General features: G+C 44.8%; 9 protein-coding genes, 2 long non-coding RNA genes and 1 other non-coding gene across 53 annotated transcripts; 5 read left to right on the forward strand and 7 right to left on the reverse strand.

Annotated features, from left to right (window-relative positions):
- Positions 1 to 502: 502 nt before the first annotated feature.
- ZNF408 (zinc finger protein 408) lies at positions 503 to 5,301 on the reverse strand. The gene is made up of 5 exons (XM_011000651.3): positions 4,973 to 5,301; positions 4,404 to 4,678; positions 3,618 to 3,679; positions 3,138 to 3,394; positions 503 to 2,080 (listed from the first exon to the last, which is right to left on the reverse strand). Exons 1-5 carry the CDS (start codon positions 5,019 to 5,021, stop codon positions 552 to 554), a joined length of 2,172 nt encoding a protein of 723 aa, XP_010998953.2. The 5' UTR covers positions 5,022 to 5,301; the 3' UTR covers positions 503 to 551.
- A 116-nt stretch (positions 5,302 to 5,417) lies between these two features.
- ARHGAP1 (Rho GTPase activating protein 1) lies at positions 5,418 to 24,000 on the forward strand. Its single transcript, XM_011000650.3, has 13 exons — positions 5,418 to 5,536; positions 9,091 to 9,272; positions 9,494 to 9,589; positions 16,579 to 16,666; positions 19,566 to 19,697; positions 20,065 to 20,151; positions 20,344 to 20,442; positions 20,806 to 20,913; positions 20,995 to 21,071; positions 21,275 to 21,352; positions 21,766 to 21,894; positions 22,089 to 22,192; positions 22,329 to 24,000. The coding sequence occupies exons 2-13, from the start codon at positions 9,140 to 9,142 to the stop codon at positions 22,509 to 22,511; spliced, it is 1,314 nt and encodes a 437-aa protein (XP_010998952.1). The 5' UTR covers positions 5,418 to 5,536; positions 9,091 to 9,139; the 3' UTR covers positions 22,512 to 24,000.
- LOC116155313 (uncharacterized) lies at positions 14,176 to 22,332 on the reverse strand. Of its 2 annotated transcripts, XR_004139187.2 has the most exons (3): positions 22,219 to 22,332; positions 19,966 to 20,058; positions 14,176 to 16,574 (listed from the first exon to the last, which is right to left on the reverse strand). It is a non-coding gene; the product is annotated as an uncharacterized LOC116155313 (long non-coding RNA). The 2 variants fall into 2 exon arrangements; XR_010383344.1 differs by lacking the exon at positions 22,219 to 22,332 and having other exon boundaries at positions 19,966 to 20,103.
- Positions 24,001 to 26,617: 2,617 nt separating the features above from the next.
- ATG13 (autophagy related 13) lies at positions 26,618 to 69,329 on the reverse strand. Of its 11 annotated transcripts, none has more exons than XM_011000642.3 (19): positions 68,985 to 69,329; positions 68,542 to 68,655; positions 49,410 to 49,491; positions 48,365 to 48,445; positions 47,843 to 47,962; positions 45,569 to 45,615; positions 44,275 to 44,415; positions 40,828 to 40,868; positions 39,972 to 40,068; positions 39,558 to 39,656; positions 38,684 to 38,777; positions 35,792 to 35,890; positions 34,928 to 35,038; positions 34,395 to 34,531; positions 32,260 to 32,374; positions 31,615 to 31,692; positions 31,330 to 31,404; positions 30,650 to 30,778; positions 26,618 to 28,849 (listed from the first exon to the last, which is right to left on the reverse strand). In XM_011000642.3, exons 3-19 carry the CDS (start codon positions 49,476 to 49,478, stop codon positions 28,772 to 28,774), a joined length of 1,611 nt encoding a protein of 536 aa, XP_010998944.2. In that variant the 5' UTR covers positions 49,479 to 49,491; positions 68,542 to 68,655; positions 68,985 to 69,329; the 3' UTR covers positions 26,618 to 28,771. The 11 variants fall into 11 exon arrangements, with proteins under 11 accessions (XP_010998944.2, XP_010998947.1, XP_031315512.1 ...); XM_011000645.3 differs by having other exon boundaries at positions 31,330 to 31,446; positions 68,985 to 69,328; XM_031459652.2 differs by having other exon boundaries at positions 31,330 to 31,446; positions 34,928 to 35,011; positions 68,985 to 69,327.
- Positions 69,330 to 69,675: 346 nt separating this feature from the next.
- On the forward strand, positions 69,676 to 79,449 carry HARBI1 (harbinger transposase derived 1). Its single transcript, XM_011000638.3, has 3 exons — positions 69,676 to 69,740; positions 70,459 to 71,275; positions 75,757 to 79,449. The coding sequence occupies exons 2-3, from the start codon at positions 70,606 to 70,608 to the stop codon at positions 76,134 to 76,136; spliced, it is 1,050 nt and encodes a 349-aa protein (XP_010998940.1). The 5' UTR covers positions 69,676 to 69,740; positions 70,459 to 70,605; the 3' UTR covers positions 76,137 to 79,449.
- Positions 79,450 to 83,152: 3,703 nt separating this feature from the next.
- Positions 83,153 to 235,635, forward strand: AMBRA1 (autophagy and beclin 1 regulator 1). Of its 10 annotated transcripts, none has more exons than XR_010383345.1 (19): positions 83,154 to 83,363; positions 110,914 to 111,167; positions 111,555 to 111,613; positions 112,287 to 112,470; positions 113,197 to 113,369; positions 114,314 to 114,380; positions 114,928 to 116,381; positions 139,513 to 139,599; positions 143,714 to 143,893; positions 155,182 to 155,262; positions 155,674 to 155,774; positions 196,442 to 196,552; positions 206,043 to 206,231; positions 207,083 to 207,237; positions 219,370 to 219,509; positions 226,297 to 226,389; positions 227,682 to 227,875; positions 229,885 to 230,102; positions 234,076 to 234,209. XR_010383345.1 is itself a non-coding variant. In XM_064492400.1 (19 exons), exons 2-19 carry the CDS (start codon positions 111,033 to 111,035, stop codon positions 234,133 to 234,135), a joined length of 3,588 nt encoding a protein of 1,195 aa, XP_064348470.1. In that variant the 5' UTR covers positions 83,154 to 83,363; positions 110,914 to 111,032; the 3' UTR covers positions 234,136 to 234,273. The 10 variants fall into 10 exon arrangements, 7 of the variants coding, with proteins under 7 accessions (XP_064348470.1, XP_064348469.1, XP_031315548.2 ...); XR_010383346.1 differs by lacking the exon at positions 234,076 to 234,209 and adding an exon at positions 233,162 to 233,189; XM_064492400.1 differs by lacking the exon at positions 229,885 to 230,102 and adding an exon at positions 228,160 to 228,284 and having other exon boundaries at positions 234,076 to 234,273.
- A 71-nt stretch (positions 235,636 to 235,706) lies between these two features.
- CHRM4 (cholinergic receptor muscarinic 4) lies at positions 235,707 to 247,296 on the forward strand. Of its 2 annotated transcripts, none has more exons than XM_064492402.1 (2): positions 235,707 to 235,788; positions 244,568 to 247,296. In XM_064492402.1, exon 2 carries the CDS (start codon positions 244,597 to 244,599, stop codon positions 246,031 to 246,033), a length of 1,437 nt encoding a protein of 478 aa, XP_064348472.1. In that variant the 5' UTR covers positions 235,707 to 235,788; positions 244,568 to 244,596; the 3' UTR covers positions 246,034 to 247,296. The 2 variants fall into 2 exon arrangements, with proteins under 2 accessions (XP_064348472.1, XP_031315576.1); XM_031459716.2 differs by lacking the exon at positions 235,707 to 235,788 and adding an exon at positions 239,826 to 239,875.
- Positions 247,292 to 249,685, reverse strand: MDK (midkine). 2 transcript variants are annotated; one of them, XM_031459717.2, is made up of 5 exons: positions 249,567 to 249,685; positions 248,917 to 248,993; positions 248,599 to 248,766; positions 248,320 to 248,481; positions 247,292 to 247,625 (listed from the first exon to the last, which is right to left on the reverse strand). In XM_031459717.2, the coding sequence occupies exons 1-5, from the start codon at positions 249,683 to 249,685 to the stop codon at positions 247,600 to 247,602; spliced, it is 552 nt and encodes a 183-aa protein (XP_031315577.1). In that variant the 3' UTR covers positions 247,292 to 247,599. The 2 variants fall into 2 exon arrangements, with proteins under 2 accessions (XP_031315577.1, XP_031315579.1); XM_031459719.2 differs by lacking the exon at positions 249,567 to 249,685 and adding an exon at positions 249,280 to 249,349.
- Positions 249,686 to 250,599: 914 nt separating this feature from the next.
- On the reverse strand, positions 250,600 to 291,215 carry DGKZ (diacylglycerol kinase zeta). Of its 19 annotated transcripts, XM_064492405.1 has the most exons (32): positions 268,017 to 268,170; positions 262,869 to 263,630; positions 262,451 to 262,559; positions 262,030 to 262,125; positions 261,692 to 261,769; positions 260,464 to 260,520; positions 259,994 to 260,062; positions 259,019 to 259,090; positions 258,793 to 258,909; positions 258,623 to 258,694; positions 258,233 to 258,328; positions 257,871 to 257,953; positions 257,717 to 257,777; positions 257,524 to 257,637; positions 257,292 to 257,432; positions 256,771 to 256,849; positions 256,553 to 256,608; positions 256,326 to 256,388; positions 256,161 to 256,234; positions 255,961 to 256,072; positions 255,478 to 255,677; positions 255,201 to 255,301; positions 255,023 to 255,102; positions 254,863 to 254,932; positions 254,687 to 254,727; positions 253,982 to 254,121; positions 252,963 to 252,994; positions 252,667 to 252,710; positions 252,074 to 252,194; positions 251,966 to 251,999; positions 251,656 to 251,848; positions 250,600 to 251,396 (listed from the first exon to the last, which is right to left on the reverse strand). In XM_064492405.1, exons 2-32 carry the CDS (start codon positions 263,609 to 263,611, stop codon positions 251,280 to 251,282), a joined length of 3,465 nt encoding a protein of 1,154 aa, XP_064348475.1. In that variant the 5' UTR covers positions 263,612 to 263,630; positions 268,017 to 268,170; the 3' UTR covers positions 250,600 to 251,279. The 19 variants fall into 19 exon arrangements, with proteins under 19 accessions (XP_064348475.1, XP_031315569.1, XP_031315564.1 ...); XM_031459709.2 differs by lacking the exons at positions 262,869 to 263,630; positions 268,017 to 268,170 and adding an exon at positions 290,989 to 291,215 and having other exon boundaries at positions 251,656 to 251,755; positions 261,692 to 261,766; XM_031459704.2 differs by lacking the exons at positions 262,869 to 263,630; positions 268,017 to 268,170 and adding an exon at positions 290,989 to 291,215.
- Positions 281,812 to 327,439, forward strand: LOC116155314 (uncharacterized). 2 transcript variants are annotated; one of them, XR_010383347.1, is made up of 4 exons: positions 281,812 to 281,969; positions 320,402 to 320,514; positions 321,929 to 321,986; positions 327,309 to 327,439. It is a non-coding gene; the product is annotated as an uncharacterized LOC116155314 (long non-coding RNA). The 2 variants fall into 2 exon arrangements; XR_004139189.2 differs by lacking the exons at positions 320,402 to 320,514; positions 321,929 to 321,986; positions 327,309 to 327,439 and adding exons at positions 284,462 to 284,515; positions 286,012 to 287,569 and having other exon boundaries at positions 281,851 to 281,969.
- On the reverse strand, positions 295,395 to 295,467 carry TRNAA-CGC (transfer RNA alanine (anticodon CGC)). Its single transcript has one exon. It is a non-coding gene; the product is annotated as a tRNA-Ala (tRNA).
- On the reverse strand, positions 299,205 to 332,753 carry CREB3L1 (cAMP responsive element binding protein 3 like 1). Its single transcript, XM_064492408.1, has 12 exons — positions 332,185 to 332,753; positions 313,597 to 313,825; positions 310,521 to 310,705; positions 308,720 to 308,798; positions 306,736 to 306,893; positions 305,917 to 306,066; positions 305,706 to 305,764; positions 305,438 to 305,506; positions 303,485 to 303,584; positions 302,383 to 302,509; positions 299,618 to 299,885; positions 299,205 to 299,435 (listed from the first exon to the last, which is right to left on the reverse strand). Exons 1-12 carry the CDS (start codon positions 332,284 to 332,286, stop codon positions 299,399 to 299,401), a joined length of 1,563 nt encoding a protein of 520 aa, XP_064348478.1. The 5' UTR covers positions 332,287 to 332,753; the 3' UTR covers positions 299,205 to 299,398.
- Between the last annotated feature and the right edge of the window lie 112,542 nt (positions 332,754 to 445,295).

Genomic DNA, 445,295 nt, shown 5'->3' on the forward strand with positions numbered 1-445,295 from the left:
GTGGTGTCCTTCAGCACAGAATGAAAACCAACTTCACAGCCCTGAGGTGGTGAGAAAAGCTGCCAAAATAACCTACTGCCTGGCTTACAGAGACTTGTGAGCTGTGAATTGAGCCTCTCTCGCCTTTTAACCCTTAAAAGTCATTCCGTTGGTTCCGAATAGAAGTTCCTGTCCCTTAGGGAGCTCGATGACAGTGACTATTCCAGCTCTGAGCACCCGGCAGGGCAGCAGTGCTACCTGCAACCCGACTACCTTGCTGGGCGGGGTCAGCTCTGCTGTGCTGAAAGAACAAGCACCTTAAGGAGCTCCCAGAGAGGGAGGCAGAACAAGCTCCACCGGAAGTCGATAATACGAAGATCTTACATCTAGAAGAGGTTTATCTTATTAGGGCCTTGAGAAACAGTGTGGTCGTCCTCAAGCAGGAAAGGGAAGTCCTTGACCTGCTTCTTGTAGACTGGCCTCAATTAGGGAACCCGAAGAGAAAGATCCAGACACCCAAACCTCGGAAACACTAGTCTTTATGTAGAGCTCAGCTGGGAGTGGCGAGGGTGTCAGGTGCCCGTCTCCACCTCCACTACTCCTGCCCAGGTGCCAAAGCCCATGTCCTTATGGATGAGCACCAGGCCAGCGCTGGGGCCTGGCTCTTCGGGCACCACAAAGCACTTATCCTGGCTCTCGGCAATGGTGACCTCGAAGACGTCCTGGGCTGGGGAGCCATCCTGTCCACTGCGAGTGTCCAGCAGCTCTGGTTCAGTCTGCAGGAGCACCACAGTGGGCTCAGAAGCAGCAGGTGGCACACAGGGCGGGCTGGAGGGTGCCCCGGGCTGGTGACTGAGCTGGTGCCGCTTGAGGCTTTGGGGGAGGGTGTAGCCCATGCCACAGGTGGGGCAGCGGAAGGGCTTGTCGGCCAGGTGGGACTTGAGGTGGCGCCTCAGCTTGGTAGCCAGCGTGTAAGCACGGCCACACTGGGGGCACGGGAAAGGCCTCTCCCCTGAATGCAGGCGCTCGTGAGCCCGCAGCGTGTGCGGGTCTCGGAGGGCCTTCCCGCACACGGGGCACAGGTGGGCCTCCCCGGTGTGGGAGATGAGGTGGCGCCGCAGTTCAGGCAGCTGGGGGAAGGCATCGGCACAGTGCGGGCAGCGGTAAGGGCGCTCCCCAGTGTGCAGCCGCAAGTGCCCACGCAGATTGCCCCGCTGGCGGAACGCCCGGCCGCAGTGTGGGCACAGGAAGGGCTTCTCCCCTGTGTGGAGCCGCATGTGGTTCCGTAGGGAGCCCTGGTTGGCCAGGGGCCGCCCACACACTGGGCACGGGCATGGGGCCGGGGCCGCCGGCACCTGGTGGGTCTTGCGATGCAGCCGCAGGGAGGGCCGGCGGGCAAAGGCTTTGCCACACTGGTCACAAGCAAAGGGCCGGGCACCGGAATGTACCACCTGGTGCTCTTTGAGGTCTCGCCGGGTGCCATAGGCCTTGTCACACTGTGGGCAGGGGAAGGGCCGCACCCCACGGTGGCCCAGAGTGTGGGCTTTGAAGCTCTCCTCTGAGCTGTAGCTCTTGCCACACTCAGTGCAAAGGAAGGGCTTGTGGCCCGTGTGCACGAACGCATGCTTCTTCAGATGGCACAGCTGCAGAAAGGCCTTGCCACACTCCCCACAGCGGTACCGTCGCCCCTGTTTTGAGGAGCTTCCTGCTGGACCAGGAGGGCTCCGCAAACGTGCTGGGAGGCCAGGGTGCTGCTGCTCTCCAGTCTGCTGAGCGCCGGGCCCTGAGGTCTTCGCTCTGGGGGGGCGCTGATCACTGGAGCTACATAACTTCTTGACCAGGCAAGCGTGCAGCTGTGGGTCCGTGGCGGAAGATGAGGAACAGGCCTCACTGCTCTCAGGGCCCTGCCGGGGAGCAGAGCTGCTCTGAACTTCCAGACACATCTGTGTCTGGGGTGGGTCCTCCTCGTCCACGCTGCCATCCTGAGATGATGGGCCAAGTGGCTGCCTCTCCTTGGAAACCTGGTCCTGGTTTTGGGGCTTAAGTTCAGGGCTCACCATACTGTCTGTCTGAATGCTTAGGGGTGACTGGTGACCAGGATCTGTAAAGCAAGAGTGGGGCACATAGAGAATGTAGCAGGTGGCCACAGTGGTCTCACCAGGAAATTATGGGAACATGTGTCTTCTCCTCTTCAGCCCCTGAGCTGCAGTGGGAGCAATGACAGCAATCTCTTCCCTAGAACTTGAGCCACACACTCCGTTTATCTTCCTGTCCAGTCTCAGGTGCCTTCTGGGAGGCTCTCCTGGGAACCAGAGCTCTCTAGATGTCTGGATAATCCCTCGAGTGAGACATTCCCAGAGTGCCCTTGTTCTCCCTCTGGAGACACGCACTTAGGATGAGTTAGGACCACTACCTCCTCACTTCAGCTCATCTGAAAATAAAGGAACCCCCACCCCCAGCCCAGACAGAACACAAGAAATTGGAAACCTTATACACAGCCTGCTGTCTTCATCAACATGACCTTACTATTCCAGGAAACTTAACTCAGGAAGATAAAAAATCGTATACACCTATACAGTTGACCCTTGAACAACACACGTTTGAACTCTACAGGTCCACTTACAGATATTTTTCAACAGTAATTACCACAGCCCTACACAATCATGGTCCGCTGAATCCATAGATGCAGAATCACGGATGTGGAACCATGGATGTGGAGGGCCGACTGTAAGTTACACTTGGATTATTCTGACTGCTGGAAGGGTCAGTGCCCCTAACCCCTGTTTGTTCAAAAGTCAACTACATGGTTCACTCTAAGGAAAAGACCCATCACTCTTCAATAAAAAGCATCAAATAACAGTTTACACCCCCAAATTCTGTAAACATCTTACTTGAAAATTTGGATCTTGCTGGGTTCACGAATCCTAAACTATTATGTCATGATCCTTACCCAATCCTAATCAAGCCCTGCCACCATCCCACACTGAAAAATCTACCCTATACCAGACTTCAAAATGTCACTAAATATCCAGGCTTTGCCCTTTCCCTCAGAAAAGCTACTGTTCTCCCTTATCTTCTTGAGCCACAAGCTCTGCTTTCTCTTATCAACAGGTTATTTTGGTGATAATTTGGGAAGCCGGCATTTATTTGACACACACCTGTGCGAGATTCTGCTGCATCCTCCCCAGGGAAGTCCACTTCCTGTTGTACAGAACACTCCACTTCTGTCACAGCCATGGCTGCCTCTTCCTCTAGCCTGGGCTGGGTGAGGCTTGGGCCCTCAGAGGGAGGCTGGGGCCACAGCAGCAGCTCAAAACCTGGCAGCACAACTCGGTACACCTGCAGGTGGAGCTTCTCGCTGATCCGCACCGGGGCCACGTTCCCCTCACCCTCCAGCTTGGCTCTCTGCACCAAACTGCAAAGCAGAGCAAGAGCTGGCTCAGGAGACCCTCTTCAAGTGGTCCTCCCTGAAAACCCCAGCTCCTGGGCAGTCTGGGTTCTTTAGGACCCCATGCCTTAGGAACACTCAATGCAGAAGATCCGTGGGTGAGGAATTATAGTCAGCTTCTGGTTCCATCCCATGTCATAACAGAAAGCCTCAAAGGAGCATCTTCACTACACACTCTCCTGTAACTTACCTGGTCCAGCCTGAACTCTGCTCACAAGCACACACGTCTCCCCACAGGCCTAGTGACACGTCCTGAAATAAACCAATAAAAGTCCTTCTCCCATGTGTTTGAGGGGCCCAAGGTGAAACAAACAAACAAAAAACCTGATGTAACTTCTCCTGAGACAGATCTAAGATGAAGACTCTGGAAGGTTAATGGTTTCTGGATCTGCCTCTACAGGACTGTTCTGAGTTTTCATTCAGTAAAGGCCGAAAAAACTGTCCCTCCACTTCCCTCCCAAGGTGTGGAGAATTACTAAACTGAACATATTACTGCCTTCCAGTGAATACCAAACAGAAAAAGTAGTAAGACGTACATGAACTTTGAAATTCTTTTGAGGACTTATGCAATGAAATCCTTTACCTGTGCTGTTTCATTTTTTGCTCCAAATAATCCTGGAGGATTAAAATAAAGGAAACAGCCATTCCTTTATTTTATATATTTGTTAAGTGAGGCATACCATCTAACTAGCTTTGTGACAGAAGTGGGGTTTGATCCCATGGCTTTTTAATTCCCACAACCTTTGCTCTTGACTTTCTACAGCTGATACTCTACTAATCCAGTTTTTAACAACTTTTTGCACCTCCTTAACTACTGCAAGTGAGGAAAAGAGACCGTACTGGAGAGAAAAGGCAAAACTATCTCCTATCTCTGGGAATACCCTGCATCTTCTAACAAACTGGAGCGCTGTCCAGAAATGTCTGAACCTCTTCCAAATTTTCAGTTACGGAGAGGAGACATCCTCTCCCTCAATACCTCCTGTTTCGTTTTCACTCCATCGCCCTTCTGCCCCGAGGCAGACTCTTCTTCCAGTGGCCCCCAGAGCAGTCCCGGCTGCAAGGATTCCCCGACACACCAGATCCCAAAGCACCGCTCCACGGCGAGTGAGGGGCCAAGGGCCAAGCCCCGGGGGAGGCTCTTTAGACTGAGGATGGCTCGGGTCGTCCCAGGAAGTAAGTCTTTGAGTCCCTGTGCACAACCTTCTCCGGAAGGGCTCCATCCTGAGTCCCGGCCGAGGAGCGGATCGGGGGCTGCAGGTAGAGAGGAAGACACTGAGGAGACGGCCCAACAGGTCGTGGGGTGGGGAAAGGTGAGGGAGAAAACCCCAGGTTCAGCCAAGCCTCAGGAGTCTGAGGTATCTGTAAGGGTTCTAAGGGGGCCCCGGAAAGGTTCAAGGACACTTTAAAAGCCCCCAGAGACGCTGAGGGCACCGGAGAAGGATGCCGGGCTCAGGGGGAAAAGGGTCGGGGGAGGGAAGAGTGGGCCAGAGAACTTTAGGTGTATTAGGCCAGGGCCGAGAATCGGAGACATCACAGGTCACTCACTGAACTGCAGTCTCTCCCTCTCCAAGAGCAGCTCCTCCGCCTCTTCCATCCCGGGTCAGACAGCCTTCCTCTGCCGGAAGTAAGCGTTGCCGCCTTAGCTCCCCCCGGAAACAGTAATTGACGTCCAAATTTCCACTCGGGAAAGAATCGTAAGAGTCACACCTCATTGGTGCACAGGACCGGGAGTTAGGAAGTACTGGTTAGGCAAATCTCTGTCTGAGAACAATACGAGATTAGGATTCCGGAGGTCCACCATGGATTCGAGTATCCGGGAAAGCGGAACTAATTGTTACAGTGGCCTCTCTTTTTTTTGGTGGGGGGACAAGTCGGACGGTTATACTGTGCCTCCTCCAGGAGGGCACGTAGGCGGGCACGTACAGGAAGTGGGTGGGGCTCCTGGAAAGGCCATGTTTGGAACGGGCAGCGGGTCGGAAGTGGGTTGGAGGTTTGGCGGAAGTGGTTGGGGTATGAAGAGACAGGGAGGGGGCGGTTCCCGTTCGAGCGCGGAGCCGGATGTTTGCCGATTTTTGACAGGCGTGGCAGAGGGAGCGGTACCCGACCACGGTGAGCCGTCAGGCGCGAGGTCTCCCTGGGAGGTGGGGGGTGGGGGGAGGGAAGAAACTGGCCAGATCATCTGAAGGGTTGGGGTTCGGATGGGGAGGATCCGAGCGGACCCGAGGAAGGGAGCAGGGGTGGAACGGGGCCTGAGAACCTGGACTTCCCGCTGCGGGGATTCTGCTGCACTCTCGGGTCTGCAGTGAGAGGAGTTTGCTTCCTTGCTCCCTTCTTCCTGGCTCTTCGCTCGCTGTCGTCCAGCAAACTCATGGGAAGGGGTAATCTCCCAGGTCCAATCTAGGGAAGCGCTAAGAACAAAAATTTGAGAGAAATGTTGCCCCTTGCCACTTTCAAAATTTATTTCTTAATCTGTGAAATGGGATAATTACACCTAATCCGGGTTTTGTAAACCATAAGCTCTATGCAAACGTGATTGTAGTTGAAAGTTTTGCTGTTGTGTTGTGGGATTTGCATTTTCACAATTCTGGAGCCCCAACTAGGAGGGTGATCCCAATGCCAGAGAAAAGGATTTCAAGTTGTTATTTTAGTTCTCCGCTGAGGAGATTAGGGGAGAGGCTTACTTTGCCCTTTTGTATAACTTTGAGAATCCCATGAATGACAAGCACTTAGAGAAGTACTCAGGGATTGACCTGCCCAAAGAGAACACTTTAGACATGCAGGGATTAAAATCTTGACTTTACTGTATGACTCTAAGCAATTTGCTTATTTTTTCTGTTCCTCGAGTTTCTCAAACTGTAAAATGGGTTTAGTAGTACATACCTCACTCGTACTGTTGTGAAAAGATAATTTGTATCCAGCTCATGGCGGTTAGTTCCCTTTTCCTCTTAGGATATGAATTGATTCCTTCAGTCATTCAGCAAATGACTGAGCATCTACTCTGGGCCCAGATATAATTCTGAGGAGGTCAGGGGTTCTTAAACAGGGATTCTAAGAGGGCCTGTGAACCCCTTAAAATTTCATGCATGTGCTGATTTTTCTTAGAGAAAAAGTCCATAAATTTCACCAGAATTTTAGAGAGTTCCAGGACTGCCCAAAGTGTTAAAACCTCTGCCTAAAGTGACTTGTGAAGACTATAAAAGGTAGACATTTTACTTACTAAGAAGAGAAAAATTAATCTGAGACTAAGGAATATTTTGCAGAGTGCAGCAGAACTTGTGACAGGAATTTTAGGCAGCCAAGATATTTCATTTTCAATACTTTATGTTAGAATTTCCCTGAACTGGCTCCCCCTCCACCACACACATAAATGGGAGCTAAGCTTCTGGGTTCACAGGGGACAACAGCTGTGGGTTGAAGAGTCATAAAGGATGCCAGGTTGGCTGGGAGGTGAAAACAACTGTGATTACTTATGTTGGAAAAGGAGGGTATGGAGTGGGGGAGGGGTCAGTTCTGGAAGAACTGACAAAATAGAGGAGTTACTGGAAGAGGTGGAGTTCAAGTTCGTCTCCCTTTGAGAGAGTGCCTCTCTCCCTCCCTCACACATACTTCAGCTCCCAGCTGTTCCTTCTAACACTGCCTGCCGTTCATTTTAGCACAAGTATTTTAGAATGCTGAGAATTATATTTCTGGGAGGAGTTTTCACTTCTATAGCTGAGGAAATTTAGGCCTAGATAGGAAAAGGACTTGCCTGGCATCTTTGCAACTCAGTTAGGACCATAATCCAGGTCTCCTTAAAGCTCATCTCGTGCCTTTCTCATTGCATCAAGCACCCACTGTGTGCAGAAAGACTTCTCTGGAATAGCTGTGGGCAGGGCTGAAGGAGCACTTGGTGCCTGGGCAGTAACCGAACAGAAGGGATGGAGAAAAGGCTCAGGCCTGGAGAGGGTTACTTTGAGCTGAATTCTGTCCCTAGTAACCGGCTGGGGGCCCCTTTGGACACGCCCTCACAGCCTCCTGGGTCAATGTAGGGAGGAGTTTATAGATGAATCAGGTGTGGACTCCTCAAGACTGAGGGTTGCTTTTGTTGGAGGGTTGAAGCAGAATGGGGAGCTGGGGTGACAGTACAGCAGCGCTCACTGAGAGAAAGGCACTCCCAGTAGGGGAGGGAACTCTGTTTGCAGGAAGGGACTTGTATTTTGGTGGTAAGCAGTGAATAAGAGTAGCAGATAAGGCCAGGGGAGAGGAAGAGGGAACAAAAGAAGGATTTTTGTTGTTGTTCATTTGGTTGGGTTTTTTGGCTGTTTGGCTGCTCAGTTTTGGCTCAGGAACTTGAAACAGCTTTTGCCACTGAATCAGTGTGGTTGCCCTGGTAACAGGGTAGTTGTTGCTAGGTTGTTGCTACATAAATAGGGAGCTGCTGCCCTGCTGCCACTGGTTTGCCATCCAGAGTCTTTAGCAGGCTGTGACGTGTGCAGGAGGTTGTCACATCACTTAGAGGTGTTCAGGGTCTGGATCTTGGCCCACAGTTCTCCCCTCTTCTCCCTACCCATGCCTGGGTCTTGTCTGTACTCCTTATCTGCCCTGAGATTCTCTGACCATATATGTCATTTTGGGGGCTCCAGGAATGCAGTGGACTTCCAATGGCCTCTTCTCTGGGGTTGGACGAGTGGGTTGAATTGAAACTCACCTCCCTCACACTGTACGGTGAGATTGTGAACGGAGAGGGATTGGCTTCTTGTTAGGGCTGAGGGCAAAAGATGCCTCCTCCAGGCTGCACGCAGTCACATCCTCCAGGTCAGACCCCAGACCTGGGCAACTGCTTTCAGAGTTGGCTCTTCTCCCTCCCGCCTGCTGCAGCTGCTCTCCTATTTTCCACCTCCTGCATCCCCACACTCTGGGTGTTGTGGGCTTCCTCCTTTCCCAGCTATGCCCCCCAATTCTTAGGGAAGTCTGTTGACCTTTCCCACCTTGAAATTAGTGTCAGGAGCTCCCCACAGAATAGAGTGGTTTGGGAGCCCGCAGGAGCCTGCAGATTGTCTGCAGGGACTGGCAGGCAGAATCCATGTCCTGCTCCTCGTTCCTATCCTGGGGCAAACCCAGCTGGGCCCCTCAGCTCTGGCCTTTTTTCTGAGATGTTGTGGTCTCTGGCCACCTCCTCTTCCCTGAGCCAGGAGCTAGAGATGGAGTAACTGGGGCCTCTGCTGACCTTCTTCAGGCATGGGGTTTGGAGCAGCCCTGTGCTCCTTAGATTCTTGCAGCATCTCTACCCCACAACTGGGTCTGGGAAGCTTCTGTGCTCTCTGACCCCCAAGGCGAAGGGCGTGACCCTCTGCCCCATGCAGCTGGGACTACATGACAGAACCAGCTGGGCAGTGGGCAGTGCGGGGCCTGGCACAGCTCTTCCCCCTCCAGCTGGAGGACCTGAAGGCAGGCACTGAGCTGTGCCATCCTTTGCCCCAGCTGCCTCTTCTGGAAACATGCCAGAAAATTGTGAGCCAGGAAAACCAGGAGCTACATGGAGCTCTTGGCAAGAATGAGGAATGTTGAGGAACAGGGACAGGGGAGCTCAGGGGAGGGAGGAATGGGGGCAGGAGGGCTTGCTTTAGAAGTTATAGGTCAAAAGAGCGCGTCCCTGACATGCCCGCTGGCTCCCATCTCCCCAGGGTTCTCTTCAGGTTCTGTGGTGTGAAGCTGTGGGGGACAGGCTGGGCCATGGACCCACTCTCAGAGCTGCAGGACGACCTGACCTTGGATGACACCAGCCAGGCTCTGAACCAGCTGAAGCTAGCCTCCATTGATGAGAAGAACTGGCCCTCAGATGAAATGCCCGACTTTCCCAAGTCAGGTGGGCACAGCTGGATCTCAGCAGCCATGGGCACCTTACAGGGGAGACCCCCTTCCTAAGGAAGGAAGACCCCAGGAGGGCAGGATGGGAGCAGGCCGACCAGCCCCAGGGTGGGGCTGAGAGCACAAGCCTTACTGGGGGAAGGGCCAAAGGGCACAAATCTCAGGGAGAATATCGTGCCAGCCCCTCAGATTATCCACTGGTGTTGCTATATTTCTCAGATGACTCCAAAAGCAGCTCCCCAGAACCTGTCACACACCTGAAGTGGGATGACCCTTACTACGACATCGCCCGGCACCAGATTGTGGAGGTGGCAGGTGAGTACATCCAGCACTGCAGCTTTTTCCTCACAGTCTGCCCTCCTGGCTTAAGGAAGTCAGCTCCTCCTGCCTCAGGGGAAGGGGCTGCAGGGGAGGGGAGGGTCTGACTCCTGACCCTGGGGCTCTTGAGGCTCCACGTTCTTTAGAAACACAGGCTTGATTATGATGGCCACTTGGCCTGTTCACTTTCAACCACATCCCGACCTGTGACCTTGTCGTCTCCGTTGGCAGATGGTATGCGGGAGGCTCTGTGAAAGCCCTGGGTTTGATTTCCAGCTCTGCTCTCTGAGCTCATTTCTTCCTCACAGTGTTGCTGTAAAGATGACAGTAATGAACGTAAGTCAAGGCCTAGCCCAGAACCAGAACACAGTTGACTCTAAATAAGTGTTCATCCATCTCGCTTCCCTTTGCCCTCAGGTCAGCTTTTCTACCCCATCAGGGAGGTACCAGTCCCTCCTGGGAAACCTGATATCCAAGGAAGTCTGGAATGGCAGAGCCTCTTTCTAGAAGTTAGGGGCCACATGACCCCTGGAGCATCAGGTTCCTGGCAGTGAGACTACCCTGCTAAGAATGGGTGTGGCGCCCCCCCTTGGGTCTCAGCCCCAGTGAGCCACACCCTCCTCTTCATGCTGCAGGACCCAGAAGACTCCAGGAACAGGGGAGGTAGCGGAGATGTTGATGACTTGGTTACTGCCCTTAGGGTCCTCCGGCTAGAAGAGGAAACTGGAATTGTAGGATCCTTTGTCTTTTCCCTAATGGTTTTCTGTCCAAGGTGGTGAGGCCAGGTGGCTGTAAGCAAGGATGACAGCATGGCCCTGCTCTGAGGCACTGGGGTGGGCAGGGGGAGCCAGGCAGCAGGTGGCCTCTGGAGCCCTGTGTGGCACAGGCTGAGGGGGTCCTGGAAGCAGTAGGGAGCCCCGGCTCTCCTAAATGCTGAGCTCTGGGAGGGAGTGGGCAGGTGAGAGGTTGTCCCTAGTGTCAAAGGTGTTTCTTTGGCATCTGTGTTCCTAGTGCCTGCCCTAGTCTGGGTTGGAGGACTTGGTTATGGCCTGTCTCACCCCTACAGAGCAAGGCTGAGTTCTTTTTTGGCCTGGTCCTGCCCTGAGGACGGAGAATTACCTGAAGGTTCAGAACTTTCCTCACTCCCAGAGATGGACCTGACTGGGGTGTGGGGGTGTCTAATGTGAAGGACTCTCTATCCTGACATCCTCCTGGCTTATGTGGCCAAGTCACAGGCGGAGCAGGGGAGACTGCCCCCGCCCCCACCAGGTGACCCCTGCAAGTAGAGCTGCAACATGTTTCTGTTTCTCCAGGATGTGATGAGCCTGAGGGGGCCCAGCCAGGTAGGTGTGTTCCTGGCTCTCTGTGCTTGGCCTCTCTGGGATGTGGATCAGGAAGGGCTCTCGGTGGAGGCCAGGTGGGGCCAGCTTAATTGCAGCCCCACTCTGGGGAGCTGGGAGCTGGCGGTACTTGGGAGCTGGAAATAATAAAGGGTTTATGGGAGGTTTGACAGGGTTGGGGCTGTGCAGGGACACATCCAGAGCCAGGAGGGAAAGGAGCTCCAGGGGAAGAAGAGCTTTGCCCATGAGGGGCGTGGGACTGGCAGTGAGCAATGGCCTGGCCTGAGTGCTGGCTCAAGGCCTCTCTGGTGGGGGTGTCCCCCATGTGTGTGCCTCTCTGACTGCCAAGAAGAGTTTAGATTGGCACTGCTAGAGCAAGAGTCACTTGGTGCGACTATGATGACGTCCTGGGAGGCCAGTTTCCTGGCATCAGAAACCAGAGAAAAAGCCCACGCTAGAAGGGAGGACAGAGTATGTCCCCAACTCCTCTGCTGCCTTGCTTCTGCCTGCTAGCAGTGGCTGTCATGCTCCATGGTCTTTCCAGTGGTGTGTGTGCTGGTAAATGTTTAATAGTTAGCCCTCCTGAAAGGAAAAAAAAAGAAAAGGCTATTATTTGTATTTTCTGTAGCATTTGCAATTTCTAACTATTGACAGCAGATTTCAAGCTACCAACGATGATGTCACCTGGCTTGCAATATTCCTGCAATCTTTAACATTTTAACAAATGTATGAGCTTCAGCACATTGCCCCAGCTCCCACCTCCCCTCTCCTTGGTTGGCCTGTTCTGCAGGTTGTGGGAGGGTGCTGGTCTGGCGGGTCCCAGAATGCCTGCTGGAGGAGCTGCACTGCTGCTGCTGCTGCTGCTGCTGCTGCTGCTCCTGCTCCTGCTCCTGCTCCTCCTGCTGAAAACCCAGCCCATCCCCTCCTTCCCGCCCTGGAAAGGTCCTGATTGGTATCTGGGGAATGCTGAGACTTCATTCTTAGGCAGCTGGGCTTTTCCTGGTGCTTCCCACAAACGCTTTGCCTCCGCATTGAGCCCTCTCCCTCAGGCTTCAGGAGACACGGTGCTGCTAGATCCTTCTCTCCCTTCAGTCTCCAGGACAGAAGTCTGTTCTCTTCTGAGATCAGGATGGGAGTCCCAGGCCCTTTGACACATGCCTCTTGTTTGAAGCAATCACCCTGCCTGCTGGCAAATGCCCAAGCCAGTAATGGAAATCCACTCAGGGAGGAGAGGGCAGGGGTGAGGCCCTGGGGTGGCTCATATCTCGTTCCTTGCTTGTCTAGGAGTCTTGCCATCCAGCTCCTCCCTGATCCCCCTGTGGCCCTCTATCCTCATCCTGACTTCACTCAGCATACATTTATAAAACACCTACTCTAAAACAAGCCCAGTAGTCAGCATTGAGGGTTTGTTGAGAAAAAAAATGCACATTGCCTCCTTCAAGGAATATACAGTCCAGTGAAATGGTTCTTGAGACTGGTCAGAAGGCTGTGAAGGGTATGGACCTCTTCCCCAGAAAACACTTGCATGTGCTTGTAATCTTTTTCATATAACATCATAGCGTTAGTCGATGCCCATTGCGGGAACCCTGGTTGAGAACTCAGTTTCTGAATTACAGGCAACTGAGTGATGGAACCACAGGCCCCTGGCCCCTCACCTCAGTTGTTGGCTTGATCAGTTACCAGCTCTTTAAATCCCAGAGCCCTGTGAGTTCAGACTTTCTGCCCTGCCTAAGTCCTCAAATCTGCCAGCCAGTGAGGACTGCCCTAACTGTTGGAGGTCAGGGATAAAGATAATTTTTTTGGAATCCCCTGGCCCCTCTTGGCATTTTCCCTTACATCCTGGGCATTTCCTCCACTTAGTGGGGAGTCGGCAGATCACATCCCTCCCCTCTCAGGCTCATGGTAGAAGGCCCAGGGGGTTCTGAAGCTCCAGATTGTACACAAGGCTGGGCTGGCGGGTCTAACCTTCATCCCTGCTCCCTTCCAGTCTGCTCTGTCCGAGCCTGTGGGAAGTGACTAACAGTAGGTTGCCAAGCCATCCCTTGCTGGCCTGGAAGGGACCCAGCACCTCAGGATCCAGGCCATATTTTGAAAGAGAGCAGGTGGCACCTGGTCCTTTAAAATAAACCTGCTGCTGGATGGAGCTGCACTGTCGCCTCCTCAGACACACTTGCAGAGGGTTTTTGGCTTAAGTCGAGAAATTCCACCCCAGGCTTTGGGAAACTGTCTAAAGCAGTCTCATAACCTAGATACCACTGTGAGCAAACTCAGAAGTAGAATGATGCATACTGTGTAGTGCTGACCTGTGACTCTGTACAACATTTATTGAATACCTGCCACGTGCTGGGCTCTGGACCAGAACTAGACATTCAAAAATGGATGAGACACAGGTCCTGTCTTCAGGCTACTCACAGCCACTAGAAGAGACAGGCACATACACAGTTATACAAGAGAGTCAAATTGTCACGACAGAGATGCTAGATGGTTCATGCTGGGAGCCATGAAAAGGGACAGCTAACCTGCCTGGGGGAGGGAGGAGAGGACACAGGCTTCTGGGAGATCATGCCTGGGATGAGTCTGAAGGATGCAAGAGTTCGCCTAGAGGAGGGAAGCAGAATTGTTCTGAAGAGCAAGTTCTGTCTGGCAAGAGAGACAGAGGCCAACGCTGCCCGATGCAGACTGGGCTGCAGGCACCTCTGTGCTGGGAGGGTGCTCGTGTGAGCCAATCGGGGTCGGGGTAGAGGGCAAGCCTGGAGGGACCTGTGAGCCATTCTAAGGGACTTTTCCACAGCTGGGGTAGGGTTCAGAAGGAAAAGAGGAGTCAAGGCAGGAGAGTTGGGGGCAGGTAGACATTTTCAATTCTCCAAGGCTAGAAGTTGGGGCAGTTTAAAAAGGAGAACAGGTCCTCCCTAGGGCTTGGTGGGCCAGGCCTCAAACCCTGACCCAGGAAACTCTTGGAAGGTCCTGGCTAGGACCTTTCAGGGCCAACAGAGGCTAGGTACTGAGTGGAGATGGGACAGTTGAAGGGGCTGATCCACAGGTTGGACATGGTAGTCAGACTGTTGGGAGTGAGGCACTAAATCAGGCCAAAACACTGGGCTGGGCCCCCAGCAGGCACTGGGGCCATGCTGCCTACATTCCAGAAGCCTTCCTCAGCCCCTCCATGGAATCTTGTCCTAGCCCTAGAGGAAAGGGTTAGAGCTTTGGCAACCACTTTGGAAAAGCACTGAGTCCTGGGATAAGTCATTGACCAAGAAGGATCATCAAGATCATAGTTTATTAAACATAGAGATGACAGCAGGCATGAGGGGAGGGTCCTTCATCCTCCGAGGCAGGAGGACAGACTGTGCAGGCTGTGTAAGTGGTCTTTTCATTTGCCTCTGAAGCAATGGGGATTAGGCCAGTGTGGTCTGGTGACTCCGGAGAGGCACGTGGGTAAAGATGAAGGGACAGGCCCTGGGACGTGAGGGCATGGGGACCAGGCCTTGTCCCCATCAAGCTTTGCTTGGGGTCCCTAGTCCACACTGACCCTGGAAGAGCATCTCACCTTGGGAGGCAGTAGCGTATATCTCAGGAGCTCCCGGCTTCATGACAAAGCCAGATGGTCAGACCATGAAACAGTGACTAGTTTTGGACAGACATCCCTCTGTGATTACACTCAAGTGTGCACTTTCTCAAAGCAATACAAACTCTGAACTCCTTGTTCTTTAGAATATCCTTAACGAGAAAGGATATGATTTTTAAAAATGTCCAGAGGCCAATCAACTGTGGGAAATACTTCTGGCAATAAAATCAGAAAGTGTTGTTAGTAGTCAAAATTGAGACATGACTGTTAAGTAATCAGACTGATTTCCTCAGTAGCCTCAGGTTTTCTGAGAAGGTAGCTTCACGACGTTTTTCAAATACATGCTGCTCAGAGAGGCTACTTCTGGAATAAGTGTGGAGTTTTAAGATGATGTTTAGCAAGATAACAATTGCTTTGGTGGGTGTGACTTTTGGTTGTGACTTTTGGTTGTAGTTTTAGTTAAGGTGAAATTTACATAACCTAAAATTAACCATGTCAAACTGTACAATTAGGCACATGAAAAAATGCTCAATATTGCTAACTATTACAGAAATGCAAATCAAAACTTCAATGAAGTATCACCTCACACCAGTCAGAATGGCTATCATTAAAAAGTCCATGAACTTTGACACAACATTGTAAACTGACTATACTTAAATAAAAATATATTTAAAAAAAAAAAAGTCCATAAACAACAAATGCTGGAGAGGGTGTGGAGAAAAGGGAACCTTCCTACTCTGTTGGTGGGGATGTAGTTTGGTGCAGCCGTTATGGAAAACAGTCTGCAAATTCCTTTGAAAAACTAAAAATAGACTTACCATATGATCCAGCAATCCCACTCCTGGGCATATATCTGGAGGAGACTCTAATTCAAAAAGATACATGCACCCCCAATGTTCACAGCAGCACTATTTACAATAGCCAAGACATGGAAGCAACTTAAATGTCCATCAACAGATGATTAGATAAAGAAGTTGTGGTGTATTTATACAGTGGAATACTACTTGGCCATAAAAAATAAAATAATGCCATTTGCAGCAACATGGATACTTCTGGAGATTGTCATTCTAAGTGAAGTAAGCCAGAAAGAGAAAGGAGAATACTATATGATACCATTTATATGTGGAATCTTAAAAAGTGAGACAAGTGACCATGTTTGCAAAACAGAAACAGACTCACACACATAGAAAACAAACTTATGGTTACCAGAGAGGGGTGGGTGGAGGGATAAACTGGGAGTTTGAGATTTACACATACTAACTACTACTATATATAAAATAGACAAACAGCAAGGTCCTACTGTATAGCACAGGGAACTACATTCAATACCTTGTAATAGTCTATATTGAAAAAAAATGAAAAGGAATATATATATATATGAATCACTATGCTGTACACCAGAAATCAATATAACATTGTAAATCGACTATACTTCAGTTAAAAAAAAAAGTATGTACGATTCAGTGGTATTTAGTACACTCACAGTGTTGTACAACCACCTCTGTCTAGTTCCATAATTTCATCCATACCCATAGCAACCCGCATAGCCATAAGCTTCAACCCTTATTCTCCCCTCCTCCCAGCACCAACAAGTGCTAATTTGCTTCCTGTTGTTACAGACTTACCTATTCTAAATAGCTTGTGTAAGTGGAACCATACAGTATGTAGCCTTTTGTGTCCAGCTTCTTTCACTTAGTATGTTTCCAAGGTTCATTCACAACAGTAGCATGCATCAGTACTCCATTCCTTTTTGTATCCAAAAAATATTCCATTGCTCGGATACACCGTGTTTTCTTTATCCACCCATCCACTGATGGACATTTCGGTTGTTTTCACCAGGTGTGATTTTTTTGAAAAGTTATGTTATTCTTTTACGCCCCAGCTCAGCAGCCCTGAGAGCACCTGTTTCTCTTCAGCAACACACCCTTGAGTGCAGGCAGCTGCCAGAAGGTCTGCTGCATGGGCCACTCTGGCCCCAGTGCTAACTGGCACGGATCTCCAGGCCTGGCCCCTTTCAGTTCCTCAGCCTTCTTCTCTTGGTTTATCTTCACCCACTGTGCTCCATCTTTCTCCGCACCTAGGAGATGACAAGTATGGGCGGAAGATCATTGTGTTTAGTGCCTGCCGAATGCCCCCAAGCCACCAGCTGGACCACAGCAAGCTCCTTGGGTGAGTACCCTTGGGAAAGTGGCGGGGGCCTGTGCCCAGATCCCCACTACAACCTGACATCATTTTCTTTACTGTCCCTTCTCGCCCCAGGGGTACCAAGCCCCCTCCCTCAGGGGACACCCTCTTTTCCTGAGGGAGCCATTTTACATTAGGAGGCAAGCACTGGGCTAGGAGTCCAACCTGGTTTCTAGTCCTGGGAACTGTCTGTGTGACCTTGACAAGTGTCTTCACCTCTGTATGTCTCTTTTTCTTCACTTTTCTTAGGGGATAATAATACAGCCCTCCTTCCTCGTGGGAGTGAGATACTGCATGTGACGATGCTTTGAAAAGTAAAATACTGTCCAAATATGAGGACTGATTGCGATAACGACACAGTGCTTCCGAGGCGGTTGAGTGTTGAACATTTGTGTGAATAGTGTTACCTTATTTGTGCCAAATTCAGTGCCCCCAACCTCTGTTCCTATCAGGGTTCTGATAGCCCAAGGCATGTAATACCTTTGGTTGTTCTAGATACCTCCTGATGCAAGTCTGAAGGCTGACTGAGAGCAGGAGCTTGACAGACTCTGTTCTGATAAGTGTTCACTGTTGAGGCTCCACTGGGCCCACGCTGGGCCCACAGCATGTGCGGGGCCCATGGAGGCAGAGCCGTAACTGACTTCCTCCTGGGGCCCCTTAATGTGTGTACAGTTTCCATCTTGCACTCCTTTTCTGACCACTTTAAAGTGCTCCCTGCCATTAAAAACATCTGCCCTGCCCACTCCAGCTTTTTGGTTGTGTCTGTGGAGAGGGGGACAGGTCAGGGCTACAGCGGTGGAAGCTGAGGCGCCTGAGTGCAGTCTCTGCTGTGCAGTGAGCCAGGGCCCGGCCCGTATCCCCAGCCTTAGGTGAATTCTTTTTCCCGTCTCCGAAGCCCTCCTCCCACTGCTCCTCAGCCCAGCAGGCAGGCAGAGGCTTGTCCAGGCCCATCACGTGGCCAGGCCAGGAATGGCCCAAGGAGGCCCTCCTGAGGGTTGGCCGAGTCACATGCTCTCCTCTCTGGTTGTAACACAGCGTCTGACAAGGCAGGTGACAGACTCCTGGCCAGATTATGGTCTGAGTAGGAGGAAGTCAGAGGATGGAGATGGGAAAGCACCCAGTTTCAGGAGAGAGCTTGCTGAGTGACGCTGCCCCCATTCTGGCTTCGGCTGCCTTCAGGAAGCCCTCTGTAATCCATCCTGTCCATCCTCCAAAAAACATTTTGTTGACGTACACATATCCAGAAAAGTGAACAAATTATATATACTCCTTGATGAATTTTCAAAAACTAAATATACCCATGTCCTCCACACCCACATACCTCCCTTTGCTCTTCCAGCCACTGCTCCAAAGGGTAACCCTGTTCTCACATCCAGCTTCTCAGACTGGTTCTGACTGCAGAAACATCCTGTGAGGTATTCTATTTATAGATGTCCTGTGATTTATTTAACCAATTCCCTGTTGTCGGACGCTTAGTTTGCTGCTCAACTTTTTTCCCCATTATAAAACAGGCTACAGTGAAAAGCCTTTTACAGAAATGTTTCTGTTCATCTCTGATTATTTCCTTTGGATAAATTCCTGGACATATTTTTACTGGGTTAGAGTATGAACATTTTATAGCTTCTGATAAACATCACTTTGTTGCCCTCCAAAAGGTTTCTAACATCCGTCACATCAAAGGATGAGTGTATCATCACTACAATTTTTGCTATTTTATAGTTGCAAAATGCCATTTTTTTATATGACAGCTCTTTGCTCAGTGTGTATCAGGGGTATATCACTATGTAGTGCTAATGATCCGAATCATGATAACAAGTCCTGCATTAGACACCTCACATGCCTGCTGGTGCTGGCCCAGCCCGGCCCCTGTGGACCAGTGTTGAGGTTACCCTCTCTGGGTTAGGTCAGGTTGTATCTGGCATTTAATCAAATCCTTGGGCATTTCCCGTGGCTCCTACCCTCCTTCCTCACCTCCCCTTGGAAGCCCTTAGCATTCCTGCATGTGCAGCCTCCCAGCCTGGAGTGGTGTTCCTGCTGGGCCCTGGGAGCCATTGGTGAACCAGAAAGAGAGTTTTCCACTGGACTTCTCTCCCTTTCTGGAATTCGTGTTCATTCCCTTCATACTTCTGCACCTCAGGTGGCTCTGCACCTGTATGTATGTATGTTCGTATTGAGTGTCAGGAATTGTGTTGTGAGCATAAGGAACTTGAGGTGTGGATCCTTGATCCATAAAAACCCCCCTTGCTGGATCAGAGGACCCTCTGGCCACCCCAGCCCCCTCTCATGGACACTGTGTTTTACAGCCAGTGCTGGGAGTTTGACTGTAAAAGGCAGAGCTGTCCCATGGTCAACAAGGCAAAATCTGGAGTTAGTTCAGCTCCAGTCTCCACCACAAGCTGTGTCACCTTAGATTGGCACTTGATGTCTCTGAGCCTCATTGCCCTCACTTATAAGAAGGGGATAATATCAGCCTCCATTATTATGAGGAAGGCATGAGATAATGTACGCAAAGTGCTTGGTAGACACTAAAAGCTGAATATTGATAAATGGTGACTATCATCATCATTATTCAGGACAATCCCGTGAGGGGAATGTTATCCCATTTTTACTGCAGGTATGCAAGACGGCTCCAGTTAGTAACAGTCCTGGTCTGACTTCAAGTCAGTGCTCAAAACAGAGCTGTTGTTGTTATTCCTCCGCCCAGCCCAGCACTCCCCTGTACCTCCTGCACCACAGTGTGGTGATGGACTGTGCAGCCGGGATACATAGTGCAGGAGCCGGGGATGGCTATTGTACAAGCAGGGGATTCCTGGAGCACCGGTTCTGTCTTAATGGGGCCCCAGTTGTGTATAGAGCAGGCCCGAGCGGGGCTTTTCTCTTGAAGGTACCTGAAGCACACCCTGGACCAGTATGTGGAGAGCGACTACACGCTGATCTACCTGCACCACGGCCTGACCAGCGACAACAAGCCCTCCCTCAGCTGGCTCCGCGACGCCTACCGGGAGTTTGACCGCAAGTGGGTTGGGACCTGCAGTGGGCTCCAGGGCCTGGGGGCAGAAGCTCTGCCAGGCTCTGGGCTGCCCTCGGCTTGGGCAGGAACATATTGCATGCCAGGAAGAGGCGGGTACCCGGCCTGGGGAAACTAAACACAAAGAATCTCAAGTTGAAATGGCCTGGGTTGAAATCCCAGTTTCTCTGCTTACTCGTTCTGTGACTTTCCATGTTACTTAACCTCTCTGAGCCTGTTTCCTAACCTGTAAAAATACGGCAACAGTAGCACTTACCTTGCAGGCTTAATCATTAGTCAAATCAGTGTCAGTAAGAGCCTAGCTCTGTGCCCCTCCTGCCACGCCCGCTCCTGAGCTCCCACTTGGCCCCTGCAGGTACAAGAAGAACATTAAGGCCCTGTACATCGTGCACCCCACCATGTTCATCAAGACCCTGCTCATCCTGTTTAAGCCCATCATTAGGTGAGTGGGCCCAGGATGGGGCACTGGGCTCCTGTTCTGCCCCTTGAACTCTAAAGCAGATACCCGAGGACACCAAGCATCCTGAAGACAGTCCAGTTTGGGGCTAGGCCTCTGATCTGGGCTGCTGAGGGGACAGTGGAGGCCTGCTGAAATGGGCCCGCCCTGGACCCATACCCTTTCTTCTGTCGGCAGCTTCAAGTTTGGGCAGAAGATCTTCTATGTGAATTATCTGAGTGAACTGAGTGAGCACGTGAAGCTGGAGCAACTGGGGATCCCTCGCCAAGTGCTCAAGTGAGGCTGGGCGGGGGCTGTAGGTGCCCAGTGGCACATGGTGCAAGAATATTGTGTTTGTGGGGGAACATGCCGGCCGAGGGGAGAAGCAGCCTTGGGAACCCCAGGATACACAGAGGAAGTGAATGTAATGAGTTAAGAGACAGCGCATGGGGTCAGAGAGAACAAGTTCAGATCCCATTTCAGTCACTGAAAAGCTATGTGACTGAATCTCTTCACTTTCTCATGTGTAAAGTGGGGTTGAGGGGAGGACTGAATGAGGTCATCCATGTAAAATAGCACAGCACGTGCTTGACACACAAGAGTTGCCATAGTGACTGCAGAACCAGGTAGAGGGCTTGACCCTCCCCTGTGCTCCCCTAGGTATGATGACTTCCTCAAGTCCACACAGAAGAGCCCTGCGACAGCCCCCAAGCCCATGCCACCGCGGCCCCCGCTGCCCAACCAGCAGTTCGGGGTCTCCTTGCAGCAGTGAGTATGCGAAGGGTGGGCGGGGCTGGTGCCTGGGGACCCGGAGGGGTGCGGATCCCACTCACTGCCTTGTGCCCACAGCCTCCGGGAGAAGAACCCGGAGCAGGACCCCATTCCTCTCGTGCTGCGGGAGACGGTTGCCTACCTGCAGGCCCACGGTGAGTGCCGGGCCGCCCCTCGCCATCAGCTGTATCTCCCAGCTCCGCCCCCACCCCAGAAAGCTGCTAGGCGGGGCTGGGCGAGGTCCCACACACTCCAGCACCCACACGGACCCTGCCTGGAACCCCGAGACAGAGAATGGGTGGGGGAGTCGGCACATGGCCCCAGAGCTCTGAGACTCACTAGGCTCACTGTTTCCCAGCTCTCACCACTGAGGGGATTTTCCGGAGGTCAGCCAACACCCAAGTTGTACGCGAAGTGCAGCACAAATACAACATGGGTGAGTGGCCCGGGGATGTGCTGAGACCCACAGGACCAGTACAGAGAAAGAGAGAGAGAGAGAGAAAGAGTGTGTGTGTGTGTGTGTGTGTGTCTGTCTGTCTCAGAGGTTTCTGTGGCATTTGGTATAATTACATGGGTCTTACTCCAGCCTGGTTGCCCCAGGCCTGCCTCCTCCTCAGTCAGGCTCCTAGGGCCCGGGTTTAGGGTCACTGGGAGGCGAGGAATAACTAGCATGTGCTGGGAGCGCCCACTCCCCAGATGGCCTGCACCTGTGTCCCCTGTCTCAGTGGGAGGAGGAGGCTTCTTGCCAAGGGCGAAGTTAGGCCGTGGGGCCTGCTTGGCTTCCGGTTGCCTGCTGGTCTCCAGGCGGGTCCAGCTCCTCTCCACCCTTCCTCTCTTCCTTGCCCCTAGGGCTGCCTGTGGACTTCGACCACTACAATGAGTTGCACCTGCCAGCGGTCATTCTCAAGACCTTCCTCCGGGAGCTTCCTGAGCCCCTGCTCACCTTTGACCTTTACCCCCACGTTGTGGGCTTCCTCAGTGAGTGTCGGTCTCTTCCCTCCCCAGCTCTGTGCTGCTACTACAGGGTGGGGTTGCAGATGGACTCAGAGCAGGCAGGTTTGGCCTGTCCTCCAAGGAAAGTCTGGTTGGGGTCTCCCTTCTAGCCTGACTTCAGGGCTTCCTGAACCAGCCCAGCCTCAGGCTCCTGTGACCTGGGCCCCCATTCCTCATAGACATTGATGAGAGCCAGAGAGTGGAGGCGACACTGCAGGTCTTCCAGACGCTGCCTGAGGAGAACTACCTGGTGCTTCGTTTCCTCACTGCCTTCCTGGTGCAGGTGAGACCTCGGCCTCTACCACTTACCTGCAGAGAGGGGGGAGGAGCCTCCACGGCTGCTGCTCCTGGGCGTGGTTGCTGGGCATGGGAAGCAGGGTCTATGGCTTCCTGCTGCAGCCCCCTGATTCCCTCCACAGATTTCTGCCCTCTGTGACCAGAACAAGATGACCAACACTAACCTGGCTGTTGTCTTCGGCCCTAACCTGCTCTGGGCCAAGGATGCTGCCATCACCCTCAAGGCCATCAATCCCATCAACACCTTCACCAAGTTTCTCCTGGATCATCAAGGGGAATTGTTTCCTGACTCCAAGGGGCTCTGAGCCCAGCCCTTGCCCCACCCACCCCCTTCTCCTATAGCCCCAGTTTGGACTCTTCCTCCTGGCTTCAGCCTTACAGGAGCCCGGGGCTCCTGCCCAGGAAGGGGCCATGAGGCTCCCCCATCTAGAGATAGAAACTGGAGCCAGCCAACTAGCTGACTCGACCCCTCCTTCTGTCCAGCCCACCTCACCAGCCCTGGAGGCCTTGCTGTCACCACAAGACGTTTTTCTTCGCCTTATACTTCTCACTGCCTCCTTGGATACCTGGCTCCTGCTGAGCTCTGCAGAGCTGGCCTTGGCTTTTCAGGCAGGAGGACGGGCCCCAGCAACCTGCTTTCTCCTGCCTCTTTCCCTGGTAACTGGAGATGCCAAAATCACTGCCGGCTGGGCTGGTAGCTGGGGCTGGTCCTCCCCTTCCTGACTGCTGGGGAATGGAAGGCTGTGTGGGCCTGGGCTGGCCCTGCTGAGGCTCCTCCCTGTCTGGGTGAAGGCCTGGTTGCCAGCACCCTGCTCCTGCCCTCCCCGCTGACAACTCAGCCTTGGGTACTTCCACAGCTAGTGAACGGCAGGCTGGAGTCGGCTTCCTATGTCTGCCTTCTCTTCCACACATCCTGGGTCAGCCTTTCCCAAGTGGTACTGCCCCCAGGGTGTCCTAACCCCCTGGTTCTAACCAGGACTGGCAGCTTGGATGACAGGGCTGAGTCCCAGCATCCATTCAAAATAGACACCCCATTCCCACCCCTGAGAGCCCCCTAGTGTCTGGTCAGACCAGTGACAAGCAGACCCCCTGCCCCGCCCTGCCCCTCATGCCTTGCCCCCCCTCCCTTCCCACTTGGACAGATCCTTAGCCATGTCTCTTGTGGAGTCCCTGCCCTGGCCAGGGATGACTCAGTGCCTCAGGATCTGTGGTAGCTCCTTCCTCCAGCTGTGGACTCCTGGAGGGGCTGGGCAGAGACTGCTAATTAGATCGGCCTCTGCCAGGTAAGTTCTAGCAACCTCCCTGGACCCTGATGATGAGGGATATCCCTCTTTCCACCTGTGTCCCTTCCTGGGGAACCCCTTTTCTGCAGCCTTGGCCAAGCCTGTTCCATGGGGATCCTCAATGACCAGTCCTGTCCCATCTGTGAGCTGGGTGTGGCCTGGGCCCTGACCTCACTGGGCTCTCTCCCCAGGACACTAGCATGTCAGGACTCCCAGGGCCTCCAGTGGCTGCTGGTTCCTTGTCAGTCCCTGTGTCTCTGCCAAGCCCAGGCTTCTGCTTTCTGCCTTCCTTTGTATATCAGGTGTTGCTCATGCCCCACTGACTGGGGAGCCTCATGGATCTATTTGGTCCCTCTCCTGTCCCCTCCCGCACTGGTCTTTACCTGGGGGGGTGGGGGGCTTGTACTGTGAATCAAGTGTTCACATTCACACTTAATGACTTCCTTGGCACCAATCATGTATTTCACCTTTGCACTTTTTATATTTCAATAAAAAAGGAGATGGAAAACTGCCCATCTGGCTGTTAAGGGAGTGGGCATGGAAGTTCAGAGCTGAGTGGGAAGCGTGGTGTGACTGGGGGAGAGCACATGATGGGGCCTCAGGAAGTCCCCTCCCTAGTCCCACTGACCCCTTCCTCATCCTGCTCACTTGTGAGCGGACATGAAGCTTGACCATCTTCCAGGCTTAGAAGTATGAACAGTCACTTTCCATGTGTTTGCACCTGCAGCATTCCAGCTGGCTGCCAAGTGCTACATCCTATAACCAGGACCTCTTTCCCCAGAAGAGTGGACTGTGGAGACCACAGCATGGGCTTTAGAGTCAGACCAGGATTTGAATCCTAGTTCCATCACTTTACAACCAGCTCTAACTGGTAACAGTCATGTAACTGGCACCCCCTCTGAGACTCTACTTCTTTTCTCTGAAGATGAGATATAGTCATCCCTCCCTATGTGTGGATGGTTGGTTCCAGCCACCACCACCACCCGCCCTGTGATTCCAAAATCCGAGGATGCTCATTCCCTTATGTAAAATGGTGTCATATTTATCATCCACACAATCCTCTCATATACTTTAAATCATCTCTAGATTACCTGTAATACCTAATACAGTGTAAATGCCATGTAAATGGTTGCCAGCGTGTAGCAAATTTGTTTTGCTTTGGGAGACTTCCTGGAATGTTTTTCTTCTGAATATTTTCTACCTGAAGTTGGGGGAAATCTCGGATATGGAACCCACAGATGTGAGGGCCAACTGTACTACATTTGTATAGCAGCCAGGGTTGGCACCCTCATTTCCTAACCATCCTGCTCCTCCCCACCCTCCCCTCAGCCTGAACCTTGACTGTTTCCACCTGCCACCTAGTCAGATGGAGGCTATGAAAGATCCAGTCTTCCTTTCCTCTGTTAAGCAGATTTTGCTTTGTTTTAAAGGTTAAGATTGTAAAATGTATTTGTATTTTGCCCCACTTAAAAAAAACGTTTGTCGTGGGACGGGCAGGTCAGAACTTCACTAGGTACAGTGGTCAAGTTCCAGCTGTTTATTGCTTTTCTGCTGCTTGGCAATCAGGAGGCAATGGTGGCCTCAGTCAGGCCTGTCTTTTTCTCCTCATTGCTTGTTTGGGCTGGAGAAGCCAGGCCAAAGCTGCAGGATCAAGCTGGTGTTAAAATATTTATAAAAACAGGCACTGAGCTCCATGAAACCAGTCCCCTGCACAGCTAGGACCTTCGTCCAGGTAGCTTGAACAGAAGGCGCAGGCAGCCCGTCTCCCTGGCTCTGCTCAGCTCTAAGCTGGGTGACTTTACAACAGAGAGGCAGTGACCCAGGGAAATGATGAGACAGGGCAGTGGGAGATGGAGAGCTGTTTACTTGGGCTGGGCTCCTGGCAGGGCCTCTGCTGAGTGACTCAAAAGCCAGTTTACCCCGGCCTTGGCAACATGGGTCTCCAGGGGCAGAGTGTAGGGAGACAGCTTAAAGGGGTAGGACACTACCATCAGACACGGGGCAACTGAAAACTTGGCTTTTGGGAGACCCCAACTGAAGGTGAGGACTCCAAGGACAGTCTTTCCACCATTTCTGACCCAAGGGTTGGGTGACCACCCTGACTGGCTGCATAGTCCGGTATCATGGTCCATGTCACATGCAGTTCACTAACAGCAAGGGCTCCCAGGGCTCATAGTGGCGGCAGTGGGCGGGCCCATTCTTTTCAGCCCCAGCTTTGGGCCGAGTTTAGAATTTTCTCACCAACTCTCCCCTGTCCTCGGGCTTGGTCTCAGCCTGCAGGATGTTCTAGGCAACCAAGACAGCACTTACCAGCTCTGTTAGTCTCTGGCCTCTAGAACCACCTCTGCCTCTGGGGCACGGGCTCCACCTTCCACTCCCTCCCCACACTGCCCACCACGGGCAAACTACCAGGAGGGAGGAGCTGGCTTTGCCAGGCCTGAGACACCTGCCTTGTGAGCCCCTGGGGGCCAGGCAGGACTCATCCCCGCAGGGCTCTTCTACTTTCCCTGGCTTCTGAGAGGCCCTCCCAGTGCCCTGGCTCGAGCTGTCAGACCAGGTCAGCCAGACAAACCTGCACAGCCCTGGACTTCCTGCTACTTCACCCCGTTCCTTCCCTTCTGTCTGGTTTGCACAGCCATGACCTCTCACAGCAGATCAGCAAACATCCCAGGCAGTTTGGGGAGCCCCCACCACCTGCCTGGCCTCTGCTGGAAACATGGCAGAGACCTGCCAGCTGTCTTTCCCTCTGAGCCAAACGCTGCTGCCCAGGGCGAGTGGTAAGCGTGCCATGAAGGGAGGATGGGGAGCTGAAGATACTGGCCTAACGGTATGAAGGTTTCACTATGGACACACTTGACATGCATGCCTACTTCATGCACATTATCTCACTGAATAGTCACAAACAACCTCTGAAATGGGGACATTATAGCCAAGGAAAATGAGGCTCTAAGAGGTTCCCTGACCAGCCCAAGGTGGCACAGCTGGAAGTGGCCCAGCCCCCAACTCCAAACAGCCTGCCTGGCTCTGCAGCCTGCGCCTCACGTGGCACCGCTCCTCCCTCCGTGGAGCCTGTCGGTGACCCGGGCCTATAGAAGTGAGCTAGGTTTTTAGACTTGTAGGACAGGAGGTTGTAAAGTACAGAAAAAAAAATTTATTGAAAATCTCTTGAATACATTGTAAAGTATAGCTCCATATTTCCAAATAAAGTAGGCTGGAGGAGGGGGAGGGGCTCTCCCACCTGGAGACAGGTGATGGTCCCAGCCCTACCCCGGGGGTGCTGCGGGGGTCAGTCTAGGGCTCATACCTTTCATTGTACAGGGCTGAGGGGCAAGGGCCGGCCTTGACAGTTGTTCTGCTCCTCCCAGGCTCAGCTCAAAAGTCAGGGCTCAGCCTCCCTGGCCTCTCACTGATGGGGTCCTGAAGAAAGGCTGCTGCCTGCAGAGGCCAACAATAAGGAATCAAAGAGGAAAATGGCTAACAGGCCTCTTCACATTTGGCCTTGGAAGGAGGGCAGTGGCTGAGATATTGGGGTGAGGTAGGGGTGGGGGTAATCAGTAACTTACCAGGACCTTCAGTGCTGGGGCCTTGGGGGTAAACCTGGATTGGTTTAGCAGGCCATGGTGTGCTCTGGCCCAAAGACAGGAGGGTCAGTTGGACACCACCCCTGGGAACACTTCTTTGCAGCAGCAGAATGTGCAGAGGTAGGGCTCAGCCCGACTGAGACAGCATCACAGCTGACCCCAGCCCTCAGAGATCAGCCTCACAGGTGGGGACAATGTCATATGCATTTACTAACAAGCAACTGAGGGCCACCTGCTCTGCTGCAGAACAGCTGCTGCCAGTGAAGACCCCAGGTGGGCCGGGAGGAGTGGGGTGGGCCTTGTTTTCCTTGGCTGCGACTACCAGTTAGGCTGCAAGGAACAGATGGTCAGTGGGTGACGCTAGGCCCTTGACTTGCAAGTAACAATTCCTGAAGGGTTAAGTCAATTGTATGCCCAGCTGTGGTTTCTCAACAAGAAACCAATCCAATCAGTAAACCTCAGGGGGGGTTAAAGAAAGGTGGTGGCCAGGCCCAGGCAGGAGGAAAGGCCCATTACCCAGCTCTGAGAAACAGGAACAAGTGTCCCAAGAGGGGCCTGTCTGGCCTTCCCCGGGGCCACAGCGGGACACACACAATGCCCCTTGAGCACGGCACGTGGCACAACTCTGAGGAGTCATCACATTTCACACCCAAGACTTCCTGGGCTGCCAGAACAGCATCAGTCACTTGGGAGAGAGATTCCAGGCTCTCGTCAGGAATATGGACGTGTCCAAGGTAGAGCCCGTTGTCAGTTCAAATGCAGCGATTCTAGGAGGTTCTGTTGCCCTCAGCCAGCCCCATTCTTGGATCCCACCTTATATATATACACGGGAAGGAAGATCCTCAGAGCAGCAACCCCGAATCTGAGGAACCTCCATGGGAGGAGGTGCTGCCCCAGGAAGAGGCCCTCCACCTTCCCCAAGTGAAAACATCTAACCTCAAACATACTTTCTCTATAAAATATCTGATTTCTCTGAAAGTAATAAATATTTACCATGTTCTATAACCAAGGAGCAGCAACAGGGGGAGGGAGGAGAGGATAGAGAAGAACCTTTGCTGTGACTCTAATGACAGAATCCTAGAGACTCAGGATTCTGTTTCTATGTAGCTGAGCACAGGCAGCCACCAGGGCTGCTCGGATGGGCTGGCACAGCCTTTAAGGGTGGGAACAGCTGACTTTAGAGTTCCCATCATCTTGGGCAGGAGGCCTGCCATGTTGCCAAAAATACAGGCACGGGGCAGAGAGAGAGAGGAAGAAGATACCAGAACTAAAGGAGAAAAAAAAGACCTAAAGGGGCCCTTCCTCCCTCCCTCCCCCTGGCACTGTCTCCTTCCTCTTTCTGCCTCCACACCAGTCCCTGGGCTACCAGCTGGAATGTCAAATGGCTGATGGTGAGGGGCCAGCTGCAGGGCAAACCCGGGGCAGGGGGCCAGCAGGAGGAGCAGATTGACAGCCTTCGTGAAGCAGTTGCCCAAGGCGGTGTAAGCAGAGGGCCCCCCCGTTGAAGGAGGCCAAAGGGTGAGTCCTCTTAAATGTTATCGCTGGCTTTCACTGCTGCCATGAGTCTCCCTGTGGGGGAAACCAGCCTCCCTCCCACCTGGCTTGGAGCAGGATGAGGGATGGGAGCAGCTGATGAGTGGAAGGCTCTGTCTCCTGGGACCACAAAAAGGGGAGGCTGCTGGTACTCGAGGACACCAACTTTTACTGCAGAGTTTCTACAAAGGCATCAAATTCTCGGACATTCTTCTCGTGCACAGCCAGCTTCTCTGGTAGTGAGTCCTGTACCGGGAGGGGAAAGAAAAGCTGCTTATTCAGGCAGGGCCTTGAAGTCAGCCGTCACCTGGGCTGAACAGAGTGCGGCAGAGCCTGGCTCGGCAGCACTGGGCCGGAGAGCCGAGCGCCGAGCAGGCACCAGCCAGTGGGCGTCTGTCCAGCAGGCGACAGTGGGGGCTGGGGAGGTGAACAGAACAGCCTAGGGAATCCAAGCAGGCCACACACACAATGAGACAGAAAAGGACCAGGCCAACAAGAGGATGACACAGAGAAATTCAACATTGAAATATCTCTGGCACAGATTAGACGGACACTAGAATACAACAGTAGGTTTAGACCCCTACAAATTCAGAAAGTTTACAAATGATTTCTTCATAGCCTGTGTGGGGCAGGCATCAGAATCCCCTGGGGGCACACGAACAAGGCCGTCCCAGTCACACTCCCAAGAGATTGTGACTCAGTGGGTCTGTGGTGAGGCCGAGGAATCTGCTGCGTCTTCGCACCAGCTGAGGAGGGGGTGGGTTAGAAGGGGTTGAGAGAGAATGAAAAAGAGAAGACAACAGAACCACAAGGAGTTAAGTTTAACTGCCCTCAGGTATCAACTGTTAATTAAAATTTGGCCCTAATCAGGTGGTGTGTCTCCACTGATGGATGAATCCGCACCTCTGAAGAGTTCAACCATCGCAGAAGACGTCCTGATGGGCACTAGGTACCTGGCAGAGGTGGGACACTCTCCTGCCACAGGACTTACAAAGTGACCCAGACACACCAGATGCCTGGGCAGGTTTGGGAGACCGGGGCAATGGGCCAGTACTGGCGGCAGCATCACGTCGAGAGCCTTTGGACTCCAGTTCCTTCCAAGCACATTTCAAACAAGAGGCCAGGGAATCAGTGTTTAAAAGCCTAAAATCAGAAGCAGGAATGTCTGGAATCAAAAGTTTTGTTATGCCAGCTCGGTGTAACCACCAGCAAGTTATTTGTTCTCAGTGTCAGTTTTCTCATCTGTAAACTGGGATAATAAGAAAACCTACCTCATGAAGATTCATGAGAAAAATGTTTGGCACCGAGAAAGCCTCAAAAAATCTTACTACTAATAATGACATTATTACTGCATTGTGATCATTACTGAGCATGCTTCTCTGTCCAAAGCAAATCAAGGCAGCTATTCCTAGATTTCTATTCCTAGAGCCATTCCTCTGATTTCAATATAGGAGGTGATGTTCCCACCTCAGGCAGAGAGACCCTTACATCTGACTGTGCGGCTGTGCAGGGCACTCCTCTGCCCTTCAGAGGCAGGAAACAGAAAATGCCCTAAACAGGGATGTGGCAATTACAGTCAGTATCAGGACATCTGGTTTAACACAAGCAGCAGAGAACGAGCTCTCTGAGGCAAGGGCAAAAACACCAACACGCTGGGCCTTCCACTTCTTCTGGCCTGTACCATGGCGTCAGCCTGGCAAACTTAACAGCTGATGGCAAAAGCTGTTGGAGCAGCCTGGCTCTGCAGCATCAGCAAGTAGGAAACATCGGGCACCAAACAGGAGTGTGTGAGAAATGCCGCGAGAGTGCAGAGGAAATGAGGAAGTGAGCGCAAGCAAATTCAAGGTAATGACTGCCAGACACGACGCAAATCTCAAGTGCGATCACAGGAAGACCATGGTCTAAAAGTGTCCTGTAACAGGGAAGATGGGCGGTGGTAGGGTGGTAAGGAACAGGAAGAAATTTACAGGCCTCTAGGGCAGGAATGACAATCAAAGGGGGAAGGGAGGTCAGAGGATGAGGTGTGTGGGGAAGGGGTTTCCATACCAAGTCCTCAGCCATGGACTGTGCCCCAATATCTATGGAGAGGCTGCTCAGCTGAGGCGGGTTCTGAAATTCACGATAGAAGGTCCCCAAGTCCATCGGAAGAATGTCATCTTTAGAAAAAGCTGGTTTCTTAAAAAACAAGACAGATTCAAGTTTAGCTTGCCTTGGACCACAGAGAAAAATCTGAGGGCGTAAGCTATTAACAACCCTCTTTCCTTCCGGTAGTTATCAAAGAAAAGGTTCCTCTAGGTTTATCTTGGAGAGAGGAATCTTTACACCTTTCCCTTCTGGGCAGCTGAATTAATCCTGGTGATGACTCCTCTCTCCCCTAGGTGGGTTTAGGTCCCTTTCCTTCACACTCCTTTCAGACACAAAGGCTATCCATTCACAAATAGGACCTGTGCGGATACCACTGGAAAATCCCATTTCAAGTTGAATTTCAACCAAAGACATGACATAAAATGCCTTACTGCTCATGGGCCTCCAAATGTCTCCCCAAGCAGGGTATGAGGGCAGGTTCCCCACTTAAAATGCACAGCCAGCACCCGCTGCCCCATTCCCTCTGTCTATATTGGCCCATTTGACCCTGTGAAGGAAGAAGTCCTGTTCCAGTGCAATGGATGCTTCCAGGTTAATCTCCCTGGAAGCAGCAAAGGTCAAGGAAGGTGATAGCAACTTACGAAGTCGATCATAACAAAGTCGTCCTGGGTGTTGCCACTGCTGCCCCCACTGGAGCCATCAGATAGCAGGCTGCCCTGGAGAGGAGATGTAGTCTCTGGGGAATCTGGAGGATTCACCTGTTTCAGAATAAGCCAGAGGTAGGGGTGGCTCTGTGCACTGGCTGCAAATCCATGAGCCAAGGGGCATGGCTAATGGTCTGTGGAGGAATACTGACTCGCCCAGGAAGGACGACGACTCTGGCACTACCTCACTGCAAAGTCCACTTTAGTCCACCAGGGACTCACCATGGGATCGGCATCCTCCAGCTCCAAATTCTTAGGAGCAAACATGGCAAAAGGTATGTCCAAACTGGTCAGGGTCACCTGATGAGACAGGGGAGAAAGTATCAGTCCCCTTCACCACCCCCACCCCAGCCTGTGTGCTTCATTAGAGGCCACCAGAAGCCTGGAGGTCCAGCAAGTTCGCACACCCAGGCTCCTGTCTTGTTGCAGACCCCACCCCCAACAATCTCCTCTGCCTCCCACCACATGCCCACAGCATCAACAGGGGTGAAGGCTCCCTAGGACCTTGGGACTCAGCTTTGGAAGCTTGACTAACAGTAGTTCAGTAACAACTGTTCTTCACTGGCAGAAGTGAGGTGGAACCTCCTAGGTCAAGTTAAGCTGAGGCAATGACACTTCAGTGCAATGTGTCTGCACTAAATGGCATAGTCTCCCTCAACTATGTGATCACAGAGCAGTAGTTCTTAATTTCTTCTGGAGGGATGTCACAGGTTATTAACCCTCTTCAAATAAATTCACACACTTGTGCATGTACCCACACATACACAAACAACTCTGCATGTGATTTCAGTGGTTCCACTATCCCAGGTTAAGGCCTTACTCTAAGGGCTCAGATATTCTCACAGGTGGCAGGGGCAGAAAAATCACCTGGTTGATGGGTTTGTTGACAAAAGCCCCCACTTTCCGGACAAAGATGGTCTCCAAGACGTCATGGGGGGAGGCTCGTCCCTCACTGCTGTTTGATACAGTTTCAGTATCCTCGCTTGAGAAGAAAGGTAATGTTGGTACTCATTCTCAAACCACAGCAGAACTTACTTCATTCCCCAGAAATCTATCTTGCGGGGCTGCAGCCTAGGGCAGGGGTTGCCCCTCACCCGCCCACCTCATGGGGAATGGCAAAATGCAGGCTGGCTGCTGCCACTGTCACCCTCCTATTTGAGTTGAGAGGAGAGGACTGCATTTCCTGGAAACAACCAAAAATTACACATATGTGAATAAAACTTAGTGTTACAATTGTGTGAAGACTGCATAAAATTAATTTTTAATACCAATGATAAGCATCAGTCACTGTGCAAACATATAGGGAAGCAGCTCTTATAAATAACTGTAATTTTATATTAATCTATTACATACATAGCCAGACTCAAGATTGTAGCTTTTCCCTGTCTTCTTTTTGTTTTGTTATCTAAAGATACTGTAAGACTGCATAGCTTACAGTACAATATTAAATTTAAGCCTTACCTCACAAAGGATGTTGCCATTATTCCAAGTCCAGAGTCCAAAATTTGACTCCTTAGATAGCCAGAGCATTCTCCACCCATGACAGTTTGTCTGGGTTGAGGTCCTCTGTGCTCCATACCACATTTCCTCCCCCATCTTCCCCCCAGTCATCCCTCTGTTCAGCAAGGTCTTTCAACACCACATTCGATTTGGCTGCTCTCATTCCCTCCGTGCAGACTAATACTGAGTCCTGGATGATGGGGGGCTCTAAGCAGCAGAAACAAGGGCCCTTACTGTGGCTGCCAGACTAGTAGTCACAGCCCTGCAAGCAGCAGAGGATGGGAAAGTCCAAAAGCAGGGGCTCAAGATGGGGAAGAACTGTGCCGTCCAAGTGGCCTCTGGACTCCAGCCAGCAGGGAGGACCAGCACTAAGGAAAGGCCTGAGCTCTGACGACCTACCCTGACACAGGGTCTTCTCTTTAGCTACTCCTGTTCATGACCCAGGATTCAAGGCTCAGAACACCAGAGTGTAAAATGGCTAAAAGGAGCCTCCTTTGATTATGTAATGGGGGAGGGACAAGAGGATGGAAGTTTGGGGAGCCAGGAATGAAAGTAATTACTTTTCCTGATGGATGGCACAAAAATATCTTCCCAAACAATCCCCCTCCCACCACTCCTCTGTGGGAATGGAAAAAACCCCAGGAATTTCTATTATCTGAAAGTTCACTTAGGATGTGGTGGGGCAATCAACGTCATTACCTCTGGGGCCCTCCATGTAAGGGAGGGCAGAGCAGGGCAGGGCAGCCGCAGCTTCCCACAGAACTCCAAGTGTAATGGAAAGAGCCAGCAGGGGCTTTGCAGTCTGAGGAGCTGGGCTTGTGCCCGGCCGTTTTGTGAGCTAATTGCTCTCTTAGGCAAATTACTTAGTCCTTCTGAGACCCTCTTTTAAAAGGAAGTAACAATGGTGATTTTTGCAGGGTGGGATTATGGGAACTTTCATTTTCTACATAATGTCTTCAAAATTAGAATTTTCCAGACTACATCACTTCTGTAAACATAAAAGACAAAAGTTTTTTTTTTTAATTTTAATGAAAAATAGTTGTTTCTAAAGAATAGTTGTTTCTAAAGAATTATAAACATAGTAGAAAAAGAAAAATCAATCCTAACCTCCACCACAGATACACTGTGACCTTGGACGTCAGGCTTACAGTTAACAACACCTTTGTTCTGGTTTCGGGAAACACTGAGGATGCCGCCAAGGGAAGTAAACTTGGGGTAAGGGACAAACATCTGAAAAACACCTTCACCGGATGAGAGGATAAAGAGCCAAGCAAGCCCTTGCTGTTTGTTGTTGGTAGCAGTGCCCAGAGCCAGCATCTTCATGTACCAGCTGCAATGTAAGATTTTCATCGGGCATTTTAAGGATTCCACATTTACCACGCCAATGCCAAGCCTGAGCCAATGCTGAAAGCTACTCTTTACTGATACTAAATAAGCACGTGTCAGGGAGGACAGGCCCCCTGGCTGGTCTGAACAGTGGCAGAGCCAAGACGTGAACTCACCTGCTGGAAGGCGTGGCAGCACAGTGGGCGCCATCAGAAGGGGTGCAGGTTGCCACCCTCTCCTGGTCAGCTTGGGTACCGTGGGCAGGCTGGTTGGGAGCAAGGGGTACCCCACCTTCCTTCCCCGGAACCATTAGCTTTGTAGAGAAATGAAAAAAACACCATGAATCATGGCAGTACCAGGTAGAAGAGGAAACACAGCCTAGCATAAAGGTATCCGCTCTCCAGCTTTTCCATCACCAATGCTGCCACCAAGTGGGCAGGAAACCTTGGAAATCTTTATCCTCTGGGACTCAGTTAATGGGAGACATGCAAGGTAAGCACTAGAGAGGGAAAAGAGAGGGAGAAAACACTCGGGAAGCTCTTCTAAGAGGCCTCCTCCTCTCAGAGTCACCTTAGTTTTTCAAAGTTACAGCAGAGCTTTGCTTCGTAACACTTAGAATAATACTGATGTCTCAAGAGGCCCCTCAACTGCATCCGGGAAAGGGAGGCAGCACAGGAACCCCCAGTGTCCTCCCCATCTTTAAAGATACCTGGTGAGGGTGTGTGGCATTTAAGCCAGCAGCAAACACTACTGGATAAGCCAGGTCAGCTGATCCAACGCCCAGGGCAGCAGGCTGATAGGAAAGGCGAGAGCTTGAGAGCTAAGCAAGAGAAAAACAGAGAGGGGCAGAGGAAAGGAGGAAGGAAAAATAGGCAATCCTAGAGTATGGCTAGTGATCAAGATCAGTAGAGAGGTAAGGAATGGACCCCAACCCACATCCTCACAGTGTGAGGGGCCTGATGTAAGGGCCAAAGACTGGCCAGGCCGTTACTTTGTAAATAAGAAAACAAGACTGGACTGCAGTGGGATTAAGATTCCCAGCACTGTGCCTTCCTAAGGCTTCAAATGAGTTCCTTGCTCCCCCTTTTCCCAGGGGCTCAGCTAACTGTTTCGGTTTCCAGCTCAGCAGATCCGTGAAGCCCAAGCCTGGGCAGAATTTGGAGCCAAAGTCATCAGATTTTTCCCAGGTCATTCTATTTTCTCCTTTGAGCATGAGGCCTCTTTGAAACAGAAAGCTTTTTCCTAATCATACCCTCTATCACCACTGGGTTTGGGAGGGTAACTATTTATATTAAAAAATAAAGAATACCACTCTTGAACGGTTTATTTGGAAATAAGATATAAACAACTCCATGTATTTTTCACATCAATGCCAGGAGGAGGGGCAAATGACAAATCCTATTTTGGGCTGCTGTGCTATGGCTGTATCCTGTTAAAAATCAATTACCACGCCTCAAAATAACCCACAGAACACTTGGGGATATTTAAATAGCTGTACCTTGTACTTTATTTACAGTTTTTAAATAAAAAGATGTCATCTGATTACATCCCCTTCTTCCCAGAATGAACTCACTTGATGGGAAAAGGCCAGTCCTGCCATGGGGACCCTCAGGGTGTCCGTCACCACAGGAGGAGGGGTCTGAAAATGTGCCTTTGTGACAGTAAACACACACTGTGCACAGATACACACAGACACAGGAGAAACAAGAGAAGAAAAAAGAACAGGGACTTGAGAAAGAAGTGAAAAAACTCCGGAAGGGGCAGCAGCAATAGGGGCTTAAAAGTATAAAATGGACATTAGGAGGGAAACAGGGAGAAAGCTGCCCAGCTGCTTTCCCACAAGGACCGCTTGGAAGGATGTGAAGAAGAGATGTTTATCCCCGGTACTCTGCCGCCTGCCTGTCTCCCTGATGAGCAGGTGGAAGACAAAGCTGAGTCACGCTGCTATAACTTGGTGAACAGGGAAACCTGAACCAAGTATTAGTCTGTCTTTAGTCAAAAGAGGGTGGGAGGATGTTAGAGAACAGTCTCCAACAGGAAACACCTAAGAACCAACGCAGGGTGTGAGGAGCAGGAATGAAGACACTGAAGTTAAGATGCTAGACTGAAAATCTTTTTCTGGGGACCCAGAATCTTCAGGGACAAATTGAAACAGTTGACATTTGTTGGCTGGAACTTTAAAATGCTCAGGTACCCAGCTGCAAACTTTCCTCCATCCTCCCAGGGAGGATGAGTGTGCATATACAGGTGTAGGTACTGGGGTGTGCGCGTGCACGCTGCTATAGTCCCTGCTGGTGTAGGAGAACTTGATGGGGCATTTTCAAGACTTGTGAATTCAAAGCTAATTATGGGCATGATGATTGTTTTGGGTCTTGCTGTTCCATCTTTAAGTCTCGCCAATTAACTAATTAGTGCTTAGAATTGGAGGTAGGACCTTAAGTCCCAGTAGCAGGTTCAAGGTCACAACTATTTCCTGACTCAACTCTGAGCCCAAATGACACAATGATCCTTATTTTGTTGGCAAAACAAACAGTCCATCAACATGTATTTACTGGATTCTAGCAAAAGCTCAAATAGAAGTTGTTGAACAATTATGCAATTTCCTAGGTTAAACCAAAGAAGAAACTATTTCAGTATTTACAGGTGGCAAATGATTTTTCTGTGTTCTACCATCAAGATTTAAAATGAGTATTTCTGCACCAAACTGTACCAGCCTTGATTAGAGGTGCTCCAGCAGTAGTGAGTGACAGGGTTCACCCACAGGCTGCTCAGTATTGATGCGCAACTTGGAGAGATCATGACAAGACACCAAGGGTAACTGATACCATGAAAAATATAGGCTCTCCTTACACAGGTAAACAAACATTTTTTGCAAACATCAGGTACAGAAACTACTTAACTTCCCTTTATTCTGCGGGTTGGGTCAAACCTCCAGTGTATCAAAGAAAGAGACAAATTGATTTGTTAAGGCCCGGCCTCACCATCCCTCATACCTCCCAAGTTTATTTATTGTGTATGAATTTATCAATTGTAAAACAAAATAAAACTGTTTAATGAACATTAAATGACATTCACATTTTGATTATCTAAAAACTTTACTCACTAATGTGCGCTAGTAAGAAAATGTATCGCCCCCTTTGTTTTTTGGTCAAGATTGCTGTCTGTCAACAAGTGTACCAGAAGCTACCTGCCCCCAGTTCAATGGCGACAGCCATGCCTACATATATTAATGGGGGGATGGGACTAACAATTCTCACATCCCGAGACCAAACTGTCTAGGCAATTTTACAGTAAGAATCTCTTCAACTCTAAACTGGGACAACAGAACTCAGTGATGTGTGGATTTTGTAAAGTCCTTCATATAAAAGTTAGCTTTTGTGCCTAACTTCTGCTTTTAAAACTATGCTTTTAGAACTATGCTTTTAATTCAGTATCCAACAACCCAGGATGGAATAAATTTTAATTTTTTCTTTATTTAAAAAACATAGAGAATAAAAATGTATGGAGAGCTAATTAAGTTGTTGGGTCTCCCAAATAAGATGATGAAAAGGGATAATCCAGTGCTCGATTAAAGAAAGTAGAACTGACTTAAGTCTACAAGAAACTATCCAATGTGAAAGCAAAGAGGAGTGAAATAACAGAGATGATGGGCAGGCAGTGGGTAGAAGATGAATGACTTGGGGTGAAAGGGAAGGAACGTGCCCTGAAAGACAGCTGGCAAAAATGATGCTTTATCTGAAGCAGTCTCAGTATGATGTTCCTCATACAACAAGGCCACACAGGCACTTCACATTGTTTGGAGCTTGTGTTTTATTGAAACTGGATTGGACACTGCAGATGGACTCAAGTGGAAAAGTTAATGGTTAAAAATATTCAGAGAGAGAATGCAGATAGGCAGATATCCGTGTTAACTATTAAGTAAAACTGCACTGCTGGTGTCCTACTGGCAAAATTTTATGCTAAATAATCATGAGCTCCTTTTATGCTCCTTCTATTATTAGAAACCATATATATCATTTCATGAAAGAAGTAGCTACCAAACGAGCAGGTATAAGTTAAGAGTACCTCTCTGGTACCAGAATGCATTTTTGATTTTCTAGGAATTTTCCATGACCAATTTTCTAGGGAATTCTAAGATGTCCCCAGGAAGGTAAGTAAATCTTTTAGGTTAAGAATGGCTACAGAGACACTGCTCTGGGAAATATACCCAGTGTTCTCCTTATTTGCTGGAAGTAATAAATCCTTCTTTTTCTCTCTCTCCACCCCAAAAGATAGAAAGAAAGAAAGAATTCTTGGAATGTTACCTGCTGGGTAAGAAGGCATTCCTCATCCCTCAAAATAATCCCCTTGAAATAATCACCATCACCACCACCAAAAGAGATTGTATCTAAATTTTGACATCATTTCATAAGACCCATATGTGTACCAAATAACTACCGCCACCCCAGAACCTGCTTCCCCCTACCTGGGATGGAGGGGAGGTGGAAAAAGAGGTGGTACACACTTCTTGAGAATCTTCCACAGAAGGATATGTTACTCCAGTGTCCTCACTGGTGGTTCTATAGTGAGTGGAAAAGAAATTATGAACTGACTGATGACAGTTAACTTCAGAAAAGATACAGAGAGGTTAGATAAGGATGCAAGCTGTGGCAAGAATTGTTTCAGGCGGAGCCCCTAATGGCAAGAGAGGCATGTTGAGTCCTTGATAATTTCAAACATTTCCAGAAAGCAGCATATAGAGGTTGACAGTGGCTTTTTTTTTTTTTAAAAAAAACCCAAACATTTTACCTGAAATATCATTCCAGAGTATTTTCTTAAGCCTGGCTAGTACTGGGGCCAAAAAATTATCAGCAGTAGAGAACGTAGTGAAACAAATGTCTAGACTTCAAAGACAAAACCTATCCAACTTTATGAGTCCTTCACAGAAAGGCAGTATCTTTCCTGATATATATTTATTTCCATCACTAGAGAATTCTGTTTTCTGGGATCTAGGCCTGGAGATATTTGATTCTGATGTACAACTGAACTGTGCCAATGGTGACCTGAAAAGCATTTAATTTACAAAGGACATTCTACAAATGACTGCCACTCTTAAGTCTCTTAAGTAAAATCAAATCACTACTGTCAAGATTCAAAGTATCCAAGAACTTTCTGAACTTGGTACACCCTAAGTCTTGGTGTACCTTACAGGTAGCAGCAAGAATGACAGCTAGCCACTCTGCTTCTCTCCACATGGGGTCTCCATCAGTGAGTGCTGATAAGGATGCTCTATGTACCTGTGCAAGATGGATGCTTTTGCCTACCTGCAGTTTGGGGAAAACGTCATTCACAGTCCTCACCTGTAATTGCAGGGGTGCATGGGCGAGGAGCTGGGATAGGGACGGTCCACAAAGTGATCAATGATAATCCCCATGATAGGTGGGGTCCTCTCAAAGTGCCTGTAATGCAGCAGGAAAATTGCCATATTTGTTAGAATGCCTTGTCAGCCCCCCTGAGGTCCTCAGAGGGCCCCTTCTCACCTTTTACCTATTGGCAGGAACCAAAGAGCCTTAACTATCACATCCCTAAACATAAACCACCAACTCTACATTGGCTCTGGGACACTCAGACTCCTCAGTCTGGAAACTGGACTCTCTCTCAGTTTAACTCTTTTGCAATGGCAAAGCTCAACTGTAGGCTTAGCCACCGGGTTTGGAGGAAGAAAACTACTATCTTTAGAAGAGTTCTGTTGGATTCCAAAGCATTTTCCTCACCTGGTGGACATGAATGCCAAGTTAATTCTGTAAGCACAAGAAAGAGTTATGGTGCCCACAGGGGTGCCCACTGTCCCGACACGAACTGTCTGGAAACCTAGGAGAAGAGATAAACAATTAGCTTTTTTTCCAGAGAGTACTGACACTGCCCCCGGTCTGTCTTTCTGTGAATCATTCCATCTGCTGTACAATCTCTGGCATTATCCACTTAGCACCTTGAGTGCAGCAGCATAAATTTCATACCTATGTGTATGTATGTATATATTTTTTTCTTTCAATTTATTCTGTATTAACCTAATATTGTCAGGAGAAACAGCATTTCCAGATAAAACTACCTTCAGAGAGGTAAAACAATTGTTGGTCCTAAAGCTTAAGCAAGTCCTAACCAACCCTGCCCAGATGTGCCACAAGTATAGGCACAGCAGAGGGGCATGAGGAGTTTCTCACATAAATTTAGGAAGTACACACACTCCCACCCAAACTGCCACCCTGGAGCTAAGTACAGAAAAGAGCCAGGGCCTTACAAGGTATTTCCAACAAAGCTTCCTGGTTTTTGTGGTTTCATTTCCAATTTTTCAAAACTGTTGATACTCATCAGAAACATTTAACATGCTCGTTGTAGAAAATTAGGAAAACAGACAATTGTACAAAGAGTAAGAAAGAATAGAGTTACTGGAACTTTGGGAAAAATTAGTCAGTCATTCCTTGGGGGCTCTTTGGACCACCCGTCTTTTCCTTACTTGTATCACGCATACTAAAACCACGAGCCACATATTACTACAGGCAGCATCCGAGCCCATCTCTGAAGTCAGGGGAGCTCTTAACACTACAAATGTTTTTCAACCTTGATACATACCTTCTCCTAAGCCATTCAGCTGAACTTCCCCAAAATATATCCTGTAAGGAAGAAAGAAAGAAAAAAGTTACCTGATTTCTTTATTCTAAGGGCCTGTATACCACAACAACTAGAAACAAAATAAATAAAACCAATCCTTCTTTTCTTATTTGCATGAACACCTCTCCTAATGGAGCAACACTGCTACTACCTGATTAAGCTGTAGGCATGGGGATGTAAATGGAAAGGACTGGTTAAGAAATTCAGAAAATAAAAATTAAGTGGAAATTGCCATTTAAGTTTCTTATTCCTGCTCCTACAAGGTGTTTATAAAGTATACCTACTGGGAAATAAAAAATATATAAATAAAATTGGCAAATAGGTCTGGGACTACTATGAGAAAGTACAAGATTTTTTTTTTTAATTGAGGTGTAATTGACATACATTATATTAGTTTCAGGGGTACATAATGATTCAGTATTTGTATACACTGCAAAATGATCATACTAAGTCTAGTTAACATCCATCATCATTCACAGTTACCATTTTTTTTTCTTGTGATGAAAACTCAACATCTAGTTTCTTAGTTAGCCACTTTCAAATATGCAATAGAAGGTACTGGATTTTGAAGTGTAGTCTTCAATTAAAGGGAGCTCTCTGTGCTCGTCAAAAGTCATTCCAAAGTAAATTGGTGAAGAAATTAGAAAATCTTGTCCACCACAGAATAACTAGGGAAGATTATTCTAAAATATAAAAATATAAACACAGCAGAACTTTTCCATGAATCTCCCTGGGAAGGCCAATCCAAATTAGCTAAATGTCTGAATTACAAAGAACACTTAAAATGTATTTTTATATTTTTCAAGTAATATTGTTAAAAATTAAACTAATACATGGGTTTTTCATTTTATTTTTCTTAAAAAAAATTTTTTTGTTACCTTTGGGGGGAGGTAATTAGGTTTATTTATTTATTTATTTTATTTTATTGGAGGTACTGGGGATTGAACCCAGGACATCCTGCATGCTAAGCATGCACTCTACCACTCAGCTATACCCTCCCCTCCATGGGTTTGTTCAATAAAAAGCAAGCTCCAACAATCTACAAAGCCCTACGGTTAGATGTCAGGGATAAGATAAAGATAAATTATGGGTAAGATTCAGGACAAATCTGAATTGTAGGTCTCAAACACTATAGTCTGGAGGGGAGAAAAGAAACGTGTATAAGTAGCTGAAATACATGTACAAAAGTGACAGACATCTTAAAGCAGGAGTCAAGCAAATTTTTATTTAAAGGATCAGTTAGCAAATATTTTAAGCTTGCAGGCCATACAGTCTGCGGCAACTACTCAGCTTTGCTGTTGTACTGCAGAAGTAGCACTGATAACAGGTAAATGCATGGGGTGGCTGTGTTGTAAAATAACTTTTTTATAAAAACAAGCAGACAGTCTGCAGACCACACTTTGCTGACTCCTACCATAAAGTAATATAGGAATGACATTAATAAAGTGTAGCCAAAGGAGATTTTGCCAAGCACCCTCTGAGAAAAAGCTGCAACTTAATCAGCTCGCTGCTCATTTGAATATTGGTACAGTGCTTAAAATAATCTAATTCTGTTATACCTTCTTGTGGCTATACTCTTTATGCTACTCAGGTGCTAAGCAAAAGTCTTCTTCACAGATAGTAGACAATAAAACTTTAATTTAGTCTTGATGAACAACAAATTTCAAATGAGTTTTTATAACAATGTAGCTATAGCGAAATTATCAAATCTACAGGATCAGGGAAAAAATGATAGTACAGCAAAAAAAAAAAAAAAAAAAAAGACAAGGCTATTGTTTAATGGTATAGGCTATACTGTTAACCTGTCAGCAACAGTATAAAAAGAAAAAAAAAAAAGAGTCACATCTACCTCTGAGACCACCCACTTCTCTAAGGTTTAAACTAGTTAGCTGCATCCAAAAGCACACCTGATAATGATAAGCAATCAGTGAGCAATACTGTATTACTCCAGAGATACAAGATAAATGAAGAGTTTATTTATTTACTTATTTAAATTGAATTTTATTTTTTGAGGGGGGAGGTAATTAGGTTTATTTATTTATTTACTTAGTGGAGGTAGTGGGAATTGAACCCAGGACCTCGTGCATGCTAAGCATGCGCTCTACCAATTGAGCTATACCCTCCCCCACTAAATGAAGACTTTAAACACAGGTTTGAAAAGGACTAGAAGTCCTAGTTAACTAAGTAGTGTACACTACTAGTAGTGTAGCATGGCTACTTACAGAAGAACCAAATTAAAGGGGACTTAGCATGAGAATGCTGAGAAACGAAAAATAAGAGTTATATAGGAATAAAAGTCTAGTAATTTTCAAAGGGAATACCCATCTTGAAACCTGAGAAGACAACAAAAACTTGGAAAAATAAACATGGGTAGGTTGCTAGATTATTTCAACAGAAATAGTTGAGTTCAAATCCTTGGTCCTTCTATCCTACTATACTTATTTCCTCTCAAAATCAGCTCTGTACATGTGAACCAAAGGCTAAAACCCATGGCTCATCACTAATGTGGAAAAGAGTCTTGGATGATTTGGGAACCTCTGGCATTCCATGCTCTGCTTTCACACTTTCCTACATATCCTCGACACTACCGCTCTGGTCCATTCGACAATCTGAGGATAGTTCACATCCTGCCCCCAATTTCTATGCCTTGCCACCCACTGTACGCCTGACCTGGAATGATCATTCTCCCTCACTCCCAGCAGATGAAATTTTCTCTCCCTCAAGGTCTAGTCTGAATGCCACTTCCTCCATGAAGCCTGCCTTAATCTCCCACCCAGATCAAACTTTTGCTTCCTATGTTTTCACAGTACGTTTTCCCTGACACTGCTATGCAAATCCTGCTTTTTACTTTAATTATGCATGTACCAAACATTTCCCCATTACATTAGAAATACGAGTAGGGCTGGGCTCTATATAGTTCTTCCTTGGGCCTAACACAATACTTGCATTAAAAAAACATTCAATAATACATATGTGTTGAGGTGAAATAGTAAGAAAAATTCTCAAAGAACTGTCAACTAGTTCTTTATATCCACAGACAAATAATTAAAAACAAACTGCATTAGAGTTTGTTACACAGAATTTTAATCTAATTCTGGAATTTAGAAGGCTGTGGAATACAGATACCTTGTTTTTAAAAGTCTTAAGCTCCTTTTCCAACAATGAGATATATATCAGTAGGACCAAAAAATACATTCCACAAGAATCAAGACTGTATACAAACAAAAGGTTTGGCTGCTTTGAAAAGCTGAGGTTCATAAGAGAGAATGGATAGACAAACATAGGAAAGCTATAGCATCAACTATCCAACCATCTGTCCAAAAATTAATCACGGAATACCTGAATGCTAATCAGACAATGTGCAAAGTGATGAGGCCGATGAGTGAATCATTAAGGTGAGCTGTTTACCTGTACAGTATGACATATTCATGCCCTTGCTTTCTGGAGAGTCTGTAAGCTGGTGTCACCCTGGTTATAGCAAGGAGAGACTTCAGCAGCAATGACAGTCTGTTGTACACTGCATAGGAAACTTTGATTTCTTTATCACACCTAAAGAGCAAAGACACTATCAGTATTCTCCTATTCAACCAGTGCAAAACAGAGAATTGAAATGCAATGAATATAGAAATACTAGTTATGTTCCATCCAGTGACTGAGATCCACTTGTTAGCATTATTCATAAGTTCTGATTGGCTATCATCTGCTTTGCAGTCTAAATACACCTATAATCAACAGAGATGGTTGCAAATCAAGTGCTAAAGCTGTATATGATTAAACTTGTTATTAAAACATGTTCCAAACTAAAGCTGTAATAAGAGTTCTTTGACAGCTTATCAACAGATTGTTGAAGAAAGCCAAAGTTTCACTTTCTCATGCACTAGACAAAGGCAGATGGGCACCAAAAGGCATCTAATATATTTTTCTAGCTTTGAGGCAGTTATCTTTCTAAGAAATAAAGCAACATACTTAAAAACAGTAATTCAATACTGCAATTATATTACTGAAGGTGAAAACATAATTTCAATGTCTCATGAGCAGTCTACCTCTATACATCTAACAACAAATCTGGAGGAAAGTATTTGGTACTAAAATTTTGGACTATACCTGGCAATTGCCTTCTATTTAAGAAAGAAAAATAATGCCCACACCACTCATACTTATTACTAAGATTTTTCTTTTGATGTGCTGCTATTTCTCAATTTTCCTATATATTCTTCTTAAAAATTAAAGCTTCAGGCAAGAAGTAAGCTAATCTGCCCTGAAAGAAGAAAATGGAGGGGAAAATAACATGCATTTTCAACCCATGACCAACACAGCATGTATAAAGGAGTAATGAGGGGAAATCTTATTGGATGTCTGCCACACAGAAAGCAGACAAAACAGAGTAGTCATGTTACAAGAGCTCAAGGGATTTAATCAGAGAACTATCTGTACTCTGGGAAAACAACAAACCCTTTTCAGCTTTCTCTCCGCTCCTTTCCCTGAAGTGTCTGAGTCTCTCTGGACTGACACTCCCTTCTGAAGGTCATCTCTGTGCCTGGGCTGGGAGCCAAGCACGAAGCAAATTGTAGCAAAGACCTATTGGCTTTGTTAAGTGGTCAGAACACCCTCCATGACTGATAACAAGGCCCTGCTTTTCACATGATGTTGTGTACTTTATCCTCAGCTACCACAACCAAGGACCCTAAGACAGAGCACTTACTTTTCATTCATTTCCAGACACCAAATTTCTAGCTCCATGGAATCTCCCTGTAGACAATTGAAAGATATTTCAGTTTTTTAAAACTATCTTCTTTTTTCTCATTATAAAGCACTATATAGCCACTATATAAAATACTGGAAAGTATAAATAAGGTAAAAAAAAAAAAAAAGAGATATCAATTTATAATCCAATCAGTGACTTTTCTAAATTAAAGTGAGATCACATTGTATAAACTACTTTTATCGCTAACTTTTAAATTAAATACAACATGGAATTCTACTTATAATTTTAAATTCTACATTTTCTTTAATAATTGCATAGTATTCCACCATATGATCATCATTTTACCCAATCAGCCCCCCATACTTCGACATATAGGTTGTTTCTAAATTTTCACTAAAATAAACAACACTGATAAACAACTTTGAAACTACATTTTGTATGCACCCTGAATCAGTTGAAGGTGAATTTCCAGAATTAGAATTGTTAGATCAAGGGATATGTATGCTTCTAAGACTTTCGCTATGTATGACCAAATTGCTCCTCAGGAAGGCCAACACTTCAAATGATAGAGGGAGCCTTTCCCTCCAATTCAGTAAAGGATATTTTTAGGTGACATACAGTTAAGGAATACCTTAACAAGCTCCCTACTTAGAAGTCTTTTTAGCTGTTTGATGTCTTTAGCCAAACTGTTCAGTTCCTCTGTAAGTCACTCTGAACAGATTTAGTCTAGTAGATAGGAAAGAAAAAGAAAAGACTAAAGCCAGACTCCTTCAACCCTGTAACACTCCTGTGTGTCACTTAGTGAGAAGGATACTCACATACATTTGAACACAGGTAAGCTTTTTACGAATCAGTTTAAGTTTTAGGTTTGGGAGTAAGTTTGGTTAGTCTGTGGAGTAGAGAACTTTTATTAGTTCTAGATCAAATTTAAATCTGTATCCTTAATATATATCCTTCTCATCACAATGTCATTTCTAAATGATACAAATGAATTTTGAATTCCTCTCCCAAACCCCCTCCCAAAAAATCAAGGATGACTGGACAGTAGGAAGTATCCAAGACAAGTTAGTGTGGTTTTTCTAGGACAATCAGAACAGTTTAGAGTCAGATTTCACAGATACCTGGGAGAGGAAAGATTCTATTTGGACTACGTATGGATCACTAAGGGAAATAATTCACAGTATAAATTGGTGACTCAATAAGGAAGAATAGGAAGTTTCGTTTTATTTGGTGCTAAAGTTTCCATGGAATAAATACACTCATCATTCATTCAACAAAACTGAGAGCCTACTATGTGCCACCCCCGGCACCGTGCCAGGTACAGAGATGATTATTCATTCATATCCTGCCTCATTTCAAGAACTGAGGAACTACACAGATAAATCAGATGTAGCATGGCTGCTGATCTCAAAAATAAAAGTGTAAAGTATGAACAGGAACATGTAATGATTGTCTACTATATGTTATGTTAGGCACTTTACAAATAAGAATTAAAGAGAAAATATTACAGCCCTGCAAGACTGTGAAGTGTTGTGTTACTTTGGTGGTATTGGTAGAGGTGGGGTTAAGTCATTTGTACAAAGTTGCTCAGCTGAGGGGGAAGAGCATAGCTCAGCGGTAGAGCGCGTGCTTAGCATCCACAAGGTCCTGGGTTCAATGCCCAGTACTTCCATTAAAAAAACAAACACAAAAACTAGTAATAAATAAATAAATAGACCTAATGATTACCCCCCACACACAAAATTTTTTTTTTCTCAAAGTTGCTGAGCTAGGATCTGAATTTGGGTCTGTGTAGCTCCAAGCTCTATTTGCCTTTTATCATACCTTGCAACCTCACAACCCTGTAGTGGAAATAGATTAATAAACATACAAGAAACAATATCTGGCTCAATCTAAACATGGAACAAAGTGAGCAAAAACATTTTAAAAAAATCACAATATAGGAAGTTACACTCTAGAAACAAATATAAACAAAGCACATGGGGAAGTTTAAGAGAATAGTTACCTCTCCCACTAGAAGGGGGAGATCTTCTACAGCACATGAGTCTTGAAGGGTAAGTAGAAACATATCACATATGGATGATATATATATAAAGATGAGGGTGAAGAGTCTATTCCAAGTGGTTGGAAGAATAAGTACAAAAACCATGATCTCCTCAGAGAATGATGAGAATATCAGAGAGGGAAGGGGCGGGAATAAGACTCAGTTGGAGCCAGAATGTGAAGAGCTTTGAGTGCCAAGTTAAGACACTATTCTGGCCATAACCTTACCTCCGAAGTCTTGAGTGAGATCTCCACACACATAGATCTCCCGACGGCAGGCAGCTGCCCTGCCAGCGCCTTCTTCGCTTCATGTGTAACCTCTGGGATGTCTTTGATTGCTAAATTGAACTAGAACACAAAAGGGACTTTGTGTTAAACACTCACAAGGAACATTATGGAAACATAAAGTAGTAAGACTGGATGTTGGGTAATCCAGGCACTGCTCTGATTAAGGACATTCATTCACTTCTCCCTTCTCCATAAGAGATACCTTGCATCAAATACTCAAAACCCAGGTTGAAAAGCTTTTTAGCTATCATAGCAGAAAGCCAAAAAAGAAAACAAAAAAACAAAAAAAACCCAGGATTAACATTTAATGAAGAACATACTTTCCAAGTGAGTGGATCAAATGAAATTAGGAATTTTAATGTTATGATTTAGTAATATTATAAATAGTATTATTTATTACTACACTGTGACTCCTTGTGACAAACACCATAGTACAGCCTTTAGCAAGAATAGGGATTTTACCCAATCTGAACCCGTTGGGGATGAAGATGAACGAGTACAAATCTTCTCGCCCAGTCGAGCCTGGACAATCACTTGGACAGTCTAAAAAAAACCAAATAAACAAATCAAAGATGAAAACTTTTAACAAATTGATTTGGCTCCTGATTAGCATTAAAAACTCTCCAAATGCAGAGTTAAAAAGATACCAATGACCATAACTATACGTCAGGAAAGGGTAGAATCTAAAACATTCAGGAACAGATAGAAAAAAAACATGGCACAAAAATAATAGTGTAAATATTCCTGAGGGCATACTGAGCGTTAGCCAGTTAGAGCAATTATAGTTTGAGGCTTGGAATCTTTAATACTCTCACATGGCAGAAGGAAAGTTGCACATGGTGGCTTTCATAAAGAAACAAGTCCAACCGTAGGTTTAAATATTCACTGTCATACACTTACATAATCATAGTAGATTTAAACCAAGGATTCCACAATTATTCATATCATTTGGCCCATATGGCAAAAGTCTCCCAACTAATTTTACAACCAGAATCTACTGCATGGATTGTTCTTACATAGCAATGGTTGAGAGGAAGGAGCGATAGAGGTGGAAATGATTTTTACGTTTAGGAAAATATAACTTCTAAAGTATTCAAAATTCAGTTTTAATTCCTCATTTACCCAGAAGGAACAATTAAGTGAAAGTCAGACATTTCAGGTAGTTGATGTTTAGGGAAAGATGCCCCAAATGCTGTCCATTCCTGTCCATAGTCCTTGTTCTCACCCCAAAGGAACATACTGTGCCAATAACCAGGCATAATAAGTTTGACATTTCTGCAAACAGCCTTGCAAAAAAATTTTTTTTGAACAAGTAGCTGTGGAAAATTGGAAGCTACTTTTTAGTTACACCCCCACTACCGCCCCCAAACTTCACAGTTTGGTTTACAACAGACAGAAGTATCCCTTAAAATGGGCAAGCTGCAAGCTGTTATGCTGTATTTCCAAAAAGGGAGAAGCACGGAAGTTATTTCTAACAGTTGTAGGCTCAAGAGAATGGATATATTACCTTGAGGGCAAAAAATTTAATGAATTTGTCCAGGTCCTTTCTGTCTTGGGAATTGAGATCAGTTTCCATTGCCTATAGGAATCTAAATCAGGGGGAAAAAAAGTGTTGAAAAATGTGACTAATATCCTTTAAAAAGGATTGCTACAACAAAGCATACAGAGATGGTATTGTCTACCAGCTGTACGAATAGTCCTGTGGGAGGTAAAAAATATTCCCCCTAACTAAACACACCAAAGTGAAAAACAGAAAGATACTATCTTTTGAGGAAAATAAATTCCACACAAAGAGCTAAGTCTAGAGACCTAAAGAACAGATGAGACAAGCCATTTTACCTGGATCTGAAACTTTGACCTTTTAAATATAACGTATCTATTAAAAAAGTTTTATTACCCTACACATTGAGTAAAGTTTTAATAAGACAAAACTTTGTTAAAACATAAAATGAGTTACCTTACATTCCTTCAAAAGGCCACTTAATCAACTTTAACTTTTGCACAACTTTTGAGAATCCTATGACATGACAAGCTCTTTCTTCAGAAAAATACACATATACAGAAACATTCAGATATATTCGGGGGGTTCATGGATTTCCTGAAGTATATCATAAACCCTCAGGTTGAAATGGTTTGAGAAGGGGCTGGTATGAAGAAGAAAGCATTTAGGGAGAGGAGAGCATGAAGTATAAGCAAGGAGGAGCAAAATGGGTTTGCAACTATTAAGTATTCCAATTTCCCAGTGATTGTGTATGGCTGGTTGGGGCCGGGCCATGAGTCTTAAATACAATGCAAGAGACTGATAGGCATCTAGTATCAGAAATGGGAGCACCTTCAAGGCTTTTGAGGAGAGGAAGCAACACAGCCTGAATGGTGCTTTAGAAGGATAGCTTTGCTAGCACTGTCGAGTAGTTTTGAGTATGGAAAGCAGAGAAATCAATTAGGTCCTTGGCAATAATTTCAGGCCTATGGTCAAAGCTAAAACTCTAGTACAGACATGATATGGAAATAGTATGAATGGGAGAATTTTAAAGGAAGAGCAGATGGGATTTAAGGACTGGCCACAAAAAGTTTAATGTGGTTTCAGTTAACAAAAAGAAAACAAGAAAGCCAGAGGGAGAGCTAGTTTTAAGGAAAGATGTAAACAAAAGAGCTGAAAAAGGGAATAATGAGTACAAGTTAAAAAAAAAAAACCATACTGTTCTTTACTGAGGTATAACTTAAATGTAGTGAAATGCACACATCTTAGGTGTACAGCTCAATAAACATTTTATATGCATACAGCCATATAACAACAATCCAGATCAAGTTATAGAATATTTCCAATAATCCAGGAGGCTCCATTATGTTCCCCCTACATCAATAAATCCACCAAAAGGTAACCATTATTCTGACCTCTACACCATAAATTAGTTGTCTGTCTTGAATTTCTTATAAGTGGAATCAAATATTATTAACTCTTTGTGTGTAGCTTCCTTTATTCAACATTATGTCTATAAGATTCATTTTTAACGCAGTTTATTCTTTTTCATTGCTATGTAGCACTCCATTTTATGAATATACCACAATCTATAAATCCTACTGTTGATAAACATTTGGGTTGTTTCCTGTTTTTAACTATTATGTTCTTACATGAGTCTTTTGGTGGACGTGAATACTCACTGCTCTCAGACGTAAAGCCAGGAGTGTTAATGCTGGGTCACAGAGTATACGTACACAGGCATACCTTGTTTTATTGCACCCCACTTTACTGTGCTTCATAGATATTGCCCCTCCTTTTTCTTTTTACAAGTAAAGCTTTGTGTCAACACTGTGTCTAGCAAGTCTATCAGAGCCATTTTCCAACAGCATTTGCTCATTTCATATCCATGTCACATTTTGGTAATTCTCAAAATATTTCAAATCCTCCAATAGCAGAAAGATTATAACTCACTGAAGGCTCAGATGGTGGTTAGCATTTTTTAGCAACAAAGTATTTTTAAATTAAGGTATGCACATATTTTTGACATCATGCTATTATACTCTCAATAGTCTATACTGTAAACACAACTTTATATGCCCCAGAAAACCAAAAAATTCACGTGACTCGTTTTAGCGCAGTAGTCTGGAACCAACTCGCAATATCTCCAACATATGCCTGTGTTTAGCTTTGATAGATGCTGCCAAACAGTCTTCCAGGATCTGTACCAATTTACGTCATTAACAACAGCATATCAGAGCTTCCGCTGTGCCATGTCTATAAGACCACTTGGTACTGCTGACGGATATTCTCTTCCAGAAAGTGCTAGTTCAAGCCTTTTACCCATTTAAAAAATCAGGCTGCCTTTTTCTTACTGAATTGTAATGTTAAAAAAAAAAACAGTATATTAAGTACTATGTTGGATATGTACTACAGATCTTTTCCCAGTTTGTGGTTTGCCTTTCTTATGGAATCTGTTTCTTTTTATGAGAGTCAGAATATACTAACAGATAATGGCCGAACTACATATATAAAAATAGAGCTCTGACCCATAACCTGCAAAAACCTAGCCCAGGAAGCCAACCTACTATCTACAGTAACCAGTCAGGGAAGTCAGACTATCCCTAGGAAGTCAAACAATAACCCCTTTAAAAACTATCCCCAAATAGCCAGGACCTAATAGCTTCCCTAATTTCTATCCCTACTTCCAACTTCGGACCAGCCAGAAAAAGGCAAATATGTACCCCTAACCAATCACATAGGATACCACTACTTTTAGTTAGGCTGCTTACAGCTTCCCCATGCCAACAGCCCCAAATAAGGACATCCTTGAAGCCTTCTTTCCACTATAAAGCTTCCCCAATGGTCTACCTGCCTTTGCAACTTTGTCAAAGGCAAGTGATGGGGCAGACTCTCCTACAATGACAAGCTCTGAATAAATGATCTTCAACTGGTCTCATTTGGGTGGTCTTTACGTCCTTATTAAATACCGCTTTTTTTTTTTTGCATGATTTTTTCAGGGGGGGGCATAATTAAGTTTATTTACTTATTTATTTTTAGAGGAGGTACTGGGGATTGAACCTAGAACCCTGTGTGTGCTAAGCATGCGCCCTACCACTTGAGTTATATCCTCTCCCCTAAATACAGCTTTACTGAGGAATAACTGACAATATATATATTAGAAGTATAAGATTTGGTAAGTTTTGACATGCTTATAATTGTAAAATCATCACCACAAAATAGTGAACATAACAATTACTCCCCCAAAGTTCCTCATATTCCTTTGTAATCAATCCCTCCCTCCAGCCCCTTCTCAATAACCCATACCTAAGCAACCTCTGACATGCTTTCTAACACTAAAGATTTCCATCTGCATTTCCTGGAGTTTTATATAAATTAATCATACAATATATACTCTAGCTACTTTCACTCAGTATAATCATTTTGAGACTTATTCATGTTATATTCTACACCGGTAGTTTATTTCTTTTTATTGCTGAGTATTATTCTCCTAAGGAGTCTTCTGATGATCAGAGTTTCTTAATTTTAGTAAGTCCAATTTATCAACCATTTCTTTGATGTTTAGCACTTTTTTGGTGTCCTGTTAAAATTTTTTTTGCTGATATCAAAGTCATGAAAATATTCTCCTACATTTTCTTCTAGAAACATTTTTATCTTCCACATTTAGATTCATGATCCATTGCAAATCAATTTTTAAAAGGAGTGTAAGTTAAGGATCAAAGTTCACTATTTTTAGCCAATCAGTTCAGTTAATTTAATAGGCTGAGTTATAAACACCAGAAGAACCATCTGAAAATGCTAAGTAAGCCTGGAACTAATGGAAAAGATTAAGACTGAGATTAAAGTTGGAGACAGATCTCAAAAAAGAAGAGATAGTTAATTAAAATTATAGCAACAGATGAAATGACCAGGGGAGATAACAGAAAAAACAAAGTAACAATGACCTTGGAAAACATCTGTCTAAAAGCCCCACAAGAAAATGCAAGAACTAGTCAGAGAAATAGGAGGCAAAGTAATTTCTGAGAAGTCTTCATTGAAATAAAGGAGAAATTACAGACTAAAAGGATGGTCAACAACAGAAGTTTTTGTGGAGGAGGCAAAACTTTACTCATCTTAAGTTTTCAGCTGGGACTCTTAAAAAGACAAGTTAACAAGAGAAAAAGTTTACTAACGCATGAAGTGTACATCACACAGGAGAAAACTCAACGAAAAACAACTCAAAGTGGTGGCTTAGAACTGTGGTTTATATGGGATCTTCAGAGAAAATAAATTTGTAGAGAAATGATAGGACAAAGGAAAGCAGTTTTAGGCATCCAAGGACTGCAGACTGTGGGAAGGTTAAATATATGGGAGGAAACTAACGGAGTAAGGTTTGTTTGCAGATTCTTCTGGTGCCTCCTAGGTCTGATAAGAATCTGTCTCCAGTGAAAAGGGAATTTATATCCTGCCTTTAGGCAACAAAGGGGAAGGTAAACAAAGGCTCTGCATTTGCTGCTTATTAATTGCCTTCAGCTCAAAATAATTATGTCAAAGAGGCATATTTTGGGGTGACATATTCTGGATTCCTTCATTCGTAAGAGGAAAAGGCCTCTGGACTTGTAATTATGCTGTTAATGACCTCTGAGAGGACAGCTTCTGAGAGCGGTAGTGAGGAATGGATTCAGCTACTTCTGAGAAGTTACATAGGAAAATACCTCAAGCTGTTCTGGTTAAAAGGGTTTTCCCTCTAGGAGAGGGATATAGCAAATTTATTGGGAGGGGGAAGAGACCAATGAAGGAGAAATAAAATACCTTAAAAAAAAAAAAGGACACTATGAACTCATCTACAAAACAGAAATACAGGCATAGTAAACAATCGTATGGTTACTGGGGAAAGGGGCTGGGAAGGGATAAATTTGGGAGTTTGAGACTTACAAATTTTAGCCACTATATATAAAAATAGATTTTTAAAATTTCTTTTGTATAGCACAGGGAACTATGTTCAGTATCTTGTAATAACTTTTAATGAAAAAGAATATGAAAACGAATATATGTATGTATATGCATGACTGGGACATTGTGCTAGACACCAGAAATTGACACATAATTGACTGTATTTCAATAAAAAAAGAAAGAAAGAAAGAATTGATGAGATACCACAGGAGAATCCACTGTGATCAAGAACAGATTAAAGCCTAAAGCTATCCAAATTACAAAGGACTCATCTTTGGAGGCCTATCAAACAATATATTTGACATGCACACCCACCTTCAGACTTTCCTAATTTTGGTTAAAAGAACACTAACAAATATTAAAGTAAAAATAAAAAGACCTTTCAAAGGGTTAAACAGCTCAAGGCCCTAAAGCAACACAGCAACAGATCTGAGATAAGAATAGTGATGGAAAAAAAAAGTGCTGGAGGATTGTGCTGCCCCTATTTTACACTGAAGTGGGGAACTGTGTTCCTACCATCAAAGCATCTACCAAAGCAAACATTATAATGGCACAATGTCTCTTATGACTTTCTATATCCCTGGAAGCACTAAAAAGATTATGTAACTAGAGTTAGTTATTGAGCCCAAAGGGGTGGTCTCCACAGAAACTTCTCTTTCAGGCATCAAAGCTTACTGTCCCCTTAAGCCTAGGTTATCAAGCAGTTAATTCATTCTTTACAACATAAATGTTAACAGAAGGTTTACCCTATGCTTTGCTCTTTGAAAATTTCTCCTTTGAAGGCTCCAGGGATAAAGGGAAATTTGGTACAAAAATTTAAAAGAAACCTACAATTGAATTTTTCTTTTATTCTGTCCTTTACTACACTAACCAATTACTAAATCCTTCAAACTCTTGCTTTTACAAAACTCTTAATATTTGCAGCATTTTCATTTCCATAGATACCACCTCAATCCAAGTTACATTTCTTATCTGGAAGAGACTCACTTGGTTAGTTACTTTACCTTTGAAGATCATCAGGCTATGCCATCCTAAAATATGCCATTTTGGCATAAAGATTATTTTAAGCTGAAGACATCTGAGATTCAACAGATGTAGAAAAGAAATCTTCTCAGAGCCTTCCATATCTGATTAAAAGTAGAACCTTCTGAGAAATGAGGACTGCCATAAATTCCCATTCCAGGTTGGCTTCTACTCCCAGGAGAGAGACTAAGAGTAAACCTATTATAAATCCCCTATCTGGAGGAGGTTCATGGTCTTAAAGAAGAAGGAAAGGCCATTTAAACCCACACAAGCAAATGTTATCACAAACATTCTTATCTCCCATTTGTTCTCCCAAAGACCCATTTGCCTTTCCCAAAGAAACTTGTTTGTTCTTCCCATAAGAGCCTTTTTTCTCCTTCCTTTCTCCTACTAAACTAGGCATGTAAGTCCCAAATTTTTACCACCTCTTTGAGCTACTCACCACTGAGCTCTCCTGTGGTATATACTTTGCAAATGTCTTTTCTCTTGCTAATCTGGCTTTTGTTGGTTTAATTTGCAGGCCCCCACACAGAGAACCTAAGACCGTACAGAAAAAGTTTCTTCCTCAACACCTCCTTCCAGACTATACTGTAAACCTCAGGTAAGCCACTGAAAGGCTAATCTAATAAAGTATTATGTTAGTATTGCTCCTATGTGCCAGAACTTTGGGCAAACTCCTCAGCCTGAACTTCAAGATTCCACATGCAAAGTCAGCAGGGAAAACAGGTGAAGTGATTTTGAAAAGGTAACCAGAGGCCTGCTGGCACTCTCAGAAAAGATCTTGGTCAATGAAACTAGCAAGTAAATGACAATACTGGACCAAGGTCTAGTCCTTGGATGTACATGCTCAGGAAACTAATTTTATTAGTTCAGTCAAGGTTTGGGGACTTCAGTTACAAGAGACAGTTTATATACTATAAATCCAATTTATTAATTGAGAAATAAAACTGCCAAGTAGACAAAAAAGGAAGCAACAAGTGAGCAACATGTTGCCTTTCCTAAAAGGAGACCACCTAGGGAAACTAAAATGGTATCATCTCACTATTAGCTTCATACATCTTTCACTACTTCAGGGGTAAGCAAGTTGGAATTCTGCCACCAAGAGTCTAGAGAGAGCTTTCTTGGCTGAAAAATAGATGTATTTGTCCTTCTTCTCTTTAGACTTTATAGACCACTGCCCATATTAGCCACTGTTACCAACATGTTATAATTGCCAAAATGACTGTCTACATTAAGGGTGGAGACCCTTGATGGGATAGGTTTTAAGACAATACATCAGCTGCTAGAGAACAAAGCCAAGGTAGGGCTTTTAGGGTACCACTTAGTTTAAGTCAAGGCCATTTTACTTCTCAGCATTTTAGTCTCTTAATTATATAGGAAACTCTCATGCAATCACTCAAATTTTTTGTTCCTTTCCTGTTAATATGCTGAATATGTAAGTTCATCAGAGCTACTTATTACTACCTTTATTACATTTTTTGCCTTAGGGACGTAAAACAATTACTATGTGTAATTTCTGGATATTTACAAGAAGTTCTATGTGGTTCCCACTCACATATATTTGATTAAATTTATCAAGTGTCATCTTTTCTTAAATGGCTTAATTAGGTCAAAAATATATTTATAAATCACAATGCTCCCACAAATATTGCTGTCCCTTCAAACATCAACACCTATTTCCCCAGATTTGCCACTTGTAGCTTTCTTGCCTGAGAAATACTTCACTTAATTAAGGCTTTTCTCCAAGCTTAAGACATTTAACAAATAAAAAAAAATTATTTACTGGACCTTATTGGAACAGAAATTTCAATTTAGCAACATTCTCTACACATAATTTTCATCAACAGAAGTTCATAACAACAAATAATTCTGTCAGGTTCCCAAAGTGTTCAGAATATGCACAGTCTTGTACCATACTAAAATGCTTTCAGTGGGGAGGGTATAGCTCAATGGTAGAGTGCATGCCTAGCATGCATGAGGTCCTAGGTTCAATCCCCAATACCTCTGTTAAAAAAAATAGATAAAAATAAATAAACCTAATTACCCCCCCAAATAGAATAAAAATAAAATGCTTTTAAACAATTATCTGAAAATATAATGGATAAGCAAAATGTGGTGTATAATATAAATATATATACAATGAAATATTATTCAGTCTTAAAAAGGAAGGAAATTCTGACACATGCTACAACATACATGAACCTGGAGGATATTATGCTAAGTGAAATAAACCAGTCACAAAAAGACAAATACTGTATGATTCCATTTATACGGGGTACTTAGAGTAGGCAAAATCATAAAGACAGAAAGTAAAATAGTAGTTACCAGGGTCTGGGGGAAGAGAAAATGGGGAGTTACTGTTCAACAGGTAGAGTCTCACTTTTACAAGATGAAAAATTATGGGGATGGATGGCAGTGAAGGCTGCACAACAATGTGAATATATTTAATACCACTGAACTGTACACAAAAATGGTTAAGATGGTAAACTGTATTTTAACACACAAAAAGAAAAAAGGATGCCATTAAGTAAGTAAAATTTCCTATTGTTATATAATGGATGTAGATAACAGCCAACATTCAAATACCAGACAGAAGATTCTATAATACTGATCAAGTACAAATGATACAACCAAGGGAAAAGTACACTTACCTGCATAGGTAGGCTATCTAGACCTTTTACTAACTTTCACAGTGAAATGCTAATTTTAAATGAAAAAAATGAATTTTACTCAAATAAATGGATAAAAACCATTTATCTCAACTATTTTCCCAGTCCTCAATTAAAAGTACAGAAATATAAGAGCTATAAATAAATTCAGAAGAGAAAATAACAGTGAAGGATGTCAACAAAATATTGGGGGAAAAAAGAAAACACACTGGTTAAGGATAAAGGTTTCAATGTTTATGTTCATTTTTGCTCACTCCTAAAAAGGGGGTGGGGGACTTTAAAAAGCACCCACACACAGACAAGAGATAACAACATCAAAGTTCTGGAAGGTGGAAAGTAGAAGGAATAGATAAGTGACTGAGCAGAACAGAGCTGATATCTAAGCCAGCAGTGAGAGAAACGCTAAACAAAGAAAGCTCATCTGAACCAAAGAAACTAAGAAGGCCAAGGAATTAGAGTCACCAGACAGACAGCTCCTAAAGTAGAGTGGCAGATGGGGCTGAAAACAGGAAGACTATTCCAAAGTCGACAGAGGAAGCATTTAGACCCCACTATAAGCCCTACAGCCACTCCATGACGCACTCAGGACAGAACTGCCCTTCCTCCCTCATGTTAGAAGACTGGATACAGGGAGTTCCCAATATGGTGGAGTAGAAAGACCTTGAGCTCACCTCCTCTCACAGGCACACCAAAATTATAACTATTTACAGAAAAAGTATTGATTAAAAAGATAGGAACCTACCAGAAAAGATCTTCTACAACTAAAAATATAAAGAAGGAACCACAATGAGATAGATGGGTAGGAGTGGAGAGTCCCGGTATGTTCAAGACCAGTCCCCCCATCCCAGGTGGGTGACCCACAAACAGAAGAATAATTACAATTGCACAGGTTCTCCCCAAGGAGCGATGTGGCTGAGTCCCATACTGGGCCCCCCAGTCCAGGGCTCTGCACCAGGAAGATGAGTCCCCAGAACATTTGGCTTTGAAGGCCAGTGGGCTTACTTTTGGGAGCCCCAGAGGTTTGTGGGAAATAGCATGAAGTCTCTTAAAGGGGGCACACAAAATCTCACATGTACCAGGACTCAAGGCAGAAGCAATAATTTCAAAGGAGGCTGGGTCAGAAATACCTGCTCATCTTGAAGAGTCTCCTGAAGATGGAGGAGACAACTGGAGCTCAGCCTGGGGACACAGATACTTGTGGCAGACATTCTGGGGAGCTTGTTCTATCACATGAACACTGGTGCTAGCAATCATCTTTTGGAATCCCCCCTCTACCTAATTAAGCTATTTAGGACCCAATCCCACCCAACAGCCTGTAGGCACCAAAATGGGAGCCTCAGACTGAGGAGCAACCTCGGCAGGGACATATCCCCACCCATCAACATGGTATGTGTACATACACGCACACATACACATACACACAATGGAACACTGCTCAGCCATAAAAATGAATGAAATGAAATGAATTGAAATGAAATGTTGCTATTTGCAACAACATGGATGGACCTGGAGGGTATTTGGCTTAGTGAAATGAAATACGTCAGACAGAGAAAGACAAATACTATATGTTATCACTTACATGAGGAATCTGAAAAATAAAATGATTGAATATAACAAAACAGAAACAGACTCACAGATACAGAGAACAAACTAGTGGTTACCAGTGGGAAGAGGGAGGGGCAAAATAGGGGTAGGGGTTTAAGAAGTACAAACTATTATGAATAAAATAAATAAACTACAAGGATATATTATATAGCACAGAGAATATAGCCAATATTTTATGATAACTATAAATGGAGTATAATCTAGAAAAACTTTGAATCACTATTGTACACCTGAAACTAATACAATATTGTAAATTATACCTCAATAAAGATTTTTTTAATAAAATTAAGTAAGTAAGAAAAAAAAAAAAAGAATGGACATCAACTTTTTGGAAACACTGAATCAAAAACATGCTAGATTTGGTTATCAAAGTCTGTAAGACGCTCCCTCCGCCACCTCTGGAGCACTCTTCCTCACTAGGCTTGAAAAACACTGGCAGCCACAATGGAGGCTTTCATCAAGTGATTGGTGACCCCTGGCTGTCCCATTCACATTTGCGTATGAGGTACCAAAAAGAAAGAAACTCAGGATATATAAATGAGGTTGGTAAACTGGTAGGGCTCACAGAGGGCCATCAGGAACAAGCTGGGCCCTGCCTGACCTTTTTCTCAATGGAGAGGAACCTCAAGTGTCAATATACAGAGGTTTTTGCCTCTGATACTGAATTTCTCCAGAGACGCCTCCAATCTCCTTCTGAAAACACGCTTTCAACTCCTTTGGGTAAATAGTAAGAGTGCAACTATTGGATCATATGGTAAGAGTATGTTTATTTTGTAAGAAACCATCAAGCTGTCTTCCAAAGTGGCTAAACTGTCTTGCATTCCCACCAGCAATGAATGAGAATTCCTGTTGCTCCATGATTTCTCCATCATTTGGTCTTGTCAGTGTTTTTGGATTTTAGCCATTCTAATAGGTATGAGATGGCAACAAGTCATTTTAAAAGAAGTGTCTTTTGCAAATATTTTCACCCAGTCTGTAGCTTGTCTTCTAATTCTCTTAGACAATCCTAGTTTTTTGAAAAGCAAATTTACATATGGAACTAATCTAATACTGAAGACTTAAAATTTCCTTGATTTATTTTAAGCATGAATATTATTAAGCAAATTTAGTTGTTTTGAGTAACAGCTCTCAGCATATAAATAATATTGCTTTCATTTTCTGTTTAATGCCTATTTCTAGCCACATAAACTCTACAAAATAGTAATCTCAAAACTATTACAGACCAGAAATTGACACATTATAAACTGACTATATTTTAATTAAAAAAAAAAACGATTACAGAGATAACAAGATATTGCCCACAATTAAAAAAAAAACTTGCTGACAAATGCTCAGCACAAACATTATTTTCAAGACTGGTAAGAATTTAAATAACACTTTATGGGGGAGGGTGTAGCTTGGTGGTAGAGTGTATGCTTAGCACGCACAAGGGCCTGGGTTCAATCTCCAGCGCCTCTGTTAAGAAATAAATAAACAAACCTAATTATCTCCTCCCCACCACACAAACACACACAAAGAATTTAAATAACACTTCATATCCATAGTCATTTTTTTTCTATAGCAAGGATTTTCACATTTTCTCCAACACTGGTAAAGGCAGCTGTACAGTAAGTGGGAGAAGGTTAAATACTTCTTCACAGTAGATTGCCAATTAGCAGGTGTACAAGGAATAAAAAAACTTAGAAAAATCACTATTTTGTAACCATTATAGGAATAACTGATTTCAGCAAATCACCAGCAGATGATAAAACCACTGCCTGAAAACTTGTTAGCAAATGGGGTATTTACATAATCTTCTTGCAGAAGACATTAATTACAAAGAGAAGCCTGGTGGACACAATCTTAACAAAGTAATCAAAGAAACATACCAACAACTGAATAACTGACAATACATCCTCTTGATGTGATGTAGTGAGGACATATCACAATGTAGCTCTTCTGCTAAAACTGTATAACCCAAATCTAGTCATGAGGAAGCAATGAGACAAGCTTATACTGAAAGAGAGGGCATTTTACATAATAGGCTTGTACTCTTAAAAAAATGTCAATCTTATGAAAGCAAAAAAAAAGTCTGAAGAACTGTTTCAGAATAAAGACAATAAGAGAGTTACGACAACCAAATGCAATGCTTGATCTTGGACTTAAAAAAAAAAGTTGCTAAAAAAACAAAAATTTGCTTATACTACAAATTTTTTTTTTAACGTTGCCATAAAGGACAGTAAAGAAACAATTTGACAATATTTGAATACTGATTTTATACTACTTAACAGTATTGCATCAATGTTAAATTTCCTCAATTTTACACAATTATGCTTTGGTCAATGCTCTTGTTCTTAAGAGATAGAAGTAACTTTTCTGAAGAGTCCAGGGGAAAAAAAGAGAAAAAAAGTAAGAAATTGTATACTATTATGTTATACACTGTCATCTTTATGGCAAGGTTGGGAGGTGGGGAAGTCACTCTCAAAACTTCAAAAGCATAAGTCAGTAAGGTATATAGATTTAAGATCCAAACTTACACTACCTACATGTGCGGTTAAGAAAAAAACCCAAGAAATTAACTTAAAAACTTGTCCAGAACCACTGAAACCACTAGAAACAGGCAGAAGCAAGCCTGAAGGAGCCTTGAGAGAAGTTTTCATAGACCTGGATCATCAACAGCCTGCTGCCAGGCCACTGACAACCATTCCTCCTAACTTTTAGGCAATGAATTCAGAATTTAAAAATTTACAGATTGCACGTGGAAATAAAACACCAAGAACTCAAAAGAATAAGACAATGTTTAAGAGACTACACATCTGAGATGGCACACTGGGCAAGGCTAAGAGAAAGTATGCTTATTTGTGAATTTGTTAAACATGTTGATTTAGAATGCTGAGGAACGCAGTGGGTTAAAAATTTCTTTTAAATCACTTTACATATTTTTCTTTTTTAGAAATATTATTATTATTATTTGTTGATGTTGGGCAGGAGGTAATTAGGTTATTTATTTATTTATTTATTTATTTATTTATTTATTTATTTATTTAAATGGAGGTACTGGCGATTGAACCCAGGACCTTGTGCATGCTAGGCGTGCACTCTACCACTGAGCTATACCCTCTCCCTATATATTTTTTTCTTAAAGAATTAGGTTATAATTCACATACTATAAAGTTCACCATTTTATTTTATTTTTATTTTTGGGGGGTAATTATCTTTGTTTATGGAGGTACTGGGGATTGAACCCAGGACCTCACACATGTTAAATACGCTCTCTACCACTGAGCCCACCAAACCCTACCCTCTGCCACCAAATTTACCATTTTAAAGTGTACAGTTCAATGCTTCTTAGTATATTCAGAAGGATGTGCAACCATCATCACGTTTTTATCACCCTGAAGAGAAATCCCACATCTATTATCAGTCACTCCTATTCCTTCTCTGTCTTGGCAATCAATAGTATGCTTTGTCTCTACAGACTTGCTTATACTGCAAGTTTCATATAAAGAAAATCCTATAATTTGTGTCCTTTTTGTTACTTGCTTCTTTCACTTAGCATGTTTTCAAGATTCATTCTAGTTGTAGCATGTGTTAGTACTTCATTCCTTTTTATGACTGAATAATATTCCACTGTATGGATAAACTGCATTTTGTTAACTGATTCATCAGCTGATGGACATTTGAGTTGTCTCTACTTTTTGGCTATTGTGAATACTACTACTAAGAACATTGACATGCAAGTTTTTTTGTTAACCTATGTTTCCAATCTTCTTGGGCATATACCTAAAAGTGGAATTGCTGGATCATATGGTAATTAAACATTTAACTTTTTGAAAAATAGTGCATAGTTTTTCTCTCAGAAAACAAATGTAGTTGTAATTTGTATGACTTCAAAATAACTTTTAAAAAGTTATTTTATGAAAAAATTTAAACATCACTCAGTTTTAACAGTGTGGAATAAGGTCTGCCCTTAGCCTCTGTCAGAAACACACAATTTCTCCCTTTTAGAAAATAATGTTGTTCTAGTCCACAAGTTATCTCTACAACTTTTCAAATATAGTATCTGGCATATAAAAAGAAACTAGAAATTCATGGAGACAAACACAAATGATCAAAATCCAACAGACATCAGAAACATATTAACAGTTATCAAACACAGACCTTAAAATTAGTATGCTTAACATGTTCAATTAAATGAAACAAAAAATTTATAATGTTGATAGAGAACTCAAAACTATAACAAGAACCAAATAGAAACTCTAGAATTAAAAAACAAAAACCACTAGTTTAAGAACTCAATTGTTGATTCTAAAAGCAGATGAGACCAGGAGAAGACAGAAATACTGGAAGGGAATATAGACCAAAAGGCAATATCCAGAACAAAGTACAGAGAGACAAAAGGATGGAAAAATAGAGAAAAGTGTATAAGAGACACAGAGTGACCACACACTTCTGGGATACTTTTGAGAATAAGAGGGTACTATTTAAGGTATTTAATCATATCATGACAACAGGTACAAAATGATACATGAGGTTATCTAACACACTGAAGACACAGGAAAAGGTCTGACACATGTGAAATTAGAGTCCCAGAGGGAGAAGAGAAAGCAAAGGGGAAAAACAAAGCTAGGAACTACACAGCTGAGAATTTTCATGTACAGGGGTAAAGTAAAATAAAGTAGGTAAGTATGGTCTGGCCAGATTACTAGAGAGTCATAAAGTGAGCAAAAGAGACTCTAACAGTAGATTAGTAAGGAGTCAACGCAGATTCTTCTGTTGGTAAAAATTTAGGGACATTAATCTGGATACAGATGGGGGAGATGAAGTAAAGGAATTAGAGGCAGAAAGATTAGCTTGGAAGTCATTTTAGTAATCCAGATAAGAGTTGGTGATTAACACTGGATTAAGGTGACATAGTTAATAATGGAAGGAAATAGCAAATAATTCAAAGAAACAACTGAATAATTTGGCAAGAGATTATATAAAAATGGCCCAAGATAATCTCTCTAGCCCTTAAAACTGGGAAAAGTTAACATCAATTACTGAAAAAATAATTTCTGTTTCCCAGTTTCTAACATAGAGTTTTTAAATGTTTTAGATTCAGGTTTAAAAGCTCAATATGGCAAATCAGGAGCAGCTAATAAGAAAAGATAGTTGAGTTCAAGGGTAAACAGAACAAGAGTAGTAATTTTCCCACTTTCTAGGCATCAGAGTTATTATTAAATTATAAAGATCCTTTTTTTCCATTTAGAAAGTTCTTTGTAGACAAATGAGATACAGAACAGAAAAGTTTAAACAACTGAAATAGTCTTCTACCTGAAAGAGTTACAAAGGAAGTCTGAAAATAAAGAAATAAGCAGAGATATACTGAGTTGGTGGGGGGAGAGGGAAGAGCAAAGAAAGAAAAGGAAAAAAAAAACCAGAAGTAGCAATATTTATAACAATCCCAGGCCAAAAGTGATGAAATGAGACTAAAATTGATATTCAGTAATGATAAAATAATCTCTGAAAATATATTAGCCATAAACCTTTACTCATAATCATTATAGTAATAAAATAAAGTAAATAAATAAAATGAAATGAAGCAAAAATTCCAAGAGATACTGGGAGAGCTTGATAAAACCAAAACAAAACCTGAAGATTCAACATACCTCTGACACATTAAGTAGATATAAAAAAAAAATTGAGGGGAGAGGGGGTAGCTCAAGCGGTAGAGCACATGCTCAGCATGCACAGGGTCCTGGGTTCAATCCCTGGTACTGCCTCTAAAAATGAATACAATAAACCTAATTAAGCCCTCCCTCCAAAAAAAAAAAAAAATCATAGGCCCAAGGAATATCAAGAACACCTGAAAAAAATATACTGAGAATCTGAATAATAAAACCAAGTCTAATACATACACAGTGGTGTACAGGGCCAAGTCACTCAATCTTTCTGTACCTCAGATTCCTTTCTCATAAGGTTGTGGTGAGGATTAAGTAAGACAGTTTCTATAAAGAACAGCTGCCACAAATGAGATCCTTAACAAAAGCTCTTCTTAGTTACCTAACTCTATCTTTCACATTATTCTCTCAGGTTCAAGGGATGCCATAAATCGATCATGTCCTTGACCATAAAAAAAAAAAAAAATTCCAAGATGTTACTGCCCACAATCCAATAAACTAGAAACATAGAATAAAAAGTTAACCATGTATACATCAAGAAGCTTTTTATAATAAACACTGAAATAAAAACCAAAGTTATAATTTATCTAGGAATTAACAAAATGGAGACTATTTGACAACAAAACAAGTGAGACAGCAAAAGAAGAATTCAGAGGAAAATGTATAATCTTAAATGCCTTCATAATTAAAAAAAAGACCCAAATAAGTATTCAGTTTAAGAAGCCAGAAAGTAAAATAAACCAGAAGAAAATGGGAGGTGAGAATAAAGGTAAAAGTCATGTTTAACTAACTACGAACAATTTTAAAACCAGTCTAAATAAATAAGACCAATATCTGGTTTCTTGAAAATTCCAACAGAAATAGACTAAAGGGTAAAAACACCCTTCAGCTTATATCTAAAACAGGATATCTAAAACTTCACAAGTATTTCTCAACATAATCTCTCCTAATGACCTAATAGCTGTGGGCAGTACAGAAGGAATGTGAGGGTAGGGACAAATCTTAAGCTTTGAAAGAATATTATATGATTGTTAACTCTATTTCTTTCACATCTGTATGAATCAAAAGTCAAAAGTCAAAGCAGTATTTTCCAAAATAACAAGCTGGGTTATCACTTCTATAAATTCTTTACTTACTTTTACTTTTACTAAGATACTATTGACAGACAGTTGGCTGTGCATGTTAATTGAGTTGTTTTTTTCCATGTAGTGGTGATTCACAATCTTACCCTTTCTCTTGTAACGAAGGGCATACAGGGGACACCACCAGGGCAAAGACAAATTTTCTGTGTCACATACACTGGCATTTAGAGGACTTCTCTAATCAACTGGCCTACATTTACTCTACAGTTAAAAGCAATTATTTAAAATTAATTTAAAATCTTTTCAAGAAATTTAAAATCCTTTTAAAGATTTGAAACTAAGTTTACATCCCTTTAAGGATTTAAAATCCTTTTTTTTTTTTTTTTTAAGATTTAAAACCCAAACTTTATGAAAAGTTTCTTGATTCCCCCTGGGCATAGGGCATAGAGGACTAGATAGCCTTCTTTGCATTCTTCCTGGCTACACCGCCCTTATCCTGTCAAGGACTATCTGCAGTTTTTACTGACCATAGTTTGACAAAAAAGAAGCAAGGAACAGTAACCCCAGGCACTCTTTCCTCTATTAAATCCATGAATGAAAAAGTGGTGCCCTATGGAAATTCATCTTACTCAGTTCAATACTCCAAGTTGGAAATTACTTCCAAATTATCCACATATAAAGTTTAGGTAAGTTTTGTTCAAAAAAAGTATACATATTTGAAGACTCTCAAGTCAACATACAAGCCTTAAGAAATATGGTAGTTCAAATAATAGCTAAATAGCCTGCATTTCTTAATCAGTGAGTCTCTATACTTTTCTTCCATTAAAAAAAAGTTGAGTAATAAAAGGTCACAACAGTGAGGAATTTTTTAGGTGTAATCTTCATTCTCTGTAATCTAAGTAGCACTTCAACCAGTTATAAATGCCATTCTTCATCTCTTCTATAATTAAGGAAAAAGTGTTTAAAAAGCAAAAGAAATATTTAGAAATGAAGTCTTAGGGATTTCTAGGTATTACTAAAATTAAATAACTTCTCTCTAGATATAGATTCCAAAATAAATACCTTCCACTCCCACTTGAGCAAAATGTAATTGCAGAGTATTGGGAATGAACCTTATCAAGTGAGCACAATAAATTCTATAGTGGTTGCATTTTCTGAATAATCAAAATTATCTTTTAAAAATCACTTATGTAACAGGACTCAGGTCTTCGGAAGCTCAAAAGTTAATGTCTTAGGCTTCTTTTTGCTTTGACACCCTGCTCTAAGTCATGAAGGTCATAAGCTAATGCAGTTAGGTGAACATAGGCAGGAAAAACAATGAGAAAAAAGATTTCTTGACCCCCACCTCCCTGCTGTACAATTCCAGTATGCTTACTTAGATAGTAGGTGTGAACTGTGTCCAAGTGATTCTTAGTCCTTAAATAAAACAATATAATTTGGAGTATTTAGCAACTTAAGACCTGCAAGTTCTGTTTCTATATTAATAACCACTCAAGGAAAGAAAAATACAAATATACAATAAGAACTGTTAGGTGTAAGTACAGTAACGGAAAACCCAGTGGTTTGCAATTTTTATGAAATGTAAATCTCAAAAGTTGGCATAGCCTTCCTAACTTTATACCTAAAGGTATACAGTTTGAAAATAGCATGAGAATCAACTACATGCATTTTACTGTACATGTCAGTGTATATAACACTTGCTTCAACACTTATTCATCATCCACTGTGTGTTAAAAATATTAACTCAGGATTCCATTTCTCAAGCATTTTTAAGACTTCTGCTCAGGTGAAAAATGGAGTTGAAACATAAACTTGTAATTTAGTTGGAGCCACAATATCCACACTTGAAAAGGACTAACACATAAAACAACACACAAAAACCTGGAGTTAATTTAGTGTAAACAAAAGATCTGTTGTTTCTTGTTATTGCACATCTCCCATCGAAGTAATACATTTTACCACCTTAGGAGATCAGTTTTAAATAAGAATGATGAGAAAATAGGTATTTTTTTCCTATAATATTCATTCATTCATTCATATCCCCCCTCCCCTACCCCTTCTCTCTGGCTGTGGAATGGCCAGAAGAGGAAGAAATACTCAAAGTGAAACGCTATGCTGAATTGCCCAGGAAAACTTGGGAACTGACTGGGAAAGTGAAAACTGAGATGAGTTAATGATGAATCCAAGAAGGTGCTTAGCCACTTACCCAGAGATTTATTTAATGAGAATGGATCGCAGGTTTCCTCAGGTCGTTCCACTGCCAGTAAGATAGTCGTGAACCTTGGGTCCCTTTTTTTCACTAGTCAACAGTCACCCTCACCTACACGCGGAGTACATATTTGGCACTCAACAAATCTTGATTGAACGAAAACCTACCTCATTCACATTGGTACCCCACCCCCGAGTTATGGCCCCACAAACTCTCTCCAAAAAGCCTTATGACTTAATCCAAAGAGCTGAGAAAGTAGAGACGAAAGCTCCGAGGATCTCTGTAGAGACTGGGAATAATCGAGGGCCAATGGGGCCTACACCAACCCTCCCTCCCAAGGAAAGCTCAAGGCACTACCCAATCAGCCGCAGGCCGCAGATCCATAGCCTCCCACTCGAGGGCGCTGAGAGATCTGGGGGTATCCCCCCTAAAGTTAGTACCTGCGAAGTTGCGACACAGAGAGTGACTCGTGGCTCTCATTACGGAGGCCGGGGCCTGGGGCCGGCCAGTTGCGCCTCCTGGCTGAGGGCTCCGCGCTCCGGAGCTGCAGTGACAGCACGGGTCGCAGATAATACCTTACACCTCAGGAGCCTCGTGGCTCGCAGGCCCCGAGTGTTTCGCTCCCAAGACTGCGCAAGTTGTCACACTCACGTCTACAGGCGCTCTTCAAGGCTTCCCTCACAACTCAACCGATCACTCTTGCTTGAAGCCCAGCAGCCGGTCGCTTCCCGGCGCCGCCATCGTTAGTGTTTGTTTTCATCCGCTTCGGCGAAGGCGGGGGGAAGAAGAGGGCTATGGGGGAAATACAGCTGCTTAATCGCAGCCGCACTTTCGCTACAATTTATATGCCCTACTTAATCTCTTTCCTCTTTGACATTCCCATAAAAGCTGGTTTTCTTACCATGTAAGTCTGACCAATCAACCTGTTCAAGCGTTTCAGAGGAAAAGAAAGGCGTAAAGAGTGGGCTCTTTGAAAGAGTGCCAACGTTTGGCCGCGTGTGGAATGTGGGCCGGGAAACCGCAGGTCGCGGTGGCAACGGCAGTGAGGACGCGGCGTGGGGCGGGCGCTGACGCGGAGGGGGCGGTGCCTATGCTGAGCGCCGTGGCAGCTTGTGCGCTGTCGCCGGTTCCGGAGGAGGGCCAGACCCGGCTGGGTGGGTGGGGAGTGCGGCTAGTAAGCTGGCAGCCGCGGAGAGGTGGGTGAGCGGCCTCGGCTGACTTTGAAGTGGCGGTGACAATCAGACTTCCGTATCCATTTCTAAGGCACGTTTTAAAAGCGACGGAGTCTCCTCTCAACTCTAGCTCTTCCAGCGTCTTCTTTCGCACTTTCCTTCCAACCTGTCTGGCCTCCTTACTTCCTAGCCCTCGGCCTCACAATTTGGATTTCCTGGGGTGCGGGGAAAGCCTTTTGTTAAAGCACACAATCCTGGTCGACCAGCCTGTGTCGTGGGAGTTAATTTGCCCCCTCTTCCCTTGTTAAACTGGTTTGAGCATCCCGTACCCCCATCCCTTACTTATCAGGTGGAGCCAGAGGGTTTTGAATAATGAATACCGCCGTGACTAATTCCTGTCCTGGGTAGTTATGACTTATGTCAGCTGCTTTCTGGCCTGTATAGTCAGGAGTAGACCTTTTCCACTTGTGGATAATTATGCCATCATCTCCATTAATCTTCTGCTCTTCCCAGTTCAAATGCCAGGCATTAAATGAGCGAACGAAATTCAACTCCCATTCTCCTTCAAACCAAAGCAAGCCTTTCTTGCAGCCATGAGTTAGTGGAGAAAAACCCAGAGTTACAGTTAAAGAACTTTTTGCTTGAACAAAAGGGAAATTTGAGAAAAGGATCTGTTGTAGTCTTTGAATCACTTTAAAGTCTTTGGTAGGTTTCTAATTTTTTTTTCTTTTAACCTTTGCAGAGAGAAGACTATAAATGCCACAGCCATTTAAGTGATGGGTAGCCGTTGAATTCTGACACTTCCTTAAATACTTTCTTGCACCAACATCTTCACTGGGAAGAGTTCAGGGAAAGTAGCAGAGGGAAGGAGAAAACATTTACATGTACCATGGCTATACCAATAACAGTGCTTGACTGTGACCTCTTGCTATATGGCCGAGGACATCGAACATTGGACCGATTTAAACTGGATGATGTTACCGATGAATACCTGATGTCCATGTATGGGTTTCCTCGACAGTTCATTTATTACTTGGTGGAGCTCTTGGGGGCGAGTCTTTCTAGACCTACTCAGAGATCCAGGGCTATTAGCCCAGAGACACAGATCCTTGCAGCACTGGGCTTCTATACCTCAGGTTCCTTCCAGACTCGGATGGGAGATGCTATTGGAATCAGTCAGGCATCTATGAGTCGATGTGTTGCCAATGTCACCGAAGCGCTTGTGGAAAGAGCTTCACAGTTCATCCACTTTCCAGCTGATGAAGCCTCCGTGCAGGCTCTGAAGGATGAGTTCTATGGGTTAGCAGGGATGCCAGGGGTGATAGGGGTGGTTGACTGTATCCATGTGGCAATCAAGGCACCAAATGCTGAAGACCTTTCCTACGTGAACCGAAAAGGTCTTCATTCTTTAAACTGCCTGATGGTGTGTGACATCAGAGGGGCACTAATGACTGTGGAGACAAACTGGCCAGGGAGCCTCCAGGACTGTGCTGTGCTTCAGCAGTCTTCTCTCAGCAGTCAGTTTGAAGCTGGGATGCACAAAGATAGCTGGTTGCTTGGTAAGTCCTTTGGAGTAAACGTTTCGTTTTGTAGCTGTAGAAAAATTATCTGGTAGAGTAGAATGAAATATGGAAGTCTATAGACTTGAGTCTCAGTCCTATTCTTTTTTTAATGAGACCTCACATAAGAACCTCTGAGCCCTAATTTTTTAAATCAACATTTAAAAGACATTTATGAACATTTAAAAACATGTTATTTGACCCAGCTCCTCTTAAGGATTTATCTTGGAGGTACATGTTCAGAAATAGGTAAAACAAAATTTACACACAAGAACTTGCATCACTGCAGTGTTCTGTAGTTACAAACAACAGCAGCAACAACAACCCTACAAAAACATTCCCCTTAAATACAGCCAGAATACTTACGAATACAGATCTGGTTAAATATAGCACATCCATACAATTGAGCCTTAATTTTTATCATCTGTAAAATGGTGAAAATAATGCTAACAGCAATAATACCTATTGTTAGGATTAGGTAATATATATATAAAAGTTCACTAAAGTATTGTGCAAATATATTATTTTTGCCATTGATGATTGTCACTAAGGTATCATATGAAGATGATAGTAGACAGTGCATTTACACAATTCTTATAGGAACTGGCTTCATAGGTCTGCCTGAGTGCCCTTAGAAAGCCTGGCTTAATGATCTGAGTAAGACAAGAACTCATTCAGTATTGGGCAGTACAAACTGATGTGACTGTAGAGCTGTGAGGAATACAGTTAGTTAACAGTGATAAAACCCTCCAGCCTAGTTGCTTTCTTTTTGTTACTGTTTTTTTAAAGCACTGCTCTTATGCGAGCAACAGAACAAGGGTTATCTTGTACACAACATATTAAGTGAAAGATGAACAGGCACACTAAGGATTGGAAGACCCCTCCTTCAAGACCCACTAATCGTATCTGCACTGCACATGCTCAGTACACAGCATTTTACATGTAATAGATGCTCAAGAGTTTTTCTCTTTAATGTGTTTACTGGCAGTTAAAGAAAAACTTCCTCTGTTCCAAGTGAGAAGAGGCTGCTCTCAAACTGATTGGTTTGGAGTTGCCAGGTAGCATCTTGGAACTTAACTTATTTTGTCGGTTGTTGCTTCTACACAGTTTTCAGTGCACTACCTTCTCGTTACCCTACTGGACCTTTATCTTAATCCCACCTTTGACTCCTCTGAACTTTCAAATTCCATTTTCATACAACTCACACCAAGAAGTGAAGGAACTCCTGTTTGCACATGTCTCATCCAGCCACTTCTTCCACAGTTGTGGAAGTACTTGGGTTCCAAGCTGATTTCTTATGAAATCACTTTGGTGCTCTAACTGTAAAGCCAGCTAAAAATGATTGAGTACTTAGAATTTGTCAGACAATCTTGTAAGCATATTGCATTGTATTGTCTCACTTAATACTTAAAAAACTCTTAAAGAGTTAAATACTAATATTATCAACATTTCACAGAAGAGGAAATTAAGGCACAGAATATCTGTGTCGTTTGTTTACGTTTTTAATCTAGATCAATGAAGAGTTACTCTTTTTGGCAAATGATCCTTTTGTTAGGACTTCATGGTCATGTAGGAATTACTGATTTTCTTTTCCTTCATACCTTGGGACCCCAGATTCAGTTGGGATTGTGACATTAAAGTAGTTTCTTAGTTGTTTACAGGACACTGAAAATGAGTAAAAACTCTGACAAATTTTTTGAATTTTCTGATCCCCCTCTTTACAGAAAGAGTGGAAGTAGGACAGATGGGTATTGCAACATTTAACAAGTGTTTATTTAAGGCCAGTTTTGGTTCCAGGCCACATGCTAGGCACTAATGATGCAAGGGAAGTATACCCAAGGAAGCTGTGACATGGAAATGATTCCCTTAGTACTGTCAGTTGTAGCACATACCCCTTGGAAAGCCTCCTTCAGCTGTAACAGGAATACTAGTTTGATGATCCCTGGAGTAGTACAGTGTTTCACAAATTTTCCAGATCAAAAGAGTTATCTGGGGAACTTATTTAAGATGTACATTTCTGGGCCCCACTTCAAACTTCAGGAATGAGAATCTTCAAGAAAAGATGAATCTGGACATCATTTTCAACAGGTGTCCTAAATGATTTGTATGAATAGATGTTTGGGAAACACTGATCTGGACATGTGGGGAAGACTGGCAGGATTACAAGGAATGACAAGATGTTAAAAAAAGAGAGCGATGGGGGAGGGTATAGCTCAGTGGTAGAGTATATGCTTAGCCTGCACGAGGTCCTGCGTTCAATCCCCAGTACCTCCATTAAATAAAATAAAAATTTTAAATAACCCTAATTACCTTCGCCCCCCCAAAAAAAATTTAAAAAAAAAAAAGAGAGAGAAGACTGATTGTATCTTAAGAACATCACATTTGTAGAATGACTCCAGGTTTGCTAAACCAGAACTAGCTGTGATTTCCCATGCTGTTGTTGTTGTTAACATATTTTCACCTTGAGTGTCACCCCTTCATGTCCTCATTTTCATCTGTCCCTTCAGAGGGCATCACCTAATTCCCTTTCTCTAAATGTACCTGCTCCTACAAATAATTCAGCCTGAGTTCTTATTTCTTCAGATCTTGGCCTATCCTGTTAAGCAGCTTTAGGTTAAGATCTGCCAGAATGTCTCTTGGATGACTGATCATGCAGTTGTAATCTGTTTAGCAATTCTGATCCTAATCCCCTCCTGGGTGTCTGTCTTGTACGGGTGTTTGGATTATAACTGTTAATGACGATGGAGCAGTTTATAAAAGGTCTGCATTAACTGGCTTGCCTTGTATGTTTCCCGTTTAAGGCCCATACGTTTTCTCAGAGAAACATTTAACAAAAACATTTAACAAATATTTAGTATCTCTGTGTTTTGGCATTCATCTTTAATGTTTTTCATATTCTCTTTTACAGCATTATACTCTCATTTTAGTGACTCTGAGTCTCACGTTATTAGCATTTAGTGACTAGCTTCTTCTCCTGCCTTTGCCTGACATATCAAAGGATGGATGACATACTTTTTTCTCATTTGTAAAACAAGTTCAATAATGTCTGCCTGGCAGAGTTGGATTTGGACAAAAGATAATATTTTTAAAGTGCCTAGTACTGTGCCTACTACATAGGTATTCGGTATTCAATGAATCATAGATATTATTTTCATTATTAACAACATCAGTTTCTTAAGTTCAGTATTTAGTAGGGATGAGTTCAATTAAAATAGGTTATATGTAGGTGGAAAAATGTCGGCTAAATATAAAATTTGAAAATTTTGTGAGACATCCTAGCTATTTACAGTTAATCGAGTACACCTAAAACTCATGTTATATGTCAATATCTCAGTAAAAAATTTTTTAATTAAAAATCATCTAAAAAATAAAGTTAATCCAGTTCTTAGAAATATATGCTCCTAAAAGAAAGGTGTTCTATATGTTTGGAACAATGCCTAGCACTCTCTGAACAGTTCATAACATTTTACTGAAATTGATGGTGGGTCAGGAACACAGCAACCTTGCAAGTTGGCATTCCTTGGGTTTATTTGTCTCAAATTTCTGAGGTGGTTCCTCTGTGTGAGACATTTCATCTGCCAGATGTAGTGAGTCAGGACAATTAAACATTATAGAAACATTTTACTGTTGTAATAGGACATTGCACCCCAGTTTTGTTTTTGTTTTTTTATTTTTAACACCTCCCAGGATCATTTGATAAGGAAGCCACTTAAAGGAAATGCTTTGTGTATATTATTTTAATAGAATTCTGATTTAATTTCCTTATTCCTGATTATTACTGTTTGTGTCATATTTATGCTCTCCTTCTTAATGTGAAATTTTATCAGTTCCTCTGTTACAAAGGCATGGTTCTAGTGAATGTAATATCTAGGAAGGCAGAACACCTGAGTTCTGATCTCCACAGATGCTAGGATGTTTCTTATTCTTCTTAGCACTGGGAGAATGAATGATTATTGTCTCTGAAATACTCTGAAATCCCTAGGTAGTGCTTTCAGACCTGACACTTTAATGGTAAAGTTAGAAATTTTTCTTCACAAGTGTTTTGAGGTCTCCTGGCAGAATTCTCTTTTACCTTCTTACACTCTTGCTCTTTAGAAATTTGAAGGCTTGCTATGTGATAGTTTTTACTAACCATTTATTAAAGAACAATATCTCTGAATTCAGAAAACCCAGGAACTTCATTTTCTCCAGTGCTTTCACCTCAGCCCTACATTCTTTCCGACTTAGCTTTCTTAAGCTGTCAGCTCTTTTCTCTGTTGTTTTTAACCAAGGGTATTCCCAGCCAAGTCTCAGGTCTTCTTGCTCGTGACCCGGGCATGCCTTCTCTTTATCATAGCATTTCCCTCTTGGTTTTCCTGCTGTGCTTTGGCTCCAGAGGCTGTTGCATTTTCTTGCTCATTCTCTGAGTATGTTTCTGGATTTTCCTTTTTGTTCGTATTCCAGTTATAAATATATATGATTTCTTTGGGCCTTCCCCACAGGTGACAGTTCCTTCTTTCTCCGTACCTGGCTCATGACCCCACTTCACATTCCTGAAACTCCAGCTGAATATCGCTATAATATGGCCCATTCTGCAACTCACAGTGTGATTGAGAAGACTTTCCGAACCCTCTGCTCCCGATTCCGCTGCCTGGATGGATCCAAGGGAGCACTGCAGTACTCACCAGAGAAATCCAGCCACATTATCTTGGCCTGCTGTGTCCTCCACAACATCTCCCTGGAGCACGGGATGGATGTTTGGTCCTCTCCAATGACAGGGCCCATGGAACAGCCCCCTGAGGAAGAGTATGAGCACATGGAGTCCCTGGACCTAGAGGCTGACCGCATCCGTCAGGAGCTGATGCTCACTCACTTTAGCTAATGTGGAAGGTTTGGAGGAGGGAGGCTTTCCAGAAGGAGCTGTGACAAATTTCCCTCTCACCATCCCCTACACAGTTCCATCATCTAGCATGACTGAGTATGTGGTCACTTGTCACAAATTGACATTTGATCTGCGTGTTTTGGAAGGATTGGGGCTATGCCAGAATATCCTGATTCATTTTCAAATTTATTAGCTAAACCTAAACTGAGACAGCAGTTCTCTGCTATCCATTGTACTCCAGGTTGAGCGCCACTCATTTGAAAGTTCACTGGCTGCAGATGTTTATATCGTGCCTACAAAATCAAAGCAAGGGGGAAATAACATCTTGGCAGCCAGAACTTTCTTTTTTTGTTTCAATTGTTTGGAGATTTCAAATGAAAAGAGTATTTGCCCTGAATTTTTTGGGTAGTATTTTAGCTTTTCTACTTTAATACCTATAGAGGCATAATCTGAGGCAAGTATTAAGGGTAAATTTAAGTTGTGGAATGGTCTCCTGACATAAGCAAATGGCTACTAATCTGAGTTTGCAGCTTTGTGTTTTTAAGAGGATGTTAGGGAAAGTTTGAAACCTCCATCTTTAGTCTGTCTGCAATAATTGAACTGTGACTTGAACCTAGTTCCCGGAGAACATATGAATTCCAATCTCTTACTTTGAACCCTGAGTAGAAAATTAAAGGCTAAATGGGTTTAAGAACCCAATCAGCTTAAAGAAGACAAGTAAAATATAGATAAAACAGCAAGCTGACACTTTACAGGGCATCCAAAGACCCTGATAGTTTGATGGGCAAAGGAGATTCACCCAGGTTTAGACAACTCACATCGAAACATCACATTTCTTATGATCATGACGTTAGAATGTCTGTTTGGCCATTCTGCATTGAAATGCCTTGTTCAGAAGGAAGATTTAGGGAATGGTGAAAGCATGTGAAAGTAGTAAGAAGGAGAGGTAAAAGGAATCTAATTTCTTGGTTCGAAATGAATTTTGGAATTAGACTGACTTGAATATCTTGTGTGCAAAGTGAAGAACAGAATTTATCAAGAAATAAATAATCCCCCACCAAGTCTTATTCTAAAATTGTACTGATATAAAAATAACCTGATTGGAATAATAGAAGTGTGAATTAGGTTCACACATTGGTGCCTTTGCTGGGACAGAAAAGAGACTTTCCTGAGGATTGTTTTGTTCCCAGAGTTTCTCAGCCACTCACCATGTGATACTTCTGAATTGTCCTCTTGGATCATTTCCTACCTGCCTTTGGCAGTGTTAATCTGGTGATTTTCAAAGTAAAGAAATGAACAGCTGATGACAGAAGAAATTTGGAAATAAACTGAGGGTGACTCATCCTCAAGATTAAAAACAATTATGGATTATTATCTGCTGTTTATTTCTACTCCAAGTGCTATTTCCCATCATCATCCTACTCTACAAAGAGTGGGTCCATTTGGCAGGAGGTTGGGCTCAGTATGTACAATGATGTCATTAAGATGGGAGTGGACAATGAAGAGGTGATTGGAAGCTAGTTTTATTCATTGTGCAATAGAGGTGCCCTGTTACATTTTTTTTTTCCTTTGTAAAGTTTAACTTGTGACCTAAGCTTGCTTTGTCTCCCTCATAAGGCAATATTTTAATTCTCACCATCTTTCCAGTTTTCCTGAGATGGGTGTTTTTCCCTATAAGGTTTTGGTTCTATTATGAGTATTGCAATGGGAACATACTTGCTGCCACCCATGTATCTTAAGTGGCAAGGTAGAGTATGATCTTGGAAAGTGCCTAGCATTTTAGTCTTTAAAAACTGCATTAAGGGGGAAAGTATAGCTCAGTGGTAGTGTGCTTAGCATGCACAAGGTCCTGCATTCAATCCCCAGTAACTCCATTAAAATAAATAAGTAAATAAACCTAATCCCCCCTCCAAAAAAAACCCCAAAATAAAAAAAATAAATAAAAAGGTACATTAAAGGAAAATTGGGGTTTTCACAAATTAACTTAGTAGATGGTGACATGAAGCCTGATTGGGAGGGACAGTCTGGCAGAGATTTCATTAGCAATTTCAAGTCTACTACTTGCACACCAAAGGTAATTTCTAAGTGTTGAATAGACTGGACATTGGCTGGCAGTATTTTTCCCCGGGGGCATTTTATGTCTTAATAATTCCGCAGGGTAACTGTTCAAATCTATTCCTTTAATCTCCTTTTGACCTGGATTTTTATAGACAAGATTCTTTTCAGTCGACAGTTACATTTTCCCCAAAATGATCTAGGAGAGGGATCAGGATCCGCATTTCCAGATTTTCAGGGGTCTGCTCATAAGGGCTTTTTATAAGTGCCTGAGAAGTCCTCTCTTGTGGTCCTTTCTGTGGATTTATAGTATCTTCTTGGTATAGTTTTGGGAAAGAGTCGAGGAGTTTGCATGTCTTATGTAAACCTCATTTTCCCATAGGTGACTCCATCTGGCCAGCATAGTTTTCATATTTGCCCTTAACTGTTTCAAGACAACAAAAGTCCCAGGATATATTAAGGGAAATCTACCATATTGGATCATCACCAGTTTACCAATTCCAAATTATACAAAAGGGGACCACAAACATATTCTTAGTTTAAAATGAACGGAGATGGAGCTTCTTTCCAGGACTGTAAAGGATCTACAGCAAGTTAATTTAGTTTTGGGACAAAAAACAACGCAGTTTTAATGGGATCATTTATGAAGAAGTAAAAGTGGGGAGGGTTAAAAAAGAGGTTAGGTAGATAGATAGACATACTATGATTGTATCCCTATCTGAAACAATAAACTGAAAACTCAAGGACTGAGCTTAGCTGTTGTTTTTCCTGGCAATGGAAGGCAAGTTAAAAGGAGGTCAAGAAAATAAGAAATCAGGGAGTCTTAACCACTGTGCATGCACATATCCTCAGGGCCCTTTTGTTCCCTAGATCCCATTCAGATTTTACAGAATTGTGGGTATAAGCGATCATGGACTCAGAATTAAGAATTTGTTGATTATAAGAATGGCAAAGCCGAAGAAAGAGGAAATAATTAGTTGAATGCTGGGGATACTCCAGGTACCTAACATATAGAATTCACAGGCTTTTCTTTTTTTATGTGACTACCATTTAAGACACCACTTAGCGATAATCAAATAGGAGAGATGAAATCTCTGAGTACTAGACAGAAAGAAGCAAAGTAGACCTTGAAATCATAGGTTAGTAAATTTCAAAAAGTCTTCTGGAAAGGAATCACCATGTTTGCCCAGAAAAACATTCGGTTCCATTCTGTCGGGACTTTCTCTAACCCTTATAATAAACAGCTGTCTTAATAGAAGGACTGATTTCTTTGTCTAAATCTAAAGTCTTAAAATGTTCATACATTTCAATTCATTGATAAATTCAACCAGTAGAAATTTATCCTATATGAATAATTACAGAGAAGAAAAAGCCTCCTATTATTCTGTGAGTGGTTACCTGCTGTTCTGGGATCTCTCCCCTTCTCTGGGCTGCTCCTACATCACTACACTGCTTCTACCTTTACCACCCAGCCCAAAGTATGTACATTATCCCACAGTGCCATGAGACCAGGCTACAAAGGAACAGAATAGAATTGCAACAGTGAAACCTACAACTGGCTTGTCATTTTGGCTGCTCATGACCTAACTCCTCTTCCTGGATTTCGTAATATGATGACTCACAGTACTGCTACATAGTTATCTCATCCTATGTTCTGGCCTGATTTCTACTACCCAATGTGATAGGTTTCTTAGGGCCAAGGGCCAAGGTCCAAGGTAAGGAACAGTCTCCTCCTTTTCTCTCCTTTCCCCTCCCTTCACCCTTTATCCCACGCAATTCCCCCAGGTCAGTAAGTCCCAATACTCTTCCCTGGTTTGGTCTTTCCAAATTCCACGTGATTGACAGTGGCTATGTTTATTCTTAAGGTGACCAACTCTCCTGGTTTGCTCTCAGCTGTCACAGCTTTAGCACTGAAAGTGCTCTGTCCTAGAAAACCATTTAATCCTTAGCAAACTGGGACTGTTGGTCACCCTACTTTAGGGGAAGCATCCTCTTACCTTCAAGGGTGTCACTTCTCCAGGAGAGTCCTATCAGAATACAATAATCAACAATCAACATCGTAAGTTATTGAGTCTTAACCAAGATGTAGATATCAGTGGTACATCCCACAATAATCTTTACTTCTGTCCATCTGGTTTCTTTTCCTCAGAGCTTCCTCTAGTGTGAGGAGATTCCTGTAGGTTTCAGGGTTTCAACCCCTGATCTTTTATGATCTACTGTTCTGTCCAAATAGACTTCCTTAAGAACAAGCAGTTTATTGTCACACTGACATTTAAATCCATACTTGAAACACTTCTCTAATGAAATCTATCTGTAAATATGCAATTCTGCCTGCAGAATAAGCCATCTTTTCCATGGTTTCACAGAGCAGTCTAGCCTCAGCTGCTCAAATATCTCCATCTTCAGATGTTGATTTTAGATTTATATTTGCATACTCTTCAGGTGATTTTCTCAGAAGTCTCCAGATTTGAGAAACCAAAAACTTCTTATAGCCTTGAAATTAGTTTGCCTAGTTTTTCTCACTGAAATCAAAGTTTCAAAATAATGTCATTATATGGGTCAAGTTAGGATGAGGACTGTAGCCCTGGACACTTAAAGTCCACAAGCCTCTCCAAGAAGGAAGCTTCTTTAAAGCATATATTCTAAGAGTAGAAATTCAGCCCTGGGATGACAGCAAAGCAGTCTCTTTGCCTGCTACTCATCTGGCATGAGGAATTTGGCAGAGACTGCTTTAGTTGTTGCCTAGTATCCATTTGCCTCTGACTTTTAGTGGGTACATGACTTCCTAGGATAAAGACAAATTCAGTTAGGTGTGGCTATGTGACTACATTCTGGCCAGTGGAATGTAAATGGAAATGTCCTGTGCTATTTTCAAGATGTGCCCTTATGGCTAGGAGACATGCCTTTCCTCATTCAGCTTCCTGTTGCTTGGAATGTAGACATGATGGCTAGAGCTTGAGCAGCTGTCTTGGACCCAAGATGAAAACCACTTATTGAAGATGTCAAAGCAACAAGATAGAAGCCTGGTCCCTGATGCTGAACGGCCACACCTTACCCTAGGCTGCACATCTCTGGATTTCTTTTATACGACAGGGAAATAAACCTCTGCTTTGCTTCCTTATTCTTTTTGTTTATGTGCAGTAGATCATAATCATTAGTAAGTTTATAACTGCCTCTTCCAGGAGCAGCAATACCTATTACACAGAAAGTGTTTGGAAGCAACATTCATATTCAAAATGGGGAGCATGGTCAGTATGTTCTCTTAACGGAATATTGTGCAGTTGTTTACAATAACAACTATTAAAGATTTTAATTTACATAATGTAATGATATAATGTAGAACAATAACACTGTTGTATCTCTGCTTAAACTTTAAAAAATTATGTAGAATATTTCCAAGGACTGCATGGGAACATGAACAAATTAAAACTTTGTGTTTTGGAAGCAAATTATTAAAATTTTTTTTTTTAGACTTTTATAAATGTTGCTACAATGTTTACTCATTAAAAAGTCCTCTAAAACCATGAGAGACAACAAAGCCCAGTGTTGTTTCCTTATATTGTGGATCATGGTCTTATCCTGCATTTTATATACATGAGTTGTCCCTTAAATATTTTCATGGATTTAAAGGATATATATATATATATATTTAATTATAATAAGTTGTAAATAAAACTGATGTAAGAAAGTGGTCTTTCACTTTGATTATATTATATACTCTTTAAAGGCTGAGACTATCTTGTGTTCTTTTTATATATATATATTTTTTAATTGAAGTAAAGTTGATTTACAATGTTGTATTTGTTTCTGGTGTACAGCATAGTGATTCAGTTATACATACATATATATTCTTTTTTCATATTCCTTTTCATTACAGGTTAATACAAGCCATTGAATATAGTTCCCTGTGATATACAATAGGACTTTGTTGTTTACCTATCCTGTAACAGTAATTTGTATCTGCCAATCCCAAACTCCCAATTTATCCCACACCCTTCTTTCCCCTCGTAACCATAAGTTTGTTTTCCATGTCTGTGGTTTTCTTTTTACATCTTTACTCTCCAAGTCTCTTCCCTTCTTAGGAGGAGGTAAGGTAGACTATTATTGCTAACAGTTAATAATCCATATTGTAGTGATCTATGTGATTTATTCAGTTGTACCTGGGGTGAACATATTAATCTATATTTGTGCTGACCATATTAATCTGTCTACTAAGAGATTTCAGAAAGAGGCTATTGTGATGATAAAAACATCAACACACTTTGTTAGGTTCTGAACCCAAAGAGACTTTTGGTCATTGTGTAAGAAACACACTTGTGGTTCTAGGCCTTTGGAATAAAATAAAAGAGAAGAGCAGTCGTGTATTACTTTCTCTTCCTGACTTAAGGTCAGACTTCACAACCCTGAGCTTTCTCAGCTTCTCTTTGCTGTGCTTATGGGAGCTAAATTGGTGCTTTTAATACAGATTATTCACTTTGTTCCTCAGTCTGGATTATCACATTCTCTTTGTGCCTCTGTCATATGTCTGTCTGTCTGTCTACCTACCTACCTCTCTCTCTCTCTTTTTTTTTTTTTTTCCTGTCTTTCTCTTTTATTCATCTCACTTCCATGAGAAAATTAAGGTCAAATTTGCTCAATGGGGATAAATAGTGTTGGAGGTCCAAAACGTAGTTGCTGAACTATATAGTTAGATAACAAGTGTTTTTATACTGTGACTTGACCTTCAACACTCAAGAAATACTCCAGTTCTCCAAACAACTTAAATAGTCGACAACCGACACAGAAAATGGCAGAAGCCCAGCCTACTTTACTCCAAGGATTATGTTCTGGGTTTGTTTATTTCTGCCTTGGACAGGAGTCGGACCTTAAGTTGGAGCGAAGCTATTTTTCGGCGCTCGACTGTAGTTCCTTGAACGATTGCTTGGGCGCTCCTCCTTTGATGTCTGGGGCGTTCGTGTATTCGGTGATCTTTTGCGCCGTCTTCTTGGTTGATGTCTCCCGAGCGGCGGCGGCGCCGGGTCGAAGGCTGACTTATCCGCGGGGCCCCGCTCTCAGGCTGCTTTCTCCCGCTGGTTGGTAGAGCGGACCCCTTGCTTCCTTCCTGCTTCTTCTTTTGGTGTGTGGCTCAGTCCACCCTCTGAGCTGCAAACCGAGCCCCCGCCCGCCTTGCAGGTAGGCCCGGGAGGAGCCTGGGAGGCCCGGCCCGGCATCCTTCCGCCGCCGGGTTGAGAAGACCTTGGCGCCGGCGGGTGGGCGGGCGGGTCAGCCGCCCAGACACCGCCAGAGGTGGAGCAGCCCGGCTGCGTTCGGGGGCGCGGTCGGAGAGGCGGCGGGGAAGTAAGGGAGAAGCCGGAAGGAGGGAGGGATGTCCAGTGTGGTTTGGTAGGGAGAGGGTTGTTGGGTCTGGGGCGGGTGTCGGCACCCTCAGTGTGTGGGGAAAATCGCTTTCCAGGAACGGCTTGAGCTTTGCGCGCTTTGACCCTCCTCCCTTCCTCCTCCCTACCCTCAAAGGCTCCAGTTGGCTTGACTCAATTGCACTGGGGACTCCCTCTGAGTTCGGCCTTTGAAGGGACCCTTGAATAGGTCGGGGCAGGTGGAACAGGGCCCTCTGGCTCCTCTGAGCGAAGTGTCATGTTCTCATCTTTTTTGGTTGGGGAAACTGAGGCTGATCTGGGACTTGACTTTTTCCCATATTCCAGACAGATCTTTAAATGCACCGTAAGTCATTTTTTGTCGTTTACCAGTTCACTTTTTTTTCATTTTACCATATTATGCACATAGTGATTTGTCGTTTGATTGTCTGTGTTCCCTTCTTCCTGGGAATATAGATTTTGTCACTAGAGACTTAATAATAAGTAAAGGGAACCGCGCTATCTTTTGGCTGTTTCGCTTTTCAAAGTCCGTTATCATTTTAGCTAGAGTAACAATGACAGTTTCTTTCTGTTTCTTGATAGAAAATTTTGTTTGCTGTCTGATTTGCTTTTTGTTTGACACTTATTTCTCCTCCTGCTCCTCAGCCTGTTTCTCAGTGGAAATCTTTCAACTGCAGTGTTAAATGGTTAATGTTGTACAGAGGATGGTCAAGATTTTGAAGTCAGATATTTGTCCTGAGAGAGTGCTTTCTAGGAAGAACCCAGATGAAACCCAAGGGCCAGTTTTGTTGTATTTGATTAGTGGCTTAGTTACTGCATATTACTAGAGTTTAAAAGGCTGTATGTAGAAATTATTCAAATATTGAGCTATTTAAGTTGATAGCATTCTAGGAACTCTTATGTTTTTCTTTTCTCTCCCAGCTTGGAAACTTTGGGGACTAAATGTTCTTACTCATTTTATTTTTATTGGATTCAGTGTCATGATTCTAATTTGTGTAATTTTTTGTTGAAAAAAATAATCAACCTGCAGGTCATTGTAAGTTGAATAAGTATTTCCATAGTATATATGTAGAATCAGTAATAGGAAATGGATTTTCTTAAGGGAGAAGAGACCAAATTCATAGTCCTTCAATGGAAACTCTACAAGTCTACGTTCTTTAACAAATTCAGAATTCCCATGTGGGTTTTGGAAAGATTATTGTTTTGTTGTTGTTGTTGTTACTAGTATTATTAGGTCAGCAAGGTTTAAATGAAATGATTATGAGTGATTTCCTAGTTAGTGGGACCTCAGGGCTCCCAGAAAGGGATTAATGAAGAGCCACCAGACTATCTTTATGGAGAATCTAGATTGGGAAGTTAGGCTAAGAATGTGTGTTCACTGAAAACATTTTTATGGTGGAAGAGAATTTATGTCAGAGGAAAGAATTTAGAAAAGGAAGGGACATGACCTCCTGGGGATTGGTAGGTTCTGCATAGAATTTAAAATTAGTGTAGTATCTCAGTGGCTTCTAATGAATGCTGAATAATACATGGAGTTTGCTGTGAGTGTCGGCAAGAAATGTTAGGAACATTTTGTCACATTTCCATAGGAAGTAATTAGCAAAGGTTAAGCTGAATTGAGGAGGACAAGAAATTTGGTTGTGGTGAGGAGGGGTAGAGCTTCTTATCAGATTCTTCCCTGCTTTGTGATAGAAAGTCACTCAACTTTTACCTTTCTTGGTTAAATCTTGTGTTCTGTCAGTGTCAGATCAAGCTCTATTCTGGCATTTCGTTTCAGAATTTACAAATAATGTGACTGAATTATTCTGTCTTCTCTTTTAGTAAGAAAGTTCTTGACGATTATTGAAGATGTTAACATCTTTGCTTTCTTGAACTTGTCCTGGAAGGAGTTGTGTATACCACTTGAAAAAGATTAATTATGCACATCACTTGAAAACAGTTGGTAACTTTTATTAACAGTAATAACCTAGTTTTATACTGTATAATTTTTTGAACATATTTTCAACTTGTGTTAGGATACTTATTAAACTTTGATTCTTTTGATCGTGCTCCTTTATGCTGCTTACTAATAGTGAATCCAAAACAAACATTTTTGGTCTTCAAAGATCTTCATGAACGTTGGCAGTTGATGTTGACAATTTATCTCTCTCTTCCCATTTATCACACTCTTAAAGGAATTGGAGAAAAAGTTTTGTTCTTAGCACACTGAGGTCTCTTTTTTTAAGAGATGTCTCAGTCTTGGATAGAGTTATTTTGGAATGGGATGCAAATCTTTTTGCCCAGTGGTTTGGTTTACCAAGGGAAAAAAAACCCTTAAGTTCCTTTAATCATAGTCATTCTCGTTTCTTTCTCCGATTGTTCCTCATAAACTCAGAACTTTCTGTTTCTTCTCATAATTTTGTTTGTACAGAAGTGCTGTGGTACAGCCTGTCCTACTGTTTGGGGGTAGTTTATATTTTATATTTTCCAACTTTCTCCCCTCTTAGTTAATTAGATCTCTTTTCTCCCCTTTTCTCAAAGCTAAAATTTGTTACTGATAGATTAAAATTTTGTGATCGGTTGTTGTCAGAAAATATTTGTGTGCTCAGTAGTATGTGGCAGTCTGCCAAAGTGATGCGGTAAGAAGAAAACAGATTAAGGAATCAGGAAACCTGGGTTTAAGTTCTAGGTTTACCAGCTTACTAGCTAAGAAATCTTGTACAAACTGTTTAAGGAGGCCATAGCGAAGATTACTGACCTTTATTGAGCATTTACTGTGTCATGTTCCTTGCAGGTATAATCTCCCTTAATACTTGTAACAGTCCTTTAAGGTAGGTATTAATTCCCTCATGGATACTGAACTCAAAGAGTAAATAATTTGACCAAGATAACACAGCAAGTATGTAGCAGAGCTGGGATACAAATCCAAGGCTTTGCTTTTATGTGTCTGTATTTAAAGAATGGGAAAGATAATACTTTCATTGAGAAAAACAATATGAAGCTGCTTTGAAAAGATGAAGTGCTCTTCAAATGTGAACTTCTATGCAACCTTATAGCAGCAGTGAACACATGTCATCTGAGTTCTTGGACAGCTTGCTTCTTTGAAGGCAGCATTGTACCTGATAGTCATGGACGGTAGAGGTGACAAACATTAAACAAGCATTGGAGAAGCTTCATAACATGTTTGTGGAAAGGAGTATGTCCTTAGAAGTGCTAGAGAAAGAAGTTTTAGATGCTGCAAGTTTAGGTAGGGGGAATCAAAGGATATTTACTCCCTGTCTTCCAAAGATTGAAGTTTAGGCTGTGCTATTAAAGAAACAAACAAGGACTGAGAGAGAGAGATGGAGTGAGGAAGGCACTGGGCGTTCACGGGCATTGGGGTTTTCAGTCTTGGCATCTTAACCCCCATAAAAAGTTGCAGTCGCAACATACCATAATTCAGTAAATGAAAATTCCCCGGTTGCCATCACAGTGGAAGTCTTCATTTAAGATGCTACATGTAATATTTGTCTGTAACTTAATATATGATGACACTGGATTTGGCATAGTAAAGGATAACTATGACTTAATAAGTATCCAGCATGCCTGACTAACAAGTTTAATTTTTTACTTCTAATGTGTTAATGACTTTTCATTTATTAATTTTTTCCAAAATAACTGTTTCTTGGAAGTTGAGTTCAGTGAATTTGAATACTAGATACATGCCTTCAGGTGTTGGTAGCAGGGAATAAGCTGAAGTATTTCGCTTTATATAAAGGGAGAGACTTAGGAACATTGTCGTGAAATTGAGAGAAGGAAGATGTAGGTTGCTGCTGAGTGTGTATATGATAATACCTACAACTACAGTCTTTTTTTTTTTAAGGGGTAGGGTGGTAGTTAGGTTTACTTATTTATTTATTCATTAATGGAGGTACTGGGGACTGAACCCAGGACTTTGTGCATGGTAAGCATGTGTTCTACCACTTCAGCTATATGCTTCCCAGTACCTACAGTTTTGTTTGGTACCTTTCTTGCAAGAAATTAAAAGTATTTTGCAAACATTTTTTTACTGCTACTTACTGGAATCAGATTTCTGTCTGTAGAATTAACTGAGGCAAATTTCACATTTCATGATTCCATCATTTGTTTATTTCTGCTTCCCAGGATAGAACATATATTCTTTTTTCCCCATGAACCAGAATTACTTTGTCTTAGGTATATATGCCTATGATACAATGAAACATCTGAAATTTTGCCGAGTTGGAGAAGATTAATATGCATGTTTGATTTGGGGAGAGAATTGGAGTATTTCAGCCTAGCTGACCTGTGCAAACAGGGCAGAAAAATAGTCTTCCAAGCTCTTGAATAATAGCATAGTGGTCCTGACTCTGGAGTCAGGCAGTCTGGGCCTAAATCAAAGCACCAATACTTACTAGCTCTGCGACTTGGGCAGTTACTTAACGTCTCTGTATCTCTCCTCATCTGCAGAATATCATATGGTTGTAAGAATCAAATGAGTTAACATATGTAAAGCATTTAGAACAGCACATAGCACTATATATGCCAGCTATTATCATTTTTAATATAACAAGGTGGAGATTATTTGTTCTTCAAAAGGAGAACAAATAATAGTGATGCTTAGATTGAAGTTTAGGGTCTTTTGAGAAAACTTGAATACAAAATGGGAAGTTAAAGCAACGTATTTGTCCCTCCTTCCCTTTGGTGTCCTTTAAATTAAAGTAAGAGGATGAATCTTTACTGGGAAAGAGAAAACTCTGAAAGCAACAATATCTGAAAGAATTCAGGTATAAGATGGCAAAATTTTGAAGATTTTTTAATATATGTAGCAAAAGTCTAGAGCTATTTTAGGAAGACAAGAACGTTTCTTTGCAAACAGGTAGAAAATATTAGTATTTGAATTTTACCATCTTTTTGAACTGTGATTCATGCTTGAAGGATTTTGAAGAAAGTGATTAAAGTCGTGGAAAAGAACAATATTTACGGAAAAGTCAAAGCCACCAAATTACCTTGGGTAAACTTCTGGAAGAGAACATATTTTTTTTGCATAGCGGTAAAAACAGCATCCAGTGGTGTTAGTGTTTCAATACTCTTACCCTTTTATGCCATTATAAACTATGGGTTTCTTCAGTCTTTGCCGTAACTATCTGTTTATGTTTTTATCTCCAGCTCTCTATGATGTTCTTGGTCTGTCATTTAAAAAAAACCTTTTTAATGATTATAGTGGTGTCTGTTTTTCTCAGTCTTTCATTCAGCAAATGTTTATTGAATGTCTACCTCTGTGGTAGGTGGTGAGGATACCATAATAAGAACTGATCAGAACCAGTGCTCACTGAAGTGCTTTTGAAGTGCCAGATACTGTACTAAGTGCTTTGTGTCATTGTTTTTTTTTTTCATTCTTGTAACAACCTTATCGTGTAGGCACTTTTGTTCTCCCCATTTTATAGATGTGGAAATGGTGGCGCAGAGAGGTTAAGCAGTTTGTCCAAAGTCATAGAGCTAGTAAGTGGCAGAACCAGGATTTGAATCCCAGCAGCCTGGCTCCCTAGTCCCCTGCTTATTTATTTATTTATTTATTTAGGTAGAGGTACTGAGGATTGAACCCAGGACTTCCTGCATGCTAAGCAAGCATGTGCTCTACCACTGAGCTATACCCACCCCCATAGTGTCCTGCTCTTAATCCCTAAATTATACTGATTCTAAACTACTTTAAACAACTCTAAACTACTGCCACTCTAGTAAGACTAGAATGAAAAAAAAAATAGATATAGTCCATGCCCTTATAGAGATTGTAGTCCAGAGAAGATGGAGGCCGTAAACAAAAAATACAGCAATAAATGTATAATTACAAAGCCCTATGATGGAAAGGTAAAAAGAGATTATAGTAGTGGGATGTGAATTATATTGGAGCTTTGGAGGAGGTTTCTCTGAATAAGTGATATTTAAGCAGAGACTAGAAGGATGAAAAGGGAGAAGGTAAGGGAATACTATGTGTGAAAGCCTTGGGGTGGGAAAGGACTTGGCACATTTGAGAAACCAAGAGAAGATTGGTGTGGCTTGAATACAGGGAGCAGTTGGGGAGGATGGGGAGGGGCATAGGATGAGGATAGAGACTTTGGCAGGACTGTGTCAAGGATTTTGGATTTCTTCCCTAAGTATAATTGGAAGCCTTTGAAGGTTTTAAGAATGAGTGTTGTGACCTAATATATGATTTTTAAAAATTACCCTGGCTACATTGTGGATATTTTTGGAAATTTGTTGGGGAAGAAATTGGAAATTGTGGAAAACTTGGAAAGAGAAGTGGGTGAAGTCTAATAGTGTTTTATAGTGGTCCAGGCAGAAGATGATGATGATTCGGATTAGGCTTTAGGTAGAGGAGATGGAGGGAAGTAGATCCAGTAGATATTTTAAAATTAGGACAGGAAAGACTTAATGATGGATTAAATATATGGGAAAAGAGTGGTATCAAGTATGATTCCCAGATTTCTGGCATGAGCATCTGGATGGATGAAGTTGTGATTTCTGAGTTGGAAACACTGGAAGAGGGTCAATTTTTGACTAGAGTTAGGGAGTGGAATGAAGGCCTCAATTTTACTCATACTAAGTGTGAGATGTCTGTGAAATAACACAAGTGGAGACATGAAGTGAGCAGTCTTTGAGTTAATGACGTTGGAAATAAATCTGGATGCCCCTGGCATGAGGGTGATATTTACAGCCAAGGAAAATGGATGAGATTACCCAGAGGAAAATGTATAGACTAGGAATAGAGGAGTGCTCAGGACCAAGCTCCAAGGAATTTGAGAGAAAATCTCAGAAACAGAGAGGAGCATGTTCCAAGAAGACAGTAATCACCTGTATTTTGTTGGACTTTTCTACGCAAAGATCATTGGTGAACATAGCAAGAACAGCGTTAGAGGAATGTAGGGCCAGAATCTAGACTGAAGTGGGTTTAAAACTTGGAAAGGGAGGAAATGGAGATGATCTCTGTATTCTGATTATTAGCATGTCTGTCTCCCCCTAAGAAGTAAGAGTTTAAGAAGTAATATCATAAAGTCCGTGAGGATAGCAACAGTATCTTTTCATTTTGCTGTTCTTGGCTACTTAGCCTTGGTATCTTGCCAGGAGGTGATATTAAAGCAGGAAGAAGTGAGGGAATGAGGATATTTGCAAGATGGTGAGATAACGGTTCTCATGGTCTTTATATGTGGCCTCTGACTTTAAGGGTTTATGTTCTTTTCAGCTTTGCTATCATTAGCCTTTCTATTTTCACCTCCCTACCTAATGGGTCTTTTCTATTTTGATATTATTGGCTTTTAAGGTTCATTCCTTACTTTAAAATTTTTCTTACTGCTTTCCTGTGGTCATTGTTGCTGTAGTTAATTAGCTGATGTGCTTGGCTATTTACTTTATCTCTTTTCATTCACCTATTTATTTGCTCTTATTTCCACATAGGATACTATATAATTGTGACTCTAGATTTTATTTTGGTTTCTATTTTGTTTCTCATTTACATATTGTTTGCTTAAAGTCTAACTGGCTATGCTGAGGTAATATTAAACATTTTGGATACCATTCTATCTAGAATTTTATATGCTGACTTTCCTGGGAAAGGCTAAACATTTTATGATAATTGTCCCCATTAGTTCTCCTAGCATTTTTTTTTTATTTTTAAATAATTTATTGAGGTAACATTCACATCATACAAAATTAACCATTTTAAAGTGAACGATTTAGTGGCATTTAGTACATTCACAATGTTGTGCAGCCACTTCCTCTATCTAGTTGCAGAACATTACCATCACTCCGAAGTAAAACCTTTTCCAGTTGAGCAGTTTCTTTTCATTTCCCCCCTTCCACCAGACCCTGGAAACCAGCAATCTGCATTCTGTCTCTATGGATTGATCTATTCTAGATATTTCATATAAATGGAATCATCCAATATGTAACCTTTTGTGTATGTATATACCATAATTTATCCATTCATTTGAACTGTTTCCACTTTTTGGATATCATGAACAGTGCTACTATAAATATGCATGTGCATGTACTTGTTTTCAGTTGTTTTGGGTATGTACCTAGGAGTGGAATTGCAGAGCCCTATGGTAATGTAGTTGTTAAGAATCTTTCTAAACTATAGGGATCAAAGCCAACATCAGCAGTTTATATAGTGTGTGATGTGAGAGCTGTCAGCTGGGCTTAGATTGGGATTGAGAATCTCTTTCCTGTATGTTTAACTTTTTGAGGAATTGAGTTCTTCTAACATACTGGTTTTGTTACTTGTATTTTACTGAAGGGATAATTGAAGTACAGCATCTGCATAATTTTAACTTCCTATCACCTTCAGAGCAAGTCAGTGATGGAGCTGAGAATTTAAGACTCTTAATCATCTTGTCTTGGTGACCCATTTAAGGCCATGTTGCATTTACAGGAAGCTGTTTGAAATGGGCTTTCTATATTTTATAATCTCTTGAAGGGATATTGTTGAGGTGGTGTTAAGCAGATGTTCTCTTTCCATAGTGGACAAGACAAGAAGGAATGTATTTTAATTGCAACAGAAAGTATATAGATTACAGATTAGAAAGAACTTCCTGACTACAGGATACTGGAATGTTACTGAGGAAGACTGTGAAATGTCTTTCCTAAAGACTTTATAATTCTCTTTCTGGGATGACTTAGGTGTGGGCTTGTCAAGAAATGAGGAAGATGACAAACGTAACTTGCTGAAGTACCTGGTAACCCTCGGAAATAGCTGAAGGTTAGTTGAACAGTATCCCTGGCATTTTAATGAGTATATTTTCATTTTCCTTATGAAGAAATAATCATTAGAGAGTAGGTGAATTGCTCAGGGTCTCCTGGTAAAATAGAAGATTAGCACTCTGAATCTTCCTGGCTCCCATGTCGAATGCTTAAGGATGTGTTCTTTATCATCACTGAGTCTTTTCACGACTGTATGATAATTATTGTTATGACTCTTCGTAAGCTGTAGGGATCAAAGCCAACACCTGCAGCTTCCGTAGAGTATGTGATTTGAGAGTTGGCTGTGCTTAGATTGGGACTGAGAACCTCTTTCCTTTAAAAATGTATTTGGTCTCCTGTTTTACATGTAGAAGAGGGAACACATTATCTATAACAGACTAAGATAATAGATTCTTTTTGCATTTCTTTTTTTTTTTTAATTGAAGTATAGTTGGATCACAATGTTGTGTTAGTTTCTGGTGTATAGCCTAGTGTTTAACAAATTCTTAATGACTAGTTTAGGAATGGCCAGTTTAAAATTGCTTAGGTGAAGGTCCACATGATATCAACATATTTTTGGCTTGTGGTGCCTGGAGAAATAGAAGCCCAGAAGAGGAGCAAATGAACATTAGATTCTGTAGTAAAACATGAACATAAAAATACTCATTAAATGCAGTATTAAGTTGCCAATTTAAGTGCTTAGCTCAGGAAATGCCAAATTTAAGGTACTCAGAACAACATTAACTCATTCACCTGACACTTACAGTCTACATTAAGTTACCTCATAAGGGCTCTCAGGTCTATTATCAAAATTATGTTTTGAGATCCATGGGTCATTGACTGACTGGGCTAAGCTGGGAGGAGGCATTGTATTGGTACCTTTAATGAAGGGTTTGTTAGGTTTGTTTATTTAAGTTGAGCTATGGGAGCATTTTCTTGTTTACTTCTCTGCTACTGAAAATACCATCAAATATATTTTATTGAGCTTTCTTGAATTGGTGACAACTGTTAACACTGTGGGATAAAAGGGAGGGGAGCCAACTTTTGCATACTTACCATGTGCTGGGGAATTTATATTTGTTCTTCCATGTAATATTTGTAAGAAACCTGTAAAGTGGATGGTGGTATCTCTGTTGTAAAGGACAAGAAAAAGTGATGCCTCCTGAGGGATCTCAGGTCTCTTATCAAAATTGTGCTTTGAGGTTCATTGGTCCTCATATGGACCGTGAATGACAAAGCTGAGATGGAGAAGGCAGTCTTCTTTCTGTATTAAGCCAGTGTTTTTCAAGCTGTGGTTTTTGGAGGTGCCTAAGGGGTGGCTATGAGAGTAAGAAAGAGCTTTGGTTCTCCCTTTCTGCTTAAACCAGAGCAGCTCAACTTTGATCTGTTTTATATTTTAGTGTTTACACAGAAGATTTCATTTGGAAAAAGGGGTTTGCTTCTTAAAAAAAAGTTGAGAAGAAAAAAAGCATGGAAGACCACTTTCATGGAATCATGAAAGAAAATTAATTAAAACAGTCTGATGATTTAAAAGATAGCTAAATCGCATAACTGTCAATCAGGAAATTTTGTCAAAGTTTGAAGTGTCTTGACATCATAACCATATGTGCAGTGCAGTTACTCTGTTCTTAGGGAGCTTAGGACTCTGAGTTCTAGCCCAGCTCCAGAGTATCTGTGAGATTTGGAGATTCTTCTTTAAACCTGGTATGCATAAATATACAATACAATGTAACACCTATCTTACAAGTTGTTTTAAGGATAGGAAATAGGAATAAAATAGAAAATTTTCAAAAGAATCTTGAAAAAAGAGAATAGAGCTGAGGGAATCACACTCCCTGACTTCAGACTGTGCTACAAAGCTACAGTAATCAAAACAGTATGGTACCAGCACAAAAAACAGATGCATAGATCAGTGGAACAGGATAGAAAGTCCAGAAATAAACCCATGCACTTATGATCAATTAATCTACAACAAAGGAGGCAAGAATAGACAACGGAGAAAAGACAGTCTTTTCAATAAGTGGTGCTGGGAAAACTGGACAGCTACCTGTAAAAGACTGAAATTAGAACATTCTCTAACACCATATACAAAAATAAACTCAAAATGAATTAAAGACTTATGTATAAGACCAGGTACTATAAAACTTCTAGAGGAAAACATAGGCAGAACACTCTTGGACATGTGGTTGGGCAGGTGCAGACCCTGGGCCCTGACCACGTGGTGAGCTGTTGTGCTGTTCCTGAGCTTCAGGAGTCACTGCAGTAGAGATCATGTGTGTCTTCCTGACACACATGCTGGCTCCTGTCACTGTCATGGCAGGACTGGAGCAGGAGGGGGAAGGAGATGGAATCACCTGTGGACCGCAGGGCTGTTAAAATAAACTGCTTCAGAGTCACTTCCCTGAGACTTTGTGACTCACAGGTTGTAGTTCTGACTGGAGCCCATGAGTCCCTGGAATCATTTGTTGTCTATTTTGTACATGTGAATCTGAGAGCTAGTGTTTTCTTGGTTTGTTTTTTTAATGGAGGAACTGGGAATTGAACCAGGACCACCTGCATGCTAAGCAGGTGCTCTACCACTGAGCTATACCTACTCCCCCAGGACTACTTGGCTTTTTTGTGACCTCTGTTTAACTGGGTGAAATCAAAAGTTTCTTTGGTATCTTCCAATCCCCCACACCCCCCAAAAAAGGAAAAAAAAAGAAAACACTCTTGGACATAAATCTCAGCAATATATTTTTTGAACCAGCTCCTGGAGTAATGGAAATAAAAACAAAAATAAACAAATGGGATCTAATTAAACTTAAAAGCTTTTGCACAGCTCTGGATACCATCAACAAGATGAAAAGATAACCTACAAAATGGGAGAAAATGTTTCTGAAGGATAAGAATGACAAAGGACTAATTTCCAAAATATACAAACAGCTCATACACCTTCATATCAAAAAACCAAGCAACCCAGTCAAAAATTGGGCAGAAGACCTAAACAGACATCTCTCCAAAGAAGACCCACAGATGGCCAACAAGCACATGAAAAATGCTCAACATCGCTAATTGTTAAAGAAATGCAAATCAAAACTATGAGATATCACCTCACACCAGTCAGAATGGCCATCATTGAAAAGTGTACAAACAATAAATGCTGGAGAGGGTGTGGAGAAAATAGGACCCTCCTACACTGTTGGTGGGAATGTAAATTGATGCAGCCACTATGGAAGACAGTATGGATTTTCCTTTAAAAACTAAAAATAGACTTACATATGATCTGGCAATCCCACTCCTGGGCGTAGACCCATAGAAAAATATAATTCAAAAAGACACATACACCCCAGTGTTCATAGCAGCACTGTTTACGATAGCCAAGACATGGAAACAATCCAAATGTCCATCAACAGATGACTGAATAAAGAAGTGGTGGTGTGTATGTATATATATATATATGCACACACACATACATAAATACACACTCATATGGTGGAATACTACTTAGCCATGAAAAAGAATAAAATACCATTTGCAGCAACATGGATGGACCTGGGGATTGTCATTCTAAGTGAAGTAAGCCTGAAAGAGAAAGAAAAATGCCATATGATATTGCTTATATGTGGAATCTGAAAAAAAAAAAAAAAGGACATAAATTAACTTATCTACAAAACAGAAACAGACTCAAAGACAGAGAACAAACTTATGGTTACCAGGAAGTAAAGGGAGTGGGAAGGGATAAATTGGCAATTCAAAAATTGCATCTCTTGGGGAGTGATGGAAATGTTAGCTATCTAGATGGTGGTAGTGTTTACGTTTGTGTATACATCTATCAAAATTCATCAAACTATACTTTTGAAATATGTGTAATTTACTGTACAGGAACCATACCACAATAAAGGTGTTAAAAGAAAAAATAAAGAAATAGTATGTAAATACTAGGAGTGCCTGGCTTATAGTAGATACACCTAAAATACTACCTATTGCTAAGATGATGATGCTGTTGGCAGTTTTTTAGTGGGTTGACATTTCCCTCCCAAGTGCCTGAACAGCTTCTGCCATATCGAGGGTAGGCAGTCCTTTACCTCTGAATATGTCTCATCATGAGTGCTTAGCATGTTTGTTTTTGATAAAGTTAGTCTTTAAACTGCCCAAGATTCATAGGTGCATCTGTCATTGATGAAAATGAGAAAACTTGAATCTCACTACGTTTGTTTTCATTGGACTTAAAAGAAAGAAACAGTAGTGGAAAGTAACCCCATAAAGTGAATTGTGAGACCTGGGCTTTTTCTGACAACTGCCCTGAGTGAGTCTGGTCACAATGGAAAAGTGAATTTGACTTTTTAAGATCTCAGTCTCAAAGTGATGTCAAAGTCACCTTTAACTTTGTACATCCATGATTTGATGAAAAAGGTTAAAGATACTTTATTTTCATTGCCAAATTAAAAAAAAATTACAGCATTAAGGAGCTTTCTGCTGATTTGATCTGGGAAGCTTCTGTTCATACTAATTGAACAAGTCCAGGGCAGTATTTTGTATAGAAGGACATTGCAACCTTTTGCCCAGGGATCAAGAAGAGAAATATGTGACTTGGAAAATACCAGATCGGAATTGAAACTAGAAACAATTGTAAGGAAGCTAGAGTGAGAGATTATCGCTTGCTTTTGGGATGATAGCTGGAGTCTTCAAACCCATAGCACTTTGTACTCCCTTGAGGGTAACACTTGTCATATTTCAATATGGTAGTAATAGTAACAGTATATTGTAGTTCAGTTTGAAAGCTCTTTGAGGTTGGAGGCCTTTTCTGGGTTGTGTTTGTTTTCACCTCGCTGTCCCTTTCACCTGTAATAGGTCCTGGCACGTAGTATAGTCCCTCTCAGATACGCTAAATGGAAAAAAAAAAGTTGAATCAAAGTCAGCAGACATTTAGAAAATGGCTTCTGCCTAAATACTCTTGATTGAACTTACTGAACCTCTTCTGTTGGCATATGATATTATAGAAAAACCTGGTAAAGTTGGGAAAGCACTCGTCTTGTAGCTTTGAACGCCAGCTTTACCACTTACTGGCTATTTGATTATGGCAAGTAGTTTCACACTGAGCCAGGTTTTTGTCTACAAAATGGCGGTGGGGTGGGGGGCTTTGAGAAACAGAGTCCATAAAACATTAGCACTTAATAGTGGTAGATGCTTTTATTACAAATGTATGTTTTAAATGTTATCAACAGTATATTTTGCACTTCTGCTTGAGGGAGGAATATATTTTTTAGGGAAGTTTGTTTGCTATGGCTTGAGTACGTGGGAGAATTATCCTCTCTTGCAATTTTCTGCTGAAAAGAAATCATTTAGCATTTCTTCCTCTGTGAGCCCACGGGATGGTTCCCTGGAGGAGGCAGAGAGGGGGATGGGATCCTAGAAGAATTGCTAAAGACCTTGCATTTTTGCAGATCTCTTTGAGATGCTACTTCTGTATTGCTCTCACTGAGCGCACCTGACTCAGCTGTCACACATTAGCATGGTAGACATTTGTCAGGTTTACCCCAGTCAGAAAATATTCTATATTTGCCATCCAACTTGGCGCTTAAAGTTTTTGTTTTTGTTTTTTTTAGTTCTCTGTGATGTAGTGGTGATAAGTGAAAAAGGTAGGCTGCAGGGTAATGTGTAGTATATATGATCCCATTTTGATGCAGAGAACAAAAACTTGCATGTATGCGTGTTTGTATGAGCAGTGAGCTTGCATGATTATCTCAGGAGGGTAAGAATGGGAAGAGTAGGGAGGGAGACTGGCTATAGACTGTTGTTTTACTTGTTACAAGAAGCACGTGTTACCTTTGTGTTACCTTTTTTCCTAATCCAACTTTTTATTTTGAGATAATTGTAGGTTTACATGTGGTTATAAGAAGTAATAGAGAGATGCTGTTTGCCCTTTACTGAGTTTCCCCTAATGGTAACATTTTATAAATATTACATAGTACACCATGCACCATAGTACACCATCACAACCTGGATATTGTCATTGATGCAGTTAAGATACAGAACATTTCTATCCCAAGGAATCTCTCCTGATGCCCTTTTATAGACACTCCTACCCCCAAATAATAATGATCCAAACAGTGGAGTGCATAAAATCGCAATAAAGCTTTTGCATAGAGAATCAAGGGAAAATACTCCTGGGTATAGCTAAGTGGTAGAGCACATGCTTAGCATACACAAGGTCCTGGGTTCAATCCCCAGTACCTCCCACTCCCGCAGCCCTGTCTGTTATCCTTGGCAACCACTAATCTGTCTCCCTTTATCATTTCAAGAATGTTATGTAAATAGAATCATATGTTATATATCCTTTTGGATTGGCCTTTTTCACTCAGCATAATTAGCTAGAGTCATCCAAATTGCATGTATCAGTAGTTCCTTTCTTTTTAATTGCTGAGTAGTATTCCATGGTTTGGATGTACCTCCTTTTGTTTAATCACTTGCCCAGTGAAGAACATCTGAGCTTTTTCTCACTTCGTGGCTATTATGAATAAAGCTGCTGTGAACATTTGTGTACAGATTTTTTTGTGTGAATATACGGTCTCTGGGATAAATGCCTAAGAGTGCAATTGTTGGGTCGTATAGTATGTATTGCCTTTTTAATTTTTTTAATTGGAGGTACTGGGGATTGAACCCAGGACCTTGTGTAAGCTAAGCATGTGCTCTACCGCTTAGCTATACCCACCCCCCTGTATTGCTTTTTCAAATTAAAAAGAAAAAACAAAAAATTAGAGGTATAACAACTAATTATATGATTCCTTTTCAAAGTACATATTCAAACTCTACATTCTTGGTGCACATAACTTATTTACCTTGATTTCTGATGCTTTGTTCTAGCATCAAAACAATAATAATAATGCTATGGTTTTCCTTGACTCTTTCAACTGATGATCTGTGTATGTATTGCATGTAATAATTAGCACTCAGCCTACTAGGAGGCAGGCAAGTAATGGTTAACGCTGGTGAGGACAGCTCCTTTATAGATAGGGGGGTTGAGAGGTTGAGGCATGGATGTTATGGAATTTGCCTGAGGTTATACCATGAGTCAGTGTGTTCTGACTCAGATTCATTCAGACTTATTCCTTCTCTCTCTGTCTCCTGAATTAACTCTTTATAATTATGACCTAGGTGTGAGGACACAAAAAGAGGGTTTTTTCTTTTTCTTTTTTTAAAAAAATGTTTAAATTGAATTATAGCTGTTTACAATGTTGTATCAGTTTCTGGTGTACAGCATAGTGATTCAGTTATGCATATATATATTCCTTTTCATATTGTTTTTCATTATAGGCTACTACAAGGTAATGAATATAGTTCCCTGTGCTATACAGTGGGACCTTGCTGTTTATCTGTTTTATATATAGCGGTTAGTATCTGCAAATTCCGAATTCCCATTTTATCCCTCCACACCGCCCCCATTTTCCCCTCTGGTAACCACAAGTTTGTTTTCTTTGTCTGTAAGACTGTTTCTATTTTGTAAATAAGTTCATTTGTCTCATTTTTTTAGATTCCACATGTTAGTGATATTACATGATGTTTTTCTTTCTCTTTTTGGCTCACTGAAAGGGTTTTTTTCCCTGTATCTGAGGTTTAATGCTTGTTTTATAGAAGCAATATAGTGTGATGATTTGAGTATGTGCTTCGGCAACTGATTTGATTTTGAATCTCTCCTCCACGTGGACAAATCACTCAACCTCTCTAAGCCTCAGTTTTGTGATCTGTGAAATGGGGATAATGATAGTAGCTATCTTTACAGTGTTGCTGTGAGAAGTGAGATGATGTGAGGAAAGTGCTTAGCACTGTAACATGTGTAGCAAAAATTTAATGAATGTTAAATAAAAGTATTACCGTAAATATATGTGTTGAATTCTGCCTCTTGTCTATCAATTGGTGGATAATTGGATAAATATTGGGATTTTTTTCTGCCATATACTAATAAGGCTTTAAGATTGCTGTAACTTTTGAGGTAAAAATACTTTTTTTGAATGCTATTTCAAATTTAGTATTGAAATATGCTTGTATATAGTTATTTAAAAATAGAAATTGATGTTGGATTATATTTATTGTCATATTAATTTGTATGAAAATATTTTAAAGTTTCTCCTGAGTTATTCATATTTTCTCAGGCTCATTGTCATAGAAAAATAGAAAGTGATTCTAAATAATTGATTTCCACCCTTTAATCTGTCCCCCCATATTTTCTTCCTAGCATTTATCAGTACTTGAAAGTACCATCAATTTTTAATTACATAAATAATCACATAAGTTTCTTGAGGACAGGAATGTTCTTGTTCACTGTAGTGTCCTCAGTGCCTAGAACAGTGCTGAGTGCATCGGTATTTAGTAAACACTTGTTGGCTGTCTGTCATTGCTTTTGCATCCTTCCCCTCCCCCTTAAGTGTTTTTTATTTGGAAAGTTGGGGAAATGCAATCCAACTTTTAGTCAGAGCTTAAAATGCTTAGGTTCTTAAAAGTCCAGTGCTTTATTTTGACTGGCTGAGAAATGTGATTGGCAAAGTGAAGGGGCATCTGGGCCTTTCAGCATGAGAGCTCTGCATTTAATAATTTGACTTCTCCCCTTCCTGAAGCCTTGAGGGAAATTTTTCCTTTCCCTATTCTAGTCAGCCAAGAACCTGACCTGGGCTGACTCTTAACATTGGAGAACACTGAACACAGTATCTACTGAGCCAAAGACTGGGAGTCAAGCTCTGATATTATCAGAAGGAAAAGCCTGAATTCAAATCCTGCCTTGGCTACTGACTCATCTTGCAAAACTAGATGAATTCCTTAACCTCTAACAGGTTTTAATTTTCTTATTTGTCTGCTGAGTAATCTCATCTGTCTGGGTTTGTGAGGATACCTGGCTTAACATTCTCGAAGCTTTTTACAAGCCTGTTCCTGTGGCTTCAGGGGTTTCCAAGAACCGATTGGGGGCAGTGTGGTGCTCCAGGGAGGAGGGTGGGACTCTTTTTTTTTCCCAAAGACTATGCAGAAAACAGAAAGATGTGATCTTTCATGATTTGAAATAAGCTCTACTTCAGCCTCCTAATGTTGGTGGGTGAAGGATATGTTGTTGCCAAAGCCATTAGGCCTGTTTGCCTGAGGCAGCTGGGGTCAGTTCCCATTTCTGGGGTTAAGCTGTTTTTGCCTCTGTGAAGTTTCTTCCATTAAAAGCTACTGGTTTTTTTTTTTTTTTTTTTTTTTTTTGCTTGCCAATAGAAAATCTCTTGCCATTTTTGTGCACTTAACAGTAACCTTCTTGGTCTTTGATAGTTTGGGACTCAAAAATTGAGCTTCAGTTTCTTCTTGATTCAGTGGTTCCCTCCTTGTTCTTCATTGAGTTTTCAGGGATTCTTGTGCTCTCAGCTCACTGTTTTCCCCAGAAGAGTTTGCAGATAAAACTTCATTTTCTTTTTCTTCATCCTTCTGAGGTAAGTGGAAGTAAGGAATATTGTCTCAAATTTAGGTCTTACGGCTTTCTATTTCCAGTTTTGATCATACTTTGTTTTTGAGCACAAACTTTCCTGTGTTGCAGATGTTAACTTACATCATTGTGAGTTACTTTAGGAAGCCCTAGTCAGCAAAATCTATAGTAGAAAAGCTGATACTTTTTTCTCCCCTTTATTATGATAACAGTTATGAGAATTTATTTAGTTTTGTGTCTTCAAAGCAATTTGTAAGGTTATTGGCTTCTTTGTAGTAAACCTTGTAGCAGTCTGCCTTGAGCTGAGTTTATATATAAAAAACTTTGGGGGCAGTGGTGGATATGAGAAAAAGGGGTTACAGTGCTTGCTTATTTCAGTAAATTTAGGCTGACAACCTTTGTACAGGTACTTGATTCATTATTACCTTTTAGACTGACTTTCTAGAGGCAGACCAGTTGTATTTTTGGAGTATTTGTAATTCTGACTATAAATGCTTTGCATGTCTGCAGTATAGGTGCAGGTTTTCTTAACATTTTATTTCTGGTCTTTGGCTGCTTATAAAAGGACTGTGTATAATTTTGATTGTGTTGGTCTTAATTCCATCAAATTATTTGTGTTTAGTTTGTCAGATGATTAGAGGTACTCTGTGATTCGGCTTCATAGCCACTGTGGTGTCCTTCGCACTTTCTCTCAGAGCTGTATATGCCAGACTTCTTTGTGCAAAGCCCCATTTGTTGTGCATTCTGGTTGTTGTTGGTTCCTTACTTGGCTTTTACTTCGAAAAGTTGTAGTCCTGCCTTGAACTTTCTGTAACCCATTTCTTCTGAGATATTCCAAGGATATTATTCCTTTAAGGTAGAAAGAGGGTGTTTCAGTTTTTGTACTTGGAGTCTGATTTGTCCAAGATTATGTAACAACTCAGTGGTTGAACTCAGTCATTGAAGCTTCTTACCTCTTAGTCTTATCTTTACCCATGAAATCATGTCACTTTTATATTTGGCACTATACAATATCCCATATTCCCAAACCTGCTGTCAGAAAATCATTGCTTCTGTGTTTTGTTCTAAATATGCCGTGTTTCAAATATGAGTATAAAAAAGTACAAAAGACTCCTGTCATCTCTGAGATGTGTGTTTTTTTTAAGTTTAGGTCCCTCTCCACCCCCTTAGTAGTGTTGGGGATGGATTTGCCCTGTGCATACTCTGTTGTCTGGCCTTCTCCTGATTAATGACATGTGCATAGTGAAATGACTGAAATTGTTAATGATACAGAGTTTTCTTTTCTTTTTTTTTTTATTTGACTTACAGAAATTGGATTTATGACCTTGAACTGATCAACATCACCCGTAACTGACCACATTTTTTTCAACCTACATTGTTGCTGTTTATAAAAGCTTGGGGTTTGTTTTGGGTTTTCCTCATAGCTGGATAAAAATACATACACGTATTCATTCTTTTCTATGCTAAGCACTGGGCTAGGTACTGACTAGGACAGACATGGTTTTTGCCCTCACTCAGCTTGTAGTCTAGTAGGAAGAAAGTCTTAACAAGGAATTACACACACAGGATATTAGCTCGGTAGTATTTTAGGTATCTATTGCTGTACAAAAACCACTTCTTTTTTTTTTCTACATTAAAAAAATTGAATTATAGTCAGTTTATAATGTGTCAATTTCTGGTGTACAGCACAATTCTTCAGTCATATAGGAATATACATATATTCATTTTCATACAAAAACCACTTCTGATGTGTGTTTTTTCCAATGCTAGCAAGCATTTCTCCAGTTCTCAGCAGACACTGGGTGTCCTACAAATTTAACTCAATTCTGAGTTACTAGCTTAAGTTTAAAAGAGGCTTCCTTTTATATATATGATATAATATAATATATTTATAATATTTATTTATGTATTTATTTATTGAAGTATAGTCAGTTTACAATGTTGTGTCAGTTTCCGGCGTACAGCAGAATGCTTCAGTCATTTATGAACTTACATATATTTGTTTTCATATTCTTTTTCACCATAAGTTACTATAAGATATTGAATATAGTTCCCTGTGCTATACAGTATGAACTTATTGTTTAAAAAGAGACTTCTTTTGAATGACAGAAGACTATCACTTGGAAATTTCAAGGGTTTTAGGAGTGCTGTGCCAGGAATGGGGACAAAGACCAAATATGTATTTCTTATTATAAATCACAGTATCACACCACCTCAAAATTTGTGGCTTTAAAACATTAATAATTTGTTATTTCTCACAGTCCTGTGGGTTAGCAACTTGGGCAGGGCAAGTTTGGTTTGTTCTTCTGCCCTGTGTTGCATCAACTGATGTAACTCATTTGTCTGCTTTCAACTGGTGGTTGTGCTGGGTTAGAGAGGGCAACAGGGTTTCAACTCATTGGTCTGGCAACATGATAGTCTTCCATGTGGCCTCTGTCTCTCTCCAAGGTGTATATTATCATCCAAGTCTGTCTCTCTCAGTGGTACATCCTGAGTTTCCTTACAGCCTGGTGGTTGGCTTCCTAGAGTGAAAGTGGTTGCTGCCAGGCCTAGAACTGGCACATCATCACTTCTGCCACAAGGTCAGCCCAGATTAAAGGGGAGAGAAATCTGTTCTTATCTCTTGATAAGAAAAGAGTGGAAGGAATTGATGGCAACTGTCTTTGGAGAGAATCTGTCACAGGTAGGTAGACTAAGTCGTGGAGAATTCTAATTTGAGACCAACTTCAGCAGTGAAGGGAAATCACTAGCATATGTGTCTGCCGGGTGGATGAGAAAGGGTTGGTCTGGCCTGAGACTGCACATGAAGACTCCTTTTTTCCTCTTCTCAATTGTGTCACTGTCACATTTCATGTTTGATGAAGTGGTATGCACAGATGTGACAGAGTATGCTCAGTCACATCCTTTGTTGATTTTATTTTTTGAGATTTATGTTCCATCTTAGTTGCCAGACAAAAGTAAATTTACTGTGGCAGCTATCTCTATTTCCTGATAGGTAATTTTTCTTATTTTGATGGAGTTGGTAGGTTTGTGGGGTAAATACATAGTAGCTAAATTTCATGATATAGTCTTATTTGGTACTTCATCAAATTCAGGGTTATTTCTGGTTAAAGGTTTTGAAGTCCTCTTTTCTCTCAAAAACTATGTAAATACTATAAAAGAAAGAGTGAGAATTTTTTTTCATTTTTCCTCAGCATTCTTTAATTTCTTGACCTTTAAGGAAATAAACATTAAAAATATAAAACAAGTTGATTTCTAATTGATAATATAAAGTAGTGAAACATTGATTGGGGCCAAATACATGTGAGACTAGTACATGAAACAGGAGAGAGACCATATAGGAGGTTTTATCTCAGGCATTAGGGAGTTCTCTGTAGTAATGAAGTAGCTAGGGTATGGAGCCAGACACCTGGATTTGAATTCTGAATCCACCACTGACAGTGTGACTGGTTCTCTTAGGGCCTCATGTACCTGAGGATTGTAAATGAGTTATTTTATGTAAAGTGCTAAGAACAGTGGGACATGAAAAGCACTATGAAAGTGTTAGTTATTATTTTAACTATTATCTTGAGATTTTGTTATTTTTCATTTTTTTAAATATAAGATTTATTTATATGAAATGCTTTGGAGAGCTTTGCAGTGGACAGTCTCATTTTGCCTAGAAGAATTTATCTGATTGTTTATAGGACTTTGTGGCCTAAATTTTTTTCTTGTTGCCATTCTGTAATTTCACATCACAGAACAGAATTATTTTGGTATAAGCATTGGAATTATATAATATCAAGCACTTTAAACTTGGTAAATCTTTTAATTCTCATGGTAATCCTGTCATATACATACTCCCTTTTACAGATGAGGAAACGAGTACAGGGAGGTTAAGTAACTATTCCAAGAAACCTTCATGTACCAAGAAAATGACAGAGCTGAGATTCAATTGGCCAGTCTGATTTTAGGACCCATATATCACTATACTATGCTATCTCTTATTTAGAAATTTTGGATAAAAAAATTAAATAAACACTACTTAAAGTTTCTCTATCTAGACTTAACTGCAGTTAGCACTTTGGTGTATCCTAGGCTATCCTTTCATAGTCCACACACAGTAGATACACAATTCAGGGAACAGTTGAAGTTTTTGTGCTTCCAGGTGTGTTTGTCTTCAAAATGTGTTACCTGTTTACAGTTCTAGATTTGTGATGCTTTGCCCCAAATTTCCTGCCCCCCTCCAAGTCAAGAAAGACTATCCTAGGAGTCAAGCAAGAGCTGTATGGAGACAGGAATGGTTGCTGCTGTGGTGCTTACATTTTGGGCTTGGAGCCTATATGGTGTCATTTGAAGTGTCCTGAAGCGTCCTGAAGTGCCCTGTAGAAAGTCCTGTTAATGGAAACAGAGCTGCCAGTTGTGGAAAACCCTGTGTATTCCACCCACGTGGAGTTTCTGAAGAGTACTGGGCCACTTTTAGGCCTCTAATTAAAGGCCTGACATTTTGCAGTTAATTTTCCAGTTGTTGGGAGAACTTTACTTATGCAAGTGATCCTACATTGAGTATTTAAAGGATTTTTTTTTCTTTTAAAGAGTTAACCTTGGGTTGAATCCTGTGTGTTATTTTGGGATATATGTCAGTATTACATGGCTGATTTGATTCTTAGACTTTGCTTACGTGGGCATAGTGAAGTGGGGAGAGATGCAGTTACTTGAATAAATGAAGTAATTTGACTCCATTTTAACAGTCCCTTCCAGGTCTAATAATTTTCTGATTCACACCCCTGGAATGCTATTGGTAGGGAGGATCTTGGGTTTGAATTATTAGTCAGGTTTTACAGATACAGCTCTAAGTTGTTGGTTCTTTTTTAATTCACTTTTTATGTAAAAGTAACCCAAATCTCATTTAATTATTTTTGCCACACAAATGAATACTTCTCCTGAGTACTTTTTACTTTGTTGTCTGGTCACAGCCTTTGAAGTATTTCTTAGAAATCTACTACTCTTGGGAACTGTGGCATCTCAGGTCTCAGGGGTTTTAGTTGGCCATATTGTTTGGTGAGGGAAACCATAGTGAACCCCGAAGAGAATTCAGTAATAATGGCAACAATAACAGCAGCAGTGTTCATGGTTCACCACTGTTTCTTACTGGAGCCTCACAACAGCCTGGTGAAGCAGATGCTGCAATTCCTGTTTACAAAGGAAGCAACTAAGTCTCAGAGAGGTTAAGTAACTTGCCCAAAGTCATATTGCTAGAAGGTGGAGTAAAATTGCTGTCATAAGATGATCAAATTGTAAGGGCAACCTGTAAATCTAACTTTTAGTTTCCACTAGGTTGTGCATACTCTCTAGGTGATTTTTATTAGGGGTTGTTAAATATAATTACATCCTAGAGTTAAGCAGAGAAAACCTTTCAAAGTGGTTTCTTCCCATCTTTTTAGAGTGATCAGTCATGTTATGGATGGAGGTTGGTTAGAAATGGTGTGGAATCTTGGCATTTGTATTATATACATATACCCCAGTTTGGTTCTATGTGCACAAGGCTTTTGGTGATTGAGAATTGATCTGGGGCTGTGTAAGAATATCACAAAGACTGTTCTTGGCACCCTTTGTCCCAGTCTGGTTTAAGGGACAGATTGGGAAACTTGTTTCTTCCTGCTTTTTGAAAAGAGGAATGAAAAAATACACTTGACTGGCACTTCCTCCTCAGCGATAGGCCTGCCTGACTGCAGTTTGATTTAGCTCCTTTTGTTCTTATGGAGAACAAAGTAAAACTTCTTCTCAGGTGGCTATAAGGATTATATCAGAAGTCCCTTATCCTTTTAAGGAAACAGCAAATATTTTTCTTCAGACAAAAGGGAGACTGTGCAGGTGTTTCAATCCCTTTGACTTCTTGGCATCAGTCAGACTTTCTCTTGTTTGAACTATTAGTGTGTTGAGGTCCCTGGGAGTTGATAGACAAGCCCTTTGGTGATACTGAGTAGTTTTCTTGGTAACTGGTATTTGTAGCAGCTCTTTCCTCATCCTTCTGATTCCTGTAGGAACTTGGGATTGCATCACAGTTTTCTGAATCATACGATGTTTGTGACCTATATTTTCTTCTTCCTCTTGAGTTACATGAGGTCAGAAGGTCAGATTTTTTTCCTTAGTAATTGGGCTGCTGCTGCTTTCACCACGTTACGAGATTATAGGTGGTTTAAATGTGTTTCTTTGAAAGTACTTTTATGTTGCACTGTTAAGATGAGGGGCCCTCAACTCATTTCTGCTGAACTTTTCTATATTAGGTAAAAGAATGGCTCAAAAAAAAAATTACAGACTCAGTTAAGGGTTAAGGTGAACGAATGGGAACTGTATTTCTGGCACCTTCCTGGTTAGTAATTACTCAGCTGTGTGGAAGTTTCACTTCTAGACTTTTGGTCTTAAACCAGGAGTTGTCACGGTCACCAAGGAGATTATTTCCTTCCAGTTAGTTCATCCTTAGCTTATGCAGGAGGTTAGCCTGCAGTGTGTTGACATTCCTAGTGTGTACATATTTGTATGGTGTACTAATGGGGGATGAGAACTGTACCACGAGGATGTGGGCTAGAGTTTGTTCCTCAGTCACTGCTTAGGGAACTTCGTGCTGTATTTGACTAGGAACTTGGGGTTCTGTTTTTCTGTGGAATCTTTTTTTTTCTGTAGAATCTTTCTGGCTTTTTATGTTTTAGTATTCCAGGGAGAAGACTCTTTTCAGCACAGGCTGTAAATATTTTTCTTCCTGTATTTGGATGCATCTAGTTGTGTACTTTCTAGATTGCAGCCTTTCATGAAGTGTAAAGAGCTGCTTGTTGTATGATTTTTTTACAGTAAGCATTTATTACTTTTTAAATTTAAAAAATGAAAAAAACATTGCCTTTTCTGACGATTAAATCACCTGTAATCCTACCACAAGAGAGAACCATGGTTAATGTTTTTTATATTTCTTTTGTATCATTATTCTCAAAAGATTTTTTTAACAAAATTGGAATCATACTATATATATAATTTTGTATTCTTCTTTTTTCACTTAACATGTATTTTTTCACATTATTAAATATTTTAAAAACAAAATTTTGAATAGGTAATTTCAAGAGTACAAATGACATAAAACAGAAACACTGAGTAGTCTAACTTCCATCTTTGTCTCCATTTACCTTATTCCTTCAGTCCCTAATAAATGATCATTAATTTCTCCTTTTAATTGAAAGGTAGTGTTACTATATTTTGTTCCTTGCTTTTTCCCCCTCTTAACAACGTCTTTTGGAGCTCTCTTGTTGTCACTACCCAGAGACTCTTCCTGACCATAGATTAGTCATCTCGTCCCCTTTAGATGGACACTTGAGTTGTCTCCAATTTTTGCTATTACAAACAATAAGAAGTAGTAATTAAAGGAAAAAAAATTAAGCATTACCCTGCTTCAGTTATTAAGAGAAAGTTTTTTTACAGAAGAATGCCAGTTAATAAATGTAGAAATAATGATGGAATTTGAAAATCAACATTTTTCAGCCCTCAAAGGAAGTAATTTAAGAGTCATCAGTGACTGCTAAACCATTAAGCAAAAGGTTGAAAGAGGAACAGGGTATTTACATGGTGCCAAATGTTAGCCACAGATTGCTAATTGTAAAGAGGAAAAATGCCTTAATAAAGAGAGCTCTGGCTGTTACAGTCTCAACCAAGTGATCATGTTTTGGTAAATGATTGTATAATTTACCAAGTCCCACTACGTGGAACAGTCTGAGAATATGATGTGCTGTAATACACACCATGAAGTAAGTAGATAGCATTACCTGTGAAGCATTCTTGCCCAAACCACTTAACCTAAATCTACTCAGTATTTACAGGAAATATTAGGGATAGAGAAGCAAGCTAAATGGCACCGTGAATAAATAATCAGACAAAACAAAGTTGTAAGACATTCTACAAGTCAACTGTCTTGGTCTAAAAAGCTTGTATTGTAAACAGACAAGCAAACGAATATAAGCAAAACCAACCAAAAATAAAAGTTAGAGGCTGTTCTAGAATAAAAGAGACTAAAGAGATGTAACATCCAAATTCGTCGTTTGAGCTTTGATTGGATTCTGAATTTTTTAAAAGCCATCATTAAAGACTTTTTTTTTGGACAGTTGCAGAAATTTGAATGAGGGCTGGGTGTTAAATGATAATTGGTGTGATAATGGTATTGTGGTTATGAAGCTAAATGTCCTCATTCCTAGAGGATGCACAGTGAAGTATATGGAGTTAGAGTGTCTTGATGCCTGCTGAAGCGTTTTCTTTCACAAGAAAATTAAAAACAACCCATATATGGCCATATCCCTATCCGTGGAGATAGATGAGGTAAATTTGACAGTATATTAACAATTCTTGAGTCTAAGGGGTGAGTAGTATGTGTTTGTTCTACTGTATTTTTATCTTTTCTGTATATTTGAACTTTTTCATAATAGAGTTGAAGAAACAGTGCTGCAGTGGATAAAATTTCTTTACGTATTCTTTTGAAATGCCATTTTACTGCACTGCATGTTCCATTGTATGGAGGAGCCACAAATCTTTAATTGTTGCACATGTGTATATTTTGCTGCTAATTGACATTTTAGTAGAATTTTTGTTTATTTTGTGACAGTTTTATGCACCTAAGAGCTTGCAGTGGGTGAGAAAAAGAAATAGAAATTTTTTTCTTTCCTCCTCTGTTGTCTCTTCTGGAGCTTTAATGGAGAAGAGAAAAAGAGAATGAGAAAGGTACCTTGAAGTAGTCCTGTGCACTTGCTTTTAGGTACGAGGTAGAATTGAAGCTGCTCTGTAAGAGTAATAGGAATTATCACCCTGTCACCTTGTCCAGTGATAAGGAGGGGTACTAGCAACCAGGGAAGCAGCACTGAGAGGGGAGTGCAGATGTCGTGTTATGATTCATTTTGTGTTTGACAAAGGTTTAGATCTTTTTGTTAGTAGCAAAAGTTCTTCCTGCCTGCGAAGAGAACTGCTTTAGACAATGGTCTGGTCTTTTATTATGAGACTGAGCTATGGGGGTTATGAGAGGAATTTAAGGGTGGAATATTTTTGGAAGAAAAGTTCTGGGACAAGGGTCTTTTCTGAGAAAGGGTCATTAAGTGTGAAAAGAATAATACTTTCCTTTTTGAGCTAGAATCGTATTTACAGTGGGAAGCTTCTCTGAGTACAGAATAGATATTCTTTGACATTAATGTCCATATCTTAGATTTCCATGAAGACAACTTACAAGGACCTGAATGGCCTCATTTTAGCTGCTTCATCGTGTGGAGCTGTTACTTGCTCCGTCTCTTCCTGTGCCTGGTGTGACAGTGGCTGCTGAGCACCATGAAGGTTGTTCCAGAGAAGAATGCTGTCCGGATACTCTGGGGGCGGGAAAGGGGCACTCGGACCTTTGGAGCTCAGCGGCTTCTGCAGGAGCTGGTGGAAGATAAAACCCGGTGGATGAAATGGGAGGGCAAGGTAAGAAAAATGGGTATTCTCCACATTGTAGGGTGACAGTAGAACGGAACCTTAGAATAGGTTAATGACATAAAATTGGAACATAATTTGTTTTGTGTAGGAGAATTGATAGATCTAACAGGATTTTGTGGGGGGTTTTTTTGTTTTTGTTTTTGTTTTTACAGATTTGGAAGAATGAATGGGCTAGAAATAGCTTTTTTCCTTCAGAGCTAGACATTTTTCCTAAAGGTAGTTTAGATTTGTCTCTTTCAATTTGTAGGTGAATCATTGATTCCAGCTTTTAGACACACACTGTAAATATTAATCTAGGATGGTTTGCTGCTTCTGAGATAGAGTGAGCCTTAGTTTATACATAAATAATGTTTTTTAACTTTGTTTGTTTCCCAGAGAGTAGAACTGCCGGATAGTCCACGCTCTACCTTTTTACTGGCCTTCAGCCCAGACAGGTACCTAGTACTTATCTATAACGTTACCTAAGACTTGTGATAGCATTGCTTTCTGTGTGTTTGGCCTAGCTTGATCTTCTGAATGAGATCCTTAAAGGCTCTTTGAAGCACTGAATGAACAGAGCTTTGCCAGTGTTACCAGATTGGGAAAGAAAGTAGATGAGCAGTGCTAACCATTAAAATCATGGGAATAAGCAAAGGAACCTATGAATATCGAGGATCAAAACTCGAAAAGTTTTTCAATAATAATCCTTTGCCTGTGTGATACAGGCCACCAACAGTGTGATTGTTTTCTCTGCTGGAAAAAATACTCTCTGAACGGGTTATATGTCATTTGGGGACAGTATGGAGAAGCCAAAAGCTTTTAGAGATCAGAATGTTTCTGTTGTTTGTAATGGCCAGGGTGTATTTTTTTTCACGCTGGTTTGTGGAATAGTGTCACTTTTCTTTTTTCTTTTTCTTTTCTTTTTTTTTAATTTAAAAAATTTGGGGGAGGGTTATTAGGTTTAGTTATTTATTTTTTGGAGGAGGTACTGGGGATTGAACCCAGGACCTTGTGCATACTAAGCATACACTCTACCACTTGAGCTATACCCTCCCTCAGTGTCAATTTTCTGTGTTGTCCAAAACTCTCACATGCTTCACATTTACTTCCTACTCTTTGATTCCGTAGGACTCTCTTGGCCTCCACCCATGTAAACCATAATATCTATATCACGGAGGTGAAGACAGGCAAGTGTGTTCACTCTCTAATTGGACACCGCCGCACTCCATGGTGTGTCACTTTTCACCCCACCATCTCAGGCCTTATTGCTTCTGGCTGCCTAGATGGGGAGGTTAGGATCTGGGATTTACACGTAAGTGTTTCCTTTTCTTTGATATTCTTTTTTTTTTTTAAATAGAGGTACTGGGGATTGAACCCAGAACCTCATGCATGCTAAGCACACACTGTACCATTGAGCTGTACCCCACCTTTGGTGTTCTAAATGCAGAGACTTGTTTACCATTGGGTTCTTAACTCTGAAGGAGAGATTAGCCAGATTTTTAGGACTATATGTGAGTAAGTGGTAGTTATTGCCCAGTTAATTGACAGGAGGTCTAGTTCATAGTCCTCCATTCTAGAATGAACACCCTATTTAACTATTCTTCCGTCAGCCCATTGGGACGTAGTATAGGACACTCTAAGATGTCTTCAGGATGGACTTCTCTTGTCTTAGATTAAGGATTGTAGTACTCTGATGGTGATCATCAAAGCAGTATACTCCTTGTCCTGGTGACTGGCTGATGGGTTGCTGTGCACCATGTCGTGCATCAAGCTTTGGTTTTCACAGGCTACAAAAACAGCAGCTGTGCGGGTGCTCATTGCTTATGGATTGTAGGTGACAGAACTGAGCTGACAGTAATATTTTTCTAATAAATTGGTGATGTTGCCAGATTATTGGTATTCTACATGGTTTTCAGAGGGCACATTTAAAGTAGGCCCTAAAAGTAGTCATTTTACCTTATATGGGCCTTTTTTTTTTGACATCTCAGTCCACTCACAGCTTGTAAGCTGAGAATGTTTGGGATTTGTTTGTTCATAGGGTGGCAGTGAAAGCTGGTTCACAGATAGCAACAATGCCATTGCCTCTCTGGCTTTCCACCCAACGGCTCAGCTCCTGCTGATTGCCACTGCCAACGAGATCCACTTCTGGGATTGGAGTCGACGGGAGCCCTTTGCAGTGGTGAAGACAGCTAGTGAGATGGAACGGGTCCGGTGAGTACTCTGCCCACCAGTGATGTCTGGTGTAGGATTAACATAGTAGAGAACATTTACACACGCTTTCACCTCAGGAGACAGATTATTATCTTTGTATTATCCCTGCTTGGGTGGGGTATAATCCCTTTGGCTCCTCCTACTTTTTAAGCAGCTGGCCAGCCAGCTGGGGAGCTGTTTATTTTGTTCATTTTAGCTGTTCCTTGGCCTCATCTTCTGGTCTCTGTAGACCAGGGTTGTTAGAATCTTTTTCAGATTCAAAACTGTCTGGGTTTGGGATAAAGCCTTTATTTTCAGAAACCTGAAAGGTGTTCAGCTGGTAGATAGATTGGTGGGTAAATTGCTCATCCTTGGTTGTCTGTATCAAATTGGAAGATGGAGATGTAGATATGTCTCGAATCTGCTAATTGATATTTACATATTTAGCCCTGGAAATCAGTGCACGTGTTGCCTGAATTAAAGTTGGTGCATTGTTTTCCTTGGGTCCTTTTGGTATTGAAGTTGAATATTAGCTGACTTTCTGGTCTTAGCTATGCACCTTGATGCTGAGACTGTTTCTTGTCACCAGCACTCAGGCTTCTTGCAAATGTAGCTGCTGTGTGAGGGAAGTCCTGAGTCTGTGGCAGAGCATGGGAGCATTCTCTACTTTACTGTTCTGATGGGCTCTTAGACATGAGCAGCTATGTGTTTAATGTAGCTGCTTCCTGAGGTGGAAGCCTAATGGTTTTTGAAATTATTTTTGCAAGTGTGAGGATGTAACAAGAAGTGCCAAGCCTTATTTTTTTTAATCTGTTTGAAAGTTTTGAAAGTCTCTAGCATGAAGTTGATACCTGGGTAATCCCATAATTATAAGTAATGATTGCTAGAAACTTTCACACATGTTTCCTCTTCTTGGTTAACACTATTTCTCTGTCCATGTCTCTGTGCCTTTCTTCTGTTTTCAGTCTGGTGAGATTTGATCCTCTTGGACACTACTTACTCACAGCAATTGTTAACCCTTCTAATCAACAGGTAAGTTAGTCAGCAGTTCTAACTCCATCTAAACTGTGGAGTTACTTTCTCAACTAGTGCTCTAATTCAAATTATACTGGACTTTAATTTTCAATGTGTCTTTCCAGTCAAGGTTCAGAACTAGCTTCAGACTGTGTATTCAGAGTTACAGCCATAATCTTGACAGAGGAGTCTATTCTGAAACCCCTGGGTGATCGTCTCATTAGAAGTAACCAGCCAGTGTTGGATAGCGCGTCATTTATGTGCCTCTGGCTGGTTGACATTTTGCTTCCCCTTGCTGCCTCCGTATAATGGAGATGCCTTTTATAAGAGAATTGGTTTGCCAGCTATATTCGTTCAGAAATGTTGCTAATTGGAGGTGAATAATTTAATACTATATGATGATTCTGAATCTGGAACCAGTTAGTCCTTCAGGGGTGGAGTTGTTACCTGTCTGTGAAGTTTGTTTTCCTTGGATGATTACCAGTAGTTAATTTTTCTTGATTTACCTGGAAGTTCTAGCTAACTGCCTGGCTCTACCCTCGCCCCACCTTGGTCCACGTTGCAGGGTGATGACGAACCAGAGATCCCCATAGATGGAACAGAATTATCCCACTACCGTCAGCGTGCCCTCCTGCAATCACAGCCAGTGCGCCGGACGCCTCTCCTCCACAATTTCCTGCACATGCTGTCCTCCCGCTCCTCTGGCATCCAGGTGGGAGAGCAAAGCACAGTGCAAGATTCTGCTACCCCCTCACCCCCACCGCCTCCCCCTCAGCCCTCCACGGAGCGCCCCAGGACTTCCGCTTACATCAGGCTCCGACAGCGGGTCAGTTACCCCACAGCCGAGTGCTGCCAGCACCTTGGGATCCTGTGCCTTTGCAGCCGCTGCTCTGGCACTCGAGTTCCTTCCCTCTTGCCACACCAGGACAGTGTCCCCCCTGCTTCTGCCAGGGCTACTACCCCTTCCTTTTCTTTTGTACAGACCGAGCCCTTCCATCCCCCGGAGCAGGCTTCGTCAACGCAGCAGGACCAGGGCCTCCTGAACCGGCCTTCTGCCTTCAGTACAGTCCAGAGCAGCACTGCCGGTAACACGCTCCGCAACCTCAGTCTGGGTCCCACTCGTCGCTCTTTGGGTGGCCCTCTGTCTAGCCACCCTTCTAGGTATCACCGAGAACTAGCTCCCGGGCTGACCGGATCTGAGTGGACCAGGACAGTGCTCAGTCTGAACTCCCGCTCTGAGGCGGAATCCATGCCCCCGCCCAGGACCAGTGCCTCTTCAGTGAGTTTGCTGTCTGTGCTGAGACAGCAAGAAGGTGGCTCTCAAGCATCTGTGTACACTTCAGCCACAGAAGGGAGGGGTTTTCCAGCTTCGGGGTTGGCAGCTGAGTCAGATGGAGGGAACGGCTCCAGCCAGAACAACACGGGCAGCATTCGCCATGAGCTTCAGTGTGACCTGAGACGCTTCTTTTTGGAGTATGACCGGCTTCAGGAGCTGGACCAGAGCCTGAGTGGGGAAGCCCCCCAGGCACAACAGGCCCAGGAAATGCTCAACAATAACATTGAATCTGAGAGGCCAGGCCCCTCCCACCAGCCCACCCCGCACAGCAGTGAGAACAACTCCAACCTGTCCCGTGGCCACCTGAACCGCTGCCGGGCTTGCCACAATCTCCTGACCTTCAACAACGATACCCTGCGCTGGGAAAGAAGCACACCTAACTACTCCTCTGGCGAGGCCAGCTCCTCCTGGCAGGTCCCCAGTACCTTTGAGGGCATGCCCTCGAGTGGCAGCCAGTTGCCACCTCTTGAGCGGACTGAAGGCCAAACGCCCAGCTCCAGCAGGCTGGAGTTGAGCAGCTCTGCTAGTCCGCAGGAGGAGAGGACTGTGGGGGTGGCCTTCAACCAGGAGACAGGCCACTGGGAACGAATTTACACCCAGTCCAGCAGATCTGGAACTGTGTCACAGGAGGCCTTACATCAGGATATGCCTGAGGAAAGCTCTGAGGAAGATTCACTCAGGAGGTGAGCAGATGCTTTCCTGTCTTCTCCTGCATCCCTTACTCTTCTCCTGACATCTTTTCCTTCAGTCCTGTAGCTGTTGTGGTTTGATCTGGAGTGTCTGGGATCTGTGCATATGATTCTGATCTCCCTAGCTTTCATTGCGTCTTCTTGGAAAATCTTGCTCTGGTGGCAGAAAGCGGAGGCCTGGCAGTATGAGTCAGGTGACTCTGCTAGCTCCTTTTCTGGCTAAGCTCACGTGACCTTTAGCTTTAAAGGAAAATTGTAGATGGGGTTAGAGAGGCATGAGGAGGTAAAACTATTGACTTCCACTGCCCTGCTTTTTGACTCTTTTGAAGGATTGTATGTTCAGGACTAGTTATTGTGAGATAACAGAAATGTCCCAGAGGGCCTAGGAAAAAGGGAACCCTGCTTGGGACAGATTAGTGTATTGGGTCTTTGATTGTGTTGCTTTGGACAACTTTGTTCATCTCTTAAACCTTATCTTTTGAAACACTGCAGCTTGACAAAGGAAAAGAAAATAATATGTATACATGTCAAGGAAAGTGCTTTTTTTTTTTTGGAGATACATATTTTTTGGACAGCAAGTTAGTTGCTTAGTTAAGATTCTTTGAGTAGATCTTCCAGATGGACATTGACATTCACCTCGGGGCAGAGAAGAAAAGAATTCATAGAAGGAAGGCCTCTCCACACTTGGATCTGCTTCCCAGACAACTCTTTCATGGAAGAAAGAAAGTGGGCGTAGCTAATCGCCCACCATATACTCCATGTATGGCTGTGAGCACAGCTATCTCAATTTATTAGGGACTTCTTTCTGTAATTCTGTAAAGGTCAAATCTAGCGTAATCACCAACTCCCAGAATATGCCTGTTGGATCCAAACAGCATATTGCTCTGCATTACATCCTCTGTTGAAGCAACTGAAATTTCTCTGACATAAGCTTCTCACAAGGGTGGGAATATGGATTGTGCACATAATGTACTTGTTATTTTGGGAGAATGCTTTAGAGAGTTATACAGCTAAGAAGTATTTGTTGAATTACATTTTTTTCCAGCACTGTACTAGGCACTATCAGGAATACAAAAGAAATCTAATACCTAGTCTTAGCCCACTGGCAGTATACAGTATTGTAGAGGCAAGACTTATTTACAAGTAATTATATAAAAAATGTAGATGAGCCAAATGCTTCATTGTATGGTTCTGAGGTTAAACGTAGTCTAATTTCAGAGAAAGGGAAGTATCATCAAAGAAGGCTTTACAAAATCAAATCTTGAAAGATGGGTAGGTTTGGAAAGGGAAAGACCTCTTTATTTTAGGGGAATAACATATGCTTAGGATAGGAAAGGGCGTGGTGAATTCAAGGGCAGTGACTAACAAGAACACAGGGAGACTTGGTCAGATATAGATAGATAAAGAAAGATAGACAAAGTAATTGAGGTTGTTACTATACCGGATCAGTTCTGGATTAACAAATGAATTCCCAGGTTTGGAATATTTTGCTTTACTCTGATGGTCCATATTAGAAGCCTGGGACTCTGTTCTTCCTTCTTGTCAAGAGAGGTGAGAAGGTAACAAGCATAGTGCCTGACACATAGTAGGCATTCAGAAAGTTTATTAAAGGTAGCCATAAAAGGACTATCTTCAATTATTGCTCTAAAAGCCTACTAGTGTCTGTTTCACTAGCATCAGTGGGCTTGTGGTCAGCCTTTGTCCATTCTGTTCTAGCAGTACTTCTTCATGTATTGCTGTTCTGAGAAATACCTGAGTCATTTAAAATAAACTCTGGTAATAATTAGAGATACCAATTACTGAGGGCCTGAGTGTGTTCTAGCTTTGCATTAATTATTTCTAATTTCCACAGTAACTCTGTGCAAGGCAGGTATTAAATTTCTTATCTTACAGTTGAGGAAAGTGTGGCTCAGAGAAGTCAAGTTTCTTGTTAAAGGTCATGGGCAGTAGGTCTGTGAGTGGGAATTTGAACCCTGGTGTGCGTAACTAAAGATTTTTCCAAGCTGCCCTCCATCGTATATTTCTTAAAGTGATAATCTCATTTTTAGGTGAACCATATTTATGTTTTCCTTTTCTTTTAACTTTTATTTTAATAGAGATCTTCAAATATATAAAATGAAGAGAAAAGTAGTATAAATGAACTCCCATATATCTATCACCTGACTTCAAAAATTATCAACACTTGTCTATATCTGCTACCCATTCCCCCCCAACCCAAACATCATATAATTTTGTCTGGAAATACTTCAATATGTTTCTCTAGAGCAGTGCTGTCTAATTAAATGTTCTATATCTGTGCTGTCCAGTGTAGTAGCTACCAGCCACATGTGGCTCTTAAACATTTGAAATGTGGCTAGTGTGATCTGAGGAAGAACATTTAAATTTTCATTAATTTAAATGTGGACAGCCACCTGTGACTAAGATATGACTAATCACTTCTTAATAAAGTAGGCCATTTAAAACCCAGAAACTGGGGAGTGAATATAGCTCAGTGGTAGAGAACATGCTTAGCATGCATGAGATCCTGGATGCAATCCCCAGTACCTTCATTAAAAAAAAAACAAAACAGAAACTATTAAGGATCTATCAGAAAATTTTGTAGACAAAAAGTAGTATGTGTTTGTGGTTTAAATTAAAAAGTTCAAGCATTTAGAAATGAATGCTGTAGAAAATGAAGTCCCTTGTCATCTTGCTGTAAACAATTTTATATATATGCTTTCTTATTTTCAAATATACAAATACACTATTCTTACTATAAAATGGTGTATTCATGCAGTGGTTACATTCTTTATGGAGTTGCTTTTCAGGTAAGCTTAAATGAGGTATACCATAAGGGTTGACTACTCAAAAATGAGGTATATTATAAAATATTCTATGTGCACACCCATTAAAGAAGGGCCACCACTTTCTCATAAACTGAGTGGCTGCGTTCTGATATGTCACTAATATGTACATGTGTTAATCAGCATCTGCTGCTGGCTCCGGAAGGTCTGATCTCTAGCTGATGAATGGCCCTTGCTTGGATTTCCCCAGCAGGTGTCACTGTTGGGCTGTTACTGCTGCTGGGCTAGGCTGGCAGGGAAGAGGTGTCTTACTGGCTGTGTGGGGGCGCATGCATCTACTTGAAGGGAGGGGGTTTTATTCTTTGGCATTGTGGTAGGAGATAGACTAAGGAAGCATGTTTTGATCCTTGGTGCTGCAGATATAATCAGTAGTATTTGCAAATAGTGAGAATATTAAGCAAAAGTATGTATTTCAGTATAGCTCTGTGTTACTGAGCAGTGATAACCAGTTCATGACTTATCTCCTTTAGCCTTTGGGCGATGGAGAGTGAGCTGTCTGCGTAGTGTGACTCCAGATTACAATTTATAACTTGGATAGCAGGCCCTTTGCTTCACTGTGAGAAACTTCTTTTGGGGTCTGATAGCCCAGGATTTAGCAGGGCTAAATTTGTGGCTCCTTGTGGCAAAAGTCCCTGTGGCCTTGAAAGGCTGGTACTAGGAAAAAGAAAATTATTTAAATGGTATCTTAAAACTGGAGAAATCCTATAGTTTATTTAGTCCAGTGTCTTTTTTTTTTAATTGATGAGAAAACTTAGATGCAGAGAGGGGAAGTGACTTTTCAGAGGTGCTTATAGTAAAGGTGGGATTCAAACCCTTGGGTCCTAAAGAGGGCACTCTTCCCTCCTCTTCATTTGAAATTAGTGCTTGCATACATCAATTTTCTCTGTCAAAATCTCTATTGCTCCTGCAGATCATTGCCTGAGGGGGCTCTTCAGTCAACTTTCTTTGTAAGAAATTGGAGCTCCAATAGACCATTTGTAATTATTGTCTCTGGGTAAATGTAATCAATGTGATGTTTCTAGGGATACAGGAGAAACACTGTTTTAGTTATTTGCCCATAGAACTGCATTGATTAGTCCTTTTAAAGTGATCCCAGTTAGGGAAATTCACTGTTAAAATCTCAACTAGTAGGGGATCAAATTTGGGCTAAATCTTCCCTAACTAAATAGTTTCTGCAATTCCTTCTTCAGATAGGTGACAAGGCATTGGTTCTGAAGTCTTTACTAAGATTGAGTGTGTTCTGAGAACAGATGTCTTTTGATCTGTACTTTTCCCTTATAGTAGATGAAGACTGGGGAAAACATTCATGGTTATAAGCCTAAAATTTGGTCCAGAACCTCAAAGGTTATAATTGAAAGTCCTCATTAGATTTCTACATCTTTTTACGTCTGTTTGTGAGGGGATTGCTTTGTTGGAGCAGCCTGAAGCCTCTTGAGGCTTTATGGGCGGACTAACTTGCTTGATCCCTCAATCCCTCAGCTCTAGTCACATGGGGATTCTCCAGGGAGCTGCAGCAGAGCATCATTGATGGAGGGAAATACATGAATGGATATGTCCATAGGGCTAGTCACGGGTCCACAGGAGGGAGAAGGCAAACTAGAAATTAGGAATGTACCAGTATTCTCAGCATGGTTGTAATATAGACTGGAGTCCAGCTGAAGTAGTTCTTCTGTGCCACTGACCTGAGTCTAAAGGGTTTCTACATCCAAGACTGCTCTCAGTTTCTTTGGATAGGGAGTGTACTGAATTTATTATTCAAAATCCAATACAGCTGTCACTTTTTCCTTTGGGAAATCTTCTCTGACTGCCCTGAATAACTTTCTCTTCTTGGCTGCTTATATACTGTACTGCATGTAGATACTTCCTTGTAGCATCGCACCCACGACAGAGAAGTATTTGTTTCCCTTTCTGTCAGTGAGCTCCCTGAAGGCAGATTGTGTCTATATCCCTGCTGTACCTAGAGTGCTACCTGGCACATAGTAGTGCTCAGTAAATGTTAGTCGAATTGAACAAATGGAATTGAAATTATATCCCCTACGATTCAGTATGCAGTGTATATCCTTTTTGGCTTTCTTAGTAAAAAAAAAATTATTTTATCACATCCTTAGTCTTCTAGAGAGTCATTGGCTCAATAAGTACTTGTTGAATAAATGAAGTGGCATAACTAGAGTTGTACATGGTAGGCACCTTCTATAACTTGAGCTCAGGTGACCTAGAATTTGTTCCTCTGATGTTTCACCATTGTGCCATGTTTCTGACTTGTGTATTGGCTGTGCTGAAGCCTGTAATAAGTCTCACACACCTGGTCAGCTGTTCTTCATATTGGCTCCCACTGTTGACTCAGGTCCTGCACACTCCTTGGCATCATGTACAGGTTCCTCTTGAGACCATTTTGTTGGTCTTTGGCTTGGCATCGTGGTGATATTAGTATTTCTGCCAGTCAGTGCATTTGTTATTTTTCTCTCATTAAACACTCTCTGTAGTCTCAGTGATGGACTACTCGGTCTTGATAAAGTTCAAATTAGATGTGAATAAGCCAAATTAGATGTGAAGGTTCTGTTTCCCACTGGTGCTTTATGTTTGTTTTAGTTTCTGTAGAAAGCTTTCACTGAATTTGCCTAGAAGTAGGATGTTTGGGATTGAGAAAATGGGTGCTCTCTTTTTGTTTGTTTTTGGTTTGGGTTCTGAGCATTATTAGAATGAATCTTCTTTAGTTTTGAGATGATTTTAGGTTCTCATTTTCTGGGGCAGAATCTTTATATTAAGAAAGAGTTTTGCTTTACTTCTGATGTCTCTAAAAATTGCTGGAATTGTTGTCTTTGGTGTTCAGATTACAATAAGCCCTTCCTAACTTTTGAGTTCTTAGAAGTTTGGGATTTGAGGACAAAGAATAGGGAAGTATCCTTAACCAAGCGAATTTAATTTGTGGATGGGCAAAGCTTGATGCATTCCTTCTGGGAAGAGAGAACCAGGTATTGAGAAATCAAAAAGGAGAGAAGGTTGATGATGGAATTAAGCGGCTAGTTTTAAGGGAGTAAGGGAAGTCAGGGATGGGATACACCCAGGCCTTACAGGAGGAAGCTCCTATGAGAGAGCATGGCTCTTGTTATAACCCTGGAAATTAGCTGGTGAAACAATCACTGTGATTGGTTGATTCATTCATTCCTAAGGTTAACAAATATTTACTAAGTACCTACTGTGTACCAGATACTATTTAAGCACCAGCAGTAAGTCTCATTCTAATGGGAGAAAGAAAGTAGACACATAAATAAAATATCTAATATGCTAGGAACTGGTAAATTCTGTGGAGAAAAATAATTTAAAATGTAAGGGGTTCTGGGTGGAAGTTTGTAGTGTTAAATAGGGTCACCAGAGGAAAGTCTGATAAGGTGACATCGGAGCAGACGGCCTCTTCCTTCCTTCAAGGAAGTAAGAGGGTAAACTCTGTAGACAGTGGGGGCAAGAGCATTCTAGACAGAGAAGGGCAAATGCAAAATCCCTGAGACGCTTGGCTGGAGCACAGCAAAGGATGGAGTGATAGAAGATGAAGTTAGCGAGGTAATGGGGACCAGATTATGCAGGGCCTTCTAAGCCATTTAAGGGATTTTACGTCTTACTCGGAGTGATTTGGGAAGCCATCGGAAGTGGAGTAGCAAGATCTTGTATTTTAAAAGGATCACTGTGGCTGCTGATTGACAATGGCCTGAAGAGTCTCTGCTAAATAGGGTAAATTAAAGTCAGGCCAACATCACACGCTTTTAGATTAATTTGTATCTTGAGACTGGTGGAAACCAGAAGGTGGGAGTCAATGATTGTGTCAGAATTAGAAGGGCCTTAAATGTTTGGATGAAGAGTTGCCAAATAAATAAAGAAATAAAGCCTCTTGGCAGGCATATTATCTGCAGAAAAGCCACCCCTCCATCCCCCAATCATGACAGCACGTTATTGAAACTGTGAGGAAGGGAGAGCCTGAAAAATTTATAGCGAACAGGGGATCATAAGTGGAAATTTGAGATGCCTGTTTTTTTTCTGCTCACAAAACTGATACCAGTTCATCTGTAAAAATTCAAATACAGAAATGTGTGGTATATATCTCTCTCTAGTGAATGTCCTCTGCAGTGCTAACCACTGTTAACAATTTGTGTGTAAGTTCAGAATTTTTTTCTATGCAATGAAAGCACATTTTTTATTTATTTGTAAAAATATCATGTTAAATCTACTGTTCCACCATTTATAGTTCACTTAATATATCATGGATATTTTCCCATGTTGATGTATATAGATCCGCTGCATTCTTTTTAACAATGGTATGGTGTTCCAACAATTGGATGCACCATGGTTAAACAAGTCCTCTGTTGATATAATCTGGAGTGTTTCTGTTTTTTGCATGCACAGACAATGCTGCAGCATCTTTGTGTACTTGTGCAGGTGTTTCTAGAGGAGGGTGAATTTTCCGAACTACGATGGCTAGGGCCAAAGAGTATGAACATTGTTAATGGTAATTGAAAATTAATTGCATTAGTATTAATTTAAGATGTATAAAATGATATTTCCTATTTTACTTCAGTGAACATAATTTAATAGATATTCATAATTTCATAGATTGGAACTCCTTAATCCTGTGTTTTTCCCCCTCTCCCATAAGGTCTTAAGTTTCTCAGGAGTAAATTCTACCCATGGGTTTTTCAGGAATCTGCTCCTCAAAGTTGAGCAGGACTTCTGTTTTATTAATTCTGAACATCTGCCACCTGGAGGTGTTCATGTACTTTTCTCCTCCAGCAGCCTTGTGGGAGGGAGACATAACCTTGGTTCCATCTTTGACATTCACTTACTTATTGGCTTTGGGCCACCTAGTCTTCCGGGTCTTTTAAATGTTTGAGAGAATCCATGTATTTCTTGCGCCATCATAAAAGGCAGTAACATTTAGATATTTGAGTTATTTGTTTTCAGGGGTAGTTAGAAAACCCACTTCCCTTTTCAGTGATATGAGAGTGAGGATAAGGTGGAAGAGAGGGGACCATTGCTGTTAACCTTTCACCTTCTCTGCTCATCAGCCCAGCTAGGTCACTCAGTATTTGAGCCTCTCTGAATTCGAAGTGTGATCCCTGGTTGTATTGGCTATATCAGGAATTGGGACTTTTTCTGTGAAGGGCAAGCTTGTAAATATCTTAGGCTTTGTGTAGGCCATATGGTCTCTGTTGCAGATACTGAACTTTGCCATTGTAGCATGAAAGCAGCCGTAGACAATATGCAAGTGAATGAATGTGCCACTGAACTTTTTTTTATGGACACAAATGCGATTTTCATGTAATTTTCATGTGTCATGAGATAGTCTTCTTTTGATGTTTTTCAGCATTCAAAAATATAAAAACCATTCTTAGCACATGGGCTGTACAAAAATAGGCAGCAGGCTAGATTTGGCCGACAGGCCATGGTTTGCCAGTCCCTGCTTTATGTGAACATAATTTGGAATCGAAGAGCGTCAGGTGCTATAGTAATAGAAGGTGGTGTGATAATGAGGGCCCAAAGAGGTATGTGGGGACCACTGCACTTGTTCTCTCTCCTGTACTTTGGATTACGATGTCCTAAGTATTGGCTCTTATAAGATTCTTTGATGGTTAAGAGCAGGCATAAGTGCATGAAGAGTTTCTTGTTTCCTCTGCTTTCTGCCCTGAAGCAAGGTTGTCTAACCTTGCTATATATCTGTCTTGGGAATCATTTGCAAGTGAGGAGGCTTGTCCTGGTGTTGGGGACTGTGTGAGCCTCTAGGTCCTCCAGGCAGTATGCTTGACAATGAGCCCTTCTCCCACTGTAGGTCAAATTAGTACCTGTTAGACTGATCTAAATTATCCCCCATCATCCCTCTCTCTGTTGCTGAATGGTGTAGAGCAGGCTGTGTGCTTTGTATACACATTGAGAACTTGAAAAGATGTAATCACTTCTGTCAGCTCAGAGTGTTGGAGTGCTACAGGGACTACAGTGGGATCTGTGTATACTGCAAATACATTTGGAGCAATTTCTTGTGTACTCATTTTTCTCCCCTTCAGATCCCCTTCTCTGCTGTATTTGTTCAGAGTAGTGCTCTAAAGGATGCGTTGGAGGTTTTGCCAAGACAATAACACTAGGTGTATGGGGTTCTGTTTGCACAATGTATTTTGCTTATTGTAATCAGTCCCAGCCAGTTAGAGCTGTGCAGGTAGCTTCTCCTCCTCCTCCTGGATTTCTTGTATATTTATGGGAAGGGGGAGGATGTTGGACATTTTACTTTTGCTTCTTGGGAGCACTCCTGACAATGTGTTCACATAAGCAAATTTGGCTTTAGTGGGTAGGTCTGTTACATTGGCCCAGATATTGCAAAATAACCTTCAGGTATATTTAGCCTTCACGATGTTACTAAATATTTCAGGTTTTTCTACATAAATCCAGATTTCTGGATTCTGTTGAAAAAAATTAGATCTGGCTTACATTCCCACAAAATAACAATCAGCAGGAGTCGAGTTGTTGTTGCCCTTTTAGTCAGGGCATGGCCTTTCTCTGTGTCTTAGTCTATCTACACTGGGCTGACTTCATCCATTTGTTTCTTCTTAATTCCAATTTTGTGTTGGTTACCACTGCATTAGCTCAAGTCTAATGTGCTGGCTAGGCAAAGACCAGTATGCCTAAATTTTCTACCTCTTAGCTCCACCAGGGGGAGGCACTGGACATTGCAGTACCCTCTTCTCTGCCCCACCCATCCTACCTAATTCACCCACATGGGGCTCCCCTGCTGGCTGTAGGCTGACATGCTGACAGCCCCCTTACCTGAGAAGCTGCCTGACTTTTTAATAGCAACAATTAATAAACTCCTCCTCTGTTTCCAAAGAGGGAAAGTGGGGGTGCCAAGCTCATTTGCTGCCTGGGGCACAGTTTAGTGAGCAGATCTCTGTCATGTCAGGTTATGCAGTATGAAAGTAACCTACCTCTAATGATGGACTCTATAACGTCTTGGAGGAGAATGTCTGCACCTCTCCCTGTGAGCAGAGCACCTTGGACAGAGCTGGTAGGTTCCAGTGAAAAGGCTGATTGATTTGGTTGTCACCTGACGGAAAATTAAAATCAAGTTAGAGCAGGAGTAGAAAATTGTAATAATAAAGGAATCAAAGGCTGAAAGTATGACCTTGTCAGTGAAGGAGAATTGCAGCTTGTTAACATTGTGCCCTTTTCTCTTGTTGCATCAGAGACTGTGAGTTTGAATCTTTTTGCCTTTTACTTTTTTCCGCCCCTACACATGTTCACTTACGTTTCTCATTTTCCCTCTGTCTCCCTGCTGTCTCCTTGGATCACTTCACTCTCCCAAGGTGGCTTTTATCCTTTCCTTCCTTTGTTCTGGTCACAGATGTAACCCATTTTTGGGGTCTTTTTTCTTACTGTGATAAAAAACACATAACTTAAATTTGACCTCTTAATTTTTAAATGTACAGTATTGTTAAGTCTATACACATAGTTGTATAGCAGGTCTCTAGAACTTTTCTTCCTGCAAGAGTGAAATGCTATACTCATTGGAACAATTCTCTGCTTCCCTCTCCCGTCACCCCCTGGCAACTACCATTCAGTTTTCTTTTTCTGTGAGTTTGATTACTTTATGATCCTCATAGAAATGGAACATGCGGTATTTGTCTTTTTGTGATTGGCTTATTTCAGTTAACGTAATATCCTCAAGGTTCATCCATGTTGTTACATATGACAGGATTTCCTTTGTTGAATAATATTTGATTATATGTAAATACCACATTTTCCTTATCTATTCATCTGTGGATGGACCTTAATGTTGCTTCCATATCTCGGCTATGTGAATAATTCTGCAGTGAGCACGGGTGTTCAGATATCTCTTTGAGATTCTGTTTTCAATTCCTTTGGATATATACTCAGAAGTGGTATTGCTGGATCATATGGAAGTTCTATCTTTAATTTTTTGAGGAACTTTTGTGCTATTTTTCATAGCTGTACCATTTTATAATCCTACCAGCAGTACTCAAGGTTCCAGCACCTCCATATCCTTGCCAACATTGTTATTCTGTTTTGTTTTTTTTGGACAGCAGCATCTTATCAGGTGTTTATGTCATTGTGATTTATTTTCATTTCCCTGATGGTAAGTGATGTCGAGCATCTTTTCATATGCTTTTTGGCCATTTGTATATATTCTGTTCTGTAAATGTCCATTCAAGTCCTTTGTCAACTTTTAAATTTGTTGTTGTTAATAAATTATAGGAGTTCTTTATATATTCTGGATATTAATCCCTTATCTGATAAATAGTTTACAAACATTTTGTCCTACTTTGTAGATGCCTTTTTATTCTGTTGTTTCCTTTAAGTTTTATAAATTTGATGCAGTCCCAATTGTCTGTTTTTGCTTTTGTTACCTTTGTATTTGGTGTCATATTTAGAAATCATTGCCCAATCCAATGTTATAAAACCTTTCCTCCATATTTTTTTCTAGGAGTTTTATAGTTTCAGGTCTTATGTTTTAAGTTTTTAATCCATTTTGAACTAATTTTTACATATGGCATAAGGTAATGGCCCAACTTCATTCTTTTGCATGTGGATAGCCAGTTTTCCCAGTACTGATTGTTGGAAAGACTGTCCTTTCCCCATTGTGTAGTTTTGGTACCCTTGTCAAACATCATTAGACCATATACATAAGGATTTATATCTGGGCTCTCTATTCCGTTCCATTGGGCTGGATATCTTGTCTTTATGCCAGGACTATAGTGTTTTAATTACTGTAGCTTTGTAGTATGTTTTGAAACCAAGAAGTGTTAGGCCTCCAGCTTTGTTCTTCTTTCTCAAGATTATTTTGGCTCTTCAGAGCTCTTTGAGATTCCATATGAATTTTATGGGGTGTTTTTTTCTCTCTCTCTTTCTGCAGGGAAAAAAAAAGCCATTGGGATTTTGTTAGGGATTTCACTGAATCTATAGATTGCTTTGGGTATTATGGGCATTTTAACAATAGTAAGTCTTCCAATCCATGAACATGGGATGTCTTTCCATTTATTTGTACCTTTACTTTTTTTTTTTTAGTGTTTTATACTTTTCATTGTACAAGTCTTCCACCTCTTTGGTTAAGTTTATTCCTAAGTATTTTATTCTTTTTGATGCTATTATAAGTAGGATTGTTTCCTTAATTTCCTTTTCAGCAGATATAACTTTTAAAATTAAAAAAGAAGAAACTCCTTTTTTTTAACTTCTCCAGTTTCTTTCCTACATGCTTTTCTGATTCCTTTTAATGCTTGTCTCTTATGAGTTCTCATAATTGAGGTAGAAGCTGGGCTGGTCATTTTCTGTTAGCTCCTTTAAGGCAAAGGACCATTGCTGTAATAGTCATCCTAACAGAGTTGCTGGATTTTTAATCCCTCCTAGAGCCACTAAATTTGGCACTAAATTTGTGTCAGATGGTACTATTTTGGATGTGATAAGGTTAGAGAGAGAGACATAGATATATCAGATTATTAATAGTGTGGTCTTTGGCCAGTGGATCTCAAAGTGTGGTCCTCAGACCAGGAACATCAGCATCTCCTGGAAACTTGTTAGAAATGTGAGTTTCTGAGCTCACTTCAGACCTACTGAATCAGAAACTTGGGGTGGGGGGTGTGCACTGTGCATTTTTAACAAGTTCTCCAGATGATTTTGATATACTTTAAGTTAGAGAACACTGTTTTAGACCATCTAGGAACCCTTAAACATCACTTGCCCTCAAATCTCTGTAGTATTTGCATTACCCATCACCTTTAATTTTCCTTTTGCTCCTGTCCCATGTGTGATGCAGTGTTGCTTTAACTCTCATAGTCTCCTTAGGTTCCCTCTCTTCTGTTGTCACATGTAGAAGGGTTTGGATTTGAGCAACACTGGAGTAAAATTCTGGCCCTATTGTGTCACCTTGGGTAGGTTGAATAGCCTCTCTGAACCTCAGTTTCCTTAATTATAAAATTGTTGTTATGTGGGTTAAATGAGTTAAACATCAGTTGCTTTTAGAAGTTTAGATGCTTAAGAAACGCCAACTCTTTTCTCTCTCCATTGTTACTCTGCCCAAAAAACACTTCATGGGAAGACTGAACTCTCACAAGTAAAACCAAGTGCATAAAAAAGTGAAGGTGACTTAAAAAGAGAGGATAAGAAATGGCTGTTGTGATAGGGCTGGTTCTGGTTACTCCCATTAGTCACTTGCAACAGACACAGTGAGGGTCTATTTTAGAGAGTACAATAATAGAGAAAGCAGTTTGGTCCATAGCAAGGGAATGAGATATTATTTTCATTTTTCCTGCACTCTATTATATGATTTATGCAAAAGAAACTGGTTCTGCCTCTTGAAAAGAGAGGGAGTACAAGTAGTCTTAATGTCCCAAATTCTAGGGTCACCTTCTACACTGAAAGGAGCTGTCCAGGGCATAAGTGTGTTTCAGAAAGGAGAGCCTGACTGAGATAGGTAGAAGAGAGTTGAAAGTCTTTCTAAATTGACACTGACCCTTTTCACCAATACCAAGACCTCATGCTTTGGACACAGTGAGCAAGTTTGCAATGAGTTTTATTGTTTGAAGTCTGTTTCCAAATATCTTGTTTGGTGTTTTGTTTTGATAGCCAAGGTTTCTTTGAGTACCAGTGTGATTATTTTAGGTTTATAAACTAATTTCATGAATGTAGTTTTAATGCTGCTGTTGTAACTACCTTACAAGTTCTAGATGATCAGGAACTAATTCATCTACTAATGCATAACAACCCACACAGCAGAGCTAGTGACTTAAAATAACAATTTTCTTATCTTTCATTGTTCTTTGGGCAGACTGGGCTCAGTTGGGAAGTTCTTCTGCTGGTCATGTTTGAGGTCTCTCTAGAGTCATTTGGAGGCTCATTTGGGACAGCTGGACCTCTCAAGGACTCCTCTCTCCGTATGGCCTCTCCAGCACAGTAGGCAGACTTTTAACGTAGCAGCTTTGGACTTCCAAAAGTGACAGTTCCAAGAGGGAGGAAATGGAGGCTGTCAGTTCTCTTAAAGGCTTAGACCCAGAACTTGCTATGTTCTCTTGGTTAAAACAAGTAACAGACTAGTCTCGATTCAGTATGGGAGGGGACCACACAGGGAAAGAATACCAAGTAGTATGATTCTTTGGGGTCCACCTTTGGATACGAGCTACTACAGGGACCATATCTGTTTTATAGACTAATATATACCTGATAATAGACACTCAGTAATTATTTGTGGTTTGAATCAATAGTTGTATGGACCAACAGCCAGGTTGGTGGATGGATGACTGACTGCTCTTGTTGGTTTATTTGGGTGAGGTTCATGTGATTCTTAGGGCTCAGATACCCATGCTTATGTCTTTATAGTACTCATCCTTCCACAGCACAAGTCCTTCTAGGAAATCACCTTTTTAGTCTTAGTGACTTGGGTGGCCAGGGTATATCATGTTCCACTTTTGGGAGCTGTAATCCAGGGAAGAAAAAATAAAACTGCTGTTTATTAGACTGTACTGGCTACTATACTATACTTATGTTCTTACTTAATCACAACAACCTTGTAAAATAGGGATTTCCCCTTAAATTTGGACACTGAGGATAATGAGCTTGCCCAAGGTCACACAGCTAGTAAGTGACACAAGATGATAAATTAAACTACAGTCTGTTTCTGAAGCTGAAGAACTGACTTGCCTCATATATTAGTTACTCAGAGTTTCCCTTGGTAAATCTCAGACTACTAAGTTACAGCAGCAGGTTTCTCAACAGCAGCACTATTAACATCTGGGGCTGCATAATTCTTTATTGTGGGGGGCTGTCCTATGCATTGTAGGATGTTGAGCAGCATCCCTGGCCTGGACTCACTAGATGCCAGTGCTCTCCCCCCACCCAGTTGCAACAACCAAAAATGTCTCCAGACATATGTCCCCTGGGGGGAACCCCTTCCCATTAGAAATCATTGACAAGTTATTTCATGATTTGCTGTCCTTTGACTTTGCTGGGGGGTTTCGGTATTACATCTCACAAATAACTGGCAGTGGCTTCAAACCATCTTATATTTATGATAGTTATAAACATACTGCCTGGTTCTGATGGTCTTGAGTCATGCCTTTCTCTCATTGCTTCGCTCCTCTTTTGCCTTGTCTTTTTCCTTTTGTCTGGGATTCTGCTAAATAAAATGCAGCTGGATAATGTGTTTGTAAGGACTTTTTACACAGGTATCAATTCAGCAGGCATTCAGATCTCTGAGATTATAACCATTAGTGCTAGTGAAAAGAAGGCAATTTATAACTTCTAATTATAGTAGAGGGGGGAATGCATAATACTTAGTAAGGTGGCTTCCAGGCTCCACAGAGTTAACCTTCAGGGTAGTATTGATTGACATGCATGTGCAGTTCTTTTGGGGAACGGGGGAGGAGAGTGGAAATTGCAGTTTTTCTAATTGTGCTTTAGGTGTCACTTATATGACAATTTCATATTGTCTAGACAGGGAAATGGTGGATAAATTATTCCAGTGGGGTCAAATGCTGAGTCCAAAAGGAATCAAGAAAGTTGCTCAAGTCAGGATCAGGGTGGAAGGGCAAGTAGTATACCCCCAGAGGTGAATCAGTGAAAATCAGATGTCACTAAGAGAAGCAGTTCAGAGTGAGCCCAGGATATAAGAGAAATTATTGTACTCTGAGCTTTGCGTTGGCTCACGGGCTAACAGTGGATTGTTTGGGGGCCCAGCTGGAGTCTCTGCCCTCTTTTCTATTTCTATAAACTCCAGAAATCTCATTACTTGAACAGACATGAGCCAGGAAGGCTGCCTCTTAGCCTCTGGTTAATAAATGCCCCAGCCCACTGTGCATTCCTTTTTCCTCATTCTCTTGCAAGCTTCATTTACTAACTTCTCTCTGCCCTCCTGATGTTGGCCCTAAGTTTTACTTCATATTATGGAGTATAGTGTTTGCAACATAATAGGGTCAATGGACTGAATGACCCTCCTCTACGGTTTTTAAATTTTCAGGTCAGGAATATGAATGTGAAAAATCTAAGGAGAAATGTGCAAAATTTGCTGTTATTGAAGCAGTAAATGATTCTACCACATATTCTTTGTAGAATTAGTGGGCATGGAGATAGACTTTTTTGGAATTGTTTATTATTCTGACTAAAATTAGCTGAGAATTCAGGATTATCGAATTCTGTAAATCTCTTCTTGATCTGGAGGGAAACCAGTCAATTAGGATGCACTGCCTCTTAATTAAAGTCCAAACTTCCACGTCACAGCTGCTGCTTGTTGTGGGTATGTGCGCATGTGAATATCAGAACTAGCTGTGGAACTTGTCATTGACGTGCTCATATTCATCCTTTGGTGAAAAGCCTCTGATCTAAATTCCCAGTTTAGAAATGTCTGTGGTCTGTGGACAGACCTCCCAAGTCTCCCAGAGAGAAATAATTTGGAGACAGAGTAAATAAACATGTGTGTAGATCACCTTGGACCTTTCAATTCAGATGCTGACAAAAGTGAGCTTTTATTATAAATTGATGTTTTGTAACTATAGTATGATGTGTTGAAGATACACAAGCGCTAAGCATAGTCCCAACCAATCATTTTACAATTGTATTAACAGTGACGGTGCACCTAACAGCAGAGGGTCAGATGTTCGCAGAGGAGTCTGGCTGCCTTTTCAGGCAAGACTTTGGTATATCTAGATACACAATTGCACACACCATTTGAATTGTTTCCAGCTTCTTCCCTCCTGGTATCTGTGATTATGTTGTGCTCTGATGTTTTACCGTCTATTGCTCACTGCACAGAGACATTGAGGAGTATGTTAATGTTTGTAAAGATATTTTAAAGTTTTTCTGGTGGAAGGCATTTTTCTGAGCCCTGTGAATTGTTTGACGATGGTGAAATAAGGCCGATCCACACGACAGGCACAGTGAGCTCTTTTCTGTAGTATGTCTAGGTTTTTCCTGATGTTAGCCTTTTAGCAGTGCCACCTTGCCTTGGTCGGTCCCACAGCAGGGGCAGAAATTGCCTACCAGGCTCTGCTGGCAACTACATCATGTGCTGTAAGTGCACCCTTAGAACTAGGGGGCCCTATAGTGATCAGATGAATGCCTATCGTTGGATAACTTAAATGATAATTGCCAGTGTGTGAAATGGGGAGTCTTGGATGCCTCCGCTTTAAAGCAAAGATGTCAATTTGGAAATCATAATAGAGGTGTCATTTCAGAACACACAATTATTTTTTACAAAGAATAAGAGCTTGTCATCTCCCAGCCCAGGCATGCGCCAAGGCAGAGATCTGGAGCTTGCAGAGCAAGATGCAGAAACAAAGAAGGCAAGAGTGTATCCAGGTTTATTTGGCTTCCCACCCCTTCAGCCCCCTGAAAACATTGTCCTCTTTCCCCTGTGGGGTCTCTTTTGGCACTAGGCTGTCCTGGAGCATCAGTGGTAGTTTCCTAGGCAAGTAGCCAGCCTCTGACTTTACGATTTAATAAGCCTCCCAGGCACCAGGCTGCACTGCATTTATCAGGACAACTATGTCAGCACTTTAACCTGAGCAGCTTAAGTGACCAGAGAGATGAAGAGTGATGTAAGCAGTTTCTGAAAAACTTGTTCCTTCAGGAATTTTAGTGTGAGATTTTGGCTATCTAGCAACCTTGTCTGAAAGTCATGGGGATCGGGGTAGGGGGCAGTCGGATATGTCTTCTTGCTTATTTTTCCAAATCAACTTAGGCCTCCTGATGTATTCACTTAGATTCTTATTGGTCTCCTATTGTGTATTAATTAGGATGTGAATTTTAATTGGGATGAAAAGATGACTTGGACTCAATACTTGTTTTCACGTAGCTTGCAGTCCAGTAGCAGAGACAAGACATAATTACCAAGAACTGCAGTACAAGGTGACTTGGGAGAAGGCCTTTTAAGAGATGATTCAAGGGCAGGGGAGAGGGTGTAGTTCAGTGGTAGAGTGTGTGCCTAGCATGCATGAGATCTTGGGTCTAATCCCTAGTAGTGCCATTAAAAATAAATAATTTCTTGTAATGAGCCGTAATGGAGAAGAAATTGAAAATATGTATGTATGTATATGTATAACAATCACTTTGCTGTACACCTGAAACTAACATTGTAAATTGACTACACTTAAGTAAAAAATAAGAATAAGTAAATAAACCTACCCCCCCCCAAAAAAAGAGATGATTAAAATGCTATGGGGTTTGGGGGAAGGGAGGGTGAACTTCTGGCTGGAAAAGTCAGGTATTTGAGCTTTGAAGGATTTTTACAGGCAGAGAAGGGGAAGAATTCTCCAGAAAAAAGAAATGGCCAAGCTAAATGTGGAGGTGAAAATAGTGAGGGTGTGTTTAGTTTAGCTAGAGCAGTCGTTCTCAAAGTGTGGCCTGGGATCCCTGAAGTCAAAACTACCTTCATAATAATGCTGAGACATTCTTTTTCACTCTCATTCTTTCATGAGTATTCAGTGGAATTTTTTAGAGGCCACATGACGTTTGATGAGGTTGTCACTGGTGGCCAGTGGAATGTGTGCTTGTGTATTAAGTTTTTATCGGTTTTAATGTCAAATACAATACATGTTGATGGATAAAACCCATAAAAACAAAAGCTCTTTGGGGTCCTCAGTAATTTTTAAGAGTGTTAAAGGAACTCTGATACCAAAAAGTTTGAAAACCATTGGGCCAGAGCATACATTATGTCCAGAAGGAATGAGAAATTTGGCTGCAAGGCTTTGGTGCCAAGCTGAGGAATTTGAATTTATTTCGTAGGCAGAAGGGAACTATTAGTTTGGGTTTGGCTCCCCTGAACTGAACTAGCAGATGTCACCCAGACATGAGAGCCAGGCTGGGAAATTACTCTTTAGGCATGGGGCACCAGTGGCATCTTAGCTTCTAGGAGCAACTTTCCTTATCCATATAAGGTCACAGAGTTTTAGCAGTTAATGTTTCCAGTGACTGGAGAAGGTCTGAACGTGTTTGTTGGCTTTGGGATGTTGATTTTCTCTGTGATCTGAGAACTAGTTAAAAGAGTACCTTCAGGATATAATTGTTTATTAACAGTTGTCACTGGCTTGTTTATTCTGTCTAGACTGGTACCCAGACTTTCTGCTCCTCAACGCTGATATCCATTGAATTTGGAACAAAGGTTCTTTTCTCTTGGATGACCATTTTTATCTGCCCCAACAACTTTGTTCTTTCCCAGAGCTTTCTTCTACTTTTGTTTTGTTTTGTTTTCCTAGTCATCAGATGATACAGCTGATCTGGGGAATATTTGCACATATTCAGAGTATGAATCAGGGAAGGAAGAAATACTTGTAGTCATTTAAAATGTTAGGAATTTTACAGCTTGAATTGTGATCCTGTTGACTTACGATTTTAGCAGGGCTTAATATTAATTTTTGATAACTTATTCTAGTGTGTAATACTTTGATTTCAAGTTTTTCCTTTCCATCCCTTGTGACTCCATCTTATCTTTCAAGGGATTTTATGTAAGCAAGATTTTAGAGCATGGATGGGGCAGATTTTTTTTCTGTGAAGGGTCAGATAGTAAATATTTTAGGCCTGTCCCTATCAGGATTACTCAGTTCTGCCTTCCTAGCTCCAAAGCAGCCACAGACAATATGTAAATGAGTAAATGATGTGGCTGTGTTAGGATAAAACTTTATTTATAAAACCAGGCAGCTGGCCCAGTGCCTGTAATTTACCAAACCTGCTTTTTAGAACATGAGGGCAACTTGCTGTTTGAAGAAATTCTTTTTCAGAAGTCATTCTTTTGAAAATGAATAGTTTTCTCTTTAGTTTTCAGTGGTTTACTTTTAGATTTTTTATACTGGATGTTTTAAATTTTGAAACAATTTCAGACTTGCAGAAAAGTTGCAAGAAATAGTGCAAAGAATTCCCATATATTCTTCATTCACATTCCCTAAGTGTTAACATTTTACCACATTTGCTTTATCATTTTCTCTCTTTTGCTCTGTCTGTATATGAATATGGTTGTGCTTTTATATACTTATAGTTTTTATATTTTATATATTTGGGGTTATTATATTCTATTGAATATTGAATTTATGGAAAGTAGTGTGTAGTTTGATAGAACAGTGGCCTTTTTAAAAAGAAAATACTTCTGGCTAGTGAAAGGCTTTTGAGCAGTCTTTGTATGTGTGTATGTGTGTGTGTTATACATTATGGTTATACATTATAATCAAAAGTTGTAATATTTTCTTCCTGTTCTCCAGTGGATCAGAATAGCATAACCTCTGGTATACCTCACTTGGACACGACTGGTTTAGAAAATGAACCAGGCAAACTTGTAGAGAAAGGTGTTTTTTCTCTCTGTCAGAGCTTCAGTGACTCTTTAAAGCATTTCTAAATTGAGATTATAGATCAGAATGAAATAGTAGCCTCAAGCTTGAATAAGTTTATCTGAGCTCTCCCTAAGTCCTACCTGATTTCGTATTATTGCACTGCTTGGTAGATCATTAAGTCAAGTCACATTTGTGGTGGCCAGAGCAGAAGGCACTCAGCTATCATCCCATTCTGTTTTGTTGTGTCGTTTCCCCATTGATGGCTCTTTGCTAACTGTGGGTAAGAAATCTTTCTTTGAGGCTTCTAGGAGTAGTGGTGATAGTTACTCATCTAGTCACTCTAGTTCTTTCTTTATTCAACACCAACTGAAGAAGTCTTTTTTAATCTTTCGGGTAATGTTTGTGTTGTAACTGTAATTTATGGAATTTAATGTTTCATCAGTGACATGTGTATGGAGTTGCTATTTGTAGTAATTGGCTCTCCTGATTTGTGTATTAGCAGTTAAAATGCTATATATGTATAAATGACTTGCCAGTCCACTGTATTTCCTGGAGAGCAAATGGTGGCAATAGATTCTAGTAAGTTTCTGGTAAGTAGACACAGGGGATACACTTTCCAAAAGAACCTCATCAGGGACTCCCCAGAGACTAAGCTTAAGATTCTGGTTTTACTCTGTTTTAAGAAGTCTTCCTAATTAAGATGGGAATTTAGGGCGGAAAGTAGAGCTTGCAGGATTATAAAATGGAATCATTAACATTGAAATTATCTAATCCAAACTCTTCTGGTTAAAGAATCTTCTTTACAGCATCCAGCATCCAGCATCCCTGAAAAGTCATCTCATTTTTTCTGAATACTGTCAGTACCTGCTGTGGCATAGTAGGGGGTAATACTGGCTTCCTAATTTGGCAGGATCATTTTTCAAGCAGAAGTACTTAAGAAGGATATATATTGGTCACTCTGGAGGATGTTCCTTGCCAAAGGGCTTCTGCTTATTAAGCAGTCATTTGGAAGATAATACAACAGGGCTCAGTAATATTCAGGACTCCCTCCAGAGCCCTTTGGGATAGAACAAGCTTCTGAATATTCCAGGGCAGTCAGCTGCTCCCAGATCTTGCTTCTGCTCTTCAGCTCCTATAGAACTAATGTATTAGTAATGAGTAAGTACTATATATGAATAAATGTTCTGAAGAGATACTCTTCTCAAAATTTTACTTTTCTTCTTTCTCCAGTCTATCTCTCACTATCCCTTCCTCTCACAAATATTTTGTATTTCAAGATTCAAGGACATGCTATTATTTTATGTGCCTCTATGAAAGAACAAGATCCTGCCAATTAAACTGCATCACACCGTTTTAAGATGCATCCCAATTTCAGACGTATTAAAATGCAGGGGTGGGGGGTAGTGTGTTTTAGAATTGATGAACCTCAGCATTTCTGCTGCTGTAAACAGTAATAGCATTGAAGATTCAGGTTTTCCACCAGAGAGAAGATGTATTTTATTCCTTCCACCTCTTCCTTATTGGCTTCATTATATTCTTTCTCTTCAGTGATAGGACTATTTATCGTGTCATAAGGGTGGGGATTATAAGCCTTGTCTAGGTAGAAAATACCATGTAACGGTTGGTTGTCCTGAGTGGGAAAGGTAGCAGGCTAGGTTGACAGGACCTCTGCTGTATCTCTTCCTCAGGCTGTTAGGGGAAATGCTTCAGAGAGCCAGTCACTGGGATAAAGTGACTGCACATGACTATACCTAAAGCCAGCTGGTTTTAATAACGGTAAATTGAATTAACTCAATTGGAAAAGATTGGTAGCTGCTGTCCTTATCCTGCAGATCTGCCTTAAAGAAGAGTCTGGCAGGGAGCCGGAGACCTGTTCCTGGGAGAGCCAGGCAAGATGCTGCTGGAGGAACAATATGCATTTCTTTCTGAGACCATTTCCTTTGAAACGTGTTCTATGGCAGGAGCTTGATTGGCTGCCAAGGCACATTTGAGTTGGGAAGCAGTGTGGCAGACATGGTAAATTGGGGGGTCCCTGAGGCATGTGTATAGATGTGTTGTAACTGGCCCTTGCTGTATGAAAAGGAGAAAAAAATGTTTTAGCTAAAATATAACAGTCAGGAGAGTTCATGCAAAAGTCAAGATTTCTGGCTTCCCTTAAAAAATAGGAAAAGCCAGTGATACAGAACCTACATTGTAGTTTAGATTCAGTGGGTGCATAGTGGTTTGAATCATTTTGGAATTGACAGACCTTCACTGGAGTCCCCTCCAGCATTATCACTCAGTAGCTGTGTACCACCGTGCAATACACTTAACTTCTAGGCCCATTGTTCTCATGTGTGTGTAGTAATGCTTACCTTTCCAGGTTATGGTATGATTTAAATAAAGAAAGAGATGCGAAGTACTTAGTATTTGCCTGGCACCAAAAAAGTGCTCAGTAAAATGTGTGTGTATCACATATGATCATTGAATTTACAGTCGGGCTAGATTATATAATTAACCATTTTTACCAGTTGTTAAGAGACCCCTAGGAGTACTCACAAAAAAGGTGTGGGCAGAGCAGAATGAGTAGAGGATAATATGATGTGGATTAGGATGACATGCAGGAACTGAACACCAAGATGAATGTTGGCACTATATGGTGATCTCTGGGTATGCCTCATTTTCCTCTCCCATGTTGATCCCAACCTCCTATTTGTCTACTGGAGGTACTGCAAATAGAAATAAGATGATGTCTCTGAAGCACTTGTTTGTTTCTCACAGAAGAGCAGTATTCAGCATCATACAGTGGCCATATCCAGTATGGGAGCTCTGGAGCTCTTTATTTATGCCTCTAAGTACTTAGCTTGTAGGAAGGATGTGATTCCAGATAAGAGGTGTTAGCTACCCGCAAAGGGGGATGTTATTTATCTCTCCCCCCATTTTTCCTTATGAATGACCTCTGAGTTGGTAATTGACAGGGATTATTGCCATTTTTTTAATCTCTGCTAGGAGGCTGCTGGAGTCTTCCCTCATTTCATTATCCCGTTATGATGGAGCAGGATCCAGAGAGCACCCAATTTACCCAGACCCAGCGAGGTAAGGCCGAAGTGAGAAATGGCACTAGGTGGGGGGGAGGGGCTGCCCTTGGGGTTGCCAAGCTGTTGGAAGCCCCGTTCTGTGCCTCTCTGGTCCTGGTGCTCTTTTACTCTTCAGTTACAGTTTTGAGACAGGTGGTTCAGGTGATTGGGAAGTGTTACAGGTAAGTGAACAGAACCTCTGGTGATAGAGGGTTATGACTGAGCCCTTGTCCTTTGGGGCTCATCTTTGTAAGTGGGACACTAGTGGAGGGACCTGAGGAGGCCACTGGCAGAGTCGCAGAATATTTCTTTTCTGCTGATCAGAGAGGCTGTTGCCATTCAGATGGATAGCCAAAAGAGAAACAAAAGTTTTTAATAATAGGAAAATTACTTACAAAGTAAAACAAACAAAAAATCCTTACTTGGGAGGGAATTTAGAACATCCAAAGGCAGAAATCAAGCTCATTCAGATGGTGAATTTTTGGAGACTATGTGAAGGAAGAGATGACTGACAAAAGGATAACTGAATAAAATGAGTTGATATATTATTAATGTGCTTGCCTTACACTGATTAGAAGACATTTGAAAAGTTCTCTAGGAGATAAAAAGAAAAAAAAATCAGATGAGCTCAAGGCCCACCTTTATGTTATACTGGTTGCTGAGGACCAGGTTGACGTGTAACATTTATTTATAGTGAGCAGCTCTTTGGGGTTGTCACAGCAGGACTTACTAATCCTGTTAATGATCCAAAAGGGGAATAACCTGCCCATTCTTTAAGTAATACGAGAGTACATTGCGAGGCTTTGCCTGAAGAAAAGGGTAATTTATAATGGTGGGGTTGAAGTTAACAGTGTATATCAGAAAAGGCTAAATAAGCTTTGCTGTAGATTAAGAATTTCAAGTCTGGAAAAAACCTTAGACTAAGTTGGTTGCAGTGACATTGAATGATTTTATTGTTGCCACAGTTTTGTCACGATACTGAGCACTCTTTCAGAGATACTAGTGAAAAGATGCCCCATTATCCTCTTACTCCCTTTTCCATTCCTCAGAAATGGTAAATCCAGGGATCAAGGGACATGAGAATTGACTATAAAACAGGTATGCCTTGTAACCAACCTAATAAACTAATATCTTACTTAAAAAAGGCAACTTAGATGGTGACTGAAGCGAGGAAGTTTGTTAGTCTCTATTCATATTTGAAAGTAGCAAGCCCTAAATAAGAGAAGGAAATATTTTTCATGAATCAAATTCTTTGAAACACTGAGAGAACTTCTTGCTATGAAATGGTTTCTTTTAGGACAGTAACAGGAATCTCATCCCCAGAATTTTTAACCTGACAGATTTTAACAGTGATTCTTAAAGACCAAAATTATTTGTCCCCCTTTCATGTAATAAATTTGCTATTTATCCCTACTCAGGTCTCTTTATCACAGAAAGGCCATACTTTGTGGTGTTGGTATTTTTTACATTTGCCCTTTAAACACAAAATAGATATTTTTGGAGGGGGAAGTATTCTTCCTTGAAGAAAACTTGAGTTATTTAGATATTTTAAATATTCACTTGGAACACTTTAGAGTTTGATAATTATCTAGCTCTTCAGTAGGAGGATGATTATTACCCCATTACTGGTCGTTTAATTTCTTTTTCCTCTTAGACTTCACCCTACATAATATGTATTGGTCAAAGCCTTTGTGAGACATGCGGTATTCAGATCCTTAACTTCCCTCTACCTGAAAAGATGAGGCTAGGATGTACTTGTACTTAATAATGTGCCAAGAATCTTTTTTCTTTACCATTGGTGCATAGTTTTATAGCTTAGGGAATTCCTGTCCAATAGTGAAATTAAACAATTGGGGCTACCTAGTGCTGAAATTTTGCCCCTACATAAAAGGACAATCTTTATATATTACTTTCAACATCAACATATTTCTACCTCTATCACCATAATATAATTTTTCCATTAGTTTGGGTGGACTGTCAACTGAGGAATGAGTGTACTTACTGTCATTTTTCAGAATCGTTTCTAAAAAAAGAATCTTCATTCTCCTCTTAAAACTTTTTTTTACATTCTTTTCTATTCTGATCGACTTGAGAATTTAACTAGCAGTAATTAATTTCGGCTGAAAGATTTCTGTATATTTGATAGATATAGGAACAACTCAGGAGTCTTGGCTTCTGTCTGTTGAACATTTAGGGTTCTTGATTCATCCTTGCCAAATGCATGGGAATAGGTGCCCAAAAAGATAATGAAATTTCTGTTAGTTGAGACTTTAAAGAAATAGTTCTTATACTCTGATGATCTTAGCCAAGGCATCTGTACATCCATTCCCACCTGCTATGTTATAATAATTACTATTGTTTGGTAATTGGAGTCAGAGGTAATTTGGATATAGAGGTGTCAAGTACAGCATGTTGTCCCATAACACAGACGTTTGAGTTCCAAAGATTGTCATCTGGCCTGCTTGGAAATTCCATTTGATGGTTAGCCAGGACACCACCTCTGATGACAGGCATTTCAGAGGCAGCCTTAGTTCCTATAGCAGTTGACTGCAGGATCTCCTTTGGTCTGAGTCTGTAGATTTACTGAGGATTTATCCAAAGACCTACTTTGTCCTGGGGTAATGAAAGGTCAGGCAATAAGATGTTTGTAAATACTTTTCCTATCATTTGGGTATAAGTATTTCTATTTCCATTCTCAATCAGTTTTTCCAGATTTCCATTAAAAAAAAAGGTACATGCTTTTTTCCTTTTATATTCAGTCATTATAGAGTTAACGTCCCTAGGAATCCTCATGAGGATTGCTGTGTTTCCTTTTAGTTTTTTGTTCTAATTACAGAAATATATATTTTTATATACATATTAGTGTATACATACCATTCTTTAATTTTTTCCCCCACTTAAAATTTTATTTTAGAGGACTTTACTTGTGCGTAGTAGGGATAATTTATTCTTTTTAGTAGTTATATAGTATTTCTTTGTATAGATAAAATTTATTTAATCTGTTGATGAGCACTTGGGATGTTTCCCAGTTTTTCACTAGGGCCAATAATGTGTTTATGTCTTCATATCCTGTGTGTTTCTATAGCATAAAATTTCTAGTTGAATTGTTGAATCAAAGTGTATACCTCAGGCAGGTTTTAAGTCTTGAAATTTCTTAGTAATCTACTTCATATTATATATAAAACATTTTTCTCTTATTGTTCGTCTCTCACTTTCTCAGTTCACAGCCTCAAATTATATGTGTTGTGAAAAATGGAGGAAAAACTCGAGAAAGAAGGGAATGTGCGAATTGTATGGGACACTAGACATTTTCATGGGCTATGAAGACACTTAACCGCAGTTGGAAGAATATAGGTCCAGGTTAATTATTTGCTGAGAGCAGCCGTTTTAAGGAAGGAGAGGAAGAGACTGCTGTCCTCTGTGTTGCTCAGTGCCCACGTAGCCTCTGAGGCTCTGTCAGAAGAGATAAAAAAATCTCTTCTTTTCTTTCAGATTTTCTGTTCTCCTGAGTATATTTTACTCTCAGTCTCTATCCTGAATATTTTCTGTTTTAAAACATATGAATAATCTGTAAAAGAGAGATAAGAAGTTCAAAGAGATCATCTTAAGGAGCTAGGACGAATCTGGAGCTACAAATGGGAAAAGAAAGGAGTCCTGGTGAAGGTGATGCCTGAAGATGCCTTCTTAGTCATCTCAGGTTCACCATCTCTTGGCCTGTTTTCTTGTCTGTAAAATGAAAGAAGCTAAGTCCCTTTCATTTCTTATATTTTGAGTATGGATGATTGAGGAAAAGCTGTGAATCTGTGTAAAAGGTGCCCTGAGAAGTTAAAGGGGGCCCCTTAAGAAACTAAAATGAAAGATCCAGTGTTAAACTCTTGGGAGGGGGCAGCCATTGATCAGAAGATGACTGATTAAACAACCTCTTTGCCTTGCCTTGGAACGGAAACACTGGTGATAGCCTGATAAGCATATTGCACAGTACAAACCTCCCGGTGAGTTAAATGCCCTTTATTTTTCATGTCTCCGGAGTTGACCTCAGCAAGGAGATGCAATGGGAGAGCTGGATTTACTGTCTTTCCCAGTATTCCCCACATTAGTGCTAGTTTGTGTTTGTCCATCTCTCTCTCTCTCAGATTATCTCCTGCTGCGTACTATGCCCAGAGGATGATCCAGTATCTCTCACGGAGAGACAGTATCCGCCAGCGTTCCATGCGCTACCAACAGAACCGCCTCCGTTCTTCCACCTCCTCCTCTTCCTCAGACAACCAGGGTCCATCCGTGGAGGGAACCGACTTGGAATTTGAGGACTTTGAGTAAGTACATACTCAGCTTGCTTTCTTCCCTCTCCTTCTGAGCTGTGAGTGCTTCTAAGTTGGCCACCGTCTGAGAAACAGTGGTTGACATTCTTGCTTCAAATCCCTAAGTTGTTATTTATGAGTGATAGGGTGGGGTGAGGGACAGAGGGTTAATGCCCAGGGAACTCCCACCTCTGGCAGTTGCATTGCTGATTCACAGGAGCCTGTGGGAAGAGACAGCCCACTGGGCCCCAGGCCAGGCTGGGAGAAGACGGCCGCTGCTCTTTCAGCAACATTTTTATTTTCCTTTTGCATGAACGGTGACTGTGGAAATGCTTCTTGTGGATTGTAGTCACAACATCAGGGAGGCAGGAGGGTTGGTGTTTTTTTCTTTTAAGCAGAGTAGATCTAGAGATTAAAAATTAAAAAAATACTCAGATTTCCCTAGAAGACATTTTCTTAGTACCCTTGACCGCACTGGTTTTCTGAGGTCCTACTCCCTTGCCTAAACATTCTCAGTTTCCTTCCACCACCCCAAGTAAGGATCCTTTGGAAGTTGCCTGTCAAATTAATGTGATGGGTTGGGAAGTGATTCCTTGCTCTTCTAGTGTCTTTAAATGGTTGGTTGGGGTACAGGGGTGAGCTAGCAGAGTACCATCAGCCCCAGGCTCCAGGATTCAAGCTCCCCAGTCTTCCTGCTGAGTTTTGCATTCTCTGACCTACTGCTCCTGGCCTTTATGGCCATTCACTGTGTTTCTTTCTATCCTGTAGCTGTGCTTTCCTGGCTTGTATCAAATTGGACATTTGGCTCTTGTTTTGATTTCTATATTTTGATATTCTCAAACATGCAAAACAAGAAAGAGAGAAAGATGGTTAAGCATTTTTTTCCCCTATCTTTTTTGCTAGCAGTACTGGAATAAGACAGCCTGTCAGTCATCATCCTTTTTTCCCCCTTCATCTTGACATGGCCTGGTCGGTCTGGGATCTTAAGACTTCCTGCCTCCCTTCTACCTCCCTCTTTCGTGAGCTGAATGGATAGTTCCTGCAATAGCGCTTTATGAAGTGTTTGAGAAATATCTTTGCCAGAGAGGACTCAGAAGGTGGGAACACCCTTTGTACCAATTTGCCTTCCTGATACAATCCTTAAACACACTAGAGTTGTGCTTTGGAAGCAGAAGGAAGACTAAATGGGAGGTTCATTTGTCTGAGGAAGATGTAAATGTGAAAGAAATGGAGAGATGCCCTGAAACAGCTGTGCTCTGGCAAACGGAGCAGGGGTAATGGTGGTCTTCCATTACCAATGGGGGAGAAGGGCCCAGCTGACCTGTATCCCTTAAGTCCCTGCTGGGGAAACATAGATGTGTACATGGTGGTGAAGGGAGTCTCCACCCCCTTAGCCTGGCAGACACCTGTAGGGAAATATATCCCCCTGTAGATAATGATTATTTTTCCAGCACTGAGGTCTATTCGGGGAAGCAGTTTCAATGCACGGTGCCGAGGCTGCTGGGACTTAATGCTGCTGAAAAGCCTCAGTAATCCTGTGGAGTGCTGGGAGTCAGTACAGATCGCATAGCCCTCTCTCCACGCACGTTTGGAAGGCTGTGTTATCTCTGTGCAGTGGTGAAACGTGGGGCTCATGCCTTTGAGCTGTATCTTGCCTCGTGACTTGTCCTTCACAATGGAGTTCTGGATTAGTTTAAAATGTTCTGTTCTCATCTTACCTTCTCTTTCTTCTGTTACCACCTCCTCCCTTTCCCCTTCCTTCCCCCTCGATTTTCCTGTGTCAGACTGCCTCCTCCTTGTGCTCCCCACAGCCCACCTGTGCTGGTGCCTCCCCCTGGCTTCAGCACGACCTGAATTTACATTCCCTTCTTCACCTTTCATGCACTGACTTACAATTGTTTTTTCCCTTGGGCTCGTGTATTGCTCCCTGGTTAGTAACAATGGGCTGGTTTCTCTAATGCCCCTACAAAAGTCCCTCCCCTGGTGTTTGTCTTTCTTTTTCAGCTGATACAGACTATAATCTTGTTTTTAATAGCAGCTGTGGATTAGTCACCTCAATATTAGCAGTCCAGGTCTTCTAGTGAAGGATGTTGCTGCTGCCTGGTTGATGCTGAGTTACTATCTGTTCATTCTTTCTTTGTCTCTTTCCCCGCCCTCCCTCGCCTACTGTAAACTGAGGGCTGCTTGTGTTTGCTTCTCTTAATTTCTGGGTGCTCTGAGGAAGGAGAAAGTGAGAAATTAGGGAATGTACCAACCCATTTTAATTTCTCTGCCCCAGTTATTTTCCTTCGCTTTAATAACTAGAAGGAAAGCCACAGTCATAATTTATAGTTCTTTCAGGTACAGAGAAGCAGATAAGTTAGATATGGCCTGGAATCCTCCTGACACTTAGAGTACCATTGAGAGAGACTGTTCTTCAACTGGGTTTCCTCATCTTCATAGCACAGCATGTCCCTGCTTTTGCCACCTTGCTTCAGCCTCGCCACTCTCCTTCCATTTGTCAAGTCATAGATCATTTTGCCATTCTCTAGCTTTTCCATGCCAGGTGTATAGGGAAATATACATCCCAGAAAATGTACACCCCAGAAAATAAAGAGAGCCATCGCCCAGTTCCCATCTTTTTTGGTTATCTTCCATCATCCACTGAATGAAAGGTTTCAGCTATCATTTTTCATGTATACTAATTTATAACATACAAAACATTTGTAGTATATATAAATACATTAATATGCACATATATTTTCAAATCTTGTTTACTTTTTGTAATAACCCAGGGAGATAGTTGTTTATCCCATTGTGGTATTTTTTTTAAAATAAGGATACTGAAGCTTGACCGAAATCAGACATGTCTGAGATGAGAGATCAGGAGCAAGCATATTTAGTGTCTGACTTTATTGTCCTGTCTTGATTTAAAAACCTTTAAAAATGATGTACAACCATATTTGAGCCCTTGTTCCTTGTGGAACAAGACTTCTCTAGATTTATCGCTAGGAAAGATAGCTTTGAAGGTTGGTCAGCATCAGGTTGAATTTTCTATTCTTTTGTAGTCTGGATTAATGACCATCTTCCCAGGCTGGCATCTTCTCCTGCCGTTCGTCTCTGTCTGCAGCAGGGATTGAGACTGCAGGATCCCTGTGTTTATCAAAATGCACAAACAGGACATCCAGAAACCTGCTGTCAGCAGGTCTGTCCTGAAGCCCTCAGAATCTGTCTTTGCATAAAGATGTTCACAAGCAGGGTAAAGGTGTGGCTGCCCCTGACCCTGCTGTCTGCCTGCTTTTGAGCTCAGGCCACTTGCTAGAATGTAGATGGCAAATAAGCATAAGGAAAACTCACATTTTCATTTTCACCATTCCTTTGGAAAGCAGGAGTGGAGGGTTATGAAGCCCAAGTGGAGTGCTGTGTTCTGGTAGTTCTATGACCTGCATGTACCTTTATGACTATTGTTCTAGCAATCCTCACCCCCTTCCTCATTTTATCTGTTGTTCTAAATGTTACGATCTCAGAATCATCTCTAGTTCATCTTCTTGCCTCTTTTTGTAACTGCTTTGCTTCTCAAGGCAAGGATACCTTGAGCTAATGACAGTCAGAACTAGAGAAGCTTCAGATTAGATCAGTCACAAATATCTCCACCACTAGGTAATTATATTCAACTTCTTAAAAAATCTTGTTAGCACAGAGAGAACAAGTCCTTCATTCACAGTTGTGACACTGGGCTGAATTTGAAAAAAATAACCTCAGTGAGAATTCTAGTCTTTCAGCCTCTTAAGTCTGTTAGCTTAATTTTTTAAATTGTAATTTATCTAGTTGTATTTGGGTTCCTTTTACCCAGAAATCTATATTGTGGCCAAGTATGCAAATACATTTCCTTGTGAGTATGAGAGTCATTGCTGGGTGTCCGAGAAGGGTTCTGATTTTTTAGTTTGACATGAAACTTTCTAGCAGTACTACATACATGTGTGTGGCGGGGCCTTCACCAGAAAGATCTTCTCCTTTCATGGTCCCCTTGCTAGACACCTTCTATCAAGGAAGTCATTAAAAGCTCTTCTTGGTATATATAATGTAGCTGAGAAGAGTTCTGAAATCTGTCATTCGGCTCTGCCACCTGATTGGCTATGGCGTAGAAGTTGCTTGCCTTTAGAGTTCAGAACTTAATATTCTTCATCTTACCTTTTGCCACAGCTGAAATTTAGTTGAATCACACAAAGAAAATACGTTGGAAACCCGATAAAACTACTCTTATCTTGTCTTTAGGTGAAATCCTGACAGCTTTGTGAGACTCAAATAATTTTGCCATGTCCTTGGGGCTAGAAGTTCCAGTGGAGTGAAGCCATATGTCCTTGGTAGTATTGGCTCCTGCTCTCTCTTCTGTGCCCCAAATTTCCAGGACTCCTGTGGGAGTCACTGAGTACTAATAACAAACACATAACCCGTAGCCAAGAAAAGAAAGGGTAGATCTTCAGAGAGATATGTTGTCTACTTCATTTTGAAGTGAGGTTGCCTTTGTCTCTTCCTTTTACTTACAAACCATAAACTCTTTGATGTTAGAAGTGCAAGAGAAACTATAAGGAAACACATTATAAAGTGATTATTCTCTTTACAGACTGGAACCTGCCAAAACATCAAGAATCAGGCAACCAACTATAATTATTGAGCTGTGGTGTTGTACAGAAGTAGTTCTTAAAGTGGGATGAGATAAGAAACTGTTCACTTCCATTTTACCAGAGTTTTAAGTCATTTTATTTAATTGATTTTTGTAGTGGTGGATTGTTTTTACAAGGTGGGTTTATAAAAGAGAAAGGATAGATCTTAAAGTAGGGCTTTTCTCCAGGTATACGTAGAAGAAAGGCAAATAAATACACAGTCATAGAAACATGAAACAGTATGGAGTGTGTCAGGAATTCCCTTGTTGGCAAGTACGGCCAGGCTGTGAAGTCCAAGACGTGTGGCAGGAGATGAGCCCCGAGAGTGAGAGTAGCACCAGGTCTTGGAGAGTCTTGTGTGCCTTGCAGAGGAAGTGAACTTTATCCCGTAGATGAGAGGGACTCATTGGAGAGCTTTAAGTTATGGAATAACATGATCAGATTTTTGCGTAGTAGCTTACAAGATAGACTGTAATAAGGTACCACTAAAGTACAGGGCAGCATTGTATGGAGGGAGAGAGTACTTGGGGAGATGTGACAAGGCTTCATGGATTTCACCTGGGTGTGAAGACGGCCTAGGAGTTTGATGAATTGATAGGGAGGATGGGGGCAGGGAAGGAGACTAGACAAAGGGAGTAGCTTAAGCAAAAGCCCAGACACAGAAGATTTACAGGGTTTATTCTGAGACCCTGCATAGATCTGGGAATGTAGAGCTGGCTAGAGCTCTGGAGTGTTTGTAATTTGAGAGAGAAGGTCAGAAAGACATGGACTATGGAGGGCCTGGAATGGCTGGCTGAGAAGTTTTGACCTTATTTTTATTTAGGGGCAGCCATTGTTCACCATGTATTTTAGGCAGTGAATTCTGACAGCATTGGTTAGGCAAGTGGCAAGTATATGGATTCAGGAAAACCAGTGAGAAAGCAGTGGGTGAAGTACACGCGAGAACATATGAGGACTGAATGTTAAGTGATGGATGTAAGAGGCCTTGGTGTTTTCTTAGAGTGGGGCCTGTTTGTGAATGTTCCTGGGGGAATGAGCTGCTTGTGAGCTCAGCTGTCTCACTTCCTACTTCTCCGAATAAAATATTGCCCAAGTCCTTTTTTACTCTTGCTGGAACCGATTTTGAACTAAGTTTGTAAAGGAGCAGGTGACTCCCAGAACAGCTGTGATTGGAACTGGGCTCTCTTGCCAGTGCCTGCTGGCCCCGATAGCCTGACACCTATTGTCTAGTGAATAGCCCTGGGTTCTAGTTTTGGCTGAGCCTCATATCTGTCATTTGATCTTAGGCAAGTCCCTCTCCTACCCTAGGCCTCTATGTCTGATCTGTAAAATTAGATTAGATAATCTCTGAGGTTTATTTTAGCCGTAAAGCTCTAGGATCTTTGTTGGAGCTAACTATCTTAAAAAATTTCCCCTTGTACTCAGCAGAGGTAGAATAACAAAATCTCAGAAAAGTGAGGAGACTTCTTGAGGATTAGGAATAGGATACCTGGTACCTGTGGGGACCCAATATATTTATAAAATATGTGCTTACTGGAATTCTAACTCTTTACTGAAGATTTTGAGTTTATTGCTTAGAAGTATATAATATTGCTTGGCAGCTTTAGAATTCGTATTCTTTCTGGGCAAGTAAGATACATATGAATATTTATTATGAGGAATGCTAGGAGAAGAGAAAGAAACTGGAATATGTCTGGATTTAAAGCATTAAACAGCCATGAGGGAAGAGAGGGGAAGGAGGACATAACTGTCACTCAGAGATACATATTTATTTTTTAACATAAAATGCACAATAGCCATATAGATTTGCATAATGTATGCAGATAAAATTAAGGGGAGAATAAGAGAGGAAAGGAGTTTGTGTAAGTGGTAATTATCTGTTATATTGCTGTTCCTTGGAGAAAAATGAAGGCTCTGTAGTTCCAAGAGACCTATGCTATTAGGAATCCTCTGTGAGTGATATCACCTGGGCCTGGGCCTTCCTCCCAGGAACTGAAGCCCTGACACATGCACAGTCCTTTGAAGTGAAGACTAGAGACCAGGGCCTTACTGATAGCACCCGAGTAAGGAAAGGACTTGGCCAGGATCACCGTGCCATCCGGGGACAGGAATACCAGCTAGGCCTTCTAGCATCTGGAGACTGAGTAGAAACAGAAGAGCCCAGGGAAAGAAGTATTTTTTTCATGATCTAGTTTTCAGCAAAGCCAACTGTGTATTGTCAAGAGGACAATGACATTTTGAGCTTTTTGCTGCCGTAGCTTCATTTATAAAGGGCCCGAGTCAGAGCCGTTTGTCGCTGAGTAGTAATGCAACTTGACTGTCTGGTCAGGACTCACACAGCAGTCTGTAGGTGTATTTTCCATTCCTTTAAATTACAACCTCTCCATGAGGCAATTAATCCCAGGCATTTAGCAAGAGTAGCTGCTGTGTTTCTCCCTTGTTCAGAGATGCATTTTCTTGTATTCGACACTTGTCTTGGTTGCTTGATTGTTTGAAGGGTGTTTTTTCCTTATAAAATCTTCTGTAAGAAAGTCTTATTTTTTTCCTTCTCCTTCCCAAATACCCCTCTGAGAGTTAATCAGAGATTCACAGAGTTCAACAACTGGGAAAGCCATTAATAACTCAGCCAGCTTCTATCCTGCTGGCTTGAAGGCAGCTTCTGGCTGATGAAATTGATGAGGAATTCTCTGGTGTTTCCCTGAAAAGTATTCTGGTGAGAACAAGTCCTCCTGTGATGGAGGAACAGAACTAGCATATCTGCATGTTGGGTCCCCTCTTGAAAAGGGCACAGGCTATGTTATGTTGGGCCCCAGTATTTAGTACCCTTCACTATTCCTAAGGTAAACGGTCTCTCTCGGTCCGCGTTTCTCCCGCGGTTCATCTGGCAGACACCTTCCAGTCTTCAGTCTCTCCCTAAATCGCCTCCTTCATCTCGTGGAGCCTTGCTTCATGCTGATCTTACATCAGCACTGAAATGAGTGACAGTCTGTAGTGTTCTGAATTGAACATTATTTTAAGTCTTTTAATTTCTTTGCCCTTTTCTTGAAACTCTTACCACTCTTCCTCTCCCCTTATTCCTATCGCTTTCCCTGCCCTTGCAAATATCCTTCACATTGAAATTTGTTTCCCCATCTTGGCTGTATTTTGAATCCTCCCTTCTTTCTAGACTATAGAGTCTAGAGTCATTAGTTGCTCTTTTCTAAACCTCTCGTTTATTCGGAGCTGTGCCATTAGTCAGGGACTTTGCTGGTATCTGAGCCAGCTGATTTCGTTCTTATTTTCCTGTATGTAAATCCTCCAGTAATCTCTAAATAATATAAAGCCATTATCTCTGACCATGTTTTGCCCTCTCTCTCCCTTTTTATTAAAATGGAAGGAGAAATTGAATCAGAAAGAAGTTAATTGTTTTTAGGTTTTAATAGCAATGAAAAGAAGCTTGTGAAATATGTCATAGGAACCTAGATTCCCCCCAGGCCTGGTGGTTGTCTATTTTTCTAAGTTGTCTTCATATGTCCTTTCACCCTGCTCTGTGTCATGTTTCGGTGCTGGCAGCTGCTGACCAGTCTGTCCAGTGCACTCCCCTCTCCTTCCCTACACTTCAACTCTGTTAATGCCAGAGTACTGTTTGTTGCGCAGGGGGAAAGGGCTCTTCCGCTCTTGCAGAAGCAAATTGTCAGCTCCACATTATGATTCTGGAAAGGCCAGCTTTCTCTTATAGCTGTAGAATAAAGTAATTGGACTTGTCCCATGATACTTCTTTCTATAACTTAATTTTCAGCTGTTTTGAGGCTTTAGAACCCTTTTTTTCCCCCTTAGGGCCCCTTTTAACTTCAAAATATTTTCAAACTTCTGTCATGATAATTAGTTGTATTTTTGGTACCCATCAGTAAGTAAAATATGCTATTATGAAAAGCTATCATGAATTCACTCATGCTTTTTTGTATATATATTTTTAGTGAAGTATAGTCAGTTTACAATATTGTGTCAATTTCTGGTGTATGTCATAATGCTTTAATTGTATGTTCATTTTCATATTCTTTTTCACCATACGTTACTATAAGATATTGAATATAATTCCCTGTGCTATATAGTATGAACTTGTTATTTATCTATTTTATATGTATTAGTTAGTATCTGCAAATCTCAAACTCCCAGTTTATCCCTTCTCACTCCCTTCCCCCTCTGGTAACCATAAGTTTGTTTTCTATGTGTGTGAGTCTGTTTCTGTTTTATAAATAAGTGTTTATCTTTTTTTTTTAATTCCACATGTAAGTGATATATGGTATTTTTCTTTCTCTTTCTGGCTTACTTCACTTAGAATGACAGTCTCTAGGTTCATCCATGTTGTAAATGGCATTATTTTATTCTTTTTTATGGCTGAGTAGTATTCCATTACACACACACACACACACGCACACGCACACGCACACGCACACACACACACACACACGCACACACCCTTCTTTTTCCAGTCATCTGTTGATGGACGTCTAGGTTGTTTCCACGTCTTAGCTATTGTAAATAGTGCTGCTATGAACATTGGGGTGCTTGTATCTTTTTGAATTAAGATTCCCTCTTGATATATGCCCAGGAGTGGGATTGCTGGATCGTATGGTAAGTCTGTTTTTCATCTTTTGAGGAATCTGCATACTGGTTTCCATAATGGCTGCACCAGGCTACATTCCCACCAGCAGTGTAGGAGGGTTCCTTTTTCTCCGCACCCTCTTTAGCATTTATCGTTTGTGGACTTTTGAATGATGGCCATTCTGACTGGAATGAGGTAATACCTCATTCTAGTTTTGATTTGCATTTCTCTGATAATTAGCAATATTGAGCATTTTTTCATGTGCCTATTGGCCATTTTTATGTCTTCACTGGAGAATTGCTGGTTTAGATCTGCCCATTTTTGGATTCGGTTGTTTGTTTTTTTATTACTAAGTTGTATGAGCTGTTCAAATGTTCTGGAAATTAAGCCCTTGTCAGTCTTATCTTTTGCAAATATTTTCTCCCATTCTGTAGATTGTCTTTTTGTTTTGCTTATGGTTTCAGAATTCACTTATACTTTTAACTTAGTGGGTACTTGGGTCACAACTTGATCTACATATGTTTGAAAAATAAAAATATACTTAATTTGAGAGCTGTCTTATTTGTTTGATACTCAGCTACTCCTTGTGTACATGTGGCTACTAAGACCTTGCAATAATTTGTGGGTTCCCTGGAGCTGCAGTCTACTGGTCAGGGACTTCTGATCTTGTTCTTTTTAATCCCCTTTTCACTTTCCATATGGCCTTATCTCTCTTCCCGTGCCTCTCCCTTCATCTGTAGAGTTTCAAGTCAAAGAAATATGATATGTTAAAGAAAACAATAATATCCTTTCTCTTCTGGGAAGATAAAAGCCAAGTCCTGACTTTTTATAGATCAGCTTCCAATATCCTTGATACTGATTTGTCTCTAAATGCTCAGCATCCAATTCCACAAAGATATAAAGACCTTCCTAGGCATTCATTTCTGGTTTGTAAGGCTCCCGGTGGTGCATTTGAAAGCCAAACTGTTGCCTTGACTTTGGTTCCAGGGCTGATTTGAAGATTATCTCATTAAGTTGAACATAATCCAAAGGGAGAATTCAGAAAATACCCCAAATTATGCCCTCAAGAGGTTCATTTATTTTGTGGAGTTGGTTAAGCAGCTAATTAACTGCTCTGTCCAGCCAGGTGCCCTTTGGCTTATTGTTCCTTCGATGCATTGGAAACGAAGCCACGTGAAGTTTCTGTCTTCTCTTTTCTTGTAGGAAGCAGTGAAGTGTAAAGAAAAGAGCAAAGGCTTCAGTGTTAGATAGATCTTCCTTGAATCCTGCCTCCATCACTTACTAGTTGTGTGACCTTGGGCATTTGCCTCTCCAGTCCATAGTTTCCTTATCTGTAAAACAGAGCTAATAGTACTTAATGGGAAAGCTAGAAGGATTAAATGGGATAACATATTAATAACCTTTATATTAGAACTTAGTAGATATTTAATAAATGTAATAAATGGTGTTTATTACTATTATTTTAACAGACCATAAAGAAAACACTAGACTCTTTTCTTTACTCAGATGACTTGGCCTAGGATTGCTTTATCTAATAATCTTCATTATTGCCAATTTTTCAGTCTCCAAAAAAGGGGCTGCATAGTCTTTTTCTCATGTTGTTTTTCTTTCACTTATCAATGATTTTTCCACACCATGGACCTGAATAGATTTATTTAGAGATAACCATTTGTTGAATGAAAGATGGGGGAATTTTTCTTCTTTCAAGATCCCCCAAAGTCAAAGTTTCCCTGTATCTTTCAATCTAGAAAAAGTTTGTACATCCTTTCCAAATCCCTTAGACGATCTAAACTTGGCTTTAGTTTCAGATGCTGCAGAGTTCAAAGACCACATTAACTCAAGAAAAATCTTCCTCCTTACTGAACTGTTAGTAAATGCTCAGAACTCTTTTAATTGAGGTACTCCAGAAATGTAGTATTAGTGTGCCACCCAAATTAGTAAGCAACCAGATGACTGATTTCCCTGGGGCCTTCACCTAAGTGTAGGGATTTAGTTTGAGGGGTGTCTGTCTTTTGGGCTGGTGTCTGATTCTCTTTTAGTGACTCTCTTATGTGTAGTCTTTTTGTTTTCTCCAGGGACAATGGTGACAGATCCAGGCATCGAGCTCCACGAAATGCCCGAATGTCAGCACCTTCACTTGGACGCTTTGTCCCAAGGTAAGAACTGGGTAGTCAGCTTTTCTGAGGGAGCCCTTATGAGAGCCTGGGATTTTTAAATCTACTTTCTGGTCTTTGGATTGTCCATCATCTGGAAGTATTTCCTAGTGAGCCTACAGTCCAGCTCTGCCACCTCAAGACTTGATAGAATATCACAATAAAAAGACATAGAAAAGTGGCATTGGGAGCATCCTGTTCAAGAACAGAAGCCCTAGGAAACTGTAGAAAAAAGATCAGGAAAAAGAGACAGATGTGTGAAAGGACAAACCTTAGGAATTTTTACTCTGCCTCTTTGGATTCCTAGGCTTAGTTGATCCTTTATCTTTGATTGTTGAGGGTTGGTAGATAGTATATCTCCTTTGTTTTATGGTAGTCTTTAGTAGGCTTTTAACATGTGATTCCTTCTTGTAGGCGTTTCTTGCTGCCTGAGTACTTGCCTTATGCTGGGATTTTTCATGAACGTGGACAGCCTGGCCTGGCTACTCATTCTTCTGTTAACAGGGTCCTGGCAGGTAAGGAAATTTTTCTTTGGACTTTGAAAATTTCAAGGGGCAGGGAGCAAGTAAAAAGCTTTCCCCTCCTTTACCTATGTTCATGGTATCTTGGGATTTGGCTGAAAACTCTTTTTTAAGGTCTGTACTCAGTTCCTTACTTCAAGGCAGGAAACTACAGGATTGAGGAAAGCTGGGTTGTTTTTTTTTTTTTGCCCATTCCACTTCCTTTAAATCTCTTTCTTGTTTTTTATTTGTTTAAACCATTTGTTCCTTAATCCAGCAAGTAGATTTTTTGAATTGAATGATAAAGGTGTCTTGTCCATGTATCGTTGGTGAGATACTCAAGAGCCAGATCCTGTGATTTAATTAGGAGCTTAACGCACACCTCTCCAACCGCTTGCTGCTGCCTGCGTATGGAGTTTCCAGGCCCTGTGAAATCTTCAGAGGAAGGAGGAGGAGAGAGACCCATGGAGCTGACTTAGAAATTTCCACAGAACAGAAAATGGGCTGGACAAAGCCCAGCCAAGGCAGTTTTGTGGTGGCTGAGTAACTTAGTGACCAATATTTTGGGGCTAATATGCATGATGTGACTGGGCCGAGACATAGTGTGTGCTGCTGCTTCTGGGCAATCTCTAGGGAAGGAAGCAAAGAAGATTCTTTTTTCTTTTTTTCTGACAAAGATTTTTCTCTCCCCCTCCCCCCTGCCACCCTCCACTGCCAACTTGTAAATTTATGTATGTGAAGGCATTAAAAAGTATAAAAATCAAGCCACATTTTGGTGTATCTTTAATAAGTATCTTTATTTAAAAAATTCAAATGACATTATGTTTTGGGGAATCTGGGCCATGTGATGGTTAAAGGTAGAGAGGGATGTGTGAGGCGGTGGCTCTGTCAGGCTGGGGGAGTATGATTTCTGACCAAGCTGCTGTGACAGTTGGTAGGCCATGGGATCTGGCTTCTCTGTAGTAGTGGTATCCTTGACCCACCATCAAGGCTGAGAAATCTCAGAAACCTCAATGGTTTCTCTGCCAGACACCAGGACTTCTTAGGCCCAGGCTTGGTAGGGGAGTAGACTGCACCGTGGTGTTCTGATAGCCTCGACTGAGGGGGGGTTCTGGCCTTGGTTGGTAAACAGACCCCGGGCTCTTTGCCTCTCCGTGCTTGGCATGTCTGTGTGGCTTGGCTAATGGCCCGTGGAAGCTCCTCACGGCAGATAATCACTTGCTGCCAGACAATACTACAGAGCTCTTTTCCACCCTTCTTTGTTCCAGACATATGCCTCCACCACCCCACTCAGCAGCTTCTGCTCCTCCACTGCTGGGAAATCTCTTTCCTTGGCATTTAGTTTTTTGGAACAGCTGTACGTTGTTTTTTTTTTTCCCTCCTCTGATCTAATAACTCCTTACCTCCATTTCCTCTTCCTACTTTTTGCCCAGAGGTCTGACCTCAAATGGCCCAATTTCACTTACAGATACCTTTGAATATAGTGGTTATGTTCCAGCAGAGCAGGCAGTTGTTTATAAATAAGAAACCTGCTGAGAAAAGTTCTCTAAAAAGGATGCAAAATACTTTGAGGGGAAGGAAATCTAGACTCTCAAGAAGCTTACTCTTTAGTTAGATTAGTGGATAGTTTCCATTCACATTTAAACTTGTTTCTCCCATTTTTTCAAGATACGTGTTACTGAGTGCCTGTTGGTCTTTTCTTAAACACCCTCATCATTTGTAGTTATTTGGATATCCCTCCAGATTCTGGTGACAACTGTATTACTTTTTTTCTTCTCTTGAGAAAATTCCAGTCGTAATAATAACAGCACCTCCCAAAAGCTTAATGTTCATTGAACATTTGCTGTATACGAGAGAGTGTTTTAAATACTTTTCCGAGTCATATTTCATTTCTTTCTCACATCTCACAATGAGATGGGTGCTATCATCTAATTAATGGTGGGGGAAACTGAAACACAGGAGGCTAACCTGCCCAGAGTGATGGAGCTAGAAGCAGAGGAGCTAGAACTGAACCAGGTGGTGGGACTCCAGTTTCCTAGTCTGCCTTCCACCCCACAGTCATTGTAAAGGACAAAGCATCAAAATTAGCATTGTTCTTCTAGGACCTTAATCTAGAATAGGGAGAGAGCTCCCAGGGACTGTAGCTGATCTTTAGGGGTTTTCTTATTTGTTTTAATTCCTCTATTTTAAGTGGTTTCTAGACATAGTTTTTTATGACCCAGTGGTGCTTGCTAAGGAAAATCTTATTATATAACAGCCCTTTCCCCGAGCTTTCGTGCCCTCCTGGCCACAGGTGTTTTGCTTTTTATTAAACTACTGTGATCATGTAATAGAGCTGCTGTAATAATGGCTTTTAAAGTGAAGACAAATTGGCCTTTTAGCAGTTAGCACTCCCAATCTTCTTGGAAAGTCACTTTCTCTTGTATGATTGGAATGAGGCTGTGATGGTCTCAGAACAATTACACTCAGTAGACATTTGTTCCACCGCTATGTGCCAGGCTCTATTCTAGGCTACCAGAGAGAATAAGACAGACATGATCCCTGCCCTTCTGTAGCTCAAAGTCTAGGTGGTTGGCTATACCTCATTCTTGCCATTTGGTTCTCAGCTTCAGACATAAAGCAGAACCCTTTGTATGGTGAGTGGCTTTTTGTAGAAGTGAAGCATAGAGATTTGGCAGACCTGGAGGGACAAAGCATATACACACCTGCAGTTTTAGGAGGCATGACCAGTGGCAAATGGGTTTTTGATGGACGCTAGCCAAAGCCATTCAGAATCATCAACAAAAATGGATATGCAGAAAATTAAGATCTATTCTGCCCACTTCCTCCCACAAGAGCCTGAAAGCAATAATAGAAAACAGAAGCTGCTACAGAGAAGTGTTTTGATAGTCTGTTAATCTTCGTCTCTTCTGCTTTATCTTGTTGCCTTCCCCACAGTTCTGTAGGTTCCTGGTGGCCTCCAGCCACCTGTCAGTCCACACCATGCCCCTTCTTCAGCAATACAAATTCTGAACCTGTACTTAAAGAGATATAACTACATTTAAAGCTACTGCAACTCTACCAGGTATATTTTTGGGAAAACATGCTAAAGTCTAGGGAGCTCCCCCTGCTGACTTTTTAACAGCACTAGTTCTGTGTAGTAACTGATAACTAGAGAAGGAAATGAAGTTAATGACTGCCTACTCTAGGCCAGGTGATGTCTTAAGTGCTTCCCTATATGTTTCTCCTTAAGTGATTGTGACAACCCTATGGAGTAGATGGTGTGTTTTCATTCTGTAGGAAAGAAAACTGAGGCTCAGAGAAATTATATCACTTGCCCAATATAACACAGTGAGAGGCAGACCTGGAGCTTTAAAAACCAGCTCTATCCGCGTGACTCCTAGTAACTCTGTTCTGTCTTCTCTGCCATGTTTTGCTTGAGTTCAAGTAGGGAGTATCTGCCCAAAGATTCTTATGCTTAAAATACTTTTCTGCATGTCTGAGGCCTCATAAAAGTGAAATGAGAAGCCCTGGCATTTGACATCTTCCTGGTAATTACTGGAAGAAAAACTTCTGAGGGATAGGGACCTGGGTAATGTAGAGTATTAGTTATCTGTCCTGCTTAATCTTCTTGACTTTCATCCTAATGAGCATCTGTTCCCAGCAGATGTGGGCCTGATGTATTTAATTTAGTATTTTGATTAAAATCAATGGGAAGTGTCAGGATTCTTTTGCTCCTAGCCACAGGTCACTGGGGCCTGGTTGAGTGTCGTGGGCTAGAGATGGCTTTGTGCCCAGTCATCCTAATTTCTCTTAGGATTTCTTCTTTGAGCCATTAATTTAGGAGTGTGTTCTTCAATTTTCACAAATTTCCTTCTGTTGTTAATGTCTTATTTAATTTCATTGTGGTCTAACAACATACTTTGTATGGTTTCAGTTATTTTAAATTTATTTTAAATTTGTGGCTTAGCTTACGGTCTATGCTGGAGAATGTTACCTGTGTGCATAAGAAGACTGTATATTCTGTTGTTACTGTGTGGGGTGTTCTGCAGATGCCAGGGGACCTACTTGGTTGATAGTGTTGCTCAAGTTTTGTGTATTTTTGCTGATTTTCTGTCAAATTGCTCTACCCGTTGTTAAGGGTGGGGTATTAGAATTTGTAATTATTATTGTTAAATTTTTGTATTTATCCCTTCAGTTTTGTCAGTTTTTCCTTCATGTATTTGGGGACCTTATTAGGTTCATAGATGTTTGTAATTGTTATACCTTCCTGATGAATCAACTTTTTCATTATAAAATATCTCTTTGTCTCTAGTAATACTGTCTTTTTTTGAGAGATAGATGATGTGTAATATTATATTAGTTTCAGGTGTACAGCATAGTGATTCACAACTTTAAAGGTTATATTCTCTAGTAATATTGTCTTTAAGTTTAGTTTTTCTTATATTGGTATAACTACGCCAGTTCTTTTATGGTTATTTATTGCATAATATATCTTTTCCTATCCTTTTACTTTCAGCCTATTTATATCTTAGAATCTGAAGTGTGTCCCTTACAGAAAGCATATAGTTGGATCTTGTTTTTTAACCAGTCTGATAATCTCTGCCTTTGATTAGATATTTGACTCCATTCACATTTAACATTATTGATATAGTTTGATTTTTGTCTGCTGTTTTGCTGTTTGTTTTCTGTATTTCTAATGTCTTTTGTTGTTGTTGTTCCTCTGTTTCTCCTTTACTGGTTTCTTTTGTATTAAGTGGATAGCTTCTAATGTTCTATTTTAAGTCCTTTATTGATTTTGAACTGTACTTTATCAGGATCCGTTCAGACTTATGCAGACTTAATTCTGGTAAGATATAGAAACCTTGCTCTGCTATAGCTACATTCTCTTATGCCTTCTTTGCACTGTTACAGCCATATGTATTGTATCTATATGTATTACAAACCCAGTGATAGACACAGTGCTGTCATTATTGCTTTATATAATCTCATCCCAGGCATCCTTCTGTTTGTTGCCTGTTGTGGGTAAAACAGAGCTACCCCTTTTGCAAGAATTTACTTTTCTTTTTCTTGTTAACTTTATTTTTGCTTGTCTTTTGCTCCTTTCATCTTTTTAATAAACACTGATCCTTTCTTAGATATTCCCCACATCCCTGGTACCTTAAGAAATTATTTTCAGGAGGCCTGTCTAGTCTACTTTGGCCAAGTAGGTGGGCATTTGGGTCCTTATGCTTGCTAACTTTTAGTAATTAGTCTAATTTCTCAATTTGATATCATAGTTGTCTAATACAACAGATTGCTTAATTACTGTATGCCAGGTCTTCACTTGAATTGGCAAATTTGAGAAAGATGAATAGTAGTGAATATAGTTGAAGGCCATCATGGTATACCTAAATGAGTATCAACAGAAACGAATGACAGTTCTGGTGTTGGACCCTTTATCTTCTTGGATGGACCCTTTCCCATGTTCTTTACCTCTCTAGTACCCGGTAGCCAGGCTAATCAAATGAGTGGCACATTCCAACTCAACATTAATTAAAAGAGCTGTTTATAAACCCTAGATAAATGGACAATTAGTGGTGGTGGTACTAGCTTGGGCCACTTTAATAATTAACCCAATTACCTTTCATTCTGCTCCAGTGATGAAAGTAAAGGCGATAAGGGGCTGGCTTGGTTGCCTGGGAAACAGAGAAATAAATGCAGCACTCCTCCCAGAGAACCCAGCTTTCACAGATGCCTCACAGCACCCAGGATCTTTTACTCATTTGGTTTTCACTAGTCACTGGAGCTTCCATGCCTCTCTACCCTAGCTCTTTACTGCATTTCCTCATGCCACTACTAAGAAATGTGCTTGTTGAGAACCTGGGTCCCAGTTTCTAAGCTGAATTGTCTGTGCTTCTTCAGGCCTTCCTAGAGGAAAATATTGAGCTTTGTCAATGAACTTTTCTGTTTCTTTAATAATGTATGGCTAAGCTTTCCTATGTCTCTGTCTCTCTCTACCCTAGGAAGTTTCTTCTTGATCTTTTCCCACTAATGTTTTACCACCTGTGCTCTTTCTTTACTGTCACTTTGAAGCGTACATAGTACTTTCTAAATGCTTAGCATTTTCTAGAGCACTTTGAGTCTTATAAAAGAATTAAATGGTTCTGTCCTTAGGGAGTTTACAGTCTAGCCAGGGAATGGCATGATTTTCTATGTTTTGTTTTCACCCTGACACTAAAAATTTAAAAATTCCTCTGAGACTTTAACTGCCAATCTGGATAAATTAGTTGGAGGGGAGGGAAGAGGGGTTGCAGCCTAAACCTGGGCTTGGGCCCAGGATTTATGGGTTTGGTGCAGTTTAAGCAATTCCAGTATGTACCCATTTGTCTTTTGCATGCGTCTGCGAGCATGAGTGAGTGGAGCTCCAGAAAGACAGCTGCCACTTGCAGCTTAGAGTTGGCTTGAGAGGCAGTAGAGCGAAATATTTGGACTCCAGAACCAGACTATCTAGGTCAAATATTCATGCTGCTACTTCCTAGCAGTGTAGTCTTGATCAGTTTATTTTGCTTTTTGGGGGACTCAGTTTCTTCATAGAATTGTTTTGAGGATTAAATGAACTAATATATGTGAAACACTTAGAATAGTATTTGGGGGAGGCACATGATAAGTGTTCGATAGATGTTGGCTATTATCATTATGATTTTTATTATAAATCTTGGGGGCCAGTTAGAGCTATGCCAGCCTCCTCACTGATTATAGCCTTACTGATCTCTTACTGTTCTTCTGCCTTCCTCAACAGTGGTGCACTTTCTGAGTCCCAAGCAGGGCTTTCTGCCCTTTGCTGTGATCAGTGAGTTGAAAAAACTGGGAGCTTATGCTCTATGACACGAACAGATGTTAACCTGAAGGTCTCTGTGTTGATAGTTTGAGAGGCTAATGTGTCCATTGTTGCCTGTAGTCGTGTCAACCATGGGGGTAAAATTATGGGGAGTCACAAAGTTTGCATTTGAAAAACCTTTTTCTGTCTCCCACCAGAAATTGTATTCATGAGATAAGCATCTACTCTGCAGACCAGGTGCTTGCTCCTTTGTAACCATGGCAACATGGGATTCTCAAAGTGGACCAATAATATCAACATTTGGGAGCTTGTTACAAATGCAAATTCTTGGTCCCTACCCCAGACCCATTGAATCAGAAATTCTGGTTGTGAGCCTAGGAGTTTTTGTTTTAAAGAGTCTTCTAGGTGATCCTAGTGCACTTGAAAATTTGAGAACCACTGCTCTAGATTAACTCATTAAAGCTAGAAACAGAGGCAGAGGGGAAGAGATGGGAAGAGATAACTTGGTAACACATTAAGGTGTGTGCATGCCAGAAGTTAAGATGTGTTGGGTCCTGGTGAGCTTCTGGTGTATAATTCTTCTGGATCTGGATCTGTTAGTAATGGGGAAAAACATAAATGAATTTATTATTACCTACAGAGTGCTCAGCTGGTATATAAGCCATTTTGACTTGATAAACATTTATTGAGCATTTGTTGTTTATATGGTACAATGTTAGGTATACGATAGTACCCAAATGAACAAGACACGATCTCTGTTCTCTATAAGCTTACTGTCTACTGAGTAAACCCATCGTGCTCAGAAATACCTGTGGGACAGTGGGCATTGTGCTAAATGCTAAGGTAGAGGTACACACAAAAAGCTGACCATGAGAGCTCAGAACCTGAGAGCATTTCTCCAGCAGAAAATATGAGTCCATTAAGCTTTTATGCTGGGGCAACAGGTTCTTGTCAGCTCTGCTAAGAGTTGTATTCCTAGGAGAAATTGAGCTATAACTTCTAACTTCTTAACCAGTTTCCCACCTGTTCCTCTTCTTCCTCCTGAAAAAAGAAATGTTAACATCAACATATCTGGATTGAGACCCCACTATTTACTTGTACTTTAAGTTTTCTGTACTCTGGGGCTTTGCTAGACCTCAAGTGATCTCACAGTTTAAGTCCTATGGATTGTGTACTCCTTAGAGATACTACTCACTTTGAAGGCGCCAGCTGAAGGTGCCCTCTTATCCAAAAATACCCACTGTAATGCCAGGACCCTTTTCTTCTCTCTTCTTAGGTTATGATTTGTATGTACTTTGACTTGTTTTGCAACCCCTCAGAACAAATGATACAACAATATAGAAATCTACAGAGGAGATGTGAAGAAAGAAATGCCAAATATGAGATCAAAGCCCATTTTCTCCCAGTGGAGGCAATAGCCAATCTCCTTATATTTAAGATCAGAGCTCTTGTAGGGGGAAGGTATAGCTCAGTGGCAGAGCACATGCTTAGCATGCACAATGTCCTGGATTCAATCCCTAGTACCTCCATTAATGAATAAAATCAAATTACCTCCTCCCACCAAAAAAAAAAAAAAAAAAAAAGATTAGAGCTCTTCTACATACTCTGGAAAGACTTGGAACAATCTCCTTTGCTGTCCTATCTACTCCATCAGTTTTTACCTACGTGATCGATAGAAATGCTAATCCTCTACCTTCTTTTTAAAACTCTGAGCTCATGGTAGCTTTTCTTTCTCTTTCCCATTTCATGTCCTCAGGCAGTCTCATTTATTCCAAACTGGCTGGAAATGCCATGGGAGCTGGCAGACAGCACCTCTCACCCTCTCTCCAAAGTAGAGCCAACCTGTGGGTGTTAATTTCCTCTCTTTTCTTTAACACCTGCTGATCCACAAGGCCACCTCTTCCCCAGGGTCCTTGTGTTACTCAGCTAGAAGCCAAGAGCAAGGATGGATATCTTGTATAAGCCACGAGGTGGAAAGAGGCACCTGCAGGTGGGTGACCAGGGACCTTTTAGAGTGTTTTTGAGACTCTCTGGGGGCTGTTTCTTTTTGCCAGGTGTTTAGTGTCACCCCAGAGCCAGAAAGTTATCCTGTAATGACATACTCCAGCCTGTAAAAACAGTCGCATATTACAGAACTACCAAGATGGGTCCCTGGGCTTATCATCAGTCCAGCTCAATGCAGCTATGTGCCTTGCAGAAGGGGCCTAGCTTCACTCCTACTGTCTTGAGCTGTGGGGTTGTATTCTTTGGGACTACTTGGTAAACAAACTCATGATTTTTACTCTTGTGGCTCATGACTGGTAAAGCACAGGCCAAAATAATATTCTTCCTAGGCAGAGATTTAACTGGTCTAGGCTGCAAAGGAACAGAGGAAAAACTGGACATCCAAAGAGGTAAAAGGTCGAAGTTCCCAGTGGGAACAAGGTCTTCAGGGAGATCGAATGTACTGTAGTCTTTTGAGAAAAATGTATCATTCATTTTCATGAATAAATCTGTCTAAAAAGGTTAATTTTCTCCAGAATCTGCCATATTGCCTGGTTGTTCTTGGTAGTACGTGCTCATTTTCTCAACAGCAAGATTTTATGTCTCTTTATTGTAATTTCCCTGGACTAGCAACACAAATGAAAGGAATGACATGGAAATATCCAGTCACTCTTGCTTATTAGAGTGAAGTTTTACCTAGGCAAATAGCTCCAAGACTGTGACAATTCTATAGCAGCATTTAAAATTTTCCAAAACATTCCCCCTCATGCTGAACTGGCAGAAGAGTTGTAGACAGAAGGAACGTAGTAACTCAAGCTTAGATTTGACCATGAGCTAATGTTAGATCACATTTGCAAAATGTAGTGACTGTGGACACAGTGCTTCAAATGTGGTTTTAAAAAAAAGGCAAACTAGCAAACAAAACAAAAATCCAAGATCACTTATATGTCAAGTAGCATTCTAAGCCCTTCTCACATATTAATTCACTTAATCTTCACATTCCTGTGATATCCTGTTATTACTTATTTTTATAAATGAGGAAGCTGAGACATAAACAGATGAAGTAATTTGTCCAAGACCACAGCTAGTAATTGACAGAGTAGGAATTGGAACTCAAGCAGTCTAGCTTTAGATTGGGGCTTTTCAAACAGAACCATCATGCGGTATATAGGTGATCCTTTGTTGGTAGAAAAAGAAGCTGACATGTAAACTCTGGCTTTACCTTAAGAAAGCAAAAATAACTTGTTCATCTTACAAGACTGCTACTGGGGAGGGGGCTACAGATTCTCTTATATTCTTGTTGCAGCTCCTTTCCCCTAGAAAGAGCCCTGTAGAAGAAGTACATTCCCAAACAATGAATCCTGAAGAGGTAATTACACTGTTGCCATCCCATTGGGAAGAAGGCTGGGGCGGTGATTACATTCCAAAACAAAGCTGTTCTGGTATAATTGCACTGTGCTGCTCTTATCAGTCTGGGAAAGGCAGGCCTCTGGTCTCCATCCTCATTTGTTTTTGAGATGGAATCCGAATAGCATTCAATTAATAGGCAAGGCCCAGGCACAGGGAAGTCAGCCAAAAGAGCCAAGAGGACATTAACTTGCTGTTGGCATTTTCTTCCACTGAAGTTTTCCAGACCTTTAAGTATCAGCAAATTTGAGGGAGAGCTCACTTGAGGAAATATATTTGGCTAATGAAGGGTTAGAGACCCCTGCTTAGATGCTGTAGCCCAGAGCCCTCATTAGTCTTTATACGTATGGAAAAGGTGGTTGGGTGAAATTTCCCTCTTCCATCAGCAGCTTTTGCTCTATCAAAAATTGGCCCTTCCTTCACATCTTTCCCCAGACTTCCAGCTTGCTTGCTTATTTCTTTATTTATATTTTGTGTGTGAAGCTTCTAGTTGTGGACCAAAAAATCCCTCACTGGTTCTGTTGAGATTTTCAGGCTGACTTTATTGAAGTTCAGCAACAATATCTAGATCTGGAGTGAAGGAAGAAATAAAACTAATTTAATTGTTTTGTTTTATGATTCAGAGAACAGCAAACTGCCAGTGGCCTCTTAGGCATGCTTGTTGAACTAGAGCAGAGAAAGGGAAAAGATCACTATGTTATCAGATCAAGGGTGGCACAGACCCCTCGGAAGCAGTGTAGTCTTGGCCGTTGTATCAGTTAGCTTTTGCTGCCCTACAAACCACCCCAAAATTTACTGGCTTAAAAAAGCGTTTATTGTTCCTCATAGTTCTCTGGGTCCAGAGTGAAGTTCATCTGGTCTGAGCCAGCTTGACTGCGCTCTGTGTCAGTTGATGGCTTGGCTGGGTGTGGATGGTCTTAGTTTGTGTAATAGGCAGGACAGTGGCCTGCGAAAGAGCTCCAAGTACTCACCCCTGGACACTGAATGTGTTACTTTACGTGGCAAGAGGAACTTTGCAGATATGATTAAGGTTACAAATTTTGAGTTGGGGAGATTATACTGAATTATCTGAGTGGGCCCAGTCTCATCACATGAGCCCTTTAAAAGTAGAAGAGAAAGGCAGACGGGTCAGAGAGATGCAGTGGTAGAAGATGGGGATTGTTTGGCCCTAGGTGAACAGGAGTAAGGAAACAGTCTCATTGCTAAAACTGCAAGGAGCTGAATTCTGCCAACAATAAATGAGCAAGGAAACAGATCCTCCCCTAGAGCCTCCAGAAAGTAACACAGTCCTGCCACCACCTTGATTTTAGCCTCATGAGACCCATATTGGACTTCTGGCCTGCAGAAATGAAAGCTAATACATTTATGTTAAGCCACTAAGTTTGTAGTAATTCATATTGATAGCCATGGAAAACTAATACACATGGCTTTACACGCATATCTGGCAGTTGATGGGCTGGTTGCCTCAGCTGGAATGACTGGTCTCTTTTCTGTTCACCAGTTTCTTCACATGGTGTCTCAGGCTTCCGAAGAGAAGCAGGAGGTCAGGCCCTAGTGCACAAGCACTTTGTGAGCCTCTGCTTATGTCATTTTTCTTTTTAATTGTCCCATCAGCTAACACAAGCCACGTAGCTAAGCCCAGAGTCAGAGAGGGGACTCTTTCTAAGGACATGGATACGGGGGGGCTTGACTCATTAGGGGCCATGACTATAACATTCTACCACAACGAGGTAGATTTTCAAGATTTGAGGTAGTCTGTTAACTCACCTAAACAAACTGCTTTTTTAAGTATCCTTACATATACATGAAAGGAAAATTTCAGCATACCAAGGGATACAGATGTATAGATTTGAAACTCCAGACAAACATCTTGGTTTAAATCGTTATCTGGTTTGTTCAGAGACACGAATCTAGACATTACATCCAAATAGGAAGCTGGATCCTGGTTTCCTAGACATAGCATTTCAGGGAAACTGCCTTTTCTCTTTCTTTGTTTTCTGGGATGTAGCCCTCCATTTCTGTGTGCTGGAGGGTAAAAAGATGTGCAGAAGAGCTCTGTGGGTGGTTGGGCCCCTTGGGGCCACATGTATTTCTGTGTAGGAGTAAGACTGACAGAATTAACTGTGCGAGCACTTACTAAATTGGCTGTAAGTGAACCTGTACCCGTGGCATCATTTATAATCCACAGCTCCTTTAACAGAGGCAAATTGGAAGAAAAGTTCCTGAAAACTAAGGCAAGGGATCTTTGTGTGCCCAATCACTGTGGCACATTAAGCTTTCTTATAGCAGTGGTTAGGAGAAGCTAGAATTCAGTTCTTCTCACGCATATGGGTTAGCTTTTGCTTAGCTTTATTGATGAGATTGGGCTGTTTTATGGGCTCCAAATGTAAATGCATAGATTGGGCCTCTGGGAATATAGAGACATTTAATATTTGCTAGTCATTCTTTTAGGACATCCTTGATATTCAGAGCCATCTTCATGACTGGTGGGATGCAAGCTTTGCTGTTGGTGAGTTCTGAATTTTGCATTGAGCAATTGAGTTCAAAACAGGATGGCCCCAGTACAGGAAAGATGTATACTTATCATTGGAGGTTTTAGCCGGCTTTGACAGGAACTTCTTCATCCACCTCAACAGGGCACCCAGTGGTTTAGTGCGCTCTTTGCTCTGCCTCAAAGCTTAGCCAAAATTCAGGAAATGACAGTGAGGGAGCTGCTGCCAGAGCTTGAAATATGTGTGTGTCCATGTTTGCTACTAGAAAGTAGAGAGAAGTAGCTGAGCCTGGGTTGGGGGAAATGTAGAAGATTCCACTCCCAAGAGGAGATGGAGCAGTGGTATGCCTTGGGAAGGAAGAATAGTGCTGAGAATGGAAATGTATAGACTGCTTAAAGAGACAGAGACTCTCCCCAAATAAAACTAGAGCTTACCTCTTATTTGGTGGAAGGTTAGACTGTGTAGTGATATGATTCAGACAATATCCTTCCTTTCTTCTGTCTTTGGTCTGTGGGTCCCCTTCCCCTCCTCCCTTTACCTTTATCTGTCACGGGTCACCAAATTTGAACTTGGTTTTCTTTAAGGTAAAACAAATACAGCTAACGTAAGACCTAATTGAGAGCTTATAAAAGCCACAAAGTGTTTCTTGATCTAAATATTTTCATTGATTCTGCTGAAGTAAAGTAACTGGGGAAAACTGATAAAATGTTATGTTACTTATTAAGTAAACTAATTAAAACTGAACATATCAACGCAAAGCTTGAAATAAGTTGTTTCTAATGCCCAGTTTCTCCACTCCAATGTTGCAGGTAGGGAGACTATAGGGACAGCTTAAGGCACCTAAAGAAGTTTCCAGCTATTCTAATCTTTGTCTTACTGAGGAAGAATTTTGAGGTCCTACGGGATAGAAGCAGCCAGTACCAAGGGTAGCTTGGGAATCCTTAGATACCTGTCTGCCACTATTAAGCAACCCAAGCCACCCCTAAAAATATACCATCTAAGTGAAAACAATGAGCTTACTCTGCTGGCAGCTTCAAGACCTAACCTGTCCCCACCCCACTATTAAACTGCCAACCCTCAGGCTCATTTATAGAATTTCTCAGGCTGCCATTTCTCAAGCGGCTGGAAGTAACAGAGGAATTAGCTGTAGAATTTGGAGATTATAGTGGTGAAAGAAAGGCTGACTGGCTGTTTATGTCCCTCAACTTCATGCTTACTTTTTGTCCCTTTCTACGATTATTTCCAGATGTGCCATGTTTTAGTTTTGGTTAGCATGGACTTACCATTAGTGTTTGTTTTCAGGCTTGAGATAGAGTTGCCTACCATTTCCTTTGTATTATTAGTGTCTCTCTGCTACGTGGGAGAGGGACTTTTTTCTGAAAGGCTAATGTAGCTATGGAGAGACAGTGCTCTTTTCTGACTCCTGAAGAAAAATTGTCAGAGTTTAGAAATCCTGAAAAAAAAAATCTTAGTCGTAGTATCTTGGGATATCCTTTATTTAGAGATGCCTGGTTTCTTTGCCCTCCTTATTTTCAGTGCCACCCTTCCTGACTCCACCTCTCTCCAGATCTGAGACCTTAAAGTAAAAATAAAAAGGCTATGGTGAAAAATTATGGGATTATTATAGCAAGAGCTAGGCATTGTTGGTTACAATCTGACTGTTTCATGTTTTACAATTTGACGTGACTCATAACTTTTGTGTGGGGAGTATAGCTGAAACAAACTATCAAACTGGAAATGGCCTCGGTGGCCCTGTCGCTAAACAAAAATGTTGAAATTTTAAATTCTTAGACTTTCTAATTTTGACAAATTGAATTATCCTCAGAGCTTCTCTTATATCTTTCTTTTTTGTTTCTTTATTGGGCAATCTGTGATGGAGGGGATTTTTTGTGTGCATAAATAGATTCAATCAAAGAATACTGCAAACTAATACAGGTGAGATTAAGGTCCAGTCTACCTCCCAGAGAAATGCATGCCTCCCTTTTCCTTTTTCAATCTAGGACCTGGACATTAAAGTTGAGTATTTTGCTTATGTTCTCCTTTGGCCTTGATGTTTGTAAATATTGAACATTAGGAAATATTAAGGAGTCATCCATAACTGCTTTCTTGCAAGAAGCCAAAGTTTTGAATTCTTCTTTTAATCATAACTAATCCTTTGTATTCCAAATTATCCCAGCGTTGAGCCCTGGAGGCTGCCCGCCGGCTAGGTTGGCTAGGGTTTAAACTTAGTTGGGTTACTATTCCACTTTCAGAAGAAGCTACAATACTTTATTATTTATTTAATTTTTTAATTAAAATTTTTTTCTGTTGATGTGACTTTTTCCCCCCATTTAAAAATGTGTTCAGTTCATCCCACTGGTTTTCTCCTCATCTCCCCTCCAGGTACTCAGGTTGATCTTGTGGAAACATAATGTGTTCATCCTCATTCTGTAGATATCTATGGACCTTCTCAAGCTGAGCCTTAGAATTGCCATTCCTCAACTATATGTTGTGTTGCTTCTCTTCTGACCCTTTTTTCCCCTGACTTTCTTGACTTTAGCTTTTTTTCCCCTCATCTTTCTTGTTCTAAAGAGCCCCCAGCATCTCCTTAGAAGAAGATAGATAGGGGTTAGATGTCCTCAGTGAACCAGAACTATATTTCTCTCCTTGAGCCTAATCTTATCTGCTAAAAATCTAGAATGAGTACTAGTCCTTTGTAGATTTTTCCCCCAGCTAGACAGTATAGCTCCATTAAAACAAAGAGTAGAATTTGGGGTAGAAATTCTTTGTGTTTGAGAAGTACATGAATGGATCTGTTCTGTTCATATCTATCTTATACCTCAGAACAATTATTTGTTCATTTATCCCCTTATTCATTGGAAGCTATTTTCCCTTAGTGGTTTTAATATTTACCAACTTCGTTATTAAAATAATCAACCAGGAAAAATACCAAAACTAACTGATTTTACTGTTGCATTTGTTGCTATTCAGACAGATAATATAGTCCTGTTTTCAAGTTAGTATATAATAAATTCAGTGGAATATACATTTTGAGTGCTACAATTTGCAAGGCCCTAAGCTAAGTGCTGGGAATTTTTAATAGAAAAAATTAAGTCAACTTTTAGATTCAATTGTTATTTTCATACCTTTTAACTGCCTTGAATTACTGTTGTTATCAAGTATCCAGAAGTCCTAGATTTTACCTGATTCCTTACCCCTGAACTCTGTCACAATTTCCCCAACAGGTAACAGGAAAATAATTCACTTTGTTCTATTGCAAGGCTTTACCCAAAGATATCAATAGACTATTTATTTAGCCCATCAGAGAAATGTGTTACAGAAATGCAAGTTATCACTTCTCTAGTTTTCCTTGTGTCTCTTAATCACACCTGAAGTTCCTACCACTGAAACTAGACTTCAACAGCTTTTTCTTCCACTAGCTATTTTGGGAGGTACAGTGTCTTTTCAGCTTTGGCCTCCCTACATGAGGCCAGTTCTCTCTTCTTGGCTATCACAGAGGCTGTCATTCTGATGTGACACAGGAGGATGTAGTCTTTAATGAGTGCCTTTGGCACTGATTGTCAATTGCTTATTTCCTGGTGATGTTGCATTAGAGTATTAATTAACCACTAAATTCAAGTTGACCTCTTAGCTGAAGAGGCAGCTTTGCTTTCTTGAAGGCAGACTGACTTTCCTTGTGTAACCTAACATTCTGGTATGCCACCAAATTTTGACTGGTGTGTAAAATTCACTTTTGCTAAAATTGGTATTACAATGTCAGGTTGACTTTGGGCCTGAGGAAGTCACACATGTGTTCTCGAGTAGGATACAAGTTGGTGGGAATAAGAGGTAAGTTTGTGCCAAAAGAAAGAGCTTGTTTCCTAGAACATGTGAAAGTTTAGCCTGGTGAGCAGTCAGGGCAGGAACAGTTTTGGTCATTCACTGATACAGTGCTGAAGGCCACCAGACAGGTGCTGTGAGACACTGTCTTATTATCACAGTGCCTGCATTTTTATTATTGTTGATTTTGCTGTTGTTTTGAGTTCTTTAATTCCTTCAAATATAGTTCCAAAAAAATCTAGCACCCAAATTATATGTTGTGAACACAGAAAGATTGAGAACCACTGATCTTGTGTTAGAAGCTGAGCTAGAAGTTGACGGCCAGGTTGTTGTCATTCTGGCTCCTTCAGTAATTCACTGTGTAATTTGAGTGAGTCATTTTGTCTCTTTGTCCACTTGATGGGTGAGGATGCGGTGCTTACCTCATGTTCCTTCCAGGGATTAAGCAGGGAAAAATGGTAAACCATTCTACCTTCTTTGAAAAAGGTATTGTCTGAAGTCGAAAGGAGTAAAAGTAGCTGTTTGCCTTAGCACCCAGGTTATTTGCAGTACCTGAACTACTTGGGACAAGCTGGGACTGCTAGTTTTAGATGTTCCAGCCACAGGAACACCTCGCTGCTAAGAGACAGGCTCAGGTGGCTGAAAAGGATCCATCTCAGCTTAATAAAAGGAGTCGCTGAAGCACATCTCAGTTGTGCCAGGCGCCCCTGGGACATAAAATAAATACTTCTCGATGAGCTTAATAGAGGCAGTCACAGCAGCAGTAAGGAGGAAGCAGGACTTGTCCAGGGTTTGTGCCTAATCTTCTCACAGGCTGAATATAGTTCATGAAGTGTTCTTTGACTTTCCTGGCTAATTATTATTTTGCTCTTTTCTCAGCTTTTCCAAGAATATAATGTCAACCAGAGATCTTAAGGTCATTCCCTACTCTTTTGTATAAAAGTTAGTGTGGATGTGAAATAAGACATCAGTTACTGAAGTAGAAAGTTATTCCTTAACCCCTTTGGGAGATTTAAAATGCCAGCGTAATCTTAAAGAAATATCTGATAAAGCAAACCTGTATAACTGAATGTATTACTGACTTGGGAAGAGGCCATATAGCTTAATACCAAGGACAGCCGAATTCAAAGTTCACCTCACCTCTTACTAACTGAGCCTCAATTTCCCCCTCAAGTGTAAAAGAAGGATTCAGTAAAGCCTTTTGGTGACTATCCTGTTTAAAATTGCCAACCCTTCATCCCTTGTACTTTTCATTCCTCTTCCCAGTTCTATATTTCTCCATAGTACTCAGTATAATTTAACATACAGTGTGAACTCATTTCTTTGTTTTATATCTCTTCCTCCTGCCAGAATGTAATTCCCATGAAGGGAGGAATTTTTGTCTGTTTTGTTCATTGTCTGGCACGTAGTAGGAAGTCAGTAAATATTGGAGTAACAAATAAACAGACTTCCTGTAAGGTAATTGTGAAGATTGGGAACATTTATTGAACACGAGAACTTAATGTGGCCTGTGGCACAAAATAAATATGTAGAAAATGGTAGCAATCAGGAAGTTTTCCTTGGCTCTAAGGAAGATAATGTAAATCTTACTTACATTAGTAATTAATACATAAAGTATCTTGCTTCATATTTGTGTTAAATGAATGTAAACCATAGTACTCAGTCATATCAAAATGGAACATATGGATATTAGGTGATTATAACTCTAAAAAACTGAAATATATGTTGCTGTGTCTTATTCTTAGATTTATTTTACTCTCAAGGTAACTTATATTCAAATTGTACCTAGGTTGTGTAATACATTTGCAGTTTTAAAATGTTTTCCTTGTATTCTCATGTTTGTATACATATTTTATCTCTCCCACTAAATTAGTTGCCTCAAGGCAAGAACCTTGACTTTTCATGTTTATGGTGTCCAGTGCTTCTGTTATAGCCTTTTGCTATAATGCAAGGGCTATATTCCAAAGACATTCAGAGTAATAAAAAATTCTGTTATAAAAACAGTAGTTTCATTTGGAGAAAGGAGGGTGAAGACTTAGAGTTCAACACACAGCAGTGCATTTTGCCTGACGCAATTTCAGTGGACATTACAGCTATACGTATATAAGTATAAAGGCCAAACCAACTAAATCTGATATTTGATTACATCTTCCTTTTCCTTAAGAGTGATGCATGGGCCTTTTTTTTTTCTGTAATAACTCCCAGCACACACTGCTCATTGCACTTTCTTATCACTTTTGTCACCTATTTTTCTTACAGTGCACAGAACCACTCAAAAGAAGGGAGCACTGTTGTTCGACCAACATTGCTTCATTTAACAAATGTCCGAGGGCTTCCTCTGTACCTTTCAGCAACCTATGCCCTGGGATTACAGCTATCACGTTTTTTTACGTAAACTGAATATTCCAAGTTTGGGATCACATGCCTGTTCCTGATACAACTTAGATTATAAAAATTTGCATTTTGGATAAGTTCCTGTACTTACACATTGTTATCACTCAATGCATATTTACTGAATGAATTAAGAGCTGACAACATCTTTTCTCCATTCCTTGCTAATGTGATTTTAGAGCTGATTCAAATCCTTGGGATAGATGATTGAAGAGCATATAGTTAGGCTGAGTGTTTAAGCAGGTTTTTTTAAGATATCCTCTTTACTTTGTCTTTATTGACCTGCTCTCAGCTTCATCTATAAGAACGTGGATGATCTCTTTTATCTTTTTTGTTCCTTCCCAGTGGCTTATCCCCAAATTAATGACTTTTTCCAGGACTTCTCTCTTTATTAACTGATATAATCCACATATAAAATTCACCCTTTCAAAGTGAAACAGAAAACAGTTCAGTGTTTTTTAGTATATTCACAGAATTGTGCGATCATTACTATGTAATTCCAGAACATGTTCATCACCCAGAAAAGAAGCTTCATATCCATTAGCAGTCACTTCCTATTCCTCTCCTCCCACTCAGTCCCTGACGACTGCTTCCTGTCTTCTGTGGATTTGCCTCCCCTGGATATTTCACATAAGTGAAATCATATAATATGTGGCTTTTTGTGCCTAGCTTCTTTCACCTGGCATAATATTTTCAGTGTTAGTCCATATTATAGCATGTATCAGTACTTCTCTTTTTATGGCCAACTAATATTCCATTGTATTTGGATATGCCCTATTTTATTTATCCATTCGTCAGTTGATAAACATTTGAACTGTCTACACTCTTTGAATAATGCTGTTGTGAACATTCATATACAAGTTTTTGTGTGGACATAATGTTTTCAGTTATCTTGGGTACATTCCTAGAAATGAAATTACTGCTTCATATAGTAACTCTGTTTAACTTTTTGAAAAACTGACCTCTCTTCAATATTAAGTTTAATCACTTCCCTTTTGAAAGCTTACCTTTCTTGGCTTCCCTTTTCTCCATCTACCAGTTCCACTCAGCTCTCCTGCTTACTTGGGTCTTCTTCAGTTTTCTGAGTTGTCACTTTTATGAAAATAACTCAGACATTTTTCTGAATTCTTTCCACTTTGAATGGCCCACAGCCTTCATGTATTTAATGTGTCAGAAACCAAAGTTTCTCCCCCTTCCTATTTTTACTAATGCTACCAACATTCTTCTTGACGCCCAGGTGCTAGGCCTGTGTGTTTCTGTGGATTATTACTTCTCCCCAGCCACCTGTATTCTGTTGCCTATGTGGTACAGATCCCTAATGGTATCTCTCATTGTTTCTTCCTTTCTCTTCTCACTATCCTAACCCTGATTCTGGCCATTTTCATACCATTGCAGTTTCCTTACTGATGGCTCCCTGTTTTAGTCTTCCCACCTCTGAAGTACTTGCCAGATTACTCTTTGTAAAGTGTGAGCAGAGACTTCTGGTAAACATGACAGGTTGTAAATGTTGTTTATTTAAATCCTCTTCCAAATTCCCTCAAAAATATCAGTAAAGGAATTAGAAAAATATATATGCTCATTGTATAAAGAGAATGGGAAAAGAAGGGTGATGACTAGCAAGTTATGACAACATTTCTCCTCCAGAAAAAACAAAATTGTATGTGAAAAGAATATAAATTTATTGTACTATTCCTGTGTGCTGTGAGTATTTATATAATCATAATACTGTAAATAACTAACATTATTTAACCTAAAAATGGGATATAACTGTTTTGGAAGGATGAGGGAGGAAAGAGGGCAGGAGAAATCATCTCCCATCTTAGGAAGCCAGTAGATAATTACTGAAATTGGAAAATTAGTAGCAGCAGAAATATGACAGTTAATTATCAGAAGAAAAACAGCTAAAAGATTTGAAAAGTAATTGCTTCTGGAGAGCAGAAATCAAGAGAGAGGATGGGGCAGGAGGCTGCTATTTAACTTTATTAGCTTTGTAATACTCTTTAACTTTCAAAATTATGTGTATGTAGTACTTTGATAAAAATTAAAATTTAAAAGCTATCTACTTTGTAATTCCCTTACTCAAAAAGTTTCAAAGGATTTCTATTTCCTGCTGTACAGATGACAAATTCCTTGTCTCTTTCTCAGCCTGACTTTATCTTCTGCTCCACTGAAATGATATTAGCCCTTGAACTCTGAATTGCCTTGAGCAGTAGCCTCTTTCTACCCTGAACCATTTTCCTCCTCTCCTTTCCAAATCCTTTTACTCCTTCCTTTAAGCCCTAGCTCCTGTTTCTTCCCTAAGCTTTCTGGTCTCCCCTCCCCAAACCTAGTGACCTTTCTTAAACAGCTGTGGCTCTCTGGTTGTCTGCACCACTCATTAAACACTTAAGTTGCCTTTTCTTGTTTGTACTGTTTTTGGCATAAAGTCTTATCTCCCCAGCTGGTTTATTCGCTCCAACCAAGCAAGAAGGACATCTTATTACCATTTTATATACATCTTCTACTGTGCTGTGTTTGATAGATACCTGCTTAATATTCAGTTCCCACTCAGCCATCAAAAAGCTTTCTGGTTTGAGATCACGCCTCTTTATTCTGAGCATGTCTCAAGACTCTGTACTTTGGTCTAAAAATCTCTATCTTTGTCAGCTTTAGTGAGGTTGAAGGCCAAGGCTTTATCTCTTTGCTGATGATACTATCATTGGTTGGCACAATGTGCCCGTTGTTTTTACAAAACATAACATGAGCAGTCCCTAATCTCCTCAACCCTTTGGGTGTTTAAGCATTTCAAAAGTTTTGTATTATTTGGGAGAAATGCTAATTTATCATTGCCATCACCACTTTGGGGATTTATGACTCTTTTCCCCTTGATACTCCCTTGCCTCATGATCCTCTGTACTACAAAGAACCAAGAAAAACAGAACAAAGCCCTCTGCAGTCTCTATTTCTCCTTGCACTCCCTATGAACAGCCACCTGGCTTTACGTGTGTCCTAGAGAGGCTTTATCAGTGATATATTCTCATCCACTGAGCCAGAACCCCAAAGTGACCTGAAACATTTAGATCACTAGTTCTTAATCTTTTAGAGGACAGTGAACTCTACGACAGTGTGTGTCAGGGCCAGTCAGGAGGCAGAAGAAGCCGAGGGGCACACATGAATTGGAGCCCTTGGAGTTTTCAGGGGAGAGAATGGGTGAAGAAGGGTAGATATGCTGAGTAAATTTAAGAGTAAATAGTTTGGATAATTTTAGCAGGCTCTGGGGTGGTCCCTAGTTGTCCATACCTGGCTTTGGGGTGATTTAGGGCAGAGGAAATATAGATTGAGGGTGTAGGATCTGGGTTGGTTAGTTTACATGCTTGTAGGGAAGTTTGCTATCTCAAGGAATTAGCTAACCCAGGGAGGGGCAGTTTCTTAGTCTGCAAGGCCCCCAAAATACCAAAGCACCATAAAATATAGAAAACAAAAACCACAATTAATAAGACGATACACACACAAAATTTAATTTGCTATTTCAGTGGTTTGTTGGAGCTCCTGAAGACCCTCTCTAGACCCAAAGTTTAAAACACAACCTGGACCCTGTGATCTCTGTGTCTTATACAGTATTTGAGTTCAGGCTATCTCTTCACACAAAGTCTGTGGTTAATTAATTCTCTCTTAAGGCAAGAGAATGTAGCAGTTGCTCCCCCCTACCCTCCACCACAAAGCCCTTCTTTCTGCTTTCTTTTGACTTTTACCCTAGGAGGCTTGTTTGTGGGTATTTTGTGCCAGGAGGGATAAGCCTGCATTCCCTAATTGCTGCATCAAGCCTGTGCTCATAGGGCATCCTGATGACATTTTAAATACATGGAAATTTTTGAATGCATGAAAACGTCTGGTGCTGATTCTCTGCTGCATTTTTGCTCTGGCACCTGCTCCTCTCTTTTTGGAGTTTATCCCATTGCCTAATTCTGTACATTGTCTCCAAACCTTTCATTAAGCATTGTTGGAAATTTTGCTTTGTAACCTCAGCATCCCCGCTTATCTTTTGAACAGAAACAGAACCGTCTCTGACTACTAGGCATTTCCTCGAGTGAAAAGCTCCCCTTCTCGCCTTTTCTGACTTTTCAGAGCATGAAATGGCTGTGCTAATCCTGTTGGCCTCAAGGCAAGAGCCTTGCAGAGGCAGACAAAAGGGATGGCGTGCTCCCAGCTTGGATCCTCCAGAGGCCAGAGGGAGAAACTTTTTAACATTATACCAACTTTTAGTCAAAAACCTGCCCATTCCTGCTTTGTTTTGGCTGCAGTTAGGAAGGAAGCAAATTCTTGGAGTGTTTCCCCTACGTGTAACTATCAATTTCTTAGTGCCCTGTGTTTTGTATTGAGTGTATTTCCAGAGATTGGATACTTTCCTAGTTTCGGAAGTCAAACAAAAGTGGTTTTAGGAATTCTGGACGTGTCCTTCTGTTGGTTTAATGGATATTTCTCAAAGCCAAAGGTATTTTGGCTCCAAGTCAAAAAATTGAGTTGCAACTATGTGCTTTGTGGGAAGTGTTCTTTTTAGGGCATGAGGACTGAGAGGCACATGAGTTTCTCAGAGGGAGTTAAGATAGTCCTTAACACTCCTAAGGGGCTGACAATCTAGTAGTAAGAATCATACATATTAAAGTAATACTTTGTTTCTACATTTAATATGGAGTTATTACATACTTTCTGCAGCAGAGCATCAAGATATTTGATATGAAGATGAGATTATGTGTTGCCTTTCCATCAAAAGAACCTATTTATATATGGACTGTGGGGATTCAGTTCCAGGGAACGCATTGAGCAGGGACAGAGCAGGTATACTTGGCTTGAGATTTTGAGTTGGACCTCTGGTGGACTGAATTTTATACTTGTCAGGTGGAGTGAGTAACGGCAGAGTCCTGCCTGGACAGGAGTACAGGAGATAGAGCAGAAGGAATATGACGGAGTAAGAGAGAGAAACAAAATGCTATGGGGCTTCTAAGGAGAATATCATATGAGATTAGTGAGATCAGAAAAGACTTCTCAGAAAAAGGGATTGAGAGAGTCCTTAAATGTGGAATAAGGGATTGGGGAGTTTTAGGAAGCATTTGTTAGAGGAGAGAGGAAAGAGTCTAGATAGTAGGAACAGTATGAACCAAAGTATAAAAGTGGGGTATATTTAAAACATATTTCCAAAATCACATGAATAATAAGCAGTAGGAGATAAACACCAAAAAGTAGATGACAGACAATTGTTGAGGGCCTTGAGTAACAAACTAAGGAATCTAGCTCAGTTTAGGCAATGAGGAGCCATAAGGGTGTTTTGAGCAGATGAGTGACACAATCAAAACTCAGCTTTAAAAAATAATCTGGTATTGAAAGATGGGTTGGAGTAAGGAGAGTGGAGAGATGATTTTGTAAGCCCAGAGCTCAGTGATAACTGCAAGATTCTTTAATCGTGTTACCCACACCCCAAGGGGCTTGTAGAGAAGTTTGCAGTCTGTCATGCATTCTTTATGACAACGAGCAACAGAGTTAATCTGAAAAAGATATATGCACTACCATGCTCACTGGCTTTCAGGCATCCCTGAAGGGTGAGAGCAGGACCAGTGTTTTCTGAGGAGTGCATATCAGCAGCTCTGGCAGAAAGGAAGAGACTAAAACATATCTTAATCTCCTTTTGCTTCCCCTTGTGAAACATCTCTTTCAAAAACTAGAATTTTGCCACTGGCTTTTCTCAGAAATTTATCTAACCTGACATTAAAAATAGGCCTTTCTTTTCTTCAAGGTAAGATGTTACAAGGCATCAAGGTGGCATCCAAGAGAAAAGCCTGGGTCTGGGCATCTGTTTGCATGTTTCATCTGTGCAGACAGACTGTTCCTAGTGTGAACCCGGGAAGCCCATGACCTTAGAGTCTCCGCTTTTGTGGGGTATGAAGTTCGTGTGACCATATGCCATTCTTAGCTGCCTGCTGGATGGTTTCACCAGTGCAGTAGCTCAGGCTTTACATGGTATAAATTTGGTTCATTGAGACTCAGAACATGTTTCTATGGGAGAAATCTTTTATGTCAGGAATTCCAAGTAAATGGAATGTGGCCATTTCTGCCCACCTTTGAAATTTAGTGGGACTCCATATCCCAAATTATTTCACTTTAGCCAATTGCTGCGTCACCCATACCTTGCTGGGCAAGACTCAAGATTGTAGGGAAAGCATTTAAAGGTCTTTCTCTTGTGTCCCCAGCTGCTTGTTTACTTCCTTCTTTCCTAGCCCTCTTCCCTCCCTTCAGTAGTGAGAAATTTTCTTAACATATTTTTTAAAAAATATATACAGGTACATATATAAAACAATCATTGCTTTGTGTTTTAAGATAAATGGTATCATACCATATATATCATGTTTACAACTTTAAAAATTCAATTCAATTCAAATTTGATTAATTTGTTTGCTACTTTTAATTGTTGCCTAGTGTTCTAATATTCATTTATATACATTTTATTATCTATCCCTTATTGATGAACATTAAACTGTCTAGATTTTTACTATTACAACATGCTTTGAGCTTTCTTGACATATCTCCTTGTGTACATCTGTGGCATTTTCTCCAAGATATTTACCCAGAGATGGAATTGTTCTGGCTCCTTTTTAGTCACAAAGCACAGATTTATTGGCTCCCAAAGACATAACCCTCTTACTTCTTAGATGTATGAAGGGCATCTCAGGGTACCATTCTGATTGGCACTTGGTGAAAATGGAAAACTTGATGTTTGTGAATTTTATTGCAAACGCAAGATCAAAGAGTTTTTCTCAAGTCCTTCAACTTGTGAGCTTCATGGAACAAATAAATGTATATGTTGAATATAGGGGATATTAAATGGTAAAATGTATAATTTTTTTCATAGGTCATTATAAATAAAGGTAACTTCTCACTCTTCCTGCTCTTCCTTTTAAATTTCTTTTAAAAAATAAAAAAACAGGCTCATTGTAGATAATTCAGGTAATATCAAAATACGTACTATAAAATATTTAAGTCTCTCCTTGTCACTCCTATCCCCAGTCCTATTCACCAAAGGTTTATTGGTTTGGAATGTATCTTTCCAAATTTTCATGCCTAATCAAGCATATATGTATATTTATACACCTGTATAGTTTTCTTTCTTTTTGTTTTTTGATAGAGAAGGGATCGTACAGAACAATATTTCAAGGTCATCTTTCTGTGTCGGTCCATAGAGATCTACTTTATTCTTTTTAATGGCTGCATGGTGTTTCACAGGGTAATTGACCATAGTTTGTTATACTGTTTTCTTCTTGATGTGTTTATTTATAATTAAAGACAAGCTCCTTTTGCAAACTACAGTTGTTTAGTCCCATTCCTGGATGTATATACTGGACTGAAAATAATCCTAACATATGATTTGGTTCTTCATGATTCAACCTGTCCCTATAATAGATATAGACATTAAGGACTGTCTTGGACATATCTTCTCACTTGTAGATAAGGCTGACAGTGACATTCTTTGCAGCTCCCGTCAGTGCTCCTCACCCTTTGTATTTCATGTTTCCTGAATGAATGGCAATATTCTAAGTCCTGCAACTGTATAGTATTTAAAATTCAAGTGAAAGGTTGACTTCTTCTCTCAAGGAGTTCACTATATTAAAGAAGAAGGAAAGAAACCAGGTGGTACCAACTGAAAATCGATGGCTAAGTGTACACAGAGATAGAAACACCTGAACTCAGAGCAGATTTTATACTTATAGCCAGGTAACCAAAAAGATGACAAATATGAAAATGTTATGAAAATAGCTAAAATCATGTGGAAAGGGATTTCTCTCTGATTCTGAAAAGCTTCCGGCAGGGGGTGAGATTTTATTTAGGTTTAAAGGCTGGAAAGGCTAATCTGGAGTGTTGTCTAGCTGCCAGGTACATCCTTCTAGCAGACTCTCAATATGGGGCTCGTTAATAATGCTTTTCCTCTTTGTGTCTGATACTAACATCTGAGCTGTGGATTTTAATTAGAAACTATTTCAAATTGGTTATCTTTATGTGACAAGTGTTGTTCTCCCAAGCTCCCAGAGCACATGCCTGGCTCTGGGGACTACTCACGTTTCTGAGCAGTTTACTGTTTGAAACAGATCCATTCACCAAGCTTTCTCCCACTTATTTTTGCTCCAGACTTTCCACCAGTTGGTGCCTGCACGTTAGAACAAAGATCTAGAATCTTTTTTTCCACCTCAGGATCTGGAGGAAACAAGCCTGGCTGGGCCAGTAGGGCAGAATGTCTTTAAGAATTTAGATATTAAGATTTTTGTCAGGCCCACTTTAAGCAGAATCGGGATGTGGTTTTTACAAAATTCTCAACCATCTTATAAGCAACTGCCACCACGTGTGTTAGGAACCTTTTGACCTTCAGCTGGGTGTTTTATCTCGTTGTCACAAGTCCTAAAAGACACAATATTTCCTTTGGACCTACTTGCAGGAAACCCGTAAGATCGTGGACCTTATAGATATTTCCTTCATTCCAAAGTGAATGTGAAGTTGGCAGTCAAGACTGAGTATTGTATTCTGTAGTCCACTTTGTGATCTGACTTCACTTTTGACCTCCGAGCCCAAGGAGCTTCTTTGTTGGCCCTCAGAACTTACTCAGCCTTTCTGTCCCTGGATAAATAGTAATGTGGCAGTGATTGCAGTGAAGTGATACCATGCTGTCCTTGGAGCCAGGGTCTCCTCTAAACTGAGTGAACCAGGCTTGAGTTAGAGAGTGTCGTGGGCTTAAGGGGCTCTGCGCCTTCCCCTCTGGGAGCGGCCTGGCCTCTTTCTTACGTGGTGGCCCCAGTTGACTTAGCCCGGTAAACGCTGTACCCTGAAATGTACAGCTGTGATTTGACAGGAGCTTTTCACCCTTTACAAACTGGGCCCCCTCATGAGAATGTAGGCTCATAGAGCAATAATTCACGTGTAGGTGGCCTGTAAGGAAAGTTTTAACAAAAGAGTTGGTTAAGAAGCTGATTTATTTTCTTGCTTTAACTCTCTTGTCATGTGCTGAGTGGGGGCGGAAGAGGAGGGGAGGGTGGGGAATGGTGCTGCTTGAAAGCATTTATCTTCATTTCTCCCATCTCTCAGTGTTTATTACCCTGTGATCGACAGATGAGGAAAGCTGCCAGTCAAACCCACGTTCAGCACATTTCCATTTTCCTTCATTGCAGATTTTAGGCTTTTAAAATCTGCATCCTTTTTGCAGCAATAAAGGTCGTTTCCCTCCTGCTGCTCACAAGCCCAAGACCCTCTGGTCCAGTTCCACTCACTTGTGCTTCCACCAAATAATAAAAGCCGCAGGAGCCTCGGCAATTTAAGACAAGTGATTGGTGAGAGCTGTTCAGTGTTTGAGTCAGTCAGTCGCTGTCTTTATCTTTCTCTCTCCCTTCTTTCTTCCTTGGTCCTTTTCCCTGTCTACCCCCCTTCTCTGCCGATCCTTCTGCTGCTGAGGCACCCCTGTAAGCAGCCCCATTGTGCAACAGTGAGAGGATGACAGCTTTCCTGACTCCTTTCCTGGCTTCACTCGGGTACCTGCCTGAGCCAGTGTCCTTCCAGCTGCAGAGGTTGCTAGGACCTAAATATTAGAAGTGCCAGGTTGTGGGGGATATGGAAGTGGAGGTAGAGTGATTCTCAATACTCCTATCCACCTGCATGTCTTCTGTCAGAAGTGGAGGCTTTGAGGAAATCCCTACCTGGTGGGAGTAAACGCAGGTTTTTGTTTTTGTTTTGGGGTTGTTGGGCTTTTTTCCCTCCATTTCTCCCAAACACTGTGGGGTTTGGAATGCTGTTCCTAATAATCTTTCAGCAGCATGTGTTCTTATGAGCTTATTTGTTTTTGTCTTAAATAATGTTTGTGGGTGGAAGAAAGGTAATGATATTTCTTTGAAAATGGATGTTCTGCCTTCATAATTACTTGTCCCAATTACATCATTAGTGTAAGTGTAGATAATTGCTTCATTAGGACATATATATCGAAGAAAGGTAGGTCTACAGAATGGTGATGAAAATGGGCCTCAGAGTCTTCATCTACCCACGCAGGAGCGTCTTAGCTTGACTTCAGAGCGCTAGGAGGTACCAGTAACCCTGCCAACAGTCAAGATTAATCCTGGGTTTTAATGTGATGGGAGGAAGGAGTGAGGACCCATTGAAGAACAGCTTACTCCTTTGCTTTAGGGTGGTAATGCATTGCTGGATCCTGCTGGCACTGGTACAGTCAGGGCAATGCAGCTGAATCACCGGCGATCCCTGAATTGGGAAACAAAGTAGTCTTATGGCAGCCCCACCACCTCTGGACTTTCTGATGTTCTCTGGGTCTAATGGCACGAGTCCTTTGCTCTTTGACCTCTTTGAATGACTTTTTAAGGGAAAACGTTCATGCCAGGCCTAGAGGTTACATTTTCCCATCAGACCTAACAACCTCCTGTAGGTTTGAATATGACTCTGATTTCACATCATGTCTGTGAACGACTGTGTGTTCGTGCTGTCCAGTTGTGCATTCCCTCTTTCAAGCCACATTAAAAACTAAAACCAGTTCTGCATGCTTCCACTTATATAAGGTATCTAGAGTAGTCAAATTCACAGAAACAGGAGGTAGAATTGTGGTGACCAGGGACTGGGGGGATGGAGGAAAAGGGGAGTTGTTGTTTAATGGGTATAGAATTTTAGATTTGTAAGATGAAAAAGTTCTGGTGATATGTTTCACAGCAGTGTACTTATACTAACACTACTGACTGTACACTTAAAATGGTTAAGATGTTAAATTTTATGTTACTTTTTTTTTACCACAGTTTTTTAAAAAAGCTAATACCAGATTCTTTGTACTATTTACTCTGGATAGAAAGGCTCTATCTACTGCTCTGGCCCTGATGACCATCAGGTTAATTTCTCTTCCTCCTTCTGGCCTGTTATAAAGCATACCCTGCTGTGGTCATAGAATCCTGGTTTGAATTGTTATGTTGGTTTAGGGGTCCAATTCCTGCTGAGAGCACATACAGTCACTGACATCTGTATCTACAAAATATCCCAGGAAGAGGGACATTTAATCTTTATTTTTAACATGGACATTCTTTACTTTTAGTCATGTGCTCTTTTCTTTAATAATTAAAGCAAATGTACAATGTATGTTTGATAGGCCACAGGCTATTTTAGTTAGCATAAAATTCAAGTTAACTCACGTATTAGCTAGAATGACTTCCCTATATCCCTGTATGTGAAATTTTCTTTTATCATCACCCACGTGGTATTTTGGGGGATTTTGTTTTGTTTTTTTATTGAGGTAACATTGGGTTTATAACATTATATAAGTTTTATGTGTAGGATATAAAAAACAAACGAAACAAAAGTAAGTGAACAAACCAAACAAAAATAAACAAAGAACAGAGTGGTGTGGTTTTATTTTTGTGTTTTTATAGAAAACAGTGTCCCCGAATACTCCTCTTGTCTTTTATTTTAGCCTCAGGAAAAAATGAAGACTCGGTTTCACCTATAGGTGATATTCTTAGAATTGATCTTTGAAAGTCTACTGTTTCCTTCCAAAGGAAATAATTTTGTTTCCCTCAACACTTTTATGATTGCTAGGTTCCACGCAGTGTGTTTTCTGTAGATAAAAACTATTATCTTACACTCATGTGAACCTGTGGTTCAGTTATAAAAACATACAGTGGAACATTATTCAGCCATAAAAATGAAGGAAGTACCGACACATGCTAGAGCATGTATGAACTTTGGAAGCATTATGGTAAATGAAAGAAACCCACCACAAATAGCCACTTATTGTGTAATTCCATTTATATGAAATGTTCAGAAGAGACAGAATTATAGAGACAGAAAATAGATTAGTGATTGTTTAGGGCAAGGGAGATACTCAAGTAGGGCAGAGTGGAGGGGAGTAGCTGCTAATGGGTAAGGTATTTTGGGAGGTAGGGAATGATTTTTTTAAAAAAATGTCTTGAAATTAGATAGTAGAGATGGTTGTTGTAAAATTGATTTTGATAATGGTTGCACAACTGTATGAATATACTAAAACTCCTTGAATAGTAATACCATAAGTAGGTGAATTGTATAGTATGTGAATTACATCCCAATAAAGTGTTATTTTTTTATAAAGATTTTTATACTCTTGCCGATTTTTAAAAATATTTGGGGGGACGTAATTAGGTTTATTTATGTATTTATTTTAATGGGGGTCCTGGGGATTGAACCCAGGACCTCATGCATGCTAGGCATGCACTCTACCACTGAGCTATACCCTCCCCACAAATAATAAACAAACTACATATAGTTGGGTCATTTTCTTCAATGTCAGAACTATAAATGAGAACTAAGAGAAACTCTACCTCTGGAGGAAGTCCTGCTCTCTGCCACCAGGGACTCTTTCCAGGTTCCCAGGTTATAGAATAATTGACTGTGATCTTAGATGAGTTTTTTTTTTTTTTTTTAATGGTGAAAAGGTGACAAAGTGAGTGTTACGAAGTGCTTAGTTATACCCCCTTCATAGAACAGATTTAAAGACTGCATTTAAATAAAGTTTTTTGAAAAAAAGAAGAAGTGTTCTTCCTAGGATGCCATTCAGTATATACTTAGGAAAAAGGCTTTTTATGTCCCAATAAGCCTGTGTTATATTGCTCTAAAAGTTATTTTTCATGGACAGAAACCAGCTTACTAATTTACAAAGAGCTCAGACAACCTATTGAAAAACAAATTAAGAGAACCAAACATAAAAATGCACATAATATCTGGTTAGGCAGTGCACACTAAGAGAAATACAAAGAGCCAATAAACAAATATGGAACAAAAAGATGCTCACCAACACTTTTCAATTATTAAAGAAATGCAAAGGATACCAAAAATAGAATTGCCTTAACTTACTTCATAAATTGACCAAAATTTATACTGAATAGTGTTTTTTAATAACAGCCTTATTGAGATATAATTCACATGCCATATATTTCATCTAGTTAAAGTATACAGTTCAGTGGTTTTTAGTATATTCACAGAGTTGTGCAACCATTGCCACTATCTATATATTTCAGAACATTTTAATCACCTTGTGAAAAACCCCATACCCATTAACAGTCACTTCCCTCTTCCCCCTTCATTTCCCCTGCCCCACTACAGCCCTAGGCAATTTCTAATCTACTTTTTGGTTCTGTTGCTTTGCCTCTTCTAGACATTTCATGTAAATGGAATTATACAATATGTGGTCTTTTGTGGCTGGCTTTCTAATAATTTTGAAAAGTTGATTAGTTGTTCAGTTGGACCTGCCTTGGGGTTTCTAGTCTCAGTTCTACTGTCCAATTAGCAAACTGGTTCTTGGCTTCATACCACAACCAAGCAGAGAGTAATTGTGTTTCCAGGCTGATGAGTGTTTGCACCCCCAGCCCCATTCTTACTCTGTCTTCTCAGCAGCAACATACAGAGATGGCCATTCTGAATTAGGCAGCCTCAAGTGGAACAATTTATAGGACTGAAATATGATTTAATTGTTTCCTTCTTTGTAACTTGCCCTTCTTTACCCTCCCAAATTAGCTTTTCTGATAGATTTGCTAATGATTCCTATTGTTCCATATTTTCACTGTACTGTTGAATCATACTCTTCATTTCCCTGCTCCTAGAACAGATCTTGGGAGAGAGGCTAAAAAACTGTTTTGGGGAAAAAAAGTTCCCTAATTCTCCTTTCCAAGTAGCAAAAGAGAAGAATCTAAGGGAAGCAGAGGCAGAGTGATGCATGCAGGCTACTAGGCTTGGTAGAGCTAATCTACCATGTGACTATCATAACTGTTAAGATTTTATCCCTAGACACATTCCTGAGGCTTCCAGCCTACAAGTTGAAGACCTGACTCAGAGAATGAGACTTGGCAGCTTGGTTTTTGCGATGGTTGTTTTCTGATGGTTGGCTGGGATCACTGGATTTAGCTTTCTTTTCCCCCTCATTTTGTCTCTCGTCAGAATAATCCTCATTTACTCTTTAGTCTGAGCTCCAGGTGAAGAACTCTGTGGTTGCGTGATAAAAAGTGAACTGCTATGACTAACAGTATGCTTATGGACAGCTGCTGTTTCCTCCATTTCCTAGAACATGAATGTGAGTCTTGGGTGCTCTCTCTGTTTTTAATTAGTAGACTTTTTTTTAGAGCAGTCTTAGGTTTACAGAAAAATTGAGTGGAAAATACAGAGGGTTCTCATATACCTTCCTTCCTTCCGATACACCCATAGCCTTGCTCACCATCAACATCCTGCCCCAGAGTGGTACATTTGCTATAATCCATGAACCAACATTGAGACATCATTATAACCCAAGTCCATCATTTACATTAGGGTTCACCTCTAGTGTTATAAATTCTGTGGGTTTTGGCAAATACATGATGACATGATCTACCATTATAGTATCAGACAAAATAGTTTCACTGCCCCCCCCAAAATCTTGTGCTCCACCTAATACATTCCTCTCTGCCCTGCTGCCCCACCCCCCACCCCCAACTCCTGGCAACCACTGATCTTTACTGTGTCCATAATTTTGGCTTTTCCAAAATGACATATAGTTAAAATCATATGATATGTAGCTTTTTGCTTCTTTCACTTAGTGATATGCACTTAAATTTCTCCCATGTTTTTTCATGGCTTAATAGCTTATTTCTTTTTAGAACTGAATAATATTCCATTATATGGATATACCATAGTTTATTTATCCTTTCAGCTATTAAAGAACATCTTGGTTGCTTCCAAGTTTTGGCAGTTGCTAATAAAGCTGCTACAAACATCTCTGTGCAGGTTTTGTGTGGACATAAGCTTTCAACTCATTTGGGTAAATACCAAGGAGCATGATTGCTCGATCATACGGTAACAGTATGTTTAGTTTTGCAAGAAACTGCCAAACGATCTTCCAAAGTGGCTGTACCATTTTGCATTCCCACCAGTAATGGAATGAGAGTTCCTGTTGTTTCACATCCTGTTCAGCATTTGGTGTTATCACTGTTTTGGATTTCAGCCATTCTGACAAGTGCATAGTGGTTTCTCATTGTTGCTTTAATTTGCGATTCCTTAATGAGGAATGATGTTGAGCATCTTTTCATATGCTTATTTGCCATATGTATATCTTCTTTGGTGAGGTGTCTGTTCAGATTCTTTACCCATTTTTAATTGTTTTTTGTTGTTATTGTTGGGTTTTAAGAGTTCTTTGTATATTCTGGATACCAGTCCTTTATCAGTTAAGTGTTTTGCAAAGACTTTCTCCCAGTATATTGTCTTTTCATTCTCTTTAACAGTGTCTTTTACAGAGCAGAAGTTTTTCATTTTAATTTAGTAAAATTTGTCAATTTATTCTTCCATGGATTGTACTTTTGGTGTTATATGTTGAAAGTCTTTGCGAAGCCCGAGGTCACCTAGATTTTCTCCTATATTACAACTTAGGAGTTATAGTGTGTTTTATGTCTAGGTCTACCCAATTGGAGTAATTTTTTTTTTTAAGTGTAAGGTTTCTGTATAGGTTAATTTATTTTTTTTTGCATATGGATGCCCGGTTGTTTCAGTACCATTTTTGAAGAGACTATCCTTTCTCTGTTGAATTGCCTTTGTCTAAGATCAGTTTACTGTATTCATGTGGGCTTATTTCTGGGCTCTTTTTTCTGTTCCATTGATCCATTTGTCAATTCTTCCTCCAGTGCCACACTGTCTTGATTACTATAGCTTTATAGTAAGTCTTGAAGTCAGATAGTGCCCTCCAGATTTGTTCTTTCTTTGCATATTGTGTTGGCTATTCTGGATCTTTTGCCTTTCTAGGTAAGCTTTAGGATCAGTTTTTTGATACTCACAAAGTACTGTTCTGAGATTTTAACTGGGATTGCATTGAATCTATAGATCCATTTGGGAAGAATTGACATCAATTAACAGTACTGAGTGTTCCTATCTATGATGTGGAATATCTCTCCAATATTTTTTCAGATTTGTTATATTTCTTTCATCAGGTAGATCTTATACTGATTTTGTTAGATTTATACCTAAGGTTTTCTCTTTTTGTGGTGCTGGTGTAAGTGGTATTATATTTTTAATTTCAAATTCCAATTCCATTTATTCATTGCTGGTATATAAGAAATCAGTTGACTTTTTGTATATTGGCCTTATATCCTGCAACCTTGATATAATCACTTAATAGTTCCAGGAGGTTTTGTTTTTTTTTTTAATTCTTTGAGATTTTTCTACATAAACAGTCATGTCACTTGTGAACAAAGACAGTTTTATTTCTTCTTCTCCAATCTGTATATTTCTTATTTACCTTTCTTGTCTTATTGCATTAGCTAGGCTTCCAGTACAGTGTTGAAGAGTTGTGAGAGTAGACATCCTTGCTTGTTCCTAGTCTTAGGGGGAAAGCATATATGGTTGACCCTTGAACAATGTGGGAGATAGGGATTCTAACCCCTACGCAGTTGAAAATCCATGTATAACTTTACAGTCAGCCTCTGTATCTGCTGTTCCACATCCTTGTTCAACCAACTGCAGACCTGTAGTACTGTAGTACATATTTATTGAAAAATATCTGCATGTAAGTGGACGCATGCAGTTCGAACTCATATTGTTCAAGGGTCAGCTGTCATTTCTCAGCATTAAATATAGCTATAGGTTTTTTGTAGACATTGTTTATCAAGTTGAGAAAATTCCCCACTCTTCCTAGTTTAATGATAGTTTTTATCATAGATAGGTGTTGGATTTTGTCAGATGCCTTTTCTGCATCTACTGAAATGATACGATTTTCCTTCTTTATCCTGTTGATGTGATGGATTATATTAATTGATTTTGAAATGTTGAACCAGCCTTGCATACCTGGGATACATCTCTGTTGTAGTGTATAACTATTTTTGTACATTTTTATATTTGATTTGCTAACATTTTGTTGAGGATTTTTACTTCTGTGTTCATAAAAGATATTAGTCTGTAGTTCTTTTCTTCAATATCTTTGATTTTGGCATTGAGGTAGCGCAGTGCTATCTCATAGAATGAGTTAGGAAAACTTAAGTTTTCTGGAAGAGATTATAGGGATTTGGTATAATGTCTTCATTAGATGTTTGGTAGAATTTACCAGTGAACCCACCTAGGCCAGGCATTTTCTGTTCTGAGAGGTTGTTAATGATTGATTCAATGTAATAGGTGTAGGTCTATTCAGATTATTGGTTTCTTCTTGTGTAAATTTTGGTAGACTGTGTCTTTCAAGGAATCAGTCCATTTCATCTTGGTTATCAAACTTGTGGGCATTGAATTATTCATAATAGTTCTTTATCATCCTTTTAATGTCCATGGGATCAGCAGTGATAGCTTCTCTTTTATTTCTGATATTAATACTTTGTGTCTTCTCTCTTTTTTTCTTAGTTAGCCTGCCTAAAGATTTTACTAATCTTATTGATCTTTTCAAAGGACCAGCTTTGGTTTCATTGATTTTTTTTTTTTCTCTCTTGAGCTGCTGTTTTCAGTCTTACTGATTTCTGCTCTAATTTTGATTATTTCTTTTCTTCTGCTTACTTTGTATTTAATTTGCTATTCATTTTTCTTGTTTCGTAAGTTGGAAGTTTAAATTAATTGATTTTTTAGATCTTCTTTTCTAATACATACATTCAAAGCAGTAACATTCCCTCTAAGCACTGCTTTTGCTATATCCCACAAATTTTAATAAGTTGTATTTTCATTTTCATTTAGTTCAAAATATTTTAGAATTTCTCTTGCAATGTCTTCTTTGAGCCATGTGTTATTTAAACTGTGTTGTTTAATCTCCAAGTATTCTGGGATTTTCCAGTTATCTTTCTGTTTTCTAGTTTAATTTCCTTGTGTTCTGACAGCATGCTTTGTATAATTTCAGTTCTTTTAAATTTGTTACAGTATGTTTCATGGCCCAGAATGTGGTCTCTTTTGGCCTAAGCTGTTTTTCAAGGAGAACATTACTAAAGAGTCTGGGGCTTATGAATTTGCTCTTAATTCTGAAACTAAGTGCTTTTCTTTCTTGATCCTGGCACATTATTTGAGCTTGTCTCTTACAAAAGAACCTCTGTCTATGAGCTGTTGATTACAGAACAGTACCTATAGAGGAAAAGCATACAGAGACTGGAATAAATGATTTAAATAGCTTTAATGGTGGTCATTTATTAGGCACTTACTGTTTGCCATCACTTTACATTTGTTTTTTCAGTACAAGTTTTCCAAACAGCCCTAAAAGATGTAGGTATTTTTATTATACCATTTTTACAGATAAGGAAACTAAGATCAGAGAGATTAATTTACATAGAGTCGTACCTCTATAGGTACCAGCAGCAGGTGTCAAAATCAAGTCCATCTGATTCTGAAGTCCATAGTCTTAGAAACCATGCAAAAAACAGACAAGTCATAAGATCCTAGTTCAAGCCAGATGCTAATCCATGGCAGAAATGGAAAACTAGAAGTTTGCTAAAAGAATATTTGTATAATGCTGTGCCTTTTATTAGTTTCTTTACAAAATCAGTGTCACTAACAGTTTAGGTGCCTTTAGTAGTGAGCGTTCCCTTAGTAGTGCTTTCTGAGCACCTGTCTTGGAGTTAATGTGTAGGCTATATTTATCTGGTTGGAGTTTCCCAACCAGGGATGATTTTGATCCGCAGGAAACACTTGGCAATGTCTGGATACATTTTTGGTTGTCACAACTGGATGAGGGGGTGATGTGCTACTGGCATCTAGTGGGAAGAGGCCAGGGATGCTGCTAAATTTCCTGCAGGGAACAAGACCCACCTCACCCCCTAAACAGAGGATTATCTGGCCCAAAATATCACTAGTGGAAGTTGAGAAACCCGGAGTCTAGCTTGTTCCATTCTGTTATTACTGAGAATTACTTGAGGCCTCAGCAATCTCTCGGCATTCTGTCAGGATTTGGTTTCCGAGACTAAGTGCCTCCTATGTAAATACTTCGTAGCTCAGTCTGTTAATTCATTCTGGCACATTTCCTATACCTTCAGCTTGGTGGCCAGAGGCTTGTTAAATGGTTGGGGTTTTTTTAAATAGGGTGATACTTTTTCTTCCTGATGTTTCCGAGAGACAGGCTCAGTTGGCCTGCAGTTCTTACAGAAGAGAACCTAGTGACGATACTTTAATCTGTTGCTGGCATCTTTAGCTCCTAATCTGTGTTTACACGGCGATGAAAATCAACTCTCCCTGATGCCAAGACTCCATTCCTTATCAGCACTCTGGCACCACTGGCAGAAAACACCTCCCCAATCTCTTCCACACAGCACAGCCATATATGTTTATTTTATTGCACAGCTGTTCTCCAGAGGACGTTCCTTGAGGCATGGGCGTACAGGATACTTCTGGATCTGTGGGTTGGAGTCTCAGTCATTTGTGTTCCAGTTGTAGATCCATAGCACTCTTAAAGCACCTGGTATTTTCCTTAACTGTTTCCCTGTTTGTAGCTTTCATCCTCTCTCCCAGATTTTAAGCTCCTGGGGTTTGTTTCTTCCATTTTTTCCTAACCTCTTTTAGCAACTAGAAGTTCTTTCCAAATACTAAGAAAATCAACTTGCCTTCTTCCATTTTGGGTTATATGCTTTTCCATTAAAAGTTGGAGGAAATTGTAAGGAACTAAAGTAATCTGAGAGAGACTAGTGGTTGGAGATGTCAACCATCTAGATAAGGAAGCCAGAGGAACAATTCACAAGCTCAGTGGAATTGAGCCTGGGTCCAAGTGAAACTGAATTGTTCTTTCCCAGGAAGTAGACCTTGGAATTAAAAAAATTATTTTCATTATGAAGAAGGCCTGGAAAAATCAAGAAAGTTCCTATTAAGAAAGTCCTGTACCCTCCTCATGACCCAGAGGTTCAACAGAATTTCCCAAGTCAAATGTAATTATTACAGAATTTTCTGTGAAGGTTAAGCAAAGGCATATATTTACCTTATTTGTGTGATATGCCACAGGGCCCTCAGTAGGGATTTGAGGTCAGTGGGCTTATTGACAGAACCCTCAGATGCTGTCTTTCTTAGGCTTTCCGGGAGATCATGACCATTTGGCACTATGTCTTTGTATCTGCAAGATTTTAAAGAATGTTATTGTTTGGGTGGTATTAGTTTATCTAGAACAGTATTCCTCAACCGTTATTTCATCATTACCTTCCTTAGGAGCATTTTTAGATATTTTTCCCCTAACCACCCTCCTCCTTTGAAATTTTAACGTCATGGATACGCTGTGTATGTGTTCACATATTGCAGAACTTTGGAGGAAACTAGCGATTGTACTAAGATTCCACCCCAACCCCCGCCCCATGAGCCAGTTTTCGCCCCCCATGGTGGCAATACTACCTGTGCTGAGAATACATTGATCTAGAAGTATCGTCATCTTGGGAATGAATTGTTGTTTGTACTTTTCTTTACAAATTGAAACTGAGAAAAGGAGACTATAGATAAACTAATGTTGAAAAGAGTCTTCTCAGACAGTGGCCTGCAGCAGCTGGAGGAGAGTGACAAGAGTACTTTTCTCATATTTCATGGCTTGTATGGAGAACATTTTCTCTCTGAATGATCTCTTGACCGACTGACGAAAGAATCAGGAAACACCAGGAGTAGCAGAGCAATAAATGCAACCCTCTAAAAGGGAAAAAAAAATACAAATGACAAGACCCTTTTGCAGTGACATACAGAGGAGGAAGCTGGTGATAGTGAAGAATCTAGGAATAGAATTGTCCGTTGTTCCGAGGCTAGTCAGCTCTAACGAGTTCAGGTTCTCAAAGTCGGGGTTGGTTTGCAGCAGAGAATGCCGTTTAGGTTGTGTAGCATACAGAATGTTCTATTCTCCCAAGAGGGTTTGGCTCTGTCTGATCAGAAGGGTGGTTGTATATGAAATGCACCTCGGAAGGAGGAGGAGGAGGAAATGACATGTTCATGTAAAATGAAATACAACTGCAAATTAAAGTGTCACCCTGTTTTAAAAAAATCCCTTTTTTGTTTAATTGGTTACCAAGGAAAAAAATGTCATACAGAAGTGCATATCTCAGGCAAAGTTAAACCATGAGATGGTACAAGGGAATCTGGATTCCGGGGAGTTCTGGGGCAGGGCGGGGCAGGGGGTTATAAAATATTGCCTTAATAAAAATATTCTGATGCAGAAAAGCTAGGCTCATAAATTTCTGTTGTGTTACATGCCAGGGGTCCAGAAGAGATTAACAGTTATTACCTCATTTTTTCTTTACTGACTGTCTGTATCCAATCAGCTGAATTCTGGCTGCCTCTCTCCTGGAGGAAGCCCCCCTTTGAGATGTTTTATTAGGAAGAAGGTCATGTACAAAGGAGGAGACGCTTTCTCCTAAAGAGCACTGCTTGTCACAAAGACATCCGGGGACTAAAATGCTTTTCTGTGTGGCTTTTCTGTGTTAATGGTGTCCTTCCATTTTTCTTTTTTCTATCTTTCTTCTTTTCCAACATTTCAATGCAAATTCACCTGTCTCTTTAAATTGTGAGCCTATCAGACAGTATATATACAGTTCCTGCCACATTGCTGGCACTAAGTCAATGTTAAGTAATAATTGGGGGGGGGAGGCTGATTATATTAATATAATATAGTATAGTATATAAGGTTATATTTACATGTAGAATTATTCTTGAGAAACATGTCTGGTTTCTCTTTGAGGTAGAGACTTACAAATAGGACTTGTCAGCTGTCTTCAGCCTTAGTCGTGGTTCTTCCTTTCCCTTCTCTCCTGCTAATCCCAGTTTTGTCTCATGTTTGCAATGGACACATGTAGATAAACACTATAACATGCTCTCTTTGTCCTCTCCCCCACCAGGGGCAGTGATTGGTGATGGACAGTCTGCCGTGGCCAGTAACATTGCCAATACTACCTACCGGCTCCAGTGGTGGGACTTCACTAAGTTTGACCTCCCAGAAATCAGTAATGGTAAGCCATGGTAGAACTGGGGGTGCTGATGGAAGGGCTATCTCTTACTGGTGAGCCAGAGCTCAGAAACCCATGTAGCATCAGATTTTTCATCATCTCGTTGGGCAGCTGACTGCCCTGTGCCATTTCTGCCGCTCTTCTCCAACTCTCATCAAGCAATTCAGCAGACGTGTCTTGAGTATCCCCCTAAGCAGCAAACCGTGCCAGGTGCAGTGCTCGGAACAGTGCTAACGTGGACACCAAAATGAAGATGTCTGCCCCAGGAGTAGTTCATTGTTCCAAGCCTGAAAGTTTGGGTGGAATTGAGAGGAAGAGAAAGGAGTGTAGAAAGTGAGAGCCAGACCCTTGCAGAAAGACTACAGTGATGTTAAACTCATTTATTAATCCATATCTGAATGGAATGAATGAAATGAGTGGCCCGATTGAGGTGTGATTCACAAACATGTCTGTTTGACGGTCCATTTTCCCAGCTTCTGTGGGGAGTCTGTAATCCCATTCCCAGTTACTCAGTTGGAATTGCAATATTTTAGGCATCTCATTTCACTTTCTAATGATGGGCTCTCACGCATTCCTGGGACGTGGCAGTTCAGCCTCTGCTTGAACACTTCAGGTGATAGGTCACATTGTCTGATGAGTTGGCCTAATCCATCACTGCTAAATTCCTATTCAGATATTCTATCTTATACCCAGCCACCATTTCCCTTGCTGTCACTTCCTCTCATTGGTCTTAGTTCTCCTGCCTCTGAATCTCCATTGAGAATGTCTAATGATGCCTCTTCTAAGTGACAGATTTTTCTCAGGCCACTATTGAGGTTACAGTCTCTTAAAAGTCCTTGATAATTGTTAATAAACCAAGACTCTACTACCATCCTGTACTTACTTGTGCAGTTTGAATGTTTTAAAAACCACCAAAGGTTTGTATTTGTTTCTGTTAAGTTTTACCTTAATAGTGTCAATTGCACTTCTTAGTTCCTGCCTCTCAACATCTTTTTGAACTTTGATTCAGTCCTTTTTTCTCAATCTTATACCATCTACTAATTTGATAAACATACTTTCTTTGCCCTACTTTGGATTGCTAGCAAAGTTGGTGCATCAGTCAGGACATTGCACCAAGCCTTGTTGTGGTATGTTCCTGTGGACTTCCTCTGTGTTGATTTTGGTTCATGAATTTGCACCTAGGCTTGGTTGTTCACATGTGAAGCCCATATTTTTCTGTCTTGTCTACAGGGTATTATAACAGTTTGTCAGATACCTTAAAATAATCAAGATAGTCTCTGTGGCATTTCCCAGTATGCCAATCTTAACACCCTTATCAGACCATGAAAATGAGGTTGAATTTTTTATGTCCTGGTCTTAGTGAAACCTCAGAAGTAATAATTTATTTCTAAGTGCTTTTAAGCCATATGTTCAATAATTTTTTCTCTAACTCTGCTAGAAATCAAATGCAGTCTACCTTTTCCCTTGTTAAATACCAAGTTTGCTTGTTTATCTCTAGATTTTTGGCCCAGATCTTGCTTGCTATAATTTTTTCCAGTTATTTTGTTTTTTAAAAAATTTTATTTGCTTTTTAAAGTTATAATCTGAAATGCATTCACCATTCAAAGATTTTTAAAATATAAAAGGATATGCAGTGAAAAGTTTCCCAACCTTCCCAGTTACCTACCACGCCACCCATAGGCAATTAACAGTTTCTTGTATATCTTTTCAGGGATATTGTATGCATATAAAAGCACATGTAAATGTATGTTTTTCCACCTCTGTTTAACCCAAATGTTAGCATGTTATACCTATTCTTCTTTCTGCCCTTTACTTTCTTTACTGTATAATGTATCTTGGTGATCTTTCCATCTCAGTATGTAAAGAGTTTACTCATTTTTAATGGCTGCCTAGTATTCCACTATCCAAATGGAATCTCTAGATTACATTTTTTAAGTAGTTCTGTTGAGGGACTTTTTCTTTTTAAACCATTTTTTAAATAATTGAAGTGTGGTTAATTTACAATGTTGTGCTAGTTTCAGGTGTACAACAAAGTAATTCAGTTTTATACACATACTTTTTCAGATTCTTTCCCATTATAGGTTGCTGAGGAATTTTTAGGTTGTTTTCAGTATTTTGCTGACAAACTGTGCTGCAGGTTGTCATTTGGCACATGTGGAAGTATATCTATAGGATAAATTCCTAGAAATGGAATTGTAGGGAGAAAGAATATGTACATTCATGATTTTGGTAGAGGTTATACCAATTTATACTCTTGCCTATGGTTTATGAAAATGTGTGTTTCCCTAAACTCTTGCTTATGGTATCATATTTTGGGGTATTTGCAAATCTGATGGTGGAAAATAGTATGTAAGTATTTTAAATTTGTATTTCTCATATTGTAAACCAGGTTGTATGGCTCTTCTTACGTTTAGCTATGTGTGTTGCCTTTTCCTGACCTGTCCATGTGCTTTACCTAATTTTTTACTGGTCTTTTCCTTATCAGTTCTACAAGAACTCTTTATAAATCAGAAAATGAATTTATAATAGGAGTTTCCTGGTTGTCATTTGTCTTTTGACTTTGCTGAAGGTTATTTTTGTCATAGAACTTATTTTAAGTAGTCAGAATTATCCAGCTTTCCTTTTATGGTTCCTAAATTTTGTGTCATCATCAGGAAGATCAGTTAGTACTTTCATATTTTCATTTTTCTACCTTTAAATCTTTGATTCACCAGAAATTTAGCCTAATCCCAAATAAGCAGCGTATGCTCCAACTTTTCCCCTATGTGGCTATTCATTTGTCCCAACCAGTTTATTAAGTGATTCATTTGTCCCCATTGATTTGGGATGTGACTTTTATCCTCTTAATTTCCTGTGTGTATTTAGGTGTATTTTTTTTTGTCTATTCTGTCCCTGAGATTATTCATGTGACAATACCACATGGGTTTAAGTTTGAGGCTCTGCGTTTTAGAATCTGGTAGGACTAGTCGCCTCTTGTGTTTGTTTTTGCTTTAATCCAAAATTTCCTGCTCACTTGAACATTTTTTTGTTTTTCTGTATGGGCTTTAAAACTACCTTGCCTCTTCCCTTCTCCTCCCTGAAAAAAATCCTGGTAGTGTAATGAATGTGATCGCATTGAATATAACTCAAGTAGACTCAATATTTTTATATCTGTTTATGTAATGACATGGTATGATTTTCAGTTTCTCCAAGTCTCTCGTGTTCTTAGGAATGTTTTAGAGTTTTCTTCATGTAATCTTATACATTTTTAAAGTTTATTGTTAGAAGCTTTTTAAAAATTCTACTATCTTACTGAATTTATTTACTAATTATAGTCGATAGCTAAATCTCATAGGTTCTAGGTATGTTATCTATAAATAGTAATAATTTTATTTCCTCCATTTCGAGTTTTACACCTGTGGTTTCTTTTTCTTGTTTAAATGCAATGGCTGCTACCATCAGAACAATGTTAAATAATAATGGGCATCCTCATATTGTTCCAGATTTCAGTAGGAAAACTCTTAGCTTTTTCTCATTAAGTGTATTGTTGACTTTTGGGTTGAACTAGTTTATTGTTTTAAGGAAGTTATCTATTTGTATTGTGAGTTTTTTATCAAGAATGCATCTTAAACTGAGTCAGGCCTTATCAGCATACATGAAGATGATCATATGTTTTTTCTCTCCTCTGAGCTAATAATATGATCATTATGTTGATAGATTCTGTAATATTGACACCCATCCTTACATTCCTTGAATAAATCCCACCTGGTTCATGATGTATTCTTTTTTTTTTTTTTAATTGACATATAGTCAATTTACAATGTTGTGTTAGTTTCTGGTGTACAGCTTAGGGATTCAGTTTGTGTGTGTGTGTGTGTGTGTGTGTGTGTGTGTGTGTGTGTGTGTGTGTGTGTGTATTCCTTTTCCTATTCCTTCTCATTATAGGCTATTGCAAGATATTAAATGTAGTTCCCAGTAGGAAGGACCTTGTGGAGTTTATCTATTTTATGTGTAGTAGTTAGTATCTGCACATCCTGAACTCCCATTTTATCCTTCCCTAACCCCTGTTCCCCCTGGTAACCATAAGTTTATTTTCTATGTCTGTTAGTCTGTTTCTGTTTTATAAATAAATTCTTTTGTTTTGTAGATTCCACATGTAAGTGATATCATATGCCATTTTTCTTTCTCTTTCTGATTTACTTCACTTGGTATGATAATCTCTAGGTCAATCCATGCATGGTATATTCTTTAGCATTAAATTCTTTCCATATAACTTGCTAATAATTGAGTTTTTTCCTTGATATTTGTGAGATAGATCTGTTTTTTACTTTTTTATAAAATCTGTGAGTTTTGGTATCAGTGTTATGCTTGTGTTACAAATATAATTTGCAGGTTTTTTCTTCTTTTTCTTTGTCTTGATTACTTCATTTCTCTATATCTTAGTTTCCTTGACTATAAAGTGAGGGTTACAGTAGTGTCAACCTCATAGGGTTGTTATGAGAATTAAGTTAGTTAATACATTTCAACCACTCTGAATAGTACCTGGCACTACTATAGTAAATGATCAATAAGTGCTCTTTTTATTAGGTCTTTTTCTTAGAAACTGTACCATGATTCTTTAAGAGTATGGCCATAATTGTAAAGTCACAGCTGCCCCTGTTTCCAGTACTCTGAGAGATGCATTTTCCATCTCTGGAGAGTGATGTTCATGTAAAGAAGATAGTTCTCTCTTAACCTGTTGCCTCACCTGTAATTGGCTTCTGATCCTTCTGATGTTGTTTGTCCCCAATTGGAGATAATTTTCTTTGATAGGAAAACAAATTGTTCAGAAGAATACAGGCATTGGATATGCTGCTAGCATAGCAGAGACAGTCTTTTTGGTTGTCCTTAACATTCTTTGTACAAACCTCAGCTTGCTCTGTCTACAACTTCCTGTCGTCTACAACTTCCTGTCATTCTCCATGTTCCTTCTTACATCCTTTGATCATGGCTCTTGTAAAACCTGAGCTGATCAGAGGGTGTCACGTGCAACCAGATTGACTCATTTAATTCGGCTCACCTTTCTCCCTCACTCAAATCCTGTGTGGTGTTAGAATTCTGCTTTTTAAAATTGCCCTGTTTTTCATAGAGTTTTGGCCTTGGGAAAACCCTGTTTTCTAGTTCAGAGCACATATATCTGATGATGGCCAGTGTTCTTCCCATGGTTCTTCCCTCTAGAATGACAGTCACTTTTACCTGAGCTTCCTGTCACTGGCTCTAACTATTCCTGGTTTTTCTGAATAGAGTCTAGTTAACAGTTTTGATAGATTCAGCTGTTGGCAGAGTTAAGTTAGGAGTCTGTTTTGTAGTAGGATTCGTTTCTGAACCTTATGTACTTCCCAGTGGAGGGCAGTGTTTTGACTTTGGCACAAACCATGCCCGGAAACCACTGGTCCTAAGTTTTACTCATGTGTTCAGCAGCTACCATGTTGCTGATCATCTGACTTATCTGAATTGGATTTAACCCTTCTCTGGAATTAGGCTAAAGATTCTGCCACCTGTTTCTCTCCACTGAGATGCACTGAGATTACTGTCTGTAAAGAGTTAAGACATTTGTGAATAAGGCCTTATATACATAGATAATTTTGAAACCACTTTCATGAAAGAAAAAAAAAAGTAGCTCATTAGATTCACTGTGGTTTTAAGAGTAAACTCTTACTGGGTGAATAGCATTGGTCACCAGGGTGCCCTGCCAAAAGGGGCCTTAAGAAACCCAGCAGCTGAGCGGTGTGGGGCAGACCCACCACAGAAGATATAGTGAGTGATTGTGCCGCTGGGGAGTACTTGCTTAGTGTCATCTGGAGCTCTGTGCAGGAGGTCTTATTCTGAAATCTGAGGGCTCAGAGATAGCCAAAAGGAAATTTTCTTGCTGATTTAAACCCCTTGGGGTTTTCCCAATCAGCATCTAATGCATTTGCAAAAGCACTGCAACTGCTAATTGCTCCCATGGCCTCATCTGGCCAGCCAGCAACAGGCTACAAATCGATCTTTGTACAAGGTGTTTGTTTATAATTTATGGAGCTGATAGGAAGGCAGAGCCATCTGCTCCTCCAGGCATCTGTATGTTTTACCCCTCCCATTCCCTGCTAGGGCATTTTCACTTGGAAATCATTTATAATTAGGAGGAGATTACATTGCAGAGTCTGGAACATGGCTTCCTGCTGTCTTCTGCATCGTTTTTGCTCCCCCTGGAGCTCCCCCCTGAAGCTCTTCAGCAGTTTGATTTGAAAAATCCTTTCTTTCCTAGCCTTTATTTCCATTCTCAGCTGCCCAGCTAACTGCTCCATCATCATTCCCCGTATATGTTTTGCCTTTAAGTGCAGGGCATTTTGCTGGCGCTCCAGCTCAGGGATCAAGAACTGTTTGGTAAGGCAGCACTTTTCAACTGTGGTCCTAGACCAGCAGGATCAGTGACACCTGGGAACTTGTTAGACATGCAAATTCTCAGGCCTCACTCCAGCGTTCTGTGTTTTAAGCCCTCTAGGTGATTCTGATGCGTGCTCACGCTTGAGAACCACTGCGGTAAGGCGAGGCAGGGAGCAGAACAAAGATTTCTAGTGGTGTGTGGGTTGCCGGTGTCTTAGGCTGTATTTCACTTTGCCTTTTTCTCTACATGCTTATGTTATTGTTGAGTCCAGAAAGGATGAACTGTCTTTGTCATTAGGGCATTACTTTCCTATGGCCTCAGAAATCGAGTAGCAGAGGTCCAGGAAATCTCTCCCTGTGTAAATTAACTCACCAAGATTTCAGCCTTATGAGAAGAAGCTGCACGAACAAATTGAAGCAGCGAACACTCACTGTTGTAGCCGAGCATTTCCATTTCCATGTGGGAAATTAATAGACAACAAGCAGCAAATGTAAGTTTGCTAATTGGAGCTTTGAAATATTAATGAAACTGTAAACATACCACCCAGTGCTCGCTGAAGCTACCAGATCACTCTGTGCCTACCACATCCCCTTCATTAGGGTAGAAGTGAAACCCTAGATCCCTAGCTGTACAGGTCCTGAAACGGCACATGCTGCTGGAGAAGCTCTGCTTTAATTTTCACAATTCTCTTTTCATTTGTTATTTGCACCTCCCTCTCTGAGCTCACTGCAGGAACTGAGAGCAGTTGTGAAACTGGGTGGAGTTGAGGGGAGGGGACAAAATTTGGGAGATGGCCATTGACTTGGAATCATCATAATATAGTACAAACACAAATGCAGTGGCTTGGATTTGAGGCTGACAAAATGCTTTTTGTCTATATGCCCAGTTTTTCAAGGGCTTAGAGCCAAGCTTCCCAGAAGAAGGAAGACCTTCCTTGTACTTTACTCCCCACCCTCAACCCCCGTAGAGATTAATCTGGCAGTAGGTAGTTCAGTGCTTTTTAATGTTGGTGGTGAGTTTTAAGGGTCATTGTAGGCTTCTGTATGTCTGACTGAATTGCGTGTTCACATACATGAGCTAGATCTCTGTAACAGCAAGAGAGAAAAGCCTACTTTCATAAAATACTCACCAGGCATTTTTGAGATACTAAATGTAAATAAAATGGTAAGCATGCAGAGCTATCTTAAAGCCCACAGAGTCCCATCTCCTTCCCTGTTTATTTTCATGTCCTACTTAATATTTGTGATTTATTTACTTTCTCTCTCCACCTTTGATGGTTACAGTCTAAATTGGCAGTTTCTTTTTATCTTTCTGAGGATTGTGCCAACATCAAGGTTATAAAACCAAGATGGATTCACTCCTAAAGCTCCCCTCATTGCTTTGGTTCTGTACCCTCAACTGTAATCATGTGTCAGTCCTGGGAAGGAGGAAGAGACTGTCATCTTTTTAGCAACAGGCTTGGGACCTGGAGTAAGGAGCAGACGGTCTTGGTGCTAACTAGATAAATCTAGCCATACAGGCTCGAGCAGATGGTGGGTTGGAAGTTGAGCAGTACAGAGCCCTAATGGTGATAGCAATGAGTATTTGGATGTCATTATTTTATTAGTTAGCAAACAGAACCATCCTTGTGGTCCCTCCACGGTTTAATGTGTAATGGTGCTGTAGGTGTCAGCCCCCGAGGGTTGGCACAATAGCCTAATCAATGTGTGCTGCTGTCTTTTTTGATCTACTCTGTCATCTCTGTGGCTTCATTAACAACACACAGGGAAAGGAGGATGCATATAAAGTTAATAGAAATCACTCTGAGTCCCTGATCCCATAAGCCTCAAGGCCCCCCTAGAAAGCAGTTCTTTGTTTTGTTTTCCTTCAGGCAATTTCCTGGAAAAACTTGCCTTTGACCTTCCCAGTCAGGCCTTTAGGCTTCCTAGAGTAGATCACCTGGAATCTGGTGAAGGCAGTTGAGTTGCCTTGTTTGTTTTAACCATAATGCTTCTGACAGTGGACATCTCAAGTCATCTCCTTCAAATGAGAGAAAGTAAATTAGTCTCTTTGCATGTGCATATGAAATAGATCTAAATGAGTCAGAGCCCAGAGGAGCTTGGTCCCTTTGGATGTTGTGCTGTTCTGTTCATGCCCATGATGTGGGCACTCTGGTTCCAGTCTCCCGTCAAGGGTAGGCCACTTCCTTCTGGCAGGGATTCGCAGAATGGGCCTCGAAGAGGGATTCAAGTGAAAACCAAAACAAAGCATGCAGGCACAGTCCCAGAGCTGGCTAACGTCTCATTAGTCCTGTCATGTGGAACAGATTCTCCCCACGACAGACATTCCCCCACCCCACCCCCCACTCCCTCGTACTGAGCCTGCCTGCTGCCTGGCTGACCCCGTGCTTAACTCTCAGTAACTGCTAAGTGCAGGCTGGGGCTGCACATGGTCATTACTTATAGTAGGGATGAGGCATAGAGCACAGTGAGAAATGAAAATAGTTCCTGCCATCCAGCCAGGGCTGGGCTTTGTTTCTCTTCATCCTCTCTTGTGGAATTAGGGATTAGTGTTAGCAGAGAGCTGTCCAGAAGATTGAAGTCTCCAATTATTCCAGTTCTCTTAACTGAGAAAATAAGATTTCACACAAATCTGTGAAATGGTTTCCCTCTCCAAGGTCACATAGCAAGTGGAGAGTAGGATTTTCACCCCCAAGGAAGTTTTACCTGTATCACCTTTTCCTTGGAATCAGTGTGTTTGCATTTTCATTCATCTCAGTTTTGATCTTTTGGACAATACCTGCTATTGAGTGGCTCTCCAGGAACAATTTTGAATAACTTTTTCCTTCTCTCATCTCTCAAGTGACATTTCCTAAGTGTGCACTGAGACTTAACAGGTGGTTGTAGTTGTGTTGACTATCTGTAGTTTCCTGTTAAAGTGGTAGAAGAGACATATTTTTCTGTGTTTTGTGTTGCTTGTTGAATGACACTTTAGTTTTGTAAGGCAGCCTTTAGCATTTCTAGAGAAGGTTCAGGCCCTTAGGAAGACTCCCAGATTTCTTGACCCAGAATTTTTCATACCATCAACTTCAGGCTTTCTTACCCGTATTTCTTTCTTTGTCTGATGCAGCCTCTGTGAATGTGCTGGTGCAGAACTGCAAGATCTACAATGATGCCAGCTGTGACATTTCTGCAGACGGCCAGCTCCTGGCAGCTTTCATCCCGAGCAGCCAAAGGGGCTTTCCTGATGAAGGCATCCTGGCAGTGTACTCTCTGGCCCCCCATAACCTGGGCGAAATGCTCTACACCAAGCGATTTGGTAAGGGACAAGAAGCCCAGCCTAGTGACAGAGGGACACTAGTACCTCGGTATGGGCATTCCTAGGTGAGGCATAGCTTAGGCAGGAGTAATGGTCGCATTCTGCCCCTGCTTCACTGGGCACAGATCAGAGGAAGGCAGATCACTCTGTCCTGGCTGGTGGCACTGTAGAAGAATTTCACAAGAATAGACCTCCCTACGACAGTGGCATCGCCGGCGTACTCCTGTTGTGATGGGCAGGAGTAAGGGAGGAGCTTTGTTCTTGGTCATGTCTTGAGGAAGTGGGCACACTCATACACTGCAAAGCAGTTTGGCATTGTGTATTAAAAACCCCCAGAATGTATGTTCTCTTGATCTAGTAATTTCATTTCCAAGGAAATAATCAGAAAACTATACAAGAGTTATATACAGGGATGTTCACAATAGTGTTATCTAGCATAGAGAAAAATGTCCAATTGTAAAGAGTTGCTTTAATAAAAGATGGTGCATTGATAGGACAGGATACCATTTGGCCTTTAAAATGTTCTTACAGAAGAATATTTAATGATGGGAAAACATTCATAATGTATGAAGTGAAAAAAGTAGATTATAAAATAGTACTTACAGTATGATAATTTTTAATGTAATTCTATGATAACACTGGTTAGCATTTTTAAGTACTTTCTGTATGTCAGACACTGTACTGAATACTTTACATGCCTTCTCATCGTATTCCTCCATAAGTCCTATGAGAGAACCCCAGGATGACAAAAGATGAAGATTGGAGAAAAAGAGAAAAGACTACGGGGGAAAGTTATTTCCTTGTAATAGCAAGAACTCCTAGAAATGTCACTCTGTTCTTTTGGCCCTCAGGTCCCAATGCCATTTCGGTGAGTCTGTCCCCGATGGGTCGGTATGTAATGGTGGGCTTGGCCTCACGAAGGATCCTGCTGCACCCATCCACAGAGCACATGGTGGCCCAGGTCTTCAGGCTGCAACAGGCCCATGGTGGCGAGACCTCCATGAGGGTGAGTGCCATTGTCAAGGCTCCACTGTATGGCAGCTCTCCTAGCCTTGGCAGAGTGATGCAGGACAAGGGTGTGATCTTCCAGCTGGGACCAGAGATGTTATGCTCATAGGCACCAAGGAATACTCCAGTCCAGCCCCTCCATGACCAGCAGGCCTCATTTTTGGAAGCTCTGGACTATTAAAAGGCAGGGGCTTTCTCGTACCCTAGATCATGAACTGGGTCCCCAGAGGCCTGAAAGGATCTTTGGATAAAGGCCAAACAGAATACTTCCTTACCTCAACATTAGACCTTTAGTCTGGAGATACATAAGAACTCAATGAAATAGTTATGCTTACTTTTTAAAAAAGTTTGAGGAAGCAAGCTATAAAAAGGAGTGGATAGTATACTATGAAATGTTCTTTTCTGGAGGTTGTAGTCGTGATGGAGGATGAAGACTTTGGACAGCTGCTGTGATTTTAACTGTCCCATCTATTTCTCCAGTGGAGAAACGTTCTATTTAAGACCCTTTCTCTTCTGAAGCCGTCATCTCTTGTATTGCCGCAAAAGCCATTTGGGCATTGTGAGGTTAGTGGCCTTCTGGACTCAACCAGTCTAGTTTCTGACTAAGCTTCCCACATCCCGTGGGGGCTCATTTGGCCAAGGTTTTGTCAAGGGGAGTTGAACATTTGAATAGTTCTCTAATTAGATGGTATTTAAGCTTTGTCTCAAGCTAAGAACCTGTGAATTCCCTTAGCACTTTGTGCTGTGCTGTTTATAGTTTTATGCACTTGTTTATGTGTTGTTTTGTGTTTTCTTTAGCTGTGTGGTGTATACGTTTAATCCACCCAATTAGGTTCACTGTAAGCTCCTTAGGGCCATATTCTCCAGGGCCCCTCATTTAGTACCAGGCATGTAGATGCTTGTTGAATTCAGCCTGGAATGGGGAGCATTTGTTTTAAAGAAAAAGACTAAAGACAGGACTCATTATGTACAAAGCCATAGAAAGTAGGTGACATAGTGTGTTGCCTCCAGCCTCTTCTCCTTCTCAGGGACCCTCTTTCCAAGTCTACTGAGCCACTTTCCAAGCCTCCTAAATTCCGTAAGGCTCTTGCCAGTACGCCTTTGCCTGGAGTGCCCTCTTCTCCCTGAAACCCAACTGCCTGCAAGCTCTTCCCCTTCCTAAACCTTCTTCAACAGGCTTGTGGAATCTTCCTAAACAGAATTGATCACTCCCTCCTTGTGCCACCCCTGTACCTAGTAAACTCTATGTTAACACTCATCGCGCCAAACATTTATTCCCATGTCATTCTCTTCTCTGGGACTGTGAGCTCTTTGAGGGTAGAGACCATGTCTGTTTCATCTTTATGAAGTCCAGGTGCCTAATAAGGCACATGACACTTAGGGGAAGCTGAGTGAATGAAAAAGAATCTTGAGAAAAGCGTCCTTATCGTTTCTAGGTGGAACTAGCAGAACCAGTGATGGGAGACATGTCCCATCATGACTCTGAAAGGGTAGAAACAAGGCATTCTGTGCTCTTGACATCATAATGACAGGAAAGTTCTGATTCTTTAATTCCGTATGACTGAAATTATTTGACATTGAATGATTGGGAGAGGACTTGCGGGGAGTTCATAAAGCCTATTTCCTTGTCTACATAAAAGAGGATGGAAAGTGAATTTAGTTTAAATATCTTACCTCAAGCAGATTTGGATAGTAAAGTTACCTGGTGTCTGCTTTTCACCACCTAGAATCTTGGTCCTTGCTGTTCTTCCAACCCTTCCTGTCTAATTGTGGAATTATTGTTTCTAATCATCAAGAGACAGAACCTGATTTCGGCAACACTAATGGACATCTCCAGCCTCTTCTGGAAGCGAGGGCTCCTGCCCAACTTTTGGGCACAGCCTACCAGTTCTCCATCCTAGCAAGGTTCCTCATTTTTTCCATAAGTAGCCAGAAACACGTAGCTAAAGGCAAACAGCTCTAGGGCAGAAGCCAAGATGCTGTCACACATGGGGCCATAATGCAGTTGGAGATATGTAATCCACCGCTGTCCTGCTAAGGGGCTCAAGGCGTCTAGCCAGCTGCTGCATGCCTCATGACAAGAGCTGCTTCTCAGGCCTCCTGATGAGGGTTTTTTGATTCTCAGTAGGCACCATCTGCCACTAAGGAGAGGGAGCTGAAGTAACTAGGAAGCTCCCATTTGGCAAGTGTTTCTCTTACACAAGAGACAGGATCCAGGCTTCTCAACAAGATTTTGCTCACCCTTTGTCCACCCAGTCTGACTTTAAACCCCTGTGCTACAGAAGGGTTTCTGGTTTTCTAGGTCTTGGTTGCCCCTTACGTCCAAAGGCACCAAAGCACTCAGCACATGTCCCTGAATTCAGTCATTGGTGGAAGGGAAGACACCAGCTTTTTTGGATAGCTGTGCTGTACCACCGTTTAAGGCAAGAAGTGCATTTTTGTCTGAGAACAGGGAGCGAGGGTTTAATGGGACAGTAGAGCATCTCCCTCTTTGTGCAGGTAAGTATAGGTGGGTTTCTCCATCTGTAATGTCACGCTCTGTCCTTGAAGGAATGCATTAGCTTCCCTACCCAGAGTCCCTCTTTTCTTTGGTGTTACCTCTTGGAATTCACTGCGGTAATGTTCAGAGAGGTAAAGTTATTGGGCCAACGGACATTCCCAGGAGAGCATCCTCCAGAGCATCAACTTATTTCAATTCCCACAAAGGGACATCTCTCCCCAAGAGATGATCTCTTACATAGTCCCATATGAAAACTCTTGTGAAAATGAATTGCTAATTGCAATTAGCCTTGGCGCATTTATTCTCAGCAGTTCTTCTTACCTCTGGATCAGTACTCCTCAAACCGTGCTCCTTGGATAACCTGCATTAGAATGCATGGGGTCCTTGTTAAAATACAGACTCCATTTCAGACCTAAAATCAGAATAAGAATGGGGCAGGAAGGGACCCAGGTATTTGTATTTGTAAAACAAACTTTCCAGATGATTCTGATACGCACTTGAGTTTGAGAACTGCTGTTCTTAATGACTGCTTTCTTCATTTTAGGTTTCTGCCCTCAGCCTCTTCAGCAAGGCAGAGACAGAGTCTCAGGTTTACTTCTTGTTGTGGTTTTAGTGTGGTGCTTTGATCTTTTGCTAATTTTGTTCCAGGCACAGTGGCATTTATGTTCTGTTTCCTACCAAACTCTTAGCTTTTGGGCTGTCTGTGCTTCACCTCCCATCTTTTCTCAGCTGTTGTTCCTTTCCAGAGTTCTCCCTTGAATATCTCTATGTGCTGAATTCTTTTCTTCCCCAGATATTTCCCTTCTCTGCTTACTGAGGCTAGGCTTAGTCTTCCCAATTTTAGTCTGACTGGCCAGTCAGGAAAAATAACACTAGTCACATACTTTATCTGCCCCGTTCCTCTGTCCATTTGAGGCTCCTCCAGGCTGGATATGCTACTGTCTATGCCTCAGGGTCTTACTGTCTGACTCCCTCACACTTGAGGCTGTAGGACTTTGTTAATTTCTGTTTTGTTTTTAAGTTAGGCATTTGGAGATTGCTGAGCTGAAGTTTTGCTGAATTCTCAAAACACTAAACTGCCTGTGTTCCCTCTCTGCTTTCATCTTCTAATTGGAACAAGGCTCAGTATTGTAACAGAGAACTGCGATTAATTTTCTAAAATAGTGGCAACTTGCACATTATAATAACTTTGGTTGTAACCAAGTGAAAACATAATAACAAAAATATAAAATTACTGATGAAACCAGAAATAGTCATGTACCAAACTGTTCTTTCAGTTTGTATCAAGAATAAGTACTATTTTACCTATGAATAGGGGCAAAAGTCAGTATAGCAGGGGGGCCAGGCTTGGGGGGAGGCAATGCTAGAGCAGTTTGAGCTCAAAAGCAAGAGTAAGGATTAGTGATTTCTACTCAGGAATTAACAGGTGCTATGCTCTTCCTCCCAGATGCATAGACCACCACCACCACCACCACACCACCTAACAGGTGGTGGTGGGGGGGGGGTTGTAGGCATATGTAAGTGGTTTAATAAGAACTGAAAAGGATTCTCACTGCATAATTCCTGCAGATCCTAGAGGCACTGGTTGCTTGAATCTCACCAGTGCTGGTTTGCTTTTCTCTCAGGTCATTTTTTGGGGGCAGAACTGATAGACAAGGGACTTAGGTGGGAGAGGAAAGTCCTAAGACAGAAAGCAGTTTAGTTCTCCTCTCTCTGTGGAACAGCACTGTGCTCTTTAAGGCAAAGCCTTAAATACTTAATGATCAATTTTATTGAAAGCTTTTCTTTTGTGGCCATGTGGTAAAACTGTATTCAAGGGTTGAGCGACTGTCACCCAGACAGATTGTTAGTTTGGAGAGGGTGTTAGAAAGAGAGCCTGCCCCTCCCTTCCCCCCACCTCTCTCTCTCTCTCTACTCTTCTCCGCCTTCTTCTGTTCTCTCTCATCTCCCTCCCACCCCTTCTTAACCCTAAGAATTCTGCTCTTCAGTGGTGGACTGTCCCCATCTACCTTCTCCCTCTAGAGCTCCAGCTCTAAAGATATGCATCCCCCTCATCCTCAGCAGGTCCTAGGCATCAGGTTTTTAACAGATCTACAACCTACTCATATCTAACTGGGCAGTAGTTCTCAATCACCATCCTGGTTTTACCAGCTCTCCACATGAGTCTGCACGCTGAGTCAAGATTGAGAGCTAATCGACTACATGGGAATTCTAATTAGACCTGACCTGTCAATATAACTGTGTCCTTTTCTCTTTGCTCTCACCTTGTCTCTTACTGTCTCTGGAACCTCATCCGGTTTACTTCTATGGCTTCTTTAACCAAATCTTTCAGATACTTCCCAGAAGTTGAGAAATTGATGAGTACCTCCTGTCCTCAGCATTTCTGGATCATGCTAGCATCCTACTGATGGTACTTTAAGGACTAATGCTGTGGGGCCTTTTTTCAATTCTAATTAAAAGTCTTACCTGCCCACAGATGACTTTACTCAGTCTCTTAAATATGAGCCCATGCCTGTTGGCCTGCGTGCTAATATACAGAGATTCTTAGGCTTAAAAAATGGGACGCAATATCTTGATCTTGTGTTATAAAGAAACATTAGTTGGCTTCCTTTATTTCATACCATTTCATTGCCATCTTCACAGGGCAGCCTAGTGATGACTGTCATTATAAGTTCATTAAAATGGACCACAGAAAAGGCTTGGTATCCAGAGCAGTCAAGTTAATCATAACTAAATTGTAGCTTTAGACCCTGGGTCAGGTGGGCGTCCACTGCTGTCAGCACTGACCAGCATTATGTAACTAACATGCATAGGTTCTTTTGGCCTGTCCTAGCTCCATTCTTCAATATATTATCTTCACTATGGCTTCCTCCCTGCCCTAAATTTAGTGTGTGATGAAGTCCAATCATCTGTATTTCCCTAGATTCTAAAAGTCTGATTTTCAAAAGTAACCTGGAACTCTATTTCCATCCAGAGTATTCTCCAGAAAATCTGAGGGAACTGAGCCTCTTCTTAATTGTGTCTGGCCTCGGGAGTGGCAAAAACCAAAAATAAAGATATTTTATTTTTGTATCCTGGAAGGGTACTATTTCTTCAAGGGGAGACTGGGATAAAAGAGAGACAGCTTTGTTGTCAGAAATGATTTACTCCTTCCTAAGATTTTGTCCTCATTAATTTTCTTAAAGCTGCCTGTCAGTTGATTAAAAGCTGCTTCCGCTGCAATTATCTTAAAGTTGACTTCTGAGATGTGGTACAAAGCATCTATCCTCAAAGTTCCTTTCTTCAGGATGCTGTAGAAAAGGGGGAGGGGGTATGGGAGAAGTCAGTGGTGTCTCTGATGCGATTTGTCAGAGAAGGGAGGGGGCAAGATAAAAAATTAAAAATAACATTAGAGCTGCAATCAAAGCCAATAGTTTAGGCGAATTTTTCCATGACAGATTTCTCCAGCTCTGACGATTTCTTTCCTCTGACGGTTTCTTTCCTCCACGGCTTCTTAGTAGATGCAGTCTATGCTGCGTTTTATTTTTTCACTTAGCAAAATTTTATTGAGGCCCTACCATGGGCCAGGTACTTTGCTAGGTCTGGGAATACAGTGAACAAAGTGAATCTGTTCCCTGCTCTCCTGTTGCCTACCTTCTAGACTACTGGCTTCTTGACTGGTCATTCCACTTGCTGTATCCTTCACTGTGCTTGGCACACAGGAGGCACTCAGCATTCACTCCAAGAGCATATGTTGCTCTGAACTCGTGTGTGCTGTGTATTTCCTGCACATACATGAACATACACCCCCTACTCACCAGCACCATCAGTGTGCCTAGCATGTGACCCAGTAAATGGTAATTGAACATAAGCATTAGATATAATCTCTTATGAAAATCAAGTGTCTTGCTCATTTCCACAGTTCTGCCCAATATCAGTGAGTTTCTCAAGGTTCTAGTACCAGCACTGAAACATGGTGAAAGATTCCCAGTGGATGTTTCAAAAATAAAAGGCAAAACATTTTGTTTTTTAAGAATTGGTAGGAGAACCAACTTTTGCATTTGTAGGAGCTGAAAATATTTTAATGTAACCCCCATCCTGAACTTTCTTCTTTTAAAAAATGTGAATCAACTAAAATACTTGAATATATTGAAAGACTCCCTTATCCAAGCTGAATATCTCACACAACTACTCATTTGGCCATTTCCTTTGTGATTTAGAAAGTTGTGCACAGAGGTGTGGGCACAGGAGGAAGTAATTATTTTAATTTCTGGGAGTTCCAGGAGCATTGAGTGCCTCGGTATTTGATTTAGCACAGTAGATCCCTAAACTGAAGTAATCTCTGTTCTTCGATCCTAATGACCAGAGGTGGCCTTTGGAAAGCATCAGGCAGATTGAAAAATAAAATTCTTGTTTTCTGGCTGTCCTTGGGATCTCTTTGAGAACAGGTGAGTGAGACAGTCTTTAGGTCTCAACAAATCACAGGAGATGGGCTGGAAACAACTTTGAAGCAGCAGGTTATCAATAGCAGCAGAAGGCAACAAGTTCCCAAGAGTTAACAAAAGGATCTGTTTATGCTGCTTTTCTGTTGGGGGAGCTTTGGTTTGAACAAGGCAAGGGTGATCTAGGCAGATTTGTTCCTAATTCAACTGAGTAAAGAGAGTTAAGTGACTTGGTATTCTGATTTTTGTTTTTAAGTAACCACTTTAAAATCAACATCCTGTGAGTTCTAAACTCCAAAGGCTTGGAGACAATAAAGGAAGTCAGAGTTTCTGAAAAACAATCGGATTTTCCTAGGGGTGAAACTCCAATAATTCATCAATCTTAGGAAATCAACTGCCCCAAAGAAAGAAAAGATGGCTGTCGTATCCCTACCCGCGTCTGCTTTGGGATGTGTATGTTTCTCAGCCTGTGACAAGTTGTGTAACCATCCATTTCCAATGGAAAGGTCAGCTGTCTCATAGCATCTGCTTTCCATTGATTTTTCCCTCTTCCCAGAGAGTTAATTCTCCTAGTAACCCTCTCTAAAAGCTTAAAGCCTCCCTTGGCTCCCACAGTTACCCAAAAGGCATTTCTCCTCCTCACAGTTCCTTACTTCCTCAAAGCCCCCGTGGCTTTCACCTTCTCTCATGGCCCTTCCAGCCTCAGTTTCCCATTGCCCCCTTCCTCCAACCAACTTCCATTGTCTCAGTTAAAACAAGGGAGATCTGCTGACCGCACTCGACCTCTTGCCACTGTTGCGAGGTTCCAGCTTTACAGATGATGAGCTTTCCAAATGTAAACAAGATAACTGCAGTTTTTTTTTTTTCTTTGAGCTTCTTATCTGGGCTGATCTGAGCAGTGCAGTTTGCTGCTTGGACTAATGGTCTGAGCTTTATTGACATGCAGTAAAAGAGAAAGCATCTTGTTGAGGGCAGCAATACCTTTTTCCTCTAAATTTTAAAAGGATGGAGAGGAAGGTTTCCCACTGAGCTGCTCTGGCTGCCTCTCATTCTTTTCATATCTTTGAACAAGAAACAAGAACCCTTTACTTTTGATCTGGGAACTGTTTTCTTTTGTTCCTACTTCCTATTAGAGAATTTGAGGGATGGAGGGGCAAGTGGTACATGAGATTGTCTTTGACCCCAGAAGTGGAAGAATCATCTTCTCTCTTTCCCTTAGAACTGTAAAGATCTTGATGACCTGACTCATTCCCTATTGACATGCTGGGACTACACTGACTCTAAAAACTTTGTTCCTTCTAGCTTATTGATTCCAATTCCCTTCATAAATTTTGGACAGAAATGAGAACAGTCTGCTTGAGGAGGGGGTTTCTGTCAGCATTTGCCATATACCAGGAAACAGCTATAGCTGAGAGGTTGAAACCAGGACTCTGCAGACATGAATCGGCAGCTGGGTTTTATATCCCGCCCCACAAAGGGCCCCCAGGTCCTGATAATTCTCTCCCGGTGTAATAGAACTTGGTGTTGTAGCTTCCTGGGGGTGTCAGTTTTGTCAGAGACAGGGGGGAGTTTTTGGCAGGCCACCCAGCTTTGTCCTTAACATCCCATGGGGAGCTTCAGGTGCCCTGACAAAGGCAGCCTTAAAGGAATGCTCTACTTGAGATATACTTGGCGTATCTTAAAACGAAGGCCAGAGCTTTCCCTTACCATGGTCTCAGATCTTCTTTCTTGTTACAGTGCTGATGGACTTTGGGTTTACAGAGCCAGTCCCCATTGAAATCTGGGAGGAGACTCACAGATCTCCCAGTCACTGGGTTGGAAAGACTGATGGCCGAAACCATACATGATTTGGGAGCAGCCAGAGCTACCCAGCCATCTGTCAGCATTGGGGAACTTGTTGCCCAGGTGTTTTCTCATCTCTCAGGCTGGTTGTGAGGAGTAGTTCCCCTCTGTGAGGTGCTTTAAGAGCTGTTAAACTCTGGCCAGAGAAAGGAATGGAAATTACACCTCTGGGTGGTTTTCAAAATGGGCCAGATTCTCATTCCCCTAAAGGGTCCTTTAGTTTCAGGCATGTGTGAAATAAGGAGTACTGGACCAGATGACCTCTCAGGACCTATAAATCAGTGATTCCTACCCACTCTGCATCCTCTGTGCTCTCATCCCGCCCTCATCTTTTTGCCCTCATCTCCCTCCTTCTCACCCCCACACGAGAGTGTGATAAGCAAGCAAGTGCTTATCAAGAATTCTGGAGGCTGCTGATCTTCACGTGGCATTTTCTGGCTTCCTTCCATGGAGCAGGATTTAGCCTAATACCCAAACATTGGAGGAGATGGGCTCTAGGGAGCTGCCCTTTCAACACTGTTTAAGGGCTTGGGGTGGGGGAGCGGGGAGGGGCTGTCATAGCCAGAGGACAAATCGATGCCCCATGACTCCTGTAGCCATGGAGGTTGTGAATATCTGTGCAGCAAGATCTAGGGGTCTCAACCTTTAATTACTTCTCTCCAATCCCTCTGACCTTGTCTCGTCTAAGCTGGGTCATCCATCACACTGGCCTCTTGTGGGTTTTGTCCCCAGAGCAAGTTCCTGTACTTAGAAACATATTGATAGTATTTGCTTGTTAATCCCTCTGCAGCAACAGACTATAAAAGGTAAATTGTGACATGTGAGAGGCTTGTTTGCTTCTTTCCTGGTCTGGAGCATTAATAGAAAAGAGTTTTCTTATTCTTAAGAGACCTCCATCAAGAAACTCAGCATAACCTTAAAGCATTTGATTTCCTAACCTTATTGCACCCCTCCCCCCTTATTGCACCCCTCCCCCCCTTATTGCACCCCTCCCCCCTTATTGCAAGACCACTTTCTTTGGCCCTTTTGCCCCATTCTCTGCAATTACGAACCATTACAATTTCAGGGGGGACTCTTGTGAAGCCCAGTAGAGCTGCCACAGGTGAAGACTAGGCTCCTCTCATACAACCCACTGAAGTTAACACACATCCCTCTGTGACTCTGGGTGTATCCCCACTTCCATCATCTGACCTTTGGGAGAAGCAAAGTTAAACAGATTAAGTGACCCCAGCCACAACTGTCTGATCACCACTGCTTTGTCCTTTTAGTGTGTATACCAAGGCAGAAACCATTGATTGTCTTCTGGAAAGGTGAAAAGCTCTGTGAGAAAGGATGAAAGCACCACACCCATCCCCCTGTTTGAAGGAAAAGAGTTGATTAGGTGCAAAAGGAAAAGACTGGCATTGCCTTCTCTGTGGACAGTCAGTCAGTGAAGCTAGTGGAGAAGCGTAGCCACGGATTTGTTCCAGGCTCATGCCACATGTATGTGCAAGGAAGAGATTATCCAAAGGTCAGGGAACCACGTTCTAGATGACTAGTTTAGAAATTCATAAACCCCACTGGGGTCTTTTTCAGCAATCCCCTCAGACTAAAGATTTCAGGCTCCCTGGTTAATTCTTACATTTGGAGTTGAGTCAGTTAGGGAGGGCATAGGAGTTTCTTGGTGCAGCAGCCACAGGGCAGTCAGTCTTATGCCTCAAACCGGAGCCAGTTTCATACCTGCAGAAGACCCATTCAACCTCAGGACCCTAGCAGGGCCGTTCCGGCACTGTGTCATTAGCTGCCCAGGCATGTTTCTGGGCACCACAAAGCTGGAGCATTTTTATAACAGGATTCTCCTTGTATGTGTCAGCACACTGAGAATGCTGCTGCTTCTCCAGTCTAGAGGCTGTCCTGGTTTTACTTTCAGATAGGAACCCACGGCACATGAACAAGTGTTCCCAAAAGCAGGACTTGCACATTACACTTGATTTGTGTAAATGACATGGACCCCTAGCTCAATATTTACTTTTTTCTTTTTGGTCCCTCATGAGGATAATCAGAAAAATTATTGTACCACCCTAAGTTCATTTTTTAATATTATTTTCTAAATCATGCTTTCATTTTATTCTGGTTTTCTTTCCTTTCATCAACCCATAGGGACAAGCAAAGGCAGATGAGTTCATCCCTTGTTTATAGATTAAAACGTGAAGAGACTAAAAGAGAAAACGTATTGACTAAAATTCCAGTTTATAGATTTTCAGCCTCGTGTCCGTTTCATAGGCGCTGATGACTTTTTTTATTTGTTTTTGTTTGTTTGTTTGTTTGTTTTGAAGCCCCAGACAAAGGTTTCTGTTAATAATAACGACAGTTACCACATTTGAGCTGGTACCATGCCAGGCATTTTATATACTTCTTTTCATCACTCCCATTTTTTGAGTGTTGGTGCTGCCTCTTTTTAAACTGAGATCTAGAGAAAGTGTTATACAGTGATGTCAGGACACAAACCCAGGTCTTTCTAACTCTTAAAGTATGTCTTTCATTCTTCCACTGCCCTGCCTTGTCTCTGACTGAAGTTGCTTCTGGAACATCTTGTTGGTCAGTAGCCAAATACCACCTTCAGCCCAACCTGAGACATAGCTAAACTGCCCCCTGAGAGAATAGTAGCTTTGGAAAGACATAGACTAATGAAAGGTGACTCCCTTTGAGAAGTGGAAATGATCTGTTTAATGGTGATTTATATAAGCTAGAAAGAAATCCTGTACCTCTGTGTTCAAGATTCCTCTCTGCCCTGCTTCTTACATCTCATTGCACCTTTTAGGTTTCCTTAACAATAGCAGTTTGAACATTGCTTTTAATTAGATGAATTAAGAATATTCTTTGATGTTATCACCCCCTTCTGCCCCCCTCTCACCTTCAGTTCCCCACTGCACTATGAGAGCACTATGATTTCCATGGTAACGGACTACCAGTGGAGCTTGGCTCTCACTGGTTTGTGTGGTCAGAGGAAAGTTCTGGGCAGTCCTTCCTGGTGTGCTAGGCTCTGCGTGGGGCCTTCCAGGGGGTTCCTAAAAAGCAGTGAAATGAGAAAAGTTAAAGGCTGTGAGGAGAGCACAGTGGAGCTGCATGCAGAAAAGTCCATGTGTGCCCCTGATACTTCCTGCCTTCACTTCAAGTAAGAGGGTCCCACCCTCCCCTGTGCTTCCCCAAGTTCTCAAATATATATTAAAAGTCATTCCATTGACAGCCTAACCATCTCCTTTCCTCCCTGTGGCTAGCTTGCTTCAGGTCATAGAAGGGACTTGGTTTCTCCCTGGATTTTGTTGTTCTTGGTAACAGACTATTTCTCCTCCCATTCTCTTTTCTTCCCTCTTTCTCTCCCACCCAGAGAGTTTTCAACGTCCTTTACCCCATGCCTGCTGACCAGCGGAGACATGTCAGCATCAATTCTGCCCGGTGGCTGCCCGAGCCAGGGCTCGGCCTGGCCTATGGTACCAACAAAGGAGACCTGGTGATCTGCCGACCAGAGTGAGTGGCTCAAGGGGGCTGACGGGGTGAGGGGCTCAGGGGGTCATCCAGGCGGAGGACTGGAGTCATCAGCATTCGCCAGTGGATCTGACCAGTGAGGTGGGGTCTTCTGTATGGGAAATCTGAATCCTGCTGAGCCTGCCTCATTCTCAGTGTCATTCCTTAAAAGGGTCCTTTTAACCTACGGGATATTAAGATTAGCTCTGCATTCCAGAAATCTTCAAAAGACTGGTCTGATTATTATGTCTTCTTAAATCTAAGGCAGTCGTGTTGTGGGGTTTTTTGCCTCTTTGTTTTCCCTTGTTCTTTGGTTTCCTAGTGATAGTAAAGTTTCCCTGCAGGCAAAAGCATAGATATCAAAGATTGTTTTCTAAATCTTTCTTTGAAAAATTCAACAGGTGGTCTTGCATTTGTGTAAATGCCATAGACATTAACTTAGGAAATAAAATTGGAAATAGAGTATTGCTAAAGCCCTAATTTGTCAAGCCACTGATCTCTGACAGCCTGGCTCTGTCTGTGTCCTGCCTACTTTTCCTTTGGCATGGGGCTCTGGTTCATAATAGTGAAGGCAGATTGAAAAGCTCGATTTAAAATCAAGATGGGTATTAATTGGTCTTGAAGTAGGTGGGTAGGAGGGGACAGGAAGCCAAAGCATCTCTGTCTTAAGTCCTGATGACACCCCTTCCCCTTCCTCTAGCTTTTTGGAGGGTGGAGGTCTATTTAGGCAGTCTTCACTCAAGACCCTGGGAGTCAGCCAAGGTCTGTCATCAATTTCCAGACCCAGCCAGGTGGGGAGTGTGAAACTCTGCACTTCAGTGCAGATCAGGCTGATTGCTGCGTGGGCCACTGCAGGGTTCCAGCCGACTAAATACCACTTCTGCCTCCAGGCTGTCATAATGCCGTCCTTCACTTGGTGTGGAGTCTTCTCCGAGGGTGTTCTGCAAATCACAGAGCATGCATGGTGTGACTGGTCTGGTAGGGTCTCTTTGATAGGGCCCTTGGTGATTTTTCCCAAAGTATGTATTTGGGTCAGTTTTTGTGGCTTGGTAGGTGACTGGTGTTTGAGCCCTTGTCAGCTGAGCTAGGTCGATGGCCCAAGAGAAGGAAAACCTGGTTCTGAGGGCAGCTTTTTCATCCCACCTTGAATTTTCAGAGCCCCTTCCAAAGATTTGAGGCTGCTCCCTGAGCCTGACCTAGTCAAGCAGCTCTTGCTGCTGGGAGACTGCTTGGTTCTGCCAGCCGCACTCGCTTCAGTCTCCGTCCACAGAGCCGCTTTCACTAGCTCTTTGTGCCTTTCCAGAACACAGCCTGCTTCTTTCATGGCTGTTCACTGTTAGTCCAGATGCCTGATCTGTCCGTTGCTGCCCTTCCCCCTGGCCTGTCCATAGTCCCAGGGTCAGTCTGCCCTGAACTATTTCTTTTTCCCCAAAGCACATTAGACTGATTGTCTTATCTCTTCCTCTTTTCTTAGGAATACATAAGAGGAATCTAACAGGCATCTTCTCCAAAACTAGGAGAGAATTCTGGATAATTTTACTTATGTCATAATTTTACTCTTACCAACACTGTAGTTATAGACTTCTTCTTTCCCTGTTTTTCCAAGACATCCTTCCTCAGCACTGTTGTCTCGTCTGTGGCTCCAGCCGCTAACCTTTGTTCCAACCAAACTCACAGCCCCCTCCCCTGGAGAATCTCTACTCATAGTTTGTCGTGGGCCCACAAAGGCTTTTATGTCTAAAACCCCAGCCTACATACTTGGTGTGAGTCACAGACACCTCAGCCAAACATGAAGGTTTGGCCTCTCTTTTCTCCCCATATGTTGTCTTCAGCATCCAGAGTCTCAGCAGGCTGGAGCCATCTTGGGCTGCCTGGGGAGCTCTCTTCCCCACCAGCAACTCAAGGCTCTTCCATGATGAGATAGCACGAGTGTCTGACACAGTGCACAGCATCCCATCACAGACCAAGTTGTGTTGGACTCAGAGGGAGTGACTTGAGCCTGCCTTTTAGATGTTGCTGTTTTTCCTGATTTCTTGGGTTGTGTTAACAAATGCCTCAGACGTTAGGGCCAGTATCTAAGGGTACCATATAAATTAAGATGGACATGACTTTGTCCCAAGTTGTTCAAAGCTTCTCTAGTTCTCAGGCCCCTTCATAACTATACAGTTTTTTTGTTTGTTTTTTTTTTCCTTTAGGCAGGAAATACTAGAACAATATTCAGGTAAGTAAGCTAAGACTCACCCAAGGCCTCCCAGCAGATCAGTGACAGAATTAGCTTCCTAACTTTCTGATTGGTAGTTCTTTCCTCCAGCAGGTTCTGAAACCTTTTTTTTTTTTTCAGTCAAAAACCCCTTTAAAATTCCAATGAAAGCAACATACTCTCTTCCACAGAAAAACATACCACAAGAGCACGCATGTAATTTTGTAACTCTTTTAAGACCTCAGGTGAAGAACGCGGTTCTAGATCGCTCTGAGCCGTTTAAGGGTCAGGTGATTGATGCAGTGGGAAAAGAGACAGGATAAGAATGAATGTTTACATATTTCAAACAATCTGTGATTGGTCTCTGGCCTAGAATGAGGAGGACAAATAAACAGGGAAGTAGAAGCTCAGGGTTGTGGTCTCTTAAGTAATCAGCTGCTTGAGGCCTGCTGCCTGGCCCCCTGTGTGTGATGCGGCTCCCTGGCACACCCGATCCCAAGGGCACGCAAGCCAGCTGGGATGAGATTACAGCCCTCCCTCCAGAACAGGTGGTTGTCTGCCTTTGTCTCAGGCACAGGCAGCTGCACCACATTTTGTGCTTTCAGTCCTCTTCTTGATTTCTCCTCCATTGTCTTAGCCTCGGCACTGTCTCCAAGCACAAAGACAGAAGTAATAGGCTCCTTGGGCATCTCTTGATGGTACTAAAACCTCATTTGACAGTAGAAAAAGGCCTCAGGAAACACTCCGTTTCTCCAGGCAAATTCTTAGGATAGGTAAAGAGATGAACCACTAGCTCTTCAGCCCCTGTACAAAGCCAGTACAGTAGATGATGGCCCAGCCACCCACCCTTCCTAGCAGAAAGGTGCTCCTTTCTCTTTTGCTTTACTTCCTAACCTGCCACTCCTTCCAAGCTGCTACAGTGCCTCTGGCTGACCGCTAGTCAAGCCAAACTCCCACCAATAACCATAGTGGGTGAGAAGTACCAGATTGATAGAGGAGGTGCCTGCTCATTTCTGGCTTCATAGGTCAGCCCTACAAATGGGAGTTGGGGGGCAGGTGTTGCTGGGAAGACCACTGCTTTTCAGAGTCAGCTCAGAAGACAGAATTCAGAGACTCATGTCAGAAGAAAAGTGGGCTGAGACCATGGGGCATCTGGCCCTTTGGCTGAGTATAGGACACCTGTTAAGGCCCTAGCTTTGTCCTTTAAGAGGGAGCTAACACTGTAAGTGGTGATTTTAATCAAGCATTACCTATCAGCCAGGGAAGGCACACCTCTGAGTCAAAAGGGGAGCCGCAGAGACTGCACTTTGCAGGCTGACCCAACCGTTTCCCACATTACAGAGATGGGGGAGGTAAACACTGGTCTTGGAAACAGTTCTTTCCAAGGAGAGAGCTGTGTGGTCCAAGCCTCTGCAGCCATGTTCCTGATAGATGAAAAAGGAATGCTCTCAAAAGGAACACTCCCTAGAAGTTGGGACGTTCAGGGTCAGAGTTCTGAGTGAAAGTGTTGTCACCACCAAGGAAGCCAGGCGGGCTCTCAGCTGTGTTTGGGGAGCCCTGAGGGTTCCAGTTGTGTGGGAGTCATTGGGCCAAGCCCAGAAGCACAGCTCACAAAGGCTGCTGAAAGAAGCCAGGTGCTGAATGGAAGTCTCTTTGAAAAAGCTGACCCCAATTGGCTTTCTCATTCTTCTCCATTCCTCTGTGTGTTTGTCTAGCTTCCAAGAAGAACCTAGAGCAAACAGTGGTGACTCATTCATCCTCCCTAATGCCCAAGGAGAAAGGAGATGGTTGGGACCATTCTTTAGCTTACAGATGCAAATCAATGATACTGGGTATTGAAGACTAAGAGTTTCAGTAGCCAGAGAGGGTGTCTTCAACTCTGTTCTTTGGCATAGTATGTGGAATTCCAACCAAATCTGTGAGCATGTTGTAGTCAAGCTGGTCTGACCACAGAAGGTAAAACAAACCATGGCTAGAACTGGACCTGTTGGTGGGAAGCAGAGAGGATTGGGGTCTGGCGGAGAATGGGGCAGCACACGGATAGTTTCTGTCACCCTGTTCTGTTTGGCAATTGCCCTCGTCAGTAAATGCGTGGAGTTCACAGTGTGGAGCTGATGCCACATGCTGTCAGATAGAGAGTGTTTGAGCACTTTGGCCATCAGCATCATGGTGGCAGTGGCACCTCAGAGAGTATGCCTTCAGCTGGCATCTTTTCTGAAATGGAAAGGAAGGTGCTTGGTCATTCAGTACATGGTTTGGTATTGGTTTGGTGAGAACAGTTTGTTGTCACTAACCACTCCTGGTTAATAAGAGTTACAGAGGAGGGATTTGGCGAGGACCCACATGGTATTGCCACCTGTCAATAAATCTTGACAAGTTTGTAAATCAGAGGCTCTCTGGCAGCTGGCTTCAAGTGGTGCCTCATGCAGCCAGGATTTGCTCATCAAAAATTGCGGAGGTGGCTTTGTTTTGGGGGGGGTCTCTGCTGTTGACTTCTGGCCATTTGGCTTCTTCCCTAACATTAGATCTCTTCTCACCTTTGCCCTCCAGTGCCCTTGTTCTTCTCAGGCAACCCCCACAAAAATAGCTGAGTATTCAGAAGAGGAAGGAAATGCTACCTTTTTAGAGGGCTCATCTGAAAAAAGATCACACCAGATCTGCCCTTTGTGAGGAGCTGGGAGGGGTTTAGTCCAGATCAGGGGAAGGGAGAGCACTTTTGTTTGGCTATGGCTCTTTCCCACAGGCAAAGCCCAGTCCCCAGAATCTCAGTGACCCTCTAGGGACGGATTTGGGGGCTCAGTGCCCAGGCGCAGTTCCTTTCACCTGAGGTAGCATAGCCTCCTACTCACAGCTGCTCATCATGCAGGCCCCGCTGGATCCCTGTACTGTCTAACCTCACATTTATGAATGAATCCCCCTCCATGACCCCCTCACAACTCATCTTTTCCTGGCTAATCCTTACAGCCCACTGACTTTCATTTGTTTGTTCTTTATTAAAGAAGTTCTGTCATTAAAGGACAGTGACCTAGGCCTCTAGGTTTAAAAGCTGGCTTTCGTTGGAGCTTGGCTTAGTCTCCTTGAGCAGCCGTAACAGAATACCATAGACTGGCTGGCTTAATCAACAGAAATGTATTTTCTCACAGTTCTGGAAGCTGAAAGTCTGAGATTGGAAGCCAGCATGGTTGAGTTCTGGTGAGGACTCCTTTCCTGGCTTGCAGATGGCCACCTTCTAACTTTGTCCTCACATGGTAGAGAAAGATGATAGATCCCTCTCTTCCTCTCCTTACAAAGCCAGAGTCCTTTCGGATTAGGGCCATACTCTTAGGACCTCACTTAACCTCCTAAAGACTCTATCTCCAGATGCAGTCACAGTGGGAGTAGGGTTTCAATATACGAATTGGGGGGACACAATTCAGTCTGTAGCAGAGTTCTCTAAGCATATGTGCACACCCTGCCCCACTTAGGAGCAGAGCTGGCTATTTTGAGCATCTCTTACAATCTCTACGTAGACACTGGAGTTCTAATCAAAGGGCTCAAAGACACCTCTTTCCCAATTCCTGTCCGCCTGTGTTCACCACTGTCAGCAGCACCACACCCTCAGCCGTGGTGATTGGTGCTAGGTAACATCTCTTCCAGTGGGGAATCTTTAAAAGCAAAGCTGTCTTGTGTTTTGAGACCCAGCCAGGATTGCTGCGTGAGATGGCACATGAGTATAGAAAGAAGACAGGCCACTGCTTCCCTTCTGGCAGCTGTGCCCACGTGGGATTGGAAGGAACTGCTTGATACTCCATTGCAGGGAAAGAAGGAACCAAGGAAAGGTTGGCTGCCCAGAGAACCTGATGGACAGAAACTCTTCTCTGTGCTGTCAGCAGTCCAGCGCATCGCTCTTGGAGTTTCCCTCCTTCCTCCCTCAGGAGTTTGTGAGTGCTTACGGGGTTGTCTGCAGCTCTGCGAGCACTTCTCTCAGTGTCTTGTCCCGCCCGCCTGGCAGAGAGACTCTAGAGTCAGAATAGAAAGAGATGTGGGCCACTCTGGCTCAGTGGGAGATTTTCCTACTTAGACTTCCTCCAGGCAAAGTAAGAATGTCAAGGTGCCCTCATTTTCCTTTCTCTCAGGCCCATGTCTGTAGGGGAGACCAGGTGGTGAGAGCCTGCACTGTTTCTGAGCACCAAGCCCGGCCTTTAAACAGGACCATAGTGACACCCTGTATCTCCAGAGCCTTTCTGGCCTCTCATGTGCCATCTTAGCTGCTTTCTTATATGTCTGAAGAACACTAAGAACCCACTGCCTGTGTCTGGCATGGCTATCTGTTAGCTCTCTCTTAGCCCCAGAGAGGAGCCAGTTAGGCTTTGGGGAAAGGAAGAGGCTAAAACACCACTCCAGCCACTGGGGCTGTTGGAGAGTCATCCAGTCTGCTCCACACTGAGCATCCTGATGCAGGAGTATCTCTGGTCCTGGTCTCAGCCCAGCCCCAGGAGAGAGGAAGGACTGCCTGGCCAGTCCACAAAGCCCCGGAATTGCAAGGAGTTCTGGCCATTCCTTCTGATGCCTTCTACCTTTTCTCCTCCACCCTTCCCACCTGATTTACAGGGCCTTAAACTCTGGCGTTGAGTACTACTGGGACCAGCTGAACGAGACTGTCTTCACTGTCCACTCCAGCAGCCGGAGCAGTGAGAGGCCAGGGTGAGTTGGTGAAGGAGGAGGGGCTCCACTGGCTGGAGGCCCGCCCTCCTGCCTCCTGTGGGCTCTGGAGCAGTGCCCTCAGACTGTGCTCTGGGGCTCTGTGGGTTCCTGTCCTCAACCAGAGCAGCTTTTCTTTGATCTGCTTCATGCATTGAGCTTTTGCACACGATTTCATTTGAGGAAAGTGTTTCATGGCTAAGAAAGAGAACAAAACCTCTGCTATCTGAGTCTTGATTTGAGACAAGCTGGTACACTGCCCCCCCCACCCCACCCCAAGTCCTGGCCATGGTGTCTGGGTGCACTGGGGTGAGGAGAGAAGACAAGGCACTGGAGGGGGATGTGCTCCCTTGGAAGTTGCTCATGGGCCATCTCCCACGTGACCAGGGCCTCAGGGACCAAACTGCCCAGAGCTACAACCGAGGGACAAACCCTCCCGAGAGGCCACTTGGAGAGTAAGAACCTGGTACTGATCCTCTTATCACTTAATTCATTAATGAAGACTGGGACATCCTGAGGAAACAAAATGCTGGGTTGACTATAAAGCCAAGGCAATCACTGCTTCCTCAAGGAAGTACAGGGCACAGCTGGAGGAGTAATCCAGAAGCAGCTAGAAATATGAATGGCTGGTGACCGCCTTTAAAGTCCTGGGCTCCCTCTGCTGCCAGCTCCAGCTGTTCTGAGGGTCACTGCCTGGGAAATGCCCAAGGAATAGAGGGTAAAGCTTTTGGCCTGGGCCTTACCCATGGGGCAGCCTTGTGCTCCCTGCCTTCAAGGGTCTATTTTTAGGAGGCCCTGAGGGAGGATCCCAGAACAGCCTCATAAGAGTCCTGGTGCCTTTCCTCCAAAGTGGAGATTAAGTGGAAAGTCCCAAGAATTTAAACTGGAGTCTTGTCAGCATAGAGTTAGAATGTAGGAAAAGCTAAAGAGGAAAGACCTTCTTCCACTGCTCAGCCTTTGTCCATGGAGCTCAGCTAGTGGTTTCCTGAATCTAAGTTTAAGAGACTTTTAAGATTAGCCATCTCTACCTCCCCAGAAAGGTCCTCATTTAAGGAAGTGACTGGACCAACTGGGTTTGCAAAATTGGAGGTTCTGAAGCCTCCTTTCATTGTCCCAGGGAATGGACTGATCTGAAGGAGAAAGGACTCAAATTCACTGCCATCGGGAGGCGGCCATAGGAGTACAGGGCTTCTCTTCCCAGCCTGCAGGCCCTGGTCCAGGCTGTGCCCTGAAGAGCTCTGCGGGGGGTGCTGTCCCAAGCCCTGCCTGACTCCAGTCTGCCTTTCTCTCCCTAGAACCAGCAGAGCCACATGGAGGACAGACAGAGACATGGGACTGATGAATGCAATTGGGCTGCAGCCCCGGAACCCCACCACCTCAGTGACATCTCAGGGCACCCAGACTCTGGCCCTTCAGCTGCAGAATGCCGAAACACAGACGGAGAGGGAGATACAGGAGCCAGGGACAGCAGCTTCGGGTCCTGGTGAAGGTAGGGGCCATGTAATGCCAGAGGGGAAATAAGGCTGAGGGGTGGGCAGTTGGGACCATTGTCACCCCTCCCTAAGGCTCCCGGCCAGTGCACACAGACAGGTGGTGCTGGGAGAGTGCCACTCCAGGCAGGGTGAGTACCCCCTCACGTGGTGGCGCTGAGCCTCTTCAGGTAGGAACATCATTTCCCTGGTCTGGGTCACAGTTCCAGTTAACTGACCTTTTTTACAGCTTTGCTCAGCCCCCACCAAGGACCCTGACCTCATTATCCTCTAAAACTTGGAGGGCCCAGGTTGTTTTTCCACAGAGAGACCACAGAAAGTCACCTTGATAGAAAAGGCCACAAGAGAGACTGCTGTGAGCTCTCCTTCCAGAAACTCGCACCTCGGGCTCCCAGGGCCACCCCACAGGTTAGTTTGTCTTCGCTGACTAGCCTGGCGGATTCGGGACTGCCACAGGTGGGGCCCTCACATGCCTGTGGTCCATCACCATTTTGGCTGCAAGCTGGCACACAATCAGCCTCTTCCTCTCCCCTGGTGCAGGCGTGGCTCAGCCAGCCTGGCCCTGGCGCTCTGCGCCGGCCTCGTTGCTAAGAACCAATTAGCACTTCCCAGCGGTAGTGCTTGAGCCCCTTTGGAGTTTGTCAGCAGCTGTGTTAAATAGGCTGTTCTCGCTCAGTTGCTCTCCTTACCCCCTACTCCAGCCCCTGGCTGCTCCAGACTCCAACAAGGCAGCCTCCAAACAGACATGCATTTTCTAGGTCTACGTTAAACCATTTGCTCAAGAGAGACCACGAGAAGAAAAGACACAGTGTGCACCGCGCAAAGAGTAACAAATCTGCCTGTGTTACCTCCAGGAAACAGCTTTCTCTATCACAGCCCTACCACCAGGCACTGTCCCCATTGCTGCCATAAACTGACTTTTTTTTTACAGTTAAGCCCCTTTTTGGTCTGTGGCCCAGGCCACCTACAACTGAGGCCCATTACTCTGTTGGATGGAAGCCTCTTGGTGTGAACATAGCAGCTGGCAGTGCCACCTGGAGCAGCCCGGTGCAGCTCCAGGCCTCGCTGAGCAGGAGAGAGCTGAAGCCCGTCCAGCCAGCCCCAGGCAGAAGTCTGAGGCGGCCCGGTCTGGTGCGATCTCATAGCCATTTACTGATTATCTAGTATGTATCTGCACTGTGGCTGCAAAAACAAATGGCCTTGGTCTTTCCCCAAGGAACTAGAAGTCTAGAGAGGGAGGCAGACACCCAGCAGATAAGTTACTCAGTGTGATCAGGACCTCGGGGCACAGAGGAGGTGGGGCTCAGGGAAGACTTCTGGAGGAGGTGACCCTGTGCTGAGCCTTCAAAGATAAGTAGGAAAGTGTCAGGCAAAGTGGGAGAGGGATGGGAGGGGGCAGGCATTCCTGGCAGAGGGCGTAGTACCTGCAAGGACACCAAGTTCAAAAACATTACACTCTGCACCAAGAACCACTAGCGGATTCATGTTCGTGGTCTGTCAGCTCATGTTGAGAACTGCGGCTGGATGAGCAGGGAAGGCAGATTACAGGACCTGGGTCAGGAGGAAGGCCTTCACCCTGGAGGTAAAGTGCAGTGGGGGCTGCCCACTTGAGCAGAAGGGCATCTTCTGGTGTTTTCACCTCCCAAAGTAGCCTCTGATTATTTCTTGATTAGCATCAGCTCGTTTCTGACCGCCAGTCAATTATAAGTTCCTTTCTTACTGTTTGGGAGTAGGGGAGATAGGCTGGCAGGAGGAAGGAGATTCTCCTTCCTGGTTCCAGAGGCCAGAACCTCATTCCCTCCCAGTCTCCTCCCTACAAAATAGAGCAGGTGGTGGTGGGCAAGTCAGTCAGAGGTCAGAGGTGCTCTCCAGCAGGGAGAGCAGTCGTGAGCCGGAGCCTCAGCAGAGTAGCTCAGATGGCTCACCATGTCTGTCTGTGGCCCTGGGAACTTTGCCTAGAGCTCTAGACCGCCACCTCTGAAAGGGACAATATCACTGTCCCTTTCAGAAAGCCCCACACCTAGGAAGAAATAAGGGGAGAAGACGTGTGGGATGCTGACTGACAGATGTGACCGGCCAGCCTGGTCTCTCCTGGGGCCAGGAGACTTGTCCTGAGGTGCTCACCCCACTGAATACCAGCACCCCGTCCCAGCCCTGTCTCCTTTCTCCTTGTTGGCAAACTGGTGGCCACATCTGCAAGAACATGTAGAGGAAGCTGCTGGCCAGGTTGGTTAACCCTGCTTCTGCGTTTAGCTTGAAGGTGGGGCAGTTGGGGATACCACCTCTGCCTGTGCCTCCCTCCACACACACACACCGGGCACCGGATTTATTAGTGTGGGAGACCAGCTCTGCTTGTGGTGATTACCATTCTGTGGCCTGTCTCTCCCTTAGCCCTTTCCCATCAGCTAGCACCAAAGGGTTCCCAGGCTACTCCTCATTTTCATGTTCTATAAAAATTTGATTAAAATCCATTCAGCTCTGTCTAGGACCTCTAGGAAGAGCCCTCCACAGGGGGCATTTGCAGGTGCTGACTTTTTTGCTTGTCTGGCTTTAAAGGTTCCCTGCCCTGTCACTCAGAGAGGGAGGCAAGGCATTTCCTGGACTCACTGTTTGCCCCCAGCACTGATACAGTGCCTGCCTGGCATGCAGGGAGCACTCAGGAAGTGTGTGGAGTGAATGAGTTGTGCAGAGGCAAGGCCCTGCCCCTGAGCTTGGCTGTGCTGCACTGTTTGGGGAGCCCATGGCTTTGCCTCTGACTTCTGGGAAGGTTGCCTAGACCTTTTTTGTTGTCTGGTGAAGACAATAGGCCAGCTGCAGTAGCCTGGGCCCTGGGCCAGGCAAAAGCAATGTGCAAAGGGAGGGACAGCACGACCCCTGAGGTCAGGAAGGGCAGCTCCTCTTTTGACTCAAGCTCACTCCCCTCTTCTGAGCTGTGAAACCCCCAGAATTGGGCACTATGGGAAGTTCCTGATCCCATCCTGGCCTCTGCATCCAGAACGTACCTTAAAACTTGCTAAGGAAACGATCTCACATCAACATTAAATCAGTCCCCCATTTTTCAAAGACAAAAAGAAACGCTTTTGCTCCAGGGAAGAATTAACCCCTACAACCACCACTGCTCTTGGAGCTAATAAGTTGGATCCCTTGGCTGCTGTTTCCATCAGGCCCCTGTGTTATCCTCTTGAAGAATGTGCTGGCTGCCTGCAGGGCCCTTAGCCTTGGCTTAGAGTTCCCAAAAGAGAGCACAGATCACAGCTCTCTAGGCTGAAGCTATCTACATCCAGCTCTGAGGAAACCATTCATGTGTACATTTTTAATTCTTCTATTGGATTTTTTTTGAGCACTTACTTTATGTCTGGCATTGTATCAGACACCACGAAGCCAAAGGTATTGCAGAGGGAATCAGATTCAGAGATGAAGCCATGTCTGTTCCCTCAAAAAGCAGGTCCAGAAAGGAAATAGACATTTAAGTGCATCTCCATAGTAGCAGAGTGACATGTGACCAGTTTTCAGGAGCCACCTTAAGTCTGGAACGCCTGTAGACAGCCTGGGAGCCCTTTATTCATTCACACATTCATTTGACAAATAGACACCGAGAGCAAGCCCACACGTTAGACATTGGGCCCAAAGATGCATAAAACTTAGTCCAAGATGTTCAGGAACTTAGAACCCAGAAGGGAGATGCTGCAGCCACAGATAACTCTGACACAAGGAGGTGTGGGTCACTGCAAGGGCTCAGAGAAGGAGCAGCCACTCCCAGCTGGGGACCACGGAGGACCAGGGGAAGGAGGTGGTACTCATGTTAAAAAGAAGTGGACTTTAGACATAAGGAAATGGACAAGTGCACGGCAAGTAGAGCATCTCCAGTGTATACAGGAGGGGCAGATGGGCACACAGCAGCACCGAGTCGGCCTCAGTAAGGTCACTGGGAGCAGGAAGAGGGTATGGTCAGGGGAATGGCTCAGAACTGACCAGAGGGCCCTTAAATGTCACACTAAGGAGTCTTAACTCCTTGGAGGACTTTTGGGGTTGCTGGGTTTGGGACAGAGTGTGGACTCAGTGGATCAGAGCTTCATTAAAATAGTAATAGCAGCAGCATGAAGGCTGGGTGGAAAGGAGAGAGATGAGAAGCAAGAAGACCAGTTAGGAAAGACAGCTGCAGTCGTGGTGAGAGATGGCTCATACTGGAGCCACAGGCACAGTGGGAAAGGACAGAGGGGCCCAGACCCAAGTGCCAGCAGCAGGGATGGATCTGGCTGTGGCATTTCCCTTAGGGCCCCAAGGCAGTCCCGTCTGGCCCCTCGAACTGATCTGCATGAATAGAGCTGATAGTTCACCAGGCACAGAGCCCAGCCCAGTGAGCTTCAATGCCAACAGGCCTTGGGCCAGCCCGCTGCACACCCCAGACCAGGCTGGGGAGGCCCTCTGTGCATAGAGTTCTTAGAAAGCAGTCGGCGTGGCAGTGAGCACAGGGAGGTCCCTGTGGGCCCTCCCCAGGCAGCCCTTTTGGCTCACAGGATAGAAGCTGTGCTGGCATCGAGGTCCTGGTTGACCTTCCCTCTTACCCCCTCCCCACTGCTGGACGGCTGTTTCCCCCGAGAGCAGTGCTCTGGGAGCCCTTCATGTTCTCTTTCCTTTGGCCCTGGGAGTTGGTGCTGAGCTAGCTGAGGGGGACACGTGTGAGGGCAGCTGCCTTGAGGACTTGGGGGGTGGAAGGGTAGAATTTACCAGGAATATGGAGAAAAGCAAGTGGACATAAGCAAAAGCCCAGGTGACGTCCCCACCCAGGGCTGTGGAGAACTGTCTCAGTAAGACCTGGAGGAAGAACTGCTAGCACATGCCTGCCAAGCACTGGGAGGAGGGGGAGATCTAACGGGCTTCAGCTCTGACAAGGCGAGCCTACAGAAGGCACTGGACAGTGAGGGAGCAAAGAAAGTCTTGCAAAGACAACTGTTGGAAAGACAACAAATACCCAAAAAGAGAAAAAAATTCACCATCAAAGCCCACCAGACTGCAGAATCCCAAAGTGGCCAACAGGTAGCTAAAGGATACAAATCTGGTTTAGTAGAGCAGCCTTGGCAGCCCGGGAGCCACGATCACAGTTGCTCACAGGCTTGGACCACTTACCTGCCCAGTGGGGGCTGAGCACAAGCTGGAGGAAGGTTCCTTGGGATGGGGCTCCACTTGCAGAGTCCAGGTTATTCACAACAGCCATCCGACTGAGCGCCTGCTGTGTGCCAGTACTGACGAGCATTATCGCACTCCCTCTGCCTGGCTGCATGCAGGCTGGATGTTTTCATCCCTCTTTTGCAGGTGAGAAAACTGAGGGATGTGGGTGGCAAGGGACTTGTCCAAGGTCATACAGCTAGTGAGTGGCAGAACTGAGCTCTGAACCAAAGCCTCATCTGCTCACACACCAGAGAAAGCTCAGGCCTTTGGGGAAGGAGCAGAACCTTCTCTCTTCCTCCCTAGAGATGCAGGCTGGAGACCCAGGCTGGGGCAGTTGGCTGCCTCCAGGGAAAGACGAGGGTATCAGGCATGCAGCCCCGGGAGAACAGTGTGTGGGAAATAACTTGGGAAAGTTGGTGAGTAAAGCGGAAGTGGAGGACACAGAGTGCCTTTTAGGGAACAGTTAAAAATCCAGTCTTCCTCCTGTGCTTTTAGGAAGTAACATTAACAAAACAACAGTGAGAAGAGACAGCACAGCTTTGAGATGGAGCAGAGCAGACTGTTTGCCTTTGGGCCACACCCCACATGATGCCCTCAGTTTCCAAAGACCAGGCAGCACACCCTATCCCAGGGCCAGATCTGCCAGGTTACCCGAGACAGAGAGAGGCAGACAGTGAGCCGTCTGGGCTCACCTCAGCCGCCTCCGTTCATTGTATGACCAGCCTGCCACTAATGCCACTGGTGCTGAAGGGTTTAAAGCCAGACTCCCAGCTTCTGGTCCAGCCCCACCTCTTAACTGGCTGAGCAGCTTGGGCCTCAGTTTCCCCACCAATAAAACAGAAACATGAATTATGATCACTTGGGGAGCCTTATCTAGCTTCCAAGTCTCTGATTCTCAGAATGAGGGATTGTCCCTCTTCTTGTTTCTTCTTTTAGCCTAGAATCCCCCAGTTCCTACTAGTGGTTGCCGGCCTGACTCCGAGGCCCAGGCCTGCACCTAATTCCCTGTCTTCTGCTTTGTGCCTTCCAGGTGAGGGCTCAGAGTATGGTGCCAGTGGGGAAGACGCTCTTAGCAGGATCCAGCGGCTGATGGCAGAAGGGGGCATGACAGCCGTGGTGCAGCGGGAGCAGAGCACCACCATGGCCTCCATGGGGGGCTTCGGCAACAACATCATTGTCAGCCACCGCATTCACCGCAGCTCCCAGACGGGCACCGAGCCTGGTGCTGCGCAGGCCTCCTCGCCCCAGCCCTCCACCTCTCGGGGACTGCTCTTGGAACCTGGGCAGCTGGCAGAGCGAGGCCTGAGCCCCCGGACAGCCTCCTGGGACCAGCCTGGTACCCCTGGGCGGGAGCCACCCCAGCCAACCCTGCCCTCTTCCTCCCCTGTCCCTCCTCCTTTACCCCTTCCCAGCACTGAGAGACCAACCCTGCACTGCGACCTGACCAATAACAACCACCTTCCTGATGGCAGGGGCAGCAGCAGGGGGGAGGCTGCAGGCCCCAGTGGGGAGCCACGGAACAGGTAGAGACATATGCACTGGTGCCTCCCCTCGAACCGCTGAGCAGAAACCAGACCTCACAGCTGACTGGGAACTGGACACGCGGAAGAGCTGCAGGCTGCGTCAGGGAACAGGAGCAAGAGGGTGGGGGGTTGAGAGGGAGTCCAAGTCGGCGGGCTTGAGGCAGTTCACTGGGCGAGGCTTGCCTCGAGACTAGAACCTTCCAGGATCTGGAGCCCAGGGGAGCCACATGCTGCTGTGCTCAGTGTGAATGGAGGAGGAAGTAGGCATCCCTGCCATGAACCCACCTTTCTCCTAGAAGCATGGCTCAAGGGACTCAGCCCTGGGCAGAGAGCCCCCAGAAAGGTGGACAGTCTTCCAGATCTGGGCCAAGCCATCCTGGACAGTGGCCAGGGGACAGCTTCTCCCTGTTCACCTATTGTGTGGGCAGAGCCACTAGGAGCCCAAAAGCAAGAGGAGCAACCTGGCCCCCAGAAACCACCTTCATCTCTGAGCTCTCTTTATCATCTTACCCTACAGAGACCACAGTCGGGGTCAGGCCAGGCTCCCCGATTCCTGAGGACAGGGACTTCCTGTACTTACTGGTGGGGAACAACCATGGAGTGAAGGGGGCAACCTGCTTGCCTGATACAGGAGGGGGTCAAGGGATGGTGGGCAGGTCCTCACTCAGGAGTGGGGGGTGTAGGCTGGCCAGCCCCCAGGGCTTGTCCACCAAGCTCCTCCTTCCCCACCACCCCGAAGGCCATTAGAGCAGCACCTGTGGGTGTCAGTATTACCTGATCCTAGGCCAAAGCCAGCCCAAGGCTGGGGGAGGGGATGAGACTCCAGGTCAGAATGTGAGGTCTTGGTCTGTGATTTAAGGTGTTGCATGTGGAATCCTGAACTGTACGTGTAGTTTCTAGTGGAGAAATCAAGGCTCTGATTATTTTGTTTTTAGTATGAAAATGTGATTTCTTTTCTGTTTGTAACTCATCATAGAAACATTTTGGTGGGAGGAGAGGGGATAGTCTGACTGTAAATGAGGGAAACACCAAAGATCTACATCATTAAAATGATGACATGCCCCTCACCAGGCTCCTCTGTTTCCATGGGGATGGAAGAGGGGGTGTTGGAGGGGAGATGGGGGTCACTGAACTGAGCTGACTCGGTTCTCCCAGGTGCTGTTTCTGGTGCTGCTGTCCCAAGTGGGGAGCCCTATGATGGCTCAACAGAAGATGCTCAGGTAAGGGCTGCCACTTCTGCCTCATGCTGCATCTCTGTGCTACCACCTCCTGCTTCCCAGGGACCTGCTAAGGATTGGGGCAACCTTCACAGTAACAGGTGGGTAGGTAAGACTGATGGACGGTCACTCATCTTGACTGCTTCCTACCCAGGACGATGGGCCTGGAGTGAATATGTAACCATCCAGGAAGCTGGATCCCCTCCAGTCCTGAAAAATCACCCATAATGGGTGTCTTGAGTTGGCCGACAGGGAGCTTGGACTTACCTGCAGGCATCCCCCAAAGACGCCATTGGCTGGCTACTCAGGTAGTGTTCTCAGGACATTGGCCAAGGAGCCTGCTGCTGTCATGGGCCTTGGCCACAGCCCTGGAGACCTCAGCCCCCATCCACGGTGGGGACTCCCCAACCACCATACTGGAGTGATTCCAACTCAAAGGACACCCAGAGCCACCATCTGGTACCTGCAGTTTATCCACCAGACCTACATCCTACCCAGCACCTCCCTCCCCCCTTTCCCGTTATTCATGACATCAGAACACCAGCTTTCCTCCTTTTTCCTTGAGAGTCAGGAGGGCCAAATCAACAGCCTTTTTGTTTTTTCTTTTTTTCTCTCTCTCTCCCTTACCAAGGGTTGAAAGAAGGGAATCCATCCTTATTGTTCAGAGGCACCAACTCCCTCCCCTAATCAGACTGAGAAGGAACCAGCCAGCTCTTACCTCCTCGTGGTTGGTTTTCTTTCCCACCCCAGTTTATTTTTTGCTTCCCTGCTACCCTCTACCTCTGAAGCCATTTAATGAAATGTCATGTGCCACCTGAGCCTCCAGTAAAAACATAAACAGGCAAAAGAAATAAATAAAAACCAGTTAGAAAATGGGAGAAGGCTATTTGCCCCCCTCCTTTCACAGAGGTATACAGGAAAATCAGAGCCACCCCAGGGCTGTTTTTTGTTTTTTGTTTTGTTTTTTTCCACTCCAGGGCTTTTTGCTAGCAGCAAGTACTTCTTGAGTAACTTTTGTGTGCTCCACTCTGTCCCAGACACTATGGGGCATGCAAAGTTACAGGTTCTGCTCGAACAGAGACAAAACCAAAAAGTGAAATGTGCAAGCAAGTAATACAAAACAGTGTGAAGAGTTACATGGTGAGGAACACTAGAATATTTTAGAAAATTATTCCAGCACACTCTGGACTAAGACATCAGCTAGCTGTGTGACCTGGGGTAAGCCATCTGCCTTCTCTCTTGCTTCACTTTCTCCCATATAGTAGGAGGCAGGGCTTGTACTATGCAATTTCTTAAAGTTATTTCCAGCTCTGAGAGCACTGGAGTGGTTAGGACAAGGCCTCCTTGAAGAGGTGAGATTTGAGCTACACTTTAAAGGATGGAAGGAGGAGGGCACCCCACTGCAATTCCTGCCCTCCACCCACATACTCCTCTCAGTGAGAGGAAGAATTATGTAGTCTTGACAGTGGGGATTATGAATTTGTTGAGTGTAAACAGTGTGCCAAGGTTTCAATGTTTATTATCTATCAGTCCTTATCACGAAAACCCTCTGAGGTAGGTACTGGTACATCCAGACCACACAACTAACTGGCAGAGCCAGGGTTTGAACCCAAATGGGACCCTGATGTGTTCTGTTATTTTGGAAAAGGGGATATGAAGATGTCTTGTGGTTGTGATCTAAATTCACTCCTACATGGCCTCGCCTTTGTCCTTAATGGCCGAGGACGAACCCAGCCCCTACCTGTCGAAGTACCCTGTCACCACATTCCATCCCTACACCAACCCCTTTCGTTAAAAAGCCCTTGCCTGGTGAGTAGAGCCTCCCCAGTAGACCCTTCACATGCCCCCTTGCATATCATAAGGAGACTGGGGGCAGCGGGACGGAGCTTGGCAACCCCAGTTGAAGATGAGGAAATAGGTCAGAGCAGTCCTGTGGACCCAAAATGTCTATGGACCCAGTTGGATCAAAGTTAGAGAGTAAAAGGCTAAACCAGGTACCCTGGTACCCAACTCAGCTCTCCTCAGTTCCACTGTGGGTTCTGGAATTGGAGGAGGCCAAAGGCCTTATTACCTCATAGGGATTTTGGAGAAACCAGCAGCTTTGCCTGACAGCTTCTGGAAGAACTCAAGGCAGTGGCTGGAGACTTCTCTAGTTTCTGTGGCCTCCCATGGTCTGTTTCTCCATCTGCCAGTTATAAGTATCTTGCTTCCATCCTGTGAGTGCATAGTAGCGTGCACGCCGGCACACATTCTTTCACCCTCCTAGGAGCACCTCCCTCTCCTAGACCCTAGGAGTGATATGGAAAAGGGAAACCGGTGGAGACTGTCATCTAATTGTCATATGAACCGAACGAACCTGTTTCCTCATCTGTGAAGTAGGGGCAAGAACAATGGGGCTTCTTTCATCCTTGGTTATTAAGATCATGGGAGACCAGATCATTCATGTAAAGGACGATGGCTTCTCACTCTAGCCCAGACTGCCAACTCCAGCCCTCGCCCTTGGGAGCAGTAGGGACCAGGCCTCCGCCTCTGCGTTCAACATGGAGAACTCCACACCAAGAGCCCCACAGGGCTGGCTCTTGCCTGGGATCCCGCCCCTTCTCTGGCAGTTCTGCCACCGCCTCCGCTTCCGTACCGCCTCCACCTCCCCAACGCAGACAGCCCCCCGCCCAACCCTTGGGTGAGGGTGGAGGAGGGGCGGGACTTGTGTTGTTTTTCCAGAAAAAATCATCCCTCTTAAGGTAATCGGGTGCTTGCGCTCAGGGAGTTTGGGGTGACAGGCCTCGGGGCCAGGGCGTTGGGGTGGAGGGTGGAGAGTCAGACTTTAGCCGGCTCCAGAAAGGGCCGTCTCAGAGGGAGGAAGAGACACTGATGCTTGCGCTGGTGGAGCGGAGCCGCCAAGGTCAGGGCCAGGGACTGAGCTCTCCAAGGTGCTGAAACCGCCCTCTCTGTCCCGCGAGCGTCTCAGCGGGTCCTCCTTGCTCTGCTCAGGCAAGGCCGTAAGTCCCGAGGCTCCGGCCCGTGAGGTTCCCGGACATCTCAAGAGACTGGCCGCCCGCCCCCTGGGGTCTCGTTTCGGGCTCCGCCCCAGGTGACCTTGGACACTCGGCTTTTCCTCACAAACATCGCTGAACTTGCCCTCCAGGCCGCAGCTGGATGGGCAGCTCGTCCTATCCCGAGTCTGGAGAAAGGGTGCGCACCCCTTCCTCGGCCTGGAGCGTGGGGGCAGGGAATCGGGCGGCAGGAATGGAGGGTGGGGAGGCGGGCGGGTTGTGTGCGATGAGCAGGCTCCTCTCTCCCTGGGGACCTTCGCCTGGCTTCTCTCCAGCTCCTTCCCAGGCCCCGTCGGCGCCCCTCTTCCCAGGCCAACACGCAGCCCCAGGGCTCGAAACTACTGGCCTTCGACTCTGCCCCGACGGAACTGTGGCGGAAGAGCCGACCCCACCCACCCATAACCTCCTGTTGGGGTCAAACACTCGCGCCTCCGTGGTTCGGCTGCGAGCAGGGCAGTGTAAGGAGTGAGGTCCAGGCGGGGCGCGAGACCACTCCCGGTCCCGGGTGTTGGTCGGAGCGGAGGCGGGAGCGCAGCCTGACAGGGCTGCCAGCTCCCTTCCCAGCCCGCGAGGGGGCGCCGTGTCCCATGACAACGCGGACAGCCCCCCTACCAACCTCCTGTGAGGGCAGCGCCCCCCGCTAAGCAGTACTGGTGACTGTGGGTAGTGCCCCCCTAGTGCTCGAGTACAGAGCTGCCGGCCGGCTCCAGTGAGAGGCGTGCGTAGCTGGGGTCCCCGACGCCCCGGGTGGTGCCCCCCGCGCGTCCCCGTTGGGTGGCCGGCCCGGGGCGGGCTGCGCGGCCCCACCAGGATTGGCTGCTTCCCCGTGACATCACGCGGCTCGGGGAAAAGTGCGAGCGTGAGCGCGAGTCGGAGCCACAGTGCTGGGAGCTGCGGGCGGAGCAGGGGCCGCCCCTCTGCACCCCGTCCCCGCCCCCGGCCCGCGGCCCGGCCGCCCGCCCCGCCTGCTGGCCCGCGGGGCCACACGCCCGTCCCGCCGTCTGTCAGGTGCGAGGGGAACGGGGTGGAGGTGTCTGGTAAGTGACTCCGCGGCGGCGCGGGGGCGGGGGGACTCGGTTGAGAGAGGACACGGGGTTCCTGGACCCACCGAGGGTCCCCAAGGGGGGGCCCGACTGGAACAGGGCCCCAGGGTTCTTTGGGGGCGATAGCGGTGCTGGGAGCTGCAGAGAGCCCGAGGGTGAGGGGCCTGCTGGAAGAAAGGCCGGGAGTCGCTCGGAGGCTTCTCCAGGTGCATCACTGGGAAGGAATGGACATTCAGTAGGTCGGGGGGTGGTGGTAATGTGTGTGCGCGCCCACAGCCACCCCTCCCCCCCAAGGAGACAGGGGCAGCCGTCGGGGGCGGGACCCCGCACTTCAGCCCTCCGCTGGCAGCTCTGCAGGGTGCCGGGCGCTGGAGCCCCAGAAAGCCTTTTCCCGCCCGTCTCCCTGCTCCCCCTGCGCTGCCAGCCCACTCCAGTCCATGGAGTCTTCCATCAGCGACCTTGAACCCCGACGGAAAATACCCCTGCCCTTTCCTGGCACCCCTCCCCCATCCAGGACTCTCCCTGCTGTTGCCCAGGCTCAGGGACTGGGAAATCCAGCGCCAAGTCCCAAGCCCCAAGCCCCTTGGCGGAAGTGTCAGGCGCAATGTCGCTGCCAAATCCCCTGCGCCTCTTCTCCCTCCCCTGAACCCTTGAGTCTCCCCTCCCACCCCAGGGACAGATCCAGGGACTACCGCCTTCCTGGAGCCCTAGAGTGAACGCCTAGGAATCAAGGACCCACACCCCCCACTTCAACCCCCCCTCCACGGCGTCCAGTGAACACCCTCCCATCGCATCCGGGAGAGGGGGGCTCCTAAACCCGGGAAAGCATGGTGCCCACGCCCAGAGGCTGCAGGAACTGCGCTCCGTGGTAGGGTGGAGAGGGCGGGGCATGGGAGAGCCAGGACCCCTTAGACCACCAAGGGAGACATGGAGGAGCCTCCAGATGGGCCCAGCAATAACTCCCAACCCGGCACTCGAGTCCTGTTCAGCCCCAGAGCTTGAGAAACTGGGTGCCCACTCTAGCTACTGGGGCAGGGCGGTGCCTCTCCGGCAGGGTTCGGGGTTAGGAGTATGGCATGGGGAAGAATTTTACACACTCCTGACCCAAGTTCCTACTGGGCCTCACAATTATACGGGTGCTTCCCCCACCCTCTTGCCAGCAGACTGGGTGCCCTTTGGCAGTAACTGCGCAGTACGCACACTGAGCTGAACCTAGAGTTCCGCAAGGCCGGGTTAAGCGGCCCTAGCCGCGGCCCCTCGGCAGAAGTACGTCCCAGTCTGGGACTCCTCACCCCTCAGAGAGGGGTGTTGCCACTCTCAAGGTTGAGGGGTTAGACACCAAGGGGCGCTCGGCTAAGACGCCCCAAGGTCCAGGGGTCCGTCACAGCCCAGATTGTGGTCTGGCCTTGTCGTCCTGCCGGCGACCCTCCCTCATGCAGCGGCGGGGCGCGACCCAGACGTCGGTTCTTGCCGACCTTCGGGCTCAGACAGCCGCGGTTTGGGCTGAGCTTCCTGGCAGTGGCATTTAGAATGTGGCGGGTCACCCACTGTGGGCCCTGCATTTGCTGGTGTGCACAAGCTCACAGATACAGGCACACCCGAACCATGTGCATCCCCCAGGCCACAGCACTCCAGGCACACAGGCATGCACATGCACGTGTCCGCTCGGCGCGAGCATGCTCACACGCACACGGGCGCGCTGGTATCCAGGCGTGGCCGAGCGCACACACACGCACATGCAGACAGCTACTAGCGTCTACTCGCGCTCCCCAGTAATCACACACAAGCAGCACTCGCACTCGCCTTCCCGCCCACACCTTCCTCGCTGCGTGCAGGCTGGAACTTGCGCCCTTAACTTTCCCACCATTGAACCCCGCGCGGAGCCAAAGGCAGCTCCAGGGCGGGGCCTGGCGAGGGGGCCCCACCTCCCTCCCCTTGGAGGTCCTGCTTGGGACCTCCTCTGCTTTCCCAGTCGCATTGGAGTTGGGGGCGAGGGCAAATAGCCGACTGCTCCAGGTCCGGAGCTGGAACCCAGGGACCGACATTGCCATCTAGCGGTGCGCACAGCCCCGAAGGCGGCTGCTCGCCTTCCTAGGATCCCAGAGAAACGTGCCAGAAGGGGCTGCTGTCCGAACGTCTGCGGGTGACCCCCAGGGGTCCAAAAGACTGCTGGGGTGGGGAGTGCTTCGTCCTGTTTGCAGCTGGCAGCTTCCCCAAACAGGCCCAGAGCAGGACTAAACCCTTGACTACTTGATTGTAGACATACTCTGTGGATGGAGACAAGAGGTCTCATGTCTTCTGGGAAAACTAAGTTGAGGAGCCTGCAGGGAATGGGAAAGGATCCTATCGAGGCCTCCCCTAACCCACAGCTAGTGGTGTGGTTTTGAGGTGGGGAGAGTAGAGGCAGGAAACCAACTCTGGAGACATTAGCGCCTTGGGGTTAAGAAGGTGGCTCCTGGGTTCTAATCCTGCCCTCGCCCCTACTTACACACTGGGTGACTTTAGGCAAGTTAATTAACATTATCCTCATCTGTAAAAGATCCTTAACCTCAGTAAGACGAGGATACTTATACTACCTGCCTTTTCAGGCTGCTGTAAAGATTAAACCCGATAATCTATATAAAAAGCTCAGAGGGATTCCTGACTCATCGTTAACACTCAATAAACAAGAGCTATGATTTTCCTGTTTGGCACCTCCAGCCCCTTTCTGATCTCACTGGCCTGTGTCCTGACCCTGGGAGGCTAAGGTGAGGGTTTCCTTGGGGCTGGCTGACCAATCGCTCCTGCTCACACTGTGTGTGCCTGGGGAGGGCAGCTTCTGCACGTTGGGTGCTCTGCCCTTCCACCTCAGAGGGTGGTGCCTGAGATTCCATTTTGGAGTCTCTTGATGCTGAAAAGGGCTGTCAGAGACCCTCAGAAGAGGGGGTGGTATCTGGTCTTTGCCCTTGACGTCTCTGCAACCTTGAGGGTGGCAACACCCCTCTCTGAGCCTCTCCTGTGGACCAAGGATTTGGGCATGCGAATTGGAACTACCAGGCTAGGAGGCTGTGTCTGTGTCTGCGATGGTGGCTTAGGGGGGCTGAGGCCAGGCTTGGGGAGGGGTCACCCTGGCACTTGGCTCCAGCCTCCAGTGCATGATCCACACCCTGCTGCTTCTCCCTCTGTTTCTCTCTCTCTCACACAGACACACAGTGAGCTGCGGGGCTGGCAGGGCTGAGATGGGGCCCGTGTGCGTGTGTAATGGTGCGCGTGTTGGCGGGTGTGAAGGAGGCTGGGCTGAGCTGCTGCCCTGGCACAGCACACTGGGCGTGGGCCTCCCTCACATGTAGGGGAGAGGAAGAGGGGGAGGAAACATAAAGAGGCTCTGGGGAGGGACCTCATATTGGGGGACCCCAGCTGGGGTGCTGGGGTTTGTACTGGTGGGCTGGGGGCACGTCAGGGGCTGGCCATGGACTCCCCTGCTGCAGCCCCTCTCTTCCCTCTGGGACACTCAGTGTTCCCAGTGGGGCCTTGGGGTGGGTGCTGGCCCCCAGGAAGAGATGTGTGTCCTTCCTCAGCTGATGGGCCCTTTAAGCTTCTAATTCCTGATGGGTCTTAGCCCCTGGCTGCTGACAGACCCCAGCTACCCTTGTACTGTACCCTCATGCCTTGGGGATGGGAACCCAGTGGTCCTCCAGGAGGGGATGCCACAGTAAGTCTCTCTGCAAGGCCATCTCCTCCTCCTTGGATTCGCAGCTCCATGTCACCTCTTCTGGTCCTCTGGGAAGCCTTCCCCAAGGTGGGATCACTGGCTTCTGAGGTTCTTTGGGCCTTCCTCTGCCCAAACCCCTAGCTCTGGGACAGCAACATGAAGTCAAGTTGCTGTGGAGCCTCAGACAGGTTATTTAACATCTCTGTGCTTCAGTTTCCTCACCTGTAAGTAGTAAAAAATAACAGTACTTATCTCATAGATTTGTTGCAAGGATGAAATGAATTAATACTTGTAAAACGTGCCTGGCACTTTGTGGACAATAAATGTTAGCTGCTCATATATACTCTTGCCTTTGTCCCCAATGCCTTCTGTAGGGATTGGAGGACAGGTTCCCGGGAAGGTTTGGTTAAGAAATGATCGAGTAGGTGAATGAATGAGCACTTCTGACCAGAGCTGCAGGCTGATGCCTGGGACCACTTCCTTCCCAGTGGCCGCACACTGGCCTTCTGTCCATCCCTCACACATGCCTCAGGGCCTTTGCTCTTGCCATTGCCCTTAAGTAGGCCACTCTCTGCAGCTTTCTACGTGGCTGCCTCCTCGCCATCATCCAAATCACCTCCTCAGAGAGGCCTTCACTGATCACCCAGTGGGGACCCATCCCTGTCTGTCCTCAGACTCACTCACTATAACCTACCTTGTTTTCTTTCTAGCACTCTTTCATTGCTCACGTGTTTGTATGCCTCCCCTGATCAGATTGTAGGCTACGTGAGACTGGGGGCTGCGTGTGTCTCGTTCACCTCGATAACCCCAGCATCTACAACAGTGCTTGCACACAGTAGGGATGGATGAATTCCCATGTGAGGAGGTGATAGGACAGAGTTCTCTAAGGTTCTGCAGGATAAGGCTCCTCTGTCACCTTGACTCCAGCTCACCCCACCTCACTCCTCTAATCCACTTCAACAGTTCAATCATTTCCTTTCTCCTTCCTCCTCCAGACACCGCCCGCCCACCGCTGCTAGCCAAAATGGCGAACTTCACACCAGTCAATGGCAGCTCCAGCAATCAGTCTGTGCGCCTGGTCACATCATCCCATAACCGCTATGAGACCGTGGAGATGGTGTTCATTGCCACCGTGACAGGCTCGCTGAGCCTGGTGACTGTTGTGGGCAACATCCTGGTGATGCTGTCCATCAAAGTCAACAGGCAGCTGCAGACAGTCAACAACTACTTCCTCTTCAGCCTGGCATGTGCCGATCTCATCATAGGCGCTTTCTCCATGAACCTCTACACCGTGTACATCATCAAGGGCTACTGGCCCCTGGGCGCCGTGGTCTGTGACCTGTGGCTGGCCCTGGACTACGTGGTGAGCAACGCCTCAGTCATGAACCTGCTCATTATCAGCTTTGACCGGTACTTCTGCGTCACCAAGCCCCTCACTTACCCAGCGCGGCGCACCACCAAGATGGCGGGCCTCATGATTGCCGCTGCCTGGGTCCTGTCCTTCGTGCTCTGGGCACCTGCCATCTTGTTCTGGCAGTTTGTGGTGGGCAAGCGGACGGTGCCGGACAACCAGTGCTTCATCCAGTTCCTGTCCAACCCGGCGGTGACCTTCGGCACGGCCATCGCTGCCTTCTACCTGCCTGTGGTCATCATGACGGTGCTCTACATCCACATCTCCCTGGCCAGTCGCAGCCGAGTTCATAAGCACCGGCCAGAAGGCCCAAAGGAGAAGAAGGCCAAGACCCTGGCCTTCCTCAAGAGCCCCCTGATGAAGCAGAGTGTCAAGAAACCGCCCCCAGGAGAAGCTGCTCGTGGGGAGCTGCGCAACGGGAAGCTAGAGGAGGCCCCTCCGCCCGTTCTGCCACCCCCGCCGCGCCCGATGACTGACAAAGAAACCTCCAATGAGTCCAGCTCGGGCAGCGCCACCCAGAACACCAAGGAACGACCACCTACGGAGCTGTCAACCACAGAGGCCACCACGCCTGCCACTCCCGCCCCTCCCCTACAGCCGCGGACCCTCAATCCAGCCTCCAAATGGTCCAAGATCCAGATTGTGACGAAACAGACAGGCAACGAGTGTGTGACAGCCATCGAGATTGTGCCGGCCACACCAGCTGGCATGCGTCCGGCGGCCAATGTGGCACGCAAGTTTGCCAGCATCGCCCGCAACCAGGTGCGCAAGAAGCGGCAGATGGCAGCCCGGGAGCGCAAGGTGACTCGGACCATCTTTGCCATTCTCCTGGCCTTCATCCTCACCTGGACGCCCTACAACGTTATGGTCCTGGTGAACACCTTCTGCCAGAGCTGCATCCCTGACACTGTGTGGTCCATTGGCTACTGGCTCTGCTACGTTAACAGCACCATCAACCCGGCCTGCTATGCCCTCTGCAACGCCACCTTTAAAAAGACTTTCAGGCACCTGCTGCTATGCCAGTATCGGAACATCGGCACTGCCAGGTAGGCAGGCAGGGGTGCCACTGGAGGTGCTGGTGTGTGTGCTGGGGGACCACATGGCTCAGCTGCTGTGGAGGAGAGATTTGGAAGTGCTTCTCCGTGTTCACGTTCGCCGAAGAGAACTGAGGTCCCCAGGACTCTGAGGCTCATGAAGAGGCTGGATTCGGAGAGACCAGATCTCTGCTCAGGCGAGGAGAATCAGCCCCAGGAAGTGACTGAACCCGACTATCTAACCCACCTCTGTTGCCCTGCCTCAGGGAGCTGGGGGGCACTTGCCCCACTGTGACCAGCCAGTGTGGCTGGAAGAAGGGATATCTGGAGAGGAGCAGAGCCCAGCACCCCTTCAGAAGGAGCAAAGGGGCCAGTGCTTGGGAAAGGAGGCTCAGGAAGGGAATGGGAGGGTCCCCCATTCTGCTGTAATTGGTGCTTTCTGCCCCTCTGCACCCTGCATGTAGGCTCAGCCCCCTCCTCCTAAACCCAACTCCAGGGGCAGAAATCTCCCCTTGCTGCAGCTACTCAGCCTGGCTCTGGCTGGGTGGGGTGGGTGGGCTGGCTGGAGGCTGGGGAGAGTGGGCTCTGAGCACACCCCTCCCCCCACCCCGCAGCATTGCCCTGGTCACATTCAGGATGGGCCAGCAGGGAGACCAGCTGTTTACTCAGGAACTGTGATCTGGCCACCCACGGTCCCAGGCCTGAGCTGAGTGGCCCGTGTTATTTTGAAGCGTTTGCTCCCCCTCCCCCAAGGAGAGAGGTCACATAGTGAAGGTGGGGCCCTGGTGTTCTTCTCTGCTGGCCCCTGCCCAGTGTGAGGGATGCCTGGGTCACCAGGGAGAAAATTGGGGTGGATCTGACCCACACACAGGTTTCAATGACAGTGGGAGTTGGGGTAGTGAGGCAACCCCCAACCCTAGGGATTTTCAGATTGGCAGTGGGCTGGACCAAAAGCCCTTGACCTGGGTGAAGCTGTCAGTTCTAGTGAGTCTCCCAGGTCCCCTCTCCCAACCGTTGTGTGGCCCCTGGAGAGATAGGACTGAAAGGTTCAGGGGACTTGATGGGGGGGCACCTTCCAGAGGTGAGTAGGGGGCCCTGGAAGAAATTTTCATAGCCCTTCTTTCTCCGTGAGCTCTGGGGGGGCACTCACCGCCAAGCCCCAACCCCCTGAAAGCCGCCATTCCCTCCAGCCTTCTCTCCACCACTCCCCCACCTCCAACAAGTTATCACAGCAAACTCCCTGGGAAGGGGCTTTTATATATTAAAAGAAAAGCTTTTATTGGGAAAAAAACAGTTTATTTGTTTCTTAGTAATGGCATCATTGGGGGGAGGAAAAAAGTGGGTATGGGGAATCAAATCCCTTTGGGGAAGGAGGCTGAAGCTGCCCAGAATCCCTTGTCCCTCCCCACTTTGGGCACTTGGGGTAGGGGTGGGCGAGTGAAAGGGAGGAAGCAGGGCATGATTGATAAAGCTAATGAGTAGGCAAAAGGCACTGGTGGGTTATATCTTGGGCCTGTGGAGGGAGGGAGTGGGCCAGGCCCCCGAGTAAAGCCAGGGGCTCCTTGGCATCCAGGCCTGGCTGCTAGTCCTTCCCCTTCCCTTTCTTGGCTGCAAAACAAGAAAGAAATACCAGGTTAGCAGGGTTTTGGTGACCCAGTGGAGACCCCTCCCTTCCCCTTACAAACACATCAGGGAGAAGAAACCCTGCCCCCTGATGGTTCTCTATTAGCTGACCTGGAAGCCAGTGGGATAGGGTACTTGATGCTGGACAGTCCTCACTCCCCACTTAAAGACTTCCATTTGGGATCAGAAAACCTTCAAGTTCCTGGTCCCAGTCCTGCTCCCAAGAGCCCTGGACAACAGCCTCAGTCCCCTCACCTGAGAAGTGGGCAGAGTCACCTCTGCCCTGTTGGCCTCCAGGGCTGCTGAGAATCAGAAGTGAAGCTAAGGGATAGAGGGAGCATGGGCTGTGGAGTCCTTCCCACACTAGAAAGGGCCGAACTGACCACACCGCTCCCTCCTGCCAGAGAGATGACAAAGCCAAGCCCTTCCAGGATGAGCTCCCTGAATCCTAAGCCAAAGGCTCCAACAGAACAGCTGACTTTGTCCTCACTTGCGCCAGGATTTCAATCTCCTCAGCACCTTCTGCGGGGCACTCAGTACTGCCTATCTAAGGCATCTCACCCACAGGGAAACAGTGTAGTGATGTCAAGAAGTCACTGGCCAGGATCCAAAACAGGCTTAAACACTCCCTTCACAAGTGGGGGCAGCCCCCTGCGATGATCACCCCCACTTTGCTGACCTTTGGCCTTGGCTTTGGTCTTGGGGCTGCAGGGCTTAGTCACGCGGATGGTCTCCTGGCACTGGGCATTGTACCGAGCCTTCTTCAGGGTTCCTTGGCGGGCTTTGGTGCCTGTGCCCCCGTCACACGCCCCCCAGCTCTCAAACTTGTACTTGCAGTCGGCTGGCGGGAGAGTGTCTGGGGTCAGAGCTGGGTGGCCTGTGGCCCCCTCCACAGGGCTGCCCAGGTTCCAGTGCGGCTGTGCCCCTCTGCCTACCCTCCACCTGTGCCCCACCTCACCTCCAAACTCCTTCTTCCAGTTACAGGGCACCCGGCACCGGATGCGCTGCGTCTGACCCCCGCAGGTGCCCTCACGGAAACCCACGCCGCAGTCCTTGCTGCTGGGGGTGCAGGGTCCCCAGGTCCACTCCGCGCACTCGCTCCCCGGGCCGCCCTTCTTCACTTTGTCTACAACGCACGGGGAACAGAGCTCAAGACCTGGGCCAGGAGAGACTCACTGTGGGACCCCTTCTCGAGATCCTGGCCTCGGAACCGAGGCTTCCGGCCTCACCTGCCCGGCTTCATCCCCACATTCAGCTCCCCCACGCCCCGTATCACCTTTCTTTTTGGCCACCGCGGAGGTGAGCGCCAGCAGGGAGAGGAAGGCGAGGAGGAGGAAGCCTCGGCGCTGCATCCTGCGGGGAGAGCACGAGCTGAGTCCCCACCTGGGGCGCAGGCGTGGACCTCCCACCTCCTTTCTCTTGTTTCCAGGCCCAAAGGGTCGGGCTGCTACTGCGGTGGCGGCGGCCTTGGGGGACCGGCCCCTCACCGCCAGCCGAAGTGCACGGCGGGAAGCGTCTCCCCGGGGGCTACTGGAGCCCGGGACGCAGCTCAGACCCCCACCCCGCCTCTAGCCACCAGGGCGGCAAGCGACCGAAAGGCCGAGGTCGCCGCGCACCCTCCGGGGGCCCGTGCGCTCACTCGCTCGCTGCCCGCGCTGCTTCGCTCCCTCCCGCGCCGGGCCCGTCCAGCTCCGGCTGCCGCGGCCCCTTTTGTCTCCAGAACCGGTCTGAGCCGGTCACATGGGCCCCCGCCCCCTCCCCACCACCGAGGAAGGACCCGCCCCGCCCCCTCCCCTCAAACCCGCACCGCCCCCCGACCCCGGCGTCCCCGCCTCCATTCCCGCCCCGCGCCCCCAGCGCCTCTACCCCGCTTAGCGCCGCCGGGCCCCACACCCTCGCCTCGCCCGGCCGCTTCGCTGTGCCTACAGGCGCCGTGCTCTCCTGGACCCCCGTCCTCCGAACCCGGGCCCGCATGGCCCATGGGACTCCGTCCTGCCTTGGCACCCCATGTCCCCGATCCCAGTCTCAGGCTCCCTCGGCCCCATCCCCTGCTTGTCCTCCCCGCCCTCTGCTCCCTCCCCGGGGCCGTCCCCTTTCCCAGATGGACGCCAGCTTCCCTTCCCAGTTGCCGAGCCTTAGGTGGAGACCGGGAGGGAGAACAGAGCCCTGGGTGAGTCCCAGGTCCCGGCGCGGGGTCCCGCATTCGAGCCTGTGTGCGGCTCCGTCCCTTGAGGCCTTGGGTGCTCGGTTGAACCCCGTCGAGGCTCCGCTCCACCTCCCAGGGCCCGCTGTCCTCAGCGCTTCGTTAGATGCTGGAGAAGGAGCGCCAGCCTCCACCTCGGAGCGCCTCGCCAAGGGTGCAGGGAGATGCTCGGCTTAGTGTTGGGGGTGGGGGCTGGGACAGGGAGCCTCAGAAAAAGCGCACGGGTCGGGGGGCGTCGAGGCCCCTGCGCCTTTCTCGGAGCGCAGGTTGGCGGGGTGGGGGAGTCGGAGGCCTGTATTTGGTAAGACTTGGAGCTGACAAGAGCCGTCTGAGAAGTTCCAGACCCGGCCCGGCAGCGGCTGCACATTGCCAACCCCTTTCTATTCTGGGGACTCGGGGATCACCTCATCCGACAGCCAAAGCAACTGAGGCCAGGGGGAGGGGTCTTGCTCTAGGTCACAGGGCCAATGGGCCCAAGAAACCAGGCCTCGCTCCCTGCTCTACTTCTTTAACTTTCATTGTTATCATCCCAGCGGGAAGCGGGAAGCTAGAAGAAATCAGCTCCTCCCCCTGGCCACGACAGGCGAGGCAGCCGGGCAGAGGTCAGGTCCCAGGCAGCCCCTCCGATCCCACCCCTAAACCAGGGCTCCCTGATACGGGTCTGGGTCAACGGTGTCCAGTCCCCCACCGAGGATAACCAGGCAGACCCCTGCTACTTCTGGAAGACCTCCCCGGCGAAAAAAGAAAAGCAGAAAGGAAAAAAAATCACTTTACTGAGTCACACCCAGCTGTAAACATGTCTCCGTGAGAGCCCCATCCCAACCCCCAGGCCACACAGTCGAGGTGAAATGACTTGGGTACAGGAGGAGGTCACGTGGTAGGTGCTAAGCAGGGCAGCGGGCAGGCAAACGCAGCAGGCTCCATGTTTCCAGGAGGAAGCCCTGGGGAGGGTGGGGTCAGGGCAGGAGAGGGGGCCCAAGCTCCCAGGAGCCTCAGAGTGGGGGTTCTGAAGGACCAGGAGGCTTAGGAAGCCTCTTCCTGAAGGCTCCCTGATAGGGCCTCAAGCTCCTCTGTCCTCCTGGCTGCAGCTCCTAAGCTCCAGGACACCCGCTGCAGTGAAGGTCAGGGCCGTTCTGAAGTGTCCAAGCCCCAGCCCTGCAAAGGCCTGCCCAGCCCAGTCCAGTTTCCTGTTCCCCTGTGGGCCTCTGGGTTAGGCTGGGACCTCAGGGGGACAGGTGAGACTCCCCAGCTCCTCAGAGTCCAGCCCTAGGTCTGGCAGCTTCTCAGGGGGCAGCATAGGGCTCCTTTCCTGGGGCCTGGGTCCCCTCTGCCCGTCCCCGTGGCTGTCCGACTGGAATGTGGCAGTGAGGTGCGCGAGGAGGGACTCATCCTCTGGCCGGTTCATCCTTCCTGCTGCTCTGGTGTTGGCCTCACAGCTACACAGCCGTTTCCTGGTCCTCCCTCTGGATCATCTGGTAGTGCTGCCGGTTCTCCAGATACGCAGCCAGTTCGGTGTCCTGAGCCTTCTCAGCCCGCTGCCGGGGAGTGTTGCCCTGGATGAGGGGGGAGCTGCTGTCAGTTCAGGAACCTGTGGGCTCCAAAAGGCTTAGAAGACAGGGGCTCTTCCCCTGGGGTCAGGCAGCCCCAGCCCTGCTGGCTTGGGTTCTCAGGGTCTGGACTGTGTTGGTTGTAGACAGCTTTGAATCACCAGAGGTGGCCCTCCCCCAAGGCTCCCCTCTTACAAGGGCAAGTTTGGGAAAGGGTTGCTTTGTGCTTGTGTGGATTCCCTCCCTGCCCTGCTAGTCTGCTCACCTGCTGGTCTGTCTTCATGAGCGAGGCCCCGGCCTCCACAATGTAGTGGCAGATGGTGCGCTGGCCCAGGGCTGCCGCCTGGTGCAGACAAGTCTCCCCACTGGGGGAACAGGGGCTGGCTGTGGACTCCATCCAGTTCTCTGGGCCCTCTTGTCTCCCGAGGGCCATCAGAAAGGGCAGGAAACTCAGGGTCCTGGGGCAAGTGGGGGTGGCCCAGAGGACAACAGATGTGGCCAGAAAGGATTTATGGGCTCTGACAGGGAGGGCGGTTTCCAGGGTAACCAGGGCCCTGCACTGCCCAGATACTCACTTTTCCTCCACAGCATCAAGGATCTCTGTGGGGGCTGGAGAAAAGGGGGAGGTCAGAGAGGCCTGGCAGTCTCTCCCTCCCCCCGGGGGCCCCAGCAGCACAGCTTACCGTGGTCCAGCAGGTAGCGGACCACTTCCTTGCTGCCAGTGCTGACCGCGTGGTGCAAGAGTGTGCGGTCCCGCTCGTCACGGTGCATGAGGTCACCCCCAGCTCGGTGCAGCTCCTGGAGCTGAGGGCGGGAAGCAGAGCAGCGCTGGGGCTCCTTAGACCACTCTCCTTTCCAGCCACAGAAATGCCCCCCCCAACTCACACAGGCCTCAGGCTTCTTAGGAGCCTCCGGGGGTCTTTCTGGAGTGCAGGGGAGAGATGATGGGCTTCTCTCACCCCAGGTGGCCCCGGACTATGTGGGAGCACTGACAACCAAGCCCTGGAGCCTGCGGTTCCTCTAAGACTTGATCCTTTCTGAGCACTGGGGACAGGTGGACTGAGCTAGGAAGCCCCTACAGAAGGACATTGTTATGGGCCAGACAGGGACCAGGGTAAGGCAGAATGGAACAATCACAATGGAGACCCTGTAGATGGCCAGGCACTGAGAGATGATTGCACCTGAACAGAGCTGCTCCTGGCCCAACCCAGAGGCCCCACTCCCCAGGGCCTGAGGGGCTGCCAAGGGGAAGAAGCCCGAGCCCTGGCAGTAGTACCTTACAGAAATCGTTCCTCCTGGCGGCCTCAATCAGCTCTTCACCTGCACGGAACACCTGCCCGTTACACTCTGGGATTGGAGGCCTGGCCTTGTGTTGGTGTGTGAACATACGGGTGATGTACTATTGTGCAGAGAAATGGGCCTCTTGGGGCACATATGCCAAGGGCTGTGGGCTCACGGTGAATGTGGCCATAGCTGTGTTTGTGTAAGGCTGTATATGGTCTCTACCCCACCCCCTGAGACACAGTTCTATAACCAGGGAGGAAGTAGGGGCCCCGCAGGGAGAGGCCTCACCTTTAGGGGGCGCAGCATCCCCTGGCAGTGACCTGCAAACAGAGCAGGATGAGATGGGACAGGGCTATAGGGGACAGGGCTACAGCACAGGCCCAGCTTGTCACCCTCCCCGGCCCCAACCCGGGGCACCCTTTGTTCTCAGAAGTTTATTGAGTGCCTCCTACATGTTAAGTGCTATTCTGAGCGCTGGATGCAACAGTAAACATGACAGGTGGAGAACTTGTTCTCAGGGAGCTTACATTCTAGTCAGAGAGACAAGCAAACAAATAAATAAGGTATTGTGAGAGAGCAGGAAGTGCTGCAAAGAATATGAGACAGGGTAGTGTCATTGAACAGCAACTTCAGATTGGGTTCCTGGAACACTTCTCTGAGGAAACACCACAGCTACTGAATGGAGGGGCAGCTCTGTGAAGATCTGGGAGGCGTGTCTGAGGCGACAAGGACAAGTCTGGAGGAAGGCAAACTTGAGGTCTCAAAGAACTGAGAGGCGAGTGGGGCTGGACTGTAGCGATGGAGGGGAGGGGTGGGGTCAGAGGCCAGCATGCTCAGGCTGCACAGGATGAAATGAACTGAAATGACTGGGTACAAGGGGAGGGCACATGACTGCAGGGTGCTGGGAGAGAAGATTCCAGGCTGGGGAGAGAGCAGGAGGCCAGGGGTGAGGTGGTGTGGACGGGTGGTGTGCTCGGATGTTGGTGGGGAGCTGACAGGTCCTGTGAAAGGTTAGATCTGGTGGGTGGGGAGCAGCCAGGGAGGAAGCCCAGGTCTTTGGCCGGTGCAGCAGCGCAGATGGTGACACCACTTCCTGGGGGGCAGGGTGCTCGCTGGCTGGACTGTGGCCAGGTTTAGTTTGCTCCCCATGAGTCAGCAGGGCAGGGCTGGTGGGGACCCGGAAGGCAGCTACACATGTACATCTGGTGCTTGGGGAAGTGGTCAGGACTGAAGGCAGGACTTAAGGAGCTGGCAGCTTGAGGAGGTGGTGGTTAGGGCCAGGGGGCTGGAGGAAACCGGGGACTCACCGGGGCGTGGGTGAGCAGGGCGAGGTGGGGAGAGGGGAAGTAGGGGTTGGGAGGTCAGGCCGAGCAGATGCCCCCAGCAGCTCAGGGTCCAGGATATAAATCTCGTCCTGTGCGATCTCAGTCACATAGTTGAGGTGTTCCTGTGGGTGGGGAGGTCAGGGCCGAGGGTCAGGGCCCAGCAGGGTAGCTGACGGTGGGAGTGAAGGGGCAGCAAGGCCAAAAGACCTGGAGAAGCCTTTGCTGCGAGCATGAACACCGACAGGAGGCAGCCAGGCCAGTGGCCCTGCCAGTCCTGCGTCCCCTCACCTCCCCAGCCCCTTCCTTTCCTCTCCCACCACCTGACCCAGCTCCTGACCTCTGACCCAGTGGGCTCACCAGCCTGTCAGCCCCTTCCCACTGCTAAACCTTTACTCAGGTGACCTGGCCTCTGGCCAGAAGTGCCTTTTTTTCTGTGTCTTGCTGGATGATCCCCATGCTTCAAGGCCCTTCCACCCACCCGGAGAGCCTTTTCTGGGTACACCAGCTCCCTCTTCCTGTTAGCACCATCCCTGTGCACTTCCCATCTGTGGACATGGGCCAGTGCGAAGGCACTAGGGAATGTGAGGGCGGGGTGTGCCTGACTGTGGAGGGTGGGCTAGCAGAAGAGGTGACACGGGGGGCCCCCCCGGAACCCATGGTGGATGGAGCAGGACTGTGAGTGCTCACCTGGGCCCGGTCGATTCTGTAGAAGCGGCTGGCAGTGGTAGCTGTGGGGAGAGGGTTAGCTGAGGGAGGGGCCCTTGTCCAGGCCCAGGTCTTCTGCTGCCCCACCCAGGACCCCCTAGGGAGGGGGCAGGACAAGGCCCGGAACTGCCATGAGCTGGCCCTTTGGGGCCACTCACCATCCAGGAAGCACCACTTGGGGGACAGTTTCTGGCACGTCAGGGACTTGGCTCCAGCACCTTCGGGCTCCTGTCAAGAGAAGCAAAGGCCGGGGCTGGAGATGACCAGAGCCTGGAGCAGGCGGGGACAGCATGGGCAGGCCCTCGGCCCATTCCTCACCTGCCGGAGCCTCTCGATGTGGGCGCGGCACAGCTCCAGGTCACTGTCTCCTGGGACCACCACAGTGCCCAGTGGCACAGCTGGAGGACAGAGTGGCCGTCAGCTGGCTGCACCCCACCACCCTGCCCTCAGGGGACCCGGCGGCTCCTCTGCACCCTCAGCCCTGCTGGCCACTCACAGGCCTCTTTGAGCTGCTCCTTATCGTAGTGCAGGGCCTCGTAGTCGTGCATGCTGACCCTGCTCACCTGGATCTGCAGCTGCTCCGGCACCGGCTGCTGGCTGTGGGCGGGGCGACCACACGGCACTTGGCAAGGGCCCAGCCCAGGCTGCCAGTCCCTGAACCACGTGCCCCCTCCCAGCTGCTCTAGGGAACTGTTAGCCTCCTTTCCGGATGGGGAGACCAAGGCTAGGGAGGGGCAGAGTCTGGCCTCAGGGGGTGGCTGTGGGGGACATACTCGCTGTGCAGTGGGGCGGCACTCCGCCGCTTTGCCTTCTGCACCATAGTGGCCTGGTTGCGTAGGGCGATACGAATGCGTGAGGCTGCGAGCTTGCAGGGTTCACCATCCACCTGGACTGGGATGGCCTTGGATGTGGTGAGCAGCACCTCTCGGCACTGTGTCAGCCGCTCTCCGTGCCCGCCCACCTGCAGTGCTGCCTGTGGGTGCAGGACGCTCAGGTCAGGGGCCAGGGTAGGGCTGGCGGGATCCCAGGCTCTGCTCTTCCCAGGGATACTCTGGCCAGAGGATAAAGGTAGAGTGACCTCCGGACAGAGAACGGAGGGAGGGTGAGACCCCAACCAGAGAAAGGAGGAGAGGGTGAACTCTCCCATCCTGGCTGAGGAAAGGAATTTTGATCACCCCCTCTCTTCCTGGGCACTGTGGGGACAGAGGGCAAAGCAGGGCCCGGGCTTTGGGCAGTCCCTGTGCTGGCCCACTCACCAGGGATGTCATGGTAAAGCCAATGACCTCGAGGTAGCCATCATCGTGCCGTTGGGGCTCAAAGTCATGGTGCTCCCCAGGGTGGCCCCAGGGCATGGTGCCTGCACAGTACCTGGAGGGGAGGGTAAGACAATGGGCCTCAGAGGACAGTCTTACAGGATGGAGACAGCAGGGCCCACACAGAGCCCTTCCCTCCTCACCTGGGGATGTTCAGGAAAACAATGCACTGGGGTTTCAGGTCCTGAATTTTGGGGGTCAGGTCTGTCCCATCACACTGCAGGCAGGAACGGCAGAGGGTGTTGAGGGTATATGTACCGAGGTGGTCTCCCTCCTGCTAGGCCCGCCCACCAGCATGGCCCACTCACCACCACACGGATGTGCTTGGCCAAGTCCTTGGAGCTGCCCATTAGGAAGTCGGAGAAGGCTGTCTGTGGGAGACAGAGGGCGTCACCATCTGGTGACAGGGAATTTCCTTCACCACTGCCTGGCAGGGGTCCTGAGGCCAGGTAGACACAGGCAGGCGGGAGGCATGGGTGGTAGGACAGGTGTGCGTAGGAGTAGGGGGTTGTAGCTGGTAGACCCCTAGACTCACCCCGGCATAGAACATCTTGTTCCGAAAGCGGCTGTTGAATTTCTCTGGGTTGGCCTCTGGGTGGTGACAAAAAATAGGGGACAGTCAATAGTTTTGAGCCTGCTGGGGCTTCCCAGGCTGGGGTTTCCCAGGCTGGGGTAGGGAGAGAGGGCTTGGGGACCCTCCTGTATCCCTCCCTCCCTGGCCTCCCAAGGCCTCCTCAGCAAAATGTTGCCAACCTCGAGACTCGTGAAACTCCAGGGTGACGTGGGCATCAAAGCCCAGGCTGAAGTAGTTGTTGAAGACATCCAGAGGCAGCTGGAGAAAGGCCGAGGGACCGGCATGAGGGCTGCTGTGCTCGCTCAGCCCCTGTGTTTTCAGAGGCCTTTTCCACAGGTTACATCCGGGAAGCTCTTCCCCAGCCTGCCCGCCTCAGGCCCTGCCATCTCCGCTCCTGGGAGGCTCCGAGTGCCCCGCACACAAGAGCATCCCTTTCCCGGGCTTCACCTCCCCCATGACCCTCCTCCCCTGATGTTTCTGTAGGAGCCCATGAAAGTGGGGACTTGGTTTTGTTCTCTGCTTAGAACAGTGCCCAACAGCGGTAGGTACTCAGTAAATGTGTGCCAAGTGGCTAACAAGTGTCGTCTGAGGTGAGTACCATTATTCCCTCTTCCTGTGAGGAGGCCAAAGTCTGGAGAAATGAAGACTCGTCCAAGGCCCCAGAATCCCAGACACCCCCGGCCTGCCCTGGCTGACCCACCCGGTCGGTGGCGCCCTCATCTCGCTCCTCAGGCCCCGCCTCAGGGTTGGGCTCAGCACGGAGGTCCCAGCGGTCCAGCTGTACCACGTTGCCCTCCTCCACATGAGACAGGATCTTGGACACAGGCTCATCTGTGTAGCCCTGTGGGGAGGAGGTGGGAACTGAGCTCCTCTTGAGGCTGGGCCTCCCCCACCACCCACCCACCTCAGCTCCCCACCCCATGGGTGCTCACCCCGCCCCAGTTGAGGGTGCGGGCCAAGTCGTTGCCAGTGCCCAGAGGCAGGATGGCGACAGGTGGTGGTGGTTTTAGGCGCAGCTGGTCGAGGGTGGAGAGGATCCAGCCGACCTGGAGGGGGCAGAGCAGAGGAGGTCAGGTCAGAGCGGCGAGGCCCAGGCCCAGGCCCGGGATGGGCAGGAGCACTCACTGTGCCGTCCCCTCCGCATGCCAGGATCCGCAGGTTGTGCACTCGGCGGTACATCTCCAGCCTGGGGTCAGGAGACAGGAACGGGGTCAGGGTCTGTGTGCCGGACCCCGAGCATCAGGTGAGCCCTCATCACCATCCCCTGGCAAGTACTTACGCCTCCTTGGGTCCTCCCTGGCTCAGGTCAAAGACTTGCCGGGGATTGAGATACCAGAGGAAGGACTGGATGATCTTGGCGCCCTGTGGGAGACCAGGAGCCAACAGGGACAGGGAGGAGGGAGTCAGGGGTGGCAGGCTGAGGTGGGGAGAAGGACATGGCTGTGGGAACCAGGCACAGGAAGAAGTGATGGGTGGTGACAGAACTGGATTTTCTCAGGATCCCTCAGAAAGAGGGAGGAGGCAGAAGCCTGCAGCAGAACCTGGGAACAGCTGCTGGGGGGGGGGGTTGGGGAGGGGGACAGCAAGCTTGATCCCATCCCTCCCCAAAGGGTCTCAGTGAAGGGTGGAGGCCATGTGTACCTGGTTGCCCCCACTCTTGGGGTTCACAAACACCAGCAGGGGCTTCATAAGGGGGGATGGGGTAGGCCTGATGATGAAGGGTCTCCAGCGGCCCTCCTTGGAGACACAGAAAACCCGTAAGGCTCCTTCCTGTCCTGGTGGACCCTGTGCCCATTCTCAGCAATGCCCCTGGGTGCCCCCCTCGAGTGACACCTCTGGGTCAGACCTTACAGTGGGTCTGACCACAGAGAAGCAACTTGGATCTGACCTCCCACCCTCCTCAGGGCCCCAGAGTCCAAACTGACCCACCGATGCCTAAGCTGGTAGAATCAACCCAGGGGCCTCAGTATTCCAAAAATAGGTCCCTCTCTCCTGTTCCCCTCCCGTTGCCCACAGGGCCCCAGGTCTAACCTCAGGCCCTTTCTTGCTAGATTTCCTCTTGAAGGATGCCCTCTTTTTCTTCTTGCTTGCTTTGAGGGTATTCTGCAAGGAAAGCAGGGGTGTTGTTGACAAGGCAAGTGGGTTGGGGTGGCTGGCAGATCCCAAGTGTGGGGGGCTGTCAATGTGCAGGCAGGACTCACCTGGGGCCTGCGGGCACGGAGGATCCAGGTGGGTGGGATGACCACGGCAGCATGGACCCCCAGGGAGCATGGCTCCTCAATCTGCTGCAGCATGAAGCAGGACACCTTGCTGTGGTACTAGAGGAGAGCGGTGGGCGTGGCTGAGCTGGACAGAGCTGAGACCTGGGGACCCCAACTCAGCATAGCCCAGGGCACAGCCTGAGGGGGCAGGGTGAGCACCACTCACTGCTTGCTTGCACCAGGAGCAGCTGATGGCCACGATCTCCTTGCTGTGGAAGGTGAACTTCTGCTGGAAGCCCTAGGGTGGACAGGGTGGTCAGGGCACCGGGGCCGGGCCCAGAGCAGCAGACCTGTCCTTGTCTGTTACTAACCTCTCTCCACCCAGAGAAACTGAGCACATTTTTTAAAAATAAAAGAACTGTAAAATGAGTTTACAGTTACAGAGCAGGAGGCTGAGCCAGGCACCCAGGACTCTGAAGTTAATTGCAAAGTGTCGGGTAGCACGTATGATCTGCTGGAAGTGGGTCCACAGATAACGCCTACCTGACTAGGATCCCTCCTTCCCAAGCCCAGACCCACCAGGCCACGTGGTGTGCTCTTCAAGTCTTTATAGTACCAATCACATTCATTCCCCTGTTCATCCCATGCATGTTTACTGTGGGCCTACTGTGTGCCAGATGCCGCTGGACACAGAGTGGACGGAGGAAAGAGGGACAAGGCCTCTCAGCCTCCTGGAGCCTGCACTTACTGAGGGAGAGACACACAAGAAGAAAACGACAAATAAGTCAGCAAAATCACTGTGGACTGTGCTCAGGAAGACGGCCAGCAGTGTGTCTGGGAGCTACACCTCCTCCAGGAGGACAGGGACCCGCTACCCAGTTCGGTGCTTGGCATCCAGTAGGTGCTCAGTGTGCATCTGCTGAGTTAATGAATAAAGAAGTCTATACGCTTCTCAAAGGGCTCTGTCTTGACTTCAGAACAGATACCCTGCTCTAGAAGAAAGCTTTTCCCTCTGCTCCCCGGCTCAGCCCAGGGGCCTGGGTGTTCTGGCACTGACTGAGCACCACAGCCAGGCTGGGCGCTGGGACTCTGCACTTGGAGTATGCGGTCAGTGATGGATGGGCCACACAAGGCTCGGGGGGCCGCAGGGCCCAGAACCAGTGGGCAGCAGGCTAGTCAGCTTCCTTGGACTGGGCCTCACCTTCCCACAGTGCCGACACTTGCCATCCTGGCGTCGCCTGTGTACCCAGTGGTGCCGCACAAAGGTTGGCTGGTGGAGGAGAGAAGCATCACTGGAGTAAGTAAGGGGTGGGAGCCTTGAGTATGGCCTGAACCCCTCAATATAGCAACAGTGAGGATGGCACTGCGGGAAGCTCTCTGCAGTCCTACATGTAAGTGAGAAGGGCCTGAAGACTTCTCTTCATGGCCTGGAGGGAGGGGCTCAGGCTCTGAGGAAAGACAGAGAGAGCTAGCAGGTACAAAGGCCATTGGTGCCCCACCTCTCTGCAGGCAGGGCAGGCCAGGCCTGCCCCTTTGAGAGCCTCAGAGTCTCAGCCTGTACCCTGGGCCCCAGAGCAGTCTAGAAGGAGCTGACCCCCTGGTGGCACTCTGAAGACACTGCAGAGAGGTCCACTCAGGATAACTGGGGCCCTGACTATCCTGGGCACTTACCTCACGGATATTCCTGGAGCCTGATTCACGGAAGGATGGCTTACAGCGGAAATTTATCTGTGAAACATTGCAACAATCACCAAAACATCAGAACTCCCTTTGTGGGGTCAGGCGTTTGGCCACCCACTCCAGGAAAAGGTCATTCAGAGTCATCCTCACAAGGTAAGGAAAGCCACCAATCATTCTGGGAGCCCTGAGAATGTGAGACACCTGTACTGAGAAGCTCTCTGGCACCCCTGCGCCTCTCCAGAAGGAACCTTTCCTTCCCCTGCCCAGTCTTCTGGGATGAGGGAGACCACAAGTTCTGTATCTATCTCCCCGACTAAATTGGCACCAAGGTTTACCCCTCCTATACTTTTCCTCACCCTTCAGCACTTCCAACTTAGGTTGTACAGGCAGCCCACTCCTTGCTTGCTGACTGGTTCCTGGAGATCTTAGCTCATTTGTGGAATCCTGGTTTGATTTTCACCTTAGCAGATGGTGCTGGGTCTCAAGTGCCTGGGGCTACATTTGTTTTTCTTTTTCTAACTGCTCCAGCCTTAGCAAAATTGGCGGGAAATCTCACCCTACAGTCAGGGAGTGGGGGAAGCAGTCCATGTTAGCCCTGTTCTTGCCATTCCTAGGCCTATGGGATTTCTCTTACGCTGGTCTGGGTTTCCGCTGCCTGGAGAACCCTAAGGGCCATGGCAGCCCTCCCACCCTCTGCCTGGAACCCCCTGCCCAGCATTCCTTCTACCTCCCTCTCTAGAAGCTAAGGGCCCAGACGTGCCCCCAGCTGCACACATGCTGTGGACAATGGTCCTTGGGGTATGGTCTCTACAGTGGCAGTCTGTAGGGGACAGAGCTTGGCTTCAGGGCTACACAGGACCGGCCTAGACACAGCTGAGTTAAGAAGCTTCCGCAAGGCAATGGTCCCTTCTAAGTGTTAGTTTGGGAACTGACAAAATTATGTCTTGGCCATCATTCATTACTTCATCTTGTAGAGTATTAGTTAATGAGTCCTACTCTGTGCTAGGCTTGTTCTGAGCAGTGCGGACACAGCAGCAAATAAAAGGGGGGGAGCCAGGCTGCAAATGCAGGCCTTTTGGTTCCAGGGTCCTTGGTTCTTCACCGCCCTGCACAGTAGGGCCCCCTGGTAGGCGATGTCTGTGTGACATGAGTGTACATGTACAGGTAACTTGTGTGTACTCAGAGGGGAGGGACAGGAAAGCCTAAGAACCATACTCACCTTCTCCAGCTGTTCAATGCAGGGAGTGTGCACCACAATCTTGCAGGCGGCACACTTTCTCCGGGACACTGATTTCTGCTGCAGAAAAGAGAGGGCTCCTGAGGCACTAGGTAACTCCATCCAGGATGCTGCCTCACGGCAGGCAGAGAAATCCTGGCACCTGCCCCAGCAAAGCTGCCCTCTATATGCAGGGAAGCCCCAGCCCTGGCATCAGGACACAGCCCCCATTCCTCTCGCCATCCTTGGGCAGCCCACAGCAGGGGCACTCAAGCCGGCATACACGCTTCTAGACCCGGGTCCACCACCAGGGGGCAGCGTGCCACCCCGAGCTCACTCACCAGCATCTTAGCAACACAGTATTGCTCTCCAACATAGCAGAAGTCCCCCGACACGTTGGTCTCAAACCATATATGCTCCCCATACGTTGCCGACTCCTAAACCATGGGAGGAGCATGCTCAGTTCACGTCTGCTGCCCAGACCACCAGTCCACCCCTGCCCTGCCCCACCAACCCTCCCTCTCCCAAGACAGATCTGCTCCAGCCACCACAATCTACTTTGCTCCATCCTGTTTTCCCCACTGTCCCTTTGCTTTAAGGACTGGCTCAACCGTGGCCACCCCAGAAAGTCTGGCCTGACCCCAAAGGTCCCACAGGCCTCTTGCAGCTGCCCACAGTACCTCCAACCCCGGCAGTTCCTGTGGCCCTGAGCCTGGTGCAGGGCTGGTCCCCATCTACCCCTCCCAGCTCCGGGCCACTCACGCTCCAGTCCACAGTGCTCCGGATCTGCCGCTCAGGCTCACTGCACGGGGCCCCAGGAGCAGGAGGAGGCGGTGCCAGGTGCTGGAGGCCCGACTTGGTGATGGCTTTCCTACAGAAAAGGAGAACGCTGAGGCTGGCTGAGCACTTGGCGACTCTGCTTCCTTCCTCTCACCTGGGATCTCTGCCCTCATTGTGACCTCAACTCCAGGCCAAGACAGGGAGGGCAACAGGGAGGGTAGAGGACGCCCCATGGAGCCCAAGACTCTGAAAGATCCCCAAGGAGACTGAGCCTTCCTCACAGCCCTTCTACGGTGCACGGGCTTCAGACCATGGCCCAGAGCCACTAATGAGCCAGGGGCCCTCACGGCAGCCCTCCAGAGGTCACACCACTCGCCCTGCTGGCCGCAGCTATACCTACACAAGCAGGGCACTCCAGGTCTGGGGTCCGGCTGACTTGCGGCGCAGGGCTACCTGGCGCCTGCGGGACAGTGGGCGCATGTGGGCAGGCATCCCGGGACCAGCTGTGGAACCCGAGGCTCTTCGGCTCCCAGGGAAGGGGTGTTGGCCTGAGGGCCGCTGCTGGCTGAGGCGCCGGTAGTAACCGTGCAGGCCCCAGAGGGCGTGGTCGTACACCACATCGGCGGGCAGCAGGTGGGAGGATGCCTGGCGCCGGCGCCAGCGGGGAACAGGCAGCAGGGGCAGGGCGCCCTGATGCGAGGGTGGCCCTGGTCCCTTGGTGCCTGGCCAGGCAGCGCTCAGTGACGCAACTGTCACCTCCTCCTCCTGGACCCCCTCCTCCTCCTCATCATCGTCCATGCCCACGAGCCCGGCCAACAGCAGGGGTGCGCCCAGAAGCTGGGCCTGGACAGTGGCAGGCTGTGGGGTGGGCACCTCATCCACGGTGAAGCGGGGGTTGCAGGCGGGGGGTGCGGTGCTGGAGCGCCGGCGGCTGGAGCGTGGGGCCCCCACGCCACAGCTCAGGAGACAGCCCTGGAGCTGTGCACTGGAGCGGCGCCGCTGCACCAGCGAGGAGGAGGCCTGCCCGGCGGGCGAGCGACGCCGGGCCTTGCCCGTGGGCAGCCCCACGCCACTGGGCCGCCGCTGCCCCTCTCCAGGGCCTGGCGCCTTCCGCTGGAAGCGTCTCCTAAAGAAGGTCTCCATGGCAGGGGCAGGCAGGTCGCTGTTGGGCACAGAGACCGGGAGCATCAGGAGCTGGGTCAGGCCAGGGCCTGTCCTGTGCCCAGAAGCCCAATCACAGCCTCTGCCCTCTGAGCAGAGAAGGGACACTTAGGAGGAAAGGGAGTGGTACGTGGCCTCTGATCTATGTAAATGGGGTGTTGGGGCTACCAGAGGATCCAGCAGGGAGCCCACAGCCACTGCTGTTGGATGCATTAGCGCTCTCCCTGGTTCCGCCCCATGCTGCCCCAGGAGTACAGCTACCCATTTGCCTCCCTCAGTCCAGGCACCATGATCCATAAAGCTCTGGCCTAAAGGACTTCAACTCCCTTGACTGAAGCTGATGGAAAAGAAAAAGGAAGCTGGAAGCCTGCAGTCAGCCTAGATAGACTGAAGGGCTGAGGGCAAGGCTTTTTCTCTTGTTGGGCCTTTATTTTGCCACCAACACAGAGTAGGTTAGGCTTACTTGTCCCCTCCAGGGACATGGCACGAACCAAGCCATGGTAAGAAAATGAGGCTCTCTGAAGAAAAGTTCAGTCCTGATACGACCCCCAGACTCTCAGCCTCAGTATTGGGGTCAGAAATGGAGAGGATCTGACATCTGCCTTAGGGATGGAAGGCCCCTGGGAAGCAAGGCCCCCGAGAGCTGGAGAGGCAGCTGTACAGTGCGGGAAGCCACCGGAGGGACTTGGTGTGGGAAGCCGCAAGGGACCTGAGCCAAGAGAGAGCCTTTGGGTTCTGGGTGTGTGCGTGCTCTGTCTCTGAAGGGCTAATGGTAGGAACTTTTCTGGTCTCATCCTTCTGAAGAGGCACAGTGCAGACATTTGTGTGTAAAAGTGCTGGGCGATGTCTGAAAACCTTTCCAGCTCTGCCACTGAGGGAGTCTGCAAACTGCAACTGGACCAGGGAGCCAATGCTAGAAACTTGAATGCTCAGAATTCCGGACACTGAGCTGTCCAGAGCACCCTCCTGCAGAAGCCTTGGGGACAGTTCTTGCTCAAGCTACCCACCTTGACCTGGTTTGAACATGGGCTCCACTTTCTTTGCCAGCTCACCCAGCCCACTGCCCCTTCTGCACAGTGGCCCTCACCTCTTCCTCATAGTGGGGGAAGGGCAGGGAGCCTGGCACGCTTCTGGGGGGCAATGTCTCCAGAGTGCCCAGGGCCACCTGTGTCCCGCCATCAAGTACTCTCTTGGGTCCTGGCAGCCACCAGGAGGTCTGAGCCATGGCCAAGGGACATCTGCCTGGGGCTGAAGAGAGAAATACTGCTGCAGAGGGCCTCTCACAGAAGTTAGGCCTGGAGGATTGAAACCCTGGATAAATGGTGGGAGATGATGGGCTTGAGGAATCAGGCCTGGGCTGCAAGTCCAGCACCTACTCCTCCCACCCGCAATCCCCATGCTTGATTTGCTACTGCCCTGTGGGTCAGGCAGGCCGGGGCCCTGGATGGGAGGGAGGGTACTGAGAAGGAGGCAGATGGGGGCCAAGGTGTGTGAGCTCCTGTGACCAGTGAGTGGTGAAGGCAGTGTTTGGGCCTGCCTGCTCTGGGCCTCTGCCTTACAGTCCCCAGCCTTTGCAGGTGACAGGGAGAAGGGCAGGAGAGCTCTTGGCTTCCTCCTAAAATCAATACCTTCACAGCTAACTTTTACTGAGTGCCCACACGCATCAGGTACTGTACTAAGCCCTTTACAAACACATGTACCATTTTATAAACCTCAACATCCTAAAGAATACTGTATCATGTCCCCGTCTTGATGGGAAACTGAGGCACAAGGAGGTCACCTGCCCAAAGTGCACAGCTAGTTGGTGTGGAGCCAGTGCTGGAACTCACCTCCACCTGAGGGCAAAGCCTGTGCTCAGAGATGTGGCGGAGAGAAGGGTCCTGTGTCTTGGGTTTATGGTGGGGTGGGGGAGGGAAGGGAGCCATCGTGAGAACAGTAATGGTCCCATTCACTGAACACCTACTATAAGACAGGCCCTGGGCCAAGTGCTTTCCTTTATCATCTCGTTTGAGCCCTTCTGCCACCCTTGAGGTGAGCAGATCAATGGCTCCATTACAGAGAAGAGGAAACTGAGGCTTGACTGAAAACTGAGGTGCAGTAACAGGCTCTAAGGTCACACAGCTGGTCAGCGGCAGAACTTGGACCTGAACCCAGGTCTGCTGACGTGGGGTCCACTCTGCACCTAGGAAGAGGAGCCCGAAGGCCCAGCTGCCCCCTGCTGCCAGAGCACAGGCTTGCCAGCATTCCCCCAGGGTGTCAGCTTTCCCCACCCGCCTGGTCAGGCTGCCCCGTGACAGCTGCCCAGCCTGGAGATTAGTCACCCGAACACACCACCTGATGCTAGTGTCACCCAGAAAACAAAAGGCCACAGTCAGTGGGGGGAGGGGTGGCAGGCGCTCTGCGGTGGCGGTGAGGGGTGACCCTGCCCGCTGCCCCAGACCCAGGCTGACAAGAGGGGCTGGGAGGAGGAGGTTGCCTGCCCACCACCTCCCCACACAGTGCTCCCTGGCGCTCTGGCCCACATGCTGCCCACAGGTGTCCTCAGCTGCCTGAAGCTGCGGTCACTACAAGGGGGAGCAAGGCAGGCTGGTGCTGTGTGACCGTTGCAAAGCAGTCCCCTCATGGGTCTCAGTTTCCTTGTTTGTCCAAGGAGGTTGTCAGACTGGCTGATTTGACATTTTATGACAAGCTCTCCTTTAAGGCACCCACGCCTCTATACTCCCAGCACTCCCTGCCCCCAGGCCCGAGGCTTCCTGTTCCTCTGGTCTCCATAGAAACCCCTGTCCTCTGGTCAGCAGCTGCCTGACTCCTGACTTCCTACGTCTGCCGAGGCTTCTTCTGAGTCGGGTCAGAAGCCAGGCCTGATCTCAGGCCTGTCCCAGCCTTTCCTCCGCCTGCTCTGAAGCCTCTTCCCACAGCACAGGCCTGAGCGGCAGCTTCCTCTCACCTCATGCTCTGTCACCTTCCACTCCCCACACAGTACATGTAAAGGTCACCGGAGGAGGCCCTACAGGGTTCTGACACCAACAGCAGAGAAAAACAGCTGCCCCACAGCCTCCTGGTGGGGAACCTGGGGGAAGCCTGTCACACCCAAAGAGGATAGTGGGGAAAGGACTCATGGGCCCCATCAACATCCGGTAGGCTGCAGGGAGCCTGGGGAGGACAGAGGATGCCACACAGAGACATGCACGGTGCTGTCTGGCTTGCACCCTTGATGAACAGCAACGAGTGCGGCTGCGGGCGGCCGAGCTGAGGCAGCTGCCGGGGGTGAGTGGACATGAGTGTCCCAGCTTCAACAGCTGTTGGCTAGAAAGGCTGGGACTCCTGGCCTCCCAGCCCAAATTGTCTCATCCCCTATGTTCATTTCAGTGGAAGAGCCCATGGGCTTTGGAATCCTATGTCTACCACTGCTTTCCTGGACTGACCAACAAACTTTTCTGAGTCTCAATTTTCTCATCTGCAAAATGGGCATGATACTACATAGTTTAGAAGGTTTAATCTAAGGGAGATTCAGATGAGATGATGGTATAAAGTACCTGACAATGCCCAGCATTGAGAAGGGACATGGCAGGGCCTATACCCACAGCAGACATCAGGGTGTGTGGATCATGCCACCCCCTGGGGTTTGTCTCTGCCTACAGTGGGGGTGGGAATCCAGAAAGGGAAGCAGAAGTACCCAGGATGGCCACCACCCACCACACGAGGAACAGAGCCTGGCAGAAGGAGCCACCTGGGTATCTGCTCATGCTGTTGACAAATGCCTGCTGCCCCTGGCACCAGGCCTGGTCCCTAGGGACTCCTCTGCCACTAGAGGCCACCCTGTGGGATTCAGCCAGAGTGCACATTCTACGCTGTGTGCAGGGCCCCACATGCCCCTCTTCCTGGTGAAGGCTGGGAATGGTGTGTGGTGGCCACACTTGCAGCAGCCCCAGAGCTGGGGCCTGGAGCAGCTTCCCTAGGGGACGGCTGATCAGAGCCACCTCTGGCTGCTTTGCTCCCACAGCCCTGAGGTTGCAGGGAAGGAGGCGGGGGGCCTGCCTGGGGGCCTGCAAAGCAGGGTTTCCAGGTCTTTACTCACTAAAGGGATCCTGCCCAAATCAAACCAAACCAAGCCAAACCAAAATGCACACTGAGGAACAGGGGGGCCTGGATGCAAGGTGAAGGAGGCAACTGGGCCAGTAATGTTTACCTCAACAGCGGCTGCCCTGGCTCAGGGACAGGAGCTTAGCCTACCCTTTCCCATTCCCTTTCCATCAGCTTCAGGAGCCTTGACTGGGGATGGTGGTGCCTAGGCCCACCCGGATCCACCCAGACCCAGACCCACCCAGACAGATCCAGAAGAGGAGGGAGCAGAAGGCAAGGAAGGGTTGAGGGGAGCCCCTTTGACCTGATCAGGAAGGCAGGGCGGCGGGCAGGAGGTGGGGGAGCCGGTGGGGGCCAGGGTCCCTGCTGGCAGGCAAGCCGGGCTCTGGCTCCAGCTCCAGCTCCAGCTCCAGGCTGCCGGCCTCCGGCTGAGCAAGTCCTAGTTTGGAGAGCGAGCTGCTGTGGCTGCTCCTCTGCCCCCTCCCCCTCGCCACCCTCCTCCCCCAGCCTGAGACAGCCGTTATGAAAATAACCCGATTGGTAACCGACTGCACTTCCTCTCCCAGCAGTGCAGCAGGCGGCGGTGGGCGGGCGGGCACACACGCGCCTTGCCTCCTGGCTTCTCTTCCCAAAGTCCCCAGAGCCAGGCTGAGCAACAGCCAAGTAGCCTCCCGTCTACCTGGCACCCGTCTCAGCGCAGCCCCTGCCTCAGCTTCGGGGGCGGGGGGGAGTGGGGGTCACCCACTGGTCAGGTTTTCTGGGGTCTGAGGAAAGCATCTGAGACAGCTAAGCATTGGCTCCAGACAGGATAACCACAAAAATAAATATCTGTGGAGTGTTTCTCAACTTACAAAGTACTTTTTCACAAGCACTATCAGATACGAGGCTTATAATTCCCCAGTACAAGTGGCATTTCGGTCCCAGCTGAACCACCAGGGTACCTGAGGCTGGTGGAGGCCTGGGATTTCCCATAGCTCAGAAGTGGCTGGGCTGGGCCTCTCAGTCCTGCTAAGGGGGCCTGAAAGATCCAGGAGAGGCCAGCTCATGTCACACTCACGCCACCCAGAATGCTACCTCAGTCTACCCTCCTTGCCCCTGGGGTCTAGAGTGGCAGTTCTCAAACTTCTCGGTCCCAGGACCCCTATACATTCTTAAAAATTATTGAAGATCCCCAAATGGTTTCATTTATGGGGGTTATAGCTATTAATATTTACCATATTAGAAATTAATACTGAGTAATGGTTAAAATACTATTTGTTAATTTAAAAACAATAAGCCCATGACCTGTTAATATAAATAACATACTTTTATGAAAAATTCACTGTATCTTCTAAAACAAAAAAAAATTAGCAGGAAGAGTGACGTTTTAAATTTTTGCAAACCTCTAATGTCTAGTTTAACAGAAGACAAACTGGATACTAATACCTGCCTCTGTGGTCAATCTGTTGTGATATGTTGTTTTGGTTGAAGTATATGAAGAAAATTCTGCCTCACACTGACATGTAGTTAGAAAAGGAAGGAGCATTTTACTAGCCTTTTCAGGCAATTATAGATATTATTCTCTGCTACTACACCAAAATATGACAAGAAGCAGTTTCTCAAAGGTCAGCAGCTACATGGGATCTGAAACGATATCAATGAACTTTTCACTGGTCTGTCTTGCACTTTGAATTTTGAAACATCAAACATTGGTCATTCGAAAATATTGGTTTACCGAGTTAGGCAGATCTCTGGATACTGGATACAAAGTTTCCAAAATTCTGATTTTCACTCAAAAGCTCAAATTTTATCAGTAGCAACAAATATTGATACTGCTTTTGAAGTGATAAGCTAACTTCATTCATTTTTGAGAAAATGTCTGCCAAATACCTAAGTCTGAAGGGTTTTTGTCTGTCAGGTATTCTTTCAAGTCAAAATGGTGTTCCTTTAAAAAAGGGACAAATAGAGCTTGCAACTCAGTCACAAAAGTGCTTTTCAAGACAACCATCATAGTTCAGTTTGCAGCAAAAGTGCCTTATGTAAATTTCACATTTCTTCACACAGGCTATTTAAAAAGACATATACTCAAGGATCTAGGCTTTATAAAATTAATATATTTACGGTATTTTTTGTTGTTGTGAGTGGGGGGTGAAGAATACAATGGCTACGTGTCTATGTTGGGGCTACTGCCTTGGTCTGTGCCAAGATTCTGGCAGCTTCCCTTTACATTGCTGTCACACCATTAGTACAAACACTAACACAGTGAAAGGTGCACAAACCGGGGCAGCACTGAAAGCATTATTATGAAAATCGTTTTGACCTCACCAATCCCCTGTAAGGGTCAGGGGCACCCCCAAGACCACACTGTGGGAACTCCTGATTTGAACGAATTCTACAGCCTCCTGCCCAGCAAATGTGACACTAACTTGGCCTCCTCCATCTTGACACAACCCTGGGTTCTAACCAAGGCAACCTATTCTCTGTCTGCTAATCTGGCTGAGCCCAAGCTCACTGCTGTGTCCTTGCACATGTCATGTCTCCTGCCTGGAATACTGGCCTCCTTCCCCACCTCATATCAAAATCCCACCTGCTCACAGCTGCCCAGCCAAGAGTACATCACTCCCACTGATGACACCACACCACCCATCTGGCTCCTCAGCCAGGGGACTCTTGGGAAGTCCCGATTCTCTCAAATCCATATGCCTTGTTCCTCCTACCCACCAGACTATAAGCTCCTGGGGGGCCAGGGGCCTGGTCTAGAGCATCCAGGCATGCCCAGCATGGTGTCTGGCAGTGAGTCTGGTGTTTACCACTGATCAGCTCAGGAGGACGGGACAGGGAATTCCATGGGGGAGGGGCCAGAGCCATAAGGGAAGAGAAGGGCTTCCTCCACCTTGGGTACCGCACCTGAGGGCTGACCACAAGGCCCAGGCTACTTCTTTTTGTTGGGCACAAAGGGGTGGCAGCTGGCTTTGTTTTAGCAGAGACCTTGCTTCCTCTTCTCTCCAGAGGACCCAGAGTGACAGCTGAGGCCCCTTTCTGGGCTGGGTGCCACTGCCAACTCTGCACTCTCCACAGCTTTCCTTATGAAACCTGGCAACAGGGTTTGGCCACATGAAGTCACAAGGTGGGGGTGTGGGCAAGGAGGGTAGAGGAGAGGCTGCCTCAGGTGCCTGGGGGCCCAGCCAGGACCCCAGCTCCAAGTTCCATGCTGAAACTCCCCCCACCCCAGTCTCTCTCTCCTTCACATCGTGAGTCCCCGTCCCAGGGCCCGGTTCCTGGGAGGCCCTGAAGAAATGTGTGTGGAATTAATGACTGACTGACTCATTTCTTCAGAGCCTCCCCTCCAAGCTATCCTCCCACTGCCACTAGAATTCATTCTAAAGTGCCCACTGACCCTGGATTGGCTCTACTGTTAACGGAGCAGAATGTAAAGACCTGGGCCTGCCAGTCAACAGTCTCAGCCTCCTCTCCCATCCCTCTTTCATACTTTTTACATTTTATTGAAAAATATATAGCCCACTCTGTGCCAGACACTGTTCTAGCATTTTACAATATTAACATACTGAATTTCATAAAAGTAATAGCATTATTATCCCTATTTTACAGACGAGGAAACTCAAGCACAGAGAGATTAAATACCTTGCCTGCCATCTCGCAGAGTCCATGCTCTCAAACCCTCACTCTACCTCCAGATGCTTCTGTCAAACAAAGCTCCACGGGTCTCTTCCTGCCTGTGCACTTGGCACCCGGCAGTCCCTCTACCTGGAGTCCCATTCTCTTCTTCTGCTCAGTGAACGTTCCTTCCTCTTTTTCCTCTCATTTTTTCAGAGTTGGCTCAGATATATCCGCCCTGCCAGAAAGTTCTCCCCAGCCTCCTCTCCCATGGGGTTAGCTGCTCCCACGCTCAGGCCCTCTCTTGGTTATTCTGGGCCATCAGCACTGATTTACGACTCTGTATCCCTCACCAGACTGTGCGCCCCGGGGACGATGTGTTGCTCGTAATTGCATCCCCAGGGCCCAGAAGTGCCGGAGGTGGTTTGAAGGGTGAATGGAGGGAAAAGAGAACGATCCAGGCTCAGCCTCCTGGATCACACTGAGAGACAGGAGCTGGCCAGCCCTTGAGGCCCTCCTGCCAGCACTGGGTGGACAAGTTGCTGGTTTGGGCTGATCTCTTCTGTCTCAGAGGCACACACTGAAACAGATCTCTGATGGGAATACCGGTATGTCTCCCTCTGAGTTTCCCGACACCTTGCTGGGAGGGTTACAAAGTCCCTGTTGGCCTCATGTCCCCCTTCCCTTGTGCCTCGTCCCTCTCATTGCCTTCTCCTGTGTCTGCACAGGCTCCCATTCCCCATCCGCCAGGAGCAGCATTCCCCCCACCCCCACCTCCCTCATTCAAAATTTAATGCCCCCTCTGAATCTTCTGACCAAGTTGCTCCCTCCTCCAACCCCTTGAAGATCTTCTCAGAATCAGCTGTCAACCCCCAGGGCCCTGCCCTGCCTCCCAGGCTTCACATGCTCCACACAGGGTTTTTTTTCCCTTGCCTCAAAGGCAGAAAATCTGTCTAAAATCTCTGAGAGAGGTCACAGGGGTCAAAGATCTTTTCTAAGGATTTGGACTCCAAGGTCCAGAGGTGTTTGGCCTCTGATCAGCTCTCTAAGACCTCAAGCCAAGTCTCTTACCCTGGCTGGGCCTCAACGTCCTCACCTGATTATGGGGATAACACCCAGCTTGTCTTCCTCATGGGACTACTGCAAGCTTGAAAGAGAAAGTGTTTGTTCATGGTAACCCATTCCTTGGTTTACCAAAACCTTAAAGACAGAAAATAATTCCAGAGGCCTAAAAATTAGGACCACTTTAGAGCACAACTTGGCAACAACTATCTAAGCTGAAGATACACCGCCCTGTAACCAAGCACCGGTGGACAGACACACAGGAAGCTGTGTACCAGCAGTCTCTGAAGGCTTGCCTGCAACGGCAAAAAACCTGCCACCAACCTAAATGTCCATCAACAGGAGACTGGGCAAAGAAGCCGCCAGTCACAGAAGGGAATAATAATTGGCAGTTAAAATGGGTTCACACTAGAACGCGTGTTTCAAGACGGTTAAATCTCCAAACCAATATGGAGGGAAAAACCTAAAATCAGAATATGTATGATATGCCATTTAACTCAAGTGCAAAGCCATATAAAACACTATGTGTTGCTATGAATGCACACATATGTAGGAAAAAATCTGAAACAGCCATGAGAATATAAACACCCAAATCAGGGTTGTGGCTTCTTCTGGAGAGAGAAACACGGAGGCGTCCATCTCTAAGGCAAACACGCATAGTGGTTAAGATTTGACCAAGTGAAGTGGTAGGTGTTACATTATTCTGTATACTCTACTCATGGTAAAATATTTAATGCTTTTTAAAAGATTAAAAAAAAATGACCCCCAGAGGAAGAATAGTTCTCTAGAGTTGCCCTGGGTTTTCCACGGACGGGTCTCAGCAGCAGGGAACCCCAAGCGTTCCTTAAACAGTCTCACGGTAGGAACCCCATGTCTGCAGGGCTGGAAGGAAGGTCCCCCTTGAAAGGATGCCTTTCAGAGGAGGGCTAGCAGGTGACAGGTTATGTCACTGGAGTGCCTATGTGGGTGGGGGAGCAGGAACCAGCTTGCCCCCTTTCACAACCACCCCCGCCTCAGTAAAATGTCAGCAGCAAGCTGGGGAAGGGGGTTGGGGGTGTGGAGAGACAGGCAAGCTGTTAACCTACGAGATGCTGGGGCGTGGGCGGCGCAGGCCCAGGCTCCCAGACAGCTATTTTGGCTCAGCCCTGGCAGGGGAGAGGCCTCTAAGTGGGAGCTTTGAACTGGTGTTCTGCCAGGTGCAAGGTGGGACGGAGGGAGGGGGCTGTGCCCTCCTCCCAAGCACCTCTCCCCAGGCACAGGTCACCCACTGACCCCAGGGTGATATCAGGGGCTCCTCCGAACATGTCCTTTGAGTCTTCTGCTCCTTGCACTCTGAAAGCAAGATAAAAAGGTCCCAGCCTTGCTCCTCCCCTCTAGATCCAGCCAGGGAGCCAGATGACAACCTGCTTACAACCCCGATCTCTCTACTTAAGGGTCTCCCCAGCCCAGCCTTGCTCCCTCTGAAGCTAGGATCCTGGCGGCAGTTCTCCCTTGGGGTCCAGGCACAGACCACCTCAAGGGCCTCACCTGACTCCCACACAAGACAAAAATCTCGCAATTTCAAGGAGCACTCAAACCCCTTCTTAGGCTCCATGGCAGTTTGGTGATGGGAAAACAAAAGAATGAAAGAAAAGAGTACTAGTAAGTAGGCCAGCCTGGGGTTGCAAAAAGATAACTTGGATTTGGGCTCTGGCATGAGGTGCACAATCCTGGGCCAGGCCCCTGACCTCTCTGAGCCTTGGTGTCTCATCTGTAAAATGGGAATAAAATCAACTACAAGGTTGTTGAGAGGGTTACATGAAATGGATGGATTTACAAGCTTCTGGCCACTGTTAATCACCAGAGAAAGACGAGCTGGCACACCACTCACCTGGAGGCAGGGGAGTGTAAGCAGGGGTGGGAGGGCCCATCACCTCAGCCTCTCCCTCCTCTACCTGGGCCACAGAGCCCAGGTCTCATCACACCTGCTCATGCCTCTGGTACCTCAGCCAAGGAAAAGGGCAGAAGAGGAAAGATGGCAGACTGATAGGTCAAGGGCATCTGGTCGCTGCTCTGGTCTGTTTTTTCCTACCTGAAACTTCTAAGGCTCCCACCATGACTGGAGTGCCAGGCAGGCCCTGTGCTGAGAACTGTGGGGGTGGGGAACCACATCTCAGGCCCTATGTGAGGCTGAAACCCTACAGGCATCAGAGGTCCCCACATGAAACACAGAGGAAGCAGTACAGGGGAGAAGACATGAGTGCTTGGCCCCAGCCAGAGGCGCACCTGCTAATCTGTCCCAGGAACAAGGGGAGTTGGTGAGCCTGGATGCAGGTGCAGCGTTCACGCCTTCTTACCCCCGGACTCCCCGTGCAGACTTAGAGAACTGCTCAGGTGGTGGCAGCAGCCTCCAAGGTGAGAAGCAGAGGCAGCAGAGAGGAGGGGAGGCAGAGGGCAGGTTGGAAGGTACCAAGTGAGGACTTCTCAGAAAGCAGGAAAGGCTTTGGGGTCCTGTGATGTGGAGCAGACTGACATGACCCTGGAGTCAGGGGACTGGCATTGAAGTCCCAGAAAACCCCTAGCTAGCTGTGAGACAGTGGCCCAGTCAAGGCCCCCTCACTGGGCCCCAATCTTGGCGGACTGGGAGGGAAAGGGGCTGGGCCAGGTGATGTGGAAGCTCACGCCCAGCCTGCCTTCTGCCGCCTACTGACTGGCCCCGCCCTCGCAGCTAGAGCATCAGGTAGCTCAGCAGCCCAAGGTATGCGTGGCTCCACCCACAGCAGGCTTCTGGCACAAGGGGACTAGCTGGAAAGAGACTCTCCCCCTCACTGCCCTCCCCATGGTGGTAGCTGTCGCCCCCTTGTGACACTCTAGCAATAGTGCAGGGCAGCTTCTCAGTCAGCTTCCAGACCTGGAAACTCTAGCTTTTGTCCAGGTACAGGGACCCAACCTCTGCTTCTCCTAGGGACCAGCTCAGGCTAAGCCTCAGGGCCTGTGTGCCCACTCGCCTCCCCCTCTGCTTGAGGGTGATTCGTGAATTCTGGAGAGGGCTCCAGGAAGCAGAGGAGGCTGGGCCTCCTCTTCCTGACTTCGGGCTGCCCAGGGTCAGTCAGTCCTTCCTCTGTCCCTGCCTGGAAGGACACCCACTCTCACGCTCTTTTTTGCCAAGTGAGAGTCTTGGGCAGCTCTGCATCCTGAGATTTGACCTTTTTGGAGTATGACACGGACAGAAAGATGACAAGAGCTGCCTATCCCCTCCCCTGACCTGTAAGCCAGAGACTGGGGGAAGACTGTGGGATCCTACCAGAGTTCCTGACCTGGCCGGCTTCACACTGGCACGTGGGGAGCGGGCAGGGCGAGGTGAGCCAATGCACGGCTCAGCCACTGAGGCCCCTTTTTCTTCCCCAACTGGCAGGACCCCAGGGACTCAGGCTTGTACCTGCCTCCCTTGGCCACTTGGGCCTCTCCCAGTATTCACCTGAGCAAGACAGACCTTTCAGAGAGGCACCATTTGCTCCCAGACATCCTGGCGCCACAGATGGGGCTCTCGCCTCTCAACATGAGGCATCCCTCAACAAGTCCCTTCCAGATCATTGCAAAACCAACCCCAACTGACTGGGGCTGCTTCTGCTCAGGCTGCCCGGGGGGCACACTCTGCTGTCCTGGACTTCAGGACCATACGTACTTGGCCCTGGGCAGCATCATCTCTAAATGGGACCTACTGTCTCAAACTTGTTCCACAAGTGCATTTCCTGCCCTCTGGGAGCTAATGACTTTAAGCACTAATGAAGGGCAGGGGTGGCAGAGCCAACGCTCAGGCTCCCAAGGGCTCTGCGTGCAGAGGCTCCTTCTGTGTAGATGTGTGAAGTGCCAGCTAATTTCTGATGCCTCTGGAGTGCAAAATCAGCTAATCCACAGGCTGCATGACCTGCCCAGGGTCAGGCTGCTGGGACCAGGCCAGAGGGTTAGGGAGTCCTCTCCAGGTGGGCCCTGGAAGACGAGAAGGAGGCAGAGTCAACTTTCATCCCACTTCCAACTGACCACCCCTCAGGCCAATAGAATCGAAAGGTAAAAACAGAGGAAAACCCAGATGTGCTGGTATTAGGGCAGGGCCTATACCTCCTCATCCAGGAGGGGCCGATGGTTTCCAGCAAGGATAGGCAAGGTGGAATGGAGCTGGGGAGGAGCACGGCTCAGCCGTGTGTCATACTGGGCTAAATAAAAAGGAGAGATGGCAGGCTGCTCCCCAGATTCCAAGAGAGTGAAGCCAGATGCGGGTGGCTGTGGTAGGCTTTAGGGAAAAGCCTCTTTAAGGAAGGTGCCAAAGAGGCTGCCCTTCAGAGACCATTGTACCTGGCTGGGCCAGGGATGTGGCCAAACACGCGGCCCATGTACCATCACTACCCCTTCCAAGCCCGCAGCAGAGAGCACTAATCGATTCTAGAACTCTACTACAGAGCCAAGATCTGAATGTGGAATTCTCAACACAGCTTCAGCAGCACCACCAACTTATTTGTTACCCTTGATCTTCCCTTCTAGCCACTGTCTATTCACTCAGCAGACCCCGCAGCCACAAGGCCTGAAGTATGTATGGGAAGGAGCAGGAGGCGAGCAGGACAGGGGAAACGCAGAGGGCAGATGCCCAACGAGCAGCAAGAGCCAGGCTGAGAATGAGCACCAAGCCTGGGGGAAAGACGGAGGACTGGTTTCAGCTGGGGCATGGGGAGTTTTACTTGAGACTGGCAACCAGCGAAGGTGGCAGGACCAAATAAACAGCATTAAAGGGGCAGTGCCAAGGCAGGTGCACTATTCCAAATACCTGTCCCCACTCCCTCCAGTCAAAGCAAGGGGAGGGAGGTCAGCCCTGTGGACACCTGATTCTCTGAGCTCCCAGGCCTATCAAGAGAGTCTTTCCCCCCTCATTGCCCTCTCCCTGACTCCACTGGGTTTTCCAAATACATTCACTTCTAAATGCCCCACTGCCCCAGCACAATGCAGGGAACATTCCTTATGTGCTTTCAGAGGTGCTGTTTGATTTTCTTCTCATTAAGCATCCTATCAGATCACTTATCATCCTCAGAGTAACACTTTGGTTCTCAAACTTAGTAGCACCTTAACAACACCTGGGAAACTTTATAAAATGCCCAGCCCCACCTCCAGACCTGATGAGTCAGACATGCCAAAGTTAAGATCTAGGAATCTGTATCTCCTAAAGCTCCCTAGGTCATTGTGATGTTCTGTTGAGAAGCTGGTATAGAGAAAGGGATGTGGGTTTTGGTATCAGACCGGAGTTCAAACTCTATCTCTGCCTCTCACCTGCTATGTGACTATGGGCAAACTACTCATCTTTGATCCTGTGTTCTTCTCATCTGTAAAAATGGAGACATAACATCCATCCTGCTTATTTTGGAGAATGATGTAAAGGTACTTGCCGTTCTCTTGCTTCTTATTTGTCCTCCTGACTCTGACTGAGGTTCATCCCTACATGCGCACACCTGTGCCCTTCAGAAGGGGCACAGGAACAGGTCAGAATAGCCCAATACTTGGTACCCTGTGGGCAGCGACAGGAAGCCTCTGGCGGAGCCCCTCCCTCCCCCTCACAAGCCTGTGAACACTGGAGGCTACATCCTGCAGAGCTGGGTGTAAACTGCTCCCTCTTGCAGGGCTGTGGGTGACAAAACAGAGGTATAAGAAGCTTCGCACCCTGCCCTGTTTTTTATGACATTGAAGCCTGCATGACTTCACAGGAGCCTATGGAGCTCCATCTGCCAGAGTGAGGATCCAGCTCTCTGTGCTTGGCAACAGTGCAGGTGCAAAGAGCAGGGTCCTGGTTAGGGTAAGGCAGGCAGAGGGCATAGGTCAGCTTTACAGGGACACCAACCTATACAAAAGAAAACTGCTCATGTTATTGGTGGGTGAAGTCACCTCTGGGAAGGGACAGGGCAAAGCTCGGGGGGCCAACGGCCATGAAGCCTCGACAACTAAAGAAAAGTGAGAGGGAGACCTTGGGCAGACTCCAAGTGGTCAGAGTCCAGTCTGAGTTGGCTCTGGGGTCCTGAGCTGATTGGCTGCAAGCTTCGTGGCCACTGGAGAAGGACAAGGTCAGTCAGAAAAGAGCCCAGGGAGCCAGCTGGGGGTACGCACAGGGCTCCACCTCCCCTTACCTTACACTAGGGCTGCATAGGCAGGAAGCAGCTCCTGGCCAACACCAGCGCCACGGGCTGCCTGCACTCAATCTTTCCACAGCCTCCCCCCAATTCTTCACCAAAGTCCCAGTCAAAACCGTCACAGGCACAAGATGGTGACATTTGGTGTGCTGGGGGAGGGGGCAAGATGGAACTTGAGCTAGCACAGATTCTAGACTGCAGCCCACCCCATCTCTTTCCCAGCAGGCCTGGAAGAGAGTAGGGGCAGAGATGCTCATTGCCTGGCAGAGAAGTTGCGGTCTTCCTCCTAATTAAGAGCAGTGTAAAACAGGTGACCAGCCATCCCCAACCCCAAGGAGAGGCTTAAAATGCTGAATGATTAAGTCAGTGACCAATGGTCCAGGACAGGCATGTGTTCTGACAGTAGTAACGAGGCCATGTTCTGCGGATGCTGTGCAGTGGTGGTAGGCATCCCGACCACAGAGAGGACCAGGGTGGCGACGTGACTGCCCACCTCACTGGCGCCAGTAGATTGAGAGGGCCCTGTTCCATCAGTGTCAATCAAGAAGAAGATCGTGACCAGTCATGGTGGCCCTACCTGCTGGTGCCAGGGGGTTAAGGGGATTCTGTCTCCCTGCTGGAGAGTTGGAAGCCCCCCCAGCCTCAGTATCAGAGACGAAGCGCGCTAAGCTGCCGGTGCCAGGGAATGACCCCCACTCGGTGCCAGTGCCCGGACGCTGGGGGATGACCCTCACACGAGCCAATGCCAGAACAGCTCAAATCGCCGGTGCCCCAGGAGACCCCGCTCCGTGTCAGTACCGAGGTGGCCGAGGAATGCCTCCCGACGCCAGGCGCGACATCCACCCGTGCCGCGGTGCCCACCCCGCCGCCGCCCCGCTCACCTGTGCCCGAAGAGCCGCAGCCCTGGGAAGCGCCGCTTGCTGAGACGCCGCGGAGCCTTGTCCGGCTCGGGACCGGTGTCGCGCTCGGAGCCGCTGGACGAGGCGGAAGCCGACTCGGAGTCGCTGCTCCGGGCCTCGGGACTGCCATCCCGCGGCTCCATCCGGCCCTAGCCCCGGCCGGCGCCGGGCCCGCGGGAGACGCCCATGCCGGGCCGGCGGCCGGGGCTCAGCACGCCGGCTCCGCGCCGCCCGCCGCGGCCATGGCGCGCGCTCGCTCCGCCCGCCCCGCGCCGCGCGCCCCCGCGTCCCACGCCCAGGTGCTCGGAAAGCGGCCGCCGCCGCTCCAGGAAGTGCCGCCAGCCGCGGCCGCAGGACCCCGCATAGCTGGCCGGGCCGCTGCCTGCCCGCCGCCGAGCACGCCCCCTCCGCTGCGCGGTGGCACTGGCCCGCGGCGCCCTCTGTCGGCCACCGGCCCCGCCGCAACCTACCTCGGCCGCCCGCAGGGGCGGGGCCAAGAAGGGGCGGGGTACCCTAGGCCCCGCCCACGCCCGGGCTGGTCCGCCCGGATCAGATAGACTCTCCGGCCTGACACACCCGCACTGCGCGAACCCCGACACACGCAATCATTTTTTCCCTTCCTCTTAGCCCCCTCTACCCCTACATGTACGAAACAGCCTACATGCTCACAAGTGAACAATCGCGAGGGCGGCTGTCACCACCTCCCCTCCCACATCTACAAGGAATAGACACCTCTCTCGCACACCCTGTGCCTGTCGTAGCCATTCCAATCTCCACCACTACCCCCTTGGCTCTCCCAAATCACGCCCACGGAACTAAAAGTCACACAGTGCTCCCCATACACACAGAACAAACCCGCCTCTCACACACAATTACGCTCATTTATTACTCAAACTAACACTTCCCACCCCAGCCTCTCAGACTCAGAAATTTATACCAGGACCAAAGTCACTTAGTGACCCTGGCACACACCAACAACACATTTCTCTTACAAATTCATCTTTCCACAGCCATTCAAAGCTGTTCCTCTTTGGTACACTCCTGACTCGTAGCACCTTCCCAGCACAATATCCAGCAGAACCTGTAGATAGCTTAAACTACAGGAATCACTGCACAACTCTTACACACTCAAAAATACATACACATAAGGACCATACTCTCATTCACCAACACGTATGCCCTCAGAAAACATATACATCTTTTCCTGTACACAGATATAACCCAGGCCAGCAGTTACACGTTGCCACATCCCTCTTACACACACATCACCTGCCCAGAAATACACCTTGCCGACACATACAAACACCCCCTCAAGGCCAGCAGAGGTTGTCCCCCTCTAGAGATGAGGAAAGCAATTGGATCCAGAGCAGTTGTCAGTGGTGGCACAGTCAGCACACATGCTTGGGAATCAGCAGCTTGGGGACAGCCTCTGATAGTCCCTGCAGGGCTGACAAAAGGAGGCCAGGAAGCTGGGGAGTATGGTCCTCTCCCTCCCAAATCCTGCCACCCTGATGCCCATATCAGCTGCCCGCTGTTTCTGTTAGCACTCCTCTCTGCGAAGCCACATCCTGTGTCACTTCACTTTCACCCTCTCTGGGGTTCTGGCAGCCTGTTCTCCAGCCTTAGCCAGCCACGTATAGCCAATGCTGGAAGTTGTGACATGTGGGCAAGCCTGCCGTTTTGAGAAATAGCCAGTGTCCACAAGCGCAGAACCTTCTCTCAGCTTCCTTCAGGTTTCCTCTGGGCCTGGAGAAAGTCTGACCAGGCGGGTGGGCACCAGCCCTCCCATCAGCCTCGAGTGCCCAGGTGGCAGTGAAATCCACAAGTGGGCCTGACAGTCTTCCTGGGGTGCACGGATCCTTTTGGGAAAGTTTCCCAACAGTTCTGACACCAAGTTCTGAGGGAGGAGACCAGAGGCAGCTGAAGACCCCACTGGGTCCAACACCACACTTCCATGGGGGCTCCTCTTCCCAGATCTCCCTGCTATTAGCTCCGTCAACTCAGCAAGTCCAGCACCCCACACTGCCCCCCAGCACTTCAAACATCAGAGCCCCTCTCACCCTGCCAGGAAACCCTTTGCCCTTTTCTGAGCTTCTGAAGAGCCACTGGACACAGGGAGGGGGTGGCCTCGCTTCTCCTACCCTCTCCACGCCAGATAAAAGACTCATAGATGGCAAGAGGTCCCTTGCCCATTCCCGGGCCACCCAAGTACCTACTGTGCCTGGGAGGCCTCAGCTGGGATCTGTGGCACATCCCAGGAACGGTAGCGCCACATCTGCCTCAGTGCCCCCGGCCGCTCCCCTTCTTCTGTCTCCAGAGCCTCCACGGGGCCCAGAGCTGCAGCCTCATCGCAGCCTCCCCCGGCACTGTGGCCGGCCCCCAGTGCGCTCATCCTGCCCGGCGACTCTCTTCCTCTTTCGGCACTTCCTGACCAGGGGGCCCTGCGAGAGGCCGGCTGGCTGCCCCCGGAGAGGACCACAGGCCTGGTAGGCGCCTTCCGCTGGCCGGGGCAGGAGGCTGGCTGGGAAGAGGAGCTGCCAGGAGGGTGAGAGGCAGGTGAGAACAAGCCCAGCCCAGCAGCCAGGAGATGATACCAAGTAAGAGACGGCTAGGCAGCCAGTGGGCCTGCCCAGGCTGGAATCTGAACCTCAACCTCGGCCCCCGCCTGGCCTTCCTCTCCACCTAACCACTCTGATCTTCACCTCTCCATCCTGTTGAGGTTTCCTACTTCATCCCAAACACCCGGGGCATTGGCAGGCAGCTCCCTGCCCACACACAGCTCTCTCTCCCCTCACCACACCGTCTAACACAGGCTCAGGCACGCGGATAGTGGTGGAGTGGAAAGAGTATCAGGATGGAGCTAGAAGATGTGGGCTCCCGTACTGTTTCTGCCACTTACCAGTGTCCATCCTGGATCAGGTCAGAGAGGTTTACCTCTCCAGGTCACCTGAAATCCTTTTTGGAATAAGGTAGGCTATAAAGAGATAAACTGATGAATACATGTGTCAGGGAGATTTTTGGAGCCTCAGTCCTCTCATCTGTCATATGGAAGGGGGCAATAGTAATAAATGAGCTCATGGGGAGTTTTATAAGGATTGAATAAGAAGAGGTGAAAGGGTTTATAAATTAATTCAGTCAATAAATGTTTACTGAATGCCTTCTTCTTCTTTTTTTCTAACGGAGGTACTGGGGATTGAACCCAGGACCTTGTGCATGCCAAGCATGCGCTCTACCAATGAACTCTACCCCACCAACCTCATTGAGTATCTTCTATGCATCAGGCACTGTATCATACTATATAGGTGTATGCAAGGAGCCAGGGCTCTAACCTCATATTGCTTAGTGGGGAAGACAGTTAGGAAACAAATAATCAATATATGAAATAATGTCAGGTAATGAGATGAGATGGGCTATAGAGAAAAATGAATCCAACCACAAGGGGGAAGAGAATGATGACGGCAGTGCTACTTAAGGAGGGGGCTTGGAGAAAGCCTCTCTGAGGAGGTAACATTTAAGAACAGACCTGAGTGGATCGAGAGAGCAAACTATGTGAGTATCTGGGAGAACAGCAGTTGAGGTGGAAGGAACAGAAAGAGCAAAGCCCTCTGAGTAGGAATGTACTTGATGCGTCTCAGGAATAGCAAAAAAGGCCACACTGGGCTGAACTTGGAGGCCATCGTGAGGATTTGGTACATACACAGTAAGGCAGACACTTTTTATTGTTAGGATTGGTTCTGGGATGGAAATTGTACCTTCCTCAAGCACTCTTCAATCACACTGCTCTATAATTACTTCTTTAGCACTCTACCTGTTTGTTACCCTAGAAAGGCTGTAAATTTCTTGAGGACAGAAAGGGTGTCAGTTAAGTTCAGTTCAATAAACATTTCCACTACAGAACCTGCAGACCCTGAGATATATACAATGCCATCCCAGCCCTTAGAAACCTCCATCTGGTACTTTGTGTCCCTTGTGGCTGAAACATAGTATTTCTCAGTAAACATTTGCTTAATTAATAATGCTATGTTATGAATAATTAATACTTAGTAATAATGAAACAATAGCTAATATTTTTTGGACATTTCTGTGCCAGGAACCTTCATGAATCCTTGTCACACCTCTGTGAGGTAGATCTTGTTATTTTCCTCCTTTTACAGATGGGGAAACTGAGGCACAGAGTGGCCAAGTTCATTTGTCCAAAGTCACCCAGCCTGTAAGTGGGGAAGTAAGAATTTCACCCCAGAGTCTGTGCCCCTAAATAAGACATCCCATTGCCATTCTAGGATTGGGGATATAGCCAGGTGATGCCACTGAGGCTTGACATCCCCTTTCCCAGGGGCTCTCCCTCCAGTCCATCATCAAGGTGGATCCTGTATGCTGTGGCCTAGCAGAGACTCTGCCAGCCAGGCCAAGGCCTCTTCTAGAAGGAGGCTGTTGCAGGGCCCTGTCCCAGGGATTCTGCAAGAAGCTTGAACAGTTAAACAGAGGAAATGGGGCTGGGCTTGTTTTTGATCTGAGGCTTCTGGCAGCTCTGGAGCAGCCGAGAGCAGGAAATGTGGCTCCTGGAGGGGAAGCCAGGCAGGCTGGAGACTCTGAGAGGCAGAGCAGTCCTGACTGTGGGACCATGATCCCCTTGGGCTTGTACTCATGGAAGATGTCAGTACTTGGCAGGTGGGGTGGGGAGGTCAAGGCCGGAAGGGACAGGTGCACAGGGCTGGGGAGGATGCCCTTGGCAGTTCCTAGGACAACATGTACCAGCATTGGGGAGTTGGGGACCCCTCAGAATCCAACCAGATACAAACAGGAAGAGGAATCTGGGTAAGAAAATTATTCTGGGCTTTGTTGAGGCCCCAGAGGGTGAGGTGTTCTACTTTCTGTGGCCTGGATGAGAAGTGGGAGCTGGGGAAAAGAAATGTACCAGGGCACCACTCAACCCATGATCTGGACAGCCTCTGCTCTCAAAACCAGCTAAGCCAACCTCCTTGACCTGACCTTCAAGGCTCTTTACGCTCTGTTCTTTTTTTTTTTTTTTTTTTGCCTCTTTGTCTAAGCTTTCCCCGCAGAGATTTCCTCTCAGCTCACACCATGTTGGTGCCTGACTCACAGTAAGTACTCAATAAACATTTCTTCCCTCTTTTTTCACACTTCCTTTAACATGCCGCCATTCTGCTTATGCTGCTCTCCTTGCCCTATCTGCCCATAAAGTTTGGCCAATCAAAATCTCCATCCTTCAAAACCTCAGCCCAAAAGGCAAAAGTGAGAAGGTGGAAAGAGTTGGTTCAAACTCCAGCCCTTGCTGTATGATGCTGGGGAAGTTACTTAACATCTCTGGGTTGCATCAGATGATTTCTAAGATCATGTCCAGCTCAGACTGTTTCATTTGAATCTCCTTCCCTGATCTCTAGGTTTTCACTTATTCATTCATTCATATTATACATATTTTATAAATACCTACTAAGTGTCAAATGCTGCTCCAGAGACATTCCCACCCCATTTATGTATCTCTGACACTCACCTTTCTCCCCCTAAATATTCCTCTCTCATGTGACCTTTTGTACATATTAGTTTTGTCTCCTTATGAGATTCTTGGACCCAGTGTTGCTCCTAGCTCCGTGCTGGGTGCACAGTATGTGTGCAGTAACTTCCTATGGAAGTTGAAATGAGCTGAATATAGGTGTCCAATAAGCTGAGCAGAGGGAGGGAAACTGGCTTCCTGTCTGCATAAGTTGTTGTGGTGAGACTAGGGGGTGTTTTGGAGCCCATGTCCTTTACCAGCAGCTAAGCCTATGATCCAGGTACCTGCTGAACCCTTGGGAGCAACCTAAAGCCCAAGACTACCTGCTGATCTTGGCCCCCCGCCCAGGTGCTGGGCCTCTGCCCCCACAGGGAGACAGATGCACCTGAGCTGGGCTGCAGGTGCCGCTGGCTAATGACAGATGGAAATTTGATTAGGTTCCTTCTGGGTAGTCTCATTAAAATCAGGTGTGGATCTGGAGGAGGGGCTGGGGACCCTTTCCCTCTGTGGGTATAGCACTGGCAGCTCTGCAGTCAAGGGTGGTCCCTCAAACCATGATCTCTCTTGGAAACTGTCCTTTGACACCTCCCAGATCCCCAGGATGGAGGTGAGAGGAGCCTAGTGGCTCTCCCCTGACTTGAGGTCATCTGGATCTACCCTGGGGATTTTCCTTCAGCCCCGACTTGGCTATAGCACCAAGCTCCAAGGGCAAAATTAGTAGGTGTCCTGCCCTTCAAGCCTCCCACCCCCATCTGTTGGATCATAAGCCCTGATTGCAGAACCACATTTCAGCCTCCACACTCCCTCCCATTACCCCTCCCAGAGATATGTGCACTTAGTATAGAGCCAAAAGAAAAGACTCTTAAGGATGAACGTCCAGAACCTTGGAAGCCTGACAGAGGGCCTCGGAGTGAAACCCATCTGGGTCTGGATCCTGGCTGTACTGGTTACTGGCTGTGGGATCTTAGCAAATTGCTTAACTCCTCTGAGGCTTAGTTTCTCATCTGTAGGATGCAGCCCAGTGGTCCTCAAATCACCAGCTACTCTATGAATCCTGCTTAGTCTTTCTTCTCCAAACATCTATAGGCCAAGAGCACTGCTCAAAGACAGTGGAGCCCAGCAGAAGCTGCATCTGGTCCCAGTGGCTTCCCTACCCACTTTGTGCACCCTTGAAGACAGCTCCTCCCAAGCCTGTGCCAACCCTTGTCCTCAGGACCTGGATACTTGAGGGGCTTCCCTGAATTCTCTGCTCTGCAATTGCACCGACTGAAGCAAAAATGAGACTCCAACGCAGGCTTCCTGATTCCCTTTCAGCAGCAGATCAGAGAAGAACCTGTTAAAATGCCTTTGCTGGAACTGGTCCCTCCAGCTCCCCTCTAAAAGGCCCAGATGGCTTGTGCCCCCGGTGAGAGGAATGGGGGGCATAAGATGCTGAGAGGGGGCTGTCCCAAGCACCTTGGGCCAAAACAGGGTCAGGTAAGGTCCCTTCTCAAGCCTAGCCCCACCTCTGGGCATAGCCATCCATGGCCTTTGACTCACTAGTCAGCAAGAACCTTGGGTCCCTGAGGGGAGGAAGGAGTTCCGGGCTTGGCCTGGGCCTCCACCCTTCCCAAAGGAAGGAAAATGATAGACCCCCAGCTTCCGGCTTCCTCTGGCAGCGGGCCCCCTCCTTCAGCTCCAGCTCAGTTCTCTGCCCCCGGTTTTTGCATTTTTAATTCAGGACAGAATGTGATCTCTTGCAGCTCCTTGCTTTATCCTGTTGCTATTTAAATTACAAATCGGCCCCATCTCCCTGTCACTCTTGGGTTATTTTTAGCTTCTGGTAAATAGCAGCAGGGAGAGTCAGATCAGGTGCCCCTCCCTCAAGGAGCTTTGTACCCACAGTCCCATGCCCACAGCAGGGGGCACCCTCCCCTGCCAGCGGGCACCCCCAGTTGCTTCCCCCAGCCCCTGCTGTGGGGGTGGAGGGGGAAGGGAGAGGACTACAGTCCGGGACACGCACATGTGACCAGCCCTTGACCTTAGTCTTTGTTAAACTCTGCCAGCCCCAGGTCTCACCACCCTTCCATGGCTCAGAGCCAACCTCCTTCCCAGATAACCACCGCCCACCCCCTCCAACCCACAAGGAGGGCCAGCTACAGAGGGCAGAGGATTTTCTAACTTCTGTCTCACCTCTGCTATAAGTCAGGAGCTTTACATCTCTTATCTTCTTCCATCTTCCCAGCTACCCTCTCGTGCAGGTATTACTGTTCCCACTTTCCATAGAGGAAACGGGGTCAGAGGTGAAACTGACTTACCTAGCCAGGAAGGAATAGAGCTGGAACTCGAACCCAGGTCTCTCTGACCCTGAAGACGTAACGCACATGCATCGCACTGCCTCTCTCAGTGCGATGCATGTGCCACTTTGCCCAATGCCCACCATCGGCTGTCTTTCCCATGTGTTTATCCAATCCCATATGCTGGATCAGGGGTTGGCAAACTGTGGCCAATGGGCCACATCCAGCCTGCTGCCTGATTTTGTATGGCCCTGAGCTGAGAATGGTCTTTACAATTTTAAATGGTCGGAAAAAAGCAAAAGAATAATATTTGTGACAGTGGAAATGATATGAAATTTAAAGTTCAGTGTCTATAAATAAAATTTTACTGGAATCCAGTCATGCTCACTGGTTTCCTTATTGTCTACGGCTGGTTTTGTGCTACGATAGCGGAGCAGAGTGACAGGGACTATGTGACCTGCAAAGCTGAAAATATTTACAGCCTGGCCCTGTACTGAATCATACTTTTGTCAAGGGAAGGACCATATCCTACACTTCCATCTCCTACAGTGCCTGGCCCAGGATCAGAGATCCAGGCACAGATGCCGGTCCTCTTTCAAGGTCCTTCTGAGGTCACAATGGCACTCGGTACAGGGAAGCCCCCTGCCAGTCACACCCCAATAATCCACCACACATTTTACCCTTTCTCTCTTTCCTCCAGCATCTTCACAGGTGAAGCTAGTGGTTTCCAAACCTACTTGACTATCAAAGTTACCTGGGGGAGGTTTTTAAAGTTGAGATGCTCAGGCCCTCCTGATCTCTGTATCAGGATCCCCAGGGATAGGGCTTTAGAAATTATTTGAAAAGAGATCCTCATCAGATCTGGTTTGGGAACCACTGCGCTTAGTTCCAGAGGTCCAGGTTCTGCATCTTCTGACTGGTCCTTTCAGACCAAACTCAATGTCTCTTGCACCCCTGGCTTCTCCCAGGCTGGAGGCTGCCCTCCAATGGTCTCTTGAGCCCAACCCTGGGCAATTAGGACTTCCTTGATTGTATGGGAGTTTTCCTCTTGCCCAGATGCAGACATGAGATGTCCTCCTCTCTCCCTCCCCTGCGAGAGTTTCTACTGGCACAAACCTGCCGTCTCTCCATCCACCTATAGCAGCTGCCAGGGCTTCTTCAAGCCCACACTGGGGCTGGAGGGTGAAGGGAACCTATTTCCCAGTAACCCCACATCCCTAAAAGCTTCTACTGTCCTGCTGAAAACCCTCGTCCTCACTTACGTCAGAGGCAGCCAGGCCCCAATCCCGCTTCCGCTCCCATCCCTCGCCCTCAGATTTTTTTGCCCCTGCATTTCTGTCTAAAAGCCTTTTCTCTCTGAAGGGCTTTCAACTGCTTTTCTTAGCAACTCCTCACAGCAGGGTGGGAGGTTTAGCTGCGAGCCAGAGCTGCATGGAACTGTAGCAGGCAGAGGATGTGGAAAGGGCCACCATGAGCCTGGGCTCTTGCCAGCCCCCAGCGGCCTGTACAATGAAGAGTGGCATCAGTCACCAGGCCGCTCAGGGCTGTAGCCACATGGGAGGGCTGAGTCTTTCCACTGGGGTTCCCTAGGCAGCCCAGGGCTCTGTCTCTTTCCCAGGGCTTCCTCCACCCTCTACCTAGATGCTCTGTCCTGCTCTGGTCCTAAGACTGGGCTCCTGGCCTCACCACAGGGTGTGAGGAGGTGCTTTGCTTAATCTGTCCAGGGGTGACAGCTGGAACCAGTCCTGGTGCTGTCTTCTGCAGGCCTCACAGGGTGACCTGGAGGTCTTCTAATGCCTTCACAGCCAGAGAGGAGCCACAGCTTGGTGACCCTGCATCCTTAGTGACTGGAGGCCTCAAGTTTGGGCAGTGGAAGGCCCTCCATTCATGGACCACCCCAGGGGAATCCCAACCCTGGGGGCTGCCTCTGAGTGTATGTGTGTGTGTATGTGCGTGTGCACGTGAGCACACCTAGGCAGCATCTTCCATTTCTTGGCCCTTTGGTTAATCCCTGCCCTCATTCCTCTAAGTCTCTGCCCTACTCTGGCTCCCTTTTCAGCTCCAGAAGCTGTTTGTCACTGATCCACAGCTAAGGAAAATCTTGGGTCACTCTCTTAGGTCACTGGTTGAAGAACTGAGGCCCAGAGAAAGCATGACTGTCTAGCTCAAGGACACACAAGTCATTGGCAGAAGTCAGAATACAAGCCAGGTCTCCTGACCCCCAGACTAATATTTCTTCCATTCTATGCCCCATCACACATCAGTCCCTTTACTCTCTCCTCCCGCAAGGGACATTCAGGGGCTCTTCTCTCTGCAGCTAGGGGACAGATGATGCACTCCTCTCAGCACAGTGTTCTAGACGAACTCAATAATGGGGCCCAGTGTACTCCTGATTTCTTGTAGATTCCAGACAGTGAAGGTGGGGCCCACGGGAACCTAACCTCCTGCCCACTTATTCCGAGCATCTCACTTCATGATGGTGGAAAAGATCCTCTTGCCTGCTCTCTCATCTCCCCCCAGGTGATGGAGGCCTAATGGCCTCATAATCATTAAGGCTACTGGGGCCCTTCAAACTCCAAGGGCTGGGGCAGTTTTATGAAACACCTTCCTAGAAGCCCCAGCAGAAACAGGGCAGCCTCAGACATACCCCATGTCCTTGGGGTTATAAATAAACAGATAGGAAACTTGTCCTCTCCAACCAGGCTGCTGGCTTCAAGGACTGCAGGTGCCTCAATGTCCCTGCTGGACCCTCCAATGACAGGCACTCTGGGCCAGGAGCTCCAGAGGGGCACCAAGTCCAGGTTGAGGCTGTGGTCTGGGAGAGGAAGAAGACGGTAAGGGTTTCCCCTGCCCTGCCTCCCCCCTGCCTCCAGTCCCTCCGCAGATCCCTCCTCTGTGTAACTTACCCACCCTTACTTGAGGGGCAGCCCTCCCCCGCCCCACCCCAAATTATAAAAGTGGCCCCTGGGGCCCACTCCGGCTGAGTCCTCCATGGAATCCTCTGGGCACAGGTGGTAGGGCCAGGGAGGCTGGGGTTCTTCCACAGGCAGAAGACATTTAAGAAGAGTCAGATGGGGGGAGGAGTATATAGAGTACATGTTTAGCATGCGTGAGGTCCTTGGTTCAATCCCCAGTACCTCCTTCACAAATAAATAAACCTAATTACCTACCCCCTCCCAATTTTTTTTTTAAAAAGGAAGATTCAGGTGGGAGTGAGAGGTTCAGTCTGCCACGGGGATGCCAGTGAGGGTCTGGTTGGGCAGAGGGGTCCAGGAGGGGATTCCTTCCCCATCACTAGGCAGCCGGGTCTCAGCCATGGTGGCAGGGAGCACCATCTCAGTCCCTCCCACAGGCTGGTGCCTAGCACAGGGTCAGCCCACAGGAAAGCTTGAGTATGGCCTATTGAATGACTGGTGGTGGCAGGGGGAGGGGGGTCCTCTCTCTCACCCAGAAGAAGGGCCAGGAACATCTCCTGGCTCTCCCCAGCAGACAGAGGTCTGTAAGGATCATGGCTTGGTTATTTTTCTCCCTTGTGCCTAGTACAGTGCCTGGTATGCAGTTGGCATCAGTAATTCCATGTTGAATGAACAGGGCTTTCACTGTTCATTAGAGAAGGGGTCCCAGAAGTGTGTCCTTTGGACACAGAGAGCCGAGACCCCTTGGTGGTCATTTCTGAATCCCTAGGGCCTAGAGCAGTGACAGGCAAGCTGCAGGTGCTCAATGAATGTTGACTGGAAAGGGAGGTGGTGTCAAGCGCTGAGCTCCCCTCTGCCCGCGTTCATCTTACCTGTAAGACACCTGCTTTCGTAGGTGCATCTGGCTGAACCGCTCCTCCACCGGGGGTCCAGCAGCCATGCCCCGGGGTGCCTCAAGCCAAGGCTGCGAGACCCCAGCCTCCTCCCCGCGCCTGCAGCGCCGCCGCACCACCTCCTCCTCTGCTGCCCGGCCGCCGCCAGCCGCGTCCCCGCGGGGCCCGCCGCCGCCCGGCCCCTCGGCCATCCTGCGGCCGCCCTCTACCGCGGCTCTTGCAGCCTTTCGGGGAGACTTGCTCAAGTTCGGTCTCCCTTCCTCCTGGGCCCGGGGACGCGAGGCAGGGAGGGAGGGAAGCTGCTGCTCGTCCCTCCCGACGCCGGGGCTCAGACGACGGGAGCGGCCAGGTGCCGGGCGCTGCGCCTGGAAAAGGCCGGCTGGGATCTTCCCGCGCCCCGGCGTGGGGTCTTTGATAGGTGCCGGGGTGCCGCGTCGTGAGCTCTGGGGCGCCCCCCGGACGGAGGGAGTGGAACCCGAGCAGAGCCCGAGCCGGGGCGATGAGCGCGCTCCTGCAGCCGCCGCCGCTGCCGCGCACCGGAGTGTCACCTTAGAGACACCCGTCAGCCCAAGGGGTCCGGTGAGGAGGGTGCCGCCCCGCCCAGCCAGCCCGGCTCGGGGCCCCGGAGGAGCGAGTCCGGCCCAGCCGGCGGCGGGCACGAACCCTGCCCCAGGCGCCCGCCAGAGCCCACCCCCGCGCCCCCTCCCAGGCACCCGCCGCTCGGCAGCTGCCAATCACCGCCCTGCCAGTCACTCAGCGGCTGTGATGAACACCCCCTCGTCCCGCGCTTTCCGGCTTCGGCATTCGCCGCCGCTGCGGGCAGGTGGGGGGGCGGGGGCGGGGGCGGTGACACGAGCTGGCTTTAACCCCGTCGGCGCCACGGGAATTTAGAGACGCAATTAGATTTGGGGAAGGGTCACAGGAAGGGGAACATACTCTGAGACGCCTTGAATTTGGGGATGGACCCGACTGCCGTTAACACTGTTTCTAGGCCTAGAGCTCTTCCGAACCCTGCGCAGAGAAGGACCCAGCTGGGGGTGGGTGTGGGTTGGAGAGCTTCCCGACTCTGGAGCCCGGCAGCCTCCTCAAGGCCGGGCTGCCTCCTGTGACCTTCCCCCACTGAGGTTCTTGGTCCAGGGTCGGGAGAGGGGGCAACCAGCTCCGGAAGGAAAGACTAGAGCTTGAGGTCCATCTTCTTACCCTTGGAACTCCTATGGTTCCCCCTTGCATCATCTCTTGTCATTGGGACGTGCATTACCTGAACCTCACATCTGTATGATGATGAGACCCTGGCTAGCTTCTCAGATCTAACACTTCCTATTCACCACCCCAGACTCATCTTTCTAAAGTCGACCTTTGATCATAGCACTTACTCTCCATTTGCAGTATTTAATGGCCCCGCCTTGCCTACCTTGATCTTCCCACATCCTATCCTCCAATTTCATCCATTTCCTTCCACTCATCTGTGCTCCTTATTCTGGTAATTGGCATCAGATCTGTACAGCATTGTTCATCTGAAATCTTCTGTTGCTGTACTTCAAATTCTGAGGATCTGCTAAAATACCTGCTCTTCCAGGAAGTCTCGCTGGATGGCTCCAGCTGAGCCATACTCTCCTTCCTTTCAGACCCCTTTGCCCTCTGCTCCTGGTGTCTAGTCTAGTCTCCCTCATCTTTCCCCACCGACTATGAGCCCAGGAAGGTGGGTGTGACCAGACTCAACAGAGAAAGAGAATGGGTTACAAAGGGGGACAGCTGTACTACTTAGGCTCCTCCAACTATTATGAGCCCTACAGTGGCCATCCTGCTCTGTGCCTTTGCTTAGGTTGTTTCCATGGCTTGGAGTATGTCTCCTTCTCTGAAATCCTGTCCATCGAACAAGGCCATTCTCAAGTGCCACATCCCCCATGAACCCCTCCTGGCACTCCACTACAGATGCTCTCTCCCTTTTTCAGCCCCATAACTATTTCCTGGGCCCCTCTCCGGGCATTACCCTTCACCTTCAAACAATAAGTAACATCTCCTTTGATTCTAACCACAACCCTGGGTGGTAGATACTATCATTTCCTCCATGTTACACAGGAGGATGCTGAGATATCATTCAAGTGTGATTGATTTGCTCAAGATGGCTCAGGTGAGGTGAGTGTGTGGTGAGCCAGGATTTCAACCTAGGTCTTTGGGCCGCAGAATTCATACTCTTCTGTCCACTGCACCCCACCTCCATGCAGCCTCCCACACAGTAACAGCCTCACATTTGCCAGTTTCCCTCATTGGTAAACTCCCAAAAGGCAGCTGCCTCAGCTCTGCCTTCCCCCTCCTGGTCCAGCAATCCTATCTTGGATGAATGGAATAGATGAAATTGCATTAAACATCTTGGCCACAGGAGAGCTTCCTCCCTAAAGCCAAGTTCTAAGGAAGCCCAGTTACTGGAGGGGGTAGGGCTGGGCACTTGGGAGCTCCCCCTGCCCCACTTTGCTCTTGGGATTGCCTTTAGGATTGCTAATTTTCCAAACAGCCGGGCCCAGGGTAGCCTCCTATACCAAGAATTATGGTAGTTCTGGCTGGATTTGACATTCCCTCACAGCTGCTTAGCTGCTGGGTTTCCAGGTTGATTTTTTTTGTTCAGCTCTTTCCTGCCGAGCACTCCCCAGTCAATCCTTTTTAAAGTGAAGCTTCTCCCCTCTGTCCTCACACCTCCCCCATGTAGGACCAGCTGCTGATAGCGTTATTTTTTAGCTGTGGCTCTGGCTGCCCTCTTCCCAAGAATCCAAGGGAAAGATGAAAGCTCCCCCTACCACACCAGCCTGACCACCTGTCACAGCCTCTCCCAGCTGAGCTTGCTCCTCTGAACAAGTCCAGCCCATCCGTCTGTGCTCAGAAAATGATAGCTAATGCCTTTTGAGTGTTTACTGCATAACTGACCTTGTGCTAAGAGCTTCATGTGCAAGCTTTCACTTACCCCTCGCAGCACATTTTTGAGGGTGGGTACTATTTTACAGATGAGGACACTGAGGCTTCAAGAGGTTAAGTAATTTTCCAAGGTCACACACAGACGTGCAGCACAGTTGTCAGTGCCCAGGCCCTTAACTGCCACTCTGATGACAAAGAGACTCAGTCTCCTTTGGAGGTTAGTTGCCAGCCTGTCTTCTCCCTCCCAGTGACCCAAGGGGTACCTTTTACCCACATCCGATAGGTACTCTATTTGGCCAGATGGCTCCTGGGGTCATCCACCCTCTGGAATTGGAGGCTTGCCAGGGCCCATCCCAGCGCCAGGCATCGCCCACAGTTGTTCTCCCTGCTGCCAGAGCTTTGGTTTCCAGGTGTAACAAAGGGTTTGTTGTGGCAATCTGAGGAGGATGGCTGGCCCTGTGAAAGCCATCACACGTGTGTGCAGCAAGACAAGCTGCCAGGGCTGACAATAGAGTGCAGAGGCTGCAGCTCCATCACTAGGGATGCCCTGGGGATGCACCCCCTCAGGGGCGATGACACAAGGCCCTGAGGAGGTGGGCTGTCAACCAGTGGCTTGTACAAGGGGATTAACCCTGCCTCCTAAGGTAGGCAGGGAAGACTGCCTGGGATGGACAGGCATAGGGTGGTGACTGCCGACGACCACACTGACCAGCTTGCCAAACCCTGGGATCCACAAAGCCCCAAAGTGCTTGGATCTTGTGCAAGAATAAGAAGCTGGGCTGGAGGGAAGGAGGGAGGAAGGGGTGCTGAGGTAAGAGACGGGGAGCTGGAGGGGCAACATGAGCTCTGAAGCCAGACAGACCTGTCTTCAGATACCCACTTTGCTACTTACTAGCTGTATAACCTTGGTCAAATCATTTCACCACTCTGAACGCCAGGTTCTTGATCTGTAAAAATGCTCACCCTTTAGGATTCTTTTGATTCCTAATTGGGACATGTAAATTTCTCAGTCCAATGCCTGGAAGATGGTTACAAGTCAATAATGGAAGGATGCTAGATTCCAAGCCCTTTGATATCAGGAGCCGGGTCTTGTTTGTGCTCCAAGGTCAGCATGGTGCCGTACACAGAAGGGATAGCACAGAAATACCTGTTGAGTGATGAGGCTTTGTCTCTGATTCCTCTGAATGACTATTTCAAACTTTTCCCCTTTCCCCCAATTCAACTCCCACATCAACGCTCCCCGTTGCCCCATTCCCAAACTTCACAGCCATGGAGGGGACCCCCTCAGTTTGGATCTCTCCACCTGCTCCCTGGAGCCCTTCCCCACCTGTCTCATCCATCGTCTTCCCTCTTTGTTGGTTCTTTGTCTTTTAGGAATAACCATGGTCAACTCTCTCCCATCTAGAAGGGCAGCCCCAGACTGTTGTTTTTAATTTTTTTTGGGTGGGGGAAGTAAGTTAGGTTTATTTATTTTTTAATGGAGGTACTGGGGATTGAACCCAGAACTTTGTGCATGCGAAGCATGCACTCTACCACTGAGCTATACCCTCCCCCAGCCCCAGACTGTTCCTAATCTCACCTGCATCCTGCCTCTAGTTGCCATCCTCTGTGACAAGTGTTTACCTACATTCCCCACGGGCTCAAGTCTTTACATCCATTCCACCTGTTCCCACTTCCACCCAGATCTCACTTCTGCCTCAGTTCTCCCCAACACAGCTCTAGCCATGGTCACTGGTGACCTCCTCATGGTCAAAGCAAATGGACACATTGTCTTATCTTTTCCAACCTCTCAGATGGCGTCTGATACCTGTGAGCAGGGCTCCTGGAACCTCTCTCTTCCATCAGTTTCTGGGGCACTCACCTCTCCTGTTTATTTCCTCTCTCCAACCATTCCTTTGCATTCCTCTTCCTCCGCTGTCTCTTAATGGCCCTCTTCCCTGGAGTTCTGTCCGCATCTCTCTTCCCTTTATGCAGACCCAAGACTTTATTTAACATAACGCTTGGATGCTGACAATTTCCTAATCTCCGCCTGGGATGCCTTTCTGCCAAGCCCTAGACTTGCATGCTAATGTGAACATTCTACAGGCAACTCAAATGCAACATGTGCTAAAATGAATTCTTTTTCTCTCTAAACCTGCTCTTCCTCCTGCATTCCCTGTCTCAGTGAACCATCTCATCCGCCACCGTGGCCTCCAAGACAGACACCCAAATGTCATGCCAGGATCCGCCTTCGCTCTTGCACTCCACAGCCAATTTGATGTCAAAGCCTGTGGATAATTCCTTCTAATTAGCTCTGGAATCTGTGTCATCTTCACTATACCCCCTGCAGAGCCCCAGGGCAGGCAAATCTGATTATCTCACTCTCCCGGCTTAAAAATTTCACTGGCTCTCCATCATCTTCACAATAAAATGTTCTTTCTTTAGATTCTGCAAGGGCCGTCCTTTCCATCAGGGCCAGGACGAGGGTGAAGCAAGCTGGGTTCCTAAGGTGCCAAGTTTAAAGAAGTACTCATTCTCAGGGTCGTACCAGTGCCTCCTTAAATTTGGCACCCTAACCACCCCCTTGCCTCACCTCAGTCCTGGCCCTGCTTTTTGTGGCTCCATGTCTGCACTTGACATTTTCCTCAAACACTCTAACCCCTTCTGTACCTGGCCAAGTCCTACCCATCCTTTAAGACTCAGTAAAGGGCCACCTCCTCCCAGTTGCCTTCCCTGACCCACAAAATCTGAATTACATGACACTCTTTTGCATCCTCTTAGCATCCTGTACACCCCTCCATCACACTGATGACTGGTTACTCCCCAGCCTCCTCCACCAGCCTGGGGGCAAGTGTTGAAGGCAGTTTGTTGAATGACTAATCAAGGGACTGGATGAATCAATCAGGAAAGGGGGCATGCTAAAAGTTATTATTAACAATAGTAGCTTCAGCTGAGCCCAGGCTTTAATGGCGTTGTATAAAGTCCTGCGTATTCTAGTAGTTAAAACTGATGCCAGCGGCAGACAAAGGTTCCCCATCAAGTGGTCAAGATGAGGCTGTGGGAGGAAGGGGGATGGAATGGGGCTTGTGAGGTTCCATAGTTCTGCCTGGTCTTGTCCAGCGTTCCTTCTGGTGGCCAGCTGGTGTAGGCATCATCCTACCACCTTGGCCCTGCTTCGTACTATGAAAGAATCATGCCTGCATGATAAAGTTCACATGCCTTAGGCCTTACCTAAGGCCTTTCTGGATCTGGCGCCTGATCACCATCCAGCCTCAGTTCTCAGTATCCCTGCTGTCTACCTTCCAGCTGTTCTGAACTATTTGAGTTTCCTTGACGTTTTCCTGCTCTTTCTCACCTTTGAGACCTTTGCCCAGGCTGTTCCCTTTCTGGAATGTCCATTTCTCTCTCCTGCCTACTTCCAACAGTCCTTCACATCACCTCCTCCAGGAAGCCCTTGCTGCTTGTCTGGGTGAGGCACCCTCCTCTGTGCAATAATAGCATCCCTAGCTTGGTCCTTAGCTCACTGTATTGATCCTGCCTCTAAATGCACAGCTAATCTTTCTCAGATTTACTATTTGTTGGGCCCTGCTCTAAACACTTTGTATGATTTACCTCATAGAATCCCTACAACAGCCTCATGCATGGAGTGTTAATTATATTCCCATTTTACAAATGGAAAAGTGGAGGCTCAGAGAGATTCAAGTTACATAGTATCTTACTTTCCTATGTTGCATAACAAATTACCACAAACACAGGTGGCTTAAAACAATAAGTAAACATAATTACCTCTGACCCAAAATAAATAAAAAATAAAAATAAATTAAAACAAACAAATAAACAACAACAAAAAAAAACCACTTGTATGAGCTCAGTGTCCATGGCTCAGAGTCTGGGCACAGCTTAGCTGGGTCCTGTGCTCAGGCGGTCACCAGGCAGCATCCAGGTACTGGCTGGGCTCGGGTCTCGTCTGGAGGTAGGATCCTCTTCCAAGCTTTTCCAGTTGTTGGCAGAATTCAGTGCCTTGCCACCACAGCATGAGGCCCTCAGCTCCTAGAGGCCACCCTCTCCATGTGGTACACAACATGACTGTTTGCTTCTTCAGGGCCAGCAGGAGACTTTCTCTTCAGCAAGGGCTCAGTCCTTCTTTTAATGGCTTTCATCTGATTACATCAGGCCCACCCAGGATAATCTCCCATTTAATCAACTCAGAATCAGCTGACTGGGGACCTTAATGACATCTGCAAAAATCTCCTCACTTTTTTCCATAGAAGGTCATCTAATTATGGGAGTGACATCCCCTCAAACTTATAGGTCTCCTCCCTACCCTAGGGGAAGAGATTAAACAGGGCGTGTACACCAGGGGGCAGCATCCTTGAGGCCATATTAGAATTCTGCCCAACACACACAGCTAGCAAGTGGCAGCTCCCATAATCAAAGCAGATCTTCTTACTTTGAAGTCTGTGCCTTTAATCCAGCTGAGGAAAAGGATACAAGAACTAAGAAACTGGCAGGTCTTAGGAGGACCAACCCAGGTTCTGGGTGTAAAGTGTCTGCCTGGCCCACACTACTCAGCAGCAGTAGGTACTTGGAGGAGACTCGGGGTAGGGGCATTGCAGCAGAATTCTTTGACAATGTAGTTTGAATTCTGCACCTGGCTGGAAGAGGGAACCCAATACAAATGCTTTCTCAAACCCCTCACCCCCAATCACCCCCAATCAGAGTATAAAATAAACATACCCTTCCTGCTCTATCCCTCAGTCCTATCCCCGCCACCCCAGCCACAAAGAGAGGCACACAGTCAGGAATTGATGCTGCATCTTTTTTTTTTTTTTTACTTTTGCCTTCTTAAAGCATGTGCTGAGCTGATGGGGGAAGCAGTTTGGCAATTTAAAAGGCCCAGCGGCTTGGGCAGCGGCAGGGGAAGGCCAGGTGAGGGAGGAGACCCTCTTTCCTGGGCCAGGGAACAGCAAAGCCCGCACTAACTTCATAAAATATAAAACAAGGGAGGGGTGAAAGGGGGAGGAAGACTTGTAAAATACAATATCTTAGGGATTGGCAATAATAAAAAATAAGGTTCATTATTTACAAACAATTTCTGTTCTTGGTCTCTGTACAGTGGAGGGGAGAGGAGGTGTATGTGTGTGTGTTGGTTTGTTGACGTGTCTGTGTGTGTGTGGCGGGTGGGGCAGGGAGGCAGTGGTCCTGTTGGTCATTATGAAGGAGAGGGGTATCCCACTGAGTGGTTTATCTGAGAAGGACGGATGGTTTTGGGCGGGAGGGGTGAGAACAGAGTGGTTGGCCCAAGGGAACAGTCCAAATGTGGGGTTGGGGGAGAGGCCCCAGTCAAGATCTGGGGCAAAGACTGGCTGGGGAGAAGTGGAACCCTTTCTCCTGGGATGGGACCCCAGGGAGCAGGGGTATGAGCCGGATCCGGGTTGGTGAGCAAGACGACCCCCTTCCGGGGGCCAGAGGGTATGTCCTGGGTCCTGGGTCTTGGCACGGCCTAGGAGAGTTTGATGGTGGTGTTGGGGCCCAGATCCCTGGAGAGAGAAGATAAGTCAGGGGTGATGTGGCCCAGGGAGCCCCTCCCACCCCTCTGCAAGCTGGATCTGGACATGGGAGGGATGGGGCCTTGGCAGAGTGTGGCTGACTTGGCGATCAGGGGCAGGCAGAGAGCAGGTGGAGCCTGGGACCCCAGGAAGGGAAGGGGCCACCCACCCACCTCTCGTGGAACCACTCCTTAGGGTGGGAGAAGTCAGGACTGGTGTTGTTTCCACCGACGTCCTTTGGCCAGGCCTCACTCAGGTACTTGCTGGTCTCGTGGGTGCTGTCCAGGTGGTCGTGCTGCAGGTGGTCCTGGGGTCGCTGCTCTGCCGACCCCCCAGGCTTGATCTCCCAGCCATCCGGGGGCTCCATGGGCAGCAGGGCGCTGGGGCCGTCCTCCCACGAGCCTGCGCTCTCGTCATAGAACAGGAGGCTTCGGGAGGGCACTGGAGAGGGAGCTTGGGGTGAGCCATGGTGCCAAGAGGCTCCCTATCCGCACAGATCACATTCAGGGCTTGATAGTTAAGGACACGGACCAGGATCTCACAGGCCTGGATCTGAATCCTGGCTCTAACAACTCCGAGCTGTGTGACTTCAGGCAAGTCATGACTTTGGTCTTACCTTTCTGAGCCTCAGTTTGCTCATCTGTAAAACAGGGATACTAGGGCCAACCTCAAGTTGATGTGAGGTTTAACTGAGATAATAGAGGGGAAGTGATGGAAACTGCACTCAGAGGAAGTTAGCTCTTCCTAAGCAGAAGGTAACACAGGGTACTGCACTGGGGATCTGAAAGCTGGTTTTTTGGGTTTTTTTTAAACCACATTTTTTTTCCTTTAGGGGAGACACTGGGGATTGAACCCAGGACGGTGTGCACGCCAAGCATGCACTCTACCACTGATCTGTACAACCCCACCAACAGAGCTGGGTTCTGATCCTGCTCTACCGCTCACTTCCTATGAGACCTTGAATAAACCTTCTCCCCATTCTAGGCCCTAGTTTGCCCTTCAGGGAAATGAACAAAAAAACAAACAAAAAACCCCACATTTGTTGGAAACCTACTATATGCCAGGCATTTGTAGGCATCCTTTAACCTAATAATCAAATCATTAACATCTCACAGAAACTCTTAGAATGAGATATTTTTTAAAAAAAATTTTTTTATCTTGGGGAAGGAGGTAATTAGATTTATCTACTTATTTATTACTTTTGGTGGAGATGCTGGGGATCGAACCCACAACCTGGTGCATGCTAGGCATGCACTCTACCACAGAGCTATCCCCTCCCCTCAGAATGAGATATTTTTAGCTCCATTTCACAGAACAGGTAATTGAGGCTCCAGGTGGTCCCAGGCAAGTCCTCACTGAAGGTGAGAGGCAAACCCAGGTCTGCCTGGCTCCAGGAACACCACCACCCTTTCCACTCTCAGGGCTCTGACCTCACAGTCTAAGCCAGAGGATCCCCCTGGAGCGGTGCAGTGCCCCAGCTCTGTAAGCCAGCCTGCTCCAAACATCATTTCCTCCTGCAGATATGTCCTCCTCTTGCCCTGCCCAGATGCTGGGCCTGAAACCCCTTCGATCACCCCCTCCCCCCCAGTGGCTCATTCATTCCCTCACTCCTCTGACTGGTTTTGGCCATCAACACTCCTCCGCTCCCCCATCCCCAGCCTCCTGATTTCCACTCCTCCTTTGCCAAGGTTCCCTCTACCTCCAAACACACCTAGCTCCCTCTGGCCTTGGAAAAATGGACACGTGACTCTCAGGACCTTACATCCCTGCTGTCTGCCTCCCTCGGCAACTGTCCTGTTCTCTCCTTCTCAGGCTGTTCTTGTCCAGGGAGTGGTTTTCACTCCCACCTCTGCTTCCTCTTCCCCTAACCCTCCCCATGCCTCTTCCTCCCCTCAAGGTCTATCTCATCCTCCCTGCAGTATCCCTCCTTCTTGAAATGCCCTTCTCCCCAGCTCCTCTCTCTCTGACCTCCCATCTGTTTCCTCTTCCTCCTGCTCTGCCAGATAACTCACTCCTGGTAAATGATGAAGGACCGTCAGGAAGTTCCTCTGTAGGTCTATCTGAAGTATCTTCTGCCTCTGGAAATCCATACTATTCTTTGCTGTGCCCTATATTTGCATGTTGTATCTTTTCTCTCCTCTTCTGAGCTCATCGAAAAGGGAGTGAGTGTGCTCATTTAGTCAGCACCTGCTGTGTACCAGGTGCCATGCTGAGTGTACATGCCCCATGTCATTCGGTCTTCGCAGCAAACATGCTCAGTAAGGGTAGAACTTGGAATTCCCATTTTCAAGATAAAGAAATTAAAGCTTAGCATGCTTAAGACACGTGCCCGAGGTCACCCAGAGACTGGCAGCAGCAGGTATGGCTGACTCTGAAGCTCCATGCTCTTAACCCTTGTACTGCACACCCTCCATGGGATGATAAATATCATCCCATACCACCACTACTCCTCCTCTGCCCATGATAGACATTACCAGTGGATCCTGGCACTCCTTCCTATTGATCCTGAGTGGTACCTCAGAGTCCTTCAGGCAGACACCACCATCTTACTAAAAATGGCCCTGGAGCTGAAACTCGTTTGCTATCCCAGTTGTGAAATACTGATGGTCCTTAGCAGATGACCCATACCAACTGGCACCATAGTACATGGGGGCTAGTGTAGGAACATTCCTGTTATTCCCTAAAACTACCCTCCTCATACCCAGCCCAAGCCACTCCTGGGTGAGCTGGGAATCAGGGGCTCTGCATTGTAGTCCCAATCCGATAGCTAACATTGAACAAATCATAGACCCTTTGGGGGCCCCAGTTTCCCCATCTGCAAAATGGGGAGGTAGAATGAGACAATGCCAATCCCACACTTGGTTCTTCTCTTGTGTCTGGCTTCTGCCCAGAGCTGGGGGCTGGTGGGGGAGAGGGCAGCCTGGCTCAGGGCACTCACTCTGACTGGCCGCGTAGACGCTGTCAGTGGCCATGGGGTCTTCCTTCACAGTCTGGGAGCCGGAGGAGAACTCAGGGAGGCAGGGCACAAGGGAGCCCAGCACCAGAACAAAGCATAAGGCTGCCACCTGGTAGTGGAGGGAGAGTGGGGTCAGATCTGGGTGGGGAGGGGCTGCAACCCTGGCCACCCCTAGTCTTCCTCCCCCTAAACCAATGGCATAGGGCAAAACACTGGTATTTTTCCAGGAAAGCGGTTCCAGAGCCAACCATCTCCTACATATGGGGTCTCCCCTGTCTCTGGAGAAGGTGGAGGCTGTCAGGCCATCTTGGCCCATTGTAGGGGAGCTGCACAGGCAGTTCTAGAAGAGGGGGGATTGGCCAGTGTGGTTGTCACCTATAGGGTGGAGGAATCCAGAAAGGAAGAAAGGGGTAGGGGTGGGTGGGGGTTGAGGCTGGGGCAAGGGAGGGGGGCATATCTTCACGCCAGATTCTCAGCAGTATTCCCAGGAAGACTGGCCAGCAGGAGGAGCTAAGAGTCACAAAATCCAAACTAACCCCTGCCTCTATGGTGGCTCTGCCTCCTGACAGCTCAAGGATCTGAGGGCCTGGGGAGTCATTAGTTAGGAGGCAACATGCTGTACTGCTCCAGGAAATGTGGAAGAGGGACTAGCAGAGGCCTGAGTCACACCCTGGGCACTCTCTGGGTTTCTAGGGATTTGCTCAGCCTTCTCCTCACCATCCATTCCAGAAAGAACCAGGTCCATACTTTCCCATATCCTCCCAAGCCCATCAGACCACTGGGCCCTTGGAAGCCGCCTCCTCGTGGGACTTGCCCTGCCATCCCCAGGCTGGGCTCACCTGAGTCACTACACATCCACACCATGTTGAACTGGTCAGGGAAAGTCATGTTCCGGAAGGCTCCATGGGCTTGGTGAAAGAGTCTGGGCTCTGCTGGAGCCCGTGTACCAGGTGCTAGGATGGTTTACCCCAGGGACACTGCCCACAAAATTGTCAGTCCCTCAGAACTCCGCCTACTCCCCTAGAAAGTCAGCCTGGGGAAGACCCGTCCACCTGTGACCCTCTGGTGAGGGAACAGCACCTACCATGAGGCAGGTCCCAGTCTGGGTGGCAGCCATCTTGTAAGGTCTGGAGATCTTGTTGGTGACCAGAGTCTGGAGTTTCTGCAGCTGCTGGAGCAGGGTCCTGAGGAGGGCACAGCGGTCACCTGCCAGGTTCTGACCCAGCAGGCATCTCTGCCTCCTGGAGCTCTCCCCGGGAGGACCTAGGCTGGCTCCAGACTTGGCTTCCATACCAGGTGCCCATTTCAGTCAAGACAGAAAAGGTCACCTCCTGCTTGGCTCCTCTGTGATGTGGCTGAGGCACCTGGTGCCTGCCTCATGGTGAAGAGCTGGGTGACCCCATGGGAGCTCAAGGGTGCTCTGCGATGCTCCTGGCCAAAGTGGGGATTGGAGGGGGGCCTCCCCCACCTGGGCTGGGGTCACATTCTTTTTCTTACCCTGCATCAGTCATGGCTAAATTGACCTACCCTCCTTTGCATCCACAACACAGTGAGCTGATAAGAAGGGCATGTGTGGTAGCTGTCTGGTACATGGTGAATAGCAAGTGTCCAGTAAATGGTATCTACCATTATTGTGACTTTTGTTGCTGTTTTGGCTTTTATTACAGCACCCGTAACACTTCATTTATTTATGAATTTCCATGTCAGTCTCCTTCGCTAACTGTGGGCCCCCTAAGGGTGAGGACTGGGTCCCTCCCAGTGAGGAATCCTCTCAGTACCCACGGAAGGTGCTCAGACCCTACTGGGTGAACAGATGTTTAATCATCTCTTTCCTCTACCTAGCCTGTCGTTGGGGTTGCAGTTCCCAGAATGTACAGCAGGTGGCAAAATAGCTCCAAGAGCCTGGTCCTATTTTGGGCCAGAGAGGCATCTGGGCCAGAGGTAGAGGGTGAGGGGTGAGGGCTCCCGCCCCCTCCTTCCCTGAGTCAGGGGCATTCTCCAGGTCAGTCAGGGGAGTGGCTGGATCCCGCTGGAGAAGCTAGGGGAGAAGGAAGGAAAGAAGGAAAAAGCCTTCTGTTGAGCACCTGCTACATACCAGCTGTTGTTATTTTAATTAACCCCAGCAAATAATTGTTAAAGACCTACTCTGGGCTCAGGGCTGGTCACTATCAAGAATTCAGAATAATAATAAGACAAGAAGAAGAAAAGCTAACGTGACTGGAGCATTCTCAAATGCCAAGGACAGGGTAGGCCCTTCACTTGTGAGGTCTCATCGCATCCTCTGAGACATGGCTTCTATCACCTCCATTTAGACAGAGAAACTGGGGCCCAGAGAGATGTAAACAGTTTTCACCCGATCACAAAAATGGCACCCAGCGTGGTGACTTTATGTGGTTTCTGCATTCCATGTCCTGTGCGGCCTTCTTACTAATATTTCTCAAACTTAATTGTGCACGCGAATCACCGGAGGATCTTGTTGAAATGCAGATTCTGATTCAGCAAGTCTGGGGAAAGTCCTGAGATGCCACATTTCGAACAGGCCCCCAGATGATGCTGTTGCTGCCAGTCTGAGAAACTCACTTTGGGTAGCAAGCATGTCCATTGGTGGTTCTAACCTCAGGGGGAATCAGAATCACCCAGAGGGCTTATTAAAACACAGATCATTGAGCCTGCCCCCTGGAGTTCCTGATTCAATGGGCCTGGCATGACGCCTGAGAATACGCATTTCTAACAAATTCCCAGGGGCTGCTGCTGCTGCCGGTCTGTATCATATCATTTAAGCATCTCACCAGCCTTGTCTGGGGTATAGAGTTATGTGCGGATAAAGAAAGATGGGAAACTGAGGGTCCCAGGCTGCAGAATCCCTGTTTCTGGGGTTCCATCATCTTGAACTCAGTGACCTCTCCTCTTTCCTGTCTCCCAGAGCTAAGACAGAGCCAGGCACTGGCTACAGAAGGGCAGGGGGCCAGGGTGGAGGGGTGGGGGATACAGGGGGCCAGGGCAGGGGGGGATGGGGGATGCAGGTAGCACCACCTACCTGTTGGCATTCTCCAGGGTTTCCACCTTCTTCCACAGTTCATTGTTCTCCGATGTAAATGTCTCCACTCTATGGGGGCCAAGCAGGCACAGGCTCAGAGGCAGGGCCTAGACTCACTGCTGCCTCCTCCACCCTGCGCACCAGCATCCCACTCCCTGTGCCTCCGCCCCTGGTGCCCTGTGAGAGGGTGCTGGAGCGAGCAGGCCTGGCTGAGGACTGGGACCCAGGCCCCCCACCCCCCAGGTCCCCCGACCGCCAGGCTCCTTACTTCTTTTCTAGACACTCCACGTATTCCTTCTTCTTACGGCGGCTCTCCTGGGCTGAGATCTAGAGGGGGAAGCCCCCAAATGGGAGTTATCAAGCCACATATCCACTTCCTGGGGCTCCCTGATTTCAAGGCTGGCATCACCAAGGGAGCAGAGGCCCCCTGCCCACCAAGAAAGCCTAAGGGCAGGGCCAGGGTCTGGCTCATGCTTTACCTTGTTCTTGATTTTTCTCCGGACCCTCTTCAAGGCCTTTTCCTCAGCTTTGGTGAGGGGAAGTTTGGTGGGGATGGGGTAGCCCTCAGCAATCAGGGTACGCTTCTCTTCCTCCGTCAGGAGCAGCGGCCCTGACGTCCCCTGTAATTTCTGTGGAAAGAGGGGCATGATGGTTAGGGACCAGACAGTCCTGTGTTCAAATATAACCTCTGCCGTTTACTCTTCGGGTGACCTGAGCCAGGCACTCAAATCTCTGAGCCTCAGATTCCTCATCTGGAAAAGGGTGGCTGTGAATTAAATCCAGTAGCATGTGTCAAGTACTTAGGATGTTGCTGACAGCCTGGCATATTAGGCCCTCAGGATACTGTTGGGAGGGGGTGGTCCCTAAATCCCATCCTGGAATCCACAGCCTCAAAGCTTACTCATCCAAGTCCCCTGAAACAGCAACCCCCAGACCCTTTTAGTCTTGGGAGTTTCCACACCCATCCCAGTGGATTCTGAGCCTCCTGAACATTGCTCCTCAAACAGTGCTCCTCGAAGCCAGCCTGGGCTGTCCCCTGGGGGTGAGGAATGTCAAGTTCTAGTCCTGGCTCTGCAATAGTGTGGGATCAGCAGGCCTCTTGGACTTTACCTGATTTCTGTTCACCCCAGGGCACTATGAAAAGCTTCTCACTCCCATCTGCCAGGAAGGTATCTCTGACTCCTGATGGGGGTGGGGATCAGGCTTGGGGCTCCCCAGACCCTCCCTGCCCTATCATGTGCTGAGGTGGATTTACTCAATTCCATGCCTCTAGGGTCAGCCCACCCCCAGCTGCTTACGTGAGGGGCGGTGAGGAGGGGGGAGGTGGAGATGGCTGTGGAGGAGCGGGCCATGGGCCGGATAGGGCTGGAGGGGGGCAGAGAGCGGGGACTCTGCGAGCCGTCACTGTCGCTGCCATGGCTGCTGGGGGGTGTTGGAGGCATCTGTACCAGGTCCTCTGGGGAGAGCAGGAGAAGCCAGGTTAGCAGGGTTGCAGCACAACTCTGGTCACACATCAGGGTTCAGCACAGTGTGGGCCTAAGGTAGCCCTGACTTCACGAGGGACGGACTGCTAGGGCCTCGACTCCTATAACATCAGAAGGCCCTCTGGTGTGTCAGAAAGACAAGCTGCCATCCCGGAAGACAATTCCTGAGTGCTGCCCCATCTCTGACACCACAGAGGCCTGGCTCCTTTAAGCCTGGTCCTTGATGGAGATATCACAGAGACTGGATTCTTGGTGTCCCTCCCCCATCCCTGACATCACAGGGCTCAGGGTCTTTGAGCTTCCAGCATGGCAGTCCTGGGAGGTGACTGGAGTCTGCCCACAGCGACACTCATGGGGATCAGGCTGGGTAAGCAGCAGCCTCTGTCCTTGTCTTTCCACTGCAAAGTGCTTAGGGTGGCCACTTCCAGCTGCAGGGTACCAGGGAGGTAGGCACTGGGCTTTCAGCAGACCTGCCAGGAGCACTGCTCTCCCCAGTCTCCTCCTCTAAGCTGCCTCTCTGTGGCCACAGCACCAGGAATATTGACACTCTGCAGGTGGTCAGGAAGAGGCCTGGGCAGAGCCAAGAGGACCAAGAGCCTTTTTGCAGGGAAGACCCCAGAATGGCGCAGAATGACCAGATAATTCCAGGTGTGGAAATTTGGAGCCTACTGAGCCTCAGAGCAGGGCTGAGGCTGGGAGGTGGAACCACGGCATCCTTCCGGCTCCGCCCATGGTGGCCTCCTGCAGGAGTCCTCGCTCCCTTCTTTAGCTCTTCTTTGCCTCTTATGGATGCCATACAGTAAAGATAACTGAACTTGGAATCAGAGAGACCTTGGTTCAAGTCCTGACTGTTGCATTGCCCAACTGTGTGGCCTATAGTTACAGTTACTTAACCTCTCTCAGCCTCACTTTGCTGTTGAAAGGGGGTGAAAGGACTCCCTGCACAGAGTAGTGAGGATGCAATGAGCTAATGTGTGTGAACACACTTTATTGAAGGGCACTCCACAACGTAAGGTGTTTCACATTGGTCCCTTTCTACCTCCTGTGAATTCTATCTTCTCTCCGAGGCTGTGAGCAACTTGAAAGTGAAACTTGGGCTTTATTCATCTTTCTAAACCGTGTGGTACTTAGTCCAGGCCTGACCCACAGTAGATGCTTAATCAGTATTTGATGAATTAATGAGGTGAGACTGGAAAGATTAAGCTAGCCCTTTCTCCTTCTGGTCAATCCAAGAAGTTTCCTCTGTTCCCTTCTCCCCTGTCAGGTCTGGAGATGTGCTTCTTTAACCCATAACACTGCTGTATAATTGGTGGTTTGTCTGTGACCCTCACTACTCTGTGATCTACTTGGGCTCAGGGGCTATCTTCTCTCTCTGCATCCTCAGTTCCTGGGACTAAGAGATACCCAATGAACTCTAGTTAGATGGATGGAGGAATGAATAGCTGGATGGACAGACAAATAGATGGATGAATGAATAGAGGGATGGATGGATGATTGGATGAACAGATGGATGGGTGGTTGGATGGATGGATGGATGGATGAACAGATGGCTATAGAGTGGGTTTCAATTAGTGAATGATAGGAGGGGATTGGCATACAGGGTGAGAAGGTGCTGATAATAGTGATGACAGTTGTAGATTGGGTAAGGAGGGGACTGGAGGGATGGAGAACAGACAGGGCAGGGATATTCTGGGGAGAGAGTGGGGATGTTGAGGGAGATGGGTGGACTGGACCAAGGGAGGAGGAATGCGATCTTCCCAAGACTGGAGAGGAAGACTCCTTCTCTGGACACACTTACCTGGTGTCACTTTGAGGAACTGGTTCACCTCCTGGGGCTCTGCTTTGATCACTGGCAGCTGAGTCATCTCTCCCGGGGCCTGAGAAAGAGACAGGTCCAGCTCCATCAGCTGCCCCTGGGGCTGTCCCCACCATGCCATCCGACCTCCCTCCATCCCTGAGGCTGGGGGTCTGCCCTGCAGCATTAATAAAGTATCTGGGCTCAGGGTTCCAGGCACATCCCAGAGCGAAGGAGCAGTTCCTGTGCTTAGAGAAGCCAAGTCAGACCTAAGAGAATGGTGGCCAAGTAGCATAGTGTAGCCCTCAAGCTCAGGGAAGGAGGGGTTCTTGTGGTCTTGAGGCCAGGGCCATCTTTTTGATGGATTTTGACCCTACACTTACTCTGAAGGCCACGCAGGCCTCGGTGGGTGGGTTGCCATGAGGACGAGAGGTCATGTCAGGCAGATTGGAGCTGTTCAATTAATGGTAACAACAGCATAGACAAAGGAGGCTTTCACTGGCTAGGGGCCCAGAGGAAACTCCCTGAGCAGCTGAAGTTTGAAATGGGTCCTGAAGTATAAATAGGAGTATTCCAGATAAAGGATCCGGCAGGATGTAGGTGAGAGGAAAGCATTCCAAGCAGAAGGAAAAGCATCTGCAGAGACACAGAGGCCAGAGAGAGCCCCACTGGCTCTTATGTGGGTCACATGCTCATTACTGCCATACCAACTCCTATTCCTGTGCCTTCCACTAAGGGGTCATGACCTCACTAGGGTGAAAAGTGCGGGCTTCGAGGTCTGGGGGCTGAGTTTGGAATGCAGCTCCGTTGCTTCTGACAGTGTGTTTGGGGGCAAGTTGCTTAACCCCTCAGGCCTCAGATTCCTTCTCTGAGGCATGTGCCCGACTTTCAAAATCCTGGATGCCGCTGCCTCATGCCTTCCTTTCCTGCTATGGCAAGGCCTGAGGAGTCTGAGCCAGTCCTGGAGATTGTCCCAAAAGATCTTCCCCATTTGCAGACAACCCTTATTCTTCAGGTCCCAGTGGAGTAGGGAGGGGCTGACTTTATACATTTTGATCAGGTGAGCCATGTGGCCAGCAGGGGGCAGTGCTAGCCAAACCCTGACTACGGATTTTAACATGCCCCTCCTGTAGTAGGCTCAGGGATAGGAGCTCCTTAGTGGTAATTCATGCTCCCATTTTACAGAGGAGGAAGCTGAGGAAGAAAGAGGGGATGAAACATGCCCAGAGCACAAGTGAGAATGGAGCTGGGACACAGGCAGGGCCTCTTCCAGGCACCTGGGTCTGGGCCTCACATCCCCAGAAGGGTCCTCAGATGTCAGCTTTGGCTCCATAGCCCGAATGCTGTTGTCTATACACTTATGGGATGACGGCTGGCATGACAGTGTGGGTTAAGAATATTAATCTCATGAATATAAACAATTGAAATATGGCAGAATTTTTATATTTCCATTTTGGTTTTTCTTCCTTTTTAAAAATCCTGACACTTCGAGAAATTAAGTGATGTGAACCATCTCCTTCTCTGAAACCCTGGACTGGGCCCCTGATGCCTAGCCCTGCTTAGGTCCCTGAATCTTTCTTCTGCTCACAGTGAGGACCCCAGCTTACTCTGAGGGTGCTGTGGTTTGAGCCCATTCTAGGATGGTGAAGGGGTGGCCCAAAGAGTGGGCAGAGGCCTGGTCTGGGGTCACATTGCTCCCCTTTTATAGAGCCCTGAGGTGCACGGTGCTTTGGAAGGCTCTTCCCATAGAGACCCATCACCCCTTCTCCCTCCCTTAGCCCCTACAAACAGTCCCCAGGCTCACCTGGTGGGGGACGGGCAGCCTGGACAGAGGGCTGAGGCCCAGCAGCGGGGTGGTGGCCATGGCAGCAGCAGCAGCCATGGCCGAGGAGGCAGCCAGAGGGTCCACGGGCAGCTCCGGGCTCTGCTCCTGCTTCACCATGACGGAGCACAGTGTGTGTCCCAGCACCCATGCTCCATGTTCGACGTCTGGGGAAGGGGGCAGGACCCAGGCTCAGGGGACTGACCCTCAGAGCAGAGGGCTCAGCCCCACTCCTGGCCCTTGGGAACTACTCTGGACAGGACAATGGAGAGATGCTAGGCACCAGGAGGCAGGCAGAAAAGGGCAGGAGGGCAATGCTTGTGAGGTGGGAGGGCAGAGAAAGCTGGGGCCAGAAGAGGTGGGGGCATCTTCTTCATTCAGCAGCTTACAGTATGGGCTTGGACAACAGACCTGGACCCCTCCTGAGTGCTGTGTGACTTTAGGCAAGTTGCTAAACCTCTCTGAGCCTTAGCTTCCTCATCTGTAAAAGTATCTGACAAGAAGTCAATGTTCAATAAATGGCAGCTAGTGTGAATACAATTATTTTTATTCAGTAAACGTGCTGAGTGCTGTGCTAGGTGCTAGGGACTTGGTAAGAGACATGAGCATAGTGCAGTTAGAATGCAAAGGGAAGGGGAAAATGGGGTCAGAGTGGCCAGCAGGGGTGACACGGCCTTGGAGGCTGGGCTTGGAGAAGTGACTTTGTCCTAAAGGTACTGGGGGTGGGGGTGGGGGTGGGGTAGGGACTGAAGAGTTTTAAGCATGCTCAGATTTATAATGTTAAAAAAGATCACTCTGCCAGTGTGTGCAGACCGGATTGGCTACAGGTGAGATGGAAGCAGCAAGACCCATAGGAGCTTGTTGAAATTGTCCAGCGAGAGAAGATGAGGCGGGAGCAAAGGCACTGGCAGTGGTGATGTAGAGGAACCAACATACTGGAGACAAATTTAGAGGGAAGAATCCATGGGACCTGATGCCTGGGGGCATGTCGGGGGTCAGGGGTGATGCTCAGGTCTCCCAGGGCAGCGTCCACCTCCTGCCCACCTCGTGGGTCTCCTGGCCTCAGCCTGGGCCACAGGGCTGTCAGGGCATCACCCCTTCTCCTGATGGGTGCCTACCGTCCTCTGCTCCAAGTCAGCCCTGCCTACAGGGGCCCCGGCACCTGGTTTTGGTGACCCAGAGGTCTGAGAAGCCAGCATGCAGGGGAAGGGCTGGAGGGACTCTAGCCTTGGGGGAATCCCGCTGTGGGTGGGGAGAGGGGTCAGCGGCTCCCTCATCCCACCTCAGAGGCCAAGCCCCACCCTGCTGGGAGCCTGAGGGCCCCAGATCTGGGCCACAGGCTGCCCCTGGGTTCCAGGAACACCCACAATCTTCCCAAATTACAGGGCCAGCCCACTGGCCTCCGGGAAGCTGCCCCCTGCAAGGGACCCACAGACAAATTGCTCTAAAAATAGAGTTGGGGTGGTGAGGAGTTGCTGGGCTGGGAGGCATTCCACCCCACATGCTGTCCTTCCCCAGGCTGGGGCCTGATGCCTCACCAGGTGACCTCCAGAGGCTTGGCTGAGGTCAGAGCATGTAGGGAAGCTGAGACCTCCCCAGCTATGAGCCCTGGAGACACTTAAAGCCCCAGGAGGTGTCCTTGCCCTCAAGGGGGTGGGTGAGGGTGGGGTACAAAGTCCTGTCTCTGCCCCTGAGGAATCTCAAAGACCCTCAGAAGCAGCTCACACTTCTTGCACGAAGTCCAATTCTAAACTCTAGTTGCGTAGGAACTTGTGTGTTCCTCCCAGCCATCCTAGGGGGTGGCACTGCTAGTCTGCCCACTTAATAGAGGAGAATATTAAAAAACTCATTCAAGACCATTGTCCTCTGAAGGGAAAGCGGAATAAGAACCCTGTTCATGGTTCCAGCCACTATATTCCTAATAGAACTTTGATATGCACAATGAAAATAGCTGCCTATTATTGACAGATGCATTTATAATGGGCTGGGTGCTGAGCTGGGATCTTACGTATATACATTGTTAATCCTTGCCAGAATTCTCAAGATACCTAGTATCTTCATTCTATAACTGAGGGAGCTGAGGCCCCGAGAGGTGAAGCAACTTGTTCAAGATCACACAGCAGGTAGTGGAGGCAGCAGGATGCGCACCAAAGCCAGTACCCCTTTCTGCCCTTTGAGGCTGGCAAATGTGGTGGTGACAAGGGTGTAGGGGCCTCCCCACTCCTAAGTCCATGCCCTGCATTTTACTGTGTGTATGACCTAAACAATTCAACTTTCCTGTAGTCTCATTTTCCTTATTGGACAAATGGGGATTATGATCAAAGTGATTTTGACCTCACCTGTGAGTTATGAGAAATAAATGAGATAATTAACATGAAGGTACTTTGTAAACTGGAGAGTGTGATAGAAATGTTTATTGTTACTCCCATTTGTAGATGAAGAAACAAGAGATGTGTCCACAATCACCCAGCCCAATATGCTGGAGCCAGCACCACATGTATCTGAGGAAATGCCCAAAGAGACCATTTCTAGGTGGGGCACAGCCTGGAGTTCCCGAATGTTGATCACCTGCGAGGAAAGACCTAAAGGGCAAAGAGCTGAGGGAGAAGAGAGCTTTAGAGAACCTGACCTTCGGGAATGAAAGTCGGGTGCAGGCATCTCTCCTAGGTAACATCTCAGAGGACATCACCGTACGAAGAGGTGGTAAGGTTCCAGAGCCTTGGTACCTTGCCCACATTTATTGTGTAGTCCATCCTCCCCCAAGCTGTTTCATCTAAGTCTGCTTCTCAGACCTAAGAAGGCTGGATTCTCCCCACAGGGTTTCTGATCCAGCAGGTCTGTGCGGGACTTGAGAATCTGCATTTCTAACAAATTCCCGGGTGCTACTGCTGGTCTGGGAACCACCCTTTGCACATCACTGACCTAAGACCCTCTGGACAAGCGCCCATCTGGGTTTGATCTGAGGGAGAACAAAAAGGCAGGGGGCAGCCTCCCCTGAGAGGTGGATGTGGGTGGCTCCTCTGGGTCTGGTGTCCTGGGCCTCGCCACCCCTTCTTACCTTGGGTGGTATCCTCCATCTTGATGGGCACGATGGGGCTCTGAGGTGCTGAGTCACCGCTCAGGGAGTAGCTGTGCTCAGCCTGGATGCCCGGTGTGGGGGAGTCCAGTTCCATGTCCAGTAGAGGGCTCTTCTCGTCCAGCACAGGGTCATCAAAGAAACTGCTGAACAGGTCATTGGAGAAGTCTTCCATGTTCTCTGTGAAGTGGTCCAGGTGCTCAGGGAAGTGCTAGGGAAGGAGGAGGGGAGAGGAGGGAGTCAGCTTATCCTAGAAAGGGGGTGTGGTTGCTGCTACAGTGGTGCCACCAGCCCTGCCACCACCAACGCCGTCCCTGCAACTTCCCCATTACTCTCCCTGCCATAATTAATACCACCACTGCCACCAACTTCCCCATTGCCCACATCACCATACCAACTGTTATCATTTCCATCATTACTGTTACCCCAGCATCACATCACAGCTACTATCACCTCCACCACCATCTCTAGCCTCGCCATCAGTATCCTGCAGAGTGAGCTGTGGATGGTGTGTAAGAATCCAGGCAACAGGACACAGGGCTTTAGTTCTGTCTCTGTGACCTTGGTCAAATCACTTAGATTGCCCAAGTCTGTTTCTCAGTCCACCTTGTTTCCTTCGTGGGAAGACTAAGCACTAAAAGAATACCTGTATCAATGGCAGCAAGTTTGCACTCCAAAGGCAATATCAGTGATTTTCGTATTATCTTTTGCTGGAATGCAAGGTGATGGAATTATCCAGGACTCTACTCCCCTCACTAGCACAGTCCGCACTTGTCCTCCGGTCTCCAGGGTCTCCCTTTTCCCCGGCATTCTTTATTCTAAAAGATTAGGCTCTAGAGTCATATTATTTGGATTCAAATCCTGGTCTTGATGCTCCTAGCTATGACTAAGTGCTCTCAAAGTGTGGGGGTGACTCATTAATGGGTTGTGAAATCAATTTCGCAGGTCACGACCAGAATTTAAGAAAAAAGAAAACAGAACAAAACAGAATAGAGTAATATCAGAGCGCACGGCACATAGGGAAGTGAAATAACCTGGTAAATTTTTTAGCTCAGTTATGTGTTTGTGTGTATCTGTGTGCTTGGGAAGGGTGTAAAGTATATTTCCCAGAAACAAAACAGTCTGAAAAATACTGGTCTCAGTGATCCTGGGAAAGTTAATTAACATCTTTATGTTTCATTTCCTCCTCTGTACGGGGTGGTGGGGGATGATGATATTTCCTATCCACAAGGATTACTATGAGGATTAAACAAGTTAATACATGTAAAGCACTTACAATAGTCCCTGGTACATAGTAATTACTCAACAAACCTCTTATTATTAATAAAGTATCCAATGGCTGGTACATAGTGGGTGCTTGTTTTCTCTCTCTAAAGAATTCTAAATCTGTAAGGAAATATTACTATTATTCATTCATTATTTACTGACTGAATGACTTTGCTAGTGGGTTGGAAGAGATGGTGGAGGGGTTTGCTTCCGGCTCTGGGGTCCCCTCTGGTGAGTGGGTAAGGTCTGGCTTCCTGGGTCCGGAGTTGTTGACTTTCTGGCCCAGAACACTCAGAGCCTGTCCCTGTCCAGAAGGCATGAGCAGAAAAGCCCTCTGTCTGAGAATAAGGTTCAGAGCCACCCGAGCATCTTTCTATGAGGGTAAGGGGATGATCACATGCTCTGGAGTAACATAGACTTGCTTTTGACTCCTAGCTCACTCCTTGCTAAGTTACTTCACTTTTCTGGGCCTCAGTTTCCTCATCTGTAAGGGGGAAATAAAAGTTCCCACTTCATAGTGTTGTCATGAGGATCAAATATTTGCTAGGTGCTTAATACCTCATAGGATTATTCAGATGAAGTGAGGAAATACATATAACATGTGTATACATATAACATACATATACATATAACACTGAGAACATTGCCTAGTATGTAGTGACTGAATTGTTGGCCATTGTTATGCAAAGCCTAACTCTGGGCCTGAGGTGAACTGAGCTTGAAGCTAATGTGGGGAGGTGGCTTGGTCCTCCGCCTAGAACAAAGCACAGATCAGAGAATCCAGGATAAAATGAGTTCAGAAACCCATCGACCTAACTACTCTCTCTTTTTCCCAGTTTGCCAGAACTTACTACCAATAGCTGGCATTTTTCTTGTTTATGGTTTTAACTTTCCAAAGTGCTTTCATATGCATTGTCTTATTTAATCTTCACAATTACCTAAGGAGACAAGGAAGTTGCATATTCGCATTTGACAGATAGGGAAACTGAGGCCCAGGGAGCCAAGGAGAACAGGGACAAGTCCACAGCCAGTCATCACCCAGTCCTCCCAGCAGATATTCCCCTGATCAGGAATAAACTCCCTGAGGTAGGGTCTGGATCTTGTTCACCTGCTGGGTCCCAGCCCCTGGTGCATGACACTCAACAATTATTGGTGGAGCGACCTGGCCTTGTACCCCACAGGGCAATGCCATCAGCATGTCAATGGTCCATCAATGCCTGGGGTGATGCAGTACCAGGAAGTCAGAGGCCTCAGCAGAACTAGTCTCTAAAAATAACCGTGATCCCAGCTGAAGGCCATTTACAGGGTGCAATGCCCCCCAACCACACAGCCTGGGCTCTGCTAGCCACAGCCTCAGCAGAGTCTGGGCTGGCCAGCCCAGCTGGGGGTGCTCTCTCTCTCTCTCTCTCAGGGTCTCTCCAAGGCCTAGTGTGGGGCCCAGAGTGAAGGGGTTGCAAAGAGTCCAGTGAGTCAGCTGCTAAGGTATTTCTCCAGCAGCTGCTTCTCAGGCGATAAGTGTTTGCCAATCCCTTTCCCGGGGCCTGGGAGAGGATAGAAGTTTCCTCTAGTCTGGATCGGGGTCTCTAAAGGACTTGGCTCCAGGCAGATGAGCCAGGTCCTTCTCAGAGACCCCTGGTGGGGTGCCCATAGGAACCTGCTGAGGGAGCTCAGTTGGCCCCTCTTTGTGAGCAGCCCCCACCCCACCTGCTGGAAACCAGAGCCAAGGCCCAGCAGGACAGAGCCTCCAGTTGGTGGGAGCCAAGTGGAAGGGGAGGGCAGCCAAGGGGCAGGCAGGGTGGGGGTGGGGGACACTCAAAGAACCCAGTCCTTCTTGCTAGGGGCTTCCCTGTGTGCTGGGTGGACCTCTGGTGGCAACAGTAGGTATGTCCCATCACCCCCAGGCCCACCTCCTGCTCAGGGAGCATGCCAGAGGGCCTCTCTTTATAGAGATTTGTAGCCCTGCTTCTATCTGACGCCTGGTCTCCCAGAGCAGCTCAGTTATGGTTGGTTTAGACCATCAATTTAGAGGCAAAAGGGACCTGAGAAAGGCCATGGTCCACACCCCATCCTCCCCATTTGCTAATGAGGAAACTGAGGTCCAGAGAGGGAAAGCCACCTATGAGTGTCACACAGTGAGTTGGTGATGTTGAGGGAGGGGCTCTCTGCAGCTCTGGGGCTGCAGAGGAATGTGGAGCAACTTCTTTCTGTCCTCTCTTCTTCCTCTACCCCACCCCCACCCCTGGAAAGCCCACTCTGGAGATCTCAGGCCTCCTCAACTCCAGCAGAGTCCCTTGTTCCACCCCACAACCCCTCAAAACCACACTCAGCTCTTCCTCCAGTTCTCACAGAAAAAGTTAAGGTTTCAGGCTATCCGATGGAAATTATTGGGGATGGGAGGCAGGATTCTATAAGCGGCAGGGAATCGTGGTCAACGTTCTGAGGCGGAAAGGGTTCTACTGGGGGTGAGCGTTCTGTGGGGGTGCCTTTTCAGGCAACTGGGGTGGGAAGCCAGAGAAGGAATTATGATTTGTTTCCCTCCTTGTTAAAGACTTTTTCCTACAGTCTTGCCAACATAAGCTCCTTCTCGGCTGCCACGCGCAGCCGGCGCCGGCTCCACTCTCTTGGACCAAAGGTCCTGAGCTCTCAGGCTCGCAGCCCCGAGCACCACTTCCCCTAAGCAGCTTCTCCTCCTGGAGCCGGATCTCAGTCACCGGCCCTTTAAATTTAAAGAAGGACGGGGTCCTGCCTGCCGAATGAGGCCCAAGAGGTTAACACCAGCGCCCTGGGGGCCGCCCCGCGCCAGAATCCGGCCTGCTCATTGGTCGGATCCGCGGAGCTCGTGGCCAGTGGGAGGAGGCTGCGAGAAGCCAGCCGCAAGAGCCGCGGGGCGGGAGCCGGAGGAGCGCCGAGCTCGCGCTGGGGAGGGTGTGCCGTCTTGACAGACGGAGCGGGCACGGAAAGGGCAGAGTGTACCGGGCTTGGCCTTGTGTCCCTTTCTGCACCTGGGCCAGAGGCAGAAATGGCCTTTTTGAGCTTCCAGGTGGGCCTGGCAGTCCCATGGTGATTTAAAGTCTTTTATTAGTTGCGTGGCCCTGACCCCGCAGGTTAAGTGGAGAGGGAGGGTCTCCTCAGATATTCCCAGCTCGAAGGCGAGGCCCGGCCCCAATTCTTAACGTCCCTTCGCGGCTCGTCCAGCTCAGCTCCTTCCTCCCCTCCTCGAATAATCCTACCTTAGGGCGCAATGATGGGGCAGCCGGGGTCCCTGCCCCTGGCAGAGGGAGGCGGGACATTGCTGGGCGGCAATAGGGCCTCTGAAGCTCCTCTCAGTTCTACTTCCCTGATTCCTCCTTGGAGGTCAATGTGGAGAGAGGGAAAAGCGCTGGGGGCGCGGCTGTCAGCTGAGGGTGTGTGTGGGAAAGGGGTTCTCCCCACCTGCCGCAGCCTCAGAGCGCCCCCTTCCCTCAGGCTGCTAGCCGCTCAGAGCCTGCACCCCCATCCCTGGCTTCTGCCCCTCCCCCGGTCCAGGCTGATTCAGTCTGTCTTTGGGGAAAAGAGGGAGGAAACCGGAGTGGGTCCAGGCTGAGCTGTGGGATAAGGAGTGGGGGGAATGCCGAGCCCGGACATTCCTTCCGAGAGAGTGAGCTCTGGGAGAGTTGGGAGGAGAGTCCTCTCACATTTCCCCCTTCCCCTCCCCCGCAGGCTGCCCCCCCCACCCCCCAACTGACCCATACATTCCGGGACGGTTACTTGCCTCGTGGTCACTAGAAAATTGCCCCCATTTCAAGCTGAAGGGCCACCAGTCTGAGTCACTGCTGTGCCCTGAGTATGTGTGTATGTGTAAGGGGGGGAGGGGGAGGGTCAACAGAGAACGGGGTGGGGGGGCTGGGGAAGGGAGGTGGGCCCCTGGGTACCCAGTTGTCAGACAGGCCTTTCCTGTCCTTAAGCATCACCATCCCGACATTTGGGGGGGAAGATCCAGGCATCTTCCCAGAGCTAGGCTTGAAGGCTGTCCTGTGAAGGAAAAAAGGCCCTGGACTCAAACTCAGGAGGCCCCAGTTGGAGATCCAGCTGTTCTATGAGACCTGGGCAGGGGCAGGTGGTGCCTCCTTTCCAGGCCTGTTTCCTCATCCATTATAGTCTGTGTTCCTACTGAGGCAGGGGCGGCAGGCACAGGGTGAAGTGGACTAGTCCTCAGAAAGTGGGCTCTTTTCCTCTGCCCTGGCCTCTCTGGGGACTGCAAAGAGACAGGAGCCAGTTTGCCCCATCCCTGGAGCCAGCCCCTCCCTGATCCTTCCTGGCAGGGCATGGGGGTGAAGGGGAGCACATTGTTCCAACCTCCAACCTCACTCTCATCCCCCATTCCCCACAGGCCCGGGCAAGGCGGCTGCTGAGGTTTCATATTTTCCCCCTACCGAACTCTTTACCACAGAGCCCAAGTCCAAATAAGCAGAAATGCTTCCGTGTGTGTGCGCGTGCGCGCATGTGCGTGCGCATGTATGCACACGCTATACAGATGTGGGCTCTGAGGTTCCTTCTTACACAGGGAAACATCACATCTCTGACACCACACAATGTGAGATCCCCGCCACATGGACACATTCAGATGGTTCCATACACAGCCTGGCACAGGTGCTGTTGTGCATATACACTCTCCTGGGCTCACACAGGCTGACACTGGCAGGCGCTAACACAGACCCAACAAGAACACACTCCTCAGATGTGATTAGATAGACACAGACACTCATGGGCACACACATACGTGCAGTCACCCCAGACACAGTCACGGTCACAGACACGGTCATGCACACTCTCACATGAACATACACAACATATCACAACAAACATCACAGAACTGACTGCTGACTGTGCCAAGCCACATGCCTGAGTCATATGACCCCCAGCGAGGGAGCGCTAGGAGTCCCAGGCTCGCCTGGGGCTGAGACAATGAGGGCTGGGACTAGAGGACTGGGCACCACAGGGAAGGAGCTTTTCTGTGCCTGTGTTCTGGAGAAGAGAAGGGAGAGAGGAAAGGGTAGGCTGGCACCCACCACAGGCTGGTTCTCTGCAGAGCAGGGTCTACATTCTCTGCAGCCCCCAACCCTGTTAGTCTGGCCCTGTAGTTCCCCCTCCCAAAACTGTGGTAACCCTTCCCTGGCCAGGCCACAGGTCCCTCAAGAAAGTAGAGAGCAGGCCTGCAGCTTCCCGGCCAGCCCCTGGCATCTTCTGACCCATGTGCTGTGGCCCAACCCTGGGGTGGGTGCCAGGTACCGTCTGGGCAGGAAGAAGTGATGGCAGTTAGTGCCGCCGCCCAGGGCTAGGATTAGCTGTGACTGGCACTACTGAGGGCACAGCAGCCCACGGTCTGGCTGCTGGAGATGTTGGTCCATAGGCAGTGGCCAGAGGATCCCTGTGGGACAACTCAGGACACTGGAGACTAAGTGCCAGGGCTGGCGCTGGGGCCCTCTGGAGAATAAGGGCATCAAATCCCATCCATTTACTCATCACTCATGTATTTGTTCAGTGTTTCCTGAGGACCTACTGTGTGCCCAACCCTGTGGATACAGAGATGAACAAAGCCCAGTTCCTCCTCACAAAAGGCGTTTTGACTAGTGATGTGACCACCCATTTATGAAGGTAGGTCCAAGGCTTGAACTCTGATCTGTCTCCAGAACATTCTCCACCTTGCATCAAGAGGGATCTTCTAACACAAATATGACTATGTGACTCCCCTGCTCAGTATCTACTGATGACTCCCTACTGCCCTGAGGATAGTTTCCAAGTTCCTTGGTATAGTGGAAAATGATCCAGCCATGTTGCTGCTATGTCATACTGTGTCCAGTTCTAATCTGTGTCTCCAAAGCCTAGCACTGGTCCCAGCACATGGTAGGTGCTCAGATGTTTGCTGAATGACTGACTGACTGAATGAGTGGGTGAATGAAGGAATGTGCCAATGAGCAAATGGACTGAGGCCTTTTTTTTCTGTAGCTGAGCCTCCAGGAATGACTGCCCTGAATTCTGCTTGGATGCCAGCTTGCTCCTGCTCCAGGCAGAGTTTCCATGAGGCTGGACGCCTTCCCTCGGCTCCTCCCTAGTGGGGCCTGTTGTACCCATTTTCCAGGTTGTTCTTCCCTGGGGCCTTTTTGCTCTTAAGCCCCAGCCAGACTAGGTACTCGGGGACCACAGCCTCTGACTCAGGGCTGGAGGGACTGTCCCCAGGCTTAGGCCAGGCCCAAGAGTATAAACAGAGCCCAGTGGCCAACCGGCCAAGCTGCTCTCCCAGCCCCTGGCCAGCTGGAAGGCCATCCTGGGCTGGAGCCTGCCACCAGGCTCTGGCTGGAATTCCCTTGGCCTCTTCCCTCTCCTCTGTGCACTCAGCATTTGGCCTCTGGCTTCCTCAGCGGTCCCGGCCTGTCTGAGTTGTCCTCAGGTTTTATTTTTGGAAGAAGTCGCATTCTCTCTCCTTATTTACTCCCTTCCTTCAGGGAAGGTGTGGGACCCCTGGGCTCGGCTGGGGATCAGGCTGTGACTCCAGCCCCTGGGGTCTGGACTTCTCTGAGGTTCCAAGGGAGGGGACCTCCAAAGATTCCTGACCCATCTGATGCTTCAAAGCCAGCTGCCTCTGCCTTCCTTCCCCCACCCAGTGTGTGACTAATGCCTGCCCCTGTCCTTCTTGAAGAGCCCCACAATAGCCAAGAGAAATCATTACAATTTTAGAGCTGAAAGGAATTCTGGTGTCATTAGGTCCATCCCCTTTTACTTGTAGAGGCAATGTAGTTCAATGGTTGTGAGCAAGAGAGGCAGACAGACCCTGTTCTAATCCTGCCTCTGATACCTACTGTGTAGCCTTGGGCAAGTTACTTAAGCTCTCTGAACCTCCATCTCAGCTATAAAATAGGCTTACTAATATCTACCCAACCTGTGTGGTTGCTGTGAGAATTAAGTGAGATAACATTTGTAAAGTGCTTTGTATGATGTAGGACATGTAGAAGTCTCTCTTCAAATGTAACTACTACTACTACTACTACTACTACTGTATTTTTTTTTACAGAAAAGAAAACTGAGAGCCAGGGAAGGGAGTGGACTTGCCCAGGATCACACAGCTCAAGGTAAGCTATTCCCAGAGTTCTTCCTCTGTCTCTATTTCCCTTCCAAGGAGACGGGAGGAGGCAGGCATCAGCCCAAAGGAGGAATCTCCTTTAGTCAGTCGCATGGGCAAACCCCTGGGTCTTCCATGTCTGCCTCCTGCATCAGGCTCCAGCCTGCTCTGACTCAGCCATTTCCTCCACTGCTGCAGGGGCTTATTTCTTGCTCACTGGGGGTGAGAAGTCCAGGGTAGAGACCCCAGCACTCAGCCCCAAGGTGGACCCCAGGCCAGTGAGACTCTGCAAGGAGGGGGGAATGCTGGGTCCTGACATCACAGAGAGGAGAAGCTGGAGCCACAGCCATGCAGGCCAGCTGGGGCCCTTCCAGCACATCCAGATGTCTCAGGAATGTGCTGAGCTGGGAACTACCTCTCTCCTTCCCTCACCACCCCCAACCCCTCATCCCCTCAGATGCTTGCTCAAGCTCTGCCTCTGCCCCACCCCCTACCCTTCCAACTTCATCTCTCCCTGGGAGGGCCTTGTGTCCACTGTCCCTCTGATACCTTGCTACAGTTCAGCTCTCTCTCAGACCTCTGAAGGGGTCACTGAAGCCAAGAGCTCTTCCCCTTCCACAGACCCCATGGGCTGATCATGAAGGGTGGGGGGAGATGGAAGCCTGAGCTAACTGGGAGGGGAAAGTTCTGAGCAGATAGTGCATGCCAGATCCCAAATGTGGAACTGATTTGCAGCCCTGGGAGAGAAAGGGGTAAGGCAGTGGAATGGTAGAGGGTTGGGCCTCTTCTCCTGGAGGATGATGAAAGGGGCTCTGGATATCTTGTCCCAGCTGATGGGTTGTGAGGTTCCAGGCTGGGCTGGGCTCAGAGTGAGGGCTCAGATCCTTCTAGGCCTCTGGAGTCAATAGGGTCACGCTTTGCTTGGTAGTGGACAGTCCTGTGCTGCATGAGGGGGTGAGGGAACCCCATTAGGGCCTGGGGTTTGGGCCAGGAGGCAGGACATGGTTCAGACCAGAGCTCTCAACCCCAAAGAGGGACAGCTTGTCCCTCTGCAAGGGTGGAGTTGCTTTGGGCGTCCCAAGGCCAGCCTGGCCCCGAGTGCTGGGGTTGAAAGAGCCAGAAGGGAATTGGAACTCCAGGCCCAGTGTGAGAGTCACTGGAAATCAGAAAAGGGAAAGGACCAGGGTCAGCTGCTGCCACTGGCTGCTCTCTTGGGGGAGAGGTCCTGGTCATCCTGACAGGCTGGCAGCTCGGATACCCTAATGGATTCTAGATCTCCTAGCAGAGAGACAGTTCAGATGAGCTGGGACCACCACCTTGTCCAGCTCAGAACTATCACTGGCTCCCTCCTACCTGCTAAAAAACTCCCAGCTCCTAAGCACAGCATTCAGGGTCTGTCACAACTGATTTCAGCTTCCCACTAGAGCTGGAACCCCTCATCTTTCCATTCCCTTTAGCCTGTTGGATGACTGCTCCCAGCTCCTTAGACCTGCTGCCTTCTTCATGGCTGCAGGGCCTTTGCTTGTACCATTCCCTGTGCCTGGAAGGCCTTTGCCCTTTATCTCCTTATGCTAACTCCTGTCATCCTTTAAGGCCCAATTCAAAGGCCGCTTCCTCTAAGAAGCCTTCTTTGACCACCCAGCTGGAAGAGTCCTCTCCACCTTATACCACCGTAGCATTTATAGATGGTTAGGTCACTGGTTAATACCATGCCTTAATCTCTAATTATCCCCACAAGAGGACTCATCTCTCCTTATAAACGTTAACCACCTTGAAGATAGGATATAGGATGGATTTCATCCTTTAGCCATCTGCAGGGCCTTATATAGGGCCTGGCATATAGTATACCTCATGGTAATGATCATAATAATAGCTAACATTTATATACCAGGCACTGTTCTAGCTCATTCCATGTAGTATCTCATTTAAGTTTCAGAAGAGAAGGTATATACTATTAGTACTGCCATTTACTGGCTGAGGAAACTGAGGCACAGAGAAGTTAAGTAGCTTACCCAGTTCATTCAGTTAGCAAGTGATTGAGCCAGGATTTGTTGAAAGAACATCCAGAGTTGACCCATCCCAGGACCTAGTATAGGGCCAGATATAAAATATGGGCCCCTGTTCCATGCCTTGGGTCCTCACCTGGGGCCCTGGGTTTGCTCATCCTTGGCCAGCCCTCTCCTGATGCTCAGAAAGACAGAACCCTTAGAAGGTGGCTGGGGTCTTTTGCCTTTACCCAAAGAAAACAGACTTTCAGCTCCAGAGAGGCCAAATAGATAGGCAAATAAAATCCCTATGATCAGGGCTCAGCAAAGGGACTGTCCAATGCTGGGGACCTTCCTTTCAGGCAATGACAACAACAGTCAGAATAAAAATAGCAGCAACAACTACTGTTTATAGAAGTGCTTACTGTGTGCCTTACACTGTGCTAGGTTCTCTGCAAGGGTTCTCTCTCTTTTTTTCTCCAATTTTTTTGGGGGGAGGTAGTTAGGTTTATTTACTTATTATTTTAATGGAGGTACTGGGGATTCAACTCAGGACCTCCTGCATGCTAAGCATGTACTCTAACCACTGAACCATGCCCTCCCCACAAGGGTTCTCTAATTGAATCCTTGTAAGAACCCATGTACTATGGTCATCCTCACTTTATGGATGAGGAAAATGAGCTCAGAGAGGTTAAGGCACCTGTCCAAGCTCACACAGATGACAAGTGGTGAGAGCCATTTGCTCCCATGTCTGGGTAGGGCTAAAGCTGGCCACTGATGGTCACCCCCCCTCCCACCTTAAGTATGACTTGGCTCCCCAGGGCTTGTAGAGGTATCTGTCATCTGGCCTGTAAATTTGCTGTATGGTCAGGTGGGGTCTGGGAGTAGGCACCAGGTCTCAGAATTCCTATTCAGAATCTGCCCAGTGGGAGTGGATTTAGAGTCTAGAGCTCAACTTTTCCACAACCTTATGCAGCGTTGAGCATCCAGGATATTGAGATCTGGGTAGTGAGTACCCAGGTATCCATTTTATTATGCTTTGTAATTCATATACATGCATTATATATATTCTTTTATGTGCACAATATATTTCATAATAGAAAAGGCCATCATGATAGAGTGAAAGGTAGATGTGAGATTTAGGTTAAGATTCACTATTTGATAGATAAATAAAATCCACTTAAAAAAAGAAAATTCCCCTCAAAGCTGGGAGTGTGGAAGAGTCCTTTCTCCCATTTTCCATCCACCCACCCATTCATCCATCCATCACCCCTCCTCACTCCTTCCCTCTTTCCTTCCATCTATTCAATAAGTAGACCTTTCCTGAGCACTCAGTCGCTATAGCTACAACCAGGGAATAGACAGAAATAACTGCCTGACACTCCCTGCCTTCAAAGGACTCTCAGTCTAATTCAGCAATGAGGAAACCTAGGCCTAGAAAGGGGAAGCAATTTGCCCAAGGTCACACAGCAAGTTAGGGAGATGAGGTGAGGAGAGGTGACAACATTACAGGCAGAGGGGAACACGTGGGGAATGGCTTGGGCCTGTCTGCCTCCCAAGCAAGCCCCCTCAGTCTCTGCTTTAAAACTGCCTCCTGGCTCTCCGTGAGGGCCTGAAGAGCCTGCCTTACTCCACTGCTGCTCTCATTTTTGTTATTCTTTTGGAAGGGGAAGAGGGGGACAGCTGCTGCTGTCCAGCTGTTCTGGCGGACCACACAGCCCAGCCCAGATGTGTCAGCCACTCTGTGATGGGTGAAATGGCTCCTGGGCCAAGAGCCAGGGGCCAGGGAAGATGCAGCAAGGGCTCTGTCCCGGGAAAGCTGGGAGAGGAGGCACGTTGAACCTGGCGGCAGGGAAGCCCAGTGTTGTGCCAGCTGTCAAGTTGGCCTTGCTGATGATATGGTATGTCCAGGTCATGGCTATCAGGAACTTGGACATTCCAAGGAAATCACCTCTCATATATTTTCTCTTGTGGTCAGACTTCTGGGCCATATCTTGTCCCTCCCAACTTCCCCTGAACCAGACACCCTCGTGTCTACTTTCTCCCTAGTCCTGCTCAAGGGTTCTACCACTTACTCTGCCTGCTCAAGTGGGTTACATCGTGTTCCAGCAATGCTCATGGTCTTGACTTAACTCCACCCAAATCTTCCTTCTCCATCCTGTCCCCTGGAATGCCAAGACTTCCAGAAGAACAGCATGTTCTCCAGCATCTGGAGCTGGTTTCTCGGGGGGAGTTCAGGGGCAAGCTAGGTCCCAGAGAGGGATGCTCTGAAAGGGCTTTGGTACCAGGACTTGCAGGAGGCACATCATATGGGGAAGGGAAGATGCAAACTGAGGCTGTCCTTCATCCTCCCCTCTCTTGGCACAGTAGACATAAACAGATCCTCCTGAGGAGTCCTGGGAGCTGCAGAGAACAAAGGTCCAAGTTCCCACGTAGGCCAGGGAGCAGCATCCCAGAGTAAGGATGAACGAGGGCAGGGGATGGGATGTGAAGGCTCTCCTCTCACAGGCCAGGCAATGTGCTGGCCCTGCCCTTAAAGCTCTAGGCATCCATGGTGCCCTAAGGATGGGAGTGGGTGAAGGCGAAGGCAGGTCCCCTCTGATATCTGAGATCCCAAACTTTCCTTGCCCTAGAGGGCCAAGTTCAAACCAGAACAGGAGCAGGAGGGAAGATGGTGCTTTTTCCTCCTTGACTCCATGGGAACCCTGCCCTGAGAACAGCATTAAGATGTCCCCTCTGTAAGTGTCAGTTTTCTCATCTGCACAGGGGACAATGTTGCCTCTATAAAAGCTCGGTAAAAGGGACACAGCCCCAGTCCTCTCTGCTGCTGAAATGCCTTCCAATAACTCCTTTGCCAATAGGGGTGGGGATATTGGGGAGGGAGGATGTGGAGGTCATCTCCTCTGAGAACTATCCATGACCTCTAGCCTGGCTGGATGCTTCTCCTAGGGCTCCCATCATGCTCTGCTCTATCATGGTGCCCAACGGTGCTGCTACTGTCTGCTTCCGTCTTTCTCTCTCTCATTTGGCAGTGAGTGGCTGGAGGTCACTCTGCATAGTGACCAGCACTGCCGCTCCTTTAGTTCCCACTTGTTAAAAGACTAATATGTGTATTGAAAAATAACGAAGTGAATTCCCGGCTAGCCCAGGGAAGCCAGAGGGACTTCACAGCAGATCAGGGCACAGACATTTTTGTGGGATCCAGCATCCCCATCACCCAGGGCTGGCTGGGCCAGGACCCTGAGAATCCCAAATCCCCTTCTGGAATTATCAATACACCTCTTGAATACTCAGGCCTGGTCTTTTTTTTTTTTTAAAAAAAAAAACATTTTACTCTTCCCTTATAGGGACTGCCCTGGTCTGAAGTAATTTTCTCTACAAATACAGTCAGTCTTTGACATAGAGCAAAGTCCATTACCATGTGACCAAAACTTGGCTTCTGTCCTATGCGTGGGGCCCATCTCAAATAAAGGTGAGCAAAACTCTTTTCTCTGTGGGGCTGGTAAAAAGTGACCGCCTCACACTCCTTTGGAACGTCCTCAGTTTGGTCTGCTGCATTTACTAAGGTTTCACAATCTTTATGTGTGTGCTTTTTCTGATAGTATAGACCCACTGAAAAATGCTACTTTTCATTGATCCTGCAATAACATTACTCCACATTTTACACGATTGAAAATTTTGGACTCTGCTCATTGCCTTATGGTGGAGTTTTGCTATATGAAGTGCCTATTTTGTGCCATGGTACTGTGCTAGGTTAATGGCAATGAACACAACTGTCATGGTCTCTATTCTCATGGGACTTGCTTTCTCACAGAGGAAATGGACAGTAAGCCAATAAAATAACTGCAAATTGGGATAAGGGCTATAAATAAATCAAAGAACCAACAGAAAATAATACAGAGTTCCATTTGAGGTGGTTGGGGAGGCTTCTCTAGAGAGGTGACATTTGAACTAAGGAAGATGAGATGGAGAGAACTGGAGGGAAAGCATGTTCTAGATGTCAAGAATAGCATGTACAAAGGCCCTGGGGCCAGGACTAGAAAAGACTTAGTTTTTACATTTTTTTTGGCAGGAGGAGGTAACTAGATGTATGTATGTATGTGTGTATGTGTGTATGTATGTATGTATTTAATGGAGATACTGGGGTTTGAACTCAAGATGTCCTGAATGCTAAGCATGTGCTCTACTACTGAGCTATACCCTCCCCCTGAAAAGACTTAATTTTAAGCTGGGTGAATGTGGATCCAGGAGTCCCAGAGCAACCTGGACAAGAGGAAACTGGGGAAGATGGAAGCCCTAGAGTGAACCAGTGCTCAAGGGTGAGGCCTAAGCCACAAGTTCAAATCTGCTGTGGATCAGTCAGCTCTAGACTGTCCTAGACCAGGGGTTGTGGATGTCTGTGCCTGTGCCAAGGATGGGAATGACTCAAGGCAATGACAACTCACTGGAAACTGTCCTGAATTTCAGAGACTGTGTGGGCTGCAGAACCCTGATGGCTGGGAGCAGATAAGCTTAAGCACCCTTTTCCCTCCTCTCTAAAATATGTGGGGTCTGGCCTGGGCTCCCTTTCATTTGTTCAGCAATAGTTGGTTGAAGCCTACTCTGTACCAAGCTCAGTACCATGCACTGGGGATACAGCAGTGAACAAGACAGAAATGCCTGCCCTCATGAGCTCATATCCCAGTGGAGAGCAAAAACAAAATAAAAAGCTGCCCCAAACAAACTCAGTGTTTTGGAGGAGGAGGAGGAGGCGTCTGGGGAGGGCTCCCTTCCTGAACAGGAGCCCTGAGATCTGGGCTCCTCCATTAGTTTTTCTCTATTAGTTCTTTCCTAGTGGATTCTACTTGGAGACCAGAGCTCCTTGGCCCTTGGGTCCTCTTTTGTGTTGGTGAGTATTTAAAGAGAAACACACATACACCTTCCCTTTTAAGGGCTGTTAAAGGCCCACACACAGACATAGGAACACCCAAATGCACATACTTCTCTAATCTCCCTAAATCCCCCAAAGGCTGGGGGTGGAGGGAGGGGAGGGGGTGGTGGTAGTGGTGGTGAGCTTAGGAGAAGCCAGGCTGGGGGCCTGGGAAACAGCAGTCAGGCTTAGCCCTCACACCTTTTTCCCCTGGGCTGGTCCCTGGTCCTGGTCATTCCCACACCTGGCCTCCCCATCTGCTGGGAGGTGAATAAGTGTGCTGGGCAAACATCCTTGCAGCTTCCTGCTGCTCCCCTCTGAGACAACAGAACTCCTCTTCCTCCTTCTCCTCCTCCCCACACCCTCCCAGCTGGGGCTTCTCTGGGATCCAAAGCCATTTCCCTCTAGAGAAACCAGAGTCATCTCTTCCCCTTAGTTGACTAGAGGAGGAACCTAGTGTCTCTATCTGGACACATGACCTATTCTCCCTTTGGTCCTTCATCTGAGGCCCAAAGCATCAGGCCCTCTCTCATACTTGCCCAGGGGCTGAAGGATCACAGGGTACAAGGAAAGAGGATTCCAGGGAGGCCACTTCAGGAACTGTGGGAGAGTGGGCAGGAGATGGGAGGAGAAGCCCCTTCATTTGGTAGGAAGGGCAGCTTCTTTCGAGGGATGTCTCTGAGAATCACATAGACAAGACTGCAACAGGATGAAGGTATCTTCACAGAAGAAAAAAATACAGCATCCTGGTTACCTGCAAGTGCACATGACTTTGCATACTCATTCTCCTGTCTCTGTCCAGGCGAAAGCATATTTCTTACACAGCTGTGTTCAGAATGAACATACTTTTTGCCTTTTGCCTTTTGTACAGAGTAACAGAGCACATACGATTTCCGTTGTGACTTTATGACCTTTATCTGTATTTTTAAGGATACTGAATATCTTGCCCTGCAACTTCCAGACTGAGAAGCACACAGACTCCACCCTTGCCCATCTTTAACCCTGGATACATTTTCCCATCCTCATGCAGAATGAAGAGTGAATTGAGGATAGGGTTGGTATGGCATCCCAACTGAGAGGGACTTTAGACATCTAAATGGAAGTACCAGAGAAGGAAGGTGACTTGCACAGGGTCACCCAGCAACTCCTACTTTAGTAGTTCTTATCCCTACCCCATCTCATCTCCAGAGTGTGTTAAGAACGGAAACTTACCTGCCAGGCATCATCCTACATTAATCTTTAGTTTTCTCACTAAATCTCTGCAATAACACTATGGGGAAGCTTCTATATCTCCATTTTTCAGATAAGGACTCCAAGGCCCACAGGAAGAAAAGTCACTTGTGTGAACTGCCCAGCTGGCTGGTGGCAGAAGCACAGCTAGAACCAAATTTCCTGTATCCTAGCCCAGGAGTTTTCTTTCTCTTTAGAAATTCTTTTCTCTATCCTTGCCTTACCTGGCCTTGCTTAGGCCCGAGGTCAGAAGCTTCCCCTGCAGGGCTTTCCCTCCCCAGACCCAGTGCTGGATACCGCTGTCTGATCATGGTTATGCCTCCTTTCCTGCGCTGGACCAAGGCCCAGATGAGCAGCTGGGGATGCAAGGCTGAATGGAGCATCAGGAAGAGGCTGTAGGCGGCAGAGTTCATTCAGAAGAAATCCCAACTCAGAGCTGCCGAGGGCTGAGGGAACCTCACAGGGGGGCTTTACCAGCCCCCTTGGCTGCAAGGGTACACCTCCAACAAGCCCCCTCCCTCTGACCCGTATGGGTCACCAACTCCAGGAGGGGTGTATGGAACCCCAGATCCCTGCCACTTCATTCCTAGGATCTGTGCCAGACCATCCTTAGAAAGACTAATCCAACCTTTCAAACTGAGGCCCAGAGAGGAAAGCCGGTTGCACGGCCCAGGCTCACAAGGAAAGGAAGAGGTAGAAGCAGTTCTAGAATTCAGGTCTCTCCACTACTGGTTCAAGTTCTCTTCCCTCCTCCACTTGGCTTGTCTGCAGAAGTGTGCTCCCTCTGACTGGGACCTGGGGCCTTCCTCAGAGAGCAGGGTGACCTGGATCTGCTGCCTAATGAGGGACCGGGAGACCTCTCACCACATGCCTTCTTGACTCAGGTTCCTGTTCCTTGGCTTATTTCCTTCCCCACTGTCAGTTTAGCAGTTTAAGTGGAAGTCCAAGATGCCTAATCCTGTAAGTCTCTATGCACTTGGCTCTTGTCTGCCAAGTTTATCTTAGTCCCAGGAGGTAAAGGCCAGCAAAAGAGACCCTTGAAATGATCACTGGGTGTGGGGAGGGGGGTGCGGGGGGAGACTGGCAGTTCACTGCATGGGGGCAGTGGTGGTGGTGGAATTCCACCAGATTCCCCAAGTTGCCTGTGTTTCAACCTGGCAGGCCTTTCTGAACCCAAATATTTTCTCCCTTATCAAGTTCATCCTTCCACCTTCCCAACCAGGGCCTTAGGGCTGAGCCTGAGAGAGGGAGGGAGGGAGGGAGAGAAGAAGAGAGAAGCCAGCCACGTTTCCTTAGGGAGGGAGGAGAAGAGAAACAGAAGGACAAACCCAGAGACAGGCACGAAGAAGACATAGGGAGAGAGAGACAGAAAGTCCAGACCTAGAGAAAGACCTCCCTGCCTGAGCGATCGCCCGGTGCTGCCTTAACCAGTTGAGGATCAGGTCCCTGCCTGGGGGATCTCTGGCCTGACTTCCTGGGGCGGACACAGTAGTACCCCTAAATTTCCGGGTCTGGCTCAAAACCCGCCCTGGCTCTGGCCCCCCGAGGGTGTCTGGTCTCTGGCCCTTCGAACGCTCCCCTGTGCGCCCCCCAGCGGAGAACCAGATACGGAGCCACCGAGGTCCTAAAGGGGGCACAGGAAAGGGTGCCGCCACTTTTCGCCCAGTCTGGTCCCGGAACCCCGGGGTGGGTGGAGGAGGACTAGAAGACGTGGGGGCGGTGGGGGGGGGGTAAGAATAGGTGTCTCTTGAGCCCATATCCGAGGATCGGATGGCCCCGACGCCTAGACTTTCCCTTCCCCTAGAAGGCGGGGGCCAGTCTATCCATGGATGGAGCCCCCAGGAGGAGCGTGCACTGGCGCAAGCTCAGAGGCTCCGGTCCAGGTTCGGGGTCCAGGGAGGTGCCGAGGGATCTAGTCACCAAATCTCAGAGCTCTAAGCACGTGTATCTCAAGGGGACACTGTACCCAGCCCCCTCCCCCACTTCTGCCCAGTGATGTGTTGTCCAGTCCTTCAGGGGGCCCCGGGAACACTACAAAGAGGAGCGAGGAGTGGTGGAAAGGGGACATAGACCCTTTATCTTACCGCATTGTTGAGGAAATCCGACTCGTTCAGATCCCCCAAGTCCAGGAAGCTGGATCCGGGGAACAGCCTGTCGGCCGGGAAGGGCTCTAAGACGGCGTCCATCGCGGCGGGCTCCGGAGACCCCCTTCGGCTGGGCTTCTCTCACTCCAGGGCGGCGGCGCGCCCGGCCCAGAGCTCCGGCCTGAGCGCTGGCAAGCGGGCGGGGGGCACGTCCCGGGCGAAGCCCCGGGAGAGGGGCGGGCGGAGGCGGCGCGGCCCTGGGTAGGGGGCTCAAGGGGCCCGGGGGCCTTAGGGCAGCCGCTCAGACAGGGCTGGGCTCAGGGGCCCCGGGCGCACCGCGGGCATTTAGCCGACTCCTCCTCCTCCCGCTCCTCCGCGGGCACAGCTGGCTTCCATGGGGAGCCCAGGAGTGGGGCTGAGGGCTTGGAGAGCCCCCCCGGACAGGGTAGGAGCCGGGGGCGGGGGAGCTGAGCGCTCCCCCGAGACTGGGTGGCTGCTGGACGCTCCGCTCTCTCTACGTCTCCCTCTGCACCGCTTCTGTCACTTTCCTCTCAGTGAAACCGGGAACCCCTAGCTTGTTAGCCCAGCTGGCCGAGGCGCCACGCCCCCATATCAATATTCACGATAATTTCATATTAATGAGGAGAGGGAGTGGCCTGAGGAATCGTCCTTCCTCTTTTAAAGAGACAGCTGCGAGCTAGTCTTTGCCAAGCTCTTTTCTCTGAACACTCTAGGTAGGGGCTTGAAGCAAGATTGTCTTAGAGCCAGTAACTGTGTTCCTCGAATTCGTCTTCTTAAGGCTTTGCCAACCACTCTGCCATAAGTTCATGAGGGAACTGAGTTATTTCTATTCTTCCAGGCTTGTGCTAGAGCCTGAACCAAATCCAAAGTCAGGGAATGCCATCTCATGGACTCCTCTGTTGAGAAATGGGGAGATTTTCACATGTCTCCTCCTCCAGGAAGCCTTCATTGATCTGCAGGCTGAAGCAGCTACCACTACCATACAATCACAGGACATTGTAGTGCTTACCTCCACTGTGGCGAGTCTAATGCAGTATTTTCATTGTTTGCTCACATGTTTATGACCCCACTAGACTCTGAGATCCCTCAAGGCAAGGACTGTATCCAGCTTTCCTATGTGTGAAAGGGCTAGGGGAACAGCAGAGATGAGGTAAGAACTTCTTTTCTCATCACTCATTAAGTCCTCCTAATGGTTCTGAAGAGCAAGAAGTTGGAGAATAGTGGCCATGGAGTCTGCATGAGCCAACCTGCTGGCTGACTGCATGCTCCATGGTCACCGGACACTCCCAGGCCCCCTGGATCCATTACCTAAGTGGCCTGCTCCAGAGTACAGCTTAATCTCTTGAAAGGGCTGATAAACAATCACCAGGCACCTGAACAAATGGAAGTGGTCAGAAAGTCACTCCCTCAGAGGGCTGGGCACGAGGTTCCTGCCCAGAAGTCATTAATAGGATTAAGTGTATCCTCCCTGTCTGGAGCTTTTAATTAGCTCAGGAACCAAAAGGCCTTTAACGATGTCAATGCAGTTAAGCCAGGGATGTCACCCAAATTGCTCTCTCAGTGCCAAAGTGGGGAAAGGGCACACACCTAGGCTGAGACAGCAGTTGTTTGCTTGCCTGGGGCAGGCAGGCAGGCTTGTGGCTTTCCCCCCACCTCATGATCCATTTGGCATAGTTCTGGACAATGAAGTTCTGACCCTCACGTGACTATTAGCACCCAGGCCTCCTGGAGAGTTTGCTCCTGAGAAGCTGGGAATATAGCCGGTGCTCTGTGGACCAGTTCACCAGTAATGTAACTCTGAAAAGTTCGGCTGGGCCAAAAAGAAATCAGTTCACACTCAAAACAGTTGGCGAGTAGAATTGGAGTACTGAGACCACCGATGTTTTCTCCAAATGCATCACAACTGGGGACAAGTCAAACACTGAGAATATGGCTGATCCTTTGTGGGGAGGTGGGTGCGGTCTCTGGTGGGCGGACAAGTCAGTCTACAGTGGGTGAGATTGTGGCTGCAGGTGTCTGGAGTCCTGGCTCCTGAGCTGGAGTCCCTGAAGGCCCCCAGGAGGAACAAAAGTGCCCCTCGGCCTGAGGTTGGCTGGAAATTGTGCCTGTGTTCCTCCCAGCCTGCTCTGTAATTAGAGACACAGGCACCACTTAAGTGATTGGGGAAGATTATATAGTTTTAAATAAATAAGATTAGAGTGCTCTCTCTTTCCTGATTCTTACCCAGGTGAACACCCCAGGAAACCATTGAAAATAATCCTGGGGAGACATTCTGGTTCCGGTACCTCCTGTGGAGTCTGAGAGGCAGGATCTCCCAAGAGAAATCCTGGGGGGCAGGGGTGGGGAGAGGAGAGAATGGGAACAGGAAGTGCGGAGCCTGGCATGTGCCAGGGAAGATGAGAAAGGTGAGGATGGCAGGGGGTTTATTCACATGGTCTGCAAGTATTGAGCACCTGTGAATGGTCCCTAGACCAGGCACTGTAGATACAGTGCTGATTAAGAACTTACGTTCTAGAATGAATGAGGAAAGAATGGGTAAAAAAAAATGTTAAGAAGATAATTTCAGATTGTGATAGGACTATAAAGGGAATAAAATAATGTGATATGACAGTGGGTAAGGAAGGCCTCTCTGAAGAGGTGATATGTGAGCTGAGATCCGAATCGTGAACTGGAGTCATTTATGGGGCAAAATGGAGGGAAAAGCATTCCAGACAAAGGGAACAACAAGTAGAAGAGAAAGTGAGAGAAAGCCTGGGAGGGGCAGGCAGTGACATGGGAGACAGATGAGGAATGGGAAACCCCGCAGCCCTACACAAATACTTATGGTACTTACAGACTCACTGAGGCTCAAGTTTCTACCCTATTCAAGTAGTGGAAAGAATTGTGCATGTTCAGATTAGAGAGTCCATCTGAAGTCTCTGTCACAGAGCATCCCTTCTGTTTCTACTTCTCTTAAAGATTTTCCAGGAGAGGAAATTAGACAGCTTGGGGGGTCTGGAGTTTGGGTTCTGACCCAACAGGGAGGGCCTGCTTCTTCCATGCCAGTCCTGAGCCTGGTCCTACAACCCAGATGCCTCAGGCCCCTTCTCTACATCTGAAGGGGTCAGGGGAAGGAGGCCAAGATGGCTTCTGCAAACACCCCCAAAACTCCAGGTCCAGAAAAGCTTGCAGACCTTAGCCCCTCCTGCTATGGGCTCAAGAACATTTGGTTGGTGCTCCCAGGCAGTGGCTCCAGCTGTGAGGTGAAATGCATAATGATACCCCAACCCAGGCAGTGACGCAAAGGAGAGAAAGGGCAGAGATAAGCTTCCTGCTGGTCCCAGACACTGAAGGTCAGTTGGAGAGAGTGGCGCCTGCCAGGCTGAGCTCTGAGCTGGGATGGTGTGTGTGTGTGAGAGAGAGGGTAGGGGGCTTGGCTGGGCCCTGCCATACTTTGACCCCTTGGACAGTTACTGCCTTTCCCTGGGTCTCAGTTTTCACATCTATAAAATGGGAGAGGTGTTAATAGCCCTAGGGACCTGTCTCTCCAAGGATTTTCCAAATATGTCCTTAACAGGCTGGGGCCAGCAGGGACTAGAGGACATGGGGTGAAGGACCTGTCTCCTTAGGCACTCCAATTTTCCAGGCTTCTGCCCGGATCCTCCAGGAGGGTGCAAGGCTGGGTGTTTACACTTGGTAGGCAGGCCCTGGGTGGTGGTGAGAAGGTCGCCCAAAGTAAACCTGCCCTGTTTGCCTGGATTGTAAAGGGAAAAATGCTTTGGCACACTCTAACAGGAACTTCTGAGAAATGAAAACATATTCATCCTGGAGATTAGGCTGACTTCCGGGGCACAGACGGGGCCCTTTGTTTTCTGATGGCTCTTAAAATGGGCTGCATGGCTGCTTTCCCTGGGCCCCACACTGGGCAAGATGTGGAGTCCCTGGGGTGACACCCTGCCAGGAGGGTGGGGTGGGCCTCAGACCCCAGCCTCACTCTTCTCCATTCCCTTGGCCAGTGATTCCTTCCCTGCTCCACTTGGAACCATAAAAATACCTGATATTTATTGAGTACTTGTTTTGTGGCAAGCACTCAATTCTTGACTTAAATTATCTCGTTTAATTCTTGGAACAAGCTTCTGAGATAAATATTGTATTGCACTGATTTTGAGGTGGACACTTAGACATCCTTGAAATCAGAATGTGTGTCTTATAATGAGGAGTATGTTATAGTTGAATGGACAGTGTTTTTTCCTTCTTAATGCACACAAAAAAACAATGGTGTAGACTGGGATTTCAAAATTGTAGAATAGACTACAGTGTATAGCACAGGGAAATATACACAAAATGTTATGATAACTCACAGAGAAAAAAATGTGACAATGAGTGTGTATATGTCCATGAATAACTGAAAAATTGTGCTGAACACTGGAATTTGACACAACATTGTAAAATGATTATAAATCAATAAAAAATGTTAAAAAAAAAACAATGGTGTAATGTATTGAGGATATCTTAGATTTGATGCAACATGATGTTATTATCATCTCCGGTCTGCAGATGAGAAAACTGAGGCTCAGAGAGTTTATTTGACTTACCACTCCTTTATTTTGCAGGAAATCAAGGCCTCAAGCCATAGAAGGCTTGCCTTATGTCAGCCAGCTTCAATGAGACAAAGATAGGACTGAAATCGGGGCCTCCGGGCTCCTCACCCAGGGCCCTTTCCACTCACCCCAGATGAACTGGGTTTGCTCACTAGGGAGAGGCAGCAGAGGGGAGGGCCTTCCAGGGCCTTCCTCAGCAGTTAGTGAATCACCAGCCACCCTGCCTTGGAGAAGGGCCTTAAAGATAGATTTTTTCCCCTTTCCAAATTCTCTGAAGACTGAAGTTCCTTAAGGACTAAGAAAGCACTTGTCTGCCTTCCAGCTCCTTTTCCTGGTAATTATTTTAGCTTTTCTTTCCCTGAATTTCTGCTCCACTGTCCCATCTTTGGACTGGAAGCAGGCCCGCCCCTTGGCCCTCTGTCTGCCTGCTGCTTGGGGAACAGCTCCACCCGCTTCCTGCTTTGCTCTCAGTTCTGCTCTGAATTCACCCTTCTTTCTTCTACCTCGAATCACCTGCACCAACTCTGCTTCTGATGCCTCTGTCACCCAGGCTGCTGGCTCCAACTTAGAAGACATACATTCAGGCATATAGTCCTCCATCCCCCTTGCTCTATAAGTCTAAAGTCAAGGGAGAAAAATCAACAAGGCAAATCTTTCCTCTTGCCTCCATGAGCCCTCATGTTGGGGACGTTCCTCTGTGAATCCTGCCCCACCTAGGGCTGGCAGAGCTAAAACTGTGGGACTAAGGGGAAGGGCAGGGGTGTGGAAAGTCAGGGGCTGGACTCTGCCTATGATCTACTGCACTTGCCAAGTAACCCCCAACCCCTGCCCCCAAGCCTCGATTTCCCCGGCCTCCAAGCTGGTGAGGCCAAATGGCTAGTCACCAGGAAGCAGGCAGCACCAGGCTTTTAAATCAAAGGCTTTGCTAAAATGCAACCAGGCACAGTTCAGTTCAGTGGGGACTGATAACCGTCAAGGTTAAGCCAGGGCTTCAGAGTCTTCCCAGTCAAATGAGGATTTTGGACAGGATAGTCTCTCAAATTCCATCCTACCAGCTCTGAACCGCAATGATTCTGTCTCCCTCTGCCCAGAAAGCAAATATGGGCCTTGTGTGTGAAGAGCCCATGTGTTCTCTGGGCACCGATTTGGCTGGGAGCTGAGTGTGCCGCCCATAGTGGTGTGACCCTGCATGCACACATTGAGTGGGTGGATGATCCTGTGCCTGGAGGTGTGGACCTACGTGTGGGGCTTCTGCCGTTCATGCACATGTATGAACCTCTGGAGGAGAGAGCACCCGTTTACATCTAGGAGCAGGCCCACCCCTCTGTTCACATCCATGCCAGCGCGTTCGGCTGCAAATCTGGTTTCCATCTCCTTCCAATAGGCAGCTGGGCTGGGGGAGACTGAGTGGAATATTAATTGTGCTTTTGCACGTGGCTGAGCTCCATGAATGTGGTGGTTGGAGGGAGCAGCCTGAAGCTATGTGGGGAATGAGGGGGAAGCCACAGAAGCAGGGTTCCCTGGGGTTTATGGACACCCTTGGGAGGAGGCAGAGCCCTGAGACCCAAAAGGGTGGGTGGCAGGGGGAAGGAGTTTCTAAAACTAAGGATCTGGAAACAAGAGGGAAGATACTAACTAGGTTTAGGGCCATTCTGACATTTGCCTCATCCAGAGCCTGGCATATAGTAGGTGTTCAGTTAGGGTTTGATGAATGAATAGCTGACTGCTCACATGCATGAGAGAGCTCAGATACTCTTACCTGGGAAAAGATGGAGGACTGGGTAGGAAGAAGGAAGTGGGCACATTTTAAGTACTTACCATGTGCTGGCCACTCTGAGGGTCACTGTCAGGCATTTTATTTTATTTCAAACACACAAAGGCCGAGGAGATAGTATCATCCACTGCGCGCACACTACCCTTTCCCCAATTTGTCCCTTTTGAAGGCCCAAGGGAGAATTTTTTTTTACTTCAGGGCCCAGAAAAGCTGGCTGCTTCTGAGAGGTGGGTCTATTTTAAATCTAATGGACACTCTGGGTTTTATAGCTCACTGCATTTCCTTCTTTACTTGGACTGTCAGGATGCTCAGAGATGGATTTTCTGGGGCCCAGTTCTTGCAACAGGGTCTCGTGGGGATGCATTGTACAAACTAACTGCATGCCTGGTTTCATCTTAGGTTTTTATTCCCCTTTCTCCATATCCTTTCCCCTCTATTAAAAGTCATTTAATTCCATTGTCTATGGGGTTTCTCAATTACCTTTAACAGACCCTGAAGTGAGACAAGGTGTAAATACAAAAATATTTTTACTTTTATAGATGAAGAAGGTGAGGCTCAGAGAGGTTATGTTATTTGTCCAAAGTCACACAGCTATTAAGCAAGAGAGTTGGGAATTTGATCTTGGGTCTGTTTGACTTAATCTTTTCACTGTGCCAGACTCTAGGATTGGACAAGTTGTGCAGCAATCAGGGGGCTTTCAGGGAGTTGGGAGGAGTCTGGAGCCTTTGGAGACTCAACCTTTAACTCTCACTGGCCCTCATCCAAGCTCCCCTCCTTGAACAGCAGGTCCAGGTCGGGGCTCCCATCCCAGGTCATGCACAAAGAGGCGATCCTATGGGTCCTGGGCATCCCTTGTCTTCAAGGACCAGCCCCAGCCCCCGTAGGGAAGCAGAATAAATAGCAAACCAGCAGAGCTGGTCTTGGCAATCGCCAGTTAAAACAAATATATATCCCAGATGCTCCAAGGAACATTTCTGGAGCCTCCAGCACTGAAGGGCAGACCAGTTCCCTGGAGGAAAGGAATGGATGTGAGCCCAGGGGAGCCGCATTTTTTTTTCCCAGCTCTATGGCAAGCAAGCACCAAGGATCCAAAGATCAGGATGAGCAGCTCCAATGCTGTGTGTTCTGCACCCTGATCCTTTGCTGTAGCCCTTTGGATCTGTGCACCTGGAGTCTGTCTCCCCTGGGATCCCCTGGACAAAGACTTAGGATTCCCCCCGTTGGGAGGGGCCTTATACTTACCTATTAGTGAATTTATTCCTCACAGGGGCTGGTACCACACAAGTGTTCCACAAACCTGGGGATTCCTGGGGAAGGCACAAAGGTGAGCCTAATCTAGAGTGGAAGGCGGTGTTGTTCTGAGAGCTGCAGTGGAGAATGACCGTCTCAGACAACGGAGGGGACCCTGGCAGGCAGGCGCAGTGACACCGAGCCAATGAGGTCTCCATTCCTCACCCCGAGGTCTCCCATGTGGGTGCCTTCAGACACCAGCATGCATGGTCTGGAGGAGAAATAATCATAGAAATAATGATTTTAACAAACTGCCATTTATTGTGGGCCCACTGCCCTTCGATGCTCTGCTTGTTTGCAGTGTGAATCTCAATCTTCTGCATCTATTAAGGGCTCCTATAAATCAATAAGACAAAGACCAACAATCCAATAAAAATATTGACAAAGAATATGAACAGTGAGTCTGGTACGTTTATACAGTACCATTTATCATGTCCCTGGATCTATGCTAAGCACTTCCTCTGCATTTTCTCATTTAAGCCTCAGCACAACCCTTGGAGACAGATACCATGATTACCCTGTTTTCCTGAGGCTCAGCGAGGTCAAGTCACTTGTCCAATGTCACACAGTGACTTGGTCTGACTTCATAGTTTGTGCGCCTAAGGTACGAGTTGGGGATGATAGTCACCATTTACTGGGACCCAAGGCCTCAGGAAAACGTGGCAGGGACTAGGGAGGGACAGCGAGGGAGGGGCAGCCAGCTGAGGTGGAATCCTCTCTACCCAGCAACTTGGGAGGAAACCTAGAACTCTCAGTATCTAGGTAGAGGGTTTTTTTTTTTTTTTTGGTTTTGGTTTTGTTTTTTAAAATCTGTTGAATATACAATACATCACATGACTCAAAAAATAAAAAAGGAGTACAACAAAAAATAATCTTCTTATGCCTACAGCCTATGTCCTAACCACTAAGTTCCCACCCTTCAACCAACATATAATTAATTTTATTACTTTCTTGGGCATCCTTTGGTGGGAGGGGGTGTATGTGTGCATATACATATTTTCTCTCTCTTTTTTTAACTAAAAAGGAGCATATTACATACACTGTTCTACATCTTTCCCATACTTTATCTGTTTTGGAGATCTTCCATATTAGTACGAAGAGGACTTCCTCATTCTTTTTTTTTTTTTCTTAATAGCTGCATAGCTACCCATTGTGTGACTGTAGCATAATATATTTACCTGTCCCCAACTGATGGATGTTTGGATTCTTTCCAATTTCTTTACTATAACAATCAATGCCATAATGATAACCCTGTTCAAACACTGTGTATCTGTAGGATAAAGTCTCGGAAGTGGGATTGCTGTGTCAAAAAGAATGTGCATTTGTAATGTTGACAGATACTGTCAAATATTTTATATCAATTTACACCCCCACCAGCAATAATGGCAGTGTCGGTTTCTCTACAGTCTCTCAGACAGTGGATATTATCAAACTTTTGAATGGTTTCTGGTTTGCATTTCTCTTGTCATTAGTCAGGTTGAGGATCTCTTTAGATGTTTATGTTATGTTGAACAATTTATGTTTTCTTTTCTGTAGACTCTGTTCATATTTTCTGACTTTTTAAAAATTGGTGGTCGATCTTGTCTTATTGATTTCTAGAAGCTCTTTATATGTTAGATTGTGGTATGATTTGCAGGGATAATGGGGCCACAATTGGCATCCCCTCTGAGAAAGGCTGTGGGGGTGGATTCTTCTCCACACCTCCACCCTTCCATCCAAGCCCAGGCTTTTATCAATGAACATTCACCGAGGATCTCTTGAGTGCCAGGTTCAGCGCTTAGGCACTTGAAACCAGAGATGAATATACAAAGTTCTCAGGTTGTCTAAAGTCCGATGAGGTACCAGATCTGTAATCAGACAGGTTGTGGTCCAGTGTGAGATGAACTATAGTTCAGGGATTCCAAATGACTGCTTCAAGAGCCAGTGTGAGGAAGCAATAGCCTCTACTTGTCCCAATAGACTGACATCTGTGCCCATGTGGGGCTGGCTCAGAGCTACCAAGGTTTGCCTGCCTCCCCTCTCCCTGTGGATTCAGCCCTCAGACTCTGATCACAGAAATGCTCTGCTCCAGGAAGATAGCTCCCTCAGTACAGATTTACAGAGTGTTCACCACACACCAGTCTTCCCTGAGCTCATCTTGTCTGCTCTGCCTCCACACAGCCTCCTTCCCTGCCCTACCCTGGTCCTCACCACCAGGTTCTACCCTGTTTTGCATTTCTTGCCACCTGTTTTCTAGTGTGCGTTCCTCCATCACTCAGAGGATTGTCATCTGTTTGATGGCAAGATGGGAGACTTCCCTCTGGGTCCCCTCCTCTTGGTGCTTAGTATCTGTAGTATCTGATGACACTCAGCAAAAGTTTGTTGGATGATTGATTGTCAGCCAGTTTGTTGGATGTTAGGGAAGTTGGAAATCACGGCTCATCTGAATTGGGGAAGTGAGAATGGCCCACGAGGCTTGGGAAAGGATGGTGTGCCATGCCCCAGCATCAGGGCCCAGCCAGGAAAGGGTTAAGCCTGTCAGAGTTTTGTATATGAAATGGCACCAGAAAAAAAATGTGCAGACTAGCAATTGAGCCCTGTCTCATCCTGGTTCAAATGACATTGTCTGAGCTTCCCCAGCCTTGCCTCTTGCACTAATTACAGACCTTCCCTGGGGAGGAAGACCAGGGCCAGGAGGTCCTCATTACAGGCTCCTTTGCTGGATGGAGCAAACCCCAATGACCGAACCCAATGACCAAACAAACTCTCTTAAAGAGAGGCCCAAGGGTTCCTCTGAGGCACATCACTGCTGCTGCCTGGTTGGGAAAGGGTTAAGAAGCAGGCATGGGTTGGAGGGACAAGCCAAAGTGTAATCATGGAGGGCCAGGCTTGGGCCCAGGTAGCTGTCCACCAGGGCTGGGCTCCCTTCTTGTCTCTTGCCCCCCAAAATGGCTGCTGCCAAGGCTGTGTCAGGGCCTCCTTGCTGTGGTCGCCTGCCGGCCGCCTCTCCCTGTGGCCTGTGGAGACCTTGCCTTCTTTAATCTTCCGTTTATCTCAAGGCCTCGCCCTTCTGAGATTGGCTTTGATGTGGGGCCTGCTCCCAGGGGGGAAATCAAGGGTTTGGCTGAGGCCTTGTCTGGACTCTGCCCACTGCCCCCAGCCCAGGCGGGGCCCAGAGGTCTCCCAACCATCAGGACCAGACCCCCAGGGTGACCTCAGCAGACAGGGTGAGAGCTCTGGGCCTTGACCTTCAGGCAGATGGAGGGGCTGCTGCCTGGGCTCCCAAGTGGAAGAGAGGGCTCAGAAGTAAGAGCTTTGTCATCACATTGTGTAATTTATTTTTACATCTGTCTCCCCCAAGAGACTGTGAGCATAATAATAATAGTAATAACAACAACAACAACAACAACAGTAACAGCACTACTGCATGCCAACCAAGTGACAGGCACGAGGCTAAGCATCTTCCATTAATAACACCATTTAATCCTTATGACTATGTGCTGCAGGAGGAAGGGGAGGAAACGGAGGATTGTTAATTCATTCACGTTCATAAAAATTTATTGAGATCCTACTATGTGCCAAGCACTGCTCTAAACACTGAGAAAGTAGCAGTGAACAAAAAAGGCACGTTCCTACCCTTCTATCCTAGGAGGGGAGATCAGTCTTCAACAAATGGTCAAATGCACATAGTGTCAGGTTATATAGTGTAAAGATAGGGCCTTGAAGAAAAAGAAGGTACAGTCCAGAGTGACAGGCCATTGTTTTGGACTCAGTGGTGTGAGGAGACAGAGACCTGCATGGAGGGAAGGAGTTAGCCATGTGACTTTGTGGAGAAAGAGTATCTAGGAGAAGGAAGAGAAGGGGAAGAGGGCAGAGGTTGGAGGTTCTTGGTTTGATCCAGGCATAGCCCGGAGGCCTCTGGGATGCAGGGTGGACGGTGCTAGAAAGTGACCCTGTGTAGGGGAGCAGGAGCTAGGTCTTACAGGGTTGGCTGAGGAGTCTAGAGTTTATTCTGGGTGTGACAGGAGCAGCTGGCAGGGTTGAGCAGGAGACCGACTCAAAATGTAAGTGGAGGAGGCTGATGACCAGCTCTGGCTCCCATGGCTAGTCAGTGGTGAAATCAAGATTGAAATGCAGATTCTGTCTGACTTGAGGGTAATGTCAATGAAAATAATCAATAAGCCATCAATAATAAGAACAGAAGAGAGTTTTATTTGAGCCAAACTGCGAACTACAGCCCAGCCTGGAAGCCCGCCTCCCAGATTACATTGAGAAACTGCTCCAGAGAAGCAAAGCAGGGTTTTCAGCAGTTTTTATATCTTGTCAGAACCAAGAACGTTAAACAAGTCAGGGATACATTTCTTCAAGGTTTCAAAAAAACCAGACCAGCACGTACATGTACAGCACGTTCAGTCTGGCCTTGGCACCTGGGAAGGGAGTTTTATCATCACAGAAGGACCAGCATTGGTGTCCTGGGAAGAGGGGCATTTAATCTTTATTTGTAACATTTACTTCTGGTCAGTGTGCCCTTTTCTTTAATAATTAAAACAGATACACATTGTATGTTTGATAGGCCACAGATAGGCTGTTTTAGTTAGCATAAAATTCAAGTTAACTCACGTGTAAGACAGAATGACTTCCCCGTACCTCAACATGTGACAATTTCTTTTATCAATAGTCACTGTGCTATTATCTCCTACGAGGGGCAGGGACTGTGTCCCGTTTGCCTCAGTGTCCCTCATGCCTAGCAGAGGGCCTGCCACAGACTAAATGCCCAGCAAAGGATTGGTTCTGGCATTTCCACTGACCAGGCAGTGAGGTTGGGCATGTCATTTCAATCTCTCTGAGTCTCAGTTTGTCCATCTGGAAATGGGGGAGAAAGCAATATCTGCCTTATCTGGGGAGCCTCACCTAGTGGGGGTCCAATGTGACCTGGTGTATGAAAGGACTTTGTGCAGTGGAAAGTGTCAGAAAATGCTCTGCTGTCTGATTCTGTCTGTCCTTGCTCCTGTGACGGCTCTTGATGTTGCTGCTTAGGGGCACAAATGTGTCCTTGTGGCTGTCCTACCCCATGGGCATGTCATGCCCGTGTCGCTGTCTTAGGTATGTGTTTACCTGCATGTGTGTCTGTTTACCTGCAGTGACAGCACCTAGACGGCTGCTGCTTTGGCCAATTGGTCTATGGGAACTTGACCTCCAGACTTTGGGGAGAGGGAGTGGAAGACATAGAAACAGTGACTTCTCTCCACCCTTCCATATTGGGGTCCTTGGAATTCCCATAGCCCCTTCTACATCCTCTGTCCCAGCTCACAGTGAAAGGTGTGAGGACTGTCTGTACACTTGTTCTATCCCACCTGCCGGTGGGCTCCAGAGGGCTGGGACAACACCTTGTTCTTTGTACCCCAGGAACCACACAGTGTCTGGTGTATAATGGGTACTTTGTAAGTGATGGATGCATGGATGAGTGGTCCACAGTCCCTGCAATCAGAAGGGCCTGGAGTTGTAGGGCTTCTGGACTCTACTTTAGCCAAGTCACTGCTCCTATGTGGGCCTCAGTTTCCTCTTGTATAAACAGGGCTTTTGCCTTCATGCATTGATTCATTGATTCACTCACTCACGGTCATCTCTTGTGAATGTTACGGTACCATGGTATGTTCTAGGGATACAGATATTCATTAGAGTAAGTGCTGCCCACAAGAATCTGAAAGGTGTCACAGACGGACTGCAGCAACTGCAATGTAAAGTGATAAATATCTTTATGGAGGAAACCAAAGTGGCTCAGAGGAGGGAGGAGTCTGCTCTGCATTTGATGGGAGGACAGGAAGATTTCACAGTACAGGAGGTTCTTGATGTGGGTCTTGAAGGATGAATAGGTGTTTGCTAGGTGAACAAAAAGAGAAAAAGGCACTCTGGGCAAAGAGAACATTATGGTAAAAATCCTGGAGGTAAGGCAGAACCTGGCACCTTTGGGATACTGCTGATGGTTGGGTGTGATGGAAACTTACCAAGGCAGGGAGGGTGTGGTGAGGTATAGGGCTGGAGAGAGTAGCTGAGAGCAGGATCCTTCAGGGCCTGGTAGGCCCCCTAAGGAATTCTAAGCACCACCCTGAAGGCAAATGGGAGACACAGGCAGATTTTTTTAGAGGAAAATGTCATGATCAGGATCGCATTTTTGATAAACCACTCTGCTGTGGTGTAGACAATAGATTAGAGGCAAGCAGGACTAGAATCAGCAAGTGGAGTTAGGAGGCTGCTGCTGTTATCTCCACCCCCCACCCTGTGATAAGGTCTGGAGCAAAGTTAACAATGGCTAACAGTTAACCAGTGCCTACTAGGTGCCAGCCAGGCTCTGTGTTAAACATTTGCAATATTATTGCATTTCATTTTCATGGTTACTCTGGGAGTAGGTGCTATTGTAATGACTACCCATGTATTACAGATAGAGGTACAGAGGCTCAGTCACAAGGCTAGTGAGTGGCAGAAGGAAGATGTAAATTCATCTACCCTGACTTCAGTGACTTCAACACCCAATATTCTGCTCTCTGACGAAGGCAGTGGGTGGAGACAAGAGCTTGGAGTCCACAGCTGGTTAAGAGGTGGGCCCATCAGGACACTGGTCAATGGGATCAATAATGAACCAACCAACCAGGTGTGAGGAACCCTGCAGCTATAGGTCTGGGATTCTGGGACAGTGGCCAAGCTTGGGGAGATTCCAGTGTATCCCTGGTACTCTTACTGTGGGTCTTCACATGGCATGCTGATGTGAGACTGGGCTCCATCAGACGTCTCTCCTGGGGCTGAAGTCATTACTGCCTTTACCTCTTTCCCTGCAGGAATTCTGGGAAAAGGGGCCCCACCCCACAGTTCAAGCCTTGGGAGAACATTTTTGCAGCCTCCCCTGTCTTTCGAGGACCCTGCCCCTCACAGTGGGTACTGCTAATGGGTGCATACTGGTGGGTGGGTCAGCTAGCACTGGTCATATCCAGGCCAGGCCCTGGTCTTCAATTGCCTGAGAGTGAGCCAGGGGCCCCATCAACCTGGGTCTTGTGGACTTTCATAGCAGAATGGGGCAGAGTTCCCTGAAGGAGTCGGGCTCCTGGGTCAGAGCCAGGAAATGAGATCTGCTTCCTAGTAAGAGGTTTCCAACTGGCAGTATAGGTTCAGTTTGTGCTTCCTCTGCTGGGCCATAGTTTGAGATGCTGGCCTCCCCACTTACCTCTGTGAACTTTTCCAGGCCCTGTATCTGGCTGGGCCAGCTGTGGTCAGGGGACTGGTGGACACTGAACAGCGCTGCTGATTCACGCCCAGGTAGTGAGTGCTGCGGGCTCCGTGTGGAGTTTCACTTTGTCCTTCATAGGTCAGGGTGTTGGTTTTCTTTTTTAATAAATAATGCTGAACCTGACTCACAACTCAAGAGAGGCCACAGCTTGCTCAGAGTCACCAGCATCACCATGGTAACCACATCATCCATGAGCACTTGAAAAGGAAGTTATCAACAGCAATCCTGCCTCTTCCTTCTTACCTCACAGTAGCCCTGGGCTTCTGTAGCTCCCTAACCCTTGGGGCTGGGTGAATGGCCCAGGCCTAGGCCTGGGCTCCCCTAAAAGCAGACAGTTGAAGTTAGGGACCTGAGGGTCCCACTCATGCTTACCTGCCTGCTGCTTGCACATCCTTCTGGAAAGACCTGAGAAAGTCTCTTTCATGCTGGGGCAGGTACCAGGGGTAGCCATAAGCCCCCATTTTAAAGCCACAAATCCATGGCTTCAGATCAACTGATCTATAAAATTGGGTGGTGTGTACAGCTGCAGAGATGGTAAGGCCTAGAATTAAAATGAATGTGTGTATGCTGATAATAATAGTAGCCCTTTATTGAGTGCCTACCACCATGAGTCAGGCAGTGATGCCTTATATACCTTGTCTCCCTTGCTGTAATTACTTTCCTAGAGGCAATTTTAATTAATTCATTAATTTTAATTTGTTTGATGCTAATATCTAGCATCTATTGACTGATAGACACTGCTAAGCACTAATGTTTATGTTCACATGGGAAGCACTATGATTATCTCCATTTTCCAGATGAGAAAGCTGAGGCTAAGAGAGGTTAAAGAATTTGTCTGAGGTCACTCAGCTACCAAAGGATGGAACTAAGGTTTGGGTTCAGGTGTGTCTGCAGGCGTCCTCATTATTTTGCTATCGCCTAAGGCTCAGTTGGGGTTCAAGCTACCTATTGAGCAGATAGAGGCTCTAAGTTTACCTGGTTTAAGAGACTTTCTCCAAGAACCTTGACTGATATTTTCCCGTCCAAAATGGTTCCTGATCACCCTCATTAGGGTGAACTAGGGTGACTGAAAGATATGCAGATTCTAGCTAGGCTTTCCAACATCTACTGCATCAGATTTTGGGGTATGGGCCCTAAGATTCTGTATTTTAGGCAACTCCCCATGTTGAACTCTAACACTGGAGAATTTAGAGTTGTGACTGGGACCGTGTGTTCTCTGAGACATCTCCAGGGCCTTGCGCAGGGCATGGCCCTGAGTAATGGCTCCGATAGCATTTGTTGGATTTGAATGAAAAATGAGTTGGGCCCCCTTGAGTCCCCCAAGCCTCTTCATGGCCAGGCCCTCCCCTAGCTCCTGAGAGTCCATGGTTGTCTCCTACTCACTCCTTACCCCCACCCCCACCCACTCCTCATGTCCGCACCCCATCCTCCACCCCCCACCCTGATCAGAACTGCCCACTAGGCTCTGCCCACTCCCCTGACTTCCCCTGTAGTGGGAGCAGTAGGGTACACCCTGTTGCCAAAAAGCTCCATTTCTTTTTTTTTTTTTTTTTTGTAGAAACAAATTCAGTCCCATAAGCCAGCTTTCAAGACAGATACTAGCCTGACTCCCTGGCCAAATGACTTTGGTGGGTACCCACAGGGTACAGAGCAAAGTTTGGAATCTCTTCCTCTGACAAATTTTAATTATAGAAGAGGCTTATTTATCAGAGCAAAACACCCAAATATCAAGTGATAAGCACTGGATCTAGAAGCAGTGCTATACACATACTATGGAATATTAAGCAGCCATTAAAAATTAAGAATTTTGAAGAATATTTAATGATGTGGTAAAATGTTCACCAAAAAAATAAGAAAAAAAATACAGAATACAAAACTACATGCCCTGGAAAGATGTTTGTGAAATGTGGCAGAGAGGCCAGTTGTCCCCCAACATCAGTTCTCCCCTTTGCCATACTAATAGAAATGCTACTTAGAAAAGATCCTGTTTCCCAGGAGCCATGGGACTGAGCTCTGGCTGGTGGAGTATAAGCTGAAGTGATGCATGTAAGTCCCAGGAAGTGTCCTTTGAGGAGAAGCAGCTCCCTTCTTTGCTTCTTCCTCCTCAAGCAGCTGTCTTGGGTCACGAGTAGGAGGCACGTGCTGAGGATGGGGAGCCCTTGTTAGAAGGACTCTGGGTCCCTGATGGTCACCGAGCTGCTGTACCAGCCTGGGCTGCTTCCCTCTGGATGACATTTATTAGAGAAATTAACAGGTTTGGGGGGAGGGTATAGCTCAAGTGGAAGAGCTCATCCTTAGCATGCACAAGGTCCTGGGTTCAATCCCCAGTACCTCCTCTAAAGATAAATAAGCCTAATTACCTCCCCCTTTCCAAAATAAAAAAATAATACAATAATAAATAAATTAATTAAAAAAAGAAATTAACAGGTTTAAGCCACTGTTCCTTTGGGTTTTCTGTCAGTTGCAGCTGAAACAATTCTAATCAATAGAGATAAGTTGCTAAGTAAACAAAACCTGCACGTTCAAAATAATATGAATTGTATGATTCAAATTTTATTTTTAAATGTATGTTTACATATATTTACACATGTACATAGAATAGTGGACAGGAAGGTTAAAAACTGAAATGTCAGCAGAGGTTATTTCAAGATGGTGAGGCTACAAGGATTTCACGTGTTCTTTTGTCTGTTTATCTGTACTTTCTAACTGAGCTACAACAGAAGTAGTACTTTTTAGATAAGAAAAAATAATAAAAAGTATAAATGGTATGATCCATATGGATCCAAATCATAAAAAAATACCTTATTCATGATTATGTAGAAAAAAAGACGGAAAAGAAATGTAAATATTAACATTTAAGGGCATGTTTAAAATATATTGTTAAGAGAAAAAGGGATTATTAAACAGTATAATTCCAGGGTTTTTTCCTCTTTTTGTAAAAAGAAGAAAATTGAACTAAAACAAATATAGTGTTATATGCCAATTATATCTAGTTTAAAAAAAGAATTAAGTGATATAAATGGATGCTAGAAACAGGACCAGGAGAAGATAAGGCAATATATAAATGGTCTGATTCCAAAGGAGAGATTCTGGTGATTCTTATTTTCTCTTTATACTTTTTGCTATTTTCTAAATCTTTTCCCAGTAAACCTATATGAATCTTATTTATTTATGTTTTTATTTATAGAAATTTTGACAATCCAGAAAATGATGCTACAAACAACACACACATCCCCACTGCCCAGGTTAAAATAATTAATATTTTGTTATATTAAATTCATGTCTTTATTTTTAAGAAACAAAGAAGAACAATAAAGTCCTCTTTATGTATGTCTACCATGACCATTAAAAACATTTAAATTAGAGAGAACTTGCCTTGTCTGGGAAGGCCAGGGTGGGGCTGTGGGAGGGCAGGAGGGAAGCATTCAAGGCCTGTTAACTTCCTTCCACCTTCAGCCAAGGGTTTGGCTCCAAGTGCCTATTTCCAGGACGGAGGCGGCCTGGGTACAAGGGTGCCAGATTTGCCTGGCACTTCCCCTGGAACATATAGTGGCAGGCAGGGCTGAAGAGGAGGGTCCCAGGCGAACTCTTCCCTCCTGAGGTCAGTTGGTGCCCAACTAGTGTTTACAAAGAGGGTGGGGTCCCCAGTCGCCTAGTTCTGAGGCCTCTGCTCTCAGGGGAGCTGGCCCACGGCAGGCCACAAGCGAAGGGTGGCAAAACCACTGTCTCCTGAGAGGCTCGGAGGCTGGCCTGCCGCTGGGAGGATGCTGGGAAATGGGGGCCCGCAGCTAGGTGGTGCAGTGGTCAGTGGAATTAAGGAGATCCAGAAAAAGGGAATAGGCAGGAGCACTCACATTTCCTAGAACTTCCGTGGGTGGTTATTACCTCCAGAGGCTCAGAAGGGCTGGGTCACTTGCCCCAGGTCTCATAGCTCCTATCAGTCCAGGCTGAGATTCAGATGACCCTGAGTCTCGCGCTCCTTCAGCCACACCAGGCTATGTCATGGGTAGTTAGGAGGGAGCCATTCTGCATGGCTCAGAGCCTGGAGCAAGGCTTGGGGTCATTTGGAGGTTGTTTCCCAGGAGGTGGTGGGATCTGGGGGTGACATGTTCTGAGGCAGTTGGTCCTCACTCGTGTGAGTTCAAAACAGCATTGGCCACTGTCTGGCTCAGAGGCTCAGAGAAGTTGGGCAAGACTGAACTAATTTTGGAGAAGGAGTTTCTCAGTGTCCTTTCTTCTTGACTTTGTGGAGAGCAAAAGCCTCCAGGCTCATAACCAGCTCTTCAGAAAAATACCCGAGCATCTCCCCAGAATGAGGAAGGGGATGAGAATGGAGCCACTCAGCCCTTCCCACTCACCTGCCAAACACATGGCCCTTCACTGTCCCCTCCTGGGCCAAGATGGGGGTCAGGCCAGTGTGTCCACATGTGCCTGTGTATAAGTGGGCGCACGCACACACACACACACTCACACACACACACGCAAACATCAGCAGGGGCAACCTCACAGTGGACCACTATTTTCAGGCCTGCCCTTTGTCTCCAACTTCTGGCACACATCCCAAAGTTGGAACAGGCTTGTAGCCCCAGGCTGGGTCATGGATGAGCTCTGTGAGTGATCCATTTCCCTATGGGCTTCCTACTTCCTTGACTCAAATGCCAAGACCATGACCCTCTTGATGCCAGAGTCATGGGCCGTAAGAGTCACGTTAACTCCTCCTGGGGATGTGAAGTCTTCTAGCAGATAGAGTTGGTTTAAATTTTGGCTCTGCTGAATTCTGGCTTTGTGAACTTGGCAGTCTCCTTAACCTCTCTGAGGCTCAATGCCTTTATCAAACGGGGTTGTTTTTGTTGATGATGATGATAACAGACACATACCTCCTCTTCTAGTGGCTGGAGGACTAGACCCGATAGTACACAGGAAGTGTATGTGTTTCACACAGAGTCTGGCAAATAGCAAATACCCAGTGGAGGCACCTCATACTTGCATAGCCCTCTGCCTCTCCCACCCCCAGCCCTGCCTCGGGATCCAGCTTTCACTCAGAAGTGGCAGGGAAGGGACAAAACCTCCATCCCCTTCTCAGCATTGAGTATTCCTGTGCTCAGGACCATGTCAGCTATAATGTCTGAGGACCAGCTGGAGGAAGAACTGTGGCTGAGTCTGAGGTGCTAGAGAAATGCGTGCCAGTCCTGGTGGGAGACCAGCAGGTGGCCCCTGGATGCACAACCCGCAATCCTACTGCTTCCCCATTTGACTGCCCCACACCAGGCCCCACCATATCTCTTCTGCCCCTGCTCTCTGAAGATCCTCACGGATGAGTCACTGGTTCCTCTGGTGCTTCCCAGGCTATTATGATTATTAACAACAATTATGACTGCTGCTTCTGTTACTGACCACTGGCTCTGTGCTAGTCATGGCACCAGGCATTATCTCATTTCGTTGTCATGGCAACCCGAGAGGGGGTACTATATTATCCCCATAACACAGAGAAGGGCACTGAGGTCCAGAGGGGTTAAGTGACTTGGCCGCACAGGGAAGAAGTAGTCCAGCTGGATTCTACTGAGGCTGGGAGAACATGAGGGCAGAATGGCTCACCAGTTGCCAAGGCTCCTGGTCTGGGATCCATGGGGTCTTGCTGGGGGCTGCTCCATTCTGTTCATGGTTACCTAACCTGGCACTCAAAGGGCACTCTGGTGGCCTGGCTGCAGGATGGAGCTTCTGCCCATCCTGATGCTCAGGAGTTTCCTGCCTGCTATGGTCTGAATGTTTGTGTCCCCTCCAAATTCGTATGTTGAAATCCCAATACCCAAGGTGATCATCTTAGGAGATGGGGCCTTTGGGAGATGCTTACGTCATGAGGATGGAGCCTCATGAAAGGAATTTGTGCTCTTAGGAGAGTCCCCACAGAGCTCCCTAGCCCTTCTGGAAGAGGGCTTTCACCAGAACCCCACCATGCTGGCATCCTGACCTGGGATGTCCAGCTACTGGAACTGAGAGAAATACATTTCTGTTGTTTGTTAGCCACTCAGTTTGTGGTATTTTCTGATAGTGGCTCGAATGGACTAAGACATCATCACTCTGCCCAGGAAGACCCTGACCCCATCCACAGCTGGGGACCCTGAGAACTTAGACTCGTGGCCACACCAAGCTGCAAGGGAGGCTGGGAAATGTAGTCCTTACCAGGCAGCTATTGGTTTGGCCCCAAATCAGAAGTCATGTTATTAAAGAAGGGGAGAGTGGGTATTAGGGAACCAGAGAAGTCTACCACACACTGATTAGTTTAGGCCCAGATTCCTGAACCAGCTCATTGGGTAGGGTGGGGGGCCCACCCCTGGAGGGGGTCAGCACGGGGTCAGCTTCCACTGAGGCACATGGGTTTTTATGCCTCTGTACTCTGGGTCTGTTTGTTATGGCAGCTTAGCTTGTCCACTAAATTATACACTGTGCCTTGCATTTCTTTGGCTTCTCTTAGGAAGCTGGAAGGAGGAGAATGGGTGTTGGGTAACCAGCCAGCGGGGTCCACTACAATACCTGCCTTCGAGGCCCTCTGACACTACAATATCTGCCTTCCAGGCCCTAAATCCCAATGATAACAGAGGAGGGAATCAAGACAAGGCTTCTAAGAAGGGATAGGAGAGTATCATGCGTTCTTCTTGTCTGGGTCTTAAAGGAAATGTGGGAATTCCCCAGATGATTTTGTTTGGGGAAGGGCCTTTCAGACAAGAGAACAGCAAAATCAGAGGCTTGAGGCCTGCAGGGTGTGGCTAGGAAGTGGGAGGGTGGGAGCTGCCGTGGGACCAGTTAATGATTGGCACCTGAGGGGTTAGGGTGGGTGGTGGGCAGCAGCCTGTCTGACAGGCCTCTGGAAGCCATGTAGGGTTTTTAAACCAGCGGAGACATGGTTAGATCTGTGTCTTTTTCTGAGGTAGAGACTGGAGGATGACTCGTTAGGAAGCTATTTCACAAATTTGGTTGAGTAATGAAGAGAGCCTGCATCAGGGCTGTGGTAGGGGGGAAGAGAGACTAGGATAGTTTGTAGAGAGATTTTGGTGGTAGATCTGACAGAACTTGGCAATCGAGTGACTGAGGGAGGTTGAGCAAGGGCAAGATGTAGGGGGTTAAATATGGTTAAATATGATCCTAAGTCCATATGCTTGTGCTAGAAATCTGGAGGAGTACCGGGAAAGCAAGTTTTGGGCGTGAGAGGAAAAAACAACTAGCCACCGTCCTCAGCCTGGTCCACAACGGACTTCTTTGGGTCCCTTGAATGACGAGGTTCTCTCTTAACTCAGGGCTTCTCTCCCTACTGCATGGCACACTCTTTCATCCTCAGATCTCCAACTGGCTAATTCCTCATTTCCTCCAAGAGCCTTTCTCACTGCCCCCACAAGCTAGGTGAGAAACCGTCTTCGATTTTCTTATAGTTTCCCATTTCTTTTCTTTACAAGCCTCTCACTCAGGTCCCTCAGTCATTTCCAAGAGGGACCACGTCTGTCTTGTTTGTGGCTTCATTCTCAGCACCTTGTCCAGCACCTGGCACACAGTGGGCACTCATGCTGGATTTGAGGTATTCAACAGTTGTCATTGGAAATAGGAGTTGGCCAATAGTTTTTATCAGGGCCCATTCAGATGTGATGCAAAGCAATGAGGCCAGCATGGGGATGGGTTATGTGATCCTTTTATAGGACTGGATTACTCTAGACCAGTGGTCCTCAATCAGGGGCGATTTTCTCAACCAAGGACATTTGGCATGTCTAGAGATATTGTTGGTAATCCTGACTCTGTGTGTGTGTGTGTGCACTACTGCATGTAGTGGGTAGAAGCCAAGGATATTGCTAAACATCCTACAATGCACTAAACAGTACCCCCCCCAACAAAGAATTATCCAGCCCCAAATGCCAATTGTGCCCAAGTTGAGAAACCCTAGTCTAGAGATGAGTGAGCTAACTGGATGGCCAAGAGCTCACTGGGCAAACTGGCTGCTACGACCCAATTGAGGAAGAGCAAGAGAAGCTTAGTGGCTGTCACAAGAAATATGGACTTGTGATGTGCAGCCAGGAACCACCTTGGATCGGTCTCAGCCAAAAGCCCAACACCCTGGGTAGTTTCTCCCTAACTCAACTCCCAGCGGTAAGCCCAGGAGGCCCAGCCTGGCACTCGCCTCTCTCTGACTCACTCCATTGGGTTTCTCTTGCTTTTTGGTGGAAGCGGCCACCACACACTCTTCCCACCCCATCTGCCTCACTGATTATTTTCAGCTTGGCTTGCAGAGGCCCAACGCTGCAATTACACCCCAACCTCAATGGCTCCTTCTGAAAATAACATTTGGGTCGAAGAAAACCTCAGTCTGGTGGGCTGGATTTTATACTAAACAGTTAAAGAGTGGGTGTGGGCATGGGGGCAGGGGTGGGGACAAGGGAGTGGCACAATGGTACAATTAAGAGAAGAATCTGGAAGAAAGGGGAGGAATAGGAAGAGGAGAGAGGGAAGGGGTGGTGGTAAGGGCTGTTGCAGAGAGAAAATATGTCTATGGGGCAGGGGTCAGTCATCTTCTTGAAGTCTTATGCCAAGTCTCCATTTAAGCCCCTAATTGAAGGTTTTGTTTGCCGAAATAACTCACCCCTACCCCCAGTCATTGAGGCCTGGGAAATTTATATCTGCCTGGGGCCAGAAGAATTAGTCTATGGGCATACCAATCTTTATCCAAGCTAGTGACCAGATTTTCCAACCCTGAAATGGGAGCCACATGGTTTGACATAGGATTTTTGTTCTAGTTCCAGGACAGCATGGCAGTCTGGGAAATGTAGTTTTGATGCTGATAGGTGGAATTTCAAGCAATTCCATGGTCAGTGGAGGAGATAAGATAGGATCTTCAAAGGAGGGCTTCCCAGGGAAATCAGAGATTTATGGGCTACTTTAGTTCAGAGAAAAGAAGAAAGCTCTAGAAATGAGAAGCTCTGTCCCTCCCAGGGGATGGGGGAGGGGAGATATAGGAAGTGAGAAGAGAAAGACTTGGAAGCACCTTTTGGATTCCCAAGGAGGCAGAGATACAAAGGCTGTATAAGGTGAGATTTGGGAAAACAGGCAAAAAAAAAAAAAAAAAAAAAAAAAGACCCACATATTAGGGAAAAATTCAGTTCTGCAGGCAGCCAGACTTGAGTTCAAATCTCAGCTATGCTACCCACCTGGGTGATCTCCAGCGGTAACTTAGCCTCTTTCTAGGCCAGCAGTATTGGTCCAGAGTCAGGCTAGTAGTTTGCATCCTGGCTGAGACCTTAGGCAAGTTACTTAACCTCTCAGTAGCTCACTTTTCTTCTCTGTAAAATGTAAACAACACCCCATCTTCTAAGATGTCATGAAAACTTAGAATCTTAGTGCCTGCCACACTGGCAATCACTCAACATGTGTTAGCTATTATTATCTCTGTAATTTTTCTTCAAATGTAGTAGACAAGAAACTTTTAACTAACATACACATTTTTATTTGAATAGTTATGAGTTTATTTTCAAGTGTATTAAAATATATGATTAGCTCATCAAAGCTGTGGTTTCAGTAATGCTGTTGCTTAGGGCAAGGCTATGTAGAAAAAGGGAATCGATTTAAAGTTAATTTAAAAAATAAGGGAAGTTAATAAAAGTCAATTTAAAATATATAATATAGGAGGAATATGGGTATGGAAGAAAGTAATGCAGGCAATACCTAAATGGCTCAACAATTTGGAAAATAATCCACGATGCCATGTTCCTTTTTGCTTATAAAACCTTCTAAGACACATGGGTGGAGAAATGAAGCAGTAAAGATACTGATCTAGATGCTATCAAAACTTTGCCTCTTTTCCCCTCTGTAACCACTCCCTTTTTGAGAAATTGATAGGAGGGCCCCGGCTAGCGAGGCCTGCCGCCCTAACCAGCTTTGAAACCCGGAGCATTGAGGGGGCGGCGGGACGGCTCGGGGAAGGGAGGCCGAATCCAAAGGCCCAGCTCTGGAAACCAAAAGCCAACTCTCCAACTTCGCTCTCCCGTCGCGTTTAGGGCGATTCAGACCTCTCTGATTTTTTTGGATCACTGGGTCAATCAGTCAGCCAATGCCTCGGGAGAAGTTTAATTAAGCTCAGATCGCCGGCGCAAGCTGCCAAAGGTCTTCCCGCCCGCCCCGCCCCCAGCAGCACATCTGGTGAAAAGCTTCTCCCCCCGCCGGGCCCGGCGGGCCGCAGTCCGCGCATGCGCACCGGCAGGACGCCTAGCGCCCCGCGGCAGGCTCGGCTCCCAGAACAGCGTTGCAAACTGTTGCATCAGACAGCAAGCAGCCGGCCGGGCCGCCAGGGTTTCTAGGAAGATAGGAAGGGTTTGAGATCCTCTCTGGTCGCTTGGGAGCGTTGGCCGTCACTCAAAGTGTTTACATACTTGGTAACACGATCCCCTGAAATCTCAAGTTTGCGCCAGTCCAGAGATGGATTTAGCCACAGGTGAAATTCTCTGAATTTCGTTGCTCCTGCCCCTACCCCAAGGCCCCACGCTGGACCCACCGAACTGGACTCGGTCTGCTTTATTAAGGGCATGGACCCTGAAGGAATGAGCCGAATTTGATTTCGCTTACCAAGTACAAGAATGCCCCTGAGGAATCTCTCACTCAGTGAAAGTGCAAAATTAATTTCCCCAGACAAGTCCTGTTGCCGGTTCCCAAAAGGGCTTGGAAAGATCCCAGCAGGAATGTTCAGTGGTTTCCAAATCTCTTCACCCGAGCAGCTGGACACGCAGACACCGACCACCAAAAACTTCATGATGGGTGGACACACGTCCTTCTTCACAGATAGGCTATCTTTGGCGCATCTCAGGCCCCATGTTATGGAGACATTGGACATTAGCCAGGGAATGCATAACCGTGAACTCAGTGCAGACACAACGCACGTATGCGGTTTTCTAGATTCAAACGGTAATGGAAAAGTCCTCCTTACTCTCCCTCATTCTTCTGGTCTCTGGGCCACTGCCCTCCTCCAGGGGAGAAAAAATAATGCTGTATCTAAAAGGGGTGGGACAGTCTTGGGGGTGGGATATTCAAGAATGAGTACTGATTTGGAATCTACTTTCTAAAAGGATTTCCAGGGACACAATCTGAATCCTACTGTTCAGTCGTCCTTTTTTTTTGGAATGGGTTAAAACCAAGATTAATGGATTTTCCAAAAAGACAAAAATTGGCAATTTACCTTAAGCATTCTGTCTTTGCTAGGGTGTTGATGGTGAAAATCTATTCCCTTGACAGCTAAAACAGGCCTAGTGTTCTTCCTTCCCCTCATTATTATGAATCATTTCATCCCAAGATTCAATTAAAAAGTGACCCAAAAGACTCATAACCATTATCCTACACATCTCTTTGCCAGATGGTCACTGTTGTTTGTTTAAGCCAACATTTTCTTTTGGACAGTGGGGTGTTGTGGCACTATGGGATTTTGCATCACAATAGATGTTTCATAAATCTGGCCGGAGCTATTTTGGTCAACAGTGATCTTATAAATTGAAGGAATGACAACTAGAAAAGGATGAGAAGGAGTGCGGGTAAGTGCTGGACCTGGAGCATTTCTGGGCCCTGCTTCTGAAGGTCTGTCAGGACCTAAACCTTCTACTAAAGGGGTGTCACCACCGTGTTGTCTGGTGTCACAGGCTGTGACCTCAGGGAGCTGCTAGGCACTGACAGAATGTCAGAGATGTCTGAGCCACAGTCCTCACCTGAAGAAGTGAGTCTTTTACTGCAGTGGGGCCTCTCCAGGCATGGATGTTGGAACCATGAGGTCAGAAGCCAGGTGGGCATGGGAGACAGTAAGCTTCTGAGCTCATGTTAGGTTCTCTGCTGTGCCACTAGGACCTACACATACTGGGCCACCGATGCATGTTTGTAGAATGAATACACTGAAAGAATGAGAGAAGCAGCAGAGAGAGGAAAGGTCAAAGAACTCCAAGAATTTTGCAAGAGGCAGCCTAGGAGGTTCAGGGCTCTCTTGTGTTGGGTGAGAGGGGAATCCTTCTAGTTCAAAGACACAGGGAAAGAGAGTCAGGACTATTAAGTGATAAATCTCATGAAGTCCCTTCTGCTCTGGTTTCTTTGTTTGGAAAAACCTCCAGTTGGTGATTCCAGAGTTGGCCAGTCAATCTCTTCCACCAAACCTAGTGACATCATCCACCATTGCCTCACCTTGACTGAATTCCCAGAGTAAACTTCTGGAAAAGTAAGGGGTCTGAGGGAGGGTGTGTGACTGAGATCCAGAGGACAGGAAAATCCCCCAGAAGCCATCCTTTAAAGCCATAAGCAAAGTGTTGGCCCAGATGATTAGATGATGCTGACAGATACTTAAAGTGTGATTTGTTCCCCACATTGGGGACACTCACGAGTTCTCAACACTATACTGAGCCCAAACCCAGACAAAGCTCCCGTTCTAAAGCCTTGTGATCTAAATTCCTTGTGGAAAGTCTGTCTTTGAAATGTTTAAGGCACCTCATTTAATCCTCATTTCCACTTCAAGTCATGTACCTCCTTCCTGAGAAATCCACCACATTTGAAGTTTGTAGCTGGCCTTCCTTCTGTTTTTTGCTATTTACGTGCCAATTTAAAGGGTGGAGAGAGCCACATTAGTTTTAAAATAAAACACAAATAGCAAAGTGAGGCTTGGTTAAAGTAAAAAACCACAGAAAGGATTTTTTTCCCCTCTCATACTTTTCAGATTTTCCTAGAACCACCTTTATTTCCTCAGAGCCCAGACACAGAAAGTGAGTGGGCCTCTCCAGATGCTCTTCCAAGGGAAAGCTAAATGCCTCATTCCTATTCTCCTCTCATTGCACCTTGAGGATTTGTTTTTCTTTTTTAGACAATCAAGTCCCAGCTTGAGGCTCAGAAAGCTATTGAAGCCCCTGATTCACATGTGGTATTTCTGAGCACTCTTAGGGTAGATATTTGTTTGTTTTTGCATGGCTTGTACCTTACCTCTTCTGTTCAGCTGTATCAGCTTGTACATTCTCGATGATGGGGACATGGCTTTAAAGTCAGATACCCCTGGTGGAGTCCCAGCCTTGCTACTTACCAGTCTTGTGACCTCATTTGTCAAATGAGAATTATGATGCATACCTCTCAGGGCTGTAGTGAGGATTAAGTTGTCAAGATACAGCACTTAATACTCTATGGCTATTATAAAAATAGATCATTTTATCTATGTGAGCCTTTCTTAACCAATCTTCTATTTTGAAGAAGGACAGAAAGTTAGTTCCTGTTCCAATGGATGGTTTTTGCCCATTTTGCATCACCAAAGGGTCTATGAGAAGGGGAGACTAGGCGAGTTTGACTTGCAGACACACTCGGGCCTTTTAATGGGATGGGATCAGTGTTCTTTCCTCTCAAGTGGTGACCAAACCAGCAGGGTTGGGACAGGGGAAGCCTTGATGACCCGGCAGGAGCACAGAAGGTGGGGAAGAGTGGTTAGGAAAAGCAGGCTCAGGGTTGAGGTGATGGACCAGATGGGGTGCCAGCTACCAGGAAAGAAAGGTTCCCGCTTCGGGGTTCGGAGTCTACGCGAATGCAGGCGGCTGCCAGCCCGCCCCCGGTGTCTGGTGACCGTGGGACCCGATTTGCGTGCGGCAGCGCCCTCTGCCGGCCGCGCGGGGCAACCCAACAGCCCCGCCGCTCTGCAGGTGGGACCCGGGATCCCTCCCGCTGCCTCCGCCCCCGCTCCATCCCTTCCGAGGACCGCGCGGCCCGGTCCCCGACCAGATTTCGGGAGACGCATCCCTCCTGACGCCTGCGGGCTTAGCAGAGACGATGCTGGGAAACATCCAATTCACCCGGGATCGGAGGCTGCGGGAACCCACCCAAACCCCGCAGAGGCTGCGCCTCTTGGGGCCCCGGGCCAAAGCCTTCTGGGCTATCGGAGGCGGTTTGGAAGTGGCATCGCCTATGGCCAAGACCGCGGGTTCTGCGGACAGAGAGGAGCCCTGGGTTCGCTTTCTGTCTCATCCATTTTCCAGCTAGGTGACCTTGGGCAAGGTACTTAAATTTACATGTGCCTTAGTTTCCTCATCTTTAAGATGGAGAAAATGATCCCGACCTTAGTGGGTTGTCATGACGATTACATGGGATCAGACAGCCTGGGTGGGAATTCTGGCACTGACAACAGCTAGCTGTGTGCCTGGGGCAAGTTACTTAACCTCTCTGTGCCCTGGTTTCCTGCAAAATAGGGATAATAACGGTACTTACCTCCGAGGGTTGTTGCCTGCAAAGCGCTTAACACAGTGCCTGGCACAGAGTAAGCGCTCAATAAATGGTGGCTATTGTGGTTGTTGTCGTTATTATTGTTCTTAAGACCGCTGAGCACACGAGCAGAACTCTAAGCTGGCGGCTATTATTAGTTTCTTTCTTGGGTCCAGCTTTTTCTTTCCGGCCATTGTTAAAATCTTTTACCAGGCGCTCGCGTCCTTATCAGTAGCCGAAGGACAGCCGGCCTTCCCGAGTTTGGAAAATCGAGGTTCCCCTGGAGGAGGGCCAAAAACGCGGCCGCGGGCTGTAAAGACCGGGACCTCCCGGGAGGACGCCCGCGCCACGCCACCTCCGCCCGTGCCTCCATTAGCGCGTCAGAGCCGCAGTGACGTCGCCAGGTCCGCAGGCGGTGGGGAGGCGCGGCCTGGACACGCAGGGGGACTGGGGTAGCGGGGATGGCCGGGATGGCCGGGGTGGCCGGGCCGCGCGGCTGCCCTGCTGTCCCCGGCGGCTGCGGGAAGGCCCTGCCCTGGGTTGGCTCTCCAGCGCCTGCCCGCGTCTGGCGCACTCGGGCTCCGCCTGAAGCCCCGCGGGGAGGCGGGAAATGCCGTCGCCGGCCCCCGCCCAACCCTGCGCGGGGCTGACCTCCCCGCGGCCTCTCAGCGTCTGCGTGGTCCTTCCCCTCCCGTCCTCTCTTCCCCGCATCCGCCCCGCCCCAATCTCATTCCTTCTCATCCCCAGCGACCCAGTTTCTTCTTCCTCTACCCTCCTTCTGGACCAACTCATTTGCTGTGAGTGGTTAATAACTACCCACACGAGGCGCCTCCCACTTCCAGCTCCATCTGCAGCCCTTGGCGCGCCCATCTCTTAGCGGGCCGGACAGTTCCACTTGGCTTGCCCTGCACGCGCCTCCAACTCTCCGCGTCTTGCTCCTGTAATTGTCCATCTCAGTGATGACACTACTACCCACCCTATCATCCCAGACGCCTCTTCAGGCACTCTCCATTTCTTCATCCTAATTCCAGTCAGCCTGGTTTAGGTGGCCCTCTCCCATTGGCTATTAACATACTCCCCTCAAAGATCTCCCTGCTGCGCCCCTGCCTCCTTCAAATCCACCCTCCACACACCGCTAGAATGAGCTACAGTCGTGTCTGGCCATGCCTTTCTCTGCTGAAGGCTGCCCAGCCTGGGATCTCAAGCCCTCTCTGTGGTCAGGGACACTCTCATCTGACATTTTCTGTCTGACACCTTTCAGAGCTAGTCCTGGGTGTTGGACTCTGCTGGGACCACACTATTTAAGGTCTTTAGTATCTTCACTGCTGCTGGCCCTATCAAGGAAATTTATACTTCACTCCCCCTCCTCCCCTAGTTGGCTTCCTCTTACTCATTCTCCAAAGCTCAAGATGTGAGTCACCTCTTCAAGAATGCCTTCCCTGTTCTACATCTGGCTGAGTAAATTGTTTCTGGGCCCCCAAAGCTTTCCATCCCTGCCACTTTAGTCGTATTTGGCATAAAGGCCTGACCTTTCAAGGTGGCCTATGAGGCCCTGCATGGTCTGTGCTCCATCCCCCACCCCCAACTCCAGCCTCTTTCTCCCTTTGCTCTGGCCACCCTGGGGGACCTGGTTCCTAGTCTCTGTGTTCACCCTCCCACGCCAGGGTCTTTGTACAGCCTGTTCTCTCTGCCTGGTGTACCTTTCTGCCCTTTCTCCGGACTCAGTTTTTGGCTGTCATCCTAAGTGAGCATCATTTCCTCAGAGACACCTTCCCTGACCCCTCCCCCACCCATCCTCAATCCAGATTCTCCCTCCATAGATCAAAGCATTAAAAAACCACAGAGAATAATATCCTTAACACCTGTTTATTCTCTATCTGCCATCCCCCCGCCAAAGTTTAACATTAGCTGTATTTTCTTCAAATCTTTAAGGACATAAAACTTTACAGATCTAGGTAGAGCTCTCGGAATCCATTTCTGTCCCTCCCCTTAGGTGCCCACTTTCCTGCATTTGGGGTTTATCATTCCCACAAATGCTTTTGTATTTTTTACTACATATGTTTGTGTGCATAGACATGTTATAGAATTGTTTGGCATGTTTGTAAACTTTGACAAAATGCCATTTACTGGATATATCATTGTGGAACTTGCTTTTTTCACTCAGCATTATGATTTACATTTTGAAATGTATCCACATTGATACATGTGGTTCTAGATTGTACATTTGCACTGCTGATTAGGGTCCCATTGGATGAGTTCACCACTCTTGACCCATCTCCTTCTGGAGGACATTCAGTTTATTTTCACATTTTTTTCTTGTTTGAAGCAATGCTGCAATTAATATTTTTTTGTACCCATCCCCTTGTGTGAAAGTGAAAGATACACACCCAGATAGATACTTGGGTGTGGAATTGCTAGGCTCAGGGCATGTGAATTGGCAGCTTTACTGGGCATGGCTGAACAGTTTTTCAAAGTGGTTATACCAGTTTACACTTTGATAGCAATATATAAGACTTCCCATGCTTGGCTTCCTCAACATCACTTGGTAATGTCAGACTTTAAAATTTTTACCTAGCTAGTGGGTGTGAAATGGTATTCCAGTGTTTTAATTTGCAATTCCTTGTTTACAAGAGAGACTTGTTTATTGGCTATTGGCCTTTTGGCTTTTTAAAATTGCCCCTCGGTTTATTTGACAGTGCTTTTATTGGAGTATCTTTTATTCTGTGTAGGAGTTCTTTATATATTCTGGATACTAATTCTTTGTCAGGCTGCAGCCTATCTGGTGTCTTTGACTCCACTCAAGTGCAGTTTTAAATCTGTGTGATTATTTGATTATGTCTGACTTTCCCACTAGACTATCAGCTCCATTAGAAGAGAGACCATCCCCTGCAACTCACACAGAGTCTAACACACACTAGGAACTTAATAATAAATATTTCTCTACTGAGTTGTATTGACATTATCTGTCTTTTTATATGCTCGTCTCTTCAGCTCTCACCTTCAATGACCCACAAGACTATAAACTCTTTGAAAACAGGAATCTGGAACTATTTTATTTACTTTTGGTGTCTCCATCTTTGTATCTTTCACCACACAAAACCTCTGGCACAAAGTATATGTCCAATCATTTTTGCTGAATTAATTTCCTTTGAGCTTTCTTTCTTGTCTTTTGTTTCTCCTCAGCCTGTCTTATACCCCTAAGCCCAGTTATATTATCTATACAATGAATGAATAATAAAAGCCTTCTAAGCTGTTTGTGCGAATCGCATGATATAATGTATTTGAGTAAGTAGAGCAGTGCTTACCACACAGTTAGCGCTCAATAAATGGTGACTTTCATTATTCCCAGAACAATCATTCTGGTGACTAAAGATGTACTCTGTTTAATTTTAACAGACAGAGGCCTTTCAGAGAGAGAATAAAAGTGAACTTCCTGAAGATCTGGCGAGCAGGTTTTTTTTTTTTATCCCCTCGCTTTATTGGCACTTGACCCACTATATAAGGCTCAGTCCCAAAACGATCTCTGAAAAGCATCAAATATCATTCTTCTCCCTTTCTTTTATAAATTCCAGACATATCAAAGGCATATGAACCATACATAGAATTCAAACCTTTAAGTGGAAACATATAAAGGCCAATTCCACGTCTTTGGCCAGAAGTTAGAGAGCAGAAAAGAGGTCTGTCAGTGATACCAGGAGTGGGATTTAGTGGCTGCAGCCAGGGACAAAAAGCAGGATTCTTACATCTGTTTCCTACATCTGCCATTGATTGTGTGACCTTTGATCTATTTATAAAATGAAGATAATAATTCTTGCTTTTTCTGGAGGTTGAACTTCATTAATGACTCATTTAAAAATGCTTTGAGATCCTCAACATGAAAGGCAGTTCGGCTATATTTAAACAGTACTCCCAATAGGTAAATGGCCCAGCAACATCTGTCCGTGCAGCATGAATCTGACCTCCATTTTACCAGAAAGTGAGGCTGGGGAATGTGAATTCTTTGCCCAGAGTCATAAGTTACCGACAGACACAGGGAGACCCCCTTCATTTCTGGCCCCAGATTGCAGGAATGAGCAATCTCAGGGCAGCCTTTTTGGATCAACATGTAACACTACTCGGAGGCCCGCCATCTCTAGGGTTTCATCTTCGCAAGAGGAAAGCAGGTGGCTGCGCTGGGCCCACTGCAATGTGAATCCACCAGAGAGAACAATTCAAGCCACGGTGACCGACCGCAGGCGGCAGCCTCTCCCCAGAAGGCCTGGAAGGAATTTTACTGAGAGATGTAACAGGAGAAGGTAGGCTGAACCCAGAAAGCAGTGTAGGCAGGGCCTCTCTGGAGGCTGACCTTCTCAACTTAGAGATCTGGGAAAGAGACCCAAAGGAAGGCAACGGAGGGGGCTGAGGTCCTTGTTTGACAGCTCGGCAGTAGCAGCTGAAGGTTAAGCCAGCCCCCACTGCGGCTGTTGGAACCAGCCACAACTGTGCCCTGTTTTGAAGGGAGAGCCCTGGAGCCGAAGACGAGGCTTCAAAACCCAGCTGCAAACTTACCAGCTGTGCAGTTTGGGCTCTGAGCCTCAGCGCCTCAACTAGGGCTAGGGATAATAATTACACCAGCTTGTCAGGGTTGTTAGGAAGATTAAACAAGAGAAGGCACATGACAGTGTGTCACTTGTGGAAGGGGTTCAATCAATACTCATGAAAAAGGTGAAAACACTGCAAACTCATTTAAGACTGAGCAGAGCTCTCTCCCTTTACTTTAAAAAATTCCCCTCTTTATTCTTAAACTTGTACACGATTAATATACACATATATATAATATATATATTAACTTATGTACTTGTACATGATTAACAACAACAACAAAACCCCCCCAAACAACCCACCAAAATACAAAAGACCAAACAGCTTGAAAGAAGGTTGAGTGAAATGAGTGTCTCTCCCTCTGGAACCTCTTATCACCCATTTCTCCTCCCCTGGTGACAATAACTGTTACCAGGTTCTGGTGCATCTTTCCAGAGATAGTCTATGCACATATAAGGATCTATGAACCTTGCCTCCTTTTTATATAGATAACATGCTACACATTCTGTATGTGTATATATATATATGTATTTTCCTAAACAATGTATCTTTTTAAAATTAAAGTGTAGTTGATTTACAATGTGTTAATTTCTGGTGTACAGCATAGTGATTCATATATATATTAATGACCATATATATATATATATTTCTTTTTACATTCTTTTTCATTATAGGCCATTAAAAGATATCAAATATAGTTCCCTGTGCTATACAGTAGGACCTTGTTGTTTATCTATTTTATATATAGTCGTTAGTATCTACAAATCTTGAACTCCCAATTATCCCTTCTCACCCCTTTCCTTCTCTGGTAACCATAAGTTTATTTTCTGTGTCTGTGAGTCTGTCTCATTTGTTCATTTGTGCCCCTCCTTTTTTTTTTTTTTTTAGATTCCACATAAAAGTGATATCATATGGTATTTGTCTTTCTCTTTCTGGCTTACTTTCACTTAGTATGATGATCTCCAGGTCCATCCATGTTGCTACAAATGGCATTATTTTATTATTTTTTATGACTGAGTAGTATTCCATTGTATACATATACCACAAATTCTTTATCCAGTCATCTGTAGATGGACATTTAGGTTGCTTCCGTGTCTTGGCTGTTGTAAATAATGCTATGAACATTGGGGTGCACGTATCTTTTCAAATTAGAGTTCCTTTCGGATATATGCCCAGGATTGGGATTACTGGATCATATGATAAGTCTATTTTTAGTTTTCTAAGAAATCTCCATACTGTTCTTCATAACGGCTGCACCAAACTACATTCCCACCAGCAGTGTAGGAGGGTTTCCTTTTCTCCACACCTCTCCAGCCTTTATCATTTGTGGGCTTTCTAATGATGGCCATTCTGATGGGTGTGAGATGATACCTCATAAACAATGTCTCCTGAAACTAATTCATTATCAGTATATACAGGGCTACCTCATTCTTTTTTAAGGCTGCATAGTACTACACTGCATTTATTTAGCCAGCCCTCTACAGATAGACATTTAAGTTTATATTAGTTTTCTTTGGCTGCTAGGACAAATTACTGCCAATTTAGCAGCTTAAAACAACACAAACCTATTATCTTGCAGTTTCGTAGATCAGAAGTCCAGAAGGGGTCTTGCTGGGCTAAAAGCAAGGTGTTGGCAGCATTTCATTCCCTTTGGAGACTCTAGGGGAGAATCTGTTTCCTTGTCCATTCTAGCTTCCAGGCACTTCTAGACACTTCTAGACCTGCAGTCCTTTGCTTGTGTCCCCCTCCTTCATCTTCAAAGCCAGCAACCATAGGTAGAGCGTTTCTTAAGCCACATTGTTCCGACTCTCCTTTTATGCTTCCTTTTTTCACTTTTAAGGACCTTTGTGATTACATTGAGCCAACCCAGATAATCCAGGATAATCTCCCTATTTTGAGGAATTAATCCTATCCATCTGCAAGTTTAATTCCCCTTTGCCATGTGTATTCACAGGTTCTGGGGATTAGGATGTGGACATTTTTGGAGAGGGGCATTATTCTGCCTTCCACAAGGTTATGTGCTGTCTTGCTATTACAAACAACTGATGAATGTCTTTATATTTCCTGCCTGTGGGTATATATGTAAGAGCAAGTCTGAGAAGTGGTGTCTGTTAAAGGGCATGCGTTTAAAAGTTTTGGGAAGGTATTGTCAACTTTTGCTCTAAAAGAATTGTACCAATTTGCACACCTAACACCAGTGTATCAGTGCGATTAAAAAAAATTAGTAGCCTTTATTATTTTAGAGCAATTTTAGGTTTATAGAAAAATTGATCAGAAAATAACAGTTTCTACATACCTCTCCCCATAGTTTCCCCTATTATATACATATTATATTGAGGAACTATGTGTGTTACAATTGATGAGCCAATGTTGATACATTATTATTAACTAAAGTCCCTAGTTTACACTAGGATTCACTCTTGGCTCTGTACGTTCTATGGGTTTTGACAAATGTATAATGCCATGTATCCACAATTATAGTATCGTACACAATAGTTTCACAGCCCTAAAAATCCTCTCTGCTCTGCTTATTCATCCCTCCCTCTCCCCTGCCAACCCCCTAGCAAACATTCGTATTTTTACTGTTTCCATTTTGCCTTTTCCAGAATGTCATATAGTTGGAATCATACAGTATGTGCCCTTTTCAGATTGGCTTCTCTTACCTAGCATTATGCATTTAAGATCCCTTCATGTCTTTTTGTGAATTGAAAACTCTTTTTTCATTGCTAAATAATATTCCATTGTATGGAGGTACCACAGTTTGTATATCCATCATCTGTTGAAGGACATCTTGGTTGCTTGCAAGATTTGGCAAATCTGAATAAAGCTGCTATAAACATCAGTGTGCAGGTTTTTGTGTGGACATAAGTTTTTCAACTGTGCCAGTTTTTTTCACACCTTTGAACATGCAGTATTTTAGCAAACTTCTTCATCTTGGCTAATCTGATAGATGAAAATGGTATCTAGTCATTGTTTTAATGTACATTTTTTAATGAAGTGTGAAGTTTGATTCTTTTTAAAAATTTTTTTAATTGAAATGTAGTTGATTTACAATGTTAGTTTCAGGTGTACAGCAAAGTGATTCAGTTATACATATACATGCATATATATTTTTTTCTTTTCAGATTTTTCCATTATATGTTATTACAAGAAATTAAATATAGTTTCCTGTGCTATACAGTAGGTCCTTGTTGTTTATTTATTTTATATATAGTACTGAGTGTCTGTTGATTCTTTTTATATTTAAATTTTAACTTCTGGAAATGGTCTGTTCATGTTTATTTTTCTAGGGGCTTACTTTTTTCTTACTGATACATACAATCTTTTTATATAACAAGGAAATTGGAAACTTGCATTATATTTTTGTCCAGTTTATTATTTGTCTTTTGATTTTTTTCCCATGTTGAAATTTAAAATATTTTGAAGTCAAATTTATACCTTTTTTTCTTTTGAGGCCTTTGTGTTTTGTGTCTTAACTTTCCCACTTCAAGATTTTAAAAATTCTTCTGTTTAATTCTCATGTTTTTATGATTTTAATGTTTACATTTAAGTCTTGGACACATCTGGATATATTTAGTTAAAAGGAGCCAGGTAGGGTCCCAAGTGCTCCCCCTGCCCCCAATTGTTAACCCATCAAGGAAAGTTGTTCCAGTATCATTTTCAGAGGAAGCCATCTTTCCTTTTATTGGAAATGCCACCTTGATTATTTACTAAATTCCAGTGGGTAATTGTAGCTATTCTGGTCTTTTGAGCTAAATGTTTTGCCTACTAAACTTTTCCATTATGTTTTTTATTTATTTATTTTTTACATTTTTTTATTGAATTATAGTCATTTTACAATGTTGTGTCAAATTCCAATGTAGAGCACAATTTTTCAGTTATACATGAACATACATATATTCACTGTCATTTTTTTTCGCTGTGAGCTACCACAAGATCTTGTATATATTTCCCTGTGCTATACAGTATAATCTTGTTTATCTCTGCATATGCCTGTCAGTGTCTACAAATTTTGAAATCCCAGTCTGTCCCTTCCCACCCCCCACCCCCTTGGCAACCACAAGTTTGTATTCTATGTCTACGAGTCTGTTTCTGTTTTGTATTTATGTTCTTTTTTTTTTTTTTTTTTTTTTAGATTCAACATATGAGCCATCTCATATGGTATTTTTATTTCTCTTTCTGGCTTACTTCACTTTGATTGACATTCTCCAGGAACATCCATGTTGCTGCAAATGCCGTTATGTTGTCGTTTTTTATGGCTGAGTAGTATTCCATTGTATAAATACACCACATCTTCTTTATCCAGTCATCTCCATTATATTTTTTAAATAACAGATTTATTGAAGTATAATTCCTATATTATGAGATTTACCCCTTTAAGTATACAGTTCAGTGTTTTTTAGTATATTCACAGAGTTGTGTAACTATCACTGCTATCTGATTTCACAATATTTTCATCACCCCACAAAGAAACCCTGTACCCATTAGCAGTCACTCTCCACTCCCTCCTGCCCCAAGATCCTGGCAATCACTAATCTACTTTCAGTTTCTATAGATTTGCCTATCCTGGACATTTCATATAGATAGAGTTACATGGTGTGTGGCATTTTATGACTGACTTCTTTCATTTAGCATGTTTTCAAGGTTCATTCATTTTGTAGCCTGTATCAGTACTTCCTTCCTTTTTAGTGCCATATAATATTCCATTGTGTGGCTCTACCACATTCTAGTTATCCGTTCATCAACTGATGTACCCTTGGATGGTTTCCACTTTTTGGCTATTATATATAATGCTGTTATGAACATTTGTGTACAAGCTTTTGTGTGGACATATGTTTTCAATTCTCTTAGGCACATATATAGGAGTGGAGTTGCTAGGTCACATGATAACTCTATGTTTAACATTTTGAAGACCTGCCAGAATGTTTTCTGAAGTGGCTGCATTATTTTACATTATTAACAGCACTGTATGAGGGTTCCAGTTTATCCAGTTCTCACCAACACTTGTTAATGTTTGTCTTTTTGATTATAGCCATCCTTGTGGGTGTGAAATGGTATCTGATTGTGGTTTTGATTTGCATTTCCCTAATGGCTAGTAATGTAGGACATCTTTTCTTGTGCTTATTGAACATTTGTATATCTTCTTTAAATAAATGTCTATTTAAATTCTTTGCCCATTTAAAACTTAGGTTGTCTTTTGTTTTTATTGAGTTGTAAGAACTCTTTATATATTCTGTCCCTTATCAGATACGTGATTTGCAAATATTTTCTCCCATTCTGTGAGTTGTATTTTCACTTTCCTAATGGTGTCTTTTGAAGCATAAAAGTTTTTAATTTTGATGAGGTCCAATGTATCTATTTTTCCCTTTTGTTGTTTGTGGTTTTGGTGTCATATCTAAGAAATTACATTATGTTTTAATGTTTGATAGTCTATCCTCACTGCCTCTCCAACCCACCTCACCCTTCTGGACTATTTTTGCATGCTTTATTTTTTTTTCATGTGAACTATAGAATCAGTTCCTCTTGTTCCAAAAGCAATTTTTTTAGTATATTTTAAACATTGGAATCACTGTAAATAATAATGATGTGTGAGAACTGACATCTTTACAATGGTACATTCATATCTAAAAATAGGATATGTCTTTACATTTGTTCAGACTATTAAGTCCCTCAGTAGCATTCTAAAGCATTCTTCCTATAGATTTAACATATTTGTCATAGTTGTGTTTTGTGTTGTTGCTCATATGAATGGAATATTTTCTTATATTTTCTAACTGGTGTTGACTGCATATAAGAAAGCTACTCACTTTTGTATATTGGTCATATAACCAGTCATCTTATTTTATTGATATTAAATATACTGCTAATTCCTGATTGACTTATCTTGAGTTTTCTAGGTGTACAATCATATCATCTAAAAATAATGATGATAATTTTGCTTTCTCCTTTCCTGTTTTTATACTTCTTGTTTCTTTCTGCTGTATAATCGAATAGGCCAGCATTTTGAGAACAGTGTTAAATACTGATGGTGTAAGTAGAAATCTTCATTTTGCTCCTGACTCTATGGGAAATGCTTCTAGTTACAGACTTTGCAGAGAGGCAGCTTCTAGTGTCTCTTTCTGAGTCTTTTATTGTGTTCTCTCTGTCAGGTTTCACACAGTGTTATGCTAGCTTTCATAAAAAGAATTTAGAAGTTTTCCTGCTTTCTCTTTGCTCTGGAATAATTTAAATAGCAGGTAGGATTCACCCTTGAAACTGTCTGGACTTGACATTTTTGGGGGGTTTAGCTCTTTGAAAACATCCTCAATTTATTCTGTAGGATTTAGCATGTTACAGTCTTTTGGAGTATATATATATATACACACACACTTTTTTTTTTAGAAAAGGCTTTATTTGGAGGGATAGTTTTAGATTTACAGAAAAATTGGGAAGGTAGAGTTCTCATACTGCTTCTCATCCACTTTCTCCTGCATTATTAACAGCTTAAAGATTTGTATGACACATTTGCTGTAATTAAGAAAATAATATTGATACTCTATTACTATCTGAAGTCCATAGTGTATTCAGATTTCCTTAGTTTTTACCTAATGTCATTTTCTGTTCTAAGATCCCATCCATGATACCATGTTCCATTTATGTGTCATGTTCCCTTAGCATTCCCTTGGCTAGGACAGCCTTGGTTTTTTTTGTTTGTTTGTTTGCTTACTTCTTTTTAAAAAATTTAATGGAGTTACTTGGGCATTGAACCCACGACCTCTTGCATGCTGAGCATGCGCTCTGTCACTGAGCTATACTGCCCCCTGAGTGCTGGGAAAATGAGCTGTGTAATCTGGTGGGGAGGGAACTGTGTCAGTAGCTAAATAAGATCCTCATTTAAATAGCAGAAGTAAAACAAGCCAAAACCAAAAAACACCCTTTTTTTTGGACTTTTTATTATTCTATTTTTATTTATTTTTTTATTGAGTTATAGTCAGTTTACAATGTTGTGTCAATTTCTAGAGTACAGCACAATTTTTCAGTTATGCATGAACATACATATATTCATTGTCACATTCTTTTTCACTGTGAGCTACCACAAGATCTTGTATATATTCCCCTGTACTATACAGTATAATCTTGTTTATCTAGTCTACATATGCCTGTCAGTATCTGCAAATTTCAAACTCCCAGTCTGTCCCTTCCCACCCCATCCCCTCTGGCAACCACAAGTTTGTATTCTATGTCTATGAGTCTGTTTCTGTTTTATATTTATGTTCTTCCTTTTTTTTTTTTAGATTCCACATATGAGCGATCTCATATGGTATTTTTCTTTCTCTTTCTGGCTTACTTCACTTTGAATGACATTCTCCAGGGATATCCATGTTGCTGCAAATGGCATTATGTTGTCATTTTTTATGGCTGAGTAGTATTCCATTGTATAAATATACCACATTTTCTTTACTGGAGTATATTTTTAAAAACTCTTCTGAAATTAATTGCAATGTTTTCTATTTTCCTGGAAAATTATCTATTCAACCTAGGGCTTTAAACTTTTTTTTTCTTTTTTCTTTTTTTGCTTAGGTTGGCCAAGGTAAATGCTTATTTTATTAATTAGTTCTGTGTCTATGGTGGTTGCCCAACTTTCATTTCTTATTTTGTGTATTTGATCTTTAGAAAGCTGGTGGGAGGTCTTCTACTGCAGGGCTGCCTGTTTATGTGGCCAGTCTGAGGCTGAGTGTTCACAATAGCCAAATCTCCCAGTGACCAGCCAGTTTGGTTTGTTCGAGATGACGTAAGACAGACATTCCTTCCTGTACTTGGCTTTAGCAGTGATCAGTTGACTGTTTGCCATGCACCAGACTCTGCTAAACTCTTTACGTGTATTTTCTCATTGAATTTTCACACCACCCCACATGACTGGTAATACTGCATTATTCTTGTTTTACCAACAAGGAAACAGAGACTCAGAAGGATGAAATAACTCCCCCGACATCCCACAGCTGGTAGCTGGTAACTACCAGTGGGGACTCTGACTAGGTGTGTCCTCCTCAGGATTCGTTCTAAGTACAGGGCCTCCTACCCCAGCTCACTCCCACTCTGCACCTACCTTTTTCCTCCCCTGGTGTCAGCCGCAAAGGAATGGCCACTCTCAGTGGACTTCTAAGTCAAGACCCTGTTTTCTGGACTTCTGAGAGGGCCTCATAGTGTGACCTCCTCCTCCATCTCTCAGATAATTTTTGAGGGCTGGCTCTGGGCCAGTGCCAGTGCTGGGTGCTGGGAAAACGAGCTGTATAATCCCATGGGGAGGGAGCTGTGTCACCAGCTAAATAAGATCCTCATTTAAATAGCAGAAATAAAACAAGCCAAAACCGAAAAACCAAACATCAAATCATAGTGCCTTGAGGTGCAATCGTTGAGAGAACCCAGGACCAGCCTGAATCACACACATCTGACCCTTAATAGCTGTGCGACCAAGACGTGCCACTTTATGCCTCTGAGCCTCTGTTTCTACAGCTATAAAATGTGGATAACATCACATATTTTTCACATTCTAGGGATGCATCTTACATTTGATGATGTCTCTCAAGGATACATGGCAGTGCTGTTTATTTTTTTTTCTCATTGTTACATAAAATAGTGGCATGTCTTACTAACGATCTTAGATTTGACGACATATGATAATAACCACATGGTTGTTGAGAGAATGAAATGAAAAAATATAAAGTGGGAAACCCTGTATAAATTCAAGTAGGACAGTGCAAGAAGCACTGGCTGGGATTCTAATCCTGAGTCTGTTGTCACTACCTGGCTGGATGACCGTGGGCAAATTACCCCCATTGTGTGGTCTCCCACATTTCCTTCTCTGCTCTTTCTTTTCAGCAAAATGAGAGATTTAGTTAATTCATTAATTCAGCCAACTTATCCTGAGCACATTTTTTGGGCCAGGCAGGGTGCCCCAGGGGGGTGCCTGCCTCCTCAGAGGGAGAGAACAAATTGTTCCCTTGTGAGCGGTGCTCTGGTAAAGGTAAACACCATAAGGGTGAGTTGATTTCATGTGGCTCTTTTAGCTTTAATTTCTGTCCTTCTGGAACTAGGAGGAGGGACAGATAGGACAGGTGTGTTTGGGGAGGCCAAGTGGTATAGGGTTAATATACAGGCTGTGGAGATGAACGGTCTTGGACCAGCTCTGACACCTTCTAGCTGTGTGACCTTGAGCCAATGACTTGACCTCTCTGAGCCTCAGGAGCCTTATCTGTAAAAAGAGCGAGACAAGGGTCTCCAAGGGTTGTTGTGAGTATTGAATGGAATGCAGTATTAGAGCATTCAGCTCAGCGCATGGCAGTAACAAGCAATTATTGAATAGTAACCTGCCTTCCTCCCAGCCATCCCCCTCTTTCCTTCCTCTTTTTCTTTTCTGTTCTTCCTTTTCTGCCTCTCCATCCTACCACTCCTCCTTCTCCCCAATTTACCTGCTGTACTTGGGCAGCGAAAACCTACTGTGCAGGAATCCCCTGTCCAAACCTTTCCACTTTGTATTTGGAGGTTGGCACAGAAAAAACGACTCTGCTGCATAAATTGGCCTCTCTCTTTGCTGGCCTTTGCAGTGACTTCCACCCTTGTTGAAAGTTTCTGATGTCTGTCTGCCATGACTGCCCAGTAGCCAAAGGATTTCACACAGGATGTCTTCCTCTGCGAGGCAGGTTAGACACAGAGCCCAAAGCCTAGGGGCTTTTTCAAGGGCCGGGGAAAAATTTGAGATCTGAAAAAATTTAATTGGTGCCAAAATATGAAAAGGAAACTGTAAAAACTGTAAAAACTGTAAAAAACTGTAAAAACAAGAAGTGTTATTGAAATTAAGAAATCTATAAAATGTAACATTGTGCTAACTTCATTAATTGTTAAAATTTAGTGTTTCTTTATATTTGAAAATAATTTGTAGGTTGGATTTTTCTCACTTTGTAGGAGTTCCCAAACATGCACAATAGTTACTGAGCAATTATGGTCAATTGTAAATTGAGTTGTTCACCAGTTGTAAATTAAATGAATATGTTTAGCCAAATTCAGTAGCAAAAGTATTAAAAGCCCTTTCAAAAATTTTACAGTTCAAATGGTTAATATGGAATATTTTACGTATTTTATACAATATAAGGCCTCTCTAGGGCCTAGGAAAATCTTTAAAATACCTTGTGCTGTGCATTAACCCTGTTTTTAGTTCTATTTTTTTTCCTAGATGATTTTTCTAGCCCTTTGTAAGACATCTAATATTTAGAACTTGTCATTATTTTTGAAAATATTTACAGTGTAATTAAAAAATTGTAGGATATTAAACTATATACCAGTGTGATCTCCAATAGTTAAAAAATTCATACATGCATTAAAAAAAAAAAGACTAGAGAGAAATGTACTAGAATGTTAACAGACTCTCTTGGTAGAACAACATGCATAATTAGCTTTTCTTTTTTACTGTTTTCAGGCTTTCCAAATTTTCTACAATGAAAATGCATTACAATCAGAAAAACAATTTTTGGTAGTTAAAAAAAATTTTTTTTTACTACAAAAGTAATTTATGCTCATTATAGAAAAATCACAAAATACATACAAGCATAAGGAAGGAAAAGAAACATGCAAAATTCCACCCACCCAGAGACAACCACTGGGTCCTTCCAGACCTTTTTTATGCATACATAAACATTTATATTTTTACCACAAAATGGGATCATTCTGTACATAGTACTGTTGTGAAAACGACTTCTTTTCCTCACAATGTATATTGAGAACATTAAAAAAAAAATGTCAACAGCACATTTCTACAAGATGATTTTAATGGCAGCATACCATCACATTTTTAGGAGGAACCATAATTTACTTAACCTCTAATTATTAGACATGAATGCCACTTCCCACTCTTCTCTATTACAAATAGTACTGTAATGAAAATATTTTAAAGCACCTAAGAATCCTTCATTTTCACAAAGAAATCATAGAACGCTACCTGACATTTAGTTTTTGAATGATGCCAGGCTCTGAGGATCTGAAGGTGTTTAAGCAGGGATTCCTGATGTGAAGGAGTTTTCAGTTCAGTGAGAGACAGTGGCTGGAGCCATGATCTCCACTCAAGAAAGTCAGGAAAGTCTTCTCTGGGAAGGTGACTTTGAGCCGAGACTTGAAGACTGAGTGGGAGCTCACCAGGAAGTCAGGGAGAACGAGCGGGGAGACCTTCACAGGCACAGAGAACAGGACAGGAGAAAATGGGAAGGTGGCCTTTCATCTAGAGCCTGTGATGTACTGGGTACTTTCACAAAAGTTTTCTCATTCAGTCCTCCCATCAACACTGCAAAGGAACCATCATGATTCCTATTTTCCCGCCAAAGAAACTGAGGGTACTGGGCTTGCTTAGCTAGAGGTGGGGCCAGGATTTAGACACAGATCTCACTCTAAAATCCAGGCTTTCTTCCTTCTTTTCTTCTCTTTTCTCTGATGAGAGCAGAGGCAGTTCCATGCTCCCAAGGACAGTAAGAGCAAGTCTAATTTCTTTTCTTCTGATTTTTCTTGGTAGCAAAAATCCCCAGCCATTTTAAGGCCTGTGCTACCACCTGTCAGAAAGAAGTACTTACGTTTCAACCCTCTTCAGTCTTTTTCTTATGGAGCTTGAAAGAAGTGGGAGCATCCAGCCGCCATCTTGGATGCTGTCTGTGCTACCACTTGGGAAGCTATCCTCTCTCTACTATATCTCCACACAGACACAAAGTTAGGCTCAGAGTGGTGTATTTGGGAACAGTAAGACATTCAGTGGAGCAGAAGCATGGGAGACGGGGTTGGGGAGAAGTGGAGGATGAGCTGGAGAGGTGGGCATGGAAAAGTGCACGTTACTGACGTTTGCTAGGGAAGTGGCAGTGACATGGTTAAATGGCTCCTTAGGCAGAAGAGCCAGACTGCTCTAGAGAGGATGGTTTGGCCTCGAGAGAGAGGTAGGTGTTGGAGAAAACATGATATGCACCCAAAATAGTAACAGTTAACATTTTTTGATTGCCAAACACTGTTAAGCATTTCAAATATTTTAACTCTCTTAATTCTTGTGCAGTTGGTGCTATTGTTATCCTTGATTTCCAGGTGGGAAAACTGAAGCACAGAGAGGTTAAGTAAGTTGTCTAAGGACACACTGTAAGTGGAAAAGCCAAGATTTAGACTGAGGCAGCCTACTCTTAACTTTTAATCTGGTTTAGCCCTTACAAAGCTGAATGAAGCTGCCTGTTAAATCTATGAAGAGAAGGGCCTGTAAGTCTGATCGCCAGTGTAGAGCTCAACTTCTGAAACATAAAGCACTGTTGAGAAATATTGCTTATTAATATTAATTATTTTAGTAGCATAATTACATGCAATATTATATTAATGCATATTATTATAATTATATATAATATTATAATACTATTAATGATTAAATGAGGATGAGATCAATCTGAACTAAAACAGTGGCATGGGGGTGGAAGGGAAGAAATGTTTCTGAATTAGAATGACAGGATTTGATGACAAGATGCAGGGTGAGGAGTGGAAAGGGAGGCTTCTGGTTGGATGACTTGGTTTCCCAGTTGGCGAGCAGGAGGATAGTGGTGTCATTAATGAGGCTGTGAGAAGGAGGTTGTGGAATAGAGTTGTGCTCGGGCCATATTAACTTGAGGGGCCTGTAGGCCTTAACCTTGGCCCTGAAGAGCACCTCTCATGGAAACTATATAAAGCTTGTCCTTCTGGATTTGATAGCAAAACTAACAGGTTTACAAACTTCTCACATGGTAATTAAGAAACTAATTAAGCCCATCAGTTCTAAAAAGCATATGGTTTATTTAAGGTTGATCCAAGATTGATGTTTGCTTAAACAATGTTTTAATAAATCATAAAATGAATTGGCTCTAATAATCCTAGCATGGTGTTCTAATTTACCAGAAATGTTTCACATTTTTTTTTATTTGAAAATAACTAAATGAGATAGCCTAGCTAAACATGCCTAATGCTTCATGATTATTTAATATTAGTTTCCTTGCCCCTGAACTCCATAGCAACACTGTGCAATAGATAAGGTCTCCCTCCCCATTTTACAGATGAGGAAACAGGCATAATTAAGAGATGCTAAAGGACACATACAAGATGCTTTTGCAGGGGAGTGGAAGAGTCAGAACTCATACCTAGGTTTCCTCCACTCTTGCTGTAAAATAAATTATCCCCAAACTTAGCAGCTTCAAAAGGTGAATATTTATTATCTCACACAATTGCTGAAGGTAAGGAATTCAGGAGCGGCTCAGCTGGGGGTCTCAGGAGGCTGCTCTCAAGCTGCAGTGTCTGAAAGCTTGACCTGGGCTGGAGGTTCCATTTCCAAGCTCACTCATGTGGCTTTTGGCAGGAGGCCTCAGTTCTTCTCTACAGAGATGCTCATGACATAGCTTTACCCAGACTGAAGGGACCTGAGAGAGAGGGCAAGACAGAGATAGAAAGAAAAGGAGGGGGAGGAGGAGAGGAAAAGGGAGAAAAAGCAACCAAGATGGAAATCTTTATAACCTAATCTCAGACGTGACATCCCATCAATTCTGGCGTATGCTACTCCTCAGTAGTGAGTCACTAGGTCAGCCTACACTCTAGCGGAGGAGACTTCACAAGGGTGTGAAAGCCAAGAGGCAGGGATCTTTGAGGACCATGTTAGCAACTGCCTACCGCCGACATTTTTTTCCCACTCAATCATACCGTATCTTGTCATTTTCATCTTGGCAGCTACTCCCCACCACTCACCCCCCCCCCCACAGTACTTTATGAACTTCATAAAGTGGCAGTGTGACCAGTTTGGGGTGATGCAAAGTTTTTGTAGACAACAGTACTGAACTACTTAGCAAATCAGGAAGTGGAAAATGGTTATAAAGGGATCCAATTACTTTCATTGCCCAGCCAGTGTAAAATGCAAAAAGTAATAACGGACTTAATTGGTGAAAAATTAATTAGACAATTAAACTTATTTCTACTTAAATACATTTAGGTGTTAATTGGTCATCTGACTTGAGGTTTATTTTAAGGTGGATTTGTTATCTTGACTCTGTCCTTTAAGAAATGATCTCTGTTTAAATATGCCAGGAACGCTCCTGGTCTTGCTGAGAAACAATGTCTAGTTCATTGTCACGGTTCTTCTCCAGATGGGGCTGATCAGGGTCAGAACGGCCCAGAAGGCAAACAGGCATTTGCTTTGGAAGCCCCATTAGGAGGAAAATATTTCTACTGCCTGAGGGAAGGCCGAATGGTAGTGGGAAAGGCATAGGATTACAAGTGCAAAGTACAGAGACTCTTACATTTCCCTGCTATGATTCTGGACAAGACTTATGCTGCCTGGGTTTTGTTTTCTATATCGGTAAAATGAGACGGTGAGAGTAGAAAATGTCTGAAGTCATTTCACCCATAAAGTTCCATGATTGTCAAGTACCGTGGTCTCGCTACAGGAGGGATAACTTGCAAGGGTTTTCTTTTTCTTTAATTCTTTTTTCTTAGTGTACTCTGTTTGCTAGAAGTTATTTCACAAAGTATCTTCTGTTCTGGTTAAACATAGTATACATAGTGGGTTGAATACATGTTTATGTGCATGTGCTCTTAACATCCGACCTAAGTGATAAGGAAGAACAGTACAGGCAAAGGGCTACCAGTGGACAGGAGAGGGATGGAAGGAGCAGACACTGAAGAGCCTGCAGGGGGAATGCTCATGGAGGACAAAAAGCTTGCCCTGCAGAATCCCAAAAAGGCCGAGGAATTCCAGGGAATCACCGACGGTGGAGTGAAGGGAATCAGGTGAAAGTCTGGATGAATGAATGGTCACTTCTGCCTGCCCAGGACATGTCTGCCCTCCATCACCACCTCCAGGCAGGAGACTGGAAGATTATTCTCTGGAAAAACTAAGCAATCCTAGAGGGAGGAGCTCCCCAGTGAAGAAGCCAACGTGCCTCCTGGTCACCTAACACTGACCTCCACCATTGACAAGCCCAGTCACACCGGTGGCTGCCCGGCAGCTTTTGGTGTCTCCTTCTTAATGTGATCACTCAGCCAGAGATCACCAGACACTAGACATGTGAGGAAAGTCTCTCAAAAGAGAGAGAGGCCAAAAAAGATGGATAAATGAAACTGAGAAGAAAAAGAGACAATGCAAAGAACAAAAGAAAAGTATAATTTTGCCCAGATGGATGAGAAGATACTCATTCTAATTTCTGCTCAAATGTCACTTCATCAGAGAGACTTCCACTGGCCACTAGGTCCAAAACAGTGTCTCCTGTTACTCTCCACCTCCTCACTCTGCCTAGTTTCAGAAAGAGAGAACAGAAATGGAGGTGAGGAGGGGGGTGGAATTACTAAGATACATAATATTAAAAATTTCCTGAGAACTGAAGGATATAAGTTTGGCAGGGTCCATTCGGTGCCAAGCACAATGGACAGAAGACTCCACTGAAGCACATCATGGGGAAATTGCAGACCCTCAGAGATAAAGAAAAGGTCCTAAAAACTTCCCAAGAGACACAGAAAAGTAGGCTTTTTACAAAGGATCAGCAGTCAGGATTGCCCCAGCTGGCTCAATAAAAACATCAGAAGCTAGAAGAAAATAGAGCAAGGTATTGAAATCTTGAGGGAAAGGGATTCTAACCTATAATTCTGTATTAGGTTCAATTATCAATTAAGCGTTGAGGGGAAGTTTTTTTTTGTGGTTTTTTTTTATTTTTAATTTTTATAGGGCATTTGGACTTTCTTTTCCTTTTTCTTTTTTTAAAAAATTTATTATTTTTTAAAATTTTCTTGCGGTGGGGGAGGTGATTAGATTTATTTATTTACTTTCTGAGGAGGTACTGGGGATTGAACCCAGGACCTTATGCATGCTAAGCATGCACTTTACCACTTGAGCTATATCCTCCCCCTGAGGGGAAGCTTTTAGACATGCAAGTTTATCTTTCTTGGAATAAACCAAGAAAGAGGGTGACATGAAGTTCAGGGAGTCCATATTAAGACAGTGGCGAAGGAAGCTTCCTGGATGAGTGAAAATGGAAGTGACCAGACTAAACGGAAGGAGAAAAACAGTGTTCCAGGTTGGAGGTCTTCGGGAAAAAAACAGAATGGGAGATGGCCTGATTGCCTGGTATCTGGAAATGTTAAAAGGCTGTTAGAAGGTCTAAGAAAAGTTACTGTTAGAGCTAGAATATTAAGCAAATGAGAAAGAAAAAAAAAGACCTAATGACTAACTTCAGGGTGAACACGAAGTTGTCCAAGAAGAGAAGCATATAAATATTATAATAAAGTAAACATTGAGTGTTAACTTTAGCAAGAGTTATAACTATGCTGAGCAGAAGAAGAGGAACAGGTATTGTGAAGAGCGGACTCTTCACTCGTGGTGCTGGCTAACAGATGACGGGGAAATGTGACAAATCGGGATGTAGCCTCTAAGCATGTTCTTTAGACACATGCGGGTACATACCAGAAAGAAATGTGCAAAAGAGTGGTTGTGGCTGTCTCTGCAGGCCAAGAGGAGCAGTTTTTCACTAAAGGTGTGTTTAGTACAATTTGATTTCTTAAACTGGGAGCCATCATTTCACTGAGAAATATAAAGCTGAAATTTAAAAACTCCGTATCTCACGTCAGCCAGTCTGAACAGTCTGAACAAAATCGCCACCAGAAGTGAGACCTGGCTCATGCTTACACCGCTCTCTGAGTTGGACTTGAGGAGGCCTGGAATGGTTGTCCTGCTCGCAGGTCCCTAACTGATGATGGATGTCCCACCATTCTGGGGTGCCAGTGGGGAAAGAGAGCAATGGGCTGGAGTGAAAAGATTGGGGGTTCAAATGTAGTTTCTGCCACGCATTAGCCCAGCAGTGTTAGGAAAATAACAAATCTCAAATATTCCCTGAGCACCCGCCAGGACTATTGTTAGATATTGGGAATAAACGTTTCTGTCCTTGAGGAGTTTAAGGCTGGGGATGAGTTAGTTTCCTTGTGGAGAATATGGGAATTCATCTACTGCATATATGAGCCTGTATTTGAGCCCAGCTGCTTAGCAGGAGCAGTAGTGATGGAGGCCCGGGGCCCTGGGTGGCTGGACCCACAGAGCACACTGAAGATTGTGGGATAAAGAGGCCGGGAATGTAGCATCACGGGCCAAAGGTGCTTGCTCTCTGGGGAGGGAGGTGAAACAGAGCAATGATGCCTCTTCACCCCACACTAGCTGAGCTGTACCAATATATTTTCCTTCTTTATATTTTCCCTCTTAAGATTGTCTTCAGAGAGCTGGGATTTTAGGATTTTAGAGGTAAAACCCTGAAACATATCTAGGCCACTCATTCCTACACTTTGGCAATCCATAAAACAGTAACATTCCCAAACTGATTTGGTGGACCAGCAGAGTTGCCAGTTTCTTATTTGCTAAATGAAGACATGAAACAGATATACCAGGGGGGAAGAAACCCCAGCTATCATCTACCATCATTTCACAAAAGAAAGATGATGTACCATCAAAAAAGTGGGAAAGATGTAATCTCAGAATAAAGGATTATCTTTCACATTGCATAAAGTTAGCTTCATTCATGAACAATGCACAACCTTGACCTTATTTTTCTCATTTCACTGCAGTCCTGTGAAACCAGGTTGGGTGTGGACCAACACTGATCCCAGGCCAGCTTCAGGCACATTTTGACTCACCAACTCCTTCATGTTATAGGTGAGGAGAGCAAAGGTCGAGCCCAAATCAGACGTTGAGATGACAGCAGAGCAGGACTGAGAGCAGGCCTCCCAGCATCGTCCTCAGCTTTGGTTGCATCACATGTATACCCTGAGGTGAGCAGTCAAGAGTGTGGTCACGGACTAGTTCGCACTGCCATGAAAGGGGAGAGAAAAACCTGAGGAGAATGACTTCCCTTTGAGCTAGAGTCCTCTACCACACCTTCCCGACGCCCCCAAACTGCCTGCGAGATAACTCTGCACCCTCTGATTGCATCTCCTGGACCCTCGACTTCCTTCCCAGCCTCAGCTTCTCCTCTTTAAGATCCTCCATGGGAGTCTTCATTCTCTGTCCCTTGTAGCACTGGAAGCATTTAACATGGCTGTCCCTTCAACCTCCTTGAATCTTTCCATCCTCCTGGCATTTGGCACCAGTATCTGCTGGTTCCCCTCCTGCTTCCTAAGCAGCTCTTTTCCCTTCTTTTATTCTTCTTCTGCCGTACAGATGTAGATTTTCCTTAGAGTTTATTCCTCATCCTCCAGTGAACTCACTCATCACCATTTACATACAGATGATTACCAAACTTTTATCCCCAGCGCCATCCTCTCTTCCAAGCTCCAGACTCATGTTGTTAACGGGTAAGTTGACATCTCCACCTGGAACTCTGGAAGGCACCCAAAGTAACATGTTGCAAACAGGAAGCTTTGTTTTTCCTTCTAAACCTGTTCCTCCTTCCATCTTCCCTGTCTGGGCTAATGCTATCACCCACCACTTTGGAGTCAAACTTGACACTTCTCCCTTCTTTCCTGCCAGTTTCAGAACAGTCACAAATCCAACCCATCCTTTCTTAGAAATGTCTTTCTAATCTTAAACGTCTTCTAAACCCACCCATCCTCACTGCCTGGCTGTATTATTTCCTTCCTTCCTTCCTTCCTTCATTCCTTCCTTCCTCCTTTTCATTCTTTCCTTCCTTCCTTTCATTCTTTCCTTCCTTCCTTCTTTCTTTTTTTTGCTTGTCTCTGATATTTTTAAAATTAATTAGAAGTATAGTCAGTTTACAACGTTGCATCAATGTCTGGTGTACAGCTCTTTTTTCCACTAGTACATTTTCCTCATTGTTCTCCACTCTCTCTCTGCTCTTCGGTCCAGCCTCTTTATCACCTAAAACACAAACCTGAGTATGCTACTTTCTTTCTTATGAAACATCTACTAGAATAAAAATAAAAGCAACAAGGAGAATTTTTTGAAGTATAACTGCAGTGCTGATGAAGATGCTGTGAAACAGGCAATCTCATTTATTGCTAACAGAAATGCAATTTGTGGAATCATTTTAGAATGTAGTTTAAGGATATATTATAGGAGTTTAAATATATTCAGTCTTCGACCCAGTAATTCCATTTCTGAGAGGCTAAGGAAATAACCCTATCTACGAAAAAGCTTTATGCACGAAGATATTTATGACATCATTATTTATATAGAGAAAAACTGGAAATAACCTAACTATATTACAATAGAGGTAATCTATGATACTAGATGGCCTATTATATAGCCATTAAAAATGACATTAACTCATAGAAAAATAAGACAAAATAAAATATTAGTGATGATTACTTGTAACTGGTGGGATTATGGATGATTTTAATTTTCTTCTTTATAATTTTCTATATTTTCCAAAGTTTCTACTGTAAGTAACCCTTATAATTAGATAAGAAATTTATTTTTAAGTAATGTTTAGAATAAGTTTATGGTAAATGAAAAAAAAGCAGCATACCGAATTGTACATAAAATATAATCTCAATACAAAAACAAATAAGAGCATAAGGAAAGACAACAAACTTTCATACTGATTGCTTCTAGATGACAGCACCACGTGGGATTTTTTTTGTTGATTTCACCTTCCTGATTTTCCAGCTATCGTGGAAAAAGAGTGAGTGTCTGTATGTGTACGTGTGCACCTGCATGCGCTCGCCTGCGCATGCACGTGCACACACACACACATTACTAAGAAACTGTCCATTGCCTGGAGGGTTTAATTCACATCCCTTAGCATGACCTACATGCCACAGGGACACCAGATGACATTTAAAATATTGAGCTGTAATTCACATACATTCACTTTTCATAAAATTCACCCTTTTAATACATACAACTCAGTGGGTTTTTTGCTACATTCACAAAGTTGTGCAACCATCACCACTATCTAATTCCAGAACATTTCATCACCCCCAAAAGACACCCTGTACCAATTAGCAGTTATTCTCCACTTCCCCCTTTCCCCAGCTGCTGTAAATCACTAATCTACTTTCGGTTTTTATTAATTTACCAATTTTGGGCATTTCACACAAATAATATACATAGTTGAGTGACAATTGACTGAAATTTCTGAAAATTAGTACTATATGGAAGACTTTAAGGGGAAGAGAAAAGGACAAATTATTGTACCAATGCCCCCTACGCTCTCTCTTTCTTCAATTCCAGAGAATAGTATTTGTTAATTTGCTCAAGAAGTTTTTGTTAAGTACCTATTATGTGCCAGGCATTGAGCTAAATGCTGCAGATAAGTGTGATGAAAACAAACAGACAGACATGGCCCTACTCTTAATAGAATGTACAGTGTAGTGGGTGAAATCGACATCAAGCAAATAATTATATAAACATGAAAAATATGAGCCCCCATCATGAGACCATGTCTTGTGCTCTTTGCCTACTTCCTGCTCATGTGTTTCTTGGCAATTTGGCCACCTGGCTCACTCATTTTCTGTGTACATCTCCTCCTGCCATTGTCCATGGTGACCATAAGATCTATCACCCTGTGTCTCATTTCTTGATGCCTCAGTGCCGCGATTCCCCACCTCCACTCCACCTCAGCCATAGAGTCACACGTAAATGTTGCCATAACTACAGCATCTCTGGAGTTTCCATTCCAACCATCCCAGTCAGACCATCAGCACATACCTTCCCAGCTCAGTTATCCCAGGATTCCCATTCTAGCAGTTCCTTGACCCTATTGAGATCTTCAATTCCTCAACCACTTTTTACACTGTCCTCTACCACCCCTGACCTAGGCCCTTGCTTTCCTCCTTATCCAACCTGGACTCCATGGCTTAGTACTATGATTGCTTCATAACTCCCTTGCTCTGCTGTATCCACCTGCCCAAATTCCCACCCTGGTTAAGCCCCACAGAGCACCTCCTTGGCACCTGAATCTGGGCATAGGAATATGGCTAGAGAATACACCCACAACTGCCCACACAGGACTGATTTTACATTTAAGTCCACAAGTAAGTGGACTGCCTCAGCAATGCCCAGTGATCATGCGACAGTGCTGAGTCCCTCTGCCACCCTCTAAGATGGCTGTTTGTCCCTTCTCTTTTCTCCAGCTCCAGTGCCCTTCTCAGGCCTGGCTTGCAGCTAATGATCTCATCTTATTATTCACTGAGAAAACAGGCCATCACAATGCTCATTCCCCACCACTAAACTTACCAGTTTCCTGCATTGATACATGTTTGCTGTGTCCTCTCTCCTGTTGCAAATGACAAATCATCCCTGTGCCTGTGTGATGCCAAAGCTCTCCAACTGGGCCCTGGGCTGCATTCTTCCTCACCTGCTCAAGGACTGACTGCAATTATCTCCCCTCTTGTGAATCACCAACATCGCTCTCTCCTGGAGCCTTCCTTTCAGCATACAAATAGGCTGTAATACTTCCCATCTTAACACACACACACACAAAAAAAACAAAAAACAGAAAACCAGCACAGAAACACCCTCCCTGTGCTCCCTGGCTCCTGCCCTATTTCTCTGCTCTCTGTTTTGAGCAAAATTCCTCAGAAGAGTTGTCCACAGGTCCTCCAGCCTCATTTAGTACTTTCTTGATTTGCTCTCTCAACTCTAGCCACACTGGCTGTCTGCCGTTCTTCGGGCTGACTGAGTTCATTCCTGCCCCAAGGCCTTTGCCCTTGCTATTCCTTCTGTCTGGAGTCGTCTTTCCACACACCTTTCCATGGTTTGCTCCCTCATTTCACTGAGGTCTCTATTTAAATGTCACCTGCTCAGAGAGGCTTTCTCTGATTACCCCTACCCTTGCCACCACACCAATCCTTATCCAGTGTAATTTTCCTCCTAGCACAGATCACTGCCTGGCCTTCAGTTACACATATACTTATTTATTTGATTATTGTCTTTTCTGTTAGAATGGAAGCTCTCCAGGGACTTCTTTTGTTCATCATTATATTTCCAGCCCCAAGAATACTGTCTGACACATAGTGGGCACTCAATGTACATGAGTTAATGAGTGGATGGATGTCTGTACACAATTCTATGAGACTGAAGAAGGGAAGGATTCACCCAGTCAGGAGAGGTGGATAAAGCTTCCTTGAGGAAGTGTGATTACACTGATATTGGGACAAAAAGAGGGAGATAACCGGGTGAGGTAGGGAGGGACAAAAGTTCTAGACAAAACGATTGTGCAAAGGTCCTGGGGCTGGAAGGAGTGGGTTCAAGCCAAGGGAAGGCCTGCGTGGGGGCACAGAGAATGAGAGGGAGCCAGTGTGAGGCGGGCAGGATCCCAGGCCACGCAGAGCCTGGAGAGCTGTGGTACCCTCTGGCTTCTGTCCTAAGAACAGTGGGAGGCCTTGCATGAAAGGCACAATGTGATTAGATTTGCATTTGAAAAGACCCCCCCATCCACTTATTATTGCTAATAATGATGATATGATGATGATAAACGCTTGCATCTGTATCACTAAAGGTCTTTTCAAAGTATCTTCACGTCCTCCACCCTAGCTTCAGCTTCTTGAATCCATCAACAAAAGCTCCCGGACTTGAGGATACAGTGTTCTCCTGTTACAGGGATCATGTTTTCTGAATCCCAAATCAGGGCACATGGTCTGACAAAGGACTTTTTTTTTTTAGAGTATATACAAAGCTATACATTCCAGTCACATTTTAATTACACATTTAACAAACTGCCTCAGTTAAGAACAAATATGCCCAGCTATTGAGATTGTTCCAGAAAGTTAGGGGAAAATGATTACTGGAAGTAGTCCCCCCATCCTCACTAAGACATGATCACACTTTGATAATTTTTTTTAAAATTTAAGTAGAGTCAGTTTACAATGTCATGTCAATTTCTGGTGTACAGCATGGTGTTTCAGTCATACATGTATATACATATATTCCTTTTCATATTATTTTTTACTATAGGTTATGATCATACTTTTAGAGTGACACATATCCTAACATTGTTGGCCACGAGTTCAGTACATTAGGACAATATTTCAAAATCAACCAAAGTTATTCCCCCTCCTCCCCTCAAAAAAGGCAAATGCTCCTGTGAGTTGCAAGTCTTACTCTCACTTGGGGGATGGGCAGGAAAGCAGAGGGGAGAATGAGGCCTCAACCTCTTGGGAGGCAAAGGATCAGGGGGTCATTTCCTTCTGAGCAGAGTGTCCCTTCAGAGAGGTATTGCAGGCTAATATGCTTCTGCCTGTCGCGGTTGTGTACTGTGAATGATGATCAACCCACCGAGTTCATGGCTGGGAGACACAAACCCAGGAGATGACAGTGGGTAGGACCAGAGGCAGGTGAGGATGGACAGAGATTATTTATTTAATAGATACTAGGGATAAATGTGCCTGGACAAGCACAAATACACACGAGGACACTGAAATCAAGGCCTTCTCTGAGTCTGTCTGGGAGGTAAGCAAAGGGACTTAGTGCAGTCTTGCAAATAGACCTTAAAAAGTCCTTCTAGAAGTCTCCTGGAGAAAAGCAAGCAGAAAGGGTGCCTTTGTGGCCGATGACTGTGGAGACCCGTTAGAAAAGAGAAGGCGGAGCGAAATCTAGAGGCCTGGGAATTTACGGCAATCAGCCGTCAGAACTGGGAACATCAATGAGTCACGTTCTTTCCCTTTGGTATTAGTAATTGGCATCATTTGGCTGGGAAATAAAAAGCCGAGATGTCATTTTATAACTGCTTTCAAGTAGGGAGGTTTTCCTTTGGAAGATGGTCATGAGCTGTTTTCAGTCCTTAGCAGGGGAAAACAGCTCTTTCCCATGCTGGGTGTAGATTTCAAGAACCCTTCAGCTTAACTACGAGAACCGCCTGACCCTGGGGCTGACTCTCTGTCAGTGATGACTCAGGAAGATCCCAGAGTATCCTGAGCTCTGAGTACAAGGCTTAGAGCTGAGGATCCCACGGGAGGGGTGTTGTCCTCCTTCCCAAAGCCTCCTCTTCCAGTGGGTGGGGCAATCCCAGCACCTGCCCATAGCCCTTAGCTCTCTGGAGGGATCCTTGGATGACCCAGTCACCTTCCCAGAAGATTGATCTCCCATCCTCTTGGGGTGCAGTGGTTGAGTTCACCATCTGAATTATGAACAGAAAAGGCCTGCGTCCTCTCCAGTACCATTTGACACAAGAAGCATGACAGAAGGGAAGTCAAAGTGGAAAGAGACAGCAGTCTTTTCTTTTTTAATTGAAGTATAGTTGATTTATAATGTTGTTAGTTTCAAGCGTATAGCAAAGTGATTCAGTTAAACATATATATATATATATATTTAGATTCTTTTCTGTTATAGGTTATTGCAAGATATTGAATATAGTTCCCTGTGCTATACAGTAGGTCCTTGTTGTTTATCTATTTTATATACAGAAGTGTGTATCTGTTAATCCCAGATTCCTAATTTATCCATTTCCCCCAACCCCACCCTTGAGACGATTGTTTTAACTGATTGTTAACATGTCTTACAAAACATTTGACCATGCAAACTCACTGCTAGGGGCCCTCTGAGAGGCATTCCTGTAGATTCATTAGCTTTAGGGTAAATCTGCTTTTGGTGTCCTGCACTGTACACTCATGATCTCATTGAACCTTCACAATATTCCTATGAGATAAATACGGTTCTATCTCAGTTTTGAGACTTGGGGAAGTTAGAAACTTGTCACACAACTAAGGTGTGGTAGGACAGGGATTTGACACAGGTCATCCCAACTCCAGAACCTGTATTTCTATCCACCGCTCCCCACCGCCGCCTCTTACCCTCCAGGAGCTTATAGTTTCCCAGAGAAGCCAAGCACATATAAGTAGTCCCCTCACTTCCTTCCAGTCTCTGATCAAATGTCACTTCATTAAAAAGAGGGGGTTAACCAGGTAGGAAGAGACAAGTGTTCCAGACAAAAGAAGTGTGCAAAGGTCCTGGGGCTGGAAGGAATGTGGCGAATTGAACAAGCTGAGAGAAAGGCTGCATGGGACACAGGTAACCAGAAGGAGCCAGTGTGAGGTGGGCAGGTGCCAGGTCTCACCATCCCTCATGTGTACAATAGTCACCCCCTCCAAATTTGTTCTGATTTCCTCCAGTGCCCTTCTGATCACCTGACACACTATTTATTTTCTGTCCCCCTGACCCCTGCTAGAATGTGAGCTTCATGAGGGCAGGGGCCTCATCCACTTTATTTATTGCTGTGTACCCAGTGCCTAGGATGCTGTCTGGCAATGGAGAAGGCATTCAATACCTATTTATCGAATTAACCAATTAAGTAATTAAATAGTTATAGTACCAGCCTGTTTTTGGTACATGCCTGAAGAATGTTACAGCCATCAGGTGTTATAGCAGTTAGAAGACTGAAAACATTTCAGACCAGGGGATTATCAGAGAGGGTTTCCAAAAGGAGGTTGGCCCGTGAAGGATGGCTAAGCTAATATATATATTTAGGAGGCACTGGCGGGGGAAGGGATAGGATGGTAGCGGTCCAGCAAGCTTCTTGGCATGCCTCCCAGCCTCCGCCAGCCTCCTTGGATGTGGGCCTCTGTGCTATATTCACACATCATCTAAGTGGGTTGTGAAACACAGTAGCTACCAAGGGATGCTATGGTTTCTCCTTCCTTGGAGATCTTTAAAAATAGGAATAAGCTATCAACTGTCCTAAATTCTTTAGGAAGGGAAGCACTGGCATTGTTGGCTCTTACAGTGTATCAGGTGGTGGTTTAATTTTGTCATCTGATACAAGTATCTCAAGAGTCTGTGAGGTTGGCAACATTATTCTTATCCCCATTTTACAGATGAGGAAACTGAGGCTCAGGGAAGGAAAGTCCAAAGTCACACACCTAGTACAAGATGTGCCTCTCTGACTGCAGAGCCTGCAGTCTTCCCACTACCTGCAGAGGCTCTGAGGCTCTCTCTTTTAGGTTGTCTTTTTAAGGCTTACACATTCTGTATTAGAATAGCACATGGCACTTTGTAAGGTTGATGGTAATCAGTAGACTTGTGATATTGGTGATGGCAAAAGTGACTTCTGTCATGTGATTACATTCTATTGATTTTAGGGCATTGTTTCTTTGAGGCCAGAACTTGGTTGGACCAGATGACCCATTTATGCCTCCCCTTCAGTGTTGTTTGTTCTAGTTACAAGAGAGGATTATGAGTAGCAGTAACAGCTTGTTAGTCTAGGGGAATATGGATTAATCACTGAATTAAACACTGGGGTCCCTGTGTGAGATGTGGTTACATTAGTGCAGTGATGTATTGCTACACCCTGTGGGTAGAGAGACATGGAGGTAAGCGTGTAAGAATTTTATAGGGAAAAAGCAGATGGCAGGGAAAGTGAAAGTCAGGACTTGGAAGGCACATGAATTTGACCTCTTATGCATGTCCTTTGAGAAATGGCATGGAGCTTTGACATCAAACAGTCCTCAAATCCTCACTCTGCCATTTCCTAGCGGGCAGTACGGGGTAAGTCAGATAACATTTCTCTGACGATCAGCATTCTTTGGTTGCGTGCAGTAGAAACCAACTGTGGCTGCTTAGACGGGAGGAAGGTCACAGAATGGACAGAAAAGCCCCAGACCCTGACCTCAGAAAGGGCTGATGGTTGAGCTCTCCAGACTGTCTACCAGCACTGGCTGGATAATTACTCCATGCAGGCTGATGATTACAGGAGAGCTGTGGGTCCCGCACCTCTGGGCAGAAGGGCAGGGTACTTTGGCTGTTGATTTCATCAATGAAAGAGGGGAGTTCTCTGAAGGAGAACTGGGGCAGAATCAGGGCAGAAATATTGGATTGTCACTACTGCCTCTGAGCCCAAGTTCATTCACCTGTAAAATGGGGATATGATATCTGTTTATTGTAAAGATTTGAGTTAATACATCTGAACTGGTTTGCACAAAAAACTACCAGTAAATAGTAGTTATAATATAGTCAAATCTTTATTATCCCTCATGCAGATAATAACTGGTCCATGATAACTTTATTTATTTGTCAATTCCACTGTGCTTTTTTTTTTAAAGGAACATATCCTTACATATCTACAATAATATCAATATCACAGTTAACACAGCTAACAATAATTCCTTTATATTATCTAGTATGTTAACATTTTTTGGCGACACTTAAATTTAGCCCAACAATTGCCTGGCCCATCACAGTCACTCTGTGGGCTGGTGGAAAATAAGCTCATTATAATATTCGCCTAAGGCAAACAGAGCTGGAAAGGTACATCTGTTACAGGAAAAAAAAAACTCATGGACTGTACTTCCGGACTAAATAGAGTTGATCTGGGATTTCCCTCTGTTTGGGTGTATCCAGGTCACCACTCCCCGTCATTAGTACCGACTGTATTTAACACTGCCACAGTTAATGAAAGCTTTGGTAGTTAAACACGTACATGAAATCCCCTATTACTCCAGAGTGCATGTCTAAGCCTTCCGGTGCAATTCAACAAACATTTATTGAGTGCCTACTATATGCAAGAGATTTCTCATTATAACCATCTTGTGGAGTTCTTAAACCAAACTTAAGGGTTTTTTTTTTCCTAGTAAATTTTATACATCAGGAGCCAGATTTGGCTGTCTAGAGTGGGAGAGAAGGAGCAGTCACTTTACAGAATTACTTGTCTATGAATTTTAAGATCTACTAAAAGGAATCCTCCTGGTTCCTTTGGGGACAAACATTTCATAATATAAATGTTTAAAAATCAACCAAGGGTTTTTTTTTTCCCAAAGAGGTTAGTCTGTTTTTCTTTTCACTTAGCAATACTTTGTCTACGAAAGACAAGGGATTTGCAAAGAAGGGTCTTCTGCTAAATCTAGGAAACCACAGCCTTTGTGGTTTTGTTGAAACAAGAAAAGACAGCAATTCCCAGTCCGGAGTCTTCCCCAAAGACTGCTGTTTCCAGTTCCTTGAGCCAGAAATCGCTGCCTTCAAGACAGCAAAAAGAGAAAGAAAAGTTCTGAGCCAGGGTTAAAAAGGTACAGAATATAGTGTTTTATAAGACCAGATGTGAGCAATGATATGGGGAAATGGGCCCTCCTAGATGCTGCTGGCAGGAGTGTAAATAGATACAACCTTTCTGGAGGGCAATTTGGAAGTACTATCAAAAGCCTTAAAAATGATCGTACTCTTGGAATTGATCCCAAAGCAACAAATAGGGCTATACTCAAAGATTTATCCATAGGAATAGTCATTGCAATGTTGTTTATGATAGTGGAGAACTAGAAATAATCTAACTGTTCAATCACAGGGGACTGACTTAGGCTGGTTCAGTAACTTACAGGGCATCCTTCCATAATGGAACATTGTTCAGGCATTAGAGATGATGTTGTAGAACTGGAGCTCTCAGTTAGGGCCCATGGTTTAGGGAGTCTGTGAAATTATATGTAAAATTGTGTGTGTGTGTGTGCGCGCGCGCGCACATTTTGGATGAAAGGGAGGATTCTTATGGATTCTCAAATAGGTGCATGACCCAAGAGAGTAAAAAATCACCATTGTAGAAAATATCTAAAACAGAAAGATGTTGACAACATATTATTAAGTAAGAGAGTGAAAGGTAGGTTAAAAGCAAATATAATACGATCTTATTTTTGTAAAAAAATGTGTGTGTGTGTATGGATAGATGGATGTGTAAGAAAAAGATTAAAAGGTTATCCATCAAAATGAAATCATGGTTATCTCAGTATGGTAGGATTATAGGTGATTTGTTTATTTTTCCTTTGTTGTGTTTTCTAAAATTGTTACCATGAATATATATTACTTTTACATTTTAAAAAGCACCTTTAAAAAAAAAAACGTAGTATGGACCCTACTGTCTAGAACCATACTGTCTGGGTTCCGACATAGCACCTGAAGGGTCTCCAGTGAACTTCTTAGCTTCTCTAGGCCTCAATTTCTTCATCTGTAAAATGCTATTCATCATATTAATAGCTGTGAAACACCAGAGCCTGGCCAGAGGTAAGTGCTCAGTGAAAGTTGGTTATTGTTAACAAGACAAAAGTGAGGCAGGGTGGTGTGTGCCTGAGCTTTGGAAACGCATATGTTTGGGTTTCAACCCAGGTTCATGACTCCTTAGCTGGTGATCACCTTGTATAAGCCTTAACTTTTCCAATCTGTAAAATGGACACAATAATATCTACCTTGAAATCAGCTGGGCTGATTTCAGCACTAGAGAAATATATATGCCTAATGTATAGTAGGGGCTCAAAAATGATAGGAATGCTCCAACGAAAGGAGAGTGTATCCTTTGGGAATTGACGACCAATGTTTAGTGAACTAATCTTTTTGCCTTTTTTTTTTTTTCATACATTAACATAAATCACTCCTCGTCCACCTCATGCTGAAAGCACTGCAATGAAGAGGCTGGCCTTCCACAGGGCTTCGAAAAACAACATTCTTCCTGTCTAGCTAATATTTGCCACTGTGATTACTAATAAGTGTTACCTTTGGAGTTATCATTTTTTTAAGCCTGGCATTACTTTATTTTTCTTTTTTTGAAAATTGAAGTATAGTTGTCTCATAATATTATATTAGTTTTGGGTGCACAACATAGTGATTTGATATTTTTATAGATACGCCTCATACAAAGTTATTATAATGTTATCAACTATGTTCCCTGTGCTGTACATTACATCCCTGTTACTTACTTATTTTGGAGCTATTATTATGTCCTGATCCTGGGATGAATCATTCTTGTTTTTCTCCTACTCCATTTATCTCCTATTTCTAAAACTGAGCTACTGACCACAAGAAAATATTGCATATAAAAGAGGACTTATTACTAGGATTGACTAGAGCTTGGCCATCCTCTTCTTTCAAGTTCCTTGTGTGTCCCAAACCCCACCCCCAACAGTTATCTAACTAAGATATTGGCTTGCTGAGGACCATCATCGCTTCTGAAATTTTATGAGATGCTGGTGTTTGCTAGATGTCTAATATGTGCTTGGCACTGTGTGAAGTCTTTGTCACATCTCATCTTGTCTAGGTTGTAGGCTGAGTCTTCACTTGCCCTCATGCTCCACATCCAATCCACTGGCAATTCTGTTGGCTCTTCTTTCAAAATAAATCCAGAATCCAACCACTTCTCCCCACCTGCACAGCTGCTACTATTGCCAAACCACCATCAATTCTTACCTGAATTTTTTTAAAAATAGATTTGATTTTTTAGAGTATTTTTAGGTTCACAGTAAAATTGAGTGGAAGGTTCAGATGGTCCCTGTACAACCCCTGCACCCTTACACCCCACCATTATCAACAGCCCTCATCAAAGGGGTACATCTGTTACAGTCAATGAACTTACATTGATACATCATTATCATCCCAAGTCCATAGTTTATATTAGGGTTCTTAGTGGTGTATATTCTATGGGTTTTGACAACTGTGTTATGACATCTATCTCACTAGAGTATCATATAGAATAATTCCACTGCCCTAAAAAAATCCTCTGTGCTCCGCCTATTCATCCCTCCCTCCTCCCAGCTCCTGGAAACCACTCATCATTTGACTGTCTCCATAATTTTGCCTTTTCCAGAGTGTCATATAGTTGGAATCATAAAGTATGTAGCCTTTTCAAATTGGCTTCTTTTACTTAATAAGCACTTAAGTCTTTTCATGGCTTGATAGATTCTTTCTTTTTAGTGCTAAATAATATTCCATTGTCTGGGTATCACAGTTTATCCACTCATCTACTGAAGAACATCTTGATTACTTCCAAGTTTTGGCAATTTTGGATAAAGCTGGTCTAAACATCTGTGTGCAGGTCTTTGTGTGGACAGGTTTTCAACTACTTTGGGTAAATACCAAGGACTGTAATTACTGGACTGTATGTTAAGAATATGTTTAGGGTTTTTTTTAAATAGCCAAACTATCTTCCAGAGTGGCTGTACCATTTCTCACTCCCACCAGCAATGAATGGGAGTTCCTGTTTGCTCCACATCCTCAGTAGCATTTGGTGTTGTCAATATTCTGGATTTTGGCAATTCTAACAGATGTGCCGTGGAATCTTATTATTGTTTTAACTTGCATTTCTGTAATGACGTATAATGTGGATAATTTTTTTCATGTGCTCCTTGATATCTGTGTATATATATATATCTTCTTTGGGGAGATGTCTGTCAAAGTCTTTGGCCTGCTTTTTAATCTGGTTGTTCATTTTCTTATTGTTGAGTTTCAAGAGCTCTTTGTATATTTTGGATAACAGTCTCTATCAGATTTATGTTTTGCAAAAACTTTCCCCCAGTGTGTGACATCTCATTTTCTTCATTGTTTCTTTCATAGAGCAGAAGCTTTTAATTTTAATGAAATTTGGCTTATCAATTATGTCTTTAATGATCATGCCTTTGGTATTATATCTAAAAAGTCATTGCCAAACCCAAGATTATCTAGAGTCTCTCCTTTGTTATCTTCTAGGAGTTTTAGTCTTGTACTTTTTATATTTAGTGCATGACCCAAGAGAGTAAAAATTTTTTTTTTAGGTCTATGATTTTTATATTTAGGTCTATGATTCATTTTTTTCAAATGTCTTCAGCTACTTTATGATCCATTTTGAGTTAACTTTTGTGAAAGGTGTAAGATCTGTGTCTAGCTCCTTTTTTTTTTTTTTTTTTTTTTTGCATATGGATGTCCAGTTGTATCAGCATCATTTGTTGAAAAGACTGTCTGTTCTCCATTGCATTGCCTTTACTCTTTTGTCACAGATCAGTTAACCTTTTATCCTGCAAACTTGCTATAATCCCTTATTCGTTTCAGGAGATTTTTTGGTTGAATCTTTCAGATTCTCTACATAGACAATCATGTCATATGTGAACAAAGAGAGTTTTATTTCTTCCTTTCTAATCTGTATACCTTTTATTTCCTTTTCTTATCTTATTGCATTAGCTAGGATTTCCAGGATGATGTTGAAAAGGAATGGCAAGAGGGATATCTTTGCCTTGTTTCTGATTTTAGTGGGAAAGTTCCCAATTTCTTACCATTTATGTATGATATTAATTGTAGTTTTTTTTGCAGATGTTCTTAACCAAGTTGAGGAAATTCCCCTCTATTTCTCTAGTTTGCTGAGAGGTTTTTTTTTTAAATGATGAATGAGCATTTCATTTTGTCAAATAATTTTTCCTCATCTATTGATAAGATTATGTGATTTTTTTCTTAGCTTATTGATGTGATTAATTGATTTTCAAATGTTGAACCAGCTTCACATATCTGGGATAAATCCCACATGGTCATGGTGCATAATTCTTTTTATACATTACTGGATTAGATTTACTAATATTTTGTTGAGGATATTTGCATCTATGTTCATGAGAGATACTGGTCTATAGTTTTCTTATAATGTCTTTGTCTAGTTTTGATATTTGGGTAATGCTAGCCTCATAGAAGAAGCTAAGAAGTATGCCTTCTGCTTATATACTGTGAAAGAGATTGTACTGAATTGGTATACTTTCTTCCTTAAATTTTTGGTAGAATTCACCGTGAACCCATCTGGGTCTAATGCTTTCTGTTTTGGAGGGTTATTAATTATTGACACAATTTCTTTAATTTTCATAGGCCTATTCAGATTGTCTATTTCTTCTTGTATGACTTTTGGCAGATTGTATCTTTCAAATAATTGTTTATTTCATCTAGGTTATCAGATTTGTGGGCATAGAGCTGTTCATAGTATTTTTTTATTATTCTCTCTTTTTTTAATTTTTAATTTTTATTTTTTGGTGGGGGGGAGATAATTAAGTTTATTTATTTTTGGAGGAGGTACTGGGGATGATTATTTTCTTAATGTCCATGGGATCTGTAATGATGCTGTCTCTTTCATTTCTGATACTAGTAATTTGTGTCCTCTTTCTTTTTTTACTTAGCCTGGTAGAGGCTTATCAATTTTGTATATCTTTTCAAAGAACCAACTTTTGGTTTTGTTGATTTTTTTCTACTGATTTCCTATTTTCAATTGCATTTATTTCTGCTCTAATTTTTATAGCTTTATTTTCCTTCTGCTTACTTTGGATTTAATTTGCTCTTCTTTTTCTAGTTTCCTAGGGTGGAAGCTCAGATAATTGATTTTAGATTTTTGTTTTTGGGTAATGTACACATTCTTTGCTATCAGTTTCCCTCTACTTACTGGTTTTGCTGTATCTCACAAATTTTAATGAATTGTGTTTTCTTTTCTTTCTTTCTTTCTTTTTTCTTTTTTTCTTTTTTTTGCAGGAGGAGTTAACTAGGTTTACTTATTTATTTATTTATTCATTTATTCATTTATTTATTTATTTATTTATTTATTTATTTATTTATTTATTTTTCATGGAGGTACTTGGGATTGAACCCAGGACCTCATGCATGCTAGGCATGCACTCTACTACTGAACTATACTCTCCTCTTCATTTTTATTTAGTTCAAAAATTTAAAATTTTCTCTTGAGATTTCTTCTGTGACCTATGTGTTATTTAGAAGTGTGCTGTTTAAGACATAGAAAACAAACATGGTTACTGGGGAGAAAGAGGGTGGAAAGGGATAAATTGGGAGTTCGAGATTTTCAGATACTAACTACTATATATAAAATAAACAATGAGTTTATACTCTATAGCACAGGGAACTATATTCAATATCTTGTAGTAACCTACAACAAAAAAGAATATGAAGAGGAACATATATATCTATATGTATGACTGAAACATTATGCTGTACATCAGAAATTGACACAATATTTAAACTGACTATACTTCAGGTAAAAAAGGAAGAAGAAGACGTGTGTTGTTTAATCTCCAAGTATTTGGGAATTTTCCAATTATTTTTATGCTATTGATTTCTAGTTTAATTCAACTACGGTCTACAGCAGACAATATATGATTTCTATTCTTTTAAATTTTTTAATGTGTGTTTTACGGCCCAGAATGTGATCTATCTTAGTGAATGTTCCATGTGAACTTGAGAAGAATATACCTTCTGCTGTTGTTGGATGAAGTAGTGTATAGATGTAAATTATATCTGGTTGATTGATGGTCCTGTTGAATTCAACTGTGTCTTTACTGATTTTCTACCTGCTGGATCTGTTTATTTCTGATAGAGGGGTATTTAAGTCTCCAATATGATAGTGGGTTAATCTATTTCTCCTTGAAGTTTTATAACTTTTTGCTTCACATATTTTGACACTCTATTTTTAGGAGCCTACACGTAAAGGATTGACATGTCTTCCTGGAGAACTGACCCTTTTATTATTATCTAATGCTCCTCTTTATCTCTGATAACTTTCCTTGCTCTGAAGTCTATTCTGTCTGAAATTAATACAGCTACTCCTGCTTTCTTTTCATTAGTGTTAGCAGGGTATATCTCTCTCCATCCACTTACTTTTACTTTGTATTTGTCTTTCTATTTAAAGTATGTTTCTTGTAGAAAACATATAGTTTAATCCACTTTGACAATCTCTGTTTTTTAAATGGTTTATTTAGACCACAGATGTTTAAATTCTGAAGTGATTATTGATATAGTTTGATTAATATCTACCATATTTGTTACTATTTGTTATTCATTGCCCTGTTCTTCATTCCTATTTTTGTCTTCTACTCCTTTTCTTCTTTTGTGGTTTTAACTGAGCAGTTTATGTGATTTCATTTTCTCTCTTTTCTTAGCATATCAGTTTTACTTTTTTTTTTTATTACTCTTTTTAGTGGTTACACCAGAGTTTGCAATATATATTTATATCTAATCCAATCCCACTTTCAAACAACACTATACTATTTCATGGGTAGTACAAGTACCTTATAATAACAAAATAATCCTATTTCTTCCTCTCCTGTCCCTTATATCATTGCAGTCATTCCTTTCACTTATAAATAAATATGTGCACACACATATACACACAGAGATGCACATACTTTGAATACATTGTTACTATTATTTTGAACAGTTATCTATTAGAATAATTAAGAATAATAAAAATAAAATTTTTTACTTCACCTTCACTTGTTCCTTCTCTGTTGCTCTACCTTTCTTTATGTAAATATGTTATTGACCTATGCAATTTTCCTTCTCTCTAAAGAACTTTTAACATTTCTTTCAAGGCGAGTCTACTGGCAACAAATTTACTCATTTTTTTGTTTGTCTGAGAAAATATGTCTCCTTTACTTTTGAAAGATAATTTCACAGGGGACAGAATTCTAAGGTGGTGTTTTTTTTTCTCTCTCAGCACTTTAAATATTTTACCCTGCTCTATTCTTACTTGTATGATTTCTTAGGAGAAGTTCGATGTATTTCTTATCCTTGTTCCTCTATGATAAGGTATTTTTTCCCTCTGGCTTCTTTTAAGATTTTTTTTCTTTATCTTTGATTTTCTGCATTTTGAATATAATATGTCTAGGTGTAGTTTTTTCTGGAGTGCGGGGCATTTATCCTGCTTGGTGTTCTCTGAGCTTCCTGATCTGTGATTTGGTGTCTGACATTAATTTGGGGGAAATTCTCAGTCACTGTTGCTTCAAATGTTTCTTCTTTTTCTTTCTCTGTTTTTTCTCCTTCTAGTATTCCCATTGAGTGTATATTATACCTTTTGTAGTTGTCCCACAGTTCTTAGGTATCCTGTTCTTTTTTTTTTTTTTTCAGTCTTTTTTCTCTTTACTTTTCAATTTTGGAAGTTTCTGTTGAGATATCCTTAAGTTCAGTGACTCTTTTTTCAGCCATGTCCAGTCTACTAATGAACCCATCCGTGGGATTCTTCATTTCTGTGACCATGTTTTTGATCTCTGGCATTTGTTTTTTTTTCTTTTTTCTGGCATTTCTTTCTGATTTTTTTTTATAACTTCCATCTCTCTGCTTACATTACCCATCTGTTCTTATATGCTCTCTACTTCATCCATTAGAACCGTTGGCATACTAATCATAGTTGTCTTAAATTCCTAGTCTGATAATTCTATCGTCTCTGCCATCTCTGAGTCTGGTTTTAATGTGTGTACTGTCTCTTCAAGCTCTTTTTTGCCTTTTGATATGCCTTGTAATTTTTTCTTGTTAGCTGGGCATGATGTACTGGGTAAAAGGAACTGTAATAAAGAGGTCTTAAGTAATGTAGGGTAAGGTGTTGAGGGAGAGTCTCAGTCTTTCAGTGAGTTTGTGCCTCTGGACTGTGAATTTCACAAGTGCTTCTCAGCCTCTCCCCCCCCCCCTTTAGATGGGAAAGGATGACTAGAGCAGGCTGGAGTTGGGTATTTCCCTTTCTCCATATTGATTAAGCTCTGGAAGATTCCCAATTTTTTAGGGTTCTGGTGAAATAGTTTTTCTTGAGGGCAGGCCTTGTTAAGAAGAACAGAATGCTCTGGTATATTTCAAAATGCTTCCTGTTCCTTTACCCAAGCCAGAAGTATAAATTTACCATGAGAACCTGGTTGAGTCCCTAGAGATAAAACTCATGAAGTGTGGGCACCTCTCAATAACTGGGTCCCCTAGAATTTTTAATTCTCAGATTTGTGTACACTGAGCCTCCAGCAGTTTGTAAATTACAGGTCAGGTTTTCCTACCGCAGCACTGCATCCCACAGAGGTTTCTGCTCATGGCCTCTGCTCTAAGTTGTGATTCTATGTATTCACCTGTCTATCCAAATTTGGGGGGAGGGCCAGCAGCAGTTTGCCTTGAGCCCTCACTTCTCTGATGGATCTGGGAAGGGTTGTTTTCAGCCTTTTACTTTTTAGAACAAAGCGGCAACCTCTAAGCTCCTCACATGCTGGACCAGAAGCTAGAAGTCTCTTCTGGATTTTTGCTGTAGCCTCCTAACTGGTTTAGCCTCTTCTGCCCTTGCCCACAACATAGCAGCTCCAATGAGACTTTAAAATGTAAGGTAAATTTTGTTACTTTCCTGCTCAGAACTCTCCAGTGGCTCCCCATCTCACTCAGAGTGAAAGTCAAAGTCCTGGACCTACCAGGCCCTACACATCTGCCCTGTCTCCAACACTCTGCCTTGATCTCCGTCTTCTCTCCAACTACAAGCTCTCCTTCAGCTGTCCTGACTGCCTTTCCAAGTGTGCTCCCACCACCAGACCTTTGCACTTGCTATTCCCTCTACTTGGAACAGCTTTCCCCCAGAGACCTGCCCAGCACAGTCCTTCACTTCTCTCAACTCTTGGTTTAAAGTGTCACCATCACAGTGAGTCTTTCCCATAATCACCCTATAGATTATAGTAACTCTTCCCCAATCACCCCACTGGCTTCTTCTTTGCTTTATTTTTTCCATAGCATTTATCACTATCTAATATACCATATATTTTAACTTTTTTTTGTCGTTGTTATTTACTTTCTTCTCCCACTAGAATGTAAAGGTCATGAAGGCAGGGGTTTGTCATCTATATTGTTCACTGTTATATCATCAGTGCTTAAAATAATACCTGGCATATAATAAGTCCTCAATAAATATTTGTTGAATGGATCACTGTTAGACTCATATAGATGAGGCAAGGCATGCGGCTAGAGTTCAAACTCAGGTCTTCCTGAGTCAAAGCTCGTGTTCTGAACGACTATGCTACATTGCCACTGTGTTGAATATTGAATATATGATGCGTTCTTCCAAATGGCTATTTCCTACACTCTGGCAGTTTTCTATTTCTTGGCTCTCTCTGGAGTTAATATTTCTGAGTTAGTAAGAACTCTCTATGAACTGCATCCTAATATTTCCTTAAGATCATTGCATTGCAAAATAGGCTGAAATAAGACTGCCCACTGCATTACCTGCAGAGCTGTCTCTCCTTCATTTCGCTTCACTGCAGCCTGTCTGCCAGCTAAGGTCAGAACTACACTGTTTCTGGCCAAACGCAATCTCAGGTTAACTGGTCGATAGGATGAGATCTGTAAAATAAATTAGAAAGACCTAAACGACCGATAACCATCCCTCAACTTCGCATGTTGAACAGACTTCAAGTGCACTATCTATTCTGAGGCTTATAATGACCTGCTGGATGGATCACTGCTCACCCCACCATTTAGATGAAGAAACAGAGGTCACAATTAGCAGCAGTGCAGGGACTAGAATATGGGTCTTCTGACACAAAAAGCCCAATTCCTCCTCAAACTGAGCTTCCTTCTGCTGATTTCATTCCTGTCTATCACCAGCTTTAGTTTACAGTTCTACCAACTTTTCGTACACAGCACCTGGAATCTTGGTAGATAAATAAATTGTATAAGTGGGGAGAGGCTGGGCGTGTTTGGAACACATGGAGTTTTTGGCTGCTTAACATTCTGCTCCCTTCTTTTGTGAGAGCCTCAACTTCTGTTTTGGACAGAAGTTGCTTCTGTCCCATTGGATGCAGTCTCAGCTGGATTGTCAATCAAGGTGGCAAAGGAGAGGGCATTTTGCTCAAGCCAAGCCAATCAGAGTGAAGGACTTGGGATCTTAACCAGAATGGCAGAAGGATAGTATAATGTTGTACAAGAAGCAGCACCCTAACAAGACAGTTGATTCGCCCCTATTCCAGGATGTCATGGCTGTCATTGTTCCTAGCTCTTCCAGCCTCATTCTCAGCTGTCTCTTGATTCCGTGAACTGGCCTCATCCTCCCAATACATCCCTGTGCTTATGTTAGCCAAAATGTATTTCTGTTGCTTGCAACCAAAGAATCCTATTTGGAGTAGGAAATAATTATGGGAAGGCTAGCCTCCTTCAGCAAGACTGGAGTCGAGGTGAGCTGGGGTGCGTGAGTGGACAGTGGTGTTCTTCTTGGTCAGTGGATCAGTGCGTGCCAGCCTGTTACCTTCTCACTTGGGACATCACAGTCTGGATGGATGTGGGACCCAGTAAGCCTCTTAAAAATGAAGGGTCAGGTTGAGGAGGATGTAAGTGGAATGGAGATTTGGGATACTCCTCAAGGACTCAGGAAGGAGAGAACAAGGAGGCTCAGGGTGTCTTAACACTGCTGCAGGAGTTGTCTAGGTAGGAAGAATAAGACCCAATTTGGGAAACAACTTTTGCTTTGCTAAGCAAGTTTTGTGAAAGCTGGGCTTCAATGTCACTCTTGGGCCCCAATTCTCATATTATAGGTGAATGGCAAAATTATTAGACAGTTATGATGGAATGGGGAGTGATGCTGAAAGGGAGATGCATTGCTGCCACCCTCAACACACAGAGAACAGAGACTTTTCTCCCAGGTGCCCACTCCCCACTTGCTGCTTCTCTGCTGGTTCTGATACCCACCACACACCTTCTCTGCTGTGGACAAAGTGTCTGGATATACCACTTCCATCTTGTGATGGAGCGCTCCAAGCCCATGTGACTCTATGGCTTGATGGTTCTGACAGAACCCATCTTGGGATGGGCATCTCTGGCTGTAAGGTCAGTTAATGTCCCATAATCAGGTGTTAAGTCTACCAGGCTTCAGTAGAATAGTGGGTGCTGTTTTTGGAATGGAATATACAATTCTCTGTTATAGATGGCATGGCCTTGCTCCAGAACCCCAGGGGTCTATGTTGTGATTATTTTGGGGCTTGCCGTAAACTCCACACAGTTTCTTTTCCCACCATAGATGCTTCGAGTACCACAGAGTCAATTGCACCACAGCCTGCACCTGCTGTTGAGCCCTCTCTTGCCCTGGACCCCACTGAAAGCTGACAGTTTTCCTTGTCACTAAGTAAATGGGTCTGAACAATATCCTCAAATGTGGGACATGCTGTCGCTAGAACCGGAGAAGGTCTGCCAGGTTATGATCGGCAACCTCGAAGATGGTCCCCAGTGATCCCCGCCTCCTGGCACTCCCTCCCTGATGTCGTCTATTCTCCTTGTGTGTGGACTGGACCTAGTGGTTTGCTTCTGATGAATAGAAAATGGCACTTTCGAGGTTAGCATACAAAAGGGCTGTGGATTCTGTCTTGGAAGACCCTCTGCTCTCTCTCTGTCTCTGTCTCTGATCACCAGCTGCTGTGTTGTGAGGACACCAGGACACATGGTGAGGTACCAAGGCCTACCAGCAACTGCAGGAATGAGCCTCGTAAAGGATCTCTAGGGCCTGCAAAAGCCATGAGAGTGATCATGGAAGCAGATGCCCCAGTCTTAGCTGAACCTTGAGATGACTGCAGCCCTGACCCGTATCTTCATTTCAGCCTCATGAGAGTCTCAGGGTCCCGTTCTTTCCAAGCAGACCCCTGACCTTGGCATAGCAGATTTGCTGAAGTTGAGAATTCAATCTTCTTATAATTAAGTTCTGGGTCTGATCCTTAGTTTTCTCTGCCCTCCAGTACAGGAGCTAAGAGTCTCTTTATATGCTGCCTTATATATGTTACCCTCAAGCTTTTACACTTTGCTTTATATTGGTGATTAATCATTCCAGGCCTTTCATTGTCTTTCTCCAATGAATCAATCCCCCGCCCCTCCCCTTGCCCCCAGCAACAGCCATCTCATTCTACAATCTTTACAAAGAGTTCTTAGCAGAACCTCTCACATACTTGATAAGCTGCACCCCCAGTGCATTCACGTCCAACTGTGCCCCATCCCTGGTCGCCACCAGTGAAAATGTTAGCAGTTACACCCAAACTACATGCCCCGTGCTTTCAGTGTCTACCTACTGTTAATAATGAGGTCCTCAGTGCCAGTCAGCCAGCAAGTGATACTGCTCCAGAATCTCATTTTGGGACTGCTTTCTTAGACCAACCAATTTCCATAGGTCAGGATTCCCAGGAGATAGCCTCTGGAGCAGAGATTTGCACGCATGCAGTTTATTGAGTAGCAGTTTTGGGAGGAACACCTGGAAGGGGAAGAAGAGGAAGCTGGATTGAACAGAGAGAGAAGCTGGGCTCTGATGCAGTCACAACAGAGGCCTCAGTGGATTCAATGAGCAGATCAGAAGCTGGGATGGCCCTTTAGAATTATCCAATCAAGGCAAGGATGCCAGGCTTTTGTACCCCCTGTTGACCCATCACAGGATGTATGCTGCCCCAGGGAGAAAGCATCATCTTGGATGGTGCAGCTTCCTGTGGTTGAGGGCAATTCCTGTAAGGCACTCAGTGTGAACGGTCAGCAGCTAGCCCTCTTACAGCTGGGAGAATCCGTATCTCGGTCTCAAAGGGGGACCTGTGTAGAGCACTGCCAACATCCACTCCAGAAGGTACAGTTACTACCCCCTTTTACAGATGAGCAAAACCAAGGCACAGAGAAGTAACCTGCCCAGCCAGGCAGTAACGGAGCCAGAGCCCACGCTTTTAACCCCCATGCTCTGTGCCTTTCTAGAAGGAAAGAATCCTTCCCCCATTCCTGAAATCATGGCCAAGTCAAGGAACAAATGACAAATACAAAATCTGCTTTTGATATTCCCCAGTCTCCATTTTGGTGCTCTTATCTCACCCCTCATACAGAGTCTGTCTTCCCCAGACTCTGAAGTCACGAGAAGAGCATTCCAGGGTTGGGAGTCGAAGAAATGATGTTGCTTGGGTGGGTGTAGGCATGACTACTATGGAGCAATTGATAGGCTGATTTGGCTGCAAAAAAAAAAAATTGTAAAGGCAGGTAGAAAGAGCTAAGTTGGGAGAGCCAGGCTAAAGTCAACTATAGAGGTCTTGATAGTCAAGCTGAGGGATTTACACACAACGGCAAAGGTGTGGAGTGTTCTAAGCAGAAGGGGTGGGTGAGAATGATGTGTGCAAAGGGTTGTTTGAGGAAGATTTAATGTGTCCCTGGGGCAAAGGATGAACTAGCAGAAATAGAGGATAGAGGCAGGGAAAGCTGCTAGGAGGCTGTTGTAACAGTTCAAGAGGGTAGAGGAAGCAGAGAGAGAGAGAATGGAAAAGAAAGGATGGTGGTAAACAAACAAACGAACAAACAAACAAACGCAATTACCTCCTCAACCCTCCACACCAAAAAAAAAAAAAAAAGGGTGGAGGACAGGCATTTTGAAAATGGACTGTTGGGAATCTATATATACATTAAAGATAGTCATCTTAGAAGGTGTCAGCAAGGACAGCAGAACCTCAAGGGTGCTTAGCAAAGGGTCCTAATAGCAAAGCTCCATAAAGATGAAAACTTTCAAGGGCTTTCCATGGAAAAGACCACAGAAATTTCTTTGCCACAGTACAAGCCTGAGTACTCACATGGCAACTAACCTTAAGAGGACAGGACAGGAGGCGTGTTGGCATACCAGTGTGTATGTGTAGATCTAGGTAAGGATTTTATTTAACAACACTGTTATAGTGTTTGCTGTGTGCTAGGTGCTGTTCTCTTTATGAATATCTACTCACTGACTCACTTGTCATTATAGTTCTATGAAGTAGGTGTTATCATGATCTCCACTTACAGATGAGAATACTGAAGTACAGTGGGGTTAAGTCATTTGCCCAAGCTTAGCCAGTAAGTGGAGGAACCAGGATTCAAACCTAGAAAATGCCTCCACATTCCATGCTGTTAACCACTGTACTCTGCTCATGACACTTTGTGATGTACCATGATAAAAGTTAAAGTGGGGATAAAAATGATAATCACCAATTTACCGATATGACCAATTGGGGTTTAAAGATTCCCAAGATTTCTCATTTTTTATTTTAAAGCTGACTGCTGCCCCACTTTTATCCTGTGACTTCATCTTACCTTCTCCCTCAAATATTCAATTCATAAATACCTTGGGAAAAGCCACGCCCACTATTATGTTGCGGGTTAGATCATGAGTCAGAACAGCCTGAAAGAGTCTCAAGTATCGGCCGTGACAGAAAAGGTATAGCATCCTTACCTTAATTGCAATAGTCATTTATTCTTTCATTCAGTGCTTCATTCATTTATACAGGAAACAACTATCCAATACTTACTCTGCACAGGGACTGGGCTGAAGATTAGAAACATGAAGATGAATAAGGGTTGGCCTCTACACCTGAGGGACTGCAGTGTTCTTCTGTTGCTTCCACAAGATCCCTAACCCAGAATTCTAAGAACAACCAACAGTCAGGGATGAAGAAGAACATTCCATGATTGTTGGAAGCAGTCAGGGGGTGGGAGTTTGCTGGATGAGTATAAGGAGACTGGAGCAGTTATTCCATAAGGAGAAATGATGGCCAGTTCAACACCTTGTCCAGATACTCTTCTTTTCAGCCTAATAAGATGCTTATCAGCCATTTTTTCACAGTCTTGGAAGAAGATTGGGGGCCCTATTTTTTTTAACTGATATTTTGATTTTTTTTAAACTTTTTTCATTGAGTTATAGTCATTTTACAATGTTGTGTCAAATTCTACTGTAGAGCATAATTTTTCAGTTATACATGAACATACATATACTCATTGTCACATGTTTTTTGCTGTGAGCTACCACAAGATCTTGTATATATTTCCCTGTGCTATACAGTATAATCTTGTCTATCTATTCTACATTTTGAAATCCCAGTCTGTCCCTTCCCACCCCCCACCCCCTTGGCAACCACAAGTTTGTATTCTATGTCTATGAGTCTGCTTCTGTTTTGTATTTATGTTTTGTTTTGTTTTGTTTTTTAGATTCCACATATGAGCGATCTCATATAGTATTTTTCTTTCTCTTTCTGGCTTATTTCACTTAGAATGACATTCTCCAGGAACATCCATGTTGCTGCAAATGGCGTTATGTTGTTGATTTTTATGGCTGAATAGTATTCCATTGTATAAATATACCACCTCTTCTTTATCCAGTCATCTGTTGATGGACATTTAGGCTGTTTCCATGTCTTGGCTATTGTAAAATAGTGCTGCTATGAACATTGGGGTGCAGGTGTCATTTTGAAGTAGGGTTCCTTCTGGATATATGCCCAGGAGTGGGATTCCTGGGTCATATGGTAAGTCTATTCCTAGTCTTTTGAGGAATCTCCATGCTGTTTTCCACAGTGGTTGCACCAGACTGCATTCCCACCAGCAGTGTAGGAGGGTTCCCTTTTCTCCACAGCCTCTCCAGCATTTGTCATTTGTGGACTTTTGAATGATGGCCATTCTGACTGGTGTAAGGTGATACCTCCTTGTAGTTTTGATTTGCATTTCTCTAATAATTAGTGATATTGAGCATTTTTTCATGTGCCTATTGATCATTTGTATTTCTTCCTTGGAGAATTGCTTGTTTAGGTCTTTTGGCCATTTTTGGATTGGGTTGTTTGTTTTTTTCTTATTAAGTCATATGAGCTGTTTATATATTCTGAGATATTTTGATATATTAATGAAAGATTTATGTGGCTTGCTCATTGTGGGTAGAATTCTTTGTCCTCCAATTTCATCAACTTCATTCCTATGTTTTAAAAAATGTTTTGATAGATTAAAGAATACATAGAACATATATCTAAGTACAAAGCACAATAATAAAGCAAACATTTGTAAACCATCCAACTTAAGAATATTTCTGATTCTGTTAACTACCTGTGAACTCCCCAATCCCACCTTCTGGCTACCTTCCAGAGGTAACTATTGTCCTGAATTTTGTGTTTATTGATCCCTGGATTTTAAGATAGCTTTATCACATGCATGGGTCCCTAAACAATATAGTGTTTACTTTTTCTTACCTTTTTAGGCTTTAAAAAATGGTTTTGTTCAGTATAGAGTCCACTGTGACTTGCTTTGTCCACTCCACAGTGTATTTCTAAGATTCGTCCAAACTGCTCCATGCAGCTGAACTTCATTTCATAGCTGTTTATTAACTCATTCAATAAACATTGATTGAACCCTTGTAATATTGTATTAGGTGAATATATCACAATTTATTTGTTTAGCTTCCTATTGATGGATGTTTGGGTTGTTTTCCTTTTTTTTTTTTCTTTTACAACTAATGCTACTGGGAATATTCTCTTACATGGTTTCTGACATACATGTGCAAGAATTTCTCAAGAGCACTGGTTTTCCTACCAAGATTCGTGATAGTCAGTGGTCTGTGAAATCAATTTAATAGATTCAACCAGGATTTTTTTAAAAAGTGAAACAAAGCCATAACTACCTTAGTGCATTTCCTGTAGAAATGGTTAAGTATTGTTTGTGAGACTTTTGTTTCAGTTGTGTTCATGTGTCCTGCACTGCGATGTGGAGTTTTTCTTACTGTGGTTCTTAGAAAAGTCTGGAAACCCTTGTTCTGGGGTGGTGCTTCTTGAGCCATCTGTGGGTGGATTTGGAAAATATTCCAATCTGTCGCAGATTGATATTTTTGTAAAATACCATAAAAATGAATTGCTTGGAAAATGAGATTATTAAAAATTCAAAAAATGCAAACATAAAGCCCAATTTTAAATTATTATATTCAGCAGACATTAATTATATTTCAATAAATATAGTGGGGCAATTATTCACACTAGACAAAAGGTAGAAGCAACCCAAGTGTCCATCAATTGATGAATGGATAAACCAAAGGTGGCATATACATTCAATGGAATATTATTCAGCCTTAAAAAGGAAGGAAATTCTGACACATGCTACAACATGGGTGAAACTTGAGGGCATTTTGCTAAGTGAAATAGGCCAGTCACATTAGGACAAATACTGTATGATATTCCACTCATATGTGATACCTAGAGTAGTCAAATTTATTGAGACAGAAAGAATAGTTGCCAAAAGTTGGGGGTGCAGGGGAAAGGGGAGTTATTGTTTAATGGGTATGGAATTTTAGTGTAGAAAGATGAAAAAAAAAGTTCTAGAGAGATGATGGTGATGGTTACATGACAGTATGAATGTACTTTTAATGCCACTGAACTGTGCACTTAAAAATGATACAAATGAACTTATTTACAAAACAGAAATAGACTCACAGACATTGAAAACAAACTTTTGGTTACCAAAAGGGGAAGTAGGGGACATATTAGGAGTCTGAGATTAACAGATATTCACTACTATATGTATAACAGATAAACAACAAGGACCTACTGTATAGCACACAGAACTGTATTTAATAACTTGTATATTCAATACCTATAATGGAAAAGAATTTGAAAAAGAATGTGTGTGTGTGTGTGTATATATATACTGAATCACTTTACTGTATACCTGAAACTAACACAACATAAATCAGCTATACTTCAATTTTTAAAAATGAGGAAAAATGGTTAAAGTGATCAAATTTTTTGCTATGTATATTTTACCACAATGAAAAAGTCTAAAAAGTTAAAAACAAATATAAGATGGTAGTGTCAAGTTGCTATCAAATTTTGTTAATCCTTACTGTCAATTTTCATACTTGTCTCATGGTGGCTGATAACAGACCATTCATTCATATATTGGCACCAGTCTGTGGATTGCACTTTGAGTGGCCTTGTCCCAGTGTATAATCCCAAGAACAGATACACTGACATACAGGCTACTCACATGCTCACCTTTACAAGATAATCCCAAATTGTTTTCTAAAGAGGGAAACAATTTCCACACCCACCAGCAGGTGTATTAAGAGTTGCCTGTGCTCCTCAACCTTGCCAATACTTAGTATTGTCAGAATTCTTAATGTTTGCCAATTTGGTAAGTATAAAATAGTATCTCATTTTGGTCTGAATTTGCATTTCCCTGTTTATTAGTAAATTTGAGCATCTTTCTGTATGTTTATTGACAAGTTGTATTTTTTCTTTTCTTATTGAAATGCCCATTTAAGTCTTTAGCCCATTTATTCTATTGGGTTCTTGGTAATTTTATTATTGATTGGTAGGAGTTTGTCTATCCAACAAATATTTATTGAGCACCTGCTATGTGCCAGGGACTCTTCTATATGCTGGGAATATAGCAGTGAACAAAATAGATCAAAATTCCTTGTCTCATTTTGGAGTTTATAGTCTACTGAGGACAGTGGGTGGCAGGCAATCAAATCATTTAGTTACATGGATAGTATGTATGGTAATGATAAATGTTATGACTAAAAATAAGGCAGGAAAGGGCAATAGGCAGGGCAGGGAGTGGTGATGAGCTTGCAATTTTTGAAGCAGTGGCCAGGGAAGGTTTTATGAAAAACATGACATTTGAGCAAGATTCTGAACCAGACCAGGAAATGAACATGCAGACAGCTGTAGGAAAATTTCCTTGTGTATTCATTTGTCAGTTGTATGCATTATAGACATCCTGTCCCACTTTGTGGCTTGCCTTCTCACTTTCTTTAAGATATAGTTTGATGAATGACATTCTTATTTTTAATATAGTCTAATACATCAATTTTTAATTTTATGGTTAGTACATTTTGGACCTTGTATAAGAAACCCTTCTCTCTCAACATATTGAAGAAATTTGTCTATATTTTCTTCTAAAAAATTTTTTTATTGAAACTATAGTCAGTTTGAAATGTGTCAATTTCTGGTGTACAGCATAATTGTTCAGTTATACATATATGTATTTGTTTCACATTCTTTTCCATTCTTGTAGGTTACTACAAGATATTGAATATAGTTCCCTGTGCTATACAGTATAAACTTGTTGTTTATCTATTTTATGTATAGTAGTTAGTACTTGCAGCTTCTAAAAAATTTTGAAGTGTCGCCTTGTACATTTCATTTTTTAATTCACACAATTTACTTTTGGATATGGTGTGAGATAGGGATCCATCTTTTTTCCCCATGTACATAACAAACTGTGCACCATTTACTGGATAATCGGTCCTTTCTTTGGTGGTCTGCTGTGCCATCTGTGTCATAAATCAGGTTTCCATATGTGTGTAGTTCTGCTTTGGAGCATTCTCTTCAATTCCATTGGTCAATACGTACCTGTACCTATACCACACTATATTACTTACTATGGCTTTATATTATGTTTTTATATCTAGTAGAGAATATCCTTATACCTTATTCTTTTTTTTTTCCAGAAATGTCTTGGCTACTCTTAGGATGCTTCTCTTCCGTATAAAGTTTAGTATTATTTTGTCAAGTTGCTTGAAAACCCTTCTTGAGAGAAGAACTTGGGTTGAGTTGACTCTATAGATCAATTTGAAGATAAATGACATTATTTTCAGATTATGACTTTTTAATCCATGAACAAGTCTCATCCCTCCATTTATTTGCCTCATGTAACGCTTTGCAATAAAGCTATTTTTTTTCTTTATAAAGGTCTTCCACATTTTACATCATGTTTATTCCCAAGTATCTTAATTTTGGTTGCTATAATAATTGGTGTCTCTTAAAATTATGCTTTATGTTTATTGGTGGAGTATAGAAATGCAATCAGTTTATATTATTCACCCAGCCTGTTGAACTTTTAAAAATTCCAGAAATTTATCTATAAAGTCTTTTGTGTTTTCTAAATAAACAATTACATTATCTATAAAGAGATCAGTCTTGTTTCTTCCTTTCCAAAACTTATACGTTTTATTTCTTTTCTTATTGCACTGGATAGGACTTCAAGTACAATGCTGGAAAGAAGATTTCATGTGGACATTTTTGTCTTGTTCCTGATTTTAAAGCGATACTTCAAACATTTCACCATGAAGAAAGATGTTTGCTGTAGTTATATGGTAAAAAACCCTTTATCAGGTAGGAAATTTCATTATGAATTGGTGGTAAATTTTAGCGAATGTTTTTCCCTTCCATTGTTTAGATAACCATATGGTTTTTCTCCTCTATGCATTAATGTGGTGAATTATATTGGTAGCTTTTCTAATGTTAAGTCACTCTTGTATTCCTAGGATCAACCCAACTTGATCACGATACATTATCTCTGTTACACACTGCCAAATTCAATTTCTAGGATTTTTGCATCTAAGCGAATAAATGAGATTGGCCTCTCATTTTCTTGACCGATTTAATTTCTTTACATTCCTCCAATAGGTTTGTCACTGTGGCTTAGCGCAGGTCAATTTTCTCCAGTTTAGAAGGCCGTTCTTCCCTCTGCTGGCTACCAAATGGCCTTTCCGTTCTGGCTTTCCCTCCCAACATCAATGCACTGGTGCCTGGCTACTAACCACAGTAAAGCCAGACATACCGCTGGAGGTCAGTGGCAGGCCTGAAGAAGCTGGGCCCTTGGAGATCTGGCTGGTTGTCAATCTATATCCCTTCTCTCCTGCTCAAAACTCAGTGTCTAAGAAGCTCTTTTTTTTAAATTGAAGTACAGTCAGTTACAATGTGTCAATTTCTGGTGTACAGCATAATGTCCTCGTCATGCATATACATACATATATTCATTTTCGTATTAAGAAGCTCTTCTTAATTACCAGCCTGTGATCGATCTGCCTTGAGGGTGGGGACCACATCTTTTCATCTCTGTAGCTCCAGGGTCCAGCCTGCACCAAGAAGTTGCTCATAAATGCTTGTGAAACTGAGTTTACCCACTCAATTCTGAGCGCTTCTTGCCTCAGGTGACCCTGATTTTTAAAACTGTTTCTTCAAAATTGTCTTAAGCCTTTTTTCTGCATGTGTTAGAGGCTTAGGCTCTCTCACAGGACAGACAGTGGTTATTTTGTAGATGAGAATTGTGTCTACCAAGGAAGTTCTTTTGACTTTCCAATTGCAGACCTTGCCCTTCACCAGCCCAAAGAGTCTCCTCCTGTCTTCGTTTTCACCCACCTTCTTCCTCACACCAGGAAACTCTAGTTAGGCTTCATTCTTGAAGGTTTCCAGGTGGACCACGATCTCTGTGCTTTTATGCCACACCTTTGCTCATGCCCTTTTCCAACCCGCCCTCTCCAGCCCCTCTCCCCATGAACTCCTTCTCTGTCTTTTGCGTTGTACTCAAAGGTCGAATCCTGGGTAAAGCCCCTCCCTACTCTCCTTCCAGTCCTCTTCCCCCTTGGAGTCAGTCTTTCATCCTCTGTGCTCTTCAGGTGTTGTAAACACGTGCCTAGTTTAAAAAAAGAGAGAAAGAGAAACAAACCAAAAAAAACCCTTTTTTTTAACCCTGAAATACTTCAGTGTATAATTCCCAAGATCAGGACATTCTCTTACACAGCTTACAGTACAGTCATCAAAATCAAAATATTTAACATGGATACAAATACATCTAATCCACTGTTCATTTTAAAATTTCATCTATTATCCCTTTCTTTTACTTTATTGTAACAATTGTCACATTTTAAAAGATTTTTTTGTTTCAACTTTATTTTTTGTTAGTTTGCATGCTTTTTAAAAAACAGTTTAAAAATAGATTTATTTATTTTATTTTTATTTTATTTATTTTCAAAGGAGGGAGGTAATTAGGTTTATTTATTTACTTACTTATTTTTTTAATGGAGGTACTGGGGATTGAACCCAGGACCTCATGCATGCTAACATGTGCTTTACCACTGAGCTATACCCTCTCCCTCATCACACTGTTTTATAGATATTTGTTTACATTTTTCTGTGTCCTATGTGATCGCACATATGCAATCACTCCAAGGGTCTGTGCTTATATCTTTGATTCCAGTAAGGTGACTTGTAAGTTTTTTTTCTTCTCTGGGTGTGTGTGTTTAATTAATTAACGAAGTTACGTGACATCTCGGGTTCCTCTAGTCTTCCAGTACGGTCCTCCCCTCCTCACCCTGGATTGTGCTCCCTCATTGTGTGGCCCCACACTCTGTCTTTCTCTCTCTCTCTCTCAAAAACCCTTATACTAACCTTACTCTGAGCCTTCATCTGTACTAAGTAGTAAATAACTCATGGTCATTTGCAGTGTCCTTACCAGGGGTAGATACTGAAGAATAGAAAAAATGAATAGTCCTCCTCTCCTGTCCTCAAGGGTCTCCATTCCTAGTGTCCTGTGTGTTTTGGTTCTCCATCCCCAAACGGCAGCACCATGCCTTGTCCGCCCTCTGTGCTTACTGACTCCTGGTTTGGTGAATGGATCTAAGCATGAAAATGTGGGGATGGAGCACCTGGGGTCCAGCACTCTCCAGCCAGGCCACTTGGCCACACAATTGACAGCTGGACCCAATGTTCCAAACCAGGGCTGTTATTTCTTTTTCACTTATTTAAAGCCAACAGGCTGTTCTGAGAAGCACGTCAGACTAAAAACTTGGACTGCTTGTTTTATGAGGGAAAAAAATCACTAAGAGACCGAGGAGAGAAATTGGAAAAGGACTGAAACGCACCTCATGGGGGTTGTCACTATTTTAAAATGCTTGACTCTAACCGGCGTCATTTCTCCCTTAAATGTTTGGAGCTCTGTGGGGGGGAAAAGCTAGAGAATTTGTAGACAAATTCCCTGCCCTCAATATGCTTATTATTTATGCCACATGCCTTATTTAGCTCCTCGCTTGTCCTCTGTCCCACTTTTCATGAAGCCTTTGTATTCATCGCATTGTTGTGATGTTTGTTTAATTACGCCATTGATGATAAACCTTTGCCGAGTGCCAGTAGTATGCACGACAATGTAAGAAATGGGCAGTTAGGTCCCAGTTATAACCGAGCTTATAACACAAGCTCAACTAGGTTTCTGTGTTTCTCCATGTCTCTGTGGCTTTTTGTTTTTCCCTTGGTGTTCAGTGTGTTCACAGGAAGGCCTCCACAGCTCTAAGAACCATAGCCTCTTCCTAAGCCTACATTTGAACCTTTTGGCCTCCTCTCCCACCTGCCTCCCTTTTTGTCAGAGAGGCATTTTGGAACAAGAACCGCTTCTTCACAGGTTGGGCCCAATGCTGATCCCAGGGAAAGGAGGCAGAATCCCTGGTCTTCCCTCTTTTTCTGGGGAACAGGGCCCAGGCACGCCTAAGGCACTTTCAGGCAGAAGGTGATTTCAGTGGCTGAAGAAGCCCAAACTCTGCCCAAATCTCGCCTGCCTCTGCCTGAAGTGATGGGGAACCCCTCGCGTGCCGGCAGTAAATCCTGTGACAGCTGGTTCTGGATAAATAAGCCTGGTCACCCGATCCCTGCTGGCTCCAGGGGAGAGGCCGGGAGGGGCTCCTCTGCCCACAGGACCGTGCTGCTGTGGGACTGGTTTCCTGGGGATAATTAACGCTCCTCTGCCACGGCCCAGATCAAACCCAGCCACGGGCTGATGTTATGACACCTTACAATATTTGTTGACACTGTTTTCCTCCTCAGATTGCCACCCTGTCTTCCTGAGGTGAAGGGGAGGAGGGAGAGAGGTGGGGAAGCCAAAAGAGGAAGATAGGGAAGAGACTCGGGTCATGTCTCAGCCTGGAGCAGGGCTGCTCCCCGCTGCGCCTTTTCTGACATTTTTGTCCAATCTTGTTGGTGTCTCAGCCTCCCTGGGGTTTTGGCCGCTTCCCCTGGGGAGGTGATTTTTCACAGTGAGTCCGCTTGTCCCTGACTTTCAGCTTCTAGCACTGTCTTAATTCCAGCCATTGTCTCACTTTTAAATGCACATGAAATAGCCCATCCTTCTTTGATTCTTTTCACCTTGCTGGTGTTTGTAGTGGAATGATCATCCTTGATTTAGGAGTTAGCCAAGCTGCGCGTAATTATTTCTTCGTCTTTACTCATGGATTCTTCCATCCCTTAATCACTCTTGTTTTTCCCTAAACTGCCACTTCCTCTACATTTGTCTGGTAATGAGGCAGCTGCTGCCGTGTCCAGTTCCTGTTCTGGGGACCTAGCACGTGAAGAGGGCAGTTAGAGTGCTCAGGACCCGCCCCTGCCCCTTTGCATTGTGAATCAGCTTGTCCCTGATTGATTGTTCAGCACTTAACACTTTCATAATTTCAGCCATTGTGTTTATTGAAAGTGCATCGACCATGGAACACCGCAGTTCATCTCTCTCTCCCTCTCTCATTTGTGGATGGAAGGAGTGTTCCTGATCTATGCATGTATTTATTCACAGTGGCTTCTGAATAAGGCTCTACACCGACTTCAATTTTAGATGCTTTGCGGAGTCTCCTGCTGTGTGTGGGAATTCAGGATAGACCTTGTGATGTGGAGGTGGGGACTCTGGAGCTAGTTTCGCGCAGGCTGTGTTCAAATCCCAGCCTTCCCCCTCCTCCTTCCTAGCTGAGTGACCCTGGGCAAGTCCCTTAACCGCAAGAGGCCTTGCTTTCCTGATCCATCAAATGGGAATACCATCACCAGCTCCAGTGTTGCCCTACGGATGAGATGAAGTGGCTCATGAGCACAGCGTGGCGCGGGTACCCAGTTTAGTGTGCTTCCTTCAGTGCATGCGCTTGGCTCCTTCTCCAGGTGATTCCCAGGCTCTTGGAGTTTGTAGACTAGGAAAATCTCAGAATACATTTTGATGAGTGTGAAGTTTGCCAACCTCTTCTTTTGCCAACTTTTTAATTTTGCCAAGGAAGAACAATATAAAAAAAAAAAAGACAACACAACTAACCTCCATCTATTTTCACAAAAAATATTTGAATGCAAAAAATAGCGGACATCGTTTAAGAGTTAAAAATGGAATACATTTAGCCTATGAAAACCTCTCTGCATTATTGTTCTTATTCTTATCTCACTAGGGACGAGTGGAAACACATCACAGATCATTTGGGAACTGTTGTGTTCATTGACAACTCTGAAGGGCTTTCCAGATGAGCCTTTCCTTACTGTAGATAACTTGCTCTGAGGTGGGGAGGGGTAGGCAGACAAGGAGGGAGCAGAGCATTTTTGGTGTTAAGTTTAATGAGCTACTGAGGTGTGACTGCTGAGTTGGGGGACCTTGGGATGATTAGAGAGCAAGTGTGAGAAGTTGATGTGCACAAAAGTATGTGAAGAAAGCAGAGGCAGAACATTTCATGTCTGAATTCCAGGTAAAATAATGGCTGTATTTGCATTTGAGGTTTTTGTTTGTTTTTTGTTTTTCAAAGACACAAGCAAACAATCAAAACTTGCCATGTCTGTTCACCCATAACTGAAGGGTGTTTAGGCTCAGGATGGTTTCACACTGACCCTGTTCCAAGTCACTTGTACTTTTTCAGACACACACTCCCACAAGTATACTTTGGGGTCAAAACATTCCATATCTAGTGTAAGTGCAGATGTGAATGTTTTTGAGCAGTTTGAGCTAACTCTGCTCATCTGGTTTTGCTTAGGGGAGTGTGGAAAAATCCTTCCTGGGAAAAAAAAAATCACACACAAAAACCCACACATCCTTTGGGGTCTTTTAAAGTTGGGTTAAGTCACACCTGGGTAGGGAAACTCAGCCAGATAGGAAGTCTTACGGACTGATCTGGTGTCTGGAAGCAGGCACAGAGCAGGCGTGCACGGTCTCCACATCACGTGGGAGCTTGCTGCCCCTGTGCTAGGAGACGGCCAGAACTGCTGACTTTGCAGGGTAAAATCACCACCACTTAACTGCATGCTGGGTACTCCGCAAAGTGCCTCACTTGGGTTGTCTTGTCTAAACCTCATGTTACCCTTTGTGCTAAGCACTATTAGAAAGCCCATTTTACAGATGAGAAAATCAAGGTTTACAGTGCTTTAGGCAAAAGTTGTCCAAAGTCATACCAGAGCCGATATGCAGTAGAGCTGGGATAGACACGCAGGCCTTTCTGACTGGTGTTTCAACTACTAGGATGTTTAGCTCCTAAAATCTTAGGTCTGACATGACTGGGAATTGGACTTGAACCATCCCTTCTGAGGTGACCTTTGGAAAAGGAGACATCGCCCACCATACACAAAGACATACACACACACTTTTAAAACTCTTTGAAACACTCCTAAAACACATAGTGTTTCTCCCTTTCTTTAAAACGACAATCTAGGAAATTTTCTGGAGAATGATCCAAAGCTTTAGAATGTTTATGCTCTTGGACCCAGAAATTGCCCTGCTAGGAATTTATCTGGTAACCAGTATATTCCAGGCATCTTCAGCCTGTGGATCCAAAGGGCTGTGCTCAAGTGTTACCATCTCAGGGGGGCCCTAACCACCTCAACTGGAATAGCTTCCCCCCTCCCTTAGGCATTCCTTGTCCTCCTTCAAAGCCCTCCAGCTGAAATGACAGGATCTAACTGTCATGGGAGGTGAATCCTATGATAGCAGGGATTCTTCTGTTTGGTCTCTGCTTTATCCCCAGTGACTAAATCAGCATCTGACTCATTGGAGGCCCTCAACAAAGACTCCTGAAGGAACGAAGGATCTTATGTTACATAAATACCTCAGATCCCAAACTCTGCTTGATTGGCAGGGGCTCTAGTCTTTTGCAAATGTCCCATTCCCCCACATGCTAGAGTTCCCCTTGAAGTTTCCATAAGTTGGTCCTGGCCATCACTCACCACCCCTGTCAGTAGGTGGAGGGGGACACTCAAGCATGTCCCTTGAGACCAGAGTCCACAAACCCTAGTCTCCCTGACAGCCTCCAAGGAGCTGCTTCTGCCGTTGTCACACACGCCTGCTGTCCTCCCTGGCCCCAGTGCAGCCTCCTCTTGGAGGTATCACATTGCTGCTGGCCATACCAGGACTTGGGGCATACCCATTGGTGAGGCAATTTCAGGCTAGCAGCCCACCCTAGGCAGCCTTGATGTGGACCTCTGCCCGTCTGCACAGGCAGTGAGGGACACCCCGCCCCCCCAGTTTTTGCCAATGCCAAGTTCTGTCTGGGAGTGTTCTGCAGCAAAGTTGCTTGAGTCCCAATGAGTTTCAGCCTTTTCCCCGCACCCCAGCAAGCAGACCCCCCAAAGCACCTTCAGCCTCAGGGATGCTGGGCATGGTGGGTCCACTCTTTGGATCTGTAACCTGCGTTCTCTCCAAGCCTGGGCCCTGTAGCTGGGCTGATTCAGCATGAGGGGTCCCTTCTCTCCTCCAACAGGGAGTTGAGGAGTTGTGGGGGCACATTTCAGAATCAGAATGAGAATCTTTTTGGGTGGGGAAGGGTGGGTGAGAGAGGCAGAAGGGCCCTACCCTCTTCCCTGAGACAGCCTGCTGGGGTGAATGTGGTCCTCCCTGCCTACTCTCCTCTCCTGTGGGTTCTTTTTTTGTATCTGGATTCAGCTTTGTTGTTGTTTTCTTTTAATCAAGGTGTCATTTACATACAGAAAAAGGCACCCATTTTAAGTGCACAAAGAGCTTTGACAACTGTGTAAGCCTATGTAACCACTACTATGTAGGATACTCCTATCACCCCCCAAAGTTCCCTTAAATCTTTTTGCAGTCAGTCTCCCCCCCCACTCCCCCCCCCCACCCCAAGCACTGGTTTGTTTTCTGTTCCTATAGATTAGTTTTACCTCTTCTAGAACTCCATAGAGATGGAATCACATTGAATGTACTCTTCTGTGTCTTCTTTCACTCAGCATATTTTAGAGATATTTCTACGTTCTTATGCAGAGCAGTAGTTCATTTATTTTCATTGTTGAGTAGTAGTGCATGGTCTGGATAGACCTCAATTTGTTTATACATTCACCTGTTGATGGGTATTTAGATTGTTTCAGTTTTTGGCTATTACCTGTTGTGACTATTTAGTAGTAGTGTTTTGGTGGATATATTTTTATTTCTCTTGGGTAAATATCTAGGATTGAAATTGCCGGTCATATGGAAAGCATATATTTAATTTTGTAGAAACTGCCAAACTATTTTTCGAAGTGGCTACACAGGGGAAGGTTTGATCTTAACTCCTTTCACTGGCCTTGTCTAAGTTCTAGCTTCTGCTCTTTTATAACTCAAATGAAACATCAGATTAAATATACCCATTTATATATTCTCAAAGTGTTCATTGCAGTCTTGTTTAGAAATAGAAAAAAAAAACCAAACTGGAAATGATCCAAGGGTCAAAAATTAGTAGACTGCTGACTCTAGGACTGAGACAGAAAAAAATACAAGAAAAGCCCGTAGCATCCTATAGTGTCAGAAAGTAAGGAAGTGCTCAAAGAAACAAACAAAGACTAAACCACAATGATAAGAGTGTGTCGAAGAAAAGCAGGAGCCAAATGAAAGAGCTCCCAGTGGCTAAGAGTGGAACAATTTGAGGAACAAAATAAAGTAGCATTGGATTGTAACCCAAATATAAAATAAATATCCATGAATCCATAATGATATTGATGATTGAATAAATAAGTGGAGGAGAAGAAACACAGCTTCCATGCAGAAGAATTTCAAATAATTTACATAGGTACTGTGCCCACAAGGAGGGGGATTAAATTCTCACTCCAGAAGTGTAGGCTTCACATAGCAACTTTCTTTCAAAAACTACAGTACAGAAAATGGGGGGAAAGGAAGTAACGTTACAATGGAAAACCATGACGAACACTACCCCAGCCAGGGGATCTAGGTGGACATCAGTGGTGATAAGTCATGTTGATAGTATGTACCCTTGAGGTAATGTGCTGAAAATAGCAGTTTACTTCTGTGCTCTTTTCCCCCAAAACATAACCCCGGTCTAATCATGAGAAAAACATCAGACAAATATCCCAATTGAGAACCATTCTACAAAAGACTTGGCTAGTATTCCTCAAAACTGTCAAGGTCATCAAAAACAAGGAAAGTCTGAGAAACTGTCACAGTCCAGAAGCACCTAAGTAGCCGTGACAACTAAATGTAATGTGGGATCCTGCAACAGAAAAAAGGACATTAGGTGAAAAAACAAGGAAATTTGAATAAAGTATGGACTTTAGTTAATAATAAAATATTAGCCCAATCCAAAAATGGCCAAAAGACCTAAACAAGCAATTCTCCAAGGAAGAAATACAAATGATCAATAGGCACATGAAAAAATGCTCAATATCACTAATTATTAGAGAAATGCAAATCAAAACTACAAGGAGGTATCACCTTACACCAGTCAGAATGGCCATCATTCAAAAGTCCACAAATGACAAATGCTGGAGAGGCTGTGGAGAAAAGGGAACCCTCCTACACTGCTGGTGGGAATGCAGTCTGGTGCAACCACTGTGGAAAACAGCATGGAGATTCCTCAAAAGACTAGGAATAGACTTACCATATGACCCAGGAATCCCACTCCTGGGCATATATCCAGAAGGAACCCTACTTCAAAATGACACCTGCACCCCAATGTTCATAGCAGCACTATTTTACAATAGCCAAGACATGGAAACAGCCTAAATGTCCATCAACAGATGACTGGATAAAGAAGAGGTGGTATATTTATACAATGGAATACTATTCAGCCATAAAAATCAACAACATAACGCCATTTGCAGCAACATGGATGTTCCTGGAGAATGTCATTCTAAGTGAAATAAGCCAGAAAGAGAAAGAAAAATACTATATGAGATTGCTCATATGTGGAATCTAAAAAACAAAACAAAACATAAATACAAAACAGAAACAGACTCATAGACATAGAATACAAACTTGTGGTTGCCAAGGGGGTGGGGGGTGGGAAGGGACAGACTGGGATTTCAAAATGTAGAATAGATAAACAAGATTATACTGTATAGCACAGAGAAATATACACAAGATCTTATGGTACCTCACAGTGAAAAAAAATGACAATGATTATATGTATCTTCATGTATAACTGAAAAATTGTGCTCTACAGTAGAATTTGACACAACATTGTAAAATGACTATAACTCAATAAAAAAGTTAAAAAACAAAACAAAACACAGGGCTTTAAAATACATGAAGCAAAAACTGACAATCTTAACGGAGAAATAGACAAATGACATTATTGGTGATTATAACACATCTCCCTCAGGTATCAAGAGAACAATTTCACAACAAAGAATTAGTAAGGATATGTATTACTTGACTGATTCTATAAGATACCAAAATGTTGCATAGTTTGAGGTTTTTTATTTGGTCTATGACCCAGTTTGGGTAAATTTTTTGGTGTTGAATGTGAGTTGTAAAGAGAAATTCAATCTTTTGCATATACTGGAAACATGTTAAAAAAGAGGACTGTTTCTACATTGAACTGACTTTGCATCTGTGTAAATTAATTAACAGTATATGTGTGGATCTATTACTGGACTTTTTATTATGCTCCCTTGATACATAGTCATATAGTCTATTGTTTTAAAATCACATACCATACTGTCTTCTCTACTTTACAGTAAGTATGGAAATCAGGTTGTGTAAGTCATCCAGATTATTCTTTTTCAGAATTGTTTTGGCTATTTTATTTCCTTTGCCTGCTCATATAGATTTTAGAAACAGCTTGTCAATTTCTAATAAATAAATGAATAATAATAAATAAATAAATAAATAAAAATAATAATGTATTAGTATACATTCATTAATTTTAACAAGTGTACCATACTAATGTAAGATGTGAATAATAGGGGAAACTATTATTGGTTTATTATATATATTATATATATAATAATATATATATTATTTATTATATATATATGTGTGTGTGTATGTATATATATAAAATACATACATGCCACATCTTCTTTATCCATTCATCTGTCAATGGACATTTAAGTTGCTTCCACGTCTTGGCTATTGTAAATAGTGCTGCTATGAACATTGGGGTGTATGTATCTTTTCAAATTAGAGTTTCCATCTTTTCTGGATATATGCCCAGGAGTAAGACTGCTGGATCATATAGTAATCCTATTTTAATTTTTTTAAGGAACCTCCATAATGTTCTCCATAGTGGCTGAACCAATTTACATTCCCACCAACAGTGTAAGAGGGTTCCCTTTTCTCCACACCTTCTCGAGCATTTGCTATTTGTAGACATTTTAGTGATGACCATTCTGGTGTGAGCTTGTACCTCATTGTAGTTTTGATTTGCATTTCTTTAATAATTATCAATGTCAAGCATTTTTTCATGTGCCTGCTGGCCATCTGTATGTCTTCTTTGGAGAAATGTCCATTTAGGTCTTCTGCCCATTTTTTGATCAGGTTGTTTTATTTTTTTTGTTACTGAGTTATATGAGCTATTGTGTATTTTGGAAATTAAGCCCTTGTTGGTTGCATTGTTTGCAAATATTTTCTCCCATTCCATAGGTTGTGTTTTCATTCTTTATAGTTTCCTTTTCTGTGCAAAAGCTTTTAAGTTTAATTAGATCTCATTTGTTTATTTTTGCTTTTGTTTCCATTACTATGAGACAGATCCAAAAAAAGATTGCAGTGATTTATGTCAAAGGGTGTTCTGCCTATGTTTTCCTCTAGGAATTTTATAGTATCTGGTCTTACATTTAGGTCTTTAATCTATTTTGAGTTTATTTTTTATATGGTGTTAGAGAATGTTCTATTGTGACATGTAGCTGTCCAGTTTTCCTGCACCACCTATTGAAGAAACTATCTTTTCTCCATTGTATATTCTTGCCTCCTTTGTTGTAGACTAATGACAATAAGTATGTGTGATAATTTCTGGGCTTTCTATCTTATTTCATTGATCTATGTGTCTATTTTTGTGCCAGTTCCATACTGTTTTGATTACTGTGGCTTTGTAGTACAATCAGGAAGCGTGATTCCTTCATCTCTGTTCTTCTTTCTCAAGATTGTTTTGCTATTCAGGGTCTTCTGTGTTTCCATACAAATTACAATTTTTTTTGTTCTAACTCTGAAAAATGCCATTGGTAATTTGATAGGCATTGCACTGAATCTGCATATTGCCTTGGATAGTATGGTCACTTTAACAATATTGATTCTTCCAATCCAACAACACGTTATATCCTTCCATCCGTTTGTTTTGTCTTCAATTTCCTTCATCAGTGTCTTACAGTTTTTGGAATACGGGTCTTTTGCTTCCTTACGTAGGTTTATTTCTAGGTATTTTATTCTTTTTGTTGTGATGGTAAATGGAACTGTTTCCTTAATTTTTCTTTCTGATTGTTCATTGTTAGTGTATAGAAAGACAACAGATTTCTGTATACTAATTTTATATTTTTCAACTTTACTGAATTCATTGATGAGCTCTAGTACTCTTCTGGTGATGTCTTTAGGGTTGTCTATCTGTAGTACCATCCCATCTGTGGTGACAGTTTTACCTTTGCCTTTCCAATTTGGATTTCTTTCATTTGTTTTCTTCTCTGATTGCTGTGGCTAGGACTTACAAAATTTGGTGAATAAAAGTGGTGAGAATGGGCATTCTTGTCTTGTTCCTGATTCTGGAAAGCTTTCAGCTTTTTACCACCGAGTATGCTGAGTATGATGTTAGCAGTGGGTTTGTCATATATGGCCTTTATTATGTGAGGTATGTTCCCTCTATGCCCATTTTCTGGGGCGCTTTTTATCATAAATGGATATTGAATTTTATCAAAAGCTTTTTCTAAGAGGACAAATACTCAAACTATATGCAGCTGTCATTTAGTAAACTCAAGAAAATCGGAAATAACTCAGCTGTAAAGGATGCAGGCAGAGACAACTATTAGAAAGTCTGTTTCTTTTCATTAATTTAAAAATCTAACGATAGAGACAAAATGAAAGGACATAGTTCTAGGAAAGTCAGTTTTAAGATTAAGAAATCATTGAAAGGAGGGTGCATGCAGAGGGGCTATTTTATGTGAAAGAGGAAAAGAAATGGCTCAAGTCCTTGCACAGATGATGTGCCCTGGTCCGGGGTGGCCCCGTAAAAGCTGCCATCACTGTCATCACACACACCAGTCCTTTTATGTCTCATACGCTGCCTTGTTTAAGTGCCTGTAGGGAAGAGATGGGAGTTTGAGCAAAATGAAGTGAGAAGCCGGTGGTCCTGGAAGGCAAAGGCAGCCAGCTTTTCTCAGGAGGGCTGATATCCCTGGGGGCTTCTCCATGCGACGTTCAGGTCACGTTTCCCCTGGGGACCTAGGCAGCCCCTGGGGCCAGTCCAGGCTGGCTGGGAGGATGCCATCATAGGAGTCATCACACAACTTGAGTGTCCTTTTGACTTTAGAAGGAGCAGAAAAGGAGGCTTTGACGTGTGATTTAAAAGTTAGGGATAAAACTCTGGGCCCAAAAGTATTTCAATGACTATCTTCCACTGTGCTCCAATTCACCATTAAAGATTCATTTTGGGGGATTTTGAAGGGTTTTTCTATTTTCAAGAAGCCCTTCATGAACACAGATAGTTCTGGGAGACATAAAAGGGAGGCTAAACCTCAGAAAAGATTAGATAGAACCAGTTGATAATAAGAGAATGGCTGAAAAGTGGAAAGAAAGAGAAAGGGCCAAAGTCCTGGAAAATGTAGTGGGAAGCCTCTGGCTCTTTCATTGCCTTGTGTAAAGAAGAGGTGTGTGTGTGTGTGTGTGTGTGTGTGTGTGTGTGTGTGTGTGTCCCCATCGGTCCACTCCCCTCTCCTGCATCCACTTCAGATTTTGCTGATGGATTGTGCACTTGCCTACTGGCCTTGAGCATCCTTTTCATCACAGCTCCCCAAGGTACCACTACCAGTCAGCTGGGGCAGGCTGGTAAGACAAACCCTTGCTGATGTGAAACCAGGTCCCAGGCAAGCCTTGACTACTTGGGAGAAGTACTTGGAGAGATCATTTCAAGGTGCAGGACAATAAATGAGCTTTTGGGCCCCAGGATCTAGTGCAGTCATAATGAAATTAACCACCTGAATGGTGTTTGTAATATAATATCATCTCATTTAATCCTCACAAAAACCCAGTGAATGCTCCCATTAAACAGACAGATAAGAAAAGGCTCAGCTAGTACATGTCGGTACCAGAAATCCATCTGCGTCTTCTAACACCAAGCTCATAGTCTTTTCACTGCCCCGCCAGAACCTGGCTCAGGCACAGCTGTCACAGGTCTAATGAAGGTGGTAGTAGAATAGTACAGAAGTGAAGAGGAAAATCTCTCCAGTATGACTTGCACCCCCATCACTCATCCCTGAGACAACCTTGCTAAACTCACCAGCAATAATCCCCATGTTTCAGAATTCCATGGGCATTAAAATACAAAAAACTTAAACAATTCATTAATAAATTTTTGTTTGAAAAATGCAAACCATTCCAAAGCATACAGAATAAAAGTCTTTTTTTTTTTATTACCTATCCTCACTAATTCTAAACCACTTTTTAGGTTAATTATTGTTAGTAGTTTGCTAAATATTCTTCTGGACATCTTTCTATGCATTTATATCCATATAAACCTAAATATGCAAATATTCAGGTTTATAAATGTATACCAATAAGATTTTATTAAGTATATTGCTCTGCAGCTTACTTTTTCACTTCTGCCTGTCTTGGGGAGCTTTCCATTTAAGTATCTATAAATTTCCATTATTATTTTATCCTACTGCCCAGTATTCAATAGTATGTGCCATTGTTTTCTTTCTACCGAAGGACATTCATGTTACTAGCAGTTTTTCAGTTTTACAAATAGTGCTGCAGTGAACAGTATTATAATCACAACCTGTTGTATATGAGTGAGCATTTCCCTAGTATAGGTACCTAGAAGAGAAACTGCTGGGTTAAAGAGTGTATGTAGTTTATATTTTTATAGATGCTGTCAAGACAACCCCAAAAGTTGATACCATTACATTTCTACCAACAGGATGTGAGAGTAACCCTTTCCCCTATCTTTGCCCACACTAAGTATTATTAATCTTGAAAATCTTAACCATCTAGTGGTTGAACAGTGATATCTTACGTTTTAATTTGTATTTTCTGACTATTAGTGAGATTGAGCAACAGGTATTTTTAAAATCTTAACTTAATCTCTCAAGCAATTGTTGATACTCTCTCCCTAAAATACTCCCTTTCCTTGGCTTCTGTGACAATCCACACCACACTGTGCTGGCTTTGCTTCTACATCTCTGGTCTCCATTCCTGACTCATCCTTCTACACCTGGCTTTAACTACTAATGGTCCTCAAGGTTTGGTCTTAGTCATCTCTCCCCTTCTCCCCAAAACACGCAGATCTCGATCTCTCCCCAGACAACCTCATTCAGGCCATTTCAGCCTTCAAATTTTATCCATACACCAATGACTCCCAAATTTTATCTCCATCCTCTCCTCTCCTCTTGCTCCCGACCATCTATTCCACATCTCTTCTTGAATGCCCCAAAAGCAAGTTAAACTCATCATTCCTAACCTGAACTCAAAAACTGATTCCCGCAACTAGTCCTTTAGTATTCCCAACTCAGTGTCTACCTCACCAACCTCTAGTTCCCCAACAAGAACCTTATGAATCATCTTTGATGGTTTCCATGCCATGATTCCGGTATTCACTTCATTCTACATCCTATTGGCTCTTTGTCCTAAATATCTCTGGAAAGCACCCATTTTTTTCCATCTCCCCATTGCCCAATTCCCCAAAACTTTTGCAGTGGCTTCCAAACTGGCTAAATCCATGCTTGGTCTTGGCCAGCCTGTTCTCTGCAGCATAACCAAAGTGATTTTCAAAAAGCAAATCTGATTGTGTCATTCCTCTACACAAAGATACAGCCACCAACTTGTTAAACACGAAGTTGTTTATAATGGTTGAAAGAAAGAAAGGAAGGAAAAAGAAAGATAGAAGGAAGAAGTAAATATTCAACAATGACAGATTGGCTAAATACGTTTAGTTCATCCATTTGATAGGACATGTAGATATTAAAAAAGTGTAATGCTAGCAAATATTAAAGATCAGATAATTGCTATTATTTAAAAATTTAGAGCAGTGGTGTCTGATAGAAATATAACAAGAGCCTCATATATAATTAAAAATTTTATAGTAACCACATAGAAAAGTGAAAAGAAACGGTTGAAACTAATTTTAATCATGTATTTTATTTAATCCAATATATCAAAAAAATCATTTCAACATATAAAAATTATTAATGGGATATTTTAAGTTATTTTTTCACGTTAAATCTTTGAACTTTCGTGTGTATTTTACACTTACAGCATATCACAATTAGGATGCTAAATTTTTGTAAGAAATACTGATCTCTGAAGATTTAGGTTTCATGAAATTTACAGTTGAAAAGTAGAGTCACATACCTACATTGTTCCAAACATACTTAAAAGGTTTCCAGTAACAGAAATGAGGATCAGTTTTTAAATTTAAATGTAAGTTAAATTAAATTAAATTGGAAATTTAGGTCCTCAGTTGCAGTAACCACTTTTCAAGTGCTCAGTTACCAACGTGGCTAGTGGCTACTATATTGGATAAAGCAGTTCTAAAGTAAGGTAAAGACTGCAAGTTCCCTAATTCATTTTTAAACCTTGCAAACTTCATTATAAAAATCCTTCGAGGGATAAAAATATTATAGCCCAAACTCTCTTGGGAATAAAATCTGAAAAAATTAGCCAATTGAATCAAGCAATATTTTAAAATACTCATAACCAAATAGGGTATATTTAAGGAATGCAAGAATGGCTCTTCCTATAAGATCCCATTCACAATTGGCATAAAAAACAGGATGCAAATAAACTTAAACAAAAATAGGTATTTATGAAAAAACAAACAATAAAACCTTGCTAAAGGACATGAAAGAAGACTTGAAAAATGGAGAGGTACACTCCATGATCCTGGAGGGAAAGACTAAATATTGGTAAAGATGTGAAGTCTTCTAAAATTAATCCGTAATTTTAATGTAATTCCAATCAAAATGCCAAGAGACAAGGTTTGTTGGAGGGGAAAGGGACTAGTTAAACTAATTCTAAAGTTTATGGAGAAAAATAAACAAATGAAGAATAGCCAGGAAAATAATGAAAAAAGGATAATTTGTTCTACCTGATATAAAAATGACCTATAAAACTAGAGTGATTAAAACATTGTGGTACTAGTGCAGGAAAAGACAGATAATGGAGATCAGCCTATGAATATGGGGGAACTTCATATATAACAAAGATGATATTTCAATATGGTGGGGGAATGTGCTGATTATTTAATAAAAGTTATTGGTATCACTGAATATCCTAAGGGAAAAAGTGATGTTAAACCACCCCCCAAAATAAACTCCAGATAATTTAAACATTTGGAAATTAAGAAAATAAAACAAAAACTTGGAAGTTCAAGAAGATGATACTGGACTACATTTTAAAAGAATTTTGGGGGTGAGAAGGGCCTTTGGTAATATGGCACTGAGCCACCAGTCATGGAGGAAATGATTGACAGATTTGACTATTTTGGCAGACACTACTGGTTATCAATGAGATGTAAATAAAAATCTGCTGGGGACTACTGGGAAAGATTTTCCTTCCTGATGAGATAACAGATCTGTGAGATGAAAAAAAAAAATTAGTCCTTATCCTCTTTCTTCCTAATTGGAGCATGAGGATGTAATATTTGGAGGTGTAGAAGCCATCTCATTTTACCAGGGGAGACGCTATCAACACATTGTAGATGGCAAATTTGAAAGCTGTAAAGAAACTGATGACATCTCTGAATCACAAAACCAATTCCGGGACCACCTACCTCTGGATTTTGGATTAATTAGATAGTTCATATTTTATGGTTTAAGCCTCTGTTACTTGACTTTCTATTCCCTAGGGCTGACAGAAATACACAAAAATTAAAACTTCCTATGGCAAAAGACACAATGAACTAAGTGAGAAAAAATAATTTCAACATAGATGTCAAGCTTAATAGCCTCAATAAAGGCTATTACTTAATTAAAAAATCTTTTACTAACCAACAAGAAAAAAGAGAGTACTTTAATAAAATAAAATAGGCAAAGAACATAAATAGAAAATTCATAAATTAAATTCAACTGACAAATAAAGATATAAAAATACATTTAACCTCACCAATAATCAAAAACTTACAGATTGCAGCCACAATAAAATATCATTTTCAGCCATAATATTGGCAAAGATAAAAAAGAGTGATAATGGTTAATGCTGGAGATGGTGTGGAGAATCATCTTATCTCTTACATGTTGATGAAATGTAAGTCGGTACAGTTTTCTACATAGCCATTCATTAGTATGAATCAAATTTTAAAAGATGTAGCCTATTTTTCTCAGCAATTTACCTTCTAGGAATTGTTTCTAAGGGAATAATCAGACGTGTGACAAAGGTGTGTATACAGTGATGTTTAGTGCAGTAAACATCTTAGAACGCCTTAGAACAGTAAAAAAAAAAATTGGAAATAACTCAAATGTTTCCAATAATAAGAGATTAGTTAAATAAATTGTGAACATTCATTCGATGGAATGGAATTCTATGTAGCTATTAAGAAGGATGATGCATTGCTATAAATATTGACATGGAAAAATATTCACGATCTAGTGATAGTAGGAAAAAGCAGGTTACAAAACACTATATGTTATGATTTTATTTATGTTATATACATGTTTATATATATAACATACATATAAATAACAGGATTTTTTAAAATAATAGTGATTATCTTTAGGAAGTGGGATTATAAGGGAACATTAATTTCTCTATTGGTTGAATACTTTATACATCAGAAAAAATAAAATGGATTCCAGTTTAGGAAATAAAACATTTCCAGAATAATATGCAATGATGTGAAAAGAAACATATGATATATTGCTGTTTAAAAATAGGATACACATCAATGTTATAGTAGGGTTATTTTAAGAGTGGAGCTAATTTTGTTGAAAATTACCTGGAAATTGGTACACCAAAATGTTAACAGAAGTTATCTCCTGGGAGGGGGGCTGGTGGGAATCTGAATAATTTAAATTTTATTGGTGATACTTCCCTCTTTAAAAATATTTTTAAAAGATATTTGTATTGCTTCTACAGAAAAAATGTTACTCTGAAAAATAAAAGAAAGAAGGAAGGTGAGAAGGAAGGAGGGATGGACAAACCAAGACTAACTTGGACCAAGTCCTCTTGGAGGACAGCTAGGATCCTGAGAAACCTACAAGATAGGTTGATTTGATGGCATTAAATACAATCCCTCACATTTATTTAATTTTTTTTTTTTGTCTTTTGTCAAGCCACAATGGATTTGAGGCAACAACTCAAAAGAAAAGATAATATAAAATAGAAAATTACAAAGAAAAAATATCAGGATCAAGGAAAATAGTGATGGACTAGAAAGACAAGATTGGGGGGAAGCAGGGTAATGCACACTTATGAAAGTTGAGCTGTAAGGTGAGCTTCCCCTGATTCCACAGTCCCTGAGGTCTTGCCCAGCTAGAAACTTCCAACATCCTGGCATCTTCACAGGGTGAGCGCACCAAGAGGATAGTATAGTAGATACATTGTGGAGTGTCAATCTGTCCAGCTCATAGGGACCCCTTTTCTTTTGCCTCCTTAAGGGGGCCTTGCAGTAAGTATCACAATGGACTGTGCGGGGTGAACCTCTGGCCCAAGGGGAGCAGAGTAGTCTCTCCTAGACATTCAGAACAGGGCCTGAGAGCTGGCTTCAGTTGGCCTGGCCACTCAGAGTGGCTACACAGAGCAGAGCACAGCTCTTAGTTGGAGCCTTAGAGCTTACTTCTATTTTGTGAGGCTCCTGGTGCGTTAAGAAATAAAGAAACAAGGTTACAAAACCAATGGTATATTCTTAATGTTTATATTGAACAAATTAATGCTTTTAACACCAAAAAATATAGTGCCACAAAAAATGTTCTGTTCACAAGATAATTACAGGATTTATTAAAAATATTAATTCATGGTGCACTACAGGCGGTGTGGTCCAGAGCCAAAAAGGCCTGTGCCAACCTCCCGCTCCCCTCCCGCCACATGCCCCCGAGGCTGTGAACTCCGTGCACAGGAGGAAACCCAAGTGCAGCTGGCAGCAGGCAGACGTGGGGAGTCGCTGCTCCTGCTTCCCCTCCCTTGCCAGGGCTCAAGTCCAGGTCCTTCTGAGGCCCACTGATCCGGCCCCCTGAGACACTCCATCCTGCCAACGAGGTCCCTCATTCACTAGCTCCGCCTGACAGAGATTTCTTCCTACCGCTGGCAACCACAAGAACTTCAGAACAACTTGCAAACATCTCAGATTCTTAGTTTTCACTTGCGATGAATTCCCCTCCCAGGGAGACAGGGAGTTTTCAGCTTCTGTGGTGCTCGTCTGCAGTGAGTTCATGCATATTCTCCCAAGGTGGAGGAGGACTGTTTAAAAGATGCTGAGTGGCAGGGAGAAGAATGTCACCTCAACATCCCTCCGCCAAGCCGGGAGAGGTTTGGCTGAGTCTCAAGGACGCAGGTTCAGACAAGGGCAGGCTGGACTGCCTTACTGCTAGCCGGAGTCGTTTTCCTGGCGGTGGAAAATGTTGGGGAGCCTTGGGGGCCTGCTTCAAGGCGTCTCCTATAGTGGGTTGGTCCTAAAACTGGTTTCTGAAGTGGGAGGAAGAAGGTGAGGCGAGGCATCTGACCTCTAAGGGGTTGCAGTACTGACTCTGCTCTGTGGGAAAATAGAACAGCAGAAGCTGGTTACACTTAGTGATCTGATTTCTCCGCCATTCCTGTGGTGCCTAGCAGCGAGCCTTAAATAAAGCAGACACGGAGTAGCTGTCTGTGGTTCCCAGTGCTGCTGGCAACATAAAGCCTTTGTCCTTTGCTTTTTGCTCAGGCAGCCCCAGGAGAATGTTCCTGGACTCACCTCCTCCCCTCCCACTGCCAACTGGAATTCTTTCATTTCTTCAACAAATATTTCTTGAGCATCTACTTTGTGCTAGGCTCTGTCTAGGGGCTGGGTATAGAGGGGGTGATGAACAAGACGGCTATGGCCCTTTCTTGGAACTTCTACATCTTCGCACACCACTTTTCACCACCACCCTCAAATATACATAAAATAAAAACACACACAAAAAGAGAGAATCGTGTCTCATTTGTCTAGACCCACCAAAGAATACCAAGCATGTGGTTTCAGAGAGAGAGAGAGAAAGAAAGGGAGGGAGAAAAGCACTCACTAGAAAGAAAACTCTCAATTCTGTGGTAGTCTCCCAGAACAAGGGGACCATTTTTATCAGTCCTTATTCAAAAATCCCTTGTCCCCCACTCAATGCACATACATATGTTACTCTCACAGTTTACATTCATAGCATGTACAGCTGGAGAGCAGCAAAGTCTGCCTCCCACATTATACAGAACGGATTGGCAGCTGGGACCGAAGGCGATAGAAATAAGCTATTGATCAAGGGTTATAAAAGTTCTGCCACTGGGATCCTGTGATGCTTGCAAGCTGAGGGCAGCAGTAAAGTGCTACACAAATGCAATAACATTTATAACCTGAGGGCAAGTGCTTTTTACATGAAAATAAAAAGCTGATCTTCTGTTTAATTCTCTCCCCCTCTCTGTGCTGGGTTGGCCTTTGACAAGGGCAGGGACAGGAGCCTAAGTGGGGCCACTCTGGATGGGCTGGCCTCTTACTCTCTGGGTAGGTGACATGGGTTCTCTTTTCTCCATGCCAGTGCCTCTGTTGGTCTGTGGAGTAACCTGCACTTTTTAAAAGCTTCTCTGGCAGTCAGGAAGAAGCATCTGTATCCTGCCATCCTGAGAGGCTCAATAATGCCATGGCCCCATGGGCCTGCCTTGGTTTGTTTTGTGGATGTTGCCTGGTCCTGTTGGGAGCTGAACTTTTCACTTGAGTGGATGCTCGAAATCACTCTTTAGAGTTTCATTCTGTGACATTTGTAAAAAGGGGAAGTCCTATTTTAGGGAGAAATAAATGGAGAATCTCTTCTCCATGGCTGTGGAGGTACGGCAAAATAGCAAATGCATCATAATGACTGGACCAGAGGAACCCAGCTTCTTCCAAAACTCAGCAGACCAATGTTTCCTAATATGTGTTCACAGGAACATCGGTCCTGTAAAATGCTTAAGACAAAATTAGGTTATATAATCAAATAAATTAGGACCATGTTTCCTCTTGGAGATTTCTACTGCATCTTTGCAATTTAAAGGCTCTGAGAAGTCCTGCAGTAAGGAAACACTTTAACTTTGCTTAGCAGCATTTCCCAGATTTACTTGCCTGCCAAATTGTTCTCACACTTAAAATTTCTTTGATCTTTTCTCCTTTTTTACCCAATGTCAACTAACAACACACTTTAGGAAATGCTGCAGAGATACTTACAAAAGGGTATGATATTTTGCCTGCCATAAATTGTATGCCTACCATGTGCAAGACACTTTACATGGATTATTTCTAACCACCAAAACAACTCTGCAAGTATTATTGTCCCTATTTCACAGGTGAGAAAAATGAGGCTAAGAGTGGATAAATAAGCTGCCCAAAGCCCTTCAGTTAAATAGTTACTTAGACAAGATTCTCACCCAGGCCGTTCTGACTCCAAACTCTACATTTTATTATACCATGTGTCTTCCTATCTGGGATAGACTTACTTCTCTTCTTGCCAAAGAGTAGTGAGTTGCTCTACTTTGGAGACCTTGTCTCGAATTCATTCATTCCTTTTAAAGCCTTGCCTGATTTATCTCTTAGCCTAGCACTACCCCATATCTCCCTCCTCCCGGCTCACAGGAATTCCCATTAGAAAGCAGAACCTGAACCTAAGTAGCAATGGGCAGGAATCCCAGTTTTGCCATTTACTATTTATGTGACTTTAGGCAATTTACTTAACCCCTCTGTACCTCAATATTCTTATCTATAAAATTTTAAGTATGTACAAAACATCTGGCCCAGAATGCTTAGCAAATGACAGCTGTTATTTTCACTATTAATAATTAACAGTAAGTCTTCACGGAGGGAAGAAAAACTCATCAGGAAAATTTTAGGGATCCCTGTTTTAACTCCCCCAACTATCCTGGTATGATAAGACATTTTTGTGTTACAGATGTAAAAACTAAAACCTGTTAAGCCAGTGACTTTTTCAATGTCCAGCTAGCATATAGCAGAGCTGGGACCTGGATTCCAAGTTCATAGAAATTTGACACCCTGATGTGTTAAATAGCTAAATGCACCTGAGAAGGCAGGGAAATTCAGATTTAAAACTTTGGGAGCTATTTCCAATTGAAATCCAATCAGGAATGAGGATAACATTTCTCTGAAATTGTAAATTTAAGTGAAAAATGAGAAACTTTAATTTTAAAAATTAGATCTAAAATTAGATTGGAAGCAGGGCCCACTTGTATTACCCACTACCATATTTTGTTCATTTGTTTACTTCTTCTTGTTATTCACAATTACACAGTCCAAATCATTTTCCCTTAAAACAGCAGTTTTGTAAATTGACTTACGTTCCAATAACAGATGAACATAAAATCTCCACGTTCATGCTGTCATACTCTCAGTCGATTTTGCTCTGTGGTCTTTTCGGTTTTACCTAGGCTGCTGAGGCGAGGACACTCCAGGATGAAATGAGATGTCTTTAGGCACAGTTAGTCACAAAGCTTAGGTTCGAGCATTTCAGCTTGGAATGAGCCTGTTCCCATCAACCCACTGACGTTTGTCATAGGAAATGTAGTCTTCATCCAGATTGGAATTGGAATGAGTTTTTCTTTTCTATTAGATGAACAGCGACAACACAATGTACTTGGAAAAACAAGTCTGTGCTTCTGCTAATTGAGGAAGTAGTATTAAAATAAAGTGTTTGTGGCCCTGAGACTTATAACCCCTGTACCTTCAGGGAGTCAAAAGTCCCCAGTTGGCTACTGGAAAATGCTTCTTGTATTTTAATTCTCACTCTCAATAAGTTAGGAGGACATATTGCTGTTTCAGGTCCCTACTTCTCTGTGTTATTTCCATATCCACCAATGCAATTCTTAGCCCCAAATCCCTAACCCACTACCTCTAGTTTCAGTCACCCATCCAGATGCTGGAACAGCAGAGGCAGTGTTATTTTAAATTAAAATTTAATTAATTCCTCTTTCACTTACAACACTGGTTTTCAGTAAACTCAGTCTTTTGTGATTTCTGTCTCCTCAGTTCTCTGCAGGCCAAGAGAGGGAAAAAGGCAGTATGATGTGTCCATTTTACAGATGGGAACAACAGTGGACTGTACTCAAAAGCAGTGAACAACCTCTGTCCCATCTCATCAACTTCATAGTGCAGAAAAGATTTGGCTTCTTCATGTAATGAAGTGTAAAACACAAATGTTTAGCCCTGGTGGGGAATACAGCTTTCATCAATAGACATCTATGGATATAATGCTTTGAGTCCAAAGTTTTTGAGTTTTGAGAACCTTAAAAACATTCATCATTTGGATAGCTTTCTTAGCATTGCCACCTGTGGGGAAATATCCCATTTTAGAGATGAAGCTGAAAGGAAAGAAATTGGCTGGACTTAAAAGGAAGGACTAAAATCTAGGCCTTCTGCTTTCCCACTCCCACCATGTTGGGGTGTGGCTCTCCAAGTGTTCTAGCTGGGAAGCACACGGATGATGAGTTTAACACTAATGGGTGTCAGGTTCATCCAGAGATCATGACCTCAGTATGTAAATTATTCAGCAATGAGGTTGATGTGACTATTTATAGGTCATAAATCAGTTATAAACTCAGAAATCTGAGAACAGGTCCCTAAATAGAGAGGTGATTGTTACCTATCCAGGGCTTAATTTAAATATGCAGAGTTGAAGCCAAGCAAATTACCTATCTGATACACTTTGCATTGGACTTGGTGAGAAGTGGATAGGATAGGTGCTTTACTATAGCAAGGGATGAGGGGTAAGTCCAGGTATGACAAAATGGATTTCTAACTGGAGTAGGCTCCAAATAATTGGTAATGGCTGTCTGATGCACTGTGTTGAGAAGGATTCTGAGGCCAAGTTCAGGCTCTGGGAAACGCACAGGACACAGAATTGCCATTCTTGGCTTGGTTGTATCGTACCCTTTACCCATCAGTGACAGGTGTTTCCCAAAGTGAGCACACTGGGTCACATTTAGTCACCAAAATTGTCCTGCTGACTCTTAGACTCTGATGCATCTCCTACAACCAATCAAGGAAAAAGAAACCAAATTGCCGCCTTTCAAAGACCCTTAGAGCGATGATAAGCCATATACAAGATTGGGATAATGAAGAAGAAATGAGGACACTTGAAGATCCAGCTGTGACAAATCAGGCTGTTGACTGGATTTGGGGTAACTCCTTGTGACCATCATCCAGACAGCGAGGCTTCTCTGCTGTGTCTGAGTCCTGAGACTCTGCCTGCCTCTGTTCTTTTCATCTTTAGTAGTATCTCTTTCTCTCATTCAAGATCTTAGTCCATCCCAGTGCACACTTCCATCGTATTTCAGCATGAAGGAATGGCAGGACTGAGGAGATATATCTGAGGTCATTCCTAAACTCTAAGTTGCTCTAGTCTCCTAGCCGTGGATAAAGCCCTAAGTGAGTCTTCTTCCTTCAGTGCACAGGCCTTGCAAGGATCTGACCCCTGGGATTATGATCCCTGTGGCTGCTGCTTCTCTCGTTCTTCTCTCTAGGCCCACATCAAACAAACAATCACTCCTAGACCTTACTCTGGTCTCTGAAAAATCAGGTCATGTCCTGTTTGGATGCCAGGCACACCCCTGTGGCTTTCTGTTCAGAACCACACTATCTTTACAGCTCCTTGGTTTATCACCTCCAGGGACTCTGCTTTGTCTCAGGCTTCATTCTCTAGCCTTTACCACAGACTCTCCTTCCCTGTTGGTCCTGGGGCTCAGTGATAGCACCCCTAAGCCATTCTGATCCAGCTCCTCTTCTGTACAAAACTCTTCTTTTTTCTAAAAGAATTCTTGAGATCTCTGTAACTTCCTTCCTATAGTCCCATGAGGCACCATCCTAAATAGATAATATTTTACACTCAAGCTTATGTACCAGAACTCATCCAAACCTTTACAAGTGTTATTTCATTTAATCCTAATACCAATTCTATTATCACCCCCATTTAACAGATAAGAAGACTGAGGCACTTGAAGTTAATTGCCCAGAATTATATATCAGGTGGTAAATGGTGATATGATTGGGCAATCAGATTCCAATTGATCATTTTGCAAAACTGCCACATGATAATTCAAAATCACATTTGTACAGCAAAGACAGTTGCTATCTTGTCTGGGAAAATCTCTTCTGTTTTCTTTCAAATTCAGGATAACCTTTTTTCTGACACCCTTAATGATAAAACACATATTTGTTACAGAATTCTCAGACCTTTAAAAACACCCAATGATTACATAGGTGTGTTTGTTTTGTGAAAATTTACTGATGTGTATGACTTGTGACTGGTGCAGTTCTTTGTATGAACGTTATACTTTAATTAAAAAGTTTCATAAAAAATACCTTCAGATCCCCTTATTTATATTTTAATTTAGAAAACACCTCCTTGCACCCCATTTTAGGGCTGCAGTGCAATTTGCCAGTGCTTTGGGGGAAGGTGAATTTTGCAACAGCACGTAGTCAGATTTAAATGTTCAGGATGGACATACATTGTGCTAGCTGGGCATGCTATATCTGACCCCATGTGTTTTATGTGATACAGAGGTTGTAAAAAACTTATTAGAACATTATTTCAATAAGGGGAGGAGAACCTTATGTTGTCACAACAAACCTGTGCCTGGATTTAACTTGTAAGGTAGAAGGTTTCACACCACAGTTTAATGCTGCTTTAACTGGGTTGGAGTTTGGGATGTAACATATATATAAACAGGGTCTCAGTTTTATAGATGTATTAATTAGTTCTTGGGATTTCCAGGTTTCAATGTTGACAGAAAAGAAATAACAATAAAATGATATGTATTTGTGCAATGTGATGCAATTTACCAAAGACTAATAATAATATTTATCCAGCATATATGACATACATTGTCTCATTTAACCTCCATAACAACTCTCTTGAAGTCATGTGATTATCTGTGCATTTTGCACATAAGGAAACTGTGGCTTACAGTAGTGCATCATTTACCCAAGGTCAACTCAGGACTGTATGGTTCCAATGTTCCTAATTCCTCTAGAATAAGCCCTGCTACTTCTCATTAACAGCTTGGACCTTCACAACAACCCAATGGATTAAGTATTACTGTCTTCCCCATTTTGGACAAGGAAATAGGCCCAGAGAGATAAAGTGATTAGCTAGACATTTGCAGAACCCAGACCCAAGCTCAGGTTCTCACACTCTGAATTTGGGAATGCCTTCCACTATAACATCCTTGCTCAAGGCCCACAATACAATTTATTTGTGTTGATAATAGATAAACTAAAGGTGCAAATAACAAGATGATAAAATTCTTTCCACATACCCAGTCTTGGAGGATCTGCCTGTGATACTTGGAGCAGGTCAGCAGCTTTAAGGCAACATTTCTACAGCTCTAATTGTAACCATTTTAGTTTTTAACAACAGACTGGCCTAGGCTCCCTGATCCACATCAGTTTCTTCTTGGAAAAAGAATTAGGATCTGCTTCTCTGGAGGGCACACACATACAGATAGATCTATCTGTGGTGTTCAGTCTAGTTCAGAGGTTCTCAACCCCCACTACCTGAAATCCCCCGTCCCCCCCACCTCCCCACCACTAACCTGGTGCAATTTTACCCTTCTCCCTCACCCCATAAACACACACACAGGGGGCACTTGGCAGTGTCTAGAGATATTTTTGATTGTCACAACTGTGGGGGAGGTACTATTGGCATCTGGTGGGTGGACACCAGGGACGCTGCTAAATATCTTTCAGCGCCCCTACAACAAAAAATTATCTGGCCCAAAGTGTCAATAGCGTGAGGTTGAGGAGCCCTGGTCTAGTCAATTCTACTAAAAAAAAACACATACACCTGAAGCTGCTTAGGATTTAATTGACGGTGGAGATTATGGCAAAGTAACAAAATTAAGGTGTTCTCTAGAGGGTTGACTGCTTCTCCACCAATATTTATTTATTTACAAGTTATATCTGATCCATTTCCAATTATAATTTCAGCTTACAGTAAATACACACACAAGACAGTTAAAGAGATTTTTAAAAGATCAGAAACCATTGAGACAGAGGAGAGAAAGAACATACATTCAACTTCTGCTAGTCACTGGGGATTTTCTGTCATAATTCTTTAAAAATCACACTGATATGTCTCCTCTACTTACCTAAGAATCTTTTTGGTACAAGCCAGGTTTTCATTTATTCCAGCCCAATAAAAATTAGAAAAGAAGGCTCGGTGAACTCCAGTAGTTATCTCCCTGGTTGGACCCTCAGGTTTTCAGTGTTCAAATCTTCTTTAGTGTGACCTTTTAAGAGACAATGGGGTTACTTTTCAGCCTGAAGTAGGAAACAGGATAGTGGTTGAGTGAAAGACAGGCAGGGGTTGGGGGTGGGAGGGAGGAGTTGGATGAGAAAGCTGTTCAAGTTGTCCTCTAGGAGGGCAGGATTCATTACGTTGTTTGAAATACTGTCAAATTGCAGAATATCATTGACAATTATATAGAAATATAAGTACAAAAAACACTTAATATCTAGCGTATGGAGTGTGCTATGTTACTACAAAACTTCAAAAGAAAAAAATTAAGAAACTTGTTTATTCTCTAATACATAATGCTTCCATGTGATACTATAATATGTAATGCTTCTGTTATATTTTTCCTATATTTATATCTCTGCATTAGACTGAGTTTTACCTTTGTTCAACAGGTTTTGATGACTATTAAATGGTTTTTGGAGGGTAAGTAAGTGATAGGAGAGCAAACTCTTAAGTTATTGTGCACCTGATATTATGTCTAAAAGTTGAATGATGGAGGTGGGTATAGCTCAGTGGTAGAGTGTAAGCTCAGAATGCATGAGGTCCTGGATTCAATCATCAGTACCTTCTCTAAAAAATAAATAAATAAATAAGTAAACCTAATTAACCCCCCAATTTAAAAAAAAAACTAAATTAATAAAAAAGGAAGGCAGTTTAAAAAAAGTTGAATGATTTATCTCAAAGGAGCTTCTGATGGTAAATTTTCAGTTTTCAGCTTATCTCTGGGATCTTCTCTGATACTAATTGTTACCTTTTTTTCTTTAGCATTTATGCCAGTTAGCCCCTTCAAAAATCCTACAAAGTATTATCTGCATTTTATGTATGAGAAACACCAGTGTTCAGAAGGCCTAAGTGTTTGCACGAGGCCACACAGGTAGTGTCTACTGAGTGCCCCAGGAAAGGTACACTTAGAGCTAGAGAAAGATCCAGTGAAATGTATCACAATATTAACCCCACAACCTTGAGTCACCCTGAGACTCCTTGGATGCATGTGCCACATCGGCACTGGACAAGCTATTGGGACTCCACGTGTTCACCTTCTCTTGAGTTACATTAACTCAGAAAATGAATTTGAAGGCACGGAAAAGGATGTGTGATGTAGTCCTATGTGCCAGGCACTGTGCTAAGCACTTTAGGTGAATCATTATTTCATTCAATCTTCTCCACAGCCCTACAAAGTAGGTATTAATAGCTGCATTTTACAAGATAGGAAAACTGAGGCTTTGAAAGGTTAAGCAACTAGTCCAAGGTGCCTTAGCTGAAAAGGAGTCATACTTCTTAGGTGTGGGAATTCAAGTCCACTTGCTTCCACTCCTCTTCACCATCTTAGAGTGAGGGCAGAGTATGTAAATGGGAACGTGGTCTATAAATGATTCACAAGCTAGAGAATTATTTTTCATAGAGTTTGGTAGTTATATGAGTATTAGATAATTATTCAGTTAAAATATTTTAATTAAGTGTAAATATCTAAAAGGTGATTTTTGCATGGCATTGAATTTTGATTACTGTGCAAGCATCTTAATAACCAAATACCTGGTACAAGAAGTTCAGAGATTTTAGTCTTCAAAAGTGGATTGGTAAATGACAGCCTGTAGGCCCAATCCTGCCCAAACCCTGGTATTGTGAGACCCCCGAGCTAAGAACGTTTTAACGTTCTTTTTTTTATGGTTGAAAAGGAGGAATATTTTCTGACACGTGAAAGGTACATGAAATTCAAATGTCAGGGCCCATAAATAAAGCCTTCATTAGAACATAGCCAGGCTCTTTTGTTTACATATTTTCTATGGCTGCTTTTGTGTTACAACTGCATAGAGAAGTTGTAAAGGAGACTACATGGTTCACAAAGTCTTAAGATATTTCCTATCTGGGCTTTTGCAGAAAAAAGTTTGCTGACACTTGTTCTGTAGCATTTACACATTCAGGCACAATTTGAGTTTCTGAATTTTTTTTTCTGTGAAATTCTGAAACATTTTAAACTTTTTTATTTTCCCTCCAGGAAGAACACTAAAGCACTCTTGCTCTGAAAAAATTTTGACAGCCTGGTCTGATTTGAAATGACACCATTAGATTATGGTCCAGTGCTTAGTGGGTCCAGCTTGAAAGGCTCCTGCCTTCACTCATCTTTTAGATACGTTAGAGTTATCTCCAGATGATAAAGCTGCGTCTTACTACCAACCAGTCCTTCCGTTATTCACACTGACTGCGTTATGGGTTTAGTTTCACAACATTTTGAGTTCATCCAGGCTTCTTGAATCATTTATAGGGATTTTCATTTTCAATCTCAAACTCTTACACATTTTCTCTGCTGTGAATTTTTTTTAACATAAAGCTCAGAGTACTAAATGGCCTACACCTGTAAAGTAAAGCCCATACTTTTATTTTTTAGCTTTAAGATACCAGATTTTTTTTAAATTGCTTTTTCTTGAGAAACCGAACTTAATTTTGCAGGCCACAGAAGAAAATGCCTGCGTGTCCAAGGATCTCAAAGCACCTCTGGTGGAAATACATAACAAGATAAAGTCTGTTTATTTTTAAATACTGTTTATTTCTTGGAGGAAATACTATTTAATGGAAAAGATGGGACTAGTAACACATAGAGTCCAAGGCTATTTCTGGTACCGTCAATGACTCACTTTGACTTTGGGCAAATCATCTCTCCACTGTTGCTCTTTATCTGCAAAAACTGGACTTCATGCCTATGGGAGTTACATGGCTAATCAATGCTTGGAAAATGCGTAGTGGCAGATGCTACAAAAGTGCTGAGCTTTAAAAACAAAACCACCCCACCCCCCATTTGTATTCAGTTGAGGTTGGGGTTTATTGTTATTTA

Source organism: Camelus dromedarius, chromosome 12 (assembly GCF_036321535.1).
Source record: "Camelus dromedarius isolate mCamDro1 chromosome 12, mCamDro1.pat, whole genome shotgun sequence".
Lineage (NCBI taxonomy): Eukaryota > Metazoa > Chordata > Mammalia > Artiodactyla > Camelidae > Camelus > Camelus dromedarius.

Coding starts and splice junctions, on each gene's coding strand:
- AMBRA1 (XM_031459688.2), top strand. CDS start 111,033: ATGAAGGTTGTTCCAGAGAAGAATGCTGTCCGGATACTCTGGGGGCGG. Junction 111,168..111,554: donor GGATGAAATGGGAGGGCAAG/GTAAGAAAAATG, acceptor TTTGTTTCCCAG/AGAGTAGAACTGCCGGATAG. Junction 196,553..206,042: donor CCTCCCAGAAATCAGTAATG/GTAAGCCATGGT, acceptor TGTCTGATGCAG/CCTCTGTGAATGTGCTGGTG.
- CHRM4 (XM_064492402.1), top strand. CDS start 244,597: ATGGCGAACTTCACACCAGTCAATGGCAGCTCCAGCAATCAGTCTGTG.
- CREB3L1 (XM_064492408.1), bottom strand. CDS start 332,286: ATGGACGCCGTCTTAGAGCCCTTCCCGGCCGACAGGCTGTTCCCCGGA. Junction 306,894..308,719: donor GTTCCTCAAAGTGACACCAG/GTAAGTGTGTCC, acceptor TGCTCTCCCCAG/AGGACCTGGTACAGATGCCT. Junction 303,585..305,437: donor ACCCTGGAGAATGCCAACAG/GTAGGTGGTGCT, acceptor TGCCCTCCTCAG/GACCCTGCTCCAGCAGCTGC.
- DGKZ (XM_064492404.1), bottom strand. CDS start 263,656: ATGCTCCCGGTCTCTGTGCCCAACAGCGACCTGCCTGCCCCTGCCATG. Junction 257,954..258,232: donor CCAAGAGTGGGGGCAACCAG/GTACACATGGCC, acceptor GGTCTCCCACAG/GGCGCCAAGATCATCCAGTC. Junction 254,933..255,022: donor ACATCGAGAGGCTCCGGCAG/GTGAGGAATGGG, acceptor TTCTCTTGACAG/GAGCCCGAAGGTGCTGGAGC.
- ARHGAP1 (XM_011000650.3), top strand. CDS start 9,140: ATGGACCCACTCTCAGAGCTGCAGGACGACCTGACCTTGGATGACACC. Junction 20,152..20,343: donor CTGTTTAAGCCCATCATTAG/GTGAGTGGGCCC, acceptor TTCTGTCGGCAG/CTTCAAGTTTGGGCAGAAGA. Junction 21,072..21,274: donor TGCCTACCTGCAGGCCCACG/GTGAGTGCCGGG, acceptor ACTGTTTCCCAG/CTCTCACCACTGAGGGGATT.
- ZNF408 (XM_011000651.3), bottom strand. CDS start 5,021: ATGGAAGAGGCGGAGGAGCTGCTCTTGGAGAGGGAGAGACTGCAGTTC. Junction 3,680..4,403: donor GAGTGAAAACGAAACAGGAG/GTATTGAGGGAG, acceptor GGTTTATTTCAG/GACGTGTCACTAGGCCTGTG. Junction 2,081..3,137: donor TGCAGCAGAATCTCGCACAG/GTGTGTGTCAAA, acceptor CTTGCTTTACAG/ATCCTGGTCACCAGTCACCC.
- ATG13 (XM_031459650.2), bottom strand. CDS start 49,478: ATGGAAACTGATCTCAATTCCCAAGACAGAAAGGACCTGGACAAATTC. Junction 35,891..38,683: donor CCACCTCCCCTCCATCCCAG/GTAGGGGGAAGC, acceptor ATCTGTGCACAG/TGTGTGTTTACTGTCACAAA. Junction 31,693..32,259: donor TCAACAAACCCATCAACCAG/GTGATTTTTCTG, acceptor CTGTCTCATCAG/GTGACCCTGACCAGTTTGGA.
- HARBI1 (XM_011000638.3), top strand. CDS start 70,606: ATGGCTATACCAATAACAGTGCTTGACTGTGACCTCTTGCTATATGGC. Junction 71,276..75,756: donor CAAAGATAGCTGGTTGCTTG/GTAAGTCCTTTG, acceptor CCTTCCCCACAG/GTGACAGTTCCTTCTTTCTC.
- MDK (XM_031459717.2), bottom strand. CDS start 249,685: ATGGGGCCGAGGGAGCCTGAGACTGGGATCGGGGACATGGGGTGCCAA. Junction 248,482..248,598: donor CTGGAAGAAGGAGTTTGGAG/GTGAGGTGGGGC, acceptor CTCTCCCGCCAG/CCGACTGCAAGTACAAGTTT. Junction 247,626..248,319: donor GACCAAAGCCAAGGCCAAAG/GTCAGCAAAGTG, acceptor CTTGTTTTGCAG/CCAAGAAAGGGAAGGGGAAG.